We start from the raw sequence: 498,509 nt of genomic DNA on the forward strand, positions 1-498,509 counted from the left end.
ACAACAACATGGATGGATCTAGAGGATATTAATGCTCAGTGAAATAAACCAGGTGGGGAAAGACAAATACCAAAGATTTCACTCATTTGTGGAATATAAAAACAAAACAAAACAGAAGAAACAAAATAGCAGTAGATGCATAAACATTGAGAAGGGACTAGTGGTTACCAAAGGGGAGGGGTTAGGAAGAGTGGGGTGGGGGGAGAAGGGGATTAAAGGGCACAACAATTCACAATCACAACATAGGTAGGTCACAGGGACGGTAGTACAACATGGAGAATACAATTAGTGACTCTATGACATCTTAAAACATTGATAGGCAGTGACCATAATGGAGGGGGTGAGGACTTGATAATATGAGTGAAAGTTGAACCACTGTGTTGTGTATTTGGAACCATCATACGATTGTGTATCAATGATGTTTTAATAAAAAATAACAACTAACAAAAAAAAGTGGGGGCATTGAGAAGCCTTTGGGGAGAGGTGACCTCTGCCTGCTGGAAGCCCAGGCCAAGCCAGGAAGTGAAGTGCAGGGAACAGCTTTTGACCAGAGGGAGATCATATCAGGAGCTCTGAAATCACAGAAGCTTCTGCTACCTTCTGTCCTGTTCCAAGCCCAAGTTCACTTCTGGGTCAATGGAACAGTGGGTAGGGACAAGTCACTGAGCTGGAGAGAAGCTACAGTCCCCAGAACAGGCAGAAAGACTTCAGTAAGTAGAGAGGACCAGTGATGGCTGGATTATTTTATAACATGGCCTGGGATGGAAGCAAGAATGACTGAGGACAAGGAGAGAGTGAAGACTGAGACAGAGGAGCAAAAGCGACACTGTGGCCGGCCGTGCCTCTGACCCTGACTCTGTGCTTCTTTCTCTGACCTGAGTGATTTAACTTCTGTACTACATGCATAGCCTTTCATTTCTGCCTCCTCACGGCTCCTTTTCACGGCCAGTTGCACAGTAGTTAGTGCTGGGGGCAGGGGGAGGAATAAAGTACTCCCTCTCCCCACCCCGTCTTACTACCTTGAAAGTCATTACCTGGAAGTTCATCTCCAGACCAAAGAGTGTGAGTGTCTGTATGGGCTGAGTTTGTGTGAATTCTCACAGCTTTTATCTGAAAATGTGACAGTGGCTGTCTCTCTACATCTTACCACTGGGATGACACCACCTGCCCTGGGCCTCAAATGAGGGGAGGCAGGATGGACAGGAAGATCATTAGGACGTCAGCCCTGCTGGGGTCAGGAGGGCTGCAAGGTCCCCACCCCAGCCTTCTACCCCAACCCAATCTCTTCCTCAGACTACTGACACCAGCTTAGCGTGCTGGCTTCAGATTTGTGGTCAAGTGAGAGGAGTGAACAGTGATCAAGGATGTCAGGCTTTGAAGGAACTGGTGCCCCCAGTGTGGAGATCTTCAGGACTTTGACCCTCTGCCCTAAGAGGAGCTGGACAAGGGGACCCCTGAGGTTTAGGTCAGAGGGCATAACAGGCTTCTCTAGGAATACAGACACCTTCTCCAGGAACCCCCTGTGAGGAGCATGACATGTGCTCTTCTGCCTCTGCTCTCATCCTGCTGCCCTGGGAAGGGCTCCAGCTCTGAGTGTAAGAGGAGGATTCCTTCCTGCATCTGACACAGATTTACAGAGTTCCTCTAAGTGCCAGGCACTATGCAAGGCACTAAGATACCTTAGTGAATAAGAGACACAATTTCTGCCCTCAGGGGCAGGAGAGGCAAAGAGACAATTACAGTCAAGGATTGTTAGAGGGGAGGTGTGCAGGGCACAGAGGAGAGGGTTCCTCACCCATACTTAGAGGTTGAGGAAGGCTTCCTGGGGAACTCGATGTCCAGACTGATCCTGGCAGAGGAGTAGAAGTCGGCAGGGTTGGGGGAGAGAAGGGAGAGTGGCGAGCATGTTGCAGGAAGAGGCAACAGCATTCAAAGGCCAGGAGGTGACCAGGTGGCACCTTCCACATACCCAAATTCACTGACAGGTGTAAGGACAGGTGTGAGAAACCCTGGAAGGGCAGGTAGAGGGCAGATGAGGTGGGTCCTTGCAAGACATGGTTATCCTAAGGAAAATGAGGAACTATGGAATGATTTGGGGCAACAGAATGACAGTGTCAGATTTGTCTTCTAGGACATTCCCTCTGCAGGCCCAGATGCAAAGAATAAAGTTGACAGAAGGCCTGGCCATGAGAGGTGCATGCATCAGAGGTGAGAAATGATGGTGGCCTGCGTGCCTGGTAAGGCCTAGGGGAGGACTCCTGTGGGGGATCTGGCCTGAAGAGGCCCTGATCAGAAACCCACACATGGATGCCTCCCTCCTACCCCTTTCCCTCTGCTGAGGTTGTGGGGAAAGTGAGGAAGAATCTCTGGCCCCTGACGCTGGCCTTTTCCCTCTGTACAGCCCATGACTTCAAGAGCATTTTATTTAACAAACACTTAGAAGATCACTTGGGAAAGTCAGTTGCTCATTAAAGTAAAATCCCACCCAACAATCAGTAAACCTTTGTAGTTCATGAGGTATGTGATAATTGGTTCATACAGTGCAAAATGCATCTGGAAAAAAAGTAAACCTCTAAAAAAAAAAAAAGGCATCTGGTACTCTCTTGATAGCTTCTTTGACTGGGTTTGGCGATGAGGATGGTCTCATTGATTCCATAGCCTCTTTTCTTGTTTAAGGGGAACCCCACCACTTCCAGCTCCCCCCAGAATGTCTTTCAGTTAACCACTCCTCTCCCTGTATCCTCAATCTCTCCCTCTTGACTGGCTCTTCCTTTTGGCTCACAAGAATCTTGCTAAACCTGTCCCAGGATCCTGCCTCTTCTGGGCAGGAGTCTCCTCTCAGCCTGTCCCTTCACAAACGCCTCCTTCCAAGGAGTGGCTGGGCTACCCTTCCTGGGTCTGCTTCCCGACCTCCCCCTGTTACTCCTCAACCCACTGCCCTCCCTCCGCTGACCCATGAGCCACAGGCCCTGCTCTGACAAAGGTCGCCAGTGACTTCTAAATGCAAAGTCAATGGGCCTCTCCAGCTTCCTGCTTTTTGGACCTCTTGGTGGCATTTGACAACACTGACTACTCCCTTCTTGACAGTCTCTCCTGTCTTGACTTCCCCACATTCTGACCCCTCCTCATCCATATTTCCTGCTTCTTGTTCTTCTGTGCTGCCTGCTTTACCTCTGCTCCCCACACCAGCCCACCTAGCCCTAGACCTTGGCATTTTCCAGGACTCTGTCTTGGGCCTCCTCTCTTCTCTCTCCAGAAGTCCTCCCTGGGTGAACTTGAGAGAGGTTGAAAAAAAGTGGAGAGACTGGTCCAGCCCCATATACCCAAGTCCTGACAAAATGCCTTGCGACTGGGACCACTGGCTTGCAAGGCTCCAATACATCTTGTTTTTCATGTCAACCTATTGTTTTAACAAGTTTTATAGCCACCATGTCCTCGGTTTAGAGACCCCCTTGGTCAGATAGTCAGTGGACCAAGACACGACCTTGTGACATGAGCATAAGGAAAATTTGGTGCCCATCGTTGTCTTCTTCCTCATTATAATACTAAATATCCCACCCCTGAGGGGAAATTTTATAGGCTAATGCTACAGAGATGACATTGCAACACACACATATGTATGTATTCCACCTGCACATGTGCTGAAACCCTCCCTACCCACACTAGGTGACCTAGTAACTAGTGAACGAACATTTTCACTCCCTGTAATATGAGCCACCCTGTGCTTCTCAGGGCTGACTCTCTCTGGAGCAGCTTGCCTTGGTCTATCAAGGTGTCTCTGTTTCCTCATATCTCTAATAAAGGGCACTGCTTGCTTGCATACCTGTAAGTCTCAGTGTCAAGTTCTTCTAATACATGAAGACAAGGACCGAGGATCCTGTTCCAGCATCTGCCAGTAACAACCTCAGCCTAACTTAAACTGCTAATATTGGTTGTTGGACCAAATCTCTATTTCTAGCCTAGAACACCTCTCCTGTGCTCCAGACCCATAAAGCTGACTCCCTCTGTGTAGGCATCTATACTGGGGCTTCCCAAGAGCACCTCAAACTCCAACTTGTTGGTTTCCCCCTTAAACTTCTTCTCTTCGTGTATGCCCTTCTTGCGAAAGGTCCCATCACTCACCCAGTCACCCAATGTGTTGTCTAAGATGCCATGTCCTTTCTCACCCACCCACAGTCAGTCAGGCACCGAGCCCTGTCAGCTCTACCCTGCACATCCCTCTGGCTCATCCCTTCCTCTCTGTCCTCGACGTCACTGGTCTCACTCTGGCCCCCTGCCTCCTCCCCAGTCTTCTTGCCTCTAGTCTGTCCCACACCCAAGCCCCCTTCACACTGTCACCAGAGCCATCTCCCTATGATGCAGATAGGAGCAGAGGGTGACTTGGGGGTGTGATGTGGTCCAACTGACTTCACGGGGCCTCTGAAGCAGCAGCTCTGCTGAGGCACATGTGCTGGGGCCCAGTCCTCAGCCTATCAACAAGTTCACAGAGGCTGGGGCCAAGTTTGCTCAGAAAGAAATAGGACCCACTGAGGGGATCGGGGCATGTGGTCCTGTCTCCTGGGTAATTCTCCAAGTGGGACACCGTTCAACAAGCTTTTAGGGCATTTGACATGATAACTGTGAAGACTAGGATAACATGATATCAAAGGGAACAACATGACAGCACGATACTTAGGGAAGGTGGTCAAGGGTGGCACTTTTTTGTATACCAGTTCCCCTACCAGCCTACCAGTTCATCACCCATCTCTCCATTCAAGAGCTTGGCAATATTCCACAAAGTGAACATCCTTGACCTCTGCTTGGTAGCACTGTTTAGGATGAAGAAACATCAGACATCATAATGGTGTATTCTTAGCTGAGAGCTAAGACCATAACCTAACAAAGGGCCCAGACTCAAGTTCCTGAGCTGGCACGGGTTTCCTTGTGGCCACGGCTGGGCCTTGACATTACATTCTGATCCCCCTCATTCTAAAGGCCACAGCGCTTTTTTCCAATGACCCTTCCTGCCTTACTGCTAGTAGCTCTATTGTCTCCGTCTTGACTCCAAGCGGCTCTCCAAGCCCTCGTTTCCATGTTACTGTTTAGTTGATGGGAATATTGGGTCTGAATTTTACTCCCCAGCACTGAGGGGTAGGCATTAAATGTTACAATTTTTTATATTTCTATGTCACATAAGCAGTTCTGTGCCCTCATTCAACTGATTGGCAGGAAATTCAATTACGGGCATGCTTGTTGGGGGTGCTCATTTTTAGGGTTTCTTAAGACTGTAATCCGGGATTTGGGGAATTGTCAGCTAGCCTTCAGTTGACAGCAGTCACTGCTATATGTTTGCTGAGGCTAGCCTTGCCCAGGCAGTGAAGGGAGGAGGCGCCTGCCTTGGGGGGTTGACCTGTGCCCCAAAGCCCCATTCTCCCCTTTTTTATGTCCCCACAATAGCCCTTGATGACCCATGAGACACTGGTTACAGTGGTTGTTTCTATGGAAAGGAGCTGAGGGATGAAAGGGAAGGGTATTTCTCACAGTATATCCCTTCATGACTGCTAAATGGCTTACCAGACATTTTTGGTTTATTCCCCAAAATGTTTTCAAAACATTTTTTTTTAATTTAAAGAAATTTAAAGTACTGTTTTCCATCAAGAGCCTCTGCAGAGCATGAAAAACAGATCAGCAAAAGAAAAACCAGTTCCCATTTTCCTTGAGGACAGGGAAGGCTTGCTTCCCTGGAATTGGGGGTGGTTACTGTATTTAAATTCCATCCTGAGAGGCTGGAGACCCTGCCTGTCTCACCCTCTTGGAGGGAGGCCCACTACTACTTCTATAGCTTGAAAGAATAGGGAGAGGAAAACTTGGTGAGTTTTCCTATCAAAATAGAGCTGGTTGCATAGACGTTTCTGGGTCAGCTGACCTTTCTGGTATCACTTTCACCGGCTGACCTCTCCCGGGTTTCACGCTGCAATTACTACCTTGCTTAAAACACGCAGGTCACAAGGCTTCTTGATCATACCTCTGCCACCCCATCCTCTCCTCCTCACACCAAGTGTGCTGATCTTCTGGCCATTGCCTGCCTGTGCCAAGCTGTTTTGAGTGTCTGTACCCTTGCACCTTCTGCTCCCTTCGGCTGAAATGTCCTTCCTCTTCTCTGCCCGGCGAATGCCCTGTTTGCACAGTTCCATGCCTCTAACTGCAGAGGTCTCCCTGGCGTGTCCAGGTCAGGAAGGATTTTGCCCCTGGCTACGAGGGAAGCGTGTCCCCTCTCTGGAACTCTCAGTCCCTCCTAGCTCCCCTCCAGATCCGGCTGCCCAGATGATGGTGGCCGCCTGAATGTCACCTGGCGGAGAATGGAGGTGGCTTTGCTCTCTATGTCCGCACATTTTGGAGGAGGGTTTCCTGGTGTTGAGGGCTGTGGGCTGCGAGGTTAATTCCATGGCCAGTTTTCCAGGCCCTCTAACGTCTGATCTGGCCCATCAGTTATCTACTGCACTGTGCAGCCCGTGATGCCCTCCAGCTTCTGACTGGCTCCACACCCCCATGCTCCCCTCCAGTGATTTGGGGTCTCTGGGCCTTCACAGTGTTGACCGGTTCAGTCTTTCACACCCCTCCCCAGCTCCTCCCAGGTGCCTTGTGCTCTCAGCATTGTTCTCAAGCCTCCCTTGGGCTGCCCATGGGGGTTCTGGTTGGCCTGGGGTGGGAGAAGCAGGAGAGAATGGAGAGGAGCAGAGCCCGGAGGATGTGGCCCATCAGAGGAGGGAGGAGGGAATCCCTCTGGAGAGCTGTGGGCAGGTGAGTTTCCTTGGCAGCCTTGCAGCCAGGAGAAAGGTTCCATCTGGAAGGGGAGGAAGAGCCCAAGAAAAGTCCCTTTCTGCTGGTTGCTTCTTCCTCTTGACTCCCTCTAGCTGCGTTGTCTCCAAAACCTACCCCTCCCGGACCTCGTTCTACAGCCCTGACCCTGAGTGTTTGATTTGGAACAGGAGGAGAGGCTTATGTGGGTCACTTAAAGTCCAGTTTCCTACCTCAGCCTCACCTGTCCTTGAGCTGGCCTGACCCCAGGCCTCTCCAGCTCCAGCTCCATCCCCACCGAGCCCTCTGCCTTTGGCTGCTGGTCTTCAATGTGCTCATCATGCCTTTTGCCCTGCAGCACCACTGGGTGACTGGGAACCACCAGAGACTGAAAAAGGCATCCTGCACCCCGGTCCTATGTATCTGTTTGCCTATCCTCCATTCTCAATTTCGATTCAAGAGCCTGGACACGGCCCAGGAGCTTTAGCTATGGTTGTCTCCATTATTTTGTCCCTGTGTAGTGTTCTGGTGATAGGCTGGCTGTGGGTGGGACTAGGAATGAGGAAGGCGTTGAGAGGGAATGTAGACCCAGCCTGCCACCCCGCTGTCCCCCCTTACCCAGTAGTGCCCAGCCCTGGACACACCCAGGCCAGAGCCAGCTGTTTGCAGACCTGGGCCAAGAGGAGCTGATGGCTGTGATGAGCTTTCTGACCCAGCAGCTGGGCCCCGGCCTGGTGGATGCAGCCCAGGCCCGCCCCTCGGACAACTGTGTCTTCTCGCTGGAGCTGCAGCTGCCCCCCAAGATTGCAGCCCTGGCCCACCTGGACAGGGGGAGACCCCCACCTGCCTGGGAGGCGCTGGCCATCGTCTTATTTGGTGGACAAGCCCAGCCCAACGTGAGTGAGCTGGTGGTGGGGCCGCTGCCACACCCCACCTACATGCGGGATGTGACCCTGGAGCGTCACGGGGGCCCCCTGCCCTATCACCGACGCCCCATGCGGCTCCGAGAGTACCTGGACATAGACCAGATGATTTTCCGCAGAGAACTGCCTCAGGTTGCTGGGCTTCTGCACCACTGTTGCTTCTACAAACGCCAAGGAGGCAACCTGGTGATGATGATCACAGCGCCCCCTGGCTTGCAGTCAGGGGACCGGGCTACCTGGCTGGGCCTCTACTACAACATCTCAGGGGCTGGGATTTATCTGCACCCCGTGGGGCTGGAGCTGCTGGTTGACCACAAGGCCCTGGACCCTGCCCACTGGACCATCCAGAAGGTGTTCTTTCAAGGCCGCTACTATGAGAGTCTGGCCCAGCTGGAGGACCAGTTTGAGGCCGGCCTGGTGAATGTGCTGCTGATCCCAGACAATGGCACGGGTGGGTCCTGGTCGCTGAAGTCCCACGTTCCCCGGGGTCCGGCTCCCCCACTGCAGTTCTATCCCCAGGGCCCCCGCTTCAGTGTCCAGGGAAGCCGAGTGGCCTCTTCACTGTGGACTTTCTCCTTTGGCCTCGGAGCTTTCAGTGGCCCGAGGGTCTTCGACATCCGCTTCCAGGGGGAGAGAATAGCTTATGAAGTCAGCGTCCAGGAGGCCTTGACCGTCTATGGCAGCAACTCCCCTGCAGCGATGCTGACCCGCTACATGGACGGCAGCTTTGGCTTGGGAAAGTATGCCACACCTCTGACCCGTGGGGTGGACTGTCCCTACCTGGCTACCTACATGGACTGGCATTTTCTTTTGGAGTCCCAGGCCCCCAAGACAATACACGATGCCTTTTGCGTGTTTGAACAGAACCAGGGTCTCCCCCTGAGGCGACACCACTCAGATTTCTACTCCCACTATTTTGGGGGCCTTACAGAGACAATGCTGGTCATCAGATCTGTGTCTACTCTGCTCAACTATGACTATGTGTGGGATATGGTCTTCCACCCCAGTGGGGCCCTAGAAGTCAGATTCCATGCCACGGGCTACATCAGCTCAGTGTTCCTCTTTGGTGCTGCCCGGAAGTATGGGAACCAGGTTGGGGAGCACACGCTGGGCACTGTCCACACCCACAGTGCCCACTTCAAGGTGGATCTGGATGTAGGATGTAAGGCAACCTGACAGAGGCAAGGATTCCAGCAGAGAGGCTATGTCTCCATGCCTACCTTTAAAAATTGTCATTGAAACATTAAAAATGTAAAAGTATATGAAATAAATGTGAAAGTCACTGAATTCCTCAGAGATTTTCCCCATTAGCAGATCAGTTGTTCTCCAATACTTAAAAAAATTCTCCCAACTTTTAAAATCTTGAACCTGCAGTGATAGAATTTATGATATTGCATATACGTATAAATATGGTAAACTGATAAATGTATTTAGATTCTTTAATTATCAAATTCATATCATAACGTACATATATTTTCCCACTTCTGTGTTTTCACGTGATAACCTATCACTTACGCAAAAAACAAATACTAAATATATATTTATGCCAAGTGCTGCACCTAACACAATTCAACACAATTCAACAAAAGAAACAGCATCCCTGCTCTCAAGAGGCTTACACTTAACAGAGGAGTGGAGAGCACGTGGACCTCCTGGAAAAAATGTGTATGATACAAGTAATTTTATGCTTAACCTCTCTGTACCTCAGTTTACTTGTGTACAAATAGTATGACAGCACATTCCACAAAGGACTATCATGAGAATTAATGATAACAACCTTTAAAAAACACTTTTACTTTTGAAATAACTTGAGACTTACAGAAAAGTCTCAAACATTGCAGAGTTCCCATGTACACTTCACCCAGTTTCTTCTAATGTTAGCATTGGACATATCCGTAGGATGACAATCAAAACCAGGAAATGAACATTATTACAAGACTTTTAACTAAAACTACAGACCTTATCAGAATTTAATTAGGTCTCCCATTAATTTTTTTCCTGTTCCAGGATCTGATCCAGGGTCCCATGTTGTGTTTAGATGACCTAGCTCATTACTCTCCTCCAGTCTGTGCCAGTTCCTTAGGCTTTCCTTGTCTTTCGTGGCCTGACTTTTTAGAAGATACTGGTCAATCATTTCACAGAATGACTCTTAATCTGGGTTTCTCTGATATTTTGTCGTGATTAGGCTGAGACTGCTTTTTGAGGGGAGGGGCAAGAAAACCACAGAAATGATATCTCCTTCTCAGCATATCATATCAAGGGGTGCACGATGTTGCCATGTCTTATTACCAGTGTCGTTGACCTCAGGCACTTGGTTAAGGTGGTACCTTCCTTCTTTCTCCATTGTAAAAATTAGTATTTTTCAATTTGCAGTTAGTAAATATCTTGGGGAAACTAATTTGATGCTATGCAAATATCCTACTTCTTCCCTTCTCAGACTCTTGCCCCCTAATTTTAAAAGCAATTGTTTTTTTCCCACAACAACTATTACTGTGATGTTTCCCTACTGGCCATTAAATTTTTTCCCTGTATTCTTTGTACATTTATTAATCAGAATTTTTCATAAGGAAGAGTTATCCCTCCTTTTACATTTATTTATATGTGTAATTATTCATAACTGTAAGGACCCATGTATATTTATTTTATTCTAAGGATTATAACCCTGACTATCATTTATTTTGTTCCCTAATTATTCCAGTTTTGGCCATTGGGAGACTCTGCAGGTGGGTTTCTCTGTTCTGACATGCCTTCATCCTTTTTTGAGTACTTCTTTCCTTTTGGCACCACAGATTTTCCATTCTCATCTTGTATTTTCCCTGCTCCAGCCCAGGCATCAACCACTTCTCCAAGGAGCTCTGGTTCCTTTTTTTGGCAAAAACGATTTAGAAACCAAGATCTGGGTACCAGCAGCGCTCACTATCACTGGGATGTCATTGCTTTTAGGCTGTCTCATTGAAATTAGCTAGAAAATATATATATTCTGACACACACACATCTCTCCTTAACTCTGCATCTAAGCAATGATGACTCTTAAAGCACTTGGAAAGGTGCCTGAAGCATAGTGAGAAGTGCTGTCTATGGTTTTTGTTATCATTATGCTCGTGAGCCTGTTTGTGTGGATGCACCAGAAAGAACTCTTGGTCTTTAATTGTCACCAACAGGTAGAAACCCTGCTGTGTGGACTAAGGGCAGTGGATCACAAAGGATACCAAGGATTTGCTTAATCAGTCTCTGCTCTCTCCTGGTCCTTGGAGGATATGGAGGGGGCTTCCCCCATGTTTTGGATTACTGCTCTTTGGTCTCAGATCACTTCAGTTGAATCCTAAGATGGGACCTAATTAGACTCTAATAAAATCCTTCAAAACTCCAAAAGCTCAGGGAACAGACTGTGCCTTGGGCCTTGCTCCTAATTCCTTGCCAAGCCCCAGACAATCGGCAGCGCCTCCAAGCTCCAGCAGCACTGGGCCCAGGTCTGATTTTCCTTCCCTCTGCCTGCCTGCTGTCCATGTGCGTTGGGCCACTCTGCGTCAGTTTCCTCTGTGTGCTGATGTGTAGGCAGCGCAGAGTCAGATTAAGACCTGAGTCTGCAGCACTGCCACGATACCCATTGTGTGCCCATGGTGACACACCAGGACATATTAAATTCTCGAAATTGCAGTTCCTCGTTCACAGGGTAGTTGTACAATAAAGCTTTAATGCTGCCTGGGCAGAGCTCCTTCAGGTTCAATAAATGTGAGCTCAGCTGTTAGTATTCTCATAACAGGGAGGCTCTGGTGCTGCCACAGGGCTTCGGATATGAGGTGCGGGTCAGAGTCTGCACGTGGCCTGTGGGTTGCTCCAGCTGCTGGTAAACTTCCCTCCCTTGTGGCCCCTTCAGAGTAAGAAGGTCAGTGCAGGCCCCATCACAAGGCATTCAGGATTATTACCAGAGATAACATCAGGGAGAAAGACCTTCTTGAAATCCCTGGATTGGGGATATCTTGGGGTGAGGGGAGGGAAGCAGGGGGCACACTCAGCTCTGGGCTTCTCTGTGGCCCCCACTCTGGAGCCAGGTGGGGGCAGAGTCCAGAGGCGGCAGGGCAGCTGTGTGACCAGCCCTCCCTCCCACCGTGACCCCTGCCCCAGCAGGACTGGAGAACTGGGTCTGGGCTGAGGACGTGGCCTTTGTCCCCATGGCGGTACCCTGGAGCCCCGAGCACCAGATGCAGAGGCTGCAGGTGACCCGGAAGCTGCTGGAGACAGAGGAGCAGGCCTGTACCTGGCCAGCAACCACAGCAACGAGTGGGGTCACCCTCGGGGCTACCGCATCCAGATGCTCAGCTTTGCTGGGGAGCCGCTGCCCCAGAACAGCTCCATGGAGAGCGCCTTCAGCTGGGGGAGGTGAGTGTTGAAGGGTCAGAGAGCAGCTGGAGGAGGCGGACTGTCAGAAGGGCCCCATGTTGATGGGATCCCAGGTTCCCCCACCTCCCATGGGTGTGCATGCACATGTACACACACACACACACACACACACACACACACACACACACTCATACATACACTCACATTCCTTCAGCCACAATCTTTGGCCACACAAAATGAAGCCTACTGGATGGATGGATGAATGGAGAGATACTTGCTGAGTCAAATATAATAAAATGTTAGACTCTGGGTTGTGGGTATATGGGTGTTCACTACTATTCTTTCAACTTTTCCATATGTTTAAGATGTTCACAATAAAGATTAGAAGGAAAAACAAAGAGTGAGAGAGGAACAGATCTGAGGGAGTATTCCCTACAATCTGGGCATATGAGATGCCTTAATTGACATAAGGTGAGAATCAGGCCACGTCCCTGTGTGCACATCCAGGCCCAGGCTCTGATCTGGATGGAGGCACAATGACGCATCTACCTCAGTCTGAACAATGGGCCAGCTGGTGTTTGAGAGACTGGAAGTTGACTAAATGTGAGAACTCTGCGGGGAAGTGGACAGAGAATGATAAAGAGGCCCGGGACCTTTGTGCTCCTGTGTCAGTGCAGCTTCAGGCAGTGCGGCAGGTTGACGACCTTGTGGGTCTGACCCAGATCTCCCTAGGTACCAGCTGGCCATGACCTGGTGGAAGGAGGAGGACCCCAGCAGCATCCGCATCTACAATCAGTACGACCCTTGGGCCCCCACCGTGGACCTCACCGGCTTCATCAACAATGAGACCGTTGCAGGGCAGAGCGGTTGAAAGGGAGGAGGTGGAGGTGAGAGAGGGAGGCAGGGGGAGCAAGGAGGAGCCACTTCACTGTCTCCCAAGCCAGAGTCCTCGAGGGTCTTTGGAACCCACTAAGAAAGCTTTATGATTTCACATTCTTCCTGGGCTAGTGAGCAGAATCCTTACATGCAAGCTACGGTGGGAGGCAACTGTGTCATCTGCAAAGCCAGGCTTCGTGACCCTCTTTGTTCTCCTGGCTAGAATTTGGTGGCCTGGGTGACCGCTGGTTTCCTGCACATCCCACATGCAGAGGACATTCCCAACACAGTGACTGTGGGGAATAGTGTGGGCTTCTTCCTCCGACCCTACAACTTCTTTGACCAGGACCCTTCCTTCGATTCTGATGACTCCATCTACTTCCAGAGGGACCAGGATGCTGGGGACTGTGAGGTCACCTCCCTGGCTTGCCTCCCCCAGGCTGCTTCCTGTGCCCCTGACGTCCCTGCCTTCTCCCACGGGGGCTTCTCTCACAACTAGCTGGCCCCTGGGATGGGGAAGGTGGCCGGGGACCCCAGGGCCAGGGTGTGTGGGGAGGGGAGCAGCGGGTGCTGGGGCCCTCTCCTTCCTCACAGCCCTGAGGCCCCCTCCTCCCATCCCCCAAGGTCCTCTCTGTCCACCGCCCTCCCTTGTACCCGCTTCCTGCTGGGAGCTCCCTGCCCCTGTGATGCCTGACACAGGAAGGACTCAGCTTTGTTGCCCCCGGACCTGCTGGTCGGTTCCCGTCCCAGAGAGGAGACGAATGGCCATCCGAGAGCCTGGAGGGACGCCAAGTTTTTCCCAGGAGACTCTTGTTCTTCTGAACAGTTTTGTAATCTTATTTTGTTATGTGAGATATGATTCACATACCATTAAATCTACCCTTTTAATATGTACAGTTGACCGGTTTTTAGTATATTCACAAAGTTGTGCACCATTATCACTATCTAATTCCAGAACATTTTCATTACCCAAAAGAAACCCCAGACCTATTAGCAGTCACTGCCTATTTCCCTCCAACCCTTTCCCAGCTCTAGGCAATCACTCGTCTTTCTGTCACTATAGATTTGCTTGTATCTTGGATATTTCATATAAATAGAGTTATACAATAGGTGGTCTTCTGTGACTGACATCCCTCACTCAGCATAATGTTTTCAAGGTGAATCCATGCGGAGGCAGGAATCAGCACGTCATTCCTTTCTGGCTGAATAGTATTCCTTTACATGGTTGTACTACAGTTTGTTTATCCATTCATCACCTGATGGGCACTTGGGCTCTTCCATTTTTTGCTTATTATGGATAATGCTGCTATGCACACGTGTGGAATTGCTGGGTCATATGGTAACTGTGTTTAACCTTCTGAGGAGCCACCACACTGATTTCCAAAGGGACTGTGCCATTTCTTTTTTTTTATTGTGGTAAAACATGCATAACATAAAATTTACCATTTGACCATTTTTCAATGCACAGTCCAGTGACATTAAGTACCAGAAGCTGTCTTGGGCTTCCCCAGCAGCTCCTCCACCCTGAGTCTTGAAGGTGAAGATGAGGTCCTTATTTGCCAGCTCTTCTCAGGCCCCAGGGCAGGGTCCCTGCCAGGCCTGCGCCCCGGGTCCCAGAAAGCTGCTTCTCTGCCGTCACTCCTCACCTTAGCACGTCCCTTCTCCTCCCTCTCTCCCACCTTCTTCTCCTCCTCTTGCTCCTTCACCTCCCCTCCAGGGTCCTGGGAGAGAGGGGCTGCTACCTCAGCCCCCGTAACTCTCCCCACCCCTGGAATCCTGCCATGTCCCTGGGCTGAGGAAGCCTCGGACCTGCAGGAGGCTGTCTTGTTGGCAAGGACGATTCCTGGTTATCTCCTTGGAGGAGCCACGTCTCTGAACAGATTTCTTCATTTTATGTCTCAGCCTTTTATTTTCTGAACAAAAACATTCCTCCTGTCATCTGTCTACACTGCCAAATAATCTTCTGAGTTCTTTCCCTTCACATAGACCATGTGGAGTATGCTCTTGAGAGGTGTAGGGTGGGCAAGTGACAGCAGCAGTCCAAGGAGTTTTATAGGTGAAATGTTGAAGGGTGGTCTGTTCCCTGGGCCGTGGGTGGCAGTGGCCTCCATTATAGTGCAGCAGCCAGCATAGGTGACCAGAATATCACCAAGGGTAGGAACCAAAAAAGTGTCAGGAGCTCAGATAACCAGGCCAGGAGCTATCTGATCAAGGATGGGCATGAAAATGAGCCAGGGACATACCAGTGGGGACCAGTCTGGCCTGGTCAGACCACAGCCTCCAGGGCCTTGCATCCCAGCTGTCCCTCCAGAGGTGTGGACTTTGAATAAGCATAAATAAGAACTGGGATGTTTTCCAGAAAGGAGTATGGGGGCAAGAGGAAGGTGGGGAGGAGGTAGGGATCGAAAACTAAGCTTTCCCAGGTGCCTCCAGGCCAGAGAAGCCCAAGTGGTAGGTGGTGTCCACACCTCAGCTTCTGTAGTTGGCCCACTTCTGTCAGTGACTTTTCTAGAGGAGAGGCCCATGAAGTCAGGAAGAGAGGAGGGTCCTTCCCCAGGGGGAAGCCCAGGCTGCTGACCTAGCCCTCGGGGACGGCACTGACTGGGCAGGCCATGGCAAGAGGGCGCTTGAGGGCACAGCTTGTGACCAGAGAGAAGGGGCAAAGGGGAGCTCAGATACCATGGAAGCCCTGTGGTTCCCTCAGGAGCTGACTAGACCCCCAGATTCAACCAGGTGAGCTGGAAAGGAACTAAGTTCTGGCAAAGGGACCTCCATACAAAGACGAAAAGCCACGAGAGCCACATTCTCAATTCAAGGGTCTCAGCAGGACACGGAGAGAAGCACCCAGCTGGAGAAGGGGTTAGGCAGAGCTGGTTTCCTGTGGTTGATTCTATTTTGCTTCTAGATTCGGCAGTATTGTCACTTTATACCCTCAGTCCCCATAAATACCATATTTTAACTTTCTTGTGTTTTCTTGTTTAAAGAAATGTGGGGCACAATGGGTATAAATGCTCTCGTCTTGCCCCCAGAACGAATGCTGTGGGGAAGCCGAGGATGCTTCTCTTCGGCTGTTCTGCATCTGCTTCTCCACACACAGGGGTGGGGACAGGGGACCTGTGCCCCGTCTGCGCAGGGGGCTCTGCAGCAGTGGCTCACCTGCTGAGTGCTGGGTGTGTGACGGGCTCCCCACCGCGTCCGAGGGCTCAGCTCAGCTGCCCCAAGGGAGTGCGAGCACCGGGCACTCTCATTTAACGACGAGAGGCATCCCCGTGGGAAGGCCTCCTGGAAACATATTCCAGCCACAAGAAAGGAGGAACCAGACTCTGTGGAAGGCAGCACAGAGAGACCCAAAGGGTCAGAGTTCTAGAGAGACCTGGCAAGTGGGAGGGCACCTTAGGAATAGGGGGGGGGCTTCCAGGACACTTTGACCTACACAGTCCACTGAATGGGCCTCAAACAACACCCCCCCGGGACACACACACAGCTCCCTGGCCCGGCCTCTTAGTGGCATCTGCCTTGTGTCCCCCCTGCCTGCGGCCAAGGGCAGCTGCGTTTGCTCTACTTGGACTCTGCGACTGGCTGGCTGCAGCTTCCGTGGCGTCCTTCCTCCTCACGCCTGGACCCTGTGACAGGAAACTGAGCGTAGCGTTCTCAGTGGACTTGGGTCTCAGGCACCTGCCCATTGCATGTTTCTCATACTGGACCTTATCCACGGGCCAGGAGAGGATGGGGGGCTCCCCCCTTCCTGAGGACCCTCAAGGAAGATACTTCCTCGGTCTCCCCAACCCCTCCCATTGAAACGGAGCCAGCATGGCAGTGACTGCTCTGGGTGAGCTGCTTTCCATCCGTTGCCTTGTTTATTCCCCACAGCAGCCTTGAGAAGCACACATTCTTATTCTCATTTTACAGATGAGGAAACTAAGGTTGAGGGGGGATTAGGTAACTTGCCCCAAGTCGCCTACCTGATAAGTGGTGGGGCTGGGATTGAACCCAGGTCTTCGTAAAATTATACCTGACTGCCTTCTCCTGTGCGGCTGCTCTTCATGGCCTGGCAGGCCTGGTTAAAGAATTAAGCAAGGTGATGCTTGAGAAGCACTTGGCAGCTCAGCCATGGTATGTGACGCTCTAGGAGGAAAATCAGCACTCAAAGGACCAGAGCAGAAATAGGCACCGTTGCCTGAAAGCAAAGGCTCTCGACGTTGACTGCACAGAATCACTGGGGAGCTGGTAAAACTCCACGGGCTCTGGCTGCCCCTCCAACCAATAGGATCAGAATCTCTGAAGGTGAGACTCAGACATTAGCGGCTTTTAAATTTCCCCACAGGTAATTTTAACGTGTGGTAGGTTGAGAAAACCCTGGTACAGTGGTTTGGTTCCCAACCTGCCAGAGGAGGCTGGAGGAGAGTCTAAGATGTGCAAAGAAAAGTGTCTGTCAGAAGGCACTGAAAGGGAGCGTTGCAGAGCCTGCGCTGGCAGCAATCTCACCGTGTCCGGAGCAGAGGCGCTCAGATGGAGGCACCAGACCCTATCAAACCTGTCTCATGACCAACTGCTGATTCTGATTCATGGCTCCATGAGCCAGCTTCCCACCGCACCTTGGTCATGGGAAGAAGACAGGCAAGTCAATAATACCTCCTGTGTAAATGAGCTAATATTGGTTTTCTGGTATAATAATTGCTTTTGCCTCGACAGTTACTGTAAATGACGATTAGCCTGCAAGTGTTACTTTGGTAAACTTAGAATTTCCCAAAAGACAAATGCCCTTGGTGAGCTGATGAATCTCGTTTCTGATTTAGGGCCCTCCGTTGGACTGTGGTTTCACCAAGAAACCAATGTGAGGTGTCCCGGAGACATGAGCCAGGCTCTCCTACGAAAGACACCAGCCTTGCCCGGGACCCGTCTAACCTCCAGAACGGACTCACTGTAAGCGAATTCACCTTCCTCCCCTCCCCCTGTCCCCAGAGTTTTGCCTTGGCCAACTTCCCTGTATAAATCGTCAGAGCCTCCCACTCTCTGCAGGGTATTTTAGGTGGTTCACAAACTGGTTTCAGCCCCTCCCGCCATCCTGATGTCCTGCACCTCAGATGCCCCACCATGTGCCCTGCCCTCCCACAGGCTGTTCCCCTCCCACCCAGGCTTCTGCCATGTGCTCCCCTCCTTCCTGCCTCAGGTTCCTGCCTCCTTCCCCTTCTTGCCTTCTTCATCTGGTGAAGCCTTATTCTTCCTTTAAGTCCCAACTCAAACAGCACCTCCCGAGCAGAACCAGTTGCTTTGTTTTTCCTGTTTCCTTAGTGCTTGGGTAGAACTCCACTCTGGTGGTTCACATGCTGCCCTCTAGTTCATCATCCACAGGTGTCCTCCCTGACTCCCCAAGTGGAGGAACGTAGGAGCTGAGCTCCCTGGGGCAAGGACCACATCCTGGTGGCCTGAGTGGCCTGGTGCCTCACATGGTGTGCCCCCGATGGGTGCTTAAACACAGCTTTGTTGAAATCTGAACAAACAATAACAATTCTTACATTTCAACAAACAATAACAATTCTTAAGTTCAAGGAATTTTTTGTCTTGTAAAAAGCCAGCTCATAACCACTTTCTCCTTTGGCTACTTCAGAAAGGAAGATCCCAGGAGGCCCAGAGATCCTGGGTGAGACATCACCCTGGCTGCACAGGTCAGTTAAGCCAGGACACGGGGCCAGTGGGTAACACTGGCACACTGAGTGTGAGCCTCTCCTCTCTAGGTAAGGCCTGCACTCCTGGAAGCAGCACCCCACAAAGGTGGCAGGAAGGAGGAAATGAGCTGGAAGGCTTTCTGAGTAGGTGGGCATTGGCAGGTCTGTGAATCAGTTCCCCATGTTGGGCTGTTCCTGACCCAGGAGGGTCCCAGAGCCTGGGGGAGATGCAAGGGGGCATGGTGTGGGAGGGTTGGGGGCATAGACTGGGCATTGGACCCCAAAATGCTACAGAATTTGGCATGCATGTGGGGAAGGGTGTTTCTGAGTCAGTAAATCAATAAGTTAATGTTTCCCTCATTCTGCAACGTGGCACAGTGACTTATAGTACGTCTTCTGGAGCCAGATTGCTGGGGTTTAGATCTTGCAAGTGCGATCTTGGGCAACTTGTTTAACTTCTCTTTACCTCACTTTCCTCGCCTGTAAGATGGGGACAGTGATAAAATCTACCTCAGGATTTTTATGAGGATTCAATGAGTTAATCCATGTAATTTTCCAAGACTGTTCTTTGTGTATAATAAGTGCTCTATGAATGCTAGCTGTTATTTAATAGTTCAGTAACCAGCATCTGCTGGGTGTTTTCAGCTACTGCATAACAAGCCATCCTGAAACTCAGTGGCTTAAAACAACAAACCATTTTATTAGCTCAATATTCAGGTCAACGGTCTGGGCTGGGCTCGGTTGGGCTGTTCTGCTGGAGTCGCCTGAGATCACTCACATCGCTGCAGATATATGGCAGATGGATGGGGGCTGGATGGTCTCAGATGGCCTCACTCAGATGTCTGGTGGCTGGGGCTGGGTGTCAGACAGTCCACATGGCATAGCAACGTTTCTCCAGCAGGCCAGCCTGGGCTTCTCCCCTTTGCGGCCCAAGATTCCAGCTGTAGCTCAAAGAGGACACGCTCTAGTGAGCAAATGCTTTTCAAGCCTCCGCTTGCACCCATTTGCTAAGGTCCTTCTGACCAAGGCTCAAGATCAAGTCCAGATTCAAAGGATGGAGACATAAGCCTCAGTGTTGATGAGAAGAGAAGCAAAGTCACAATGCAAAGGGACCCCTGTCAGGAATGACAGGAGCCATCACATTATCACAACCACCTAACCAATCTACCACACTGGCACCAAATAAGCAAGCAGAGCTCAATTCTGAAGGCTGGATAGGATGCTTTTTGGCCCTCAGGGATCAGGAAAGCAGGGAAAGGGTTAAGACATATGCAAAACAACTGTAATGAAAGGTTTGAGCATGACCAGTGTCCCCAGGTAGGAGCAGTTCAGTGCCAGGGGAGTCCAGGGCAGAGTGATCCTGTACAGCTGATGAGAGTGGTGTCGGTGGGTTGAGCAGGCTTTAGTAGCTTAGCCTTGGACATGGTTAGAATCTAGACAGGGGGAGACAGGGGAAATCATATTCCAGGTGGAGGGAGGAGCACATTTAGGAAAACCAAGGCATGTGTGGGAAATCCAAACCCATCTAAGTATACCTCAGGGAAGAGTTCACGAGGGAAGCTGTGCCACATGAGGCTGACAAGATAACCTAGGGTCCCATTGTGGGAGAGCTTGAGTTTGAGCTTCATTCCAGAGGCAATGGGGAGCCACTGGATATTTTTCAGGAGACAAGTGAAAAGAATTGCAAGAAGGCTCTTTCACCTGTAGTCTGTGGGATGGCTTAGACGGGAGGAGTGTAGGAGATCATTAGGTCATGAAGGGACTGGCAGGTCTAGACAAAGGGGTTGATGAGGAGCAGCTAGAACAGAAAATACATGGCCAGAGCCTGATGAGGAAGCATTAAGGATGACTCAAAAGTCACTAGGCTCAGCACCTGTAGGATGGCAGAAGAGGAGGTACATTTACAAAGTAGGAAAGACTGGAGGAAGAACAGGTCTGGAAGGAATTTGTGGATTTGGGGAATGTAGGGGACAAGCAGGGTCCAACATCATGCTATGGGAGGAGGAAGAGAAGGAAAGAGAGTAGAGCAACACTGAACGTAGAGAGGGTGAACATTTCAAGGCAGCTAACTATGCAGTGTCAGCTGTGGCTGAAATCGGTCAAGGAGAAAGGATGAGAAAAAGCCAACCATCAGATCTGAGAGTGAGGAGGTCCCAGTGACTTCCCAGCAGAGCAGAGGACACTGAAATTGCATGGGGCTGAGGAAAGAACAAGAGGCACCCTGCTGTCTGGAATTCAAGATTGGAGAGATCCCCGGGACTTTCCTGGTGCCACCTTCCTTCACATCAAACTACCAAAGTGAAGAGAATCTTAAAAATCTTAAAAATAAAACAAGTACTGTGTTTCCTTCTTGTCCTAAAGAAGGGAGGCACTCTAGACTCTCTCTGCCCTTCTCCCTCTGTCTCGTGCCTGCTGGCTGGAACTCAGGCACTGTCAGGACTTGTGTCCAGGCAGACAGGCGTTGGCGAGACAGACGGCTATTTACTTCCTAGCAGAGCCCTGCTGTGTTTTCACAGCTCAGAATAGTTCCATGGTCCTCTCCAGGCCAGGAGGGCGGGGCAGCCTCACTGTTTGTGTCCATGACAATTCTGGGCCTCACCTCTTCCTCTTTCTCTGTGTCATGGTCCTCACGGGGGGCACTCAGAGTGGGTCAGATGTGGATTAAGAGGGTCCAAGACAACTAATTTGGTGATTATCTGCCCCCAGCTGGGTTCCAGAAAACAGAAGGACTAATAACTGGCTGTACAACATGGCCATTTGTGGTTGGGTGAGGATTCCACAGCAATTAAGGAGAGAGCTGATTAAAGGACTGCAGGACGGGGCAGGGGAGAAAGAAAGGAGGGGGTGAGGAGAGTGTGATAGGGGTGACCCCACGCCCCCATCCAGATCCATGTGTGTCTGGGGTGGGGTGGGAGGAAATGCCAGTCTCTGTCTAGGGAGCTGACTTCTGCTTGAGACTTATGGGGGCACCTCAGGTCTCAGCTGGGTTCTGGCAGCACCAGCATTTGGAAGGTGCCCAGAGAGGGGAGGAAGAACTGGCTTCAATGAAGAGTCTTTCAACCTCTGAATTCTTTTTTTTTCACTACCTGAATTTTTTAATTCATACTTTGGAAAATATTTTAATGAAAAAGGTATTTATCTTTTCCTTTTGGTAATTAGGCATCCTTTACTTCTGTTAGATAATAATCTAATATTAAGAGTCAGCCCCCACCTCACTGGAGCCAAGGAACACCAGAGACTCAGGGAATGTTAAAACTGAAAGGAGGGTGAGCGCCACCAAGTTTTCTTTTACAGTTGACAAAAGTAAAACCTGGGAAGCTCCAGTGACTTGGCCAAGGTCGCACAGCTCTTTAGTCTTCCTATTTATTCTTTTTTTTTTTTTCCTTTCAAATTTTACTGATGATGTGGGAGAGGGGCCGTCTCCTGGCTGCCTGCTGGAGGCTTGAGTGTGTTTCTGAGAATCTTCTAAGGAAAGCCCAGATGCTCCTTCTGCCCTGTACCCACCTCACCCCACCCCCTGCCAGGCTGAGCTATGGCTGTGCAGAGGGTGACTTGGTTTCCCTCCTCTCCTTCTTTAGTCAGTCCCAACTCCTCAAAAAAAAATCCGTGAGTTGAAGCAGAGGAACAGTAGTTTGGAGCAGGAGTCTTAGCCTGAGTCACACTTCGTGTCTCTCCTCCGCTAACCCCTCTTTGCCTCTGGGATACAAAACCTGGATGAAGGGGAAAATGAGCTTTTTCCAAATAGTTCCAACTACTATTTTGGAGGCTTACTTCCCTTGCCTCTCTCTGTCTGCCATGCACCATCAACAAAGCTTAACTCCTGATAGGACGGGTCAGATTTGACAGCAAGATGTTTCCTAACTGCTAGGACGGTTTGGCACCGCCAAAGGCTGCTGGAGGAGCTTGGGAGAAGAGCCTGCCATCTGGTCGTGAGGGAGCTGGTTGACCACAGGATATTCTCTGGGGGGAACAATAGCTTCTTTGGGGACGGAGTTGAGGAAGAGGATGGTTAATCTGTGCTTCCCATAAAGATTCCGACAATTCCTTTGGCTCTGTTAGAAGGCAGACCCTGGGGAGGCAGGAGGAACCTAGTGAGCTGGGAGTGCCTAACTGTTTACAATGAAGCAAATGCCCTCTGGTATTATCCTTTCTGTGGACAAAACGTCCAGCCCCCTCCTGACACATGCACCATGCTTCCCCCACCTGGTCAATAGATGCACAGTTCAAGGTCCCAAAGCTGAACTTTCTCACCGTGCCAGAGATAAGTCAGCCATTGCCCCTGGCTGACAATCATTAATCCACCTCTCCCTCCACCTGCTTTTCCCAACATGTTTTTGTAAAAAATGACTGGGTCACTCGCTTTAAAGGTGACAGCTCTTGATTCGACCTGTCTCTCCTGTCTATCCCTTAATAATTTCCCCTTTGATTGCTTGGTAGAAAAAAAAAACAGCACCCAAAAAGAAATAAATTTTTTTAAAAAACTGTATGTCTTGCAGAGAAATCTACTCTGCTGCTCAGACAAAGCCTCAGACCAATGCTGCATTTTACACCCTTGCTGCAACGTGCAGACGAGACTCGTTCTAGTGATAAGAGCTGAACTCTCTCAACAGCACCCAGAGCCTCAGCCAGGATAGAGGACTTAGCTGCAGGTGAAGTCAGAATTTCTTTTGGGTAATAACTGTAATTTTTGGATGAGGTGTGTGGTAAATTTAGGTTCCTTCTCCTCTTTGTTTTCCCTGTCAGCAAAAAAAACTTGTTTGAAGGAATGAGTCAACCTCGCTCTGGAAGAAGAAGGTGCCAGAACCCTGGAACCCACTGTGCTTATTTAGCAGCAGACCAGACTGTACTTTCTGGCCCCTTTCCTTCATGCTCTTCCCAACCCAAGATCCCAAGTCTCTGAATTTCCATTTGGGGAGAAAGTGTCTTATGAATGCCTGGCTAGCGAGCGTACCTGAGGAAAGAGGGGTCTGTGTCGTTTGCCATCTTCATTGTTTCCCAGATTCAGCTGTTGTTTTCCCAGTGGACATTAAGAAGTCTTGAGTCATCCCCTCTGACGACAAAATAATAGGGAGCTCACTTATATTTATACAAATAGGTGCAGCTTTGACCTGATGATCCCCCAGTTGACTTAGCTGTGCATATATGTCTGGCCTCTCTGCTTCACTGAGTGTCAAGGTTGCAGAGGACAACTGGGATTTAACTGAATCCTCAGAGAGCCAGGTGTGGTGCTTTGCTCAGGATATGTTTGTTGGATTAAATTGGAGAACTTCTTGAAAGGGAAGATGACAGGAGTTAGAGGGAGATAATGGAATCCCCTCTCTGGAAAGTGTTCTTTACATGAGTGAGTTCTCACCAAAACCTCCAGCAACTCAAATGCTTTGTCCACAATATTCACCCCAAATATCCATAAGTCCCTAGAGGATTTGAGAACTCCAGTTTCTCTCTTCAAGTCAGCTTCCTAGTTGGCTCAGATCCTTTGGGGCCTCATTTGTTTCTGCACATGATAAAAATCTGCTGGACACAGCAGGAAGGGGCTGGAAGAGAGAAAGGTGGAGACTAGCAGATAGTCTCAAGATGCTCGCAATTCCTCCGGCCAAGAGGGCCCCCTTGCCTGGCAGGCAGTCTGCCAGAGGGGCTCCCCCATTGCCCTGTGTGTCATGAATGGGGTGCCAGCTCCATCACAACTTTTGTCAACAGAAGCAGTCTCCCCGAGTTTCCCTCAGAAGACAGGGCCCCCCACTGGCTCCCCACATGCTGAGCACGTGACCAAACCCCACCTGACTTAGACATTCTGGCTCCTTAGCAACCCTGTGGAGACCCAGACAGTGGCCTTTGACTATTTAATCAGCGGTTCTGCCCTATCTGCCCTCAACTCACCTCAGACCAGACACTCCAGCACCCAGGGATCACCAAAGTAGTTACTCAGTACTTTCGAGGAAGGTTTTTCTGGGTAGAGGGAAGAGGCCATCTCTTCTGGTGGGGGACCCACCACCTGCAGCTTAGGAATCCTGGCAGTGTGCAACACACTCCCCCATAACACCGCCAAGTTCATGCTATATTTGCAGCTCCCCCATGGCCACTGCCATCAACATTCCCTCCTCCCCAGGCTAGGGGTCAGGATGGGGTTGCCTGGACCAGCAGAGACAATGCGGTCGAGGGCAGCTCAGGTCTGCTCGAGCTGGGCGGGAGCCCAGGGCAGGTGGGGATGAGACTCCAACTCATACCTCCTGGATGGTATTTAATCATTTCCAGCTTGGAATGCTGTCAGCCTTTGCTACAGACTCATTAGCTCTGAGTTTCTTTTGCCTGTCTCCCATCTGCTCCTTACAAGGGAATATGGACTTACTTGTGAGAAATTCAAGCAGGTTTTAAAAAGCTTTATTCCCACTAGCTCTTACCCTTGAAAATGTATCAGTTCATCCCCTGATTCAGCCACCGCGTCCTCCCCACTTCTAGGTGACCCAAGTGTGTGAGGTTTTGGTCTCTGCACTGCTGCAGGAGGGTTTCTGCTTGTGCGGGTGAGCAGGCAGCTTTGCGTCTCCTATTGGCATTTGTTACTTTTATTTATTCCTTCTCTACATCCATGGCTATAAGAAAATTGCACTGACTTCCTGATGATTACTTGTGCATGCATATGTGTGTATGTGTGCGTGTGTGTCAAGTACAAATGAAAGGAACCTCAAAATACAGAGATCCTTTCATGTCTCCCTCACCAGTTTGCTGATGCTTTCAGTTAGAACCACATATCGTCATATTGCTTTTGCATGAATATACATTCATTCCATTACTTAAGCTTATGTTAAAAACCCCAAGGTCCTAACTTTAAGGACATTGAATGAATTAATCAGTGCATTCAAAGATGATTATTTTCTGGACCTAAGAGATGCGGCACCAATACTGGGAAGAGAGTTTCATTTTCCAAACCAGAGGCATTTCCTAGACCCTAGTGCAGTTAAGAAAATCTCATCAAGGTGACAGACCCCAGTACAGTAGAACTTACTATATTTTAAAATTAGTAAGGTAAAACTTGAATAGCTAGAGCACCAAGATTTTTATTTGTCCCCAAATAATTGCAGTTGCAGACTTAGGAAATAAGGCATCTATGCAAGGACCACGGCAGATTTAGACTCTGTCCTGTGTCTCTGGCGGGGTTTCAGAGCCAGGAGGGCAACCCCTTGTCCTGTCATGCAGCATGCCAAAGTTAATAATTGGCACACAGGGTACATGGTGGATCAGGCTGTTTTTGTATGCCTATTTTTCTATTTTACGTAAATCACCCTGAACATGTTTGCATCAACCTTCTGGTGATGCACCTTTGATCAATAGATTTTAGACAAAAGTGGTTTTTGGGTCCAAAGATCAGGGCTGAGTTGACCTGCAGGCTGAATACAGGTGTATAAAACAGGAGCAAGACACAGGCTGATAGCAGAGCAATCACCACCAAGTCTGAAACAACTGCAGGGGCTCAGCTGAAGGCTTCCCAGGGGCCAGGCGGTAAGGATGGAGGAGGGAATGAATGCTCTCCATGCCTTTGGGATCCAGTCAACACACTACCTTCAGGTGAATTACCAGGACTCCCAGGACTGGTTCATCCTGGTGTCCGTGATCGCAGACCTCAGGAATGCCTTCTATGTCCTCTTCCCCATCTGGTTCCATCTTCAAGAAGCTGTGGGCATCAAACTCCTCTGGGTAGCTGTGATTGGAGACTGGCTCAATCTCGTCTTTAAGTGGTGAGTAAGAGCCATTCAGAGCCAAGATCGGCAAGGGAAGAGGCTGGCATTCTCTCTGGAAATGTCTGTCCATTGGAAGTTGCCTTCTCCATTGCTGTTCTCGGAGCCACAGGTTACTCTCCTCCTGCCTTTGGATTACATAAAGAGAGAAGACAGAGAAACCCATGTCAGTGAGTTGAAGATACAGGAAAGACTGTTTCATGTGGATGGGAGACCAGCTGGGGTTAGTGAAGTCTGAAGTACAGGCTAAGCAAAGAAACACAGTTTTATTATTTTGAAACAGAATAGGTAAATAAAGATAGATGTGTGAAAGAAGATAGTTGATGTATGAAAAAAGAAAACACATAGATAATTTAAACCCTGTTGTGTGGGATAATGTGAAGTAATCCAGAGAAATGGGCTCCAGCTCTTGTTCGGCTAAACACCAGCAGTATGTCCTGGGCAAGTCATAGCAACTCTCTGAGTTTCTGTTTCACAATCTAAACTTAGATTATCTCAGAGACCTTAATAATTATGGTTAACAGCTATTGAACACTGAGTGTGTGCCAGGCCATGTGCTATGTGCTTTTTTGTAGGGCAGTTACTACAATTTTACAGACAAAAGGACAAGATATTGAATTAAGCTACTAGACCAACGTGGGGAGTAAATGTCAGGGCAGCATGTGAGCCCAGGCAGGCTGGCTTCAGAGGTGAGGCTCTTAACAGCTAGGAGAGACCCGGTGCAGATAAACGGACTCTGTGATCAGGGAAAGCCCTGATGTTAGCCAATGCCAATTTCTACTGTGTATGTACTCCCATCATGGCTACTTTCAAAAGACTGATTGGTCCGGCTTGCAAAAATCTTGAATATTTTACAATGGTTGGCCAGTATCAGCTGATTCTGGCTCATTACTGGTTTGGCGTCTATTTCCTCATCTAGAAAATGAAAAGGTTGGACCAACTGCCCTCGAAGACCTTTGCCATCCCTGTAACTATCTATGTTCACTGTCAGGCAATTCTTTTTTTTTTTTTTTTTTTTTTTTTTTTTTTTTTTTTTATTTTATTATTTTTTTTAATAATTATTTTTTATTGAAGGGTAGTTGACATACAGTATTACATTACATGAGTTTCAAGTGTACAACACAGTGGTAGAACATTTATATACATAATTCTAGGTTCCAGCTATCACCCTACCAAGCTGTTACAATATCTTGACTATATTCCTTATGCTATACATTACATCCCGGTTACTTATTTATTTTACCATTGGAAGTCTGTCCTTTTTTTTTTTTTTTTTTTTTTTTTTTTTGTGAGGGCATCTCTCATATTTATTGATCAAATGGTTGTTAACGACAATAAAATTCTGTATAGGGGAGTCAATGCTCAATGCACAATCATTATTCCACCCCAAGCCTAATTTTTGTCAGTCTCCAATCTTCTGAGGCATAACAAACAAGTTTTTACATGGAGAACAAATTCTTACATAATGAATAAGTTACATAGTGAACAGTACAAGGGCAGTCATCACAGAAACTTTCGGTTTTGCTCATGCATTATGAACTATAAACAGTCAGTTCAAATATGAATACTCATTTGGTTTTTATACTTCATTTATATGTGGATACCACATTTCTCTCTTTATTATTATGATTTTTAATAAAATGCTGAAGTGGTAGGTAGATACAAGATAAAGGTAGAAAACATAGTTTAGTGTTGTAAGAGAGTACATGTAGATGATCAGGTGTGTGCCTATAGACTATGTGTTAATCCAAGCTAGACCAGAGCAATAAAACATCCACGTATTGTCAGGCAATTCTTAAGATCTCTTCTAGCTCTAATATTCTCTGGCCATAAACAATAAAAGCCCTGTAGCATAGAAAACAATATTGTTATCAGGCTCAGAAGCCCAAGGCATGTTAATGGGATTCGGAAACTTGTGTTGAAAATCTTCTAAGTTTTGTCTGTAATGCCCCTTATTCAACAGCATGTCCTTAAAAATAAAAATGATAAAGGGTTATTCCAAATATCCCATCCCAATTTAAAAACCATGGATTTTCTCTGAGTTGGCAGAGGTCAGAGTTAGTGGCTGTCCATGACTTTGGTGAGAAATCACTGTTCCACCACCACAAGGAAAAGGAGGCACCTTGGCTGACCTCTGACACCTGTTTCCACACTGAAAAACATATGTAGTGCTTTTAAAGGGGAATTGATTCTCTGAGATATCCTGTTTCAAAGCAGAGAGGATACAAAACAAGCACCTGACACTATGTATGCCCTTACAGAGATGATTCTGATGGCCTTGGAGGCCACGTGTCCTGGGGCCGCTTGTCCTTGGGGCTGGAGTGTATGCTCTGGCGCCTGGGAAAACACAAGACTCCCTAAGGCCGGAAGAAAGAAGGATGTGGTGGGACATGCAAGTCCACGTTGCAGACTGTAGTTCCATATGCATCCTTCCAAGACAAATTTTTCTTGGGGTTTAAAACGAATGTCACATCTCTGCTATTAATTTGGATTTTAGGATCTTGGATTTATTTATTTATGCTTGAATAAATAATACATTCAAATAGTTCCAAATTCAAAAGTAATCTAAAGGATGTACCAGAAAAGTCTCCCTCTTCACGTCTCCCCAGCCACCCAGTTCCCCTCCTTGGAGACAGCCAGTGTGACCAGTTTTCTGTTCAGGACCACATGGGCCTTCTCCTCAGCTACTTTCTCTTCTCGAAGGTGAGGGCTTCAGGCAAAAGTAACTCCAGAGCCTGGTCTGATTTTCTACAGGATTCTCTTTGGACAGCGGCCATACTGGTGGGTCATGGACACCGACTACTACAGCAACAGCCCCGCACCACTGATCAGGCAGTTCCCCCCGACCTGTGAGACTGGACCAGGTGAGAGTCCCCGCCCCGGGCACGGATGCTGGCAGGACCTCCCTCTTTGTAGACGCCTATTAACAGTTGCTTTAGATGACACGCCTCGAGGGGACGTGAGAAGAGCCCCTGTGTCAAGCTTTGCCACGGTCTTCTGTACAGCTCCATTTTAATTCACTTCAAGAGGGCCTTCCTGAATAGCATTACTGCTAACTTTGGAAATCTGTCTAATGTGCCAGAACTAAATTGCTAGTCCAGAGAGGCAAGGGCACCATCACGGACCAAGGGCTCATGAGAGTACCTGTGGTATGGCCCTTTGTCCACGGGAGGGAAGGCAGTGAAACCCTTGGCTGTCCTTCTCTGAGGCCTGGCCGGTAAATGTGCCCTCCTGAGCTGACTGTCCAGTCCCGCACCCTGCCTGTATTTTACTAGTTACAGCCAGATAGGTAGTGGGAATATCCCCCTTCACTCGCCCTTAGGGTAGCGTCCCTTCCTTAGGGACCCCGTATCCCTGACTCCCAAACTAGGGCACAGATGTAGTTATTTGTTCTCATAAACGCTTTTGTTCCTTTCAGAGCATATTCATTCATTCAAAATGCTACTTCTGAAACACATACTCTGCACCACACACTGTCCTGGATACTTGGAATAGCTCAGTGGTCAGGGGACAAACAGCCCCACCCTGTGGAGTTGAAATTTGAGGGGGGGGGTGATATGCAAAGTCGTAATACACAAGTAAAATATATAAGATATCGGAAGATGATAATTTAGATAATTTAGAAGAAGAGGAAATTAGGAGGAGAAGGAGGAGGGAGGAGAAAGAGAAGAAGGCAAAGCAATGTGGTTGCCTGGAAAGCAGACTCCAATGGAGGTTAGCACGCGGGAGTAACACTTAGGTAAGGGAGAGAGAAGCCAGCTGTGCAGAAGGCGAAGTCTAGCCACAGTTCAGTCTCAGCCAACCCCACCGACGGCTCTGAAGTTGGGATGGCCCTTCAGAGCTGCCCTGAATTGGGCCAAGGGGACCAAGCCCTTATATCCCAATATAGACCAGTGACTGGGTGCAGGCCGCATGGCAGGGAGAGGGTAGCCCCGATCAAGATGGCTGTCTTCAGCCCAGAGCAATGCCTGGAGAAAGCTGAGAGCTGAGGCCATCTGTGAGCGCTCTCCCAACAGCTGGGAAAGTAAGTCCTTCAGTTCAGAAGGGGGTCTGGGTGGCCCACCTCAGGACCCTCTCTCTCAGGGTAGAGGGATCAGGAATGCATTGTTGTAGTATTAAATAGGATGGTCAGGAATGTAATGTTGCCATATTAAACAGGGTGTTCAGGGTAGGACTCATGGAGAAGGCAAGATTTGAGCAAAAGCTTGAAGGAGGCAAGGTAATTAGCCAGTTATTATATCTAAATTTAATTAGAAGTTAAATTTCTAGAGGAAGAGTTGTCTGGACAGAAAGACTAACAATGCAAAGACTTGAGACAGGAGCGTGTTTAAGAGAGAGCAATGAGGCCAGCATGGCCAGAGCAGAGCGAGCGAGGAGAGCGCGGGAGAGAGGGAGCAGAGGGCAGATGGCTGTGCGGTCGTGCACTCAGTGTGCTGGTTCTGTGTGTGACCTCTACACTGTGCATAGCTCCATGAGCTAGGGCCTTCTCTGGTTTTACTTGCCACTGTACTCCCAGAGCCTAGTGCTGGACATTAGCAGGAGCCCAACAGATATTTGTTAAGTAAATGACTACATGGATAAATGAATGGCTGGATGGATGGGTGGTCAGATAGATGGAGAGATAGACAGATGGGTCGATGGAGGGTTGGATGAATGAATGACTCCCCTTTGCAGTTTTCCAGGTGGAGACTTTTCACCTTTAGTCCATTCATTCATCTCTTTCCTGCCCATTAGGGAGTCCCTCTGGCCATGCTATGGGTACAGCTGGTGTATACTACGTGATGGTCACATCCACCCTCTCTATCTTCTGTGGAAAGAAAAGGCTGACCTACAGATTTCGGTAAGAACTCAGTACCAGGGTGTGGCTGGGGGAGGACAGGAGGTGGCTCCCTGTGCAGCTGACATACCACTTGCTCTTCCTCACATTCCCCTCACTCACCCCACACCTGGGGGTGGTACTGATAAGAGTTGTGGCATTTCTGCTGTGGATGAACGTGAGAGTCACAGAATGTTAGGGCTGGAAGGGACCCACAAGAGCAACCCCTAATTTTACAGATAAGGAAACAAGGCCTAATGGTAAAGGGGCTTCTCAAAGTCAGGTAGTGAGGTGGTAGCAGGGTTTAAAGAAAAACCCACTCTCTGCCAATCATAGAGTCGCCCCATTCAGGTTAAAATCACAGAGAAATATAAGACATTCCTACTGGGTTTTCTGGGAATTCTGGGAATTCACAGTGGAATTACTGCCACTGTACAAATCCTAATTATCAAACATATAAAACAGGGAGGTTAAGATTCACATGTGTAAGAGCTCGCCACGTGCCACAGGCATCTTTGAGCTTCTGAGTAAAGGTTTCAATTTACAAAAATTCCTCTGGCAGCACCTAAGTTTGCCAGGCTTGCACATTCCTGCCAGGGCTGTTCTCTTTGCTGAAGGATCTGTGTCCGGGTTCTGGATGGCTGCCTCTTCTGTTGCAGGTGCTTGAACGTCATCCTGTGGTTGGGATTCTGGGCAGTGCAGCTGAACGTCTGTCTGTCCCGAATCTACCTTGCTGCTCATTTTCCCCATCAGGTTGTTGCTGGAGTCTTATCAGGTATCAGCTGCCCTGGCTTCCCCCTCCCCTCCCCCCACCTTTCCCATTTTTCCCTAATCAGGACAAAATCCCAGCATTCTCGCTATGGTCTGTGCATAATCAAGGCTGTTAACATTCCAGTGGGCTGAAAGTCAAGGGTGGGCAATTTGAAATGATTAATGACTACAGGCGTGCCCAGATCTACACATAATTAAATATGTTCCAGAAAAATTGCAATGCATCATGCACCCAAATGAATTAGCTTGACATCTCCAAGCTTTTTATCATCTTTATTTCTTACTGATCTTTAATTGGAAGGGGCCCTTAGTTCAGTTTTAAGAGAATCTACCAAATTTAACACATTAACATAGTAGCCTAGGAAAATACTTCAAATAAATTCATTTGCAAACCTAATAGATACAGTTCATTGGTCTTTTTTAATAGGTTCAGAGTTTTGAATACTTGTATTTTCTTAGATCCAGTTAATAAGGGGTAGACAAGACTTAAGTATAAGAATTTCTTGACTCTGTGGGGGATGTCGGAATAATACAAGATGTTAGGGAAATCACAGAATGCTTTTCCTGGAGGCCTGTAAGAGCAGAGCACAGCAGCATCCCAAGAAGAGTATTGGGAACACGGGAGATAACGGTTTCATGGCCACCAGAAAAGCGACCCAGCACTTGGTCCTGAGGTCCATGTTTGAGAAAAGCCTGGAAGCTATGCCACATGAAAGACTTGGGAACGTTGAGGTTAGAGAGGAGAATGACTGTCTTCAAATGTGTTAAGGAGGTTGTTGATTGACAACCTAACTCCTTGGGAAAGAACCAGTAGGTGGCATTAGAGGGGGACAGATTTCAGCTCAGCACAGAATATTAGGGCTGGAAGGATAAATTTTTTAATGATCAAATCCATTCAAAGATGAAATGGGCTGCCGGAGTAGGAGTGAGCTCTCCACCCCCGAGGGAACGCAGGTGGAGACGTGGGGACCGCTGACAGGAGCCACGCATGCGGTGGGAGGATGTGTGTGACACCCTTCTGTCTGAAAGAGTCTATGGGTGAGGACATGCTGGGGTCACATATGGGAATAAACCAGATGACCTTCGAATCTAGTGTCTGTGATTTAATTTCACAATGTCAGCATGGTTGACATGTCACTCCAACCCACCTCTGGCTGAAGGTCCGAAGCCTTCTCTACATCTCACAGTCATTCTTTCTTCCTCTCAGGCATTGCTGTTGCTGAAACTTTCCACCACATCCAGAGCATCTACAATGCCAGCCTCAAGAAGTATTTTCTTGTCACCTTCTTCCTGTTCAGTTTTGCCATTGGATTTTACCTGCTGCTAAAGGTGCTGGGTGTAGACCTCCTGTGGACAATAGAGAAAGCCAAGAAGTGGTGTGAGCGGCCAGAATGGGTCCATATTGACACCACACCTTTTGCCAGCCTCCTCAGAAACCTGGGGACTCTCTTTGGCCTGGGGCTGGCTCTCAACTCCAGCATGTACAGGGAGAGCTGCAACGGCAAGCTTAGCAAGTGGCTCCCCTTCCGCCTCAGCTGCATCGTGGCCTCCCTCGTCCTCCTGCACCTCTTTGACTCTTTGAAACCCCCATCCCAAATCGAGCTGATCTTCTACATCCTGTCTTTCTGCAAGAGCGCGGCAGTGCCTCTGGCATCTGTCTGTCTCATCCCCTATTGCCTCTGCCGGGTCCTGGGCCAGCCAAACAAGAAGTCTTTGTAACAGATGTGGAGTCTTCAGTATTTAAAGTTACTGACTGTGCCAAGGATGGAGGGTGGCTAAGGTCTTCTGCCAGCCCGTTTGGGGCCAGAGGTGCTAGAGTCAGCCCAGGCCAACCACTTCTCCTTTGCAATTCTAATTTGATGGGGTGATGTCTTTTGAAAAGCTAATAAGGCTGTATGAGAAAGCCTTGTCTGTTAGAACTTGGCTGTTCTTGGGTTTTTTTCTGAAGACTTACTTGTTCATTTGTCAGATATGCAAAAGCAAGACTTCCAGGCAAGGCCACCTCAAAATCTCAGGCTGGGGGTCCCAACTGAGAATTTTCTACCGGTGCTCATCCTTACCCCACCCCCACCCCGAAAAAGAAGAAAGGAGCAACAGATTTGATAGGGAAAGAAAGATAGATTAAGGATGATCTTTTATATTTTGCATACCATGCAAATTATGTTAAACAATATCTAAACGGCTTTGATTATATTTGAATCTTTAAGGGACTCTCAATAGTGGAGCACCAGCCTAAAGTATAATTAATAAGTGGTTAGTGGGATAATTCTGCTTCTTATATATTTCTATTATATAACTGTCACTGTATTTACTAGGATTTCTGAATGGCTGCAGTGACCTACGCTGGTACAAGGTGAGAACATGCGGTATAGTCAGCTTCCGCTCTATCGCACATGATCTTCCTCCTTATTAGTCTAGCTCTGCTTTCCCTAGAATTTTCCACTGGCTCCAGATGCCTAAAGGCAAATCTGCGCTTTTGTATGTTTCAGTTAAGCTCTGAAATCTTGGGCAAAAAGGCAAGGAGAGGGCAAGGAGAGGCAAGGATTCCTCGCTCCAGAAGGTCACTCCAGTGTTGCTTTTGATGCCTCAGGGGTAAATATGACTCCTTTCTCTATCCCAAGCCAACCGAGAGCACATTCTCGGAGGAAAAGCCAACTCCTCCTTGCCTGTTCTTCAGTCTCCACTGATTTGCAGAACGTGTCCTAAAAAGAAAATGTTTAAGCCTATTTATTTGAAAGTCCTTGTTTTTGCTACTAACTATATAGTTCACCTTATATTATCACTCACACCAACCATCTTGGCCATAATATCTTTAAAAAGAAAAAATATATATGTGCAGTATTTTATTAAAACACATTTTATGTAAGAATGAAGTCTTGTGGAAACTGTATTTCAGATGCCATGTGATCTGAAGGTTCTAGTTCTGGCTCAGCTACATTTCTAGCTCTTTCTATTTCCCTAAACAAATCATTTAGTTTCTGCGTACCTATGTTTTTCCTTTGGAGAGAGAAGGTACTTATCTTGGGTTAGCCAGGGGTCCCAATAGGGCTGGGGAGACTTATAAGGTGTCCACAGGGGCACAGGTAGAGTTGAGCACATTAACATAGGCACAGTATATTGGCCAAGGTGAAACATTAGTTACCAGATCGCGTACAGCACAAGTTGCTACATGGGATCAAACTGCAATTTGAGGGCAGATAGGCAGGGTCATTAGCAAACTAAGCCATCAGGGAATAGAAGTCATAGCAGCTGAACAAGACATCAGACTCTGGAATCCAGTAACCCAGTGCCAGCAAGATTTTGGGTTATAGTTAAAGAATGTCCAAACAGGACAAGTCATAGCACCAAGCAAAGTTCAAGGGAGCTATTGCAGGTTTCTTCATCTTGGGTACAGGGTTCTCCCTCCAAGGCCTTGACTTATCGGCATAACCCTGGATTCTACTGAGGGTGAGATGTGCTCACTTGTTCAGAAACTTGGAATGCATATATTCAGGAAAATCTGAGGCCTCCTACTCAGGGGAGCACCAGACCCCTCAGAGAGGAAGGGAAATGGTCTTGTTCTGTCTGAATTGAACCTCACTGCACAGGCAGGGCCCCCATCCTTGATGATATATTTGCTCTCAGGGACCAAGTCCAGGTTCCTTGCAATAGGATTCTGGAGAAGTACTCTTGACCCAACAGTTAATGAGGTTGATAAGGACACATAATAACAGATAAAACTTATTGAGTGTTTACTATATGCCAGGCTCTGTTCTATGCATTTTACTTATTTATACAACTAATTTACTTAATTGTTCCACATCTCTGTGAGACGGTTGCCATATTTTACCCTCACATTATATATGAACAGGCACAGAGGAGTTAGGTATCTGGCCCAGAATGGTGAAGCCAGTTTAGGAACCAGGCAGTCTGATTCCAGAGGCCACGCTCTGCCCAGTACCCACCTCACACCCATACCTATGGACGCCAGGGAGACTGCTGGCTGTTTCAGACCACCCTTCAGATACCAGATACGACTCATCATTCAAATCAGGGAGAATTTGATTTCTTGTGGCCAAAGGACATTATAAAAATTAGAGTTATCCTCCCAGTGGGCTAGTATTAGTTCCTAAGTATGAAGATACCATATTTCAAAGGAAATTTCATAGAATAACTGTTACAACAGGCATAACCATGTTAGTTTAAAAGCACTGAATAAAACAACTTTAGCTCTTTCTTTTCTTTCTTTCAAAAAATAGTTTAAAAGCCACACTCAGGCCATCTGGGTCAGACAGTAACTTTCTATTCCTACAGTTGACATACAGTGAGAAGACAGAGTTACCCCAAAGAACTTCTGGTACAGACCCGTATACAGGGGTGGAAAATAAAGAGGCACTGGAAGACTGTTTAGATCAGAGACTCCACAAATACAAGATTGCTGCCTTTCAATGGCAAAAGCAAAATCTAGAAATGGACAACCCTGAAGGCTTAGAATCTGTGATTGGGTAAAGCTGATCACGCTCCTGTAATCAGCTGTCATAGTAACACACTTTGATCACTGATCTGCTCCCCAGGTTACAGAGATATGTTTGGTTTAGAAATGTCTTGTGAATCCCCAAGATGGAAGTAAGTTTAAGTGACCAATGACAGTTTTAAACCAAGGTCCGTGTCATGTTATACCATAATTTGATAGGTTGTTCTAGCAGTCTATCAGTTTTGAGAGGTAGGCTTGGGGATGATACACACACACATACATATACTGTGCAACTGTATCATTGCCTTAGGAAAACAGATCTGTTCAGAAAATGCGCCTTCTGCTGCCTGGTCAGTATTTTTGCACCACAGATAGACCAAAGGCTTAGGGGTTTTGGTTTTGGTTTTTAGAAAAATTTATAAAAGCTTTTTAAAAATCTGTAACAACTTTATTGAGATATAATTCTCACACCATACAATTCACACATGTAAAGGGTACAAATAGATGGTTCTTTGCATATTTGGAAAACTATCACCATAAATCTGATTTTAGAATATTTTTGGTCACTCCATAAAGAAGTCACCTCCATTTCAGTCCAACCCAGCTCACCCTGGGCAATCACACATCTGCATTCTGTCTCTCACCCTGGGCAATCACACATCTGCATTCTGTCTCACAGATTTGCCAATTCTAGACATTTCATATGAATAGAATCACAGCAGCATGCAAATTTCATGTCTGGCTTCTTTCACTTAGCATGATGCTTTTAAGATCCATTTGTGTTGTAGCATGTATTAATTTCTTTTTAAGGCCAGACAATTCCATGTACGAATATACTAAATTTTTCTTATCCGCTCATTGGTGGATGGGCATTTGGTTGACTTTCACATTTTGGCTATTATGAATAACACTGTTATGAACACTGGTGTACAAGTTTTTGTGTGGATGTATGATTTCATTTCTCTTGGGTAAAAACCTAGGATTAGAATTGCTGGGTCATATGGTAACTCTATGTTTAACCTTTTAAGAAACTGCCAGACTGTGTTCCCAAAGGCTTAGTAAAGAAAAGTTTAACAGTGTTTTTGGTTCTGCCTGCTCTTTCAATTTCCTAGGAGGATATACCCTATATCATAACTTTGTCTAATTATTTGCTTTGGAAGTGTTTTAAAGCAAGATTGACAAGGTGATCAGATGTCACCTGATGAAATGTCAGTAGGCTCCTCCTACTTGTGTTGGCAATGGCTCTGTTGTTCCAGTGTGCATTCCAAGAGCATTTCATCTGATGACATGTCTCATTTTTGAAGTTCCCTAACTGACTGGTTGTTTGTGACCTGTCAAAACTTGCTGACTGGTTTTCTGAAAACCACACTTTTGGCTGCTGAATTATTAATATATATTGATTTCGCTCTGTAGTATTTGCCAAACTAGGACAAATGCCCGTAAGACCTGTATGTGTAAATAAAATAGGACAATATCATTGTAACCAAGAGTTTTTCAAGAGCCTCTTGAGAATGGAAAACACTCTGGCCAAATAGCCTTCTGATGATATGGTTCAGGAAAGAATTGACTAAGAAAGGGTATGAAGAATCAGTCAACAAAAGTCACTTCCATTAGCAACCCAAGAACCTGTTAACCTGGAAGAGAAACTAGCCATTGTCTAGTCCAGGGATGGGCAACCCAAAGCCCAAAATCTAATTTCAGAGTAAAAGATTAAAAAACTGCTCTGGGTTACTGTTTCTTGATTTTAAAAAAAAGAAAGAAATTTTATAATATTTTTATCTTTCCTGAATAAACTCTTACCTTTTTTTAGAAAGTTTCTCATTATTGATTCTATCAAATGTCATTTTTCATTTCATAGATACAGAAATTAAGGCCTAGAGGGGTAAGCAGCTCCTCTAAGTCACGTAAGTAACCCGTCCTCGGTTCTCCCAGTTCTTAGTAGGAAGCAGTCTCCCCTCTGCGAATCCCCTTCACTTCCTTGGGCTGCTGTGTCAACATGTAGCTGTTGAAACAGAAGCACAAGACAGAAGCAAACAGTAGGACCCGCTGATTTGAACCAGAACCTAGGTTTATTACCCAAACGAAAGCCACAGTTAGAATAACGTGTTCAAGGTGGCCTGTTCCTAATTACGTTGTGTTCCTTTCTTCTTTTGCTTTCAAAAAATTTTTACAGGGCAGAAATGTAACTACAACAAGAAACAGCCTGGTGTTTCTATGGGGTTTTTGTTTTTGTTTTTTTTAGCATGAGGGTAGTTTTCCAGCCAGCAAATTTTCAATACTTTCCTTTATGCTGTGTTCTCGCTTTCCTTTTTGCTCTTCGCATTTCACAGTCGTTGCCTTCAGAACAGCTCAGCTCAGCTCCAGATTTTGAAGGCTGGTAGGACTCCCCCTGCAACACAAAATTGGGGATTCCGATCTTTTATTAGCTGCATGACTTTCTCTCCGTTGTGAACTGTTTGGACTCCTTGACCGAGATGTACCATTGGAACTGCACCTCGTCATCTCGTCTTTCACACTCATCTCCTCCATCCCCTCCAGTGTTCCTCCGGGCAACACTGGCACAAACCTCCTTAATCCATCCTACAGTGAACGCAAGTGAGCCTTTTGAGAGATGTCATTTGGCTTAGTTGACTCAATAGGTCAAGTGGCATAAATCGATTTTCATTATTTTGTCCTGTCTTCAGATGGCCAATGGCCTCCTTACCAGTTCATTTCTTCCCATACAACTGCAGTGGAATGACAATGGCGCCATCCATCCCTACAGACCACAGTGAAACCACCGCGGACACTCCGCACCAAAGCCTCCAAAGGGTTCCTCTGCTTCAGGAGCCTTGGGTGAGGCCCTTGCTCCTGACAAGGATCAGAGCTGCTTCAGGAAAAGCTGCTGTGGCTCTGATCGGGCTCTCCCAGCTCTGGCAGCAGGCTCGCTAGTTAACAGTGGCCAAGAAACTGTTATCTCCAGAACTATGCCCTTTCTCGTTTTCTACCTCTAGTGATCTGTACAACCACACAACATGTTTCTAAGAACGTCCAAAAGGCAAATGACTCCAAATGTATGACTGGCAGATTGGTGAATTAACTCTTCAAATTGGGGGGTGGCTGAACACAACCCATTTTAAGAAAAATAAAAGACCTGAGGAAGATTCTGCCCGCTTGGGGCTCTTTCACCTGAGAGAGTTCAAGATTTCCAGTTAGTTACAGGTTTTCTTTTGGGATGCCTACAATACTCAAACCTTGAGGAAGATGAATGGGGAAAAAATGAGTCTGAGGAAGAACAAGAAAGTATCCAAGAGGAGCTTTGTGAGGGAAGAGCAGCTTTTCCATCAAGGTTTATTTTGGGCTGAGCCTGCTGGGAAACCAAGGGCAGAGGAGACAAAGTTGGGATGTTCCTTACTTTTCACCAAAAGGGAGAATCTCACACTATTACCCAAATACCATGATTTCCACACAAAATATCTAGTAAATTAATGGTTTGCAACTGGGGATAATTTTGCTTCCCAGGTGACATTTGGCAATGTCTGGAGACATTTTTGGTTGTTATAGCTGGAGGGTTGCTACTGGCATCTAGTAGGTAGAGGCCAGGCAGGCTGCTAACATCCTGTAATGCACAGTCCCCCACAATAGACAACTACCCGGCCCCAAGTATTTAGAGTGCCAGGATTGAGAAACCCGGTAACAAACCAGAGGAGAGGCGAATCAGTCACAGTTTACCTGAAAGAATTTTCCTCCAGAGAATGTTTTCTACTCAGCATCAGTAGAAAATCCATTGCTATGCAAATGGATTATTCTGGTGTGCCAAGCACCCCTCTTCTAGTTCTGTCTGAAGTGGAAAATGTATCCCTCTGAATTCTAAAATCTTTCCATCCAATGAGGTCAGCTTGTTAAAGTAACTGGTGTTGTTGCATCTGGGTTCACATAAGTAAAACCACTCTTGACTCTAGGCCTTTTGTAGACACTCTGAAGCTGGATGTGTTACTAGATATTCACAAATGTGGACATCATACCACACAGAATAAAATGTGTAGACAGACTGAGGGTTTTAGCCAAAGAGTTAGGATAAGAAGGGCAGGGTCTGGCAAGAGACCCTCCTGTAGTAGAAGCTTGGTAGACAAACTGCCCTCCCGCAAAAGGCTCGGGGTGGGCCTCACGTGGTTAAATCATCAGGGAGAAGAATGAGTAAAACAAACACATTCTTGAATGAACAAAGACTGTAGTTAAGACACACTAACACTGGTGCTTAATCCCAATGAGTTTGGGCTTGACCTGTTTGGAGAAGGCAGAAGAGATGAAATACTCCTTGGACGTCTCATTGCTCCAAAATTCAGTGTCTAGTACTGTTGGCACAAACTCCTGTTTTAATGTTTGCTAGTTGCTGGTGAAAAACATAATATTAATTTGATAGTGTTTCACTGCCCAAGTTAAGGTTGAGACAGGAAAAATCAGTCCCAGGTCAAACAGCCTTCTGATGATGTTAAGGTAGGAATTAATTAGAAAAATTGATTGTAAATGATGTGTTAGCTTTAATAGTGGCTCATTCCAGTGAACATGTTTTCTTGCTTTCTCGTTGCTAATAATTAACTCATACTCGAGATACATTATTTAAAACATACTCTGTATCCCTGAACTTCCCACATATATCTATCTCCTTCCTGTTTTTTTACAGTTCCTTGACCTAATGTCCTTAGTTTCTTGATATGACTGTCCGGTTTCCTATTCTGAACTCTTGCACTCCTAGTTTTTTTTAAAAAGAAGTAAAGTCCTCTGTAGACCTGACTAATAGTAATTGAAGAATCAGTGTTACTTTTCTGTAAATGTTTCTTGGGCATCTCCAACTTATTCTGGCTTCTGAAAACTAATTTCCTCCTCTCTCCCCACTTAGAAAACAGGTCCCTGTCATTCAGCTAGTTATTGGTGAGCCCTCAGCAAGCTCTGAGGACTGCTCTGCCAGGGGACAGTAGACTGATTCCAAACAGGTTTTACTAACCAGCGTGTCTTTTCTGCAGCTCCCCAGCCCTTCCTTGGTGCCTCCAGATTAGAGAGCAGAGAGTCTGAATGCTAGAGCTTCCATTTTCCCATGCCTTGGCACGTTACTATGGAGACTTTTTCTGCAGAACAGATCCCATTGTTTGATCTGTATTGTAACTGTCTATTTTATATGCTCAAATAGCTGTTTTAGCTCAAAATGGTCTGACCCTAGAATGTACTACAATAGATACGGTAATTCACAAGCCACTCTGCAGAAGGGTCCCAAATGCAGTCTAAACTGTTTTCTTTTCCTCAAAATTCATTTCCAAGCTTTTTTGCATAACACACATCTCACATAGTTGTGAACTTTCCATTGACGTTCTTCACTTACAAGAATTTAGTCTACATGTTCCCTAGAGCCAGCAGAGGCTACATTCCTGTCATTCAAAATCATTCACTGGTGTTTCCTTATGTCACTATACGGTAATTTGCCACACCATTCCCTTATTTGGCATTTGGATTATTTCCAAGTCTCCACTCTTATAAATAGCAGCACATGAACATCTTTGCACAAATTACATTTTTCCCTTTCGGGTTATTTCCTTGGGGTATAGTCCCAAAATTGGTATTACTGGGTCAAAGGTTGGAAAAGTTTCCTAGCTCTCACTACCCACTGCCAGAATATTCCCTAGGCAGATGGTGGTATATTTGAGCATTTCAGATGTTTAACAGGGTTTCCCATGATATACAATATGATTAACTTTCATCTCTTATACTTCCATAATCTTCTCTGGGGAAGGAGTTACAAAATTTCAAAACAAAAGTAAAGGCGGAAGCACTCTTGCTGTGTAGCCAGAGATGAGCTTGTTTGGGCTAACTTGGTAAAATGTTACCCCATGAGCACTAGGGAGAAATGTCTGTGTTCCAGGCAGAATAGAAAATGACACCCAAGGTTCTGTGAAGTAATGTCAGCTGATATCAGAAGCTTAGATAGTTTCAGGGAGAATTTAAAGCTGGCAGGTGACAAGTGATCAGACAGACCTGGGGAGAGAGGAGGAAAACAAAAAGAGAAATTGTGCTCTCTTGCCACTGCAGCCTTCAGGGGTGACGGCACCAGCAGAGAGAGAAGTAAACTGATTCTGTGCCTTTCAGAATCAGACTGGCGACCATCTGTAGATGACTTCTAAGAATTGTAAATGCTTGAGGACCTTGGTCTCCTCGGTTTTAAGAATCAAAAACAAAACAAAACAAAGCAAAAATATCCCACTGAGTCATCCTTACCATCTGGTTTCTCAGGCTAATAATGTCTGAGCCAGATTCAAACCCAGGCAATTGACCCCTATACCTGTGCTCTGACCACTACACACACTACCTCCAGAGCTGCAATAGAAAAATGGCTCATGCACGGTTAAACCGTACACTAGAATATCCAGTTTGAGGTTCTTTTAAACTTCTGAATGTTTAAAATTATTTGTTTCCTGTCTACTCAACTAAATTAAAACAATGTGTTATTCAAATATGTCCTATTTAAATTTAAACTGTATGATTTTTAAATGCTTGAGAAAGACTGAATGGAAATACACCAAAATATCAACATTGGCTATCTTTAGCTGGTGTAATTATGAATATTTTTTTTTCATTCATATTTCTATTTTTTCCCAATTATTCTATGACAATCATTTGTTACCTTTTTTTACTACTCTTTATTTTGAAAAAAAATTTCAAAAAAAAACTGTAGCAAAGGCTGCAATGGCAATGAAACTTCTACATAGCTTTCATCTAAATCATCTATTCACATTTTGCCATATTTGCCAATCACTCTCTCTCACTATATATCTGTCCATATACTTATTTTTTGATCACTCACTTAAGGGTAATTTACAAACATCACGACTCCTTTACTTCTAAATACTTCACATACCTCCTAAGAATAAGGATCACATAACCACAGGACCCAAAATAACCTATTTAAGAAATCCAAATAATTACAAATAAACTAAGGCAAACTAAATATTTTCTGCTTCAACACCAGGCACTCTGGGTTAAATGACCTTATCTTGCTCACTGAAGCTCACCTGCCCTGTCTAATTTTTGTCAACAAGCCCAGCTGTGCCCCATCCCTACTGGAGAATCTTCTAGAACAACCCTGACTCCTTGACATTGCTGAACCTCAGTTTTCTGTTAGTGCTCTGAGTGTCTTGATACCAAAGTTTAAAGTTAATATCTTAATTTTATTCCTGTAATGGAAATTTTTAAATGCTAAAGATTTTAAATTATTTTTTCATAAAATCTTATAATTACCACTTAGGTCAGCAAGGTCTGTCCTCTAATAATTTTTCAGGTAGAATAATTTATTCATGTAACAAGCATTTACTGACCATTTACTACATCCCAGGCACTACTGGAATTAAAATAGCTGGCACTTTTGATAATTACGTTATATTCCCAGTAATTCACCTGATCCACCTGAGTGAATCCTCACAAATATGAGCATTCTCACTTTCCAGATGGGCAAACTGGGAAGCTAAGTAATTTGTCCAAAGTCCCATGGCAGTGTGCCTCTGTTCAGAACCTGTGTTCACAGGCACTGGCAGTAAAGCTGGGGGTGTCTTAAGGGAGGCTCATCTGTGGGTCTGAGACAGGGACCGTGGGTTTAGACAGAATAGGATGAAGCCCTCTGGAAAAAGCAAGGCAAGATAATTAGTCAGAGCAATGTAACTACATGCAAAGAAACCCCCTACCAAAACTCCATGCTAAACATTAAGCTCTAGAGTCATTCTTCAGTGAGATCAGTTAATATTCCCCAGATAAAGGAAAGTATCTCAGCATAGCCCATGTTTTTATTATGCTAATCATTTGTAATCATGTGTAAGATTCACTTTAGCTGCTAAAAGGCCCAGGCCTATATGCTGTTTTTCTTCCTTCAGACCTGACCAGGTGATTTGCAACCTGGGCAATTAATATTGGCAAGCAAGCCCAGCCATAAACAACATAGTAAAAGCAAGAAAGATTCCATCTTAGATTGCCTTTTCAACTCTTTAGCAAACAGACAATAAATAATTCAGCCCACCTTGAGGGCAGGGTAGGCAGTCTTGATTGATGATTGATGTGCTACCAGACCAAGAAGGTGCTATTCTGGTAAAGAAATCTGCAGTTAATTTCTTATGCTAATTTTGCAGAACTACCTGGAGGGCTGATAAGCAAAGGGACTTAATGTCTCATCAAGGATGAACATTCTAAGACCACCTAACAAGTCCACACCCCTAAGCCCTTTACCACTTCCGGAAAATCCTCAACTGCCTAGACAATGCACAATGCCGGGCTCCCTTGTCCCCTCCTGGCGTGAGCCAGGAGTTCTGTCCTGTCACTTTCTCTCTAAATAAAAGCCTCTCTCTGGCTCAGCTACCTTGAGTGTTTGCTAAGTTCATTCTCCGACTCAGCAAACAAGAACCCCGGGGTCACCTTCCCAAGGGGCCTAGCCCAGTGAGGTAGCTGGGAAGCTTGCCACAGATGGGGCCGCTTGTGGTTGAGGGAGGGACCCAAAAGGCAATTCCATTTCCTCTGCTTCTGGGCTCTAGCCAATAACATACATAAAAGCAAGAAGATCATGCCTCTGTTTGTGGGTACAGGCATACCTCATTTTATTTGTGATTCACAGTGTGGGTAAATTGTAACATTTCCAGTGCATTTGCATATCCTCAGGGGTGGAGAGAAGTTCATCTCCATGTCAATGGGTACTTACCTGGGCAACTGAGGGCGTGTCTGAACCTGAGAGTTTAAAGGGAGGGTCTTGCTGGCTTGCTTGCTTCTTCAGGAGCAGAGGAGAGAGACGTCCCTGGACTGCATTTTGTAAGCAATAAATGGGTTTTAAATTTTATTTCTCCTTTTGACTGATTTCGGTTTTTAGAGGTATTTTGCCCCAGGATTTCCTCTCCCCAGACCTACACACAGATACTGCATTTTTAACAAATTGAAGGTTTGTGGTAATGCAGCATCAAGCAAGTCCATTGGAGCCTTTTTTCCAACTTGCGCACTTCTCCCTTTGACTGATTAGAGTTTTTAGAGGTATTTTGCCCCGGGATTTCCTCTCCCCAGACTTACAACCTCTCAAGGCTCCCCAACTAAGGCCTCTTTTTTTTCTCTCCTGTCCTATCTAGGGTTTAAATGACCATCTGTGCTGAATGTGTTCCCTTTGTGCCCTTCACCTCACCTTGGGCTCGAGGTGCCCTAGAGGCTGCGTCAGGCTCCCTTGCCCTCCGCCTCCAATTTGGTTTTGCCACTGGAGACAAACAGGAGAGCTAGATGAGGCCCTGGTATTTATTCCTGAGGGGCCAGTGAGCTTTGGCAGTATCCCCTACGGAAGTCCAAAGCTCTCAACTCTGGTTTCCAGTAATCCTTCAGGCCTGGGGGCTAAGGGCTCCCTGTTTTCTGGCCCCAGGATGCTGTACTCTGTTTTTTATTGATTTCCTTCAACCCTACCCACACTTCCATAAACAATAACTTTCTTAGGTATCTGGTTGGAACATGCCATCTTTTCTGCAGGGGCCTCCGTCTATCCCCCTGTGAGTGTCAAATTAATATCCCCCTTCCAGACCAAACTCCACTGTTTTCTAGAGCTGTAAATTAACTAACCATTTAAGCTCTTTGCTTGGATTTCTCACAGGTGCCTCAAACTCAAAACATACAAACTTGGTGCCATATAAGAAATAATATATATGGCCATTGTCACTGGTTTCTGGCACAGAGCCCCTAAAATTTTAAGTGATAAGAGCGATAAAAGTGTTTTGATATTCATAACATATCCCTTTGAACCACACCTGAGTTTACATTAACGAAGTGACCTTTGGAAAGCCCCTGAGGATGGGGAGGGTGGGGGGCTGCCTGCCGGGAGAACCAACCCAAGGGATTAGAAGGCAGGCATTTTCAGTCCGGCCCGCTGACCTCGTGGTGAGGAAAAGGGACTGGAAGTTGAACCAGTCCCCAGTGGCCAGTGATTTAATCAATTGCGCCTATGTAATGAAGCCTCCATAAAAACCCAGGAGGCCAGGTCCAGAGAGCTTCGGGTTGGTGGACACGTGGAGATTTGGGGAGAATGACACCCCAGAGAGGGGTGGGGGCTCCTCACCCTTTTCCCGTACGTTGACCTGTGCATCTCTGCCATCTGGCTGTTCCTAAATTATATCTTTTATAATAAGCCAGTGATCTAATAAGTAAACTGTTTTTCTGAGTTCTGTGAGCCACACTGGCAAATAAGTGAAACCCATGCAGGGAGACATGGGAAACTCCCATCCGTAGTTCTACAGCCTGTCCTTCCAGAAGCACAGATGACAACCCGGGCTTGCAATTGGCATCTGAAATTGGGGGAGGCAGACAGTCTTGTGGGGCTAAACCCTTTATCTGTGAATTCTGACACTGTCTCCAAATAAACAGTGTCAGAATTGAGCTGAATTGTAGGACACCTGCTTGTGTCCCCCAAAAAATTGCTTGTTGGATGAAGGGAAAAATCCACTCTCCACACATCGGAATTGAGTCCAGAACCCAAATAGGGGAGAATAGGGTAAGTGCTAAAGGATATAGAGTTTCTTTTGGGGGTGATAAAAATGTTCTAAAATTGATTGCAGTGATCATTCAACTCTCTGGATATACTAAAAACTAGTGAATTGTATATTTTTAGTGGATGGATTTTTCAGTATGTGAGTCTTATCTTGATAAAGCTCTTACCTAAGAGGGAAAAAAGGCTTTATAGGGCCTCAAGTCAGGTAGATCTGGGCCTCACTTGCCACCTTCACCTTGTTCCATGTATGACAGCCTAGCTCCTCCCTATGCCACTCCCAGCCTCCTCTGGGCTTTGGTGCACCCCTCTTCTCAGAACAGTCTCCCCCACTTCATAAGTAAATTCCTCCCAGCTCAATATCCCTTTCTCAAGGAAACCTTGCCTGACCACCCCAGCCTAGATCAAGGGCCCCCCTAGGCCATGCATAGCCCCCCGATTGCTCTTCTACTCTAGCATGTGCCAGTTTGTGACTGAGTCATGTCTGACTTCCCCACCAAACTCTAAGCCCTGTGACGTAGAGCTCCAAGCCTGCTTTTATCACCACGGTACCTGATCTCAGGGCCTGACACAGAAGGAGGCCCTAGGAAGTCTCTGTGGAATAATAAATGAAAAATCTACAACTATTTGCTGTTGAGTTGGAAAACCAGCTAACAAATTAAAGATTCTAGTAACTTCGAGTTCCACAAGTGACTCAATAAAAAGACATCTTTAGGCACTGCCACCTCAAAATTAGAGAGAACTTGAAAACCCAAAGGACAGGGCAGCTTATGTTAAAACACTGGCCTCTTCCCTGGAGAGGTTTACGCCCCGCTGGGTGAGGAAAAAACTCTGTCAGCAGCTGATTACTAGGAAGTCATGACTAAGACTTGTTGCTGTTTTTCAAGACAGAGATTGACTCTCAAAGGTTCTGGGGCAAGAGGGAGAGTCCAAACCAAATCCTGCTCCAACCCCATAGCTTTCTGCTCGGACTTTTGCTTTTTGTTGGTAGTCACAGACCTATTGGTGGCTTAACCGACAATCACTGCATTGCCTGTGACACTTGTGGATAAAATTGCAGTATTTCCAACGCGGCCTTAGTTCATCTCCATATCAATAGGTGTTTCCAAGGGGTGGAGAGATGTAGTTCATCTCCATATCAATAGGTAATTACAAAGGTGAGCAGGGCTTATCTGGACCAGAGAGGTTAGGTGTGGCCTCTTCTCCGGTAGCCAGGTCTGAAGTGACGCAGGAGAGCAGAAGCGGACTGCTTGTAAGAAATAAACGGGTTTCTCCTGCTTTATTTCTCCCTTTGACTAATTTCAGTGTCAAAGGTATTTTGCCCCAGAATTTTCCCCTCGGAGTTACAACACTCCAGTTCCTTGTCACATTTGTGATCTTTCAAACATCATAAAAACAGGGAAAACATACACAAAACACCACAGTAATGACAGAACTCATTATTATTTCTTCATTACACTTAGGTGTTCCTGTAAATATTAATACCATCGATGTCAGTGTTCATCTTTGTCAGCACTGTACATATTTTTCTTACAATCCTGAGTTCCCTTCCCAGGGTATTGACACTCTCCAAGATTCACAACAATTATTCTTTATCTATCTTCATGGGGCAATTGTAATCTTCAGAAACAAGATAAAAAAGAGTAATATGTCTGACCAGCCAAGGTTTGTTTTCTGCTTTGAAAACCGCTTGATTTACAAGGGGAGGGAGGGGAGAGGGAGGGAGATAAAAGGGTACAATAATTCACTATCACAACATGAGCTGATCACGGGGACTGTTGAACCACTGTCGTACATTTGAAACCAAAAAAAAGGTTAAATTAAATCAATTTTGTTTGAAGGTTTAAAAGAAAACTTCATCCCCTAGAACCTGGCATCTCTTGTCAAAATAGTGCATTCTACAGTCTTGCTTAGTCAAATTCCACTGTCTTAATCCCTCGATTATGCAGTATTGACCAGGTCTGTTACAATAATTAAAAATGTTTATGTACCTTATCATTTCTTGTTATGATTAGCAGTGAGCTCAGGAGGCTTCATCTCTCCTCTTTAGAATATTTGGGTAATTCTTCATCTTGGAAAACTTTGAGATTGATCAACTATGAGACCACCTGTCCCCTACATACTTTCTGTTTATTGTGAGTGACCACCAGTCTTTCCCTTTCTTGGTACAATTTCTACCATTTTCAAGAACTATTTGTCTCTTCACACTTTCCTGATTACACAGTATAAATGTATAAATGTACTTATTTAATTTTTAAAATTCGTATTTTTTTATGCTACTCTAGTGAATAAAATGAACATATCTTGGTATATTTACCCTTTTAATAAATCATATACCAACTTTCTTGTCTTGAGGTCTTTCATATATTCAACTTATCTCAGTTATTCATTATTATTTTTTTCCTTTCGGATGCCAATATTGTCACAATTTAGTCAGTCACCTTCCACCACTACCTGTGTCAAATCCTTGTTTTCCAGATCCATTCTAAGTTTTCCTTGCTCCAAGATGCAGAATCATCCTCCCAGAAGCCTCAGTTCCTTTTAGAATGCATTATTTGGATGAGAGACACCAGGTTCCGAGGGAGTGTTATTCCTTCACCCACAATGTAATTGGATTGCCTTCTCTTTTTATTCCTCATATGCCTTGCCGACCATTATGCAATCCCTTTGTTGACTATTATGTCTGTTGGGTTGGTCGCCTCCCTTTAGTCTACCAACCTGTCCTCTTTCCATGGACAGCAGGAAACAGCTCCACAAAGCGTATGCATGCACGCACGCACACACTCTCTCTCTCTCTCTCACACACACACACACACACACTGACCAGACCAGCATTCTTCTCATGTGCCTTGTTCCAAACAGCCCCCTGACAGTCAGACACCCTTTTAAGACAATTACTCCTTCTGGTGTAAAATCATAACTGAGAGTTTCACATAACATTTTGGTTTTATTGTTATTCTTTCTCTGAGTTGACATTTGGGGAGCTGGTGTTTGTCTTCACAGTATATTTTCATTTTTTAAAAATTATATCTCTTGCATTTTCTGATTACAGAAGTCACAAAGTAATAATAAAGATAATTTCCCTAAGTATTGGAAACTACTGAAAAATATAAAGATGAAAATTTACATCACTCAATCTCATTACCCAGAAATAACTCCCGCTAACATTTTGAAATAAGAAGTGTGTTGAATGGAACAAAAAGAAATCAACATGGAGTTGAAGAGCTGTTGAACTTCAGACAAATATTTCATCAGATATATTAGAGACTTCTCTAAAGGTTAAAAAATATGAGAAATATTAAGAGTCGATTGACCCACTCTCCTTTTTTTTATCCTCAAAGAGTTGTAATAAAAAGTCATCAACAGGGGTATCATTCTAACTGAAAAATATGTCTTTTTGAGAAAATGTCTCTTGAGTTAAAATATCCTTACAATCGAAATAGGGTAAAAACTGTGGCATCCAAAGGTCTGAGGCTTTCCCTAATTTTGTGTTTGTTGGCTTACTATACTTTAGTTTCTTCATTAACTAGCGTCTCTTAATGAGAAACATTTGTTTCCAGGTATTTAAACTTAATCAACTGTCTCCTAAAATATCAGAAGACCTCTCTGATATCTAACTGAATACTCAAAAACCTATTTTTAATTAAGAAAAAATGTTTAAGATTCAAGGCTACTTTTAGGTTCATTCTCTAACAGAAAAGCATAGGGAAAAGCTGAGCTATAAGCACAATGCCTGGTCAGTTGTGTCAGCACAACTGGTCAGCACAGGCAGCCAGGTCAGCACAGGCAGCCCCAGAATAGACACACTGGCTCTGCAGAGCTCCCCAGGGCCCCCCATGGTCCCAGCATCTGCCACCGCTGGGACTCGCCCAACACCCACAGTAATGAGCACCAAGGCACTACTCCAGCCCCAGCCCTTCCTTGACTGGAGCCGCCTTGGAGCCCAAGGCCCTTGACGCCTCTCTCTTCCTCACTCCCCCATCCAATCAGCCAGGATGTCCCCGTGGCTCTGTGGCTCTCCGTTCAGGTGGATTGCCGCATGAGCCTCCTAACAGACTTCCTCTCATGCCCCCCACAGTCTTCTCTCCCAGAGTGGCTTAGTGATTACAGATATTTTAAAATGAAACTCAGACCCTGGCCCTTATGCTTAAAACTCTGCAGTGGGTGGGGTGTCACTCAGGGTAAAATCTGTACCCCTTACAGGGCCTCTTATTCGCTAAGCAATTGGTAAATAATTTGTATCCATTGCCTAAAAATATCCTATAAAACTATCCGATGAAAGACAGCCAAAGTAAAAAGGCACAAGCGCCATCTTAGGGAAGCGACTGTGGTTAGCAGTCAGGATAAATCCAAAATGACTGCACACAAAATTAGAGTATCGGTCAGTCCCCCAGTCCCCAACCCTGAATTTCCTGACAAAGGAGGCATGGCCTTGGTGCCATAGAAAATGCTGCTCCTTCTGCGTCATCAGCCCTCAAATCCATCTCAAAATTATAGCTTGCTTTATTTCAGATCGTGACTTTCTTGAACAGTACATCTTTTTTATTTTTTAGAAGCTTCTAATCAACTCTTTGAGGATTTCCGTGTTCATTGTCATATGATGTAGAAGCTACCTCCAAATTTCTTGGCCTGCATTTCATTCAGTTTTGGTTTCTTACGGCCCTCTCTCTTGAAGTCATCTCTTGTTTTGCTGGAGTTTATCCAACACATCCAATCAAATCAAATATTGTTTGTTCCAGAAAGGGAGCCCAGGTCACATCCTTTCTGAGTCCTTGTCCACCAACCTGTGTCCCCTCTGGTCACACTTATACTCCAGGTGACCACTGGTGCCATCAGGGGCCAGTCTTTGCAGCCAGGGCCTCCCTCTGTGTTGCCCAGGTGCCCTCTGCATCCCCATAAGCCTCGCTATGAAACCACATGGAAAGAGCTGAAGCCAGCACCCAAGAGAGACACACTTCTGTGTAAGAGGCAGTGAAGAAACACCTAGTGTATGTCCATAGGTTATATTATGAGCTCATTAGTGTGTCTGGCCATGAAAACCTACTGTGAAGGGTTTTATAAAATTAAATCTCCCCTTCTTGAGCAAGGGAAACAAGAGCAAAAATGAACACATGGAACTACATCAAACTAAAAAGCTTCTATACAGCAAAGGACACCATCAACAGAACAAAAAGGCATCCTACAGTATAAGAGAATATATTTATAAATGACATATCCGACAAAGGGTTAACATCCAAAATATATAAAGAACTCACATGCCTCAACACCCGAAAAGCAAATAACCCGATTAACAAATGGGCAGAGGATATGAACAGACAATTCTCCAAAGAAGAAATTTAGATGACCAACAGACACATGAAAAGATGCTCCACATCACTAATTATCAAGGAAATGCAAATAAAAACCACAATGAGATATCACCTCACATCAGTTAGGATGGCCAACATAGAAAAGACTAGGAACAACAAATGCTGGTGAGGATGCGGAGAAAGGGGAACCCTTGTACACTGCTGGTGGGAATGTAAGACAGTTCAACCACTGTGGAAAGCAATATGGAGGTTCCTCAAAAAACCAAAAATAGAAATATCATTTGACCTGGGAACTCCACTCTTAGGAATTTACCCAAAGAATACAAGTTCTTAGATTCAAAAGGACATATGCACCCCTATGTTTACTGCAGCACTATTTACAATAGCCAAGATATGAAAGCAACCTAAGTGTCCATCAGTAGATGAATGGATAAAGAAGATGTGGTACATATACACAATGGAATACTATTCAGCCATAAGAAAGAAACAAATCCTACCATTTGCCACAACATGGATGGAGCTAAAGGGTGTTATGCTCCGTGAAAGGAGTCAGGCAGAAAAAGACAAGTACCAAATGATTTCCCTCTTTTGTGGAGTATAACAACAATGTAAAACTGAAGGAACAAAACAGCAGCAGACTCACAGACTTCAAGAAGGGACTAGCAATTACCAAAGGGGAGGGGTGGGGAGGGTGGGTGGGGAGGGAGGGAGAATGGGATTGAGGGGTATTATGATTGGCACACATGGTGTGTGTGAGGTCATGGGGAAGACAGTGTAGCACAGAGAAGGCAAATAGTGACTCTGTGGCATCTTACTACCCTGATGGACAGTGACTACAATGGGGTATAGGAGGGTACTCGATAATATGGGTGAATATAATAACCACATTGTTTTTCATGTGAAACCTTCATGAGAGTGTATATCAATACCTTAATAAAAAAAACCTAAATCTCCCATTGATTTATTTACAACCAGATTCTTATACATTTGCTTAGAGCAAAGAAAAACCGAACTAGCCAGAAATATGGAATGTCATTGTTGCTTTCTATCAGCAATCAAGAGGCAAAAAGATTGTAGGAAGTCGAGAAGCTGAAAAAATGCATTATAGATATAGAATTTCAGGAAGATGGAGAAAAACTGAGAGACAACCTAGAGGTTAACATTCAAGCCTCAGCTTTAAAAAAAGATGAGAAAAGAATAAGAAGCCTGTTGTTGTAGAGCCACTGACAGAATCGATACAAAGGAATTGAGAGGGAATGTGAGCAAATAGAAATAGTGAATGCTGTTTTCTGAATTATGTGAGGGCCCAGCACTATGCTGAATCTCGTCTTGGTGGAATTAAATGCATAAACTATCAAGCATCAATTTATTTGGAGAAGGGTTAAAGCTCTCACAAACACTAGTGACAAGTCCTTTCCAGAAGACCACAGCTCTTCTCTTGATTTCCTGTTTGCATTTTGGGAAACATCTGATTACTCCACATCCCACAGACAAGGCCTTCAGAGGCAATGATGATTAGAAACCTTCTTTCAGGCTGGCTGAACTAGCTGTTCTTTTATCCTTTCTTTTTTCCCCTGGCAGGAGCCTCAGCAACCACAGGCTCACAGCACCCTCTGCTGTAAAATCGCAAAGGGTGCTGCCTGAGTGTAGGGACTGAGACTACCAAAGGATTCTGAAGCAATTTACAAGAGCAGAAGAAATTCAAAATTAGTTTTATACAAAACTTCAGGATGAGTTCATCTTGCTGGCTCCAGACAGAAAAGATAAAGTAAAACATAACCGGACGGCTGAGTATTACCAGCAAGGCGAGTGGAAATCCCCAACTCACCCACACCAAGGTTACAAAACAGGAAAAACACACTTTCTAGCACCATTTGCAAAACAGATGTCATACTGTCTCCATAGAGATCGAGCCCAGGGAAACAGAAAGGGGAGACAAGCAGGCCTAGATGAAAATGTAGAATTAGGGGTTTACCTTTCAGGTCCCCAGAAGAATTAACCTCTGGCTTTTCAAAAAGTTTCAGCATTATAGTGTATGCACCTACCCTAACAGGTAAAATTAGAGGCTACATAGCAAACATAATAATGAAAGGCTTTCACTTCTATTTATAGCTTGCTTACTTGATTCTTTTTCCTTTCCAAAAACACCAGACAGCCTCAAGATTCTTAAATGCCCCTGTTCTAAAATCACTTATTTAACCGTAAGAGATGTTAGTTTATACAAGAAAAGATATTGGTCATATATATAATTTGTGTGATCTTTTAATGTATATTGGTGGACATACCAAGAGGCCACACAGCACAGTGGTTTGGCAAATGGACTTGGGAGCCAGACTGCTGACCTCAGGCAAGCTCCTTACCTCTGCGCCTCAGTATCGTCAGCTGTAAAATGGGGGTGACAATAGATCTATCTCTGGGGTCGTTAGGAGAATTAAATGAGTTGGTATTTGTAAAGTGCTTAGAACAATGCCTGGCAGAACCATGTAAAAGTTGGTTTAACACCCATCAGCAATTTAAAAAAAAACCAAACAAGAGCAAAATAAAAACTGCAGTGGTGCTTCTGTCTCTTTTCACTATTTGCAAATGCAGTTCACAGAGGTTTTACCAAGCCTGCCTCCCTGTGCTCCTGAGGTCTGTTCAGACTGCTGTGTCCCTGCCATCCTCTCTCTGCTGAGGAGTAACACAGGGTTTATCTTCACTAATGGGGAGGAAGGTGGGCCTCTTAAGGGCAGAAGAAATGGCCTAGCAAGTATGGGGGAGGTTTGGGGGAGCAGCCCAAGCTTCACGTCTGTCTTATTCTTTGCCTCCTTGTAACAACCGCATTTAAGGCATTGAAAATATGTATGGCTCACTGACAAGCCCAGCAGCCTCTTCAAGACCCTGGTCACCTTCTGAGGCTGGAGGACAATTCATAGACCCAGAATTTCTATAAAGAAGGGGTTCAGTCCATCAGTAGATGGATGAAAAGAAGAGGTGGTACATATACACAACAGAATATTATTTAGCCATAAAAAGAAAAGAAATCCTGCCATTTGCAACAACATGGATGGATCTAAAGGGTATTATTCTCAGTGAAATAAGCCAGGAGGAGAAAGACAAATACCATATGATTCATTTGTGGGATATAAAAACAAAGCAAAAGAAGGAACAAAACAGCAGTAGACTCATGGACACTGAGAAGTGCCCAGTGGACACCAAGGGGGAGGGGGGTGAGTGGGAGTGGGGGGAGAGAGAAGGGGACTGTTGAACCACTGTGATGTACATTTGATAAAATAAATAAAAATAAAAATAAAAAAAGAAGGAGCTCGGCAATAGCCATCTTGTTGGAAGGGAAACCAGCAGAGCTGTATTAAAACAAACTGATTTTGTTGGCTTGTTAAGCACACTGCTCTGTTTGACATGGCCTGGACGCTAGAGATCATGAGGGGACTAGATTGTCCCCAAGCCTCCCTTGGCACTGCCACAGCCCTCCCCTGCTCTCCTCCCTCCATTATTTTTACTTCACCCGTTCTTTTCCTCTTTGACTTAACAGAATGTATAATCTTACATTTATTTGCTTGTCTTTTTCCTGTCTTCTCCTTGGCCATAAATGCTGTAAGAAGGGACCACAGCTGTGTTATTCACCACTGTGGCCAGTTCCTGAATAGCGTCCAGCATACACAGACACACTACATTCTCAATAAATATCTGTTGAATAATGGAAGAAATCAATTCTGTGATAGTTTCATGTACAGCAACAACATGGATGCTTTGACAAGAACAAGGACTTCGATCTTCACAGGAGAAAAGGTTGATTCCTCCCTTACTTCTGGAAAACTTGGCTCTGAGGTTGGTGTTTGAAGATGAGCGGGGTATCTGCCAGCGAGCCACAGCTGCAGGTTACTTCTGCAGGGAGTTTACAAGGCAGAGAGAAAGCTGTCCCTGCTGAGCACCTCTTCTGCTCTGGATGCAGGCCCAGGTCAGTTAACCAAGACCTACTCTTGTTCCTTAAAGTTAGCTTTGCACTCTGCCAGCCACAGTCTGCACAGATGGTGCTGAACTTTCTGGAAAAAGTAGGAAACTTCTCCATCACTCTTGCCCAAATAGCCCCGGTTGCCCTCCATCAAGGGTGTGTTAGTCATAGCTTGGACCAAATTCAAGGGAGAAATGGGAGAAACAGAAGCTTTTGGCATAGGGTTTTTCAGTAGAGCATGTTGAGCTGTCTGTTTTTCCAGTGGCCTCTGGAGTTTATTTAAGTTCTTATTAAGGGACAGACCTGGTATTCTGGCATAGCCTGGCTGACTCACTTGTTTCCACTCAGGACTAAAGGGTGGGGTAGGGCTACAGGACGTTTAGGCCCAATGACTTGCTAAACTCAATCTGTCTCCTGCTTTGTGGTCACCATTCATCTCAAGTTTTTTGTCTTTCATACTGACATCTGACCTGGGACCTCATGTGCACATACAGTACACAGGAGACCCTCGCTGGTGCCAGCCACACCATCTGTCTCCAGCAACTGATGGCAACTTAAGTCAAAATTTTCTTAAGACAAGAAGGAGCGCCTTCTCACTACTTTCATGCTGTGAAAGTGGGTCATAGCAAATTCCAAAATGTATAATCTATGTGTGTGTACATAAAACAATCACATTTTGCACTAATGAAATACCTATTATTATGTTTGTGCTCATTTAATGTTACTCTAATAAATGATTAAACTCATTCTGCTGTTTTCTGGTAAACCTCACAAGACTATCCACCCGTCCCCTGAACAGACGTTCCTCTCCTCCCCTCCCCAGGGCATTCAATTAGGGCCCCCTTGATATCCGTGAATAACATCACCAGCTCAAAAACAGCTCCTTTATTCTCCCTTTCTTTATACAACTAATCAGTGTTTTTGCATAATTTGCCCAAGTGTTTATGCATTTTTCTAATTGAAGTATTTCAGAAACTTCCTTCTTTCTTAGGACACTGTGTTCACATCCTCATTGCCAAGTCAAGGAACTGAAGCTCAGGGAGAGACTCAGGAGGGAGGCCAGACACCCTGGTTTGCGACTGTGGTTCTGGCCTCACGTGTGGCGCAATCCTTTTGCTCTTAGAAGTGCCCGGGGTTGGATAATAAATTATACGGCCACTCTAGGTCTATGTGACCAAAACTCATCTGGGTGACGGCAAGCCTCCAGGCCCCTGCTCTTTCTGTGACACCCCGAAGAAACAGATACATGGATGGGCACAGGGAGATCGCACACAAGAAAATGAATTCAAAGGGGGGTCTCTGTTCGAAGGGCATCCTGCCCGAGTCAAGTTAAGGAACCTTCTGCGAAGCAAATACTCCTTCCCCTTCTCCCACTGATGAAGCCATTTTATACTGCATGACTTTTATACTATGGTTTTGTCTCAAAACACGGCACTCATTTAATGAGAAGCAAGATGCAGTGAAGGGCACAGTATGCTGCCATTTATGTTTCAAAAGAGGGAAGATTTATGCCCATCTATGAAAAACTACTACCAGAAGCTATATAAGAGATTGGGAACAGTAGTTGTCTCTGGCAAGGAAAACTGGTGGCTCAGGGGCAGGGTTGGAGAAAGACTTTTAAGAAATATATTTTTAAAATGTCAGTGATGCCTTTTATACCTCTAGGCAGCCTACTGGTGCTGCACCAAGGCCTAAATTTTGTCTCAGAACCTCAAATCCCCTCCTGCCAGGGGCCTCCTGCAGCCCAGCCCTCCCACTAACCCACCTCCCGGCTCGGGCTGAAGTCCTCACTCGACTCCAGTCCCTGTCAAGTCGGCTGCTGTGTGGCTCTCAATCTTACCAGACAAGTTGCTCCAGCTATTGTCTTTGGGAGACTAATTGGACCATCACTCTCTCCTTAGGGGGTCTTGACACATGAGTAAAAAATGGTTTTCCCCCACTAGAGCTGCATCCTTCAGTCCTCTCGTTAAGCCATGCCGCAGCCAGCAGCTCCTTTAACGATGCTCCCTCGGGACTGATGGAAAGCGCGGACCACAACCAGAGCCACACCACCTCCCCTGGGTGGCAGTCTTCTTATTTCTCCTCTGTTAGTTTCATCCTGGATGTCTACACCTTGACCATCTTTGCTCTGGTTAAAGTTAACTGTGGATGGATCTGAGTGTTAGGTTGATTGAGAAAACAAATGTTTATAAGTCAATACACTAGATGCCCACTCAGTTCCTTCCAACAAAGTCCTACAAAGCCTGCTCCCTGCCTGTCCCAGTCTCTCTAGCAGGTACAGCTGTGGAGTTTTCTCTTGTAGGAATTTTACCAGAATAAAGCCCTTGTGTGAACAAGGAGACAAACATCTAAACCAAAGCCATGTGCAGGTAGCTGCTGGGTTCAAAGCAGCTTCTCTTGGGCTCAATCATAGCTCCCAAGCAACTTAGGCAAGTGCCCAATGCCGGCACCCACGTCCGCAGCCGCACTGCCACGGATGAGGTTCTCCTGGTGGTGGTGTAGGGGCAGCTACGCCTGTATTTACAGCGAGTTCTCAGCCTGCAGGTGATCAATAATTACACATTCCTAGGTCACCTCTGGGAACCACGAGGTGTTTTTCTTGAACACACAGTGAGTACATTACGTCATGACACCCCAGAGAACTAGAACTGCCACTGCTGCCACTTACCTGGTGAGGACACCAAAGGTCCAGGAGACAGGATACCTTTCCCAAGGCAAGTAAGTGACAGAGCAGCATTTTTTTCAGTTGTATTCTTAAATGGTGAAATATAACCTCATGGAATAAAATATAACTCTAGACGCCAATGACTAATTATAAAGCAAACACGTAAGGAACAGGAAACTGCTGGCGCCCCAGAACCCAGCCTGCCATCTGCATCTCGGCTCCCTTCTCCAACCCACTTCACTCCCGTACACCAGAGGTAAAAGCTGTCCTGACTTTTTAAAGCAATCATTTCCTTGCTTTTCTTTAGTTTTATCACCTATAGATGCACAACAGTCAGGATTTCTACTCAAGTCTATGCAACTCCAAACTATCTTAACCTTGAGATAATTCTTATTTTATCAGTTTCTGAAAGAGAAGTTTAAAGCTTCCATCAATTGTGAATTTATCTGTTTTTCCTTTTATGTTTGTCAATGCTGGCTTTATGTATTTTGAGGTTGTTAGTAGATACAAATTTGGAACTATTTTATCTTCCTTTTATCATGACATGTCCCTGAGCTCTAATAATGATCTCAAACTCTCCTTTGCCTGATATTAATAATACTACACCATCATTTTTTGGGCTAGTCTTCTGTGGTTATCTTTTCCTACCCTTTTTCTGCCTTAATAACAGACTTGGAGCATCTTTCTCCTATATATTTTTGTGGCTTCTTGACTTATTTGCAAAGTCACTTTTTAGTTTGGAAACATAGGGCTAGGAAAATAAGAAAAATAAGAAAGCAAGAAAATATTAATGAATCTAAACCCTAGGTCAAGTCAAGCCTGCAGACTGACTCTACTCCCCTCAGGCAGCTGTAGTTCTACATGAAGAAAGGTTGCAGCTGGGTTTAGATAAACATTTCATCACCCTAACACTCATTCCCATAGGTTATGCCTAATAGGGGCCAAATTAGAAAGCTGTTTATTCAGATACTTATTGTATAAGCCTACTACAGTATGCTGTATCAATTAGTCATGTAAAGTATGTGGTACCACAACCATTTTAAGTCAAGCTATTTTATTGTCCAAGAGATTCCGTAGTCCTTGGAGACCCATTCTCAAGTGCAGGAGCGCCGGGGAGGCGCCCCGGTCCCCACTCCTCAGCACCCTGTGTGCTGACGTAGTCCTGGAGAAGAGCCCGCACCTCCGCCCGCCGGCTCATCTTGGTGGCCTTCCCCTGAAAGCGGCCCTTCTTCCCCGCTCCTTTGCCTTCCAGTACCTCAGCCACCCTGGGGAGGAGAGAGATGGTCAGAGAAGAGGTCTTCAAGGGCAAAGCCACAAAGAAACTAAGGGAGCCCGCAGTCTTTCCCCGAGGGCGAAAGGGAGGCAAAGAAGGAGTAGATGGCTTCTAGAAATCCTTCTTAAACATACTTGCACATGTGTACAGATACATGAACCATGTTTATTGTAAGAGTGAAAAACTGGAAACAACAGAAGTTGCTGTTTAGCAACAGGGGGCGAGGAAAGTCAGGGTGACCTCCAAAGAGCAGGAGGAATGTGCAGAGGGGTCAGGGGCTACAGACGCCACCACCTGTCGGAGCAGCAGCAAAGCGAGCTGGGGTGAGTGTGAAAGGTGAGGCTGCAGCACCCTGGACAAGCCTGTCCTGTCTGCAGAGGGCAGCCACGGTTCATTTCCCTGCAGCGACTACCACGTGGGAACGCAGGCCGTGGTGCCAGAGTGTGCCTTTTTTTCTATTCATTGAGATAAGCTAGAATTATGTTTTTGTATGAAAATCTCCTACATTTTAAAATATAACAACTCATTTTGAAAATGTTAAAAAGTACATGGGCCAAACCAGTCTATAGGCCACATCTGGCTGACTGCCAGGAATGTTTCCTTTAAATTCTTGTTTTCCTTCAGTGCTTTACAGTGAACACATATTCATCAGAGCCAATCAGAACTTTGAAAACCTTAAATGCCACATAGAATATGGGGCACTATACTTTCTAATTTAAAATAAGAAAATTACAGTAACATTAGGGTAAAGAAGTTCAACAACATTCTAATTTTTCCATAACAAGTGTATCAATACCCACTTTGATTTAGTCCCACAATCCTAATTTTTTTCTCCAATAAGTTTGTGCCTCCGCTTTGCTGCTGCTGTCTCAAGCACTTGCTTTATCTGCCTAGTGATGATCGGCCACCATACTCACATATCACTTATGAATCTCAATTTCTAAAAGAAAAAACAGGCAGCACCTGAGACTTGGAGCCAAAAACCTGGTTTGAGTCCCAGTTCTGCCACTTTAACTGGGCGATGTCAGGCATGTGACGTGACATCCCCCATCTGTATGTCGTGGTGTGGATAATTATTTCTGCTCAGCCCACCTCACAGGCCCGAACATGAGATTGCAGGGTGGTGACCCTTTTCATCAGTCAAGGGCTGTATTAGCAGGTGAGGCTTACAGGCTCTCCCACCCTGCAAGGCAGTCCACAGATTACCTGGGCCCCAGGGTCTCCACGGCCTCAGCTGGCCCTGCCAGTAAGAAGAGCCCAGCACCTTTCTCATCGCCCACAGTTAAGAACAGGAGGGTCTCCTAGGAGGTAAGACAAGGAGATGACCCTGATACAGAAGGATGTGGGGTTGATCCCTCTAAACCCTTCATTCTCTTCAGCACCAAAAATAGGTTTCTCCTCCTAAACCATGGGTGATATTCTTGACAAGTGATCATGCAGACCTGCCAGTCTGGTCCACCAGGACTAAGAAACTTCTTGAGAGTGACTACGGACACTTAGGTTAAACATTAAGGAGGCAGATGGCTGCAGCCATGGCCAAGCATAAATGCTTTTCATGATCTGAGTCCCACCAACCTTTGTAGCTTAGTCACCAGAGCACGCCCTGCACCCTGCACCTGCCATTGCCTAAACCTCATGTTCCCCTCTGCCTGGCTGCCTTTGCCCCCTGGTCGGTCTGGTGACCGCTAAAGCAGTCTTCAAGGCCCTTCCCCTGGAGCTCTCCCCCCTCCCCACTTTCAGGCAGTGTTTTCTTCCACCTGTCCATTTGCCACCCAAAATTACAGATGCTGACACGCACGTGTCTCCCAGACTAGAGAGCATGCACCTTGAGTGCCAGCAAATTCTACACAGAATCATGAAAAGATATACACAGTGCCTAGCACAGAGTAGGCACTCCACAGAATGTTTTCTGGAGTACATTTGAAAGACAACCCTGGAACTCACCAAGTCCCACACTGTCATGATGGGCAGGGATACCTGAGGCCAGAGGCAAAGAGGAAGGAGAGGGATGGCCTTCAAAGGGCCGAGCCAACTGTCCATTCTAAATCAGGCACACAGCACATGTAAATCTGGGTGGCTCAGGCTGGTAAATGTCACAGCCACAAAAGGTCAGTATCACAGACGTAGTTCAGCACCTAAAGTTGAGCCTGGCTCACAGCTAGTGCTCAGAAAACAGCACTGAATGAATTTCTATTCCCAACTCTTCATATGTTCATGTGGAGGGACTTGGGCTAAACTAATGCCCCTCACTACCGTCTCTACCCAAAGTGGACAGAGTATCTCGTGCTCCTCTTACCTCTGACCCAATCTCATTGACAATGATATTCATGAACTCAGAATCACCCTCCTTCCTACAACAAAGGACAGACATTATTAAGACCCAGGTTGGAGTGGCAGCTGGGAAACCTGCAAGAAGCCTGCCTAGCTCCTCCTCGTGAGGAGGCCTTGCTACTGTGTGTCCGTGCAAAGTCCCAGGCTCCCTCGGCAAAGAGAAGGATATCCCTCTCAACCTCAGCAGCTTATAACAAGCTCTGCATATGTTTCTATCTCCCTTAATTAGGATTCACCCAGATAAGATGACCTCTGGAAGATGGTGAAGGAGGTGCTAATATAAATTAGTGTTAGAGTGAAGATGTTCGTATCAAAACCAGGAGATCTGGTAGGTAACACATTTCTTAAAGTCTACTAGGCCTTGAGAACACCAGTGAGTGACCCGCTCCCTCTACACACTACATACAGGGGAGAGGCTGAGCCCTAAGCCTACACTGCCCAGGCCTTGCCTCTCACCTGTGTAATGTGACCACGCCTCCCCAGGCGGGGCTGCTCCTAAGGCTGTGGGCGATGTGCACAGCCAGGTCTCTCAGCAGACTGAGGTTGTTCTGAAATGGATGCCATAACTCAGCAGACAAAAGGGATAATAAGAGTGAGCCCCATCCCCCTTCCACTTCGTTCTCTCCTCACTCCCCACTCTGGAAATTATGTCTGGTTAGGCAGAGAGGTCAAGGCTGGGGAGCCTGTTTCAGGCAGAGCCCATGCCCACTCCATCCTCCAAAGAAGACGTTACCTTCTGCAGGAGCTTCGTGACATTCTGTAGCTTCTTCACCGCTTCGACATGATCCTCTGCTCCACACCTGCAAGACAAATGTCCGTGGAGACCTGGCCAGCTTCCCAGCTGCTTTTGGTGTAGGGCACAAATCAGTGATGCCCTTCTTGAGTTAGTCTCCCTCTAGACGGGCACCGGGGACATTCCAAGGAAGCCTCTTAGGCAACAAAAAGGAATAAACCATTTTGTATGAGTCTGATTTGCTATCCAAAGCATTTTATCATTTTTATTTGCATCTCACCTCCCAGAGATAAGAGACTATTCCATCTACCTTCCAGGTAGGAAAGCCAAGCTGCGGGGTGAGAGGCTCTGAGAAGCAGGAGACAGTGGGAGGGGGCATACTTAAGCAGAGCGGTCAGTGCCTTTTCAGTTCCGTGACTTCTCTCCATCCACTTGAGCACCCGGTTCCCAGCCAGAAATATCAGGTTGGTTTTGTTCTTTTTCCCCTTCTCAGTGCCCAGAATTTTAATGACCTACATGAGACAAAGGGCAGCGCACACATGCATGAACCAGTGGGTGCTAGCCTTGCAGCTCCGAGACACCCGACCTCCCCCAGCTCAGAAGCAATGAAGGAGCAATTTCACCCAGGACCCTTCAATCATTCCCCTCTACCACTGCCGACACTCGCTGTCCCAACCGCTTGAGCCCTTCCTCACCTACCTGAAGGTCACTGAGATTGCTCACGTGGGTCCCACAGCACATGTTGGAGTCAACGCTGTGGATGGTAACAACTCGAATGGGCCCAGCATGATCATCTGGTAAACCGCGGCCCCTCACCTGGAACACAGGGGAGGAGAAGGGCTGTGTAGCCCCCTGAGGGCCCTTCTGCAGAAGCCGCCCCCTGGCTCTCCCCTCACCTTCTCCACCTCAGGATCATCCAGGCTCATTTCTTGCACATTCACGGGCAGTCGATCTCTGATTTTTTCATTGACACTCTGCTCAATGGCAGCTACTTGCTCTGCAGTCACAGAGGGGCCGTCCAGCTCAACCACACTCCGGAGTCGCCCTAACTCCCTGCCAGAAGAAGTGAAGTGGTCACTGGATGCTGATGGTGACAACAATGGTAACATAAGAAAGTTTATACCTTATAAAGAATGTTCATGTAAGTATCTTATTCAACCTCACAAAAATTCCACAAGGTAAGGATTGCCATTCCCACTTTACGGGTAAGGGGTAGTAAGGAACATGATCAAGGCCATGCAGCCAGGATTCACCCTCTAGGTCTCTGGGCTCCAAATTCCACATTCTTTCCTAAGCAAAAGGCAGATGTCTCTTCTGTCATCCTCATGTTTCCCCAAGACACACAAGGTCACCCACCACCCCATCTTCATGGGGCACAGGAAAACACAGCAGACTTTGAACGTTACCCTTTCTTTTATTCTCTTACCCCTGACCCATTACTGAGAAAGGAGCTCGTGAACAGAGACCCAGGCCCTACAGTTAGTCTTATGACTCCTGCTTACCATGATGTTGTCTTTAGCCCAAACAGGTGATCAGCAACTGCTGTGATGAGATGCTGCCCTGAGCAGAGAACAGGACAGGAGGAGAGTGAGAAGCCCAGACAGCCACATACTCCCACAAAGATATCATCTCAGAAATGCTCCTTGTTGAAGACCTACTAGGCACTGGGTAATACTCTTGAGAGATTTATTGAAAATCCTCATGAAAATTCTGCAAAGAGGCTTTAATGATACCATTTCACAAATAAGGAAACTGGGGCCTAGACAGATCAAATAACTCGCCAAGGCAATATAGCTTCTCAGAAGCAGGATTTGAATTCATGTTCTAATGTGCCACTTTCATTCATTCAACAAAGATTTATCAAGTACCTACCACACATACTTGTCATTAGATACCAGCAGTACCCCTGATTGATGACAGTGAGGAGGAGAAAGAAAAGCAATTAACTGTGCAGGCCAAGGGAACAAGACAACCAAAGGTCCTGAAGGAAAGAAGCAGGATGAGAAAAGGAATTGAGAGAAAGAAGGCTGGCATGGCCAGAATGCAGAGAGCAACTGGGAGGGGCACCAGATGAGGCTGGAGCATTAGACAAGCGCCAGCCCAGGTAGGGCTTGAAGGCCATGACAAGAAGTTTGGCTTTATCATAAGCTACAGGAAGCCTTCAAATAGCTTCAAGAAGGGGAGTGACATGATCAGATTTCCATTTTTAAAAGAATATTCTGGCTGCTTCGTGGAGAATGGGCTACAAAGAAGCGAAACTGAGTGTGGGAAGGCTAGCCTGGAGGCTATGTCAGAGGTCTGGGGAAAGAAAATGAGAGCTAGGACTAGGATAATTGTGCTGACAGTGCAAGGAAGTAGCAAAGTAGTTAGATAATAAACTGATGGGACCATAGCTGCCAGGCTATCTCCAAAGAGGTTCTGAGACCTAAGCTACTGGGTGGATGCTGATACCATGCATTGAACACAGAGAATGCTTGCAAACGCCAAGTCAGGGGGAAGGAGTGACTTTTTAATGCCATTTTGGTCATTTTTAGTTTAAGAAACCTATGGCAAGTACAGATACAGATGTCAAGTGGGAAGTTGGTAATACTCAAATGCAGCAGTTATTCTAACACCTTTAATTGCTCATACTGCTTTTACAACACATATCATAGCCTGCCTGAATTGGAGCTGAGGCTGAACATGTCTGTCTCTCCTAAAAGTGAACTCCTAGAGAACCCAAACCGCATTTCAATCATCAGGGCATTCCCACACAAAGCGACTACCCCTCCTGTAGGTTCCCTCATCCCACCCCACCTACCTGAATGCTGCTGCATGTGGTCAAACCTCCGCTCCCAGTCTACCCGGACCTGGACCTCGGTCCCAGCAGTCAGAGGTGTGTGTGTGAAATGATCAGCCTGGGCTCCCCGGCGCGTCACTCTCAGCACAGAGATGTCATTGATTGTACCACGGTCATCAGGCTGGGGAAAGAAGTAAAGAAAATGAGTGGTGGGAGGCAAGTCTTGTCCTACCTCCTGAATACAGAGACCCTCCAGCGAAAGTGCATGAAAAATACACCGGAAATTTGGGATCCCCTAAGGGAGAAGAGGTGGCAATGGCAAGTGAAGCATCTACTTTGTTCCATGAGGGGACTGTCTCTGTTCTCTTCACTCTGAGCACCTACATTTCAGAACAGAGTAACAGAATGAATACAAAAATTCTAACTACAGCAATGAAGATTTTAGTAAAACCCGAAGAACCTTAATCCTCACCCTCATTGCCTTAGTTATCCTTCAAGTTTCTAAAATGATCTGAATTTTCCTCACTCCCTTTACTCCATTTTCTGCGCTACTACTATAATTAGATTTTGAAAAGATATCAAGTGACAACTGCTTATGAGACACTGTGTGGCCCAAAAATACAATGTAAAAAGGATACAGTCACTCATGCAACTTAAGAATCTAAAGAATATAGACATGCAAACAGATCACTGCAGCATGATCTACAACATACCACAGAACGAAAAAGTGCATTGTTGTAGAGGAGCTCAAAGGGAAGAGGTCTAACAGTCTCAGGAAATCAAGGAAGACTTCCTGAAAAAAGTAATGTATCACATGAAACCTTCTATAGATGCTGGAGGTCACAAGTTTTCCTTCAGCCATTCAGAAAACCTCCATGTTCAGAAAATCGCTGTAATAATGACACTGATATGACTTTGGTGCTTTCTCACCATCAACTTTATTCAGCGTGTTCTTCCCTCACGTCACTTCTTTACCTAAGTACCTCCATGGCTCACCAAAGCTTCCTCAACGAAAGTCCACACATCTTAACACATCCTTTAAGGCCCTCTGAACTGGCCCCCACTTACCTTTCCAAAGTCATCTCCAGCCTATCATCAACACACACGATAGGCTCCAACTGTACTGGACCATTTGCAGTTAACTAAACTTGTCAGATTCCTTCAGGTCTCCTTCCCTTTGTACTATGATCTCTGTGGGAAAAGTCTCTCTCATAATACCTGCTCTGGTATTACTATCCTCCTTTCCCATGTTCACATTAGACTGTTCCTTCCCCATCACAGCACTGATCAGTTTGCCCTCTGTTGGGTTCCATCAGGATAATCTTCTTCAGTAACTGTCAAATACCCAAAGCAAATTCCTATCTCAGGGCCTTTGCACTTACTATTCTTTCTACCTGAATTATTTCCCTCTCCACCAGGAGATAATGGCAATGGCTTACCGCCTCACTTCACTTAGGTCTCTACTGAAATAACTTGTCCCCTCCCTAGGAGAACTTCCCAGCACTCTCTTTCCCTCACGTTTTCATTTTCTTTATAGCACTTATCATACCTTGCATACTACTTATATCCCCTCACCGTTTGGTCTGTTCTCTCCAGTAAATATTCAATGTACATACAGACACTGTCTTGTTCACCCCTTATCCTTACAGCCTAGAATACTACCCAGAATGTGTTATGGCTAGATACGCATTTGTTCATAAACATCTATTGAATGAAGAAATCAACTGAACTAACTTCCATTATGGTGGTAGCGGGGCGGGGGGTGGTGGTGGTGTGGACAGAGCGGCGGGGAGCATTTCCCACCTAAGCAGAAAGGCATTAGCGGTTTTCTGGGAAGGGGTGAGGTGAAGGACGGGCCTGGTACCTGTCCCCCGCCCTCGGGGAAAAGCAACGTGTCTTCCAGCACCACTTGGAAGCCACTCAGCACTTCTTTCTTGCCATTGCTTCCTTCGATCTGCAGCTCCGCGGGACGGCAGGAGACCACGGTGGTGGTGAACTGGACAGAGGTTGAGGGAAGAGGCCCCGACCGCAGCCCTCAGCACCGGGACTGAATCCGCCTCGGCACTCCCTCCACGCGGCGCCCCCTTCCCCGCACTGCCCCATGCGCTCGGCAACCCCCGCTCCCTCGCCCAGCAGCCGCACCTCCCGGGCGTAGCTGTCCCGCTGACACCGGAACGCCATGGCTCGCGTCGCCCAGCACGCGGGGACACGCCCACACCGGAACGCCGCGGGGTGGACGGAGAACAGCGCGGGACAATCTTCACTCCGGGCGCCTCTCGCGCAGAAGCAAAGGACAAAGAATGGGGCGCGGTTTGGACAAATTTATTGAAAATGCGACTTGCAGATGTTCCGAGTTGTTAGTAACTGTTTTAAAACTTTGAAAAGGACAGAAGACAGAACCAAACTGCGGCCAGAACTTGTCAAGGCACTTAGCTTATTAGCCCCAGGGATACACTTCGGCCAGACGAATCCCGACTGGGTAGAAGTGGGAATGGTACTGGCTTGCACACGCAGCAGCGATGCTCAATGGGACTGTAATGCAAGCCGTGTATTTTATTGAAATCAACAAATCTAGAATATTTTCATCATGTAATGGTATTTTTAAATAAGTGAGGGGTTTTTTTCGCAAGAAATTTTCAAAACCTGGTGTCTATTCTACACTTAACAGCACATCTCAGTTAGGACTAGCCCCATTTCAAGTACTCAGTAACCAGTGTGACCAGTCTTACTCAACTGGGCAATGTAGGCAGAGGTTAACAGCAATTAATAAACTGCAATCAGTGCCTTAAGACGTTAAAAGTATTAAAAACGTAAAACTTCCTGCTCTTTTAAGTCAACAAAAAGTTTGAAGAATCCACGTTTCAGAATTAGAATTTTTCAGATTTTAGGCAGTAATGCAGAGCACACCCCATTTGTTATGTAGCACTCCATTTGGAACTCCAGAGCAATACCATGTAGCCAAGCACTTTAATATTTATGCTGAGACATAAATACACTAAATGGAATAAATAAAGACTACGGGTCAGGTTTTGCTGCCAAATGAGTTAAGTGTCAATTTTTAAAAAATCTGTTTTCAGAACTTCTCTGTTTTCAGAACTGTAGATAAAGGAGCCTATGCTATACAAGTTTGAGTCGCAACTCTTATTGTGACCCGTTAGATCATCTATGAAGACATAATTATTTTACAAGGTTGGTATGAGGTTCCAACTTTTTAATGAGATACTATATAAAAACTTAGTAAATTGTAAAGCATGATACAAATACAGCTTTGTATTATCAGTTTTCTTTAAAAAATTTAAGGACTAATGTCAACAGCAAAAGGGTCAAAACACTTGGCTGGAGCACATTAAAAGATATCTGAATCACTAAGAAAAATAAACAATGAACAATCTCATAACTTAAGGCAAATTAAAACAGATACAATTTACCTTGGCAAATACCTAAAAGGTTTTGGAGAATGGAGCTCTCTCATTGCTGGGAATGGGAATTGGTGCAGTTTCATCTAAGAGCAGCTTGCACCCAACAGCTACCAAAATATTCAAATGTACCTACTCTGATTTAGCAATTCTACTTCTAGAAATTTACCCTGCTGATATTCTTGCCAGATAGGTAAAGATCTACATTTTTAAATGTTTATTGTGACATTGTTTGAAAATTGAAAAAGACTAACAACCTAAATGTTAGTTAATAAGGAACCAGTTAAATTATGGAAAATGTATTCAATTGAATAACATGTATCCATGAAAAAGAGATTTTTGTACACTGATTTGGAAAGAGCTCCAATATATATTAAGTGAAAAACGCAGGACACAGGACATATATAGTAAAATTCCAATTGTGTACACACACACACACACAGCATTTGCTTAAACATGTATTGTTATAGTACATGTATATAAACAATCATAGTTTATGCTCCATGTCATATAGTTTGATACACTACATATAACTATATAATTATATAATATAAACTATAGGTATTATGGAATTTATCATGTTTACAGTACATATACAGATACAAAATAGAGACTGCACAAAGCATTAACAGTTGTTACATGAGGTAGATAGACATGAGCAGCTGGGGAAGGGGAAGATAAAGTTCAAGGAAAGACTGCCCAAACTGCCCAAGCAAGCAGTCCCACCAGAAGACTACAAAGCCTTTGCCAGGAGATGACTTCTTGCCTATCAGACAAGGCCAAACCGGTCCCAACGCTGGCACAATAGAACAAAACTAGGAACCGTGCAAACCACACCTCCTCATAATCCCATTAAAATAAAATTGTGGTTTTGCTCCCATCTTCCCGCGCCCTAATGGGCTTTTCCGTGTGTTTGGGAAAAGACATGGGCCCCAACAGGAATGGGTGTAGAACTACAGCTGTCAATCAAATAGCCTCACCCTGTCAATCAAAGGAAGTGCCTCCCAGCTAGGTAGTGATAAATAGACCCCCCCCAAGGTTCCACCCCTTAAAACTATATAATTATACAGCTTTGTATTATCAGTCTTCTTTAAAAAATTTTTAAAAGTCTGCTTTGACTCTGTCCCACTCCTTCCTTGGAGTGTATTCAAATAAAACTTTAATTCTGCTTTGCTTCTGCGTCTCTGCCTTTTCATTCTTTGTTGAGGTGGGAACAAGAATTAAGGAGAACTAACTCAACCCGTAACAGTTACCCTTACTGAAGGGGTGCAAATTTCACTTTAAATTTTATACCCTTCTATATACTATTTTAATTTTTTTAACTATGTCCATATATTACTGATATAAATTCTAAAGTTTAATTTTTAAAAACAAATCTCAATACTTTAAGTATTATTTTTATTAGTGATTCAAATTTCTCTTAATGTACTCCATCCATGCATTTTGTCCATTTTGCTGTTGACATTAGTCCTTAAACTTTTTAAAGAAAACTGATAATACAAAGCTGTATTTGGATCATGCTTTACAATTTACTAAGTTTTTTATAAAGTGTCTCATTTTTAAAAAATTGGAACCTCATATCAATATTATAAAATAATTAGGTCTTCATAGGTGATCAACATAGTTTAAGTCACTCAAAAAATGTGTGTGGATGAATGGCGTAGCAAATGAATGGGGTAGCAGATGAGTGGAAAAGTAAACAGACATAGACATTAACTAAGGTAAAAATTAGCTGTAAAAGTATAGGAAACTGACATGGGTTTCTGGCTGTTCTAGGTGTGGCAGTATTAGCCACATGATTGGTTCCAATCTGCTCCTAACATCCTCCTTCCAATCTCTACAATGACGGCCAGGATCTCTGACACCTTTTCCTCCCCTTGAAAGGAACTACACGGGAGAAAAGGTTTGTCTCCAGGAGGAAGAAGTATGAAGGCAAGAGAGAAGAGTTCTTAGAGGTTTATTACAATCTACATGCTGCTTCTTTAGCTTTTGCTCTACCACATACACACTCATGCTCAAATACTCAAGAGAGCCCTGATGAGTGGCCTGAACACAGAGATTACACCAAGTTGGTTGGAAATCAGAAACCCCACTGCTCTACTGTCCTACCCTGCTACCTGAATGCAGCAGCCATGGTCAAGTACCTAGGAAGAAATAAAACATGAAGGAAGACCCTTAATAAAGAGCTTCTAGGAAAGTTCAGAGATCCCAGAGGACCCTGATACACAGCCAAAAAGCTGGTAAAGACCCAGCCCATGGCTTTTCAGATCAGCTGGAAGATAGCCACAGCTTCCTCCCCAGCTCTGCTGGCACAGAAGTTAATGACTTGTTGCATCACCGCTGTCAGAATCATCCTAGGAGGGGAAAAAAGATGAAAGCATCTTAGACTGCAAAGAGTGATCATTTGTGTTCTCACACTGCTCACTCCTTCCTGTTCTCCCAGTTTTCTTTTGTGATTTTCTGAATCACACGTCTTGAAAGACTAATACAATACAGAAGGATTTAAACTTTGCTTAATAAAATAAACCACTGGTACTCCAGCACTGTGTCAGGCATCATTTAGTTTTAGATTTTCAACTAATGCTACTGCTCCTTATAGCTATAAAGACAATCAACAGGGCCAGGTCTGCACTAGGATGGAGAGTACAGGGGAGAACTACTGTGTGCTGGGGAGGGGGACAGGAGCTTTCTAGACCCTTATTTTTAAGGACTAAAAGGAAACTGAAGGGTTGAAGATTTACTCACATCCAGGTCATCCATGGCAGGGGGAGGTCTCTTGGTGCTAGCTTTCTTCAAGAGCTAGTGGGAAAAGAAAAGTAGTCACGGGACAGAAAAGGGGTAAGGGCAGAGCAACCTGCATGATGATGGGCCACAGGAGAAGGGACCCAGCCAGACAACTGCCCTGTCTTTAAAGCCCCTAACACATCCCTGGAATGAGATGGAGAAAAGTAAATTGACCCCCTTTTTAAAAAGAAATTTTAACACAGAGCACCCTCCTTACTAATCCAGATTAGAGCTTGTTAGTGTTTTTGCAAACTGAGTAAGTAGTAGCTGAAATTCTGAAACCAAGTAACAGATGGCAGGTGCAATTTATTGGAAACTGGTGATTTACTTTATGGTGTGAATTTTCATACTGAGCTTCCCATGAAGTTGTCTGGCTCAGGAAAACACAAACAAAGAAAACAGAAGAAAGACAGTACAAGAATTACAGAGAAGAAAGGGTTTTGTCAAACTTTTTCAAAACACAAGCTCTACTCTATGAATAGTGAGTGATTCTATATATGCAATTTCGCTAACAGAATATTCAATATCTCTTATCCCTACTAAATAAACTTTGCACAAAATATGTAAAGAATACCAACACCAGTGCATAGCCTATCTGGGGAGGTCCTATTTCTCTATCTAGCCCTGATGATAATCCTCCAGAGAAATGCATGCAGAGAGATACAGAGAATGATCAAGATGGGCATAAAATGGCATTACCTCTGCATAATGTTCCACCTGAGCCAGCTCTACTTCTTCATCCCCTTCCCAGTCTCTCCAGTTATCAAAGTCCACAGACAACCACACTGGCTACAAGAGGAAAGCACGGAGAGTCACAGGCCACGAGAACAGCAGCAGAAGAGCATAGAAGAGGGTGGGCCTGTGCACATGAACAAGCTTGGGAGAAAGGGCATCAACAAAGGTATCCCTCCGGGCTGCTAAGTCGTCATCATCACCATCCGCAAAGATTTACCTGGAACCTACTAAGTGCCAAGTACTATGCCAGGCATCACAGGGGATGGAAAAGCACAGAAATTCTGCTGCCCAGAAGCAGCAGACTGACTGGGGAGATAAGACATCTGGGAAGATAACTGTGCTGTAAAGAATCATAAGTGTATAGGCGTCAACCAAGCAAAACAGAGAAGCTGCATTCCCTAGAGCCAGAGACAAGCCTTTGAGGCCGGTCTTCCATGTTTCCACAGTTAGATAGGGAATGAGGTTATTCACTCATTCATTTAACAGCTATTTATTGAACACACACTATGGGCCAGACTCTGAGCTTGCCATGGTGATTTGAAAAACGTTCAGCATATACTCACAACCATCACAAAGCAAGTGGGAAAGGCAAGCATAAGTAAATAATTATAATACAGTGTAGCCAGTGTGGTAGTGGGTTACATAGGGTATATTATGGAAATCCATAAAGGAGCTATGGGAACCCAGGCTTCTTGGAGTAGCAGGACCTTGAAGGATGAGCGGGGGTTAGGTGGGTGGACATAGTGGTGATAGAGGCTTTCGAGGAGGAAGGCACAGCTTGAGCAAAAGTAGAGGCAAGAAATAACCTGGTGTGTGCAAAAGAGCTGCAAGCAGTTTGCTGTGTCTGGATTGTGAAATTCGAAGCAGAGAGTAATGGGACATAAAGCTGCAGAAGGGAGGAATAACCAGGTCAGGAACTTATACTTCATGCTATGGTGCCTGGACTTCAACCCACAGGGCAAATGTTATAAACTAAAATGCCTGAAAGAGTCAGGAAGATAATGAAAGGGAGTAAAGCAAGGTGGAGCTCATGGTCCATTTAGAACTCCAACTCCAGACATATGGGAATTTAGACCAGTGTGGCCAGGGTCTCCATTTTTCTAAAAATGGAGCTGATAATCTGGATTTTTAGGTGAATCTCCACATTTTGATAGGTCAGCAACTACTAAAACATTTTAAATGTCAGTAACCAATCAAAATAATTTTTAATACTGTGAAGGGTGCCAAAACAAATTTGATAGCCAGTTTCAACCAGCAGGCAGCCAATTTTCAACTTTCAGGCAAAAGGAAGCCACTGCAGGGTCTTAAGTGGGGAGGTGACCAGGTCAAAATGTATGTTTGAGACAGACCATGCTGGCAGCAATGCAGAGGATGGACTAAGGGTGGGGCTGAAAATAGTACACAAACTTCATTCTGTGATGGATAGGCCTGAAACAGGACGAAAGTAATGGTTTCAAGAATATTTAGGAGGTCAAATAGGCAGGATCTGGTTGAGTGATTGAATGTGTTGGTAGGAAAGGAGCCAAGGGCGATTCCCGACCTAGCTTGGGTACCCAGGCACATGGATAGCACAGGATAAAGAGCAGCCCACTCCCCAAACACCCACCTTGATATCCTCCTTGGTGAGCCGTGGCCAGGCCACCTTTTCCTTCCATTTCCTCACAAAGCAAGTAATGGAGCGGCCAGATCGTTTATCCTGGGAGTCCTGCCAGATGGAAAGCCTCATTCTTAGGGTCTGAGGTTTAGAATGAATTCCAATTTCCCATTAACCTTTCCAACCAGAATTTACTGTCCCACTCCACCCTTACCTTGGAGTTCACCTTGGCATAGAACTCAATCTCATTGTACAACTCTGCTCCATCGGCATTCCTGCAACTGAGGAGACAATGCAGCTGAAGAGATGTGGGAGCCTAAGTATGGGGGCACGAGGAGAAGGGGAGGGTCCCGGGAGGCCAGGCCCTCCAGCAGGCAAGGGCCATTACCTGAACACAATACGGTGGTCTTCGATGAGCACACGGACATCGGTGCTGTCCTCAACACAAAACTCCATGAACACATACTTGGGCCTGTCGTACCACAGGGTCCGGGCATGCTGCCTGAGGAGGAGTTGCGGTGGGGCTTCATAGGAGTGGGATAGGGGAGACTGAGGGCATTTGTGAAAGGTGGAAAGGGAAAATATAGGGCCGTTTTACGCTACGGCTCTGGCAAAGCGGAGCTAAAAGAGACCACGGGGTGGAAGGGGAGTGACGAAAGTGTGCTGAGGGTGAACGCAAAAATGCGAAAATGCGGAAATGAGAGGTAAGGAGTAATGGAGAACATTCAGGTCGCACTTCCCCTCAACACCCCCAAATTACAGACCCTGCGCCTGGGGTTCCCATAGGATCTCGAAGAACCCGGAGCGCCCAGAAAATGTAGGGCATGGACTCGCCAGGGTAAAGGGTGGCTGGAAACGCTCACCGCGCCATGGAAGCTCCCGCTGCTCGGTGAGGCTCGGAGTCCGAGGCGGAGGCCTCTATCTTTAGATCCTGGGGAAGCTCCCAGCAGCTGCCTCTCCTTATATGGCCGGGGAAGTGTCTAAAGGAAGGGGGACCGTGGCGCTACAGCCGAGGGATTCGCAATCGCCAGAGACTCTGAAGGAGCATAACCCCTGCAGCTCTTCACATCCGGGGTCTGCAGAAACGTTCCTAATGGGAAGGATGACCCACCCGCTGGGAACAGAGCGAGCGCTCCACTGCGCTCGATACACCCGGAATGACTTTGCCCCGGCTTCACTCACCCGTTTCTCCAACGCTTGCTTGGTACACTCAGCGCCTGATTCACAGTAGGCTCTCCACAAAAATTATTGGCCCGAATTAAATCCCGGGAAAGGCCCGTCCGTGGTGACGTTGTTCCGTGACGTTGAGCCTCGCCCACCTGCTCCTCGGGTTTCCCATCCCGCGCGCCGTTGCCATGGCAGCAAGGGGGCGCGGCTGACGTGTGGCGGCGTTTCCGGGAAGATGGCGGCTGTAGAAGCAGCTGCGGAGCCGGTAACGGTGGTGGCGGCAGTTAGACCTAAGGTGAAAGACGAAGAGGAGGAGGAAGAGGAGCCACTGCCACCGTGCGAGGCAGTGCGCTGGGCCCCGGTGGGGGCGGTGGCGGAGGCCGGGCCTGGGGCGGCTGCGTTCTCGGAAGAGGCGGCGGCCGAGGAGCCCGGCGCCGTCCCAGGCTCCCCGCCCGATTCGCCCGGACGGACGCTGCGGCGGCTGCGGGCCGAGCGGCGGCGGCTGGACTCGGCGCTGCTCGCGCTGTCTTCGCACTTCGCGCAGGTACAGTTCCGCCTGCGGCAGGTGGTGCGCGGGGCGCCGGCGGAGCAGCAGCGCCTCCTGCGCGAGCTCGAGGACTTCGCCTTCCGCGGCTGCCCTCATGTCCTGGGTTACAGGGGACCCGAGGACCCCGCCAGCGACGATGGCGACAGGCTGCCGGAGGACCGGCTGCGGTTGCGGAGCGAGGACCAGGTGAGCAGCTGGGGACGCGCCCAGAGAGAGATGGGAACAAGGGCTGCTGGGTGGCGATACTAATGCGGACCGAGAGGAGCAGTGGTGAGAAGCCGTCTGGTTTAGGTGAATACGCGCATCCGAGACGAGACAGGTGTGTGGGGTCTGCTGAAGGGCAGGGGGACAGAGAGGCATGGGAATGTGATGAAGAGAGGTGTCCACCTACGGTGTGATGACAGGAGGGACAGGAGCGATGAGCAAAGAGTATTCAGAGGATAACAGAGCAACCGACCGAAGCAGTGTTGCCTCCGCTTACCCTGCCATCGCCCCATAAAGTATCTAAGTCTTGGGCACATTTGCTGATAGAGTACTCCGACCTGGGGATTGGCCAGTGAAGGGCAAGTGAATTGGAATCCATGGAAATTTAGATCTATTCTCTCTCCGTGCTTTCCTGGAATCTAGAGAACGTCTTCGATCTTTAGATTATCCTGTCTGGACAAGAGCTTTGATGAAGAGCAGGGTCTCTTAGTAATTGAAAGAAACACAATTCCTGATTATATGAATTTCTTAATGCTGGTATTTTAAAACTCCCCCCCATCCTGCTTAATAACTACGTATTCTAAACGAAGCCCCTTTGGTTACAGTGACAAGATCCATTCTGTTAGCCTACACTAAGTAATGAGAATCTGTGTTTCATACGAAGGGAACAATTCCTTACAGCCTCAATCTCTGGAAGTGCACAATTGTAGACAGCTTGTTGGAGGTGTTGAAGAGACTCGCTGTCTTCTCTGTACCTTTTTATTCTTCAAGTTATCACCCACATGTGGCTTTCTCCTGACTTAAATTTGTTTTAAAGACGATGACTTATCAGTAACAGATATTGACTTGCTTATTTTAATCTGAAATGTTCCCATTGCAGTCCCGTGTTTACTGTTCCACCCTTCTCTCCACATACTGCTCCTTGCGCAAGTAGCAGCCATCAAATAGCCAGACTTCCTAAGGAACAGAAAGAATAGGAAGAATTACTGTGGCTAGGCCCTGTTCAGTAGTGAGGAGCACCAAAGGGTCTGTGTGGACCTTCTTTTGGTTGTTCATTTCCACTTTTGGAAATAGAGTTCAACTTAAAAAAAAAAATGTAGTGCCCAAAACGTCTAATAAGCAGCCATAATCTTGTGTGTGTGTATATATTGACACATGAGCTGGTAGTGCCAGAGTTAGGGGCCATGTTTGAACCAAATGATTTACTTCTTATCAGTTCTAAGTTTTTTTAAACCAGTGTTTTATCTCACTTCATATGGGAAATTATTTCTAATTATTTCCTGCCTTGCCCAGAGCTCTTTATTCTCACTGTTCAAATTTGCCCACACTTCAGTAGATAGTGTACTGTAACTAGCATCACAAGTGGCAGAGTTCAACAGACATACTCATGAAAACAGAATCAGAACTTAAGGCTGGTGTCTTTCTTCCGTGGCTTCCTAAAGTTGGGATACAATGAAAACACAAAGTGTCCCCAGTTCTTTCTCCTTGGGCTGTTAGGTAACTTCCTCCAGTCAGAATTCATTTATTTGACTGTGTTCTGTACCTTGTTTAGTTCAGTAACACGACAGACGTCTGTTGAGAGCTTACCCTGTGCTGGGCACTGTGTTAGGCATTCGTGGTATACAGTCAAGGGCTTTGCCTTAAGGAGTTCATAGACTGGGGGCGACAGAATCCTGAACAAATAATTATGATGTGACGAGCTAGAGCAGAAGTGTGTACAAAATACAGAAAAGGAAATGATCAGTATTGCCTGGGGAAATCAAGGAAACTTTATCTTAAAGGATATCCAGGCTTTCTGGGGGTTGGGGGGTGGATTGGGGAGGGAGTTTCTTGAAAAGGGGCTTGCTTTCATGAAGCAAGAGAATTGCTTTTTGAACAAAAAGTTAATTTGTTGTTTTTTATTTGTTCTCTCTCATACCTCACTTCTGGAGGGTTTGGTAAGTACAAGTTTAAGGTTAAGTTTAATTTCCTGTAGACTTAATAGTTTAACATGCAGCCTTTTACACCTGCAGATGATGTGCTGGTTGGCCTGGTTTTGTTTTGCTACTCAGGAAAGGCAAGCAAGAACCGGTGTGTGAGAGTACATTGGCCAGGCTTTTGCCACCCTGAAGGGTTTTTAATAATTTAAATGTTGAAATTACTTGGTGGCCAACAGTGGGAAAAGGAGTCACTGGTCAGGGAAATTTACCAGTCTTTTTTGTTTGTTTAACATTGTTACCTTCCAACCAGTATTACTTGGCTTTGGAATTTTTTCACTGCCCCAGGCACCTGCGTTTATTCTTTTGCTATTGTAGAAGTCTCTAATACATTGGAGGGGCTGTGAACCTTAAGAAAACTGGTTATTAGTTATAAATCCGTTCTCTACACCCATACGTCTAGATTCTCTTGTAAAATTTGGCTGCAGAAAGTACTCAGGAGTTGTTCAGTGGTGATTGGCTGTGGAGGATAGCATGTTTAATTCCTGGGAGGCTGTCTTGGTTAAAATGTCTCAATCCTAACTATACCTGTGGGGGGTAAAAAAAAGTCAGTCTTAACAAAAGGCCCCATTGTATTCATATCCTATTTCCAGTGAGGGACAAATACTTTCTTAAAGAGAGCACACATTTAATAAATTGCCCTAGGTGAAGTAATTATTATTTTTGAATATACCTTATGAATTCTATATTTCATTTGGATTATTTAGAAATGTTTTATTTTACTAGTCATTATTGGGTTGAGAGGATTCTTAATGTGCCCTGAATTTTCCTTTTCCTGTGAAATAGCCCTGAGTATTTTCTCATCCTAGAGTGAGCAGGAGAAACGGGAACGGCTGGAAACCCAACGGGAGAAGCAGAAGGAACTGATACTGCAGCTCAAAACCCAGCTAGATGACTTGGAAACATTTGCTTATCAAGAGGGCAGCTATGACTCCCTGCCACAGTCTGTGGTCTTGGAAAGACAGCGGGTGAGAAACACCAGGGGCACGTCCACCACTTTCTAAAGTTGCCTTGTACCTTCCAGCATTCACAGCATTTTGTGAATCTGTCTTGTTCACCCGTGGCCTTACTGAGAATCCCTTTGCTGGCTCAACTCAAAGGGAACTTTTGCTATTACATGGGACCAGTCTTTATTCACACATGAAAACACCAATCCCAAAGCTTTTATAATAGGTTTATTGAGCTGTTTTGTTTTAGAGGTCATTATTAATAATAATAATAATAGCAATATATAATAATAACAGTAGAAATTTCTTTCATTTGACCATTGAAACAGTTCTGCTTGAGCACATCATACAGTGTAAATTAGCTTTTTCCTCACCACTAGTTGTTAAATATTCCAGGAATCCAGACTGACTTTAATGCCATGTTTTTTTTAAGCAACACCTAGGTAGACAGGTAAATCTACAGATAGAAATACAGCTACATGTTTGTCCCTCCCCGTAATGAGGCTGTTTTTCTGGCTGGGCTGGAGTTACATTAACTAGATTTCAAGTTGTTCCTAATGTTGTTAGGTATTTTGGCTGTAATGTACCTTGATGTTTTTTCTTTAGTTAGCTGGAGTGGGGCAAGAAAGGATAAGAAAGACTAGAAATTAAGAGACATGAGTATTCTCATGGAGACCTTGAGGGAAGCTACCACTGAGGCTTTGGGGATCATTAGCCACTTTGAGTTATTCACACTGTTGTTCTCTTGAAGTTGCCTGGCCTGGTAGGAAACCTGCAGTGAGAGGAGCTATTTCTGTCTGAGAAGAACCAAGAATCCTTGTTACTATAAGAGAAGTAAAGGGTCTGTGCCCTCACCTTACTCAGCAGTTTCAGCATTTTCTCTCTCAAATTTAGCACTTGGTGTCTTTGATTTCCATTTAAGGGTAGAAAGCATACTAGTAAAAATTGTTCCTCATCCTCTCTCTGAAAATTCCAAAGGGTGTGCTCATTGCTTGTGGTCTTAATAGGTGATCATAGATGAGTTAATAAAGAAATTGGACATGAATCTGAATGAAGACATCAGTTCACTGTCCACCGAGGAGCTCCGGCAGCGTGTGGATGCAGCTGTGGCTCAGATTGTCAACCCAGCCCGGGTGAAAGAACAGTTGGTTGAGCAGCTGAAAACTCAGATCCGAGACCTGGAAATGTTCATCAACTTCATCCAAGGTCAGGAAAGAGGATGGGAAGAGAAGGATGGGCAGATGTAATAATGATAATGCATTCTTAGTACTAATAGCTGAAGGTGCCAGTTCTTAATGTACTATTTAAGATGCCTGTCAGTCAGTAAGGGAGCCAGTGTGGTAGAGCGGAGAGAACATGGGCTTTAGAATGAGATAGTTAAATACTAGCTCTGCCACTCACTGGCTTTGTGCCCTTGGGCAGGTTCCTAACCTCTTTAGCCCCACTATCCTCATCCATAAAATGATGATTCATCCTTCACTCAGGAATATTGTGTGAGCCAGCTACTATATGCCAGTTTCATGCAGTTAAATAAGATGATATTTGTAAAAGTCTTGTCAGGTAGTAGGCACTAGTAAATGTTATTTTCCTTAAAAAATTTGTCATACGGGTAAGATTCCTCAAGGGAGGAACAACCTAAGACAGGCACAGTTGCAGGGGGGCCATCAGGTGAGAAATTGGGGATCAACAGAGGTGAGGCTTAGAACCTCACCCCCCCTGTTCTGAGAGAAATCTGCATACGTGGATGTTTTATTGCCCTGGTCTAGCTTGGATTAACACATAGTCTACAGGCACACACCTGATCATCTACATTTGCTCTCTTACAACACTAAACCATGTTTTCTACCTTTATCTTGTATCTACCTACCACTTCAGCATTTTATTAAAAATAATAATAATAAAGAGAAATGTGGTATCCACATATAAATCAAGTATAAAAATCAAATGAATATTCATATTTGAACTGATTGTTTATAGTTCATAATGCATGAGCAAAACCGAAAGTTTCTGTGATGACTGCCCTTGTACTGTTCACCATGTAAGAACTTACTCACTATGTAAGAATTTGTTCTCCATGTAAGAACTTGTTCGTTATGCTTCAGAAGATTGGAGACTGATGAAAATTAGGCTTGCGGTGGATTAATAATTGTGCATTGAGCATTGACTCCCCTATACAGAATTTTATTGTTGTTAACAACAATTTGATCAATAAATATGAGAGATGCCCTCACAAAAAAAAAAATATATATATATACACACACTTCCAATTGTAAAATAAATAAATAACCAGGATGTAATGTATAGCATAAGGAATATAGTCAAAATATTGTAACAACTTGATATGGTGATAGCTGGTACCTAGAATTATCATGTATATAAATGTTGAATCACTGTGTTGTACACCTGAAACTAATGTAATACTGTGTGTCAACTACCCTTCAATAAAAAATAATTATCTACAAAAAAAAAAATCTGTCATAAAGTGGCTAACTGTCTCCTCTTTGTAACTTCTGATTACAGATGAAGTGGGAAGTCCATTGCAGACAGATAGTGGACACTGTGAGTGCAAGGCCAGTGGGAAGACAGGAAATGGCTCCATCAGAACTGGCAGCAGTCAACTACCTCCAGGACACCACAAAAGTAAGTACAGCTTCTAGGAGAGAAAATCTAGAGACAGGGTAGATTAGGGGTTGTCCAACACTGGGGGGTTGGGGAGAAGTAGGGAATGGGAAATGCTAATAATACAGCGTTCTCTTTAGGATGATAGTTGCACAATTCTGTACATTTCAAAACCCACTAAATTATACTTTAAATGGGAGAATTGAATGGTATATGAATTATATCTCAATATAGCTGTTATTAGCCATCCTATAGCTAGGATGTCAGTGACATCTTCAGTGACTATTGGCTTTGTGTGGGACCCATACAATAGCTCAGAAGCAAGACTGGCCCTCAGCTTGTGACTTGTTGAATGTCTTTCTGTGCCATTATGGCCTCTCACTGATGAGTCCTTGTGATTTCTAAACAGCAAAGGCAGAAGATGTGAAGAGAGTTCAGGAGACCGGGCTGCACCTGATGCGGCGAGCGCTGGCAGTGCTCCAGATCTTTGCCGTTAGCCAGTTTGGCTGTGCCACGGGCCAGATCCCACAGACCCTGTGGCAGAGAGGCCAGGCTGACAGGGACTACTCTCCCTTACTGAAGAGGCTGGAGGTATCAGTAGACCGAGTTAAGCAGCTAGCCTTGAGGCACCAGCCACATGACCACGTCATCACGTCTGCCAACCTCCAGGACCTCTATCTGGGAGGCAAGGATGAGCTGACCATGGCTGTGCGGAAGGAGCTGACGGTGGCCGTGAGGGACCTGCTGGCCCACGGACTGTACGCCGCCTCTCCAGGGATGGGCCTTGTCTTGGCCCCCATTGCTTGTTTGCTGCCAGCCTTCTCCTCAGCCCCTGAGGCCATGCACCCCTGGGAGCTCTTTGTAAAGTACTACCACGCTAAGAACGGCCGAGCTTATGTGGAATCCCCAGCCCGAAAGCTCTCCCAGGCCTTCGCCCTGCCTGTTATGGGAGGCACTGCTGTGACCCCCAAGCAGAGCCTACTGACAGCCATCCACATGGTGCTGACGGAGCACGACCCTTTTAAGCGCAGTGCAGACTCAGAGTTGAAGGCTTTGGTGTGCATGGCTCTGAATGAACAGCGTCTCGTGTCCTGGGTGAACCTCATCTGCAAGTCTGGGTCACTCATCGAGCCCCACTACCAGCCCTGGAGCTACATGGTACACACAGGCTTTGAGAGCGCCCTCAACCTGCTCAGTCGCCTCAGCAGCCTCAAGTTCAGCCTCCCTGTAGACTTGGCTGTGCGCCAGCTGAAGAACATCAAAGATGCCTTTTGATGAGAAGGTCTTGGCCTTGGCCCTGCACTTTGCTCAGAAGGGAAAGATAGATGGTTAGTTTTAGATAGAAGTAGGAGGGGTTAAAGACATTTTCCCTAGCCAAGTGACTGCAGTCCGCCCCGCCAACTTAGCATCTTCAGAAAGATGCCAGGGACCCTGTTGGTAAGGTTCTGCCTGGTGGGTAACCACAGTGTACATGTGGGTACATATATTTGAGCCTCTGTAAAAGAAGTCAGTCATGACACACAGTTAATGCACCAACTCCTCACGCCATGTCTGATTTTTGGAAAACTTAGGTTGCTCTAACCATTTTCTTTCTGACAGTGAGTGACAGCAATAGTGAGTTGTTGGTTCTGGAAGACATTCAACTTGAGGCTCCTGTCAGTCAAGTTGGAGCCATCTTCCTTCACTCAAAGCAGGTTTGGGAGGGTTCTAGGGCCAGAATTTAAATTCCTTTTATAAATACTAATGCCCCTTTCTCCCTGACCCCAAGGCCAAGAGAGGCTGTGGTTATTCCACATCTGTCTCTGAGACTCAGAACAGGACTGAGAACAGCATTTCTAAGGGAGTTAACCACAAATTGATTTTAACATGAGACCTTTTTAGTGTAAAAGAATTAAATCTGTTCCTGACAAGGTGGTCCTTTCCTCACAGCACAGATTATGGGTTTTTTTCATTGTTTATGAAGAATCACAACTGTTATCTGGCACCACATCCTCTGGCAAGTAACTTTTCCTGTGCATGCCTCCCAACAAGATGCTGACACCGTCTTCTCAGAAGCAAATGTGTTAGAAGTTTACTCCTCAAGTGAACCCTTGCCACCCAAGTTAAGGGTGGCTGGGAACACACTTTGGTGACCAACAGTCACTCCTGGGGTTGTGATTCCACTTGTCCTGGAGGCAGTCTGCTCATGTGATAGGTACTACAGCAGGGTAGGGACTGCAGCAGATCACTGCTGACAGACAAGGGGCTGAGCATTTCATTATAAAACTGACTGAAGAATGTCCTGTTTGGTCTTTGGTATTTTAGTATTTTTAGTTCATATCTGTCATTCAGCTTGCATACTGCTCGAGGACTAACTGAAGATGGGCAAAGTGCATCACTTTCTGGAAAACCAAATAGGCTCCCAACACTACTGATTCAGCATTATTTCTTGTATTAAGTTGCCAGTTGCACTTTGTGTCTACAGTATTATGCAGTGCATTTTAACTTAATTTTTTTCAACAACATGTTATTTAACATGTATTCATAATCATTAGAATTAGTCCTGTGTGAAACATAATAAGCATAAAATGTGGAAAAATGATGTATCTGTGGACACTAATAAAATCATTGTATTTTGTATACCTTTTCTGCAAAGACTTTAGACACCCTTGGCTTTGGTTTATAAGTCTGTGTGTTGTATCAGCCCATCTGATCGAGATCCAGCAATGTCTGGCTCCTGGCCTTTCTGCCTCTTCTCTGCCCTCTGCTCTGGGTCAGCTCAGTTTTAGTCGTGGTTTTTTCCCCCTGAACAGGTTCACTAAAAAGTAGCCTTGGCATTTTCATCCCGTCTTACCCAAACCTATGGTCCCATCCCTAGAGCAGATGTCACCACACGTGCCACTCTTGGAATTGAGACGTTTAAGTCCATTTGGCTGGATATTGTGTAGGGTAGGTAATAACTGCTATAGCCATATGGCATAGCCCTGGATTGCCCCAGTATTATCTTTTTCTAACCCTCACAAAAAGTGATTTCTATTAAGATTTTGCATTAGCATGATGGGAAGCATTTTGATTTGTGTCATCCTAATTTAATTCTCAAAACATGTAAGGCAGGATGATATCCCCAATTTATAGCTGAGGAAACTGAAATGCAGACAGGATAAACATTTCATCCAGGTTTTATTTGATGGAAGTGAGGGGGTTTGAATCCAAATCCTATGGTGTTTTAATCACCTTACCTCATTGTATCATGCTGCTTCCAGATTTTTTGTTCCTCTCTCTCCTTTATCCACCCCCTCACTCTAACATCATTTTGTGGAAGAGAAGGTATTTTCCACATGTGTGCCAGAAATTGTGGCTACCAAAGGACTGGGCTTCAGGGAGGTAGGCAGACAACCATTGGCCTATCAAGCTCTTCATGAAGCTTGAAGTTGTATACAGATGGAGACAATCCCACCAGCATCCCAGCAGTCAGATACTTGCTAGTCACTGATATCATCTGCCTTCTAACTGAGCACAGAGCTAGAGCTCTGCCTTGGGTTGGGGTGAGGCAGGCAGGAGAGGAGGAACAGTCAGCCCAGGTCTAAGGATATGCACCAATAGAGGCATGGACATGTATCCAGTGAAAGTGCAGGGTCTGTTTTTCAAGTACAACCCGCAAAGCATTGTTAAAGATTTCTCAAGTGCTCTGTTCTCATTCATTCATACTGAGTGCCTACCAACTGCCTGGGCCAGTCAATGCTGAGGAAAGAGAGAAGTAAAACATACTCCCTATCCTCAAGGAACAACCACAATCTAGCTAAGGAGATGCAAACCAGTTGGAAGTTTGGGTAGCCTGCTAAACACAAACTGCTGGGTCCCATCCCCAGAGTTTTCTATTCAGTAGCTTTGGGGTGGGACCTGAGAATTTGCATTTCTAACAAGTTGACAGGTCATGCTGATACCACATGCAGGGACCACACTGATCCAAACCAAGATATGTTCTATAATAAAGGTGAGTATGGATTAAATAGCTGTGGGGGCACAGAGAAGGAAGAGATTCTACCTGGGAGAATTTTGGAGTGGCTTGAAGGATGGATAGGATTTTGTCTGGCTGCAGTGGAGGAGAAGAATAAAGACACATAGAGCAAGACCTCAGGGCTCAGAAGAGGTTAGATCTTTGATTAGTTGAGTTGGCTAGACCCCAAGGGATATGTGAAAGATGTGGAGGAATCGGGAACTTATGCTGCAAGGAAGGTAGAAAGGGAGAGAGAATGGAAACTTTGGTACAGGGAGACAATGAAGAATTGGAAGCAGATAAGTGGTGAGCTTAAGAATGTTTAGGGGAACTTCTCAAAATAAGATCTATAGATCATATGACTCACTCCAGACCTGAATTGGAATCTGGGGTTGGAGGTGCATCTTTAATAAGCATCCCAGACAATTCTGACCCACACAAAGTTTGAAAATGGACTGGAGAAGAAAAAGAACAGAGCTTGGATCAGTTAGGGAGCAAGTGGAAAAAGAAAAGATTTAAAAGACAAGGTGAAATTCACAGAATTTAGTAATTTTATTTGTTACTAATCTGATTCATGTTTAAGAAGACTGAGGCAACTGAGATTTCTGAGTCTGGTTTCTATGTTCAAAGAGAGCAAAAGATGAAGAAATAGATAAGAGGCTGGGAGAAGACCATGAAGGCGGAAACAGGGCAGTGTGGTGTAATGGGAAGAGCACTGGACTGGGAATGGGAAGAACTTGTTCTGGGCCAGCAATTCTGATTTTGCTGCTCTAGAACTATCCTCTCTGAGAAGATGGAGAAGATGATCTTTGAGGCCCCTTCCAACTCAAATGTTCCAAATTAAAGCAGAAAATACTTGAATATAGATACATAAGTACATAATTTGGGTGATAAAACATTGGGATGGGGTTCTATGGTCTGTAGGAAAAATTGGTCCCTGGAGAGCCTCATGAAAAGAATTGATGAAACCCTGGTTATTCCCACATCTTGCCCAAGACCAATTCTACAGATTCTTCAATGCTCAGATGAGCAAAAGCTGTAAGATGGTTTCTCTTTATCTTAAACTCAGAGGACATCTAAAGAACCATGTAAAAACACTCTTCAGTGAGTCATGGGAAATAATTAAGTTTGAGAGCCAACTAGACCTGGGTTCATGCCCAGATTTGAATCCTAACTATGCTACTGGTCAGACTTAACCTCAGATAACTTAACCTCCCTGAATCTTAATTTCCTCACATCTAAAGGGGAGAAAAGTACCCAAAGGGCAGAGTTGTGAGAATTAAATAGGCTGTCGGCTTATGTAAAGCATCTTGCCTGGCACAGAGCAGGTGCTCAGTATGGTGACAGAGTGAACAGTATGGGCTCAAGGAGGACTGCTTGAGTCTGCGTCCCAGCTCTACTACTTAATAGCTGTGGACTTTGGGCAACAACTTTATAATGGAGATAATAGTACCTAACTCCTAGTGTTATTATAGGGATCAAGTGAGATAATATATGTACAAAAATAGATAAACTCTGTCCGACACAGGGTGAGCAGCTGCCATTATCACCATCATCATCCTTCCCCTCCCTTACTGCTTATTCCAGTCGGTAATGTCTATGACATCACTAGACTATAAATGCTGGGTGTAAGTACTCTGGTTTGTTTTATCTTCGTCTCTTACGCCTAGCAGTGCACACGGTGGGCACTCCAATGTTCCTTAACTCTTCCAAGGCAAAAACAAAACACAACAAAAAAAGTGTTCCCCTTCCCCCTAGCGCCAGAGAGAGGAACTGCAACCAAGGGGGCTGAAGAGCAGCTGTCAAAAGACTGCGCATGCCTTCCTCGCGTTCCCACCCGTACGAGGAAGATAGGACTCCTTTGCTCTGGTTTACAATTGGAGATGCTAATAAAGTTTGATTTGAATAAATGAACGGCTAGAGCCCCCTTTCCCTTCAACGACTCCTTCGGTCCGCAGCACAGATTTCGAATGCCAGCTAGAGGCGGGGCGAAGCCTGAGAGGCGTGATCGGAAGTGAGGTCACCTCTCCCTGGGGTGAAAGGTTAGCGGAAGGGCCATTCCTTCCTTTTCGCTGTAGGTTTAAGTTTTTGCTGTCGGTGAGTGTAGGCTTGGGCAGGGTCTTCCAATCCGCCGCCATCCGCGGCCTGGGGGGTCGCGTTGCGGGGTAGTATCGGGTGCTTTTCGTCCTTTGGTCCCCGGCGGCTTCGTAGGGGATCCTGTCCCGCGATCAGGGCTTGCGGGCGGTCTGGACCAAGAGGATAATGAGCGCAGCCTGAGTTCCAGGCCTACGGCCTGGGTTTACAGAATTTTGAGCTTCCTCTTCTCCTTTCTCTCGGCAGAAATGGGCAAGTTCATGAAACCCGGGAAGGTGGTGCTGGTTCTGGCTGGACGCTACTCCGGACGCAAAGCAGTCATCGTGAAGGTGAGCCTCACGAACCTCTAACGCCTTTGCATCCCGGGAATCGGGCTGGTTTCAGGGAGCCGGAAAGCTGGGAATCAGTAATGGTTTGGGAGGATTAGCCATTGAACACTGCGGGTATGTGGGCGGTGCGTGCAGGAGGGTTCTGTCGAGGAAGATGAAAAGTAAAAGCAAACGTGTGTTGAGTTGTGCACCTAAAACAACGCATCCTCTACTAAAAAGGTTTTCAATAATAGTGGCCAACGTGTACTGAACGCTTGCGTGGGCCTGGCACTGCCTTAGAGGTAGGTGTTGCTGTGTCCAGTCCTTGCAGTAACCACAGGGGTTTCGTTTCTATTGCTAAGCATTAAAGATCTTAGGTAATTCACCTGAGATGAAACAGGTAGTTAAGTGTTGCAGCTGGAATTCTGTAAAAAATAGGAGAAATTGTTCCTAGTCCAACGGGTTACTTCGTGTAGTTTAGCTCTTAACCATTTATTTTCTGCATACATTTTGTAGCCTCTTGTGAGATCTCCCTAAGCTCTGGCCCATAAACCCCTGCTTTTGGCTGTTGTGTGGACACTGGGGCACCCTCGGTTTCCCTTCCCCCATCTACCTGAGACTGGTTTCTGAAGTTAAGCTTGCAGTTTTGGAATCCAGCCTTCACCCCTCAACTAGCAGTGCAGTCATGGAGGAAGTTGAGATGTAAAGTCCTAAGAAGCAGTGTTTGGTACAGAGCAAGCATTCCGTAAATGTTAACCACTGTTATTTTTAAATCTCTTCCTATTTAGAGTGAATACCACCCTTACTCCATTACTCTTGGGGGCATCTACCGTAGCACTTAGAATGTCTGCTTTGTTTTTGTTTTTTTACCGTAATGGGTCTCAGACCTGGGGGGTGGGGTGTTCTTTTCTATACATGATTTACACCTAGCACAAGGCCTATATAGGCCCTTGGTTAATAACAATGGGATTTTTTTTTTTTTTTGCTCATTTAGAACATTGATGATGGCACCTCGGACCGCCCCTACAGCCATGCTCTGGTGGCTGGAATTGACCGCTATCCCCGCAAAGTGACAGCTGCCATGGGCAAGAAGAAAATCGCCAAGAGGTCGAAGATCAAGTCTTTCGTGAAAGTTTATAACTACAATCACCTCATGCCCACAAGGTGAGCATTTCAAGAGGGAATGAAAGGGACCACCATTCACTGCCCTGCTTAATAAGGATAACCTTGTAGTCATTCCATTGTTGGGAAGAGACATTGTTTTTTAATTTGTCACTCAAAGTGGTCATGCTTTCCAGTGTTACCTCTTTAATCTGGGGGCTGTTTCCTGTCTTAGATTGGCCAAGCAGGATTGAAAAGTGTCTTCTGAGCTTACTCTTCGTATGTCTCACTAGTCTTCCCCAGTTAATTCCATTCAGCCTTCAGACCCTTTAGTTGCTGGCCTTTCACAGAATTGTACAGCACATACACGTCAGAACAAGAGTTAGAAGGCAATACAAAATTTGAGAAACTCCAACAATAATTGCCAATGCCCAGCAGCACATTCCCTGAAAGTTCACTGCCAGGACTGCATGTTTACTCTTAATTCGCTGACTTAGAGGGGCAGAGCTGTTTCTCAGGTGCTGGATGGCAGAGAGACTGAGGCATTAGCTGTCTGGCATTTGCAGTCTTTTGAGACTGGCCCTGCATAGATAGAACCTGAACAGCACTAAATAAAAGGGCTTCCAATAGAAAGCTAGCCATTTGCCATGGTCCTAGTGAAGAAGGGCTGATAAAGTGACGGTTCTTAGCTAGAAAGAGAGTAGTGGAAAGTTGAGAATGAAATGTGAAGTATTTCATTGGCTTGAATCTATCTAAATTGAGTCTGTTAAAATTAGGGGTTTTCTAAAGAATCATCAGGACTTTGGCACAGCTTTTGAGGATTGCTCCTATGGAGTCAAACTCTTGACACCCCAGTGTCCCAGGAGTGCTTGGAGGTTATATAAAGACCCTGGCAGTGTATGGGCTGATCTTGCTTCCCTGCCATTGTCCCCAGGTACTCTGTGGATATTCCCTTGGACAAAACTGTCGTCAACAAGGATGTCTTCCGAGACCCTGCTCTTAAACGCAAGGCCCGAAGAGAGGCCAAGATCAAGTTTGAGGAGCGGTAAGCCAGCTTTGGTGATGGATGTGGGGGTGCAGTTTTGCTACTCTCCATGAAGGGAATTTTGTATCCCTGTTGCACCTCTCATTGGTGTCTTTTTTCCCCCTTTTAGGTACAAGACCGGCAAGAACAAATGGTTCTTCCAGAAGCTGCGGTTTTAGATCTGTTTTGTTTCCATCATTAAAAATGTATAAAAACCCTGTGTGTGCCTGCTGTGTTGTTATTAGACTGGGACAGGAGAACATTCATACAGTCACTGGGTGGTGGGAATGCTCAAAATAAAAACTAAGTCTGGCTTTGTGAGACTAGGACTTGTATCCTTGGCCTGATAATCCTCTAATGATCTGGCTGCCCTCAGTGGGTAAACTGTGATCTACTGAACTGTTCCCCAAAAGGGGCTCTTAACATTTTTAGGTGCAGAACTGTTGAGCATCCCTGGCTTCGACCCTTTACCTAAAGAACCCAAGCTACCCCCATTATGACAATCACAGGCCCTTTGGGTGGCACCAGCTGCTTTGGATTGAGAGCCACGAACCTGAGGTTCTCAAGCCTTAGCGCTGGTGGTTGGTTAGACCACAAAGTGCTAGAGTTTCTGCACGACTTAGTAGGTTGATTTCCAGCCCGTTGTCCCATGATACTGGAGCTGCTGTGAGGAACACTAGAGAACTCCATAAGGTGATAGGGTCAGGGGCCAATGAGGAAGGCCTGACCCCCAGAGCAGCCATTCGTAGTGAGACCAGGGGTATGTCCCCAGGTGGCCTGACTAGCAGACTGTCAAGGAAGGATGTGAATCAAGGGGCTTGAGCACAGCTGTGAAGCATTTTGACCTGGTATTTGCCTTTCATTGGATACTTAAACTGACCCTGTCTTACTGGTAAAATAGGCCTTCCCGCTGGTGATGGAACAATGTAATGTAAACGTGTATTTGCCAAGCTTTGGACTTTGCACACTTGCACCGGAGACAGGCTTGGGTGGTAAACTACTCTTAGTGGAAAAACCCTGGACTAGATGAAATCAGGAAACATACGCAGTGTTCTGTGTACTTAAACCCTCAAGTGTTGGGATCTCTTGCCAGGATGGATGCCTGTTAAGGAGCCTGCCTTCTCAGAGTCACAAATGGACTGACTTTAAACCCTCCTAACTAAAAATGCAAATTTTTACATTATCCCTCAAGGTCTAAATTGAAGTAATGTTCCAACCAGGTTGGATACATCCCTTATTTTGTAGCAGTATGTCTTGTACCTCAGAAGTTAGAATCTAATCTGCAGAATGAGGACAAAAGGACCAATTTACGAGTTTTGAAGATCCAAGTTAATTCACAAAGCAGAACCAGTAGTGGACATATAACACAGCTTTCAACAAATGCTGGCCATTCTCGTAGTTTTGTGAACCTGATGGGGGTTACTTTATCTGTCCTGGTTGCATTTCTCATTCAGTTAATGTCTGCATGTGCCCACATCTTTCTAGGGTCTCGGGAAATATCCACCAACAAAGCAGACAAAATTCTACCAGTGGGCTTGTGCTGGGTTTGATAAGCTGGGAATGAATGGTTGGTTGGGGCCAGCATCCAGTTTGCAGTTGGTAGGGTAGCTTCCGAGGCGGCATAGCGGGGCGGAGCACACGTCAGGGACTGGGAGGGCTCCTCCCAGGGGTGGGGAAACCATCTGGGGGCGTGTGAGCACCAAAGGGCGGGCTTTTCACTGAAATGAAAGTGGAAGTAAAGAGCTTCCTGCAGAATCCCGTCTGAAGTGTATTCAGGACTTGCTGGGGGAACTAAAGCCCCCCGTAAGGTACAAGCGAGAGTTCAGTCCGGGTGCACAGTGCACCCCGCCGCCTTGTTCGTAGCTCTGAAGTTTCTGCTCCTGCCACCCGAACCCGGACCCATGTCAGTGACCCGTGATGCGGTGAGGAAGGAGAGTGTGGGGAGTGGGGCAAAGGGGCACTCCTCTCGGCTGGGGCTCTGCAGGCATCTCCGGAGCCGCGGGCCAAGCCTGCTCTCAGCGCCCCTCTCAGACCTGCTGTGGATCTGGGGGAAGCACAGCGGGCGCAAACCTCTCGCCTGTGACATCGGCCCCCTAACCTATTGCCTCAGACAATTCTATAACCACATCATAAATGAGAATTTCTTGTGTTAATGTGTATTTTTCTGGAGAGAGAATCCTTAGTTTTCATCAGATACTCAAAGGGTTCTGTTAACAAAAAGGTTTTAAGAATTGCCCTAATGACAAGTCTAAAAGTTTAAGAATTGCTCATACCCTCATCTCCTGAGATCTTCCCTTTCTTTTACTTCTATCTCATCTGAACCTTGAGCTCTCTTCAGGGTCAGAGGAAGCATGTACCTTCTCTGAGCTAACCTTCCCCCCATGCTGACCTGTGAACACCCCTCCTTACGCTGGACTACACTCTGTGAGGACTGATCCCCCTCTAGCCTGCCTGCCCACCGTTTATCCCTAGTGCCTAGCGCTGTGCCTGGCACACAGTAGGCACTCAGTTACAGCTGTTTAATGAATGAAACACATCCGCTCTCCAGTTTCTTCGGTCTTCCCTCCCTAATACTACCCCAGCTGTTACAAATACACAGATCTCTCACTTGGACATTTTCCATTTGCCCTCAGGTGTGGTAAGAAAGACCACAGGCTCCCGGGCCAGCCTCTCTGGTTCCAAATCCTGGTTCCTCCTGGGCAATTTATTAGCCTCTCTAAAGTTTACAGGCTAAGCTCCATTTCCTTATCTATAAGAAGGGAATAATAGTAAGTAGCACTTCCTCACAAGAATACATACCTGCAATCATTAACCCGGATAATCCACAAATTAATACAGTAAAAAGAGGACACCACTTGGCACAGACCAAGCACACAATACATGTTTGTTATTGTTAATATTATTGCCAAGCTTTTCAGAACCCCAGTTTCCCAGGATTATCTTGATTCATCCCACTTCACTCCTACCTCTTCGCTTAAACTGCTCCCTTAAAGGGTCTTTACATATTAAAAAGCAAGGAAGGTGGGTGGGTTCAGGAAACCATTTTCTTTCATCACACTAAACTCATTATTGAGAAACAACCTCAATTAATAACATTTTGATGTCTATCTTCCCAGACTTTTTAAATGCATTTTTATGCATTAATAAGTATCCTTATGAATTAAAACTCTTTAGATGAATAGGGATTGTGTTTTCCATACAGTTTTATATTTTTCTTTTGGCTTTTGTGAGCACCTTCTCATGTTGTCACAAGTTCTGTAATGTCTTTATTGCTACATAATATTTTATATTTATTTAACTCCTCTCGTTAGACATGTAGATTTTATTTTCTGTTGTAAACAAAGCTAGGATAATAATCTTGGTACATGAACTTCTGGCCATTTCCTTATGATAAGTGGAACTGGTGTTTTTGTTGCTCAGTCTCGGTGGTCATGTTCTCTCCCCCATCTTAGCCAGCCTGTTGGCAGCATTGGGCACAGCCGCCTACTCCTCCTCCTGGAACTTTGTTCTTCACAAGCCTGCTCTCCCTCCCCCCTCCTCTGCGTTCTCCTTGGCTGGTGTTTCTGTCTTTCCCTCTTCTAGTGAAGTCAGCCCTTGGGCCTCTCTCTGTCTACACCCACTCCCTTGTTGATCTCACTTAGTTTTGTGACCTTTTGTGATCTCATTTAGTTGTGTGACTACCGCCTCTGCCTGGGTAATTCCCCAGCTGATGTTCCCAGCTGGGACCTCTTCCCTGAATGCTAGGTTGGTAAAGGTAGCTGCTACTCTGCATCTATACGGGGTGGTCAGACAGGCATTCCATACCTAACATATTCAAAATAAACCCCTAATTTTTTGCTCTAAATCTCAGTCTTCCCCATCTCAGCCAATGGCTCTCATTCCCTCCATCTGCTCAGGCCAAAAAGCTTAGTCATCCCAGACTCCTCTCTCTTCCACACCCTATTTCTTTCTTTCTTCAGTGATATGTATTTTTATTGATTTTTTTCCCCCCTTTTTTAGAATTGGGATAAAGTTGGTATACAATGTTATCTTGGTTTCACATGTAAAACGTAGTGACTCTAATTATATACATTACTAGATGCTTGCCACAGTGTGGTTCCCCCCATCACCATATCAAGATATTACAATATTATTGTTTATACTCTATATGTTGTACTTCCATTCCTATAACTACTTTATTTCACAATTTGCCATTTGTACCTCTTTATCCCCCTCATCTATTTCACCCATCCCCCTGGTCTTCTCCCTATAGTCAACAACAGTCTGTTGTCAATAATTATGAGTCTATTTCTCTTCTGTTTGTTTATTTTGTTTTTTAGATTCCACATATTAGTGAAATCATATGGTATTTGTCTTTCTTGGACTGGCTTATTTCACTTAGCACGATACCCTCTAGATCCACTCGTGGTCACAAATGGCAAGTTTTCCTTCTTTTTACAGCTGAGTAATATATGTACCACATCATCTTTAATCCATTCATCTATCGATGGGCATTTGAATTGCTTCCATATCTTTGCTATTGTAAATAGTGCTGCAGTGAACAGAGGTATGCATAGATCTTTTCAAGTTAGTTGTTTATTTTCCTTGAGGTAAACTCCCAGAAGCAGAGTCACTGGGTCATAGGGTATTTCTTCCACACTCTAATTCTGATCCATCAGCAACTTCAGTCCACCTAGACTCCACTGCTGCTCTCCACCTTCACTGCTGCCACGTCGCTCACCTGGCCACTCTAATGGTCTCCTCAGTGGTCTTCTTGCTTGTGCCCTTTCCCCACACCAGTCTCTTCACACAGCAGCCAAGTAATCCTTTACATTTAAAGGATTAAATCCTAACATTTACGCCTGCCTGTGGCTTCCCACCTCCCTTAGTGTAAAAGGCCCTGCATGACCCAACCCCTTCTCATCTGTGACTTCATTTCCAACCATTCTCCCCTCTCTCTGTGCTCCAGCCACATGGGCCTCCTTACTATTTATGCCTCAAATACACCTGACAAACTCCCACCTAAGGGCCTTTGCACTTGCTATTTCCGCTGCATAGAACTTTCCCCGTATGAACACAAGGCTTGCTCCTTTACCTCCTACAAGTATATGATCAAATATCATCTCAGGGAGGCCTATTCTGATCATTCCATGTAAAACTGTATTCCAACATTCTCTGGCTTCCCTTCCCGGCTTTGTTTTTGTCTATAACTCTTACCATGAACATACTGTAGATTTTACTTATTTATACTGTTTATTGTCTGACTCATTCCCTAGAATGTAAATGCCATAAGGAAAATTTGTCTGTTTTGTTCACCTCTATATCCCCAGAGCTTTGAACAAAGTCTGGCAGTTGTTAGATGCTGGGCAGATGAATGCATGAATGAATGAATGAATGAATGAGCAAGAGAGCCAGCGGACTTCTTGTTGCCCTCCTTTCCTTGCATCTGTTTCAGTCCTCCTCCTGTGTCTCTGACAGTACCCAGTCTTGGCCCTGGCCCTGCTTATCTTTGACCATGCCTTCTTTTCCTTCTCTGCATTATTTTGTCTCTCATGAGCCATAACTAGGTATCCTCAGAGTACATTTTTAAGGCTCAGTCCCCAAAGAGCTCTGCCGTCCTCCTGAGCTCTTACCACATGCTGCTCTGACCCAGAGTCCTACCCACCAAGTCCTGTCCATGACCGTGTGTGTCTTCAGTGGCCTTGGGTTTGACTTACTTTGGTTTTGACTTACTTAACCTTGACAAAACTCAGCTTCCTCATCTATAAAATGGGGGTTATTAAAATAGAAGACATTTAACATAGCATTCATTACATGCCAGACACCAGTGTTCCAAATTATATATATGTGAGTGTGTGTGTGTGTGTACAAAGTGCTATTTGTCCATTTTACAGAAGAGGAAACCCAAGACACAGAATTAAATAATGTGCCATTGGCTCGCAGTAGTAAGAGGTACTGGGTATTAGCCCTGGGGGTTTGGCCTCAGAGTTTGTACTCTTAACGGTTATGCTAAATGGCCTCCTGATACTGCTGTGGTGAACATACATAGCATGAGATTTTATCTCATGCAGTGGTTAGGTTCTAAACTTGACAAGAAGGCAGAAGAATGCATGTAGTCAAAGTCAACCTTAAATCATTAACTTACCACTAAAGTGTCCAGAATTTACAGTCTTTCAATGAGCTCAGTGTAAAATACATCACATTTTTTCCCCCAGTTAAAGCACCAAATGATCATTGGTTTGCATTTAGAGACCATGTTATCATGTTATGTAAATAAGTAGCATGTATAGCTGGAGTCATGTAAGTGACTACAATCCACCTCTGTGACGTCATGTGACTACAAACCACCAGCTCTCCTCCCTTGCCTGCTGCCTCAGTGGCATCATAAAACTCTTGAACACTCAGGTCTACAACCTTAGTATCATCTCCCCAGTTTGTCCCCTCTGTCTCTTTAATAATCCAGAGGCTGAAGGCTTTTCCTCATGATAGGTGCTGATCAGCTCATGCCCACTGCCCATGGCCCAGGTCGGCTCCTGCCAAGCCTGTGGGAATTAGAACATCAAATTCTTGGTTTGTTTTCCCCACTCTACAGTTTCTGTTGCTCCAGTTCATCCTGCCATCACTGATCTCATGATTATTGATCTCTTGATTGATCTCTGATGATTGATGGATGTCCATCACACACTCCCCCTTACAGAAAGCTTCGCCAGTTCCTCAGTTCCTACTGCTACCAAATCTAAATTCCCCTGTTTTTAAATGGTTCTTTAAAAAACCCTATGTATTAAGCTTTTATTTATTTATTATTATTAATCTATTTATTAATAACATCACCAATTACTAGATTTTTCAGGCAATTATGTGTAATTAGATCAAGCCTTAAAGCAAAAGTAAACAGAGGGTGGCCTGAGGACTGACTAGCCAATAGTATATTTCATTTTTCAGATATTTTTTAAATTGAGCCATCTTTTTCAAATAAAAATTCAGATTTCCGATTTCCCTTAATATGGGAAGACAGGATACTGGAACCACATTCCGATGTGAAAAAAATTGGTTAGGGCTGAGAAGAAGTTGACATTTAAGTGGGCACATGCTCTCTCCAGTTTTTCAGAGTCCCCACTTCTCCCTATTGTACCATACCAGCTCTCTTGACTCATTGATATCATCTTACTGGCCCTTAAAGGCACTGAGTTTGTAACTCTTTGTTTACAGAAAGATAAAGAACTAGGTACCTTTCTCACTACTGATAAACCAGCATTATTCAGTCAAGCCCTAGTTTTCCTCTGCTTAAAATAGAGTAAATTCACACTGAATTTCTTCAATCCCCGCTGTAACATGCTCCCATTCATTCAACACACATTTACTGAATGCCTGTTTTGTGCCAGGGACTGGGGACACTGGGACTACAGAGATGACCAGGGCAGAATCCCATCTTCCCCAGTAAGCTCACACTTCTCTGAGCTGACCTTATTTATCAGGCTTCCCAACCACGGGGTGAAACTCTGCCAGCTAATGTCTGCTCCAACCCATAAACAAAGGTGCATTGATTTGTACCCCTGGTGTCATTCCCCTGCTCACATTGTCACTTCTCTCTGGACCTGCTCCAAATCACACCCAGCCTGGAAAGCTGCTTGGTACAGTGGAAAGGGTGGCAGTCAAAGGACAAGCTAGGAGATGTGGGGTAAATGACTCCCCTACTCTGGGCTAGATTTCTTCACTGTACAGCACAAATTAGCACGCTGGAGTCTGCCTAGGGCCAAATGACCTCAGGCAAGTTACTTAACCTCTCTGAACTTTGGTTTCTTCATCTGTAAAATAAGGGTAAGAGGGTATTAATCTCACAGGATTGTTTCGAGAATTGAGTGATATAATCCATGTAAAGGGCTTAGCCCAGTGCCTGGCATATACTAAGTACTTAATAAATGTTAGCTAGTAGTATTATGACGTTTTGCAACTCTAAGCTCCCACTCCTCCTAGAGGCCTCTCCAGGTTTGTTACCCTTTGGGACTGTCCCTCCTCCAAATACCTGCTGTCCTATCAGCAGGGTGATTGTGCACTGTCTTGGGTACTGTTTTGTACAGGCTTGAGGGCTGGACCCTTGTGTTCCACTGCCCTGTTTCAGTGCCCAGATATTGTAGCTGGAGGTCAGTGTTTGTTAAACTCTGGGTCTCCAGTAACAGCCCAGCCATGGCTGCTGCAAAGGCCTTTCAGAGCGTGACTGAGTTGAGGCCAACCCAGTCATGAGTGAAGTGGCCCAGGACCCGCCCAGGGCAGGGTAAAGGGGCTGGGTTGGTCTTGGGCTGAGTATCAGCTCTGCTCCTGGAGAATCCAGATTATGGTCCCCCTTCCTCTGGGCTTGTTCATTCTCTGCAAAGGCAGGTGGGCATCTGGTCATTCTCATCTGCTCCAACAGGCCCTCCACACCCTTCAGGAGGAGCAGACCAGACTAAAGATGAGGCTGCAGGAGCTGCAGCAGCTGAAAAGGGAGCTGGGGGACTCCCCACAAGGCAAGGTAAGCTGGGAGAGAGGGTGTGACCTGGTAGAAAGAGCGGGGTAGTTTTTAGTTGCACCCCTGGCGCTGCCGCTTCCTTGCTGGGTCACCTTGAGTATGTTACTTGAACTCTCTGAACCTGTTTTCTCATCTGTAAAGTGGAGCTACCTACCTCTCATGTGAGGAAAAACTAAAGTCTTGTGTTTAAAGTGCCAGCTACAGGCTTGACCTGCGTTTAGCCACTCATTTCTCCAGCTCTTTCAATAAATACGTTTACCCTGGCACTCAACATCAATCACATGGAACTGGGGACACTTTCCTCCTGGGAGGGAGTGGGGAACTCTCAATGCTTTGAAGGCTGAGTCAGCCTCCCCCTACCACCTCCAGGTCCCATTCCCAGTGCCTGAGATCCCTCTGGTGTTCCAAGGACACACTCAGCAGGACAAAGATGTGCCCAAGTCTTTGGTTTTCAAAGTGCGGATCAGCTACCCTCTACCTGGAGGCTCTGCTCTGGTTACCTTTGAAGACCCCAAGGGTGAGCTCTCAGGGAAGCCTTGGGAGGGAGGCTGGGGGTGCCCAGGACTGACCCCGCCCCCCCAACCCAGTGGCTGCACAGGTGCTACAACACAAGGAGCATCAGATTAAGGTAGAAGAGTGCCGCCTGCAGGTGCAGGTCCAGCCCTTGGAGCTGCCCATGGTGACCACCATTCAGGTGATAGAATGGCGGGGTCCTGGGGTGGGCAGGGGGCGCTGTGCGCCTGCGCACCGGGGAGTGGGCAGGGCCTGGCCTGGGACCACTCCTTCTCATCTCCTCCTAGGTGTCTAGCCATATGAGCAGCCGGAGGGTGCTGGTCAGTGGGCTTCCTGCGGGGCTCGGGCTGAGTGAGGAGGAACTGCTGGACAAGCTGGAGATCTTCTTTGGCAAGACCAGGAATGGGGGTGGTGACGTGGAGGTTCGGGAACTGCACCAAGGGGGCATCATGCTGGGCTTCGCTGAGGATGGAGGTAAGGGTGCTGCTGGCGGGACTGGGGCACAGGCATCAGGTTATGGGAGAGGAGAACCCTTGGCTAAAGGTCCACCCCTCCCTGGCCCCACAGTGGCCCAGCACCTGTGTCGGATTGGTCAGTTCATGGTGCCACTGGGTGGACAACAGTTCCCTCTGATGGTCTCTCCCTACCTGAAGGGTGAGATCCAGAAGGCCGAGGTAAGGGGGAAGGTGGGGAATGAGGGCCAGGCGATCTGCCTGCCTGCCAGAAGCTTGCCCAAGGGAGGATCAGAGCCCCTAAACCCACTGACCAACCCACGATCAGCCTCTTTAGGCCTCCTGCCCCCTCTCAGTGGGTGCTCCATGGCCCACACTTTGTCCCCAGCCTGACTCTCATGAGCCTTTCCCTGACTCCGGGCTCCTTTTCCAGATCAGGTCCTGCCCAGAGCCCCACTCAGTGCTGGTGCTCAACATTCCTGACGTCCTGGATGGCCCAGAGCTAAATGACATCCTGGAAATACACTTCCAGAAGCCTACCCAAGGGGGCGGGGAGGTGGAGGCCCTGACAGTTGTGCCCCAGGGGCAGCGGGGCCTGGCAGTCTTCACTGCTGAGTCGGGCTAGGAAGCTGCCCTTCTTCTCCCACCCACCCTGCGGCCGTTTCTCAAACTGGGCTGGGGCTGGATGCACTGCAGGGAGAGAATGCTGGTCAGCAGCGGGCAGGGATTGCAGGGATTGTGAGCTGCGAAATGCTACCTGAGAACTGTAAAAGCGCCCACCTGCTGTGATCTTTGTCATTTTGTTTTCATGAAATTCAATTTGGGCCTGGAAGGAGGCTTCCGGGAGGGATGAAACCCTAAGCTTCCACTATCAGTACTGGCTGCCCACATGCTCACTTTTCCCTCTATGCTCAGAGGCCCAGGACCCAGGGTTTGGCTTTTTATTGACACAAACACAAAGGCAGCTTCGGTAATGGAGTGGGGTACACAAAAGCAGAAATCACACTTCACATGTTTAGGCCTCATTTAGACAATGATGATGAGGCTGAGCCCCTCCCCCCACCTCCGTTGGCAAAGGCTCGTGCAATAACTCTCCTTGATCCCAGGTCAGAGAGGGGAGGGAGTTACCCCCCTACCCAGAAGTCCCCACTTTGGTTCCAGTGGCCCAGGTCCTAACCACTTCCCCTGCTCCCCTGTTCCATCTCCCCACCCATGTAAACAAAGTTAGGGGCTGAGTTTGAAAAGCTGGCTCCCTGCTCTGAGAAGGCCTTGAACCTCTCCTGATGACACAGGGAGTGTGCTTTGATTTTTACTTTGGTCCAGAACAAGAAACAGATGGCACTGCCTCTCACAGCTCTGGCTGGTAAATGCCACACTTATCTGCAAGGCTGAGAAAGCTTACCCACCTTTCTCCCTAACCACCCAGAGAAATGACAGCCCCAGAGACAGGACAGGGCACAGATCCCAGAAGGCTAGGGCCCGGCCCCACCCACTGGCACACACAGATTTTTGGCAGTGTTGTGGGACTGGGGAACAGCAAACCCCAGCTCTGCCAGAACGAGGAAGGCACTGGGGAGTGCAGGGGTGGAGAAGGAGGTGTGAGACAGGGCCCCCCACATACACAAGCACAGGTTTTCCTTGCTAAGGCACCGAGAACAAATCCAGAGAACTCAGTGAAGGGGGGCTCTGTGTCCCTCCCACAGAGTTGTGACCTAGGGGAGCAGGTCTGATTCCCGCCCTTGTTTTTAAGAGGCAACCTTGGTTAATAAGAGTGGCAGAAAACCAGGAGATGGAAGAAACCCATTTGTGCTTAAAAAGTTGGGGACAAGAGGACAAGGCCATGCAACGAGGAAACAGAGTTCAGGGGTGGGCGCTGGTTGGCCCAGGGCTGAAGGGACACTAGGGCGAGACTAGGACATGCTGGATTCACACAGATTCGCCCCAAATCCTGAGCTGACATTTCAATTCTTTGGGGAGCTGTGGGGCAGGGGCAGGAGGGGAGATGAGGCAGAGGTGGAAGCACATAGAATGGGACAGAAAGGGATTGGCTAATCTTGGCACAAAAGCAGCAGAGCAGGCCCAGGGAAAGGGTGGGGGCAGGAAGCTGCGGCCTCCCTCTGACCCTCCCTGTCCCCTTGGCAAGGCCCAGACATCCAAGTGGTCACTTCCCAACCTTTCTTGGAGGGCAGGAAGCGGGGAGAGGGCAGCCCTGACTGAAGAGAAAGAACAGGGCAGGGGAGAGGTCACCACGGACTGGAAGCCTTCAGGGGAGAGAGGGCAGAGCATTACCATAGGAGATAAAATGCAAAAGAGTCTGGTAGCCAACAGAGCATAGCTTCCCAGTGACTCTCTTCCTGGGTCCCAAGGGTCTCCAGCTCCAGCCCTAGTTCTCCTTCTCTGGCCCAGGCACCAGGAGGACTTTGCCCACATTCCTCTTCTCTTGCATCTGCCTCATGGCATCCACCACCTAGAGAGGAAGACAAGACTGCTCCCAGTGCCGCCATCTGGTCCCTCCAGAGAGCAGCCTAAAGGAGTCAGCCCTCCCCTTCCCAGGAATCCTAGCCCTGGAAGCCCAGGCATCTGTCACAGGTCCTACATAGGCCCTCCCTGAAGAGCCATCACACTCACCTTCTCGAAGGGCCACACGGAGTCAATGTGGGGTTTGATGTGGCCCTGGTTGTACAGAGCCAGGAGACGGGTCACCACCCCACTGACCAGCTCCACCTCGCCCTCCAGATAGCCCAGGTGGTAGCCGCACACAGCTCGGTTGGCTGGCAGCAGCTGCAGAGCTGTCACGCTGAACTGATTCCACCATGTGCGCGCCATGGCCATCAGGTTCCGCTTGGGGCCTGTCAGCAGGTTGGCCATTCCTGAGGGATGAGAATCCAGATGCCAGGCAACCCCTGCGTGTCTGGATGCATGCTTGTCTGCCCCGCCATGGACCCCTTACAATTGTCCACAGACTGACAGGATAATTCACCACCTGCTGGCCACCAGGCCCAAATGGACTCCAGCAGACTCAAAAATTGCTCTAATCTTTGTTTATTTTGTGTGTGAATGAAAATGCCGCTTGCCCAGGAAGGCAAGACAAAGGAAGGCAAACTGGTTGATTTTTCAACAGGAATAATCCCCAAACAGGAGCACAGAAAGAAGAATTTACTAAGGCTTGCATGAAATGCAGTGAAAGAGAATGATAGTATCTGCACTTGGGAGGTGGCAATCTGACGCAGTATTCGGGCCATCCTAACCCTGATGCTCTCTACAGAGTGCCCAGTCCCCAGGCCTCTGCATTCCCACCTCTCAGCCCACCCTGCCACCCCTAATTCCCCTCTCCTCCATCCCCGGCCCACCAACTCACCATAGGTGACCACTTTGCCCATGGGTTTGAGGAGGTTGTAGCCCTTGGCAGTATCTGACCCACCTAGTGGGTCCATGACAATGTCCACTCCTGTCACAGAGTAGGGAGACCCAGGAACAGCATTAGGATCCACAAGTCTGGAGACCCCCTCCCTGTCCAGTGCCACTCTCCCCCTTTCCATACTCTGACCCCACCTTTGGGGGAGACCTTCTTGATCTCATCCACATAGTCAGCTGTGTGGTAGTCGATGGGGTATGTGACCCCGTTCTCCTTCAGCACCTCATGCTTGCTGGCCGACGCTGTCCCAAACACTGTCACATTCTCCACTGTACGGCACAGCTGCACGGCGGCCATACCCACACCCCCTGCAGCAAGACACTTTTCTGAGGAGGAGCTATGGAGCCTCCCTGCCACCAATCTCCATTCTTGCCTCACAAGGACCCAGCCCACCACCTTGATTTAGCCTGGGCTCATTTTGAGGTGTTCTCCCCTCATCTCAGGTCCAACTTCCATGATTAAGAATTGGGAGGAGGTTGGCTGGCAGGGAGGGGTTGCTGGGTGAGGGCATATTGCTATGGACAGCACACCAGGCTGGACCTCGTGCCTGAATGTTACCAAGGCAACAACACTGCAGAGGCCTCTGGGCGCCATAGGCCAAAGTGTTACCATGACAACAATCCAGACAGGCGGCAGAGAAGGGGCCTAGAAGGAAATCTGGGTGGGGTAAAGATGGGGGATAAAAGGAGAGGGCCTGTCACCTGCAGCCATGTGTACCAAGACGCTGTGGCCAGGCCGTAGATTGCCGAAATCAAAGAGGACCATGTAGGCTGTGATATAATTCACCAGCAAGGCAGCGGCTTCCTCAAAGGTCATGGCCTCAGGCATCGGGTAAGTCTGGGCCGAGGGCACAGTCACCTCCTCCTGCCACATGCCAGACCTGATCAATACCATCACCCGGTCCCCTACCTTGGAGAATGGAAGAAGAGCATGGTTCAGTCACTCATTAATTCATCCCCACAGTGACTCATGACCTCTCACTATATACAAGTCCCTCTTCTGGCAATGAAGGGGCAGTAGAAGCCGCAGCAGGAATCAGGGTAATGATATATCTCCAGAAACAGTAACAGCTTTACCTTCACTGGGTGCTTACCCTATTCTAAGTGCTTTACATACACAGGCTCTCAATTAATCCTACTCCAGCTTTTTGAGGTAGATACAACCCTTATCTCCACTGTATGGGTTTACACTTCACTATTGTGTAAGATCCCGGAATGCAAGAAGCCTGCAGTTAGGGCAGCATGAAGTACTGATGAAGAGATCAAACTGTTTTGGTGAAAAAAAAGGGGCTCCATTGTTTACTGACAGTGTGACTTGGGCAAATAAAAACCACTAAACTTTTTTGAGCCTCAGTTTTCCTATCTGTTATGCACATTAGGAGGCAAAAAAAAAAAAAAATCAGTGATTTTCAGCCCAATGTCTGGCTCACAGGAAGCACTTAGTAGTGTTAAGTAACAACAATGTTAACAAGAATGGCAGTTAACAGTTGCAAGGAGGGGCAGTCACCAATGCAGTAACTGACGGGATAGGACAGTGCGTGGTGAGGACCAGGCTGAAGCACAGGTGAGGTCTCGGAGCAGTTAGGACAGGAGGGGTCACCTCAAGAGAAGTGTTTGGGAGCCCAGGAAACACCTTCACCCAGAGGTGGGGGAGGTTATGGACAAGGAGAACCACACAACCCCACCCATCAGGAAAAGGCATTTTCCTCCCACTCTCAGCCACCTGCACAAGAGCCTCCTTGCAGGAGGAAAAGGGCAAAGAAACAGAACCTTTTCCTCCAGTTTAGTAACTGAGGTCAAGGGGAAGTCAGGGAAAAGGGGCAGTCTCAGGAGAAAGGAAGGCCTCTCATGCTCTGAAGATCCTGGAGAGGGAGGTGTGGGTGCTGTTCTGGGACAATCCCAGTCTGTCTTGGTCCCTGACAGGAGTGATGGGAATTCTGTATGTTACTGAGATTGGGGTCTATGATGGAGGATGTAACTCCCACATACACCCTTTCTCATGTCCTCAAGCCCTCACCCTCTACTGAGGAAGAGGACAATGGGCAGGTTGGGATCTTTCCCCACGAGCACTGGCCAACATCAGGTCTGGGAAATGGAAGCATCCACGCTAGGACTCAGGACTAGTGGACTTGGAAGTAATCCAGGAATGCTGGGAAAGCGCAATGATCAGTCTGGGTCATGACCAGTCCCAGATTTGGCCCAGACCAAGCTCACTTACCCAGGCTAATGCCCACCCCTCAGCCCATCTCGGGGCAGGTCCATGACCCCTCCCCCGCCCAGACACTGGTGGGGAAGGGAGGGCAGGCTCTCCTCACAGAATCCAGCCTCTTACATCAGATTCTTGCCCTGGACAGGATATCCTCTAGTTACAAAGTGGAAAGTGTGGGGAAGGGTTAGGTGGGTGGCCTTCACGGGTATAATGAACTACCACTCTCCCCACCAAAAATAAAACAAAAAATTCCTCTTAGTACCTTCTCAAGAGTGGGATTATTTAGAAGTCAGTGGAAAGGGTGGGGCCAGAGCTGAATCCAAGGAGAGGCCCTTGAGGAGATGTTTGCATGTACAATAAATCCAAGCATTCCAGCTCTGGGGTCTGGGACTGGCAGGACTGACAAGAGGAAGGATACAGCTGAGGGGCCTCTCTTACAGGGGCCTGATTTGAAGAGAAACCCCTATACAAAAGCGTTCATTCTGGGTCTCTCAAAAAGTTGGTCATTTGGAACTTTCTGGTGTCCCAGACTGCCGCCAAGATTAATGATAAACGAAAAGGAGAAACAGACTAGCAGAGCTGGGCCAACCTGCTCCCGGTGCCACACCTCCCACCCCAGTCTAAATGGGCACCGCTGGGGTTTCTGAGGCGAGGGTCCCTCCGTGAGGAAAGCTGAGGGAGGTTCCACCCGAACGTTCCCAAAGGCAGCCCCGGGTCGTGGCCCGCTGGCTGAGTCACTGGAGGAGGAGATACTGTAGTCACAGGGGACAGCCCAAGACAAAGATCCAAAGACCTAAGTGCGCCCGCTCTCCCCCCAGTCAAGATCAGACTGGCACTGTAGGGCCGATGGCGGCTGGGGTGGGGGGGCAGTCTCCCTCTCCTCCATGATGGGCGTGCCTCCTCTCCGGCTGTGCTCTGGGAGGGGCCGTCTCACACCCCCACAGACCACGGGTCTGCATGTGACCAGGGATCAGCCAGAGCCAGGCTTCCCCGCCCAGCCCTAACACAGATCCTCAAGCTCCTTCGGGGAAAGAGGCGCTAATCGCCAGAGTGTCAGACCACTATTACCCGAGGAGTGTTTTGTGGGCAGGGGTACAGGTGTGGTTTCACGGGGGAGGGGGTGTCGGAGAAGACACTGTGCGCATGCGCATGGGCGCCCTTATTGTCCCCCCTACCCCACCCCACCCGGCCATGATCACGACTACCGCTTCTGGGCTGCGGCGACAATTAAGAATGGTTGGGGAAGCGGCGATAACTCCATGTCCACCTTCATCGCCCACTATAAATCCAGTTATCCAGAAACCTCAGAACACAGGCCCTTTTTCCTTCGCCTTCCACGCCCTACTACCTGGGTCCTCGCCAGCTTTCCCCGCCCTGCCACACCCCCGGCACCTTCCCTCGTGTCCCACTGCCCTGTGGCCTGCGCAACCTCTCCCTGCCCTGCCCTGCCCTGGCCCGCTCACCTTGCGGTCGTTGACTCCCTCGCCCACCGCGATCACGACCCCTGCGCCCTCCATACCCGGAGTTAGGGGCAATGGTGGCAGCCGGTCGTACAGCCCCTGCCGGGCCATAAGGTCGGCGAAGTTAAGCCCGCAGGCACGGACGCGCAGCGTCAGCTGGCCGGGCCCTGGGGCCGGGGGCGCGGCCGGGCGACTCTGCAGCTTCACCTTGTCGTAGCCACCGAAGCCTGTGAGCACCAGGTAGCGCAGTGGCGGCGGCGACACGGCGGCGGCCCCCTCGGAGGCCGCGGGTGGCTGGGTGTTGCCAGCTGGCTCGGCATTCGGGGGCTGCGAAGAGGCGTCTTCTCCGGCCCCTACTTCGGCTGCCGCCACCACGGTGGCCGCCTCAGCTCCCTCTCTCTCGGCAGACATGGCTGGGACTCCGGACGTGCGCGCACAGCTGGACAGAGGGCGCACAGCTGGGGAGGGCGGGGCGCACGTCAGGCTGAGCGGAGGCCGCGGACTTCCAGCGGGAGGGGCGGGGAACCGGCCGGGGGCGGGGTCTCGCGCGCGGGCTTAAAGGGCCAGGGCCAACGTGCGGGTGCTGCGGAAGCGCGAAAAGTGGAGCCAGGGACGTCGGGGGGCAGACCCGCGCGAGGTCTTCTTGGGGTCACGCACACTGTGATTTAACTTACTTATTCCTAATAAACTTTATGCAAGCTAAAAAATATGTTAAAAGGCAATGTGAAGGGCAATTGCAAAACCTGAGTTTACATCACATTTGGAGAGCTAGGCCCCGGTGGACCGGAACCCAAACAAGCTGTTGCTCAGGCTCTGACTGTACTCATAGGTGACCCATTCCGTGTAGTCTTGCAGTGGCAAACTTGGAGCTGGTAGACCGAGACTTTAAAATTTTTCATCTTACTTCGTTTGTTAATGCTGTGTCTCAGTTTTCCCTTCTGTAGAATGGTGAGGATGAACTGGTTATTGTTACAGAGTAAAGATAAAATTAAATACAGTAACCTCGCTTTAAAGAAGCACTTTTAAAAGGTAGAAGATGCCATGCAAATGCAAAACAGTGGTTCGATTACTGTTAAACTCTGTATCAAGCCTGAAATGACTTCAGAACTTGTCTCTGGCTCTAGCAGGGCTGTCACTCTGGGCAGTTCTATCTTCCTCTTCTTCCTCCCATCTCCTTCTCCCCGAAGCATCCGGCAGAGGGCGCAGCTCCCCAAAACTTTCCATTCTGCAACTGGCTGGAAAAACTCAGTCCAAGCTTCCCTGCTAGTCCAGGCCCGCCATTAAGTCACTGCAGACCCCGACTAGGGTGTCCGTTGCCATGGGGACGGAAAGCCATGATGTCACCACTGTCCGAGTGGGTGTCTTGGAGTCCAAATGCTTGTATTCCCAAGACTCCCTGCCGGGACGTGAAGTGGAAGGAGCTCGAACCAAAAAGACTCCTCCTTCCCCTGCCATCTCGCGCCCCCTCCCGTTCAGAAAGTGGATGGCTGCCCCCCCGCGCGTGTCCGCACTAGCACACCGGCGTGCACGCGTGGGCACGCAGAAGGCCCGAGCCTAGCGTGTGTGCCGCTCCCACCTACCTCTGAGAACTTCGCCAAACTCCGCCCTGACCCCATCCCCAAGGAGGTCAAATCAGTCGAATTAGCTGGGCTCGGCCTGCCTCTACTCGGCAAGGGCCCCCTTAGGTCACACCAGCGCGATGGAACTCTCTGTTTCCCCGGGCTCCGCCCGGCTCCTCTGGGCCCCGCCCCCTGGCGGCGCGGGTGGAAGGCGGGGCCGGGGGCGCGGCCGGCGGGCTGGGGGCGGGCCGGGGGGGCCGCGGTCCCGGGCGGGGGATCGGCGCGGGCCCGCGAGATGCCGGTGTCGCCGGCCCGAGCGGCTACAGCTGCAGCGGCGCGGGAGGCGGCAGCGGGGCCGGGAAGGGGGGCTACGCGTGGGGCCGGCGCGTAGCCGGGACTATGGAGGGACAGAGCGGCCGCTGCAAGATCGTGGTGGTGGGGGACGCGGAGTGCGGCAAGACGGCGCTGCTGCAGGTGTTCGCCAAGGACGCCTACCCCGGGGTGAGGGACCAGCGTCTTGGGAGGGGGGTGCTGAGGCTGCGGGGGTTGGTGACCGGGGCCGAGGGACGGACGGAAATGGGGTGTCAGGAGCGAGAAAGGGGCTCGAAGGACCGAGGAAAACGTTGGGGGCTCTGGAAGGACTGCAGAGAATTGGAGTGGGAGGAATTGGGGAGCAGGGTGAGATGAATGGGGTTTGGGAGAACCAGAGGATCCCTGAGGGGGCGCTGGGGGAATGTTGGGGGTCCTGGGCATTGTAGAGGGGAAGAACAAGGGGCTAAAAGGACTAGGAGGAGGTCTGGGAGCCTAGGGGAGATTCGGCTGAGGCAGCCGCTCCTGAGACCTCCCCTTTGCTCAACACCAGACCAACTTGTGTCCAGGGACTGGGCTGAACGGGGTGTGGGAGTGGGGAGGACATATTTCTGGGTGAGGGCTAGAGGATCTCATCCTGACCCATCCGTGTCTGCAGAGTTATGTCCCCACCGTGTTTGAGAACTACACCGCGAGCTTTGAGATCGACAAGCGCCGCATTGAGCTCAACATGTGGGACACTTCAGGTAGCCAAGTCCCTCGGGGTCACCCTGACTTCCAAGGCCTCCACTTTCACCCCTCTCTTAGGCTCCAGGTCAGCCCAGCCCACCCATCCAATTCTAGGAGAAAAGAAAATCAATCCAACGCTTAAAGCCAGGAAAACTGAGGCAGACCTGGTGGAGACTCAGAAACCTTGTCCTGAAGAAGAAAGCCCAGTATCAGCTGGACTCTGCCTCCGTGGGAAAGTTGGGAAGGAATGGCTTCCATCTGGAAGGTGTTTCTTCGGAGATGGGACTGGGTTTAGGAAAGACATTTATAATTTCTTTGGGAGGTAGGGAACTGCTTCTCTAGGCTTAAATATAGACATTTTAGATCAAGTCCCAAGAGGGTGGGAGAGTGCTCCCCTGCCCCTCCCCCCCCCAAAAGGAGGAGGGTTTTATTTTTACTTGGCCACCCTAGAGGGCTTTGGAAGGTGTCTGTCAAAGCCCAGAAATTGCAAAAATTTTGTGAGAATGTCAAGAGATTTCATGAACTTCTCAAAGACTTAGAAAAGATTAATAATGATTACTTTTAGAGAAACCCTAGGGAAGTGGAGAGTTGTATTCTCCCATCTAACCCCTTTCTCTGCCTACTCACTCCTCTTGTCAGAGAAACACAGACTTCTTGAGGAGTATTAATAACAGCTTTTTTCCATTCTCTGCTCCTAGCATGCCTTGACCAGGATTGCTAAGGTCTCCCATTTACTTCCAGGCCTCCCACCCATTCAGGACCCTTGTCTGTCCCCTCAGGTTCTTCTTACTATGATAACGTCCGGCCACTGGCCTATCCTGATTCAGATGCTGTGCTCATCTGCTTCGACATTAGTCGGCCAGAAACACTGGACAGTGTCCTCAAGAAGGTGGGAGCCTGGGGAAGCAGGACTGCTAGACTGAGGCGGACCAGGAACCATGGTCTAACACATGGGCCAGGAAGGAAGGAGTGAGAGCTGAGGCATAGCCATCAGCTGGAGAGTGTGCGAAGCTCTCATTCTTCCCCATCCCTCCACCCTCACTTGCTGGAAATCAGTCCTCAGAGCTGGATGCAGCTTCTGGGGGAGGTGGAAATGGAGAACAGAGAGAAGTACTGATGAGATTCCTTATCCACACTCCCCATCTCCCTGGGTGTGGGATCCCCAGATGGAGGGGATGGGAGCCCTGCTCCTGGAGCTCAGGAAAGCCCTGTGGTCTCCTCTCCAGGCCTCTATTTCCATGAGAAAAGCCCGTGGTGAATGGACCTAAGTTAGCAAAGGCAGCCCCAGTTCCCAGGTGGGGGAGGGGAAAGCAGATTGGTCTGTTCCCAGGAACAAATTTGGGAAAGGGTAAAAATGGGAAGGTTCCAGGCTAGCAGACCTTTCATGGCCACAAAGGTAGAAGCAGAGCCTCTGGCCAACACTACAGCCCCACCCTAGCTGTCTCATCCCATACCCCCTCCTGCTTTCAACCAAGCCCACACTGCCACCTCCTTGCTCCAGAGGGATGCATGGTTTCTGCATGATGTGAGGAAGGGTGTTGTCCTGGCGTGGAGCAAGAGTTCACCCCATGCCTCCTTCAAAACCTCCATAATCTGTTTTCTTCCCCTAAATAGTGGCAAGGTGAGACTCAGGAGTTTTGCCCCAATGCCAAGGTTGTGCTGGTTGGCTGTAAACTGGACATGCGGACTGACCTGGCCACACTGAGGGAGCTGTCCAAGCAGAGGCTTATCCCTGTTACACATGAGCAGGTGGGACCCTTGACCTCTGACCTAGTCCCAGCCTACACCTCTCACTCCTCCCTCTCTCAATCTGTGATTTGAAAACACCCTACCTGGTTTACCCCTTGCCCTGGCTTCTCACCTCTGAACTGGTATCTTGACCCTCCCCAGCCCTCAGCCTCACTGCCCCTTGCTGAGCTCCAGGCCAAAGCCCCATAACTTCCTCCATCAACTCCATCCTTCCAGGGCACTGTGCTGGCCAAGCAGGTGGGGGCTGTGTCCTACGTGGAGTGCTCCTCCCGGTCCTCTGAGCGCAGTGTCAGGGACGTCTTCCACGTGGCCACAGTGGCCTCCCTTGGCCGTGGCCATAGGCAGCTGCGCCGCACTGACTCACGCCGGGGACTGCAGCGATCCACCCAGCTGGGAGGACGGCCGGACCGGGGCAACGGGAATGAGGGTGAAATACACAAGGACCGAGCCAAGAGCTGCAATCTCATGTGAGGGGTCAGAGTGGGGCACAATGTGAGGAGGGTTGGAAGGGAACAACTGTCCTCCTGCCTGCACCCGGGCTTCTTGACCTCTCAACTCCGGCTGGGACGTCAGGGCAGGCGGAGTGAGCAAGTCTCCTGGGCAGGGGAGCTGGAGACAGAAGGACGCCAGCATCCCCCATATCTGTACCCACCTCCTCTCCATGCACAGTTGAAGGAGATGGCAGGGCAGGTGTCTGGGCAGGGGGCTGGGATAGAGAAGGGGGATTGGGGGTGCTGGCATCCAGCAGTGACCTTAATTGAGTTTCAGTATATGAAGGGTGCTTTCCCTCTCCATCCTCAGTCCCCATACTTTGGCCCTGGCTTCCTTCCCTAAGGAAAGTGTCCATTCTGTGACCTTGCCTTTTCCTCTCCTTTCACTTCTACAGCTGTTCTCACTCATCCTAACCTCCAGGCAACTGTGCACTAAATAAAAAACGAGTTTGGAAGCCCCTCCCCCCATCTACCCACCAGTCCTAGCTCCCACCCGCCTTTCCCTGACAGTCTCCAAATAAAGCCCATGTCCATGAAAAACGGCTGTGGTTTTTAGTTTTGTTGCTTTCTAAAAAACAATCTACCAGTCTCAGGCAGCAGGAGGGCAAGTTAGGTTTCAGGAAGTCTGTGCTCACAGATGGAGCAGAGGAAAAAGCCATGGGAATCAGAGTGTCCTTTTAGGAGCCAGAGGTGGGGGAGTGAGATACCTTGGGATATTCATCTCAATTAATGAGCCAGACAATCCTAAGGCCATTAGGGGGTTTTAAAGTAGACTGATGTGCAATTAATTACTCAGCCCAGCAGGGGCCCTGCTAGTGTGGGAGGGGTCCAGCTTAAGTGGTCCAGGCCCCTTGCTCACCATCTCCACCCCTAGCCTGGAATCTGCTGCTACCCTGGCAGTGGTGGTGGTACGGAGGGCATTGAAAGCCTCCACATCATAGAAGCTGACCCCTTGTGGAGGGAAGTTTCCCAAAGGGACAGTAGTTTGACTCTGGGGTCTCCTCAGAGGCTCTCACCCTCTTTCCATCCTGAGCTCCCTGATTTTGGAGGGAGTATCAGCTCTGAGTTTAGGGTCACACCCCTGCAACCCCCAAGAGAAGGAAAGCCGGTGAAGGGGCCAACTGGAGCTCTTTTTGTCAGGAGAGACAGTGCTGGTCTGTTTTCTCAGGAGTCTGGTTTCACATTGTCCTGTATTCATTCCCTGGCTTTGGTCCCACTGGCCTCTTTTCAGTAACAGTCTCCCCAAGGAACCATCACTGGCCCTCCCCTTGTTCCAGCCAGTTCTTCCAGACATACTCTGGGGGAGCCAGACCTTACCCTTCCATCTGCTGGGATGACCCTGATTCGCAGTCCATCCTTCTCTCATTCATTTGGCAAATATGTACTGAGCACCAACTGTGTGCCAGGCACTGGCTTGGGATTCTGACAGGACCAGTCTCTGTGCTCTGCAGCCCAGTGGGAAAGAGAAGTACCCTAGCTGTGACAGTGCCTTGACTGCGGGAGCTCCTTACAGCCTCAGGAGCCAGTCCTCTGATTCAGGTCCTGAGGGTTGAAGAGGAATTTACCAGGCAGGGAAGGTGTAGGAAAGGCACTCTGGGGAGAGGGTATGGCATATACAAACATGGGGCGATGATAAAGAGCTTGACATGGTTGGGATTGCCATGGCAGGGAGGACCAGAAAACAAGGCTGGGAAGGTACACTGAGGCCCTTACAAGGGCCCACAGGACTGCTGAGGATGTGAGGAGGCAAGCCCACTACCAGGGATTTCAAGCAGAGAATGAAGTGACTGGATGTGGCTGTTGCATGAATGGGTGTCCGGATGAACTGATGCAGGCTGAAGGACTCAGCTCTAAGATGTGTCTTTTAAAATTGCTTCTTCTCTCCTTGTGCCAGGGACAGTCTTGAGAGGAAAGGAAATCCCATTCACTCCTGGCTTATCAGCCACCCCTTTCCCTCCCTTCTCCTACAGGACCCTGTCCTAGTACATCTCAGCCAGTCTTAAGGATTCTGGGACAGCGTCGAGGGCACTGGGCATCCCATCCTCTCAAACAGACCTGGTTAAGGGTTAACCCCAGACCCTCCTAAAAGACCCTGAGGGTGTTTGAGAGGACTGGGTCTCAGCTAAGTGGCTCTCATTATGGTCTGGAAGGACTGACCCTTCCCCTTCAGGGACCTGCCTTACCATGTATTTGGAATTTTTGGCCATGGCTTCTCTTCTCCACCTTGGACTTTTGTACAAAGCAGACGCAGGCCTGTAGCCGCCAAAGTGCAGCGTGTCTGCACCCCCTGTCCCCCCCATCTTTTCCCAACCTCCCTCTCCTGCCGCGCTCTGGGAATGCAAGCGCATTTCAATATCCGCCTAAAGCAAACATAATTAGGAAGATAAATCAGCTGGAGGAACCCCCAAAGTTTAATACATTTCCAATACCACCGGCAACATATTTTGGTCCCCTCTGCAGATCTGAGTTGCCAGACGTTTTCTTTCCATGGAGGGGGCTGTGCCTCTGGGCTGAGGAGCCCAATGGGTGGGAGGAAGAGAATGGAGCTGTTTTTAGATCCTCAAAGGCCACTGCAGTCAGGTGGGAGGGGACCCTTACCTCCACCCCCACCCCAGATGCCAGAGTAAGACCCAGCTTCCTCTTCTGCAGCTGTTTCCCCACAAATTAGACACCCGTTCGGGAAACAATGTAGCCTCGTTAATCATTTAATGAAATAAACAAATAATCAGGCTCTGATGCTTTCACTGTTTCTTAACCTCCAAAATCAGCCTGCCCAGGAGGGAGGAGGAGGAAGGAAAGGGTGGGAGTGGGGACCCCAGACTTGGTCTTATCCCTAAGATGCTTCAGTTGACAGAGGGTCATCCCCTTGGGAAGCCAGCCTTCCAAGAAAAGTCAGTCATAAAAAGAGCGTCAGATTTAAGCAGAATTTGGAGGGTCTGAATCCCCATGCTGCTGCTTCCTCCTCGGGGAGACTTTGTTGAGGGCCGGCACCTGTCTAAACCTTTTTTTCACACTTGGAAAAGGCAGATGATCACCATATCTACCTCATCGTGTTGTTGAAGAATCGGAAAAGAGAAAGGATGTAGAAAAGCTGACTCTTTAAAGGGGGCTGAGCTCATGTCAATCTTTTATCTTTACGATTTAGCCAGGCTTGAGTGCTTCTGAACTGGGCCTGAAGGAATCAGGAAAGGCTTCTTGGAGGGGGTTCCTTGTGCTGGGGATTTCAGAGGCTGTAGGAAGGTCAAAGGACAGGAAGGGGGATGTCACTGTATCTTGTTTCCACACCTATCCTGAGGAATGGAGCTTTAGTGACTCCAAAGGCTGAGATCATCTAGTTCTCATTTTTCTGAACTCCATTACCTTTTCTGAAGTCTTGTCTCTCGGTGAGGACCCCATGTTGCCAAAGTGACACCCACCCCAGATCCGCTCAGACTGGTCCTGCAGGTCCAGGGAAGTGGGGGTAAGGAGTTATGTCCCTGAGGTTCCTTTGGCAGGTGGGGGAATTGTTGGGACAACACACCAGGACCCTGGCAGGCAAACCGAGTAGAACTCTTCCCACCTACTCTACACTCCATTCCCCAGGAAAGGGGTTCAGTTCTTATGCAGTATCCTCCCATTCCCTATCTGCTAACAAAGGCGTTTCCTTTATATGGTGCAGCCTCTCTCCTGCCTTCCCCTTCTGGGTTACCAGGTCTCTCTCCATCTCTAGACAGTCCCCGACTCCCTCTCCTCATGACTGGGGGTAAGGGTCAGAGACAGAGGAGGCTCCATCCAGATTCAGGCGGGTGGGGTGATTCCCAAGCAGCCACCCTGCAGCAGCCGGAGAAACAAGGGGCACGTACATAAGTGCACCTCCTCCCAAGAAAATGCCTCTGCTGTACTCCTAAATAACAGATGTCTGTCTGCATATTAATGAGGTTGGACAAATAATTGGTGAGTTTCTCATTGAGTGTCAGAATGAACCCGGAGGCCTTATGTTCATGCACACAGCCACCCACTCACCCCCCGACTCTCCCTTACCCCAGAGCACAATGAGACAGACGCAGATGCTGGCAAGCTTGACCTACAATGGGGAGAGGCAGACAAGGAAATGGGAGGCGGGTGTCAGCAGGAGGGAGACCTCCACAGTCTGGGTCTAGGTTTGTCAGTTTTCTCCCTTTTGATCATTGTCTCCCCAGCCCCCCAGGGGTGAAAGCTTGCATTTGAGATTTCACCACCTTGCAGAAGAGGCCAGAGGAAGGCGGGAGCCAGAGTGTAGAACAGTAGTGGTGGGGAGGCAGGTACAGCCTAGGCAGGAGCAAAGCAAGGGCCTCCTTCAGCAAGGCTGTGCTTCTGAGACCAGAATCTGTGGGCCCCATTACCCTGTGTCAACCCATGTGCCAGAGTGTGAGATGGAAGAATGGAGCTTTTGAAGTCAGACAGGTACCATTTGCCAGCAGGGTGCTCTTGTGCATGTTACCCAACCGGTCTGAGCCTCTCACTCTCCTTGTCTCTAAGCACACCTACCTTCCAAGATTGAAAGTGCTTAATGAGATAAGCTGTGTCATGTGTCTGTCTTTGTGCCTAGTTTATAGTATGTCCCAACACATATTTGTTCTTTCCCTCACCTATCCCCCAAACACGAGACAGTTTCAAAATTGCTGTTTCTCCTGCCAGGCCCACCCTTGTTAGGGCAGGGGTTAATTAGAAGTTTAGTAATTATTCTGGCTGCTGGAAACCAAGAGAAAAAGATACAGAGAGATTCGATAGACACAGAATTGAAAACTGATAGAAAGCAAGGCCTGGAATAGAAGGAAAAAGACCACAGAGATTCTGAACTGCAAGCTGAGAATGGAGAGAGTATTGCAGGCAAGTGCAGTGAACCCTGGAATGAGTCTAGAATTTAGACTGAGGATTCTCGATGTCCTAGTTCGCGATGAACTCACTGTTCGACCTTAGCAAGTCTCATCCCCTTGGTAGCTCAGTCTCCTCATCTGTAAAATGAAGGGACTAGTTTGCTCTCCAAAGTTCCTTGTCATTGTGTGAGAATGAGTTCCAGAGACTTGGCACACAGAGGAGGAAGGCTGACTGCACCCCCACTATGACCATCAGTCATTCTTGCTGTGTCTCCTCTCTCCTGTGGAAAATGGATCTGCTGCACCAGCAAACAACTGTCCATTGTGTCCTAATGAGGGACGATCAGGGAAAACCAATCACTTATGATGCAAATGAGCGGCGGCTGCAGCCTTCCGGCTTTCACTGAGTGCCTCTCTTCTACCCAGACCCCTGCGCCGCCCCAGTTGGGCTTCTCTCTAGCCCCAGTTCCCATCTGGTCTTGGCAGAGGAGGGGGGAGGCCCAGACTGGCTTTCCCATTGTCACTCACTGCCACCCCCAGCGAGGAGCCTCAACCCTCAAAGCCTCAGAGAGGCCCATCTTCTCTCCCTACCCCAAAGAGCTCCCTGGGAGCTCAGTTTTTATTTCTAATTGAGATAAAATTCACAGAACATACAATCAACCATTTTAAGGTGTACAATCCCATGTCATTTGTTTCATTTACAATGCACAACCACCACCTCTGGGCTCAGGTGTTGTATCTCCCTGCCCATCTCCACACACCACAGCCTCCAGAGAGGCACAGGGAAGCTGCTGAAACGTAGGCAAAGAGTCAAGGAGGAAGGGAGGCGGGTGACGAGCTCAAGGCTGAGAAAAGCCCAGAAATGGCCTGGAGTGAAGGGGACAAGGATTTCTGCACTTTAGCCAAAGGGAAAAGGCTTGTGCTTTTGTGGGGAGAGCATCACCGCCTTCCCCAGCGCAGCCCTGGGGCTACGTCTTTAGGAAATGACCTTTTGAGTTCCTGCGATTTTTTTTTCAAGTTCTCTGCCATTTGGTTAGAAAGCAGAGGCAGCTCCTTACTCCGTGGCCTTGGGGACGATCCCACCAGCAGGCTTTCACGTTGGCAGCTGTGGAAAGGCCTGAGACAGCCCCCACAAGCCCTTTGCCTCCAGGAGAGACCTCCCCTCGCCTGGACCCTGGGACGGCTTTACCAAAGGATGATTTTCTACCTACTTGGCCTTAGTTTATTGCAGAGTCCTACAGCCTAACAGCTGGGAAGACCCACATAAATTATAATTTGAGTCTCTGTTGCTAATATACACTATCTTTGGTTTTCTATCATTTCCAAGAGACGAGAGCAAACATCTGCTTACCTGTGTGTGTTACCTTCAGATTTACCTCTTTTTCCCTTCCCTAATGTAGGACATGTGGTAATGCTTTTAAAAAAAGAAAAAACTTCTGTAATTAACCAGTGCCAACTGCTGTGGCAATGCTCAGAGAAAACTTTACAGGGTCACAACTTTCTTTTATATTCCTTGGCCCCTCACCCCACTCCACTGGAGTCCACACTCCCTCTCAGACAAAACACAGCCCAGACAACATAATGAGAGTGTTTTCATCATGTTCTAATGACTAGGGAGTCCTAGGAGTAGTTAGTTCCAGGTTCTGCCACCAATCCAATGGGTGACCTTTGATAAAGCCCTAGACCTTAGTTTTGTCACCTATAAAGTGGGGATAGCAATCTTTACCCTAGCCAACTCCCAGGAACAAGTGAGGAGAGAGAAGTAGTGGTTGTGCCAGTGCTTTGAACTTGCAAAGGGATTATCATGAACATTGTGAATTATTCTCTAGTGATGGTGGCAGCAGCTTATCTGTCTCCAGTATGCAGCCTGCAGCAGGCCTTGCTGGAGGATGCATGGATAGGGGAAGCTGATGATCTCTGGTTGGGTGTTGGTTTGATTAATCACAAGGAGTGGCATCTGATAGACAAAAGAGAATCAAGGAAATCTGTAGGTGAGGGTTTTAGAAGAGGAAGAGTGATTCTTGGACATTTAGATCTTATACTGTTTTGGAGTGAATCAGGGTTCTAGAAAAATGAGTGGGAGAAAATGAAGGGAATTTGCATTCCCAATGGCAGAATGTGGCTGGTTTTCCAGGAACTAAAGTTCTAGAGGGTGGGGCTAGCACTTGGCTAAGCCGTTCACTCAGTCCATTCATCTGTTAACTCATTCATTCAGCAAATACTCATTGGGTACCTAACAAGGTAACTGCCAGGTACAGAGCTGGGCTATAACAAAAAATAAAATACTAATCCTGCCCATAAGGACCTTCCAGACAAATAAGAAAAAAAGAGTATGTACACAAGTAATTTACTGAAGGAAGAAAGTGTCATAAATAAAGCAAATTTTCTGTGGTGTTCTGAGGGGAGAGATTCTGGCCTGGAAGACCTGGGGAAGGCTCTGTGGAGGTGGGGTGGGCAGGTTTTGGGTCTGCAGAGATGGCGGAAGAGGACTTGCTGAGGATGATACAGTGTGAGCAAAATCTGTGGGTGGCCAGGGTGCCTGAAAGGGAGCAGCAAGCGAGACACTGGCGAGACTGGGTTTTGACTTGGGATGGCCAGTCTGGGGAGACTGCATGGGTCAGAGAAATTATCCTTGGAAGACTCAACTAATCTTTTCCTGAGATGCTCCTTCCCCCATTTCTGGCAGGTAGGGGTTCTTACCTGGGACTTCTGGAATCTCCTGGCTTCCTTTTCACCTGGCCAAATCCTACCCACGGTCTGAAGGCCAGCTTGAAATGCTTCACCCAAAGGTCCCCCCAGTGTCCCCAAAAGGCTTCTGAACCAGAAGGCACAATTTTGCAAAGGTTTTCTGTGGTCTTCTTGCCTCACCTATTGAGTAAGCAATCTGAAGGCTAGAAACACATCCTTTCACTTCCCTTCCACAACTCTAGCACAGGTGAACTGATGCGCACACCCACACAGTCTCCCCTCAATCATTAACCTTATTGTACTAACTACTGCCTCCCAGGGCTGGTTCCCAGCACATTTAGCCTCACACAATCTCTGAACCAATGCTTTGCCACCTCTTTTTGCTGTGTGAGCTTGAACAAGTTTCTTGACCTCTCAGTGTCATTTTCCTCATTTGCATGTTGGTAATAATGCATGGCACTTGGTAGGAATGTGGCAAATGATAGTCATTAATTATTACTATTATTGCTTCTGAGAGCTGGCAAGATCACATGGTCCACAGACCCCTGGGCTGAGTTTCAGTTTTTTTTTTAATTTAGTCATCTCCATCTGCCTCCTTCTGTTGTGTCCTCCTTGGGTTTTTCCCGTCACCACTCACTGGGTCTGCCTGCCTTTTCCCTCCAGGCCAGCTTTCTCTTCCCTCAGAGAGCCCACTGGGGGCTGGTTCTCACTGGCTAAGAGTTGTCTGTGCCTTGCTCTCCATCAGTCAATAAAGATAAATTACAAAATCATTTGTTTTATTTGTTCTTGTTACCTTGAGGGCTGTCTGAAATTGCCTTTCTTTAGAAAGCCACATTTGCATATCTCTATGTTGGAGTCAAAGGCTGCAGCTGTGGTTTCACTGCAATTTAAATATTAATAAAACCTCCTAAACCTCTCGCTGGTTTTTTAAGCAGTCTGGCCCTTCTGTTTCTAGGTTGCTGATAGAATTTAATCTTTGTCCTTTCCTTTGTATTTGTTTAAAGGGCCATTTTGGTGTCAACTGAAGCCAGATGGTGGAACCTTATAGATAAGAACTACTAACCCACAACAAGGAAGATCTACCTTGCTTGAAGACAAAAGCATAAACCATAGGTAACATTTTATACCAGTTAGCAGCCACTTACATTAAGCCAGAGGTTCTCAAACTTGAACTTGCTTCAGAATCAGATTGCTGGGCTCCATCCAGTTTCCCATTCAGCCGGTCTGCAGTGAGGCCCTAGAACTTGCATTAAGTTCCCGGATGAGTCGTTACCCCACCACGGTTTGAGAATCACTGCACTACGCTGCATGTTGAACTGCCTTTTAATTCTCGGTCCTTGAAACTAGATCTCTAAAGTTGTTCGTTGGCCCCCATAATATGTGTGTTTCTCCAGTTCTCCACTCCTTCTAGCTCCTCAAATTGTTAGATTTTCCTGCTCATTCAGACACATTTCAGGATCAGCAACCTCTGCACCTCCCCAATCCCTGCTCTCGACAGGAGCTGGCTGTCTCCAGTTTGCTTTAATTTTCTATTTGCCCAGATTCATTTATTTAATTTTCTCCTTATTATGAGCAGATTTACAGGCTGTTTGAGGGAGTTAAGCATCTCTGAAGTATGGTGAAGGGGCCTCTGGCTCAGCCATTTCACAGCCTTTTATAAGCAAGCCCCCCTGGTCCCTGGCCGGCAAGCCCCATTCTCTCAGGTTTCTGTGGGTAGATTTGCAGTTCCCCCTCACCCTGCCCTTCTCTGTACTGCCTGCCTGCCTCTGGGGCTGCCCTTATCTGCTCCTCACAGCCTTCACAGGATACATTCTGGGCAGCCTGACTCCTGCTCCAGCCACCCCAACACACTGATTCCTTTCTTTTTCTCCTGCATGTTTTGAGCTGGTACTTTGTTGATGATTCTGGTTGCATTTTTTGGGAGGGAGATAATCTACCAAGCTCTTCTCTAGGCCCCTTCCCTGAATCTTCCTGATAATCCCTCCTCTTCTCCTGCCTTTTCTGCTTCCTTGCAGAAGTTCATTTCATGAAATGAGATAAAGGCAGTACAGGAACTAGTTCCCAAAATGCTGCTGTACCCAGGGAGGGCTAAAGATTGTGGGATGAAAAAGTGGGAGGACATCTTAAAGCCAGAGGTCAAAGGAATGAGTAGATTTACTCCATCACGAGTTAAGACTCTTAAACCTGGCCAAGAGTCATGAGGCCACAGCCAGAAGTTGACTTCCAGGAAAGGTTTTGCCGAACTCGAAAAACAGATGGAGTAGACATTTGTTGGGATAACTTGAGAGACAATTAAAGAAAAGTTTTTAATGTGCGTCATCATTAGGCTTTCCCCCAGGATTCCTGTGAAGGTAGGCTGTACTAAGATGGATGTTGCTTTTCCTATTAACTCATCAGTGATGGGGGCAGCAGGCTGTGGCCTGGCTCACCCCCAGGGCCCAGAAAGCCATGGTCTGTCACAGGAAGTGAGACACTGGAAGTGACTGAATACGGGCCAGTAGCACTTGCTTCTTGCCTGCCTTAACTGCTGATACTGAAACCTGTGGACTCCCTGGCAGGTAGACAGGAAACTAGCATGGGCCCTAGAGAGATCATGCTGTAGATGAGGTTGAACCCGGAGGCTCTGACAACTGAAAGATAAGCAAGCATAAGATGGGAGGCTGGAAAACAGAAGCCATGATCCAATCCTGTATGTCCCTTTGCCCAGGGCTGCTTTCCCAGAGCTGCCACTTGGAGGCAGGAACCTTCTACTGCCTTCTACCATGATCCATAAAAGAAGCTAGAGTGCTAGTTCCTCTCACAATCCACTCCTCTCCCAAAATTCCCTTGAGGCTTTAACAGGTGCCTTCTGACCTGGACTCAGTGACTGCTGCAGGTGGATAGCTGAATGATGGGATGGAAAGGGCATGGATTCAGATCTCTGGGTTGTCATTTATTAGCTGTGTAAACTGAGCAAAATCTTGTATTTTCAGTTCCTATTCTCTAAATGAGGTGACCATTATCTACCTCATAGGGCTGTGATGAAAACTAAATGAGATAAAAATGTAATGACAGGTCCATTTTCTCTACTATTCCCTCACCCACCCACCCTTTTCACAAATATGGAAGTACTGAATTGTGTAGGAATTTCATTCTCTGACTTAAAGAGGATTTTAAGCTCAGAACAGTGTGAAGACCAAGAAATGATGATACAGACTTTTATCTGTGGATTAAGCATGTTAAATAGGAGTTGTCAGAATACTAAAGATGTCTTCCCTAGATTTCTGTTCCCCGGTTATTCAATCAAAGGGTAACTAGGTACTGCTATGAAGGAACTTTGCAGCTGTAATTAAGTTAGGGACCTTAAGATGGGAGAGACTACCCTGGATTACCTGGTGGGCACAGTCTAACCACTTGAGCCCATAAATGCAGAAACTTATTCGGTAGGAGTTAGAGATGCAGCAGAGATGAGGCAGAAGGGGAAGTAAGAGAGATTCCAAATTTGAGAAAGACTTGACCAACCATTGCTGGCTTGGATGGCCTCCAGAAGGTAAGAATGACCTCTGGCTGAGAGCCAGCAAGGAATCTTAGGGATTTTACTCCTACAATTTTAAGGGACAATTCAGCCAAGGATGTGAAATGAACTTGTAAGCTGATTCATCCCCAGGGCCTCTAGAAAGGAACACAGCCCTGCTGAAACCTTTATTTTGGCCTCGTGAAACCCAAAACAAAGGAACCAGCTGAGCCGATTTGACGTGACCTACAGAACTGCGAGATAATAAATGGGTACTGTTTTAAGTCACTGACAATTTTGACAATTTGATGATTTGGTATGGCAGCAATAGAAAATGAATACAAAAGGTACTTAAGTCCCCTCAACAACCCTAGGAGGTAGGGGTTATCACCACCATTTTATAGACGAGGAGAAGTGCAGTGAAAAGGCTCTGAGAAAGCCTGCAAGTTGTAGCCTCAAGAGTCTTACTTGCGGAAGTGTTTGCTACCAAGTTTATTTGCAGGTGAACAGCACATTTACAGAACATATTTTGTACAATCAAGTCTGCGCTGCCCTCACGCACTGGGGGGCTAAGGAAGACACAGTCCTTCCAACAGCTATAAACAGTCCAGATAATGAGTTTATGAGAAACACTTTTTCTCCCTTCAGCACACAAAATTATTTATGAAGCTGTACAGTTCAGCAACAGGGAGGCAAAGGGAAAAAATTACCTCAAGGAAAGCAACCGCTCCTTTCCTGGTGGGATCTGTCATTTGTAGACATGAAATATTCATAACCAAGATTTTGTATTTCAAGAGCAATGGGTTACATATCAGAGCTACAACACTTCATTTATTACTAATGGGGAATTAGAAGACTCTCTTTGGACACCAGTTCTTAAAGAGATTCTGCTGTTTCAGAGCACATTAGTGCTAAGAAATTCATTAGAAATCAAGCAACTATAGCCCACACTTACTGGAGATCAGGGTCAGCATGACTCCCCTCTCTTCTAATTAACCCTCAAGTTTCATATTTATATCCATTACCTGCTACTGAATTCCTTCCCCAATGTTCCACTCCAACATTTGAGAGCTGCCCGTGGACTGTTCTGATTTTAAGTCACATCACAGATCCCTAAGTACTCACCTCCCACTGAAGGGTCTGACTCTTGGCCTTTATGAACACAGGGTTTTAGAGAAACAAACTTAGGGAAGCGGCTTTTCTCCTAAGGCCAGCAACTCTGTGCCTCCAGCTCTTAAGCCAACATCTCCACTAAAGGGAATAGGGCTGATAAATAATGAATCAGCATCTTGCTCAACTGGTGGGGTTTAAATGGTCTTAAATTCTTTTCAGGTGAAAAATTACCACAATTTTGTGCTCATGGCAGATTCAAAGGGAGACTTGAAGCAGAAAATCTTTAAGGGACCCTTGCATAGGCAGAAGTTCTTTTCAAGCTGATGTACATAAAATATTTATTAACCAGGCCTGTGGAAGGACTAAAGTGGAGCTCCCAGGGCCTGGAAAAGGGCCATTTCTTAGGCTCATTCTTGGGGTCCTATGAAGACAGGCCCTACACATGAAACACGCGGCTGGCTGGAATCAGCAGCAGCTCTCTCTGGAGATCTGGGGTATCAGGTAGGTGTCCAGCTCCTGGCATTGGTAGAGGGCTACACTGTCCAGTACCCACTCTCGTGTCACCACAGATGCCTCACACACGTGCCCAATCACTGGGGACAGAGAACACAAGCAGAGATTAGTATCAATCCATATTTTCCCCCACCAGACTTATGTCAATCCACTCTGGGAACCTGGCTGTACAGTTCCCTAGGGTTACTCAGGTAGGAGCAAAATGACTGATCTTGAGCAATGCTTTAGGACATAGGACTTCACTCAGAAGCTTGAGGAGTGACTGCCAGAAAGCTCACAGCTTCTGAAACTTTATTAACATGTTAAAGCAAAAGTCACCAGAGAGCAAAGAGCACTGCAATTTAATGGTGTGAAAACATGTTTGCAATATCTTAAGTGAGAAAGCAAAACAGTATGGCAAGCATGATCATATTTGTGTAAAATATGTGCACATATATACATGTACATGCCTGGAAGAATTTTATGGTGATATCATCCCTGAGTGGTGGGATTACTGCAAATACTATGTTTGTGCTTATTTATGCTTTATGTGATGAACATTCACATTTAACCCTCCCAGTGGAAATAATTCATGCATTACTTGTATAATACAAAATAAGTAACAGAAGTTTTAAAAGGACATTTTAGCCATTCATTCATTTGCTCAACAAATATTTATTGAGCACCTAGAATGTGTAACTGGTGGTAAATCAAACATCCCTCAGGACCCTATATGACACAGACACATGCGTTGCCCTCTGAAGCCCCACATAGCTGCACTATGCATGCCAGCTGATCTAACAGGACTAAAATCACCATAGTAATCTTCTTACTTATCCTGGGCCCTCTACCCCGTACTCCTCTGGATGAAGGCTTACAGAAAGACTCACATTGGAAGCCACTGTCCTCTGTCCAGGCATCCGGTTGCACAACCACAACTGGGTGAGTGCCCTGTATCCCCAGGGAGGAAACAGTATTGAGGCTATCAGAGCAGAACTTTTGGAACAGTCACTTCATCACTTCTGGATGGTTGGCTGAAGCAGACTACTCTGGGGCAACCACAGAAAGGGGGAAAGGGCACGTGGCAAAAAGGAAGGGTTAGAGGAGAGAGCCCTCCCTCAATTTATTAAATATTTGGAGTTCAAAAGTCCCTTAAGATGGAGTCTTCTGGCTCCTGTACGTGGTCAGACAAGGCTTAGGGCAAAGAGAGGCTTCAGGGACTGATGGTTGCTAGCCTTGCTCAATCACAGGACAGAATATTGTGTCCTTTCCCTCTGACAGGGTACCAAACACTTACCTTGCCAAAGGTGAATGATGAAGGCTCCTTCACCACAGAAGCTCCACATAGGTGCACCATCCACTCTAGCTGATCTAAATAGGACATTTAGACTTAAAATCCCTAGAGTAATCTGCACTTTTAACCTGGGTCCTCTACCCCTTAACTCCTTTGGATGAAGGCTTAAAGAAAGACTTCTCAGTGGGAGAATCTTCATCTCTGCTCCAAAGGGATGGAAAGGCCTTGAACTAGAATCTGTGCTAGGGGAATGAACTCTAAGTCAATTTGCCAGTGATATGCTACCTATTCTGGTTACCAGTTTTCATAAAGCCACTGGGTAGATAAGGTTTAACAGTCACTCAAGTAAAACAGTTCAAAAGAAAAAAAAAATCCAAGATCTAATTTCCATTAATTTGCTAAATTGTTGGCTAAGATGCTGTGAAGAAACACCTTCCTGCCTTCCCTCCTTCTCTGCCTAATTCGGTGTTAGTAATTGATAATCATGGCCACTGAGAGCACCATACTTACTGGTAATTACTGTAAATGTCAAGACATAGGAGGATAATTCATTCAGTAAAAGAAAAATACATGTTATCCCAGACAGAGACTGAGCACATCAGCAGAGAAAGGCTACCTGCTGAGTTGGAATCAACACACTTGGGGCAACAGAAATCAGAAGAGACTGTAGAGGTGTTCTACTTGCACCTGGAAAAATCAGCAGAACTGAACAATGGGTGGTTCCTGGGCTCCTCTGCATGACTCTTCCACAAGCCCATTTCTGGGACTTACTGAGGTGCTCCTATCCGTCTGAGTGAACTCTGAAGTCAACTGACACACCTCCAAAAGCATCCTGTTAGAGGCCCTGATTTTCACTACACCAAAGAGCAAAAGGAGAGAAACCCTTGCATGGCACTTGGAAGTTTCATGAAGATCTGATCAATAACCAATAAAGAAGGCAGAAGCAAAATTATTTTGCCAGGCTGTCTTGCTGCCACTCATCTGTCCCTGACCAGATGCCAAGGCCATCTTCTGAGGAATAAGAGGACCCGATCCCTGGGGCAGAAGTGGGCAAACGTTAGAAAAGAATAACCCAAATCTATACACACACCAGGGCCTCAGTGCCGCACAATTTCAGAGCCGAGACCCATGGCACTGCACTCCTAAATGTAACATCTCATTCAGTGTCAACTTTAATTAGAAAATGTTCATTAAGACCTTCCCCTGTTCTGGGCCTATGTGGGGCCCTAGGCCCACAGTGCTTAGGCAGCTGCTGTGCTTTCTTCTCTGTCTCAAATGAAGATGGTCGGGAAGAGCAGAATTCCTTCTTGACATTTACAAGCCCCAAAGTTATCTTCTTCCTACCTTTTTTTGAAAGTTTTTAAAAAAAAAATTGAAGTAGTTGATATACAGTATTATATTGGTTTCAAGTATAGTGATACAACTCTCTTATTTTCTCCCCAAAGGGCTGTAAGAGCAGCTCTGTCCCATCTGAGTACAGAATATACTGTATCCTAGATGCCTTCTAGCTCTTGAGAAGGAGCACAGGGGTAGTTTTTTTGCTGTAGGGCAACATTACTACAGTTCTGTCTGACAGGTGGTAGAGAAATAGAATAACCTCTAGAACACCTCACCAATCTGAGGATCCCCCAATAAGGCAATCTCTCCTGAACACTCCACTATGGGAGGCAAAGGCTGGTGCTGGATTCTGCAGTTCTCTCAGTCTCTTACCTGTAGGCATGTTGGTAAAGGGCCCATAGCAACAGATTTCTAGGCCTCTGAAGATCTGGGAGCAGAAAGGGATAGAAAAATGGAGAAAACGGAACAGTTAAAAAACAACATAAAGAAGCCTCAAAAATGAAAAACTTTCCTTTTTCCTTTTCTTTACCATCTGACAATTTCTCCTCCTACTTCCCAGAGATAGTAAGTCCAATGTTCAGACACTGATGCATTTTAGAAGGCTTTTTTGAAGTATGTATGTACAGTCATTATAATTCAAGGGCTGAGCTCTTTGCCCCCACTCAGGCCCAGGCTCTTCCCTGATGACCTTTGCAGGGTGATGTCACTTTTTAATACAAATGAGAAGAGAAAAACTGGTCTTCCTTTATGTTTAATAAAAGGCTTAGATAGCAAGAAACTCAAGCTGTTAGATGAAGTTTGATGTTTACCTAGACTTGGTACATCAATACCAACCATGACCCTGGTTGGCAGACATGTCTCTGATTTTTTTATGTGTACATGTTCCTTTTCTCCTCTTTCTTCTATTCCCTGAACATCTGTTCCTGCCTTCACAGTGCTCTGACAATGGCCACTGTTTCTTCAGGCAAACTCCTAAGTAAAGTTTTTAATCTAGAAGTGAAGGCTGGTTTTGCCTCTTCTCACTGAGCTAACTTGACTACCTGGTTTCCAAAAAATACAGGTTACACTGTACTTCCTAGGTGCCTCTTCCACATTCAGTGCTCAAAATTGCTATTCAAAAACCTTTCTGTGATGATGGTAATGTTCTCTACTTGTGTTAATAAGGTGGCCACAAGTCACATGCAGCTACTAAACATTGAAATCTGGTTAGAGTGAGTAAGCAACTAAATTTCATATTTTATTTAATTTTAGTTATCTAAAACTTAAGCAGCCTCATGTGGTTGGTGGCTACTGTGTTGGACAGGCAAATCCTTACACACGCATTGGCACAGGTTCTTAGGGAAGGACTTGGGAATCATTTAAAAGAAGAAATCTAAGTTTGTGACAGAAATCCAGATCAGCTGGGTAACCCTTGTTCTCTTGGCCTTCTTCCCCATTCCACTAAAAAGAAAATTGCCTAGGCCTAGAACTCCCCTTGCTTCAAACAAGAGGGACTGGGATAGAGAAAAAGTAGGAAGTTAAAAACATAATGGCTAAAGGAATAAGAAAGGACAGCAGGACAAGTCTGTTTCTGTTTTAAGTGACAGCCTCCATCTCTGCCATTCTTACTATCTGTATAAATAAACTGCATCTGCAACCTGTTGACAGGACCTAGATGCTCATAATGCTAAAAGTTCTCCCAGGCAGCCAGCTGGAGCCAATGTTGCTGTGATAAGTATAAAAGTTTAGGAATTTTTACATCAAGGCTGACACTGATGAGAATGTCTAGCTATGAGATAAGAAATCTGAAGTTTCACCTCTACAAATACATCTTTCTTCCTCAGGAAAATACTAGGGTGACCTTTAGTATCTTCGGGATGTCATTGCTTGGTCCAGGCACTTGCCAGCATTGCCATCCCAAGTGCAGGAAATATCCAAAACACTGCCAATTTCCTTGAAGGAGGGAAGAATCTGGTGCTAATTCTGCAGTGCATACAGTGGAATAAAAACAAATAGCTGGCTCATACAGAGCTCCCCTGTGAAGGCAGAAGCAGAAATAGAGCCAAGCAGCTTTTCTTGGCATCTGGAAGTTACTTGATAGGCTCAGAGGATGAGGGTGGGCTGACCCCGAGGGTTCAGAGCTCTCACAGAGCAGTTTTCCTTAGAAAATCACCTCTACTGGTTCCCTCTTAAGTTCTCTACGGGGACAGAAGGTGCTCCATATGGGATGTTCAGAAATGCCCAGCAGTGCACACAAAAGGAAGGACTGCAGGCCAGGAATGTAAGCGCTTAGTCAGTGACCTGAGAAAGCAGCCAGCCCAGGTCTGACAGGCAGGTGTGAAATCTTGCCTGGACTTCTCCCTGAGAGAACAACATAATTTTGGCTACATCATCTGCTGCAGTATGACCTGGGAAAGTCACTGTGTCTTCCTGGGCCTCTGGTCTCCTTCATTTGGAAATTATTCATTAAAATACCCTATTTTTCTCCTCTGTGAAACCTGCTAAAACTTTCCAAGAAACAAAGGTACTGTCGTTAAGAGCTCAGATTCTAAAGTTAGACTGCCTGGGTTCCAACTTCGACTTATGGCTTCACAACTAGCTGTGTGAGCTTGGGTAATATATGCAACCTCTTTGAGCCTTAATTTTCTCAGTTTAAAAATAGGCATAATTATAGTACACACCTCATGGGGTTGCTGTAAAATTATTAATTAGTTAAAATACAGTTGAGTGTTACAGTAGTGGGATATAGTGAACAAGAGGCAGAGTAGCAGCCCCCTCAGAGGGCGACAGGGAAGATTAAAGAAAAAAAAAAGCGTGTTCCCACAGACAGGGCTGTATACAGGCCCTCACAGCACCTACCACACTGCTCTGAGGAAAGACACTATGGTGAAGTAAAAAAGATCAAGGTCTTTAAATTCATATGCTTCAAATCCCAACTCTGCCACTTATCAACTGAAATTTGAACCTCAGATTGGAATCCAAATTACACAGCTTCTCTAAACCTCTAACTTCTCTCATTCATAAAAAGGAGATAATACTTATGTACCTTGTTGGGCTATGAGAACTAAAACATAATCGAGATGAAAGCACCTCATTGGTGCTGTAGCAGTGAGTATGTTAACACCTCTCACAAGATGAATGGGACCATCTTTATGAACGGGCCGGAATGCAGAGGGGTGGGAGGGGTTTTTGTCAACATGGGGGAGGAGGATTTACCTCTCTGTCCTGGGATTCTCTTGCTCGCTTTGGGCCTTGGTGGTTTCTTCCATTGACAACATCTCCTCTGACTTCAAAATCATGCTGAAAGAAACCAAACCCAAACCACAGGGATGAGAGAGAAAGATGAGATTCCTTCAGCAGAAGCAGAGTAGGTATGTCACATTTAAGGAATTCAGTATTTCCAGGCACAATTTTGATACCCCACCCTGCCAAAAAAAATAATTCGTTTCGTGGGCCAGATGAAATGACCAGTATTTCAGCTGCTGAAATCAATTCACTGAAGGAAATCTTTGTGGGCAGAAATTAACAATTGCCTTTTCACCTCACTAGGACTTAATGTATTTTAATTTTCAACATCTATCTCCTCTCAAAACATTCACTTAGCATTTAGATTAAACTGCTATAACTATGCTATTATAAAAATAACTGTAGAATTCCTGATCCCTTAAATCAATTGTGTATTACTATCTAAAGAAATAAGGGCTTCTCAGATTTCCATTGAGAGATTTACAGTTAATGAAACCAAAATGATAAAATATACATTTAATATACTTAGGAAAGGTAGAAGATAATCACTATTTTGACTGGTCAAGGATGAGGGAATATAAAATAATGAGATTGGGGAGGTTAGATCTTTTGGGAGAATTTTGGGGTAGAATGCTTAGAAACAATTCTGACTGAGACTCAGAGTATAGGGAAGACCACACCTGTTGTCAAAGGTATTATGAAGAAAAACAGTCATGAGTATAACCACAGGATGTTATTAGGTGAAAGAACACTTAACACCTCCTAGTTACTTGAGTGAGGAGAGTCTGGTGATAAGTATGTCATCTATTTGAAGATGATCCTCAAATTTATAGTCCTGATTGTACCCCATGCCTACTTAACCTCCCCACCCATGTATCAAATATAAATCTCAAAATTCACACATCTAAAACAGGGCTCTTGATTCTGCTCCTACTACCTGCTCTTTCTCCCTCTTGAGTATGCTCCTCCCTCCATAACTTGCTTTTCTGATTTAATATTACTAACACCCACTCCACCATTCAGGCCAAAAACCTACCGTTACCCCCTCAATTTCTCTCTTTACCTCATCGTCCAAATTGAACCTATTGGTAAGTTCCATCTCCAAACATATATTAAACCAACCTCTTCTTATCATCTCCATGCCTCCAATTACACTATGAATAAAATTCAGATTTCTTTCCATGAGCTATTTGAAATTCTACCTGATTGGGCCCTTGTCTACAATCTTTTCTAACTCCTTGTGTAAGTTCTGCTCCCTATATCAGATTCACAATTACTACTCTCTAGCTACCCTGACCTTTTTTTTCTTTAATAAACCAATACATTCATTCATTTTTTTTCCCTCCAGGTAGTGATAGAAGGCAAAGTTCCTATTCGAAGAGAGGGGAGGGGGAGTGTGGGCAACCTCAGAGAGAGAGGAGGTTACCCTCTAGCCGCGGGGACATATCTGTGGGGACTGCTACCCCTACCTTATGGCGGGGTAGATTCCAATACATTCATTAACTCCAGACCTTTATGTTTACTTTTCTTCTGCTAATAACAATTATTCCCCATACTTTTCAAGGCGAATTATTTCTTGTCTTTTAGGTCTCAGCTTAAGCTTTACAGAAAGCCTTCCCTAGTCTCCTTAACTGAAGCAGGCAGCGTCTTCCCTGGTCAATTGCTAGTCTGTTGTTTTGCATATTTCTTGATAGCAATTATTGGTTATCTTAAATGCACCTTTATTTATTGTGTATCTCCCCTGAATAGAGGATGAATCCTACCAGAGCAGGGACTTGTCAGTCTTGTTTACTGCTATATTCCTGGTGCCCAGCACATAGTAGGCTCCCAATAATATAAATCACTGAATGAAATTTAAAACCAACAAAAACACCATTTAATTAATTATGAATATGCTGAATAGTGCATAACGGTTTTAAACTACTTTTGCTTATTTTATTTGCCTGATCTGTTGTCAGCAGCAGCTTAGATGGCTCTGTTCTAAAATGATTCCTCCTCCTCCACTCTATCTTATTTACCTCTCTCACTGTTCTCAGTATTATAAAGAATAAGATCTCTTTAAAGGAATCTGATTTCTCAACAGATACTCTATTTGCATATTAATATGAAGAATTAATATTCTTCAACAATAATGAACAACCAGTTCTCTACCAAAGTGTATGCAACGAAGATTTAGGTGGGCCTATTTCTTGTGCTTATGAATCTTTTTTTTCTACTTTATAAATTCCTTTTCCTTCCTCCAAAGAAAGGACTGTTTCTACTGAAACTTAAACAAGTGAGAGCACAGAATTTCCTGGTTTGCTTTGCAGAACTCTTCATAATGCATACTGTCAAGGAAAATCCTTGGGAAGTAGTGCAAGGAAGGAAGCAGATAAATTTTTGGTGACTGTGACTCAATGGTGTCAAGTCTGATTAGTTTGTAACATCAAGTACTTACCTCATCTAGCACCTTTCTTTCTTTAATAGACTGGGTCACCCCTAAAGAGATCACAGAAAAGACAGGTCACAGGAAGCAGAAGAACATGTTGTTTTCATGGAGGTGGATGGTGAAGTGATTCACGTAAGAGCATGGGAGGAGTAAATCCGAGTAGGGGCCTCTCTAAAGAAAGCCTCAGCTCCTTAACAGATTTCCTTCTGGAGACACAATTGATGTTTAATTTAAACATTATAAAGGTGCCTGCTGCACATGAATTTCTGCCTACTATTAAATAAATCCCTAGTTCCTATGCTAACATTACTAGAAGCAGATTAGGTCCTATTAGTTATAAAAAGAAATCCAATTTCCCCAACCTCACGAGTTTATCTGAACAAAGAGCTACACATTAAAGATAAAGCTAGTTTAGCGTTATCATTAAAGACCTTTTGGTAATTCAGCTTCAGCATCAGCAAAAACCTCAGGTGTTAAAATGTTAGGTGTAAAAATGTAATTCTGAGGTGTTAAAGGGAGTAAGGGAGAAATTATATTGTACTTACAGAAATAGCTAACTACCCATTTTCCTCCTGCAATTCCCAGAAAATATTTCAGTGTCCGTTCACACACAAACTCAGCATCTGCAGAAGGAAAAACATCAAAAGGATCAGTAAAAGTTGAAAACAAAATCAAGAAATACTTCCATAAGCAGCTGAAGAGCCCCAGATCTTTATGCTACTGAGCTCGATCTGGAGTGATGATTCCAACACCCCTGCTGACAGAATCAGAGGTGGGAAGTACCCTAACCACAACCCGCAGGTGTGGATCTCTCCAAGTCTGGAAAAGGCTGATAAGAAATTAAGACCACAGGAAATGTCTGCTCTGCCCTGTCTTCTAGGTGCCAAAACTGGCTGAGATAACAATCACTGCGTTCAAGGAATTATCCACGTCAGTAGTACGGATACATGCTTGGACGGGATGTATTTTCCTGGATGGTAATATGTACAAGGAGAAAACAGTATCATTGAAGTCCTAAATCTAAAATCAATGTAAATAATAAATTTTCACCTCCAGGACTTCTACCTGCCGAATCCTTAGCCTCCTAATTCCAAATCCTTCTGTGCGGGACAGGAAAATAAGAGTATTTTCATAGCCTTTCTCTTTTCTACTTAAGATTTCAGAAAGCAGTAGCTGGAGAATCACTTGTTAATTTCTTAGCGTTTCAAAGCCCCCTTGAAGAACAAAGCAAACTGAGGAAAGAATAGTTTTAAACAGGAGAAATGTACATAACTAAATCCTAAACACAGCAGGCCATCTTTCAGTAGTGGCAAAAGCTGCTCTCCCTCACAGAATTCTTCACAAATTAAAAAAAACTTCTTTCTTTCTTCACAATGTTTAAAGCTTTTTGTTTAACTGCTTTAAAATTTGACTTAATAACATGCTTTAAACTCAGAAATTTTAGCCCATTTTTCGTTAGGAGTAGCAAATGTTACATAGCTTTTTTGAGTTTGAAGACTGAACTACTTTAGATGTAATTTGCATTTTAAAGTTTTCTTTTTACCTTTCAGCAGCTTTGATCCAAACCTATAGCTTAAAATATATTAAACTTTAATGACTCTCATCTCTAAATCAGTACTTAGACCACAGTACTTTGTTCTGTTGGCTGGTTCCTGTGTGACTCGCGGTATGATCTTTACACAGTAGAAACCTAAGATCTTAGAGGCCCTAAGGCAAGGTGTCCCTGCCAAGGAGCCTGGACCCTATGCTCAAGCACCTGTAGCTATGTGAACAGAACCTTGCTGTGGAAGACCAGTGTACTTCCAAAAAGTCAATCTCGTTAAAAAGGTTTTCACAGTTAAGCTACAGTCTGCTCTTTTGTGTGCTGCACGTACCAGTCTTTGCTTTGCCCATGACTCTAACTCTTCTTTCAGATAATAGGTCTTCAGATACTTGAAGACAGTCATCTAATTCCCTTAAGTCTTCTCATTCGTTCATCTGTTCAAATAAAACTACTTTGAATTCTTTTCCATCATATTCTCATGATCTACTTCCAGATTAACACTCTCTAGTTTGTCAGTGACCAGCTTAAAAAGAAAGCATGGAGCTCAAAACAGGGCACATACCTCACTCCAGCAGAGAATACTGTGGTGTGGGGGGTGGAAGTCAGGATCTTCACTTCACTTGTTCTGGACATTAGGCTTGTATTAATAAGGCCCAATTTCAGGTGAGCTTTTTTTAGCAGCTCTGAAATGTTTACTCAGATTTAGATTACAGTCAGTTAAAAACCTCTGAGGTCTCCATTACCACAGAAGTCATAATTAAGATTTAAAAAGGGGAAGGAGTAAGACAAATGAATTTTCCTTCTTCCTTTTTCATATCTCAGAGCTGACACCAGACTTGTTTCCTAAAAAACTCACCCACACTCAAACTAGGTGTTTGAATAGAGCTTGGACACAGAGCTAGGGTTTCTAACTGCCCAGATTTTAAGTGAAGGCTTGCTTCTGCTCATTCCTCTTTTTGCCCCATGTGTTCCCCCAGGACTTGGGGTTTGCCTTATCAAAAAACCTTTCACACAGTCCAGTCCAGGCAGGATGGACTAGGAGAAGTAGTTCACTGTTCTGGCTCACCACTCTCCAAATCTTAACCCAAAACAAAAGGGGGACAGGAGTAGCAAATTTGTAATTTTGCTTTTATCAAGTAATAATTGACTATTGGAAGATTATCACCCATGCTATGCTTAACAAATACTCCCATTTCTTCATGTAGTTTTTATGCAACAGGTACAACATATTCTGTAAAGGCTCTTGATATACCTGTTTTCATAATGACATGAGTAGTCTCTTCAGTAACTAGATCAGTTAAATTGATGTGGTGTTTTCTGGCAAACTTGTGCACAAGCATCTGAAATCAAATCAAATAGTACATTATAAAAATTACCTCTAGTGGTGGGAATGGAAATTAGTTCAACCATTGTGGAAAGGAGTAAGGAGGTTCCTCAAAAAGCTCAAAATAGAAATACCATTTGACCCAGGAATTCCACTTCTAGGAATTTACCCTAAGAATACAGCAGCCCAGTTTGAAAAAGACAGATGCACCCCTATGTTTAACGCAGCACTGTTTACAATAGCCAAGAAATGGAAGCAACCTAAGCGTCCATCAGGAGATGAATGGATAAAGATGTGGTACATATACACAATGGAATATTATTCAGCCATAAGAAAACAAATCCTACCATTTGCAACAACATGGATGGAGCTAGAGGGTATTATGCTCAGTGAAATAAGCCAGGCGGAGAAAGACAAGTACCAAGTGATTTCACTCATCTGTGAAGTATAAGGACAAAGAAAAACTGAAGGAACAAAACAGCAGCAGAATCACAGAACCCACGAATGGACTAACAGTTACCAAAGGGAAAGGAATTAGGGAGGATGGGTGGGAAGGGAGGGATAAGGGGTGGGGGAAGAAAGGGGGCATTACGATTAACATGTATAATATGTGTTTGGGGGGGACATGGGGAGTGCTGTGCAACACAGAGAAGACAAGTAGTGATTCTACAGCATCTTACTACACTGATGGACAGTGACTGTAATGGGGTTTGTTGAGGGGACTTGGTGATGGGGGGAGTCTAGTAAACATAATGTTCCTCATGTAAGTGTAGATTAATGATACCAAAAAAAAAAATTACCTCTAGTACATAGCTTAGAATATTAGTTATACTAGCTTTGAGTCTCCACTTTACTTACAAAAGGTACACCTTTTTATTTTAACATGCCTGAAATCTCAAAATAAATAGTAATTTAATAAAAATTACATACAAATCAGAGGAAGAAATTCTAAACTAGTCTATGCTAGCAGCATGGAATTACAACCAAGGATTCAAAGTAATATTAGTTTTCCCATTAACAGCAGATATCATTTAATTCCCTAAGTTTCTTTGCAGAGTGACACTCTACTATACTATATTTTAGATTTATCAGCCTACACTTTATGAGCTGAAAGGTCATTAGCCTATCTGAAAAGTCATGCTACAGTATGTGGCTTAAAAACAAGATTCAATCCTTTGATACTTATAAAACATTCAAGTCAAGCTACTTCTAAAGGTCAGTGCAAAAACTATCAATTCCTTGTAAGAAGGATTGGAATAGACTCATATTCTTCCCAAAAGGAATCTAGAGCCTTCTAGCTATTATCTATCAACAAAATAAAAATCAATAGGCAGTAAAAGAAATTAACCAGATCCATTATGGACACAGTTGACATTATCAGTAGCCACTGTTTGGTAAATAACTTTGTTTACCAAAGGCTATCATTTACTAGCCATCACCACCCACTGCAATATTTCTGTGTTGCACAATACTGCGATGGAGATAGGCCATCTTTCTTTCCTGCTGCCTTACTCCACACTGCCACAAGGCACTGAAAAGGCCAGCTAGAGAAGCTAATGATATCCTCCCCCTTTTGCACTGCCCTCTGCCAGGATCATTAGCAATTCTGAGCTGATTAATTGCTCAAATCCCAGCCTTGAAACAGTGTTCAGTTAGAACAGCAACTGCTGAAAAGATCATCTTAACATGAGCTTCAGAATTAATCATGTGTAATACAGTCAGCAGCTTTCATAATAAATTTACCACACTTCAGCAAGTCTGAATAGAGCTGAAAAGTTTTCCTCTTTGTTTGTTTAAAGACAACATGTACCCAGGCCACGTATAGTCTAATCTGCAGCTCAGAATTGCCCACAGCAAGAATGATTAGATCACTTTAGCCTCCTCTGAAAAGCTGAACTCATAAAACAAAGGAGTAAAGAATGCTAATTTTCAATGAATGGGAATTCTGGACATAGAGGCAAATGATCAAGAACAATATAGGTGGATGCAGGTATGAATTTTCAGAGCAAACAGCTGATCTGAACATGTGGTTGTGAGATGAGAATTCTGCTAACATTATTGATGAGAATTAGCCATTGTATTTATTGCTACAGCAGACACAGCATACTCTGTGCCGTTTTAGTAGCTGGACACATCTGGCCACTGAGAATATCATGCTGAGCTGCTACCTACAGAGAAGTGTGGATGAGAAATGGTTCTTATCCTAAGAAGGGCATATTAAGAAAGATTACTTAAGAATGACTGGGTTATCATTCAGTATACAATAAATGGTACCTACTATTCAAACCATTTGATACTCCAGTGTGTTATCATGGTTAAAAAAAATTCACTCAATTATTTTATTATGAAGTGATACCAATAGTAACTAATAACCTGGGAGGTAAATTTATGAAATGGCTGAAATCTACACTCAGCCTAAGTAGAAACAAGTTATCAGTGGTCTTAATATTTTAACAGATATTTTTCCATAATCTGAAACAATTTGTTTCTGGAATGAGGAGCCCAACACATGTTAAAATCCTAGTCAGGTGGTGGTATTGTAGAGCAGAAATGATAGGGCAGACTACTGAATAACCGTGTTAAAAGCCAAGATAAACACAATTAAAAACCAGAGAAATGCCTCTGTTGGTATACTTGGAACCACTGAGGCTTTAATCATGCTGGTAAGTACACTCAGGTATGCACCAAGGCAGGGAAAGATGCTCTGTGGGGAGTAGAGCTACATCTACTGCTTTTTTAGATAAAAAGAAAATTAAAATTAAAAAGCTCTATATCATACCCAAAATAACCTGCTAATATTTAATATTTATTTTCTTGAGTAAATATACACAAAACAATCCATGCTATAGCTTTATCTTAGTCCACATTTTCAGAAAATGGTAATGGAAATTAAATTACATAGAACTGTGCTTGTTTCCTAGATTTCTTCCTACAGTTATCTGTTGCTAGTCCCTATTTAAAACTATTTACACTAGGGAGATACATATAGATATACTCACAAATTCTTTTGGGGTCAAGCCTGATGCTACCACAGACATTCTGTTGCTGACTCTTTTTGTTGAAGATACCACTTCTGGCTTTTCCCTGTTCATACTTTCTTCCCTCACATTATACCTAGCAGTATTAATAGTATGAGCGGCAGCTGGACTTTTGGCAGATTCTTCAACTTGAAATTGGGGTAATTTCAATGCTGAGGTTGAAGCTGTCCTGCTGCAAACACGAGCCAGCTCTGGGGCTCTGTCTTCAGAGGGATCAGACTCAGGGTCATCAAAGAGGCTGATTCCGGATTCTAGGTAAGGGCTTCCCTCTGAAAGCAATAGGGTAAAAATTTAATCTACATGACAATGAATCTTGAATTACAGTGTTTAGTCTCTGAATTAAAAGATCAAATTAGGTTAAGAGAAAAATGGGTAAACTAGTAATACACTCTCGGTGGAAGTGCAGAGTGGCCTAATTTTTCTAAAGGACGATTTAGCATTATGTTGCAAAAGCATTGTGTTGTTTACACTTTCTATCAATAATTCTAGTTTTAGAAGTGTATTTTTAGGAAATAAAAGATGTATGCAAGATTTAGTTGTAGGAATGCTCACTGCAACATTGTGTATAACAGTAAAGTTTTAGAAACAATGTAAATGTCAATAACAGGAGATTGATAATAGGAGATTGAATATATTATGGCACATGCATTCCAATGGAGTACTCTTCAACCATTACATTTAATTACGATAAAATGGAGAAATGCACACACCCCTGTCCATTGCAGAATTGTTCACAATAGCCAAGAAGTGGAAGCAGCCCAAATAATCTATCAGTGGATGAATGAATAAAGAAAATGTGGCACATGCACACAATGGTTTTTAAAAAGCTGAATAAGCTTTTAAAAACGAAGAAAATCCTGTCACATGCTATAAACGTGGATGAACCTTGAAAGGCATTAAGTTAAAAAAAAGAAGTCAATCACAAAACAAATACTGTATGATTCCACTTACATGAGGTTTCAAAAGCAATCAAACTCTTAGAAAGTAGAATGGTGTTTGCCAGGAATGGGGGAGAAGGGGAAGTGGGGAGTTCTTGTGTAATGGGTACAGAGTTTCAGTTTTACAAGATGAACAAGTTCTAGAGATCTATTACACCACTGTGGGAATATACTTAACACCACTGAACCCTTAAAAATGGTTAAGATGGTCAATTTTATGGTATGTTTTTTACCGCAATTAAAAATAAAAGATTTTAAAAGATGTCACCAAATTTAAGAGGTGACCCTATTTCAGACTCCTAACATGAAAAAAGTTTGCAACTTAGAATCCACTAAATGCAGTATTATAAGGTCTGCTTTCTATAATTTTTGTCTTTTATTTTATCTAGTTCTTAGTGGATGGGTTTGGGTTCAAATGTATACTTTAATCTTTGGGCTTCTTGTGAATATTTTGGCAATTCTGAATCACTGAAACTTTTTCCAAATACCCAATGCAAATAGTTAACTAAAAACAAACAAAACAATGTTTTAAAATTTTTAAGTGAGAAATGCTCCTAATATATTAAATAGGATAGCTAAGAAATATTATTTATCAGTGTATTTTAAGAAGTTTAAGTAAATTAACTATAGAAATATAGGAATTTTTATTGCTAATGACAAGAATACAGGTAATTTTAAATATCCTTATTACCTATATTCTTCAACTGTTTGGCAATGAATATACAGTACTTTGGTAAGGAAGGAAATAAAGGCTGAAAAATGAGACAAATGCTTGATTTTTGTTTCTTCATTCATGATATCATTACCTTTTTTTAACTTAATAAATCATCAGATATCATTACCAAATTAAAAATAGGAGACCATTCCTGAAACATTTCTGAAAATGTTATTTCATCAGGAAGTAACCATAGCTAAGTAGAATGTATGAGATTCCTAAAATGACCTTAATGAACATGGCCAAATTCCACATTTAGATGCCAAAGAGAACCTTTATCATGCGTTTTTGAGGATTAATTTACAACTTTCTTTACTGATGAAAACTTTGATTTACAAGTCATAAAACACCATTCATTCAGTGATTTATAAGGCATTAAATATACAGTCATTTATACTCTTTAATTCATAAAATAAGAGATTAATTTGGAGATTTGACTCATTTTTCAGTAAAGGACAGGCCTGAAACTTTATTTTTTGACCCTAGAACTCTTATATAACAGTTGAAGTAAAATATTTAGAGTGCACCAAGACCCTCCCACCCTCAAAACTGTTAGTTAAACCAATATAGACAGAATAACAGCTGCAATAATTTTCAAGTAAACTTGGATTAACATTCAGGCTACTTTTCTAAAATGGGTTTAAGTATAATAGATGTACTCATAATAGACTAGTACATCTGAAAGTTGATTAACTAGAACATCTTTAGGTAAAATTTAGAGTAAATATGTTTTCTCCATCAGAGCAGATGAAATACTACCTGGGTCTTGTCTTGACACGTAAGGTTGCTCCATTAAATCCTGGGCCTCAAACTTAGACAGCTGTTGCTCCTCCATATCAACAACCTTGCTGAGCTCCTTTTGAGACGGGCAATTTCCATTCTGAAGACTAGAGTGGCTGTGCATATACCACCTATTATCTAGCAACGGGAGTTTAGAAGGGGAAGACCTAGAAAGAAGAGTGAAAGGAAAAAAACATCGCCACAGCTTAAGAAAGGACTAATCATACTTCCTGGGCAACCAAAATGTAAGACAGCTCACTGTCACTGTCAGAGAGATTGGGAATGACTAGCAAAGAATGGCCTGAAAGTCTGGATTTGTGATGTCTGCCAACATGTCAACCCTGACATATAACATCTCCCCTTAGGGTCTGGTCCAAGGCAGTATATCTCCTAGCTATTTAAAAGCATGTCTGCAAAGTTCACCAATTATCCACTACCACTCAGATTCTATACACTATTCCACTTGAGTCCAAAAGGATGTGCTAGAATCAGCTTTCTCATGAAAATAGAAAGTTAATTAATTTTGACATCTCTACACTTATTCTTTTTGCCCAATTTTAGCAAACTTCACAGAATCATCCTTACCTCCTACCTTTTCAATATCCAAAGTCATTCCAAAAACAAAAGTTAGCTATATAAAATTTTGTTATGAAGAGCATATGTGCCCAGAAAGTAATTTCTCTACTCTTTCAGGTGTTTAGTAGGACTTTGCTGAATAAAATATTTATTGACAGACTTAAAGGACCTCAGAGCTCAGCTAATTAATTCCAACAATGACTGGGCATTTACTATGAGTCAGGCACTAAAGCTAGGCCCTGTGGATTGAAGATGAACTAGACATGAATTGCTGCTCTCAGGTAGTCTGATGGAGGAAGTTCAATCAATGTGTAGGTTCTTTAACAGGAATCTCTAGGGGGTACACTATGGAGGGGGACAAGGAGCAGGATTAATTAGTCTGAATATTAAATAGGTGGTTAGCTCAATTGGTTAAAACATGGCAATGAGGTTGTTACCTCTAAATATGTATTTAGTGTCTATGACGTCAGATCTTTTCATTCTCTGTCACAGCCACAATGACAGTACCCTAGCCTCAAAAATATATCCTCAGTCCAGTCCAAGAGGTTTAGAAAAGACGGTGTGATTAGATTATTGACAACTTGTCACGATTCCCAGAAAGATAAGTGAAAATATACCTATACTCAGTAGGAACTCACACAATTTCCTTTTCCTTCCTAGAGTGGCAAGAAATGTGCCTCTAAAAGCCGAGACTCTTACCTGAACTACCAAATAGGAATCATAGTCCAGAACTTGTCCTTTTATTTTCACAGTGTTGTAAAGATCAAATGAGGAAGTATGTAAAATTATTTTGAAAATACAAAGTGCTACAAAATATTATCTCAACAGTGATTCACATAGATATCCCTGAAATATATTCTGAGTATTTCAGGGGTAAATCAATAGTGGAACTTTTTCTAGAAAGGCAAAACTTCAAATTGGGCAAGGGCTACCTTGGAGAAGTTCACCATCAGCCTCCAGGATTGCTTAGGTTTTAATTCTGTATTTTATTTCGACCTTCAGAAGGAACAGACCTACAGTGCTTTTCTCATGTTGTAGTTCATGCCTGTTATTAGGTCTAAAAAGCCTTATACAATTAAACAAAAGAAGTGTAGAGCAATGAAAGGTTAGAAATGTCTATATACTAAAAAACTAGAGAAAGTATGGTCAAAATTTGGTATAAGTAAAGGCATTACTTAGATATCACAACTTGACATTTATTACTTCTTACCTTTCCATTTCTGGTTCTTTATTTTTAGTGGTGGAACTATCCAGAGGTACTTGAAACTTGTCAGCAGAAAGGCTCTTGGAATTCTGCCTTATAGGGTATTCACTACTTTTCTCTGAAGTTAATACTGGTTTAAAACAGAATGAGAAGACAAAGAAATCACTTTATTGTTTTGTCCTGATGGTGGTAATTCACGTAAGGATACTGATTTTTTCAAAAGCAGCAATCTGTGACAGTCAAATTGGTTTTTAAACAAGTATATCAAAATGAATTTTATAAACGCAAGTGATGCAGTACTAAATGGAACCAAATGACTAAAAAATAATGACAATAAAAGGAACACTTTAAGACTGGGTAAATAAAGATACCCAGCTGAGACTAGGCTGAGAAAACCATATATTTATGTTTTGTGGCCCTGAATGATAAGGAAACAAGAATAGGAAATGAATTTTATCTCTGCAGCCAACTAAATTACGCTCAAATCCTCTTAGGTAATAGGGAAGGGAAAGTACTGGAAAGCACAAAGCACTATTTTCTTTTCCATCCCTACTGCCTCTACATTTAAGACCATATAGGATAAGGGTTTAGGCTTTTGCATGTGTGGGGAAGCAAGAGGGGAGGGGTCAGATGAGAAAGGAAAAACAGTGACATTTGCTTCACATTTTCAATTACTAAGAAAAAAATAAACCAAACAACCAATACACACAAAAACTCATGGTGCTGACTGATAAGGATCCTAAATGTAATACAAGGAACTAATGATGAAATGGCACAAGAAAGGAAAAAACACAAAACAGACCCAAGGCAAAGTTGTGGCATGTTAATACATCGTTTTTATTAATTCTTCCAAATGTATTATTGTGCCACTGCTTTGTAGGAAGTGGCTTAAAGGCAGAAATATATAAAAAGCAGAACAAATACTAAAAAATTATGTCTCTTATCCATTAAAAAGTCACTAACCACTGTAATTTATTTTGAGCTTTTATTAGAAAAGCCAAAATGCATAAATTGAGGAAAAATATTTTAAGCAAAGGGCTGTATTAATTAAATTGTCTTTTAAGATACTGGGTAGCCTGGGGAGAAATAATCATTGATTTTGAGTTAATCTTCAAATGCATTATTTATAGTTTCCTTTATGTTCATTTTTTCTGGACCTGTGAATTTCTAGGAACACAAGAACTCTGCCTAGAGCTATCAACTGCTGAAAGCAAGCAGGGTCTAGCAATGAACCAGCAGGTTTTTCTTCTAACTGGGCACATAAAGCTTTTTAATAAAGGTATCATTTCTCCCCATATATAGGGTGATAATTGAAAGAAGGCAATGTGCAGTCTCTAATCACATCAAACAGAACTAATCATTGAAAAGGGTTTAAAAAAGCAAAAGTGAAAGGGCTAGTGGGAAGCCTCCAACACAAACACAGATATAGGCATAATATGGAAATATTGCGGGTTCTGCTTCAGACCACTGCAGTAGAGAGAATTCACAATGAAGTGAGTCAAATAAATTTTTTTTTGTTTCCCAGCACAAAAAGTTATGTTTACACTACACTGTAGTCTATTGAAGTGTGTAATAGCATTATATCTGACAAAAAATATACACACCTTAATTTAAAAATACTTTATTGCTAAAAAATGCTGTCATCTGAGCTTTTAGTGAGTCATAATCACTGATTACAGATCACCAAAGTAAATATAACAATGAAAAAGTTTGAAGTATTGAGAGAATTACCCAAATGTTACACAGAAACAAAAAGTGAGCAAATGCTGTTGGAAAAATGGCACCAATAGACTTGCTCAAATAGGGTTGCCACAAACCTTCAATTTGTAAAAAATGTATTATCTGCAAAGAGCAATAAAACAAGATATGCCTGTATTAAAAAGTCATTCTATCACTTGAACATTTAGCATATGAGTTCCTCTTTGCACTACAATTGGGCTTAAGCTATGAAGAAAATAAGCTAACCTGAGTTAGGATTCAGTAACTCAATATTACCTAAAAACATGGCAAAACTTTTCTGCTCTTCTTTTTTCTTAATCCTATTATGAATGCAGGGATTCAGAGCTGTACTAGAACAGTAACTTAGTCCCCCTTAAGTCATTCCCTCACCTGGGGGTCTTAACCTGTTATATTCTTTATTGGTAGGGCGTATGCTCCAGACCAGACATTTAATAAATTTACTGCCTCCCTATGCTGTCCTAAGCATTATGCAAAGCATTAGGAAGAATCAAAGGAAAATAAATTGAAGAGGAAGGAAAGAGATCTTAAGAGATGATAAATTATAAAATACAGAACCCATAATGAAATTCAGCTTTAAGAAGTACATAACCCATCCACCTCAACTGATTCAGAATTTTCAGGAGAGGAGCCTAGGAATTTTTAACAAGTGGTTCCAGCAATGAACACAGTAGGACAGAAAAGTCAGGTATGTCTGAAAATTACTTCCACTGTAATGGGCTACATTTTACAAATCTTACAAATGCTAATGTTTGCTTTATGAATGACAGATAATCCAGGAGTAAGGAACAACAACAAAGTACCTAATATGAAATAAATAGATTTACCTGTGGAGGAAATACACATAATTCATAATGGGTAAATACACATATTTGCACAAAAATGTTATGTAGGCTTGGGAATGACCCTTAGATAAACAATAGGGCAGATCTATGCTGAGGGTAAGACATTTGATGTAAAGGACCTAGAGAAAGGGCTTTTATGGTCTTTAAGAATACTGGATCTTAAAAATAAAAACTGGTGAAATCCAAATTAAGTCTAGAGTTTCCCTTGTTACTAGTAATGTACCAATGTTGGTTTCTTAGTTCTGACAAAGTATCATGGTGATGTAAGATGACATTAGAGGTAACTGAAACCAGGTAAGGGGTAGAGTTCCCGTAGTAACTCTCTATACTTCTGTACCATCACTACTACTTTTCTATAAATCTAAAACTATTCAAAAATAAGTTTATTAAAAAGATACATCAGTATAGTTGAAGGTAAACAAAACTCCTTTTCCTAGGATTAAGAAGTTTGCTTGCATTTCAGTTAGACTCATACCAATTTAAGAGAGAAGAAGGCACAAAACTTTAGTTGGTATTAAGTTTATGCTCAAAACATTTCAGAAATAAAGCCACAAAATTCCAGAATTCATACCCAGAAATATTCTTTCAGTAAGTCTGATGTGGGTTTCAGAGTTTTAATCATGTGAAGTAAAATATTTATCAAGCACCTACTATGTTCCAGGCACAGGTCTAAGGGTTCTTTGCCCTTAGGGAGCCTACATTCTAGTGGGAGGTAAGGAGGAACTCTGAACAACAAGCAAAACAAATTACATATTACTAAAAGTTGGAATAAAAGCTATGAAAAAAATAATCATATAACAGGGTAACATGGGGCTGGAAAAGTCAGAGAAGTAAAAGCTACAATAAAAAAAGTGTCAATAAATGGTGTCCAGAAACTGGGCAGCTATATCCAAAAGCATAAAACTCGACTACTTCCTTACATCATACACAAAAATAAACTCAAATGGATTAAAGACTTAAATATAAGACCTGAAACCATAAAACTATAAGAAAACAGGCAGTAAGTTCTTTGACATTGGTCTAAGTGATATTTTTTGGATCTGTCTTCTCAGGTAAGGACAACAAAAACAAAAATAAACAAATGGGTCTACACCAAACTAAAAAGCTTTTGCACGGTGAACAAAACCATGAACAAAACAAAAAGGGAACCCACTGAATGCAAGAAGTTATTTTCAATGACATATCTGATAAGGGGTTGATACCCAAAATGTAAAAAGAACTCAGAAAAATCAACATCAAATAAACAAACAATCCAATTAAAAAGTGGGCAGAGCAAGATATGGAAGCAACCTATGTGTCCATCAGTAGATGAATGGATAAAGAGGTGGTACATATACACAATGGAATACTATTCAGCAGTAAGAAACAAATCTTACCATTTGCAATAACATGGTTGGAGCTAGAGGGTATTATGCTCAGTGAAATAAGCCCGGCAGAAAAAGATAAATAACAAATGATTTCACTCATTTGTGGAGTTTAACAACAAAGCAAAACTGAAGGAACAAAATAGCAGCAGACTCAGAGACTCCAAGAAGGGACTAGTGGTTAGGAAAGGGGAGGGGTGGGAGGGAGGAGGGGATCGTGGGGTATCATGATTGATGCACAAGATGTGTGTGGGGTCACGGGGAAGACAGTGTAGCTCAGAGAAGACAAATAGGGACTCTATGGCATCTTACTACACTGACGGGCAGTGACTGCAATGGGGTATGGGGGGAACTTGATAATAAGGGTGAATGTAATAACACATTGTTTTTCTTATGAAACCTTCATAAGAGTGTATATCAATGATACCTTAAAAAAAAATAAAAAGTGGGCAGAGGACCTAAATAGATATATTCCTGAAGAAGACATGTAGATGACCAACAGGCACATAAAAAGACGCTCAGTATCACTAACCTTAAGGAAATGCAAATCAAAACCACAATAAGATATCACCTCATAACTGTCAAATGGCTATTATCAAAAAGACAAGAAATATGTGTTGGTGAGGATATGGAGAGAAGTGAACCCTCAGGCACTGTTGTTGGGAATGTAAACTGGTGCAGCCACTGTGGAAAGTAGTATGCAGGTTCCTCAAAAAGAAAGAAAAAAAAATAGAACTACTATATGATCCAGCAATTCCACTTCTAGGTATTTATCCAAAGAAAACAAAAACATTAATTTGACAAGACATATGCACCCTTATGTTCATTCCAAATTATTGACAATAGCCAAGTAAAGGAAGCAAACCTAAGTTTCCATTGACAGATGAATGGATAAAGATATGGTCATACATACAATGGAATATTGCTCAGGCATAAAAAAGAATGAAATCTTGCCATCTGAGACAACATGGATGGACCTATAGGGTATTATGCTAAGTAAAGTAAGTTAGAGAAAGACAAATACCATATGATTTCACTTATATGTGGAATCTAAAGAAGTAAAAAAAATGAACAAACAAAACAAAACAGAAATAGATTCATACAAAGAACAAACTGATAGTTTTCAGCCAGGAGGGTGTTGGGAGGATGGATGAAATAGGTGAAGCGGATTAAGAGATACAATCTTTCAGCATAGGGAACATAATCAACATTGTAACAATTTTGTATGGTGACAGATGGTAATTAGACTTATTGTGGTGAATGTACCATAATGTATATCAATATTAAATCACTGCTGTACCCCTGAAGCTAATACAATGGGTATGTCAATTACTCTTCTCTTCAATAAAAAATGAAAAAAAAAAAAGGTCACTATGGTAGATCTCATTGAGAAGAAGCATTGAGCCATATGAACTACATATTCAACATACTCAATTGTGCCAATTAAAATTGTCATGGAAGACTGTGGAGTTGGGTGAGGGGACTTTTTTTAATCAGGAAATTCACATAAGCCTCTCCTTCCTCTTGTCAACATTTACTCATGGATGTTAACTTCAGGACAAAGTAGACCAATGAATAAGTTTACTATAAAAAATAGAGTAGAAGCTCCTAACAAAAATGTTTTATATAGAGATTTAGAAGAAATTTTCAAAAATGTTTTCAAATCCATAGTAAAATAAAATGTATAAAAATGTAGCACTTAAGAAATTAAATAAAAAGAAAGCCACAAAGAAATAATTTGTCTACAGATCTTCAGGAAAAAAATCAACACACATTGCCCCTACAAGGATGGGATAGTAGATTTACACACATATTCAAACATTAACAATAACATTTTATGTTTTATGCACTAAAATTGATAGTCTAGTCCATTTTTAGACTGAAGATAGTGAAAGCACCCCAAAGAAGAGAACTGTGCTGGGGACAAGACTTTGGGCTTCATTATCTGGAAGATGAACTAAATGAAGATACAGCTACAAAGAAAGCATTTAAGGAAAATACATTTTGAACCACTGCCATAGCAACAGAGTTCCTAGCTTCTCATGCATGAGCTACTGTTTCTCTCTGAACATAAAAATACTGCAAGGCACACTCTGGGACCAAGGCCACCATTCTGAATAATTAAGACTTGAATTCCTAGAAAGCCTCAAAGGAAGCCCTATGGCTGCCAGTAGGACTGGGGCAGGCAGTGACAAAGGAACTTTGAGATGAGTAGGTATCACTGAGATAGTAGTGAAAGAACACTTTCGAGGGCTAACCAAGCCTGCATGTTTCTAAGAACCCTCTGGACTCCATGCCTGTGTCCAGCCTCTCGTCTATGTATCTACACATTTGCCCCTATTAAAAAACCTGCCTGACTATGAAAACCTATATGCTAACAAGTTGGAAAACCTAGGAGAAATGGACAACTTCCTAGAAAAATACAACCTTCCAAGACTGACCCAGAAAGAAACAGAAAATCTAAACAGACCAATTAGCAGCAACAAAATTGAAGTGGTAATCAAAAAACTACCGAAGAACAAAACCCCGGGCCAGATGGATTTACCTCAGAATTTTATCAGACATACAGAGAAGACATAATACCCATTCTCCTTAAAGTTTTCCAAAAAATGGAAGAGGAGGGAATACTCCCAAACTCATTCTATGAAGCCAACATCACCCTAATACCAAAACCAGGCAAAGACCCCACCAAAAAAGAAAATTACAGACCAATATCCCTGATGAACATACATGCAAAAATACTCAACAAAATATTAGCAAACCGAATTCAAAAATACATCAAAAGGATCATACACCATGACCAACTGGGATTCATCCCAGGGATGCAAGGATGGTACAACATTAGAAAATCCATCAACATCATCCACCACATCAACAAAAAGGACAAAAACCACATGATCATCTCCATAGATGCTGAAAAAGCATTCAACAAAATCAACATCCATTCATGATAAAAACTCTCAACAAAATGGGCATAGAGGGCAAGTACCTCAACATGATAAAGGCCATATATGATAAACCCACAGCCAACATCATACTGAACAGTGAGAAGCTGAAAGCTTTTCCTCTAAGATCGGGAACAAGACAGGGATGCCCACTCTCCCCACTGTTATTCAACATAGTACTGGAGGTCCCAGCCATGGCAATCAGACAAAACAAAGAAATACAAGGAATCCAGATTGGTAAAGAAGAAGTCAAATTGTCACTATTTGTAGATGACATGATATTGTACATAAAAACCCTAAAGACTCCACTCCAAAAGAACTAATATCAGAATTCAGCAAAGTTGCAGGAGACAAAATTAACACACAGAAATCTGTGGCTTTCCTATACACTAACAATGAACTGATAGAAAGAGAAATCAGGAAAAAAATTCCATTCACAATAGCATCAAAAATAATAAAATACCTAGGAATAAACTTAACCAAGGACGTGAAAAACCTATGCCCTGAAAACTACAAGACACTCTTACGAGAAATTAAAGAGGACATTAACAAATGGAAACTCATCCCATGCTCCTGGCTAGGAAGAATTAATATCATCAAAATGTCCATCCTGCCCAAAGCAATATACAGATTCGATGCAATCCCTATCAAATTACCAAGAGCATTCTTCAATGAACTGGAACAAATAGTTCAAAAATTCATATGGAACCACCAAAGACCCCGAATAGCCAAAGCAATCCTGAGAAGGAAAAATAAACTGGGGGGCATCTCGCTCCTCAACTTCAAGCTCTACTACAAAGCCACAGTAATTAAGACAATTTGGTACTGGCACAAGAACAGAGCCACAGACCAGTGGAACAGAATAGAGTCTCCAGACATTAACCCAAACATATATGGTCAATTAATATACGATAAAGGAGCCATGGACATACAATGGGGAAATGACAGTCTCTTCAACAGCTGGGGTTGGCAAAACTGGACAGCTACATGTAAGAGAATGAAACTGGATCACTGTCTAACCCCATAAACAAAAGTAAATTCAAAATGGATCAAAGACCTGAATGTAAGTCATGAAACCATAAAACTCTTAGAAAAACCATAGGCTAAAATCTCTTAGACATAAACATGAGTGACTTTTTCATGAACATTATCTCCCTGGGCAAGGGAAACAAAAGCAAAAATGAACAGGTGGGACTATATCAAGCTGAAAAGCTTCTGTACAGCAAAGGACACCATCAATAGAACAAAAAGGAACCCTACAGTATGGGAGAATATATTCATAAATGACAGATCTGATAAAGGGATGACATCCAAAATATATAAAGAGCTCACACACCTCAACAAACAAAAAGCAAATAATCCAATTAAAAAATGGGCATAGGAGCTGAAAAGACAGTTCTCTAAAGAAGAAATTCAGATGGCCAACAGACACATAAAAGATGCTCCACATTGCTTGTCATCAGAGAAATGCAAATTAAAACCACAATGAGATATCACCACACCAGTAAGGATGGCCACCATCCAAAAGACAAACAACAGATGTTGGCGAGGTTGTGGAGAAAGGGGAACCCTCCTACACTGCTGGTGGGAATGTAAATTAGTTCAACCATTGTGGAAAGCAGTATGGAGGTTCCTCAAAATGCTTAAAATAGAAATACCATTTGACCCAGAAATTCCACTTCTAGGAATTTACCCTAAGAATGCAGCAGCCCAGTTTGAAAAAGACAGATGCACCCCTATGTTTATCGCAGCACTATTTACAATAGCCAAGAAATGGAAGCAACCTAAGCGTCCATCAGTAGATGAATGGATAAAGAAGATGTGGTACATATACACAATGGAGTATTATTCAGCCATAAGAAGAAAACAAATCCTACCATTTGCAACAACATGGATGGAGCTAGAGGGTATTATGCTCAGTGAAAGAAGCCTGGAGGAGAAAGACAAGTACCAAATGATTTCACTCATATGTGGAGTATAAGAACAAAGAAAAACTGAAGGAACAAAACAGCAGCAGAATCACAGAACCCACGAATGGAGTAACAGTTACCAAAGGGAAAGGGACTGGGGAGGATGGGTGGGAAGGGAGGGATAAGGGGGGTAAAAAAGAAAGGGGGCATTATGATTAGCATGTATAATGTGGGGGGAGGGCACGGGGAGGGCTGTGCAACACAGAGAAGACAAGTAGTGATTTTACAGCGTCTTACTACGCTGATGGACAGTGACTGTGAAGGGGTATGTGGGGGGGACTTGGTGAAGGGGGGAGCCTAATAAACATAATGTTGTTCACGTAATTGTAGATTAATGATACCAAAAAAAAAAAACCCTGCCTGATGTCCTTGCTGTCTTTCACAAGGTCTTTCCAGTTAGAAACTCAAATTTTCATCTCACTTTCCTTCATTAATGCCACATTATTCCTCAGTGCACACTTCTTGCAGGAAGTTGGCTCTGATCCACCCTATCTGCCTGGTTACCCCAAGTGCCTCCTGGCAGAGATCCATCAGGTCTTGTTGATAACTATAATGTTGGTATAAAGCACCTGGCTCTCCTACATAATTGGACTTTATGTGGATCAAAATACCGTTCCTATAATACAGGACAGGACATCTCTCCCTATAAACTGGAAAGCACATTAAATAGGGCTCTGTGATCTGACATCAGTGTTATAAGGAATATATGTCAGTGTTTTTTTATAAGCTTTCTAAAATGATCAGGTTACCATTTCCAATATTCTCCATTATATTCAGCTTCCTATGGGTTCCCCACAGTATCTCCTCATTGTAGGCACTCAGTCAAACAATAATACTTAATGATTATCTTGATCCACTCTGAATAGTGAATTAGTTCTGAGCAGGGACTAGAACTAAGGCTCTAAAATTACTCACAGATTGACTCAGCAAATATACACGGAGGAAAGATCATAAAATGTTGGAGCCAGGTCCACACTTTTCAGATTACAAAGGCTTAGGGAGAAGAATTTTGCTTAAGATAACAGAGCTTGGCCAATATTACAAACCTTTTTCTGATGTGTTTTGTTCCAGATTTAGCTGGTCCTCAGGGGCACAAGAATCAGCTATGAGGAAAGGGGGGCTGTTAGAAGGCTGGCTGCTGTGCTGCTCTAACACAGCTTCCAGTTCGGCCATTTCCTGTTGGAGCTTTATGAGGTTATCTTGCATGGTATCCCTCTGCTGCAAACACAAGAAATAACATCAAAAAAGTTATACTTTTTTAGAAACTTGCCAGAAAACAAGAATATGTCACCCCAGTTAATTTTAACATGGGAATTGAAATAATCTAGTATGGAACTATGAGTTCTGGCTGAACACCTTCTAATCTAACCATACTCAGGCAATTAATTCCCATGAAATAATTTCAGAATGATGTTAGAGGGGGAAAAAAAGTCTTCAAATTCACCCAAATAGACTTGCTTTATTATGATGTCCTTTTGAAGTTGATATTTTTTTTTTAAAGGACTGGAAAAAAATAATTAAGGTCCTTAACCACTTTTAATCTTTAAAATTAGCATGACTGTTAACATTTACAGAGGCTGTGTTTCAAAGATTTGGTAATGTGGGACTCTTAAGAGATTTGCGTTAGTCCATGTAGAAATGTCTCTGATTTCTGGCTTATGAGAACTCTTCCTTTTCTGGGATTCTTTGAACATTTAATTTTGAACAGAAACAGCAAAGATAAATTAATTTATCTATTTGTTCATTTAACAACTATTTGTTGGTCATCTGTTATATGCCAGGCACTGTCTTAATGCTATAGATACAGCTATTATGGTGCTGCCATTCTAGATGGGGACCAGGGACCTGGAGAGCATCACAGAGAAGGACCTGCTAAAGGGAAGGATCTAACAGAAAGAGTCCTAGGAAAGCCTGCAAACAGTTATTGTTTTCAATTCAGATAATCGGTTCTTCTTGCCTATCGGACTCCTGATGTTTATTTCTCCCTTTCAGGAAGAAATTTGCTAAATCTAAGGTTTCTGATGAGCAAAGCATTTGGTAAGTAATGAACTTTCCAAAATATACATTCTTTATCACTTTTAGAAGGAACATCAATGGTTGCCAGCAAACAGACTGTTTCACCCTCTGTTTCTTCTTCTTCTGATCCTTGAAAATGACTTTGCCCTCTACTAAAAACAAGCTATCTACTTCCTCCTGCAACACTGAGTTCATAGCTTCCCGGAGGTTTTTATGATCAGAAAATGCATTCCCAGCTTCTGAAAGTCTCCCACTCCTCCCTGAGAGGCTTTGCTGCCAATGTCTGCAGCACTGTCACTGCCACCACGTGGTGACTGTGAGTAGTTCCATCACTGAGTGAACCCTAGCCAAGGGCTTGCCTGGGTAAATCTGGAATAAAACCACACATACAGCTGAAAAGGCTTCGAAGCTGTGTCAGTCATGGCTGTCACAACCAAAACATCTAACCTTTGTGTGGCCATTAAATAGATTAGAAAAAAAAAATAGCAGTGGGAGAATTATACTTTGATAACTTTCCACTGGATTTCCCCAAAGGAATTACTTTATAATTTGAATAAATGCCCGTGTAGGCAATTGGCTAAATACATTTAGGAGAGCAAAACCAAATTGGTTATTCAAGTTGTCTTGATTCTAATTCTTAAGTGTTTCTTGAATTAGCCCTATTTTTTTTTATAGAAATTTTATTATACGTAATTCTGTAATATACCTGTTAATAAGTAATTATTAATTTTTTATTATTTGTTGACAAGTAGTTTATTAGTAAGAAGTATTAGAAAAACAAACCCAAACTTATTTATTGGATATCATAATACAAAGCTAAATTTTATTCTACATTTTCAGGCACAGCTATAATCAAAACGTTTCCTTCCTTATTTCTGGTAAAAGGTTATGTTTTCCCAAGTCTCCTTAATGGTAAGGCTTACTTAGATTTGTGGCAGTAGAGAATCCTTGGCTCCTTGGAAGACTCAATGAATCAGAAAAATTAGCCCTACTCTTATATTCCCACTATGCTACTCTGATCTCTACTTTTAATACAGCTACATTACTATGGAAGTTCCCTAAAAGCCATGTTTATATCTCTTTCTTCCATAAGGATCTTAGTGGTATACCACTGCTCAGATATTGATACTTCCTAAACAAGCATAATTATTGCTCGTTATTGCCCTCAGGATATAGTCCAAATCCCTAAGCATAGTATTCAAAAGGCCCTTCACATGCTGATTTAATCTCTTATTTCTTCCCCAAACCACACATATGCTCTGTTTTCCAGTCATACAGGACAACTCTGTGTTTCCTGGGCATTGTCATGCCTCTGTGCCTTTGCCTTGATTGCTGCCTCCCTTTATTTGGAAAAATTCTCATCTTTCAAGGTCCAGCTTGAAAGATAACCTCTGCTTCGGAAGTCTTCATCAGTAATACACCTCCTATTAGGAACAGATGATCCCTCACTACTTCGTTCACACTGCTAATGCGTTAGTATGTTGAGGAATACATGACCCTTCTTGATGGGAGGAATCCTTCCCTGGTCATTTTTGTATCCCCAACACCAGCACATAGTAAGTACTCAGTAAATGTTTAATTCAGAAATGAATTAATGAATTAGTTAGTCTTTGATTAAAAAAAGAAACTAACAATGCCAAATTAGGATTTCCCTATATCCTATATACTTCTCCTCAATTCTAGATAAACAGAGGGAAAAGATGCCACTTCAATCATTTTGCCTGTCTGTGCTACTCTAGTTTTAAGTTAGCCCTGAAATTTGACATCAGCTCTTTTTTGGGTGGATTCTTGATAATAACACTGTAAAATCAATTTTGAACAAATACACATATCTTTGGGAATAAGATCAAGGAATATGAAAAACAAGGAGGTAGGTTACTGAATGTCAACTATAACAACATGGCTAAAGCAGGTGGAATCAGAAACTGAAAACTACAACTTTAAAGCACAAGAGACAAAAAGGTGAAAGACATGCTGACAGAGGCCCAAATGCACACCCAGAAAAGATTATAGGATGCAGAGAAAAGGCCTCCTAAGTCTTTTCATTAATTTAGTCACCATGGCAATCTTACAGACATGAAGAATACCAGTGACAACTCAGGTACTGAATAGGCAGTTGTCTCAAGGTGTGACACCAGCAGGCCTCAGTGCTAGAGCGATTTGCTCTGCAGAGAAAAGAGGCAGTAGAAGACAAGCCCTCTCTATCTACAATCCTCAGAGCAATGCCAAGATTTAGAAGATTATTAAACTGGACACCACCCAGTGCTGGCAATGGTAAAGGAAATCGGGAACTATCAAGTACCATAATGGCTTGAAGAGCATAGGTTGGTTCAATCTTGCTAAAGAACAATTTAATATGTATCAAAGACCAAAAATTACAGTCCTAGGAATTTATACTTAGGAAATTATTGGGGATGCAGGAAAATATTAAGCTATCAAGATACTACTACAGTGCTGTTCATAAGAGCAAACTGTGTCTCCTACCCTGAAACCCTCATATTCAGCAATAGGTCAAATAAGTCATGGCCATGCAAAGGTTAGAATACTATATAATAATTAAAAAATAAAGTCACTGAAGAAAATTTAATGACACAGTAAAAACTTTGTTATGATGTAAGTATATAGTTATTACCTGAATATTTTTTAAAGATAAAGTATACACACACACATCTTTAGGAAGATGAGTGAAATATATATCAAAAAGTTAATAGTGATTATTTCTGGATAACTCATAGAACTCAGTATTATAAATAATTAATATAAATGCATGGTATAAAATTCAAGGCACAAAAGGATATTCAGAAAAAAGTAACATTTCCTCCTTTCTCTTCTCCCAGTCATCTATTTCCCCACCTGAAGGCAACTGCTATAAAACTGGTTCTGTGAGGAAGATGATGTTAATTTTTAAATGTTGTGATAGAGAATGCTTTTTCTAGGAGATTATTCTGCCTGGAGTACTGAAATACTCATGTTACCAAATGCTATAGATATGACAAAACTGTTATTCCCTTTATAAGTAAGCAAAATATTGGTCTTAACCAATAGGTTCAGGAAGTAAAATGGTGTACTTTCGTTCTTAAAGAAAAAAGATGACTTACAGGCATGAAAGAACTAGCAGATTAAAAAAGAAATATCCACAAAACAGTGAAAGGTATGATGAGTGGAATATATACCAATATGACAGTCTCTAACTGGAAGGGAATTCTGTAGGCTTCAGTTTGGTACTGAGAATAAACACCCCTCTCTGTGATACAGAAATGCTTTCACATGTTTTTTTATAGTGCAAATGGGTGTTAACAGCTTAGCTTACTCCTTAAATTCAGTTATTTAGTGTTCTGCACTAGCAAGGTGGAGTGTATGTGTGTGTATGAAATAAAAAATAGCATGAGGTCCATCCAGGTGCTTACAATCTAACTTGAGGAGACAAGATACCACACACAACTGTTACACCATTAATTCTAAGGGATTACATAAGCAAATGTTAAGAATGCAAGATGCTACTACTGAATGCAGAGTTCACCACACATAACACATCCAAACATGCTTTTTACCTGAGTGGTTAAAATTCCGCTCTGAGAGGACTGCACTGAATAGGCTTCAGAGAGGCTTGCTTCACTCTCGTACCCGTATGCTGCTTCACCTTAAGTTATAATAAGAATAGAGATTCAGGTGTAAAAACAAACAGCAAATACTCCAACTTGCTGGATCTGTTTCTTCCCATTGGCAGGACAAATTTCACTTTCATGTCACACAAAATGATTATATTCCTTGTGCTGGAACACCCAGATTTCCTTAGAGATCATTTAACAATAAAACCCAGAAACAGGTCTACTAACAATTAGGGCATTAAATCTCAGTCAAATAGAGAAGATGTTCTAGCTAGGTGAAGGACTTTTAAGGAAAAGCATCTTAGGAGGACCATGTTTAAAGTTTAAGAAGCAGTTACTTTAACTGTACTTGGAAACTCATAAAATAAACATTTAGCTCTTTTCTATAAAGTAGATGAGGGCTAACACAAAAACCTGGTTCCAATACCTAAGTTTGAATCCACACTCTGATCTTCTTGGGGATTATCCTCCTCCAGGCAAGTTCCCTTTTCATCATCATCTGAAACCAATTCCTTGTCACTCAAAACTTCCTGGATTTCAGACTGATGGCTCACTTGTTTGGAAGGAGGATCAAGCATCAAGAAAGGATCCTGGTTGTTTGTATTAGCAGTCAAGTCTTCCAAAGCACTGCACTGTGAAGAATATAAGCTACTAGAACATCTCGCTTCCCCACTAAGGTGATGTTCCTGGGATGCCTTTGCTGATGTTATCTGGTTACTGCAGTCATTTAAGCTATTCTTCAATGACACTAGGTTTTCCTCTGTTTTCTTAGATAGACCTTCTGCGGCAACAGCATTATGACTGGTGGATTGAGAAGGTGTACTGGTTACTTTACCAAACAGTAAGTGCTGGAAGCAAGGAAGCTCTTCATCCTCACTAAACATGTTCTCTTCTGAAAACTCTACTATCCCAGCTCCTCTTTGGTGACTCTGAGACAAACTTGTATGGACTACAGGGCTTGGGCTCCTTCTGAATTCTCCTTTTTGGACACTTTTGCTAAAAACAGCAGATTTTTCCTTAATACCAGTTTCAGTAAAGCTGATATTTTCCTTTATTTCATCACCATTTAATATGTCATCAGGTGTCTCAGAACAAACCTGAGAAGCATGACTACTTCCCATAGGTTGTTCTAGGTTATCTGAAATTAGACATGGAGAGAAATCAGCATTAACAACCTGAACTACTCCTTCTTTTTCTCCTTGTCTTTTAATTTCAGGGTGTTTACAATTACCTATAGGAAGACTTTGCTTATAGACTTCGGGTTGCATAAGACCTAATCTGAGCACAGCACTTAATTTAGGTCCTCTGTTTCTACCTAGTTCTGCTTGAATGTTTTCACCACTGGAACTTACTTCATTAATACTAGAGCCTACTTCATCAGTACTGGAACCTACTTCATTAATACTGCTGGAGCTGCCATCTTTACAACTGCTTCCTCTAATGTTATTCTGGCTAATTGTGCTCACAGTACTTTGAATGATGCACTTGTTTCCCATTGCTTTTTCAGATGACATTGAATGTTCCACAGACTTTTCCTCTGACAGGTTTTCCTTACATATTGTTTTAACAGATGACCTGATGGGAGAAACTGATGGTATATGATATGAGTTTTGTGAAATTCCAGGTTTATCTGCAAAAATAAGTTCAGTTTTATTGCCTCTGAACTGAGATGACTGACAATGCCTAGAGACTCCTTTTATGCCAAATTTTACATAATCACCTGGCTTCTCATCTTTCTGACTAACCACAAGAAGGCCTGCAGTTGTATGAATTGTTTGAACATGTTTGATTTCAGACTCTTTCTTTCCCTCATTTTCTTCTTTTTGTCCATATGTAAGAGTGACTTTTGGACTTTGTTTCCCTAAGGACCCAGAATGGCCACTGACTGCTGCACATTCTTTTTCTGGATTTCCCATATTTGAAAACTGAGCAAACGACTGATGCTTTGAAACCTTGAATGTATTCTGTAAGTACTGCTTATCAAGTTTATTCTCTTCCATTCCTATGCTTGTCTCCTGAGTGTGGTTATCTTCATGTCTCAATAGATCCTTAAAGCTCTCTGTGTCATTTCTAATATCTTTCGAACCACAATAGGTAAGTTCCTTGGGGTTTTCAATTGCTGCACACAGACTTGTACACTGATTTGGTGCTGTTTTTGTTTTCCCTAGGGTGTCAGCTTCCAGTAATGAGATACTATCCTGAGTGCCGTAATCAGTATCAGGTACCAATGAAATACTGTTACTCTCTAAAGATCTTTCAGTTTGCAAACCTCCTTCTCTACATAATATCACATCTTTGGGGACTTGGGTAAGAATTGTTTCTAGATTCTTTTCTATTTCTTCTCTTTGAAGGCTAGGATCAACAAACTCTTGAAGTTTATTAGAACTTGAACATTTAGTAAAAAAAACAGGTATGTTTGTTAAATTTGGTTCTGGAAAAGTGTCACTGGTAAATCTTTTACTTATTTGTTCATTTGGCTTATTACTCTTCTTGGCTCCACATGCAAGTCTATCTTCCTTGAGTTGAAGCTTTTTGGCATGTTTGACTGGTATTTGGTTTTTCTTCATCTCTTCACTGCTAGAACAACTATCAATTTGTAGTTCAGTATGTTTAGGGGGGCTTGGATTTCCACTGACTACTAATTCAAGTGCATGAATGTGCCTGGTAGAAGACTTCCTCCTCAGCCTATTCTTCTTAAGTACTTTTGAACTATGGATATTTAATTCTAGTTCCATATTGCTTATATTGCTGGTTATAGGTTCAGCTCTAGTTCTGAGAGCAGATTCTTTTTTCAATGATTCTGTTGGGTTGGCATTTTTCTCTTTCTGAACATAATCACCTTTTGTTTCATTCTTATGACCGTTATTTGTTCTATTCATCACAAGACCATTCTGCTCTATTTGGTCGGTTCCCTCAGTTATCTTTTCAGTCTTTTGAACAACTTCCAAATCTACTTTCTTGATAAAATCATCAGGATGAAGGCCTGATGTAGTTCTCCTCTTACGCTTTAGTCTGTTTGTGAGGGGATACTCTTGTGTGATCTGAGGTTCTACTGCAGATGTTCCAATAATTAGATCTTCAGTTATGTGGCTCAAGTGAGAGAGACTTGCCTTCCTCCGATAGGTTTTCCCAAATATTTTATCTTCAATATTACTCTTTACTGGTTTGGAATGGCCTCTTTTACTTTCACATATTAAAGCATCATGAGGATCACTGACCATTAAGTCTATTTTCTCTGAAGAACCACAATTTTCATCTACTTCATTTGGAACTTCTACTGCACCAGCTACTTCAGTGTTTGATTCAGACCTCCTATCACATGAATCATCAGAAGTTAACATTTTATCACTTCTGGAAAACCACTCATTAACTTTCTGTATGCAACTATTTAGTGTTATCCAAGGAACATCTTGAGAATCTCTAGGACTGTCAGAGCACGAAGGTTTTTGCTTATTCAGTTCTTTTCTCCCATACAGGGGATCTGCATTCGGAGCTAACTTTTTCTCTGTGCTGACAGCCTGCCTATCGTTACATGTTTCCTTACATTCAGCCCATCTGCTTTGCAGGCTCCTCACTAAGCCAGGCTGTTTGCTTTTATTACAGAATTCAGCCTTTTCTACATTCATTCTGTCTTTAGTGAGTAATAAACTGCTGTTCTCATGCTGTAATGAGCTGGCATGAGTATCTGTGCCACATGGCTCCACATGCAAGTTTGAAACAGAAATACCCTGATACTTTTCTGGATGCTTCTCAGTTGCATGCTTCTTAGCAGTGGTCAAATCTTTATTACTGGACTGATGAGGTTCAAGATTTGCTATGTCCTTTTCAGAACACTCACAAGCAGCTGAAAATATACAAAAACAACCATATGTACAAACTAAATTATCATGAAAAAACACATACTTAAACAACTTGGGGGTAGAATAAAGCAATTGGCTCTTTTTAGAGAAACTAACCTCATATACTACCAAGTATACTGAAGATGTAGCTCATACTCTTTCAATTAATTTCTGTTTAGCTAGATACTCATTATTTCCACTCATGATAATTAAATTTCAGAATTCTCCCTATTTATAAACCACACCTCCTATTTCCATGACCTCTAACAGTGAACTAAGCAGACTGTTGAGCATCAGACATAGAACGCTCTATCTTCAGATGCATAGTCCCTGTATTAAAAGCCATACAGCAAATGATGAAATATAAACACATCAATTAAAAGTAAAAGGCAACAACCAATTACATAGGGTACCATTACAATTACATCAGTCTAGAGCTATTGAAATAGATCAAGCTGTACCATGACATCTGAGAAAGATTTTCTAATTTTGCCAAGAGATGTGAATTATAAATGTCCCAAATGGTCTTCTGAATAATCTAATTACAGTACTATGTCTACCCATTCTCTCTCCAGTGCCTGTGGAAGACTTGCCATTACCCTTTTTTCCAGGATTCACACTGGCTTCAGCCCTGGCACTTGGAGGGGTAATTTGTAATAGTTCATGGTCTCCCGCACTATAAGGAAAAGACAGAGTCTTAATGAGAAACACTATTTATGTCAGAGTTGTCAAATGAGCAAAATCAAGTATTTTAGCTCCTCTAGATAGGGTTGCAGTGAACTGATCAATTTGATTCACTTTTTGAAATCTGCTCTCTCCTTAAGTAACGTCTACTCACAACAGAATGGTCAAAGATTGAGGACACAATCACATAATTCAAAGCAGTAGTGTAGAACATTGCTTTATAGACATGCAAATGAGAATCAAAATTTAAGTGATAGCCAAACAATAGCCAGAAGATAACAAAGAAAAAAAAAACAAAACTTAAAAGTATATCTTAATGAGAATATAAGAACAAAGATATCTAAACAAAGGGGGCACTGGGATGGAGCAGACATTCCAATAGAATGCAAAGAATGTACCACTTGGCACACTGCCTACTGCCTTTGGTGCCTCTTTTCAGGCTAAAAATCATTTCCTCCCAATTGAGAGATTAGGAAAAGGTCATTTGCAAACAAAATCTGATTGACAATGAAAACATCTGGCTTTAGACAAGCCATCACAGATCTTAGGACCAAGCAATAACTCCTAAGGAAAGCAATCTGACAGGTAACCCAGTTGCAGGATACTTAAATTACTGTATAATTTATGCAGATAAAGTTTGAAGGATGGGATTAAGAAAGAGAGAAGGGTAACATCTTTCTGTGTTGACAAATAGTAACTACACTAGTTGGGGTGAGGATTTAATAATGTATATAACTGTTGAACACAATGTTGTATACTTAAAACCAATATAATATTGTATATAACTATACTTCAATAAAAAAAAAAAGAAATGGGAAGGAAAGAATTGAAAACAGTCTTTTAATGCTTTCATCTGCCATAATTACTACTCTGTCAATACTACTGTACATGAGGAACTAAGCTAGAGCATAACCATCTGCTGGAAGCAAGTCTGTGCAGAGTTCTGTTATTTTAAACTCTTTTGAATTCCTTACTAAGAAATAAAACAAACAAAAGGGTATTTTCTAAGCTATAAAATAAGAAGATTAAAGTAGTAAATTCTAACTTAAAAGAAGTAAAAATCTTAATATTAACTTAGTACAAAATGAGAGCTTCTTAGACAAAGGCTTGCTTTGACTTACCTGCAACAATTTGCCTTATTAACTGTTTCTTCAGAAGAATCAGATCCTAAAAAAATTTCCCCAAATAACAATAAAAGGATTTTTATTGAAAGTTTTAAACTAAAAAAATATACTTGTTGCAAAACAGATATTCATATAAGAAATATTACAGAGCACTCAATATATGGCAGGCACAATGACACCTGTCAGGCATTACAGAGAAGTGGTTATTATAAGCACAGGTTCTGAAGCCAGAATTCCTAGATGTGAATCATAGCTCCACCACTTACTAGCTTTACTACTTTGGCAAAATTTCTTTACCTCTAAAATAGGTATAATAGTAACTACCTCAGAGGTTTGTCATGCATCTAAAATGGGTTACACTAATAAAGCACAAAAGTGCCTGCACTATAGGAAGAACTCCTAAATATGTGCTGTTATAATTATTTTGATTCATGCCATAACACCTGTTGTTAAGGGACTTACAATTTTAAGAGGGGGAAAGACATACAAGTAACTTCAGAAGGACACAGCAAGTGCTATGGTAAACATATGATGGTGTCTGGGAGCCCAAAGAAGGGTCACTCTTCACAATTATATTCTAAAAGATAAGACAATTAGAGAGGCCTATTTGAATTCAACTCAGTTCTTCTTGAAAGTCTAGTTGACTATAATTTATCTTGGATCCCTCCAAGTACTGTAGCCAGCCCATCGTGTTCTTTTGTATCTGTTCTCCATCTTTCCAAAATCTATTCACACATTCTTATAACCAGACAATCTTTCTTTTGCTATCTTTATAAAGTAAGGGTCTTCAAGCTGACAGCTACATCTTTTACATTACTTATAATACACCAAAACAGTAGTAAAATTATTTTACTTTCACTTCCCAAAGCTCTCTGCCATTGTATAAATTATGACCAAGGTTTTTGGTAAAACAATAAGACAAAGAAAACAGCAACTCTAATTCTAAAATGATGAAATCTGAGCCTCTTACCCAATTCAATGTAGACAGACTTATTCTTAGGTTGTATCTGCTGTTTTGTTCTCAGAGATCTCACAATTCCAAGGTCAGAGAGTTGAATACTAAGACTGGTTTCCTGCTAAGCAGTACAGTAAAGAATGATCAACTAATTGTTGGTCTGTGCATTTTTTTTCCCTAAGGAGAAACTCAAGGCCATGGGCAAAAAAAATCATAATCAATTAGCTAACATTTATGTCACCTGGAAAAAACACTTGGCAAACTATATACCAAAATGTATGAGTTATGAGTGGTTTGAATAATTTTTTTCCTCTCTATTGTTTTAAATTTTCTAAACTGAATATGAATTATCTGAATATGTAATTTTTTAAGTACAACAGAAGCATATTTTGAAACTAACACTTTACAGTACAGTTAGGGAATGAGATTCACTTAGTAAACATTTCCAATAACATCTGATAATAGGGTTGGCAATAAGATAAAATTAATTTTTAAAAAAGATAAATGAAAACAATAAAAACCCAGAAATCCTAAGAACATTCAGTACAGGAAAGAATACTTAAAAACCCAACATTACTTTGATGAAGCGTTCCTTCTTTTGAGCCTTTCAACATCTACTGAACAATGAATGCTGGAACCATGAATACTATTATTTTTAAGATATCCATTATTCATTCACATGAGTTGCAACAGAGCAAATCACTGCATTTTTTTTTGACAATTATACCTTTTAACTGAAGTGATTTTCAAATGTTAAAAACGGATTTTTTTTTCAGGCAACTTCTCAGAGAATATAAAAAGGAAGCTACTTCCTCATGCCTGGAGAATTGCTGAAAAATGATTATTTTAAAAACTAGCAACCTTAAAGGGGTAAGGGAATGGGTGAAATAGGTGAAGGCAAAAAAAAAATTCATGGGAACGCTTGGTGATGGTTATGTGAGTGTATACACATCAAAATTCATTGAGCTATACACTAAGATTTGTGCATTTATTGTATGTACATCAATAAAAATTATTGAAATTAAAATTAATTGAATTAAAAAAACCAAAAATTAAGAAAACTAGCAAGCTTAAAACTTACAACCATCAGTGACTTTGTGGCTACTTTAGACAAGCATCAGAATGGAATAAAGCACGAAAGTGGGGGAAAAGCTGTATAAAGTCTTTCTTGCCTCTCTTGCCTGGTACACAGGCCTTCTCTCAACTCCTCTAACTCCTGTTTATTAGAACACTTGTCTAATCACTGAATTTATTTTACTTTGTTTACTGACTTTTTACATAAACCCATGAGCATCTAGCACATCCACTAATTCACACTGCTCAACAAAGAGATGTTACCAGAATAAATGAAAATGGCTTTACCAAGGTAGGATTTTCAGGTTCATTCTGTCGAAGTCTTCTGGCGCGGTTTCGGTAGCCCATACTCTGGATGATAGAAACTTCCTCCTTTAGATGCTCAGGAGAGTTATTTTCCTTTTTTGAAAAGTTGTAAGTGTTTGTAACTGTGAATTACAAGGGAAAACATTATTTTTGCAGTTAGAAAAGAAGTGTTAATTGTGATCAATAACCAAGAGAAATCCTGGGTATACTCTTTATTGTGCTAAGCCGATGCTTTTTTTTTTTTTTTTGTAGATAATTATTTTTTATTGAAGGGTAGTTGACACACAGTATTACATTAGTTTCAGGTGTACAACACAGTGATTCAACATTTATATACATGATAATTCTAGGTACCAGCTATCACCATACCAAGTTGTTAAAATATTTTGACTATATTCCTTATGCTGTAGATTACATCCCGGTTACTTATTTATTTTACAATTCTAAGCCGATGCTTTAAGGGTTACCTACAATTAAAAAAAAAATCAACTTTGGAAATTCTACTCCTGGGAAACAAACAGAGACCATCAAAGTTACTTCTAATCTTTTCTTTCCATCTTAATACTAAAAAATTTGGCTATAATACCATATTTCATTGAATCTAAGTTACCAGTGATGTAAGATACACCATTATTTTCTGTACCACTAAAAATGAAACCAGTAAATTAAACAATGACACACAATGGATGGTAAATTGCTCTCAATTTTGAAGATGCTAAAATGTGAAAAATGTGCACCTTAGGGTCAATAAAATAAGGTGAGAGACTGGTGGGAGTGATTTAAAAAATAGATTATAGATGAAAGAGCCAAAATTAACCTAGACCAAAAGGTCTTATCACCTATTCATGAAAATAACTGCTCAAATGTCCTGAGTTTTAATGGACAGCCACTTGAGCATTGGCCCCTGGGATTATGCAACACTTACACTCTAATCCTGTGTCAAGCTCAAAAGCATGAATGATTTTCAATAGCTCTTCAACAAGTTGACTAAATCTTGTGCTTTCCTGTAGGCTTCTGAAATTAAAATTGTTTGAGATACACTTAGCAAGTGATTAACAACTTTTCTAGGACACTAAAATAAGGAAAGATATGTAAACAAAAAAAAATATGCAGCAATAATAGAAAACCTATATTCAAAGAACAGTTATTAGTGATATCATACTATAACCAAAACATCATTGACATCAGAACAAACTGTGTAGCAGTACTGGATGTTGTTACACTTTTGCCATTCAAGCCCACCAAAAGCCTATAACTACCTAAAACAATTTTACTCTGAATCCTTAGTAGAGATCCATTACATAGAGAATTTGCTATCCTTTTTTTTAAAATTAAAGTATCATTGATAATCTTATGTTGGTTTCAAATACACAACACAGTGGTTCAACATTCACCCATATTATCAAGTCCCTCACCCCTTGTAGTGTGGTCACTGTCCACCAACACAGTAAGATGTTACAGAATCATTAACTGTATTCTCTGTGCTGTTCTATCATCCCCAATACCAATCTATACTGTGATTGCAAATTTTATTGTTTCCCTTAATCCCCTTCTCTCTCCACTCCCCACCCTCTCTATCTCCTCTGGTAACCACCAGTCCCTTCTCGGTGTCTATCAGTCTACCGCTATTTTGTTCCTTCTGTTTTGCTTTGTTGTTATACTCCACAAGCAAGTGAAATCATTTGGTATTTGTCTTTCTCTGTCATTTGGCTTATTTCACTGAACATAATACCCTCTAGAGCCATCCTCTATATGCAGCAATAGTAGAAAACTATATTCAAAGAATATAATAACTATGCAAATGGGAGGATTTCTTTACTTTTTATGGCTGAATAATATTCTATTGTATATATGTACCATATCTTCTTTATCCATTCATCTCCTGATGGACACTTAGGTCACTTCCCAATCTTGGCTATTGTAAACAGTGCAGTGATAAACATAGGGGTGCATATGTCTGTTTGAACCAGGGATCTTGTTTTCTTTGGGTAAATTCCTCAGAATGGAATTACTGGGTCAAATGATATTTCTAGTTTTAGTTTTTTGAGGAACCTCCATATTGCTTTCCACAACAGTTGCACCAATTTACATTTCCACCAACAGTGTAGGAGGGTTCCCATGAGAACTTGCTATTCTTAACATATGAACCCCATCTACCCAACCTCCAACTTCTACCTTTCAGGGATTTCTTTCAAATATCATTACAGTATTTCAAAAATTGAGATAGATGATACTATCCAAAGAGATTTTGGTTTAGGGAAGTTGTAGGGCAATATGATTCATTTATCCTTTTAAATTCCCAAGTGACTACCAGGTGTCAAACACTGAAAAAACACTGTTGACTCAGACAGACAAAGCCAGTACCTTAACAAGAGCTTACATCCTGGCTGGAGGGATGCACAGTATATAAATACATTGTGTGTAAGTAATTAAGTAGAAACAAATGCAAAGAAGAAAAAACAAAGGATCTAGAGACAACAGGGGCCAGGTGGTACAGTCCTACTTTAGATAAGACTGCAGTTCTTTCAGCATTCAGAAGCATTAGAAAAAGGCAACGAACTGCTAATTACTGTATAAGGCATACAGATGTACCACAGAACTTGCAGGAAAATAACTTCAGAAATTTACTTTGTCATCTAAAGAATGTAAAAACTCTTTTATACATTTTTCTACTGATGAATGGTTTGATAGGAACACCAGGTATGTTATAATAATTATTTTTTAATTAATTATTTTTTATTAAGGTATCATTGATATACACCCTTATGAAGATTTCACATGAAAAACAATGTGGTTACTACATTCATCCATATTATCGAGTCCCCCCTATACCCCATTGCAGTCATTGTCCATTAGTGTAGTAAGATACCACAGAGCCACTACTTGTCTTCTCTGTGCTAGTTTTCCCCATGATCCCCCCCACACCATGTGTGCTAATCATAATACCCCTTAATCCCCTTTTCCCTCCCTCCCCACCCCTCCCTTCGGTAACCTCTAGTCTCTTCTTGGAGTTTGTGAGTTTGCTGCTGTTTTGTTCCTTCAATTTTGCTTCATTGTTACACTCCACAAATGAGGGAAATCATTTAGTATTTGTCTTTCTCTGCTTGACTTATTTCACTGAGCATAATACACTCTAGCTCCATCCTTGTTGCAAATGGCCGGACTTGTTTCTTTCTTATGACCAGCTATGTTATTAAGGAATTTCTACTTTTTCCTGTTGCTTCCAACCTCCCATCACTACCCAAATTATATACCTTTTGGTTATATTATTCTTACACAAAGGACATTGTGAAGGTCCTTTCTTCTGGCTGAGAAGTTTCAGCATACAAAATCTGTAAATTATAAAGAATGAAAAGAACAATTCAAGTTACTTTTTTGTAGAAAGAATATTCAAAAGGCAAATAGCCATGAAAAGATAATCTCACAACTGCCCTTAAGAGCTATTTTAAAGGTAATGGCAGGTGAATTACAACCAATGGCTTTCTTTAATTGTTTTTAGGAGCTGCATAAGCAGAAAATCAAACTACATAAGCAATGATCTATGAAAACCGAACTTACATGCATATGGCTTACTGTTATGATCAAATAAAACTTATTAAAAAGTTAATATGGCATACTTGATATATCCATAATTATTTCATGCTGCATAATCAGACATAAATGGTAAGTAGTTCAAGTAAAATGATTATAATTAGTTTAAAAACTAAGCACCTTATTATAAAGCTGCAGTAATTAAGACAGTGTGGTGATGGCATAAGGACAGACATATATATCCATGGAATAGAATTGAGAGTGCAGAAAAATCCACACATCTATGGTCAATTAATTTTCAACAATGGCGCCAAGACAATTAAATAGAAAACAAATAGTCTTTCAACAAATAGTGCTGGGACTACTAGATATCCACATGCAAAAAAAGATGAAGCTAGATTCCTATACCTCAACACAATACAGAAACATTAACTCAAAATGAATCATAGGACTAAATGTAAGAACTAAGACCATAAATCTTTGTGACCTTGGGTTAAGCAACAATTTCTTAAATAAACACCAAAAGCACAAGCAACTGAAGAAAAAATAGATACATTGGACTACATCAAACTGAAAAACTTTTGTGCTACAAACAATACCATGAACAAAGTGAAAGGACAATCCACAGATGGGAAAATATCTGCAAATCATTTATCTGATAAGGGACTTATATCCTGAATATATAAAGAACTCTAATAACTTAATAATAAACAGAGAAATAATCCAACTTAAAAAAAATGGGTAAAGGATCTGAATACACATTTTCTCCAAAGGAGATACACAAATGGTCAAAAAGCATATGAAAAGATGCTCAATATCATTAGTCATTAGGAAAATGCAAATTAAATCCACAATGAGATGCCACTTTACGACCACTAGGATGGCTATAATCAAAATGACAGATAACAAAATAAGTATTGGAGAAGATGTGGAGAAAGTGAAATCTTCATTCATTGGTCGTAGAAATATAAAATGATGCAGCCACTTTAAAAAAGTTTGGCAGTTCCTCAAAATGTTAAACAGAGTTACCATGTGACTCTGCAGTTCTACTCCTAGGTTTCTTCCCAGGAGAAATGAAAACATAAATCCACACAAAACATGTGCATAAATGTTCATAGCAGCATTATTCATAAGTCAATAGGCAGAAACAATCCAAATGTCCATCAACTAATGAATAAACAAAATGTAGTATATCCACACAACAGAATATTGTTCAGTCATAAAAAGGAATGAAGTACTGACATAAGCTACAATATGGATGAAACTTGAAAACACTATGGAAGTGAAAGACACCAAACACAAAAGGCCACATATTATACGTTTCCACTTATATGAAATGTCAAATAGGCAAATCTAGAGACAGGAAGTAGACTTGGGGTTGCCTAGGAGGAGGTGGGAATGGGGAGTAGCTGCTAATGGGTACAAGGTTTCTTTTGGGGTTGATGAAAATTCTAAACTTAGATTGTTGTGATGATTGAAAAACTGTGAATATACTAGAAAAAACTGAATTGTACACTTTAAATGGGTGAATTTTATAGAATGTGAATTAAATTCTATAAAAATGTTTTAAGAAACCAAAGGCAGGGAGAAAACATGTTAATTTTTATATTCACAATGCCTGACATAGTGTCTGGCCTAACCAAGCTTCTCTCTAGAAGTCTAAGGAATGAAGAAGGCTCCAAGAATGGCTCTGGATATAGAACAATTTTGTTGGTTGTCTCAGACAATGAATATGGCTAAGAAGACTTGAAGAACATAGGCAACATATTCTAATGAATCAGCTTCCTCTACAAAGGAAAAGACTGCTCCCACTGGCTGGTGGTGTCTATAAAGATCGATGTTCCCTTAGGAAGAAAAAGAGAGGTAGAAAGGAAAAAAAGGAAAGAGAGCTGTGGTGATAACTAAAAGCAGTGATTCACTCTTACAACCAATGTTTATAACATGTTCATTACCATTCTAGATACAGGGGATTCAATGGAAAAGCAAAATACAATAGCTGCCATTATAAAGGACATAATATTCCAGTGAGGGAGGTGACTGGAATGGCACAGAGAACAGATACTGACATTGAAAAGAGCCAGGAAAGAAAAAATTAAAGAAGTTGAAAAGGCAGTGAGAATGGTGAACCAGCAGACAGAGAGAATGTTTTTTCCTGTCAGGTCCTGTAACATGCATTGCCCTCTCTTCATTCACATTAACAACCCTGAGGTATTATTTTCATTTTACCATAGAGGCTTGTCCCAGATCACACAGTAATCAAGTAGTGATGGTGATATTGGATCCAGGATTGAATTGCAGCAAAGTCCTGGGCTTTCTACCAGAGAAAGTGAATGTAGGTAGGTATGCTCAAGGAGACTTAGGGGTCAGGGTCCTTTTTCACCCATATAGATGCTTTAATTATCACGTAGCACTTGACAACAACTCTACTGTTTAGGGGAAAGAGGTGTCAAAAAGCTACCTGCATTGTATATAAATTTCCTTCAAAGGGCCACAAAACTGAAGCTACCACTCCTTGAGAAGATGTAAATACCACCTGTACTCTACCAAAATGGATTAGGAGGCATCAGGAGTAAATGGTACAATTTAACAATTCAGAGTAGGGACAAGGAGGAAATTCGCTAAACACAGTAATGCAAAACACAGTAACTAAGCTGCAGAGTGACAAGCCAAGCCACTGAGTGTTGTAGCCTGCCCAATAATTACATCAATAATGCAGGGGAACTAGGTAAGTAGACATCAACCAAGATGTTGGTTTCAGTCTTTCTTTATGGTAGGAAAAGAACATATGTATAAAGGTTGTTAACTAAATTCAAAAGAGAAAATTAACTTGTGCATGACTTGGAAAGACTGAGCTGAAGAAAACATTGACAGATCAACAGAACATTGGTGTATCTTTCAGGGCTCAGAAGAGGAATTTATTAACTTCTGTTTTAGAGCTCTGGGGAATCTACGTGATGTACCAATTAAATGAGAACACCTACATATGTTCTATATGAGGTTCTCAGTAAAAAGGTCTGAGACAAGTTTTGGGCTTTTTGATTTCTAAAGCCCACTGCTTAAGGAAAGACAATACTTTTTAAAATTAAAGTATCATTGATATACAATCTTATGATGGTTTTACATAAACAAAACAGTGATTCAACACTCACCCATACTATCAAGACCTCACCCCCTCTACTGCAGTCACTGTCTATAACATAGTAAGATGTTATAGAGTCATTAATTGTATTCTCCGTGCTGTATTACTGTCCCAGTGACCTACTTATGTTGTGATTGTGCATTATAGGGCCCCATAATCCCCTTCTCCTTCCCCACCCACCCTCCACCCTCCCCAACCCTTCCTTTTGGTAACCACTGGCCACCTAGTCTCTTCTCAGTGTCTGAATCTACTTGCTTTTTTTGTTGTAAAGGCAATACATTTTTAAAACAAATGCTGTTTATGTTTTCTGAAGAGCAGCTTAAAAGCTGATAGAAAATAGTAAAATCACAGTGCCACAAACTAATTTGGGGCACTTTTTAGAGTACTCCTTTTTGATCACATCTATACCCTGAGCAGTTTAGCAATGTTACAGAAACTCATCTAATTTTGAGTTGTTTGTCCAAGTCTATCCTGGTAGGAAGCAATAAATTAATAGTTCTAAGTCTAGGCAAAACCAAGGGAGGCTGACTTTTGGCTCCCTTTGATTACATTGGGTGCCCTGGATTCCTGTTTACAGAACTAAGATTATATACCATTATGGTCTTTAGTTAAAGGAAATAAAGACCCTGAGAACTCCACAGCTTAGCATCTTAGCAGCCATTTATTGTTGCAGGTCCCACCAAATCTTATCAGTTTCTAGAGTAAGGCTCTGTTTTCTTGATCAAACCTCTTGTTCGTACTTTAGTTCCAACAATTAAGAATCTCTTTTGAGCTCTTCATCTGGGAGATTCTGTCTAGGTTCCTTGTCTGCTATCCCAGTCCCATGGGTAGACACTCTTATCTCCTAGGGACTAGAGTCTTACCCCCAACCCTTAGCCTCCTGTTGCTGGATCCCTGCTACTTTCCTTGCCTTAGAACCACCACCCTGAACTTCTGCTCATTTCTGCTACTAGACTCCTGAAGGACAATGTTTAGTCTCCTTGCTAGATTATCTATCTCTTGCCTATTTCTATACCTGTGACAAACCAATCCATGGCTAGACTCCAGAATTCACTGGTAGCATGATCTAATGTCTCCGGCCGTCAAATCTCCCTGACACTGATTCACCGCTTACCTGGATCTCCTCAGTTAGCTGACCCCAAGACTTGCTTTACTTGGTCTATCTAGTCTTACTTTAGACCTCAGCCATCCCTGGTCCAATCCCTCTTACTCTCCTCCAAGTAAGTGTACAGGAAGGTCATCATTCCAGAATACTGCTTCTCAAACTTTAGTGTGCATAAGAATCTTACAAAGTTCTTGTTAAAATGCAGATTCCAATTCAGTAGGTTTGGGGTAGGGCTGAGATTCTATCAAATTCCCATGTGATATGGTTGCTGCAGGCCAATGAACTCCACTTTGAACAGTAATTTCCTAGAGCTGTGTTTTCCAACATATCAGTCCCTAGCCACATGTGGCTACTGACCATTGAAATGGGGTAGTCCAAACTAAGATAGAAAAACACAGGTTTTCAGAGACTTACTATAAAAATAAAGTTAAATATCGCTATTTTTTATATTGATTATATTTTGAAGTAACAAAATTTTGGCCATAATTGGGTTTAAAATATATAAATATAATTAATTCCAAAAAACACTTTTTAGTAATGTGGCTACTAGAAAATTTAAGCGATATTTATGACTTACATATCTCTGGACAATGTGGTTCTAGATGTTCCAAAAGTATCATGCATTTCATTTGTTGTTTGGAAACTGCAAACTAATGCATAGATGACCTAAGTAATTTTTTTTCTAGATGAGTACTGTTACCTTTTTTGTATTTCTCATGAAAGGTTTAGAACTAAAGACTTACCCTGGTCAACAAAGCTGTTTTATCATTAGCAATTGGAGTTCATTCTGGGAAAATACAACCAATATAATTAATACTGGGGATATTTTTCCCAACTTTCTCATCATATAGATCAAGGTGTTATTCAAATTCTAAAGGTATTACAGAAGAGATTTCATGAAAAAGTCGATATATCACATGGGCATTATACTAAACTCTAATTTTAACACATCATTTAAAATATGGCAGATTGTTCTATTATATTCTCCATAGTAGGTATTGCAAGTCTTTCTCATTCTCCCCAGTTGCCAACTTTAACCCTCTCAATCTCAAGAGATGCCTTCACTTCCAAGTTTACTGAACTCAAACTACCTCAACTACCTCCAGCGCAACCTTAGAATGTTTCTGTAGAATTACTGTTCTTTTCCTACATTACTGCTTATGAATAACAACTACTTCTCTTTCTTACATCCATTTTCTATTTCTAATCCCTTCTGCCCCATCCTGGACCTTCTCTGTCTTGCAAATGCCATCTCCCTGAGGACACCTTCTTTTCCTAACACAACTCCATACAGAAATGCAAAATTGGCTTATTTTTCCTACACATATTTTACTTTCTTCTTTTCCTACCTTTGCTCACATTATTTCCTCTGCCTATAATTTCCTTTTTCCATAATGTCTTGAAGTAATGATTGTTCATAATTTAATTTCTTCTTTACTCACTATAAAACTATGTTTTCATTATCCAAGGTGATAGGAAAGCATACAGAATCTCTCAGGAAGATTCTCATCAAGAAACAATGAAAGTCACAGCATTTAAAGGTAATCTTCAGCTATCTGTAACTGTTTACATACTAGGGCTTTAAACTTTTGATTTACAAAAGTACTGATCTACCAAGAAACTGGTCCTATACCTCAAATAATTTGAGAAGCTCTTCTCTAGAAGCCACAAAATTAAAAAATTCTTGAAGCATAGAGATAAAGCTGTGTTGCCCTGGCACCTGACAGGGAAGAAGGGCCTGAGGAATCAGAAGAAAACTGTTGGGAACAGATCTAGGCCAGTGGGGTGAGATAGGAAAGGGGTGAGAGATAGTAGAAGTGGGCTCTGGATCCTTGTTGGGACAGATGAATGGGAAGAACAAGGCAAAATTCTGAGGAAGGCAGACCTCCTCTGGCAGATTTGTGCCCAGAGGATATTCCTCCAAAAGGAACAGGTTTCCTTTAGCATCAGCTGGCCTTTATTATCCTTAACACATAGGCTCTTCACATATTTTACATTATGGAAACATTCTAAGACTTTGGAAAATTAGGGACTGTTTTTCCAGAAAACTGCACATGCCCATAGTTTTTTATACAATTGAATTTAAAATTGAATTCTAGGAAATTCATGAAAGCCATTTATGAATTCCAAGTTAAGAATTCTTGAATTTTAAAATTCCTGAGGGGATACATAAGAAATTGATAATTGTGATTATTTCTGGGGTGACGAGAGAAAGATAAGGGTTTGGGGTACAAGGGAAATAGATACTTTGCATCATATAACCTTTTCTGCTAGTTAAACTCATTACCATGGACATGGCTTGCTTTATCAATTAAAAAAAAAAGCCTTAAAAAACAAATTAGTTGACACTCAGAGAAATCTCAATCACAGTTTAACATCAGGGAAAGAAGAAAACCCCTTTGTTCCATGAAATTACCTACGAAACTTTTGTGAAATTCTTCCATCAAGATACATTTTCATTTCAAAGGGCTGATCCTTAAAAATGTAAATATTTGAATCATTAGTATGCATTAACTTCACCCAATATAAACCGGTATCAGATTCTTTCCTACTTTCACAAGGATTATGAAGCAGGCAAACACTGAACCTTAGAAAGGCAGAAGCAGAAGGACATGCAGAAATAAAAGAGAAACTGGGAAGGTGGAAACACACTTTGCTTATTTCACAATCACCTGGAATCTGCTTTCATTCAGGGACACAAAAAACAAACAGTTGTTCTAAGTGATTTCACATCCCATTAGATAAATATGCCAATATTTTACCAGGAACTCTGGCTATAACCAACTTATGAAGACTTTCTAAGCACTCTGAGGCAGAATGAAATAGAGTGAGGTTTTTTGTTCATAATTTTTTTTTCTTAATTGAAGAGACTAAAGCTTATATAAAATTAGGTGTTTCCTGTTATGAAGGATAAGCACAAAAGCTAATAATGGAGCCACATGAAACAATCCAACTTACTTGCAAAATATGTGGTCACACTTTGTGGAAACAGGCTCTTTGATCAACTCCAGACTAGAAGGGTAGGAAAAGAAACAAAATAAAATGAGGCTAAATAATTCACTTAAAAATAAATATATTCTTAAAGAAGTTCAACTTTAAGCTGCTAAAACTAAGTCAAAGTAAGGCTTTCAGTTCATTCAATACGTATTTACTACATATTTGTTGTGCTAGGAGCCAAAAATCAGCAGATAATATGATTCTTACCCTCACTGAGTTTTTAGACATCAAAACAGATTATTCTTTTCAAGACCCTGTATTATCTTTAGCATCTAGCTGATATTACTTTCATATTAATTAAGTTTCACTGATACATGTTTTTGAGCTATCACTGTGGGAGCACATCCTATATCTTAATTAAACTAAGCTCTACAAAGACAAAATGTTTCAGAGTGTATCTCTAAAAGATAAAGACTTCTGGCTTAACCATGAAACCATTATTACTTAAAAATAAATTCCTTAATATAATCTAATACACAATATTCTAATTTCCTTTACTGTCTCATAAAAAAACCATGATTAAATCTATTTAAATCAGGATACAAACAAGATACACATATTGCATTTGGTTGCTGTATCTCAAGTATCCTTTAATCTACAGATGTCCCTTCCCTTATTCTTCCCCCTTTTCATTTACTTTAAAAACTAGGTCATTTGAGCTGTAGAGCTTCCCACATTCTGGATTTTGCAGATTGCAACACCGTGATGTGGTTTAACATGTTCCTTTATTTAGCATTTTATTTCCTGTAAACTACACCTAAAGGCTTGATCAAATTCAGGTTCAATTTCTTGGCAAGAACACTTTATAGGTGGTATTATGTACTTTTATTACATCACTTCAGGAGGTACATGATGTTTGGTTTGTGATAACTTTGTAAAAACAATGGAATACATACTGAAGAGAATTTAGAAAATAATAAACTTTAAAAAATATGAAAATCTTAAGAAAATACATCACCCAAATTCCCATCCCCACCTGTCTATCCCCAAAATTTCAAGGCTTTCCTGAGATTAATTCACTTACTAACATAAAAAGTATTTGCTGAGCATGTACTATATGCAAACACTGCTCTTGGAGCTGAAAATATAGCAGTGAGCAAAAATAAAGTGTGCCTTCATAGATCTTACAGTTAGTTGTTGTAGACAGCTGACTGAGAAATAAACAAGAACATATGAGAATAAGTGCTAAAAAGAAAAATAAAGCAGGATAAGGAGGAAAGGGAGTCAGTGTGTGTGTGCGTGGGGGAGGGTGTTATAGAGGGTGGTCAGGAACGGCCTCACTGAGAGGGTGACTTTGGTGGACAGCTGAATAATGTGTGGAAACAAGCTGGTGAAACAACTGGGGGATGAACATTCCAGCAGAGAGAGCAGGTAAGACTGAGCAGGACCATGCCTGGTGTGTTTGAGAGACAGTGGGTATGCCAGGATGCTAGGATGGAATGATCAAGGAGGGAAGTACTAATAGAAGAGGTTAGAGAAGTAGCTGGGAGCCTGAGCAGGTAGGAACCCAGAGGCTCTTTTAAGTCTCTAGCTTTTATTCTGAATGAGAGCTTTAGAAACTGACTTTTGGTAAAGTTCAGGCAGGACATCAAAGAAAAGGTGACCTTGTGTAACAGGAATGTTATTCTTTTCATTAAATGCCTAACTCTTTAGAAAAGGGTCACAAGAAAAGCTGGGGGACAACAGCTTCATTGTGAAGGGTTTGGTAATACAACTCTTGTAGTCATAGGGTTTCTGATGCAGCACAGGGCAATGAAAAATACCAGTCAGAAGGCTGGGTTTCTACTACAAGCTCTTGTTTTATTAGCAGAGTGACCTCAGGCCAAGTGCTCTACCTAAATCTCAGTTTCCTTCCACCACCCACTCTACCAGTCTCTTCAGATTATTGCCAGAATAAAACTAAATGCTACATGAGAAAATGTCCACAACCTGATGTGATTTGTACCAATGTTAATACTATTATTGGGACCAAATGTGAAGAAAAAAACCACAACAACCTGACAAAGAGAACTCTGAATTGTTACTAAATCACTATTCCTCAGACAAGCTAGATATCAAAGAAATTCTCAGTAAAAGAGAAATTGGATTTAGCTATGATACCATATGGATTTCATTCTCACCACTGACTCAGTTCTGAAATAACTGTTATTTCAGTATGGTAATTATAAGCCAAGCTCTACAAACATACTATAAACACAAACTTTAAACAGATGAAAACTCCAATATGTAAAAAAGTAATAACTGTTGAAGGAAAAGCTTGAAGAGGAAATGGGAATGAAAAGAAAACAATTAAAATGTTACTCATGAGAGTAAGTGTTTATTATAAAAGTGATTGAAAGAAAGCCATTTGAGATAACATGGATGGATCTAGATGGTATGCTAAGTGAAATAAAACAGGTGGAGAAAGGCAAATACCACATGATTTCACTTACTTGTGAAATACAAAAACAAAACAAGGCAAAATGAACAAAATAGCAGTAGACTCATAGACGCTGAAAAGTGACTGGTGGTTACCATGGGGGAGGAGTTGGGGTGGGTGGTGGGGAAGGTGAGGGGGATAAAATGGCACAAAAGTTCTCAATCATAACATAAGTTGGTCATGGGGTTGAAAGTGCATCATAGAGAATATAGCTAATGGTTCTGTAACATCTTCCTATGTTGACAGATAGTAACTGCACTAGTGGGGGTGAGGATTTAATAATACAAGAAACTTGAACCACAGTGTTGTATACTTGAAATCAGTATAAGATTTTATATGAACTATAATTCAATAAAAAAAAGAAAAAAAGTGATTCAAATATTCCCATCCAAGCAATATTTTAGGTCTACTGGGTATTTCATGTTGAGCTTCCAACATGGATAAATGATTGGAAAAAAAAGCTAAGTTAGGTTCCAAAAATACCACTTACCCACCATGACACATATTTTAGCAAAGTCTTCTGAAAGTCAAAAATTTTATAGTCACTTGTAAGAAGTTAGAAAGAACTACCAATTATCAAAAATAAATGCCAATAGTTAACTTAGAGGCCAACAGAAGGAACTTTAGCTGGAGAGATCTCAAAGAAGTTGGAAACCTGGCCAGGGACACCATAAGTATTACTGTTTCCAGTTACAATCAGGGATCAATTATTAAGACATTACTGCAAAATGTATTGTTCTGGGCATTGTTAAAAAAAAAAAGTAAAGTAGGTATGACTCTCATCCTAGAACTTCCCATCTAAATAGATTTAAGGTTTAACAATGTCTAGGATGAACAGTTTTAGTTTAAATACCTAAGTCTATTTCCAATGGAAAACAGAATAAACAAACAAACAAACAAATAAGGAGCTGGAAAAATACACAATTGACCAAAAATGAAAATGTTTCATTAGCTTTTATTCTTGCATCTTTCATTTTATGTGTCTGAGTTTTTTAATTGATGGTTTAATTTGTCAGAATGAGAAAAAAACATTAGGTTTTTATGACTGAGTCCCATGGGAATATAAAATAAATACCCAAATGACACATTATTAAAGACTTTTGATCATTCTTTGTAATTATACTAAGTTTTATGGTTTTTCAAGGGCAATTTTTTTTCCAATTGTCATTTCCTGCTTCTCTGGCTCTGATGTTCCATAAATTGGGGTGTAAATCTCATTTAGCTCTTGTTTTTGTTTAGTTGAAATACTGAGGGGCAAGGGAGAGGAGGGTTACTTATAAATCTTGTTGCTCTCTGAAAAGACAACTTGCATTTTCTTCAATCTCATTTACCTGACTCCAAATATGAAAAACAACTTTCATGAGGGGATTGAGGGGCACTATAATTCCCAGTCACAATGTAGGTGGGTCACAGGGAAGGCAGTACAGCATGGAGAAGGAAAGTAATAACTCTACAGCACCTTACTATGCTGATTGACACTGACTGCAATGGGTGGGGGGGGTGAGGACTTGATAATATGGGTGAATGTTGAAACCACAATGTTGTTCATATGAAACCTTCCTAAGGTTGTATATCAATGATACTTTAATAATAATAAAAAAAAGAAAAACAACTTTCACGAAGTACAAAGGAAAATTTACTTGAATTTGCTTCCTTTATTCAAGGTAAGGTGCAGCTTTCCAATTTATTTGTTTGAATGTTACCCACCACTAACCAGCACCATATTAAACCATTAATCTAGTTTATTATTTAATGCCTTCAACAAATGTTTACTGAGTGACTACTATGTCTCAGGTACCAAGAATACAGAACTAAATAAAACAAAAACCTCTAACCTCATGGAGTTTATATTCTGTTGGCGGGGTAGAAAAAAAGGATAAATTATATAATGTCAGCTAGTAATAAGAGTTATGGAGAAAAATAAAACAGAAAAGGGAGATAGGTAGGAGTGTTAAAATTCTAAATAAAGTTATCTGGAAAAAAAGGTGGTACATTTGACCCCTGAACAGCATAGGGATTAGGTTAAGTGACCCCTATGCAGTTGAAAATCCACTTGTAACTTCTGACTCCCTGAAAATTTAACTACTAAATGCCTACTGTTGACCAGAAGCCTTGCCAACAAAATAAATAGCCGATTAATACATATTTTGCATGTCGTATGTATTATATACTGTATTTTTACAATAAAGTAAGCTAGAGGAAAGAAAGTTTTCCCAAACTTTCACAAGTCCCCCAAAATATTTCTAATATATTTATTGAAAAAAACTGCTGTATAAGTGAGCCTGTGCAGTTCAAACCCAGGTTGTTCAAGGGTCAACTATTTCAATCAAGATTTGTGAGCCATGCAATTATTGGGGAAAAACATTCCAGACAATAAGTATAAAAGCTCAGAGGCAGGAGAATGTACTGCATATCTAAAGAACAGTTAAGAGACCAGAATGACCAGAGTAAAGAGAATAAGAGGAAAGAGGGCAGGCAATAACTCTTCTAAATTTCCTTTTGGTTTTTCACCAAGAGATTCTGACGTATGGTTTTTAATTGTCTGCGTGTGTAGATTTAAGAGATACCACTGAGATCATCTATGACTGCTTGGGATTCATAACCCTATTGTACCATGGAATCCTTTTGGCAGCTGGTGAAGCTCATGAACTCCCTTCTAAGAGTAATACTTTTAAATGCATAGAAGAATAAATATAAAATTATACAAGAAACTAATTATATTTAAATACAATTTTATTCACAGGCCTCCATGGATCTTAGAGAGTCAGCAAGGTAAGAGCTCCTGAATACACTCAAGAGAATTTTCTCGCATTATAGAAATGTTCTGTATCTTGACTGGATTACAGATAAATATACTTGTCAAAACTCATTGATTTGAATGCTTAAGACCTCTGCATTTAATTGTACATAAATTATACTCAATTAAAAAACGTGAATATTCTAGTCCACTGTTTATTTTATAGATAAAGAAAAACAAAGTACTGTTCAAAAAGTCAGAGACTTGCTAAAGGATTTGGTGACTTGCAGTATTCTTATTTAAATGCAGGACTAGTTTCAGCGAAAAGTTCTTCCAAAGACCCAATCATTCATGATTTTATTTTGCCATTATTAACCATCCATTCCAAGTGACCAAGTTGTTTTAGAGAAGGATGAAAAGTACAAGGGTCACTTAATCCATACCAGATCTAGACAGTCTGTGGATTAGGAAGAATAGGATGTTGTGTGTATTGAGGAGGTAGAGAGGGAAAAGGAGAGGAAAGTGGAGAAAAAGGAATAATTCCCTACACTGCTAAAGCTCTTCAGTTAGCAGCAACTTTAATAGCATAATATTATTAGATGTTATAATATAGATTTAATATGTAAGGTCAATTATATTCATTTATATATAATCAAATAAAGAAGAATGTCAAATTAATGTTGACTTACCAGATTGGACACTCTAAGACTTTCTGCATAGCATTGAGGACATTTTGTACTTCTTTAACCCGATCCGCAGATAAATCCATTTCTTTCTGTTCTAATGAACATTAACACATAAACTTAAATATATATGTCACTTTAAAAGGTTTATGAAATCACCTTAGTTTCACTTTCATTTTTAGATAATTCTTATTTAAAATGGGAGGGCTTTAGAATTAGACTACCATAGAACTAATGAGAAGAGCCTTATTTTATAAAACTCTAAAAAAGTTGTTTTTTGCAATTAAGACCACTCAAATTCCGTTTTTCTCATATATAGCCTCCGACCACTTCCTTCTGGTCTCCTTTCTCCGAGATAGGGTAAGCCACGGCGGGACAGCTCACTGGGTGAGTAGCCTCAGATTTCTCCAATCACTGGCTGTTTTATCTTGCTTAAAATCAAAATCAACAAACCAAAAAAAGCCAGTACTAATCAACGCTCCGCTCTGACCAGCTTGTTTCTCCTGTGTTTCCCACTGGCTTGCACTCATCTCAGGATCCTCCTCGGGCACATCCAGGCCCGCAGGGTCTGAGACTACCGACGCCCTTCTACTTCCTTCTTGTCCCTTCTCACAAACATGCATGGCTCAGTTCTTACGGGCTCTCCCTCTCACAGAATCCTGTCTCTACTCTTCCCAAACACGTTTCTGTCCTTTTCTTCCTCAGAATCCCCTTCTTATATATACCAGCTCGTTCTTTTTATACTATGGTGTCCCCCTCAAGACACATTCCAGTTCCTATTATCAGGATTTCCCCTGGGACACAGCCTGCCCTCTCCCTTACCTTCAGTGCCCCGCGCCCCTTAGAACTAAGTTCCTACTCCCACCCTTGATATCTCCAGATTCAACGTCTTAAGCTTCTCAGGTTTCACCCTCCGCCCACCCCTGCCGAATAACATCCATTCTGCTCTTCTTCAGGAACCCGCTCTCTCCACACCTGTTTCCCGCCTGTCCCTCGGAGCACTCCTTGGGTCCCCGTCCCCTCCTCAGGGTTCTCTCACCCTTACCCAGAGTGAAGAGCTCGGACTTCCGAGGCCCAACGGTCCAGCTGTCTGAGAGCGGCCCACAAATACGCCGCTAGCTCAGTCCGCGCAGTCGCAGTTTCAATTTATCTGTATTTCCCGCGCTTTTCTGTTACCACGGAAACCTGCCGCTTCCGCTGAATCAGAGCCTCTCAGAAAGCGAGCTGGAAATACGCTGCAGAAGGGCGGAGCAGAAAGGGCCTAGAGTCTCCCAGGGCTCCCGATTGGTCTTCCACTTTTTCCTTCGTTACGGAATCAGAAAGAGACGGAAGAAAAGGAATTCTTTAGTTTTTCTATTAGCCGCCCGCTCCTTAACCTCTACGCTAATAAATTGCGGTTTATGATGTCCCAGAGATTGCAGTACTACGGTCTGGCGCTACCTGAGGCCCGAATATGAGCTTAAGATAGTGCCTAAAACAGTCGCAAGAAGAGGCTCCATTCCCTCACCCTTTCCGCCGCAATGGAAGTCTCCGGTTTAGGCCGCTAAAGGGGGAAAAACTACGATTTCCAGCATGCCTTGCGGATCGAAAGGACTTCACAGGGTTCTTGGCAACTGTAACCTATGGAGAGGAGTTCCAACACCGGAAGCGGGCACCATCCTCACGGCATCACACTGCTGATAGATTGAGGAGCTCCGCGCACTCGCGCACGTCAACGGATATGGACTGGAGTGTTTAGGTTTTCGTGTTTTGAGAACGGAGAGTAGGCTTAAGAACCCACAAGTCCTAGGAAAGACTACAATTCCCATCTAGCCTCGCGAGTCGCGGGCAAGTAATCCTCTAAGGTCAGTGCCCTAAGGGAACGCAGCCGGTTCCGAATTTACCTGGTAAGGGAAACCGGCTCCGGCTCACGGCTGCGCACTGATGATTCCGTCCTTCCGCCCCAGTGTTTGTTGTTGTGCGGTTTACACGGCTCCTGCCCCGCCCCTGCGAGCGCATCCTCGACCAATCAATAGGGTGGTGGTTTTGAGGGACAAGTGGAAAAAGCCAATCATCTTGTCGAAAACTCAGAAACGGGGACCTAGGCCTTGTCTCTCTCCGCCATGTTAGATTCACCCCGCAGGGATAGCAGCAGAACTGGCAGCGAACAGTCTTTACGCTGGCCTCGGGCAGGCGCACCCCGGGAGCAGGAAGCTGGTAAGAAAGCAGCTGCGGTTAACGGAGGTGGGGTCACGTCGCTCGGAGAGAGCTTGGGGAAGTTCGAGGGACGAGTCCTGCAAAAAAGAGGGGCGACTTTTTCTGTCTGGGTCAGCAGGTATCTTTAGTGACCTGATTAGAGAGCCGTTGGTGGGACAAGGGGACAGATACCGTTCTAAGGATGAAGGGTCTGTGGCTCAGAAGGCCCGGCTTCTGCTGGTGGGAGGCCAAGACTCCCCCGCACAAAGAGGGCCTAGGCAAAGAAAACAAGATAAAGAGACTTTGGGGGTGTTGACACTGTCGTGGGAACACGGAGTGCCAGGAAAGGATAACTGGAAGTCGAGATGAAAAAAAAAAATGACACTACCCACTTAGCCTCCTCACCCCATCCCCTTCGGTTTCTTGAGAACCTCTTAAAGAAGTCTCCTTCGTTAGGGATTTCTGGAAAAAGCACTGTTTCACCTCTTTGTCAAACATCCAGCTCTCAGGGCACACTTTTTAACGCCCGGATAGCTTATACAGGACTCAGGCGAAGACAGTAATCAAAGCTCAGGTACTCCGGTCAGCTTCATTAAAGTGGTTTTTGGTATCGTGAAAAAATCGAGAGGAAAAACTGACTTGTGCCAAGTAAAGGTGAGCCAGTGAGCCATGAGGTTATAATATAGTAATACAGTTAGGAAAGCTGAAGGCCTGGCCCCCAGCTACCTGACTTGCTTTAAAACCTATGGGGACAGGTTGTACTAACCATAGCTTTGGTATTTCCACAAGTTCAAGATGAAATGCTCTTGCTGAAAGAATTTTCATATTTGAGCCAAACAGAAATAGGCAGTTCTTTATGAAGACCTGGGTATGTTCCAGTTAAGCTAGAATCCCCACTTCCTGTTTCTGCATCAGCTGACCAGCTGGATGAGCTCCAAAGTATCTAAACTAATTTCCAATTGTGTAATTTGAGAAAAGGGAAGGAAGATTAGCTTCCTTCTGGACTCTCGAAAATGTATGGAAGTGTATTTCTCAAATTTGAAAAGTGAGAATGTGTTTCAGAGTATTTACTTAGGGCAGACTGAATCGGTCACTTCATTTCTCTGTTTTTTTTTTGCCCAAGATTTTGGGGTGTTGACAGAAATTCTGTCCACATTTTAAGAACCCAATAATTACATCCCATATCAATGAATACTAGATGTCAGCAGGATGGGTGCCAGAAACTGGTATTACTATTTTTTTGTGTGTGGTGAACTTGTCTCTAGATTACTATTTTTTTGTGTGTGGTGAACTTGTCTCTAGGTGGGGACAAAAAAATGGAAACACTTGGGAGATACTTGTCTTTGGATTTTACAAATCCCTGATCCTCAGAGAGTTTAAGGTCTTTTTTAATGTTAGTCCCACTTGTATTGCTTTACAGGGCAGTGCATTATATTGTGGAAAATGGCTATTTTAGATTCTGCAGACTTACTATAATTTTTAAATTTGAGTACCATTCTCAAAGTACTTGCACACACATTTTTATTTGGTTCTTACAGTAACATTGTGAGGTAGGTAATGCAGAGATGGTAGACCTGTTTTACTGATTAAGGAACTGAAGCTCAGAGGTTAAATGACTTGCTCACAGTTACATGGCTGGTAATATGCCAGAGCTGTATCTGAAACTCAGCCCTTCTCAGCCTTTGTGTTAACCTCCCCCAGTTTACTGTAAACTCCTTTATCTTGTCCATCTCTTACTGCTCAGGCCTGAAGCAGAATCTGGCTCATTGTAGATACTTACTAAAGATTTGTTGATGAGTATGTTTAAAAGCTGACCTTTTTCATTACAGTTTATATTTGTATTTACCGGAACTATTTTTTCATAAACCAACCTAACAACTTACTAGTAAACAAATTCCTTAATTAAAAACAAACAACTGACCAGAATAGACACTGAACTGTTAACCTTTTAGGCATGTGGTTATGTTTTTTAAAATTCTTATCTTTGGGAGGTACATGCTGTTATTTTATGGCTGAAATGGTGGCTGGCTGTCAGAATAATCCAACAGGGAACTAGCATTGCTGTGACAAGATTAGTCCTGAGTTGATAAATTATGGAAGATAGCCAATGAGTCCATATGGGTTCATTATATATTAATCTCTCTCCTTTTGTATAGGTTTAAATTTTCCCATAATAGGTTTTTATAATTAGACTACTATAGTTGGTTAAAACATTAGTTGACTATAATCAATCCATTTTGGTGGTGGAGTGGGGAGGATACAGGTGTACAGATGAAATGAGGGTAGCCTTGAATTGATCGTAGTAATTAAATGTTCATTACTCTATTTCTATGTATGTTTGGAATTCTCCATAAAAGAAAATAAGTAGACTACAAGAAAATACATGAACTTGGATGAAAGGTGTTGAATGCTACCCCTGTGCAGTTTCTTGGCTAGTGTTTCAGCCTCTAAATTGTTTAAATTGATCTAATAGCCTAGGTTGCTGAATTTGGGAAAAGGCTGCTTTTCCAAGAAAAATGTACAATGTTGCTTTCAAGTTATAATGTTAACTCCTTGAAGGTAGAGACTTATTCTGTCTTACTCAACTTGGTACCCTGCTACTAGCAGGTATTTAGTAGTACCTGTTTAATTAGCCAGTCATAAGTTACCATGAAATCCTGGTAACTTATGAAATACCATATTTGATCATTTGTATACCATAAATGATTTCTCTGGGGGTGGCCAAAATGTACATACACTCAGCAAACATTTAACATTGAGATTTGATGTAAACCACCCACTTGATGCTAAGTAGCAGAAGAGCAGGGACATTGCCTGCCCATTTACTGCTGTATCTTAGCCTAGGCCATATTAGATCCTTGCAAGTATTTATTGAATTAATGTTTATGCAATTTGTAGAACTCTTTCTAATGTGTTTACTCTCTCTCTCCCATCCTCTCAACTCTAGCCCCACAACATGGAGCCACAGGTTACTCTAAATGTGACTTTTAAAAATGAAACTCAAAGCTTTCTGGTTTCTGATCCAGAAAATACAACTTGGGCTGACGTTGAAGCTATGGTGAGTGTTACTTTGTTTTGTTTCTCAATCCTTTAAGCATAGATATTTTTTCCAGAGGTAGTCATTTTTAGTAGTGTTGTTTCATCACTGTGAAGTCTATCACGTTTAGCATGTCTAGGCCTTTTGAAAAATTACATTTGACAGGTGCTCAGTATTCATACAGGGGATGTGCCCTGGTAAAGGGAGCAAACAGAGAAATTCCTTTTGAAGAGTTTAGGAAGGAAAGGTAAAGTAATTTTTTAAGTGAGATAGGACTTAGAAAACCTGTTAATTTTAGAAACAGTCTGAGAAATAAATTGCTGTGGGCACCCCCCACCAACTGGGTTGCAGGTGAATGTTCTCTTGCTTGGAAAGCAGTATAGTCTCTGTGGTTTGTGAACCACCAAGGATGTAAGCTGTGTTTTGCAAGAGCTGATCGATTACTTGTATTGCTAGGTCAGAGGTTGAGTGTCCCAAAGTTAAGCAGAAACAACTCCCATGGGTGCTTCAACAGCAGTTCATCTATTCCTTTTTTGTTGTTGATGCTTTTCTTACCCTGGTTTGCCCTTTGTACTCTTCTGTTTTTGTTTGGTTTGCAGCGGCGAATGTTCTGCTTCCTGTGTAACTTGTGTTTATCTAAAGAAACCCTTTGATAAAAACATGCTTTAACCTGATTGGTTAAAAACCTGCTTTTAGCATGTGTTATGGTGACTAAAAAAGAAATGGTGGAGAGATGTTAAAAGATGATCTAGACCTCTGTCTTCCAGCATGTGTTTCTTTATACTGTCCTGAACAGATGGTCATCTAGAAAGTTGGATCATTTGTTAAATGATCTGAAAATCAAAGTTATCTTTTCCTAGTAGTTACATGAGCTGACTGCTTGCCTTTTTTCTTTATTGTAAATTTTAAGTTATGAAAGTGTAGTAAATTATAAGAAATGAAAGAACACAAACATATATAAAGAAAAAGTTAATATACTTCCATTTCCACCTGTGTCCCTCAATCTACTATTTCCACCTCTTAGGGTGAGTGGGGGGAAGGCTTTAATCAATGTTACAGTCCTGTATTTATTTACCCACATATTCCCTGTTTGTACAGATAATCATACTAGAGTCATACTATAAACAGTATTCTGCAGCTTGCTTTTTTTACCCAACAGAATGTTATAGACATAGTTCTCAATGAACAGATAAGGATCAAAGTTCATTCTTTTTAAAGCTATAGATTGTCCACAGTAATTTTGGTATTGTTGTACCATAATTTAACCATTTATTATAGAAAGATTGTTTTTGGTTGTTGTTTTTTAATTGGGATACAATTGACATAAAAGACTAGTTTCAGATGTTCAGTGTAATAATTTGTTATTTGTATATGTTACAAAATGATCACAGTTAAGTCTGGTTAACACCTGTCATCACACATAGTTAAAAATTTGTGTGTATGTGATAAGAACTCCTAAGATCTACTTTCTTAGCAGTTTTCAAATATACAATACAATGTTGTTAACTTTAGTCACCATGCTGTGCTTTACCTCTCCAGGACTTATTTACATTATAACTGGAAGTTTGTACCTTTTGACCAACTTCACCCATTTCATCCACCTCCCATCCCCTGTCTCTGGCAAACACCAGTGTATACTCTGTATCCATGAGTTCAATTTTGGGTTATTTTTTTTCTTTTTACTACTATAAAATAAACTACCAGGGATATTTACACACTATTCTAGAGGATAAAGTTTTCCAAAGTGAGATTAATGAGTCATAAGGCATGTGATTTAAAATTTTAATAGATAACTGCCAAGTGCTTTGCTTTGCAGGACCTCACAGACATATATGACAGTGCCCTGAATTTTTTGCCATTCTGTTGCAGTGACATCTTACTGCTTTAATTTGCATTGTTTTGACTACCATTAAGGTTGAATATCTTTTCACTTATTTGTTAGGTATATCTGATTTCTTGTATAAAATTTCTGTACATTTTTGCCCACTTTTATCTGGATTTCTGTTCTTACGATTAAAAGGCTTTACAGATACTCTTTATGTATTGCAGATACTAACCCTTAGTTAAGAATCACATATATTTTTCCCAGTCTGTTGTTTGTTTTTGACTTTGTTTATGGTGGGCTTTTTTTTTCCATATAAAATGTTTGATTTTTATATAGTGAAATATGCCCATACTTTCTTTTATGACTTCTGGGTTTCTGTTACATCCTGCCCTTTTGATATTTTGATCATATGTGTACATTTCATTTGCAGGTAAAAGTTTCATTTGATCTGAACACTATTCAAATAAAATACCTGGATGAGGAAAATGAAGAGGTAAAGTTTATTATGTTACCTATGGCCAGGTATTCAGGATAGGGATGTTAGTAGGGATCTCAAGAGTGGTATGGGGCCCGAAAAGTTCAGAACAGTGTCTGTCTCATCTGTGTAGTGGTTTAAATGCATTTGATAATTGTATGTTCTAAGCCAAGTTGTGGCATCTGAAATGGAGTTGAGAAATAGGGAAGCAATGTGGAAGAAGAAAATCTGAGAGATAACTTTTAAAACTATATAGTGATCTTAAGTTCAAATATATCACAAGCTGTCATTGAGTTTATAATAATAAAAATAAAAATGGCAAACCTTCATTGAGTGGTTGTAATGTATCAGACTAACAATACTATGTATTAGGTATGTTTTTATCATCTCTTTTTGAACCCAGGAGGAAACTGAGACACAAAGAGCTTAAATAACTTGCCCAGAGGCACAAACTGTAGAAGCAGTAAAGTGCAATCCATACGCTCTGGCTCCAGAGCCCAGACGTATTATTATGCTGCTTCTTGATGTACCTGAAGTAAAGGAGGATACTTTGGTTAGGCAATAGAATTCTTATAATTATTACTCACGACTAGTTCACGATACTGGAAAGTCTGAACTCCTGACCTGAAATTTTGCATCTGATCTGTGAGGCTGGTCCTAGTAAGAGAAACGCTCAATTGATGAGAGGTTTATAATTCACTGTTGCTCTTTTCCTTTGACAGGTATCCATTAACAGCCAAGGTGAGTCCCAGGAAAACCTTTTCTACTCTATTTAAAAGCCTTAATCTGTCCATGGGCACATGCATTTCCATTTACATGAAAACCTTGTGCAATATTCATTTTAGAGTAGGAGTTGGTATACAATACATTGACATTGCACCCACTGATCCATGGCCATTTAATTACATTGTGGATTTTTATCTTATAGCAGTTTTTAAAATACAGATTGGTGCTTTTGATTAGACCGTAAGGACAGCTTTAATGGGAGGTTCTCCTATATTTAAGATGCTAATCTTCTAAAAATATGCTTCCCAGTTCAGCACATAAAAACTGTTCAGTTCAGCACATAAAAACTGTTCTCCTGGTGTTGCATTTGTCCCTGTCTTGGTATATATGTTAACATCAACTTACTTACAAATAAGTGGTATTCCAGGAGCTTATTTATAATTTGGTTCGCTGCTCAGAGCTTAGAGTTCATTTTCGCACAAGAACAATGCTGTATTTGAAGGTTAGTTTCCCAGGCTGGCCACTAAAAGCTGATGTTAACCAGCTGAGATGATAGTGTTAATAGTACCTGCAAACTCCCTTGAGTCCTGAGCTTCCGTAAACCTAGTGTGAGGGAGCTGGGTTGAGGTAACTGGAAGGCTCCAGTAACAAACAGGGATTTAAGGGAGAGAGCTAAGCTGCAGGTGGCTCCTGTGTGCAATAGGATGAGAAACGGAGTCCACGGAAAGGGAGTAGCTGTTCATATATAAGGGTTATAAACTAAGATTTCTTAGGTGGATTGGGCTACTTAATAGAATCTTTTGAGCTGGTTAAGAAATGACCGTGTGTATTTTTTGTCCTTCCAGGCGAGTATGAAGAAGCGCTTAAGGTAATGGTTATTTCAAATACTTTAAAAAGTATTTATCGAGTAGAACTTGAACCTGAATTGCATTAGCCATGGGGAGGAACTAATGGATATAAACACAGCAAAATCTATTTTTAGGGGACTGGTGAGTAGAGCGTACCACTCAGCAATAAGCAGCTCCAGGTATAAGGGTTCTTCCCAGTTACTCTTCCATCTCATTGCTAGTCTTGGTGCCACCATCCTAGCATTTAGGAATACAAAGAACTCTGAAGGGATGTTTTCTGGTTCACATTTTTTATCTCCTGTCTTCACTTTGTTCCCTGTAGAATGTTACACTCTAATTTAGTGTGAGCATTTAAAGTATAAACCATCCAGTTACTATCAGTCTTTGGCTTGTCAGTGATGAGTTAAAGCAGTCCTCCTGAGGTCACTTCTTTAAGATGTGTTGTCCTTTCGTTATCACCTTTGTAATTAAGGTTTTTGTTGAAAGTTTGACTATCCATTACGAAATCTAGTCTAAGACTAAGCTGTTTTCCGTAATCCCATTTGTTTTAGGGAAGGAAGGGCAAGATTTTTTTTTTTAATTAGGAGCTGGATTGACCGTTTTTGTTTGCTGGGCAGAATTGCTCTTCTCAGAAGTCCTTAGTTATCAACTAGTCTCTCGGTTCTGGACATTCAGGTTCATACCTGGTTTTTCCTAGTTGAAATGCCCATCTCTGTTAATGATTTCTTCTGTGTCATAATTTCCTTTCACTGCAGTTTTCATGTGGTCTTTACGCTTTGCTTGTAAGCTCTCCTGCCATGCGGTGCCTCTACCCACTTCCACTCTTGCCCAGTGCTTCCTGGTTTTTCCCTTTCCCGAGTCTCAGAAGCTTACAGTAGGTTCACTTAAAAAAGTCATCTAAGGTGTTCAGAACTCCCCTTTCCCACAACCTCTATTAGTTTACCTTTTCATTCAAAAATCTAGGGTTAAAATAAAACCTACTTCTGTTTCTCAGGCGTCTAGAATTTATATAATCCTGTCTTGCCCAGGAAGCAAGACTTTTTATACTTTTTAAATAAATACTTAAGATCCCTTGTTTATATTTTGACCCATCTCATTATAGTCATTTCTTGAGCAGTTTTTTCCAAATTGTACCAAACATTTTATTAAAATCTTCTTAGTTTATGATCTAGAATAGGGATTGGGAAACTGTAGCCAGTGGGCTGGTCACATATTTTGTCAATAAATATTTATTGGAACAGTTACACTCATTCATGATGTATTGTCTGGATGCTTTTGTGCTGTAACTAATAGAAACTGTATTGCCTGCAAGCCTAAAATATTTATTATATGGCCCTTTAAGAAAGTGCTGATCCCTGATCTAAAATAATAGCTTTCAGACATTTGGCAATGGAATGCTATAAATGGAATATTAAGAAGTCTAATGTGTAAAAATAGGTAAAAGAACACTTTTTCTTGTCACTGGGTGACAAGGGGGGAAGCTAGAACCGCATGGACTTGACCCTTACTCATTTCTTAGACACTGGAGTACATTCATGGAACTGCAAATGCTCCTTGAAGTAGTTTTCAAAATAGGATTTTTAAGACAATGCCCTTGAGAAAGAGGTGACCACTTAAGCAGGCTTTCCAGAATACTATTCTTAATGGAAAAGTAAATGCTTAATTATGGGATATAGCATTGAGTTTCTTGGGTTCTGGTAGTCTGGGATTAACCTTTTTTGGAAAGTTGAGGTTAGAATCCATAAGTGAGTGCTACATAAAAACCAGTTAAACAGAAAAGTAGTAATCTAGTTAATGAAAACATCTAATCAGAGTGTTAAAATAAAACCTACTTTTGTTTCTTTAATAACAAAATATTCCTAGTTAACATTCTTGCAAAGAAATGGCAGGCTAAGTGTTAACATGGTATATATATTATTTGATTTAATAAAACAAAGATAAATCCTGATACCTGCCAGCATAATTCACCATACCTCTTCTGCTTAGATATCTTTGAAATTCCATTTGGGAAAGGAGAATCACACATGTTTTTATTTTATAATGGATGCTCTCAGATGGCAGTTAAGCAGGGAAACCAGCTGCAGATGCAAGTCCATGAAGGCTACCATGTCAGTGAGGAATGCCCACCCCCAGCTGTAGCAGAAAAACGACCAGTTACGAGGGCAGGGAAGAAGCCACTTGCACATTATTCTTCGCTTGTGAGAGTCTTGGGATCAAATATGAAGACCCCAGCGGAGCCTGCAGCACAGGTATGAAAGGAATGGCCCTGTCTCTGCAGTTTTTCTGACCTCATGCCTCACTGTCTCTGGTCTAAGATTTGGGAGTTCTTGTACCCTGTCTGACTTTTTGAAACTGGTAATAGCGACTTCCTGAGAGAGGGTGACTATGGTGACATAAAGACTTTATTTTCCTTTTATCTCCCTTCATACTCTTTTTTTTTCCCCACTATATATTTGTATTATTTGATGAAGGAAGCCTCAAAATAATATATTTCAGGAAGATTATTTTAAATAGGAAAAAAATAGTAACCTCCAAGATCTTGGATTGTGTTTTCTCACAGCAGTTTCCACTTGCTCCATGTGATGCAGAGCAGACTCCAGACAAGCCTCCAGACTGGTTCACGAGCTACCTGGAGACAGTGAGTGTTTTCTCTGGCTTGGGTTTTAGCAGCAATGTTGGCACAGGTGGAACACAGAAGAAATAGAAGACCAGACCCAGATGGCTGCTGCCTCTGGTGCAGGTGAATGGAGAGAGGTAGCTAATCATTTCCAAAGCAGAGCAGTTCCAGTCAAGAAAGCTTCTAACTTCTACAGTGATACATCAGAAAAAGAGGGAGTTTAAGTCTAAGGATGTAAAGCAAAGGGACAAGTCTCCATGCTTGAGAAGGAAAAAGTTAGAAATTTATGCATCAAAGGGATTTCTTGGTATTTGAACCAGTTTAGCTGTGGAGGGAACAAACCCTTTGCTATGTTTTTGTCCATTTTTTCAGTAGTTGTTATGCCAGAGACAGTGAGGTTTCAGGTCTGTTTGGTATTTTCATGCCTTTTCCAATACTGGAACTGATTTTTTTCCGATATTTTTCCCCATCTTCTGCTTTGTATTCTAGTTCCGCGAGCAAGTAGTTAAAGAAACGGTTGAGAAGCTTGAACAGAAGTTGCATGAGAAGCTTGTCCTCCAGAACCCATCCCCAAGCTCCTGTCCCTCAGAAGTCTCAATGCCTATTTCAGAGGAAACGCTGTTTTTGCCAGAAAACCAGTTCAGCTGGCACATTGCTTGCAGCAGCTGCCAAAGGAGAATTGTTGGTGTGCGTTACCAGTGCAGGTAAGCGGTACCTTGGGGAGAATTAGTACACCTTAAAGCAGGCCTTCTTAGCATTCTGGGTAGGTGAGGGGAAATCGGCTGCACTCTGTCTCTGAGCATTGGAAACAAGCTATTCTTCACCCACGAGAAAAAATAACTGTTTGAAGGGTAACTATTCAGATTGTGTTCAGATATGTATTTGAGTTAACAGAGCCAGACAAAATTATGTTCCTTAAAACAAAATTAGATCACCAAGGATAGTCTCCCTGTTGTTCCTGATGCTTTTGTATTTTGCTTCCTTCCATAAATCATCCTTTGAAATAGATGTGGATTTACTAATGAGGAAAATGGAGACATGGTCAGGAAACATGCTCAGGTTACTACATAGCTGGTAATGGAGCAAATACGAAAGTCTGGTCTCATACCTCCTTACTTCAGGGACTTTCCACTGTGCCATCTTTTCCCCACAGCCTATGCCCATCCTATAATATCTGTGAAGATTGTGAATTGGGGCCATATGCCCATGACCCCAACCATGTCCTGTTGAAGTTGCGGAGACCTGTTGTGGGTTCCTCTGAACCATTCTCTCACTCAAGGTTCTCTCCTCCTCGTCTTCCTGCTGCTCTGGAACAAGCCAGGTAAAACCGTATCTGCCTGGGATGCTTGCTCTTTGATTGCTTCTTCGTTCTGGTGACAGCTTGTGATCACAAAACTAACAAATAGTCTCCTTCATTCCTGCCCATTTCCAGTTGATGTGCAATGCTGGGGACAATTATCCAAAGCTAATGAAATGAGAACTACAGAAAAAAATTAAGAAACTAAACTAGAAGCTAACACTGATGGAGTACAAGTGGCTTAAAATAGCTTCAAGATTTGTTTTGAGGTTTGTTCTTTAAGACTTTCATTTATTACTACACAGGCTCCAGAAACAGGTCGACAAGAACTTCCTTAAAGCAGAAAAGCAAAGGTTGCGAGCTGAAAAGAAACAGCGTAAAGCAGAGGTCAAGGAACTTAAAAGGCAACTTAAGCTCCACAGGAAGATTCATCTGTGGAATTCGATCCATGGACTCCAGAGCCCCAGGTCCCCTTTGGGCAGACCCGAGAGCCTGCTGCAGTCTAACACCCTGATGTAAGCCCAGGGCTAGGGCAGGAGGCAAGACTACATTCAGCCCTCCAGGCCTGGAACTTCAGTCAACTTCTTGTTTATTAGTAGCCCCTAACACCCAAATCCTTACGACTTCCTATTCTCTGATCCTAGCATTCTTAAAGGGTGGTTTGGGGGTTATTTTGAACACTTGCCTTGTTGCTGCCTTCAGAAAGATAGAAACCAGTAAGGTTCAGAACTCTGAGGTGTGACCTCTCATTACTGGAGGCAGACTGGATTTGAAGCAGTAAGAGCAGATATTTTAAGGACCTAACCCTCTAGTTGTTTTATTTATGGACCCTTTTAGTTGTCCTCACCATTGCTTTTTAGCTCAGGAGTCAGATCTGTCCTCTTGTTTTTTAAAACTTCTTAATTAGTATTATTTTTAAGGCAAATGCATTAGTATGTCCTTTAGAGTCATGATCAGCCTCTTGAACCACAGTGTGAGATATCTACAGGCTATGGTACCCAACAGCAAGTGACCTAAGTCTCTGAATTTCTGTCCAGGCTCCCGTTGCAGCCCTGTGCCCCAGTTATGCCAACCCTCAGCGCAGCATTTGTGGATGAGAATTTGCCTGATGGAACCCACCTTCAGCCAGGGACCAAGTTTATCAAACACTGGAGGATGAAAAATACAGGAAATGTAAAGTGGAGTGCAGATACAAAGGTATCTTTTCCCACGAAATGTGAAGATGAAGTGATTTGAAGTGGCAAGGTCTCAGCTAACAAGCTTGCTTTCTCTTGTCACTGTTCTTTTCAGCTTAAGTTCATGTGGGGAAACCTGACTTTGGCTTCTACAGAAAAGAAAGATGTTTTGGTTCCCCGCCTAAAGGCCGGCCATGTGGGAGTTGTGTCTGTGGAATTCATTGCCCCAGCCTTGGAGGGAACATACACTTCCCATTGGCGTCTTTCTCATAAAGGCCAGCAGTTTGGGCCTCGTGTCTGGTGCAGCATCATAGTGGATTCTTTCCCCCCAACAGAGAGCCCTGATAACCTTGGAAAGGGTGTGATCAGCTCAAGCAAAGCTGATGGTCTTCCCTGCCAACAAGAGGTGAGCATTGGAAGGGGTGACTAAAACTAAAAGAGCCCACTCACAGCTGGTCATTCTTCCAAAAATATAAAAAAGCTGGCTTCCTCCCACTCCCCCAGCACATCAGTGCGCTTGTATTGGGTCTAGTTCTCAGGGGCTCTGTCAGTGTGTCCCTAGGATCTTGGTGCAGGCATCCCTCAGTGCTTTTGTATCTCTAGTGACACATGACCATCCTCTTTGCTGCACAAGAAGGGAACCTAGGGCTACCTGGCCTGGCCTGGTGGCTTTGCTCCTTAACATTATCCCTCCTGAATATCCCTCGTGTGTTCCCTAAATATGAATGAAGCCTTGTACTGGTTGTTACCTGGTGAATTTTTTTAGGCAACTTCCCTGTATTAGTTGGGTACTTGTTTAGAATGTTTACTGCTTACATTTAGTCACCCAATATTAGTGCCCTTGGTTTGACTGTTGACTTAGATTACTCTGGGTAGTCTAAGCTGTTGTCATTAGGAGAAGCTAGATGAAGGGGGTAATGAGTCAACTGTCTGTACTGTGTTTGTAACTTTCTGTCAATCTAAAATTACAAAAAGTGTTAAAACGTGTTGAGGTTCAGCACTGTTTTTGTTTTTAGGGAGGCAACCGGCAGCTTGCCTTTTGAGTTCTGTTAAGGGCCTAAAACTTGGCCCAATGCTTTTGTCTGTATAGGAAGCTTTTCTTCCAGCTAAAGAAGAAATTCAGCGTGGTGAAGCAGCCAAGCAGACAGAAAGGACAGGAACCTGCATCCCACAGAAGACAAAAAATGTTGCCAGCGAGATGGAGCTCTACATCCCATCCGTGGACCTCCTGACTGCCCAGGTGGGAAATTGAGCACTTTGAGGAGGGTCAAAGGACAGAAAGCATGGGGGGAAGAGTTCTTATCTTGTTGAAGAAAAGGTGGTATAGCCATAGGTAATGCCCAGGAAGTTAGAAATATGCCCACTTTGATCCAGTCAGAAGCATTGAATGCCAAGGAGAGATAACCTGTGGACACAAGTTTCCAAACTAAATGCTTCCTCTTTGATTTGGAAACTCAATCTTGTGCTTCCCTACAACTTCCCTTTAGTTGCCTTTTATTTCTGCCTATGTGGTTCACCTTTACCCCAATACATTTTTCTCTCTTTCCTGACATCTGGTTATTTGAACATCTGGTTGAAGAAAACTCTTCTTGTTTTCTCTTGACTGAGGTTAGAACAGAGTTGAATCCCAGAAGGTGTGGGGCTTCATGGCCTGCCAGTCCCATCAAGACAAAATATGGCTCCACTGAGCACTGCAAGTAGCCTAACATTGCCTACTTTTTCTAGGACCTGCTCTCTTTTGAGCTGTTGGATATAAACATTGTCCAAGAGTTGGAGAGAGTGCCCCACAACACCCCTGTAGGTAAGAATGTCACTCAATCCACTTTGTTTTATTAATAGGCACACAAGTACTACAGCCTAGATTCTAGAAGTTAACTATTTTATTCTGAGGAAATAGAAGGCAAGGATTTCTCCTCAATATGTGATACTAAAACTGCACCTGTGGGTCTGTTTTCCTTATTTTCCCCTTGTCTGTCAGAGGCAATGATGCAAGTTTACGCAAGGCTTCCCCACCGTAAAGGGACTCTTTCCTCAGTTTTTCTCTAGACACTTGTATACCTTTGTTCCTTTGCATTCATGGTTCATATCTTGGCCGTGGCCTTCCAGGCCAAACAGCTGTTTATTATCCTTCGTGCATTCATTGATCTGAGATAGCTGCACACCTAATGGTCTGGAAAAATCTTTACAACAGGCCTTGACACATAACCTGGGTTTATTTTAGCCCTGCAGGAGGCAAGAAGCCTATAAGCTGCTGCTTTTGGACACTGAGTGTTGACAATGTGATGCTTTTTCTTGGTTGATGTTTCTTCTGTCTTCATTCTCCAGATATGACTCCCTGCATGTCTCCACTGCCACATGACAGCCCTTTAATAGAGAAACCAGGCTTGGGGCAGATACAGGAAGAGAGTGAAGGAGCAGGATTTAAGGTATTTCCTGGTAAGTGATTAAATATTTGTAAAGTGTTTGCATCCTTTCCTTCCATACCACTATTTTTACACATAACCCCTGCTAACCTTACCTTATCATGTGAATGGGTTTTCTAGCATTTTTTTCAAGTTTCCTCACTTTACATGGTACAAATTGCAGCTATTCCTTGGTGTGGTATCAGCAGGGGTACGTGGCTAGAGAAGGCTCCTGAACACCAAGTGCAGACAAGGTTCATGTCTTCCAGATTGCACAGTGTCGGTAAAGAGGAAGCCTGAGAACACTGCTTCAGTGGAAGAAACAGAAGATGACCTGAGTGGGACCCAGTTTGTGTGTGAGACTGTAATCCGATCTCTTACCTTGGACGCTGCCCCAGATCACAACCCACCTTACAGACAGAAGCCCTTGCACAGTGAGTGTCCCTGAATCCCCCCACTTGGCAGTTATGATTGTCAGACCTGAGTAGGTAGAATTTTCTTCTTCACTGAGACTGGAGGTAGAGTGGTCTTTGTTAGAGTTTGGATCATGGCTGTTTCTTTGCTCTATACAAACTCCACCTGACCATTTTAATTCTAGCATTAGGAGCAGAGCAGCCACCATAACTCAGTCGTCCGGGCAGCAGCACAGCTGCACGCCCCAGGGAAGTAGCAACCAGCTGTGCTGCCTGAACTCTGCAGTAAGGACGGAGCTCCTGAGCGGAGACCCCCCACTGGCAGCTAAGTTGTCTCCTGTCTCCAAGGGCAATAGTCCAGGAAGTGTGGGCAGAATCAGGAGTATCAAGCTAAGTTTTTCAAAGTTAAATTATGCTCTAATAAAATCCCTTATAGCAGAAATTTCTAGATACCAGATCCCTTGGTATGGTAGAACCAATATTATATATTCCAAGAATTATCCAAAAATTGAAATTCTAGTGCATAAAAATAATATGGGAAAATCTCTTGTGTTTATTATAATGAAATTTGACCTATGACACTAAATATGTTTGTCTTATTTTTCTTTAAAATACACACATGTATTTTTTTTCTCCATACTTGTATTCAAATGTGTAACACAAAAAGCTGGAAGGACTTGTACCAAAATGTTGCTAGGAGTTATCTCTGCTGGATTATAAGTACTTTTTAAATTTCGTTTTTTCTTTTCCTCATCTATGTTTTGCCAGTCTTCTACCATGACTATTGAGCTTTGCTTTACTGCACTTGGAGATACTGTGTTTTTTTACAAATTGAAAGTTTGTGGCAACCCTGCGCTAAGCAAGCATGTCAGTGCCATTTTTCAACAGCATTTGCTCATTTCATGTGTCTGTCTCATTTTGATAATTCTTGGAGTGTTTCAAACTTTTGCATCAATATTGTACTAGTTAAGGTGTTCTGTGATTGGTGATCTTTGATGTTGCATAAACTTAGTTGACAGAGTAGCAGCTGGGTTGGAGACTCCAGTTTGAAAGAAGTTCTGTTGTGGGTAAAATGCTATTAAACAGCATCACATGCCACATGCATAGAGAAATGTGATCAGAAGAGTTCATTGATGCAGTGGAGTTCACTGTTACCTCATTTTAAGAAGTTACCACAAACTTCGACCAATACCACCCTGATCAATCAGCAGCCATCAACATAAAGGCAGGACTGTACCAGCAAAAGAATTCAGACTCAGCTCACTGAAAGCTCAGATGATGGTTAGCATTTTTTAGCAATCAAGTATTTTTTAATTAAAATATGTATTTTTTTTGACATAATGCTATCACATACACACTAAATGAACTACAGTAGAGTATAAATATAACTTTCTGTATAAGCACTGGGAACTCAGAAATTCATTTGACTTGCTCTGTTGCTGTAGTGTCTCCATCGCAGCAGTCTGGAACCAACCTAGTGTATCCAACGTACGCATGTAGTTGTTACTTTGCAAAGAGGAGGAGAACTGGCACACATCCCTGCAGTACTCACCAGCTCACATTTTCTTTCTGCAGCACTGTTAGCTAGTATATTAGTTCTGATCTTAACTCTATCTCAGTATTAAGTATCACATGAAGAGGAAAAGGGATATAGGGCCTCTTGTTTTAAGATTCACATTGCTTCTCAGAAGCCTGGATGTTTCTGCCTACCTTGTTTTTGTGAGCTTCGGTGCTATCTGGCCTTGTGTAGGCTTCAGACTTAGAATTTGGCCAAGACTGTGGTTCCAGCAGCAGCCCTTCCCTCTGGTCCACCCCTGTCCTCTGGATTTCATCATTGTAGCTTATGACCCACAAGGCTTTACCAGCTAAGGGTAGCACCAGGGGCTGCTCGGAGCTTATATCTTAAAATTGGTTGCTTTCATTCTTCAGTGAAATTTGCCTCGCCTGAAGAGGGACCACTTGGAGACCTGAGGGAGGAGGTTGTCCATATCGCTGAGGAAAGAGCTGTCATGGAGGAGGAAGAGGAGTTCAAAGATGAAGTTCAGAGTCAGTCCTCTGCTTCCTCAGAGGATTACATCATCATCCTGCCTGAGTGCTTTGACACCAGCCGCCCCCTGGGGGACTCCATGTACAGCTCTGCGCTCTCACAGCCAGGCCCAGAGCAAGGGACTGAAGGCGATCCTGGGGTTGAGGCTGAGGAGAGACCCCCGGAAGGGGAGAGCCAGCCACAGGGGTACAGCATCAATGATATCCTCATGACTTCACAGACTCTGGATACAGTGCCCCTAACCCCCGAGGTGGCGGGGCCACCACCACAGCTGCCCAGGTACCGTCCACATCCTCTCAGCTGGGCTGTTCTTCAAAGGTGAAATAGAGAGGAATCAACTTCATCTCAAAATCTGTATTTTTGTCAGAATGGGAAGACTCTATTTCCCTTAGTAAAGTCTGAATTTAAATGAATAAAACTTGTACTTCCCAGTATTTGTGGATTCTGGATTTAAAGAAATATTTAGGTAACCTTCATTATCTGAGTATAATCCATCTACTTATGTTTTGATCATTGAGAGCCAGTTTTTAAACACAGACATCCCTAGGTCTCGCCTTCCTGTTCTATTAACTCATGAACAAAAGCAGCAAAAACTCATTCTCATATTAACCCACACATAATGTAATTACAAAGTTTAGTAAGGAAAAAAAAAATACTATAAAACCAGATAGAAATTTTTTTTTCTCTCCTGGATCTATCTATGTCATTGCTCTCTCATAGTGTGGAAAATGGTGGAGTCTTGACTATAATTTAAACCTTATTCTCCCAAGGAGCTAGTTATATCTCTTTATCAGTACCACTTGATACAAGGGGAAGTGACCAGACTGAAGCCAGTCTTTCTACTTGACTGTGGGTGAAGAGGAAAACCAGAGGCAGAATGACCCCTTCTCACCTGACCCCTAAATATAGACAAGTGAACTGGATCAGAATTGTGAAGCCTTTGTAGAGAATTTGCCACTACTGTGCTGTTTACTGTTTCTCCACTGTTACCCTAGGTGCCTTTTCAACTTACTTTTGATATTTTGTCTTTCTGAAAGGAGCCCTCCTTGTGTACAGCATCTTGGTTCCCCAGGAGTGAATTTACCAGTTACCATACCAGAAGTTTCTTCAGTCCCCGATCAGCTCAGAGGAGGTAATGGCCAGCCTGGGCTTTCTCTCTTTCTCTGTGCTCTTTTCTAATGGAAACCAGGTATAAGTATACACTCTTGTCTTTGTGATTCTTGGCAGTTTTTAGAAACGTGCCCTTTCATTCACTCTTTCTATACTCTTCCCTGATACTCTTTTTTTTTTTTCTCTTTTTTATATTTTCTAGCCTGATGTGTATTAAATGAGACCTCATAGAGGTTAACATTGTGTTATAGTGGAAAGAACACAGGCTTTGGAGCCAGACCAGTCTAGGTTCGAGCCCCAGCCACCTTTCCTCACTCTGATCTTGCACTGGTTCAGCAGGTTTGTAACACCTGCAGGTCTGTTTCCCTATCTATAAAATAAGGAGAACAGCACCTTGAAGTTGTGAGTGAACCCTTACAGTCACTTCCCACTACTCCTCAAAAAAAAATCTTGAAAGTACTTAAGAACTAATAAATCAGTGTGATAGGATTATAGAATTAATTTTTCTGATTCAGTAAATAAGTCACTTTGCATTGCATTCTAGACAGTTTCTTCTTATGAAATCACCTGCAAAATTTCCAAACATTACAAAAAAAACACAAAAAAACTTTAAAAGCCACCTGCCTCAAAAGTAGCCTTGCTGTGAGTTATGAAACACTGGGCGCTTACGGATGCTGCATCTAACCAACAGTCTTTTGCTTTTAGAGCCCAGAGGCTCATCAGGACTTATAAACAGCAGACAGAAGAGCTATGACTACTCAAGGTAACTGGACCTTGTGCAGCCTCTGCTTCAGAAGCAGGTGGATATTCTAGTATTGTTTTGGTTAAATGAGCCTCTAGGGATGTGCCACCTCCACAGAGCAGAGGAGAGCCATCATTCCTTGTTGGTACTTCTCCTATAAAGCTTGTTTGCAGCTGAACAGAGGGCTTAAAGGTGTTTAAGAATATTCGCATTCCAAACTAGAAGGAAGTGCCCTCAAATTCAACTCACCCTTCATACCAGAGAAGAAGGCAGGAAGGTCAAGCCCACTGTGCATCTTAGTAACTGTCTTAGGCACACCTGCCTCTCTGCTCCCAGTCATCTCAGAGCAGTGTCAAAGTGGCCACCTTCCTATAGGGTCCATAAAATCACATTTCCTTTGGGAGTTGTTGCCTCTAAGATGATGATTGAGCAGACAGACTGCAAATACCCCATTGTGCCCTTGACCACATCAGTTTTCATTTGGGACTGAGAGCTGGTGCTAACCAGAGTGGTGTGTTTTCTACAGTGCCCATATCTTGCAGCAGCAGAATTAAACCCTCCATTAAACCAAGATTTTTAACTATAAAACTGGCAAGAAAACGTTCACATTCTCTTTTTACATCTAATGTTTTTCTCAAGGAAATCTCATTTTTTTTCCAAGGGTTAGTGCCCAGATTATCTTGTAGGCGGATAATGATTTGTGTTTCTTTGGGGAGATAATCTGGTTTTCCTGCACAGGCACCACCACCATGGGAACAGCATTGCTGGAGGACTGGTGAAGGGGGCTCTGTCTGTCGCTGCCTCTGCATATAAGGCCTTATTTGCTGGGCCACCAGTTATTGCACAGGTAAGTTTGTTTTACTTTGCTGACCCAGATATGAGTCATCAGTGAAAGTGATGGCATCTGTCTTGGTTGGAGGGTAGCACCACATTGTAGAAAGCATGAGCCTTTAGGTTTAGTTTTTGGTTAACACACTGTTCCCCCACTTTCTAGCTGGATGATTTTAGCCCAGTTAAGGGAGGAAAGGAAGAAGATCTCATGTTTGTTGACGACCTACTAAATGTGGGGTGCTGGCACTTTAAGATGAGTAAGACACCAGTTCCTGCCCAAAGATGGTGGGAAACAAGTGAGGTAAATAGACATTTTAGGGTACAGTGTGAGGTTCTGTGCCAGTGTTCTCAGACAGATAGGACACCTCAGCCTGTGTGGGCCCCGGGGTTGGGCCAGGGAAAGCTTCCTAGTAGATGATGTGCAAATGAGTCCTAAAGACAAAATAAGTGTTCACCAGGAAAGAGTGCTAGGAAGGGCATCGCAGACAGAAAGTAGCCAAGAAAAAGACTGGGAAGTGTGAGCCTGGTTGATGAATATAGGCTCAGAAGAGTGAGAAAGACCAAAGATGCTGTGTTAAGTGGTTTCAATTTAAAGGCTAGTGGGAGGAGCCACTGAAGAGTTTTAGGGAAGTAATTAACATGATCAGATTTGTTTTTAATAAGAGAACTCCACTATAGTGTGGGTGCTGGTAGAGCCAGTAAAGAAATCCATTTGAGAATCCATGTGTAGGAGGAAAAGTAGGGTAGAATTAAAATAGAGAAATGGCAGGACTTGGAGAACATGACTGAATGGCTAGAAAGGATAAATCCCAAGTTTTGGCTTAGGTAATCAATAGTACCATTCATTAAGAGAGGATACATAGAGAGGACATATTTGGGCAGGAGGAAAAGGAAAAAGAATAGTGTTGAATTTGCAGCACAACCAGGAAGAGTTATCCAGAGTGCAGTCAAGTGTGTGCATCTGGATCACAGAGGAGAGATTTGGCCTGGAGATAAAATCACTTGTATATAGGTTATAGCAGGAGCCACATGATTGAATGAGATTTTCCCTGAAGAGTGGGTACAGCAAAAAGCAGCCTTTAAGGATCCTGGAAAGAGGGCAGACCTTGCAAAGAAGACTGAGAACTAGGAGGAAAATGAGGAGGGAGTTCTCTTCTGGAACTTTTAATGAGGAGGACATGGCCAGCAGCTCAGATGCTGCAGAGAAGCGTGACGGGTGGAAGGACGTGGAGGGTGCAGGTATGCCTCACTTCCCAGTAACTAGACCGCAAAGGGGAAAGAGAGTGAAGGCTGGATACACATGGCAGAGGGAGATGTTTTTAAAGATGGGCGAGCCAATAGTGAAGGAGGTTAACAATCAAGATGAGACAGGATAATTAATAGAAAAGGTTTCCTGAGGTGGCAAGAGGTGATGAGATACAAAGCAAAGTACACATTGCAGGACTAACCTGGAAAGGAGGATGGGTAATTTATTTTGAAATAAGAGGGAAGGAAGGGAACAGTGGAATTAAGCGTAGAGAGTAATGCCAGAGAGTGTGCTCAACATACTTACATTCTTTGTCATCTTAATCCTCTGAATAACCCTGCAAAACAGGTGGTATTCTGTATTTCCATTTTCATATATAAGAGAACTGATACTCAGCACAGTTGGTAAGTAAATGTTAAGCATTAGCGTATTCTCTGTATTAGGAGAATTTAGGAAGGTAATGTGTCCGCCACAGGGTTTGGCCCAAAGAGCAGGGTAAATCAGTGTTAGCTCCCTCTTACCTGGATTGCTTCTGTTCTTTAAAAAAAATTTCTTAAAAATGCCAAGAAGGTGGCCCAACGTATAATTTCCCAAGCAATTTTTTGTCCAGCTCCTTTGCATATCCGACTAAATCTCCCATGCTGTCTTCCAGGAACAATCTCTTCTCTTGCTCTACTTGCCCCATCATCATGATTACCTTTATCTTCACAGGGTTTCCTAAGCTTGCTTGCATCTCTCTTTATCTGGCCAGAGAATGCTTCCTTTTAATGGCCCCCTCTGCAGCATTCTCTTCCTAGTTCTAAGGACAATTCATTAGTTGCTGGGTTGCGGGTACAAACATACCTAATCCGAAGCAGGGCCTTATGCCCTCAGAAGACCCACTAGTATCAAGTAGACAGGAGTACCATGCTGTTGCGTCTAATTCCCTATTATTTTAAATAAATCTGGAAAGATTAATGTGACAAGATAAACACATAAATTATACAGAAAATGTCTTTTCTTGACTCTACACAGCCAGTAGTTTCTGAAGATCAGACAGCAGCCCTAATGGCCCATCTTTTTGAAATGGGATTCTGTGACAGGCAGCTGAACCTAAGGCTGCTGAAGAAACACGATTACAACATCCTGCAGGTTGTGACAGAACTCCTGCAGGTCAACAACAACGACTGGTACAGCCACCGCTATTGAAGAGTGACCTTGTATTAAATAACTTTGCCTGCTGCTCAGATACGATCTTTATTCTGTCGGGATGTAGGGTAGAAGCCCTTGCTTATTTTTAATCTAATGAGTCTATGTAGAGCCCGTCATTGAATTATCAGGACAGGAAGTACCTGTATTACAGTTTTTTTTGGGGGGGTGGGGGAGCAAATGAAAGACCAGACTTAAAGTTTCATTTTAGCCATTGGATGAGTTGTAGGAAGATAGTTTTTCAATTGATTTGGCTAAAACTTTCTCCTTTTTAGTGCATTAAAGAGTATAACTTGAACTTCCTATAGCACCATTTTTCTTACTGCTTGTAGTGGAGTATTTTTCTTTGGTTAATGTAGATGTTTTTCTGGGGATATCTGTTAATTGTCAGTTTAAAAAATGTATCTTGGAAGTTGTTTTCAAGAATTACTCTCAAAATTTTCTAACCTACCCCAAGCTTCATAGTGTGTGGTTTTGAAATGACATCTAAAGCATGACAGTAATGTTATTACTCTTCCTTTCTCAAGGAGAAAGTCATTTCCCTACAAGACTTAGTAGTTGGCACTGTTAATTTTCAAAAAACTCCATTGATGTGAAGAATATCCATCTTCTGGGCCTCTACACTTAAGGGAAGGGAGGGGAGAGTGTGCTAATTATAAATTAACCCCCCCCAGCACCTATTGAGCAGTGTCTAGTGTAGTAATTTAGCATACATTTCTTTTATTTAAGGAAAAAAATTCAGGTAGTGTGCTAATCCTAGAGTGAAGGAACTCTTCTATTAAAGGGAAAAGTAAATTTAACGTTACTTTTTTTTTCTTGATGTCAGAGCAGATCTTATTTACAGTAGAGTGGGGGAAATAGAAACCTGCGAAGAGTGAAAGGCAGGCTCCTGTGTTAATCTCACTAAAAAGTTCAGGGGCAGGCAGATGAGTGTGAATAAGACATAGAAAATCCTGGTGACTTCTTGAATGTCTGGAATCTGTTCAAAGGTATCTAGCGCTGGAGAGCCTAGAACAGGAAGAAAAGGCTGTAAAACTTGAGGGGGAGCAAACTCACTGAAAAAGTTTCGGTTTAACCCCAGGATGAGTGGGAAAGAGCTTATTTCCAGGAACCCAGGTCCTCACTCTGTGTATAGAAAGGAGTCTTGGGAACAGTTGGTGAAGAGAGAGGTAACAAAAACACTAAAAGATGTTATTCACGAAAATGACTTCCAAAGAAAAAGAACTTGACCCAGCCGTAAGGGGGTAGGATAGTAAAATAGTATTATTTAACCTGGTTGGTATTTATAATGAGTCGTGGTTTTTAAAATCAGTTATTAGCTATGGTGTTTATTTACAGTACAACTCGAGTGATATTAAGCCAGGATTCACACTGCAAGCCAGAGCCAGGCTGTTTCAGTATGTAAAACGTTTTCTATCGGGGCTTCTGGGTAGAGGCTGAGCGGCAGGGTGTGTGTAGTTAATTGGGCTGATTTCGGGCGGGACCTGTCTTGACCGTCAGGGTCGTATTGTAGGGGTCCAGGAGGGCCCTGGGGTCCGCCCATACGTCCACTGTACTTGTAGATAACCAATTAAGGAATGGCAAAATAAAGGTTCTTTGAAACTTCTACCTGGAATGGCTGGTCCTTGCGGAAGAGCGTCGGGATCTCGGGTAACCTTTGGAGAGCCGACATCGTCTCTGGCCGACGTGCGCGGGGGGCGGGGCCCTGGGAGGAAGGGGGCGGGGCGGAGCGGAGCGTCCCTAGGCTCTGAGTCAAAGCCGGGGGCTAAGGCCCCTGGTCTCGCACTTTCGCTTCCGCTAGCAGCTGAATGCGTTCTGCCGTCGCTCGGGAGTCGGGTAAGACGCACCCGGGACACTCCTTATTTACCTTTGGGAAGCAAGGGCCAAGGCACCTTCTGTACCGCCTCCTAGCCCAACACAGACCCGGTACCAAGGCTCGGCTAACGGCCTCAAGTGGTGGGACTTGAATTTCTCCATCGATGAAATCCCAGCCTCTTCATCCGCTCCCGTTCCCAGCCCAGGGCCAAGCCCCAGTATGACAGGAAGCAACTTGGCCCTCGGGGTAGGCCAGGGCCGCTGCTCTCCACCCTCCAACGCGGCGCATTCGCTCCCCCAGGACTCTGCTGGAGGGGGCCGGTTGCTGGGTCGACCCCAGCCTCTGGCCCTTCTGGCCACCGTGCTCTACAAGCCCTTATACCCAAAGGCGCATTCCAGGGATCTCAGCCCTGAATCAGGTGAGCCTCAGTTTATCTCAGCCCAGGAAGGCCTGCACGCTCATCTTGCCCACTCCTGCTACCACTCTTGAGCCTTTGGGGAAGAATGTGGATTTAGACTTGACCGTTCCTAGTGAAGGACAGATACTGACGTTGCTACCACCCTCCCGCAGGCATTCTTTCCTAGCTCCCTGCCTCAGAGCAGTGAGGAAGAGGTTTATGCTCCCCTCCAAGACTATTCAAGTTTCTTCGCCACACCTGTGATCAGTCTAACCTTCTTTGTTGTTTCAAAGAATCCCCACCTTCCTATTAAGGCAGCCCCTGCTGGGGCCTCAGGAATGAAATCTTTCCTTCCACACCCCTTCAGAATCTAGGAAAAGCTCAGGCAGGCATTTCCGCCTGGATGCTCTAGAGATCTTTTCAGAGTCTGTTCCAAAGGATTAGGGACTCTGGACTGCCGCGCACCTGACCCACCCATCCACCCCGCAGCCCCCCTCCCCCGCTCTGTCCAGCTTCCTTCTCTTGAAGTGAATGACAGCTCAGCAACTTTCCCCCCAAAATAAGCGCTCTACCAGTCCCTTAGCGTGAAAGAACTTCTGCTTTTCTTTTCCCCCTTGTAGGATGCTCTACAATCATGAAAGGAGTTGAAATTCATTGAGATTTTTGGTCTCTGAGTCCTATGTAACTCCTCAGTTTTCCACACCCTAGTTTCCTTAGGCTTGAGCTTGCTGAAATTGTGGTGGGTCTCCGTGGCAGTCTTCAGAACTTAAAAACAGAATGACCTCCATTGTCACTGCTAATAAGCTTAGCACTGAACTGTGTTCTTTTCTCACTAGTGAAAAATGGGTGAGACGTTCTCCCAGCTGGGCTCTGGGGAGGATGAGAACAAGGTGATCCTGCCCCCTGACTCAGCCATTGGCAGCAAGGCTGCCACCTACTCCAGCACCCATAGCAGCAAGACTTGTTCCTGTGTGCCTTGTAAAGGGGCTGCTGGTGCCAGCTTTGTGACTTGTCCCACCTGCCAGGGCAGTGGGGAGATCCCTCGAGGTGAGTTGCTCAAGGCTCTGGAAACAACCTGGAATCTAGGAAAAGCTCTTAGCAGCTAGCCGGCCCTGGGCCAGGCCCCTCTGAGTCTCCTTGAATGGGGTCCCGCAGTTTCAGGCCGGCTAGGAAGATGCTAACTCTCCCTGGGCTCACTGCAGAGCCCCTCTCCTCCCCTGGTTATACTCTTCAGCCCCAGGGGGTTTCCCGCCGCTGTCCTCCCTTAGCAACACTGCCTTAGGATTCAGGAAGTTACAAATGACCTCTCATAGAAGCTGGGCTTCTCTGATTTGCTGGTGACTTGCAGAGATTCTTCACACCTATTCAGGAAAGTCTTCCATTCTAGAGATGGCAAAGCTGAGCTGGCAGCTTCAGGAGCACCAGAGCTCAGCACTCCCAGTCCTGCTCTGGGGCAGCCGCGGCATGCTTCTGACGTTGCTCTGTGGGGTGGAGGGGTGCTTCTGGGAGGCTGGCACGGGAAACATTTATCATGGATACATCTTGGCCCTCTCATTCACCTTCCTTCTCTCTACAGAGCTGGAGAGGCAGCTGGTGGCCCTCATTCCTTACGGGGACCAGAGGCTGAAGCCCAGGCACACGTAAGCCCCTCCTCCTACCCCAGTTCCACAGGCCATCACCCCTGGGGGCTGTTCTTTGTCCCCTTTTCTCCACTGGTTTTCCCCCTCAGAAAGCCTGAGTGTCACTGAGCTCATATGTACTAGCTCCCTGTTTCCAAGGATTTTCCTGGTTTAAGAAGCCTGGGGCACAGTAGATGCCACCTAAGTCCACTTGGTGTCCCTCTCCTGAGTATCACTGCTTCCAAGAATCATGGCTCCCTTTTGAAGACAGACATCACCTCTGACTCTTACAAGTCCTTCCATGAGGGATGGAGTGGCTTTGGCTGCAATTGGTTTGGGGAAATTATTTTTCTGAAGAGCTTTTCTTGCTGCAGCAGTTCTTTTCCCAGTAGAGATGGAAAACCAGCTGCACCCTGTTCTGAAATACTTCAGAACCTTAAAGGCAGCCCTGGTTTCACTGATGGGGGCATGACCCTGTGCATCATCTGGGTCCCTTTGACATGAATTCCTGCAATCCCCTCCCAAGGTCCTCAGCTTCAATCTGGGGGCCACCACTCAGCCCTCTTCGATTGCTACACCTGAATCTAACTCTGTCAATGCCCCTCATAAGATACCAACAAGGTGCTGTCTCTTTGACACGTATCTCAGCTTTAAATTAGATGGGCAGAGGATGTCCTATTCTGAATATTAACGTTAAAATTCAGGACTCACAAGATTCATGAGGACATACTTATCCCGGTAAGACTAGCTAGCATTTGTTGAGGTTTTGCTCTGTGCCAGGACCTGGGATCAGTGCTTTTTCATGCATTAGCTCACATCAAATTCTATGAGGTAGATACAATTATCTCCATCTTACAGACAAGGAAACTGAGGCATAAGGAGGTTAAATGGGTTTCTTAGAGTTACTGGGCCAGTGGGTAGGGAGAGCTGGGAATGGAAACCAGACTGCTGCCTCCCAATCCTGTGCTCCTACCCACTCTGGACCACAGCTGAGCCTCAGCTGGTCCTGCACATCTGGGGAGCCAGAAGTGCAGTTGTGAGGGGGGCACGCAGAGGAAAGCCTTGTATATGGAGAGGAGTGTCTGAACACACCCTGCCCATGTTTACTTGGTGTTCAGACTTCTCCATTTCTCTACTCTGGTTCCTGCTTTCCCACAGGAAGCTCTTTGTGTTCCTGGCAGTGCTTGTCTGCCTGATGACCTCCTCCCTCATCGTCTTTTTCCTGTTTCCCCGGTCCGTTGCCGTGCAGCCTGCGGGCCTCAACTCCTCCTCGGTGGCCTTTGATGAGGCTGATATCCACCTCAACATAACGGTGGGTGGGTGCCCATGTCCCAGGGCTCCAGCCCCACCTGTACAGCAGCACTTCCATGTAGCCCTTGTCCAACATGGTGACTCTGGGCGTGGGAGGCCAGGTATCTTCCGGCAGCCAGAGGGAGAAGCAGGGACCGCCATGAGTGTCATGACATTGAATAGAATTGGGACTCCGTACAGGGAGGGGTCAGAACTGGGACCAGAGAAGTCAGTCATAGTGCAGTAAAGTGACATGCTTCAGACCCTGGGTGGGCAGGACTGAATGTAAGAAGTCCCGCAGGATGACACTGGCTCTGGAGCCTGCTGGATGTCTTAGTTAAAGGTGACTCCTTGCCATTGAGAATCTCTCTGAAGAGCTGCTGGCACTGGTTCTCAGTAAACCCATACTGGGGGTGGGCTTAGTCAGGCCGGGTTTTTTTGAAACTGTCTGACTTCTCTTTTCCAAGGTTGGCCACCCTCACCCCTCCCTTTCCTGATCTTCATCCCCAGAATATCTTGAACATCTCCAATAGCAACTACTACCCCATCACCGTGACCCAGCTGAGCACTGAGGTCCTACATCTGTCCCTTGTGGTGGGGCAGGTCTCCAACAGCCTCTTCCTACACATTGGTCCTTTGGCCAGTGAACAGGTGACTCCTTGCTCCTGTGTGGAGTGTGGTTGTGTGTGGAAGGGGGCAGCCAGAGTTGGGGCTAACCCGATGCTCCTTTGGTTGACAGATATTCTACACAGTAGCAAACAAGATATGGGATGAAAACACATAGTGAGTATCCCCTGATCTCTTCTCCTGTAGCTTTCCTGGCTGGAAACCCAGTTTTAATCCCCAGCAGGTTTCCTGATTGCTTAGCAAACCCTGCAGCCAGCATTTGGCCTGCAATCTTGTTACCAAGACTACAGTGTGCAAGGGTTCAGGGTCCCTAGCCTCTGTCTGTTTGGACCTAGAGTAGAATGAAAAACAGACTTAAATTTGGTTAATCCTTATACTATATGACCTTGGGCTTAAAAACTTTAGCCTGAGGCGCTGAGGAAAAGGACTATCTTGTTTTCTGCCGAGGGAGGGGCTGGCATGTGCCTGGGCCTGGGCCAAACCAGTGGGGGGTGAGTGAGTGACATTAGAGCAAGAGTCACGTTCTCTCCTTAGGCAAAGGGAGAGGGGAGGGGAGGGGAGGGGAGGGGCCACTTCTGATGGAAAGGTGCTGTGGAGGCTCGGGCCCTGAAGGTCTCTGAGTTTTCTGACAGGTTGTTCAGTGTGAAACATGGTTACGTGTTCTCTCTCTCTCTCAGCAAAATCTGTTCCTGGCTGAAAATCAAAGTGCACCATGTGCTACTGCACATCCAGTAAGTAGGGCTTGGAGCCCCGGTGTGCCCCTCCTGCTTCTGACTCTGGTCTCTGCTCAGCTGCACCTCATAGGACGAGTCATCCAAGTTGCCCTTAGGAGTCTTTGTTGGCTCTTGGGCACAGCAGGCTCAGCCCCTTCTCTAGGTCCTACCTCTCCTGCATTGGCTGTGGTGTGCCAGCCACAAAGCCGTCTGGAATGCAGGTGGGGCCACTGTCCCAGGGGCCTTAGCAGAATGGGGAGCAGAAGGAAGCTGGGGGTGTCTGAAGGATCCAACCCTCCCCACACAGCAGAGCAGGGCCAGAGCTCTCTTCTTCCCAGGCACAACACTAAAGCCCGCTTGCTTTCCAGGGGCACACTGGTCTGTTCCTACCTGAGCCATTCAGAGCAGCTCGTCTTCCAGAGCTATGAATATGTGGACTGCCGGGGAAACACATCGGTGCCCCACTTGCTGATCCCTCACCCACCATGACCTGTCTGCTGTCCTGAATTCCAGGCCCCTGCCAGCCTGGTCTGTATCTCCTGCAACTCCCTGGTGCCCAAGGAAAGACTATAGTAACTTTGCCAAAGGAAAAGCCCTGCTTCATACCTCCCTCTACACAGGAAGCTCTGTGGAAGTTAACACACACACATACTTACATCTCTGATCTCACGGGAATGGAAGCCTGATTCTTCTAGGGGCCAGCACCAGATTTCTCCCTTGGTCTGCCTTGAGGAAAGTCTGACCCGAGGTTTTCTCTGAGCTGCCTTAGAGTCCCTGGAGTGGCACCTGCCCTTTCAGTGCCAAGCACCGTGGTTGCCCACCTCCTCAGGCTGGCCTTCCTCCTGCTTGAATGCAGAGAAAGCTTTGATTTTATCTGTCTTTTAAAGCATGTATCCTTCTCAAGTTCTTCACCCAGTGGTGAGGAAGTGACTTGAGGGATCTCCAAGACTGTTTAGAGGTCTGTGGATGCGCTCCTGTGCCCCCTGCTTTGGTTGTGTGACAAAGTGATGGTGATGGTCTGTTTCTCCCCTGGTAACTTGTCCCCCGCCCATCTGACAGCAAGATTGGCCAGGGCCCTTTGGTTTTGTATCCTTCCTGTTAAAGACTGTCCCTGTTCCTAGGAAGACAGAGCTTTTCTCCAGCTGAAGCTTCTCTCCATAAAACAGGTCTTTCTGTTCTCTTCACATCACAAGCCAAAGTTGTAGGGGAGAGTTGGGGGGCACCTGGCACCGTCCTTGGCCTACATAAGGAAAAAGAGACAAAGCCAGAGTAATTTTAAAAGATGTTTATTGAAGGAGGGCTTCTGGCTGGTGGTGAACTGCCAACCCTAAGCCCATGACAGTGGACACAGGCAGGTCAAGTGGTTGGCCCAGCTGTTCCTCCCAGGAAGCCTGCAGAGCTGAAACTCAGTATCCAACCAAAGGGCCCACCTCCTCCCAGAGGCCTCTTTTCCTTTGGGCATTGACAGTATGGAGCTACACAAGAGTAGGGACTGGTCTAGATCCTCTCCTCTTTGCTGTCACTCAGATGAAGCTAGGCCTTAGAATACCCCAGGTTCACTGGGCTCTGAGTGGAGGTGAGCAGGGAAGGTAGTTGCTCCCTAAAGGAGGTGATGGTTTTTATCACTCAGACAGATGGGAAGATGAGTTTAGGTGGTGGGGAAGCTGAATTTGAAGTTGGATGGATAGAGAGGGGAATGATGACAGAACCAGGTGACTAGCTGGCAGGGGAACAAGGGGAAGGAAGGAGGTTGTGCTGTCTCCACATTCTCATGCGTGGTTAACTGGGGTCAAGGTAGTTCTGGCAGGGGCACAGAAGTCCATCCAGGCCAGATACAGCCCATCTGCTCTATGTAGGTCACCAGATGTCAGGGTTTACATTGTTATTCAATAAACTGCACTTAATGTTAAAAAAAAAAGTGTCCTGTGAGTGGGCATGTTGCTAGTGGCTCCTCTGCATCTCAGCCTGTTTCTTAATACCCGAGGTCTCTTCCCCAGGTCTAAGTCCTGATAACATGCCCTGCTTTTCTGGCTTCTGAGGGGCAGCTCCCAGAAGCTCACTCGCCCTGTCTCTCACTGTATCTCTAAGGGCCCTTCCCTCCTTCATATTCCCGTCCGTGTCCCCCCATACCTTCCCCAGCCGCTCTCCTCAGGAAACACTGCACTGCAGCCCCTTCAGTCTAACCCAAAGGCAGTGCCGTTTGACCTACAGTGAAAGGCCTCGGGCACGGCGCCCTAACCCCCACCCCCATACCAGTCCAAGGGGGAAAGGGGCAGGGCTGGAGGTCCTGGGTGCCAGCTTCAGGAAGCAGTGAGGGGGATACCTGGGGCCTTCAGAGCCTGCTGGCTGTCTCTGAGACCCAAGGAAGAAGAGGCCTGTAGATTTTTGCAAGCAGGTCCCTCTCCCCATCCCCGGGTCAGATGTCCTGTGCCTGCAAATACAGCCCCCTATCCTCTGAGCCCTTTTCACCATCCCTGCTTCCCATCATCCATTCAGCTGCTGAGTGCCCACTGTGGGCCAGGCGTTACAGTGGGCATGGGGCTCTGCCTGCTGCCTGTGCCCTCTGCTGCCTCAGGCCTGCTCTGGTGTGATGCAACCCCTCCTTCCCCAGCGGTATCTCAGTAATCATCTGGTAGTGGGAAGGGGCAATGGCTCCACTGAGAATCCTAAACCTGAAGACCCTGACAGACCTATTGTTGCTAAATAAGGACCAGGAGTGGAGCTGTAGACTTGTGGGTGCCAAAGCCAAGTTCTCCCATTGGCTATGCCTAGAGAAGCATTGAACTGCCCTCCACTTTCTTCCACCCTCTCTATCCCCTGCATGAGTCCTCCCGCACCCTTCCCCTCATCCCGGTCTCACAGAGTTGACCAGTCTCTTGATTCTTTCCAGGAAGAAGTCACATTTTATTCCTAGCTAGCTGGCTCCTCTGAAGTGGGTCAGCAGAGGGTGGCTCTTGGAGTGGAGATGTTGCTAGGTGATGAGAAGGTAGTGTTGCTCAGTTTTTTGTTGATGGCCAATGGTGTCTTGGGGACTCTGGATCACCACTGCTGTGTGTAATTCCTTGACTGAGAAGAGGAAGAGACAGGAGGCAAAACAGAGTAGTTAGCATTTGCTGGGCCTGCTGGTCTCAGAACATTGTATTAATCCTCCTTGAAGGCCAGAGGAATCAGAGTGAAAGGCAGTAGCCCAGTCTTCACCTTAAAAGGGCCAGCATGAGGGCCTCTCATCCTTTGCACTTGTGTCAAAGAAACCTTTCCAAAGCATGTACTGGTTTATGTAATTCTCATCAGGAGTTACGTCCTGGACCGATGGCCTCAGGTGAGCTCGGCTCTAAGCCAAGTGCTTGGGATGCCTGCCTTCTCTGTTGATTACCACATTCAGTCCTGACGCCATGTCTATTGAGGAGGTGGCATTGTCCTCGTTTTATGGATAGGGAAGCTGAGGCTCTGACATTGTCTTGCTACCAGGGAATGGTGGTCCTGAGGTGGACAGCCTCTGGCTTCAGGTCTTGCCTTCATCTTGCTCCAGCGGCCTCTACCCTAGTCATTGCTTAAAACAGCCCCTTTATGTTGCTTCTCTGGCTCCTGTCTTCTTTCCAAATGGATTGTCAACCCTTCCACTTACATTTAGCACTGAGCAACAGGTCCTACTTAGATGTTTCTGTGGAGGCAACGAAGGGAGGAATGGGCTATCCACTCTGAAATCACCACTGCCTCTCCCGCCTGCTGCCAAGGGAGCCTCTAGATGGTACGTGCACACACACACAAGCTCACTCTCAGACATGCAGCCAGAGTCCGCCTCTCACACTGTCTGTCTCACCGTGAATCGTGCTGGCTGGGTGTATTTATCTGGGCTAGACTGGTACGATTTCCTGAAATCTGATGATGAAACAAAGCATATGTTAGTCACCTGGTAGTTTGAGAATGGAACATGGCAGAGCTGGACTACACTGTGCCTAGAAAAAGGTACAAACTGAGCCTACTCTGAAAATTCACAACTAGGAAGCTGTACTGATTTTCAGTTCCAGACCTCATGGGACTCAGCATATTTATTAAGTGTATGATTCATATCCCACCCTCTGACCATCCTCAATCCCCGTTATTCTTACCCCAGAGGAGGGGCTGATGACTGACTTCTCAGTCACCCTTGGCAAAAGTTGGCAGCCCTCTCTGCAGTCCTCGATTGGTGCAGGGGCACCCAGAGCAGTGGCCCCCCAGTAAAGGTCAAGGGTGCTGAGGAGAGTCAGGGTGGGGTGACCCATGTGAATTTTGAACTACATGGCTGGCATGAGAGCAAGGGGCCCTCTCCTCATCACCCTCCCAGGCATCTGACTTACCAGGGTCTTGGATCTTCAGCCCTCCTTGCAATTTGTTGCTAAGGTCATCGGATTGCCCTCCAACTTGGTGGGTTCCCATTGAGCCACGCTGGGGACCTGGCCTTTCGGAATCCTGCCGAACAGCTTTGGAGGCGCACTGAGTAAGAGTGTCTTCGGCATTTTGCTGCCACAGCTGCGCACAAAGCTGCAGCTGCTGCTGCTCGACTGGCTGCGCAGTGGGCGGCTGCGGTTCCGCGGATGGGGATGGCAGCTGTGGTTTGGCCGGTGGTGGCTTCTGCTTCTGCTGCAACTCCCGGGATGTCTGGGGATTTCTCTCAGACTGAACTTCCTTCTCTTGGAGATTCTTCATTTCCTAGCAAGAAGCCCCAGACAAATGGGATCCTCGTCCCTCCCCACCCAGTCATCTCATCTGCCAAAGACCCTGCAATGAGCAAGGCCCAGGGATCCGAAGGCAGAGTGGCCTCAGGGTCTCTGTTCCAGGGAGCTGGAGGCTGAGGCTAGACTATCTCCCTTCACCCACATCGCCCAAGAACTGTTTCTATGGGGACAGTGCCCCTGGCCCAGCCCCTGCTCAGAAAACAGCAGTCTCTGAGCACCTACTTCCTACCCTGGGAGCTGTGCACTAAACAGTCTGCAGTACCAGATGATAAGGAATAATTTTCCTGCCAACTCTTTGAAACAGCACTGTCCAATAGAAATAGAATACGTACATGCGTAATTTTAAATTTTGTAGTAGCCACAAAAAAAGAAACAGGTGAAATTAATTTTAAGAATATATTTTATTTAACCCAATACATCCAAAACATCAACTTGGTATATGAAAATATTAATGAGATCGTTTATATTCTTTGTTTTTGTACTAAGTCTTCAAAACCTAGCATGAATTTTTATATTCCACAGCACATCTTAGTTTGGACACTACATTCTCATCAGAAATAAAAGATGCATATTTAGATGTCGTAAAATTTACAGTTGGAAAAAGTATTCACATATCCAAGTTGTTCCAAACACATGTAAATAAGTTTTCCAGTTTGTAAACCGAGTATTTGTTTTAAAATTTATATTTAATTAAATATATAGAAATTTTAAACTTCAGTACCTTAGCCTCACTAGCCACATTTCAAAGGCTCAGTAGCATACAGGCTGATGGTCACTGTATTGGACAGAGCACCTTTAAAACCTCCCAGACCTGACCTCCCCACATCTGTTGGGCCTCAGCTTAGCACAACAAAAGCTGAGTCATCCCAGGACACACACACACACTCAGCACAACAAAAGCTGAGTCATCCCAGGACACACACACACACACTCAGCACAACAAAAGCTGAGTCATCCCAGGACACACACACACACACACACACACACACACACACACACACACACACACACACACACACACACACACACATACACAGAGTCACACACACACTCAGCACAACAAAAGCTGAGTCATCCCAGGACACACACACACACACACACACACACACACACAGTCCATCCAAGAAAACATCCCAAGGAAAAGATGTTACTTTCTTCCTGCCCCCAGCAAAACAACACTGACCAGATAATAGCTTCCTAGGTAGGCGTCTGCCTCCTCTCCCCATTCCCTTCCTGCCTGTGGAAGGGCCCTGATGAACCCGGTCCCTCCCACGCACCTGCTCTTCCTGCCGTTGCTGCTGCTGGGCCATCAGCCACCTCCTGTCCAAAGCCATCTGCCTACGACGGGCCTCCCAGTGGTAAGCACTTCCCATGATGGTGGGGGAGGCAGAAGCCCCAGGCAGGGGATGGGGACAGCAGAGCTCAGGATTCTGTCACTGCTCCCACCGCCTCTGTCTCCTCTCACCCAACCCCACTGCCTGTAACCAGAATCACCTCACAATGTGGCCACTACCAGGGCAACTGGGCAGGCCCCCCCCTGCCACCGCCTTGGGGAGGAGGGACATATTTTTCCCAAGCCTCCTAGCAAATATCTGTAAAGTACCTTTCTCTCCTGGGCTCTGGGCAGGTAAAAGGCACTTTCCCACCTTAGCCATCAGTTTCAGTGGGCCCCAAGGACAATTCCTAAGCTGGCTCGCTTTTTTCTCTGGTTTCTTTCTCCTCTCCTTCCCAGGATTCCAGCATCCTTATCTGGCCCTCTGCTAACCACCCTCATCCCTCCCACCCTACCAACAAAGGTCTCTGGTTACCATTTGCTCAGTCCTCCATCTCTTCCCCCTATGCTGAGGCAAGCAGAAATAAAATATAGAATCCAACTAATCCTCACTGGGTTCCGAGCCCTGTGAAGGCAAGGTGGCTTACTAGAGAGGGCCCTAGTCTTGGGGATTTATAATGCTGGGCTCAAGCCTAGGGTCTACCTCTTCCTCTAACCCTGGAAACCTTCCCTAACCTCTCTGGGCCTCAGTTTCCTTGCCTGTAGAACTAGAAAGGTATTACTCATTTCCTTCTTCACAGAGCTGGTATCAGGGCCAGACTGATTAATGGATGAGAAATGTATGAGATGAACTACAACGTTGTTCATCTATAGGTTGGTGTTATTTATTATCCTACCTGCCTTGTGTTGCTAGTGGATGGAGTGGCCAGGGAAGGGGATCAAATCCAGAAGGTTTATGGAGGCAGGGATTGGGTACTTAACCTCCTACATATGCACACCTTTACTCACAAATATCAACCTTTCTGGAAGCAGCAGAGCCTGAACCCAGCTTTGGTGCTACGAGCAGGGGAAGAGTATAAGTGAAAAATGGGCTTCAAACCCAGCTCCAGCCTCAGAGACTGGTGGTAGAGAGGGGTGTGTGTGTGCGTATGTGTGTGTGTGAAGCAGCCCTTAACCAGAGAAAAGGTTCCTGGAGAATCTGTTAATTCAGGAAGCCAGTGTAATAGAGTCTGCTTGAGTTTTGGAGTAAAAAAGACTCAAGTTCCATCTTGGCTGTGTCACCTACTAGCTGGGGGCACTTAGGTCACTCAGGATGCCTGTGACAGTTGTTGGAAGACCCCACGGAATGCTTGGAGAGTGCCTGCTCTGCAGCGGGCACACAGCTCTGGCCTACTGGGAGGGACGGCCCAGCTCTGCTGTGGGGCTTGCTGGGCGCTGAGCCTTGCGGGATCACTTTCCTCCTTTGTGAAAAGGGGTGTTAGTTCCTTGTCTGAGCACCCAGGGATGTCATTTGAAACAACAGATACACAGAGGTTTTCAGATGCAAAACATTAAGGATTGTCACTGTACATTTATCTTCTTATGAATTAATCCTAAAAATATTTAGATGGAAAATAATGAAGGCCCTCGACTATCTCAACAAGTAAATGACCAAAGGGGGAAGTGGGTTCTGGTTTCCATCTCTTCTCTCTCGCTTTCCCTCTCTCTATCATTCTACCCTAGAAAGAGTGGGGATCAGATAGGTGGGGGAGATGCTCAGAGATGCTCTGGCTGTATTAAGGGAAATGTTTCTAAACCTCTGAGCCAGTCCTCATGCCAGAAGAGGGATTTTCAGGTTGAATCTGCCTTCCCCCTCCTCATCTCCCTTTCTGGGCCTCTCTCCTGCCTCCCTGTATGCTGCCTCTCCCAAACCTCACTTCTCACCATCGACTTCTCTCCATCTCTAGGATTCTGCTCCACATCCCACTCCACCCCTTCCAGTCTGGATTTTTTTTTTTATTAAGGTATGATTGATATACACTCTTATGAAGGTTTCACATGAAAAAACAATGTGGTTACTACATTTACCCATATTATCAAGTCCCCACCCATACCCCATCAGTGCAGCAAGATGCCACAGATCCACTGTGTCTTCTCTGTGCTACACTCTCCCCATGATCCCCCCACACCATGTGTACTGAACATAATACTCCTCAGTCCCCTTCTCCCTCCCTCCCACACCCCTCTCCTTTGGTAACCACTAGTTCCTTCTTGGAGTCTCTGAGTCTGCTGCCATTTTGTTCCTTCAGTTTTGCTTCATTGTTATACTCCACAAATTAGGGAAATCATTTGGCATTTGTCTTTCTCCACCTGGCTTATTTCACTGAGCATAATGCCCTCCAGCTCCATCCATGTTGTTCCCAATGGTAGGATTTGTTTCTTTCTTATGGCTGAATAGTATTCCATTGTGTATATGTACCACATCTTCTTTATCCATTCATCTACGATGGACACTTAGGTTGCTTCCATATCTTGGCTATTGTAAAAAGTGCTGCGATAAACATAGGGGTGCATATGTCTTTTTTAATCTGCGAAGTTGTATTCTTTGGGTAAATTCCAAGGAGTGGGATTCCCGGGTCAAATGGTATTTCTATTTTTAGTTTTTTTGTGGAACCTCCATATTGCTTTCCACAATGGTTGAATTAGCTTACCGGATTTTAACTCATATTGGCCCTCAGAGAACTTTCCAGGCTGTTATTTGATTGTAGCCACTATGCACATCTGCTTTCTTAAATAAAGCTTGTTGTTTTTGAAGCCCCAGAGTCTTTTGTTGTGGAAGAAACAAAGTACAGTTAGAAGCACAGGCCAGGTAAGTACTGTGCAATACCAGCTGCATTATTTATCAGGTGTGCAAATGTGGTCTGGTTGCTCTGTCTCTGATCAGTTTCCTTACCTGCAAAGTGGGGATAATACTACCCCCATCCTGGGGGCACTGTGATTAAAGAAAATAATCCATGTCATGCACAGGGTTCAATAAACAGAGGCTTTTACTGTTAAAGATCTTCCTTGACTTACGATGACACTGTGCCCTGATAAACTCATTTGTTAAGTCCAAAATGCATTTAAAATACCTAGCCTACTGAACCTCAAAGCTTAGCCTAGCCTACCTTAAACATAATCAGAACACTTACATTAGCCTACAGTTGGGCAAAATCATCTAACACAAAGCCTGTTTTATAACCAAGTGTTGAATATCTTATGTAATTTATTGAATATTGTACTAAAAGAAAAACAATGATTATATGGGTACAGAATGGTTGTAAGTATATTGGTTATTTACCCACATGATAGAGGGGCTGACTGGGAGCTGTGTCTCCCTGATGCTGCCCAGCATTACAAGAGAATATTCTACTATCTGACTACCACTATCCTGGGTGGGTAGGCAGCAAAGGACCAGTCACTCCAAGGCTATGTGGTTAAAAGTACCAGGATCTCTGGGTTCCAGGAACCCTCGGGCTCCCTTCCCCCGGCTGTGACCCCATCCTGGAGCCGAAGGAGCCTGGTGGATTGGAGCCAGGGAGCTGAGGCAGGCCTGTCTGAGCAGAGGGCTCCTGGTAACCGAGTTTCCCCCGACCCTTCTCCCCTCTCCCACAGAGGCAGTCTTCCAAGCTCTCCATCCCTGAGTACACAGTGGAGCTGAGGGGGGCCTCTCTTGCCTGGGCCCCCAAAGACAAATCCAGCAAGAAGAATGTGCTAGAGGTGAGGGTGTGGGTCTGGAGGAGGAGAGGGAGCCTCCTACTGGGTTGGGACCTTCCCAGGCAAGCCCCAGGAAGGAGGACCTGGAGAGAGTGGAGCTGGAATTCTCCGGGCTCAAAGCTGAGGCGGTTCCACCTCAGGGATCCGTCCACGGTGTTTCTACTGTCACAGATTCTTCAGCCCGCTCTCCAGGAGCTGAGTTCACCAGTCCTTGCCCTGGAGGGTGGTGAGGGGTAGGGGGTGCCTGGGGAACAAAACAGTAGATGCGTAGAAGCCCTCCTCCAGCTGCTCCGGCCTCAGACAGGAGACTCCCCATGCCTGGCTACTTACTCTGCCAGGCTGGAAAACCTCCGGCTGACCAGAGCCCAGCTTCCAACCTGGACTGGTCCTCAGTGGATAAACCGCGGCAGTGGCACATTTCCCAGGCTCCCCCAGCGGGAAGAGAGAGGCCAGGTGGGGCCAGGAGAGGACCTCACAGTGCCGCACCCTTCACTGTCCAGTGTTGTCTTGTTTTTAAACTATGTTTATCCTTACCACTACTGCAAAGCGTGAGGCTTCTCACAACGAAAACACACAAAATCCACTGCACAGCCAGGATCAGGCCAGCGAGTTAGAGAAGCAGGTCAGTGTGGGAGAGGGGCAGGTGAGGTTCGGGTGCTAAGGGTGTTGCTGGAAAAAGTTAGCCCCAGGTTTCCTGATAATCAAAATGAAAGAAAAATAAAAACCTGCCAGATTGTGAGGGAAATCAAAGCTTTTCGCTGATCCTTAGCTCTTGAAGGCATTTTCAGTGTGCTTCTCCTTCCTCACTTAGCAAGGGACTCTTGGGGCTGCTTCGGGGAACATGGTGAAAGAAGCAGGACCCCACATCTCAGCTGAGAGAAGGCAGTTCTGCAAGGAGCTTGAGGGTGTCGTCTTCTGATGGTCCACCAAGCTTCATTCAGTTCTAGACCCAGAGTATCCACAGAGCAGGTTTGGAAAAGCAGTTTCATCTCATGAGCTGCTCTGATCCAGTCGGCGTGGAGCCTTCTCCAGGCTCAGCAGGGCAGAGGGTTACCGTCAACTAGCAATGTCTGCCATGGGTGGTCAGATCGAGGAGGGACATCACTTTTGCTAAGTGTGTTCCTTTCTTGACCTGGAGGGACATCCCTTGACCAGCGATCTATGAATGTCACGTCTCTCACTGGGCTTCTGATGAAAGTTCAGAGTAAACACTTCTGAGCTGTCTTTTTTGGCAAGGTCAGGAAGGCAGATGGCGCTCTTGGAAGCTTCTCAAGCTGACAGAAAGGCTGTCAGTCTTAAATGGAAACCGAAGAGCCACCAGCTTCCCAGCTGGCAGATGGCCACCCTCCCCACACTCCGGGGTGGCCCACAGGCAACTCTAGGATTTTTCTCTAGAGACAGCCCCAAATTCTCTAACACAGCTGGGCTAGTTGGGCCTGGCAATTTTTCATAGCAGGTCTTCCTAATCCCCCCACAGAGTCCTCCATAAAGAGTGAGCCTGGGGTGGCTCAGCTGTGCATTCAACAAGATGAATATTTTGTGAGATACATTGCTATGTAACTGTAAAGCTTTGCCTTCTGAATGAAACTGTCAAACATGAACTGTTTATGTTTTGAGAGAGCTGCCAAAGATAATGGTTGTTTTAGAAGCATTGTTAGGTCGTTCTCTGGGATAAGAGAGGCAGGACTCTTGTTTAAGTACATATCTTTCAATAATCACCATAAATGTAAATGGACTGAATGCACCAATCAAAAGACACAGAGTAATAGAATGGATAAAAAAGCAAGACTCATCTATATGCTGCTTACAAGAGACTCACCTCAAACCCAAAGACACGCACAGATTAAAAGTCAAGGGATGGAGAAAGATATTTCATGCAAACAACAGAGAGAAAAAAGCAAGTGTTGCAATACTAGTATCAGACAAAATAGACTTCAAAATAAAGAAAGTAACAAGAGATAAAGAAGGACATTACATAATGATAAAGGGCTCAGTCCAACCAAAGGATATAACCATATGCACCCAATACAGGAGCACCACTATATGTGAAACAAATACTAACAGAATTAAAGGAGGAAATAGAATGCAATGCATTCATTTTGGGAGACTTTAACACACCACTCACTCCAAAGGACAGATCCACCAGACAGAAAATAAGTAAGGACACGGAAGCACTGAACAACACAGTAGAGCAGATGGACCTAATAGACATCTATAGAACTCTACGTCCAAAAGCAACAGGATACACATTCTTCTCAAGTGCACATGGAACATTCTCCAGAATAGACCACATACTAGGCCATAAAAAGAGCCTCAGTAAATTCCAAAAGATTGAAATCCTACCAACCAACTTTTCAGACCACAAAGGTATAAAACTAGAAATAAATTGTACAAAGAAAGCAAAAAGGCTCACAAACACATGGAGGCTTAACAACATCCTCCTAAATAATCAATGGATCAATGACCAAATTAAAATGGAGATCCAGCAATATATGGAAACAAATGACAACAACAACACAAAGCCCCAACTTCTGTGGGACGCAGCAAAAGCAGTTATTCAACGTGGTACTGGAGGTCCTAGCCACGGCAGACAAAACAAAGAAATACAAGGAATCCAGATTGGTGAAGAAGAAGTCAAACTGTCACTATTTGCAGATGACATGATACTGTACATAAAAAACCCTAAAGACTCCACTGCAAAACTACTAGAACTAATATCGGAATTGAGCAAAGTTGCATGATACAAAATTAACACACAGAAATCTGTACCTTTCCTATACACTAACAATGAACTAATAGAAAGAGAAATCAGGAAGACAATTTCATTCACAATAGCATCAAAAAGCATAAAATACCTAGGAACAAACCTAACCAAGGAAGTGAAAGACCTATACCCTGAAAACTACAAGACACTCTTAAGAGAAATTAAAGAGGTCACTAACAAATGGAAACTCATCCCATGCTCCTGGCTAGGAAGAATTAATATCATCAAAATGGCCATCCTGCTCAAAGCAATATACAGATTCAATGCAATCCTTATCAAATTACTAACAGCATTCTTCAATGAACTGGAACAAACAGTTCAAAAATTCATATGGAACCATCAAAGATCCTGAATAGCCAAAGCAATCCTGAGAAGGAAGAATAAAATGCGGGGGGATCTCACTCCCCAACTTCAAGCTCTACTACAAAGCCACATAATCAAAACAATTTGGTACTGGCACAAGAACAGAGCCACAGACCAGTAGAACAGAATAGAGACTCCAGACATTAAGCCAAACATATATGGCCAATTAATATACGATAAAGGAGCCATGGACATACAATGGGGAAATGACAGTCTCTTCAACAGCTGGGGTTGGCAAAACTGGACAGCTACATGTAAGAGAATGAAACTGGATCACTGTCTAACCCCATACACAAAAGTAGACTCCAAATGGATCAAAGACCTGAATGTAAGTCATGAAACCATAAAACTCCTAGAAAAAAACATAGGCAAAAAAAACATAGGCAAACATGAGTGACTTCTTCATGAACATATCTCCCCGGGCAAGGGAAACAAAGGCAAAAATGAACAAGTGGGATTATATCAAGCTAAAAAGCTTCTGTACAGCAAAGGACAGTGTCCCAATATGTCTAATAGTGATCTCTCAGTTATACCACAAAGCCTCATTTCTGCCTGGGGAAATATATGTAAATAAAGACATTATATTTACATTTATATAAATAAAGCTGCATACTCATTCCTGTTGTCTTTGCCCATTCCAGGACTGTTAGCCAGTTATCTTAGCTTCCTGTAGAAACGATGGGTCTTTTGTCTGAAATACTTCATTAACCTCTTACTTCTTTTTTAAAGGTTGCTAAGCTTACTCATGCTATTTCCATTTTCACTGAAGGCATCTTAATGATGAAAGCGACTTTGTTGGGCAGCATCAAGGTGACAGCTTAGATGCTGGTCTAGGTGGTCTTGTAGTGAGGTCCTTACTTTGGGTTATGGTATTTATCCCTTGGGGAACAGGCAATGACCTTATCATCTTGTGTCCCTTGCTGTTTCAAACTCAGCTTTTAATAATCATTTTGCTCATATATGGATGGAAGAAGGCAGTATTATAATCCTTATTTTTCATTATACCCAATAGTTAGTTAAATCTAAGAAAGAGCCGTGTATTGAATTTTTGTAATAACAGAACAAAATGGTTTAGTCCCCTTAGGCAAGTAGCAGGCTCACTCTCTCCCATCCTTCTGTGGTATCTTTAAATTGCTTTCAGGCACAGAACACTGAGCTAATCGCAGGCCATCATGATCACTGATGCACCCAAGCTCCTCTCTGCTCCTACTATTTCCTTCTTCCTCTTCTGGACACCCTCACCCATTCCCATCCCCCATACCACTCACTCTGTACGTTTGATTGCTTTCCCTAAATAGGCAGCTGTCCTTATTTTAAACATGGTGTTATGTGTGCATGTGTTTTTTATTTATTTAAATCATATTATGCTCTAAGTCTCATTCTTTTTCCAACTTTTCTCACTTGTTAATGCTTTTGAAATGTATTTATGTTGCTATGAGTCAGGTAGTTGGTTACATCCTACTCCTGCATGGAATTCCACATTTCACTTAACTATTCCCTGTTCACAGACCCCTGTGTTGCCCATTTTCTACCTCTGCTCCCCGTTATCATAAACAGTGTCAAGATGAGCATCTTCAAACATGTCCCCATTGAAGACCTACAAGAATTTCTCTGAAATGTGCCTTCCTAGGAGTGGGGCACTCTTAGGGCATATTTGTACTTAATTTGTCTCAAAACGGCCAGATTGCCTTCTGAAATGACTGTTTCCTGAGTGTCTAACTATATTTTTGCCAGGAATCATTATTATCCACTTTGTAACTTTTGCTCTCCTAAGAGATATAAAGCAATATCTCATGGCTGTTTTAATTTGTAATCCTGTGACATCTAGTAATGTGCTCATTCACATAGTTCATGGCACTTTTATTTATTTTTCCACTTACCTGGCATCAGGAGAATCTGCACATTGCTGATTTTTTTAAATTATCAATTAAACTGCCAGATTAACATTTGTGTTAATAAAACCCAAGAAAATACAAGAAATGAACCTAAATAGAAACCGAACTTCAGTGTATGGTTTTTGTAAGTGTGCTGAAAAAAATACCATTGTATTCCTGAAACAGTATTAGTCCATTAAACTATGCAGAGAGCGCACATGCAGATTATAACTTCTAACTAATCCATAAATAGATGGTAAATCCTAGAACCATATTAAGCATTTTACATGCAAAGTGACCAGTATAGGAAGGATGTAATAAAGCCTAATAATTAGCAACAATTATCAAAGGAAAGACTGCTTTCCTTTGTGAGTCTTTAGCCACAATCTTTCAGATAAAAAGAGCAGAGGAACTATCATCTTGACCCCATTCAGCCCAAGTAGACTAACAACTCAGGGCTTTTTGTAAAGAATCCTGTGACTTCCACTAATTTTCAACCTTCAGGTATTAAGGCTCTATTTCAAGTACTTAAAGCATTAAGTTTCCTTTAGTCAATATGACTCAAAAAAATATACACAGAAGTATACCTATAAATGTTCATCATTAGAGGTAGCCAAAAAATGGGAATAATCTAAACATTTATCAGTAAGAGAATGGCTAAATATATCATGATGTATTCATACTATGGATCATTCTGCTGCCATTCCAAAAGAATTTGCCACTGGAATATTTTCAAAACTTAAAGGGAAAAAAGCAAATTGCAAAATGTGTGTGTGTGTGTGTGTTTCATATTATGATCCCATTTAGATTATTTTAAATTAATATATGTTTAAGGACAAATATTTACGTACATAAATTAATAGAGAAAGGTCTGGGGGATCCACATGAAAACTTAGCTGTTGTTAACTTCAGGGGAGGGAATACAGCTGTGAGGGAGGGGCTTTCTCATAGCTATGAATGCTCCATGGATAGGTGAACATCTAGGAAGGATTGGAAGGGCTATTAAGACCTTTAGATGTATGAAATTTAATTCTTTTCACTAAATATGTTTTTTTTAAATCAAAGTATTATTGATATACAATCTTATATTGGTTTCAAGTATACAACACAGTGGTTCAACAGTTGCCCACATTATTAAGTCCTTACACTCACTAGTACAGTTACTATCTGTTACATAGGAAGATGTTACAGGATCACTGACTATATTCTCCATGCTATACTACCATCCCCATGACCAACTTATATTATGATTGAGATTTTTTGTGCCCTGTTATACCCCTCACTCTCCCCACCCACTTTCACTCCAACCCCTCCCCCATGGTAATAACTAGCCACTTCTCAGTGTCTGTAAGTCTACTGCTGTGTTGTTCATTCTGTCTGCTTTGTTTTTATATTTCACAAATAAATGAAATCACATGGTATTTGTCTTTGCCTGGCTTTCACTACGTCTGTTCTTACAGGGAATGTTTCTTTGGAAACTTTGTGTTCTTTCTTTGATTTTGTTTTCATTGCTTATGCTTATCTATAATTTACCTTTTTGCTGTAAAATAGAGCAGGGATACTAAAAGCTACAGAAACACTTGTGTAGTTTAATGGATTATTATTATCACCACTCAAGAAATACAGTTTAGCCAGGTCTCAACCTAGTTTCTCCTCATGTGCCCCAACCTAATATCCCTCTCTTTGTTGATGGTTTTATTAGCCAAAACAATCTCTAGACACAGGAGGTTTAGACTTGCCCATTGAAAAAAAAATATGTTAAGTCTTTTTTAATTTTCAGGTTTCTCCTCCATTCCTTTCTCGCCAAGGCCTTTGACCTGTTGTTTCTCCAGAGTCTGCATTTTGCTAATCACTCAGTCATGATGTAGTTCAACGTGTTTCTCTGGCTTTTGTGTCTTCTGCAACTTTCATTGCAGCTGTTTCCCTTGAAGTTTAAATATAATCAAACACAGATGGAACCCATCAATTGTCTTTATGACTTTTGAAAATAATGGTTCTTTGCAAATTAAAAGTGAAAGAAACAAGTCTCAGGGATTCCAAAGGAGTGGGTTAAAACTATCTGATAGATGCTGTCTTTGAGAGAGCAACAAAAGTTTTCTCATTACAGAGAAAAGAATCAGCAAAATAAGCTTACAGAGTTAGATAGCAGATCTGCTTTCCTGTCCTCTCTCCCTAATTACAATCATCATTCCGAGAATGCTGGAAGAACAGAGAATTGCTAAGTCTGCAGAGTGGTCCTCCCCAAAGCTTGTTGGCCCCTAAAGGTACAGATGCCTTGAGATGACAGCCGGAGACAAGACACACGCTGAAACCAGATGCACGCCCTTCTTTGCAGTACCTCATCCTGGTGATAAGAAAAGTCACTTGTTAACTTTCAACAAAATGATTAAAATGTGAGGGGCAATTTAAAACTCTCTATACCCACCATCTTTGAAACATCACATTGTAAAATCATCATCACGGATTTTTCTGAGATAAACCAACTCCTAAAGAGGTGACAGCTTTATGCGTTCGGTCCAAGCTGCACAAGGTGAGAGGGGGGCCACAAAGGGAGAAGTCCCAATCATTCAGAAATGAAGTAAGAAAGGGTTCCACCAGGGGTTCTGGAAACCTTCCCCCCTGGATTTCTTCAGAACTGAACTTTTCCTCCCTGCTACTTACGTCTTTTTGATTTGTACTCAGGTGGATCCAAAGCAGTTGCTAGAAGATGGAATAAGGAAGGAGCTAGTTAAACGTGTTTTTTTGCTCTTCATAGGGGCTTGATATTCAACCCTTGAGCCAAGGTGCCAGATGACCAAAATAGGGCTGTCCTTTTTCTCTATTCTGCTTGTGAAAGGGACTAGAACACCATTCGAAACTCTTGTGAACAAGACCTTTCCTCCTGTCTAATGTATATCTAATATATAATGTTTGGTACAAATGATGTGCTTTATGATTCTATACTGTAATCCATTCATATTATAAGAAAATCCCTTTAAAACCAGCCTTTTGTACCTGCTGATCCCCAAGTTTAGGAATTGAACTGATGTTTATGATTCAGTTACTTCTTATCATTGTAAGCATTTGTTAACCTGAAAGCAGATAGGAGCTATAAAGTCTTAACTTTTTATTTTGCTCAGTCTTTTAGGGAATATGGTAATGAACTAGACTACCTTATCAAAGATGACTAAATATTTATAGTTTGGTTTGGTTTGTTTTTTTCTAGATTCAAGACTGGCAAAGTATGTACCAGTCCACTCACATTCCGATACCAAAGTTTACACCTGTGGATGAGTCTGTCACATTTATTGGTCGGCTCTGCAGAGAAATCTTGCGGATCACAGACCCAAAGTAGGTGTATCTGAATTCCACTGGGCCTTGAAAACTGGTGGCAATGGAAGTCCCTAAACGTGTTGCATATGCTCAGACCACATGCTTGTTCCTGCCACCTGTCTAATGAGTTTACTAAACTCATTTTTTCAGGTTGCTGTTTTTTTCAGTGTGACTGTGGAGTCCCCAGTCCAAAGAAATGTAAATTAAAACCACTATAAGGCTGTTTGGCCCCCTTATTGTCTATGTACCTCTTGCTTTCCAACTAACATCCTGCTCACCTGGGCAAGACTTTCCTTATTGTAATTGCTCACCTGTACCTGTGAAACTGTGGCACTCTCCCCCATTCCAGTCACTGGGTTTTGCACTTGTCAGCTCATATCCTGACCTTTTAAGGTTAATTCCTTATTTCTTAGCCCCACACCCAAGCACTTGCACTACCAAGAGCTCACATTTATTGAACGCTTGCCTTAAGTGCTTCTCAGCACATTATGCACATCCCTTCATTTACTCGTTACAACAGTCTGTGAGGTAGGCATTGTTATTCTTCCCACATTAAAGTAACTGAAACACAGAAAAACTAAGTCACTTGCCCAAGAGCACAGAGTCAAAAAATGGTGGACCCAGAATACACACCAGGCCCTCTGACACTGGAGCCCAACTCTTTTTTTTTTTTTTTTTGTATCATTACTGTACAATTACATGAGCAACATTATGGTTACTAGACTCCCCCCATTATCAAGTCCCCACCACATACCCCATTACAGTCACTGTTCATCAGCGTAGAAAGATGGTATAGAGTCACTACTTGTCTTCTCTGTGCTATACTGCCTTCCCTGTGCCCCCCACCCCCACATTGTATGTGCTAATCGTCATGCCCCTTTTTCCCCCCTACCTCCCTTCCCACCCATCCTCCCCAGTCCCTTTCCCTTTGGTAACTGTTAGTCCATTCTTGGGTTCTGTGATTGTGCTGCTGTTTTGTTCCTTCAGTTTTTCTTTGTTCTTATGCTCCACAGATGAGTGAAATCATTTGACACTTGTCTTTCTCCTCCTGGCTTATCTCACTGAGCATAATACCCTCTAGTGGAGCCCAACTCCACTTAAGCACTGTGCCATTCAAGGGCAGGCAGCATAGCTTGGTCACAGGGGTGAAGGTCTCATATAATCAGAACTGCCCTTAAGGATATTTTAGGTGATATGATGGAGAGGCTTGGATGCGGCCTCTCTAAGCAAGTTCAACTAAGCTACTTCCCCTTTTACTTCCATTGAGCCTCTGATGAAACAGTTATAGTACTAAGACCACATGAAGGAAGAGCAGGTTCACGTCATATGTCTCAGGTTTACCCCGGGACATGTTCACTGAGTGGAATGATTGGTGGAATTACCCGGGAAAAGAAGGTTCTCTTTTCTTCTTTGCCCAGCTGTGCATGCATAGTTGAATATGTAAAGTTAAATGTCCTAATGACATGGCTTCTTTGTACTGCCCTTCAAATTCAGGCTTATTGTGTCTCTCAAAACTTAGGAACTTGACAAGCTATATAAACTTATCCCACAAATTCCAGAAGAAATGAGTTTTATCTCTGACTCATGAGCCAAAAAGAGTAAATGATCCAAAATGTTTTGTGACTGCTCCTTTCCTGGTACTCATGAGTTGATCACTGAAGCCCTTCTAGAAAACTGTTCCTCATGCCATGTTAATACTTGCAGAAAGGATTGAACATGGTTGGGATTTCCCTGTCATACATGTATTTCATCTACATAGCGGGAGCCTCTCAGGTGACACAGCCAAAATGCCAGCCCTGGGTGCTGGAAGCAGGACACGTTGAAGCCTGAAAATAGAATGTAGTTCTGGAAATCATCTTGTTCTTCCTGTTTGCTTCCATACTTAAGCATCCCTAGCTCCTGAGTCTCTTTTAACTTCCTCCCAAGCGTCACTTCAGTAAAATATGTGCTGGTTCCTGGAATTGGGGACCTATCATGTGTGGAGCTTATTAAAATTGCAGAGGCTAGGCCTCCACTCTAGACCTACCCAAACTCTCTGGCATCTGATTTTTAACACACTTTATGGTGAGTGAAGATTCTTAGGCCAACATTTGAGAACCATTAAAATGGTGGTTAAGGATATGGTGTTGGAATCAAGCCTACATGCACCTCAGTTATCTCATCTGTAAAATGAGAGTCAAATGCCTTGTAGATCAAAGAGCAGTTATGAGGGTGAAAGAGAGCACACAGAAAGGCCGTAGCCCTGTACCTGACACAGAAGAAGTGCTTGTTAATTTCATTGGTTGTTATCCTTGCCGTCCACACTCCCGAGTCCAGAGGAATCACAGGCTGCTGACCAGACCTGGGAGGAAGGAGGAAACGGCTTTGTCATCACAGTCTCAAACGTTAGGTAGAGCTCGAGGATTCAGAGCTCCTTTCTTATCAAAATGGAAATGACACAAGGCTCTGGTTATTTAAAGAAATCTGAAGAAAGGCCCCTCGGAGAGACAGCTGGGCTCCAACATCCTCTGGCCTGACAGTCGAATGTAGCCTTCTCCTTAAACAGTCTGTGCTTCTCAGCACAGGACAAAGTCAGTGTAAGCAAGTCAGTGCTTTTGACAAACTAGGTATTGAAAACAGTAAATCAATTCATAAAAATTTGAATGGTGAAAGCACTTGATTTAACTCCAAAAGATAAAGTAATTCTGGATCAGATTTTCCACTTAAAGCCAATCACAGGTACAGAAATGGAAAATGAGAAGGATCAAGCCCTCATTTTACAGATGAGAAAACTGAGGCCCTGAAAGATTCTTTCATAGCCTGTGGTAACTGCTGTCTGAATTCAGTTACTCTCTAATGCTTATCACTCTTGTTTTTTCTCCTTCGTTTAGGGCTCTCCTAGCGGACATCGAAGCCCACTATCAGGACCCTTCACTGCCTTACCCCAAAGAAGATAACGCACTCTTATACGAGATCACAGCCTATCTGGAGGCAGCTGGCATTCACAACCCACTGAATAAGGTTCATAATTAAAATACATAATGGTGTGGTGGGGAACCGTGTGGCACAGAAGGTGATTTGGCCCAGGTACAGATCCCTGGGCTGAGACACTGGGAGAACCTGGGTCCCTGTCCCGGTCCCAGAGGCTCCATTCTCCCAAGTCCTCCCTTGCTGAGTTCCAGTTTCCCTGGTGGAATATGAGGTGATCTTAACTTCCCTGCGTGATTCAGAGCTGGGAGAATCAAGTGATACAATGTTCAAGCTCCCTAAAAAGGAAAAGGCACTATCTGTAAGAAATTAGTTTTAGGTTTGTCTGGCATTTGGTGTTTGAACTGCAACTGAATGGTGGCCGTGATCCTTCTTGCCCAAAAATGCTTCTACTGGTGGCTAGCAGCAGTCATAATCATAATCTGGGGCTAAATACTCTTTTCTGCAATTCTGATCTCCACAAACCTCTGAGAGCAGAAAGATTTTTCACAACTTGGTGTTAGGTCTCATTTGGTGGCAAAACTTGTCATGACATAAGACTCTTTATACTTCTGTGAATATTCGTGTTTTGATGCAGCAGTACTGGTGACTTTGATTATAGGGTGAGACCCTGGGCCCTATTTGCCTTTTCACGAACTAGGAAAAGTGAAGTTCTGAAATCTCTGCAATCCCCTGGGTTTTGGGTGAAGAATTATGAACCTGCGTAGCAGCTCACGTTACTCTGAGAGCTTATTACATGCCAAGCACTGTGCTAGCCCTGACCGTGGGTGATTCCACCTGAGCTCACAGCAGCTGCGTCAGATGTGCCACTGTCGGGTTGGCCCGGAGGCTGGGAGGCTGGCGACTCCCCCGGGCTCCACACTAGCAAGCCTTGGAGCCTGGCCATCACCCTGGACCCGGACCGGTGTCCATACCGGAATGCCCCCCTGCCTCCCAGGGAATTGGGGCTGGCTGGGTAGACCCTGACTACCGCGGGAACCGGGCAGGAAGCTGCTCTGTGACGTTGCCCAGGGGACAGCAAACAGCGCCCAAGACGTCACCCGCTTTTCATGACGGACTCCTGCTCACTACTCTGTGGACCGCTGCTCCTCCTTCCTGCCTCTGCCCTCCCCCCACTTTGCCTTGACTGTGGCACCTGGCTTTCCCCCCCTTGCTCATCACCCTTTGTCCCCATCCCATTGTTATAATCATAATCATAATCTGATTATGAGGATTAAGAGGATTCAGAGGGAAAGTAACTGCTAATCTCTAAGCAAAGTTGTTCCCTTCCCAGAAGGGTTCATTATTTTATAGGTATTTATGTTTGGGAGGTCAGTGATGTTACACAAAACTCAGAAGTCAGTAAGTCAATGGAAGCATTCTAGTCTTAGGTAGTCTGAAGAGTAAACAAATAAAATGGAAACTTTCCACTTGAAAATGTTTTCTGCAGTGTTGTGCAATAACTTTTCTTACCTTTCTCTTTCTAGATATACATAACAACAAGGCGCTTACCCTATTTCCCAGTTGTCAACTTTCTGTTTTTGATCTCCCAGTTGCCAAAACTTCAGTACAACAAAAACCTAGGTACTGTATGACTTACTCTTTGCTGTATTGAATTTATTCTATCCAATAAGTAATAACAGGTTGATAATCTAACCAAACAACTCTTTGTATAGAGTGCTATTCACATATGAGATCTTTGTATAGAATGCTATTCACATATGCATTTAGTTAAATGCATGTTTATAAAATCCATGTCTTTGGGCCTCTGAAACATGTATCCCTTCATGAAATGTAGATAGTGGATTTAATAGCAACAATGTATAATCCACCTTTAATTTCCAACAGATGAATTATCCAACTTGTAAAATGTGTGGAAACTTTGCTTCTCTCCTTTCTTTAATGTGTGAACAGCTGATTTTATATAAAAGAAACTTCTTTTGGTTAATATCTTATTCACTTAACAAGTGTCATGTGCCTACAGTGAATATGGAACTGTGGTGTGAAGAGTAACAATACAGGAGTGAACACTAAGACAGGAATATCTAGGACTTTAAGATATGTCTGATTACATGCGAAAATAATACAAACAGCAGATAACAGGACTTCCAGTATATTCTGTCCAGGTATATAACCCTAATTGTTTTGTCATTAATCAGTTTATCCTGAACTCTTTTATAATCACTTTTCTAATAGATTCCCAAGTACTTCCCCATCTCCAAACTTTGTATCTGAGTTTTTTGAAAACCCACTGTAGAGTTTAATTTAGCTTAAAAGCATTATAAGAGCTTTCCTGTAAATGTAACCATGTTATTTTTTTTTGAAGTATAGTTGGCATTATAATAGTTTCAGATGTACAACACAGTAATCCCAAATTTATTACATTACAAAATGCTCACCACTGTCAGGGTAGTTACATAACACCCATCTGTCACCATACCAAGTCATTACAGTATTACTGACTGATTCCCCATGCTGTGCCTTCATCCCCGTGATTTACTTATTTTATAACTGGAAGTTTGTTCCTTTTGATCCCTTCATCTTCACCCTCCTGGCAACCACCAGTTCGTTCTCTGCATTTATCTGGGTTTTTGTTTGTTAGTTTGTTTTGCTGTATCCATGTTATTTTTTTAATCAGCAATTTCAAAGTGTATTTCTTCCTCGAAGTATTTCCCTTGCTATTTCATAAACCTTTTTAGGATAAAGATGTAGAGTCTCTGTAAGGTTCTTACTCTCTCATATGAAAATGTTTCTTGAAAAAATAGCTGTCATAGCAACCCCTGTTGGTGCTCAGAATGCAAAGCCCAGGACTTGCTGTAGGAGGGAGGGAACAAATGTATGTTTGGATTCTGGATTCACCACTTAATCACCTATGTGACTTTGGCCAAGTTCCTGAACCTCTCAGGCTGGTCAGATTTTTTTAAATGCCTGATACAGTACCTGGTACAGAGCAAGTGCTCAACTGATGCTAAGTCCTTTTCTGTATATTGGTCAAAATCAATGTAAAGAACCATCCCAAGGTGAATTTAAGGGTTCATCTCAAGATTCAGAGACCCATGCTCCCCCTCTGTGGTCCCTGTGTTATTACTACATAAGAATATATGATCCTTTATAATGATGGCTTGTCAGTGCATAAACATACCTTGTTTTCATTAAAGGCTAGTCATTCACTGGTGTCATTCTTAGGTAATATATCTTTCATTGTACATATGGTTAAGATCAGGCATGTCACAGGAAGCCTGTCACTATTCCATGGAATTGCCAGATCTTTCAATAAAACAAAGCTTTTAAATGTCCTAGAAATGTATCTGTACCTGACTATAGTTCTTTTCATGAATTAGTCTGCTGTGGTAACTTGAGAATCAAATTAACAGTAGAACTGAGGAAGAAACATCAGCATATTTGTATACCCTGAAAACATGTATTTAACCTTGCGAGCATTATTCTCAAGAATTGCATGCCTGGGGGAGAGGGGCGGAAGATGGCGGCGTGAGTAGAGCAGCGGAAATCTCCTCCCAAAACAACATATATCTATGAAAATATAACAAAGACAACCCTTCCTAGAATAAAGACCAGAGGACACAGGACAATATCCAGACCACATCCGCACCTGAGAGAACCCAGCGCCTCGCGAAGGGGGTAAGATACAAGCCCCGGCCCCGCGGGAGCCGAGCGCCCCTCCCCCCAGCTCCCGGCGGGAGAAGAGCAGGCAGAGCGGGAGGGAGACGGAGCCCAGGGCTGCCGAACACCCAGCCCCCGCCATCCGGGCCAGAGTGCAGGGCCCTCGATACTGGGAAAACAGGGCAGCAAGAACAGTGAGCAGGCACTGGAGGCTGGGCGACAGAGGACATAAGAAAAGCGCGCGACCATTTTTTTTTTTTTTTGCTTTTTTGCTGCTTTGTTTTGGCGAGCGCTTTTTGGAAGTCTTAAAGGGACAGGGACCCCAGTACTAGGGAAACAGGGCAGAAAGACCGGTGAGCAGAGGCCTGAGGCTGGCACCGGAGAATAAAGAAAAACGAACGACCACCTTTTTTTTTTTAATTAAAAATTTTTTTTTTTTAATTAAAAAAATTTTTTTTCTTGTTTTTTTTTGTGGTCGTTGTTTTGTTTTGGCGGGTGCTTTTTGGAAGTCTTAAAGGGGCAGGGCGGGTCACTTAATCCAGAGGTAGGGAATCCGGGATCTCTGGGCACCCTAACCCCTGGGCTGCAGGGAGCAGGGAGGCCCCTTACGGAGATAAATAGCCTCCCAGCAGCTCCTGCTCCAACGCGACTCCACCATTTTGGAGTAGCTGCCCGAGCCAGGCCACGCCCACAGCAACAGCGGAGATTAACTCCATAGCAGCCGGGCAGGAAGCAGAAACCCTGTCTGCGCGCAGCTGCGCAGCACAAGCCACTAGAGGCCGCTGTTCTCCCAGGAGAGGAGGGCCACAAACCAACAAGAAAGGAAGTCCTTCCAGCCGTCACTCGTCCCAGTTCTGCAGACTATTCCTATCACCATGAAAAGGCAAAGCTACAGGCAGACAAAGATCACAGAGACAACACCAGAGAAGGAGACAGACCTAACCAGTCTTCCTGACAAAGAATTCAAAATAAGAATCATAAACATGCTGACAGAGATGCAGAGAAATACGCAAGAAAAATGGGATGAAGTCCGGAAAGAGATCACAGATGCCAGAAAGGAGATCGCAGAAATGAAACAAACTCTGGAAGGGTTTATAAGCAGAATGGATAGAATGCAAGAGGCCATTGATGGAGTTGAAATCAGAGAACAGGAACGCATAGAAGCTGACATAGAGAGAGACAAAAGGATCTCCAGGAATGAAACAATATTAAGAGAACTGTGTGACCAATCTAAAAGGAACAATATCCGTATTATAGGGGTCCCAGAAGAAGAAGAGAGAGGAAAAGAGATGGAAAGTATCTTAGAAGAAATAATTGCTGAAAACTTCCCCACACTGGGGGAGGAAGTAATCAAACAGACCACGGAAATACACAGAACCCCCAACAGAAAGGATCCAAGAAGGGCAACACCAAGACACATAATAATTAAAATGGCAAAGATCAAGGACAAGGAAACAGTGTTAAAGGCAGCTAGAGAGAAAAAGGTCACCTATAAGGGGAAACCCATCAGGCTAACGTCAGATTTCTCAACAGAAACCCTACAGGCCAGAAGAGAATGGCATGATATATTTAATACAATGAAACAGAAGGGCCTTGAACCAAGGATACTGTATCCAGCACGACTATCATTCAAATATGACGGTGGGATTAAACAATTCCCAGACAAACAAAAGCTGAGGGAATTTGCTTTCCACAAACCACCTCTACAGAACATCTTACATGGACTGCTCTAGATGGGAGCACTCCTAGAAGGAGCACAGCACAAAACACCCAACATATGAAGAATCGAGGAGGAGGAACAAGAAGGGAGAGAAGAAAAGAATCTCCAGATAGTGTATATAACAGCTCAATAAGCGAGCTAAGTTAGGCAGTAAGATACTAAAGAGGCTAACCTTGAACCTTTGGTAACCACGAATAATTTAAAGCCTGCAATGGCAATAAGTACATATCTTTCAATAGTCACCCTAAATGTTAATGGGTTGAATGCACCAATCAAAAGACACAGAGTAACAGAATGGATAAAAAAGCAAGGCCCATCTATATGCTGCTTACAAGAAACTCACCTCAAACCCAAAGACATGTACAGACTAAAAGTCAAGGGGTGGAAAAACATATTTCAGGCAAACAACAGCGAGAAGAAAGCAGGGGTTGCAGTACTAATATCAGACAAAATAGACTTCAAAACAAAGAAAGTAACAAGAGATAAAGAAGGACACTACATAATGATAAAGGGCTCGGTCCAACAAGAGGATATAACCATTCTAAATATATATGCACCCAAAACAGGAGCACCAGCATATGTGAAACAAATAGTAACAGAACTAAAGGGGGAAATAGAATGCAATGCATTCATTCTAGGAGACTTCAACACACCACTCACCCCAAAGGATAGATCCACTGGGCAGAAAATAAGTAAGGACACAGAAGCACTGAACAACACAGTAGAGCAGATGGACCTAATAGACACCTACAGAACTCTACATCCAAAAGCAACAGGATACACATTCTTCTCAAGTGCACATGGAACATTCTCCAGAATAGACCACATACTAGGCCACAAAAAGAGCCTCAGAAAATTCCAAAAGATTGAAATCCTACCAACCAACTTTTCAGACCACAAAGGCATAAAACTAGAAATAAACTGTACAAAGAAAGCAAAGAGGCTCACAAACACATGGAGGCTTAACAACACGCTCCTAAATAATCAATGGATCAATGACCAAATCAAAATGGAGATCCAGCAATACATGGAAACAAATGACAACAACAACACTAAGCCCCAACTTCTGTGGGACACAGCAAAAGCAGTCTTAAGAGGAAAGTATATAGCAATCCAAGCATATTTAAAAAAGGAAGAGCAATCCCAAATGAATGGTCTAATGTCACAATTATCGAAATTGGAAAAAGAAGAACAGATGAGGCCTAAGGTCAGCAGAAGGAGGGACATAATAAAGATCAGAGAAGAAATAAATAAAATTGAGAAGAATAAAACAATAGCAAAAATCAATGAAACCAAGAGCTGGTTCTTCGAGAAAATAAACAAAATAGATAAGCCTCTAGCCAGACTTATTAAGAAGAAAAGAGAGTCAACACAAATCAACAGTATCAGAAACGAGAAAGGAAAAATCATGACGGACCCCACGGAAATGCAAAGAATTTTTGGAGAATACTATGAAAACCTATATGCTAACAAGCTGGGAAACCTAGGAGAAATGGACAACTTCCTAGAAAAATATAACCTTCCAAGATTGACCCAGGAAGAAACAGAAAATCTAAACAGACCAATTACCAGCAACAAAATTGAAGCGGTAATCAAAAAACTACCAAAGAACAAAACCCCCGGGCCAGATGGATTTACCTCGGAATTTTATCAGACATACAGGGAAGACATAATACCCATTCTCTTTAAAGTTTTCCAAAAAATAGAGGAGGAGGGGATACTCCCAAACTCATTCTATGAAGCTAACATCACCCTAATACCAAAACCAGGCAAAGACACCACCAAAAAAGAAAACTACAGACCAATATCCCTGATGAACGTAGATGCAAAAATACTCAACAAAATATTAGCAAACCGAATTCAAAAATACATCAAAAGGATCATACACTATGACCAAGTGGGATTCATTCCAGGGATGCAAGGATGGTACAACATTCGAAAGTCCATCAACATCATCCACCACATCAACAAAAAGAAAGACAAAAACCACATGATCATCTCCATAGATGCTGAAAAAGCATTTGACAAAGTTCAACATCCATTCATGTTAAAAACTCTCAGCAAAATGGGAATAGAGGGCAAGTACCTCAACATAATAAAGGCCATCTATGATAAACCCACAGCCAACATTATATTGAACAGCGAGAAGCTGAAAGCATTTCCTCTGAGATCGGGAACTAGACAGGGATGCCCACTCTCTCCACTGTTATTCAACATAGTACTGGAGGTCCTAGCCACGGCAATCAGACAAAATAAAGAAATACAAGGAATCCAGATTGGTAAAGAAGAAGTTAAACTGTCACTATTTGCAGATGACATGATATTGTACATAAAAAACCCTAAAGACTCCACCCCAAAACTACTAGAACTGATATCGGAATACAGCAAAGTTGCAGGATACAAAATCAACACACAGAAATCTGTGGCTTTCCTATATACTAACAATGAACCAACAGAAAGAGAAATCAGGAAAACAACTCCATTCACAATTGCATCAAAAAAAATAAAATACCTAGGAATAAACCTAACCAAAGAAGTGAAAGACTTATACTCTGAAAACTACAAGTCACTCTTAAGAGAAATTAAAGGGGACACTAACAGATGGAAACTCATCCCATGCTCGTGGCTAGGAAGAATTAATATCGTCAAAATGGCCATCCTGCCCAAAGCAATATACAGATTTGATGCAATCCCTATGAAACTACCAGCAACATTCTTCAATGAACTGGAACAAATAATTCAAAAATTCATATGGAAACACCAAAGACCCCGAATAGCCAAAGCAATCCTGAGAAAGAAGAATAAAGTAGGGGGGATCTCACTCCCCAACTTCAAGCTCTACTATAAAGCCATAGTAATCAAGACAATTTGGTACTGGCACAAGAGCAGAGCCACAGACCAATGGAACAGACTAGAGAATCCAGACATTAACCCAGACATATATGGTCAATTAATATTTGATAAAGGAGCCATGGACATACAATGGCGAAATGACAGTCTCTTCAACAGGTGGTGCTGGCAAAACTGGACAGCTACATGTAGGAGAATGAAACTGGACCATTGTCTAACCCCATATACAAAAGTAAACTCAAAATGGATCAAAGACCTGAATGTAAGCCATGAAACCATTAAACTCTTGGAAGAAAACATAGGCGAAAACCTCTTAGACATAAACATGAGTGACCTCTTCTTGAACATATCTCCCCGGGCAAGGAAAACAACAGCAAAAATGAGTAAGTGGGACTATATTAAGCTGAAAAGCTTCTGTACAGCAAAAGACACCATCAATAGAACAAGAAGGATCCCTACAGTATGGGAGAATATATTTGAAAATGACACATCCGATAAAGGCTTGACGTCCAGAATATATAAGGAGCTCTCACGCCTCAACAAACAAAAAACAAATAACCCAATTAAAAAATGGGCAGAGGAACTGAACAGACAGTTCTCCAAAAAAGAAATACAGATGGCCAACAGACACATGAAAAGATGCTCCACATCGCTAATTATCAGAGAAATGCAAATTAAAACTACAATGAGGTATCACCTCACACCACTAAGGATGGCTGCCATCCAAAAGACAAACAACAACAAATGTTGGCGAGGCTGTGGAGAAAGGGGAACCCTCCTACACTGCTGGTGGGAATGTAAGTTAGTTCAACCATTGTGGAAAGCAGTATGGAGGTACATCAAAATGCTCAAAACAGACTTACCATTTGACCCAGGAATTCCACTCCTAGGAATTTACCCTAAGAACGCAGCAATCAAGTTTGAGAAAGACAAATGCACCCCTATGTTTATTGCAGCACTATTTACAATAGCCAAGAATTGGAAGCAACCTAAATGTCCATCAATAGATGAATGGATAAAGAAGATGTGGTACATATACACAATGGAATACTACTCAGCTATAAGAAAAGGGCAAATCCAATCATTTGCAGCAACATGGATGGAGCTGGAGGGTATTATACTCAGTGAAACAAGCCAAGCGGAGAAAGAGAAATACCAAATGATTTCACTTATCTGTGGAATATAAGAACAAAGGAAAAACTGAAGGAACAAAACAGCAGCAGAATCACAGAACTCAAGAATGGACTAACAGGTACCAAAGGGAAAGGGACTGGGGAGGATGGGTGGGTAGGGAGGGATAAGGGGGGGAGAAGTAGGGGGGTATTAAGATTAACATGCATGGGGGGGTAGGAGAAAAGGGAGGGCTGTACAACACAGAGAAGGCAAGTAGTGATTCTACAACATTTTGCTATGCTGATGGACAGTGACTGTAAAGGGGTTTATAGGGGAGACCTGGTATAGGGGAGAGCCTAGTAAACATAATATTCGTCATGTAAGTGTAGATTAGTGATAGCAAAAAAAAAAAAAAAAAGGGCAGTTCCTGTGTGGTAACCTCCAACGAGTTCTACACAAGGGTATAAAGGGCATATAAAAGTGTAGGCAAAGGGTCTGTTTGTGTTTATACAGAGGATAAAAGCCTAATTGGGCTACCCCGAAAATGAACTAAGATACGATATGAAAAAGAACTTCCATCATCTGCACTCTCTGGAAGACTCATGCCAGAAGATGATCATCAAAAAACCCCAACAAAGATCCACGCACTGCTACAGCTGTAGATGCACTCATCCCACCAGTTCCTGGACTTGCCATGGGAATGAGGAAGGAGATATCTAAGCTGGCCTGTGCATACAGTAAAACAACAAAATTGGACTGGATCTATACTGTTGGAACTCAACCAAGAATTTGGAGAAGTGCAAATTGTAGCGCTCCAAAGTCTTACAACTACAAACTATTTACTGTTAAAAGAACATATGGCATGTGAACAGTCCCCAGGAATGGGTTGTTTTAATTTGTCTGGTTTCTCTCAGACTGTTCAAGTTCAGTTGGACAATATCCACCATATCATAGATAAGTTTTCACAAATGCCTAAGGTGCCTAACTGGTTTTCTTGGTTTCACTGCAGATGGCTGGTAATTACAGATATGCTTTGGTTATGTAACTATACTCCTATTATGTTAATGTGTGTGTGCAATTTAAGTAGTAGCTTAAAACCTATACATGCTGAAGTTACTCTACAAGAAGATATATCAAAGAAATAATCAATCTTCCCATGTTTTCTTCCGCCTGCTACTTCTATAGCTTTTCTTCTTCCTTCCTAATTACAACCCTTAAATAGAATTCGTGCCTCATATCAAATTTACCGAGTATCATAATTCTTCCAAGTGGTAAAGATACCTCAAGACAAATGCTGGGCATAGAAGCCACAGGGCATAAATATGCAAAGAAGTAAAAAGCTAACTTTTTCAAACAATAAGGCTTCTCTCTCACTTACCAACTTCACATTTCCCTGTATGGCCCCGGAAGATGACTGGTTAGCCAGAGACGGGTAAGATTCCTCAAGGGAGGAACAACCTAAGACAGGCACAGTCGCAGGGGGGCCATCAGGTGAGAAATTGGGGATCAACAGAGGTGAGGCTTAGAACCTCACCCCCCCGTTCTGAGAGAAATCTTCTGCATACGTGGATGTTTTATTGCCCTGGTCTAGCTTGGATTAACACATAGTCTACAGGCACACACCTGATCATCTACATGTGCTCTCTTACAACACTAAACTATGTTTTCTACCTTTATCTTGTATCTACCTACCACTTCAGCATTTTATTAAAAATAATAATAATAAAGAGAGAAATGTGGTATCCACATATAAATCAAGTATAAAAACCAAATGAGTATTCATATTTGAACTGACTGTTTAGAGTTCATAATGCATGAGCAAAACCGAAAGTTTCTGTGATGACTGCCCTTGTACTGTTCACTATGTAACTTATTCATTATGTAAGAATTTGTTCTACATGTAAAAACTTGTTTGTTATGCCTCAGAAGATTGGAGACTGACAAAAATTAGGCTTGGGGTGGAATAATGATTGTGCATTGAGCATTGACTCCCCTATACAGAATTTTATTGTTGTTAACAACCATTTGATCAATAAATATGAGAGATGCCCTCACAAAAAAAAAAAAAAAAAAAAAAAAAGAAGGACAGACTTCCAATGGTAAAATAAATTAGTAACCGGGATGTAAAAAAAAAAAAAAAAAAAAAAAAAGAATTGCATGCCTGCCTTGGTCTGTCTTAAGAAAGAATCTGCGGTGCTGCATTCATAGAAGTTTTTGTTGTAAATGTAACTATTGTTCTCTACCTGAGAAAGATTATTCCTCAGTGTTCTCAGTACTGGCAATGCAGTGGGCATTAAATAATTCAGAATTTCCAAAGCCTATGTTGGGTAAATCAGGATAACTGTTTTGGCATCCTGATGTAAGTAGAGATCTCCCAGTCATCACAAGAACCCAAATGTGGGATATGGGGGGTCTGTCTGACCAGTTTAACTTTAGAATAAGCTGCCAATCCTTTTTCCAAAGTCGTTGTACCATATTACACACCCGTCAGCGTTTGTCAATGTCCATCTTTTAATATTTAACCATTCTAATGTGTGTACATGGCATCTCATAGTTAATTTGCCTTTCCTTGATGTTGAGTACTTTTTCATGTGCTTTTTGGCCTTTATTTCTTTCTTGGTTAAGTGTCTGTTCAAGTCTTTCACTTATTTTAAAATTAGGTTAATTACTTTTCTCTCACAGTGTCATAGGAATTATATATTATGAATATAAATCCTTTCTTAGATTTATGTATTGTGTATTTTTTCTCAAGAACTGTGACTTACCTCTTCATTTTCTTACTGATGACTTTAATGAGCAGAAGTTTTTAATGCTGATGATGTCCAATGTATCCATTTTTTCCTTCACAATTAGTCCTTTCTGTGTCCTAAGAAATCTTTGCTTACCCCAAGGTCCTGAAGATATTCTCCTAGGTTTTTTTCCAGAAGCTTTGTAGTTTTAGCTTTAACATTGAGATCTGTGGTCCATTTCATTACTTTTTATGTACAATGTGAAGTAGGGGTCAAGGCTTATTTTTTCTTCATAGGGATATCCAGTTTCAGTGACATTTGTTGAAAAGATATCTTTCTCCATTGCATTGTTTGGGTATTGGTGGAAAGTCAAGCGATCATCTGAGGGTGGGACTTTTTCTGGAATTTCTGTTCTGTTCCATTAATGTATTGATCTGTCCTTATGCCAATACTGGTTTGATTACTATAACTTTATAATAGTATATATTATGTCTTGAAATCAGACAATGTAAGTCTCCCAACTTTGTCCCTTTTCAACGCTGTGTTTCCCTCTGAAGACCCTAGATTCTGTCCCTTGCTCCTCGTGCAGCCATCCAGGAAGAAGGTCTGCAGACGGGGCAGAAGGCCCCAGTGACACAGCCAGCTCTGGCATGCACTCACGTCCCCAATTTCCACTTGACTTCTGTAGCTTCTTTTCTTGTTTCATGTTCAACTTGGGCTTAAAGATACTTTTCGTATTTTATCCATCTTCGTAATTGACTTCATTAAAAGAATAGTTCAGCATACATGATATGCCATCCTGCCATTAACAGAGGCTGGTTATGGTACTTTGTATTTTCTCATTTACATTTATTTATATCTTTAAAATTCCCTACAATAGCATGCATGAATTACATAATCTAAAAGAAAGTAATGATTATAAAAATTACTAACCATTTTATTATATTGAATCCTTCAGACTACTAGAAGCCTCCAATTCAAAATGTAGTCCAGTCGACATTCCCTCCAAATAGTCATCCGCCAGCAATGCTGTGGGCCCCAGACATTGACATTCACAGACACTCACGCTGTGCGAACATTGCCACAGGCGAGCGCTTCACCCGGTGCTGTCACCTGTGGTTCCTTGCAGGAATGGTCTGCCGGAAGCCTGCCGACCCGTGGATTGGCCGCCGCTTGTTCTGGGACTGCTCACCCTGCTGAAGCAGTTTCATTCCCGGTACACAGAACAGTTCCTGGCGCTGACCGGCCAGTTTATCCGCTCCACAGTGGAGCAGTGTACAAGGTACAGAAGGCCAACCAGGAGTAAATGGAGGTAATACTCTGAATGGGCTGTAAACCTTGCATGCCAGGTTTCTCCTACCATCTTGCTAGTAGATGGGGTTGGCTGCTTACTCTGTAAAGCAAGTCAGGGCACATCTCCTTGTCTGGAGCAATTAAAGGTGTGCCATCCTTAGTCACCTGTGGGAGGAGCCTCCTAGAGTAAATTTCTGAGAATGAGTCATGACCATGATTAGTGAGCTCCGCAGCGCAGAGGGCGCAGGCTTGTTCCTCTGCCGTCCTGGATGCTGCGCTCAGACCTCTGAACCCGTGGGCCCCGGCTGCGCCTGCCAAGGGAGGGCGCCCCGCGCTTCAGTGGGAGTCCGGGAGCGCGTCAGTATCAGACTGGACACAGCCCGAGTTCTGGTGTGTAATGTAACGAATCACACAAAGGTTTCCACATGATACAAAGCTTGTAAGCCTTTAATTCTCCCCTCCTCCTCACCATGTGGCTTTTCTGGGACAGAAAAAAAATTATTTACATGAGGCGATGGGTCCTGAGCCTCCTTCTCTTTTACCCTGAAGGGTCAACCCCACTAAATAGATTTTCCTGTTGTGTTACATATTCAAAACCTGGAAGATTACCACTTGGTCATTTTTGTCAATATAACTTAAAGACTAAGGTCCTTACAAAGCACTGCTAATCAGACATGACTTCAGAGGCCATTGAATTTACCTCCCACCAAGGGCATGAACAAGCTGTCAGATGACCCTGGCAAGTAGTCATACAGTCTCTGCAGGGATGAGGTACTCTCTGCCTCTCCAGACAACACAGAACACTGGTAGAGTTGTTCTCATTATTAGAAAGTTCCTGGTTGCAGTGAATGGAAAATTTCATCCCATCTCTGAAAATTTCACACACGGGCCATCTTCCAGACTTTGCAGTGAGACGGAATAAATGCCGCCTCCTTCCACAGCACCACTCGGCGCTCTTTGAGTTGGCTGTAGTCTCTAGTGCTCTCTTTTTTGGATAAGTCCCTCCAGCTGTTCTGCGGTGCAGTTGCTCAGAAGCTGCTCCATATCAGGGGTTCCAGTTTGTTACTGGCCATCTTAAAAGTGTTCTCCCAAACTTGTACCAAAATTCCAAATACAGCCCTCCCCTTAGAGTGGAGGAGTTCCTATCCTCCTTCGTTCTAGGTCCTAGGGAGCAAAGTACAGTGAAGACTGCAGTGCTGGGATCTGACGTCCATTGTATAGCAGTGGCTCTGAATGATTTTGCATCATCTTTAAATCCTGACATCTCTCTCCCATGAGCCTCAGTCAGGCCAGTTCTTCCCCATCTTAATGAATGGATTAAATATCAAATAAACAGTGGATTTTCTTTTTTTAGGACATATGGTCCACTTTGCTTCAAAGAGCAGATTTTCTTAACAATTGAAGAGCTCAGAAGGAAGGGGAAGTCTCAAAAATGAAATTGTAATAATCACGAAAAGGTCAGTTGCAGAGGAAAGCAGTAGGCACCTAAAAACCTGGTGCACCTGCTCGGGACCAGGGAGAGGAGACCAAGGACTCCAGTCCAGGCATATGAGGTGGTCAGAGAGCAGCTCCACACCCGGCCACCCCCAGCCAGCGCTCCCCATCTGTCAAGAGCTGGCAGGCCCTTCATCCTCTGTTTTTCCTTCTGCAAAGGATTTAGTGTGGCCTTAGTCCAGGATGTTAGTGGCAGCCCTGAGAGAGGCCATCGGGGTATAGGAGTAGCGCAGCAGCTCGGGTTCCAATTCAGCTAAGTGAAGGGACATAAGGCACCTGAGAAGCATGGACACTGCCTCCTTCCCCTCGTCCCAAGAAGAGCAAATATAAATACAGCCGTGGTCACGCACTGACAGATGGAGAGCAGTGGAAACTTATCCAGGTGTTATCACTCGTAAACCCTTTCAAAAGCAAGAAGTCACTAGAGAAATAGATCAGTAATACAGTACCATCTTATGGTACCATTGGCTAACTAGAGAATGCTGACATGTAAATTGGAAATAGTTTTAACAGTTAAAAATTCCTTTTGATATAAAGTAAGAGTGTAAATTCCGTAAGACTATTGTATACTTTGTTGCATTCCCAGTTCTAGAACAGTGCTTGGCAATACAGTTGTCATACAAATGAATACCTGAGTGGGATCCTGTGTGGAAAATTGCTAGGTGCTGATTTTATTTGATACCCTTAAATATACAGTATCGTGCCAGGCACAATCTCAGATGCTAGACATAGAAAGATGCAGGTATGACCCAAGCCCTCCAAGAAACCAGCGTACAAGCAACTGAAAGTTTAAGAGGTGTGGAAGATCCTGAGGCTAATGAGAACATGAGAAAAGGCCGTCTGCCCAGAGGTATCAGGGAGGACTTCACTAGGCTATGTGCTGAAGATGTGCCAGCAAGATAATGACTTGCTAAGAAGCAAGAAGTTGGTCTATAGGTTTGTTTCTTCTGACTTCATTTAGAAATCTATCATTGATTTAGTCTGTCAGCATGTTGACTGAGGGTCCGATATGTGCAAAGCAGTTCATTGATCCGAACTGTTCTTTGTTACAGCCAGAAGATACCCGAGATGCCTGCAGATGTTGTGGGTGCCCTTCTGTTCCTGGAGGATTATGTTCGGTACACAAAATGCCCAGGAGGGTAAGCAGCAGATAAAGACAGTGTTGATGCCCTTTTTATAAGGTCCTTTGAACTTGCTAGGAGTGAAGTCCAGTAGCTCACTCACCTTGGCTGCCTCCGAGCCCCTTGCCGGTGCTCTGCCCCACAGCTCTAAAATTCCCCGTCCTCCCTGGTAAGTGCTTTGCAAGGAGACAGTTTAACACACCTTCCTTGCTCTTCTCCCTCTTTACCCCACCTTCCTCCTGTCAGCAGCTCACCCAGTTCAGGAGTTGGGATGGGCAATCCAGGAGAGAATTTCTTTAGTGGCAGGGATAGAAAGGTAATTGTGTGGTTGTTTCCTTTCCCCAGTAATGGTTCTCAAGCAAGTTGATTATTTTCACAGCATGGCGAAAATTATACCATCCATACTACTGTTCCCAAAAATGACAGACTTGCTTTTTACCTTCTAAGATATTCTTCCCTTTTCCTTTCTCACTAGTGAGTCTGCTTTGGTAAGTTTTAGCTGAAAGTGGAAAGCTTGATACTAAAATATAAAAGACTTCCAATAGATGCTGAACAACCATGCTGATTTTTTAAAAATTAGCTTAGGAATTAAACATCTTTGTTTATAACAAAAGCCAAAGATGATGTTTTAAAAATTAACCGCCATGTCATACTTAATAGTGAAATACTAGTGGCATCCTTATTAAACTCAGGACTGTAGTGATCATGCAGCAGTACTGATACTTCAGTGCTACTTTTGTTGCACAGGTTTGTTAAGGAGAGCAGTTGTATATCTTCCTTGGTTCTTGTCCCTGCTGCAACAAAGAATTGAAGGGCAGAGACACAGTAGTGAACCAGAATAAAAGTTTTATTTAAAGTTATGCACTTAAAGAGAGAGAAAGTGCAGGCGACCTCAGAGAGGAGGCTCCCAGAAAGGTTGAAAAGTTTTATTTAGTTATTGGGAGTTTGGTTTGGAGACAGAGGGAAGTCCCAGTACAAGGTGAGGAAGGGATAGATTAAAGCGAGAATGTCAGGGAATGACAGAACAGAGTGATAAAAGAAGTTCAGTAAACGGCTGCTCAGCATGGGACCCATCCCCTGCTAACTCCTTAAGCCAGTGCCAACTTGCATCCAGTGTCCAGTTGGATCTGCAGGGTGTGGGAACTGAGCCCCTACCACCCCAGGATTTGGGGAGCTGGAAAGCACTGGATGGAGTGAGATTACATTCTGTGAACTTCCTCAAGGCAAAGAAAGGAGACTTTCAGGCAGGCTACTAAAAAACATGACAGTATAGCTGCAGTTTCATCCGGGTCACCCAGGCCATGGTAATTTGCAAGCCTGGATCTGAGCTCTCAGCAGCCCCTCCCTACTGACCTGAAATAGGACAGAGTGAAGATTTGAGCTTAAATCCAGAGTGTTAGAATGAAATAGCAAAGTAACAAAGACACTACTGGAAAAGCACAGAGACAAAACATTACAATTTGAGCAGTGAGAAGTTTATTTAAGGCAAAAAGATGCACACTTGGACAAAGGGAAGTGTGGGCAACCTCAGAGAAGAGGCGTGCTAAAAGGTTTAAGTTTTATTTAAAGAGAGAAAGTGTGGGTGACCTAAAAAAGGAGGCCTGAAAGGTTGAGAAAAAGTGTGGGTGTCCTCAGAGAGGAGGCATGCTGAAAGGTTGGGGGTTCCCCCTTTTAAGGATTTTTCAGGAATGTGACAAAAGGCTACAGGGTGTAGACTTGTTAAGTGGTCTCAAGATATTTATCTTTGGTGAGAGATATTAAGTCTCTTCTCTTCTATTATCAGTTCTCTAGGTAATTCTGCAAAATTAACACAAGCAATGTACTGATCCAGTTCTTCCTCAGGATAGCAGGTTCTCTCTGAGACCATATCAATCAAGACAGCCTGCCCTGCCTCCAAGGTGGGCTGAGTTATTGTCTGTTTCCTAAAGAATAAGTTAAGAATCTTACTTCTTAACTTCATGGGTTTTAAAATGCAATCTTAACTTTAAGATGGAATCTTCCCTGTTTTTACTATGCTGTTTATATCTGGCTTTGTTTGCTAAATTAATCATACTGCTTGTCTCCTGCCCAGGTTACAGATTACTTGATTAGGGGCTGGAGGAGGAAAAAATAGCATATACGTTAAGTTAAAGAGTAAGCTAGGACTTTTAGCAGACTAAAGTAAATCTTACAACAGCATGATCTAATTGACACAATGAAGAAAGACATGGGCTGCGCTCAGATACTTTTCTTTATCTGGGGAATATTTGGACTTTCCAAGTTACTCCCCGCCTTTGGAGCTTCAACTGATCAACTCATTAACTCTGTGAGTCTTTTCTGGCTCTCTAGTTTTAACTGGTTAACTCTTTGAGTCCCTTCTAGTGGGTTTTACTGGCCTTATTCTCCCTCCACCCCACTTATATCTATTATTCTACCTAACGTGTTCAAAACAAATAAGAAATGAAAAATTGTAAATGTATTTGAAAAGAAGACAAATGTGTATTCTTTATCAATGATGTAATTGCCTACCTTGAGTGCCCAACAGAACTATGTGGAAAAGTGCTAACATAAGAGTTCAGAAAATAAGCTGAGTACAGGATGTACTAAGTAAATCCACAAAGAAGATCCTATTCACAGAATTAACAAGGAAATGATAATAATTAACAAGGATAATCTACAAGAAGTTATTTAAAAACAATTTGAAAAACTTTAGGAAAAAAACAAAACTTTTTAAGTCCATGTTTCTTTATGAGAAGTCAAATATTTGTTCTTCCTAGCTTATAGTTTTATTGTAATTATGATAAAAATCCAAGATTATAAAAAGTTTTCATTAATAATCATTAATATTAATAAAATGTTATTTTAAAATATAACATTTTTTAAAACTTCACAGAACTTAGGCTAAAGCATAATTTTTCAAAAGAAGATATTAAAACTATCAAATATTAAAATACATTATAAAACTACAAAAAACAAAATAGTGTGGTACTGGTATGAAAGTCAATAGATGGGTTGAAACTAAAATATGTAGCCTAGAAACAAATACCAGTACATAAAATAGTATATAAGGAAAAGTAGCATCTCAAATTAGGGGAGAAAGGGAATATTAGTCAATAGTGCCAGGACAGTTAGTTCAATATGTGGTTAAAAATAAGAGGCAAGTTTGTCTTTTTATATCTTCCATGTATCAAAATAAATTACAGATAGTGTAAAAAAATGAAAAAAATTAGCAGAAATTTTAGACAAATACTTATCAGCTCTCAGAATTTCCTATATATTTAACACCGAAAGCAGGAAACATAAAGGAAAAGATTCAGAGATTTGATCTCTTATAAATGTCAAATGTAATGAAAGAATTCTGTCAAATGTCTCTTGATTTAATAAAATGGGGGAAAATTACAAAGGGAAAATAACAAAGAGCTGTTTCCTTGATTTATAGGATGTTCTTTTAGATCTACAAGGAAAAGATAAGCAATCTAACAGAGAGGAAAAAAATAGGCAAAGGCTATTAACAGGCAGTTATCAGGAAAAGAAATACAAATGGCTGGTAAATTTGTAAAGATGTTCAACCTTATTATATTCAAGGGTCACAATTCAAGATACCTGTGAAATTAGTTTCAACACATCAGATTGATAAAACCTACAATGCTGGGCCCCCAATGTTCAGAAGGGTTTGGAGCAATAGGACTTTTCAGTACTGTCAATGGGAATGTAAATTGCTTATCCTCTGGGGTGTGCAATTTGGCTTATCTATTAAAAAACTTTTGTAATACACTTTCCCAATCTCAGCAATTCCACTGCTAGGAACTTACCTGCTGGGTATAGGTGCAAAAGTTCAAGATATGTTTGCAAGGATGTTCATAAGATTTAGCAGGACACAAGATAATGCGATCCTAATTTTGAGGGTGTGTGTGCATGCAAACATATGTGTATAAATTGAAGGAATTCAAAGCAAAGTAACTATCAATTTTAGATTCTCCAAGGGACTGAGATTAGACTCAATCTCTGTTTTTGCTGAATTTCCTCTAATTAGGTGATTCCTTTATAATCAGAAAAAAAATAAACACTGCTTTTAGAAAAAAAACTTTTTTCAGCACTTGGAGATCACCTCATTCTACACCCCATCCTTCACCCCCTTTCCCCCAGCGATTCCCCTAAGAACAGTGAAGGAATGCATGCCTTTAAGTGTCCTCCTCTCTTCCCCCTCTGGCCTGAGTCACTTGCCAGACATCCTATTATGCCTAGGTTATTCATCAATTAACTGTGAGGTGACCTGAGACTAACCTTGGCATGTGTATTCCTAGCCGATCCCAGGGCCTTTACGAGCCAAGGAGGTCACATGTAGAGACAGGTGGAACTGAACAGCATCCCCTCAGATGTTAGCAGTGCCAAGAAATTAAGACACCAGTACGAGGAACACCAGAAACAGAAGGTGGTGGTTCTAAGGAGTGGTCCACCCATGGGAGGCCAGCACTTCCCTGTGATTCACCTTGCTCCAAGGTGGTCTTCAGTTCTTTAATTTTCATGTGGCAAATGTTGAATTTGTTCTGAATTATGACACCATGAATAATTAAACTATTTTGATTTTTTAGGTTGCTGAAGCACATGTGCCTAATTTCATTTTTGATGAGTTCAGAACAGTCCTTTGAGTTTGATTTCTACTTCTTCAATGAAAGGATTGTCCTTCTACCATCACAAAAATGAATTCAGAAATGAAAAGAAACTCAATGGCCCATAGAACTGCATTTTTTTCCCTTCATTGTGGGAAACATCAGACATTCTGGGTAAGATGTATCTCACGGCCCTAGTTAATATAATTGTTTAAATCATGGTATTATATACAATTTATATCATGTAGAAGCAGAACACATTTTTGTACTGCCTCTTATAAATGCTGAATGTAATTGTCATGTATAAATCCATTTAGTTTTATGTTCTAAAGAACTATTTCTGCAACTCCAGATTTTCAGTAAAATAATATTGCCAGTATCCAAAGTTGTCCTTCTTCCTGTGATTCAAAAACTATATATTCCCCTGCAAAAAACCTTGTCTGGAAGGTAAGATTCATCTGGTAGGTCTGCTGTACATACCCATGACAGACTGGCAGGTGTATGGCGATAGACAAACTAGTAGTGAATGTAAAGAACATGTACCATAGAAGTTAATTGGTTTCGAAGGCTCGCCATACTCTTACAATCCCGGATATTCTGGGATTCCTAGAAGGGTTTCTAGCATCTCTTCTGCAGGACTTATTTCAGCTGCTCCATCCACCCTTTCCTTCCTTCCTCAGCAGCCCGAGTCTCACCCCAGCAGCCCTGCCTGGTCGAGGCCGAGCAGAATTCTAAAAGTGATGTTGCCCAGCACATAAGGAGTTTGGAAGTCAACTTTGGAAGTTCAGCCATCCTATATCCACATGTCAAAAATATCTTGCTATTTTCCATTTGTAATCAGGTAACAGTAACTTCATGATGAGATCTTTAGATCTCTGTGAAAATGGCTCCCCAAAGAAAGCCAGCTGGTAAAGAGGCCAGATCTAGGAAAGTGAGGAGTTTTTCGCCAGGAAATAGAACTGTGGGATAAACTAGGGGGGAAGTGTCCACCATACACTGTGCGATAACAAGGCAGCTGAAACAGGGCAACACATACCAGTTGGAATAACTGCAACTGATTCCACTCATGATTTGGCTAGAGAACTTAAAAGCTGAAAAAGAAATTTCTACTATGAAAGCTTTACAAGTCATTTTAGCCATAATCATTAGAATCTGAAGTAGCCCTTTACTATTCCAGGTTATGTATTACTACTCTTTCAGGGGGAACAAATTACTTCAGTGGTATTAGGGAATTTTCTGAAGTCTTATGATACCTTCTGACTGTCCATAATCCCTTCAAATATACTGTAAACTCAGTAAATTCGAACTGATTTTAAGGCACGGTGGCAGATACTACAAGTGCTTATTTGTTTATTTGTTCATTCACTGTTCCTTGAAGCAACCTTAGCCTGGGTTGTTAACATACACAGTGAAACTTGTAAAGACCTTGACTGCTTTCTTGTATGAATGTGCTATTTTCAGACAACTCAGAAAAGAACCTTATCAGATTGCCTCACTAGAAAGATGAGGAAAGGAAGGTCCAGAGACATTAAGGCAACTTCCCCCAAAGTCAGATTTAACAGAACAGGTTTCCCTGTATATTTTGAAATCCACTTTGGTTTTCTTTTCCATTATCATGAAGCTATGTCAAGAAGTCCAGAACGAGACAAAAAGACATGAGAGTCCATTCTTCATTTTATTGAAGTGACCCACCCACAGTGACTCATCTCAACTACTGAATTTCAAAAGATAAACTGCAGGTTCTCGGTATTAGCACTAATTTATGGTAACAGTCATTTCCTTTAAACAGTTATTTTCCTTTGCCCTTCATTTTAATTTGCAAATCAAAGTATGTATTTACATGTTTATGTACAAGTAACTTCAAAAACAAATTAAGTCCAATCTTAGTCCAAGAGTTTCCACTTTAGAAGTGGTGTAGTACTATGCTATATATACCCTTTCCAAAAGTCTCTCAGGACGGTCCTGGAAGTTGTTTAAAAGCTATTTCCTTGATTATATTGTAAATTCATTAAATGATGCAAAATATTTTGTAAACTTTTTGTTATAAAAATACAATTCTAGAAACCAAATTCCCAATCACTCAAATGCCCAGCTTGTATCTCTGAAATAATAATAATGCCTTTTATTGGTATAGTGTTTTAGACTTTTCAAAGTAATTCATTAAACCCTCACAACATAGCATGATCGATCAGTAACCTTTTTAATAGTTAAGCATTAATGTTCTTTTCAGGTACGCCTACATTTATATTTACAACAGAAAAAAAGAGGATGCGCTAGGCAAACTTTTATTCCAATAAAGCTCTTCCCTCCTCTAACTCTCATTATTTTCTTTATGTTGTTTTGTTGGCAGATTCAAATTCATAATGTAAGACACTCAAGAGCTTACAAAAGCTTAGGAAGAAGAGCTTAGAAAGACTAAAAACTTAGTTTTCTTTTTACTTCCCCAACCAGCCATTTTAACTTCCATTCCAAGTAGCAAGGAAGGAGTGACTGGCAAATCACAATCAATGAGTTGTTTTTTAGCAAGAATGATGGTTATGGAGGTTACAGAAGGCATTTGTACCATATCATCCTTTGTAATCAGATCACCAAAGGGTGGATCACTAGGGCCTCATCTGGGTCATAGAAATAGCTTTGTTGTAGATATATGAAGTAATGGGATTTGAGTTACATGTTTTCTTGGAAACCTAAAGGTCTAGCTTCATTAGCCTACCATTAACTAATTTGTATGCTGCTGTAGTTGTCTTTTTCTCCATCTCTAACACTGCTTCTGCTAAGTCATGTTCTCCTTAATACACAGATCGATTATCAACTCACTACAATATGTTAACAAAAACAAAAGCATGAGAATATTCAAATGACTAAAAGGTGGATGCATTCTGCTTCTTGTGCATGGTAATTTTATAAAATGTAAGCTTCACGTTCATTTATAAAATACTACTTTGAAAAGAAATTGAAACTAGTATCAGAAAGAAATATTAACAATGGTATTATATTTCAATTCATGGCCAGAAAGATCGATCTATCACAACCTTATGCATTTGGGGATATGTATGGTCTGATTGGGACCAGAGGAATTAATAACAGTGAATTATTGAGGTATTGTTATTAAGGTTGTCCAAGAGAAGACAACAGCTTTCCACACAAAGTAGTGGATATATGATGATTAGAAGCTAAAAATCTTACTCAAGGATGGAGTTAAAAGGACTATGAACTTGGGAGTCTCCAAACTCAGGAAACATTTCTATTTGACCTAATCACTAACTTTTTAAAATTAAGTTCCCTTCCTGTGCTAAAAAATTGCAATTCAGTAATGTTCATTAAAAAATATCTACACTTAACATCTGGAGCAGAAAATGATTCATAAAGAGCCTGAGCAAGGATATTCACAACAAAGGAATGAGACATTTTTCTTGCCCAATAGAATGATTTTCTGGCCAAAAAAGAAAAAGATCACTTATTATATGGTAACGGAGGAAAAAAAGAACAAACTGCTGTTTATAATCCCCTTAAACTGTTATTTATCCTATGCCTTATGTTCAGCATTTACACACACACACACACACACATTTCCAGAGCAATGAATTATGACTCTGAAACTAAATTCACAATCACTATGGGCAAAGCGAGCCATGCAAGCCAATGTTATATAATACCCAAATACAGAAATTGAGAAGATCTGTGAGATTCACCAGTAGCAAGTTAGGGTCTGTAAGCCTCAACAGACTGCCTAAGAAGCATTACTAAGGATCAGACTCCTAGGTACTTTCCTCCAGCAAAGTCCCATTCCTCTGAAGCTCCAGAAAGAAATCTGTTTTGAGACATTTTTGCCAAAGAGTAAATTTAGTATCTTACCTGGAAAACAGCGGCATCATTATAAAGGTCAGGAATACCAGTTAGCATGTTTCTCCACAGCTTAATGTCTTTAAAGACAACAGTCATCCCGCCCCCTGTAAGAGGGTGCCTCAAGTAGGCATCTCCCAAAAGAAGAACCCCTGTAAAGAGAATATCTGGGTCAGGGCGCCATCTGAGTGCATCCCTTAAGGCAGAAGCTGCTCTACTAATTTACAAACGTTAGGAATGAGAGCTAGACAATTAGAGTGTGAAAACACAAAGGAACAAATGATAAGTTTACTGAGGCAAAACTTCCAAGGGTTGGCTCAGTTAATAGTTCCTGTGTACCTACCATGCGCCAGACAGTGGGAATACAGTGAGAACAAGAGCATGTTTCCCACCCTTATGAAACTCACACTTGAATCAAAGGGGAAGTCAAAGTCAAAATGTTTGTTCATAAGGCCTTTCATGACAAAAAAGTACCTATAGGCAGCCAGGCATAAAAAGCAAGTCTTCGAAAGAAAAAAAGCAAATCAAAAGATCTCTAACATTTCACTTCAAAGGTTATACTTCAAACTGAAAAAAACCAATACACAGATATTCCAAATCCATCAGAAGTTAATTTAGGAGAATGTAAACCTGGACTGAATCTTATCTGAAATCTTACCCTTGAGTCAAAGCAGAAGAAGGAAGCTCCCAGTTTGACTCAAGGTGCACCTCCAGATTGAGCTGCCTGACACTAAGATTCCCAGTCTGTTGTCAGACTGGTTAGACCTAGGACTTAGATTTTAAAAAGCACTTAATAATTTTGTCTGTGAGAGAAATTAAGACAACAATAATAACAGTGCTGAGGTGGTAAAATTATGGATAATTTTGTTCTGTAATGTCACAATATACTACATTCATAACTATGGAATATGTTAATATGTATTAATTTACAAAAAGGTAGCTTCTAAATTTAATTCAATTTTTTACATATTACTTTAATATCTTCACTAAAAAACCATAAATTATAACCAGCTTTTATTCCTCCTTCTCCATGGAACAGTCCTCATCCCTCCAACTGGGATATGCTCCCACAGCAGGTTGTTAATATTGTTTTGGCATTGGCTTCATTCCCCTTTGCATATGGTTTATTGACATGACTGAGAGTTCATTATGCTTGTTTTTACACAGCAAATTACAATCTGTTTAAGTTCAGTAACTATAGCATATCGACAGCTCCCATTCAGACCTCTCTTTGAAGCTCCACACTCAGGTTTTTAATGGTGCTCCCTCCACACGACACCTCCAAATGCCCTACCGGCACACTTCATGCCCAGTATGTCCAAAAGTGAACTCACCACTTCTCCCCACACTTCCCTAAACTTACATTCTTTTTCCTTTCTTTCCAGTAGCAGCAAATAGCTGGCTGAATTATCTAAGCTTGAAACTTGGAATCCACTAAGAGGCTTCACTCTCCCTTACTCTATTATCCAGTTAGTCATGGAGTTTCATGCATTCTACATCCTAGATATTTCCCAAATCCATTCCCTACCTTCCATTTTTATTGCCACATCCTAGTTTAGGCCTTTCATTATCACTGATAGGGAGTAATTAAATAGTCTTACTATTAGCTTTAGTCTGAATGAACTTTCACCCAAATGACCCTCCACAACATATCAGAGTAATTATCTCTAAAATAAAAATCTTACCATGACACTATCATGTTTTAAACTTTTCAATGAACTATTAGAACAAATGAGTTCTGCAAGATTTTGAGATACAAGATACATATGTGAAAATCAGTTTTATGTCTATACACTAGCAATGAAGCATCTTGAAATTAAGAAAACAAGTTCATTTACAGTAGTATCAAAAGGAGTGAAATACTTGGGAGTAAATTTAACAAAAGAAATGTAAAACACTCTGAAAACTATGGAATGTTGTTGAAAGAAACTTACATTTATAGTCAACTGAATTTTGACAAGAGCGCCAAGGAACTCCAAAGGGGAAAGAACAGTCTTTTCAACCAGTGGTGCTGGGACAACCCTGGACCCCTTCTTCACACCATACACAAAACTTAACCCAAAATGGATCAAACACCTAAATGTAATAGCTAAAACTATAGAAGTCTTCATAGGAATCAATCTTTATGACCTTGGGTTAGGCAAAGCCTTTATAGATAATAGCATCAAAAGCATGAGTGGCAAGAAAAACAAATCAAAACTGGACCTCATGAAAGTTAAAAACATCAAGAAGTGAAAAGACAGTCCATGGAATGAGAGAAAAGTTTTATACATCATATATCTAATAAGGGACTTATTTCTAGAATATATAAGGAACTCTTAGAACTCAACAATAAAAACTTCCAAATTTGTCCAGTTAAAAAAATGTGCAAAGTCTGAAAGGACATTTACATAAGTGGCCAATAAACACATGAAAAGATGTTCAAAATCATTACCCATCAGATAAATGCAAATCAAAACCACAAAGAGATATCACTTCATACTTACTAAGATGGTTATGAGCAAAAAGACAGATAACAAGTGTTGTGAAAGATGTAAAGAAATTAGAACCCTCATATATTACTAATAGGAATGCAAAATGGGCAGCCACTTTGGAAAACAGTTTAGCAGTTCCTCAAAGAGGTAAACAGTGTCAACATATAACCCAAAAATTCTACTCCCAAGTATACACCATGAAAAATGAAAATATATGTCCACAAAAACTTGTACACAGATATTCACAGCAGCATTGTTCATAACTATAATTGGAAACAACCCAAATGTTTATCATCTGATGAATGGATAATCAAAACAAAGTATATTCACACATGGAATATTATTTGCTTATAAAAGCAAATGAAAGGCCGGGGGGCGGGGCGGGCTGGGTCCGGGGAGGAAGGAGGAGAAAGAGGGTCAGGGCGCAGGTGCCGCCGGGACCAGCCTCCGGAGACCCTGAAGGATTTATAGGTAAACCCGGCGCCAGCCGGCGGGAGGTCCGGGCCTTGGCGCGTGCGTATCGGCCGCCGGCAGGGCTCGTGCCTGCTCGACCAGGCTTGGCCTCGGAGCCCCGGGCCACTTCCGCCAACCCGACCTCCAAGCCAGCCTGTGCCTCCCGGTCCCTGGCCTCCTCCCCGGGCCCGCGCATCCTCCGGGAACTGAGTCCGCGGGGAGACCGCCCGTCCGCAGTGGATCCCGGGGGGCCTGACGCGAGGGGCGCGCGCGCTGCGCCCGCGCCCGGGGTTTGTTGTTTATACCCCATGTTACCCCATCACCAGAAGAATCTGGGCAGAGACTGGACTGCACCGTGGGAGAATCTGCAAAGGTGTTGCTGGAACAGACATATTTCTAGTTGTATGAGGTGGCCTGGATATTATTCCCGTGCTCCTTACCCGTACTTCAGCAGTAGGCATTTTTCACTAAATTGGAGACCACCTTGTCTGTTTGAGTCTAGAACTCAGTTTCCATACTGGAACTGGAGACCTGACAACCTGAGCCAGACATCTTTGATTCATCTCTCTAATTACGGCATGCACTCTGAGGGAGATGAACCTTCGTCAAAAAGAAGAAAACACCAAGGCGCAATAGAACGACATTGGGAATACATACGTAACCATAATAAAGAAAAAACGACGATCCTAGGAGACAAAAATGTTGACCCCAAATGTGAAGACAGTGACAAGTTTGACTTTTCCATGATGTCCTATAACATACTATTACAGGATTTACTGGAAGACAATTCACACCTCTATAGACACTGCAAGTGGCCAGTATTACACTGGAGTTTCAGGTTTCCCAATATTTTGAAAGAAATTAAACACTTTGATGCAGATGTACTTTGTTTGCAAGAAGTTCAAGATCATTATGGAACAGAAATCAGGCTAAGTTTGGAATCATTGGGTTATCACTGTGAATACAAGATGCGGACGGGAAGGAAACCGGATGGTTATGCCATTTGCTTCAAACATTCCAAATTTTCACTCTTATCAGTGAACCCAGTGGAATTCTACCGCCCTAATGTTCCTCTGTTGGACAGAAACAATGTTGGATTAGTGTTGCTCTTGCAGCCCAAAGTTCCTAGTGCTGCGTCTCCTGTGATCTGTGTAGCTAACACACATCTCTTGTATAACCCAAGGCGAGGTGATATTAAGCTGACGCAGTTGGCAGTGCTGCTAGCAGAGATTTCCAGTGCTGCCCATCAGAAAGATGGTGGCTTCTGCCCTATTGTTATGTGTGGTGACTTTAATTCTGTTCCTGGTTCTCCACTCTATAGTTTCATAAAGGAAGGAAAATTGAACTATGAAGGACTTGCCATAGGAAAGGTATCTGGCCAGGAACAGTCTTCACGGGGACAAAGAATTTTATCTATTCCAATTTGGCCCCCAAACCTAGGTATCTCACAGAACTGTGTGTATGAGGTACAGCAGTTACCAAAAGTAGAAAAGACAGACAGTGATTTGACGCAAACAGAGCTGGACAAAGCGGAGGTCTTGGTGACAACTGAAAAATTATCTTCAAATTTACAGCACCATTTCAGCTTGTCGTCTGTTTATTCCCATTATTTTCCTGATACTGGAATTCCAGAAGTGACTACCTGTCATTCCCGAAGTGCCATAACTGTGGATTATATTTTCTATTCTGCTGGAAAGGAAGATGTTGCTAGCTAGACTGTCACTTCTTACAGAACAGGACTTATGGACTGTTAATGGACTTCCTAATGAAAATAACTCTTCAGATCATCTGCCTTTGTTGGCTAAGTTCAGACTTGAGCTCTGACTATGCTTTGATTACATACTGTATTCTCTTTCAAAGAACCTTAAGTTCTTAAGAGTTTGCATGTTGCTTATTTTTGTGCTGTAAGAAAACATTGTTAAATGTTTGAAACAAATACCAGAAGAAAAACGTTTACATAATTTTCTTTTTAATAATGAAAAAATATTTTCTGGACAAGTGTGAGATCTAAATGCTCTTTATTGTAAAAGAGTTGTATTTTTTATTAAATCCCAGTAAACTGACAGTGATTTTTAAATATAATGCAACTTCTTTAAAAAAAAAGAAAGAAAGAAAGCAAATGGAGGACTAATTCATGTTACAACATGGATGAACCTCAAAAAAGCCACTTAGAAAGGATCATATATTATATGATTTCATTTATAGGAAATGTCCAGAATAGGCAAATCTAAAGAGACAAAAAGCAGATGAGTGGTTGACTAGGGCTGGGGGTTAGAAGGAAATGAGGAAGGCTGCTCATGGGTACAGGATTTCTTCTTGGGGTGATAAAAATGTTCTAAAATTGACTGTGGTAATGGTTGTAAATACCTGTGAACATACTGGAAACTAATGAACTGTACACTTTAAATGGGTAAACTATATAATTTGTGAATTATATCTCACTAAAGTAATTTTATTGAGTTATAAAACTTTTAAATGGCTTCTAAAAAAACCTTTTCAGTGGCTTTCCATCGTCTATAGTATTAAAACTAAGCTTTCAGTATCTTACCTTTCTTCCACTCTGACACCTATCCTTTGCTCCAGCCATGGGCAACCTGAGTTCACTGAAGTGCCACCATTCCTCAGTCCTCCTGGCCTTTGTGGATACTATCCCACGTACTCAGAAGTCCCTCATCTCACTGCGCAACTCATGAACTCCCACTCGTCCCTCAGGCCCCAACTCCAGCTTCACTCCCTGAGCAGTATCTTCCCTAACCACCCTTCCCAGGTCACAAACTCCCCTCCCTGCCTTGCAGCTCCCTTCACAGTGAATCAGTGGTTCCGAGAGCAGGCTTCTATCATTACAGCATTTATCAACGGTGTTCTGAAATTACCTGTCTATATCCTTCACTAGAAAACTGCGTTCTCTAGACTGTATGTAACTGTTGTAGCCTCAATAGCTAGCACAGTGACTTATATACACTCAATATTAATTAATAAAGATATCATAAAATTAATCTTGATTATTAGTAACATATTAATCCACAGTAACCAATTCTCTGTCCCACAAGTTATTCCCAGCAGTATAATCACATATGGCATTTGGAATACTGAAATTGAGTATTTGGAATATCTTTTATAAAATCAGTCCAATAAAAGAATACCTCGTTTGTTTACTGGTGAAGAAGGAAGGAAGCTTGCTGGCATAGCTCTCAAACGAGAATCCTGAGTGGCTTCTAGGAATGGTTCTTTCAGGTGATCTGCAAGAAAGCCCACCCCACCATATAAATGGCTTAACATTTCAATATCAAATTATCACATTTTCTTATCAAGTATAAACAAATACCTGCTATATGTCTGTTATGGTTGTTACATATATCCTTGGTGACAAATCAAAAACTAATTATTTCAATAACAAATTGTTCACTATGTACCTAGTTATTCATGCTGAAGAAAAAGGAATCTAAGACAAAACTAATGTAAATCAATATATATTCAGTTGAATGAACAAAAAACTAGAGAAAGAGTGAAGCAAATTTAGATGAAATGGGACAAGGAGAAAAACCACCTGCCCCTCCAAATGTTAACTGATAGGTGTCATATTTAACAATTTATGGTCACCACCATATTCTGGCAGTAACAGATTAAATATACTACCAATTCAGAAACAGCAGGAGGGTATGTACAGTAGAAAAAGGATAAGATGTAGAGAGCTCTACCTGAGCTTCAATTTCTTCATCTATAAAATGAATGGATTGGATTAGCTCATCTCTAAGATACTTCCCAGTTTTAAAGTTTTGTGCTTCTACTTGTATAGAAAATGAACTTTCTTTTCATATAGTTCTCATTGTAATCTGGGAATACAGGAACAGAATGCCTAGTACTGAAATTATTCTATTCCTTAAGGAGTAGAATTTCAATAATCTAATATTAACATAAACCTGTAAATGGTTTTTCCTTCCATGATCTTAGGGCAGTCTGCTCCAATCAACCTCTGAATTGGAAAAAACAATCTACAGTAAAAGAAAAAAAAATGCTAAGAATATCATGATACTGACTATCCTTTTCCTAAATATGCCTAACTCATTTTTCCATCTGAAATCTTCAAAAATGTCTTAACTGAGTGATGATGTATTGAAATGTTGAAAATGTCATTATTAAAAATCTAAATTGATCCATCTATACCTTCATTTCTGTTAATACTGTTATAAAAGAGTGCTTTTGCTTAGTTAAAAAAAACTTGAAAAAAGAACATTTTTTAAAAATTCACTTATACCAAGGATTGTTTCCTATTACTATATTACTATAATCATATAATTAGCAAGCAGGACTTCCCTTCAATTTTTCCAATATTCTTAATAATTTTTTACATTCTTTTCTTACCTGTATCTTCCCATTCTCAAAAAAAAAAAATCAGAATATAATTTTTGTGTCTGCAATCTCATGAAGCCTTTCTGTATTCAACTCAAAACTAAAAATCATCTTAAAGACTCCTTATAGCTTTCATGTTCCGAGGGCAAGGATGTATTAGCCAGGCAGACCTGGTTTCAAACTTGGCTGTGCCACTTCCTAATAGTTTGTTCTTGGAGAAGCCAAGTAACCTCTCCAAATCTTAGTTCCCTTATGTGTAAAATGGGGGTAATGATAATGCCTACCTCAGAGGGTGGTTGGTAGATTACATGAAATTGTGTTTTCTTAAATAGTAGACATTCAATAAGTGGTAGCTAGCATTTCTACAAAAGCTAAGCACAAAAGTAATTAAACATAAGACTTCAGGTTGCTCTTCAGACTACCTTAAAAAGTACCATATTTGCCAATATTAGTATTCTAAAAACTATGCTTTGTTAATATGAATAGATTGAAACTTTTTTTTAACTTTGCAATTTTATGTGCCTGACTGACTAGATACATTTTTTCATGTGCCATCCTTACCTTTGGCCCAATTTAGACACAGCTTTAGTGAAAACTGGAGATGGAGAACCTTTTGTGAAATTTGCTTTCAGACTGTAGATTACAATGGGAAATGAAATCTTATTTCTTACCAGGTAATTGTGGGTAAATTTTTTCAACCATGTATTCTCTTAAATTCCTTGGCATTTCTCCTTGAATGTCAACAAGTACTCGAGTTTCATTAGATGAAATCTGGTAGATGAGAACTGGGCTTGGGTTAGCTAAAATAAGTTCAGCATGATTTGCCTTAAATTGTGGTGCATTCTAGGGAAAAAATAAAATATTTTAATAATTTTCAAATTTCAAGTTGCCTTTATTTTTCTACAATTACATTCGTACAGTACCTTCATAAGAAAGCCAATAAAATGAGATAAAACAGAAACTTTATTGGAGGTCAGGTTTTTCCTGAACTTGGAAAAAAGTCCATCTGCAACAACAGTCAATGGAGCGTGCAGTTCCTACAGCAAACATAAAGCATATTCAGCTAAGTGGTTAGAAATACAGAGGAAAAGGACTGTTACTTCAAAATGTGCATGAACAAATTTAAATATATAATCAGACAACATTATAGAGGCTATTTGAAGATAATGCTTTGAAGAAACTATTTTATGGGCTTAAGTTAATGTATGACCAATCTTCGGAGGTACGTCATCTGAATCCCTAAGGATCACCATCCTTCAAAGCTCTACCATTCAAACCATCTGGGATTAAGCTACACTTTAATAAACAACTACTAAGCAAGCACAGACCATGAAAAACTGAATCTCATTACAAATTTCAAGTACAAGCCAGATATTTTTATTCTAGAATTTTCAAACCTCATACAGTGCTTTCAATCAGTGGCTAGGGCTAAGAGAATTTTGTATATATGGATTATGTACAAAATTAAATATACAATACAAATGATAAAAAACATATTGTGCAGTTAAAGCCCATTTTGTTCAAGGGTAAACTGTACTAGAAACTATTTAATTCTGCTATTTCCCCAGAGAATCTCTTACTTGTACCTTTCTGATTTAAATAATTGTTTATTTTATCCTAATAATTTCTTTTATAGTGAATCCTTCCTTTTCCACCTTCCAGTTCCCCTCTGCTTCCCTGCTAGGGTATATTTCTCATGTCCGGTTTTAATACTGTTAATATAGTGGGGTTTGCTTATGAAGTTATTTGTATAGCAATGTGTTGCAATCTAAAATCCATCTTATTGCAGAGGGCTTGGAGGGAACTCAGTCCATTTGAGATATAAGAAATTGCTGAGCCTACTTTTTTAAAGGAGTAGAAGAACAAGAAGGAAAAGAACCTCTTAGGAAGAGCTATCATTTGATATATCGCACCTTGATGTCTCCAGTTTCTTTACCCTTGTACTGAACTCCCACCACAGCATCATCTTCTTCTAATAACTGCAGCACAATGCCCTCAATAAACTTTGTACTAAAAGGTAAATAGAAATCAATTCTATAAGAACACATTTGAATAATTTAAATGAGGAATCATAAACTCCTTAATTCTTATCTCTAGTTTGCTCTTGTAAACTGGACACACGTGCTTTGTGAACACATGTCCACAGAAAAAGGTCTAGAATGACAAAAAGCAAAAACATCATTAGTGAGTTTTAGAATTATGTGTAGTATTTTTTAATTTCCTAAAATTGAAGATATGTTACAAATGTAATGATTAAAAGAATATATATATATATTTTTTCTGAGACAAAATCTGTAATAGTGTGTCTGTAGGTAGGTATTTGATATGCCCTGCTTAATCAGCAAAAAAATGATATCCAATGAAAAGTTACACAATAGAATCATGAAATAAGGATAAGTGATTGAAAGACTTTGGATGACAATAGACTAGAACAGATTGAGCATGCAGAATTACATAGTCATTATGAATTCTATATTTTATATATATAAATATGTAAAGCAATGTTACAATGATAAAAATAAATATATATTAAAAATAATATAGTGCCCCTGGGTTGAGAATCCTTATAAGATCTTTCCAGCAGTAATGGAATGTTATTTTGTATTTCTCTTTCTATTGTTTCATTAATTTGAATTACAAATATGTATGCACATTTAGTATGTTATTCAGTGATTTTAAATTATTTACTCTGCAACCTAAGTAAATGTCACCTTTACAAATTCTTCATTATGCCACAGCAATGCAAATGTGCAACTAATACTGGTTGTGACTGATGATTCCAAATGTCTACGTGTACTTAAGTCACTTACCAAAATTTTGATTTTCAAAAATGTTGGCATCCAGAAAGAAAAAAATAGCCAGTTTCAAGAAACCTTTGTTACTCTATTTTACAAGCTTAGTTATCCATTCTCAAAGTCATTACCTACTCAAAACTGTTCAGGGTTAGGGCACTAATAAAATCTGAATGTAGAAAAAATTCCATCATAAGAAAGAAAAATCACTTTATGTTGAAAATGTTTGACAGTGATTAACCCTGGATATTCATACCTATGAATTCATTATCTCTGGTCATAAAGTCACTGGTTCTATAAGTATTTTAGTGGACTAAACTGTATAATGCCAGCCTCTAGTTTATAAACATACCTAATTTATGGTGAATGGAATCTGTGATGAGTGAGCTTTTGAGCTAAAATACAGAGTGCTCAGAGCATCCAGAGAATCCAGGGCAGCATGTACACATTTTAAAGAGAAAGAATCCTATTTTCTTAGAAAGCCTAAAGCCCTCCATGGCTAACATTTCCTTATGAAAAAGCAAGATCATTTTCTAAATGAAAAGTAACTTCCATTCCCTTTACTACTTAGCATCCAAATGTAATGGGCCTGCAGGTACAGAGTTCAGTAAGATAAGGCCTCTTTCTTCAAGGCCTTAGGATCAAATACGGTATTCAGCGGAAGAGATGTCAGCATCTCTAACCCAGTATTTTGGTAACACATAATAATGAAGTTGTTGATGAGGAGAAGAATACTTAACAAGCATAAGCTTATCACAATAGTATGTATGTGTGTGTACATAGATAGTAGCAATAGAAATAACTTTATAATAGTAATAATGATTAATATTTTCATTGTTGGTGATCATAGTCTATGCTAGCTTTAAAAAATGTTACTTTTCCAGTGTTTTAGAAGTTTTTGTTATAAAATATATATCTACTTCCTTTTGATAAAATATAAATTCCTAGGTCTACCTCCTGTAGACCCTGATTTCTGAGTTCTTCATCGCTGGACAGGCATTGCATATGACTCGGATCTCTGGGCCACTCTCTCAACAGCATTCCCTGTGCAGTGTGTTCTGGGGTGCATCTGCCAGGAACTGTGAGGCTATCTGTTCTCCTCACAACCGGCTATTTAAATGGAAAGTTCTGAGTCTTTCGTCAGTTCAGTAGGCTTGGAAAGATGACAACATCCTCTTACAACAGTTTTTCACATAAGACGTAAATGTGCACATGTTTTTAAATTCTCTCCTTCTAGTTGAACATAACCTTCTGCTTGCTTTCTTCAGTATGTTTATCACGTTCCAATTCTTTTTTCATGTTTCATTCTCACATATTTATTCCCACGTTTACAGAGCAGCAGTCCTCTTTAATCTTGGCCTCGTCTGCGTCCGGACGGGTCCCAGCTCGAAGGCGGCGGCGGCGGCGGCGGCGGGCGGCTCGCGCGGACCTGGCAGCAGCGCAGCGGCGAGCAGGGAACACGCCAGGGAGAAGGAGCCCAGCAAGTGCATGGTGGGCGGACGGGGTCTCCGTGGGCCCGGCGAGTCCCGGCGGCGCGAGCGGGTCCGGCCGGCGCTGCCCACGCCGCGCGTCGCGCTGCAGCCAGGGCCCGGCGGGCGCGCGTCAGGTGGCGCCTCACAGGAAGCCGGACGTCCGAGCGCCCCTCATGCGGAGCCGCGAGGTGAGGCGCGGGCGGACGCTCCTCGGGCTGCGCTCCCGCTCGCTCTCCGGAAAGGGGGGGCCCCGCCGCGACGCCCCGCGCTGCGCGGCCCTCCGCCCCCCCCTCCCCCCCCGCGACGCCGAGGCGCGGCGGCCGGGCGGCGGGGCCTGCAGAGCGGGGCGGCGGCGCGGGGTGGGCATCAAGAATATTTTTTACAGTAACAGATTTTTATCTCCATTCATTCATTAAAAAATAAAATATATGCAGACAATTTTACATACCCACACAAATTCATACCCAGATTGGAAAATACAACCGGACTTTATCCACCAAATTATTCATACTAGTTACTTCTAGTGAGAAGGATCATGGATAATTTTTACAGTCTTCTTTATGATATTCTTAACAAAGGCACTGAAGATCTAACATTCTTCTAACTTATGGTTTACTTTAACATAGTATCTATATTCCAGCCTACACCCAAACACTCACAAAAATTTATAATAGTGTGTTGACAAAGGCCAAGGTTAAATATGTTCTTTAACATTACATATTTGAAGCTGGAGTCTTACTTGGGCTCTGCCATGGCTGCTTTCCGAAGACTCATGATCAATCCTCCACGATGGAAAGCTCTTCTGCTCTGCACTTGATTGTTTTCCGATAGAGGGTAAGGAATTTGAACCTCTGACTTGCTTTCTTGATCATGAATCATGTAGCCATCATGTAGCCATGTACAACCTGGGAATCAATACCTTCTACTGCATCTGCAAAACAATTCAGTTCAAAAATATCGATTTCATTAATGTGCCCAGAATTCTACTAGGCACCAAGAGGACAAGGAGGCATTGAAAATGAGTCTCTGTCTTCATTAAGCTATGAGACCATTTGGAAGACTGGACATTAATGTATTTTTGAAATCTTAATGCTTCTGGAAAAGTACACAAATATCCTAAAAAGTTGCCAATTAGCAATATCTTCCATTTGGATCTCAGTAAATTGCCAGTCTTTACTCAGATGTTGGTAAAGTTTGTAAAAAAAATACTAGATGTTTTCTTGACTGCAACCTCTTGAGAGACCCCACGCCAGGAACCACCCAGCTAAGTGGCCCCTAGTTCCTAACCCACAGAATCGGCAAGATAATGAATATTGTTTTAAGCTCCCATATTTTGGAGCAATCCATTTGTGGATAAAATGAGAGTTCCTGTGGCCAGGAGTCTCACCTGGCTGTTGTTGACTAGCTCACTGCACACCTGTGGGCACTACATGGCTGTTGACTCCATAAAAAGAGCTCTGCCCAGTGCTCTGGGCATGACATGGTGGCAGGGCTGCAAGGCTGCAGGAGAGCAGAGCAGAGGCTGGAGTGGTGGCAGCACTGAGAACAGAGGTCCAGAGAACGGCTGTGTGGGGTGACTGTGCAGAGAGGCCCGGAGGACGGCTATGTGGACAGAGGGGCCCAGAGGACATCTGTGTGGGACGGCTGTGCAGAGAAGCCCAGAAGACAGCTGTGCGGACAGAGGGGCCCAGAGGCAGAGACTGGCTTGCTGCATACAGACTCACTCTGAGTGAGTGGGATTCTAGTGACTGACCTGCCACCTGGAAATAAAGTTGGGTATAACCCTTTCACCCCCCCAAAAAAAATACTAGATGTTTGAAGTCCATCTAGTATTTCTATAATGTTTTGTCCAACTACTAAGATAGCTTGTTTTTCTCAACCTGTAACTGTATTACAGATGTACTTTATATGCTAAAACTGACCAATTTAGAACACACCAGAAAATGTAAAAAGGATAGCAGCATAATAAAATTTTGCCTTGGGTAAACTATCTTAAGTACATAAATAAGGTCTAATTTAAGATTTCCGGGACATGTCTCTATCTCAACTTTATTGATGGAATCAAATATGACAGACTTTGGACATTTAAACAGGCAGAAAGACAGTACCCTAAACTTCAATGAAATTCATGCTTCAAGAATAATAGATATTAATAATTTAGAAGCTAGTGACATTAACTACAGTTATCACTAGCCATTAATCATAGGGCTCCATAATTGTGATATTTGACTACTTACTGGTTAATATATCAGATAAAGTAACATGGAAAACACTCTTCCACATTAAAAAGTACAGAATTGCTTTCCACTAAAAAGCAAGCGAAAAAACAAAAACAAAAAACCATATATGCAAAACATGAAAAGCAACTTCAAAGTCAAACAAGTAAGCAAGTTTTAAAGGCAACAGCATAAGGGTATCAAAACTGCAAGCCAAGAAAGCTAGAGTTGTAAAGGGCACTCCTGGAAAGGAAGTAAGGGTCTCATATGCAAGGGACATTGGAACTTCACACCATATATAAATTTCTTGTCAATAAAATAAAGATCACAAAAACTCAATTCAATGACCTGAGACATGACATGGAATTAAGCCATCTACCACAGGACATGACCCATAAGAAATCCAAATATAACTTTGTGCTCAAACTGAGTATATAGTGCATATTAAAATATGTATCATTTATGAAAGCCCAAATATAAACCAGAGTCAAGGAATAAATATAAGAAAAGATATGGAGGATTTATGAAATTTTAAATACATTAAAGACCTAACTGAATGCAGGGTATACCACATTCATGAATAAGAAATTCAAGTCAATTTTTCAAAACTGAGCTATAGATTCAGTATTTTTTGAGTCATAATCTTGACAGGGTTTTTTAGTTTTCATGGAAATTGAGAACCTAATTATAAATTATATACAGAAAAGCAAAAAGACCAAGTAAAGCCAAGATGATCCTAAAGAAAATGAGGTGAGGAGGAAGTCCCCCATTAATTACTGAGACTTTGATACATAAAGATAAAGCATTTAAATTATAATATTCATTTTAAGAGTTCTAGACATTAATCTTAAACTAAAGGACAATCAGTTCACTTAATAAAAACCCACACTCCATGAGGGATTAAGTCCATATTATATGAAAAGTCCATGCTCCAAAAAGTAACTATTCCAAGTGTTTCTATATTCCATATCTCACACCTGAGGGGAAATTAATAGCATAAGGAAGATTAAAAGGACTTGATATTAAAGGATTTATGGTATGTGGACTAGCTAAAATACTTTATAGGTTCTCTGACACTTGACGAACTGCATATAACAATCCATTGAGGCTTGTGCCATAACCTTGGAGTTATCTCCTGAGGCCAGATCTCTAAAGGATATAGTTGGAGAGCATTTCTGGTTGCCTCATGGTCAACTAGAAAGGTAACGACCCTTCTCAGCGTTTTGTCACCCTGGCCTCAGGAAATCTCTTGTAAGCTGGTGGTTTGGAAACCCTTAAGGACAGAGATGGAATCTCCCTTCTTCATAAGGCACTCTCTCCACATGGGTCCTTACCCAGTAGTCTTTTGCTTTTCCTCCTCACCGACTGCTCCTTCTCGGTCCCCTTTTCTAGTTCCTGCTCACCTCACTGATCTCCAGATAGTAGAGTTCCCCAGGGTTCAGTCCTGGACATCTTTTGGTAATGTCTTCTAGTCTCATTTAAATTCTATGACACCTCTCTCTCATATCAAACATTGACATCAGTAAGTCCTACTGACTCTTCCTTTAAAATACATTTCCAGAATGTACTCACTTCCCACACCTCTACTGCTATGACCCTGTTCCAGTCCATCAACTCTCATTGATTCTGCAATAACCTCCTAACAAGTCTCCTTGCTTCTGACCTTGCCACTTTATGATCTATTCTTTTTTCTACACAGTAACAAGAATACTTTGAATATTGTTAATCATCCTTCTAAAATGTGACATTGAATAATTCTTCTTCTTAAAATTCTCCAAAAGGCTTCCATGTGGAGTCAAAGCCAAATCCATATAGTAGGTTACAAAGACCTTTTAGAATCCAGCCCTGATAATCGACCTGACCTTTTCTCTAACTATTCTCACTCCAGTCAACACTACTCTCTCTCCTCACTCTTTTAAGAGGCAGGGCTTGCTCCTCCCCCAGGCTTTTCCCTGTGATATTTTTTCTTGCCCCAGATATGCCAAGGGCAACTCTCTTACCTCCTTCCATTCTTTACTCAAATATCATCTCTCAAAGAGGCTTTCCCTTCCCCAACCACATTATTTAAAATCACATAGCTCCCTATCTCCCTTTTTTCCAAAGTCCTTATAACCATTAACATACATTCTTAATTTTATTTTTACCTTTTATCATCAGCCTCCACACTACCCACTAGAATGTGTACTTTCTGATGGCTGGGATTATTTTCTGTTTTGTTCACCACTGTAGCCTCAGCATCTAGAACAGTACCTATAATATGATCAATGCCTAATAAATATTTGTTGAATGAATGAATGAATGTCAGTTCTTTAGTTACCTCCCTCTCTTGCATTATCACATTCTGCCTCACTACTTTCAATGTCACCAAACATCTTATAGTATCAAAATGCACCTCCTTTGCCCTCACATCTACATCTCACTACTGCCCTATTTCTGTTTTTTATTAGTGAAAAACTCCTCAAGAGTAGTTTTCTATTCTCCAATTTTTAAATCTCCCACCCACATCAATCTGATTTTGTCTCCACAACTCCACTGCAACATCTCAATGTCACAAGCAAACTCCGAGTTGCCAAATCCAATGGCTGTTTTTCTATACTCATCTTACCTGACTTTCAATAGCAAACCAGGACACATCTGTCCTTTCCTTTATTGATACATACCTACTCCTCCTACTAGAAACATTCTCCTCTCTTGGATTAAGTGACACCAAACCCTGTGGCTTTCTTCTGCCATTCTGCCAGCTACTTCGAAGTCGCTTGTACACTGTCTTCTTCAGAAGTCAGCCTGGATTGGTTTATTCTGTTTTCTCTTTTCTCCCTACATGTTCTCCTTAAATGGTTTTAATCATTGCTGTGGCTTTTAAGTGCTACAAATATGCTGACATCTCTGAAATTTCTAACTCCAGCTCAAACCTCTCCTCTGCACTCCAGATTCATATATTTAACATGTTCACTTGATCTCAATGTTCCCCAAATTTCCTCCAACACCTGTTCCTCAACAGGTCATCTTCCTGTCAGCAAATGGTACCACTACCTACTGGTTGTTCGAACCAGAACCTAGGAATCATTTTTAATACCTCCCTCTTCCTTCTATCTCACACCAATTCTTCAGTGACTCTTGCCATTTCTGCCTCTTAATTTTATTATGAATCAGTCCACTTCTCTTTATATCCTCTGCTACCTTGCTAGTCCAAACCACCATTATCTATTGTTTGAACTTAGCAATGAGTCCCCACTAGACTCCTTGCTTTGATTCTTGCTACTCGCACTGCCACAATCTTAGTCTACTCACCGCATCATATCCATATATTCTTTCAAAATAGCATTCTACAAACTGCAGGGTATGATCAGTGATAAACTGTGAAATGAGTTTCAACCTGTGAATTGTATACTTGGGTAAAATGACAAGTATTTATAAAGTAAAATAAGACAAATTTCATTCCAATTTAAATATTATATGTATGTACTGAGGATGTTCAATGTGTTTGTTACTGTAAGTAGCTGTCAAAAGTTTAAGCCACTTTATAGAGGCATAATCTAGATCACATCACCTCCTACTCTACTACCTACAAAACTGTACAAAGCGGTATCTGCTTACCTCTCCAACCTTAATCTCAAGCCACTCTCCGTAACCCATCACTCAGTACTTTCTACCTACACTGGTGTCCTTGTTGGTTCCTTGAATAAAATAGCAAATATTTACACAGTGCCTACTACATACCAGGCACTGTTCTGAATGCTTTGCGTATAGGAATTCATTTAATTCTCATTAACAACCTATGAGACAAGGACTCTTAGTACGGCCATTTTACAGATGAGGGAACCAATACACAAGAGTTTCAAAACTTAGCCAAGGTCATACAGCTTTTTAAGCACCTGAGCTGGTATTCAAAACAGGCAATCTAGTTTCAGCATCAATGCTCATAATTACTCCAGCATTCCACCTACCACATATGCGAAGCAAGCTTTTTCTCAATTCATAGCCTAGACATATCTTGTACTCTGATCCTCAAGAGTATAGTTGATCTGTCTTGTTCCCCAGTATAAATCTGGTATTCAGTACAGCACCTCACAAAGTGGACAGTGAATAAGTATACCCTAAATAAATAGTTAAGGGCTTAAAAAGCATTGGCTTAATGGATGAATGATGCTTAAATAAAAGATTCTACAACAGGCACATAATAATATGCAGTCTATACATGATAGTCCCCTTCACCTTTCCCTAGAGTTTATGCCCCTCATTCTATTTTTCCAGTTCTTAATTTTGATTATTACAATTTTTCAGCCACTTCATTGTATCTCACTAAGTCTACTTCATATCTTCTCATACTACTAAATGCTTTTTTTCTCCTTTGCTCTCATTTTCATGGAAATTTGTTGGTAAACGAGTACAGTAACTTTTATAAAGAAAACAGAATACATTTTTACCATCACAGGATAGTGTACAGTGCAGAGTGCTTGTTTGCACTCATAAATCCTAAAGATCAATATGAACCTACCTTCAAGTCCAAGATCTTTAAGGACGTGATAACCACCTGTCAGGCTCTTTTAAATCTCTCTCAATTACTGTCACCTTTCTTCCATCTCTGGAAAGGACTGCTGCCAAAGCAGAGCCAAGGACACCAGGTCCCACAATGATAACTTCTGGATCATTTTGAGAAGATGTTGATGCAGAGGCTGCTGCTCTTATCAAGGCTGTTTCTGAAATACTGGCTCCTTTTTTGTGCTGGTTAAAAAAAAGAAAAAGTGAATTACGTATCCATATGTGTTATCCTTAAATCATACTACTACTATATAGACATACTGGACTTCTGCATCTTGAGCAAAAGCTTTACCTTAAACAATAGTAAATCAAATGAACTATGAAATCTTTAAATACAGGTCATATATAAAAACTAATGATACAAAATACTGGCTAAAGAAAAATGTATAATATTATCCCAATGAGTAAGTTTAATATTTATATATAATAATATATTACTAATAATATATAATACATAACATATAGACTATATAATGATATATAATAATATATTTATAATAATATATTCTGTTTTCTAAATATATTTAGAAAATGCTGTTTGTTCTACAGACATATTTAGAAATCCACACCAGGCCAAATATAAAAAATACTTTTAAGGGGCTTTAAGGACTATTATAGGGAAAATTCCATAATTAATTATTCAATTCTTCAAATACATACCGAAGATCTACAAAATGCAAGCCATGTACAACTTCTGATATGACTTCACGTTGCAAACTATTCAGCACCTTTTAGGTACTTCCACTATTCATCTTAATTTTCTCCTTCGAGGTTTTCATCTGAACATCTATCTTAACCTAAAATCACTTTTATATAATGAAAAGACTGTCAAATCCTGGCTACTAATCTACTAATTGGGAATTATTTAACACAACAAAATTCCAAAGGAGTAAAATGACTATTTATCCTTTGGAATTCAACCTGGTCACAATTTTAGTCCTTAACATAAAAGAATATATTTAATTTACCCTTTCCTTTTCTTCTGATACTCTAAAGAGGGCCTGATCGAACATCTGGTCCTCCAATGTATAAATAAATATTAAACCTATTCCTTGCTGGGCTGACAGTAAAAACTTTACTTGATCATAAGATGACTTTTTCATGAAAAAGGCCTGTTTTGAGAGATTTATGCCCACTGAGAGTAACAGTGAGAGTGGGTTTTTCTTTTCAATGAGTAATTCATTACTGCAATAAGTATTTTTTTCTTGGTATATGGATTCACAAGTGGGAATGTATTTCAGATACAGAATTCCAAGAAACCGTCTTTCTTGAGTTCTCTGATCTTAACGATTAAAATAAGATCAAATGTCATTTTCAAAGGGTTTTAATAAGTCCCAAGGCAAAAAGCTAAAACCATTTGAATAAAAGACTTAACTTTCTAAAACATAAAACCCAAAACCTTTTAGAATTTTAATTCTCTGTGATTTTAATATCCAGTCTTCCTTTATCTCCATTTTTAATAATTTCTCTTAGAGAAGTCACCTTTTTGTCCTTTAAAGAGAAGATAATAGAGTTGACTCTTCCCATCAGTATTTCTTAATGACCAGAGCTGATTATCCTTAAATTACTGTTCACAGAGCAAAATAAGGCCCTTTTCTCCTCTTAGCTATTTTTTAATAGTTTTTCTTCCTAAATTTTCCCTGTTAAACACACACACACACACACACACACACACACACACACACACACACACACTGGGAAGGTCAGAATAGGAAGCACTAGTGGGAACTCAGTACTTAATACACAGCCTACCAACTCTGGTGTTTAGAAAATGAGCATAACGTCTGAGACATCACAAAGTGAAACCAATTACTGACTACTGGTAATCCAATTCCCAAGTTATCTCAGACAACAATACCAAAGTATTCAAATTGAGAATTAAAGATTCCCTCCCCTTCCTTTTCCATTCCTCCAACCCACACCCATCACGTATCACTGAATTCAGCACTACTCAAATGTGCCTAACAGATGTATACTACCTTTAGACTAGTATTAATAGCTGCTATTTATTAGACAGTTACGAACCAGGCATTTTGCAAACATTAAATCATTTAATTCCCTAACAGCAGGCTTATACCACCCCCATCTAACAGAAAAGGTAGCCGATTCTTACAGAAACTAAGCAATCTTCCAAAGGTCTGACAGCCAGAAGTGATGGAGCAAAAATTCTAAACCAAGTCCTCTGTTCTGTAAGCCTTGCTCATTTGTGTAAGTAATGTAGACACAGAACCCTAAGAGCAAATTACTTGCAGGCCACTCACCCCAACTCTAGATCATCATTATCCCCACCTGGCCTACTATTTGGGCTCTCTTACCTGATATCCCTGCTTCCATTCTTGTACTCCTACAATCCACTCTCCAAACAGTAACCAGAATGTTTTTAAAAACTAAAAATCAAATATTGTTACTCCCATGCTTAAAAATCCCCCCAGTGCTCTTGTGGAAAATCCAAACATCCATGGCCAACAGGCCTTATATATTGTGGCCTCAAAGATCTCCCTCATCCCTTACCATTGTCCCCTTCGCTGCTGTCTTCCCAGGGATTCTCATACTAAACATTACGTGAAAAACAACCTTTGATTTAGGAACATGACTGAACTCTGGACAGTAGCCAATTATTCACTTGATTTAGTATATTACTATACTGATTTACTCCAATTATTCACTTGATTTAGGATATTACTACACTGATTTACTCAAAGCTCCGTTAATGTGGGGAGAGGAGGCTGCTTTGTCCAAGACTTAAGTGCTGAGCATTTTTACTGTGCCAGCTCTTCCAACTGTTCTGTCACTTCCCCCAACAATCACTTCTTACAAGCAGCAGACTTTACCTGCAGGTTTCTTCCCAGGTACAAACACAATTTTTACCCTTAACATTTGTTTTTACATCACAGAAAGTGATTCTGTCCTCCTTCAAAATGAAATTCTAACATTTCATTTCACCTTTCAAAATCAAATCAATATTCATAATCAATTTCATTTAGGTTGGCTCAACCAAATGAAACAAATGTTTTCAATCATCCCTAACAGTGTCAAGGATGCAGCCACAAACAGTCAAAGGCTTAAAAAAAAAAACCTGAGAATTCGTATCATTGTATCTAAATTGTTGCCTTTTCCCCTTAAGGAGAATTTACATTTGAGTGACCCCAATCCTAATTTTAAAATAAGATACTCATTTGTTTGACCATTTTGAATTCAACCTACTCTCCTAGACTCAAGCTGCTCTTTATTTTCTGATCCAGGAGGGGATTTGGCCCAGAAGAAGCCAATGAAGGGCAAGGCTGACATAATATCCGAGAAGACGGCAAACTGGGACCCGCTCTGCTGGCGCCCGAGGGAGGTCCCGTTTCGGTAGCGACAGCGGTACGAGAGCACCAGGCCCAGCGAGAGGAACACCAGCACGCACAGCAGGAACTCCTTGTTGGCCAAGGAGACGGAGTCTCCGCATTTCTTATAAAAATAGGTGAAAGTAGCAATGCCAAGAAAAGTCCACATGGTTCCAAGGCTACTTGGGTGACTCTGGGTCCGTGTTGGGATCCTTTTTTTCCTTGTAGGGTTTGGATGATGACAGGTTTTCCCCGAAATGCTACCAAAAGGAGCACAAGAAACCGGCCAAACTCCAGTAAATACCGTAAAAACAGGATTGCAGTTCAAATCAGAGCAATTTACAAAATCATATAAAGTTATTACTACAAAAGTATCTGAAGACAGGAAAGTTGTCCAGGACTTAGAAAGTAGTATTAAAGAATCGCCTGCTCCAACAGCACCCGACCGGGCTCTCCTCTTTCAGCCAATCCATTTATTTCCTTTTCTCTTGTTTCCTGGATGGGTTTTTCCTGGGGGTTATTGCAGGTGATGTTTTTAATTTTGATGTTGGCTCCTAGTGCTGAAAAACCTTTCTCTCTCACCAGCAGCAGGTGCCCTTTCAGAAGACGGTGAGGGGTAAAAAAAAAATCAAAGAAATCTTGGCGCTGCGAGAAAGGTGGCCTCGCCTCCTGAGACCGCGATGCCCGGGCCGGGCTGGCAAGCGCGGAGTACGACTCGCCCCCCTTCGGGCGGCCAGGCTACGCGGCCCAGGTGGAAATTTCGGGCTGCCGTCTCCCACCAAAGATGGCCTCGGCTTCACCACTGCGGCTCCGGCGCAGGGAAGGGCAACCCCTGTTGAAAATCTCCCCACATCAGCCTCCGAAACACCAGCCCCCGAACCTTCCAGTCCGCGATTCCGTTTCCCCGCAGGTGAACGGCGATCTCCAGACAACTTCCCTCAGAGGGAGGCGACTCCCGATGGCCTCTTCGCCAACATCCCAAGCCCCGGCGCCGCCGCGCTAGTAACCAGAGTAACCAGCTGAGCTCCGGAGGCTTGTCACTCACCCCGCGCGCCCAACGGCCCAAAGGCTCAGCCCAGGCGAGGGACCAGGGGGCGGGGCTCAAGGAGGAGACCCGCCCCGCCCTGCGCGCAGGCCCCGCCTGCCGCCGCCGCCGGCCAATGAGGGCGCCCACCGCTCGTATGCCGAGATGGCGCTAAGCGGCGTTTGGCCAATCGTGGACGCCGCTGCCAGATAGGGGACGCCGGGTGAGGCGCTAGGGCGATGTTGCGTTATGGTGTAGGGTGGGACTGCGCTCGTGGGGGCCCTGCCACCTGGTGGGCGGATCGGAGGGCTTGATTTGGCTCCGGAGGAGGTGGGGTTCGAGGGGTTCGTGCCCTCGGGTCCGCCTTCAGGTTTTTGGCTGCAGCTCCCGCTGCTGGGGTCCTTCCTACACAGGGAGAGGCAGAGTTGGTGCCGAGGACGTCCCTGCGCCACCTAAAGTCGAGATGTTTCCATTCATTCCGTGGACTTTAATGAGCGCTTACTACAGTGCCATCCCGGGGCCACAGGGATGAATCAGACACAACCTTTTTGTCCTGTGCCTAGTGTGTGTAGAACCTAGACGGCGGTAGAAAGAGCTACCGGTGTGTGGAGAACCGGGCACTCAAGCTGAATCTGGAAGGACGAGTAGGCAGCAATTGCCAGAAGAAAGGAAGAAGAGATGGTGTGCCGGGTTTTCCCTTCCTCTTCCCCAAATTGTCAGGCAACTACGCACTTGTCACTGTGCTCAGGCTAAAGACACCCTGATGCGCTTAGCCTCGTTCTCTCAAGATAAGAAACGTGGGAATGGGCGTGGGAGGACGAACGTGAAATAGAGATGCCTGGAGAAACTGGGTAGACAGGGAACCATGGAAACCGGAGGCCGTCTTTCACTCGCCCTGGAGGGAGGCTGGCAAAGTCTCCGAGGAAGTTGCATGTACCCAAGACAAGCATTCTGGAGGAAACAGTAAAAGAGTGCGAGTCAAAAGATGAGAGACAGCCCTTGTTATGAAACGATGAAACCTCCCCAGGATTTACTGAGGCCTGATTAACAGTGCCGTTGCTGACCTAGACTGCCTTGCCTACTTGAAACTCTATGACTTCATGTACAAATTCTGCCCTCTGGAGCAATGCTGAATTGTCACCTTTTCCATCAGGTCTCCACTGACCCACACCAAGTCACATGATAGTTTATTGATACCTATTATCCCAATCTCTGACTACACTTGTAAGTTAAGCTTTATCATCCCACTCACCACTATGTTCCTTGAGGGAAGGCCCTCTGTCTGATGAATCAGAATCACCCACAGTACCTAACACAACGTGTTGCACTTAATTTATCCTCCATAAAAAAGTTTTGATGAATGATGAATGATAGTGAGGTAGTAGGAAGACCAGATGACTTGAATCAGGAGAACTAGATTCTGGCAGTCACTAACCAGCTTTGTGACCTTGGACAAGTCAAAAGTCAGTCAGCCTCTTGAGGGAAAGGTCAGTATCTCCAAGAAATCTAAATTCTTTGCAATCCTGAACCTGACACTTTGCAGAGTTCAAGATAGTATGGCACCTGCCATCATTTTTCATCCCAAATATTGTATGTTTTATCTGCTAATAAAATATTTTACATGTCAAAACGTTTTCTCAGGTGTCATTTGACTCTCAAAATCACCTTGATTTTAAAAAATAACAAACATGAAACTTAAAGAGGTTAAGTGCCTTGGCCAAATCACAGCTTGTAAGTGATGAAACAAAAAGTTAAACTCCTAGTCTCCAAATTCATGTTCCCCAATACTCTTAACTATCAGTAACTGCTTTAACTTTCCTCTATCATAAAACCAAGACTTTCTCTCCCTAACAATATTGCTCAATGTTACCAACAAATTCAGCTGTTTGAAATATATATGAAATTCAAAAGCATTCATGAAATAATCAGTTTAATGTGTGGGAAATCATTTTCCTGAAGACAAGTCTTCAATACACTGCTTGTTGGTACCTTGAGTTCCTATATTGCTAAAATTCTAGAAGGCATCTGACTCTTACAGATGAAAACACAGTATCACCTGGATGATTGTTACTTGATTATCATATTTGAGATTAACATAGGATTGTTTTCTTTTTAAGTAATTTAAAAATCTTTTGAAAGCCACTTCATGTGTTTACAGTCCAAGATCCACGGCTGTACTTGGGGCAAAAAGAGCATTTGTAATGCCTAGCATAGGGCACACTCTGAATGCTTATATTGCCTGGGCTTAATTAAAGGCTATATAACCATCACTCAAGTATGTTTTAATCCTCGCATGGCTCCACTTCTTCAAAAACAAAAATCTGTCACTCAGGCTAAAGTGAAGGCAATTAAATATGACACAAAATTAGCCACTTACTGACTGAAAATAATAAACTACAGAGTAAATTCATCAGAAATATTTTGGTAGTCACGACAAGAGCTAATACTTATATAGTACAGGCAGTGGTCTAAATGCTTTCTTCATATATTAGCTCATTTTGTCCTCACAATCACATTATCAGGCAGGTACAGTTTTAGCTCCATTCTATAGACAAGGAAACCAATGTGCAGAGAACTGGTCACATAGCTAGAGACTGAATCCAAGCTGAGGAATCTAGGAATGTTTAAGTAGAATGTGGTTTTTTTCCTCCGCATACAAATATCATACCTTAAAACAAACAAAAAAGCCCATGTGCTCTTTTCACTACATTGCTTAACCGCTTGTCATCTCTTTTGACCTAATTTGGCATGCCAGGCCTCAGCTGTGTCTCTTGAAGTGCCATTCTCAAGGCAGGAAGAAGCCTTGCCCTCCTTTCTTCAACTATCTGTTCTCTAAAATCCACATTAATCATCATCTTTCTTTTCAAGTTTTCATAACTCCACCTCTTTGTCATACCAGTCACCAATTCTTAATTAGCAATTTACATATGACTTTTTCAAGAGATTCAACTTCTTAAGGCAATTACTATGTCTTATTCATAGGTGGATTATCAGCACTTAGTATGTGGTAAGCATTTTTCAATGTATTAAATGCAACCTTTCCTTTCTTCATTTTATCCCTTTTTGTTGTTGTTTTGATACCAAACTGAGCAATTTCTTTTTCACTGTTTTTATTTGTTACACATTAGAAACACATACACTGCACCCTCAAAACTTTCTTCCTATTATGTTGTCCAAAAAGACTTTTAAGACCAGTTATTTGTTCTAGATCCCCTCAGTACTTATGTAATCTTTTACAAATTCTAGTTGCAAGTGGAGACAATTACATTAATTTTGAACTTTCATTTTCTTTCTCTCCTTCAGTACTACTTGTAAAGCCATAATTAGCATATACATCAAAGCAATTCAATGTAATAATATGTAACAACTGTCCACTTTGTAACAGGCATTATACTTAGAGTTGGGAGTTAAGCAGTGAACAGAGCAGACAGTACCTCTCATTTGGGAGTTAGTTTAATCGAGAAGACAGCAGCAATCAGGTCAAGATGACATTGTCCAAAAAAGAGCAAGTACACATTACTCTGGAGGGTAAGGGCAGATAAACTAACCGAGGGGTCAAGGATGGCCACCCAGAGGAAATTATCCTTACACTGAGGTTTGAGAATTCATAGGTGTAACCAGGTATATAACCTCTGACATGGCAGTGACCACACCTGATATATTTTTTCCCTTTCCCAACTGTTTGTGTCTGTGGATGTTCATTTCCTTTACCAAAACTCTAAAGCCTGCAGCCAACAATACAAGTTTTTTATTGAATTGTTGATGACAGTAGGATAGGAAAGATGAGGATTCTAATCTTCTGAGCAGTCTAACCTGATAAGCCTCCTTCCAGCTTTTCCCTCAACATAAGTTGTAGAAACATTTGCCAAACCTGAATTTACTTTAGTCATTTGGCGTGCCCTTCATTTTCTGACTCAGATGACAATAGGTATTGCACTAAGCTAGACAGCCCTTCCTCTCAGCGCTTCCCAGGCTTTGGGCCTCTCTGCATTTCCCCAGCTCCTTAGAACAGCTTCCAGCACCACCTACTGCAATTGTGCCCAAGGCCGCACAAGGAAAAGCCCAAATAGTTCTTAAAATCAATGATTCAACCCAAGTGACTCTCAGCTGATTCTAACCCAAGATGGGGGAAGGAAGGCTTAAAAAAACAGGAAAAAAAATAACCAAACAAGCTACCTTAAAAGAGATTTTCATCATTTAAATGTATGGGCCTCAAATCACCTTTTTTCCCCTAGCCCCTCTGAAACGTGTTTAACAAAATTATTTCACTGAGGTAATTTAAATTGATAACTATCGGAGGAAAGTGATTAAGCAATACGCCTTTAAAAACATTTTTGCCCTTTCACTCAATAATATCACTTCTAGGAATTAACTCTAAGGAAATAATTTGAGATGTCCAATAAGACTTGTGTACCAACAAAAATCAAAAAAGCAAAACCAAACAATCAGAAGCACAATATCAAAACATAAGCATAACAACCGAAAACACATTGATCACAGTAATGTTATTTTAAATAGCAAAAAATTAGAAACAATATAAACATCCAACATCAGAACAATTAAATTACGATACATCATTCAGTGTATTATTATGAAGATATTAAAAATCTCCTAATTTAAAACAGGTGAATGGACAAATGATGTAAGATTGGGAAAAATAAAACACAATACTATATATTTACGCCATACGATCCAATTTTTAAAAAATATTCAGATAAACCCTTAGAAAAGAGGTTATAGGGAAGGATCTGCAAACTTTCTGGTGAGTGAGCTGTGGAAAAAACAGTTACAGTTCATTTTTATTTTAGTCTTCATACTTTTATGTATTTCCTACTTTATACTTCTCTGTATATTTCAGTTATCAAGCATTACTTGAATGATCGGAAAGTAAGCTATTTGCAAAGGAAAAATCTTTCGCCTGTGTTTGTCAGTATAATTAACTGATATTTTCTTTAATCTGCCCGTTTGTCCATATGACCCAGCGTGGCTCAAAATTAATCATGATCCTTTTTCAACCAAAGCTCCCACTTCATCCCTCACTGTGTCAAATCCTAGCAGATCTAATGATTTGACCAGTCAAGCAATATTGTATCAGCAACCTAGCTGCTATCTTAGCACCAACAAGCTACCTGTTTCTCAGTGGCTATGTGCCCATGGAGTCATGATTGCCAGGCATCCTGTTTCTATCTATATCTTTGTAAACAAGCATTTGGACCAGCCTTAGCCCTGACTTGATTCCTACTTCATTGGGCAGGGAAGGAGGGAGGACAAAGGAAGGGAACAAAATAAAAGGTAGAAGAAGAAAGCCTAAGTTTAGGTTAGAATATGGATGGACAAGGCAGAAGAGGTTAGGGCCAGACAGAGTTATAAGAACAAAAATGAAATAAAATACATAGGGGAGTGAAAGGAAGGGTAATTTTTGAACAGAAAAGGCAACTATTTGCCATATTATAATAACAATGTGCTACATTATTAGCCTACACACTCCTGGTCATACCCCTTCATGTTAATGGAATAAACTATAACAAAAGGATTATACCATTTTAGTGGCCACAGAGGACACCCAGGTCTCTGAGGCCACCTTCAAAGATGATGCAAAGATCCATGGTTGTCTAGAGCCACTGTGTGATGGTGATAATAGCTAACATTGAGTGATTACTAGATACCAACAATACTAAGCACATGGCATACGTTATCTCACTGATCCTTACAACAAATCCATGAGCTAAATGTTATTAATATCTTTATTTTAGAAACCTAGAAATAATTGACCAAGAAATGATCAAACATTTCTGTACCTAGAGTGTATCCTTAGCAAAATTATGAGCAAATAAGGGTGGACAGGTAAGGAAAATAGTATTTCCTTAATGTCTATGATATGACGGGTACCTCACCTCATTCACCACTTACCAAATCTTACAAAGTACAGAGTCCAAAAATAGTGACTGAAACATGAATTTGAAACAGGTTTTGAACCTGTTCTAGATAGTCTGGATCAAAAGCCCAGGGTCTTGCCTCCATCCATAAGACTGAACAACTGGGACATTGTAGGAGTCCTCTAGGGTTAGTGTGATAGACCTAGCATTCTAGGGCAGCGACTTTCACTTCCAACCAGCCCAGCCTCTGTGGACTGGACAAGTAATGGCGTTAAAGAGTCCTGCGGGGACACCGAGGCTATGTAGCCTAATCCAGTAGGCTTCATCCATTGGTGAATACCCCTCAACTAAAACCAATAAACACTTCACATACCAGGCTTTGTGTCGGGATTACAAAAATGGAATCCATTCTCTACACTCAAGGAAATAACTGTCTACTAGGAATGCACATCCTGTAAGGACATACTCTTGGACACCAGTGTAAATCATGTAAAGCATATTTCACCCATTCAGTAACTATTGAGCACCACTGTGTGCAAAGTATTGTGTCAAACCTCACCAACCTTGCATTTTCAAAAAGCAAACCTAACCACTTTAATCCTTGGTTAATTCCAGCTCCTTGGATTTTCAAACTATTAAAATTTGAAGATGGAAGGTTAGCATGTTAGTATAGTTCAAGAACTGGCAAGGAGGAAGTAGTCATCTGGAAAGGTGCACATTTCCCTACTACTAGTCTATCCTTTCCTTAGCCCTTCTTACTGTCACTGGACCTCTGCTAAAACACAGATTAGGCATCAGGTAAACTGTTGTTGAATGAATGGATGACTATATTGTTTGAAAGGAGTTATATAAACCCAAATACAGAATAAAGAAGAAAAGATAATTTTGCCATGGCCATGATTTCAGAAAGTGAGAGACTAGTGAAGATCGTGGAGTAATGTATTAGGGGCAGAAGTCACAGACCACACTCCCCTACCTCTCACCGCCAATGAGGGAACTTCTACAGCACTGAGAAGAATGTCCATTTGGTAGATCCAACTTGGATGACTTGCAATGATGGGAGTACCTTTACCTCAGATACTCTTATACATTTGTTTGTATGTCTTCTGGCAAGCTATACAGCAGCTAGGGAGTGAGTTCCCTGCTATATTGTGAGTATATGCATCGACATGGCTTTCCCTACTCCACTGTAGGAAAAAAACTTGTAAGCCCCTTCTTTGAGTAGTAAAAAATGAACATAGGAGTCTTTTCTTTAGTTAAAATGAAACTGAAACAAATCACTTGTAAGTAAGAATACTTTATTTATTCAGTTGCTGAATCCTTTGTGACGGCAAGAGAAATAGAGAATACAAAAATACTTCTTGGGGAGCTAAACAAGGAACATATTTGTGCTGATTAATGAAATACAGGCAAAGGCATCAAATATGGTTAAATTTGACTATGTTATGCTCTCCACCATAAACAACAAATGTCTTTCGTTTTCCTAGTTTTCAATTCCAAGAGACAATGATTATTGACAAATTGTTTTACTAATGAAGCCCATCTTAACACACCTAAAATTTGAACGTCTATGTTCCCATACACATCAACGTCTATGAAATAGGTTTTACGTAATTGTGGGCAATAGTGTAGGTGATGATGACAGGACATAAACTACGTGTTGTTAAGCTTTTCAGTTACAAATTAACTTAAATTGAACTTGCTATTTTGCTCTTACCTGACTTAAAACTGAGTCTTTTGTTTCATGAACAATAAAAATTTTCAACAAGCTGAATCAAATAAAAGTGTTTTAACAGTCTGCCAATGTGAAACACAACACAGTCTTGTGCTTTTACATAACTTATTCCTCAGTGTTACTGAGGTTGGTCATAAAAAATCTGCGATAGAACAAGTTGCGGCTGTATTGCTACTTAGAAAATACGTGGAGGACATTTTTCAATTTGTTTCAATTAATAAGGATCAATTACAACTTATGTAGACTCCGTTATGTTTTGAGCACTGTGCTAGCTGCTTTGCAAACATTTATCTAATCCTTACAGAAGCCCTGCGAGGTCCTCATTATCTCTGCTTTACAGATGAGAAAACAGGGACAGAGTAGTTACTTGTCACACTTAATGTGGCTCATAATTGGGCACCCCCCCCACCCCAACAGCAATTACTGCCTTGAAACTGAATATCAGCCCCAACAGCAAACACCCAAATTTAATTTTCAAACATCAAACTCTTAGTTCTGAACACTTGTCCTCAGGTATTATAGGTTAAGACAATTTGGGCAATGCTACATAACAAGGTAAAAAGATGCTTAGGTGAGGGTTACATAAAAGCCAGTGGTGCCCAATAAAGTTCTCCCAGTGTTTGAAAGCAGAAAAGCACCCCAAATACTACTTAAATACCTTTATCGGTTAGCTTTTGCATTGTTTTCAAATTTTGTAACAGTACAAAAAGACACGATTACCTTGCCAATATCAGGCACACTACAGTCATGAAAGAAGAAATAATCCCATGCAGTTCAGTTACTGGCCAGATCTCAGCCTTTGCAGCAGCTCCACATTCCTAATTTGTAACTACATGTCCTGCATATGATATATTTAGAATTGTAAAATGAAAAAAATCCTCGACAACTCAGGAGTCTTGACCTTCCTACACATCTACCTTTTGCACTGGCAGAAAAAAATAGAGGTTGGGAGTATAGGAAATATTTTAACATTTTACAAACATATTGGACAGATGGGCAGGGAGAACAGGTCTGAGTTATCAGATCTATAAACCACATGAAAGAGACAAAAGAAAACTGCAGAGACTAGAACTAAGGAATCTCAGTTTCCAATGCCAAACTATCCCTGCACACTGGCTCAGACTCAGTGGGTGGATTATTAGAAAAATAACCCAGTTTCTGATATGACAAGAAAACATGTAATAGAAAAACTGAGGGGAACGGACAATTTATCAACAATTTAAAAAACAGAATTTACAAATCCTACCTCCTAATCTGGCTTTGGCCAAGACAACGAACGGTGTATCACTAGATAACCAAGATGGGTTGAACATAAAACATACAATCATTCGAATAGCCAATCTCTAGACCCAGTGCCTTCAAAACTCTAGCCTATTTCTACACTATATTGCAATTCCTCTTAGAAACCAGAAACACCATAGCACATTTCATACAGTCTTATAGGAAATTTTTATGAATCTGCCAAGAACGATGACCTTGAAAGAAAAACCTTTTTGTGATATCCAATAAAGCAGCCACTAGTCATATGTGACTAGTACAAATAAGGAACTGGATTTTAAGTTTCTTTTGATCTTAATGTAAATTTAAATTTAAATAACTATCATTGGACAATGCAGTTCTAGATATTAATTTTCAGCAAATAAAAATGCATTTTTAAAAAAAGACTCATTTCTTTAAGACACAACAAAACAGCCAAGAAATCACATTATTTGTTCAAAGAGAATCTTTCTCTGAGTAAATCCCTGAGTGGTAATGATTTATTGCCACCAAATCAGGCATGAGGAAATAAGGGAATTCAATGGCAATCTCAGCTTCAACCTCTCAGGTGTCTTCATTCCCAGGATTTCTCATGTTTTCCTTTGAATCTATTCCTATCTTCCTTAAAAATAAAAAAATAAAATCTTCTCCATCTGTGGCAGTACTCTTCCTGGGCAGATCCAATGACCTGGTGATTTGGGCCTTCCAATCCTCTAAACTTCATAGCACCATGATCAGAGAACATCTTAATTGTCATGGTCCAATAAAAAAAGGGAAAAAAAACAGGAAGAAAAATCGGGAACTGAAAATGAAGAAATGAGGGCCATTCCCCCTAAACAGTTTTTCCAAGTCCATTTATGAGGAAAATCTTCAACTTCAGGAGACTCAAAAAGCTTTTCTATGTGAATTTCCCAATGCTGAGGTAGGCACTTCTGCTGAAACATTTCTCACAGTCAGTACATTTGTAAGGTTTTTCTCCTAGGTGGGTCCTCCGGTGCCTGATAAGGTTAAAGCTTTGATTGAAGCATTCACCACAATCAGGACATTTATAAGGTTTCTCTCCTGTGTGAGTCCTTTGGTGAATCACCAATGTGGAACTCTGACTAAAAGTTTTCCAACACTCAGAACATCTGTAAGGTTTTTCTCCTGTACGTGTTCTCTGTCTAATGAGATGGGAGCTGAGGCCAAAGCTCTTTCCACATTCACAACATTTATATAGCTTCTCTCCTGGTTGGATTCTGCATTCTCCTATCATACTGCCATTTGGACTCAAACTTTCTTCAAATTCAGAACTTTCATAGGGTTTTTCTCCTATATGCATTTTTGGTGTGTAATAAGGCTTGAACTTCGACTGAATTTCTTCCTGCATTCTGTACATTGATGGGGTTTTTCTCCTGTATGTATTCTCTCATGCTTTATTAGAGTAGAATTACAAGCAAAGCTTTTTCCACCAAGACATCTGTAGGGCTTCTCACCTGTGTGTGTCCGCTGGTGGCAAATCAGGCTGGAACTCTGACTAAAGCTTTTCCCACAGTTGGGGCACTTATAAGGCTTTTCTCCAGTGTGAATCCTCTGATGTTCTATTAGGACATAACTATGGCTGAAGCGTTTCCCACAAACAGGACATTCATATGGTTTTTCACCTGTATGTGACCTATGATGCTGAATGAGGTGAGAGCTGCTACTGAAACTCTTCCCATACTACTCAGGACACTTATAGGGTTTCTCTCCTGTGTGAGTTCTTTCATGAATAATAAGATGTGAGGTATTGCTGAAGCTTTTCCCACATTCTCCACACTGGTAGGGCTTTTCTCCTGTGTGTGTTCTCAGATGCTGAATCAGGTGAGAGCTGTTACTAAAGCATTTCCCACACTCAGAGCATTTATAAGGTTTTTCTGAGTAGGTCCTCTGGTGTGTATGCAAGTGAGAACTATTATTGAAACTTTTCCAACATTTGGAACATTTGTAGGGTTTGTCTCTGAAAGATGAGTTCTGCTGGACAGAGGCAATGCAGTGTTCTGGATTCCATCCCCAGTGACTGGGTTTCTCCTTCTCTTTTCCTGTTGAATTTCCTTGATTCTGTGGGTTGCCATTGTTCTCATAGGAATCATCACACCAAATCTAATCTCTTTGGGACCATGTCAATGGAATTTCTTTTGTATCCTCCTGCTTACAATTTTGTGGGCCATCTCTTTTAGACCATTTTGCAGCTCTCTCTTTAAGTTGATCTCCTTTACAGTTATTGTGTTGAATGGTTTCCAAATTATCCTTCCTTTCATTTACTGCAAGATTAAACAAATATTCTAACATATTCCCTAATCTCTGCCAGGGGAAGGAAATTCTAAGTTGCAACAGAGTAGAGAAAATAACAAAGTAGAGCTTCAGAAATTATTTTATGTTCATTATTTTAAAGCTAGTTTTTACTTCTTTTACTGTGTTCATCAGAAGCAGGTGAATTTTTTATACTTAGTAACAATACTAATGAAGTTTTGTATGGTTGTCAGCAATTGCCAAGGGGGATACCAATCTAAAAATAGTTTCCTTAAACTTTATTAGAAGACTGAAAAGAAAAAAAGGGATCTGAACTAGGGGAGAAACTGAATAGGCTACCTTCTGAGATGAAAAACAGACACCTTAGTTAAAATCTGAGCAAATATAGAAATAACAATCATGTCTGAAGGGCCCTCACCCATAAGATGGCGAATTTCCTGCTTCTCGTCCGGGTCCTCGGTTCCCGCCGGCGCCACCTGAAGCCCAATCACCCCTTGCCCCCCTAATCCCAGTACCTAGCCAATAGCCACCAGCCCCGTAGAAGTGACACCTCAATCAGCTCATGCCCCTTCCTATATAACCCAGCTCCTTTCCCTAACAAAGCGGAATTCTCTAGTGAATTGCTGCTGTGTGTCGCTCCTTTCCTTTCATTGGTGCCGAAACCCAGGAGACGGGACACCTCAACTGGGCCCCGTCTTCCGCCGACACCAGCAGCAGCTTGCCCTCATCCTCTTTTTCCGGCGCTGGCTCCTCACACTCACCACTCCTCTTTGGCCTTTGGGTAAGTTTTCCTGCAGAGCAGGCAGCTCTTCCCCGAGCTATCGCAGCGCCATTGACCGTGATCGTCCGGCAAGGCCCTGATGCTTGGGGACGAGGAGAGAACTCTTCCCGCCTTAGGCCTTCACGGCTGCGGCGGACCCTCAGGCCCCCCTCCAACAGCCATAAACGAGGTGACTCCTTTGCGGATGAGAACGCTCCCTTTCCCCCCGCCCCCTCCTTCCGTTCCTTCTGCCGAAAATTCCTTCCGCCGAAAATTCCTAGTACTAGGTTCCTCGTGACTCCGGGACTCTGCCTTCTTAGAAACTGACTCGTATACGAGTTTCCGCAGACCCCCAAGGATCACCGGGGACGCCCTTTGTCTCCTTGCGGTCTGCTCCCAGTCCGAGGATCTCCGTTCGTCTTCCCCTGTTTGTCTCCTTCTCTGTCCTTTAGCCATGGGAGCCTCCTCATCCCTCCCTGAAAGCTCACCTCTTGAATGCCTGCTCAAGCATCTAGCCACCCTCTCCCTGACGCCTGATATAAAACCAAAACTTCTCCGTAAATACTGCTCCCAAGATTGGCCAACATACCCCCTAGACAATAACAACCAATGGCCCGCAGGGGGAACTCTTGATCCTAACATCACTCGCGATCGCTTTAACTACTGCCAGAGCCTGAAAAAATGGAAGGAGATTCCCTATACCGAGGCTTTCCGCCTCCTCCCCACCCCCACCTACCCCCAAGTTCTCCTAGCCTGCAAGCCGTCTCTCCCCTGCAGAAGCCTCCCGCCCACTCCCTTCCCCCTCCTCTCCTACAAGAGCCCCTCCCCCTTCCTCCACCACCATCTCCTCCCCCACCTCACCCCCCCTGCAGTTCAAACCTGAGCCTTCCAGCCCCCCTCAGACTCGGTCCCAAGTGCCTCCCAAAATTATCGCGTCTTTGCCCCCATCACCTGTTTCTCCCCCACAGACTGAGCCAGAACCCTTCAGTCCCCCTCAGACTCGGTCCCAAGGGCCTCCCAAAATTATCACCCCCCTCCGGGAGGTAGCAGGATCCAAAGGCATCGTGTGCGTTCACGTCCCTTTCTCCTTAGGAGATTTAGCCCAACTTGAGAAATGCCTAGGTTCCTTTTCCACTGATCCCACGACATATATCAGGGAGTTTCAATGGACCCTCCAGTCATACAGCCTCACATATCATGACATTTTCATGCTCCTGGCCAATAACCTCCTTCCTGAAGAGCGTAGACCTACTCAGAAAAACCTACTCCTGTAAATCCCAAATGCACGCTACCAAAACCCACAGGACTGACCCCACCTATCCTCCTGGCCCCACCGCTGTCCCCGAACAAGACCCACACTGGGATTATAACACCGCCATGGGTCTCCGCTCTCGAGATATTTTCGCCTCCTGCTTAATAGCAGGTATGAAAAAGGCAGCTCGTAAAGCAGTCAATTTTCAAAAGCTCCAAGACATAATTCAAAGGAGGGAGAAGACTCCCTCCGAGTTCTTAGACAGACTCACTCAAGCCCTATTACAGTGCACCAGCCTGGACCCAGAAACGCCTGACGGGAGACATGTCCTTACGACATACTTCCTAGCTCAAAGCTACCCCGACATTACAGCTAAACTCAAAAAGTTAGAACAGGGCCCCGCTACCCCACAGGCTGAGATCCTAACAGTGGCCTTTAAAGTCTTCCATAACCGGGAGGAGGAGAAAGAACGCCAACGTCGTAAACAAAAGGCTGATCAGGCCAATTTCCAAATGTTGGCCCAGCTGATAAAACCACAACCTGGGCGCCCCTCTACAAACAAGCCCCCCCCCACAGGAGCTTGTTTCAAGTGCCGACAAGGACATTGGTCAAGGGCGTGCCCCTCCCCCAGATCTCCTACCACCCCATGTCCCAGATGCCACAAAAAGGGCCACTGGGGGTCTGATTGCCCAGCCACCCGAAGGGGAGGCTGGATGAACAACCCCCATCCTAAGCCCGCCGTAGTGGGGCTGGCAGAAGAAGATTGACGGGGCCCAGGGGCTTCTCGCCTGACCATTTCCATCACCAAACAGGAGCCCAGGGTTACCTTAATAGTAGACGGTCGCCCCATCTCCTTCCTCCTAGATACAGGAGCCACCTTCTCAGTCTTGCAAGAATACCGGGGCCCTACCACGCCTGCCATTACTCGTATAGTCGGGGTAGGAGGTAAACAGATTTTCCCATTAAACTCCCCCCCCCTTTTATGCACAATCCAGGACAATCCCATACCTTTCTCCCACTCCTTCCTGGTTATGCCCCAGTGTCCCATCCCCTTACTAGGACGGGACATCCTTTCTCTCCTCCATGTTTCCATAACTATATCCACTCCCACAGCCCCCAGTACTCCCTTTCTGATGGCCCTCATAGCCGACGACCCCCCTCTACCCAATGAAAGCTCCAGTTCCGCCCTCATACACCCTGTAAATCCCAAAGTTTGGGACATTACAAGCCCCTCTGGAGCTCTATGTCCTCATGCCTCTATCAAATTACGTGACCCCTCTCAGTATATCTGTCAGGCCCAATACCCCCTAACCACTTCAGCCCTCATAGGCCTCCAACCCATCATTCAAGATCTTTTAAACAGAAATTACCTCAGACCCACTCACTCCCCGTTTAATACCCCCATATTAGCTGTTAAAAAAACCAACGGATCTTTCCGCCTCGTCCAAGACCTTCGCCTCATCAACATGGCCATCGTCCCTATCCATCCCTTAGTCCCAAATCCATACACCCTTTTATCGCAGATCCCTGCCTCGGCCTCCCACTTCTCAGTCCTAGATCTCAAGGATGCATTTTTTCTAGCCCTCTGGACCCCTCCTCCCAAGATTTTTTCACCTTCACCTGGACGGACCCATACACAAGACATTCTGAACAACTCACTTGGATAGTTTTGCCACAAGGTTTCTGAGATAGTCCCCATATTTTTGGACAGGTCCCAGCTCAGGACCTCAAACAGTTTCATCATGATCACTCCGAGTCCACCTTATTACAATACGTGGACGATCTTCTACTCTGCAGTCCCTCGTGGGAACAGTCTCAACTTGACACTGCCTCCCTACTTAACCTTCTAGCTTCCAGAAGTTACCGGGTATCCCCCGTCAAAGCTCAAATCTCTTCCCCTTCTGTCACTTACCTCGGATTCCTTCTATCTCAACAAAGAAAGTCCATTACCTTAGACAGAAAACAACTCCTCTCTGACCTGCCCGTTCCCAAAACCAAGACAGAAATCCTTTCCTTTCTAGGCCTGGCTAAGTATTTTAGAGCGTGGATCCCTAACTTCTCCCTGTTGGCAAGACCCCTATACGACCTCAGCAAGGGCCCCCCTGAAGAACCATTATCCTCCTCACCCCAACACTCCTTCATTAAGCTCTGTCGAGCCCTTGTGGAAGCCCCAGCTCTCCATCTTCCTGATTTGTCAAAGCCCTTCTCATTATACATTCATGAGAGGTCCAGTCAAGCTCTAGGAGTCCTAGGCCAATATTATGTCCCATCCTTTGCCCCAGTAGCTTATCTTTCCAAGCAATTAGACCCCACAGTTCGGGGATGGGCCCCCTGCCTACGGGCATTAGCAGCTGGACAGCTCTTGCAGAAGGAAGCTCATAAACTGACATTCGGGGCGCCCCTTACCATTCTGTCCCCACATCACCTAAAAGACCTCGTAACCTACGAAAGTTTACAGACTCTCCCTCCCTCCAGACTCCTGACCTTACTGTTCTCTTTCCTCCAAAATCCCGTTCACCCCCTTTGCCATCCATACCCGAATCATGACTTTTTCCTCCTTTACTGCTCCCTCGCTCTCTCTCGCTTTTTTCCTCATTCCTATTGTCTTCCCCACCACCCCAGCCTCCTTTGTATGGCGATTCAAAGTCAGAGAGACTTACACACAGCATCAAACAAAAATTACTGCCCTCATTGCCACATCAGACTGCCCTCTGAAAGGCTGCTCCGAGCCTTAACCTCCACTTTCCTCCCTCCACCGAAGTGTTCACTAGCAGCTACCTTCATTCTCCCTACCTCTGCTTCCTCTATGACCAAAAACAAGCCTGTTGCAGGCGATGGCAAGACACCTACGGGGGATGTCCCTACTGGTCTTGCACCATTCACTACATGGGTAACTCCCGGTACCCACAGTATTACTCCTCCAACCCATTCTCTTCAATAATAACAAACCCCTTCCTTACCTGGCTTTGGCCCATTGCAGGCCCTATAATAATCATTCTCCTCGCCTGTCTCTTCTTGCCTTGTAAAGTTTATCAAATCCCAAGTTGGTAAAATCTCTAATCAAACTTTCAACCAGCTTTTACTCAGGAACTACCAGCTTTTAGCCACAGAAGATCCCTCACCCTCACGTGACCTCCTCACCACACGCTGAGATGGACCCCTCTCTCCGCTGGAAACTGTTCCTGGAAACAATGGCCGCAGACGCCTGGCTTCTGGCACCTGTATCCTCTTGGCACCATTGAATCAACAAGTCCTCGACCTATGGTTACAGGGAACCTTCATTGATTTCCAACCTGAAGAAGTCCACATCTACTCGTCCTTACTGTGGGAGTCCTATCAACCCTTTCCTCCCAGTCCTCAAGCCCTCACTCCCTTCTCCGCCCCCGTTCAGCAGGAAGCAGTCAGAGAGAAAGCAACGTCCACAACCCCATAGAGGAGAAAGGGGGAACGAAGGGCCCCCACCCATAAGATGGCGAACTTCCTGCTTCTCTTCCGGGTCCTCGGTTCCCGCCGGCGCCACCTGAAGCCCAATCACCCCTCGCCCCCCTAATCCCAGCACCTAGCCAATAGCCACCAGCCCCGTAGAAGTGACACCTCAATCACCCCATGCCCCTTCCTATATAACCCAGCACCTTTCCCTAATAAAGCGGAATTCTCCCGTGAATTGCTGCTGTGTCGCTCCTTTCCTTTCAATGCCCATTATTTATTAAGAAATAAATAAATTTGTACATGGTATCTCATTAATCCTGAAAAATATGTGAGACAGATATTAACATTCACTTAAAGATGAAAAAAGTGAGGTTGTAAGAGTTAATATAGCTTGTAAGTGACACAGCAGGGACTCAGATTAAAGTTTCTCTCATTCTAATGTCCTAGTCTTTCTATGCACTCTGTAGCACATCTTAAGATGAATCTCCAAAGGATTCATATCATCTTCTTGACCCCTCACCTGTAAAAGGGCTTTTCAAATTCTCCCTTTCCATGAAGCCATTAGAATCTGAGACCAATAGTTTTTGTTCTTTCTCCATCACAGTGATCACAGCCAGGTTAGGGATCACAAATCCTGTGGAAGGAAAGAGGTTAGGTTTGCAGGCATTTGTTAAAATTTATTCTTCCTTCCTTCCTTCCCAACCATTGTAACATAACAATTGTAGGCACATAATGGTTTGTGAACCATCCTAAAAATAAGAAACACAGTCTTTAGAAGTCCTTTTAGAAAATCTTATCTCAGATGCCAAGTGTTTAGAATTAAGGGTTAATCCAATTTACCTTTTCTAAGGAAATAACAATAAAAAATTCAATCTTCACATTAAGTCTGAGGATCAAGCTTCAAAACTAGAATGCTAATATTCGCTGTCCACTCAGAGATAAAAAACATTTATAATTGAAGAAACAAATTTGTTTTGTGGATAAAGCACCAAGAAGACTTTAAAGAATCAATATGCTGCTATAAGTATTAGCTACAGAGAAAGCACACTGTATAGAAAGAATAACTTCATCCTTGATGGAGAACGAAAACTTTGTCAATTTCAAAACTTAAGATTTATATAACAAGAAATTAGGACAAAAGAGGGCTGGAATAATCACAGCCAATAACCCCTAAACACAAAAGGGAGGCTAATGAAGGATCTTTTCCTTGTCTCTGACTCTCTAAGTTCATAATCACAATTGTGTCTTTCAGCCTAAACTTTAGCTTTTGTAGCTAACTACAATCCCTGACCTACTTTAAGAGACTGAAAAATGTGATCTATTACTGAAGGGCAATATATGGACTTGACATCCATTTCAGGATCTACAGACTAATATAATACAGGAAAAATGAGAGTCTAAAAGGATATATAAAGGCACACATATGGAAAACAAACAAAAAAAGGTATATTTATCATTTTCACCCTACTACTGCTTCTCATGTGCCAGGCACTGAACTAAATATGTGTATTTCTCATTTAATTCTCACAACAGCCCTCAGAGGTGTATGAACAATAACCAGCATTAGATGAGCAAAAAAGGCATTAGAAACTTTCCCAAGGGCACAGGGCCAGAAAGTGGGAGAGTAGTACTCAGTCCCAGGCCTGTTTGGACATCGTCTTTCACACTCTTATCTATTACAGTAAACTTAGAGCAGGAAACACAGCGGGGAATAAACCCAAACTGCAAATGATCCTTAAGGAGGACCCTTACTTTGGAATATATTGACTGGATTTCTAGAAAACAGATTTACATTCCAAGACTTTATGTCAAAGGGAGCTGGCATTCCCTTAGCACCCTCAGCAACTAGGGATTTGTTATAGGAAAAGGTGAAACTAGTCTAAATCACAAATATCCCCAGTGTTTGAGTGGGATAAAAAAAAAAAAGAACTGTACATATTAATTTTTTAAGTGTTCGAATGGAATAGTGTTCCGCCGCATGAGTTACACGTTTCCACGGAAGTCTTTACAAAGGAAGCAGCGCCATCATTTTCCCTAAGAAACCATTAATTTTGGTAGTAGATGAACCCTCAGGAACAGTGGCTCAGCAAAGCGGTAGCCTACTCAAGGCCATTAACAGTATTAAAAGGCTGTCATTCCACAGAGAAGGGCTGCTTCCAGTGTCTTAAAGCAAAGAGTGAATAGGATGGGGCCATGCTTGGGATGAGAATGTCTTCCAAAGATGCGCTGCCTGAAACTTAGCTTTAAGAACCGTTGACAGGGGGCACAACTGGGGTACACTGCGAGGTAAGTTCCAAGAGACCAGATCCAGCCGACAAGATCCTTTAGGGACCACGCAGGCGCGGGGGGCGCGGCGGCCTCGCGACGGGAGAGGCTGGGCCTGCGCCCCTCGCAGCAGGGGGTCCCCCTCCGGGCGGACACCGCAGCCTGGGCGCTGCGGCTTCCACTCCTCCTGCCCGCAGCCCTCGACCCGCTTCCCCCTGAGAAGGAACTCACTGTTCTGAGCGCTACCCAAAAGGCGCCCTGCACCCCCAGTAGGCCCAGCGCTCAGGGAGGAAGGAGCCTCGGCTCCCTCTGACCCCACACCCGAGGGTCCCACACTCCCAAACCCGGCGCACGGAAATAGGAAATTTCCCCGCCTCCCCGGCTTGGTCCGAGCCTCTCTAGGAAACGGTGCAGGCTCGCTCTCGTTGATCTTAACCCGCAGGGTCCTGGACCAGAAGGAGCGCGCTGGTGGATCGCCGTGCCTTGTGCCCTCTGGTGTTGGCGCGCGGTGATTCTCATTCCTCACCCAGAATCCTTACAGTAGGGGCCCGACTGGAGCTTGTACTTTCCCTTGCCATCAGAGCATCATCGAATATATCATCACCATTAGAATAAAAATGAATTATTTCCTAAGCGCCTGTTGTTTCTGTTCCCACCGCTGTGAACCGAGACACACACACACACACACACACACACCCCAATCTGTGAAACAGGCATCCTTCCATATATAAAGCAATTAGTTTACAAGACACCCGTATTAATAACACCCGGAGAAGCAAACTCTCCTCTTTCATTACAGAAAAAATAGAAGCCAATCCTTTCATCTCCCCCATATCAAATATACAAATCTTAAGACTGCAGCCCCGCCACCCTCTTTCTTCCCTTCTGTTCAACAGAGGATTGGTCCTTCCTATTTAAAACAAGCCCTTCTCTGGTATTCACTTTCCTTCCCACCTTCTTGGAATTATTACACTATCAACTAACTGCACAATTCTCTCACACCCACCTCAAAATAGTCCTTCAGCTTTTCTTTTTTTTTAATCTCACAAGGTTTCCATTTTATCTCTTCCCACCTACCTTTTAATCCATGTCTCCTGCAGCAAAAACAATAAATCACCAGGATCACCAATGACCTCTGTGTAGTTAGTGCAGTCGGTATTTTTCAGTTCCCTAGTCCTTTTCCAGGAGTTTTGACACTGCTGAGAACTCCTTTCTTCTAGAAACACTCTTTTGAGGTGACACCACACTCTTCATTCCCCTCTAATATCTCTAGTCAGTCCTGTTAGTTTCTTACAAGCTTGATCTTCGCTAAATATTGAGGTTCCTCAAGGCCATTCTAGACCCTCTCTATCCTGGAATGTTCTCTAGGCAACCTCTTTCATTCCCACATTTTAAAATAACAGCTACACAGACAACTTGCAAGTGTGTATCTTCAGCCCAGGCTACCTATCCAAGTTCTTCACCATATAACCAATGGCCTACTTGACATCTCATATCAAAGGTCTCAATAACACCTCAAAAACAAAATGTCAAAATTCAAAATCTACTCTTACTTCTCCCAAATATACATTAAACACAAAATAAAACAAACCTGTTTCTCTTCCAATATTCTCTCTCAACCATCCACCCAGTTATACAAGTCTCTCCTTTTTCCTTACCTCCTGCATACAATCCATAGCTAAGCTTCATTTATCGTGTACTCGTACACAATTCTCAAATCCAGGCCCTTCTCCCAACCACCAGGGCCATCCTGAATTCAAGCAACTATTACCCCTCACCTGAAGGATTTCTGTAGCATCCTAACAATCCTACAGCTGTCCATCTTTGCCCCTTCTCGTCCAGTCTCCTCAATGAATCCAGAGTGTTCTTTTCAAAAGATAATGTGATTCTGTCAGCTCCCTTTACCAAGTTAAAGCCCATTCATCCTTCAGACTTCAGCTCAGACATCACTTCTTCATGTATGTCTCCTCTCCTTGAACCTGCATAACCTTGTGTAACTGCCTCAAACAATAGAGTGTGGAGGAAGGGAAGAAATATAACTTATTCTTCTGCCTGCTCTTAGAACCAGCCACCGGGCTGCAAGGAAGCCCAGGCACTCGCAGAAGCCACGTGAGGCTATATGGCTTGCGTGAGAAAGGCTTCAGAGGACTTCAGACCCCAACCATCATCACACTGCAATCACATGGAATCCGGAGTGAGAACCACCTAGCAGAGTCAGTCTACCCCCAGAACTATGAGATAAAAATGCTAAAATGATTATTTTATGTTCCAGGCTACTAGGTTTTGGAATGAATTTGTTATACAACCACAGACATATTTAGTACATTGATGTGTGGTGCTGCCTTAACAGAAACCTAAAGAAAGTGTGGTATTGCCTATGGGAACAGGTGGCAGGCAGGAAAGGGAAATTCCTCGAGTAGTGTTAGTGGAAGACTAAGGACCTTAAGGAGCTTGTGAGTGACACCATTCTGTAAAGGTGTAGAAGGTGATCATTTCATGCTTGTAAGCTATACCAACTACTCAACTCTGCCATAATTGCACAAAAGCAGCCATCTGCAAAACTAGCAAATAGGGACTGGCGTGTTGCAATAATACTCTATTCACAAAAAATTGGGCAGCAAGCCCACCAGGAGTATTTTGCTGACCCTTGTTCTAGCTAATGAGGTTTCAAGATAGAATAATAAAAGTGCCACACTGCTTCTTCTCACTGCCTAAGATTAAATGCAAGAGAAGAGAGACAAGCTAAAACAGCAACCCTTGAATATATGAGCTAGAACCTGCTCCTTTGAAAACAAATTTTTTTCTCTCATCCCAGCCTCTCCAGATAGAAAACAATGTTAAAATTAAGAAATGGGAAAAGATAAAATATCAGGCACTTCTAGGAAATTTTGGTTTAAATAAGGGTCAGCAAATTACCAAAGTCCTTTTACAGGTCCTAAGGGTGTGTCTTGATGAATTTCTATGTTAAACAATGGGCAACTAAAAACTCCAAAGGACCTTGTCCCACAACAACCACACAAAGAGGCCAAGGCAGAGAAGGGTTATAACATGAAGATGTGTGGGCGTCACTTTTATCTAATAGAGTGTCAAGATTTCTGAAAGTATTGTATCAGCTGGGACTGAGAGAGACAGACACTACAACATGATAAGAGGTCTTTGGAGTCCCCAGATTTTATTGGCAGGAAACAGGTGTTGAAAGCACTTAGTCACAAACATGGGTCACTGTTGAAGAAAACCAGAATGTGTCATCTCAAAATATGCCTCTGGAACATAAAAATTATTTTAACCTGAAAGTAATTAAGAAGCAACAAATGAAGGAAAGCTCTCTCTATCCTCTTGCTTCCCTGCCTAAAAGCAGGATATAATTTCTCCTTAACTGGAGATGATTCTAGACGATTCCTATCAATACGACAGGAACCTGCAAACAAATATCACTACACAAGTTTCTTCCCATATATTTATTTTCCATGGTTTGCTGCCTTTGGTAAACCTAAAACTGCTTTATTTTGTCTTCACATTTCTCTACAGATTTATTGTTCTTTGTCAAAGATGCAATATAAACCAGACTTCTAAGACACCTCTTTGAGTTACTCTTTCCCCGAGTCTCTGGCATATAAAACTGAGTTATACATGTTAATAATCTTGTTTGTTTTTCTTTTGTCAGTCTGTTGTTTGTTACAGAGGCCCCAGCTGAGAACTTCAAAAGGCAGAAGGCAAAGAATTTTTTTCCTTTCCTACACTAGCAAAAGGCTACCTAAATTTCCAGACCTTTCTGTTCAGCCTTGTTTTGAGCCACCATGCTCTTCCCATTGGATGCCAAGCTGTTTCGCTTCTCTGAACACAGCTTGTTCTTTCCTATGCCTGTGCCTTTAGTTTCTCCTACAGTGTCATAGCTTCAGGTACCCCTACCCTTCTCCCTCTCCCCTACCTTCCCTCTGTCTGTATAGAATTCACCCACTCCTCATTTCAGCTTAAGTATTATTATCTCCCTGGTTTAGTCTCCTGTGACTCTCCCAGGAAGACTTAGACTGTTTTCCTCCCCAACTTGCACCACGCTCATCATACTGTATTCTACACCCCCATAGGCCCTGACCGATTAAGAAATGGATACGGATATTAGATAAGGCTCAAAATCACCAGCTTGTCACAGGTAAAGCTGGAGTGGAGAGCTGGCTTTGGGTCCAGGGCTTCCTATGCCTTCTCATGCATTAGACAGGCTTTGCTCTCCTGGTTGCAGGGCAGAAAAAATTTGCCCCAGAAATTCTAATGACCACATTCACAAGAAGCAGAGAGCAGCTGACAAATGTTCTATGGCCAAGAAGACGTTACAGAGCCCAAGGGGGGCTGAACTACATTCACACATGCGTTCAGCATTGTCTACCCCATCTCACCTACCAAATAAGTTGCTTTTCTTCACCCCATAAATGAGTAAGGGGTAAGGACTGAGGCAGAGGGGTGAAGGATAGAAAGTGCCTTCCACTAGTTACATAAAAATAGAAGTTCTTATTTTATGGGGTTTCAGGAACATGAGGAGCAGGAAAGAATGGCTTTCCTTTACATCTAAAAGCTTCCTGAGGATGGCATTCAATAAACATCTTTGACTGGACTAGAAAATGAAGACATGAGTGAATTTGCTCACCATATTGTCTTATATTATAGTAGCTACGTAGACATGTAATCCAGGTTAGCAAGAGAATTCTCTGAACACAGGAACCTCATCTTATTCTTACAGCCCAAGTACATAGAACACAGCAGGAAACAATGTGCAAGTCCTGGGAGAGGAAATCCCAGGGCAAAATACCTCTGAAACTGAAATAGGTCAAAGGGAGAAATAAAGTTTAAAATCTGCTTATTGCCTTCAAACTGCAGTCTGGGGCCATCTCTCTTTCTTGCTCAGGCAGAAGCAAAACCAGTCCTCCCCCTCACCTCTGAGGTTCAGATAAACCCTCCAGTTGCCCAGGTAATTACCCATGGATATGGAGATGAACCACTCTCCTCCCCTGAGGAATGCCTATTGATATGCAGATGCACTAAAGCCAGGTCACATCTTCTGGAAATATTACAATTTTACTTACACAGTGAATATTGCATAGTTAAATAAACTCCTAGGATAAAAGATCTAGTATGCTTTGGGGACATATTCAATTGTGCAGCTTGGAAAATTTACCAAATACTATTATTTTTCCTTTTAATTCCTTGTCTCCTTTGTTCTTTCACTCACTTATTCAAAAACATTTAGTGTCACCTGCTGTTGACTTCCTGAACAGGTCAACCTGAACAGGAGTTTGGATGGTGTGGGTAAAATTGCAATATTTCCAGAATCTCTTGCCTGGCCTTAGTGCATCTCCATATCAATAACGTTTCCAAGGGGTGGAGAGAAGTAGCCATCTTCATATCAATGGTAACTACAAGGGTCAGCAGAGAGCATCTCTGGACCAGGGAGATTGGGTGGGCCCCCAGGCCCCCTCTCTGGCAGCCAGGCAGCCAGTCGGGAGAGACACAGGAAAGCAGAAGTGGACAGACGACTGCTTGTAAGCAATAAATGCGTTTCTCCCACTTTATTTCTCCTTTTGACTGATTTTGGTTTCACGGGTATGTTGCCCGGAATTTTCCCCCTGAGTTACAGATAGATCGGCCTGGCCCCTGGCTAGCTGATACAGGGTACTGGTAGACTGGGCTTCTGCCTTTCTCCAGCCATGACTGCTTCCAGACATCAGTGTCAATGAGAATAACAGCAGAAACTGTCTGCATGTGGGATCCTCCGAGAGTGTTTTTAGCTTCACATTACAGAAGACCTGACATACATGCTTTAAACCATAAGGACTTACTATTGACTTAAGAAATGTCTAAGGCAAGCAGTCCTGGGACGGTGGACTGAGCAGCCCAGGAATTCTGGGTCTCAGAGATAGTGGGTCTCTGAACCGACCTACCCCAACAATAGTACTTGCTATGGACTGAATTGTGTGCACCCCTGCTCCCCCCTACTCCCCTTCCTGTTCATATGTTAAAGCCCTATCTCCAATGTGGTGGAATTTAGAGGTAAGGCCCTTGGAAAATAATGAGGTTTAGAGGAAGTCATGAAGGTGTGGCTCCATGATGGGATTAGTGCCCTTAATAGGAAGAGCCACAGAGGACTTTGCTCGCTTGCTCACTCCCTCTCTTTCTCTCCCATGTGGTGACTCAAGTCAGAAGGCAGCTGTCTGCAAGCCAGGAAGAGAGCTTCTCACCAGAAGCCAGCAGTGCTGTCACCCTCATTTCAGACATGCAGACTCCAGAACTGTGAGAAAATTAATTTCTGTTGTTTAAGCCACCCACAAGTCCATAGTATTTTGATATGGTATTTTGCTACTCAAGTTTACTAATAGAGTTCTGGTCTGATGACATGATCAGAACACCTTGCACTTGGTTGCCCGTTGTCAGGTTTTATCCTTTGCAGGGATGTGATTAAAGTGGCAGGAATCCTCCAAGCCTCAGGAATGTGGGCACAGTGATGCCCATCTCCCAGAACTCTGAGGATTATTTTGAACACTTTGAGTGGTGGGCTTTCTGGTGCTTTCAGCAGATCTCTGGCTCCTTTTCTTCATCATACCCCTGCCAATTCTCCCTGCATTATTTGGCCTGGGACTACACACAAACAATTGTTACTAAAACAGTCGCTGCTCCAAATTCCTGTTTGACTGACTCGGCACCTCCAGGGTGGAGTCAGAGTAGAGACTTGGCTTAGGGAGGGCATATAGGCTGGCTCAGGGCAGCAAAGATATCAGAAACCCAAGAACCATAGATGCCCCAGTGCAAAGGATCACCTGTATCAAAATTGATACCAAGGAGATTGCACCATCATTTTTGAAGGTGGCCAGGGGAAGCAGGTGTAGAGGTTGGGAGGGGGAATAAATGTCCAGGATCATTTGATTCTGGGACTACAGCAAGTCAAAGAGATCAGCAAAGCAGAATCTAGATTGTGCCCATCTCATACCAGCTTGGATGGCTCTTTTTTTGTCATATTAGATGCTCAAGATTCTAAACTGTGTCACAGGTGGCTCCAGAGACAGCCGTTTGGTGAGACTGCCGCAAAAGGTAAATTATGCTTCTCAGCAACCCAACCTTCTATAAACTCAAACACTCTTTAGGCAAACATAAAGTGATATTTGTACCAATTAGACTGAACAAGTATGAACCTGGATGTAACGGGATTATGAGCACTGATACTCTCAATGTGAACCATTTGGAATTAACTATTGAAGGAGGGAAATAGACACTATTGTCCTGGGTGCCAGGTACCACTTTCCAGAATCTTAAGGGTCATGCCTCCTCCTTGGCCACATATTTTCTTTAAGATTAGTTGTCTTCATATCTGCTCATCTTGGCACCCACCCTAGTAAATCAATCTTCCTCCAGAAGACTAAAGATCAAGATTAGGCAGGCCTCACTCCTGACTATGGAGAAGTCCAGTTCTCAGGGCCAGTTCTAGCTCTTGCAGCCACAGAGCTGTAGAAACCTACCAAACTGGACTCAAATTATGCAGGAACCTGTAAGACAAGACACCATTTGGAAATTTGAGTCCATGTTACAAAGCATGGCCCAAGGGCTCGATTCCTTTCTAAATATACCAAATGCTGGGAAGCAGAGTAGTTACCGGTCAAAACTGTGAAAACAGCAAAATTTCTCCAAGACAATTTCACCTGCTTTCTCTTACCAACCTCCTACCTCCAACTGTGCCCCTGCCCTCTAGTTTCAAATTGATCTACCATTAGTGGGCACCTACCAAGTGTTCCCTCATTCAGCGCCTGCATTTTATCCTTTGTCTCTTAACCTGTCCCTGTAGATATTGGTATTCTCAAGGGCCAGGTTGAACTGCATCTGTGGAATCATAGGCCCGGAGTTGGAAGCAGGGAAGTAGGTGAAGAAGAAGAGTATCTGGGGAGTGCCTTCCTGGGCCCAGACACTGTCAAATATATTCACCTCATCCCCACAAACCCCTGTATGATCTAGGGCTTAGTATTCTAATCTCACATTTTGAGGACACAAAGAATTTGAGGATAATTACAAAGCCTCTAGGAGGTAGAGGGATTGAAGGCCCTCAATGAGATCTTGTCATGCCCTGTAGCTCTCTTTTGAATTCATGAACCCATTCCTTCTCCTGTATTTCCTACTGCAGTGGATGCCAGCCCAGGGGACAAGTTACCCAAGTCACATCCTGGACACCATCTTTGACTATTCCCTTACCCCATAACCGACCAGTCACCAAATTTTGACCCACCTCCTAAATAAGTCTCGAATATGTCCATTACGCCTCACTCCCACTGTCACTCTCCTAGGTTAGTCCATGAGCATTTCTCATTTAGGTGGATCTCTGTCTCCAGGTTGGATCAAGAGGTATGTGTCTGTGTGAAGATGAAGAGCTGCAGAAATATACTGATATTTTAATTGCCTTTTAACAATATTCAATTAAATTATAACATATATGGAATATCCATATGACTGTGCTTGGTATTAATATGGACTAGTATTAATAAGGAAATTACATGCAAAATACTTCCTGGTTAATAACCTGTTCCATATCATAATGGCAGCTTGGCTGCAGAGTCATACTTTACTTCTATCTAGAACACATCTTTAGTTCCCCAAGACTCCTCTTCACTCTAAATTTCTCATTAAATATTTTTTAGTTTAGATCTCAACACAAAATGTTATTGATTTTTATGATATTCAGTTGTCAAAAAAGGTATTCAATCTAGGTAGGCAATTGTATAAATAATATTTTTAAGTCTATCGGCCTGAGTTTAACAGTATATTGCTTTCGGGCAAGCAAACTCTGAAAGAGAGATGATATTATCAGCTTTACCTAATGGGACAAGTAATGCATTGGATTTCCACTGAAGTCAGTAAAGGAAGCACTTTTCTCAGAGAACCATCACACCTGTCATCAGAAAATGATGGCCAAAATTGGCAGGCAGGCAGGGATTTGTAACTATTTAAAGTAGATGTGGAAATTAATGAATCTGTAGAACAGCCTTAGCAAATGAACAAAAATATCAAGGAAGAGGAATGCTAAATGCCCTGCAAAATACAGGGCAGCAATTCTGCAGACTAAAAAATTGTCCTGCCCCAAATGCAAACAGCGTTTTCTGGAGAAACACCGATCTGGTCCCAACTCTTCATCTTACAGATGACCCCATTAGATTTGCCTTTCAGGGAAGATGCCATATACTCAACTTTGTTCTGCCAGGAACTATGACAGCGTCTGGCACTCAAAAGAAGCTTAGTAATTGTGAGGTGTGATATCTTTAAAACAATTCATGTGCTTAGGCATTTTACTTTTGCCTCAGTTCACAAGAGCCAGTCATCTCCTTGGGGGGATATCAAGACTCCTTACTGAAGGACTGCAAAGTGACAGACTAGGGTGATATTTAGCTTTTGTCATTCAAAAATAAGGTTTTGGGAGGGGGCGGAAGATGGCGGCGTGAGTAGAGCAGCGGAAATCTCCTCCCAAAACAGCATATATCTATGAAAATATAACAAAGACAACCCTTCCTAGAATAAAGACCAGAGGACACAGGACAATATCCAGACCACATCCGCACCTGAGAGAACCCAGTGTCTCGCGAAGGGGGTAAGATACAAGCCCCGGCCCCGCGGGAGCCGAGCGCCCCTCCCCCCAGCTCCCGGCGGGAGAAGAGCAGGCAGAGCGGGAGGGAGACGGAGCCCAGGGCTGCCGAACACCCAGCCCCAGCCATCCGGGACAGAGTGCAGGGCCCTCGATACTGGGAAAACAAGGCAGCAAGAACAGTGAGCAGGCACTGGAGGCTGGGCGACAGAGGACATAAGAAAAGCGCGCGACCATTTTTTTTTTTTTTTTTGCTTTTTTGCTGCTTTGTTTGGCGAGCGCTTTTTGGAAGTCTTAAAGGGACAGGGACCCCAATATTAGGGAAACAGGGCAGAAAGACCGGTGAGCAGAGGCCTGAGGCTGGCACCGGAGAATAAAGAAAAACGAACGACCACCTTTTTTTTTTTTTTTAATTAAAAAAAATTTTTTTTTTTTTTTAATTAAAAAAATTTTTTTTTCTTGTTTTTTTTGTGGTCGTTGTTTTGTTTTGGCGGGTGCTTTTTGGAAGTCTTAAAGGGGCAGGGCGGGCCACTTAATCCAGAGGTAGGGAATCCGGGATCTCTGGGCACCCTAACCCCTGGGCTGCAGGGAGCAGGCAGGCCCCTTACGGAGATAAATAGCCTCCCAGCAGCTCCTGCTCCAACGCGACTCCACCATTTTGGAGTAGCTGCCCGAGCCAGGCCACGCCCACAGCAACAGCGGAGATTAACTCCATAGCAGCCGGGCAGGAAGCAGAAACCCTGTCTGCGCGCAGCTGCGCAGCACAAGCCACTAGAGGCTGCTGTTCTCCCAGGAGAGGAGGGCCACAAACCAACAAGAAAGGAAGTCCTTCCAGCCGTCACTCGTCCCAGTTCTGCAGACTATTCCTATCACCATGAAAAGGCAAAGCTACAGGCAGACAAAGATCACAGAGACAACACCAGAGAAGGAGACAGACCTAACCAGTCTTCCTGACAAAGAATTCAAAATAAGAATCATAAACATGCTGACAGAGATGCAGAGAAATACGCAAGAAAAATGGGATGAAGTCCGGAAAGAGATCACAGATGCCAGAAAGGAGATCGCAGAAATGAAACAAACTCTGGAAGGGTTTATAAGCAGAATGGATAGAATGCAAGAGGCCATTGATGGAATTGAAATCAGAGAACAGGAACGCATAGAAGCTGACATAGAGAGAGACAAAAGGATCTCCAGGAATGAAACAATATTAAGAGAACTGTGTGACCAATCTAAAAGGAGCAATATCCGTATTATAGGGGTCCCAGAAGAAGAAGAGAGAGGCAAAGAAATGGAAAGTATCTTAGAAGAAATAATTGCTGAAAACTTCCCCACACTGGGGGAGGAAGTAATCCAACAGACCACGGAAATACACAGAACCCCCAACAGAAAGGATCCAAGAAGGGCAACACCAAGACACATAATAATTAAAATGGCAAAGATCAAGGACAAGGAAAGAGTGTTAAAGGCAGCTAGAGAGAAAAAGGTCACCTATAAAGGGAAACCCATCAGGCTAACGTCAGATTTCTCAACAGAAACCCTACAGGCCAGAAGAGAATGGCATGATATATTCAATACAATGAAACAGAAGGGCCTTGAACCAAGGATACTGTATCCAGCACGACTATCATTCAAATATGACGGTGGGATTAAACAATTCCCAGACAAACAAAAGCTGAGGGAATTTGCTTTCCACAAACCACCTCTACAGAACATCTTACAGGGACTGCTCTAGATGGGAGCACTCCTAGAAAGAGCACAGCACAAAACACCCAACATATGAAGAATCGAGGAGGAGGAACAAGAAGGGAGAGAAGAAAAGAATCTCCAGACAGTGTATATAACAGCTCAATAAGCGACCTAAGTTAGGCAGTAAGATACTAAAGAGGCTAACCTTGAACCTTTGGTAACCACGAATTTAAAGCCTGCAATGGCAATAAGTACATATCTTTCAATAGTCACCCTAAATGTTAATGGGTTGAATGCACCAATCAAAAGACACAGAGTAACAGAATGGATAAAAAAGTAAGACCCATCTATATGCTGCTTACAAGAAACTCACCTCAAACCCAAAGACATGTACAGACTAAAAGTCAAGGGATGGAAAAACATATTTCAAGCAAACAACAGTGAGAAGAAAGCAGGGGTTGCAGTACTAATATCAGACAAAATAGACTTCAAAACAAAGAAAGTAACAAGAGATAAAGAAGGACACTACATAATGATAAAGGGCTCAGTCAAACAAGAGGATATAACCATTCTAAATATATATGCACCCAACACAGGAGCACCAGCATATGTGAAACAAATACTAACAGAACTAAAGGGGGATATAGACTGCAATGCATTCATTCTAGGAGACTTCAACACACCACTCACCCCAAAGGATAGATCCACTGGGCAGAAAATAAGTAAGGACACGGAAGCACTGAACAACACAGTAGAGGAGATGGACCTAATAGACATCTATAGAACTCTACATCCAAAAGCAGCGGGATATACATTCTTCTCAAGTGCACATGGAACATTCTCCAGAATAGACCACATACTAGGCCACAAAAAGAGCCTCAGAAAATTCCAAAAGATTGAAATCCTACCAACCAACTTTTCAGACCACAAAGGCATAAAACTAGAAATAAACTGTACAAAGAAAGCAAAGAGGCTCACGAACACATGGAGGCTTAACAACACGCTCCTAAATAATCAATGGATCAATGACCAAATCAAAATGGAGATCCAGCAATATATGGAAACAAATGACAACAACAACACTAAGCCCCAACTTCTGTGGGACACAGCAAAAGCAGTCTTAAGAGGAAAGTATATAGCAATCCAAGCATATTTAAAAAAGGAAGAGCAATCCCAAATGAATGGTCTAATGTCACAATTATCGAAATTGGAAAAAGAAGAACAGATGAGGCCTAAGGTCAGCAGAAGGAGGGACATAATAAAGATCAGAGAAGAAATAAATAAAATTGAGAAGAATAAAACAATAGCAAAAATCAATGAAACCAAGAGCTGGTTCTTCGAGAAAATAAACAAAATAGATAAGCCTCTAGCCAGACTTATTAAGAAGAAAAGAGAGTCAACACAAATCAACAGTATCAGAAACGAGAAAGGAAAAATCACGACGGACCCCACGGAAATGCAAAGAATTATTGGAGAATACTATGAAAACCTATATGCTAACAAGCTGGGAAACCTAGGAGAAATGGACAACTTCCTAGAAAAATATAACCTTCCAAGATTGACCCAGGAAGAAACAGAAAATCTAAACAGACCAATTACCAGCAACGAAATTGAAGAGGTAATCAAAAAACTACCAAAGAACAAAACCCCCGGGCCAGATGGATTTACCTCGGAATTTTATCAGACATACAGGGAAGACATAATACCCATTCTCCTTAAAGTTTTCCAAAAAATAGAGGAGGAGGGGACACTCCCAAACTCATTCTATGAAGCTAACATCACCCTAATACCAAAACCAGGCAAAGACCCCACCAAAAAAGAAAACTACAGACCAATATCCCTGATGAACGTAGATGCAAAAATACTCAACAAAATATTAGCAAACCGAATTCAAAAATACATCAAAAGGATCATACACTATGACCAAGTGGGATTCATTCCAGGGATGCAAGGATGGTACAACATTCGAAAGTCCATCAACATCATCCACCACATCAACAAAAAGAAAGACAAAAACCACATGATCATCTCCATAGATGCTGAAAAAGCATTTGACAAAGTTCAACATCCATTCATGTTAAAAACTCTCAGCAAAATGGGAATAGAGGGCAAGTACCTCAACATAATAAAGGCCATCTATGATAAACCCACAGCCAACATTATATTGAACAGCGAGAAGCTGAAAGCATTTCCTCTGAGATCGGGAACTAGACAGGGATGCCCACTCTCTCCACTGTTATTTAACATAGTACTGGAGGTCCTAGCCACGGCAATCAGACAAAATAAAGAAATACAAGGAATCCAGATTGGTAAAGAAGAAGTTAAACTGTCACTATTTGCAGATGACATGATACTGTACATAAAAAACCCTAAAGACTCCACCCCAAAACTACTAGAACTGATATCGGAATACAGCAAAGTTGCAGGATACAAAATCAACACACAGAAATCTGTGGCTTTCCTATATACTAACAATGAACCAACAGAGAGAGAAATCAGGAAAACAACTCCATTCACAATTGCATCAAAAAAAATAAAATACCTAGGAATAAACCTAACCAAAGAAGTGAAAGACTTATACTCTGAAAACTACAAGTCACTCTTAAGAGAAATTAAAGGGGACACTAACAGATGGAAACTCATCCCATGCTCGTGGCTAGGAAGAATTAATATCGTCAAAATGGCCATCCTGCCCAAAGCAATATACAGATTTGATGCAATCCCTATGAAACTACCAGCAACATTCTTCAATGAACTGGAACAAATAATTCAAAAATTCATATGGAAACACCAAAGACCCCGAATAGCCAAAGCAATCCTGAGAAAGAAGAATAAAGTAGGGGGGATCTCACTCCCCAACTTCAAGCTCTACTATAAAGCCATAGTAATCAAGACAATTTGGTACTGGCACAAGAGCAGAGCCACAGACCAATGGAACAGACTAGAGAATCCAGACATTAACCCAGACATATATGGTCAATTAATATTTGATAAAGGAGCCATGGACATACAATGGCGAAATGACAGTCTCTTCAACAGGTGGTGCTGGCAAAACTGGACAGCTACATGTAGGAGAATGAAACTGGACCATTGTCTAACCCCATATACAAAAGTAAACTCAAAATGGATCAAAGACCTGAATGTAAGCCATGAAACCATTAAACTCTTGGAAGAAAACATAGGCGAAAACCTCTTAGACATAAACATGAGTGACCTCTTCTTGAACATATCTCCCCGGGCAAGGAAAACAACAGCAAAAATGAGTAAGTGGGACTATATTAAGCTGAAAAGCTTCTGTACAGCAAAAGACACCATCAATAGAACAAGAAGGATCCCTACAGTATGGGAGAATATATTTGAAAATGACACATCCGATAAAGGCTTGACGTCCAGAATATATAAGGAGCTCTCACGCCTCAACAAACAAAAAACAAATAACCCAATTAAAAAATGGGCAGAGGAACTGAACAGACAGTTCTCCAAAAAAGAAATACAGATGGCCAACAGACACATGAAAAGATGCTCCACATCGCTAATTATCAGAGAAATGCAAATTAAAACTACAATGAGGTATCACCTCACACCACTAAGGATGGCTGCCATCCAAAAGACAAACAACAACAAATGTTGGCGAGGCTGTGGAGAAAGGGGAACCCTCCTACACTGCTGGTGGGAATGTAAGTTAGTTCAACCATTGTGGAAAGCAGTATGGAGGTACATCAAAATGCTCAAAACAGACTTACCATTTGACCCAGGAATTCCACTCCTAGGAATTTACCCTAAGAATGCAGCAATCAAGTTTGAGAAAGACAGATGCACCCCTATGTTTATTGCAGCACTATTTACAATAGCCAAGAATTGGAAGCAACCTAAATGTCCATCAATAGATGAATGGATAAAGAAGATGTGGTACATATACACAATGGAATACTACTCAGCTATAAGAAAAGGGCAAATCCAATCATTTGCAGCAACATGGATGGAGCTGGAGGGTATTATGCTCAGTGAAACAAGCCAAGCGGAGAAAGAGAAATACCAAATGATTTCACTTATCTGTGGAATATAAGAACAAAGGAAAAACTGAAGGAACAAAACAGCAGCAGAATCACAGAACTCAAGAATGGACTAACAGGTACCAAAGGGAAAGGGACTGGGGAGGATGGGTGGGTAGGGAGGGATAAGGGGGGGAAAAGTAGGGGGGTATTAAGATTAACATGCATGGGGGGGTAGGAGAAAAGGGAGGGCTGTACAACACAGAGAAGGCAAGTAGTGATTCTACAACATTTTGCTATGCTGATGGACAGTGACTGTAAAGGGGTTTATAAGGGAGACCTGGTATAGGGGAGAGCCTAGTAAACATAATATTTGTCATGTAAGTGTAGATTAGTGATAGCAAAAAAAAAAAAAAAAAAAAAAAAAAAAGGGCAGTTCCTGTGTGGTAACCTCCAACGAGTTCTACACAAGGGTATAAAGGGCATATAAAAGTGTAGGCAAAGGGTCTGTTTGTGTTTATACAGAGGATCAAAGCCTAATTGGGCTACCCCGAAAATGAACTAAGATACGATATGAAAAAGAACTTCTAACATCTGCACCCTCTGGAAGACTCATGCCAGAAGATGATCATCAAAAAACCCCAACAAAGATCCACGCACTGCTACAGCTGTAGATGCACTCATCCCACCAGTTCCTGGACCTGCCATGGGAATGAGGAAGGAGATATCTAAGCTGGCCTGTGCATACAGTAAAACAACAAAATTGGACTGGATCTATACTGTTGGAACTCAACCAAGAATTTGGAAAAGTGCAAATTGTAGCGCTCCAAAGTGTTACAACTACAAACTATTTATTGTTAAAAGAACATATGGCATGTGAACAGTCCCCAGGAATGGGTTGTTTTAATTTGTCTGATTTCTCTCAGACTGTTCAAGTTCATTTGGACAATATCCACCATATCATAGATAAGTTTTCACAAATGCCTAAGGTGCCTAACTGGTTTTCTTGGTTTCACTGCAGATGGCTGGTAATTACAGATATGCTTTGGTTATGTAACTATACTCCTATTATGTTAATGTGTGTGTGCAATTTAAGTAGTAGCTTAAAACCTATACATGCTGAAGTTACTCTACAAGAAGATATATCAAAGAAATAATCAATCTTCCCATGTTTTCTTCCGCCTGCTACTTCTATAGCTTTTCTTCTTCCTTCCTAATTACAACCCTTAAATAGAATTCGTGCCTCATATCAAATTTACCGAGTATCATAATTCTTCCAAGTGGTAAAGATACCTCAAGACAAATGCTGGGCATAGAAGCCACAGGGCATAAATATGCAAAGAAGTAAAAAGTTAACTTTTTCAAACAATAAGGCTTCTCTCTCACTTACCAACTTCACATTTCCCTGTATGGCCCCGGAAGATGACTGGTTAGCCAGAGACGGGTAAGATTCCTCAAGGGAGGAACAACCTAAGACAGGCACAGTCGCAGGGGGGCCATCAGGTGAGAAATTGGGGATCAACAGAGGTGAGGCTTAGAACCTCACCCCCCCGTTCTGAGAGAAATCTTCTGCATACGTGGATGTTTTACTGCCCTGGTCTAGCTTGGATTAACACATAGTCTACAGGCACACACCTGATCATCTACATGTGCTCTCTTACAACACTAAACTATGTTTTCTACCTTTATCTTGTATCTACCTACCACTTCAGCATTTTATTAAAAATAATAATAATAAAGAGAGAAATGTGGTATCCACATATAAATCAAGTATAAAAACCAAATGAGTATTCATATTTGAACTGACTGTTTAGAGTTCATAATGCATGAGCAAAACCGAAAGTTTCTGTGATGACTGCCCTTGTACTGTTCACTATGTAACTTATTTATTATGTAAGAATTTGTTCTACATGTAAAAACTTGTTTGTTATGCCTCAGAAGATTGGAGACTGACAAAAATTAGGCTTGGGGTGGAATAATGATTGTGCATTGAGCATTGACTCCCCTATACAGAATTTTATTGTCGTTAACAACCATTTGATCAATAAATATGAGAGATGCCCTCACAAAAAAAAAAAAAAAAAAAAAAAAAAAAAAAAAAGGACAGACTTCCAATGGTAAAATACATTAGTAACCGGGATGTAAGGTATAGCATAAGGAATATAGTCAAGATATTGTAACAGCCTGGTAGGGTGATAGCTGGAACCTAGAATTATGTATATAAATGTTCTACCACTGTGTTGTACACTTGAAACTCATGTAATGTAATAGTGTGTGTCAACTACCCTTCAATAAAAAATAATTATTAAAAAAAAAAAATAATAATAAGGTTTTGCTGCAAGACAATACTGACATTCTTCGCCAGGCTCTTGTCCTGAGAAACAATTATTTAAATTTATTTTCTTAGCATATCGATGGCCTAGTTTGGTGTTCAGAGTTCTTGCTAGGGGAGTTCCAGAAAGATGAAGCCCTCTGTCTGAAAGTGAAGAGTTTTAGATTTAAAAAGTGACCCTAGGGGCGGAGGGGAGGTGCTATTACCCCCTCATCCCTTCCCTGGCCACCTAGTCTCATATGATTACCTGACATTCCATTTTATATGTCTTTGTTTCTTTGTTTATTGTTTTCTTCTTTGACCAGATTGTCAACTCCATGAAGTTCTTTATCTATTTAATTACTGCTGTGTTTCAGTCTCTACAACAGTACCCGGCAGCTCAATAAATATGTATTGAATCAATGAATGAGTTTTCTTTTTTCTTCATTCCCTTCCACATCAAAAGAAGGAGAGCAGGAAGTAATTTAATTAGAGAGGCTATCTTTAAAGATTGTGAGCTCATTCACTGGATTTTCCCTGCTTTCAGAGGAAATCCCCAAAACTGGCTCCTTAGAATAACATCCTGAAAGGTCTAAGGACAGGCTCATCTCTGACTTATTCCTCATTGTTCTGCACTCCAAGTTTACTTCCTCTGCAAAGTTTGTAGGGTGGCAAATGACATCTCTCATGGCACTGAGCCACTAATTCTTCAGAAAATGCCCAGATAAAATAGAGAGCCAATGCCCTGGGTACTTGCCTGTTTCTGGCAAGCAAACCTAGGAATTTTTGCCATGGATGCTGACCCCTTCTCAGTAGTGGAACCTAATGGGTACTAGATCTTTGCAGACCTGCCCAGAGAAGCACATCACATCATTACAAGAAGTCAGAACTCCTTTCCTATATGGTGAAAAGGTGAACACAGGATTTGTCCTTAAAAGACAATTCTATTAGGAAATTTGTGCAGTCAGATCCCTGAGTTTTAGCAACCAACGTTCAGACTTTTCTTGGTCACAGAAGAATAAAGGTCCTAGAAAACTTCAGGCCCAGTGACCAAGAATGTACATCTTCACAAAGCATTTGGACCATCAAGTTCTTTGATAGTATGCAAAAATATCAGCCATGTTGTTTTGGGATGAGTTCCATGGTGACCCTTTATTGGGGTGGGAATGGGAAGGAGACAGAATTTGCAAAAGGTGGGAAACCTTATAATATGACATCTGCACAATGTCAGGTGTAGACAAGTCATTTGTTCCGGATGGTAGTCTCTATTCTAAAATGGATTCTTCTCAACTGCATAACAGAAAAACCTCCAAGTAAGTTATTGGATAATAGAATGAAATTATGGGCTCCTGATCTGTAGTGTCATTCTAAAAAGATCTTTCATCTAAATTTAGTGGTCCAAAGCTGATCAAGTGCTTTCATACCAATATGCCACTTACTCCTCACCACAAATCTGTGAAGACATCACCAGGAAACGTGTCCATTTTGCAGACAGGAAAGTTGAGGATCCAAGAGGGGAAAGGAGTTGCCTAAGCCCCTGGAGCCAGTGGTGGAGCTGGGTTTAGTGCCCTGGTACTCCAGCCCCCACTCTCAGTGTGTCTGCACCACCCCCGGATGCAGCATCCCAGAGAGGATCATAAATGGAGTGACCACATGATTTATCACCCAAACCACAACACTTTGGAGAGTGGGAAATGCTCTGTGGATAATTATCTTGAGACAATAACTGGACCCCAGGACTGATGAATAGTCACCTTAATCACAGGGCAGAAGCCTGGGGGACAGGCGAGTCTAGTCTGCACACTGCTCTGCTCATCTCTTCTTTGGTAACAGACATAAATCTTCAACTCTCCTTTTGAAAGTGAGTGACTTTTCAGTCTTGAGCCACGCAGTTCAATAAACAGACTTGATTGAGTCAAGTAACCAGGAGCCAGTTCTCTCTTTTATTTGGTGCCACTGTGTCTGATCAGTTTGGAGACCAAAGCTTGGGAAATATGGTCAGTACTTGGGAGATGCAATCAAGAATAAAGGAAGGAAAGATAAAGCCATGTGGCTTCTGTAGGACAGAGAGTAATGGGCTGATGAGAATAGTCAGAAACGACAACCTGGGCAATTTAATGTCTGACAGCTGTGCATTAAGCAGCTTGTCAGTGTCATGTGCTTCTGCTGGGGAAGGCAGATTCTATCGTGTGGGTAAGGCCACAAGGCTTCCTAGAGTTAGTATAGCTTGTCCCATCTGCCTGGCTAGATCATTTGTTTCCTGGTCACCATTACTACCTCAGTGGTCACTGCAATATCTTGTTATAGCAAGAACCTGCTCTGGATATAATTTCCCATGCAAAAGGGCATGAAAACAATAATTAGTAATTTTATTTCTAATAATTGCATATGACCCTCACAGAATGTTTTTTATAAATTTTAATGTTTTACCACTGTTACAAGTTTATGCATGTAAAGTGCTTAAAACAATGCCTAGCATGTATTAAGTTCTATGTAAGTATTTTCTATTATTGTTATTATTATTTCATTAGATTCTTACAAACACCTTACAAAATAGTTTGAATAGGTGAGACAAGGAGAAAACTAAGCATGATTGACTAAGTTTGTTTTCCTTCATTACTCAGTCTGTCTGTTTCAACAACATGACCCTGGTCAGAATTCTTTTGGTTCTGCTAAGAGCAGTATCTTCAGTCCCATGATCCCATAATTGCATCATTTAAATCCAGACTCCTTCCTGGTCCATGTCACAAGGTAACATATTCCAGGAACACTTGGATATTTGGAACCTTGAGGCAAGTTCTCCTGCCCCTAAAAGCTCCTGGGCATCCTGAGGCTCCAGTGTCCCTGGGTGATTGGCTGTGTTGGTATATGCTGTGCCCTGTCTAACTCCTTCTCCATCACCGGGTGGTAAAGCAACATCTAGTCACAGGGGCCACTTTTTGAGCAAAGGCATCAGTCAGAATACATTTTTGCTGCATTTCCAAAAATGCTCAATGAGCTAGACAGAGTTGTCATCTCTCAGTCACATAGCAGGGCAAGGGCATTGTCAATCTCTATCAGCTTCCAGCGCTGAAGGTGAAGTGAAAACAGTATACAGGCAAGTTGTAGTTGTTTCTAGGGTATATATGGAGAGTTTGCCAAAACCATGCCTTTAGAGTAAAAGAAGAATCAAAGGGGAAGGTCACTGTGGGTTTGCCCATTGAGAAAGGTCAGATCTGAGTAGGGCTAAGCAACATGGTAGCCAGCCCAGGGTCAAAGCCTTTTGAGAACTAGATGTGGAAACCAGAGTAGTGAGTCTTGTGTTTGATTCTGATGAATTTACAAGGCTGGTGACATCTTCTCATGGACTTTTTCTGGAAAGGCCCAGTCCTTGGGCCTGGAGGTAAACCTTTATTGGTGTATAAGCTAGTGTTCTGCAGAGAAGAACAAACATATATATAAGTTCTTATAAGGAATTTGCTCATGCAATTACAGAGACTGACAAGTCCCGAGATCTGCAGAGTGATTTTGCAGGTTGGGGATCCAGAGAAGGTGATGGTTTAGTTTTTCAGTCTGAGTTCAAATACCCGAAACCTAGGAAAAGCCAATGTTTCTGTTTGAGTCCAAGACAGAAAAAGCACTGATGTCCTAGTTCAAGATTGTCAAACAGGAAAATCCTCTCTTACTCAGGTGGCGGTCAGACTTTTTGTTCTAAGTAGGCCTTCAACTGATTGGTTGAGGCTCACACACATTACACAGTCTGCTTTATTCAATCTACTGATGTAAATGTTAATTTCATCCCCAAACACCCTCACAGAAACACCCAGAATAAGGTTTGCCCAACATTTGGGCTCTCCATTGCCCAGTTAAGTTGGCACATAGAATTAATCATCATGGTTGATATCAAAGGTGCACCAGAAATTACAGTCATTTGGAAAAGGCTATAAGCAGAAGTGGATGATCTTGATACACACACACAGGGAGATGTGCAGCTAGCCAAGGCCTCTGCAGAGTTCTAGAACTCAGGGAAGGCATAAAGGAAATGAAGAACCACACATCAGCCCACCAGGGAGAAGTGATACTGCCAGAGAATATTGCTAGTATCCTTGGGCTGAGAGCTCTTCCTAAACTGGACTGTTTAGAATGCACATCTTAAAAATGCACTGTGTTTACTGCTAAAATGATTAGAAAATTGAGGAAAGGAATTGCAATCAGAATTCTATTAATACGCTGTCTGGAAGCTGCTTCTGGTGAGATTTCTCCCTGAGTACCAGGTGAAACCTCAACCTGGACATGGGGGTTTTGGAGGGACAGAGGTTAGGGGTGTTGGGTGGGGAGGGCTCTTGACTCTGAACAAGAAAGAACTCTCAAAGAGATCGAAGGAGTGTAGGTAAGGAAAGAACTTATTAAAGTGAGAGTAGTAGTGAATGCAGCCGCCCTGCAGGCAATAGAGATCAAGGAAGAGCAGAGGGAGGACAGGGATACTCACTGAACTCCTGCTCGGCATAAGGCAAATCCCTTGCTAACTCGTGAAGCCAGGCTTTCCTGGCGTCCAGTGTCTGCTTGAATCTGCACAGTGTGGGAACAAAGGCCCTACCACCCCAGGATTTGGGGGATCCACAGAGCATTGGATGGACTGAGATTATGTTCTAAGAGCTTCCAAAAGTCAAAGATTTTCAGGCAGGCTACTAAAGAGCATGATCGTACAGCTGCATTCCTGTCCCGGTCACCCAGGTGACGGTAACTTGTAAGCCCAAATCAGAGATCTCAGTAGCCTTTCCTTTCTTGTCTGGAGTAGAACAGAGACAGAATGAAGACATGTACTTCAGTCTGGAAAATAGAATGAAATAGCTAAGTAACAAAAACACTTACTACTGGAAGAGCATGAAGACAAGACACAATAAGTGAGATGTCTGTATTTAAGGCAAAAAGGACACACTTGAAGAAAGGAGAGTGTGGGCAACCTAAGAGAGGAGGCAGACTTAAAGGCTTAGGATTCTGTCTTTTAAGGCTTTCAAGACTGGGGCAAAGGGAGGTGGGGGGAGGTTGTGCAGGTTTGACATGTGGTCTCATGATGTCTATCTCTGGTGAGTGTCCTCATCTATAGTCTATCTTCTAGATATTCTGCAAGATAAACTAAACACAGGAAATTTCTTAATCCTGTTCTTCTCCAAGGTAGTGGTTACCCTCAAGCAATGGGGACACATCATTTAGGACTACTTGCCCTGCCTTAAGATAGGGTCGGTTATTGGCTGATTACCATAAAATATGTTAGGAATCTCACTTCCTAACTCCGTTTTTTAAAAAATGGAATCTTAGCCTTAACATACAGTTCCTCCTGTTCTTACTATACTATTTCTATCTCAACATTTTTAGGAAATGTAATCATGATGCTTGTCCCATATCCCTGCCCTACCTCAAATAATTATAGCAAGTAATACTTCCTCATTGTTTCTCCCTATTTTTATTCTTTTCAATATTGGTTTTTACATAGTTGTAGTCAAACTATATATAGAATATTGTGTTATATGTCAAATACACAATATACTTGACCAAAGCAAGCCTGCCCCCCAGGGGACATGTGGCAGCATGTGGGGATGGTTTCAGTTACCAAAACCAAGCAGGAGGGTATGCTGGCCCACTGGTGAAGGTCAAGGAGGCTGTTAAATATCCTGCAGTGTGCAGGACAAACCCCTGGACCCCATGGAAGCATTACCTGATCCAAAATGTCAGTGATGCGGCAGTTGGAAAACTCTGTTATACTTTTTGCAACTTATTTTACTTCACATATAGAGTTCAGTATTACTGCAGGGTCTTTGAACTAATTTAGTTTATGTGCTAGCTTGTTGGCACATTGTGGGTAGTGAGGGAAACTTAATAATGGATGCATTATAGTCCACTGAGTTAATGTGAAGAAATTTCCACAAGTATTCCCCTATTGTGGGACATTAAGGTTAAGAGATTTTGCTCCTAAAAATAACACTGCAATGAACATTATGAAAGTATCTTGATTTGAATTACTTCCTTCAGATTAACTCCCAGGTGTGAGATAGTCTGCTGCAGAAAAGGAGACTGTTAATGTTTTGTGAGTAATACCACGTTTTAGGTTCTTCAGAGCAGGAATTTGCTTTATTTAATGTTTGAATCACTAAAACATAATACAATGCCTTGCATATGCTGTTTCTCAATAAGTGTTAATTAAATATAAATTTTTATCATGCAAAGGAAGTACTCCTCAAGATTCAGTTTACTAAGACTTTAAAAACTAGGATGGTCCTATTTTTCTCCTCTGATCCATGAAATATATTTCATTAATATTAACCAGTTTTCTAATGTTACATTATCCTTATCTTCTTGAAATTCATCCTTCTTGATAACTCATGTTATTCTTATTATATATTGACTGATTGGAGCTGTTATTGAAAGGAAAGGAGCGACACACAGCAGCAATTCACCGGAGAATTCCGCTTTATTGGGGAAAGGTGCTGGGTTATATAGGAAGGGGCATGGGGTGATTGTGGTGTTACTTCTATGGGGCTGGTGGCTATTGGCTAGGTGCTGGGAGTGGGAGTGGGAAGAGAGGTGATAGGTCTTTAGGTGGCGCCGTCGGGAACTGAGGACCCGGAAGAGAAGCCGGAAGTTCGCCATCTTACTGGTGGGGGCCCTTCATTCCCCCCTTTCTCCTCTATGGGGTTTTGGACGTTGCTTTCTTTCTGACTGCTTCTTGCTGAACGGGGGCAGAGAAGGGAGTGAGGGCTTGAGGATTGGGGGGAAAGGGTTGATAGGACTCCCCACAGTAAGGACGAGTAGATGTGGACTTTTTCAGGTTGGAAATCAATGAAGGTTCTTTGTAACTATAGGTCGAGGACTTGTTGATTCCAATGGTGCCAAGAGGATACGGGTGCCAGGAGCCAGGCGTCTGCAGCCATTGTTTCTAGGAACAGTTTCCAGCGGAGAGAGGGGTCCATCTCAGCGTGTGGTGAGGAAGTTACGTGAGGGTGAGGGATCTTCTGTGGCTAAAAGCTGGTAGTTCCTGAGTAAAAGCTGATTGAAAGTTTGATTAGAGATTTTTCCGACTTGGGATTTGATGAACTTCATTATACAGGGTAAAAAGAGACAGGCGAGAAGAATTATTATTATGGGGCCTGCAATGGGCCAGAGCCAGGTAAGGAGGGGGTTTGTTAGTATTGAAGAGAATGGGTTGGAATTGGAAGCAGAGTGGAGGCTGGAGGCAAGGTCAGTGAGTTTGGTCATGTCAGTTTCTACAATGCCGGATTCATTGATGTAATAGCAGCACTCCTCTCGAAGGAAGACACAGGTGCCGCCCTTCTTGGCTGTAAGCAGATCTAAGGCCCGCCGGTTTTGAAGGGTGACCTTTGCTAGCGAAGTGACCTGTCTTTGGAGAGAGGCTAGAGAATCGGCAGTGGATGTCAGGCCTCCCTCAAGTTTGGCGTTGAGATCTCTAATTGCCCATAGAAAGTGACCCAAGGCTCCTCCCAAAAACCCTGCCCCAATGGCTGAGGTGGTCAAAGAGATACTGACCATGATGGGAAGGAAAGCAGCCCTTTTTGTGCGCAAGGGCAAGGGAGGTTGGAGCTCAAGAAATTCTGCCATGCTGTAAAGTGTAAGCTGTGGGATTAGGGTGATGAGAATGCAGGGTATATTGGAGTTGGGAGGCAGTGAGTTGAAAAGACTGCCATTGCACCAAAAGAAGTGTCTCGGTTGAGTGAAAGTCATAGAGCCGGAGGTAGGGGTGTAGATAGAGAGACAGTGAAGTGTGCTGGAGGGGGGTGGAGCTGGGCCTACACAGTGGTGGATGGTGAGATTATCTACGTATTCTGGTTCCCATAGGGGTATGTCTGCCAGGGGGCGGAGGGGTTGTCCTTCTGCATGGAAGGAGTAGTTGGAAATATTAAGGGGCATGGTGGCTAGCAATGGGCGCTGTAGTGATGCGCACAAGAAACAGTTGGCAGTGTTGAGGGTGTGGTTGAGAAAGATGGTGGTGTCTTGAATAAGCTGTAACTAAGAGTAGGAGGAATAAGAAGATGAAGAAGTGCCATCAAGAGTTTGGATAATGGCTTTTTCAGAATGTCTGATATCTGATGCAACTTGAGAGATCTGGGAGTGAGAGGGAACATACTCTCGAGAGATATGAAGGGTACCGTGGGGGGGTCGAGGACCCCCCATAGTAAACTGAGGCTGTGACCCCGGCAGCCCATCGAGAGTCCTAGGGATCTGGGATTGATAAGGAGAATGAGCTGTTGGGGTATTTCATGAAACGGTTGGAGGAGTAATACTGTGGGTACTGGGAGTTACTCATGTAGTGAATGGCGCAAGACCTGTAGGGACATCCCCCGTAGGTGTCTGGCCATCGCCTGCAATAGGCTTGTCTTTGGTCATAGAGGAAGCAGAGGTAGGGAGAATAAAGGTAGCTGCTAGTGAACACTTCGGTGGAGGGAGGAAAGTGGAGGTTAAGGCTCGGAGCAGCCTTTCAGAGGGCAGTCTGATGTGGCAATGAGGGCAGTAATTTTTGTTTGATGCTGTGTGTAAGTCTGTCTGACTTTGAATCGCCATACAAAGGAGGCTGGGGTGGCAGGGAAGAGAATAGGAATGAGGAGAAAAAGCAAGAGAGCGGTAAAGGAGGAAAAAGTCATGGCTTGGGTATGGATGGCAAAGGGGGTGAATGGGATTTTGGAGGAAAGAGGACAGTAAGGTCAGGAGTCTGGAGGGAGGGAGAGTCTGTAAACTTTTGTAGGTTAAGAGATCCTTTAGGTGATGTGGGGACAGAATGGTAAGGGGTGCCCCGAATGTCAGTTTATGAGCTTCCTTCTGCAAGAGCTGTCCAGCGGCTAATGCCCGTAGGCAGGGGGCCCATCCCCGAACTGTGGGGTCTAATTGCTTGGAAAGATAAGCTACTGGGGCAAAGGATGGGCCATAATATTGGCCTAGGACTCCTAGAGCTCGACTGGACCTCTCATGAATGTATAATGAGAAGGGCTTCGACAAATCAGGAAGATGGAGAGCTGGGGCTTCCACAAGGGCTCGACGGAGCTTAATGAAGGAGTGTCGGGGTGCGGATGATAATGGTTCTTCAGGGTGCCCTTGCTGAGGTCGTATAGGGGTCTTGCCAACAGGGAGAAGTTAGGGATCCACGCTCTAAAATACTTAGCCAGGCCTAGAAAGGAAAGGATTTCTGTGTTGGTTTTGGGAACGGGCAGGTCAGAGAGGAGCTGTTTTCTGTCTAAGGTAATGGATTTTCTTTGTTGAGATAGAAGAAATCGGAGGTAAGTGACAGAAGGGGAAGAGATTAGAGCTTTGACAGGGGATACCTGGTAACTTCTGGAAGCTAGAAGGTTAAGTAGGGAGGCAGTGTCAAGTTGAGACTGTTCCTATGAGGGACTGCAGATTGTAATAAGGTGGATTCAGAAGCTTTGTGGAAAAACTGTCTAAGTGAGTTGTTCAGAATGTCTTGTGTATGGGTCCGTCCAGGTGAAGGCAGAAAAATCTTGGGAGGAGGGGTCTCGGGAAGCTAAGGCAGGGCAGCGATAAAAGGGTGTATGGATTTGGGACTGAGGGATGGATAGGGACGATGGCCATGTTGATGAGGCGAAGGTCTTGGACGAGGCGGAAAGATCCGTTGGTTTTTTTAACAGCTAATATGGGGGTATTAAACAGGGAGTGAGTGGGTCTGAGGTAATTTTTGTTTAAAAGATCTTGAATGATGGGTTAGAGGCCTATGAGGGCTAAAGTGGTTAGGGGGTATTGGGCCTGACAGATATACTGAGAGGGGTCACGTAATTTGATAGAGGCAGGAGGACATAGAGCCACGGAGGGGCTTGTAATGTCCCAAACTTTGGGATTTACAGGGTGTATGAGGGCAGAACTGGAGCTTTCATTGGGTAGAGGGGGGTCGTCGGCTATGAGGGCCATTAGAACGGGAGTACTGGGGGCTGTGGAGTGGATATAGTTATGGAAACATGGAGGAGAGAAAGGATGTCCCGTCTTAGGGGATGGGACACTGGGGCATAACCAGGAAGGAGTGGGAGAAAGGTATGGGATTGTCTTGGATTGTGCATAAAAGGGGGGGTTTTAATGGGAAAATCTGTTTACTTCTTACCCCGACTATAGGAGTAATGGCAGGCGTGGTAGGGCCCCAGTGTTCCCGCAAGACTGAGAAGGTAGCTCCTGTATCTAGGAGGAAGGAGATGGGGCGACCGTCTACTATTAAAGTAACCCTGGGCTCCTGTTTGGTGATGGAAATGGTCGGGCGAGAAGCCCCCGGGCCCCATCAGTCTTCTTCCGCCAGCCCCACTACGGCGGGCTTAGGATGGGGGTTGTTCGTCCAGCCACCCCTTTGGGTGGCTGGGCAATCAGACCCCCAGTGGCCCGTTTTGTGGCATCTGGGGGATGGGGTGGTAGCCCTTGACCAATGTCCCTCTTTTCTGCACTTGAAACAAGCTCCTGGGGGGGGCTTGTTTGTAGAAGGGCGCCCAGGTTGTGGTTTTATCAGCTGGGCCAACATTTGGAAATTGGCCTGATCAGCCTTTTGTTTACGGCATTCTTTCTCCTCCTCCCGGTTATGGAAGACTTTAAAGGCCACTGTTAGGATCTCAGTCTGTGGGGTAGCGGGGCCCTGTTCTAACTTTTTGAGTTTAGCTTTAATGTCGGGGTAGCTTTGAGCCAGGAAGTATGTCATAAGGACATGTCTCCCGTCAGGCGTTTCTGGGTCCAGGCTGGTGCACTGTAATAGGGCTTGAGTGAGTCTGTCTAAGAACTTGCAGGGAGCTTTTGAAAATTGACTATTTACGAGCTGCTTTTTTCAGACCTGCTATTAAGCAGCAGGCGAAGATATCTTGAGAGCGGAGACCCACGGTGGTGTTATAATCTCATGGGTCTTGTTCGGGGACAGCGGTGGGGCCAGGGGGATAGGTGGGGTCAGTCCTGTGGGTTTCGGTGGCGTGCGTTTGGGCGAAGTTTCAAACTCGTCTTTGCTCTTCAGGAGGGAGGGTGTTGGCCAGGAGCATGAAAATGTCATGATGTGTGAGGCTGTATGACTGGAGGGTGTATTGAAACTCCCTGATATATGTCGTGGGATCAGTGGAAAAGGAACCTAGGCGTTTCTCAAGTTGGGCTAAATCTCCTAAGGAGGAAGGGACGTGAACGCGCACGATGCTTTCGGATCCTGCTACTTCCCGGAGGGGGGCGATAATTTTGGGAGGCCCTCGGGACCGAGTCTGAGGGGGACTGAAGGGTTCAGGCTCAGTCTGTGGGGGAGAAACAGGTGATGGGGGCAAAGACAGAGGAGGCTCTTGGAACTTACTTAGAGGGGGGCTGAAAGGCTCAGGCTTGATCTGCAAGGGGGGTGAGGTGGGGGAGGAGATGGTGGTGGAGGAAGGGGGAGGGGCTGTTGTAGGAGGGGGAAGGGAGTGGGCGGGAGGCTTCTGCGGGGGACACGGCTTGCAGGCTGGGAGAACTTGGGGGGAGGCGGGGGGGGAGGAGGCGGAAAGCTTCGGTATAGGGAATCTCCTTCCATTTTTTCAGGCGCTGGCAGTAGTTAAAGCGATCGCGAGTGATGTTAGGATCAAGAGTTCCCCCTGCGGGCCATTGGTTGTTATTGTCTAGGGGGTATGTCGGCCAATTTTGGGAGCAGTATTTGCGGAGAAGTTTTGGTTTTATATCAGGCGTCAGGGAGAGGGTGGCTAGATGCTTGAGCAGGCATTCAAGAGGTGAACTTTCAGGGAGGGATGAGGAGGCTCCCATGGCTAAATGACAGAGAAGGAGACAAACAGGGGAAGACGAATGGAGATCCTCGGACTGAGAACAGACCGCAAGGAGACAAAGGGCGTCCCCGATAATCCTTGGTGGTCTGCGGAAACTCGTATACTAGTCGGTTTCTTAGGAAGTGTGGGTCGTCACCCAGACTTCTCTAAGAAGGCAGAGTGCCAGAGTCCGAGGTACCTAGTACTAGGAGTTTTCGGCGGACGGAACAGATTTTGGCAGGTAGAACAGAAGGAGGGAGTGGAAAAGGGAGCGTTCTCATCCACAAAGGAGTCACCTTGTTTATAGCTGTTGGAGGAGGGTCCTGAGGGTCTGCAGCAGCTGTGAAGGCCGGAGGCGGCAATTTATGGCTGTTGGAGGGGGGCCTGAGGGTCTGCAGCAGCCGTGAAGGCCAGAGGCGGGGAGAGTTCCTTCTTCATCCCCGAGCGTCAGGGCCTTGCCGGACGATCACAGTCAATCGCACTGTGATAGCTCCGGGAAGAGTGGCCCACTCTGGGGGAAAACTTACTTAAAGGCCAAAGAGGAGTGGTGAGTGTGAGGAGCCAGTGCCGGAAAAAGAGGACGAGGGCAAGCTGCTGCTGGTGTTGGGGGGAAGACGGGGCCCAGTTGGGGTGTCCCGTCTCCCAGGTTTCGGCACCAATGAAAGGAAAGGAGCGACACACAGCAGCAATTCACCGGAGAATTCCGCTTTATTGGGGAAAGGTGCTGGGTTATATAGGAAGGGGCATGGGGTGATTGTGGTGTTACTTCTACGGGGCTGGTGGCTATTGGCTAGGTGCTGGGAGTGGGAGGGGGGAGAGAGGTGATAGGTCTTTAGGTGGCGCCGTCGGGAACTGAGAACCCGGAAGAGAAGCCGGAAGTTCGCCATCTTACTGGTGGGGGCCCTTCAGTTATTATTTCATCTAACTCTTGCTCTCCAAAGAGATTGGTTTATAATTTTGTGTGTGTGTACTAACTTTTCTTAGGCATATAAAAAGGGAGGGGTATGGTGGCAAAATGTCCACATAGTTGGAGTGGGGAAATCACAGAAGAAAGTATGGGAGAAAATCACATGGAGAGGTAAATGTATGGGGAGAAAAAAATCAATAATCATAGCCTCAACACCTGGCTCCTTTTTCAGGATATATAAAGTAATAGCAGTATTCACAATAGCCAAAAGGTGGAAACAACACAGAGGTCCAGCAACAAGTAAATGGATAAACAGATGAGGGTATGAGCATACAGTGGAATATTATTCAGCTATAAAAAGGAAGGTAGTACTGATAGATCCTATACAATATGGATGAATCTTGGAAGCATGCTAGGTGAAAGAAGTCAGATACAACAGGTCACATATTATATGAAACATCCAAAATAGATAAGCCATAGACAGAAAATATTTTGGTGGTTACCAGAAGGGGAGATGGGGGAGCAACTGCTTAAAACACACAGGGTTTTCTTCTGAAATATTATATATGTTTTGTAACTAGATATGGGCAGTCTTGCAAAATATCATGAATATACTAAATACTACTGAATTGTTTACTTTAAATGATTAATCATACATTATGTGAATTTTGTCTCTAACAATCCAGTTTGTACATTTTTTTCATTATAGTCAGTGTTTTTTTGTGTCCTACCCAAGAAATATTTGCTGACCCCAAGGTCATGACAATATTCTGTGTTTTCTTCTGCTGTATGAATCTGGATTTTAGGTTTAGGTGACAATTTGAAAACTGACTCTTTTCAAATTAATTTCTATATATAGCATGATTAAGCATTTATTTATTTTGAATACAGAGAACCAGTTGTTACAGCAGAATTTGTTAAAAACGTTCCTTTCCTCTTTGAATTAACTTGACTTTTTGGTAGCAAATCAATTGACTGAATATATGTGGGTCTGTTTCCAGATTTTTCTGTGTTCCTTTGCTCTATTCAGCCTGTCCTTATACCAATACCACACTGTTTAGATTATTGAATTTACATCTACCAACTTTTTAACCCCCTCAAAATTTTGGCTATTCCAGGTCCTTTACATTCCCATTTAAATTTTAGAACCAGCTAGCTTGTCTGCTTTTTCAGATGAAATTTTATTAGAAGCTGTTGACTGGGATCTCCTACATGAATTACCTACTTTGTTGATAGTAGACTGGTCTAAGATGGTTTTGAAAGAAAAAGGTTTTGCTTTATTTTATTCTTTCCTCTCCATTGTTGTAGGTTACAAGGCAAATGCCAGAACATGAGCACGAAACTCAGCTCAGAGAACAAATGTCTGGCTGTAAGAGAATGCCGCAGCAACATCGGAAACAGCTGATGACTCTGGAAGATAAGCTAAAGGCTGAGATGGATGAGCATCGCCTCAGATCAGAGAAAGATCTTGAAACTCAGCGTAACAACGTTGCTGCCAAAATGAAGAAACTTATCAAGAAACATCAGGCTGCAATGGAAAAAGAGGTAGTTGACCAGTATTACTAATGTATTTATTCTAACTTGTGACTATTTCAAAATTAACCAAGATGGCATTTTGATGTTAGGATATCTGTTCCCCAGAACTAGCAAATCAATTGGGGAAAGGGAGAAATATTTATCTAATAGGTAAAATATCAAGTGCTGAGTCGGGAACCAGTAGATATGGAATTACGTCCTGATAACTTGATACTTTTATCATGTAACAGTGGTTAAGTCAGGTAGATCAGATTAAACATGACAATGTGAGAGGTGAGACAGAGGCCTCCTCCCAAAACCACATATAATACGAAAATATAGTTAATACAACTAACCCTAAAACATCAACAGGAAAGAGGGCAGCACCAGACTGCTTACACCTGGAGAAAAGAACAGACCTCAAAAAGGGTAACATACCAAAGCCGTGATCTGGGGGGACCCACGCACTTCTCTCACCCCAGCTCACTGGCAGAAGGAAGAGAAATGGAGGGGGAGAGGGTGGAGGCCTAGGACTGCTGAATACCCAACCATGGAGATCTGCTGTGGGAGTACAAACCTATATTGCATTGTGCTCTGGAGATTAGTGGGGTTTGAAAGCTAAGACAGGAGGAATACTTGGAGAGTGAGATTCCAGCTGCTTGTGCAAAACAGGGATCCACATCTAGCTGCTCTGGGACCAAAGAAAGGCAGGAAGTCTGAGAGACTTCCTAACAGTGAGACGGCTACTAAATGGGCAAGGATTGCACAGGGCTTGCTGCTCAGGAAAAAGGACAGGTAGACAAAATTGTCCAGATGCACTCTGCCCTGCAGGTTGGGAACTTTTCAGGAACCTCAAGCGCTCCATCCCCCTGGCTGGCTACACAGCTCCGAAGCCTTCCACCATGATATGCAGCCTGCTGCATCTTCTGGCCAGCTGGCACTGGCTTGCAAACCAGCTTCCCCTTCCCTGGCATCAGTCCAGCCAAGGGAGGCCCGCCTACAGCAGCAACAAAGGCAAAGCACAGAGGGTTACACCTGTGTGCTTGGCCCACTGGTCTGTCTGTGGAGAGAGGCACAGTATCTGGGAAGCAGGAAACAGCTCCTCCCAATCCTCAGTCACCAGCGCTGCCCCCCTGTGACTGCTGACATTGCTCCATGGGCTAAGCAGCTCCAGAGAGTAGACCTTCTGGGTACTAGAGGGTGCCACATACAAATATGAAATGTCAAAGGAGCCTGGTTCAAACCAAAATCCCCAAAACACCAGAAAAAGGGTCAAGTGAAAATGAAATGAACTCATCAACCTTCCTGAAAGAGATTCCAAAAAAAAAATCATAAACATGACCATGGAGGTACAGAAAAACATTCAAGAACTCAGGAAAGAAATCAGCACAGAGATCCATTCATTACAGAGTACAATGGGGGGATTTAAAAGTGGATTAGATATGGTGGAGGAGAGGATAAATGAAAAAGAAAGTGGAGAAGAGGAAACGAAGAAGGTGAGGCACAGAAAAAAGGATCTTTAGGAATGAAAGAATATTGAGAGAACTGTGTGACCAATCCAAATGGAACAATATTTGTATTAGAGGGGTACCAGAAGAAGAGAGAGAAAAAGGCAAAGTGTCTTTGAGGAGGTAATTGCTGAAAACTTCCCCAATCTGGGGAAGGAGATAGTCTCTCAGGCCATGGAGGTGCACAGATCTCTTAACACAAGGGAGCCAAGATAGACAACACCAAAACATATAATAATTAAAATGGCAAAGATCAAGGGTAAGGACAGAGTATTAAAAGAAGCCAGAGAGAGAAAAAAGATCACATACAAAGGAAAACCCATCAGGCTATCATCAGACTTCTCAGCAGAAACCTTACAGGCCAGAAGGAAGTGGCATGATGTATTTAATGCAATGAAGCAGAAGGGCCTGGAACCAAGATACTCTTCCCAGCAAGATAATCATTTAATGTTGAAGGAGAGATCAAACAATTTCCAGATCAGCAAAAGCTGAGAGAATTTACCTCCCACAAACTGTCTCTGCAGTGTATTTTGGAGGGACTCCTATAGATGGAAATGTTCCTAAGGCTAAATGGCTGTCACCAGAGGTTTAAAACCACAGTAAAGAAAGCAGAACAATTAATTACTAAGCAAATGCAAAATTAAATCAACTACCCCAATGTAGGTTAATGGATAGAAAAAGAGTACAGAATATGATACCTAATATATAAAGAATGGAGGAGGAAGAAAAGGCAGAGAAAAAAATAACAACCTTAAGATTGTGTTTGTAATTGCATACTAGGTGAGTTTAGTTAGACTCTTAGATAGTAAGGAAGTTACCCTTGAACCTTTGGTAACCATGAATCTAAAACCTGCAATGGCAATAAGTACATACCTATCGATAATCACCCTAAATGTAAATGGTTTGAATATACTAATCCAAAGACATAGAGTCACTGAATGGATAACAAAACAAGACCTGTCTATATGCTGCCTACAAGAGACTCACTTCAAACCCAAAGACATACACAGACTGAAAGTAAAGGGGTGGAAAACGATATTTCATGCATCTAATAGGGAGAAAAAAGCAGGAATTGCAGTACTTGTATCAGACAAAGTAGACTTCAAAACAAAGAAAGTCACAAGAAACAAAGAAGGACATTACATAATGATAAAGGGGTCAGTCCAACAAGAGGATATAACCATTATAAATATCTATGCACCCAACACAGGAGCACCTACATATGTGAAACAAATACTAACAGAATTAAAAGAGGAAATAGAATGCAATGCATTCATTTTAGGAGACTTCAACACACCACTCACTCCAAAGTACAGATCAACCAGACAGAAAATAAGTAAGGAGACAGAGGTACTGAACAACACATTAGAACAGATGGACCTAAGAGATATCTACAGAACACTCCACCCAAAAGCCACAGGATACACATTCTTCTTAGGTGCACATGGAACATTTTCAAGAATAGACCATATACTAGGCCACAAAAAAGAGCCTCAGTAAATTCAAAAATATTGAAATTGAACCAGCTTCTCAGACCACCAAGGTATGAAACTAGAAATAAATTACTCAAAGAAAATGAAACAGCCTACAAACCCATGGAGGCTTAACAACATGCTCCTAAATAATCAGTGGATCAAAGACCAAATAAAAACAGATCAAGCAATATATGGAGACAAATGACAACACTAATTCAACACTGCAAAATCTGTGGGATGCAGCGAAGGCCGTGCTAAGAGGGAAGTATATTGCAATACAGGCCTGCCTCAGGAAAGAAGAAAAATCCAATATGAACAGTCTAAACTCACAATTAACAAAACTAGAGAAAGTAGAACAAATGAGGCCCAAAGTCAGTAGAAGGAGGGACATAATAATGATTAGACCAGGCCTAAATAATTTGATGAATGGAATCATGACATTATGTAATGTCTCTCTCTACTCCTTGTGATTTTCCTAGCTCTGAAGCTCTGAATATTTCATGTAGTATTTATATAGCCTTCAGCTGTCTTTTAATATTTTACATTTCCCTTAATGGAGGTCAGATTCTCTTAGCTTTCCTTCATCTAAGTCTCTCTCTCTCTCTCTCTTTTTTGCATTCATTCTACAAGACTTTTGCTTAGATAAAGGATTCTCTTCTGGGTTGGCAGTTCTTACTTTTCCTCACCTTAATCATTCAACATTCTGTGGCCTCCATTGTATTTTATGAGAAATCTGTGATCATTCAATTTTAGTTTATCTTTGCTTTTTAGCATTATGACATGTCTAGGCCTTATCAGGCCTAACTGTTTGTTGCTGATTTTAATTTTAGGCCTTATCAGGCCTAAACTCTTTTGAATTTGCTCTGTTTGGGGCTTGCTGAGCATCTTGAATCTCTAAATTTATGTTTTTGTCAAATCTGGGCTCTTTCCTGCTTTTAGTAAGAATTATTTTCTCTAAAAAAATAAAATTTTCTTTTCCTTTATATAACACCTATAATGTGAAATTTAGACAGTTTGATACTGTCCCACAAGTTTCTAAGGATGTATTCATTTTTTCCAATGTTTTTTCCTGTCTTTTCTTCAGTGTAGATAATTTCTGCTGCTCTGTTATTTCAAGTTTACAGACCCTTCTATCATCTCTGTTCAGTGGTTAAGCCCATGCAAGTTCTCTTGTAATTTCTGGTAATTATATTTTTCAGTTCTAAATTTCTCAATGTGGATCTTCTTTTATAGTTTTTATTTTTCTGCTAAGAACTTCAGTCTTTCCAATTATTTCGAGAGTGTTAACCATTACCGCATTTACTATGGTTATAATGGCTGCTTTAAAATCTTATGTGATAATTCCAACATTAGGCATATCAAAATAGCCATCTGTCCTTTCTTTCCCTTGAGAATTTGTCACATTCTCCAGTGGTGTGTGTGTGTGTGTGTTGTTTGTTTTAGCATGTGCAGTAAATTTTGGATTTTATTCTGGTCGTTTTGAATATGATATTGTCATTTCTGAGTCATGTTTGCATCTTCTGGAGAAAGTTGATTTGTTTGTTTTAGCAGACAGCAACCAGTGTAGATGACACGTTCTGTCTCACTTTCTGTGGGTGGTGGGTCTAATACCAGTTCTGCTTTCAAAACTTTCCCTGTGCTCTTTACATTTGCCCTGTGCTATGTCTCTCAGTGATAGTCTAGGACTTAGGCAGTAGTATATATCATACATTATTAGTTCTCTTTCTCATAGCCTTTGCTATGCTTTCTGAGTCTATTTTAAACAAACACAAGTTATTTGTATTACTTTATACCCAGAATAGGGATGTCTTTTCCAGTTGTTTCTTCTCCATGATTTTCCCCATTCTCTTCAGTTTCCAGTGGCCTTTTCCCAGTTACTTTGATCAGACAGACACAGATGCCTTTAGACTTCTGCATTGTACAGTTCCCAGTAACTGGGGCTGTCCTTGCATACAGTGCAGAAAGAAGAGAGAAAAGGAAAAAAAACATAAAGGCAATTCTCCTCATACTATTTGGGCAACAGAGGCCCTGTTTCTAGCTTTTCTGGCCTGAGAGAAAGGTTTTTCTCACAGGGTTTTTCTGTTCCTCTGGCACTGCAAGCCTAGGGCTAAGAGGAAAAAGAGTAGGAAAAAAACCCAGCATATTTCCTCACCATCTCCAGATCACAGGGTCCCCTTTGGGATAGAAGAAGGGGACTCCTTTTAAGGGTTTTCTTGTCATCAGCACTATCAAAATAGTTACTCAGGCAACTCTTAGGTCAAAGCCAGGAGATAAAAACGGAATCAGAAAACTCATGACTACACCCATTATACTTCAGGTTTGGACTTCTCCCAATTATTTATATTACCTGTTTATGGAATGTTGATATCCTTTGGCCATTTATATATTGGTGGATTAGGTACTTGCTGAGTGATTTGAATGCTATGTATATATTTAAGGAATATTAACCCTTAATTAACCCTTAATCTGGATGTTTCCGTTCTTGTGTTTGATTCAAATTTTTTGACATAGAAATTTAAAAAAATGCGTTAGTCTCTTGTGGATTAAAAAAAAATTTGCTAATAGCCATTTGGGTAGTCTCCCTAATTAGAGTATGTGTTGTGGTTTTTAAAATATTCTGTTTTATTTTTCTCAAATTTAGAACAAAATTTCTTAAAATTATGATTGTTACAAAAATTTCAGTATTACAGATGTCTAGGCTAACAGGTAATGCTCTTCACAGCCCTACTTACTTTAAGAGAGAAATATTAGCATTTCATACAGATCCTTCCATACTTTGTTCATAAGTTTGCACTATATATATATATATATATATATATATATATATATATATATAAAATTGAGGTATGACTTACATGCAGTAAATGCATGTACAGTTGGAGTTTTGAAAAGGGTACACTTGTATAATTCACTATCCCAATAATATGTAGAACAGTCTAGCATCCTGTGAAGTTCCTGTGGTTCCTTTTGTTCTCACATCCCCTTTTCTGCCCCCTACTAGCCCCAGATAACCATAGATCTATCACTTTAGACAAATTTTGCCTGTTAGAGAATTTAGGGAAATTGTATAGTATGTACTATTTTGTTTCTGGATTTGGCTGGACATAATGCTTTCCATAGTAACCTGTGTTGCTGCCACGTATCAGTACTCTACTCCTTGTTATTATGATGCATAGTATTTCATTGTGTGAATATACCATAATTCTATAATATATTAATTTATTTATATCTGTATCATTTGCAGTTTTTGGTCATTATGAATACAGCTGCTGTGTACTAGTTCCTGTGTGCCAGTGTTATAATTTCTTTTGAGTAAATGATAACTAGTTAAGGACTTACTCTATCCTAGTAAATGTTTATTTAACTTAATAAGCATCTGTTAAAGAGTTTTCCAAAATAGTTGTACTGTTTTACACTCCCATCAGCAATGTAATGAGTTTCAGTTCACCACCTGGTACATTTATCCTTTTTTTTTTCTATTTTATTTTTATTATTTTTTTGTATCATTAATATACACTTACAGGAACAACATTGCGGTTGCTATACTGCCTTCCCCGTGGCCCCCACCCACCACATTATGTGTGGTAATCATAATGCTCCTTTTCCCCATCCCTCCCTTCCCACCCATCCTCCCCAGTCCCTTTCCCTTTGGTGACTGTTAGTCCATTCTTGGTAACTTGTGATCTGAAGACGACCATTAGGCCAAATGGTTTCTCTTCCCTTGTATGAGATTTTGTAAATCTGAATATAAATGAGGGAAAAATTAGTCAATGTGACTGTAACGAGGGTTACCAGAATTCAGTAGAAATTATAAATGCACAATAAAGAAAGAGTGCTCAGCTTCTTTTTCTAGACAGTGTTCAATAAAATTAGTTTTTCACAAAGAAGCATTTCCAATGCAGACCTATTGTAATGATTTCATAAAAGTTCAGACAACATAACCAGACACACAGCAAAATAGACTTCAATCAGTAGTCCCTGTGCACTAGAGGCAAGTCTGCTAAATGTACAGCACACTCTTCATCCTTTTAAGGAATCTGAGCATGGGAAACTTCCAGTTCTTACCAACTTAGAGGGCCTTTTCAAAGGCATTGCTACAAACTGGTGGGAGCCCGATCATGTTAGATGAGGAAAAACAGAATAGCGAATTTGTTTTTCTTTAATAATGATCTGTATTTTGGTAAGCAGCTCCAAGATGGCAGCCCAAGATGTGACTTTTCCCCTTAGAAGAAGAAGTTTATCTAAAGAACAGAAACCTCCTTACATCACTAATAGAGATTCATACTTATATACTTAAACATATTATTTCCTGAATTGAATACACACTAGACACTTTACATTGGGAGAATGGGACAAAAATATGCAGGACTATATAAAATTCCTAGGAAAGGGCTGCTGTGTTGGGCCAAATCTGTGCTTATATAGTAGTGGCTCAGAAGGGGCAGAAGGTGCATGAAGAACTATTAGCAAGCAAGAAGAGGCAGCTAGAGGGAGAAAACCCCATGGCAATACCATATCCCTCTCTCCCAGTGGCCATTGTCTGTTGATTTTAGTTTAGGAGAACCTTAGATGCCATAACAGTAATTCCTTTCTTGGCTATTTTGGTCCTTAGCAAAATTAATAGTTATTAGTATTAATGGAGTACAGAAAGTACAAGGATCAACGGCATCACTACGAAAAATGTATAGATAGCACACATGAAGACCATGTGATTGGTTATCATCTTTGCAGAGGAATCACCACCAGTGTTTTTCAATTTCCATGGTTCATTTCTCTCTGCATCACTTATTTTTTACTGTATCACGACACAGACCCATGGACACACTAACTGGCTCCATCCCCAGTACTTTTTACTGCCTTGCATCTTATGGATCCACATTTTACCCAGCTTTCTTCCCACCCACACAAGTGCTAAGAAGGTATTAAAAAAGAAAAGATAGCATCTAATGACCATCTTTTCATAAATATCAACCCAGAGTACTCACTCTTAAGAAACACATGCATTCTTGCCTTAACTGAGGACTGAAATAACCAAGTGACAGAACCTTAAGTGCCCTGATGGAAATGTACAGTATGAGATACATCCACCTATCTACACACACGTATAGGCACTCATGTGTACATACAATATATACATACAGATGATAATAGCTATACCAAAAATGTGCATACTTAGCAGCTTTTTAAAAAGCCAGTGGATCATGGTATAATATAATTTATCTCCACTAGTGAATGGCACAAATAGAGAAATGCAAAAGAGGTGTTTCAAGTACAATAAAGTCATATTTCACAGGTGAAAATGAAAATAAAGAGTATTATTCCAGTGTCCAACACAATGTACTCTATGAAAGCTTAAAATGTCAGACATTTAGTACTTAAAGCAGAAAGTTACTGAAGTCTGCCTTATGGTCTGAAAAAGACACTCATAACAGAGTTTTTGGTTTTTGAAAAGGGGGTGAGGAAACAGGCGGGAGTGGGAAGGAGTGTCAAGGACGGTTTCTTAGTGTGCTGAGTGGTGTTTACCTGATGTCCAGGCAGCTGAACAACATGATGATTATGCTAAAAAGTTCAATTTACTGGTAAATCCTTGGCTTAGAGTACTAAGCATATTATACCTGTGGGTGTGGCTTTAAATGCAGGACTAGTCATCTCCAGGTATAGAGATCACTGAAAAGAATGGCAGTTCTGAATAAAAATAATATAAATACATTTTCCAGCTAACCTTATGTATCAATGAAAATACCTGTAGATACTGTAATTTGGGGATACAGCTGATTTTAATAAACAGAGAAAAAAATATGTATGAAAGGAAGGGAACCCAATTAAGGTATATCTCAAGGTATGAGGTTTTACATTTTCAAAATGTTAACTTATAAGGAGAGAGAGATAGTGAACACAGGAAACTTTTTACTGCCAAGTTCTGGATACCAGATATAGCATTTACAAATTTCTGATATGCTGGACAAATTTCCCATATTTTTATTTTCTTAAACACATATATATTAAGTGAACACCAGCACTGGGGAGGAGGTAGTATTAGTTAATCAAAGGTTGACATTTGTACACTGATTGAGAAAGTGCCTGCTTCTCTCTTTAGGATCTTTCAAAATCCTTCAAATTTTCCTGCTTTTACTCTTTGACGATTCCTACCATGATTGAGATGCCTCAGAAGTTAATCTTACAAACACACACAAACCAATCTGAATGATTAATCTTAATTAATTTGAATCTTTTTGCAAGCTATATATATATTTTATTTATTTTATTTTTTTTCAAACTATATATATTTTAATTCAAATTAACTTAATGGAATAATCCAGGTATAGTGATGTAAAACTGGTTGCCACACAATTCAACCAGATCTGCGTGGCAAAAACAAAGCCCTCCTGGACAGACATTTGGAGTCAGTGTTCAATCACGATTTCACAAGTACATACAGTCTGCATGAACTCAGTAGTTCAGTCTGACTAATTTAAGTCCATTTCGATTTTAGAGTTTTATATGCAAAACTGATCTGCTTCAGCAGTGTAAAGGAGCCAGACCTAGTAAGAATTTTTTAAAAGGTATCAAATTCCATTATATTTTTGGACATATTATAAATTCTAAAGCTTGGTCCTATCACTTTCCTCTAAACATGTAGATATCTCAATTTGTCCGAGATACTGTACAATATTTGAATGCAGAAGAGCTACTGAAATAATTAAAAGTCCTTTCAGTAGAATCAAGTACATGTTATGTCCTCCTAAAAACTGGTGATCCCAACCATGGCCAAGAGGACGACGGACCAGAGTGCTACATGAAACACTGCCTATGATTGTGTGTGAATTCTACTGTGATCTTGGTTTTAAAAATATTTACACTGAAATATTAATTTTTCTCCCAGTTCCCATTAAATGAATGCTAGAAAGTCCTAAAGGGGTGGATTCAGGCAGACTGGACTGACGTACCTGGAGAAGACTTAAATTGGTTGAGAAAACCAAGATTTCAATGGTGATTAGTCTGGTCTAGGTGGAGAGCATCACTGAGAGGGCCTTGGAGAATCCTACCTTGGAGCCCTCTGTGAACAGCAGGAATCTGTCAGCAGCAGGGCTCCTGGTTCTTCAAGACAACTGGGGAGAGGGCAGGACAGTAACCTAAAGGAACTTGGAGCGCTTACTGGGAAGGACATTTTTTCCCTTCAAGTCATACTCATGGCTCCCCACCCACCTGCAGCTCAGTCTCCACACTGGCAGTGGGACCCTAAGTCACAACCTACTGTCAGCATCGGGTGGATCCTTCATTACTAAACAAAACAAAATAAAACAAAACACACCCCTCTCTGGAAAAAAGAAGTTAGCTTTCGTCAAGAGATTTCCTGACCACCATAACTCACTTTAGTTTTTTTTTTTTTTTAATTTGCCAAACTTGCTGGTTCCTTTTCAGTAGTACTTTAGCACCGAGGCTTCAGACTTCTGCAAGTGGTGCTTTCTGTTGTGTGACGTTAACATGATGCCAAGCAATCAGTAAGTCTCAAGGAACTAGAAGTTTGTAAAGTATTGCAGCAACAAAAACAGCAATAAAAAAAAAAAAAAAGAAGAGGACCTGCACATGCAGCAAAACCTATAGTGGTGCTGAGGGTTAGTCAGCAGCTGGTAAAGTCACAGGCTCAGTGACTCCTGGCTCACTATGGCAACTAAGCACTTAAATAACGGGCTATTCCACTTGTAAACAGGAAACCCCATAAACCAAAAGGGGGTAATCGAATTATGTCTAAGTAGTGTGATGAGAATTCCAGGAGATGGTGGTCTGTAAATACGGGATAATTCAAGTACCTCTGGCCTTTGATTTGTATTGGCTATATGTCTTTGTTTTTGTATAAACAAAGTAAAAGTACTGTTTGGGGTCTTGGAAGTTAACAGAGCTTAGCTCAGCTAGGATGACATATCACAGCATAAGCAACAAAACGTCAGGATATATATATAGGCTTCATCTCCTCACTCTGCTACTGAACATACCCATCATATGAGCTTTCAGGGGCCCCTCTCACCCTTTTTGTCTTCCCGTTTGGAGGTTTGATGATGCAATTTCCACAAAACTTGTGATCTCCTGAAGCACCTCCATCTCACCATACCACAAAGAAGGCACAATTGAATGGACCAAAAAAAAAAAAAAAAAAATCACTGACAAGCTTGCAGCATTCAGAAAAAGAATTAGGTTGTCTTCTACTCTCTGAAAGAGTCAATGCAACCCTTTAGTGTTCATGGATTTCCACTTCTTTCCTACTCCAAATGAGGCCAATTTAACAAACAAAAGTCAGACAAAATACATTTATTTAATAAACAAAATATTTGGTGAGGGGACACAGGTGTGTTTCCATAATAACTTGTTTTAGCATATGCTGCCTGCTGTGAGTGGCTAATAAGAACCTGGGGTATACAGAGAAAGGCCTTAGATCTTTTCACAAATTTCTTAGGAAAGAGTTGTCCAAAAGTGAGGACTCAAGCCACGTTGCTGAATTGTTTTTGCAGTTTTCAGAAAATACCCCCTATCTAATCAGTTTCTTTTTACCACGTGCACTGTATGTGTGCATGTGTGTGTGTATTTGATAAACACACATACACACCAATTACCCTTTACATAAAATTTCCCCAAAAGTTAAAAACAAAACAAAACACAAAACCTGACAGCTAAATACTATGACACCCCAATTAGTAAACACAAAACAGAACGCTTGACAAAAATGAATAAAGTATCCCACATGCCTCAGCTTCCACAGGGTAGCACCCACGCGAGGAGGCTGCTTGTGGTGACGTCTGCAGGGAGTTTCCTTTGGTGGACTGTCCCAGCGGAATGGCCATTCTCAATTATTTTGATTTGGTTGTTGATCCATTGATTATTTAGGAGCATGTTGTTAAGCCTCCATGTGTTTGTGAGCCTTTTTGCTTTCTTTGTGCAATTTATTCCTAGTTTTATGCCTTTGTGGTCTGAGAAGTTGGTTGGTAGAATTTCAATCTTTTTGAATTTACTGAGGCTCTTTTTGTGGCCTAGTATGTGGTGTATTTTGGAGAATGTTCCATGTGCACTTGAGAAGAATGTGTATCCTGTTGCTTTTGGGTGTAGAGTTCTATAGATGTCTATTAGGTCCATCTGTTCTAGTGTGTTGTTCAGTGCCTCTGTGTCCTTACTTGTTTTCTGTCTGGTGGATCTGTCCTTTTGAGTGAGTGGTATGTTGAAGTCTCCTAAAATGAATGCACTGCATTCTATTTCCTCCTTTAATTCTGTTAGTATTTGTTTCACATATGTTGGTGCTCCTGTGTTGGGTGCATAGATATTTATAATGGTTATATTCTCTTGTTGGACTGACCCCTTTATCATTATATAATGTCCTTCTTTATCTCTTGTGACTTTCTTTGTTTTGAAGTCTATTTTCTCTGATACTAGTACTGCAACACCTGCTTTTTTCTCCTTGTTTGCATGAAATATCTTTCTCCATCCCCAGACTTTTAGTCTGTGCATGTCTTTGGGTTTGAGGTGAGTCTCTTGTAAGCAGCATATAGATGGGTCTTGCTATTTTATCCATTCTATTACTCTGTGTCTTTTGATTGGTGCATTCAGTCCATTTACATTTAGGGTGATTATTGAAAGATATGTACTTATTGCCATTGCAGGCTTTAGGTTTTGGTTACCAAAACTTCAAGGTTAGCTTCTTTACCATCTTACTGTCTAACTTCACTCACTTATTAAGCTATTATAAACATAGTCTGAAGATTCTTTATTTCTCTCCCTTCTTATTCCTCCTCCTGCATTCTTTGTATGTTAGGAGTTTGTGTGTGTGTGTGTGTGTGCATGCTCTTTTGTGTTTCCTTTGACTGCTTTTGTGGGTAGTTGATTTTATTTTTTGCCTTTAGTTAGTATTTGATTGGTCTGCTTTCTTTGCTGTGATTTTATTTTCTCTGGAGACATCTGTTTAGCCTTAGGAGTGCTTCCATCTAGAGCAGTCCCTCTAAAATACCCTGTAGAGGTGGTTTGTGGGAGGCAAATTCCCTCAACTTTTGCTTGTCTGGGAATTGTTTAATCCCTCCTTCATATTTAAATGATAATCGTGCTGGATACAGTATCCTTCATTCAAGGCCCTTCTGTTTCATTGCATTAAATATATCCTGCCATTCTCTTCTGGCCTGTAAGGTTTCTGTTGAGAAGTCTGATGATAACCTGATGGGTTTTCCTTTGTAGGTGACCTTTTTTCTCTCTCTGGCTGCCTTTAATACCCTGTCCTTGTCTTTGATCTTTGCCATTTTAATTATTATGTGTCTTGGTGTTGTCCTCCTTGGGTCCCTTGTGTTGGGAGTTCTGTGTGCTTCCATGGTCTGAGAAGCTATTTCCTCCCCCAGTTTGGGGAAGTTTTCAGCAATTAATTCTTCAAAGGCACTTTATATCCCTTTTCCTCTCTCTTCTTCTTCTGGTACCCCTATAATGTGGATATTGTTCCATTTTGATTGGTCACACAGTTCTCTTAATATTCATTCCTGGAGATCTTTTTATCTCTCTCTGTGTCAGCTTCTCTGCATTCCTGTTCACTGATTTCTATTCCATTAATGGCCTCTTGCATCTCGTCCATTCCGCTTTTAAGTCATTCCAGAGATTGTTTTATTTCTGTATTCTCTCTCCTTAGCTCTTGCATATTTTTCTCCAAGTCCATCAGCACGGTTATGACCTTTATTTTGAATTCTTTTTCAGGAAGATTGGTTGAATCTATCTCCTCAGATTCCCCCTCAGGGGAGGATGTCTGGGTTAGTCTGGTCTGTGTCAAATTCTTCTGCCTTTTCATGGTGATAGAGGTAGTCGTAGGCAGTTGGCATGTGTGTCAGCTGGGAGATCAAAGTCCCTTTCCACTTGCTCCTGGTATTCCTTTCCTGGGAGAACGGTGACCCTTAGCAGCTTTTACTGGGCAGTTGCATGCAGACAGGGTCTCTGATTCTTGCCCCGCTACTGTGGAGTAAGCTCCATGCGGTTGCTGTGGGCGTGGCCACTTTTTAGGCTGCTGCTCTGCTCTGGTAGGTCCGTGCCAGAGGGGGAATGGGTGGGAGGCCATTTTTCACTGTGAGGAGCCTCTGAGCTGCATTGTTACCCAGGGGGTCAGGGCGCCTGGAGTTCCCGGGGATTCCCAGCTGCTGGGCTGTTTGCCGGGATGCCTCTGTCCAGCTGTGAGGCCCCTGTCCCTTTAAGACCTTCAAAAAGCACTTGCTTTTCTTTTGTCCCAGGTGCGCCGGCTGCGGGGACCCGCTCGCAGGTTTTACTGTTCAGTTTCCCTAGTATCCAGCACACCACGCACTGTGTGTCCATGCTCTGGTGCGGATGGCTAGGGCTGGGTATTTATCAGTCCTGGGCTCCCTCTCCCTCCCCGCTCTGACTCCTCTCCTCCTGCCAAGAGCTGGGGTTGGGGGCGCTAGGGTCCTGCCAGGCCACGGCTTGTATCTTACCCCCTTCGTGAGGCACTGGGTTCTCGCAGATGTAGATGTAGCCTGGCTGTTGTACTGTATCTTCTGGTCTCTACTTTAGGAATGGTTGTATTTGTAGTATTTTCAAAAATACTATGTTTTTGGGAGGAGATTTCCGCTGTCCTACTCACGCCGCCATCTTGGCTCCTCCTCACCATTCTCAATTATTAAGTTATGTGTAAGACATGTGTGACCCATTGGATATTTGTCAAGTGACACTGGTGCTTCTGTTCATGCCCTGTTCTGTCCATCCCCCGGCAGCTGTCCACCTCAGAACCCGAAGGCTATTGTGAACTCCCATACTGCTACCTCAGGGTATCCCATGCATTGGCTCAGAAGGGTGACCTGCATGGCTGGGGACCCACCTTGTATTGGATGGCCCCAGGCTTGTGGTAGGCCATCTATGGGATGCCGCCTGTGAGGAGCTCCAGGGGAGCTGTGGCTGAATGCCTCAGGGGCAAGGTTAGAAAGGTCATTTCTAAAACCTAGTCCCTCGCTTTCAGATTTGAAAGCTTTCATCTCTCTTGTTCGCCGCTCCAGCAGGCTTCGTATTCTTTCACTGCACTCATTCTGAAATGTCGATATCTCTTTTTCCATCTGTTGTGGGTTGGTGGGGGGAAGCAAAAAAAAGCTCATTTATTTTAAAAAATCTATGAACTACAGAAACAATAATTATTCTGGTTTAAAGTGAATCATAAAAATGTCCACTCTGGCTATTTTAAAGGATGTACATTTAAAAATCAAAGAGATGTACTGTAGAAATCATAGATAACTTATATTGCTAAAATGTGTAAAATCAAGTTCTTAAAAGCAAAGGTAATAATCTCTATTGAAATAATAAATCAAGGCAATTATCATCAATGGCTACCAAATCCATTAGGTAAAAAGATTGAAAAAGAAAATGTGTAAGGAGAATCTTGCCTTATTAGATACACCATAAGGTCACTCTAATATAATAAATATGGTATTGGTGTAGGAACCAGTAATTAGTAAAATAGAAACAGAATGAAGTTTATAAGTTTTTAATGCAGGACAAAAGCACTAATTAATTTAATGGGAAAAACAACCACATGCACAAGTGGCTAACCATCTGGAAGAAAATAAAAATGGAACCTCATCTGATACCATATTCCAGAAAGATCAGAGCATTAAGTGAAAAACAAACAAAAACCATAAAGTTTCCATTAGAAAGTTAGGAGACTCTATGTACTTAGAAATCAGTGGTTGGGTAGCCGTCATAATCAGTTTTGGACAACTCAAAGGTTTACAAATATATATATAGCTGACTAGAAATAGTTTTAGTGTGAAAAAATACACAATAAAGTCAATGACAATGGGAAGAAGTTGATGGAGAAACTGTTAATGAATGAGAATATCTGAGCCCACTCATCAAATATGACTTCAAAGTGGGACAACTAGACATTATATATCTTTTGATGTGATGCAAAAGGAAGTGTAACACAGTAACCCTTATGAAAATTCCTCGCAAACATATTTAATAGAAAAAAAAATTTAAAGTAAATATAATCATGCCCCTAGATCTAATGACCATTTTACAGGAAATGTAAAGTAAAGAGGAATGCATTAAATGACACCATGAGGATGGAATCAGCCAAATTCAAATGCGAGAATTCCTACAAAGCAAATGACCCAGTCCACAATAATAAAAAAAAGGGCATGGGAGACTAAAAGGCTTAAAAGACAATCAAATGCAATGTCTACACCATGTTTGGGCCCCAATCTAAATAAACCAAGAAGACCTTTTTTTAGATACAAAGGGAAATCTAAGTATGGACTGAGTATTAGGTAATCTTAAACATTTATTATAATTTTTTTAGTTAACACAATGGAATTATGACTTTGTTGAAGTGAAAGAGTCCTTATTTCCTTATCTGTGTTTGGAGTGAAATGATTCTATGCTGGGATTTGCTTTAAAATATTTCAGATACTCTGCCCCCTATTCTGCTTCCCTAAAAAGCTGCATGTGGAGTCAGGAAACAGATGAAATATAAGCAAGATACTGATAGCTGTTGAAGTTGGGTAATGAGTATTTGGGGACTTCATTGTACCAGTTCTTAATAATTTCACTAATACTTTTTGTGTGTGTTGGAAAATTTCCATGATACAAAGTTTTTAAAAAATAGGAAATAAAGAGTATTTATAAAGAAGTATTAAATTAGGTTTCAAGATACTTGAGGACTTAAGCCAATAGTCATTGTTTTCTACACAGAAATCTAGCTCAACAAATGTGCTTAATTTTTATGTATTTTTTTTTACAAAGTTATCACTGATATACAATCTTATGAAGGTTTCACATGAGCAACATTGTGGTTACAACATTCACCCATATTATCAAGTCCCCTCTTATGTATCATTTTTTAAAGTGCCCTTTTAAAAACACACAATTTAGCATGGAAACACATGCAAATAAAAAACTGCCACATAATATGATAAGATGTAATAACAGATTTATAAGGTAAAGCAGAAATACAAAGGGATGGAGTACTTCACTCTATAGGGGAAGAGGAGTAGGGCAAAGAAGTCTTCTCAGAGAAGGTGACAGAAACTGGATTCGGAAGGAAAAGCACAAGCTCACCAGAAGACAAGGGAAGGGGAAGATATTTTCAGCAGAGGGAACATGGGCAAAGGCATGCAAAATGATAAAATGTGTGTGGGGAATTACAAATAGGCCAGAATGGACTTTGGTAGGGTGAGCTTGAAAATTATTAAACTCTAAATACTAAAGTGTTACAAAGGTTTAGAGAGGGCACTTCCTAATGAAGGTTGAAAGAGAACCTAGATTAGACACAATGCTTCTTCTAAGGGAAAGATATCAAATTGTTAACTAGTAATTTCTGAGTGGTGAGATTAAAGACATTTTAATTTCTATTTGTTTCTCTATAATTGCCAAGTTTAAAAAAATATGTATTTGTAAAATAACTTTTCCGCTCTTTTAATATCTACATATAAAATACCCAATTGACATAGAATTAAATTTATATATCTGTAAGGATTCAAATAACTTCAAATTTTCCTTTTAAATCTTTTCTATTTTAAAATTTCAAAAGTCCATTTATTAAGAACATTTAATTCAAAGGACCTAATAAAGGATAGGCTTGTACTGAGTATTTAACTAATTTGAACGCCCTGTATATTATCTGAAGGAAACTCATGATAAAGATATTAAACACATTAATGCTTATCCACTTTTATCCAGTAAGCACCCCTTCAATTTTGTTTGCTGAATTAGTTTTGTCATTTAAGAAACTCAGGATATTTTTCAATAAAAATTAAAACTAAGATTTGTGATAGGTTATATTAACCCCCATTTCTTTGAAAATATCTTATTTATTACTGTAAATAAGAAAGGTGGTTTCACTGGATATAAGACTTCTGAGACTTCTCTCCTAACCTACCTTCTCTGAAATGAAATGTGTGAATATTTTCAGTTCAGTAGGTCCTGTAAGATATTCCAATTGTCAATTCTTATTTAAAAACTACCAACCATCTTGTTGATATTAAGTGAAATATTCAGGGGAAATGAAAGTAAATGTTAAGACAAAGAAAAGCCCATTTATACTTTGGAAATACTGCCACTTTTTATGCATGTATGAAATGCACATAGAATTTAACATTTATAGTTATGTTGTCATTTTGCTGAAACTTTAATGTAAATGAAGCACAAGGAAAGTTGCAGTAAGTTCTCATGTGAGCCTCAACTGAGGCGTCCTCTGTTGGTGTCTCGACCTGGAGGACAATTCTTGGTTCATTTGGAGGCTGAAAGCAATCTTCAAACAGAATTATTATACATCTAGAAACAACTAACATTCTCTCTGGTTCCACCTCTATTTTCAGATGACTGTTTCTTATCTGTACAACCGGTAGGCACAAAGTACAGAAAATACGGATGTTACGATGCTTTCAAATCATACCATGGGTATATCACTGCCTTGGTAGTTGCCAACTGACTGACCCCAAACTGCTTTATAGTCATGCACTTCACTTGAAATATAAACATGAGCCCTAAAAATCAAGCAGCAACTCAAAGCACTGTAGATTTATTCCACTGTTTCTTTTATTATTTTTAATACTAAATAATCTTATGCATGTCTATTATCAAATACAAACCACCACAACCAATCTACCATATTAATATAGCCATTATAAGTATTAGTTCAACTCACTTTAAGTGTGATTTGTCTTTATTTTATTCAACACCTCATAAGCATTTTTCCACATTAATACTATCTTTATAGCCATTATTTAAATGGTTGAGTAAGATTTTACTAAGTGGCTTGGTCATAAGCACTTAATTATTTTAGATGGTTAGGTGTTTTAAACCATTATAAGCTATGCCATAATTAACATATTTATGCATACTGATTTTTCTGTATTCAGGATTTCTTTTCTCTAAATTCTCTAAATTCTTTGCTTAACATTTTCAAAGATCAATATATACTTCCAAATTGCTTTCCAAAATGCATTAACAACGGATGAGAGTGCCACTGCACTTCCGCAATGGTATCAGCCCTATGCCAACATTTTACCTGGTTTTGTAGAACATAAAGGCCTTAGTTCATATATTGAAATAAGACTACACCTAAGATACTAATTAGCTCTCTTTAACTCGGAGCCACTAGGTGGAGCTAAAAATACAAATAAAACAGTACCAATATTTCTCTCATAACACTGTGACTGAAATACTATAGGTTTCTCTTTTGTGATAATTTTGAAGCATAAGAGATGGAACTTTAGATTAAATTTTAAATATGCAAGTTGAAATCAGGCAGATTTATGAATTCTGTACATGGGACAACTACATTTTTCTAAAAATGTATATGTGTTTCTGTCTTCCCATCTTGAATGAGAAACACAATTGAGATAATTTTTAGAGGCAAGTAACTCTTACAGGAGCCAGTAATAAAGACAGCTGTGCCAGAGAAATAGCAATACCTTATTTAGGTGGAGTTTTTAAGAACATATTTTTTAGTAGAAATGAGGTATTCTATTTTTATCACAAGAACTGTAGAAAGTAGAGGAAAATCTATGGGCCAATTAATGGTCCAGAAGCAATGACGATTTTTAATAGACAAAACCATTAGGCACGTGTTAACTTACAATGGACCTAAGACCGTGCCAGCTGCTGGGAACTTATGGCCCAGGAATTCTGGAACATAGCGTTCCATCCTGGATACAACCGATATCCTGCCGCTACTCAGGACAAACGCCTTTCCTCTCCTTCTTTCTCAAAAGCTTCTACCCTTTGTTCTTTCTCCAACACACACACACACACACAGCCTCAGTACCTTAAAGGACACAAGTGAATTCAGGGATTCTGGTTCTAATATACATGACAAAGAATAAGTAAAATAAATAAAGCTACAGCTAGAAATAATATTTTCATCCTGACTCTTCATCTGTGTAAAACTGGTTTTACCTTCTCTTTTCTAGTAATGCATCAATCTGTACAGTTTCAGACCAGGGATGAATGAATAAAGTATATTCCTGATCCCTTTTCCTTGTCTCTCTCAAGCAATTACTAAAGTTTTTTCCTTCACTATCCAAGTTTCTCTCCAATTTCTTTAGGTACAACTAGGTACACAAAAGAAGGGAGGAAGACGGAGCCAGAGCTATCCTTTTACAATTCAACTGTCTTCACATAACTCCACATCATTCCTCTAGCAATTACTACTTAAGTATATTCCTTTAATACATCACACTCATTAAGTTTAAGGTTCATTACTGAATCAGTAATTTTAAATAAAAAGAAAACACTACTAAAACTAGAATTAAGGAAATATGGTATTGTGAAAACAATCTAATGCCACCTCTGTCATCACGAAAATATATTTATGAAATGATTTTGATGAAAGCAAATCCTGGCACAATTACTTTTTTCTATTATGTATACCTGTTGTTTTAAGAGTGTCTTGCGGAGGGAGACCCTCCGTTTCAGCTCCCGAAGCTCTTGAGCGTGTTGTGCCTCAGCCTGCATTTTGATCTTGCTCTGAAGTTCAGTCAACAGCTCCAGTTCCTGCTGCAGCTGCGTTTTCAAAGCCTGGCGCTCTGCCTCCTGTGCTTCATCCAAATGCGGCTGAAATAGAGAAAGAAAACAGATATATCCTCCTGTGAGCTATCTTTTCATGACCTACGGAAAGGAGGAGGTGTCAGTTAAGGCAGACTACTCTTCTATAGGGCACAACTGTTCTCTTTTACATCTTGGAGTAAACATCTCTGGAAAAGGAAAACACAGCAACCGATGACGGCATTATAAGAATAAAGCTATCATAAGCTATTTGGATGATGCGTAAATAATCATTATTTTTTAAAGAAAAACATAGAATCTGATTGATATAAGACTGGGAATCTCTTCTCTCCAATGGAAATAACTACAGAATAGGGACAAGCATGCCACAGCTTATGGGCCAAATCTGAACAGCTACCTGATTTTTTGTTTTTGTTTTTCAATAGTCCACTAATTAGGAATGGTTTTTTACATTCTGAAATGGTCACATTTTAAACGGCTATGTAAATACCCACATAATAACCTCAATTTTTCCTCCTAAAATATTTACTATCTGGCCCATTAAGAAGTCCGTAAACTTACATAGCAAATATTTTGTACCTGCACTCAAATGTGACCACCTAGATTCCTGATAAAGTACTACTTTTTGAACACTGCTTAACAAAGTTGCTTCTCCAATCTTGATACACTGTTGGTATATGTACTAAACTTCTGCAAAGCACCAGCAGAGAGCCTATGTGGAACCTCATGACCAAGTGTATCAAAGAGAATTATACATGCATCCAGGATATTTCCAAGCAATGCTGAGAACAAGAAGAATATGGATCAGCATCACTATTTCCCAAGGTGCAGCAGAGTTCTCATTTCCAACTTAATATTTCAATTGTTGGGATTTTATTCAGGTGGTGGAAGGAAAGGGGCACTAAATTTGTTTTGCCTAAGTAAAATAAACTTACAGCTCGAGTGGAGAGCATTTCATTAATGTTGTGGTCATACTGCTCAGTTAAGATGGCTAAGTTTTGGGTCTGCTTCTCCTTAGGGTTTACTCTTTAGCACCGCGAGCAAAAACCTGAAAGTCAGCTAACTAATCTTTCAAAGGTCAAAGAAAAGTTATGAGGCAAGAGAAGGGACAACCCTTCTTGTGGTAATGATAACAGACATGAACTACATAAACATTTTTGAGAGAAAATAATTTGAGTTCAGAAACAGAATAACTCTGGCTTTAAATCACAGGTTAATTATTCTGTGAACTCAAGTTTCAACAAAACTTAGTAAGATGAGATATATTTTATAAGGTATACCCATCAAGCCTACAAGTAACAACACTCATTTGCTACACAAAGGCAGAACCTATAGTTGAAATTATTTACCTCAATATATATACTGCCAGATATTGAATGGTTGACCAAGTGTGCAAATGCATGTATGACCAAACACTCTTGTCAAGGAACTAGTTCACACTCTTTGCTCCCATACTACAAAATCAAATATATATCCTTTTCTGCATTTTACACCAATTGAGGTACTAAGTCATAGTCACGTACCTTTATTCTGTGAAGGGTCAAGAAATGTCTAGCTAGAAAGACAAACTCTTGGTTTAGTTACGCTTAGCACTGCTCTTAAATACTGCCCTTGGTTAATAAAATTCCTCCAAGTTAGCCAGAAATGGAACAATGAAATTTAGAATTCTCTTCTGACTTTGTGTAACAGCCTCCATTCTTTAAAAAGCTTTTAAATATTCAAATATATTGCCAAGAAAACTATAGTCACTCCATATCACTAGCTAATGACAAAAAGGAATGCCCTGAAAAATTTTTTCAACAAGATTAATACTTATACCAAGAATAAACTATATTCCTCAATGTTTCACTCAAGTGAAAGCAGGATAAACATGTTCCAGTTGTTTCTTACTCACTTAATACTGACAAAACGTCACCTAATGGCAGATGAAGAAATGGCAGATAAACAATAGGTGTTTACCAAAGTCATTCCTCAGAAATGGTGCCCCAATGTCTACAAATACTGTCAGCTTACCTAAGTGTGAAAACTGAAGTCCTCCTATCCCCCTTAAAGTCTTGGAGAAAGTTGGAATAGTTGCAACTATTGAAGTTGAACTACTACTTAGTAAATATAAATTTACCTTAAAAAGTTGCAACTATTACTTACGTAAATGAAATGACATGATGTTAAAATAGTCTGTTTTCTCCAGGAAGGGACTAGGGTTACCAAAGGGAAGGGGTTGGGGAGCATGGGTGGGGAGGGAGGGAGAAGGCGAATAAGGGGCACTATTACTAGCACTCACAATATAGTGGGGTCATGGGGAACGCAGCACAGCACCGAGAAGACAGTAATAACTCTATAGTGTCTTACTACGCTGATGGACAGTGACTGCAGTGGGTTGGGGGGACTTGATAGTGTGAGTGAATGTTGAAACCACAATATTGCTCATGTGAAACCTTCTTAAGATTGTTTATCAATGATACCTTAATTTTAAAAAAAGAGTCTGTTTTGTTCAAATTGTGCAAGTAGATAGATATATACAACTAAGAGGAACATGGTGATTTTCTTTCCCACTAAAGTAACAGAACAATTTCTTTTACAGAAAATCTTGAGCTTATGTATCATGAGAAGGACGCTTTCTATCTGAAGTCTGCCTATGACTGTGAGACATTATTTTTCCCCTTGATTTTTTAACAGTATCTGTGAAAATCAGACTAGTGTCTACAAGCTTTGAAACTGAGAAGGCTGCCACAACAGGGAACCAAAAGGAAGGGTTAAACAGCAAACAACTAACCTATTCCAAGCCCCAGAGAAATGAAGTCCTATCAGATTTATGGTCTAACCAAAGAAAACTAAACAAGCTTTCCATTTGGTTTACTTCTGGGTGCTGTTCACTTTAAAACTGTAATTCATTTTATAGACATGCTTTAAATATCTTTTGGTGGGAAACTCTACTGTGTAACCACTACAAAGACAAAGTAAATCTGGAAAATCATTATGAATTCTGATTGTGATAAGCATTAACTAATGACAGTTATGAGGGTAGTCAACGTACGAGCCACTCTGTAAACGATGTTCATTAGTTGTTTTGAAGATACAGCAAAGTATAAAATTTTACTTAGATTCACAAGAAAGGGTAAATCTTAGCTTTGCTTCTGTGTTTTGGTCAGGACAACTTGTATGAACGGAATTGAATACAATCAGAGATACCACTAGGTATGGTTTAGCTTCTGGTTTGGACTCAGATTACATCTGTGAGTGAATTTCACTTAACTTCAGGAGAGTTATTCAGGTAAGTGTTGTTACCTGATAGTTTTATAGTTAAATTGTCAAAGAGATTGAAAAAGGGGGTAAAGAAGATACTGTGGAACTGGGGGTTTATTGGATGTAAACACAAGTTTACAATGTGCAGACATGTACAGATTAACTGAGGAACTACTGTGGGTGACAACATATATAGTGGGTCATTTTGGATTTTTGTTTATTAAGATTCATGTGGTTATATTTCACATATTTATTACAAGTTATAAAATTTGAAAATTCCTTGGAATTGTTAACTCTGGTTGATTTTGGTAGAGGGGTCTGGACCAGATGGCCTAAAGAACAAGGAGAGGGAAAGCTTTAACTTTATAATAAATACACTTTGGCATCTTTTGAATTTTGTATCATATAAATAAATTTCTCTATCAAAGCAAATACAAAATTTAAAGTCCTTTGATATGATATATCACCAACACTTGTCTTTCCTTATTTGTCTACAAGAGAGCATATAATACCTTGCTTCACTCTGATGTACTAATTAAAAAAATACACTCCAACTACACATGCCCTGGTCTTACCTATGTTACCAAACACAGAAAGAATGGGAGTAACAGTGTGATAATTCACTATTCCTCTAAAGATGAGTATTGACAGTGAAGGGAGAGGGGGTAAAAAGGCATTTTTCATTCACTGGTTTCTGTACTAATTAAGAACTTACTGCCTCTTTTGGATACAAATCACATTCAGAGGAAATAAGATTCCAAAACTATAAAACTTGGAACAGAGAGAAGCCATCAGGTTAGTATGTTGATATGCAGATTGTAGTATCAACACTGGACATTTGGGTGCACTTTAAATGAGAATTTTGAATCTTATTTATGACACTTTCCACAGTTAAAAAGTTCTGGCCATGTTTTGGTTCTCTGCTGAGAAATACACAAGCAGAAGTCTGCAGCTATAGACCCTCTACACCAACACTAACCAAACATGCTTAAAATGAAAAGAAGAAAAGCTTATTCAATTTCTTTATGACAGACACCTGGCTTAGACTTTTACTGTTTACATGGTGCCTTTTATCTGTTCTCCTTTGCCAAGAAGCTTAGGCTAAAGGTACCTTCAGACTCTCAGGCTGCTGTCGAACCTGCATGACATGCGTCCGCCTTAGTTCTCGCTCTCTCCGTTTATTACGCTCCAGCTGGTCAGTGAGCTCGGCTTGATGCTGCAGCCTCATCAACTCACAGCGCATCTTCTGCACTGTGTTGAGGTGGCGGAACTCCAGTTCTTGCGTGGATTCATGCTGTCGCAGTAGCATTGCGTGCTCTAAGTCCTTTTGAGCCTGCCTTTTATTTAATTCCTAATCCATAAAAAAAGACAAAGGCATAATTTGATGATGTACAATGCCAGGAGAAAAAAAATCCTTAGAAACAGAATAACCAGGATATAGATGTAATCCTCTGATTCACTAATGGCTGCACAGTGAATATTAGAGTTTTCTTACTGGAACTGTAGAAAATGGGCAATTAGTAGCACAATTGCCTTATCTGTTCATTTACTACTTATACTACTTTTAGCAATAAGCTTAAGACATATCAAATCTGTCCCAAGAAACTTAATGTCCTTTCTACTCTCTTTCCGTCATTTATGTTTCCTAATTTTGTATCTGAACAGGATTTCTAAGTCATCCTTTGAATTTCTTCAGAGCATACATTCAATTCTATTCCATGCAGTATACCCAGTGTAGTGCAGTGGTTAAGAACACAAGACTCTAGGGCTAGGCTGCCTGCTTTCTAAATCCTGGCTCTGCTACTGACAAGCAGTGAGTCCTTGGGTTAATTACTTAAACTCTCTGTGCTTCCATTTCATTACTTCTCAAATGGAGACCATAACATAGCTGTTTCATAAAATTAACGTGAGGGTGAAATGAGTTCATACGTGGAAAGCTGTCAGAATACCTACCTCATGATCAATAAATGTTACTACAATTTTTTTTCAGTTTAAAATATCAAATGTATAACACACACACATACACTCACACACACTCTCTCTCTTTTACTATGTAGAAGGAAGTCAGACGTGCCCCCTTTGCCTCTGCAGCCCCTTCTCCAGGGGCCAACATTTGGTGCATATGTTTCCCAACCTTCCCCACGCTTATCGTGACACAACTATTACACAAAAACATACAGTTTTAAAATTGAATAACAATATATATTATAGGCATATAATATGCTTGCTTTACCTAAAAATATAATGGACAAATACAGATTTTTAAAGAAATTTTTATAGGAAGCTTCTGCTTTCTGATGCCATAGTTTTTCTACTTTTTGCTTTATGACAAATTTTCAATAAACATCTACACATGATACACCATAAAATTATGTTATTATTTTGTTAGGGTATTATTCTAGAAGTGGATTCGATGGGTAGAAGATACATGCAAATTAAATTGTTAAAGCTGCTGAATTATGCTCCACAATGGCAGGGTCAATTTATATTCTTACCAACATTGACCACTTTCCCATGCACTACTAGGACTCACCAATTTTTTAGACTGATCTTATCTAATTGATGCAATTGTCTTAATTTGAATTTCTTTAATTATTAGTGAATTTGAATAATTATGTTATACTTGAAGTTTATTTTAAGCCACTCTTGAAAATAAATTGATCTATGCTCATAGGTATACCTGATAATGAGTACCGTTGTTTTCATTGGCATAAGTTTCTACATATTCCCAATGAATAATTTCATGTTTATAAAATTATGTTAAATGGTAGTATATACCTTCATGGCACCCATTTCGGATGGAAAGGCATAAGTTATCCAATTAATTTTCTCATATTAAAAATTAACAGTTCTTTCATTCATGGATTTAATATTTATTAAATATTTACTTAATACATATTTATTGAATACCTATTATGGGCCAGCCACTAGCTACAAGGCCTGGATATATCTAACCACTGTATATAAAAGCCCTGAACAGAACCTGGGACTTGATCTAATTTCCATTCTACTTTGGGAGAGAGATCCCCATAAAAAGTGTGTGCATGTATGTGTGTGTGTGTGTGTGTCTGTGGTGTGTGTGTGTGAGAGAGAGAGAGAGGAATGCAAGAATATTTAAAGAAGGGAGGAGGATTTGGAGATCAGAATTGAGGAGATATGAAGTGAGGGAGAAGGTGAACCATGTGGGTTGGGTTTCCAGGGAAGAAGGACTTAGGCAAAGGCAAGCAGAGGCGCTCTAAGGCCCTGAGGGTGGGATGTGACTGACATATTTTCAGGAAGATTCTGATTTCACACCATTTAAACATACCTCCCTGAGAAGGTCCTGTTCCAAGTTATGGCACCCAAGTAACAACTTTCTTTTGAAGCGACGGCATTGCAGCTCTAGGTACCATTTCTGATGCTGAAGAAGATTGGTCTTCTCCTCTTCTTGGAAATGCTGAATGTTCTGTTTCTGCTTTGAAAGCCATTCCTGTTTTTCTTTTCTTGGGGTGTTCTGCTTTTTCTAGTTTTGTTAATTGTGAGTTTAGACTGTTCATATCGGATTTTTCTTCTTTCCTGAGGCAGGCCTCTATTGCAATATACTTCCCTCTTAGCACAGCCCTAGCTGCATCCCACAGATTTTGCATTGCTTGATCTGTTTTTATTTGGTCATTGATCCATTGATTATTTAGGGGCATGTTGTTAAGCCTCCATGGGTTTGTGGGTCTTTTCATTTTCTTTGAGTAATTTATTTCTAGTTTCATACCTTTGTGGTCTGAGAAGCTGGTTGGCTCAATTTCAATATTTTTGAATTTACTGACATTCTTTTTTGTAGTCTAGTATATAATCAATTCTTGAAAATGTTCCATGTGCACCTGAGAAGAATGTGTATCCTGCGGCTTTTGGGTGGAGCATTCTGTAGAGATCTGTTAGGTCCATCTGTTCTAATGTGTTGTTCAGTGCCTCTGTTTCCTTACTTATTTTCTGTCTGGTTGATCTGTACTTTGGAGTGAGTGGTGTGTTGAAGTCTCCTAAAATGAATGCACTGCATTCTATTTCCTCTTTTAATTCTGTTAGTATTTGTTTCACATATGTAGGTGCTCCTGTGTTGGGTGCATACTTATAATGGTTATATCCTCTTGTTGGACTGACCCCTTTATCATTATGTAATGTCCTTCTTTGTCTCTTGTGGCTTTCTTTGTTTTGAAGTCTACTTTATCTGATACAAGTACTGTAACTCCTGCTTTTTTCTCCCTATTGTTTTCATGAAATATCTTTTTCCATCCCTTCACCTTTAGTCTGTGTATGTCTTTGGGTTTGAGGTGAGTCTCTTTTAAGTGGCATATAGATGGGACTTGCTTTTTTATCCATTCAGTGACTCTGTGTCTTTTGATTGGTGCATTCAGTTCATTTCCATTTAGGGTGATTATCAAAAGGTATGTACTTATTGCCATTGCAGGCTTTAGACTCGTGGCTACCAACGGTTCAAGGGAAACTTCCTTACTATCTAAGAGTCTAAGCTCACTTAGTGTGCTATTACAAACACAATCTAAAGGTTCTTTTTTTTCTCCTCCTTTTTCTTCCTCCTCCATTGTTTATATATTAAGTATCATATTCTGTACTCTTTGTCTCTCCCTTAACCTACTTTGGGATAGTTGACTTAATTTTGCATTTGCTTAGTAATTAATTGTTCTGCTTTCTTTAATGTGGTTTTATTACCTCTGGTGACAGCTATTTAGCCTTAGGAACACTTCCATCTATAGCAAGATACACTGCAGAGACAGTTTGTGGGAGGTAAATACTCTCAGCTTTTGCTTATCTGGAAATTGTTTGATCCCTCCTTCAATGTTAAATGATAATCTTGCCAGGTAGAGTATTCTTGCTTCTGCTTCATTGCATTAAATATATCATGCCACTCCCTTCTGACCTGTAAGGTTTCTGCTGAGAGGTCTGACGATAGCCTGATGGGTTTTCCTCTGTATGTGATCTTTTCTCTCTCTCTGGCTTCTTTTAATACTCTGTCCTTACCCTTGATCTTTGCCATTTTAATTACTATATGTTTTGGTGTTGTCTATCTTGGCTCCCTTGTGTTGAGAGATCTGTGCACCTCCACGGCCTGAGAGACTATCTCCTTCCCCACATTGGGGAAGTTTTCAGCAATTACCTCCTCAAAGACACTTTCCCTTTTCCTCTCTCTTCTTCTTCTGATACCCCTATAATACGAATATTGTTCCGGTTGGATTGGTCACACAGTTCTCTCAATATTCTTTCATTCCTAGAGATCTTTTTTTCTGTGCCTCAGCTTCTTTGCATTCCTCTTCTTCAATTTTTTTCATTTATCGTCTCCTCCACCATATCTAATCTGCTTTTAAATCCCCACATTCTATTCCGTAATGAATGGATCTCTGCTCTGGATTCGTTCCTGCATTCTTGAGTATTTTTCTGTACCTGCATGGATGTGTTTATGATTTTTTAAATCTCTTTTAGGAAGATTGATGAGTTCATTTTCACTTGACCTCTTTTCTGGTGTTTTGGGGGTTTTGGTTTGAACCAGGATCCTTTGACATTTCATATTTGTATGTGGCACCGTCTAGGACCCTGAAGGCATACTCCCTGCAGTTACTTAGTCCGTGGAGAGATGTCAGGGGTCTCAGAGATGTGGCGCTGGTGACTGGGGGTTGGGAAGAGCTGTTTCCTGCTTCCCAGATACTGTACGCCTTTACACAGCCAGAATAGTCGGCCAAACACACAGGTGTAACCCTCTATGCTTTGCATTTGTAACTGCTGTAGGCAGGACCTCCCTCTGGCTGGACTGATGCCAGGGCAGGGGCAGATGGTTTGTAAGCCAGTGCCAGCCTACCAGAAGGTACAGCAGGCTGCATATCATGGTGGAAGGCCTTGGAGCTGTATAGCTAGCCAGGGGGATGGAGTGCCTGAAGTTCCTGAAAAGTTCCCAACCTGCTGGGCAGAGTGCACCTGGACAATTTTGTCTACCTGTCCTTTTCCCTGAGCAGGAAGCCCTGTGCAATCTTTGCCCATTTAGTAGCCCTCTCACTGTTAGGAAGTCTCTCATACTCCCTGCCTTTCTTTTGTCCCAGAGCAGCTGGATGTGAATTCCTGTTTTCCACAACAGCTGGAATCTCAGTCTGTCCAAGTTCTCTTCCTGTCTTAGCTTTCCAACCCCACTAATCTCCAGAGCACCATGCAATATAGGTTCTTGCTCCCACAGCAGATCTCCAGGGCTGGGTGTTCAGCAGTCCTAGGCCTCCACCCTGTCTCCACTCCATTTCTCTTCCTTCTGTCAGTGTGCTGGGGTGGGAGAAGAGGGTGGGCCCCCCCAGATCATGGCTTTGGTATGTTACATTTTTTGAGGTCTGTTCTTTTCTCAGGTGTAAGAGGTCCGGTGCTGCCTTCTTTCCTGTTGATCTTTTAGGGTTAGTTGTATTAACAATATTTTCATATTATATGTGGTTTTGGGAGGAGGCCTCTGTCTCACCTCTCACGTCGTCATCTTTAATCTGATCTACCTGACTTTAACCACTGTTACATGATAAAACTATCAAGTTATCAGGACAGAATTCCATATCTACTGGTTCCCGACCCAGCACTTGATATTTTACCTATTATATACATGTTTCTCCCTTTCCCCAATTGATTTGCTTGGTTCTGGGGAACAGATACCCTAACATCAAAATGCCATCTTGGTTAATTTTGAAATAGCCACAAGTTAGAATAAGTACATTAGTAATACTGGTCAGCTACCTCTTTTTCCACAGCAGCCTGATGTTTCTTGATCAGTTTCTTCATTTTTGCAGCAAAGTTGTTACGCTGCATTTCAAGATCTTTCTCTAACCTGAGACGATGCTTATCCATCTCAGCCTTCAGCTTATCTTCCAGAGTCATCAGCTGTTTCTGATGCTCAAGTTTTCTGAGCTCATGTTCTGGCATTTCCCTTGTAACCTACAACAATGGAGAGGAAAGAATGAAATAAAGCAAAACCTTTTTCCTTCAAAACCATCTTAGACCAGTCTACTATCAACTAACTAGGTAATTCATGTAGGAGATCACACTCAATAGCTTCTAATAAAATTTCATCTGAAAAAGCAAACAAGCTAGCTGGTTCTAAAATTTAAATGGGAATGTAAAGGAACTAGAATAGCCAAAATTTTGAGGGGATAAGAAAAGTTGGTAGATTTAAATTTGGTATTCAAAACAGTGTGGTATTGGTATAAGGACAGGCTGTATAGAGCAAAGGAACACAGTGAAATCTGGAAACAGACCCACATATATTCAGTTAATTGATTTACTACCAAAAAGTCAAGTTAATTCAAAGAGGAAAGGAAAGTGTTTTTAACAAATCCTGCTGTAACGACTGGTTCTCTGTAATCAAAATAAATATTGCTTAATCATGCTATACACAGAAATTAATTGGAAAAGAGTCACTTGACCTAAACCTAAAATCCAGAATCAGAGAGCAGGAGAAAACACAGAATATTGTCATGACCTTGGGGTCAGCAAATATTTCTTGGGTAGGACACAAAAAAACACTGATCACAATGAAAAAAATGTACAAACTGGATTCTTGAACAGAGGCAAAATTCAGGTAATGTAAGATTAATCATGTAAAGTGAATAATTCAGTAGCATTTAGTATATTCGTGATGTTCTGCAACCACTGCCCCATTGTAAAGAAAAAAAATGTACAAACTGGATTCTTAAATAGAGATAAAATTTACATAATGTATGATTAATCATTTAAAGTAAACAATTCAGTAGTATTTAGTATATTCATGATGTTCTGCAAGACTGCCTGTATCTAGTTACAAAACATATATAATACTTCAGAAGAAAACCCTGTATGTTTTAAGCAGTTGCTCCCTAATCTCCCCTTCTGGTAACCACCAATCTATTTTCTGTCTATGGTTTATCTATTTTGGATATTTCACATAATATGTGAACTGTTGTATCTGGCTTCTTTCACCTAGCATGTTTCCAAGGTTCATCCATATTGTATAGGATGTAACAGTACTTTGTTTCTTTCTATAGCTGAATAATATTCCACTGTATGCCCATACCCTCATTTGTTTGTCCATTTATTTGTCGCTGGACCTCTGTTTTGTTTCCACCTTTTGGCTATTGTGAATACTGCTTTTATGAATATTTGTGTATATGCATTTGTTTAAGTACCTGCTTTCAATTGTTTTGGGTATATATCTAGGAGTAGAATTGCTGAGTCATGGGGAATGCTATGTTTAACTTTTTGAGAAATAATCAACTGTTTACCACAGCAGCTGACATTTTACATTCTTACCAACAATATACAGCAGGAGTCCCAATTTCTCCGTGTGCTCCCTAGTTGTTATTTTCCATCTTTGTTTTTCTCTCTTAATAGCTAGCCATCTAACAAAACAGCAGCAGACTCACAGAGTCCAAGAAGGGACTAGCAGTTACCAAAGGGAAAGGGGTGGGAAGGGTGGGTGGGAAGGGAGGGAGAAGAGGATTAAGGGGCATTATGATTAGTACACATAGTGTAGAGGGGGGAGACGGGGAAGGCAGTAATAGCACAGAGAAGACAAGCAGTGATTCTATAGCATCTTATTATGCTGATGGACAGTGACTTCAATGGGGTGTTAGGTGGGAACTCAATAATATGGGTGAATGTAGTAACCGGTGTTGCTCATGTGAAACCTTCATAAGATTGTATATCAATGATACCTTAACAACAACAAAATAGCTGGCCATCCTAGTGGCTGTAAGGTGGTACTCATTATAGTTTTGATTTGCGTTTCCCTAATGACTAATTATATTGAGTATCTTTTCATGTGCTGTTGGCCATTTGTATATATTCTCTGGATAAATGTCTATTCAAGTCTTTAACACATTTTTAAAAATTGAGGTATAGTTTATATATTAATTTGAATAGTTTTTTGGTGGAGTCTTTAGGGCTTTTTTAATGTAGTATCAGGTCATCTCCAAACAATGAGTGTTTCACTTCTTCCTCACTAGTGTGGGTGCCTTTTATTTTTGTCTTGCCTGATAATGTAGCTAGGACTTCCAATACTCTGTTGAATAAAAGTATTGTGAGTAGGCATCCTTGTCTTATTCCTGATTTTAGAGGAAAAGTTTTTAGCTTTTTCATGGCCTTTACTCATTTTTAATGGGTTGTTTGAATTGGATTTTAAAACTAAAATTTTTGATTTATTACAGATGGAGAAAAAATATTTGCAGGACATATCTGAGATAAAATACCTGTATGTTTCTTATGAAATTCAAACATACATATGCCCTAGGACTCAGCCATTTTATCCTATGTATTTGTCACAGAAATTAAAACATCATGCTCAAAGACATGTACATGTTTGTAGCATCTTACTATGCTGATGGACAGTGACTGTACTGGGGTATGTGGTGGGGACTTGGTAATAGGGGGAGTCTAGTAACCATAGTGTTGCTCATGTAATTGTACATTAATGACACCAAAATAATAAAATAAATAAATAAATAAAAGTATTTATTTCATCTTCCACTTGCCCCTTAGCAACCTCTAATCTACTTTCTACGAATTTGCTATTTTAGATATTTCATGTAAGTGGAATTCTAATAATATTTGTCCTTTTGTGTCTGGCTTATATCACTTAGCATTTTTTTAAGGTTTGCTCACATTGTAGCATATATTCGAATGCCGTTCCTTTTCACAGCTGAATAATATTCCATTGTAGATATATATGTATATATATATATATACACACACTATGGTTTGTTTATCCATTCATGTGTTGATGAACACTTGGGTTGTTTCCATCTTTTAGCTATCGTGCCTAGTAACTTTTGGTAATACTGAAAGCAGTGAAGTTAAAAGGGAAGCATTCCTATCCATTGTGAAAAGGAGTTACCTGACCTTCCAATGTTTTCAAGAAAATTTAAAATCTTACACATGAAAGTGTAGCAAACATCCACATTTCCTAAACTGAGATGTTGTAATTTTCTACAATTACACCGTTTTATTTTTAAAATGTAAACATTATGGAAAACGCAAAAATCACTTTCCATTATCACCCACCTTAAACCTTTCTCCACGTACCAAAGGGAACCATTATCATTAATATCATGTTGTATACTTGCTATTTTTAAATACGTTCATTTTCATCTAAGTAACTTCAAATAATACATTATATGGTATTTATTAATTTATTTATTCTAAAAAAAAATTATTTTTGCATTCTCAAAACATGTTTCCTAAATGCAGACATTAAACTGGGAATTAAAAAGCCTTTTGCCATTTTAAAATAAGTTGCCTAAAATTCTGTTCCAAACTTCTGATACATCAAAGGAAAAAACCCCCCCAAACTCTTAAACTAACCAGACTAGGAAAATTAGTTACCAAAGTTGAAATTTTTTTCACTGAAATCCAAATACTCACAGATTCTGGACGGATGGCAGAATTATTAGACATGAGTGTGTGGATTCCCTCCATCACGTGTAGCTCACTCTTGTTATCTGGGGAATCTGGGAGAATGTTAACCCTACGGATTTGACTCCTGGTCCTGTTGGACATACGGGGAACAGACTGATGACTTCCAATATTATTCACTGCTCCTGTCTGTCCAACACCGTGATCTTGGTTCTGAGGGAAAAGAGAATTAGATTCAAATATCTTTATCTCCTGAATTCTTGATTATTAGCACCTAGCACACCGCTTGGCACACACAGTCTTCAGAATGTTAGTGGTCTATTTTGAGAAATTCCTTGTATTTGCCAAGACCAGAAAGTTTATCAGTTGTCAGTCGACAGATTAAAAAAATGACCAACAAGTAAATACCAAAAAGCCCAACCAACTATGTGAAAAAGTTAATCATTTCAGAGTTATTTCCAAAGGGTAGTCTTTTCTCTAAAATTTTTGACATTACTTTGAAATGCATTTCTACTACACATCTCATGGGGTATACACAGAGATGCTGCTCATTTCTCAATGATTCCAATGGTCAAAACAAACCCCAACCTTTTTGTTTTAATCCTATAAACATCCCTTTTAGTTATTTTTTATTGAAGCCTTTTATATTTCTTTTCTTCTCAGAATATAGTCTTTAGCCTAAACTTCTTCCACTAAGTAATTTAATATTAATTCCTACCTATTTTTATGTAAAATTAAAAATTGTATATATATTTAATCATAATTAGAAGACTGTTCTTCCCAAGAATCCCGGCAAACTTTGGTATCTGGGCACCAATATTACAGTCTTACCATACCAAAACTCTGTCAGATATGCAGAATAATAAAAACAGACCCATGGTGTATGGATGATCTTTTCTTACATCCACAGCCTTAAAAAGTTGTTATTATTCTAATGTTTAATGACATTAAAATTTTATTAATTTCACTTCACTAAAGTATTTCATATACCTAAAATAGCCCCAATTTTCTAGTGACTAGTGTTAGAACTAAAAAACAATATCAAAAATAACAAAACTGTATGTAAGACAGTCTTCTATTTTATAGTTCATTAATTATGTAGTGTTATTAAAAAGAAAAGTAACTACTACTCCTGTTTTCAGAATACAGGGATCTTTCTCAATAGAAAGCAATAAAAAAGAATCAAAGCTTTGGCATTGAGACATGAGCAAAGAAGAAAACAGAAAATACTTAGATTAAAAAAGATAGCTCCACAAATCATAAGCTCTATATTTTCCTTTGAGGAAGTTCTGTAACATTTCTACTGCAAATTTGGAAACATGGCAACATGGAAACAACTTGGTCTCAAGAGTAATATATGAATCCGAACCCATATGCTTCTACCGTAAGTTAGTTAACCACTCTGAGCCTTACTTTACTCACCTATAAAATGAGTATTTTAGAACCATGTAGAGGAATGAATTCCTATACACAACTGAAAAGAATGAAGTGTTCTTAGTAACAGAATAAGAATCCTTGGTAATTTTTTTCCCCCAGGATAAATTTAGCTAAGTCACATGTTTATTTTATTTATTTATTTATTTATTTATTTTTTAAAAAGCAAGAAATTTCCAATTTAATAAACATTTATCAAACATTACACAAAAGGCACTGGGGGAGAGGTTTATACAATAAACAAGATAAGGAGAATGGTTGGTAATTCTAATGACTTCTCTGTGAGCACCGTCAACTTCCAAAACCTGTAATTTCAAATACTTCCAAAAGCGTGTCCCATGCCATCAGATAATCAGGCAAAAAAGTGTTCAGTAGACCAGAATTTTGAGAGGGACTAGATTAAATAAAAGTTGAACAGGTTTCTCTAATAAAAGACTTCACAGAGCTTTACTATGCTAATGTGCACTACCGAGAGTTTGGTTTAAAGAATGCAAAACCTTTTTCTCCTCCTGGGACCTTAGAGAATCACTGTGAAGACACAATCTGGAAACCACTGATATAAAAGATTCTTGGCAAGAAAAGTTCCATAAGGAAAGAAGCCAATAAAGAGACCCCAATACTTGAGCCATTTCTAAGTTATTACCTTTTCTTCCTGTGCTTCTACTGCTGGCCCTTTATGTGCCTCCCGGGAAAGGACCTTCTTCTTTTGATTGTGCAGACTGTCCAGCACTCTTTTTTTTTCATCCTTTGCCCTTTGAAGGAGATCTACTAACACCGTTGTAGGGTGCTCCAGAAGCACAAACGGGTGCTGGTTAAGAGTAGAAGGCAAAAGTCAGGTTGAGACCTATATATTTTTTCATTCAGAACAAATGAATCCCTTCTTGGACCCTAGAGTTACTATCCTAAATAATTATAGATAATGCATGTAATCTATGGTTATCTAATTCTGCTATGCTTTTTACTTCTTATATTTATAAAATGTAATTTACATGTATACACTCTGTGCCTACATAACTTCCACTGTACTTTTTATGAAAACTTTGAACATGACACCTTTGTTGGCCAAATGAAAATGCAGAGTTGAAATAATCAGAGTCTAAGTAAACATTAGGAATTAAGTCCAATTAGAGCCCTAAGTAAACGCTTACAAATTCTTAGAACTGGTTTCATAGAGGAGGCACTATCAGTTCTGAATTACATTAGATTTCAACAGGAATGTATTTACTGATGGTGAATTGCATCACATACTGCTTGGGTATAATGGGTTCCTTTATGTTGCTTAAATGAAACTTCATAAAACACTAGCAGTTGATTAAAAGACGTTATGTATTAGTGATTTTTACCATTGATATTTAATAAAGCTTAACATTATGAAATACAGAAAAGTAGAAAGAACAATTCTACTATAAGATTATCATCATTACATTTGGTATTTTTTGGATATTTATGTCTTCTCAGAAACTTTCCGTGTATAGATTTTGTTTTGTAGTTAGTACACAGATTGCAGAAAGATGACTTGTGCGCTGGAGTTCATGAGATGATCTTGAATTCTTTTAAGACTTTTACCTCCTTTATTAGCTCAAATTTATTTCTTCTCTGAAGAGTTGTAACTATATATTATTCTCTTTTTATTGCTGTAAGTATTATGTTATTTCAACTCATAATGCCTACAGACTATTTCCTCAAATGTTCATGCCAAAATTACATAACCATTATTCTAATTCTGGATAATTATTTTCAATTTTTCATTGTGAGATAAATAGCTTGATACAGTAAGTCACTTTTTTCCATTTTATTATTTTTCCTTATGACAGACTGCAACAGAAATGTGATTAGGCCAAAGGGAAGGATGCACTTGACAGATTCTTCCTATCACTTTCAATAATGTCAGTATACAAAATGGACCAGGTAAATGAATACATATGCAAGTTTGGCATCACCCAAGGTCAAGTATCCATTCCGGGTGGGCTGGGTTATTACCAAAAGAGCTTCTTTTGCCTTCATTAGGCAAATGTAAGAAGCCAGTCACATTCTTCCTTTTCCTGAGCCTTAGCTTGGTATGTACCACTATTTATAATATTTGGTCTTTTTTATCTGAAAATAATATATCTTGTAATTCTAAGTTATTTAATAGTTTTCTACAAATGGATCCTGCTTATTTTTCACTTACATAATTCATAGGTATACTAAACCTTTTGTTGCTATTGTGAATACCTAGTTTTTGGGCTTGCATTTGAGACTGTAAGTGTGCTTAGGGCCTAGAATTCCCTAAGTGTTACTGAAACTTTATACTGCTCTTCTACATACTGTAGTTGCAAATAACTCTACAGAATATGTACACGATCCTTGCAATATCCTTGCATATTGAACTGCGTGTTGGTGAAAATAAACTGAACTTCTTTGAAATTCTAAAATATGCATGCTGAAAGTTTAATTTTCTAGTGAAAAATCCACAAAATTCCTTAGGGTCACAAAAAGATAGTCAACTGCTACTCACTAATGCCTTATCTAGATGTTTTAAGAACTATATTAAATTGAACAATACTATTATTGCTATTAATAAGATGTGAATCTCTAAATGAAAACATTTTTGAGAACAGAAAGCATATACTAATAATTTATTTAAATTAGGTAACCAAATCTATTGAAAAATGACTAGAATTCACATTACTTTTAAAATATTGTCATTGCTAAGTTAGAAAAACGTATTTCTCAAAAGGAAACAAAAATGTGATATCCATTTTTAACAGTTCTTTTGAAATCTCTTTTCTCCCACAGTATTTATGTAAATGTATTACACATCACTTCTCTTCCTTTCATATTACTTTATATAGGACAGATGGATATATAAAGTATGGTAGATACAAAAATTAAATCCAAAGTTAAACTATGCTTTGCCACCTCTGAAATGACATTGTTCCACATGAGTTAAAATTTGTAGTTGTAACTCATGAATATATTCTTGCACATATAAAAATTAAGTCATTTAGTACTACTACATTGAATATTTAACTATATATTCTATTCAGACATGGTAAAAGCAGTTAATTTTGAAAAGCAAATGAAAAAACTTAGCAACTAAGAAAATTTCCAAGAAAGAATGGTATTATGAAATTAGTATTTTAGCAAAACCCAGTACAGCGTACTTAATACTGATTCAGAATCAAAGAAGAATAAAACACATTCTTTCAAATAATTTCTTAGGTGTACAAAATAGAGTATAACTGACCTTTAAAAGTTTCTTTGATGTAGGGCGATCTCTAGGGTTGTAAAGGAAAGTATTAAGTGAACATATTGCTATTTTCTTTAAAAACACATCCACAAAGCAAGGCATGTCCCTATGGGTTGGAGGGAGAACAGAAATTATAAAAAAAAAGCAGACACAATACACTGTACATTTCATCATGTAAGTCTATAAAAAGCTATGCAAAGCAACTAATGGATCTTTACCATTTTGCAAAGACAGATGGGCACACATTATTTTAAAATCCTGCTCTCACATACTTAAATATCACAACTCATTCTACGTTGCGGTAAATTAGGGAAGTCAATCATTTTCCTTTTTGCATTCAAATCTAAGATAATATTTTTCTTAGTACTTTTTTTTTTTCTTTTCTCTAGCCACGTCTTTCTTGCTTGACCCTTGGATCATCTTCCATATAGCATGTTTCAGAACATCACGCTATTTGTTTTGGAAAGAACATTTTTTATATGTAAGTATTTAGTGTCCTTGAGCAAATGGACAAAAGTTCCAGAAAACAGTAAAATTTTTTTAAAAATTAGAATTCTGTAACCTACTATTATATAGTGTTACTGTTGAGAGTTCAGTAAGGCAGTAAGTAAAAAATATTCCATCAATGTTTGTCATCAATATTCAAATAAGATTTAATTCTTTTATACAAGAATTCTTTTTTGAATCCCTAAAGTATCAACCAGTGTAAAGACAGCCTGTGTTTAGTGTATTTATTATTCAGATGTACCATAATAAACTCTATGCCAAATCTCTACAGAAGCAGCAAAGACCTGTGAACTTGCCTTAATAATGTAATGATAAAAAATAAATTATTGCTAATTTATGCATCTTACTTGTGAATTTTAAAGTATTTGTTAAGTAAGGTAGATAGTCCCCTAGAATTTTTCAAATGCTAGATACACCTGAAGACTTTCCCATTAAAATTTTCTATCACTGATAAAAATCCTTCTTTCCTAAAATTGTCCATCTGTTCTCAATAAACTTCTTTACATGAATAACAGTATTATCAAAGAAGCACTAGGAGATGCAACATCAAAGCACATTCTGAATAATAATGACAATTAGAATCATCCAAAAACTATGAATTATCTGGTAATTCTGATAAATTATCAAATCATTTGTACCTATGTTTTATACCATATCAATTATAAACCATTCCCCAATTAGATATCTGTACAGGTTGTGGCAATCTATATATTGCAGTTTTAAAATATGAATGTTTAAATCATGCTATTTATTATATAATCAGGCTTGTATGTGTCGCTAAGGTACAAAAAGTATATTACTTTTTATACAAAAGCCATACTTTTTGCTCCCATGTAGCATCACCTATCTTTTATTTCTGAACTGAGTTACACATATGCTATGAAAAGTAGAGATAATAAAGGATATACATGATGTAAGGATAAAATAAAGCTATTTTAATATTTCTTCAGGTTATATACACTTCACCTCATTGAAATGAAATCATTTTGATAACATTATGAAAAAGTATTTAAATTTTACCATGTTGAACAATATATCTCTCAGCCATACTCACCATTCATTAGACTGTAGTGTAGGGGGGTTATTTCTGGTAATGTGATATAAGGCACGCCTTGCATTCAGATTAAATAAAGGAGGCTCCCTTTCCGCTATAAAAGAAAGAAAACTTCCTGTTAAATATGTGCCTGTTATATAGGAGCATGGATGCACTCTTAGGTTTTTTTTTTTAAATAAACCCCAACTTAGGAAAAAAGTTGCAAGTAGAGTTCAGAGAACTTAGTTAAGTGAGTCAATAGAGAGGAAATTGCAGCCCTGATGCACAACATCTCTAAATAGTGTATTTTTCCAATAAACAAGAACATTCTAAGAGAACCTAATACAGTCATTAAATCAGACCATTAATATGAATACATGACTATTATTTAATCCTTGCTCCACTGTAGTTTCAATCAAATGTCCCAATAATGTCCTTTGTAGCAAAACTGACCTTCAATCATCTGCACCCTTAAAGGAAATTGGCCATTTTTTCTAAGTTTTAAACTTACATAAAACTGTTCATAAAATATCCCTATAATACTTCCAATGTGTGTAAAATCTGGAGTCATGTCCCGTCATTCCTGATATTGGTTGTTTGTGTCTTCTTTCTGTTTGATCTAGCCAGAGGTTTATTAATTTCATTAATTTTCCCAAAGAACTAATTTGTGATCTCATTGATTTTCTCTATTGTTTTCATTTTCTATTTAATTGATTTCTGTTTTGACCTTTTCTGGGTCTCTTTGTTCTGTTTACTGTGGATTGAATTTGCCCTTCTTTTTCTAGTCTTAAGGTGACAGTTGAAGTCATGACCTTGACAATTCACAAGTATACAATTTTGACTCTCGAATATCCCTAAGTTTGGCTTTGTGCTGTTATTAAATTTAGTTTACACATCTCTGGCAGGAATATCACAGATGCAAGTGTCACGCTTTTCTCAATGTATTCTATGATGATCCTATAGAACAGGTCCATGGTTTCAGATAGTTTTGTCATTGATGGTGTTCACTTTGATCACTAAAGACCATTCCACAAGGTTTCATGGTGAAGTTTCACATTTTTTCTTTGTAATTATTAAGTATTTGTGAAAAGGTACTTGAGTCTATATAAATATTCTGTTTTGCATAAAGATCATTTTATTCTCTTATTGTATAGATTTAGATTCTTCATTTAATAATTTATAACCTGCTACTATCATTTATTTTGATGTTGAAATTGTTTCATTTTTGAGCAGTTGAGAATCTTTTGAAGCCGACTTCTGCCTTTCCGGCATGGCTCCATCATTCCCTGCTCAGCTCCTTGCTCTCTGGCGCACTAAGATGTTCCAGGATCATCTTATGCTTTCCCTACTGTAGACACGGCTCCAAGGAGCCGTGGCAGGCAGTGTGCTCACTGCTACTGCCCATGTCACTTCACTTAGATCCTGTCAGTGGGTAAAGGAAGGGAACACACACGTCCCTCATATATTTGTATTCATACTTGCACATTAAATATCTTTAGTTGTTTATTAAAAACAACTGAGTTCACTACAATATCTCAAATCCAATGCTATGGTACTATTTATTCGAGCCTTCTCTTTCCATTATTTGTAGCACCCTTCTCTGACAGTAGGAAACCTCACTCTCATTAGCCTTAATATATTTGATGAATCGCCCCTGTACATAGCCAGTCTCCCATCTTGGCCACCACCCTTTCCCCTTTTCCCCATCAAGTTTCCACACCCCATTCCAAGCCTGTCTACAGTGTGAATGTCCACTTCATCCACTCAGTTTCTGACACCCCGTCCAAACTGGATCACTTTCTGCAGTGAGGCCCTCCTCATCAGCCCTCAGGAGGGAAGCCCCCTTCCTTTCAATCAGGCACTGCCACCGTGTCAGGTGACCCACCCCCAAATATGGACGCGCTCCTTGGCCTCTGACACCCCATGCCGGGCTACTTCCAGGTCTGAATGCTTTGGTCACCCCACCAGGACTCTGAATCCCCAAACTTGACTGCCGCCCTCCCTGCACAGGTTCTGCTCCCACATACAAGGCATTCTGTCTGCGGGAACTCCCTCCTCTCCCCACAGGACCCTGACACGCCACGCCGGGCTACCACGGCTCAGCAGGTGACATGGACACCTGCTTTATACCGTCCTCCCAACAGCTTTAAGAATGACTAGTTTGATCCAGGAAGGGGAAGGGATTACTGAAGAAATTCTTAATGAATAAAATAACTCGTGTTTCTACTGTGATTTATTAAAGTATTCAAAAATTCTAAGTGGTGTACCATCAATATATCAAACCAGAGTATGATTTTTGATCTGTCATTTACTATAAAGCTGAACATCTCTATTTAGTCAAAGAACACTGAACTTAGCTAAAAACCATAGAGATTTACTAAATCTAGACTGTGGTAGCCTTCAGGAATTCAAAGGATATTTTCCATTTCAAATACTTTTTTAATTGAAGTATCATTGATATTCAATCTTACATTGGTTTCAAGTATACAACACAGTGGTTCCACAGTCACCCATATTAAATCCTCACCCCCACTACTGCAGTTACTGTCAACATAGGAAAATGTTACAGAAGCAGTGCTTATATTTTCCATGCTATTCTACTATCCCGGTGACCAGCTTATGACTGAAAATTTTTGTGCCCTTTTATTGCCCTCACCCCAATCCCTCCCCCACAGTAACCACCAGTCACTACTCAGTGTCTATAAGTCTACTGCTATTGTGTTCCTTTTGTTTTGTGATTAGATTCCACAAATAAGTGAAATCATATGGCATTTTGTCTCTGCCTGGCTTATTTCACTTAGCATAATACCCTCTAGGTTGATCCATGTTGTTGCAAATGGCAGGATTTCTTTTCTTCTTATGGCTGAATAATATTCCATTGTGTATATGTACCACCTCTTCTTTATCCACTTATCTAGTGATGGACAGTTAGGGTGTTTCCATAACTTGGCTACTGTAATGCAACAATAAACAGAGGGGTGCATCCATCTTTTTGAATCAGGGATTTTGTTTTCTTCAGGTAAAATCCTAGAATTGGAATTACTGGGTCATATGGCATTTCTATTTTTAGTTTTTTTAGTAACTTATGCACTGCTTTCCACAGTGGCTGCTCCAATTTACATTCCCAAAAAGAGGGTAGAAAGGTTCCCCTTTCTCCACATTCTTGCCAACACTTGTTTTTTCTTTTCTCTTGGACAGAGGCCATTCTAACTGGTCTGAGGTGATATACTATTATCGTTTTAAGTTACATTTCCCTGATGATTAGTGATGTGGAGCATCTTTTCATGTGCCTGTTGGCCATCTGTATTTCTACTTTGGAAAAATGTCTGTTCTGGTCTTCTGCCCATTTTTTAGTCGGGTTTTTTTTTTTGGTGTTTAGTAGTATGAGTCCTTTATATATTTTGGATGTTAACCCTTAATAGGACAAATCATTTACAAGTATACTCTCCCATACTGTAGGTTATATTTTTGTTCTGTTGATGGTGTCCTTTGCTGTACAGAACCATTTTGGTTTGGTATATACTCCCACTTGGTCATTTGTTATTTTGCTTCCATTTCCTGAGCAGTTGTGTACAGGAAAAAACTGCTCACACTTATGTTTGAGAGATTTTTGCCTATGTTTTCTTCTAAGAGTTTTATGGTTTCATGTCTTACATCTAGATCTTTGATCCATTTTGAGTTTACTTTTGTGTGTAGAGAGTTATAGACAGTAATCTAGCTTCTTTCTCTTGCATGTAGCTGTCCAGTTTTGCCAACATCAGTTGTTGAAGAGTCTGTCCTATCACCATTGTATACTTATGGCCTAAGAATGCAGCACTCCAGTTTGAAAAAGACAGATGCACCCCTATGTTTATCACTGCACTATTTACAATAGCCAAGATATGGAAGCAACCTAAATGTCCATCAGTAGATGAATGGATAAAGAAGATGTGGTACTAATACACAATGGAATATTCTCAGCCATAAGGAGAAAACAGATCCTACCATTTGCAACAACATGGATGGAGCTAGAGGGTATTATGCTCAGTGAAATAAGCCAGGCAGAGAAAGACAAGGACCAAATGATTTCACGCATATGTGGAGTATAAGAACAAAGGAAAACTGAAGGAGCAAAACAGCAGCAGAATCACAGAACCCAAGAATGGACTAACAGTTACCAAAGGGAAAGGGCCTGGGGAGGATGGGTGGGAAGGGAGGGATAAGGGCGGGGAAAGGGCGGGGAAAAAGAAAGAGGGCATTACGATTATCATGTAGAGTGTGGGGTGGGCACGGGGAGGGCTGTGCAACACAGAGCAGACAAGTAGTGATTTTAGAGCGTCTTACTACTGTGATGGACAGTGACTGTGAAGGGGTATGTGGGGGGGACTTGGTGAAGGGGGGAGCCTAGTAAACATAATGTTCTTCATGTAATTGTAGATTAATGATATCAAAAAAAAAGTCAAACTGTACAATAAGGTATGCAGCCTGATAATCTAATCCTCATACCTAACACGAAGTATTAAGTAACCTAAGTAGCGGTAAGTAATTCATGAATGCTTTAGAGACTCATAGATGGTAAATTTATAACCATAGACATATTCTAGGTGTTTAACAAATACTCATTAAATGTTAGACACAGATAGCTCAAAATTAATACCACAGTAGAAACTATTTTAGACCTAATTTAATACAGCAAATATAATATACCTAAACTAACATATATATATACAAATTGCCAAATAACCAAAATGACAACCTTGATATATTTATTGCTCCCCTTAAACACTGACATAAAAATAAAAATCTGTAATTTGGTACAGAAATTAAGATGAAACATTGATCAAAACTTACTACACAGTAATAAAGAGCAATGCTTACCTAGTTCAATGCATGTTATTCCAAGAGACCATACATCGACTTTGTTATCATATTGTTGTTCATTCCTGCCTAAAATTATTTCTGGGGCCATCCTAAAACATAAAATGTTACTTAAAGTTAAAAAAGAAAAGAAAAGTATACTGTTCTTTAAAAACGTAATGACCATCCACATGGAGAATCCCTGTGTGAATTCCAGATGATATATCCGGACATAAGAATTCTTATAATGGGAAATAAAGGCATTACAGGTTGTGAGGTAAATATTTACCATTGCGCACACAGTGTTAGACTTATTCTCACCATTTGTCATGATCACGTACCAGCATCCTGGAGGAAAGACTCCCCAGGGCAGGGCTGCATTCTGCGTTTTGTAATTAAGATGTAATATTGTATAGCCTTTATGCCAGCAGTTCTCAAACATTTTGGTTCCAGCCTCTTATTACAAAAGTCTAAATTTTGCTCGAAAGAGGGCATTTATCACTGGCACTTGTTTTCTTGAAGTAAACAAACTCGCTACATTTAGCTGAGAAAATATCTGCCACAATAAGCAACAATGAATACTCCTTTTTTGCAAATAGGAGTAGTGTTCTGTGATAAAAGTGGCTAGGACAGCCACTCATAACTAAATAAACCATACAATTATTAACTTTGGAGGCGTCTTGGTTATAAAATGAAACGCTAATTCGCATCTTCAGCTAGACTCTAATGTTCTCACTGGTGCTTCACCTTATCCTTCCTTTGTACTTGTTAAGCACAGACAAACATTTAGAACAGTTTCTGACTGCTTAATAAGGTTGTCACCAGGCGTATGTGTGTTCCTGTGTGTAAAAATATGTAAATATGTACATAGTGCTGTGTTCCTAACATACCATATACAAATTAATACATATGTAACTTTCAATTGCCGATAATAGAGGGCTTCTAATGTGTTAAGATGTTGAAGTAAGCTTGGGGAGTCACTAAGTTCAACAAAGTTAAAAAAGTAGTTTGGTTTTTAATGCACAACTTTCTAGCTCCTTTCTAGTATCTAATATTGATCATTGATTTGTAAAGAAGGGGCCGATTAAGAAGCATTATTTGTCCACAGAACCCTTTTTTATACAGGGGAAGAGGATTCTATCTAAACTAGGGTTCTACATAAGAAATTTTTGGTCATACATTACAGTAGTCTTCAAACTTTTTATTTCCTTACTACCAATGAATTTATTAAAAAAATGTATCCGCTTGTACATTTTTGAGTTGGTATCTAAATTTTATAAACTTAATAGTTGCAAAGGATATAATGCACACATATGTATATACATTATTTTGTATATGTGCTTTACAGATATTTACAACTTGGAGCTGAGGACCTCACTCATTCAATTCATTAAAAACACTGCTGTATAATAACCTAATTAGCAAACCCAGTCTGCACGGTCATATCAACCATTCAAATCAGAATTATTTTCTGTCAGGAAATGCCAAACTTCATTTTTCATTGTAAATAACATGTTAGTGTGTCCTCACGACAATTGTCCCAGTTATAAACGAGATCATTTGTGATTCACTAGAAAAGAAGATGGGAGGAAAGATAATTGGGGAAAGGAAAGAGCAAGGAGCAAAAGGAACTGAGGAAAGATGACTGTGAAGGCAGAAGGCCCTTTGCCAAAACTTGGTGTCCTAGCTCTTCAATATTTCTGATGCTATATATTCTAGATGTTACGTGTTCTCAAATTGTCCCTCTGGTGATGGTTTGAGGCTTTTAATTCTCAGAACAATGCATCACTCTACTATTCAGGATGGGTGAGAAGCCTTTCTTTAACAAACTGGGAGTTGGGAGATTTGAAAGGTAGGTGGAAAAGAAGATGCAGTAGACCTAAGACACTTCTCAACATGTACAGAGAGAGGACATCTATGGAAGTTGAAGATGTGGAAAATTATTCCCTTCGGACTTGCTGAGATTAATATGGAATTATTTATGAATAAAATTAGATGATGTCTAGAAGTTGCTTCAAATAACTGGAGGTGGGAGGGAGGGCAAGAAGATCAAGTACACAGGGCAGCCAGGCCCTGGGGTAGTGCTGTTAGGCTGACCTGACCGCTGTGTGAGCCTTCGTTATATTTTTGTCTATTTCCCTGTATACTTGAAATTCTCCACAATGAAAAATGAAAACAAAAAGTTCCTCATCAGCTACCAGTCTTCAGGTACTCTTATTCAGAAGGTACTGACACACAGTAAGTATAAACCTAAAGAAAATTTCCACTTAGCATTTCTATCTTCACCCTTCTTAAAGAATTAAATTTTTTCACTCCTACCCCCAATACATGATGTAGATGTTAACAGGAAATAACCGTAGGGGGGACAAATGATACAATAGGAGATACAAGGGCAGCACTCCAAATCTGTATCTGAAACTACAGTGCTTAGAGTCATATCTAAAGCAGCACTGTATTTCCAAGAGAAACATAAAGCACCTGATGAAAGTACAACCACACACTGCCTATTTCAATTATGACGATCAATACCAGATAGGACTATGCTTACCAATGCGGAGTTCCCACAAAAGACTTGGCAGAAGAGGCCATGGAAGCAAATCCAAAGTCAGCAAGTTTCGCCTGGCCTCCTGGTGTCAGAAGGATATTTCCTCCTTTGATGTCTCTGGGTTTAAGGAACACAGAAAATTATTTGTCTTTCCTTTCTAAGATTATACTGAAAATGACAAAGATCATATAAAAATTTATAAAATAGGGAAGGAAAAATCAGAATAATTAAGGCCTTGGGAAATCTCTCAGTTGGGATAATGAGAATTAAGATCCAAACTAAGAAATGAGATACACAGAATTCCTATAAGTATATAGTAACAAGTTTCTAAAAGAGAAGATAAAATAGCAGTAGAAACAGAAGAAAAAAATTAGGTAATTAATAGCACATACTCAATATTTGAGTGCCTGTTTATTGGTACAAATAATGGTTTAAAAAATTTAGCTGAACATTCTTATATGACTGTAAGATTTCTGAGTATACCCTTAACAATAAAATGGGAAAAAAAGAACCTGATGCCCCAAATTTGCTTTTTATAAATTACTCATATCATTCCAAATTTTAGCATAGTTCTCCTACCTAAATATGAAATGAAAACTGAAACACATGGGTAAGGTAATATCAATGATCCCAAATTTACTTTTAAGCTCTTTTCTAAATCAGCAACGTACATGTGAACTAAGAAAATTACAATGGGATTGTATGCCCAATGGGCACCATAACATTCAAAAAGAAAGAAATTTCTAAGCACTTGTCAATTCATACTATACAGAATTATAATGGATGTAATATTAGGTCAATCCATTTTCTTCCATTTGTTTTTTTAAAAAATGGAAGGTTCTTTGAAGTTGAGAAGACCTTAGGTTCTGCTTCCAACTCTTTCATTCTCTTATTTACTATGCATGTGGATTTTTCTCTTGGACCTTACTATCCTCATCTAAAAAACTGATACCCACTAATTTGCAATGACTCTACTATATAAGTTTACTTTGTATTGTCTGGTTCACATAGATAATTTTTAAAATGCTAGCTTCCTTCTAAAAACAGGCAAAACCAATGCCAAGGCTAAAAATGTAGTTTATGATGGTTTAATCTTTAAATTACTATCCATTATCAAGGATTATCTCAAAAGCATAGAATGCTAGTAGCTTTTACTTGTCTCTGTCATGGAATCAATGGAACAAATCCGGCGTTAGGAGTCACCAGGAGGACAAAAGATCTAGGTTAGTTCTAGTCTAATCTATCTTGCTTCACAAGCTTTGGGAAGTGAGTCACAAATTGGGGCATCAGTTTCTTCATCTGTAAAATGAAACAAGTAAGAATACATAATCCCTATCATCTTTTCCACTTCACAAATTAAACTTTTCTATAATTAAATTTCTATCACAAATCTATAAAGTGCACATACTTCGGAAAGCGCAGCAGCATGTGTAGAAAAAGAAAAAAATTATTCTCAACCAAGAGATCAAATAAATTAGTATATTCATTTTAAGACATGGATAACCTAAAAAAAATATGAGTTTGTAAAACTCCAGAATATTTTATTTAGCTAAAACCAACAAAGTTTTCAGGATTAATAAATTCTAGGTCTGATAAATTTGCTTGTTAATATATGGTAATTTTTAAAGTACTTACCTATGGATCATGGCACGGGAATGTAAGTAGGCTAATCCCTGAAGAGCACCATGTATAATTACTGCTATTTCCATTTCTTGTAATGGCTTTTGGTAAACTTGAAATAAGATTTTATTTGAAAATAATTATTCTATAGAACATTTCTATTTTAAAATATGTATACACATATCTAATATATGGGCAAATTAAAAAAAACTAACATTTAGCAAGAAGGAATTTTTTGCTTTCCAAGATCATAAAACAAAGCAATTGAACTTAATAAGTGCGCAGTTGTGCCTAGTTATTAGAGTTCACAGACAATTTTCCTCTAAGTTAACATTTAACAATTATTTCATGATTATAAAAACAATGAAAGAGAAGCTTTCCCTTTTTACAGAAGGAACAAACCAAGTTTAATGATAAAGAATGCAGAAAAATGCCTGTTAAATCACAATGAAAGAAAACTCATCTGTTATGCTAAAACGTAGTATTTAATGAGGACAGTGCATACCATGCTGAGACTCTAGAAAGCACAAAGGTTTTTACTCTTCCTGGAAAGTTTTAACATTATTTTAAAAATCTCTTAGTGAATGAATTCTCATTTTATTATACTAATACTTTTCTTTTCTTAATAAATAAAGGAAACTTACCTTTCAGCAAATCTGAAGCAGATCCTAAACAATACTCCATTACAAGCTACATACAGGGGAAAAAATGATAAAAACATTAAAATACACTATTAAAATAAAAAGATTTGATATAAGATAAAATAAATTCACCAAGGAGATCAGGAAGATAGTTTGAAGTGAAACCAACTCTAGTTATCAATTACCTTTAAATATAAGTATACAGTTTGGAACTTGTTAAATGCATACATGAAGTTAAGCCAATGCTACATTAATCTTTTATAATGCCAACTTATAACTGCTTGTAGAAGATGTGTGTTTCATATAATTACTAACTAAAGCTATGAAGGAATATACATATTCCATTCATATTAACCTATAGTAGCAATACTGGTATTGTAAGGAAGCAGAAAATCGTCCTCTGGTACTATATATACAAAGTTTAGGTTACAGTTTAAATCTTTCCTATAAAGCAAACACAGAGCACCTCGTATGTGCCAGGTATTTTATATATATTAACTAATTTAATCCTCATACCCACCTTTGGTACCATCACCATCAAATTAAACCAAACATTACAAATCTAAATAAATCTAAGTTCTGTATACTAAAATGATAATCAGCTATAGCTTATTAAAAATAAAAGGTCATTCCTGTTTAAAGAAAATTTAGCCTTTCTCTGAAAAGACAGAATTACTATGCCTACACCGTTGTAAGATTACTACCTTATGTTAGTTTCAACAATAGGGCAAAATTAATTTCCATTTTCTGCAATAAAATGTCCCAATTTTCTACCTTTAGTATTATCAGCCAAAGGATCACAATCAGTTCAGATTTCACCAGGATTCACTACCAATATTCCAACCAAGGTCCTTGTGGTTAAATAGCTTACAATACATTTATGTCAAAAATATATGCTGATTTTCATCCTTTGATAGGATTGTTCTCAACAAATGTTTGATAAAGCATTTGAAGAATGATACCGCTAACATACATCAGAACATGTTCCCGTGCACGTAACGGTCAGCTGAATCTCTGGAGTCAACTGGCAAAAGTTCTATTATCTCTTACTGCCTGAGAGTTTCAGGAAAAGCTGCTCCTTTCTCAGTATGAACTAACATTTCAAGGTGTTTGTGCGTGGCTTTACACAGCTATTTTGAGACATTTTTAAATTAATCATAAGCTAAACCTACTAAAATTACAGCAAGGGGAGAGCAGATATCTACCCATGCTCTGTGCTCACGTAAATAGCAGCCTTTGTATTCTACAATGTTGGGATGTTTTAATGTTCGGAGAAACCTGACTTCCTTAATAATACCCTGTCATCTCTGTGGGGAGAAAAGAAAGAATAAAGGAAAGAATTAGGAACAATTGCCTTTCCTTAGAAAACTATATAAGTACAAAAGTAATTATTAGATTAAAAAGTTAACAGGAACATACACCTTTGCTTCATCTGTAATATTTAAATGTCAAACTAATATATTTTAAAGAAATTACATTCATATAGTTTACAACTCAATAACATAAAATTCATTCCAGGTAGTACATATTGTTATTTTCATAAAATTTATTATCAGTGAGTCTTATAAAAATTTTACAACCACACACCAAGCCTGTTGAAAACTATATAGTATCTTTAGTGGTTTTTCTTCAAAATTTCAACCTCCCCCTTCTTTTTTGCAGCTTTATTGTTGTATAATTTACATACCTTAAAGTTCAGTTGTTGTGTTTTTGGCTTATATTGTCTAGCAAGTGTTAAGTTTTTTCTGCTGTTTAAACTCAAATCAAGTAATTACCTAAATTCCTAAGTGCACATATTCTAAAATGCTAGTGAACACTTCGGTTATAACAGAGGGAAGTTCGCAGAAAAACCAAGCAGCATGGAAACATTTTCCTACAGGATTTCACGAAGAGCCTTCCCATTGACGCCTACTAGTAAATAACAGATAAACCTTCAGCAATAAAAGCTACTCTATGACAACTTCAGAAACTTAGGCCATGTCCTAAATATAGTTACTTGTCAGAAGCAATCAGGGAACTCTGAAAATACAGGTACTTGGGTCCATACCCAGAGACTCTAGAGGCTTAGGAGATGTGGGATGGGAACTTGGAATCTGTTTTTTGTTCTTGTTTCAGTTTTTCCAGGCTTTATCGCTGACTTGTATCATATTTCTAAAGGTAGGGGAACTAGAATACAGAACTTTAAAAAATGTTTTGCACTAGAATTTAAGATCCTATATCTCCTATGTTATTTCATAAGCCCTCAAGAAAATAGAGCAAGATATTCAGTGTAAAATGTGTAAGCTGTAAGATGCTAACTTCAGAAAGTGTTTTATGGGCTTTACATTTCAAAATTGAGTGCTCTGGGAGACAAACTCTCAAAACAAAGCCAAGCTAAAACCTGTATTCTTCAATGAAAAAAAAACTTCTAGGAAGGATACACTACTTGATGAGAGAAGATGATGCCCTAGGTTAAACTTTTTGTTCTAGGCATGACTAATTAAACAGACTCCAACACAAGTCTGCTATGAAAGCTGGTTTTAAAGTTATAATGTAGAATGGCAAATAAAATTAAACTTGTAAAAAGTGGAGGTTTTTTAGAAATTATTAAGAGTTTTTTTAGGTATCGACATAATGAAACAGTGATCAATCACAACAGTGTTATCATACCCATAAGTATGATTATCACAAAAAACAATATTTACCACAAAACAGAGATTACAGAAATGTAGAAAGCCAAAACCTTTAAAAATTAAAGACTGATCTAGCAATTCTACCTCTGGGCATATACCCTAAAGTTTAAAAGCAGGGACTCAAAGAAATACTTGTGTACCTATGTGCACAGCAGCATTATTCACAATAACCAAGGGGTAGAAGCAACTAAGTGTCCATTTACAGATGGTAGATGGACAAACTGTGGTGTTTTTACACACACACACACACACACACACACACACAGGAATATTATTCAGCTTCTAAAAAGAAAGGTAATTCTGACACACTACAACATAGATGAACTTTCAGGATACTATATTAAGTGAAACAAGACAGTCACAAAAGTAGTCAAATTGGTAGAGACAGAAAGAGGAGAGGTGATCTCCAAGGGCTGCGGGGAGGAGGGAATGAGGTGTTATTGTCTGATGGGTGTAGAATATAACTTTTGCAAAATGAAAGAATTCTGGAGATGAATGGTGGCGATGGTTGCACAGCAGTGTGACTGTCCTTAACACCACTGAACTTACACTTAAAGTGGTTAAGATGGTAAATTTGTTTTGTGTACTTTACCACAATTAAAAATTAATAAATTTTTTAAAGAATTAAAGAAAGACAAAGAGAACAGACTTAGAAAGTAATTTTATAAACTTATGCAATTAAGGAAGAACTAATCAGAATACTGATGAACTAAAGTACATGCAATACAGTATCAGTAATTTTATTTTTCAGATTATTAGCCACTGCCTTATTTTTCAGACTAGATATATTGCTGCTGCTGATTATTTGCAACAGTCGTTAAATAATTTCTCAACCATTAAAAATTTATATCCAGTATACTGTCAAATGTACCTTATTCTAGTTTACTTTCTCAGACATGATAATCCCTCTATTATAGAATAATCTGCTAAATAACAATTTAAAAAATTAGACTCGTGTCAGCAGCACATATCTAAAAAAATTAAAAGGAAGGGACACAGTTGGGAGGTTTCTGGGATGCCACGAATGTTGTTTATGGGTCTAGGTACAGGTTAAATGGGCACACTGAGTCTGCGGAAGAAAATTCACTGAGATAAACCTTAGTATTTGTATATTTTTCAACATTTTTTGAAAAAATTCCCACCTATCCCCAATTAAAAACAATATGGCTTTCTTTAACATGCCAATACAAAGATATATATTTCACCTACCTGCACAGCCTTCTTTCCACTAAAAGGTAATCTCTTGATAGCCACCGCTCCATTGGTGTGCACATCTCGTGCCTAAAAAAGACAGAAGACCACTGTAAAAATTAACATTTATAAACTACCATGTCCAAAAAGATACCAAAACTGCTTTTAAAGAACATTAAAAACATAAGTAAATAGATAGCAAAAAGCGTATCAAATTATCAAGGAACTGATACTTTAGAAATAAAAATAATGCATGTTTATCATTGAATGAGCTAGTTGAGAGGAAAAATATAAAAATTTGAACAGAACTATAAACAAACAAAAAAAATGACTAGTACAAGTCTATGCTAGGCCTGTAAATGTCAAAATTTCAAGGAAATGGATAATTCTCTAGGAAAGAACTACTAAAATTGATCTAGAGAAGAAAATCTGAGTAAGACAGTGGTGGAAGATTGAAAAGAATACTAATCATCTTTAAAATAGTTGTGAGTGGAGCAGTTTCACCAGGGGAACTTCCCAGGATAAAAGGGGAGGAAGAGGAAAGCTATCCCATTAATTACATGGAGGCAGTCTAATCCAAAACTAAACCCTCACAAGCAGCACAAAATAGAAAGTTAGGTACCCATCTGACTTACAAATGTAGACAAGGGAACTCTAAATTTAAAACCAAATATTACAGGGCATTAAAAGAATATTTCATTTGGATAAAATTTATTACCACAGAAATGCAAAATTTTGATACAGGAAAACATTTCATAATTTGCCATATTTTTTTACAAATCAAAGGGGAAAAATATATACTTATACATATAAATGCTGAAAATGCAGAAAGAGCCCAACTCTAAATGTATTTAATGCAGGGAAGACCAAACTCTTAGAAAACCCACATGGGAAAGGTAATTCCTCAACATGATAAATCATGCCTATTGTAAACAACTATTAACTAGAATTAAGACAAGACAGCTAAAATGCTATCACCATTACTATTTACCACTGCTGTGGAATTTTGATAAAAAAATAACAGCATAACAGAAACATGAAAGTTAACTCTTTACAAAGTAAGAGCCAAATTCTCATTATGTGTTTTAAAAAAAAGATGATATATAAAGAAGGCACAAGAGGATAGCGGCAAAACATTTCAAATGAGTTCAGTAAGAAGGGTTAATCATCTCTAGACATCTGTGGAAGAATTCACTGTATTTAAGGTACCCATTAAAATGAAAAAACTAAATCTGTAACACTACCAAAATATTAAACATCTATACAAACTTGTTGCTGATTAAAGAAAAGCAATCTTAATAGGAAGAAATAATGAATGAATAATAATGAAATGTGTGTGATCCATTCATTTACGTAAGTCAGTGTTTTGCAATATTTGATTCAATAACCATGTAAGTCATAAAACTCCTAAAGTAGTATAAACAACATGGAAATTAAAGCCGAATATCTTTCCCATTTTTTCAATAATCTAAGAAGCTCAATAAATAAAATGATCTCTTTTTTATATACACCTAATGCAAGTGACTCTAAAATTGACTATTGCCTACGTCTTTTTGTACTACTGATTTTTACTCTGCCAGGACTGGATATTAAATAAATGCTGGTCACTGACAAAAATGCCTTTAACACTTACAAAAAACACTGCTCCAAAGCCTCCTTGGGAAACTTTTTTGAAATCTATGAAGCGCTTCTCTGGATCTTCTTTGGAGAAGAGTTCTGCAATCTCAGGGTCCTTCAGGCTCTGTGCTTGGATAGTTGATGACATCCTGCTGGGCAGTCAGCAGTCTGATTCTAATTTTATGCCGCTCTCCCAATCCTTGGTAAATCAGTATGAAAGAAGCCACGTTGGCATAAGCAATTGTAGAGAAATAAGAAAAGAAAAAAGGAAAAGCAAAAGTTGCTAAGAATAATTAGTAAATCATTTTCTGACTACATATATAAAATTATCTTAGACGTGGAATTTCACTGAAAAAGTGTTGCCTACTAGCGCAGGAGTCTTAAACCCAGCTCATCATCACAATCACCCGTGCTGCTTTAAAAAAAGATTCCCACTATACATAGTATGTAAGTACATACTGTATATACACTCCTAAAAATTAGATAAATCTTTATGTACTGGAAGGCTTTCTGTATCAGTACTTAAAGATTTATCTAACTCTGATGCAATAAGCTCATCAGCAAAAGAGATAATATAGTAGGAATACCAATAAAAACGTGCCCAACAACTCAGAATGTACCCATAACATGTTTCTAACAACAGGAAGATTCCCACCTATTAATGACCTTCAAATGCAAGAAAATAGATAATAGATTTAATTCAGTAAGATTTCTTTTCCTTTCAGATACCACATGGCAGTGTTTAATCAACTCTAATACAGACATTCCTAAGAAAAATGCAATGGAAGAAAATAATGAATTTAACATAGATAGATAACTGTTTCCTCCATAACATGATTCATATTAAAATATGGTCTTATCAAATCTGCTTCATTATGTAAGTAGATACACTACAGAATTCCCTGGTGATTCTGGTATCAGTTCCTTTATATCAGATTACCAAATTTCAAAAATGGCGGTTATAAATGAGAGGCTTCAGAACCTGGTTCTAGAATGACAATGCCTAGATAAGAATCCTAACAACAATTATTTACCAACTATGAACTTGGGTAGCCTCATTTACCAAATCTATAAAATGAAATAAATAACCTACCTCCCAGAGTATCTGTGAGGGTTAAATGAGTTAATAAAGGCTAAGTGTATACTAGTACTCAGGACCAGTAAGCGGTACATTAAATGTTAGTTATCATGACCTCCTTAAATTTACCAATTAAAATTAAAAACTCCAAAAATTGATTTCATTCAACTCATAAGGGAAAATAAAGCTCTAGTCAGTTTTTACTATGCCCAAAGCATATTTTTTTAATTTTTGAATGTTTTTAATTTTATTCATTTCAAAAATTTTTTAAACGACAGAGAATTTTTTAAGCCTGTCTCATTTTTACTGGTCAACTGAACCAATTATAATGCTTGTTATTAAATTTCTAACTACATAAAACACATTTACATATCTTTTGCACTTCCCTAAATTAATACTACATCGCAGTAAAAATTCAAATTACTAGTTTGTATTCCTTTTCTAATATTTTCGAGGCTGCACCATATTCTTCACTTTTACCAATCACTCTGCTCTGGAAGTTAGTTCCCTGGAACAATGCTTCAATTACAATTCTTCCAAGAACATGTGACCACAGGAAAGTCATTTAACTTATCACTCCTAAAATTCTATATAAACTGTTCCTATTCAATTTACACACCTATGAAAAGCAAACAGCCTTCTATGTACCTAAGACCTTATTTAAGAACTTTGAATTATCAAATTATAGTACTTTTATTATAAGCATGACTTTATATAAAATTTTGTAAAAATTTTGAAAAGAGAGAAAAAAACATTGCAAAAAAATGAATACATCCTTAGAAACTTGTGGAACAGAATTAAATTGTCTAAATTTGACATTAAGGTGTTATATAAAGGAAAAGAAAATTTTATGTTTTTAGAAAAAGAATTCTCACTAAAAGCAGAAAAGATCGCAGATTTGACAAAAACATAAATTTAGACATTCAAGATGTTCAGCAAGCCCAAACAGAGCAAATTCAAAGAGTTTAGGCCCAATAAGGCATAAACTTAAATTCAGTAACAAACAGTTAGGCCTGATAAGGCCTAAACATGTCATAATGCAAAAAAACAACGATAAGCTAAAACTTGAATGATCACAGCAGTCTTATAAAATACAATGCAGGGCACAGAATGTTCAATAATACCTTTGAAGTGAGGAAAGAAAGGAAATGCCAAGCCAGAAGAGAATCATTTATCTAAGCAAAAGTTTTGTGGAATGAAAATAAAAATAATAGAGAGGGAGAGAAAGAGAGAGAGAAAGAGAGAGAGAGAGAGAGAGAGAGAGAGAGAGAGACTTAGATGATGGAAAGCTAAGAGAATCTGACCTCCATTAAGGGAAATGTAAAATATTAAACAAAAGAAAGCTCAAGGCTATATAAATATCACACAAAATATTCAGAGCTTCAGAGCTAGGGAAATTACAAGGAGTAAAAAGGGACATTACATAACTTTATGATTTCACTCATCAAATTCTAAATGTATACTCACCTGATAAAAGAGTTTCAAATTACACAAAGCAAAAATTGATACAACTGAAAACAGAAAAGTGTGTAACTGGAACACCACCACCATAGACCAACACTACCAACCAACAGGTCCTAATGACATTCCGGTATGTGGCCTGGCCACAGAATGTACAGTCTCCTCAAGTGGGCATTATGACATACACTGTGAGATCACATACTGGGTCATAAAACTAATCTTAACAAGTGAAAAAATTTCAATTCATACAAAATGTTATCTGATAAGAGGGAAATAAACTTAAAATCAGTAACAAAACACTTAAAAAAAAACAGGACTTCAACTGTGGAAATTAAGTACACCTTGAGGTAACCCATGGGTCAATAAAGACATTTCAAGGGCAAAGAGAAAATAATATGAATTGTGTGAAAATTGAAATATAACATGAAATTTACAGGATTCTTACACGGAAATTAAGGCACTAAATCATAGAAGAAAGAAAACTCCAAAGAATAATCTAAGCTTCCAACTTAAAAATCTAGAAAGAGAAAAGCAAATAAAACCAAAGATAAATATAGAAGGAAATACTAAAGAAGAGAATGGAAATCAATGGAACTAGACAACAAAATCAGTAAAATCAAGAGCTAGTTCTTTGTAGGGAAAGAAAAGTCAATAAAACTGAAAGAACTCTGCCAAGCTAACCAAAGAAAACAAGAGCAAATTACCCAAAAGAGGGCATATCACTATATTCCTAAAGACATTGAAAGGATAAGGAAATACAATAAACAGCTCTAAACTCGTAAATTTGACAAAAATAGCTGAAATAGGCAAATTACTTGGTAGTGGAAATAAAAAAATATAAAAACTCACTCAAGAAGAAATAGAGAGCTGCCTCTCCCACCCAGATGACAAACTGTGGCAGTTCAGGCTCAGACCTCAAGGAGGCACCGGCTTCCACTGCCTCAGCCCCTACAGCACGGCCATCAGTGAACTGCTGCCAGAAAGAACAAGGCACAGTGACAGTACGGGTGTCTGGGGCTGCAGGCGCACCAGGGGGCATGGGACGCAGGGCGGCGCAGGCTGGAGAGCTGGCTCAGCTGAGCGGGGAAGCTGTCACTGGGAGGTGTGGCATCCTCAGAGGGGGCCGTGTCTAACGGGGTTTACCCGCTGCTCAACACCGCCAGTGGAGCAGTGACACGGACGGTGTTCAGCACAACTCCAGTGGACTTCCTGATCGCAGCCGGAGGATTCCACATCTCTATTCCCAGATGTAATGACTGGATACTGCCTGAACCATGCTGGCTTTGAGGCCTTGAACACACATGGAATTCATCTCATCTCCCTAGGTGCCCATAAATTCATCTCAGATATTGCCCACAATGCTCTGCAGCACCACAAAATGAAGGGAGTACACTTAACCATGGAGGAGTTGACCCCTGCCCTCAGTGAGCACGACATCAGTGTAAAGAAGCCACACTACTGACAGGATTGGTTTGAAGATGGCGGCGTGAGAGGTGAGACAGAGGCCTCCTCCCAAAGCCACATATAGTATGAAAATATAATTAACACAATTAATCCTGAAAGAGCAAAAGGAAAGAAGGGTCTCTAGGAATGAAAGAATATTGAGAGAACTGTGTGACCAATCCAAACGGAACAATATTCATATTAGAGGGGTACCAGAAGAAGAGGAGAGAGAAAAAGGCAAAGTGCCTTTGAGGAGGTAATTGCTGAAAACTTCCCCAATCTGGGGAAGGAGATCGTCTCTCAGGCCGTGGAGGTACACAGATCTCCGAACACAAGGAACCCAAGGACGACCACACCAAAACATGTACTAATTAAAATGGCAAAGATCAAGGATAAGGACAGACTATTAAAAGCTGCCAGAGAGAGTAAACAGATCACACACAAAGGAAAACCCATCAGGCTATCATCAGCCTTCCCAGCAGAAACCTTACAGGCCAGAACGGAGTGGCATGATATATTTAATGCAATGAGGCAGAAGGGCCTCGAACCAAGAATACTATACCTGGCAAGGTTATCATTTAAATTTGAAGGAGGGATTAAACAATTTCCAGATAAGCAAAAGCTGAGAGAATTTACCTCCCACAAACCATCTCTACAGTGTATTCTGGAGGGACTCCTACAGATGGAAGTGTTCCTAAGGTGAAATAGCTGTCACCAGAGGTAATAAAAATGTACAGAGAAAGAGAACAGAATACGATACCCAATATATAAAGAGTGGAGGAGGAAGAAAAGGAGAGAAAAGAAAAGAACCTTTAGCTTGTGTGTGTAATAGCATACTAAGTGAGTTAAATTAGACTCTTAGATAGTAAGGATGTTACCCTTGAACATTTGGTCCCCACGAATCTAAGGCCTGCAGTAGCAGTAAGTACATACTTATCCATAAATAACCCTAAATGTAAATGGTCTGAATGCACCTGCCCAAACATGACTCAGAAATGACACAATCATATTCAAAATGGCCAGAATAAAATCCAAAATTTACTGCACATGCTAAAACAAACAACACACACATACACACGCCACTGGAGAATGTGACAAATTCTCAAGGAAAAGAAGGGACAGATGCCTATTTTGAGATGCCTCATGTTGTAATTATCACATAAAGACTTTAAAGCTGTTATTATAACCATGTTAAATGTGGTAATGCTTAATACCCTTAAGAATTGGAAACACTAAACTTCTAGCAGAAAAATAAAAACTATTAAAAAAATCCACATCGAGAAGTTTAGAACTGAAAAATATAATTACCAAAAATGACAAAAGACATTCATGGGCTCAAGCACTGAACAGAGATGATAGAAGGGTGTGTGAACTTGAAGATAACAGAGCAACAGAAATGATCTACACTGAAGGAAAAACAGGAAAAAACATTGGAAAAAATGAATACATCCTTAGAAACTTGTGGGACAGTATCAAATTGTCTAAATTTCACATTATAGGTGTTCTATAAAAGAAAAGAAAATATTATTTTTTAGATAAAACAGTTCTTACTGAGAGCAGAAAAGATCTCAGCTTTGACAAAAAACATAAATTTAGAGATTCAAGATGCTCAGCAAGCCCCAAACAGAGCAGATTCAAAGAGTTTAGGCACAATAAGGTGTAAACTCAAAATCAGTAACAAACAGTTAGGCCTGATAAGCCTAAACATGTCATAATGCTAAAAAGCAAAGATAAACTAAAATTTGAATGATCCCAAAATTCTCATAAAATACAGTGGAGGCCACAGAATATTCAATAGTATCTTTAAAGTGAGGAAAGTAAAGAACTGCCAACCCAGAAGAGAATCCTTTATCTAAGCAAAAGTTTTGTGGAACAAATTCAAAAATAATAGAGAGGGAGAGAGAGAGAGACTTAGGTGATGGAAAGCTAAGAGAATCTGACCTCCTTTAAGGGAAATGTAAAATATTAAACAAAAGAAAGCTCAAGTCTATATTGCTACCACACAAAATATTCAGAGCTTCAGAGCTAGGAAAATTACAAGGAGTAAAAAGGGACATTACACAATGTTATGATTTCATTCTTCAATGTATACTCACCTGACAAAAGAGTTTCAAATTACACGAAGCAAAAATTGATACAACTGCAAAGAGAAAAGTCTTTAACTGGAACGCCACCACCATAGACCAATACTACCAACCAACAGGTCCTAATGACATTCTGGCCACAGAATGTACAGTCTTCTCAAGTGGGCATTATGATATACACTGTGAGATCATATACTGGGTCATAAAACTAATCTTAACAAGTGAAAAAATTTCAATTCATACAAAATGTTTTCTGATAAGAGGGTAATAAACTTAAAATCAGTAACAAAACAGTTAAAAAAAAAAACAAACAGGACCTCAAGTGTGGAAATGAAATACACCTCGAGGTAACCCATGGGTCAATAAAGACATTTCAAGGGCAAAGAGAAAATAATATGAATCCGAACACAAGGGACCCAAGGAAGACCACACCAAAACGTGTACTAATTAAAATGGCGAAGATCAAGGATAAGGACAGACTATTAAAAGCAGCCAGAGAGAGAGGTTGTCCTAGAGCAAGCTACTGAGACCTCTCTACACCTCTGTATCCTTACGTGTAAAATATGTAAATACTATGTGTACCTATTTCAGATGATTTTGAGTACTACATGAGGTAATACACATAACAGAAAGCATCAGAAAAGTATCTAACATGCAGGAAGCTCTTTAAAAGTGTTTGTGAGTCTCATGAGTACAACAGCTGGACTTCAAGTGGAAAAATATAGTCTATCAAGGAATGATGTTTGATTTTACCACTTGAAATTTCAGTTCTTTGTACATAAACCTTCAAGGGCATCTTTCAGAAATGTTATGCTTTGCTGAATGTTTGCATTCAAAATGAGCGTATTCAAGAACAGCGGAGGAATTGCAATCCGGACACGCACGCTGTGAGGATCCACAAGCAGATCCAAGGAGGCGAAGGGAAGGTCAGCTTTTCCTAGGTTTTAGGAGGAGTTCCAGGGTGGTGGCGGTTTCTCCTTGGCTCGGAGCAGCGGGTTGAGGCGTTGCCGGTGCGGCAAGGAGGCGTCCTCGTCCTCCTCGGAGGCAGGAGATAAACTTCCTGTGTGAAACGTGTCCTCCCTTTGTCAAAATAATTCCCATCTTCCTTCTTCCTGCTGGTTGCGTAGACTTGAGGACTGCGACGCGAGGGCCCCGTGGGTGAGAGCTCCCACTTTCAGGGCTTCCCCGCTCCATGTGAAGCGACGTTTCCCTTCATTTATTTTCAACATCAACAGCAGACAAGGCCATTCTGTGGCCGTGGTGGATCAAGACAGACACAAGGCCACTCCGTAGTCACATCCAAACCCAGGCAAGAAAGAAAATGGCCCAAACAACAAAATCTACCAAACACTCACTGCCTGTATGCTGTCTGGTAGGAGGAATATCGGCTGCTACTTGGAGACCAATGACAGCTTTGGCCTCAGCGACCCCTCCCCTCCTTCTGGGTAAGATTTATTCAGCTACCCAGTCACAGAATTACCTACCCCCAACTGCCCGAGAGCCCCTTGTAGGGGAGGAGAAATATCTTTTCCCTTCTACCCTTCTAGGTTGTCGGAGGCTGGGGCTTCGTAACAAAAGACAGGTTAACAGGAGAAAGACAAATTGATTAGCGTTGTATATACTCAGGGATGAGTAACTCAGATATATATATATATATATGTATATATATATATATATATAGCCTTATACAAACAAAGAAACCAACCAACCCAGTAACTGTCCGGAGAAGTGACAAGACAAAGGAAAAGGACTTTTGAGTTCCTAGGGTGGCGAGTTGTCGGAAGGAAGACGTAAGGGGGGAATAATAGAAGATGAGGGCTAGTCGGTAAAGTTTGTTTCGTAGAGTCCTCTGGTGCCAGTCTCTGGGCTGATAAGGGTCTAGGCTTGCCAGTGATTGTTTAACTTCTGTGCCAACTTTTGCCCTGCTTTTAGGCAAATGGCGGGGAGGGAGGGCAGAGAGCTAGCTTTTCTCCTATCTGCTTCAGCTCAAAATAATCCTTAGGCCAAAGCGGCATTTTCCGGGGGTGGCAAAATCTGGGAGCCTTCACATCCATCCCATCCAGAGAAAGGCCCCTCTTACTTAAACTCTCCCAACCCTCCCCCGCCCAACACAAGCCCGCATCCTATACATAATGAGCCATTCCTGACCCCCTCTTACGGAGATGCCCCGCGGTCCGCCGTGGCGTCGGTCCTCTCATTTTGCAGCAAGAGAGAGACGCAACCCGTTTCTCTGTGGGCGTGTTCCCTGGAGGTCTTTGGTGTCGACAAGTTCTTGAGAGGGTCCTCGCTGTTGGGACGCAAGAGTAATTGCGAGATGGACTGAGTTTTATTCTGTTTAAAAAGCCAAACATTTACAGATAGAACCGCTCAAAAAAAGGAAGAAGAAAATGAAAGAAGGAAGGAGAGAACGAAAGGAAGAAGAAAGGAAGGAAGGAAGGAAGGAAGGAAGGAAGGAAGGAAGGAAGGAAGGAAGGAAGGAAGGAAGGAAGGAAAGAAGGAAAGAAAGAAAAAGAAAGAGAGAGAGAGAGAAAGAAAGAAAGAAAGAAAGAAAGAAAGAGAAAGAGAAAGAGAGAGAGGAGAGAAATAAAGGACGGAAGGAAGGAAGGAAGGAAGGAAGAAAGGAAGGAAGGAAGGAAGGAAAGAAAGAAAAAGAAAGAAAGAAAAGAAAAGAAAAGAAAGAAAGAAAGAAAGAAAGAAAAGAAAAGAAAAGAAAGAAAAAAAAATACAAAAAGAAAAGAAAGAAAAGAAAAGAAAAAAGAAAAGAAAAGAAAGAAAGAAAACACTTAGGGAGAGGAAAGGGTTGCTGTGCTCATCTCTTTAAAAACACTTCTTCCAGGGCAAGGCAGGTTGGTAAAAGCATAGAGGGACGGACGTATTTGTATCTGCGCCTGTGTATGTGTACATATATACAATACACGGCGGTAAAATGTTAGGTGGTGAGCGTTCACCCTAAAACTGTTTCAACGTAGCTGTACATTTGAAAGAAAAGTCCCATAAAGCTGTTCGTGTCTATTCCCGCTCCAAGACTTCTCCAGGGAAACGAGGCTGAAGGAGCTTTGTGGGTACGCGCGTTTCCGTTTCCAGGCGAGTGGGCGGGCACCGAAGGCGGGAAGGGCGGGGCATGCAAATTTGAAGTGGCTAGTTCGTCTGGGAGCTATGGGACCAAAAAAAAAGCCAAAAGCGTAAAAGCCCCAAATAAGTGAAACAGTCTCTACAGGTTGTGGGGCTGTAATAGGCTTTCAAGTCTAGGGAAGAGGGTGGGCCTTTGGCTGCTGGCGAGGTTTCTCACCGTGAGCTCAAAGAGGTGTGAGAGGCAGGGTGTGGCGGGGAGGGAGCGGCCGCAGGTATCGCTTCTCGGCCTTTTGGCTAAGATCAAGTGTAGTATCTGTTCTTATCAGTTTAATATCTGATACGTCCTCTATCCGAGGACAATATATTAAATGGGTTTTTGGAGCAGGGAGATGGAATAGGAGCTTGCTCCGTCCACTCCACGCATCGACCTGGTATTGCAGTACTTCCGGGAACGGTGCACCCTCCCCACGGGGAGATCGAGCTGGTTGTGAAAGAGTAGTTCGAGGTGTCGGCGGCTGAGGCGAGTAGCGTCCTCGTCGTTTTGTTACCAGGTTGTAAGCGCGCGGTCACAGGAGTTGTCGACTCTTCACTTCTTTTTCGTGGCGGGGTGCGGACGCGCTGGACTCCAGCAGGGCGGCATTATGCATATGTACTCCTAGCGTCCCGTGAAAGCAGACCTATCTATGTATGCGCCGGCGCTGCTTCTCGGGGACGGTGTGTAAACACGCAGGGGCGTAGGAGGCAGCAGGCTCTCTTACTAACACGGGGGGGCGGCTCCCCGCGGGTTCCTGTGGGACATGCGGTTGTGTTGTCTGAATCGTTATTTTTTTGCTGCTTTGAAAATAGCCTTTGGTGACTGTGAAACGGAGGGTGTTTTTTTTTTTTTTTCTTTCTGGCAAGGGGAAGCTCATCCGTGAAGTGGTGTGTTGAGGAGCTTGCGTTGGGCTGTTTGAGGGCTTGGTTGCAGATGTCAAGGAAGCACTTTGTATTGCTGTGAAGCTGTATAGTTTTAAAACACTGGGTCCATTTTCAGCTGCAAGCACCATGGCAACCACTAAAAAAGTTCAGTTCGTTCATTTTGAATGAGAAAATAGGAAATGCAATTGCTCGTTTAAAACCACAGGAGGCAGGAAAATGTAGAAGAAGCATTGAGCAAGGACGGTGAGTAGAAAACTAAGAAATACGGTAGGTATCAGTCCAACTATATCAATATCAAGCACTTGAAACATAAATGGCCTGGCCTAAATGTATCAAAACAGAGATTGTCATAGTGTCTGGTGTGTTCTCCAACACCACCGAGCGATTCTCCAGTTCTCCGTGGACACTGGGTGTCTTACAAATTGAACTCGATTCTGACACTATCTCCTAAACAATTACAAGTCCAGTTTACCTGTGCTCCTGACTGCCTGGAAACCAGGTTCCTATGGACTCTCACATTACTTTTGCTAGAGTAGTAGTTCACAGAACCCGAGAAACATTTACTTACATTTACCAGTTTATTATAAGGGACACAGATGGGAATCAGATAAAGGGGGTACATAGTTTAGGTAGCTAAGGGCGAGGTGAAAGTTTGTCTTGAGTGTGCTGTGTCTTGGTTGCCTTCAAGCTCAAAGTAATTCACCTGCCAAAGTGACATATTTGTGTGTCGTGTAATCGGCTTCCCTTCAGCACAAATCCAACAGGTAGAAGAATCAGTTAAGTACGTAGCGAAACTCAATCGCCATCTTCAATCCACTGGATTTAATTAATATGTGAAGAACAATTCATCCGACAATAGAATACACATCTTCTGAAGCAAGCTCACACGGAACATTCACCAAAACAGACTACGACGTTATGGGCCATGAAACACATTAACAAAGCCAAAGCACTAAAAGTCATGTAACATATACTCTCAGATCACAGTGGAATTAAGCTAGAAGCCAGTAACAGAAAGATAGGTGGAAAATCCCCAAACACTTGAAGATTAAATACAACTTCTAAGTAACACATGGCCCGAAGAAGATCTGAAGAGAAACTTTAAAATATTTCAAATTAACTGAGAATGAAAAGGCAGTTATCAACATGTGTGGGATGCAATGAGAGCAGCGCTTAGAGAGAAACCGATAGATTTGAATTGTGTACTTATTAGAGAAGAAAGATTTAAAGTCAATAATCTAAGATTCCATTTTAGGAAGCTATTACAAGAAGAGTCCAAAGTAAGCAGGAAAAAAATAACAATAAATATAAGAGCAGTAATCTATGAAATTAAACACAGGAAAACAATAGGGGGGAAAAAATAAAACCAAACGTTGGTTCTTTGAAAAGATCAATAAAACTGATAAATCTCTAGCCAGGCTGAGGAAAAAAAAGATAAAATAATGTAAGAAATGAAAGGGAGGCCATCGCTACTGATCCCATGGATATTAAAAGTATAATAAAGCAATATAATGAATAATTCTGCTCACAAATTTAATAACCTGGCCTAGATAAAACTTATGAGGCTCAGGACATGCTATCTCAGAAGAGAGCACCTGGACACACTGACTACTTCAAGCTGAAGGGGTTTGAGAAAACAGCGAGGAAGGTCCATCTAACCTTCCTCTCCCGAAACCGGTCATAAAACCCTCACGACAGGCGCCCTCCCTCCACCTTGAGGAAAGGAATGTCCTTACGAAAGAACGCTGAGAAGCACCCTAACAGGCAGGCCTTGCTCTGCCCTCCAATTTACTGCCCTTACCTCACACTCTATGACCTATCCTTGCTATACGACTATCCATGGTCATCACACTTAGTATAAAATACTCAGGTTTCACTTTCTCTCAGGTTTTCGTTTCCTGAGAAAGCCTCCTGTGCTGTGAAGTTTTCTATCACATTTGTGTGCCTTTCCTTTGTTACTCTTCCCTAGTCTAACTACAGGCCCAGCCTGGGACCCTAAGAAGGTGGAGGAAAACTTTCCTCCCTTACAAAAGAGAGTCTTCGAAAGACACAATCTTCCAAAACTCACACAAGAATACATTATCTAATTATGCCTATATCTATTAAAGATATCGAATCATTTATGTAATCATATTCAAACATAATATAAATTAGTCACAGGGATGAAAGTACAGCATAGAGAATACAGTTAATAGCTCTGTAACATCTTTCTGTGTTGACAGTAACTACACTGGTTGGGGTGAGCATTTAATAAGGTAACTGTCAAATCACTAAAACCACTATGTTGTGTACTTGAAACCAATGTGGATTCTAATTTGAGTGATGCTGGCCTCATAAAAAAAAGTGAGTTTAGAAGTGTTCCCTCCTCTACTTTGTGGAATACTTTAAGAAGGATCCTATTAGCTCTTCTTCAATGTTTGGTTGAATTCAGCCGTGAAGCCATATGAACTTGGAGTTTGGTTTGGGGGGAAGATTTTTGATTACCAATTCGATTTCATTGCTGGCAATGGGTCTGTTCAGATTTTCTGTTTCTTCCTGGATCAGTCTTGGAAGGTTGCATTTTTCCAGGAAGCTGTCCATTTCTTCTAAGTTGTCCAATTTATTGCTATATAATGTTATCAGGTAGGGTTCATCTATTAAAACATTTATTGAATGGCTACCATGTGCTGAGACTGAGCGACAGGTGCATATAAGTATGAGAAAGACAGACATCCCCTCTCAGCCCCCTGCTCTACTCCTATGCCCTCCCCCAGAAAGTTGATGGTCTCCAACAGAGAGAACAGCAATGAATCATTATGGGTCCACGATAACTTCCTAAGCTAAGATGTCTGAAAACCATTTCTTCTCATGAGTTGCTCACACTCGTTTGTCAGCAAAATATACCCTCGACTGACGGGCAAGGCATCAGCTTCCAGTGAACAAACCCAATGATCCAATGAGATCCTAGATGTTGATAAGAAACCACTGGACACCCCCTAGAAAATGGTCAGGGGATAGACAGTCCACAGGACAAAGGAAAACACAGATATCCACTGCCATCCCCACCCCAGGCACTGTTACCTCTCTGCCCCCTCCAGACAGGCTCTGAACTAAGGGGCCCAAGCCACCCGCACATCCCACAACACTCACTGGCATAGATCCATCCCCTCCGTGGCATCACACCTATGTGGCAGGACATGTTGGGGTGGTGGGGCTGGCAAACCCGAGACCCTTACGAGAGAGGCACACAAGTACTGCCCACGTGAAAGTGGGCAGGAGAAGATGGGGAAGTGAGGGGGCTTACTTGTAGAGAGCCCACCAGTGATCTCGAAGGTTTTAACACCAATTTTTTTTTCAAAGCAAAGGATATTTATGCAAAGCCTCCAAGTTTGAGCAACTGTACTTAACCAGACATGTGACACTCACATTCTTTGTCTTCATAACATTACATTAGTGAATATTATCTAGTGTTGCAAAAGAAACCAGTTAATGGTACTAAACATATTGAGAAAAGCAGGCTAGGAAAGGAAAAGGGGAGTTCCCAAAGCAGGAACAAACAGCACTGCTCCCAGCCTCACCGCTGACTCCCTCTCAACTTTGTTCTGGAAGAGTCTGGGTTGTCACCTCTCCTTTCCTCCATCTACTGCCATGTTTGGTCCTCTGGCTACCAGTGTGCTATGTGTTATATAATGTGGCTCTCTTTTAAAAACTGAGATATAACCCACGTAACATGAAATGCATCATTATAAAGTATACAGTTCAGTGGGTTTTGCTATGTTCATGAGGTTGTACAATAATCACCACTATCTAGTTCCAGGATATTTTCATCACCCCTAAAGAGAAGTACTATATGCATTAGCTGTTAACTCAGCTTTTTCCCCTTCTGCCAGGACCTGGCAACTATTACTTAATTTACTTTCCGTCCATATGGATTTGCCTGTTCTGGACATTTCATATAAATGAAACATACCCATAGATCAATGGAGCGGCCCAGATATAAACCCACACATACATGGTAAAGGAATGAGGAAGAGACAGCCTCTTCAGTAACTAGTGTCGGGAAACTGGAAAGCTCCAAGCAAAGTCCCATTTATCTATGGTTCCTTTGGTTAGTTCTGCTTTTTGTGTCGTATCTAAGAAACTGTTGCCTAATCCAAGGTCATAAAAATTTACTCCTCTGTTTTCTTCTAAAATTCTTACTGCTTTAGCTCTTCCGTTTAGGTATTTGATCTATTTTGAGTTCATTTTTACATATGGTGTGAAGTTAGGAGTCCATCTTCATTATTTTGCATGTGGATATACAGTTGTTCCAGCACCATTTGGAATTCTTTCCACACTGAATTGTTTTGGCACCCTTGTTGAAAACCAATAGACCAATAAATGGAAGGGTTTATTTCCGAGCTGTCAATTCGGATCCATGTGTGTCCTTATGCCAGTACCACACGGTGGTTGCTGTAGCTTTGAGCTGGGTTTTGAAACCAGGGTGTGTGAGTCCTCCCATTTTGGTCTTTATCAAGATTGTTTGTGCTGTTCTGAGTCCCCTGAGTTGCCATGTGAATTTGAGAATGAGTCTGACTTTCTGGGAAGAAGTCAGCTGGCATTTTGATGAGGATTGTGCTGAAACCATAGATCGATTTGGAGGGTAGTGACGTTCTAACAATGCTGTCTTCTAATCCATGAACACGGCATGTCTTTCATTTATTTAAATCTTTAATTTCTTTCAACCATGTTTCGTACTTTTCAGTGTATGAATCTTCCATTTCCTTGGTTAGATTTTTTCCGAAGACTTTTATTCTTTGTGATGCTGTTATACTTGGAATTGTATTCTTAATTTCACTTTTGGATTGTTTATTGCTAGTGTATAGAAATACAGCTGATTTTTGCTTACTGATTTTGTATTCCAGAGCCCTGCTGAACTCATTCATCAGTGCTAATAGTTTTTTTCTAGATTCCCAGGAGTATGTCTCATGGTCTTCCCAGCTTGCCAGGAATTTGTTGGAGCATTTCACAGTCTCTACGGACATCTCACCGCTCGGCTTTTTCTTTCAAGCTTTTCGGTTAGGCTGTTTTTTGTCCACTGCCTCACATACTTACCACATTTAAAACATTTACCTGTTACTGTTTTCAAGAAATGGCCTGTGAGGAGAGGCTTTTAGCACTAGGCAGCGCCCAGTCAGGTCAAAGACAAGCCTTTCAAGTAAGGTCCTCCAGGGAACCACTAGACAGCTCAAACGGAAACAAGTCTTTGGGGAGGAGGCTCTGAAGGAACTCAGTCCTGCTTCCTCCGGCACCTGGGATGTGGGTTGTTTTTCAAGGCTAACCACCGGATGGAGAGCAAAGGCCTATGACAACTTAAAGCAACACAGATCTCACTGCACAGAAATTAATGTTTTTCTTGAATAAATGCTCCCCACATTGCTGTAAGCCCATTGGTTAAATTTCCAGAGTTCTGAGAAAGGTGATTTGACTATTTGTGCCAGATTTTGGTTGTTGTCATTGTTTTTATAGAGGGATAAATTTTCAGATGTCCTTGCTCACCATTTTCACTGATTCGCATGCAACAGGGTTTTAAATCTCTGAAGTCTCCATGACCACAGGCTAATTGGATATTTAATCATGGGAGACGATTAGGGAAAAGAAATCAAAAGGGAAAATGTAATTCTCATAGAGGTTTCCCAGATGGGTAGATGAAGTTTGAAAAGCTATTTCTATATTCAGCGCTCTCAAAATTAAGGTTAAAGTAACAGCTGTTTTAAACCCCTTTTTTCCATACAGGTTAAACCCAGGCTTTGGAATCAGAACTGAGTTCAGATTTCAGCTCTGCTTCTTAGCACTACTAGCTTGACGGTTTAGGACAAGTTATATAAACCTCTCTGTATCTCAGTTTCCTCGTTTGTAAAATGGGGTAATAATAATAACATGTATCACATAAGGTTACTGTGAGGATTAAATATGAAAAGCTGATCACAGATGCCTGGCAGCCCAGTAGATATTAGTTGTGATAATTATAATATTCTGCAAAAGCCACTAATGATTCATGAGTAGAGTTAACTTACAGGAAGATTTTCTTTTCTCCCCGGATGTTGTTGTTGTTGTTGTTGTTTTGGTTTTTGTCTGTTTGACTGTTTGTTTTAAAGAATTGAGAAGAAATTCTCAGCATTTTGGAATAAAAATTTGCATCAAAAATGAATTTGTTTATTTTATTGATGTGTAAACAAAATGTTATTTATTTATTCAACAAACGTTTATTAAATATTCCGTACGTATCAAGCACTATGTCAAGTACGTGTCAGGCACAGGAATGACAATGACAATAAAGTCTGATCCCTGCCCTCAAGGAGCCCACAATCCAAGAGACTGACCAGTAAACAGGTGATTACATACATGTAGCAAATACTGTGATACAGGCACACACATCCAAGTATGTGATGGGAGCACGGGTTTTACCGCTTCCTCTTGGACTTAACCCTTTATCTTGGGCTCCAGAAACAAGGAACTGGTCCTGCTATAACTGGTGGTTTAAACTGTGGAATTGTTTTCATTTCCAGAAATGAAAGAAAAGCACCTTGAATTACGGAGGACACGGGAATAGTTTTTCCTGCAGAGCAAGGGTATTTCCTCCCAGGATAGTCATTTGTAGAATTCTTCACCTGAAAAGTTTTTCTTTGCTCTCCCCTTTTTTCCTATTTTTTTCTTCTTTCTCTTCTCCCCTTTATCATCTAGAGACTTCTAGACTTGGGTAGTTCCCAAAGGAAGAGTGCTTCACAGATTCTAAGTGTGATTTATAGATAAAGACAGATAATGATATTTTTTAACCTTCAAGTTCCACACCAAAAAAAAATATATATATATATATAAATTTTGTCAGTTATGAAAATGCAGATAATTTTATTTCCATTTCATTTCATTTTTCAGAAATCTGAGTCCTACTCCTCTGACAACTATTGAAGATTCCTATCTTTTTAAGTTGCCAGCATTATAAAATTTGTTAAGTACTGCAACAATCTCATGGCTCAGGAGATGATTTCTGTTCGTTTTTACTTTCATCGAAGATTTAAATATATTGCATTTTGGCTAAAAAGTCATAACTTACATTTTAACTGGGTTATTGAACTAAGAGTTTTGGGCACAGAGAAGACAAGGAGTGACTCTATAGCATCTTACTACGCTGATGGACAGTGACTGTAATGGGGTATGTGGTGGGGACTTTATAATAGGGGGGAATGTAGTAACCACAGTGTTGCTCATGTGAAACCTGAGCATAAGATTGTATATCAATGATACCTTCACTAAAAAAAAAATTTTTTTATAGATTTATTTATAGATAAATTTGAGGCGAACTTACATCTTTACAACAATTTAGATATGGTTATCTCAGCTCATGTATTCACATCTTCTTAGAGTCCTTCAGAAGAGTTTATGTATTTTTTGCTGATGTTGTAAATGGGATCTTTCTTCCATTTTAAAAGTAATTACCCGTGGTATATAGGGAAGCTTTTGAGGTTTATATGTTGATTTCTTGATTTTGTATCTTGGTGAATTCTCATATTATCTTCAATAAAATTTTACTTGATCCTCTTGGGCTTTTTATGTTGTTCATCACTTCAAATGCAAATATGTCTCTTCCTTTGCAATACTTCATTTTCCTTATCACATTGAATAGGAACCTCCTCAATAATAATGAATAGTAGCAGTAATAATAGGCACCCTACTCTTGTTCTTAACTTTAAAACAATATTGCTGTTTAGGATCCTGATAGATAATTTTATTTTATTTATTTTCGTATATCTAAGAGTTTTTATGAGGAATTATCTGTTGAATGTTATCTCAAATGATCAGTGAAATGTATTGCCAGCTACATGCAAGATCCCAAGTTAGGTACTGTGGAAGAGTCAGAGGACTATTAAATAGAATAGAATTCCTGTCCTCTAAAAGGTTATCGTCTCACTGGTAAGTGAGACTTAAAATAAAAATGAGTGAATAAGGATTTGGAGAAAGTGATCATTGTGATGGATAATCATGATCATGTTTTCTTTCAAAACAGGTTTATTCCTGCAGAAGGACAGCTCGAAAGAAAGAAGGAAGCTCAAGGTAAGTATTAGCCTGGCGATTTTTAAAGTGGGATTTTTAGAAGTAGAGGAGAGCTTAGAACTCATCTATTTAAATCACATCATTTTACAGTGAGGAAACCATCAGAGGCAGGAAGGGTACCCACTTACCCTAATGCTCTTCAGAATTAGCTCCTCAGCCAAAGCTGAGTTAGAATGGGACTGGCACACAGGTATGTATTGTCACTAGTCCTTTAAGGAAAATGGCTGGAAGGGGAGAGGTTTTGGTTGTACCTGTTCCTGCTGGGGGTGGACATCAGCCTGTCCAGAGGACTTCTGGGCTCCGGGGAAAGGGTAGGGAAGGACACATGGTCCTGGATGCCAGTCTCCTTCAAAACTGGTGGAAGGCCGAAAATACGAGCCCTTCCTGTCAAATGTCCCTTTGCATCCTATTGGTTTTCAGGCCCCCAGTCTCTATTCCCTTTATCCAAACCTCAGAATTTTAACTGGGAGAGACCTCAGACAGTGGTTTGTCTCTTCCTTTTATAATAAAGAAATGGAGAAGGAGAAAGGAAACTGTCTTGCCCTGTGGTCATATTGCTAGTGAGGAGCAGAAAGAAGACGGTTCCTTTCCAGCTGGGGACCTCTCTCTTGACTACACTGTGCTTGGGCTGTGAGCTCCGTTTTATGTCATGACCCACTACACGCGTGCCATATAGGCATAAGCAGTTTACACACCACCTCCGTCCCACTCATGGAAGACCTACCACCTAAGTAGATGCTCTACTGAGCTCGATTAGAGAATGAGGTCAGAAAAGCTTGGAGAACTATGTGAACAGGGTGAATGCAATAGGGTGAATCAATGTATAGGGGGAAAGGCAGGTGTGGGTAAAATTGCAGTATTTCCAGAGTATCTCGCCTGGCTTTAGTACATTTGCATATCCTCAGGGGTGGAGAGAAGTTCATCTCCACATCAGTGGGTAATTACCTGAGCAACCGAGGGTGTGTCTGAATCTGAGCGTTTAAAGGGAGGGGTTGGCTTGCTTGCTGCTTTGCTTCTTCTGGAGCAGAGGAGAAAGACAGCCCTGGACTGCAGTTTGTAAGCAATAAACGGGTTTTTAATTTTATCTCTCCCTTTCACTGATTTTGTTTTTTAGAGGTATTTTGCCCTGGGATTTCCTCTCCCCAGACTTAAAGTAAGCTTGGCGTGGTGCAGAGTATCCTGAGGGCAGACAGAAGTCACTTTTACTGCTAAACTCCACCTGTGGTGTTGGAAGGGCCTTTGGCAGTGTAGCCACGTTCTCTCCTTCCTCTCTGCAGCCCAGGTCTCCTTGAGGCCCCACCTCTCTCTGGTTTGGTTCTTGGCATCAGTGAAGAGTGTTCTGAGGACAGGAAGTGAAACCAGTACCATAGGATGGCTGATTGGGGGTGTAAGTCAGGGGAGAGGAAATCCCGGGGCAAAACCTCTAAAACCGAAATCAGTCAAAGGGAGAAATAAAGTTTAAAGCCCATTTATTGCTTACAAGCTGCAGCCCAGGGCTGTCTCCTCTGCTCCGGGAAGGAGCCAGCAAGCAAGTCAGCCCCCTCCCCTTAACCTCTCAGGTTCAGACGCCCTTGGTTGCCCAGGTAATTACCCACTGACGTGGAGATGAACTTCTCTCCACCCCTGAGGATATGCAAATACACTAAAGCGAGGCGAGATATTCTGGAAATGTTACAATTTTACCCACAGCATGTCGATTGTCCTGTGTCTGTTCCCCTGGGTGCATCCATCAGGGCCAGTCACATCACGGTCTCTCCCACTATCCCAGATGTCAGTCAGCACAGGACAGACCAGGTCTCTCCCCCACCACGCCGCCATCTCTCATGCCCCTATCCCCTCTCTGTGTCCCCCCACCCCAAATCCCCGAAACCCTCTCAGTCTTCTGCCAAATCTTCCATTTATTTGCTGCCTCTTCTCTTTAGACTACGTTCTTCATGTGCCTGCCTTACCTTGGCCTCTACCCGAAGTTGGCCCAGGCTGACCTTTGGATGACAAACATTTCCTGGCAGAAATACGTAATAACAAGGAGGCACATAGGAATAAGTTAGTGCCTGTCCCTGGGACTCAGATTTAGATGACTTAAATCCGGTTGCTTCCGGTAGCCCTAAGTTCTCTCCGCCGAAGCCCTTACCATCCAGAGCAAATGCCAGGCAAATGAGGTCATACCTATAAAGGTCTTCCCTGGAAGGGAAGGGAAATTCATTCTGTTCTGGATCTACAGCAGTGTCTATCCACCCTGGCTTTAATGCCGGGGTTCTTGGTCACAGAGTTGAAGAGTGAACTTCGTGAACACTTAAAGTAGGAGAGCAAGTGGGAGGCTTCTATTTAGAGATAAAGTGAGAGGAAAGAGCTCCTGGCTCACACCAGGAGGGGACAAAAGAGTCCACGACTGTACACTGTCTAGGGGTTTTATAACGTGATAAAGGGCTAGGAATGTGGACCTGTTAAGTGTTCTTAAAATGTTCATCCTTGAGATCTTTTTTTATCAGTTTTCCAGTAGCTCGCCATTCAGATTGCTAATCACCTGATCAGGTCTAAAGGAGGAAAAGCAGCACATAGGCCTGGGCTTTTAGTATGCTAAAGTGAATCTTACACATGATGACAAATGATGAGCATAATAGAAACATGGGCTATGCTGAGATACTTTCCTTTATTTGGAGAATATTAACTGATCTTACTGAAGAATGACCCTGGAGCATAATGCTTAACCCCGAGTTTCGGTAGGTGGTTTCCTTGCATATTCTTAACCTGTTCTGACTATAAATATCTTGCCTTTCCTTTTCCAGAGGCCCTCAGCCTACTCTGACTACACACACCCATGGTCCCTGTGTCAGCTGCACATGAGAATCTCCTGGGGGGGTGTGGGGGAAGGGTGTGTGGGGGGCTTCATTTGAATCATAGGGATGTCCCAGTGTTAGGCAGGAAAATAGATATGAGCGGGGTGGAAAGAGAATAAGGCCAGGAAAGCCCACTAAAAGACACTCAGAAAGTTAACCAGCTAAAATTAGAGCCAGAAAAGACCCAGAGTTAATGAGTTAATGTGTTAAAGCTCAAAAAGCCAGGGGTAACTTGGCCTGGAATGTTTGTATATCCCCTAGATAAGAAAATACCTCAGCATATAGCCCATGCCTTTATTGTGTCAATTAAATCACGCTGTTGTAAGATTTACTTGAGCTTGCTAAAAGGCCCAGCTTTTTTTTTTTTTTTTTTTTTTTTCCCCTTCTTTACTCAGGTGCTGCTTTTCCTCCTCCAGCCCTAATCAAATCATCTGGGACCTGGGCAATTGATTTAGCGAGCAAGCCCAGTCATAAACAACATAGTAAAAACGGGAAGGATTCCATCGTAAAGATAACATTGCATTTTAAAACCCAGTTAGTTGGAAAGTAAGTTTCTTAACATACTCGTTAGCAAACAGTAACTCAGCCCACCTTGGGGGCAGGGCAGGCAGTCTCGTTTGAGAGCGCCCAGACCAAGACGCCAGTATCTCAGGGAGGAATCAGAGCAGTCAATTTCTTGTGGTAAGTTAATTTTAAACATTCAGGGACCACTTAACAAGTCTGCACCCCCAGGCTTTTGTCCCATTCCTGAAAAATCCTTAAAAGGGGGCACCCTCAACCTTTCAGGGCGTTTCTCTCTCTGAGGTCGCCCGCACTTTGTAAGTACTGTCTTCGACTTTTCCCAACCTTTCAGGGGTGCCTCTTCTCTGGAGCAGCGCACACTCCCCTTTCTCCAAGTGTGCTCCTTTCTGCCTTAAATTAACTTCTCCCTGCTCAACTTAAACGTTTTGTCTCTGCACTTTTCCAGTACTAAGTGTCCTTGTTACTCTGCTTTGTCATTCTAATCCTCCGGATTAAACCTTCACTCTCTCTGTCCTCTCTCAGACAGTAGGGAGAGGCCACCTAGAGCTCAGATCTGGGCTTGCAAAAGTCACCGTACCGTCGTCTAGGTGACTGGGAACTGCAGTTTACAGTCGTGCTCTTTAAGAAGCCTGCCTGAAAGTCTCCTTTACCTGTAGGAAGTTCGCCAAACATAATCTTACTCCATCCAGCGCTCTGCGGCTCTCTCAAATTCTGGGGTGGTGGGGACTCAGTTCCCACGCTGTGCGGATCCACGCGGACACTGGATGCCAGGCGACACCGGCTTGAGGAGTTAGTGGGGGACGCGCCCCATGCTGAGTAGCTGTTCAAGGAACTCCCTTTATTATTCTATTCTGTCATTCCCTAACACTCTTGCTTTAATGAATTCCTTCCTCACCTTGTACTCTGACTGCCCTGCACCTCCGAACCAAACTCCCCCCAACACCAGCAGCACCGAACATACAGCGACTGAATTCCAATCTCTGCGGCGCGTGGCGGGTGGGGGCACGGCTGGTGTACTTCAGAGCTTACCAGGTGTTTCCTGGCACGGAGTGCCTCCAGAGACACTCCTTCGAGTGCCCAGTGAGGATGCCGCTGCAGGTCCACTTATTATGAAGTAGTGACTTATCTGTGACCATGAAAGTGCTAAATGTGCTCCTGCAGGTCCAGTCATGAATGGGCTTATGACGACCCCAGACTGGCTCAGTGCTTAACACACCGAACGCGCTCAGTAAACAGTGTATGTGAAGAAATCACGACTTCCCTGGTTCTGTCACAGACGGGGGGCCGCCCAGGCTAGTGTGGAGGCCTTTGGGTCCCTGTTGGAATATGGTGAGAGCAAGTCCCGTAGCTTCTGTGTCGTGTTGCCACTCTGCAGAGTCGGAGGGATCCCCCTGCCTCACCCCCCAAATTTGTTTTGGATGTTGAGACTGGTGACACGACACGTGCACCAAGAGGATATGAAAGGGCTTGTAATTCACAGAATGAGGCTTTCTGGGGAGAGCAGGGTGGCTCCCAAGCGGATGCAAGAATGGCTTGAGAGCAAGGAAAGGAGACTGGGATGGTGGGGAGCAGAGGGCCTGGGTGATTCTTTCTTATCAGCTTGCCCAGATGAAGGGCAGGAGGAGTGGCCAGGCTTAAAAGCTGTCGGTCAAGAGTCAAACATCAAAACGACCTCAGACTCTCCAGTACATGCTGCAAGCTGCTTTGTCCTCTGTGGAATGGGATTGGGAAGCCACCTTCCATGGGCACCATGCAGATGGACCGGGACCTCCTGTGACCCTCCCTTCCACGGTGAACAAACGTCCCCTCGATTCGAGCCTGATGGCTGACCAGCAGTGTCTTGGCTTCTGTGGGGCGGTGGTTCCCCGGCTGAACTGCCTTCGTCTGCTCTAAGGAGGGCTCCGGCCAGAGCAAGGGTGGGCTGAGGTGGGGGAGCGGGTTCCCCGTAAGAAGCCGAGCCAGCTGGCTGAGTCTGGGATATGAATGAGTCTGTGAGGGTACAGACACAGGGGTGGGGTTGTGGTGGGGGTGGAGGTGTTTAACTGGCAGGAAAGAGGCCCGGGTCAAAACCACAAAGTAGCCGGTCAGGTCAGTGCGTGGCACGAACCCGGTCTCTTGATTCCCGGTTGCCTCCCCACCCCCTTTGCTTTACTCCTCTGTATTTTTTTGCCCAGGCTCTTGCCTCAGACTCCATGCCCAGGTTCCCCCCTCTTGTCAACATGTCCGCTCCCTCCCCCCATCGAAATTCTGACTTGTCCTATTCAGCCTTCTCCATGCCAGGAAGGTCTTCCCGATTCCGCCGGCTTCGTGTTCCACCTCACTTTCTCATTTATTGGGTGTGTATCACATGCTCCCGATAGGGACAGAGCCAAATGGGGCCTCCAAGGGGTCAAGGGCGTCACGGCCAGGTGGGATCCGGGACCACGGCGGGTTCATCTCTCATGGTCTCCTCCTGATGGGACCTGGTGTTCCGGCCATTAGGGCGGGTGTCTTAGTCCCGGTCCTGGGCCGGATGCTCTCCGGCAGCGAGGAATGGTGTCTGGCCCATCTCTCCTCCCAGAACCAAGCACAGGCCCTGGTGGGTGGAGTCACAGGTGGCAGTTGATTAATGACTGCTCGTTAAGTTGCAACTTAGTGGTGATGGCAGGAGTCCCAGAGTTCCTTGTGGCTTGCAGCTGTGTCCTCCTTGGCAAATCCATTTCGCCAGGGTCAAAAGACAGGAGCTTTATCACTAGGCCCCGCTGTTCAGTCCCAGGGCCCCGTCCACTCTGTAGTGCCCTGCCCGCTCACTTCCGGATTCGGCATCCGGTTCTGGTGAGCCGGATTACCCATACACGTGACTGCATACACTTACCCATGCACGTGACCACGCGTACCCTTGACCAGGAACGCCTAGTGGGCAGGAATGGGATCACAGTCACCTCTCGGGGTTGGGCTCATCTGCGTGGGAGGAATGGGTCAATCCGCGGACTCAAAGAACCGAAGGTAGGTTAGGTCAGTGTATGGTGCTGCTTTTTAAAGAAAAATCCAGAAATGTTACAAAAATGTGCTGTGCGTGTGGCACAGTTTAGGATCTAAGGGGGCCGCTCCAATTTGTGAGGGAAAAATTCACTCAATTTGCACCGTACTCCAGCGTAAAGACCAAATGTCTCAAAGATTTATTAGATGTTGAATAAGAAGAAGAAAAAGACCTAGAGGAAAATGTAGGGAATTATTTTATACCCTCAGGGGGCAGTCCTTTCTAACCCTTACTGAAAATCTGAAAGCTATTTTTTTAAATTGATGATTACGATCATATAAAAAAAACTTTCAACGGAACCTTGAGCAAATGGAATCATCATCTTAAGCAAAGGGGCAAAAGACAGATAGATACCCGAAAGGAGAAGACACTCGCCCCTTACATTCCATCTAAAGACCGGCCCCCTTCATACGCAAATTGCAGATACAAGCCCTTCTGATAAAGGCCAACCAATAAATAACTCGGCAAGAAAAGGGCTGAAGTCTCTGAACGGGGAGTTTGGAGAGGGAAAGTAAACACAGAGGCGCCCAAACACAGGAGACGATGCTCAACCTTGCCCATGATTAGAGCACTGCAGATCAAAACTATGCCATGCTGAGTTGCCATTTTCACCTGTAAGATCGACCCCTCTCCCTGTCCCCACCTCCCTCCCAAAAGAAGCCATCCCAATTTTGATGCCACGCGGGGTTGATTGGCTAGGCTGGGGAAAGGGGCACTGCCTGAGAACTCCCGCCGTGCTCTTGCAGTCACTTGTCCCTGATGCCCCGACATTCAAGGCTCCCTTGCAGCGAGAGAGGGTGGCCGGCTTCACGACAGCACCGCACAACGGTGAGGTCAACAAGGGCACCCGGAGGGCCACCGCAGAGCGCGGGGCTGGGCGCGATTTGCAGGCACTTGGGATCTGGGCACAGTGGACTTGAGCAAACTCCGCGTGAGTGAATGTTTAAGTCCAGGGAGAGGAAATCCCGGGGCAAAACGCCTCTAAAAACTGAAATCAAAGGGAGAAATAAAGTTTAAAATCCGTTTATTTCTTACAAACTGCAGTCCGGGGCCCACTCTCTTTCCTGCTCCAGCAGCAGCAAAACCTGCCCTCCCCTCACCTCTTGGGGACAGATAAGCCTTCCTTGCCCAGGTAATTATCCATTGATACGGAGACGAACTTCTCTCCACTCCTGAGGAATGATGCAAATGCACTAAAGCCATACTTCTTTCCGCCTCTGAACGCCTATTGATATGCAGATATGCTAAAGCCAGGCGAGATATTCTGGAAATGCTGCAATTGTACCCACAGTGAATTACGCTGAGGAACCTGAAATGCCGTGGCGAATTACTGATCTGCGGAGGGCGATGTTCGTTCCAATGGACGGAAACCCAGGAGATCCCCCTGTCGGGACGAAACCAGCAGGGGCCCTAGACCACGGGGCAGAAGACGGCCTGCGCGAAGAACTCGCACGTGAGCAGCCAGGTCCTGAGCCGGGAGGGATTGGCGGGGTGGGTGTGGGGATGCGGGGGGTGCTGGCTGAGGAGCCATCATAATCGCGACGTGTCGGGCACTGGCTGAGCGCGTTTAGGAAGCCCGGTCTCATTCACTGAACGGTTGTGGAGCGTGCCGTACTTGCGCGGGAAGGAGCCGTGAACAAAACCAAGCTCTTGCTTTCAGGGGCTCGCAGAAGCCCGGGAGCTGCAACCGGGCCAGCTGTTCCTTCGCAGTCCGCCGCAGCCGGCCCTCCTGTCCGGTCTTTGCGCGGCAATCTGGGCACGCCAGGGAGGGGGGCCCCCCCACCTGCGTTTGGGCTCCCGGCGCGCAAGGGCGTCTGGTGGGGGGTGCGGAGGTGGAGTCTGGCCGCAGTGGGAGGGGGGAGGGGGGCGGGAGGCGGGACATGCAGATTAGAAATGGCTGCTCAGAGCGGGAGCGACAGAACTACCAGGGACGTAGAATTTCTGCTTAAACATGCAGAGAGCAAAAAGATCAGCACAAGAATCTAGCGATATCCCTGATACTGTCGACCACGCAAAAGAAATCGAATAATGAGGGCTGGGGTTCTCACCGTGAGTTGAATATGGGTGATGGTAGGACGGTGACGGCCCGGGCAGCCTAAGGGGGTCGTCGCTTTGCCACCTTTTGCCTGAGAGAATGTAGTGTCCGCTGTTATCAGTTTGACGTCTGACGCGGTTCCTATTCTAGAGCAGCTGTGTTAGGTGCATTTTTCGCAGGAAGGAGTTAGGGTAGGAGCTTACTCCGACCGCTTCATGCGTCGACCTGATATTGCAGTGCTTTCAGAAACCGTGCACCTGTATTAACTACTCTGGTGGCAAAAAGCATGACTGCTTTTCGTTGCTTCCGTTCAGGCCTACGACTCTTTTGAGAGTTTATGGTTTCCGCTCTGTATATCCTGTATGCTTTATTGCAGGCTTTTTATTTTGTGTTCTCTTTCGTTCCCGCGTGCGGTTTTTTGTGTGTTTCTGCGGCTCGTTTAAATCTCAGCGTATCTACAGCTTTGCTTCTTGCTTGACCTTCGTGTCTTAGCTAGTCGAGTGGGTTAGCAAGCGTTTCCCGCTTAGCGCTTAATACGGGGCGATGGCCCTTAACACTCGCAAAAGCTCCGTGTCGAAAGACTGCTACTACTATCCCGTTGTACGGAAGGGGCGGCTCGCTTGACCTAAGTGGCAGGCCCGAGGCCTCATTTCAATCTTCTTCCAGGCTCCGTGCGCCTCGCCGTTCAAGCCCACCTACCGCAAGTTGTGCACATCTGTAATGGTCCGCCCCTGCAACCCTGCCGGTCTTACGGGTGCCCCTATGCCTCTCTGCCCCCCAGGAAGCCTGGGCCTCCCAGCTCTTCTCCATTGCCACTCTGCATCCTTTTGGACCTCTTCTCCGTCCCCGCTCCAACTCCCGAAATCTTGTTTTTCTGACCTTCCCCCCCCCCCCGCCTCCCCCCGCCCTACTCTCAATCTCCCTTCCCTTCTTGCTCTAACCTTCTTTGCTTGAGAGCATGCATTCCTGCAGCCTACTCGGAGGGGGGCTATTTCCTCTCCCCACCCCCGATTCCACTGGGCCTTGCTCCTCCTCGTCCCTTGTAGACCACCGTCCCGCTTCCCTAACTGCCCCAACACACCAGCTTTGAATCACAGGCCATCAGACTACAGCACCCGCTACGTCTCCTTGTTCCTGTCGTCTTGTCCAGCCGCAGGTCGCTCCCTTGAAAATTTTTAGTTCCTGGCTCACTATCTCTCTTCAACTGTGGATAAAATGAGAGTTCCTGTGGCCAGGATTCTCACCTGGCCCCGGTTGACTAGCTCAATGCACACCTGCGGGCAAGACATGGCTGTTGACTCTATATAAAGAGCTCCGCCCAGTGCTCTGGGCGCGACACGGTAGCAGGGCTGCAAGGCTGCAGGAGAGCAGAGCAGAGGCTGGAGTGGTGGCCCCGCCGAGGACAGAGGCCCGGACGACGGCTGTGCGGGACGACTGTGCAGACAGAGCGGCCCAGAGGCAGAGACCAGCTGGCTGCATGCAGACTCGCTCTGAGTGAATGGGATTCTAGCAACTGACCTGCCACCTGGAAGTAAAGTTGGGTATAACCCTTTCACCCCAAGAACTTTTTACTGTCAATTTCTTTGGTCACATTGAATCCATAGCGAACTTGCCCGGGGCTGAAACCCATTGGCAAGACACCAACACACCAGCACAATCCTGTCATAATTCCTGGTGACCTCAACAGCCACACAGGTGATCGTTCCACACCGCTGGCCTCCCAGTTCCTTGACCTCGGCCCTACCCACGGCCACTCATTCCCCTGGTCCAGCTCTAGGTCCTGTCATTACCAATTGCTGTGACCTCATCCACTTCCAGCATCACGCTCTCCAATCATCTTCTTACCCGCTTCCTCCCTCCCTCTGCATCCCTTTGGTACCTGCCACCTTTCACTGTCCCTTCTCCCCCAACCCTCCCCTCCCGCCCGCCAGTGTCCTCAAGTTCCCGTTGACCCAGGTTAATTTCCTTGCACGTAAGCTCCCTTGCCCCGATCCTGCTTGGTCACACACGCGCGCGGCCAACCTCCACCCACCTCTCTTACCTATTCTGGGCTGCACCAGCTTAATGTTGCTGGTGCAAAACATACAAGCGGGCTGAGTGGGCTCATCTTAATTCTCAGTATGCCAGGGAAAAGTAGACATCAACACTTGCTTATCCAGGACCCATTAGGCCCTTATGCAAGAAACACCTATTTGTTTTTAATTTTACACATATTTTTATTAAGGTATTACTGATATACACTCTTATGAAGGTTTCACATGAAAAAACAATGTGGTGACTACATTTACCCATATTATCAAGTCCCCACCCATACCGCAATGCAGGCACTGTCCATCAGTGTAGTAAGATGCCACAGATTCACTATTTGCCTTCTCTGTGCTACACTGTTCTCCCCGTGATCCCCCACACCATGTGTACTAAACATAATACCCTCAATCCCCTTCTCCCTCCCTCCCCACCCGCCCTCCCACACCCCTCCCCTTTGGTAACCACTAGTTCCTTCTTGGAGTCTCTGAGTCTGCTGCTATTTTGTTCCTTCGGTTTTGCTTCATTGTTGTACTCCGCAAATGAGGGAAATCATTTGGCACTTGTCTTTCTCCGCCTGGCCTATTTCGCTGAGCATAATGTCCTCCAGCTCCATCCATGTTGTTGCAAATGGTAGGATTTGTTTCTTTCTGATGGCTGAATAGTATTCCATTGTGTATATGTACCACATCTTCTTTATCCATTCATCTACCGATGGACACGTAGGTTGCTTCCATATCTTGGCTATTGTAAAAAGTGCTGCGATAAACATAGGGGTGCATATATCTTTTTGAATCTGAGAAGTTGTATTCTTTGGGTAAATCCCAAGGAGTGGGATTCCCGGGTCAAATGGTATTTCTATTTTTAGTTTTTTTGTGGAACCTCCATATTGCTTTCCACAATGGTTGAACTAGTTTACATTCCCATCAGCAGTGTAGGAGGGTTCCCCTTTCTCTGCATCCTCGCCAGCATTTGTTCTTAGTCTTTTCGATGCTGGCGATCCTTACTGGTGTGAGGTTGGTATCTCATTGTGGTTTTAATTTGCATTTCCCTGATGATTAGTGATGTGGAGCATCTTTTCATGTGTCTGTTGGCCATCTGAATTTCTTCTTTGGAGAACTGTCTCTTCATATCCTCTGCCCATTTGTTAATCGGGTTATTTGCTTTTTGGGTGTTGAGGCGTGTGAGTTCTTTATATCTTTGGGATGTTAATCCCTTGTCGGATATGTCATTTACAAATATATTGTCCCATACTGTAGGATGCCTTTTTGTTCTGTTGATGGTGTCCTTTGCTGTACAGAAACTTTTTAGTTTGATGTAGTCCCATGAGTTCATTTTTGCTTTTGTTTCCCTTGCTCGAGGAGATGCGTTCAGGAAGAAGTTGCTCATGCTTATTATATCCAGGAGATTTTTGCCTATGTTGTCTTCTAAGAGTTTTATGGTCTCATGACTTACATTCAGGTCCTTGGTCCATTTCAAGTTTACTTTTGTGTATGGGGTTAAACAATAATCCAGTTTCATTCTCTTGCATGTAGCTGTCCAGTTTTGCCAACACCAGCTGTTGAAGAGGCTGTCATTTCCCCATTATATGTCCATGGCTCCTTTATCGTATATTAATTGACCATATATGCTTGGGTTTATAGCAGGGCTCTCTAGTCTGTTCCATTGGTCTATGGGTCTGTTCTTGTGCCAGTACCAAATTGTCTTGATTACTGTGGCTTTGTAGTAGAGCTTGAAGTTGGGGAGCATAATCCCCCCAGCTTTATTCTTCCTTCTCAGGATTGCTTTGGCTATTCGGGGTCTTTTGTGGTTCCATATGAATTTTTAGAATGGTTTTCTCTAGTTCGTTGAGGAGTGCTGTTGGTAGTTTGATAGGACTTGCATTGAATCTTTGGATTGCTTTAGGCAGGACGGCCATTTTGACCATATTAATCCTTCCTATCCGTGAGCACGGGATGTGTTTCCATTTATTGGTATTTTCTTGAATTTCTCTCATGAGTGTCTTGTAGTTTTCAGAGTATAGGTCTTTCACTTCCTTGGGTAGGTTTATTCCTAGGTATTTTCTTCTTTTTGATACAACTGAATGGAATTGTTTTCCTGGTTTCTCTCTCCGCTAGTTCATTGTCAGTGTATAGGAATGCCACAGATTTCTGCATATTAATTTTGTATCCTGCAACTTTGCTGAATTCAGATTTTAGATCTAGTAGTTTTGGAGTGGATTCTTTAGGGTTTTTTTATGTACAGTATCATGTCATCTGCAAACAGAGACAGTTTAACTTCTTCCTTCCCAATCTGGATGCCTTTTATTTCTTTGTGTTGTCTGACTGCCGTGGCGAGGACCTCCAGTACTATGTTGAATAGAAATGAGGAGAGTGGGCATCCCTGTCTTGCTCCCGATCTTAGAGGAAAAGCTTTCAGCTTCTCGCTGTTAAGTATAATGTTGGCTGTGGGTTTGTCATATATGGCCTTTATTATGTTGAGGTACTTGCCCTCTATTCCCATTTTGCTGAGAGTTTTTATCATGAATGGATGTTGAACTCTGTTGTCAAATGCTTTTTCAGCATCTATGGAGATGATCATGTGGTTTTTGTCTTTCTTTTTGTTGGTGTGGTGGATGATGTTGATGGACTTTCGAATGTTGTACCATCCTTGCATCCCTGGGATGAATCCCACTTGGTCATGGTGTATGATCCTTCTGATGTATTTTTGAATTCGGTTTGCTAATATTTTGTTGAGCATTTTTGCATCTACGTTCATCAGGGATATTGCTCTGTAGTTTTCTTTTTTGGTGGGGTCTTTGTCTGGTTTTGGTATTAGGGTGATGTTAGCTTCATAGAATGAGTTTGGGAGTATCCCCTCCTCCTCTATTTTTTGGAAAACTCTAAGGAGAATGGGTATTATGTCTTCCCTGTATGTCTGATAAAATTCCGAGGTAAATCCATTTGGCCCGGGGGGTTTGTTCTTTTGTAGTTTTTTTGATTACCGCTTCAATTTCGTTGCTGGTAATTGGTCTGTTTAGATTTTCTGTTTCTTTCTGGGTCAATCGTGGAAGGTTGTATTTTTCTAGGAAGCTGTCCATTTCTCCTAGGTTCCCCAGCTTGTTAGCATATAGGTTTTCACAGTATTCTCTAATAATTCTTTGTATTTCTGTGGGGTCCGTCGTGATTTTTCCTTTCTCGTTTCTGATACTGTTGATTTGTGTTGACTCTCTTTTCTTCTTAATAAGTCTGGCTAGAGGCTTACCTATTTTGTTTATTTTCTCGAAGAACCAGCTCTTGGTTTCATTGACTTTTGCTATTGTTTAATTCTTCTCAATTTTATTTATTTCTTCTCTGATCTTTATTATGTCCCTCCTTCTGCTGACCTTAGGCCTCATTGTTCTTCTTTTTCCAATTTCGATAATTGTGACATTAGACCATTCATTTGGGATTGTTCTTCCTTTTTTAAATATGCTTGGATTGCTCTATACTTTCCTCTTAAGACTGCTTTTGCTGCGTCCCACAGAAGTTGGGGCTTAGTGTTGTTGTTGTCATTTGTTTCCACATATTGCTGGATCTCCACTTTGATTTGGTCATTGATCCATTGATTCTTTAGGAGCGTGTTGTTAAGCCTCCATGTGTTTGTGAGCCTCTTTGCTTTCTTTGTACAGTTTATTTCTAGTTTTATGCCTTTGTGATCTGAAAAGTTGGTTGGTAGGATTTCAATCTTTTGGAATTTACTGAGGCTCTTTTTGTGGCCTAGTATGTGGTCTATTCTGGAGAATGTTCCATGTGCACTTGAGAAGAATGTATATCCTGTTGCTTTTGGATGTAGAGTTCTATAGATGTCTATTAGGTCCATCTGCTCTACTGTGTTGTTCAGTGCTTCCGTGTCCTTACTTATTTTCTGCCCAGTGGATCTATCCTTTGGGGTGAGTGGTGTGTTGAAGTCTCCTAGAATGAATGCATTGCAGTCTATTTCCCCCTTTAGTTCTGTTAGTATTTGTTTCACATATGCTGGTGCTCCTGTGTTGGGTGCATATATATTTAGAATGGTTATATCCTCTTGTTGGACCGAGCCCTTTATCATTATGTAGTGTCCTTCTTTATCTCTTGTTACTTTCTTTGTTTTGAAGTCTATTTTGTCTGATATTAGTACTGCAACCCCTGCTTTCTTCTCGCTGTTGTTTGCTTGAAATATGTTTTTCCACCCCTTGACTTTTAGTCTGTACATGTCTTTGGGTTTGAGGTGAGTTTCTTGTAAGCAGCATATAGATGGGTCTTGCTTTTTTATCCATTCTATTACTCTATGTCTTTTGATTGGTGCATTCAGCCCATTAACATTTAGGGTGACTATTGAAAGATAGGTACTTATTGCCATTGCAGGCTTTAAATTCGTGGTTACCAAAGGTTCAAGGTTAGCCTCTTTAGTATCTTACTGCCTAACTTAGGTCGCTTATTGAGCTGTTATATACACTGTCTGGAGATTCTTTTCTTCTCTCCCTTCTTATTCCTCCTCCTCGATTCTTCATATGTTGGGTGTTTTGTGCTGTGCTCTTTCTAGGAGTGCTCCCATCTAGAGCAGTCCCTGTAAGATGTTCTGTAGAGGTGGTTTGTGGGAAGCAAATTCCCTCAGCTTTTGTTTGTCTGGGAATTGTTTAATCCCACCGTCATATTTGAATGATAGTCGTGCTGGATACAGTGTCCTTGGTTCAAGGCCCTTCTGTTTCATTGTATTAAATATATCATGCCATTCTCTTCTGGCCTGTAGGGTTTCTGTTGAGAAGTCTGGTGTTAGCCTGATGGGTTTTCCTTTATAGGTGACCTTTTTCTCTCTAGCTGCCTTTAAAACTCTTTCTTTGTCCTTGATCTTTGCCATTTTAATTATTATGTGTCTTGGTGTTGTCCTTCTTGGATCCTTTCTGTTGGGGGTTCTGTGTATTTCCGTGGTCTGTTCGATCATTTCCTCCCCCAGTTTGGGGAAGTTTTCAGCAATTATTTCTTCTAAGATACTTTCCATCTCTTTTCCTCTCTCTTCTTCTTCTGGGACCCCTATAATACGGATATTGTTCCTTTTGGATTGGTCACACAGTTCTCTTAACATTGTTTCATTCCTGGAGATCCTTTTATCTCTCTCTATGTCAGCTTCTATGCGTTCCTGTTCTCTGGTTTCAATTCCATCAATGGCCTCTTGCATCCTATCCATTCCGCTTATAAACCCTTCCAGAGTTTGTTTCATTTCTGTGATCTCCTTTCTGGCATCTGTGATCTCCCTCCGGACTTCATCCCATATCTCTTGCGCATTTCTCTGCATCTCTGTCAGCATGTTTATGATTCTTATTTTGAATTCTTTGTCAGGAAGACTGGTTAGGTCTGTCTCCTTCTCTGGTGTTGTCTCTGTGATCTTTGTCGGCCTGTAGCTTTGCCTTTTCATGGTGATAGGAATAGTTTGCAGAGCTGGGACGAGTGACGGCTCGAAGAACTTCCCTTCTTGTTGGTTTGTGGCCCTCCTCTCCTGGGAGAACAGCGACCTCTAGTGGCTTGTGCTGGGCAGCTGCGCGCAGACAGGGTTTCTGCTTCCTGCCCGGCTGCTATGGAGTTTATCTCCGCTGTTGCTGTGGGCGTGGCTCCAAAGTGGTGGAGTCGCGTTGGAGGGGGAGCGGCCCGGAGGCTATTTATCTCCGTAAGGGGCCTCCCTGCTCCCTGCAGCCCAGGGGTTAGGGTGCCCAGAGATCCCCGGATTCCCTACCTCTGGATTAAGTGTCCCGCCCTGCCCCTTTGAGACTTCCAGAAAGCACCCGCCAAAACAAAACGACGACCACAAAAAAAAAAAAAATTTAAATTAAAAAAAAAAAATTTTTTTTTTAATTAAAAAAAAGAAAAGAAAAGAAAGGTGGCCGCTCGTTTTTCTTTATTCTCCGGCGCCAGCCTCAGGCATCTGCTCACCGGTCTTGCTGCCCTGTTTCCCTAGTATTGGGGTCCCTATCCCTTTAAGACTTCCAAAAAGCGCTCGCCAAAACAAAACTGCAAAAAAAAAAAAAAGGTCGCTCGCTTTTCTGGTGTCCTCCGGCGCCGTTTTCCTAGTATCCAGGGCCCTGCACTCTGGCCGGGATGGCTGGGGCTGGGTGTTCGGCAGTCCTGTGCTCTGTCTCCCTCCTGCTCTGCCTATTCTTCTCCCGCCGGGAGCTGGGGGGAGGGGCGCTCGGCTCCCGCGGGGCCGGGGCTTGTATCTTACCCCCTTCGCGAGGCGCTGGGTTCTCTCAGGTGTGGATGTGGTCTGGATATTGTCCTGTGTCCTCTGGTCTTTATTCTAGGCAGGGTTGTCTTTGTTATATTTTCATAGATATATGTGGTTTTGAGAGGAGATTTCCGCTGCTCTACTCACGCCGCCATCTTCCGCCCCTCCAAGAAGGGCCTATTTTTTATATTTAAGTCATGTGTGCATGTGAATAATCTATAGAAGTAAAAATAAAGGATAATGGGAATGATTTAATTAAACACTGACCTAATAATTTAAACATAGCAAACCCACATTTTCACTTCATATTTTCCAAGTTTTGAGGGTCTAAATACCTGAATCCGGCGACATCCTCCAAATGCCACCAACTGGCTCACTTGACTGTCCTACCCGGCGGGTAAAACACTGCTTCCAGATTTCAGAAACATCTCTTAGTAGGTTTAGCTTTTCACGCTACTTCTGGTTCTCCTCACACTTGCACTGCCAAGACACAACAGTCGAGTAATTTTTTTTTTGACCCTTGGTGGCTCCGAATGCTGTTGAGTTGCAAATTCTAGAGTTTGAGATAATTCATCTAGGATATTATTGTCCTTTGAAGACATGCAGTCTGAGATTTCACTTATATAATCCCTTTCGCCATCCTTGATGGAGACCAGTCCCTTGCCTTCATCTTCTGAATTCGTCTAATAGAAACGTGCTCCTCTCCGTCCATTCCCTTTTCTTTGCCGTTGTGGGTAGAAAAATTTAAATTCCTGAATTCTCCATTGCGTTCAACGAAAGCAAAAATCATACTACAAAGATGGTGCCTCCCATCTGCTTGTTTACGTTCTTGAAAGATGATTCAATACTTTTTCGTTGCAACGCAAGAAGAAAACTGAAGGATCATGCCGTAGCCACGACTTATTTCACTGTTGCATCAGCCCTCTAAGGGAGTCCCTCATTCCTCCATTTCCTTATTCTTGCAGACTCTTTCGTCCTAGCTGGGGACCTATGAAGTAACTGCAGAAAAAAATGCTCCTAGGATGATGAAATAGCAGGTTGTTTCAAGCTACACAGAAAATGTGATCGCTAAGATCTCGTGATGTGTCTCGGGTGTTGAGAGAGAGAAAAGCAGCCCCCGGAAGCTGGCCTGCCATCACAGCTAGGCGACGGTGGTCTCCCAGTGCCAAACATGAACAATTTCACAGAACACTGTCAACCTTAAAAATAAAGCAGCCAGTTATTTTACTAGCAAAATGAGCGTATTCAAGAATAGCGGAGGAATTGCAATCCGGACACGCACGCTGTGAGGATCCACAAGCAGATCCAAGGAGGCGAAGGGAAGGTCAGCTTTTCCTAGGTTTTAGGAGGAGTTCCAGGGTGGTGGCGGTTTCTCCTTGGCTCGGAGCAGCGGGTTGAGGCGTTGCCGGTGCGGCAAGGAGGCGTCCTCGTCCTCGTCCTCCTCGGAGGCAGGAGATAAACTTCCTGTGTGAAACGTGTCCTCCCTTTGTCAAAATAATTCCCATCTTCCTTCTTCCTGCTGGTTGCGTAGACTTGCGGACTGTGACGCGAGGGCCCCGTGGGTGAGAGCTCCCACTTTCAGGGCTTCCCCGCTCCATGTGAAGCGACGTTTCCCTTCATTTATTTTCAACATCAACAGCAGACAAGGCCATTCTGTGGCCGTGGCGGATCAAGACAGACACAAGGCCACTCCGTAGTCACATCCAAATTCAGGCAAGAAAGAAAATGGCCCAAACAACAAAATCTACCAAACACTCACTGCCTGTATGCTGTCTGGTAGGAGGAATATCGGCTGCTACTTGGAGACCAATGACAGCTTTGGCCTCAGCGACCCCTCCTCTCCTTCTGGGTAAGATTTATTCAGCTACCCAGTCACAGAATTACCTACCCCCAACTGCCCGAGAGCCCCTTGTAGGGGAGGAGAAATATCTTTTCCCTTCTACCCTTCTAGGTTGTCGGAGGCTGGGGCTTCGTAACAAAAGACAGGTTAACAGGAGAAAGACAAATTGATTAGCGTTGTATATACTCAGGGATGAGTAACTCAGATATATATATATATATGTATATATATATATATATATATAGCCTTATACAAACAAAGAAACCAACCAACCCAGTAACTGTCCGGAGAAGTGACAAGACAAAGGAAAAGGACTTTTGAGTTCCTAGGGTGGCGAGTTGTCGGAAGGAAGACGTAAGGGGGGAATAATAGAAGATGAGGGCTAGTCGGTAAAGTTTGTTTCGTAGAGTCCTCTGGTGCCAGTCTCTGGGCTGATAAGGGTCTAGGCTTGCCAGTGATTGTTTAACTTCTGTGCCAACTTTTGCCCTGCTTTTAGGCAAATGGCGGGGAGGGAGGGCAGAGAGCTAGCTTTTCTCCTATCTGCTTCAGCTCAAAATAATCCTTAGGCCAAAGCGGCATTTTCCGGGGGTGGCAAAATCTGGGAGCCTTCACATCCATCCCATCCAGAGAAAGGCCCCTCTTACTTAAACTCTCCCAACCCTCCCCCGCCCAACACAAGCCCGCATCCTATACATAATGAGCCATTCCTGACCCCCTCTTACGGAGATGCCCCGCGGTCCGCCATAGCGTCGGTCCTCTCATTTTGCAGCAAGAGAGAGACGCAACCCGTTTCTCTGTGGGCGTGTTCCCTGGAGGTCTTTGGTGTCGACAAGTTCTTGAGAGGGTCCTCGCTGTTGGGACGCAAGAGTAATTGCGAGATGGAATGAGTTTTATTCTGTTTAAAAAGCCAAACATTTACAGATAGAACCGCTCAAAAAAAAGGAAGAAGAAAATGAAAGAAAGAAGGAGAGAACGAAAGGAAGAAGGAAGGAAGGAAAGAAGGAAAGAAAGAAAAAGAAAGAAAGAGAGAGAGAGAGAAAGAAAGAAAGAAAGAAAGAGAAAGAAAGAAAGAAAAAGAAAGAAAGAGAAAGAAAGAGAGAGAGGAGAGAAAGAAAGAAAGGACGGAAGGAAGGAAGGAAGGAAGGAAGGAAAGAAAGAAAAAGAGAGAGAGAGAGAGAAAGAAAGAAAGAAAGAAAGAAAGAAAGAAAGAAAGAAAGAAAGAAAGAAAGAAAGAAAGAAAGAAAAAGAAAGAGAGAGAGAGGAGAGAAAGAAAGAAAGGACGGAAGGAAGGAAGGAAGGAAGGAAGGAAAGAAAGAAAAAGAAAGAAAGGAAAGAGAGAAAAGAAAAGAAAAGAAAGAGAGAAAAGAAAAGAAAAGAAAGAAAGAAAACACTTAGGGAGAGGAAAGGGTTGCTGTGCTCATCTCTTTAAAAACACTTCTTCCAGGGCAAGGCAGGTTGGTAAAAGCATAGAGGGACGGACGTATTTGTATCTGCGCCTGTGTATGTGTACATATATACAATACACGGCGGTAAAATGTTAGGTGGTGAGCGTTCACCCTAAAACTGTTTCAACGTAGCTGTACATTTGAAAGAAAAGTCCCATAAAGCTGTTCGTGTCTATTCCCGCTCCAAGACTTCTCCAGGGAAACGAGGCTGAAGGAGCTTTGTGGGTACGCGCGTTTCCGTTTCCAGGCGAGTGGGCGGGCACCGAAGGCGGGAAGGGCGGGGCATGCAAATTTGAAGTGGCTAGTTCGTCTGGGAGCTATGGGACCAAAAAAAAAGCCAAAAGCGTAAAAGCCCCAAATAAGTGAAACAGTCTCTACAGGTTGTGGGGCTGTAATAGGCTTTCAAGTCTAGGGAAGAGGGTGGGCCTTTGGCTGCTGGCGAGGTTTCTCACCGTGAGCTCAAAGAGGTGTGAGAGGCAGGGTGTGGCGGGGAGGGAGCGGCCGCAGGTATCGCTTCTCGGCCTTTTGGCTAAGATCAAGTGTAGTATCTGTTCTTATCAGTTTAATATCTGATACGTCCTCTATCCGAGGACAATATATTAAATGGGTTTTTGGAGCAGGGAGATGGAATAGGAGCTTGCTCCGTCCACTCCACGCATCGACCTGGTATTGCAGTACTTCCGGGAACGGTGCACCCTCCCCACGGGGAAATCGAGCTGGTTGTGAAAGAGTAGTTCGAGATGTCGGCGGCTGAGGCGAGTAGCGTCCTCGTCGTTTTGTTACCAGGTTGTAAGCGCGCGGTCACAGGAGTTGTCGACTCTTCACTTCTTTTTCGTGGCGGGGTGCGGACGCGCTGGACTCCAGCAGGGCGGCATTATGCATATGTACTCCTAGCGTCCCGTGAAAGCAGACCTATCTATGTATGCGCCGGCGCTGCTTCTCGGGGACGGTGTGTAAACACGCAGGGGCGTAGGAGGCAGCAGGCTCTCTTACTAACACGGGGGGGCGGCTCCCCGCGGGTTCCTGTGGGACATGCGGTTGTGTTGTCTGAATCGTTATTTTTTTGCTGCTTTGAAAATAGCCTTTGGTGACTGTGAAACGGAGGGTGTTTTTTTTTTTTTTTCTTTTTGGCCAGGGGAAGCTCATCCGTGAAGTGGTGTGTTGAGGAGGCTTGCGTTGGGCTGTTTGAGGGCTTGGTTGCAGATGTCAAGGAAGCACTTTGTATTGCTGTGAAGCTGTATAGTTTTAAAACACTGGGTCCGTTTTCAGCTGCAAGCACCATGGCAACCACTAAAAAAGTTCAGTTCGTTCATTTTGAATGAGAAAATAGGAAATGCAATTGCTCGTTTAAAACCACAGGAGGCAGGAAAATGTAGAAGAAGCATTGAGCAAGGACGGTGAGTAGAAAACTAAGAAATACGGTAGGTATCAGTCCAACTATATCAATATCAAGCACTTGAAACATAAATGGCCTGGCCTAAATGTATCAAAACAGAGATTGTCATAGTGTCTGGTGTGTTCTCCAACACCACCGAGCGATTCTCCAGTTCTCCGTGGACACTGGGTGTCTTACAAATTGAACTCGATTCTGACACTATCTCCTAAACAATTACAAGTCCAGTTTACCTGTGCTCCTGACTGCCTGGAAACCAGGTTCCTATGGACTCTCACATTACTTTTGCTAGAGTAGTAGTTCACAGAACCCGAGAAACATTTACTTACATTTACCAGTTTATTATAAGGGACACAGATGGGAATCAGATAAAGGGGGTACATAGTTTAGGTAGCTAAGGGCGAGGTGAAAGTTTGTCTTGAGTGTGCTGTGTCTTGGTTGCCTTCAAGCTCAAAGTAATTCACCTGCCAAAGTGACATATTTGTGTGTCGTGTAATCGGCTTCCCTTCAGCACAAATCCAACAGGTAGAAGAATCAGTTAAGTACGTAGCGAAACTCAATCGCCATCTTCAATCCACTGGATTTAATTAATATGTGAAGAACAATTCATCCGACAATAGAATACACATCTTCTGAAGCAAGCTCACACGGAACATTCACCAAAACAGACTACGACGTTATGGGCCATGAAACACATTAACAAAGCCAAAGCACTAAAAGTCATGTAACATATACTCTCAGATCACAGTGGAATTAAGCTAGAAGCCAGTAACAGAAAGATAGGTGGAAAATCCCCAAACACTTGAAGATTAAATACAACTTCTAAGTAACACATGGCCCGAAGACGATCTGAAGAGAAACTTTAAAATATTTCAAATTAACTGAGAATGAAAAGGCAGTTATCAACATGTGTGGGATGCAATGAGAGCAGCGCTTAGAGAGAAACCGATAGATTTGAATTGTGTACTTATTAGAGAAGAAAGATTTAAAGTCAATAATCTAAGATTCCATTTTAGGAAGCTATTACAAGAAGAGTCCAAAGTAAGCAGGAAAAAAATAACAATAAATATAAGAGCAGTAATCTATGAAATTAAACACAGGAAAACAATAGGGGGGAAAAAATAAAACCAAACGTTGGTTCTTTGAAAAGATCAATAAAACTGATAAATCTCTAGCCAGGCTGAGGAAAAAAAAGATAAAATAATGTAAGAAATGAAAGGGAGGCCATCGCTACTGATCCCATGGATATTAAAAGTATAATAAAGCAATATAATGAATAATTCTGCTCACAAATTTAATAACCTGGCCTAGATAAAACTTATGAGGCTCAGGACATGCTATCTCAGAAGAGAGCACCTGGACACACTGACTACTTCAAGCTGAAGGGGTTTGAGAAAACAGCGAGGAAGGTCCATCTAACCTTCCTCTCCCGAAACCGGTCATAAAACCCTCACGACAGGCGCCCTCCCTCCACCTTGAGGAAAGGAATGTCCTTACGAAAGAACGCTGAGAAGCACCCTAACAGGCAGGCCTTGCTCTGCCCTCCAATTTACTGCCCTTACCTCACACTCTATGACCTATCCTTGCTATACGACTATCCATGGTCATCACACTTAGTATAAAATACTCAGGTTTCACTTTCTCTCAGGTTTTCGTTTCCTGAGAAAGCCTCCTGTGCTGTGAAGTTTTCTATCACATTTGTGTGCCTTTCCTTTGTTACTCTTCCCTAGTCTAACTACAGGCCCAGCCTGGGACCCTAAGAAGGTGGAGGAAAACTTTCCTCCCTTACAAAAGAGAGTCTTCGAAAGACACAATCTTCCAAAACTCACACAAGAATACATTATCTAATTATGCCTATATCTATTAAAGATATCGAATCATTTATGTAATCATATTCAAACATAATATAAATTAGTCACAGGGATGAAAGTACAGCATAGAGAATACAGTTAATAGCTCTGTAACATCTTTCTGTGTTGACAGTAACTACACTGGTTGGGGTGAGCATTTAATAAGGTAACTGTCAAATCACTAAAACCACTATGTTGTGTACTTGAAACCAATGTGGATTCTAATTTGAGTGATGCTGGCCTCATAAAAAAAAGTGAGTTTAGAAGTGTTCCCTCCTCTACTTTGTGGAATACTTTAAGAAGGATCCTATTAGCTCTTCTTCAATGTTTGGTTGAATTCAGCCGTGAAGCCATATGAACTTGGAGTTTGGTTTGGGGGGAAGATTTTTGATTACCAATTCGATTTCATTGCTGGCAATGGGTCTGTTCAGATTTTCTGTTTCTTCCTGGATCAGTCTTGGAAGGTTGCATTTTTCCAGGAAGCTGTCCATTTCTTCTAAGTTGTCCAATTTATTGCTATATAATGTTATCAGGTAGGGTTCATCTATTAAAACATTTATTGAATGGCTACCATGTGCTGAGACTGAGAGACAGGTGCATATAAGTATGAGAAAGACAGCCATCCCCTCTCAGCCCCCTGCTCTACTCCTATGCCCCTCCCCCAGAAAGTTGATGGTCTCCAACAGAGAGAACAGCAATGAATCATTATGGGTCCACGATAACTTCCTAAGCTAAGATGTCTGAAAACCATTTCTTCTCATGAGTTGCTCACACTCGTTTGTCAGCAAAATATACCCTCGACTGACGGGCAAGGCATCAGCTTCCAGTGAACAAACCCAATGATCCAATGAGATCCTAGATGTTGATAAGAAACCACTGGACACCCCCTAGAAAATGGTCAGGGGATAGACAGTCCACAGGACAAAGGAAAACACAGATATCCACTGCCATCCCCACCCCAGGCACTGTTACCTCTCTGCCCCCTCCAGACAGGCTCTGAACTAAGGGGCCCAAGCCACCCGCACATCCCACAACACTCACTGGCATAGATCCATCCCCTCCGTGGCATCACACCTATGTGGCAGGACATGTTGGGGTGGTGGGGCTGGCAAACCCGAGACCCTTACGAGAGAGGCACACAAGTACTGCCCACGTGAAAGTGGGCAGGAGAAGATGGGGAAGTGAGGGGGCTTACTTGTAGAGAGCCCACCAGTGATCTCGAAGGTTTTAACACCAATTTTTTTTTCAAAGCAAAGGATATTTATGCAAAGCCTCCAAGTTTGAGCAACTGTACTTAACCAGACATGTGACACTCACATTCTTTGTCTTCATAACATTACATTAGTGAATATTATCTAGTGTTGCAAAAGAAACCAGTTAATGGTACTAAACATATTGAGAAAAGCAGGCTAGGAAAGGAAAAGGGGAGTTCCCAAAGCAGGAACAAACAGCACTGCTCCCAGCCTCACCGCTGACTCCCTCTCAACTTTGTTCTGGAAGAGTCTGGGTTGTCACCTCTCCTTTCCTCCATCTACTGCCATGTTTGGTCCTCTGGCTACCAGTGTGCTATGTGTTATATAATGTGGCTCTCTTTTAAAAACTGAGATATAACCCACGTAACATGAAATGCATCATTATAAAGTATACAGTTCAGTGGGTTTTGCTATGTTCATGAGGTTGTACAATAATCACCACTATCTAGTTCCAGGATATTTTCATCACCCCTAAAGAGAAGTACTATATGCATTAGCTGTTAACTCAGCTTTTTCCCCTTCTGCCAGGACCTGGCAACTATTACTTAATTTACTTTCCGTCCATATGGATTTGCCTGTTCTGGACATTTCATATAAATGAAACATACCCATAGATCAATGGAGCGGCCCAGATATAAACCCACACATACATGGTAAAGGAATGAGGAAGAGACAGCCTCTTCAGTAACTAGTGTCGGGAAACTGGAAAGCTCCAAGCAAAGTCCCATTTATCTATGGTTCCTTTGGTTAGTTCTGCTTTTTGTGTCGTATCTAAGAAACTGTTGCCTAATCCAAGGTCATAAAAATTTACTCCTCTGTTTTCTTCTAAAATTCTTACTGCTTTAGCTCTTCCGTTTAGGTATTTGATCTATTTTGAGTTCATTTTTACATATGGTGTGAAGTTAGGAGTCCATCTTCATTATTTTGCATGTGGATATACAGTTGTTCCAGCACCATTTGGAATTCTTTCCACACTGAATTGTTTTGGCACCCTTGTTGAAAACCAATAGACCAATAAATGGAAGGGTTTATTTCCGAGCTGTCAATTCGGATCCATGTGTGTCCTTATGCCAGTACCACACGGTGGTTGCTGTAGCTTTGAGCTGGGTTTTGAAACCAGGGTGTGTGAGTCCTCCCATTTTGGTCTTTATCAAGATTGTTTGTGCTGTTCTGAGTCCCCTGAGTTGCCATGTGAATTTGAGAATGAGTCTGACTTTCTGGGAAGAAGTCAGCTGGCATTTTGATGAGGATTGTGCTGAAACCATAGATCGATTTGGAGGGTAGTGACGTTCTAACAATGCTGTCTTCTAATCCATGAACACGGCATGTCTTTCATTTATTTAAATCTTTAATTTCTTTCAACCATGTTTCGTACTTTTCAGTGTATGAATCTTCCATTTCCTTGGTTAGATTTTTTCCGAAGACTTTTATTCTTTGTGATGCTGTTATACTTGGAATTGTATTCTTAATTTCACTTTTGGATTGTTTATTGCTAGTGTATAGAAATACAGCTGATTTTTGCTTACTGATTTTGTATTCCAGAGCCCTGCTGAACTCATTCATCAGTGCTAATAGTTTTTTTCTAGATTCCCAGGAGTATGTCTCATGGTCTTCCCAGCTTGCCAGGAATTTGTTGGAGCATTTCACAGTCTCTACGGACATCTCACCGCTCGGCTTTTTCTTTCAAGCTTTTCGGTTAGGCTGTTTTTTGTCCACTGCCTCACATACTTACCACATTTAAAACATTTACCTGTTACTGTTTTCAAGAAATGGCCTGTGAGGAGAGGCTTTTAGCACTAGGCAGCGCCCAGTCAGGTCAAAGACAAGCCTTTCAAGTAAGGTCCTCCAGGGAACCACTAGACAGCTCAAACGGAAACAAGTCTTTGGGGAGGAGGCTCTGAAGGAACTCAGTCCTGCTTCCTCCGGCACCTGGGATGTGGGTTGTTTTTCAAGGCTAACCACCGGATGGAGAGCAAAGGCCTATGACAACTTAAAGCAACACAGATCTCACTGCACAGAAATTAATGTTTTTCTTGAATAAATGCTCCCCACATTGCTGTAAGCCCATTGGTTAAATTTCCAGAGTTCTGAGAAAGGTGATTTGACTATTTGTGCCAGATTTTGGTTGTTGTCATTGTTTTTATAGAGGGATAAATTTTCAGATGTCCTTGCTCACCATTTTCACTGATTCGCATGCAACAGGGTTTTAAATCTCTGAAGTCTCCATGACCACAGGCTAATTGGATATTTAATCATGGGAGACGATTAGGGAAAAGAAATCAAAAGGGAAAATGTAATTCTCATAGAGGTTTCCCAGATGGGTAGATGAAGTTTGAAAAGCTATTTCTATATTCAGCGCTCTCAAAATTAAGGTTAAAGTAACAGCTGTTTTAAACCCCTTTTTTCCATACAGGTTAAACCCAGGCTTTGGAATCAGAACTGAGTTCAGATTTCAGCTCTGCTTCTTAGCACTACTAGCTTGACGGTTTAGGACAAGTTATATAAACCTCTCTGTATCTCAGTTTCCTCGTTTGTAAAATGGGGTAATAATAATAACATGTATCACATAAGGTTACTGTGAGGATTAAATATGAAAAGCTGATCACAGATGCCTGGCAGCCCAGTAGATATTAGTTGTGATAATTATAATATTCTGCAAAAGCCACTAATGATTCATGAGTAGAGTTAACTTACAGGAAGATTTTCTTTTCTCCCCGGATGTTGTTGTTGTTGTTGTTGTTTTGGTTTTTGTCTGTTTGACTGTTTGTTTTAAAGAATTGAGAAGAAATTCTCAGCATTTTGGAATAAAAATTTGCATCAAAAATGAATTTGTTTATTTTATTGATGTGTAAACAAAATGTTATTTATTTATTCAACAAACGTTTATTAAATATTCCGTACGTATCAAGCACTATGTCAAGTACGTGTCAGGCACAGGAATGACAATGACAATAAAGTCTGATCCCTGCCCTCAAGGAGCCCACAATCCAAGAGACTGACCAGTAAACAGGTGATTACATACATGTAGCAAATACTGTGATACAGGCACACACATCCAAGTATGTGATGGGAGCACGGGTTTTACCGCTTCCTCTTGGACTTAACCCTTTATCTTGGGCTCCAGAAACAAGGAACTGGTCCTGCTATAACTGGTGGTTTAAACTGTGGAATTGTTTTCATTTCCAGAAATGAAAGAAAAGCACCTTGAATTACGGAGGACACGGGAATAGTTTTTCCTGCAGAGCAAGGGTATTTCCTCCCAGGATAGTCATTTGTAGAATTCTTCACCTGAAAAGTTTTTCTTTGCTCTCCCCTTTTTTCCTATTTTTTTCTTCTTTCTCTTCTCCCCTTTATCATCTAGAGACTTCTAGACTTGGGTAGTTCCCAAAGGAAGAGTGCTTCACAGATTCTAAGTGTGATTTATAGATAAAGACAGATAATGATATTTTTTAACCTTCAAGTTCCACACCAAAAAAAAAAAATATATATATATATAAATTTTGTCAGTTATGAAAATGCAGATAATTTTAATTCCATTTCATTTCATTTTTCAGAAATCTGAGTCCTACTCCTCTGACAACTATTGAAGATTCCTATCTTTTTAAGTTGCCAGCATTATAAAATTTGTTAAGTACTGCAACAATCTCATGGCTCAGGAGATGATTTCTGTTCGTTTTTACTTTCATCGAAGATTTAAATATATTGCATTTTGGCTAAAAAGTCATAACTTACATTTTAACTGGGTTATTGAACTAAGAGTTTTGGGCACAGAGAAGACAAGGAGTGACTCTATAGCATCTTACTACGCTGATGGACAGTGACTGTAATGGGGTATGTGGTGGGGACTTTATAATAGGGGGGAATGTAGTAACCACAGTGTTGCTCATGTGAAACCTGAGCATAAGATTGTATATCAATGATACCTTCACTAAAAAAAAAATTTTTTTATAGATTTATTTATAGATAAATTTGAGGCGAACTTACATCTTTACAACAATTTAGATATGGTTATCTCAGCTCATGTATTCACATCTTCTTAGAGTCCTTCAGAAGAGTTTATGTATTTTTTGCTGATGTTGTAAATGGGATCTTTCTTCCATTTTAAAAGTAATTACCCGTGGTATATAGGGAAGCTTTTGAGGTTTATATGTTGATTTCTTGATTTTGTATCTTGGTGAATTCTCATATTATCTTCAATAAAATTTTACTTGATCCTCTTGGGCTTTTTATGTTGTTCATCACTTCAAATGCAAATATGTCTCTTCCTTTGCAATACTTCATTTTCCTTATCACATTGAATAGGAACCTCCTCAATAATAATGAATAGTAGCAGTAATAATAGGCACCCTACTCTTGTTCTTAACTTTAAAACAATATTGCTGTTTAGGATCCTGATAGATAATTTTATTTTATTTATTTTCGTATATCTAAGAGTTTTTATGAGGAATTATCTGTTGAATGTTATCTCAAATGATCAGTGAAATGTATTGCCAGCTACATGCAAGATCCCAAGTTAGGTACTGTGGAAGAGTCAGAGGACTATTAAATAGAATAGAATTCCTGTCCTCTAAAAGGTTATCGTCTCACTGGTAAGTGAGACTTAAAATAAAAATGAGTGAATAAGGATTTGGAGAAAGTGATCATTGTGATGGATAATCATGATCATGTTTTCTTTCAAAACAGGTTTATTCCTGCAGAAGGACAGCTCGAAAGAAAGAAGGAAGCTCAAGGTAAGTATTAGCCTGGCGATTTTTAAAGTGGGATTTTTAGAAGTAGAGGAGAGCTTAGAACTCATCTATTTAAATCACATCATTTTACAGTGAGGAAACCATCAGAGGCAGGAAGGGTACCCACTTACCCTAATGCTCTTCAGAATTAGCTCCTCAGCCAAAGCTGAGTTAGAATGGGACTGGCACACAGGTATGTATTGTCACTAGTCCTTTAAGGAAAATGGCTGGAAGGGGAGAGGTTTTGGTTGTACCTGTTCCTGCTGGGGGTGGACATCAGCCTGTCCAGAGGACTTCTGGGCTCCGGGGAAAGGGTAGGGAAGGACACATGGTCCTGGATGCCAGTCTCCTTCAAAACTGGTGGAAGGCCGAAAATACGAGCCCTTCCTGTCAAATGTCCCTTTGCATCCTATTGGTTTTCAGGCCCCCAGTCTCTATTCCCTTTATCCAAACCTCAGAATTTTAACTGGGAGAGACCTCAGACAGTGGTTTGTCTCTTCCTTTTATAATAAAGAAATGGAGAAGGAGAAAGGAAACTGTCTTGCCCTGTGGTCATATTGCTAGTGAGGAGCAGAAAGAAGACGGTTCCTTTCCAGCTGGGGACCTCTCTCTTGACTACACTGTGCTTGGGCTGTGAGCTCCGTTTTATGTCATGACCCACTACACGCGTGCCATATAGGCATAAGCAGTTTACACACCACCTCCGTCCCACTCATGGAAGACCTACCACCTAAGTAGATGCTCTACTGAGCTCGATTAGAGAATGAGGTCAGAAAAGCTTGGAGAACTATGTGAACAGGGTGAATGCAATAGGGTGAATCAATGTATAGGGGGAAAGGCAGGTGTGGGTAAAATTGCAGTATTTCCAGAGTATCTCGCCTGGCTTTAGTACATTTGCATATCCTCAGGGGTGGAGAGAAATTCATCTCCACATCAGTGGGTAATTACCTGAGCAACCGAGGGTGTGTCTGAATCTGAGCGTTTAAAGGGAGGGGTTGGCTTGCTTGCTGCTTTGCTTCTTCTGGAGCAGAGGAGAAAGACAGCCCTGGACTGCAGTTTGTAAGCAATAAACGGGTTTTTAATTTTATCTCTCCCTTTCACTGATTTTGTTTTTTAGAGGTATTTTGCCCTGGGATTTCCTCTCCCCAGACTTAAAGTAAGCTTGGCGTGGTGCAGAGTATCCTGAGGGCAGACAGAAGTCACTTTTACTGCTAAACTCCACCTGTGGTGTTGGAAGGGCCTTTGGCAGTGTAGCCACGTTCTCTCCTTCCTCTCTGCAGCCCAGGTCTCCTTGAGGCCCCACCTCTCTCTGGTTTGGTTCTTGGCATCAGTGAAGAGTGTTCTGAGGACAGGAAGTGAAACCAGTACCATAGGATGGCTGATTGGGGGTGTAAGTCAGGGGAGAGGAAATCCCGGGGCAAAACCTCTAAAACCGAAATCAGTCAAAGGGAGAAATAAAGTTTAAAGCCCATTTATTGCTTACAAGCTGCAGCCCAGGGCTGTCTCCTCTGCTCCGGGAAGGAGCCAGCAAGCAAGTCAGCCCCCTCCCCTTAACCTCTCAGGTTCAGACGCCCTTGGTTGCCCAGGTAATTACCCACTGACGTGGAGATGAACTTCTCTCCACCCCTGAGGATATGCAAATGCACTAAAGCGAGGCGAGATATTCTGGAAATGTTACAATTTTACCCACAGCATGTCGATTGTCCTGTGTCTGTTCCCCTGGGTGCATCCATCAGGGCCAGTCACATCACGGTCTCTCCCACTATCCCAGATGTCAGTCAGCACAGGACAGACCAGGTCTCTCCCCCACCACGCCGCCATCTCTCATGCCCCTATCCCCTCTCTGTGTCCCCCCACCCCAAATCCCCGAAACCCTCTCAGTCTTCTGCCAAATCTTCCATTTATTTGCTGCCTCTTCTCTTTAGACTACGTTCTTCATGTGCCTGCCTTACCTTGGCCTCTACCCGAAGTTGGCCCAGGCTGACCTTTGGATGACAAACATTTCCTGGCAGAAATACGTAATAACAAGGAGGCACATAGGAATAAGTTAGTGCCTGTCCCTGGGACTCAGATTTAGATGACTTAAATCCGGTTGCTTCCGGTAGCCCTAAGTTCTCTCCGCCGAAGCCCTTACCATCCAGAGCAAATGCCAGGCAAATGAGGTCATACCTATAAAGGTCTTCCCTGGAAGGGAAGGGAAATTCATTCTGTTCTGGATCTACAGCAGTGTCTATCCACCCTGGCTTTAATGCCGGGGTTCTTGGTCACAGAGTTGAAGAGTGAACTTCGTGAACACTTAAAGTAGGAGAGCAAGTGGGAGGCTTCTATTTAGAGATAAAGTGAGAGGAAAGAGCTCCTGGCTCACACCAGGAGGGGACAAAAGAGTCCACGACTGTACACTGTCTAGGGGTTTTATAACGTGATAAAGGGCTAGGAATGTGGACCTGTTAAGTGTTCTTAAAATGTTCATCCTTGAGATCTTTTTTTATCAGTTTTCCAGTAGCTCGCCATTCAGATTGCTAATCACCTGATCAGGTCTAAAGGAGGAAAAGCAGCACATAGGCCTGGGCTTTTAGTATGCTAAAGTGAATCTTACACATGATGACAAATGATGAGCATAATAGAAACATGGGCTATGCTGAGATACTTTCCTTTATTTGGAGAATATTAACTGATCTTACTGAAGAATGACCCTGGAGCATAATGCTTAACCCCGAGTTTCGGTAGGTGGTTTCCTTGCATATTCTTAACCTGTTCTGACTATAAATATCTTGCCTTTCCTTTTCCAGAGGCCCTCAGCCTACTCTGACTACACACACCCATGGTCCCTGTGTCAGCTGCACATGAGAATCTCCTGGGGGGGTGTGGGGGAAGGGTGTGTGGGGGGCTTCATTTGAATCATAGGGATGTCCCAGTGTTAGGCAGGAAAATAGATATGAGCGGGGTGGAAAGAGAATAAGGCCAGGAAAGCCCACTAAAAGACACTCAGAAAGTTAACCAGCTAAAATTAGAGCCAGAAAAGACCCAGAGTTAATGAGTTAATGTGTTAAAGCTCAAAAAGCCAGGGGTAACTTGGCCTGGAATGTTTGTATATCCCCTAGATAAGAAAATACCTCAGCATATAGCCCATGCCTTTATTGTGTCAATTAAATCACGCTGTTGTAAGATTTACTTGAGCTTGCTAAAAGGCCCAGCTTTTTTTTTTTTTTTTTTTTTTTTCCCCTTCTTTACTCAGGTGCTGCTTTTCCTCCTCCAGCCCTAATCAAATCATCTGGGACCTGGGCAATTGATTTAGCGAGCAAGCCCAGTCATAAACAACATAGTAAAAACGGGAAGGATTCCATCGTAAAGATAACATTGCATTTTAAAACCCAGTTAGTTGGAAAGTAAGTTTCTTAACATACTCGTTAGCAAACAGTAACTCAGCCCACCTTGGGGGCAGGGCAGGCAGTCTCGTTTGAGAGCGCCCAGACCAAGACGCCAGTATCTCAGGGAGGAATCAGAGCAGTCAATTTCTTGTGGTAAGTTAATTTTAAACATTCAGGGACCACTTAACAAGTCTGCACCCCCAGGCTTTTGTCCCATTCCTGAAAAATCCTTAAAAGGGGGCACCCTCAACCTTTCAGGGCGTTTCTCTCTCTGAGGTCGCCCGCACTTTGTAAGTACTGTCTTCGACTTTTCCCAACCTTTCAGGGGTGCCTCTTCTCTGGAGCAGCGCACACTCCCCTTTCTCCAAGTGTGCTCCTTTCTGCCTTAAATTAACTTCTCCCTGCTCAACTTAAACGTTTTGTCTCTGCACTTTTCCAGTACTAAGTGTCCTTGTTACTCTGCTTTGTCATTCTAATCCTCCGGATTAAACCTTCACTCTCTCTGTCCTCTCTCAGACAGTAGGGAGAGGCCACCTAGAGCTCAGATCTGGGCTTGCAAAAGTCACCGTACCGTCGTCTAGGTGACTGGGAACTGCAGTTTACAGTCGTGCTCTTTAAGAAGCCTGCCTGAAAGTCTCCTTTACCTGTAGGAAGTTCGCCAAACATAATCTTACTCCATCCAGCGCTCTGCGGCTCTCTCAAATTCTGGGGTGGTGGGGACTCAGTTCCCACGCTGTGCGGATCCACGCGGACACTGGATGCCAGGCGACACCGGCTTGAGGAGTTAGTGGGGGACGCGCCCCATGCTGAGTAGCTGTTCAAGGAACTCCCTTTATTATTCTATTCTGTCATTCCCTAACACTCTTGCTTTAATGAATTCCTTCCTCACCTTGTACTCTGACTGCCCTGCACCTCCGAACCAAACTCCCCCCAACACCAGCAGCACCGAACATACAGCGACTGAATTCCAATCTCTGCGGCGCGTGGCGGGTGGGGGCACGGCTGGTGTACTTCAGAGCTTACCAGGTGTTTCCTGGCACGGAGTGCCTCCAGAGACACTCCTTCGAGTGCCCAGTGAGGATGCCGCTGCAGGTCCACTTATTATGAAGTAGTGACTTATCTGTGACCATGAAAGTGCTAAATGTGCTCCTGCAGGTCCAGTCATGAATGGGCTTATGACGACCCCAGACTGGCTCAGTGCTTAACACACCGAACGCGCTCAGTAAACAGTGTATGTGAAGAAATCACGACTTCCCTGGTTCTGTCACAGACGGGGGGCCGCCCAGGCTAGTGTGGAGGCCTTTGGGTCCCTGTTGGAATATGGTGAGAGCAAGTCCCGTAGCTTCTGTGTCGTGTTGCCACTCTGCAGAGTCGGAGGGATCCCCCTGCCTCACCCCCCAAATTTGTTTTGGATGTTGAGACTGGTGACACGACACGTGCACCAAGAGGATATGAAAGGGCTTGTAATTCACAGAATGAGGCTTTCTGGGGAGAGCAGGGTGGCTCCCAAGCGGATGCAAGAATGGCTTGAGAGCAAGGAAAGGAGACTGGGATGGTGGGGAGCAGAGGGCCTGGGTGATTCTTTCTTATCAGCTTGCCCAGATGAAGGGCAGGAGGAGTGGCCAGGCTTAAAAGCTGTCGGTCAAGAGTCAAACATCAAAACGACCTCAGACTCTCCAGTACATGCTGCAAGCTGCTTTGTCCTCTGTGGAATGGGATTGGGAAGCCACCTTCCATGGGCACCATGCAGATGGACCGGGACCTCCTGTGACCCTCCCTTCCACGGTGAACAAACGTCCCCTCGATTCGAGCCTGATGGCTGACCAGCAGTGTCTTGGCTTCTGTGGGGCGGTGGTTCCCCGGCTGAACTGCCTTCGTCTGCTCTAAGGAGGGCTCCGGCCAGAGCAAGGGTGGGCTGAGGTGGGGGAGCGGGTTCCCCGTAAGAAGCCGAGCCAGCTGGCTGAGTCTGGGATATGAATGAGTCTGTGAGGGTACAGACACAGGGGTGGGGTTGTGGTGGGGGTGGAGGTGTTTAACTGGCAGGAAAGAGGCCCGGGTCAAAACCACAAAGTAGCCGGTCAGGTCAGTGCGTGGCACGAACCCGGTCTCTTGATTCCCGGTTGCCTCCCCACCCCCTTTGCTTTACTCCTCTGTATTTTTTTGCCCAGGCTCTTGCCTCAGACTCCATGCCCAGGTTCCCCCCTCTTGTCAACATGTCCGCTCCCTCCCCCCATCGAAATTCTGACTTGTCCTATTCAGCCTTCTCCATGCCAGGAAGGTCTTCCCGATTCCGCCGGCTTCGTGTTCCACCTCACTTTCTCATTTATTGGGTGTGTATCACATGCTCCCGATAGGGACAGAGCCAAATGGGGCCTCCAAGGGGTCAAGGGCGTCACGGCCAGGTGGGATCCGGGACCACGGCGGGTTCATCTCTCATGGTCTCCTCCTGATGGGACCTGGTGTTCCGGCCATTAGGGCGGGTGTCTTAGTCCCGGTCCTGGGCCGGATGCTCTCCGGCAGCGAGGAATGGTGTCTGGCCCATCTCTCCTCCCAGAACCAAGCACAGGCCCTGGTGGGTGGAGTCACAGGTGGCAGTTGATTAATGACTGCTCGTTAAGTTGCAACTTAGTGGTGATGGCAGGAGTCCCAGAGTTCCTTGTGGCTTGCAGCTGTGTCCTCCTTGGCAAATCCATTTCGCCAGGGTCAAAAGACAGGAGCTTTATCACTAGGCCCCGCTGTTCAGTCCCAGGGCCCCGTCCACTCTGTAGTGCCCTGCCCGCTCACTTCCGGATTCGGCATCCGGTTCTGGTGAGCCGGATTACCCATACACGTGACTGCATACACTTACCCATGCACGTGACCACGCGTACCCTTGACCAGGAACGCCTAGTGGGCAGGAATGGGATCACAGTCACCTCTCGGGGTTGGGCTCATCTGCGTGGGAGGAATGGGTCAATCCGCGGACTCAAAGAACCGAAGGTAGGTTAGGTCAGTGTATGGTGCTGCTTTTTAAAGAAAAATCCAGAAATGTTACAAAAATGTGCTGTGCGTGTGGCACAGTTTAGGATCTAAGGGGGCCGCTCCAATTTGTGAGGGAAAAATTCACTCAATTTGCACCGTACTCCAGCGTAAAGACCAAATGTCTCAAAGATTTATTAGATGTTGAATAAGAAGAAGAAAAAGACCTAGAGGAAAATGTAGGGAATTATTTTATACCCTCAGGGGGCAGTCCTTTCTAACCCTTACTGAAAATCTGAAAGCTATTTTTTTAAATTGATGATTACGATCATATAAAAAAAACTTTCAACGGAACCTTGAGCAAATGGAATCATCATCTTAAGCAAAGGGGCAAAAGACAGATAGATACCCGAAAGGAGAAGACACTCGCCCCTTACATTCCATCTAAAGACCGGCCCCCTTCATACGCAAATTGCAGATACAAGCCCTTCTGATAAAGGCCAACCAATAAATAACTCGGCAAGAAAAGGGCTGAAGTCTCTGAACGGGGAGTTTGGAGAGGGAAAGTAAACACAGAGGCGCCCAAACACAGGAGACGATGCTCAACCTTGCCCATGATTAGAGCACTGCAGATCAAAACTATGCCATGCTGAGTTGCCATTTTCACCTGTAAGATCGACCCCTCTCCCTGTCCCCACCTCCCTCCCAAAAGAAGCCATCCCAATTTTGATGCCACGCGGGGTTGATTGGCTAGGCTGGGGAAAGGGGCACTGCCTGAGAACTCCCGCCGTGGTCTTGCAGTCACTTGTCCCTGATGCCCCGACATTCAAGGCTCCCTTGCAGCGAGAGAGGGTGGCCGGCTTCACGACAGCACCGCACAACGGTGAGGTCAACAAGGGCACCCGGAGGGCCACCGCAGAGCGCGGGGCTGGGCGCGATTTGCAGGCACTTGGGATCTGGGCACAGTGGACTTGAGCAAACTCCGCGTGAGTGAATGTTTAAGTCCAGGGAGAGGAAATCCCGGGGCAAAACGCCTCTAAAAACTGAAATCAAAGGGAGAAATAAAGTTTAAAATCCGTTTATTTCTTACAAACTGCAGTCCGGGGCCCACTCTCTTTCCTGCTCCAGCAGCAGCAAAACCTGCCCTCCCCTCACCTCTTGGGGACAGATAAGCCTTCCTTGCCCAGGTAATTATCCATTGATACGGAGACGAACTTCTCTCCACTCCTGAGGAATGATGCAAATGCACTAAAGCCATACTTCTTTCCGCCTCTGAACGCCTATTGATATGCAGATATGCTAAAGCCAGGCGAGATATTCTGGAAATGCTGCAATTGTACCCACAGTGAATTACGCTGAGGAACCTGAAATGCCGTGGCGAATTACTGATCTGCGGAGGGCGATGTTCGTTCCAATGGACGGAAACCCAGGAGATCCCCCTGTCGGGACGAAACCAGCAGGGGCCCTAGACCACGGGGCAGAAGACGGCCTGCGCGAAGAACTCGCACGTGAGCAGCCAGGTCCTGAGCCGGGAGGGATTGGCGGGGTGGGTGTGGGGATGCGGGGGGTGCTGGCTGAGGAGCCATCATAATCGCGACGTGTCGGGCACTGGCTGAGCGCGTTTAGGAAGCCCGGTCTCATTCACTGAACGGTTGTGGAGCGTGCCGTACTTGCGCGGGAAGGAGCCGTGAACAAAACCAAGCTCTTGCTTTCAGGGGCTCGCAGAAGCCCGGGAGCTGCAACCGGGCCAGCTGTTCCTTCGCAGTCCGCCGCAGCCGGCCCTCCTGTCCGGTCTTTGCGCGGCAATCTGGGCACGCCAGGGAGGGGGGCCCCCCCACCTGCGTTTGGGCTCCCGGCGCGCAAGGGCGTCTGGTGGGGGGTGCGGAGGTGGAGTCTGGCCGCAGTGGGAGGGGGGAGGGGGGCGGGAGGCGGGACATGCAGATTAGAAATGGCTGCTCAGAGCGGGAGCGACAGAACTACCAGGGACGTAGAATTTCTGCTTAAACATGCAGAGAGCAAAAAGATCAGCACAAGAATCTAGCGATATCCCTGATACTGTCGACCACGCAAAAGAAATCGAATAATGAGGGCTGGGGTTCTCACCGTGAGTTGAATATGGGTGATGGTAGGACGGTGACGGCCCGGGCAGCCTAAGGGGGTCGTCGCTTTGCCACCTTTTGCCTGAGAGAATGTAGTGTCCGCTGTTATCAGTTTGACGTCTGACGCGGTTCCTATTCTAGAGCAGCTGTGTTAGGTGCATTTTTCGCAGGAAGGAGTTAGGGTAGGAGCTTACTCCGACCGCTTCATGCGTCGACCTGATATTGCAGTGCTTTCAGAAACCGTGCACCTGTATTAACTACTCTGGTGGCAAAAAGCATGACTGCTTTTCGTTGCTTCCGTTCAGGCCTACGACTCTTTTGAGAGTTTATGGTTTCCGCTCTGTATATCCTGTATGCTTTATTGCAGGCTTTTTATTTTGTGTTCTCTTTCGTTCCCGCGTGCGGTTTTTTGTGTGTTTCTGCGGCTCGTTTAAATCTCAGCGTATCTACAGCTTTGCTTCTTGCTTGACCTTCGTGTCTTAGCTAGTCGAGTGGGTTAGCAAGCGTTTCCCGCTTAGCGCTTAATACGGGGCGATGGCCCTTAACACTCGCAAAAGCTCCGTGTCGAAAGACTGCTACTACTATCCCGTTGTACGGAAGGGGCGGCTCGCTTGACCTAAGTGGCAGGCCCGAGGCCTCATTTCAATCTTCTTCCAGGCTCCGTGCGCCTCGCCGTTCAAGCCCACCTACCGCAAGTTGTGCACATCTGTAATGGTCCGCCCCTGCAACCCTGCCGGTCTTACGGGTGCCCCTATGCCTCTCTGCCCCCCAGGAAGCCTGGGCCTCCCAGCTCTTCTCCATTGCCACTCTGCATCCTTTTGGACCTCTTCTCCGTCCCCGCTCCAACTCCCGAAATCTTGTTTTTCTGACCTTCCCCCCCCCCCCCCCGCCTCCCCCCGCCCTACTCTCAATCTCCCTTCCCTTCTTGCTCTAACCTTCTTTGCTTGAGAGCATGCATTCCTGCAGCCTACTCGGAGGGGGGCTATTTCCTCTCCCCACCCCCGATTCCACTGGGCCTTGCTCCTCCTCGTCCCTTGTAGACCACCGTCCCGCTTCCCTAACTGCCCCAACACACCAGCTTTGAATCACAGGCCATCAGACTACAGCACCCGCTACGTCTCCTTGTTCCTGTCGTCTTGTCCAGCCGCAGGTCGCTCCCTTGAAAATTTTTAGTTCCTGGCTCACTATCTCTCTTCAACTGTGGATAAAATGAGAGTTCCTGTGGCCAGGATTCTCACCTGGCCCCGGTTGACTAGCTCAATGCACACCTGCGGGCAAGACATGGCTGTTGACTCTATATAAAGAGCTCCGCCCAGTGCTCTGGGCGCGACACGGTAGCAGGGCTGCAAGGCTGCAGGAGAGCAGAGCAGAGGCTGGAGTGGTGGCCCCGCCGAGGACAGAGGCCCGGACGACGGCTGTGCGGGACGACTGTGCAGACAGAGCGGCCCAGAGGCAGAGACCAGCTGGCTGCATGCAGACTCGCTCTGAGTGAATGGGATTCTAGCAACTGACCTGCCACCTGGAAGTAAAGTTGGGTATAACCCTTTCACCCCAAGAACTTTTTACTGTCAATTTCTTTGGTCACATTGAATCCATAGCGAACTTGCCCGGGGCTGAAACCCATTGGCAAGACACCAACACACCAGCACAATCCTGTCATAATTCCTGGTGACCTCAACAGCCACACAGGTGATCGTTCCACACCGCTGGCCTCCCAGTTCCTTGACCTCGGCCCTACCCACGGCCACTCATTCCCCTGGTCCAGCTCTAGGTCCTGTCATTACCAATTGCTGTGACCTCATCCACTTCCAGCATCACGCTCTCCAATCATCTTCTTACCCGCTTCCTCCCTCCCTCTGCATCCCTTTGGTACCTGCCACCTTTCACTGTCCCTTCTCCCCCAACCCTCCCCTCCCGCCCGCCAGTGTCCTCAAGTTCCCGTTGACCCAGGTTAATTTCCTTGCACGTAAGCTCCCTTGCCCCGATCCTGCTTGGTCACACACGCGCGCGGCCAACCTCCACCCACCTCTCTTACCTATTCTGGGCTGCACCAGCTTAATGTTGCTGGTGCAAAACATACAAGCGGGCTGAGTGGGCTCATCTTAATTCTCAGTATGCCAGGGAAAAGTAGACATCAACACTTGCTTATCCAGGACCCATTAGGCCCTTATGCAAGAAACACCTATTTGTTTTTAATTTTACACATATTTTTATTAAGGTATTACTGATATACACTCTTATGAAGGTTTCACATGAAAAAACAATGTGGTGACTACATTTACCCATATTATCAAGTCCCCACCCATACCGCAATGCAGGCACTGTCCATCAGTGTAGTAAGATGCCACAGATTCACTATTTGCCTTCTCTGTGCTACACTGTTCTCCCCGTGATCCCCCACACCATGTGTACTAAACATAATACCCTCAATCCCCTTCTCCCTCCCTCCCCACCCGCCCTCCCACACCCCTCCCCTTTGGTAACCACTAGTTCCTTCTTGGAGTCTCTGAGTCTGCTGCTATTTTGTTCCTTCGGTTTTGCTTCATTGTTGTACTCCGCAAATGAGGGAAATCATTTGGCACTTGTCTTTCTCCGCCTGGCCTATTTCGCTGAGCATAATGTCCTCCAGCTCCATCCATGTTGTTGCAAATGGTAGGATTTGTTTCTTTCTGATGGCTGAATAGTATTCCATTGTGTATATGTACCACATCTTCTTTATCCATTCATCTACCGATGGACACGTAGGTTGCTTCCATATCTTGGCTATTGTAAAAAGTGCTGCGATAAACATAGGGGTGCATATATCTTTTTGAATCTGAGAAGTTGTATTCTTTGGGTAAATCCCAAGGAGTGGGATTCCCGGGTCAAATGGTATTTCTATTTTTAGTTTTTTTGTGGAACCTCCATATTGCTTTCCACAATGGTTGAACTAGTTTACATTCCCATCAGCAGTGTAGGAGGGTTCCCCTTTCTCTGCATCCTCGCCAGCATTTGTTCTTAGTCTTTTCGATGCTGGCGATCCTTACTGGTGTGAGGTTGGTATCTCATTGTGGTTTTAATTTGCATTTCCCTGATGATTAGTGATGTGGAGCATCTTTTCATGTGTCTGTTGGCCATCTGAATTTCTTCTTTGGAGAACTGTCTCTTCATATCCTCTGCCCATTTGTTAATCGGGTTATTTGCTTTTTGGGTGTTGAGGCGTGTGAGTTCTTTATATCTTTGGGATGTTAATCCCTTGTCGGATATGTCATTTACAAATATATTGTCCCATACTGTAGGATGCCTTTTTGTTCTGTTGATGGTGTCCTTTGCTGTACAGAAACTTTTTAGTTTGATGTAGTCCCATGAGTTCATTTTTGCTTTTGTTTCCCTTGCTCGAGGAGATGCGTTCAGGAAGAAGTTGCTCATGCTTATTATATCCAGGAGATTTTTGCCTATGTTGTCTTCTAAGAGTTTTATGGTCTCATGACTTACATTCAGGTCCTTGGTCCATTTCAAGTTTACTTTTGTGTATGGGGTTAAACAATAATCCAGTTTCATTCTCTTGCATGTAGCTGTCCAGTTTTGCCAACACCAGCTGTTGAAGAGGCTGTCATTTCCCCATTATATGTCCATGGCTCCTTTATCGTATATTAATTGACCATATATGCTTGGGTTTATAGCAGGGCTCTCTAGTCTGTTCCATTGGTCTATGGGTCTGTTCTTGTGCCAGTACCAAATTGTCTTGATTACTGTGGCTTTGTAGTAGAGCTTGAAGTTGGGGAGCATAATCCCCCCAGCTTTATTCTTCCTTCTCAGGATTGCTTTGGCTATTCGGGGTCTTTTGTGGTTCCATATGAATTTTTAGAATGGTTTTCTCTAGTTCGTTGAGGAGTGCTGTTGGTAGTTTGATAGGACTTGCATTGAATCTTTGGATTGCTTTAGGCAGGACGGCCATTTTGACCATATTAATCCTTCCTATCCGTGAGCACGGGATGTGTTTCCATTTATTGGTATTTTCTTGAATTTCTCTCATGAGTGTCTTGTAGTTTTCAGAGTATAGGTCTTTCACTTCCTTGGGTAGGTTTATTCCTAGGTATTTTCTTCTTTTTGATACAACTGAATGGAATTGTTTTCCTGGTTTCTCTCTCCGCTAGTTCATTGTCAGTGTATAGGAATGCCACAGATTTCTGCATATTAATTTTGTATCCTGCAACTTTGCTGAATTCAGATTTTAGATCTAGTAGTTTTGGAGTGGATTCTTTAGGGTTTTTTTATGTACAGTATCATGTCATCTGCAAACAGAGACAGTTTAACTTCTTCCTTCCCAATCTGGATGCCTTTTATTTCTTTGTGTTGTCTGACTGCCGTGGCGAGGACCTCCAGTACTATGTTGAATAGAAATGAGGAGAGTGGGCATCCCTGTCTTGCTCCCGATCTTAGAGGAAAAGCTTTCAGCTTCTCGCTGTTAAGTATAATGTTGGCTGTGGGTTTGTCATATATGGCCTTTATTATGTTGAGGTACTTGCCCTCTATTCCCATTTTGCTGAGAGTTTTTATCATGAATGGATGTTGAACTCTGTTGTCAAATGCTTTTTCAGCATCTATGGAGATGATCATGTGGTTTTTGTCTTTCTTTTTGTTGGTGTGGTGGATGATGTTGATGGACTTTCGAATGTTGTACCATCCTTGCATCCCTGGGATGAATCCCACTTGGTCATGGTGTATGATCCTTCTGATGTATTTTTGAATTCGGTTTGCTAATATTTTGTTGAGCATTTTTGCATCTACGTTCATCAGGGATATTGCTCTGTAGTTTTCTTTTTTGGTGGGGTCTTTGTCTGGTTTTGGTATTAGGGTGATGTTAGCTTCATAGAATGAGTTTGGGAGTATCCCCTCCTCCTCTATTTTTTGGAAAACTCTAAGGAGAATGGGTATTATGTCTTCCCTGTATGTCTGATAAAATTCCGAGGTAAATCCATTTGGCCCGGGGGGTTTGTTCTTTTGTAGTTTTTTTGATTACCGCTTCAATTTCGTTGCTGGTAATTGGTCTGTTTAGATTTTCTGTTTCTTTCTGGGTCAATCGTGGAAGGTTGTATTTTTCTAGGAAGCTGTCCATTTCTCCTAGGTTCCCCAGCTTGTTAGCATATAGGTTTTCACAGTATTCTCTAATAATTCTTTGTATTTCTGTGGGGTCCGTCGTGATTTTTCCTTTCTCGTTTCTGATACTGTTGATTTGTGTTGACTCTCTTTTCTTCTTAATAAGTCTGGCTAGAGGCTTACCTATTTTGTTTATTTTCTCGAAGAACCAGCTCTTGGTTTCATTGACTTTTGCTATTGTTTAATTCTTCTCAATTTTATTTATTTCTTCTCTGATCTTTATTATGTCCCTCCTTCTGCTGACCTTAGGCCTCATTGTTCTTCTTTTTCCAATTTCGATAATTGTGACATTAGACCATTCATTTGGGATTGTTCTTCCTTTTTTAAATATGCTTGGATTGCTCTATACTTTCCTCTTAAGACTGCTTTTGCTGCGTCCCACAGAAGTTGGGGCTTAGTGTTGTTGTTGTCATTTGTTTCCACATATTGCTGGATCTCCACTTTGATTTGGTCATTGATCCATTGATTCTTTAGGAGCGTGTTGTTAAGCCTCCATGTGTTTGTGAGCCTCTTTGCTTTCTTTGTACAGTTTATTTCTAGTTTTATGCCTTTGTGATCTGAAAAGTTGGTTGGTAGGATTTCAATCTTTTGGAATTTACTGAGGCTCTTTTTGTGGCCTAGTATGTGGTCTATTCTGGAGAATGTTCCATGTGCACTTGAGAAGAATGTATATCCTGTTGCTTTTGGATGTAGAGTTCTATAGATGTCTATTAGGTCCATCTGCTCTACTGTGTTGTTCAGTGCTTCCGTGTCCTTACTTATTTTCTGCCCAGTGGATCTATCCTTTGGGGTGAGTGGTGTGTTGAAGTCTCCTAGAATGAATGCATTGCAGTCTATTTCCCCCTTTAGTTCTGTTAGTATTTGTTTCACATATGCTGGTGCTCCTGTGTTGGGTGCATATATATTTAGAATGGTTATATCCTCTTGTTGGACCGAGCCCTTTATCATTATGTAGTGTCCTTCTTTATCTCTTGTTACTTTCTTTGTTTTGAAGTCTATTTTGTCTGATATTAGTACTGCAACCCCTGCTTTCTTCTCGCTGTTGTTTGCTTGAAATATGTTTTTCCACCCCTTGACTTTTAGTCTGTACATGTCTTTGGGTTTGAGGTGAGTTTCTTGTAAGCAGCATATAGATGGGTCTTGCTTTTTTATCCATTCTATTACTCTATGTCTTTTGATTGGTGCATTCAGCCCATTAACATTTAGGGTGACTATTGAAAGATAGGTACTTATTGCCATTGCAGGCTTTAAATTCGTGGTTACCAAAGGTTCAAGGTTAGCCTCTTTAGTATCTTACTGCCTAACTTAGGTCGCTTATTGAGCTGTTATATACACTGTCTGGAGATTCTTTTCTTCTCTCCCTTCTTATTCCTCCTCCTCGATTCTTCATATGTTGGGTGTTTTGTGCTGTGCTCTTTCTAGGAGTGCTCCCATCTAGAGCAGTCCCTGTAAGATGTTCTGTAGAGGTGGTTTGTGGGAAGCAAATTCCCTCAGCTTTTGTTTGTCTGGGAATTGTTTAATCCCACCGTCATATTTGAATGATAGTCGTGCTGGATACAGTGTCCTTGGTTCAAGGCCCTTCTGTTTCATTGTATTAAATATATCATGCCATTCTCTTCTGGCCTGTAGGGTTTCTGTTGAGAAGTCTGGTGTTAGCCTGATGGGTTTTCCTTTATAGGTGACCTTTTTCTCTCTAGCTGCCTTTAAAACTCTTTCTTTGTCCTTGATCTTTGCCATTTTAATTATTATGTGTCTTGGTGTTGTCCTTCTTGGATCCTTTCTGTTGGGGGTTCTGTGTATTTCCGTGGTCTGTTCGATCATTTCCTCCCCCAGTTTGGGGAAGTTTTCAGCAATTATTTCTTCTAAGATACTTTCCATCTCTTTTCCTCTCTCTTCTTCTTCTGGGACCCCTATAATACGGATATTGTTCCTTTTGGATTGGTCACACAGTTCTCTTAACATTGTTTCATTCCTGGAGATCCTTTTATCTCTCTCTATGTCAGCTTCTATGCGTTCCTGTTCTCTGGTTTCAATTCCATCAATGGCCTCTTGCATCCTATCCATTCCGCTTATAAACCCTTCCAGAGTTTGTTTCATTTCTGTGATCTCCTTTCTGGCATCTGTGATCTCCCTCCGGACTTCATCCCATATCTCTTGCGCATTTCTCTGCATCTCTGTCAGCATGTTTATGATTCTTATTTTGAATTCTTTGTCAGGAAGACTGGTTAGGTCTGTCTCCTTCTCTGGTGTTGTCTCTGTGATCTTTGTCGGCCTGTAGCTTTGCCTTTTCATGGTGATAGGAATAGTTTGCAGAGCTGGGACGAGTGACGGCTCGAAGAACTTCCCTTCTTGTTGGTTTGTGGCCCTCCTCTCCTGGGAGAACAGCGACCTCTAGTGGCTTGTGCTGGGCAGCTGCGCGCAGACAGGGTTTCTGCTTCCTGCCCGGCTGCTATGGAGTTTATCTCCGCTGTTGCTGTGGGCGTGGCTCCAAAGTGGTGGAGTCGCGTTGGAGGGGGAGCGGCCCGGAGGCTATTTATCTCCGTAAGGGGCCTCCCTGCTCCCTGCAGCCCAGGGGTTAGGGTGCCCAGAGATCCCCGGATTCCCTACCTCTGGATTAAGTGTCCCGCCCTGCCCCTTTGAGACTTCCAGAAAGCACCCGCCAAAACAAAACGACGACCACAAAAAAAAAAAAAATTTAAATTAAAAAAAAAAAATTTTTTTTTTAATTAAAAAAAAGAAAAGAAAAGAAAGGTGGCCGCTCGTTTTTCTTTATTCTCCGGCGCCAGCCTCAGGCATCTGCTCACCGGTCTTGCTGCCCTGTTTCCCTAGTATTGGGGTCCCTATCCCTTTAAGACTTCCAAAAAGCGCTCGCCAAAACAAAACTGCAAAAAAAAAAAAAAGGTCGCTCGCTTTTCTGGTGTCCTCCGGCGCCGTTTTCCTAGTATCCAGGGCCCTGCACTCTGGCCGGGATGGCTGGGGCTGGGTGTTCGGCAGTCCTGTGCTCTGTCTCCCTCCTGCTCTGCCTATTCTTCTCCCGCCGGGAGCTGGGGGGAGGGGCGCTCGGCTCCCGCGGGGCCGGGGCTTGTATCTTACCCCCTTCGCGAGGCGCTGGGTTCTCTCAGGTGCGGATGTGGTCTGGATATTGTCCTGTGTCCTCTGGTCTTTATTCTAGGCAGGGTTGTCTTTGTTATATTTTCATAGATATATGTGGTTTTGAGAGGAGATTTCCGCTGCTCTACTCACGCCGCCATCTTCCGCCCCTCCAAGAAGGGCCTATTTTTTATATTTAAGTCATGTGTGCATGTGAATAATCTATAGAAGTAAAAATAAAGGATAATGGGAATGATTTAATTAAACACTGACCTAATAATTTAAACATAGCAAACCCACATTTTCACTTCATATTTTCCAAGTTTTGAGGGTCTAAATACCTGAATCCGGCGACATCCTCCAAATGCCACCAACTGGCTCACTTGACTGTCCTACCCGGCGGGTAAAACACTGCTTCCAGATTTCAGAAACATCTCTTAGTAGGTTTAGCTTTTCACGCTACTTCTGGTTCTCCTCACACTTGCACTGCCAAGACACAACAGTCGAGTAATTTTTTTTTTGACCCTTGGTGGCTCCGAATGCTGTTGAGTTGCAAATTCTAGAGTTTGAGATAATTCATCTAGGATATTATTGTCCTTTGAAGACATGCAGTCTGAGATTTCACTTATATAATCCCTTTCGCCATCCTTGATGGAGACCAGTCCCTTGCCTTCATCTTCTGAATTCGTCTAATAGAAACGTGCTCCTCTCCGTCCATTCCCTTTTCTTTGCCGTTGTGGGTAGAAAAATTTAAATTCCTGAATTCTCCATTGCGTTCAACGAAAGCAAAAATCATACTACAAAGATGGTGCCTCCCATCTGCTTGTTTACGTTCTTGAAAGATGATTCAATACTTTTTCGTTGCAACGCAAGAAGAAAACTGAAGGATCATGCCGTAGCCACGACTTATTTCACTGTTGCATCAGCCCTCTAAGGGAGTCCCTCATTCCTCCATTTCCTTATTCTTGCAGACTCTTTCGTCCTAGCTGGGGACCTATGAAGTAACTGCAGAAAAAAATGCTCCTAGGATGATGAAATAGCAGGTTGTTTCAAGCTACACAGAAAATGTGATCGCTAAGATCTCGTGATGTGTCTCGGGTGTTGAGAGAGAGAAAAGCAGCCCCCGGAAGCTGGCCTGCCATCACAGCTAGGCGACGGTGGTCTCCCAGTGCCAAACATGAACAATTTCACAGAACACTGTCAACCTTAAAAATAAAGCAGCCAGTTATTTTACTAGCAAAATGAGCGTATTCAAGAATAGCGGAGGAATTGCAATCCGGACACGCACGCTGTGAGGATCCACAAGCAGATCCAAGGAGGCGAAGGGAAGGTCAGCTTTTCCTAGGTTTTAGGAGGAGTTCCAGGGTGGTGGCGGTTTCTCCTTGGCTCGGAGCAGCGGGTTGAGGCGTTGCCGGTGCGGCAAGGAGGCGTCCTCGTCCTCGTCCTCCTCGGAGGCAGGAGATAAACTTCCTGTGTGAAACGTGTCCTCCCTTTGTCAAAATAATTCCCATCTTCCTTCTTCCTGCTGGTTGCGTAGACTTGCGGACTGTGACGCGAGGGCCCCGTGGGTGAGAGCTCCCACTTTCAGGGCTTCCCCGCTCCATGTGAAGCGACGTTTCCCTTCATTTATTTTCAACATCAACAGCAGACAAGGCCATTCTGTGGCCGTGGCGGATCAAGACAGACACAAGGCCACTCCGTAGTCACATCCAAATTCAGGCAAGAAAGAAAATGGCCCAAACAACAAAATCTACCAAACACTCACTGCCTGTATGCTGTCTGGTAGGAGGAATATCGGCTGCTACTTGGAGACCAATGACAGCTTTGGCCTCAGCGACCCCTCCTCTCCTTCTGGGTAAGATTTATTCAGCTACCCAGTCACAGAATTACCTACCCCCAACTGCCCGAGAGCCCCTTGTAGGGGAGGAGAAATATCTTTTCCCTTCTACCCTTCTAGGTTGTCGGAGGCTGGGGCTTCGTAACAAAAGACAGGTTAACAGGAGAAAGACAAATTGATTAGCGTTGTATATACTCAGGGATGAGTAACTCAGATATATATATATATATGTATATATATATATATATATATAGCCTTATACAAACAAAGAAACCAACCAACCCAGTAACTGTCCGGAGAAGTGACAAGACAAAGGAAAAGGACTTTTGAGTTCCTAGGGTGGCGAGTTGTCGGAAGGAAGACGTAAGGGGGGAATAATAGAAGATGAGGGCTAGTCGGTAAAGTTTGTTTCGTAGAGTCCTCTGGTGCCAGTCTCTGGGCTGATAAGGGTCTAGGCTTGCCAGTGATTGTTTAACTTCTGTGCCAACTTTTGCCCTGCTTTTAGGCAAATGGCGGGGAGGGAGGGCAGAGAGCTAGCTTTTCTCCTATCTGCTTCAGCTCAAAATAATCCTTAGGCCAAAGCGGCATTTTCCGGGGGTGGCAAAATCTGGGAGCCTTCACATCCATCCCATCCAGAGAAAGGCCCCTCTTACTTAAACTCTCCCAACCCTCCCCCGCCCAACACAAGCCCGCATCCTATACATAATGAGCCATTCCTGACCCCCTCTTACGGAGATGCCCCGCGGTCCGCCATAGCGTCGGTCCTCTCATTTTGCAGCAAGAGAGAGACGCAACCCGTTTCTCTGTGGGCGTGTTCCCTGGAGGTCTTTGGTGTCGACAAGTTCTTGAGAGGGTCCTCGCTGTTGGGACGCAAGAGTAATTGCGAGATGGAATGAGTTTTATTCTGTTTAAAAAGCCAAACATTTACAGATAGAACCGCTCAAAAAAAAGGAAGAAGAAAATGAAAGAAAGAAGGAGAGAACGAAAGGAAGAAGGAAGGAAGGAAAGAAGGAAAGAAAGAAAAAGAAAGAAAGAGAGAGAGAGAGAAAGAAAGAAAGAAAGAAAGAGAAAGAAAGAAAGAAAAAGAAAGAAAGAGAAAGAAAGAGAGAGAGGAGAGAAAGAAAGAAAGGACGGAAGGAAGGAAGGAAGGAAGGAAGGAAAGAAAGAAAAAGAGAGAGAGAGAGAGAAAGAAAGAAAGAAAGAAAGAAAGAAAGAAAGAAAGAAAAAGAAAGAGAGAGAGAGGAGAGAAAGAAAGAAAGGACGGAAGGAAGGAAGGAAGGAAGGAAGGAAAGAAAGAAAAAGAAAGAAAGAAAGAAAGGAAAGAGAGAAAAGAAAAGAAAAGAAAGAGAGAAAAGAAAAGAAAAGAAAGAAAGAAAACACTTAGGGAGAGGAAAGGGTTGCTGTGCTCATCTCTTTAAAAACACTTCTTCCAGGGCAAGGCAGGTTGGTAAAAGCATAGAGGGACGGACGTATTTGTATCTGCGCCTGTGTATGTGTACATATATACAATACACGGCGGTAAAATGTTAGGTGGTGAGCGTTCACCCTAAAACTGTTTCAACGTAGCTGTACATTTGAAAGAAAAGTCCCATAAAGCTGTTCGTGTCTATTCCCGCTCCAAGACTTCTCCAGGGAAACGAGGCTGAAGGAGCTTTGTGGGTACGCGCGTTTCCGTTTCCAGGCGAGTGGGCGGGCACCGAAGGCGGGAAGGGCGGGGCATGCAAATTTGAAGTGGCTAGTTCGTCTGGGAGCTATGGGACCAAAAAAAAAGCCAAAAGCGTAAAAGCCCCAAATAAGTGAAACAGTCTCTACAGGTTGTGGGGCTGTAATAGGCTTTCAAGTCTAGGGAAGAGGGTGGGCCTTTGGCTGCTGGCGAGGTTTCTCACCGTGAGCTCAAAGAGGTGTGAGAGGCAGGGTGTGGCGGGGAGGGAGCGGCCGCAGGTATCGCTTCTCGGCCTTTTGGCTAAGATCAAGTGTAGTATCTGTTCTTATCAGTTTAATATCTGATACGTCCTCTATCCGAGGACAATATATTAAATGGATTTTTGGAGCAGGGAGATGGAATAGGAGCTTGCTCCGTCCACTCCACGCATCGACCTGGTATTGCAGTACTTCCGGGAACGGTGCACCCTCCCCACGGGGAGATCGAGCTGGTTGTGAAAGAGTAGTTCGAGGTGTCGGCGGCTGAGGCGAGTAGCGTCCTCGTCGTTTTGTTACCAGGTTGTAAGCGCGCGGTCACAGGAGTTGTCGACTCTTCACTTCTTTTTCGTGGCGGGGTGCGGACGCGCTGGACTCCAGCAGGGCGGCATTATGCATATGTACTCCTAGCGTCCCGTGAAAGCAGACCTATCTATGTATGCGCCGGCGCTGCTTCTCGGGGACGGTGTGTAAACACGCAGGGGCGTAGGAGGCAGCAGGCTCTCTTACTAACACGGGGGGGCGGCTCCCCGCGGGTTCCTGTGGGACATGCGGTTGTGTTGTCTGAATCGTTATTTTTTTGCTGCTTTGAAAATAGCCTTTGGTGACTGTGAAACGGAGGGTGTTTTTTTTTTTTTTTCTTTTTGGCCAGGGGAAGCTCATCCGTGAAGTGGTGTGTTGAGGAGGCTTGCGTTGGGCTGTTTGAGGGCTTGGTTGCAGATGTCAAGGAAGCACTTTGTATTGCTGTGAAGCTGTATAGTTTTAAAACACTGGGTCCGTTTTCAGCTGCAAGCACCATGGCAACCACTAAAAAAGTTCAGTTCGTTCATTTTGAATGAGAAAATAGGAAATGCAATTGCTCGTTTAAAACCACAGGAGGCAGGAAAATGTAGAAGAAGCATTGAGCAAGGACGGTGAGTAGAAAACTAAGAAATACGGTAGGTATCAGTCCAACTATATCAATATCAAGCACTTGAAACATAAATGGCCTGGCCTAAATGTATCAAAACAGAGATTGTCATAGTGTCTGGTGTGTTCTCCAACACCACCGAGCGATTCTCCAGTTCTCCGTGGACACTGGGTGTCTTACAAATTGAACTCGATTCTGACACTATCTCCTAAACAATTACAAGTCCAGTTTACCTGTGCTCCTGACTGCCTGGAAACCAGGTTCCTATGGACTCTCACATTACTTTTGCTAGAGTAGTAGTTCACAGAACCCGAGAAACATTTACTTACATTTACCAGTTTATTATAAGGGACACAGATGGGAATCAGATAAAGGGGGTACATAGTTTAGGTAGCTAAGGGCGAGGTGAAAGTTTGTCTTGAGTGTGCTGTGTCTTGGTTGCCTTCAAGCTCAAAGTAATTCACCTGCCAAAGTGACATATTTGTGTGTCGTGTAATCGGCTTCCCTTCAGCACAAATCCAACAGGTAGAAGAATCAGTTAAGTACGTAGCGAAACTCAATCGCCATCTTCAATCCACTGGATTTAATTAATATGTGAAGAACAATTCATCCGACAATAGAATACACATCTTCTGAAGCAAGCTCACACGGAACATTCACCAAAACAGACTACGACGTTATGGGCCATGAAACACATTAACAAAGCCAAAGCACTAAAAGTCATGTAACATATACTCTCAGATCACAGTGGAATTAAGCTAGAAGCCAGTAACAGAAAGATAGGTGGAAAATCCCCAAACACTTGAAGATTAAATACAACTTCTAAGTAACACATGGCCCGAAGACGATCTGAAGAGAAACTTTAAAATATTTCAAATTAACTGAGAATGAAAAGGCAGTTATCAACATGTGTGGGATGCAATGAGAGCAGCGCTTAGAGAGAAACCGATAGATTTGAATTGTGTACTTATTAGAGAAGAAAGATTTAAAGTCAATAATCTAAGATTCCATTTTAGGAAGCTATTACAAGAAGAGTCCAAAGTAAGCAGGAAAAAAATAACAATAAATATAAGAGCAGTAATCTATGAAATTAAACACAGGAAAACAATAGGGGGGAAAAAATAAAACCAAACGTTGGTTCTTTGAAAAGATCAATAAAACTGATAAATCTCTAGCCAGGCTGAGGAAAAAAAAGATAAAATAATGTAAGAAATGAAAGGGAGGCCATCGCTACTGATCCCATGGATATTAAAAGTATAATAAAGCAATATAATGAATAATTCTGCTCACAAATTTAATAACCTGGCCTAGATAAAACTTATGAGGCTCAGGACATGCTATCTCAGAAGAGAGCACCTGGACACACTGACTACTTCAAGCTGAAGGGGTTTGAGAAAACAGCGAGGAAGGTCCATCTAACCTTCCTCTCCCGAAACCGGTCATAAAACCCTCACGACAGGCGCCCTCCCTCCACCTTGAGGAAAGGAATGTCCTTACGAAAGAACGCTGAGAAGCACCCTAACAGGCAGGCCTTGCTCTGCCCTCCAATTTACTGCCCTTACCTCACACTCTATGACCTATCCTTGCTATACGACTATCCATGGTCATCACACTTAGTATAAAATACTCAGGTTTCACTTTCTCTCAGGTTTTCGTTTCCTGAGAAAGCCTCCTGTGCTGTGAAGTTTTCTATCACATTTGTGTGCCTTTCCTTTGTTACTCTTCCCTAGTCTAACTACAGGCCCAGCCTGGGACCCTAAGAAGGTGGAGGAAAACTTTCCTCCCTTACAAAAGAGAGTCTTCGAAAGACACAATCTTCCAAAACTCACACAAGAATACATTATCTAATTATGCCTATATCTATTAAAGATATCGAATCATTTATGTAATCATATTCAAACATAATATAAATTAGTCACAGGGATGAAAGTACAGCATAGAGAATACAGTTAATAGCTCTGTAACATCTTTCTGTGTTGACAGTAACTACACTGGTTGGGGTGAGCATTTAATAAGGTAACTGTCAAATCACTAAAACCACTATGTTGTGTACTTGAAACCAATGTGGATTCTAATTTGAGTGATGCTGGCCTCATAAAAAAAAGTGAGTTTAGAAGTGTTCCCTCCTCTACTTTGTGGAATACTTTAAGAAGGATCCTATTAGCTCTTCTTCAATGTTTGGTTGAATTCAGCCGTGAAGCCATATGAACTTGGAGTTTGGTTTGGGGGGAAGATTTTTGATTACCAATTCGATTTCATTGCTGGCAATGGGTCTGTTCAGATTTTCTGTTTCTTCCTGGATCAGTCTTGGAAGGTTGCATTTTTCCAGGAAGCTGTCCATTTCTTCTAAGTTGTCCAATTTATTGCTATATAATGTTATCAGGTAGGGTTCATCTATTAAAACATTTATTGAATGGCTACCATGTGCTGAGACTGAGAGACAGGTGCATATAAGTATGAGAAAGACAGCCATCCCCTCTCAGCCCCCTGCTCTACTCCTATGCCCCTCCCCCAGAAAGTTGATGGTCTCCAACAGAGAGAACAGCAATGAATCATTATGGGTCCACGATAACTTCCTAAGCTAAGATGTCTGAAAACCATTTCTTCTCATGAGTTGCTCACACTCGTTTGTCAGCAAAATATACCCTCGACTGACGGGCAAGGCATCAGCTTCCAGTGAACAAACCCAATGATCCAATGAGATCCTAGATGTTGATAAGAAACCACTGGACACCCCCTAGAAAATGGTCAGGGGATAGACAGTCCACAGGACAAAGGAAAACACAGATATCCACTGCCATCCCCACCCCAGGCACTGTTACCTCTCTGCCCCCTCCAGACAGGCTCTGAACTAAGGGGCCCAAGCCACCCGCACATCCCACAACACTCACTGGCATAGATCCATCCCCTCCGTGGCATCACACCTATGTGGCAGGACATGTTGGGGTGGTGGGGCTGGCAAACCCGAGACCCTTACGAGAGAGGCACACAAGTACTGCCCACGTGAAAGTGGGCAGGAGAAGATGGGGAAGTGAGGGGGCTTACTTGTAGAGAGCCCACCAGTGATCTCGAAGGTTTTAACACCAATTTTTTTTTCAAAGCAAAGGATATTTATGCAAAGCCTCCAAGTTTGAGCAACTGTACTTAACCAGACATGTGACACTCACATTCTTTGTCTTCATAACATTACATTAGTGAATATTATCTAGTGTTGCAAAAGAAACCAGTTAATGGTACTAAACATATTGAGAAAAGCAGGCTAGGAAAGGAAAAGGGGAGTTCCCAAAGCAGGAACAAACAGCACTGCTCCCAGCCTCACCGCTGACTCCCTCTCAACTTTGTTCTGGAAGAGTCTGGGTTGTCACCTCTCCTTTCCTCCATCTACTGCCATGTTTGGTCCTCTGGCTACCAGTGTGCTATGTGTTATATAATGTGGCTCTCTTTTAAAAACTGAGATATAACCCACGTAACATGAAATGCATCATTATAAAGTATACAGTTCAGTGGGTTTTGCTATGTTCATGAGGTTGTACAATAATCACCACTATCTAGTTCCAGGATATTTTCATCACCCCTAAAGAGAAGTACTATATGCATTAGCTGTTAACTCAGCTTTTTCCCCTTCTGCCAGGACCTGGCAACTATTACTTAATTTACTTTCCGTCCATATGGATTTGCCTGTTCTGGACATTTCATATAAATGAAACATACCCATAGATCAATGGAGCGGCCCAGATATAAACCCACACATACATGGTAAAGGAATGAGGAAGAGACAGCCTCTTCAGTAACTAGTGTCGGGAAACTGGAAAGCTCCAAGCAAAGTCCCATTTATCTATGGTTCCTTTGGTTAGTTCTGCTTTTTGTGTCGTATCTAAGAAACTGTTGCCTAATCCAAGGTCATAAAAATTTACTCCTCTGTTTTCTTCTAAAATTCTTACTGCTTTAGCTCTTCCGTTTAGGTATTTGATCTATTTTGAGTTCATTTTTACATATGGTGTGAAGTTAGGAGTCCATCTTCATTATTTTGCATGTGGATATACAGTTGTTCCAGCACCATTTGGAATTCTTTCCACACTGAATTGTTTTGGCACCCTTGTTGAAAACCAATAGACCAATAAATGGAAGGGTTTATTTCCGAGCTGTCAATTCGGATCCATGTGTGTCCTTATGCCAGTACCACACGGTGGTTGCTGTAGCTTTGAGCTGGGTTTTGAAACCAGGGTGTGTGAGTCCTCCCATTTTGGTCTTTATCAAGATCGTTTGTGCTGTTCTGAGTCCCCTGAGTTGCCATGTGAATTTGAGAATGAGTCTGACTTTCTGGGAAGAAGTCAGCTGGCATTTTGATGAGGATTGTGCTGAAACCATAGATCGATTTGGAGGGTAGTGACGTTCTAACAATGCTGTCTTCTAATCCATGAACACGGCATGTCTTTCATTTATTTAAATCTTTAATTTCTTTCAACCATGTTTCGTACTTTTCAGTGTATGAATCTTCCATTTCCTTGGTTAGATTTTTTCCGAAGACTTTTATTCTTTGTGATGCTGTTATACTTGGAATTGTATTCTTAATTTCACTTTTGGATTGTTTATTGCTAGTGTATAGAAATACAGCTGATTTTTGCTTACTGATTTTGTATTCCAGAGCCCTGCTGAACTCATTCATCAGTGCTAATAGTTTTTTTCTAGATTCCCAGGAGTATGTCTCATGGTCTTCCCAGCTTGCCAGGAATTTGTTGGAGCATTTCACAGTCTCTACGGACATCTCACCGCTCGGCTTTTTCTTTCAAGCTTTTCGGTTAGGCTGTTTTTTGTCCACTGCCTCACATACTTACCACATTTAAAACATTTACCTGTTACTGTTTTCAAGAAATGGCCTGTGAGGAGAGGCTTTTAGCACTAGGCAGCGCCCAGTCAGGTCAAAGACAAGCCTTTCAAGTAAGGTCCTCCAGGGAACCACTAGACAGCTCAAACGGAAACAAGTCTTTGGGGAGGAGGCTCTGAAGGAACTCAGTCCTGCTTCCTCCGGCACCTGGGATGTGGGTTGTTTTTCAAGGCTAACCACCGGATGGAGAGCAAAGGCCTATGACAACTTAAAGCAACACAGATCTCACTGCACAGAAATTAATGTTTTTCTTGAATAAATGCTCCCCACATTGCTGTAAGCCCATTGGTTAAATTTCCAGAGTTCTGAGAAAGGTGATTTGACTATTTGTGCCAGATTTTGGTTGTTGTCATTGTTTTTATAGAGGGATAAATTTTCAGATGTCCTTGCTCACCATTTTCACTGATTCGCATGCAACAGGGTTTTAAATCTCTGAAGTCTCCATGACCACAGGCTAATTGGATATTTAATCATGGGAGACGATTAGGGAAAAGAAATCAAAAGGGAAAATGTAATTCTCATAGAGGTTTCCCAGATGGGTAGATGAAGTTTGAAAAGCTATTTCTATATTCAGCGCTCTCAAAATTAAGGTTAAAGTAACAGCTGTTTTAAACCCCTTTTTTCCATACAGGTTAAACCCAGGCTTTGGAATCAGAACTGAGTTCAGATTTCAGCTCTGCTTCTTAGCACTACTAGCTTGACGGTTTAGGACAAGTTATATAAACCTCTCTGTATCTCAGTTTCCTCGTTTGTAAAATGGGGTAATAATAATAACATGTATCACATAAGGTTACTGTGAGGATTAAATATGAAAAGCTGATCACAGATGCCTGGCAGCCCAGTAGATATTAGTTGTGATAATTATAATATTCTGCAAAAGCCACTAATGATTCATGAGTAGAGTTAACTTACAGGAAGATTTTCTTTTCTCCCCGGATGTTGTTGTTGTTGTTGTTGTTTTGGTTTTTGTCTGTTTGACTGTTTGTTTTAAAGAATTGAGAAGAAATTCTCAGCATTTTGGAATAAAAATTTGCATCAAAAATGAATTTGTTTATTTTATTGATGTGTAAACAAAATGTTATTTATTTATTCAACAAACGTTTATTAAATATTCCGTACGTATCAAGCACTATGTCAAGTACGTGTCAGGCACAGGAATGACAATGACAATAAAGTCTGATCCCTGCCCTCAAGGAGCCCACAATCCAAGAGACTGACCAGTAAACAGGTGATTACATACATGTAGCAAATACTGTGATACAGGCACACACATCCAAGTATGTGATGGGAGCACGGGTTTTACCGCTTCCTCTTGGACTTAACCCTTTATCTTGGGCTCCAGAAACAAGGAACTGGTCCTGCTATAACTGGTGGTTTAAACTGTGGAATTGTTTTCATTTCCAGAAATGAAAGAAAAGCACCTTGAATTACGGAGGACACGGGAATAGTTTTTCCTGCAGAGCAAGGGTATTTCCTCCCAGGATAGTCATTTGTAGAATTCTTCACCTGAAAAGTTTTTCTTTGCTCTCCCCTTTTTTCCTATTTTTTTCTTCTTTCTCTTCTCCCCTTTATCATCTAGAGACTTCTAGACTTGGGTAGTTCCCAAAGGAAGAGTGCTTCACAGATTCTAAGTGTGATTTATAGATAAAGACAGATAATGATATTTTTTAACCTTCAAGTTCCACACCAAAAAAAAAATATATATATATATATAAATTTTGTCAGTTATGAAAATGCAGATAATTTTAATTCCATTTCATTTCATTTTTCAGAAATCTGAGTCCTACTCCTCTGACAACTATTGAAGATTCCTATCTTTTTAAGTTGCCAGCATTATAAAATTTGTTAAGTACTGCAACAATCTCATGGCTCAGGAGATGATTTCTGTTCGTTTTTACTTTCATCGAAGATTTAAATATATTGCATTTTGGCTAAAAAGTCATAACTTACATTTTAACTGGGTTATTGAACTAAGAGTTTTGGGCACAGAGAAGACAAGGAGTGACTCTATAGCATCTTACTACGCTGATGGACAGTGACTGTAATGGGGTATGTGGTGGGGACTTTATAATAGGGGGGAATGTAGTAACCACAGTGTTGCTCATGTGAAACCTGAGCATAAGATTGTATATCAATGATACCTTCACTAAAAAAAAAATTTTTTTATAGATTTATTTATAGATAAATTTGAGGCGAACTTACATCTTTACAACAATTTAGATATGGTTATCTCAGCTCATGTATTCACATCTTCTTAGAGTCCTTCAGAAGAGTTTATGTATTTTTTGCTGATGTTGTAAATGGGATCTTTCTTCCATTTTAAAAGTAATTACCCGTGGTATATAGGGAAGCTTTTGAGGTTTATATGTTGATTTCTTGATTTTGTATCTTGGTGAATTCTCATATTATCTTCAATAAAATTTTACTTGATCCTCTTGGGCTTTTTATGTTGTTCATCACTTCAAATGCAAATATGTCTCTTCCTTTGCAATACTTCATTTTCCTTATCACATTGAATAGGAACCTCCTCAATAATAATGAATAGTAGCAGTAATAATAGGCACCCTACTCTTGTTCTTAACTTTAAAACAATATTGCTGTTTAGGATCCTGATAGATAATTTTATTTTATTTATTTTCGTATATCTAAGAGTTTTTATGAGGAATTATCTGTTGAATGTTATCTCAAATGATCAGTGAAATGTATTGCCAGCTACATGCAAGATCCCAAGTTAGGTACTGTGGAAGAGTCAGAGGACTATTAAATAGAATAGAATTCCTGTCCTCTAAAAGGTTATCGTCTCACTGGTAAGTGAGACTTAAAATAAAAATGAGTGAATAAGGATTTGGAGAAAGTGATCATTGTGATGGATAATCATGATCATGTTTTCTTTCAAAACAGGTTTATTCCTGCAGAAGGACAGCTCGAAAGAAAGAAGGAAGCTCAAGGTAAGTATTAGCCTGGCGATTTTTAAAGTGGGATTTTTAGAAGTAGAGGAGAGCTTAGAACTCATCTATTTAAATCACATCATTTTACAGTGAGGAAACCATCAGAGGCAGGAAGGGTACCCACTTACCCTAATGCTCTTCAGAATTAGCTCCTCAGCCAAAGCTGAGTTAGAATGGGACTGGCACACAGGTATGTATTGTCACTAGTCCTTTAAGGAAAATGGCTGGAAGGGGAGAGGTTTTGGTTGTACCTGTTCCTGCTGGGGGTGGACATCAGCCTGTCCAGAGGACTTCTGGGCTCCGGGGAAAGGGTAGGGAAGGACACATGGTCCTGGATGCCAGTCTCCTTCAAAACTGGTGGAAGGCCGAAAATACGAGCCCTTCCTGTCAAATGTCCCTTTGCATCCTATTGGTTTTCAGGCCCCCAGTCTCTATTCCCTTTATCCAAACCTCAGAATTTTAACTGGGAGAGACCTCAGACAGTGGTTTGTCTCTTCCTTTTATAATAAAGAAATGGAGAAGGAGAAAGGAAACTGTCTTGCCCTGTGGTCATATTGCTAGTGAGGAGCAGAAAGAAGACGGTTCCTTTCCAGCTGGGGACCTCTCTCTTGACTACACTGTGCTTGGGCTGTGAGCTCCGTTTTATGTCATGACCCACTACACGCGTGCCATATAGGCATAAGCAGTTTACACACCACCTCCGTCCCACTCATGGAAGACCTACCACCTAAGTAGATGCTCTACTGAGCTCGATTAGAGAATGAGGTCAGAAAAGCTTGGAGAACTATGTGAACAGGGTGAATGCAATAGGGTGAATCAATGTATAGGGGGAAAGGCAGGTGTGGGTAAAATTGCAGTATTTCCAGAGTATCTCGCCTGGCTTTAGTACATTTGCATATCCTCAGGGGTGGAGAGAAGTTCATCTCCACATCAGTGGGTAATTACCTGAGCAACCGAGGGTGTGTCTGAATCTGAGCGTTTAAAGGGAGGGGTTGGCTTGCTTGCTGCTTTGCTTCTTCTGGAGCAGAGGAGAAAGACAGCCCTGGACTGCAGTTTGTAAGCAATAAACGGGTTTTTAATTTTATCTCTCCCTTTCACTGATTTTGTTTTTTAGAGGTATTTTGCCCTGGGATTTCCTCTCCCCAGACTTAAAGTAAGCTTGGCGTGGTGCAGAGTATCCTGAGGGCAGACAGAAGTCACTTTTACTGCTAAACTCCACCTGTGGTGTTGGAAGGGCCTTTGGCAGTGTAGCCACGTTCTCTCCTTCCTCTCTGCAGCCCAGGTCTCCTTGAGGCCCCACCTCTCTCTGGTTTGGTTCTTGGCATCAGTGAAGAGTGTTCTGAGGACAGGAAGTGAAACCAGTACCATAGGATGGCTGATTGGGGGTGTAAGTCAGGGGAGAGGAAATCCCGGGGCAAAACCTCTAAAACCGAAATCAGTCAAAGGGAGAAATAAAGTTTAAAGCCCATTTATTGCTTACAAGCTGCAGCCCAGGGCTGTCTCCTCTGCTCCGGGAAGGAGCCAGCAAGCAAGTCAGCCCCCTCCCCTTAACCTCTCAGGTTCAGACGCCCTTGGTTGCCCAGGTAATTACCCACTGACGTGGAGATGAACTTCTCTCCACCCCTGAGGATATGCAAATACACTAAAGCGAGGCGAGATATTCTGGAAATGTTACAATTTTACCCACAGCATGTCGATTGTCCTGTGTCTGTTCCCCTGGGTGCATCCATCAGGGCCAGTCACATCACGGTCTCTCCCACTATCCCAGATGTCAGTCAGCACAGGACAGACCAGGTCTCTCCCCCACCACGCCGCCATCTCTCATGCCCCTATCCCCTCTCTGTGTCCCCCCACCCCAAATCCCCGAAACCCTCTCAGTCTTCTGCCAAATCTTCCATTTATTTGCTGCCTCTTCTCTTTAGACTACGTTCTTCATGTGCCTGCCTTACCTTGGCCTCTACCCGAAGTTGGCCCAGGCTGACCTTTGGATGACAAACATTTCCTGGCAGAAATACGTAATAACAAGGAGGCACATAGGAATAAGTTAGTGCCTGTCCCTGGGACTCAGATTTAGATGACTTAAATCCGGTTGCTTCCGGTAGCCCTAAGTTCTCTCCGCCGAAGCCCTTACCATCCAGAGCAAATGCCAGGCAAATGAGGTCATACCTATAAAGGTCTTCCCTGGAAGGGAAGGGAAATTCATTCTGTTCTGGATCTACAGCAGTGTCTATCCACCCTGGCTTTAATGCCGGGGTTCTTGGTCACAGAGTTGAAGAGTGAACTTCGTGAACACTTAAAGTAGGAGAGCAAGTGGGAGGCTTCTATTTAGAGATAAAGTGAGAGGAAAGAGCTCCTGGCTCACACCAGGAGGAGACAAAAGAGTCCACGACTGTACACTGTCTAGGGGTTTTATAACGTGATAAAGGGCTAGGAATGTGGACCTGTTAAGTGTTCTTAAAATGTTCATCCTTGAGATCTTTTTTTATCAGTTTTCCAGTAGCTCGCCATTCAGATTGCTAATCACCTGATCAGGTCTAAAGGAGGAAAAGCAGCACATAGGCCTGGGCTTTTAGTATGCTAAAGTGAATCTTACACATGATGACAAATGATGAGCATAATAGAAACATGGGCTATGCTGAGATACTTTCCTTTATTTGGAGAATATTAACTGATCTTACTGAAGAATGACCCTGGAGCATAATGCTTAACCCCGAGTTTCGGTAGGTGGTTTCCTTGCATATTCTTAACCTGTTCTGACTATAAATATCTTGCCTTTCCTTTTCCAGAGGCCCTCAGCCTACTCTGACTACACACACCCATGGTCCCTGTGTCAGCTGCACATGAGAATCTCCTGGGGGGGGTGTGGGGGAAGGGTGTGTGGGGGGCTTCATTTGAATCATAGGGATGTCCCAGTGTTAGGCAGGAAAATAGATATGAGCGGGGTGGAAAGAGAATAAGGCCAGGAAAGCCCACTAAAAGACACTCAGAAAGTTAACCAGCTAAAATTAGAGCCAGAAAAGACCCAGAGTTAATGAGTTAATGTGTTAAAGCTCAAAAAGCCAGGGGTAACTTGGCCTGGAATGTTTGTATATCCCCTAGATAAGAAAATACCTCAGCATATAGCCCATGCCTTTATTGTGTCAATTAAATCACGCTGTTGTAAGATTTACTTGAGCTTGCTAAAAGGCCCAGCTTTTTTTTTTTTTTTTTTTTTTTTTCCCCTTCTTTACTCAGGTGCTGCTTTTCCTCCTCCAGCCCTAATCAAATCATCTGGGACCTGGGCAATTGATTTAGCGAGCAAGCCCAGTCATAAACAACATAGTAAAAACGGGAAGGATTCCATCGTAAAGATAACATTGCATTTTAAAACCCAGTTAGTTGGAAAGTAAGTTTCTTAACATACTCGTTAGCAAACAGTAACTCAGCCCACCTTGGGGGCAGGGCAGGCAGTCTCGTTTGAGAGCGCCCAGACCAAGACGCCAGTATCTCAGGGAGGAATCAGAGCAGTCAATTTCTTGTGGTAAGTTAATTTTAAACATTCAGGGACCACTTAACAAGTCTGCACCCCCAGGCTTTTGTCCCATTCCTGAAAAATCCTTAAAAGGGGGCACCCTCAACCTTTCAGGGCGTTTCTCTCTCTGAGGTCGCCCGCACTTTGTAAGTACTGTCTTCGACTTTTCCCAACCTTTCAGGGGTGCCTCTTCTCTGGAGCAGCGCACACTCCCCTTTCTCCAAGTGTGCTCCTTTCTGCCTTAAATTAACTTCTCCCTGCTCAACTTAAACGTTTTGTCTCTGCACTTTTCCAGTACTAAGTGTCCTTGTTACTCTGCTTTGTCATTCTAATCCTCCGGATTAAACCTTCACTCTCTCTGTCCTCTCTCAGACAGTAGGGAGAGGCCACCTAGAGCTCAGATCTGGGCTTGCAAAAGTCACCGTACCGTCGTCTAGGTGACTGGGAACTGCAGTTTACAGTCGTGCTCTTTAAGAAGCCTGCCTGAAAGTCTCCTTTACCTGTAGGAAGTTCGCCAAACATAATCTTACTCCATCCAGCGCTCTGCGGCTCTCTCAAATTCTGGGGTGGTGGGGACTCAGTTCCCACGCTGTGCGGATCCACGCGGACACTGGATGCCAGGCGACACCGGCTTGAGGAGTTAGTGGGGGACGCGCCCCATGCTGAGTAGCTGTTCAAGGAACTCCCTTTATTATTCTATTCTGTCATTCCCTAACACTCTTGCTTTAATGAATTCCTTCCTCACCTTGTACTCTGACTGCCCTGCACCTCCGAACCAAACTCCCCCCAACACCAGCAGCACCGAACATACAGCGACTGAATTCCAATCTCTGCGGCGCGTGGCGGGTGGGGGCACGGCTGGTGTACTTCAGAGCTTACCAGGTGTTTCCTGGCACGGAGTGCCTCCAGAGACACTCCTTCGAGTGCCCAGTGAGGATGCCGCTGCAGGTCCACTTATTATGAAGTAGTGACTTATCTGTGACCATGAAAGTGCTAAATGTGCTCCTGCAGGTCCAGTCATGAATGGGCTTATGACGACCCCAGACTGGCTCAGTGCTTAACACACCGAACGCACTCAGTAAACAGTGTATGTGAAGAAATCACGACTTCCCTGGTTCTGTCACAGACGGGGGGCCGCCCAGGCTAGTGTGGAGGCCTTTGGGTCCCTGTTGGAATATGGTGAGAGCAAGTCCGTAGCTTCTGTGTCGTGTTGCCACTCTGCAGAGTCGGAGGGATCCCCCTGCCTCACCCCCCAAATTTGTTTTGGATGTTGAGACTGGTGACACGACACGTGCACCAAGAGGATATGAAAGGGCTTGTAATTCACAGAATGAGGCTTTCTGGGGAGAGCAGGGTGGCTCCCAAGCAGATGCAAGAATGGCTTGAGAGCAAGGAAAGGAGACTGGGATGGTGGGGAGCAGAGGGCCTGGGTGATTCTTTCTTATCAGCTTGCCCAGATGAAGGGCAGGAGGAGTGGCCAGGCTTAAAAGCTGTCGGTCAAGAGTCAAACATCAAAACGACCTCAGACTCTCCAGCACATGCTGCAAGCTGCTTTGTCCTCTGTGGAATGGGATTGGGAAGCCACCTTCCATGGGCACCATGCAGATGGACCGGGACCTCCTGTGACCCTCCCTTCCACGGTGAACAAACGTCCCCTCGATTCGAGCCTGATGGCTGACCAGCAGTGTCTTGGCTTCTGTGGGGCGGTGGTTCCCCGGCTGAACTGCCTTCGTCTGCTCTAAGGAGGGCTCCGGCCAGAGCAAGGGTGGGCTGAGGTGGGGGAGCGGGTTCCCCGTAAGAAGCCGAGCCAGCTGGCTGAGTCTGGGATATGAATGAGTCTGTGAGGGTACAGACACAGGGGTGGGGTTGTGGTGGGGGTGGAGGTGTTTAACTGGCAGGAAAGAGGCCCGGGTCAAAACCACAAAGTAGCCGGTCAGGTCAGTGCGTGGCACGAACCCGGTCTCTTGATTCCCGGTTGCCTCCCCACCCCCTTTGCTTTACTCCTCTGTATTTTTTTGCCCAGGCTCTTGCCTCAGACTCCATGCCCAGGTTCCCCCCTCTTGTCAACATGTCCGCTCCCTCCCCCCATCGAAATTCTGACTTGTCCTATTCAGCCTTCTCCATGCCAGGAAGGTCTTCCCGATTCCGCCGGCTTCGTGTTCCACCTCACTTTCTCATTTATTGGGTGTGTATCACATGCTCCCGATAGGGACAGAGCCAAATGGGGCCTCCAAGGGGTCAAGGGCGTCACGGCCAGGTGGGATCCGGGACCACGGCGGGTTCATCTCTCATGGTCTCCTCCTGATGGGACCTGGTGTTCCGGCCATTAGGGCGGGTGTCTTAGTCCCGGTCCTGGGCCGGATGCTCTCCGGCAGCGAGGAATGGTGTCTGGCCCATCTCTCCTCCCAGAACCAAGCACAGGCCCTGGTGGGTGGAGTCACAGGTGGCAGTTGATTAATGACTGCTCGTTAAGTTGCAACTTAGTGGTGATGGCAGGAGTCCCAGAGTTCCTTGTGGCTTGCAGCTGTGTCCTCCTTGGCAAATCCATTTCGCCAGGGTCAAAAGACAGGAGCTTTATCACTAGGCCCCGCTGTTCAGTCCCAGGGCCCCGTCCACTCTGTAGTGCCCTGCCCGCTCACTTCCGGATTCGGCATCCGGTTCTGGTGAGCCGGATTACCCATACACGTGACTGCATACACTTACCCATGCACGTGACCACGCGTACCCTTGACCAGGAACGCCTAGTGGGCAGGAATGGGATCACAGTCACCTCTCGGGGTTGGGCTCATCTGCGTGGGAGGAATGGGTCAATCCGCGGACTCAAAGAACCGAAGGTAGGTTAGGTCAGTGTATGGTGCTGCTTTTTAAAGAAAAATCCAGAAATGTTACAAAAATGTGCTGTGCGTGTGGCACAGTTTAGGATCTAAGGGGGCCGCTCCAATTTGTGAGGGAAAAATTCACTCAATTTGCACCGTACTCCAGCGTAAAGACCAAATGTCTCAAAGATTTATTAGATGTTGAATAAGAAGAAGAAAAAGACCTAGAGGAAAATGTAGGGAATTATTTTATACCCTCAGGGGGCAGTCCTTTCTAACCCTTACTGAAAATCTGAAAGCTATTTTTTTAAATTGATGATTACGATCATATAAAAAAAACTTTCAACGGAACCTTGAGCAAATGGAATCATCATCTTAAGCAAAGGGGCAAAAGACAGATAGATACCCGAAAGGAGAAGACACTCGCCCCTTACATTCCATCTAAAGACCGGCCCCCTTCATACGCAAATTGCAGATACAAGCCCTTCTGATAAAGGCCAACCAATAAATAACTCGGCAAGAAAAGGGCTGAAGTCTCTGAACGGGGAGTTTGGAGAGGGAAAGTAAACACAGAGGCGCCCAAACACAGGAGACGATGCTCAACCTTGCCCATGATTAGAGCACTGCAGATCAAAACTATGCCATGCTGAGTTGCCATTTTCACCTGTAAGATCGACCCCTCTCCCTGTCCCCACCTCCCTCCCAAAAGAAGCCATCCCAATTTTGATGCCACGCGGGGTTGATTGGCTAGGCTGGGGAAAGGGGCACTGCCTGAGAACTCCCGCCGTGGTCTTGCAGTCACTTGTCCCTGATGCCCCGACATTCAAGGCTCCCTTGCAGCGAGAGAGGGTGGCCGGCTTCACGACAGCACCGCACAACGGTGAGGTCAACAAGGGCACCCGGAGGGCCACCGCAGAGCGCGGGGCTGGGCGCGATTTGCAGGCACTTGGGATCTGGGCACAGTGGACTTGAGCAAACTCCGCGTGAGTGAATGTTTAAGTCCAGGGAGAGGAAATCCCGGGGCAAAACGCCTCTAAAAACTGAAATCAAAGGGAGAAATAAAGTTTAAAATCCGTTTATTTCTTACAAACTGCAGTCCGGGGCCCACTCTCTTTCCTGCTCCAGCAGCAGCAAAACCTGCCCTCCCCTCACCTCTTGGGGACAGATAAGCCTTCCTTGCCCAGGTAATTATCCATTGATACGGAGACGAACTTCTCTCCACTCCTGAGGAATGATGCAAATGCACTAAAGCCATACTTCTTTCCGCCTCTGAACGCCTATTGATATGCAGATATGCTAAAGCCAGGCGAGATATTCTGGAAATGCTGCAATTGTACCCACAGTGAATTACGCTGAGGAACCTGAAATGCCGTGGCGAATTACTGATCTGCGGAGGGCGATGTTCGTTCCAATGGACGGAAACCCAGGAGATCCCCCTGTCGGGACGAAACCAGCAGGGGCCCTAGACCACGGGGCAGAAGACGGCCTGCGCGAAGAACTCGCACGTGAGCAGCCAGGTCCTGAGCCGGGAGGGATTGGCGGGGTGGGTGTGGGGATGCGGGGGGTGCTGGCTGAGGAGCCATCATAATCGCGACGTGTCGGGCACTGGCTGAGCGCGTTTAGGAAGCCCGGTCTCATTCACTGAACGGTTGTGGAGCGTGCCGTACTTGCGCGGGAAGGAGCCGTGAACAAAACCAAGCTCTTGCTTTCAGGGGCTCGCAGAAGCCCGGGAGCTGCAACCGGGCCAGCTGTTCCTTCGCAGTCCGCCGCAGCCGGCCCTCCTGTCCGGTCTTTGCGCGGCAATCTGGGCACGCCAGGGAGGGGGGCCCCCCCACCTGCGTTTGGGCTCCCGGCGCGCAAGGGCGTCTGGTGGGGGGTGCGGAGGTGGAGTCTGGCCGCAGTGGGAGGGGGGAGGGGGGCGGGAGGCGGGACATGCAGATTAGAAATGGCTGCTCAGAGCGGGAGCGACAGAACTACCAGGGACGTAGAATTTCTGCTTAAACATGCAGAGAGCAAAAAGATCAGCACAAGAATCTAGCGATATCCCTGATACTGTCGACCACGCAAAAGAAATCGAATAATGAGGGCTGGGGTTCTCACCGTGAGTTGAATATGGGTGATGGTAGGACGGTGACGGCCCGGGCAGCCTAAGGGGGTCGTCGCTTTGCCACCTTTTGCCTGAGAGAATGTAGTGTCCGCTGTTATCAGTTTGACGTCTGACGCGGTTCCTATTCTAGAGCAGCTGTGTTAGGTGCATTTTTCGCAGGAAGGAGTTAGGGTAGGAGCTTACTCCGACCGCTTCATGCGTCGACCTGATATTGCAGTGCTTTCAGAAACCGTGCACCTGTATTAACTACTCTGGTGGCAAAAAGCATGACTGCTTTTCGTTGCTTCCGTTCAGGCCTACGACTCTTTTGAGAGTTTATGGTTTCCGCTCTGTATATCCTGTATGCTTTATTGCAGGCTTTTTATTTTGTGTTCTCTTTCGTTCCCGCGTGCGGTTTTTTGTGTGTTTCTGCGGCTCGTTTAAATCTCAGCGTATCTACAGCTTTGCTTCTTGCTTGACCTTCGTGTCTTAGCTAGTCGAGTGGGTTAGCAAGCGTTTCCCGCTTAGCGCTTAATACGGGGCGATGGCCCTTAACACTCGCAAAAGCTCCGTGTCGAAAGACTGCTACTACTATCCCGTTGTACGGAAGGGGCGGCTCGCTTGACCTAAGTGGCAGGCCCGAGGCCTCATTTCAATCTTCTTCCAGGCTCCGTGCGCCTCGCCGTTCAAGCCCACCTACCGCAAGTTGTGCACATCTGTAATGGTCCGCCCCTGCAACCCTGCCGGTCTTACGGGTGCCCCTATGCCTCTCTGCCCCCCAGGAAGCCTGGGCCTCCCAGCTCTTCTCCATTGCCACTCTGCATCCTTTTGGACCTCTTCTCCGTCCCCGCTCCAACTCCCGAAATCTTGTTTTTCTGACCTTCCCCCCCCCCCCCCCGCCTCCCCCCGCCCTACTCTCAATCTCCCTTCCCTTCTTGCTCTAACCTTCTTTGCTTGAGAGCATGCATTCCTGCAGCCTACTCGGAGGGGGGCTATTTCCTCTCCCCACCCCCGATTCCACTGGGCCTTGCTCCTCCTCGTCCCTTGTAGACCACCGTCCCGCTTCCCTAACTGCCCCAACACACCAGCTTTGAATCACAGGCCATCAGACTACAGCACCCGCTACGTCTCCTTGTTCCTGTCGTCTTGTCCAGCCGCAGGTCGCTCCCTTGAAAATTTTTAGTTCCTGGCTCACTATCTCTCTTCAACTGTGGATAAAATGAGAGTTCCTGTGGCCAGGATTCTCACCTGGCCCCGGTTGACTAGCTCAATGCACACCTGCGGGCAAGACATGGCTGTTGACTCTATATAAAGAGCTCCGCCCAGTGCTCTGGGCGCGACACGGTAGCAGGGCTGCAAGGCTGCAGGAGAGCAGAGCAGAGGCTGGAGTGGTGGCCCCGCCGAGGACAGAGGCCCGGACGACGGCTGTGCGGGACGACTGTGCAGACAGAGCGGCCCAGAGGCAGAGACCAGCTGGCTGCATGCAGACTCGCTCTGAGTGAATGGGATTCTAGCAACTGACCTGCCACCTGGAAGTAAAGTTGGGTATAACCCTTTCACCCCAAGAACTTTTTACTGTCAATTTCTTTGGTCACATTGAATCCATAGCGAACTTGCCCGGGGCTGAAACCCATTGGCAAGACACCAACACACCAGCACAATCCTGTCATAATTCCTGGTGACCTCAACAGCCACACAGGTGATCGTTCCACACCGCTGGCCTCCCAGTTCCTTGACCTCGGCCCTACCCACGGCCACTCATTCCCCTGGTCCAGCTCTAGGTCCTGTCATTACCAATTGCTGTGACCTCATCCACTTCCAGCATCACGCTCTCCAATCATCTTCTTACCCGCTTCCTCCCTCCCTCTGCATCCCTTTGGTACCTGCCACCTTTCACTGTCCCTTCTCCCCCAACCCTCCCCTCCCGCCCGCCAGTGTCCTCAAGTTCCCGTTGACCCAGGTTAATTTCCTTGCACGTAAGCTCCCTTGCCCCGATCCTGCTTGGTCACACACGCGCGCGGCCAACCTCCACCCACCTCTCTTACCTATTCTGGGCTGCACCAGCTTAATGTTGCTGGTGCAAAACATACAAGCGGGCTGAGTGGGCTCATCTTAATTCTCAGTATGCCAGGGAAAAGTAGACATCAACACTTGCTTATCCAGGACCCATTAGGCCCTTATGCAAGAAACACCTATTTGTTTTTAATTTTACACATATTTTTATTAAGGTATTACTGATATACACTCTTATGAAGGTTTCACATGAAAAAACAATGTGGTGACTACATTTACCCATATTATCAAGTCCCCACCCATACCGCAATGCAGGCACTGTCCATCAGTGTAGTAAGATGCCACAGATTCACTATTTGCCTTCTCTGTGCTACACTGTTCTCCCCGTGATCCCCCACACCATGTGTACTAAACATAATACCCTCAATCCCCTTCTCCCTCCCTCCCCACCCGCCCTCCCACACCCCTCCCCTTTGGTAACCACTAGTTCCTTCTTGGAGTCTCTGAGTCTGCTGCTATTTTGTTCCTTCGGTTTTGCTTCATTGTTGTACTCCGCAAATGAGGGAAATCATTTGGCACTTGTCTTTCTCCGCCTGGCCTATTTCGCTGAGCATAATGTCCTCCAGCTCCATCCATGTTGTTGCAAATGGTAGGATTTGTTTCTTTCTGATGGCTGAATAGTATTCCATTGTGTATATGTACCACATCTTCTTTATCCATTCATCTACCGATGGACACGTAGGTTGCTTCCATATCTTGGCTATTGTAAAAAGTGCTGCGATAAACATAGGGGTGCATATATCTTTTTGAATCTGAGAAGTTGTATTCTTTGGGTAAATCCCAAGGAGTGGGATTCCCGGGTCAAATGGTATTTCTATTTTTAGTTTTTTTGTGGAACCTCCATATTGCTTTCCACAATGGTTGAACTAGTTTACATTCCCATCAGCAGTGTAGGAGGGTTCCCCTTTCTCTGCATCCTCGCCAGCATTTGTTCTTAGTCTTTTCGATGCTGGCGATCCTTACTGGTGTGAGGTTGGTATCTCATTGTGGTTTTAATTTGCATTTCCCTGATGATTAGTGATGTGGAGCATCTTTTCATGTGTCTGTTGGCCATCTGAATTTCTTCTTTGGAGAACTGTCTCTTCATATCCTCTGCCCATTTGTTAATCGGGTTATTTGCTTTTTGGGTGTTGAGGTGTGTGAGTTCTTTATATCTTTGGGATGTTAATCCCTTGTCGGATATGTCATTTACAAATATATTGTCCCATACTGTAGGATGCCTTTTTGTTCTGTTGATGGTGTCCTTTGCTGTACAGAAACTTTTTAGTTTGATGTAGTCCCATGAGTTCATTTTTGCTTTTGTTTCCCTTGCTCGAGGAGATGCGTTCAGGAAGAAGTTGCTCATGCTTATTATATCCAGGAGATTTTTGCCTATGTTGTCTTCTAAGAGTTTTATGGTCTCATGACTTACATTCAGGTCCTTGGTCCATTTCAAGTTTACTTTTGTGTATGGGGTTAAACAATAATCCAGTTTCATTCTCTTGCATGTAGCTGTCCAGTTTTGCCAACACCAGCTGTTGAAGAGGCTGTCATTTCCCCATTATATGTCCATGGCTCCTTTATCGTATATTAATTGACCATATATGCTTGGGTTTATAGCAGGGCTCTCTAGTCTGTTCCATTGGTCTATGGGTCTGTTCTTGTGCCAGTACCAAATTGTCTTGATTACTGTGGCTTTGTAGTAGAGCTTGAAGTTGGGGAGCATAATCCCCCCAGCTTTATTCTTCCTTCTCAGGATTGCTTTGGCTATTCGGGGTCTTTTGTGGTTCCATATGAATTTTTAGAACGGTTTTCTCTAGTTCGTTGAGGAGTGCTGTTGGTAGTTTGATAGGACTTGCATTGAATCTTTGGATTGCTTTAGGCAGGACGGCCATTTTGACCATATTAATCCTTCCTATCCGTGAGCACGGGATGTGTTTCCATTTATTGGTATTTTCTTGAATTTCTCTCATGAGTGTCTTGTAGTTTTCAGAGTATAGGTCTTTCACTTCCTTGGGTAGGTTTATTCCTAGGTATTTTCTTCTTTTTGATACAACTGAATGGAATTGTTTTCCTGGTTTCTCTCTCCGCTAGTTCATTGTCAGTGTATAGGAATGCCACAGATTTCTGCATATTAATTTTGTATCCTGCAACTTTGCTGAATTCAGATTTTAGATCTAGTAGTTTTGGAGTGGATTCTTTAGGGTTTTTTTATGTACAGTATCATGTCATCTGCAAACAGAGACAGTTTAACTTCTTCCTTCCCAATCTGGATGCCTTTTATTTCTTTGTGTTGTCTGACTGCCGTGGCGAGGACCTCCAGTACTATGTTGAATAGAAATGAGGAGAGTGGGCATCCCTGTCTTGCTCCCGATCTTAGAGGAAAAGCTTTCAGCTTCTCGCTGTTAAGTATAATGTTGGCTGTGGGTTTGTCATATATGGCCTTTATTATGTTGAGGTACTTGCCCTCTATTCCCATTTTGCTGAGAGTTTTTATCATGAATGGATGTTGAACTCTGTTGTCAAATGCTTTTTCAGCATCTATGGAGATGATCATGTGGTTTTTGTCTTTCTTTTTGTTGGTGTGGTGGATGATGTTGATGGACTTTCGAATGTTGTACCATCCTTGCATCCCTGGGATGAATCCCACTTGGTCATGGTGTATGATCCTTCTGATGTATTTTTGAATTCGGTTTGCTAATATTTTGTTGAGCATTTTTGCATCTACGTTCATCAGGGATATTGCTCTGTAGTTTTCTTTTTTGGTGGGGTCTTTGTCTGGTTTTGGTATTAGGGTGATGTTAGCTTCATAGAATGAGTTTGGGAGTATCCCCTCCTCCTCTATTTTTTGGAAAACTCTAAGGAGAATGGGTATTATGTCTTCCCTGTATGTCTGATAAAATTCCGAGGTAAATCCATTTGGCCCGGGGGGTTTGTTCTTTTGTAGTTTTTTTGATTACCGCTTCAATTTCGTTGCTGGTAATTGGTCTGTTTAGATTTTCTGTTTCTTTCTGGGTCAATCGTGGAAGGTTGTATTTTTCTAGGAAGCTGTCCATTTCTCCTAGGTTCCCCAGCTTGTTAGCATATAGGTTTTCACAGTATTCTCTAATAATTCTTTGTATTTCTGTGGGGTCCGTCGTGATTTTTCCTTTCTCGTTTCTGATACTGTTGATTTGTGTTGACTCTCTTTTCTTCTTAATAAGTCTGGCTAGAGGCTTACCTATTTTGTTTATTTTCTCGAAGAACCAGCTCTTGGTTTCATTGACTTTTGCTATTGTTTAATTCTTCTCAATTTTATTTATTTCTTCTCTGATCTTTATTATGTCCCTCCTTCTGCTGACCTTAGGCCTCATTGTTCTTCTTTTTCCAATTTCGATAATTGTGACATTAGACCATTCATTTGGGATTGTTCTTCCTTTTTTAAATATGCTTGGATTGCTCTATACTTTCCTCTTAAGACTGCTTTTGCTGCGTCCCACAGAAGTTGGGGCTTAGTGTTGTTGTTGTCATTTGTTTCCACATATTGCTGGATCTCCACTTTGATTTGGTCATTGATCCATTGATTCTTTAGGAGCGTGTTGTTAAGCCTCCATGTGTTTGTGAGCCTCTTTGCTTTCTTTGTACAGTTTATTTCTAGTTTTATGCCTTTGTGATCTGAAAAGTTGGTTGGTAGGATTTCAATCTTTTGGAATTTACTGAGGCTCTTTTTGTGGCCTAGTATGTGGTCTATTCTGGAGAATGTTCCATGTGCACTTGAGAAGAATGTATATCCTGTTGCTTTTGGATGTAGAGTTCTATAGATGTCTATTAGGTCCATCTGCTCTACTGTGTTGTTCAGTGCTTCCGTGTCCTTACTTATTTTCTGCCCAGTGGATCTATCCTTTGGGGTGAGTGGTGTGTTGAAGTCTCCTAGAATGAATGCATTGCAGTCTATTTCCCCCTTTAGTTCTGTTAGTATTTGTTTCACATATGCTGGTGCTCCTGTGTTGGGTGCATATATATTTAGAATGGTTATATCCTCTTGTTGGACCGAGCCCTTTATCATTATGTAGTGTCCTTCTTTATCTCTTGTTACTTTCTTTGTTTTGAAGTCTATTTTGTCTGATATTAGTACTGCAACCCCTGCTTTCTTCTCGCTGTTGTTTGCTTGAAATATGTTTTTCCACCCCTTGACTTTTAGTCTGTACATGTCTTTGGGTTTGAGGTGAGTTTCTTGTAAGCAGCATATAGATGGGTCTTGCTTTTTTATCCATTCTATTACTCTATGTCTTTTGATTGGTGCATTCAGCCCATTAACATTTAGGGTGACTATTGAAAGATAGGTACTTATTGCCATTGCAGGCTTTAAATTCGTGGTTACCAAAGGTTCAAGGTTAGCCTCTTTAGTATCTTACTGCCTAACTTAGGTCGCTTATTGAGCTGTTATATACACTGTCTGGAGATTCTTTTCTTCTCTCCCTTCTTATTCCTCCTCCTCGATTCTTCATATGTTGGGTGTTTTGTGCTGTGCTCTTTCTAGGAGTGCTCCCATCTAGAGCAGTCCCTGTAAGATGTTCTGTAGAGGTGGTTTGTGGGAAGCAAATTCCCTCAGCTTTTGTTTGTCTGGGAATTGTTTAATCCCACCGTCATATTTGAATGATAGTCGTGCTGGATACAGTGTCCTTGGTTCAAGGCCCTTCTGTTTCATTGTATTAAATATATCATGCCATTCTCTTCTGGCCTGTAGGGTTTCTGTTGAGAAGTCTGGTGTTAGCCTGATGGGTTTTCCTTTATAGGTGACCTTTTTCTCTCTAGCTGCCTTTAAAACTCTTTCTTTGTCCTTGATCTTTGCCATTTTAATTATTATGTGTCTTGGTGTTGTCCTTCTTGGATCCTTTCTGTTGGGGGTTCTGTGTATTTCCGTGGTCTGTTCGATCATTTCCTCCCCCAGTTTGGGGAAGTTTTCAGCAATTATTTCTTCTAAGATACTTTCCATCTCTTTTCCTCTCTCTTCTTCTTCTGGGACCCCTATAATACGGATATTGTTCCTTTTGGATTGGTCACACAGTTCTCTTAACATTGTTTCATTCCTGGAGATCCTTTTATCTCTCTCTATGTCAGCTTCTATGCGTTCCTGTTCTCTGGTTTCAATTCCATCAATGGCCTCTTGCATCCTATCCATTCCGCTTATAAACCCTTCCAGAGTTTGTTTCATTTCTGTGATCTCCTTTCTGGCATCTGTGATCTCCCTCCGGACTTCATCCCATATCTCTTGCGCATTTCTCTGCATCTCTGTCAGCATGTTTATGATTCTTATTTTGAATTCTTTGTCAGGAAGACTGGTTAGGTCTGTCTCCTTCTCTGGTGTTGTCTCTGTGATCTTTGTCGGCCTGTAGCTTTGCCTTTTCATGGTGATAGGAATAGTTTGCAGAGCTGGGACGAGTGACGGCTCGAAGAACTTCCCTTCTTGTTGGTTTGTGGCCCTCCTCTCCTGGGAGAACAGCGACCTCTAGTGGCTTGTGCTGGGCAGCTGCGCGCAGACAGGGTTTCTGCTTCCTGCCCGGCTGCTATGGAGTTTATCTCCGCTGTTGCTGTGGGCGTGGCTCCAAAGTGGTGGAGTCGCGTTGGAGGGGGAGCGGCCCGGAGGCTATTTATCTCCGTAAGGGGCCTCCCTGCTCCCTGCAGCCCAGGGGTTAGGGTGCCCAGAGATCCCCGGATTCCCTACCTCTGGATTAAGTGTCCCGCCCTGCCCCTTTGAGACTTCCAGAAAGCACCCGCCAAAACAAAACGACGACCACAAAAAAAAAAAAAATTTAAATTAAAAAAAAAAAATTTTTTTTTTAATTAAAAAAAAGAAAAGAAAAGAAAGGTGGCCGCTCGTTTTTCTTTATTCTCCGGCGCCAGCCTCAGGCATCTGCTCACCGGTCTTGCTGCCCTGTTTCCCTAGTATTGGGGTCCCTATCCCTTTAAGACTTCCAAAAAGCGCTCGCCAAAACAAAACTGCAAAAAAAAAAAAAAGGTCGCTCGCTTTTCTGGTGTCCTCCGGCGCCGTTTTCCTAGTATCCAGGGCCCTGCACTCTGGCCGGGATGGCTGGGGCTGGGTGTTCGGCAGTCCTGTGCTCTGTCTCCCTCCTGCTCTGCCTATTCTTCTCCCGCCGGGAGCTGGGGGGAGGGGCGCTCGGCTCCCGCGGGGCCGGGGCTTGTATCTTACCCCCTTCGCGAGGCGCTGGGTTCTCTCAGGTGCGGATGTGGTCTGGATATTGTCCTGTGTCCTCTGGTCTTTATTCTAGGCAGGGTTGTCTTTGTTATATTTTCATAGATATATGTGGTTTTGAGAGGAGATTTCCGCTGCTCTACTCACGCCGCCATCTTCCGCCCCTCCAAGAAGGGCCTATTTTTTATATTTAAGTCATGTGTGCATGTGAATAATCTATAGAAGTAAAAATAAAGGATAATGGGAATGATTTAATTAAACACTGACCTAATAATTTAAACATAGCAAACCCACATTTTCACTTCATATTTTCCAAGTTTTGAGGGTCTAAATACCTGAATCCGGCGACATCCTCCAAATGCCACCAACTGGCTCACTTGACTGTCCTACCCGGCGGGTAAAACACTGCTTCCAGATTTCAGAAACATCTCTTAGTAGGTTTAGCTTTTCACGCTACTTCTGGTTCTCCTCACACTTGCACTGCCAAGACACAACAGTCGAGTAATTTTTTTTTTGACCCTTGGTGGCTCCGAATGCTGTTGAGTTGCAAATTCTAGAGTTTGAGATAATTCATCTAGGATATTATTGTCCTTTGAAGACATGCAGTCTGAGATTTCACTTATATAATCCCTTTCGCCATCCTTGATGGAGACCAGTCCCTTGCCTTCATCTTCTGAATTCGTCTAATAGAAACGTGCTCCTCTCCGTCCATTCCCTTTTCTTTGCCGTTGTGGGTAGAAAAATTTAAATTCCTGAATTCTCCATTGCGTTCAACGAAAGCAAAAATCATACTACAAAGATGGTGCCTCCCATCTGCTTGTTTACGTTCTTGAAAGATGATTCAATACTTTTTCGTTGCAACGCAAGAAGAAAACTGAAGGATCATGCCGTAGCCACGACTTATTTCACTGTTGCATCAGCCCTCTAAGGGAGTCCCTCATTCCTCCATTTCCTTATTCTTGCAGACTCTTTCGTCCTAGCTGGGGACCTATGAAGTAACTGCAGAAAAAAATGCTCCTAGGATGATGAAATAGCAGGTTGTTTCAAGCTACACAGAAAATGTGATCGCTAAGATCTCGTGATGTGTCTCGGGTGTTGAGAGAGAGAAAAGCAGCCCCCGGAAGCTGGCCTGCCATCACAGCTAGGCGACGGTGGTCTCCCAGTGCCAAACATGAACAATTTCACAGAACACTGTCAACCTTAAAAATAAAGCAGCCAGTTATTTTACTAGCAAAATGAGCGTATTCAAGAATAGCGGAGGAATTGCAATCCGGACACGCACGCTGTGAGGATCCACAAGCAGATCCAAGGAGGCGAAGGGAAGGTCAGCTTTTCCTAGGTTTTAGGAGGAGTTCCAGGGTGGTGGCGGTTTCTCCTTGGCTCGGAGCAGCGGGTTGAGGCGTTGCCGGTGCGGCAAGGAGGCGTCCTCGTCCTCGTCCTCCTCGGAGGCAGGAGATAAACTTCCTGTGTGAAACGTGTCCTCCCTTTGTCAAAATAATTCCCATCTTCCTTCTTCCTGCTGGTTGCGTAGACTTGCGGACTGTGACGCGAGGGCCCCGTGGGTGAGAGCTCCCACTTTCAGGGCTTCCCCGCTCCATGTGAAGCGACGTTTCCCTTCATTTATTTTCAACATCAACAGCAGACAAGGCCATTCTGTGGCCGTGGCGGATCAAGACAGACACAAGGCCACTCCGTAGTCACATCCAAATTCAGGCAAGAAAGAAAATGGCCCAAACAACAAAATCTACCAAACACTCACTGCCTGTATGCTGTCTGGTAGGAGGAATATCGGCTGCTACTTGGAGACCAATGACAGCTTTGGCCTCAGCGACCCCTCCTCTCCTTCTGGGTAAGATTTATTCAGCTACCCAGTCACAGAATTACCTACCCCCAACTGCCCGAGAGCCCCTTGTAGGGGAGGAGAAATATCTTTTCCCTTCTACCCTTCTAGGTTGTCGGAGGCTGGGGCTTCGTAACAAAAGACAGGTTAACAGGAGAAAGACAAATTGATTAGCGTTGTATATACTCAGGGATGAGTAACTCAGATATATATATATATATGTATATATATATATATATATATAGCCTTATACAAACAAAGAAACCAACCAACCCAGTAACTGTCCGGAGAAGTGACAAGACAAAGGAAAAGGACTTTTGAGTTCCTAGGGTGGCGAGTTGTCGGAAGGAAGACGTAAGGGGGGAATAATAGAAGATGAGGGCTAGTCGGTAAAGTTTGTTTCGTAGAGTCCTCTGGTGCCAGTCTCTGGGCTGATAAGGGTCTAGGCTTGCCAGTGATTGTTTAACTTCTGTGCCAACTTTTGCCCTGCTTTTAGGCAAATGGCGGGGAGGGAGGGCAGAGAGCTAGCTTTTCTCCTATCTGCTTCAGCTCAAAATAATCCTTAGGCCAAAGCGGCATTTTCCGGGGGTGGCAAAATCTGGGAGCCTTCACATCCATCCCATCCAGAGAAAGGCCCCTCTTACTTAAACTCTCCCAACCCTCCCCCGCCCAACACAAGCCCGCATCCTATACATAATGAGCCATTCCTGACCCCCTCTTACGGAGATGCCCCGCGGTCCGCCATAGCGTCGGTCCTCTCATTTTGCAGCAAGAGAGAGACGCAACCCGTTTCTCTGTGGGCGTGTTCCCTGGAGGTCTTTGGTGTCGACAAGTTCTTGAGAGGGTCCTCGCTGTTGGGACGCAAGAGTAATTGCGAGATGGAATGAGTTTTATTCTGTTTAAAAAGCCAAACATTTACAGATAGAACCGCTCAAAAAAAAGGAAGAAGAAAATGAAAGAAAGAAGGAGAGAACGAAAGGAAGAAGGAAGGAAGGAAAGAAGGAAAGAAAGAAAAAGAAAGAAAGAGAGAGAGAGAGAAAGAAAGAAAGAAAGAAAGAGAAAGAAAGAAAGAAAAAGAAAGAAAGAGAAAGAAAGAGAGAGGAGAGAAAGAAAGAAAGGACGGAAGGAAGGAAGGAAGGAAAGAAAGAAAAAGAGAGAGAGAGAGAGAAAGAAAGAAAGAAAGAAAGAAAGAAAGAAAGAAAGAAAGAAAGAAAAAGAAAGAGAGAGAGAGGAGAGAAAGAAAGAAAGGACGGAAGGAAGGAAGGAAGGAAGGAAGGAAAGAAAGAAAAAGAAAGAAAGAAAGAAAGGAAAGAGAGAAAAGAAAAGAAAAGAAAGAGAGAAAAGAAAAGAAAAGAAAGAAAGAAAACACTTAGGGAGAGGAAAGGGTTGCTGTGCTCATCTCTTTAAAAACACTTCTTCCAGGGCAAGGCAGGTTGGTAAAAGCATAGAGGGACGGACGTATTTGTATCTGCGCCTGTGTATGTGTACATATATACAATACACGGCGGTAAAATGTTAGGTGGTGAGCGTTCACCCTAAAACTGTTTCAACGTAGCTGTACATTTGAAAGAAAAGTCCCATAAAGCTGTTCGTGTCTATTCCCGCTCCAAGACTTCTCCAGGGAAACGAGGCTGAAGGAGCTTTGTGGGTACGCGCGTTTCCGTTTCCAGGCGAGTGGGCGGGCACCGAAGGCGGGAAGGGCGGGGCATGCAAATTTGAAGTGGCTAGTTCGTCTGGGAGCTATGGGACCAAAAAAAAAGCCAAAAGCGTAAAAGCCCCAAATAAGTGAAACAGTCTCTACAGGTTGTGGGGCTGTAATAGGCTTTCAAGTCTAGGGAAGAGGGTGGGCCTTTGGCTGCTGGCGAGGTTTCTCACCGTGAGCTCAAAGAGGTGTGAGAGGCAGGGTGTGGCGGGGAGGGAGCGGCCGCAGGTATCGCTTCTCGGCCTTTTGGCTAAGATCAAGTGTAGTATCTGTTCTTATCAGTTTAATATCTGATACGTCCTCTATCCGAGGACAATATATTAAATGGATTTTTGGAGCAGGGAGATGGAATAGGAGCTTGCTCCGTCCACTCCACGCATCGACCTGGTATTGCAGTACTTCCGGGAACGGTGCACCCTCCCCACGGGGAGATCGAGCTGGTTGTGAAAGAGTAGTTCGAGGTGTCGGCGGCTGAGGCGAGTAGCGTCCTCGTCGTTTTGTTACCAGGTTGTAAGCGCGCGGTCACAGGAGTTGTCGACTCTTCACTTCTTTTTCGTGGCGGGGTGCGGACGCGCTGGACTCCAGCAGGGCGGCATTATGCATATGTACTCCTAGCGTCCCGTGAAAGCAGACCTATCTATGTATGCGCCGGCGCTGCTTCTCGGGGACGGTGTGTAAACACGCAGGGGCGTAGGAGGCAGCAGGCTCTCTTACTAACACGGGGGGGCGGCTCCCCGCGGGTTCCTGTGGGACATGCGGTTGTGTTGTCTGAATCGTTATTTTTTTGCTGCTTTGAAAATAGCCTTTGGTGACTGTGAAACGGAGGGTGTTTTTTTTTTTTTTTCTTTTTGGCCAGGGGAAGCTCATCCGTGAAGTGGTGTGTTGAGGAGGCTTGCGTTGGGCTGTTTGAGGGCTTGGTTGCAGATGTCAAGGAAGCACTTTGTATTGCTGTGAAGCTGTATAGTTTTAAAACACTGGGTCCGTTTTCAGCTGCAAGCACCATGGCAACCACTAAAAAAGTTCAGTTCGTTCATTTTGAATGAGAAAATAGGAAATGCAATTGCTCGTTTAAAACCACAGGAGGCAGGAAAATGTAGAAGAAGCATTGAGCAAGGACGGTGAGTAGAAAACTAAGAAATACGGTAGGTATCAGTCCAACTATATCAATATCAAGCACTTGAAACATAAATGGCCTGGCCTAAATGTATCAAAACAGAGATTGTCATAGTGTCTGGTGTGTTCTCCAACACCACCGAGCAATTCTCCAGTTCTCCGTGGACACTGGGTGTCTTACAAATTGAACTCGATTCTGACACTATCTCCTAAACAATTACAAGTCCAGTTTACCTGTGCTCCTGACTGCCTGGAAACCAGGTTCCTATGGACTCTCACATTACTTTTGCTAGAGTAGTAGTTCACAGAACCCGAGAAACATTTACTTACATTTACCAGTTTATTATAAGGGACACAGATGGGAATCAGATAAAGGGGGTACATAGTTTAGGTAGCTAAGGGCGAGGTGAAAGTTTGTCTTGAGTGTGCTGTGTCTTGGTTGCCTTCAAGCTCAAAGTAATTCACCTGCCAAAGTGACATATTTGTGTGTCGTGTAATCGGCTTCCCTTCAGCACAAATCCAACAGGTAGAAGAATCAGTTAAGTACGTAGCGAAACTCAATCGCCATCTTCAATCCACTGGATTTAATTAATATGTGAAGAACAATTCATCCGACAATAGAATACACATCTTCTGAAGCAAGCTCACACGGAACATTCACCAAAACAGACTACGACGTTATGGGCCATGAAACACATTAACAAAGCCAAAGCACTAAAAGTCATGTAACATATACTCTCAGATCACAGTGGAATTAAGCTAGAAGCCAGTAACAGAAAGATAGGTGGAAAATCCCCAAACACTTGAAGATTAAATACAACTTCTAAGTAACACATGGCCCGAAGACGATCTGAAGAGAAACTTTAAAATATTTCAAATTAACTGAGAATGAAAAGGCAGTTATCAACATGTGTGGGATGCAATGAGAGCAGCGCTTAGAGAGAAACCGATAGATTTGAATTGTGTACTTATTAGAGAAGAAAGATTTAAAGTCAATAATCTAAGATTCCATTTTAGGAAGCTATTACAAGAAGAGTCCAAAGTAAGCAGGAAAAAAATAACAATAAATATAAGAGCAGTAATCTATGAAATTAAACACAGGAAAACAATAGGGGGGAAAAAATAAAACCAAACGTTGGTTCTTTGAAAAGATCAATAAAACTGATAAATCTCTAGCCAGGCTGAGGAAAAAAAAGATAAAATAATGTAAGAAATGAAAGGGAGGCCATCGCTACTGATCCCATGGATATTAAAAGTATAATAAAGCAATATAATGAATAATTCTGCTCACAAATTTAATAACCTGGCCTAGATAAAACTTATGAGGCTCAGGACATGCTATCTCAGAAGAGAGCACCTGGACACACTGACTACTTCAAGCTGAAGGGGTTTGAGAAAACAGCGAGGAAGGTCCATCTAACCTTCCTCTCCCGAAACCGGTCATAAAACCCTCACGACAGGCGCCCTCCCTCCACCTTGAGGAAAGGAATGTCCTTACGAAAGAACGCTGAGAAGCACCCTAACAGGCAGGCCTTGCTCTGCCCTCCAATTTACTGCCCTTACCTCACACTCTATGACCTATCCTTGCTATACGACTATCCATGGTCATCACACTTAGTATAAAATACTCAGGTTTCACTTTCTCTCAGGTTTTCGTTTCCTGAGAAAGCCTCCTGTGCTGTGAAGTTTTCTATCACATTTGTGTGCCTTTCCTTTGTTACTCTTCCCTAGTCTAACTACAGGCCCAGCCTGGGACCCTAAGAAGGTGGAGGAAAACTTTCCTCCCTTACAAAAGAGAGTCTTCGAAAGACACAATCTTCCAAAACTCACACAAGAATACATTATCTAATTATGCCTATATCTATTAAAGATATCGAATCATTTATGTAATCATATTCAATCATAATATAAATTAGTCACAGGGATGAAAGTACAGCATAGAGAATACAGTTAATAGCTCTGTAACATCTTTCTGTGTTGACAGTAACTACACTGGTTGGGGTGAGCATTTAATAAGGTAACTGTCAAATCACTAAAACCACTATGTTGTGTACTTGAAACCAATGTGGATTCTAATTTGAGTGATGCTGGCCTCATAAAAAAAAGTGAGTTTAGAAGTGTTCCCTCCTCTACTTTGTGGAATACTTTAAGAAGGATCCTATTAGCTCTTCTTCAATGTTTGGTTGAATTCAGCCGTGAAGCCATATGAACTTGGAGTTTGGTTTGGGGGGAAGATTTTTGATTACCAATTCGATTTCATTGCTGGCAATGGGTCTGTTCAGATTTTCTGTTTCTTCCTGGATCAGTCTTGGAAGGTTGCATTTTTCCAGGAAGCTGTCCATTTCTTCTAAGTTGTCCAATTTATTGCTATATAATGTTATCAGGTAGGGTTCATCTATTAAAACATTTATTGAATGGCTACCATGTGCTGAGACTGAGCGACAGGTGCATATAAGTATGAGAAAGACAGACATCCCCTCTCAGCCCCCTGCTCTACTCCTATGCCCTCCCCCAGAAAGTTGATGGTCTCCAACAGAGAGAACAGCAATGAATCATTATGGGTCCACGATAACTTCCTAAGCTAAGATGTCTGAAAACCATTTCTTCTCATGAGTTGCTCACACTCGTTTGTCAGCAAAATATACCCTCGACTGACGGGCAAGGCATCAGCTTCCAGTGAACAAACCCAATGATCCAATGAGATCCTAGATGTTGATAAGAAACCACTGGACACCCCCTAGAAAATGGTCAGGGGATAGACAGTCCACAGGACAAAGGAAAACACAGATATCCACTGCCATCCCCACCCCAGGCACTGTTACCTCTCTGCCCCCTCCAGACAGGCTCTGAACTAAGGGGCCCAAGCCACCCGCACATCCCACAACACTCACTGGCATAGATCCATCCCCTCCGTGGCATCACACCTATGTGGCAGGACATGTTGGGGTGGTGGGGCTGGCAAACCCGAGACCCTTACGAGAGAGGCACACAAGTACTGCCCACGTGAAAGTGGGCAGGAGAAGATGGGGAAGTGAGGGGGCTTACTTGTAGAGAGCCCACCAGTGATCTCGAAGGTTTTAACACCAATTTTTTTTTCAAAGCAAAGGATATTTATGCAAAGCCTCCAAGTTTGAGCAACTGTACTTAACCAGACATGTGACACTCACATTCTTTGTCTTCATAACATTACATTAGTGAATATTATCTAGTGTTGCAAAAGAAACCAGTTAATGGTACTAAACATATTGAGAAAAGCAGGCTAGGAAAGGAAAAGGGGAGTTCCCAAAGCAGGAACAAACAGCACTGCTCCCAGCCTCACCGCTGACTCCCTCTCAACTTTGTTCTGGAAGAGTCTGGGTTGTCACCTCTCCTTTCCTCCATCTACTGCCATGTTTGGTCCTCTGGCTACCAGTGTGCTATGTGTTATATAATGTGGCTCTCTTTTAAAAACTGAGATATAACCCACGTAACATGAAATGCATCATTATAAAGTATACAGTTCAGTGGGTTTTGCTATGTTCATGAGGTTGTACAATAATCACCACTATCTAGTTCCAGGATATTTTCATCACCCCTAAAGAGAAGTACTATATGCATTAGCTGTTAACTCAGCTTTTTCCCCTTCTGCCAGGACCTGGCAACTATTACTTAATTTACTTTCCGTCCATATGGATTTGCCTGTTCTGGACATTTCATATAAATGAAACATACCCATAGATCAATGGAGCGGCCCAGATATAAACCCACACATACATGGTAAAGGAATGAGGAAGAGACAGCCTCTTCAGTAACTAGTGTCGGGAAACTGGAAAGCTCCAAGCAAAGTCCCATTTATCTATGGTTCCTTTGGTTAGTTCTGCTTTTTGTGTCGTATCTAAGAAACTGTTGCCTAATCCAAGGTCATAAAAATTTACTCCTCTGTTTTCTTCTAAAATTCTTACTGCTTTAGCTCTTCCGTTTAGGTATTTGATCTATTTTGAGTTCATTTTTACATATGGTGTGAAGTTAGGAGTCCATCTTCATTATTTTGCATGTGGATATACAGTTGTTCCAGCACCATTTGGAATTCTTTCCACACTGAATTGTTTTGGCACCCTTGTTGAAAACCAATAGACCAATAAATGGAAGGGTTTATTTCCGAGCTGTCAATTCGGATCCATGTGTGTCCTTATGCCAGTACCACACGGTGGTTGCTGTAGCTTTGAGCTGGGTTTTGAAACCAGGGTGTGTGAGTCCTCCCATTTTGGTCTTTATCAAGATCGTTTGTGCTGTTCTGAGTCCCCTGAGTTGCCATGTGAATTTGAGAATGAGTCTGACTTTCTGGGAAGAAGTCAGCTGGCATTTTGATGAGGATTGTGCTGAAACCATAGATCGATTTGGAGGGTAGTGACGTTCTAACAATGCTGTCTTCTAATCCATGAACACGGCATGTCTTTCATTTATTTAAATCTTTAATTTCTTTCAACCATGTTTCGTACTTTTCAGTGTATGAATCTTCCATTTCCTTGGTTAGATTTTTTCCGAAGACTTTTATTCTTTGTGATGCTGTTATACTTGGAATTGTATTCTTAATTTCACTTTTGGATTGTTTATTGCTAGTGTATAGAAATACAGCTGATTTTTGCTTACTGATTTTGTATTCCAGAGCCCTGCTGAACTCATTCATCAGTGCTAATAGTTTTTTTCTAGATTCCCAGGAGTATGTCTCATGGTCTTCCCAGCTTGCCAGGAATTTGTTGGAGCATTTCACAGTCTCTACGGACATCTCACCGCTCGGCTTTTTCTTTCAAGCTTTTCGGTTAGGCTGTTTTTTGTCCACTGCCTCACATACTTACCACATTTAAAACATTTACCTGTTACTGTTTTCAAGAAATGGCCTGTGAGGAGAGGCTTTTAGCACTAGGCAGCGCCCAGTCAGGTCAAAGACAAGCCTTTCAAGTAAGGTCCTCCAGGGAACCACTAGACAGCTCAAACGGAAACAAGTCTTTGGGGAGGAGGCTCTGAAGGAACTCAGTCCTGCTTCCTCCGGCACCTGGGATGTGGGTTGTTTTTCAAGGCTAACCACCGGATGGAGAGCAAAGGCCTATGACAACTTAAAGCAACACAGATCTCACTGCACAGAAATTAATGTTTTTCTTGAATAAATGCTCCCCACATTGCTGTAAGCCCATTGGTTAAATTTCCAGAGTTCTGAGAAAGGTGATTTGACTATTTGTGCCAGATTTTGGTTGTTGTCATTGTTTTTATAGAGGGATAAATTTTCAGATGTCCTTGCTCACCATTTTCACTGATTCGCATGCAACAGGGTTTTAAATCTCTGAAGTCTCCATGACCACAGGCTAATTGGATATTTAATCATGGGAGACGATTAGGGAAAAGAAATCAAAAGGGAAAATGTAATTCTCATAGAGGTTTCCCAGATGGGTAGATGAAGTTTGAAAAGCTATTTCTATATTCAGCGCTCTCAAAATTAAGGTTAAAGTAACAGCTGTTTTAAACCCCTTTTTTCCATACAGGTTAAACCCAGGCTTTGGAATCAGAACTGAGTTCAGATTTCAGCTCTGCTTCTTAGCACTACTAGCTTGACGGTTTAGGACAAGTTATATAAACCTCTCTGTATCTCAGTTTCCTCGTTTGTAAAATGGGGTAATAATAATAACATGTATCACATAAGGTTACTGTGAGGATTAAATATGAAAAGCTGATCACAGATGCCTGGCAGCCCAGTAGATATTAGTTGTGATAATTATAATATTCTGCAAAAGCCACTAATGATTCATGAGTAGAGTTAACTTACAGGAAGATTTTCTTTTCTCCCCGGATGTTGTTGTTGTTGTTGTTGTTTTGGTTTTTGTCTGTTTGACTGTTTGTTTTAAAGAATTGAGAAGAAATTCTCAGCATTTTGGAATAAAAATTTGCATCAAAAATGAATTTGTTTATTTTATTGATGTGTAAACAAAATGTTATTTATTTATTCAACAAACGTTTATTAAATATTCCGTACGTATCAAGCACTATGTCAAGTACGTGTCAGGCACAGGAATGACAATGACAATAAAGTCTGATCCCTGCCCTCAAGGAGCCCACAATCCAAGAGACTGACCAGTAAACAGGTGATTACATACATGTAGCAAATACTGTGATACAGGCACACACATCCAAGTATGTGATGGGAGCACGGGTTTTACCGCTTCCTCTTGGACTTAACCCTTTATCTTGGGCTCCAGAAACAAGGAACTGGTCCTGCTATAACTGGTGGTTTAAACTGTGGAATTGTTTTCATTTCCAGAAATGAAAGAAAAGCACCTTGAATTACGGAGGACACGGGAATAGTTTTTCCTGCAGAGCAAGGGTATTTCCTCCCAGGATAGTCATTTGTAGAATTCTTCACCTGAAAAGTTTTTCTTTGCTCTCCCCTTTTTTCCTATTTTTTTCTTCTTTCTCTTCTCCCCTTTATCATCTAGAGACTTCTAGACTTGGGTAGTTCCCAAAGGAAGAGTGCTTCACAGATTCTAAGTGTGATTTATAGATAAAGACAGATAATGATATTTTTTAACCTTCAAGTTCCACACCAAAAAAAAAATATATATATATATATAAATTTTGTCAGTTATGAAAATGCAGATAATTTTAATTCCATTTCATTTCATTTTTCAGAAATCTGAGTCCTACTCCTCTGACAACTATTGAAGATTCCTATCTTTTTAAGTTGCCAGCATTATAAAATTTGTTAAGTACTGCAACAATCTCATGGCTCAGGAGATGATTTCTGTTCGTTTTTACTTTCATCGAAGATTTAAATATATTGCATTTTGGCTAAAAAGTCATAACTTACATTTTAACTGGGTTATTGAACTAAGAGTTTTGGGCACAGAGAAGACAAGGAGTGACTCTATAGCATCTTACTACGCTGATGGACAGTGACTGTAATGGGGTATGTGGTGGGGACTTTATAATAGGGGGGAATGTAGTAACCACAGTGTTGCTCATGTGAAACCTGAGCATAAGATTGTATATCAATGATACCTTCACTAAAAAAAAATTTTTTTATAGATTTATTTATAGATAAATTTGAGGCGAACTTACATCTTTACAACAATTTAGATATGGTTATCTCAGCTCATGTATTCACATCTTCTTAGAGTCCTTCAGAAGAGTTTATGTATTTTTTGCTGATGTTGTAAATGGGATCTTTCTTCCATTTTAAAAGTAATTACCCGTGGTATATAGGGAAGCTTTTGAGGTTTATATGTTGATTTCTTGATTTTGTATCTTGGTGAATTCTCATATTATCTTCAATAAAATTTTACTTGATCCTCTTGGGCTTTTTATGTTGTTCATCACTTCAAATGCAAATATGTCTCTTCCTTTGCAATACTTCATTTTCCTTATCACATTGAATAGGAACCTCCTCAATAATAATGAATAGTAGCAGTAATAATAGGCACCCTACTCTTGTTCTTAACTTTAAAACAATATTGCTGTTTAGGATCCTGATAGATAATTTTATTTTATTTATTTTCGTATATCTAAGAGTTTTTATGAGGAATTATCTGTTGAATGTTATCTCAAATGATCAGTGAAATGTATTGCCAGCTACATGCAAGATCCCAAGTTAGGTACTGTGGAAGAGTCAGAGGACTATTAAATAGAATAGAATTCCTGTCCTCTAAAAGGTTATCGTCTCACTGGTAAGTGAGACTTAAAATAAAAATGAGTGAATAAGGATTTGGAGAAAGTGATCATTGTGATGGATAATCATGATCATGTTTTCTTTCAAAACAGGTTTATTCCTGCAGAAGGACAGCTCGAAAGAAAGAAGGAAGCTCAAGGTAAGTATTAGCCTGGCGATTTTTAAAGTGGGATTTTTAGAAGTAGAGGAGAGCTTAGAACTCATCTATTTAAATCACATCATTTTACAGTGAGGAAACCATCAGAGGCAGGAAGGGTACCCACTTACCCTAATGCTCTTCAGAATTAGCTCCTCAGCCAAAGCTGAGTTAGAATGGGACTGGCACACAGGTATGTATTGTCACTAGTCCTTTAAGGAAAATGGCTGGAAGGGGAGAGGTTTTGGTTGTACCTGTTCCTGCTGGGGGTGGACATCAGCCTGTCCAGAGGACTTCTGGGCTCCGGGGAAAGGGTAGGGAAGGACACATGGTCCTGGATGCCAGTCTCCTTCAAAACTGGTGGAAGGCCGAAAATACGAGCCCTTCCTGTCAAATGTCCCTTTGCATCCTATTGGTTTTCAGGCCCCCAGTCTCTATTCCCTTTATCCAAACCTCAGAATTTTAACTGGGAGAGACCTCAGACAGTGGTTTGTCTCTTTCTTTTATAATAAAGAAATGGAGAAGGAGAAAGGAAACTGTCTTGCCCTGTGGTCATATTGCTAGTGAGGAGCAGAAAGAAGACGGTTCCTTTCCAGCTGGGGACCTCTCTCTTGACTACACTGTGCTTGGGCTGTGAGCTCCGTTTTATGTCATGACCCACTACACGCGTGCCATATCGGCATAAGCAGTTTACATACCACCCCAACATGTCCTGCCACATAGGTGTGATGCCACGGAGGGGATGGATCTATGCCAGTGAGTGTTGTGGGATGTGCGGGTGGCTTGGGCCCCTTAGTTCAGAGCCTGTCTGGAGGGGGCAGAGAGGTAACAGTGCCTGGGGTGGGGATGGCAGTGGATATCTGTGTTTTCCTTTGTCCTGTGGACTGTCTATCCCCTGACCATTTTCTAGGGGGTGTCCAGTGGTTTCTTATCAACATCTAGGATCTCATTGGATCATTGGGTTTGTTCACTGGAAGCTGATGCCTTGCCCGTCAGTCGAGGGTATATTTTGCTGACAAACGAGTGTGAGCAACTCATGAGAAGAAATGGTTTTCAGACATCTTAGCTTAGGAAGTTATCGTGGACCCATAATGATTCATTGCTGTTCTCTCTGTTGGAGACCATCAACTTTCTGGGGGAGGGGCATAGGAGTAGAGCAGGGGGCTGAGAGGGGATGGCTGTCTTTCTCATACTTATATGCACCTGTCGCTCAGTCTCAGCACATGGTAGCCATTCAATAAATGTTTTAATAGATGAACCCTACCTGATAACATTATATAGCAATAAATTGGACAACTTAGAAGAAATGGACAGCTTCCTGGAAAAATGCAACCTTCCAAGACTGATCCAGGAAGAAACAGAAAATCTGAACAGACCCATTGCCAGCAATGAAATCGAATTGGTAATCAAAAATCTTCCCCCCAAACCAAACTCCAAGTTCATATGGCTTCACGGCTGAATTCAACCAAACATTGAAGAAGAGCTAATAGGATCCTTCTTAAAGTATTCCACAAAGTAGAGGAGGGAACACTTCTAAACTCACTTTTTTTTATGAGGCCAGCATCACTCAAATTAGAATCCACATTGGTTTCAAGTACACAACATAGTGGTTTTAGTGATTTGACAGTTACCTTATTAAATGCTCACCCCAACCAGTGTAGTTACTGTCAACACAGAAAGATGTTACAGAGCTATTAACTGTATTCTCTATGCTGTACTTTCATCCCTGTGACTAATTTATATTATGATTGAATATGATTACATAAATGATTCGATATCTTTAATAGATATAGGCATAATTAGATAATGTATTCTTGTGTGAGTTTTGGAAGATTGTGTCTTTCGAAGACTCTCTTTTGTAAGGGAGGAAAGTTTTCCTCCACCTTCTTAGGGTCCCAGGCTGGGCCTGTAGTTAGACTAGGGAAGAGTAACAAAGGAAAGGCACACAAATGTGATAGAAAACTTCACAGCACAGGAGGCTTTCTCAGGAAACGAAAACCTGAGAGAAAGTGAAACCTGAGTATTTTATACTAAGTGTGATGACCATGGATAGTCGTATAGCAAGGATAGGTCATAGAGTGTGAGGTAAGGGCAGTAAATTGGAGGGCAGAGCAAGGCCTGCCTGTTAGGGTGCTTCTCAGCGTTCTTTCGTAAGGACATTCCTTTCCTCAAGGTGGAGGGAGGGCGCCTGTCGTGAGGGTTTTATGACCGGTTTCGGGAGAGGAAGGTTAGATGGACCTTCCTCGCTGTTTTCTCAAACCCCTTCAGCTTGAAGTAGTCAGTGTGTCCAGGTGCTCTCTTCTGAGATAGCATGTCCTGAGCCTCATAAGTTTTATCTAGGCCAGGTTATTAAATTTGTGAGCAGAATTATTCATTATATTGCTTTATTATACTTTTAATATCCATGGGATCAGTAGCGATGGCCTCCCTTTCATTTCTTACATTATTTTATCTTTTTTTTCCTCAGCCTGGCTAGAGATTTATCAGTTTTATTGATCTTTTCAAAGAACCAACGTTTGGTTTTATTTTTTCCCCCCTATTGTTTTCCTGTGTTTAATTTCATAGATTACTGCTCTTATATTTATTGTTATTTTTTTCCTGCTTACTTTGGACTCTTCTTGTAATAGCTTCCTAAAATGGAATCTTAGATTATTGACTTTAAATCTTTCTTCTCTAATAAGTACACAATTCAAATCTATCGGTTTCTCTCTAAGCGCTGCTCTCATTGCATCCCACACATGTTGATAACTGCCTTTTCATTCTCAGTTAATTTGAAATATTTTAAAGTTTCTCTTCAGATCGTCTTCGGGCCATGTGTTACTTAGAAGTTGTATTTAATCTTCAAGTGTTTGGGGATTTTCCACCTATCTTTCTGTTACTGGCTTCTAGCTTAATTCCACTGTGATCTGAGAGTATATGTTACATGACTTTTAGTGCTTTGGCTTTGTTAATGTGTTTCATGGCCCATAACGTCGTAGTCTGTTTTGGTGAATGTTCCGTGTGAGCTTGCTTCAGAAGATGTGTATTCTATTATCGGATGAATTGTTCTTCACATATTAATTAAATCCAGTGGATTGAAGATGGCGATTGAGTTTCGCTACGTACTTAACTGATTCTTCTACCTGTTGGATTTGTGCTGAAGGGAAGCCGATTACACGACACACAAATATGTCACTTTGGCAGGTGAATTACTTTGAGCTTGAAGGCAACCAAGACACAGCACACTCAAGACAAACTTTCACCTCGCCCTTAGCTACCTAAACTATGTACCCCCTTTATCTGATTCCCATCTGTGTCCCTTATAATAAACTGGTAAATGTAAGTAAATGTTTCTCGGGTTCTGTGAACTACTACTCTAGCAAAAGTAATGTGAGAGTCCATAGGAACCTGGTTTCCAGGCAGTCAGGAGCACAGGTAAACTGGACTTGTAATTGTTTAGGAGATAGTGTCAGAATCGAGTTCAATTTGTAAGACACCCAGTGTCCACGGAGAACTGGAGAATCGCTCGGTGGTGTTGGAGAACACACCAGACACTATGACAATCTCTGTTTTGATACATTTAGGCCAGGCCATTTATGTTTCAAGAGCTTGATATTGATATAGTTGGACTGATACCTACCGTATTTCTTAGTTTTCTACTCACCGTCCTTGCTCAATGCTTCTTCTACATTTTCCTGCCTCCTGTGGTTTTAAACGAGCAATTGCATTTCCTATTTTCTCATTCAAAATGAACGAACTGAACTTTTTTAGTGGTTGCCATGGTGCTTGCAGCTGAAAATGGACCCAGTGTTTTAAAACTATACAGCTTCACAGCAATACAAAGTGCTTCCTTGACATCTGCAACCAAGCCCTCAAACAGCCCAACGCAAGCTCCTCAACACACCACTTCACGGATGAGCTTCCCCTGGCCAAAAAGAAAAAAAAAAAAAAACACCCTCCGTTTCACAGTCACCAAAGGCTATTTTCAAAGCAGCAAAAAAATAACGATTCAGACAACACAACCGCATGTCCCACAGGAACCCGCGGGGAGCCGCCCCCCCGTGTTAGTAAGAGAGCCTGCTGCCTCCTACGCCCCTGCGTGTTTACACACCGTCCCCGAGAAGCAGCGCCGGCGCATACATAGATAGGTCTGCTTTCACGGGACGCTAGGAGTACATATGCATAATGCCGCCCTGCTGGAGTCCAGCGCGTCCGCACCCCGCCACGAAAAAGAAGTGAAGAGTCGACAACTCCTGTGACCGCGCGCTTACAACCTGGTAACAAAACGACGAGGACGCTACTCGCCTCAGCCGCCGACACCTCGAACTACTCTTTCACAACCAGCTCGATCTCCCCGTGGGGAGGGTGCACCGTTCCCGGAAGTACTGCAATACCAGGTCGATGCGTGGAGTGGACGGAGCAAGCTCCTATTCCATCTCCCTGCTCCAAAAATCCATTTAATATATTGTCCTCGGATAGAGGACGTATCAGATATTAAACTGATAAGAACAGATACTACACTTGATCTTAGCCAAAAGGCCGAGAAGCGATACCTGCGGCCGCTCCCTCCCCGCCACACCCTGCCTCTCACACCTCTTTGAGCTCACGGTGAGAAACCTCGCCAGCAGCCAAAGGCCCACCCTCTTCCCTAGACTTGAAAGCCTATTACAGCCCCACAACCTGTAGAGACTGTTTCACTTATTTGGGGCTTTTACGCTTTTGGCTTTTTTTTTGGTCCCATAGCTCCCAGACGAACTAGCCACTTCAAATTTGCATGCCCCGCCCTTCCCGCCTTCGGTGCCCGCCCACTCGCCTGGAAACGGAAACGCGCGTACCCACAAAGCTCCTTCAGCCTCGTTTCCCTGGAGAAGTCTTGGAGCGGGAATAGACACGAACAGCTTTATGGGACTTTTCTTTCAAATGTACAGCTACGTTGAAACAGTTTTAGGGTGAACGCTCACCACCTAACATTTTACCGCCGTGTATTGTATATATGTACACATACACAGGCGCAGATACAAATACGTCCGTCCCTCTATGCTTTTACCAACCTGCCTTGCCCTGGAAGAAGTGTTTTTAAAGAGATGAGCACAGCAACCCTTTCCTCTCCCTAAGTGTTTTCTTTCTTTCTTTTCTTTTCTTTTCTCTCTTTCTTTTCTTTTCTTTTCTCTCTTTCCTTTCTTTCTTTCTTTCTTTTTCTTTCTTTCCTTCCTTCCTTCCTTCCTTCCTTCCGTCCTTTCTTTCTTTCTCTCCTCTCTCTCTCTTTCTTTTTCTTTCTTTCTTTCTTTCTTTCTTTCTTTCTTTCTTTCTTTCTTTCTTTCTCTCTCTCTCTCTCTTTTTCTTTCTTTCCTTCCTTCCTTCCTTCCTTCCTTCCGTCCTTTCTTTCTTTCTCTCCTCTCTCTCTTTCTTTCTCTTTCTTTCTTTTTCTTTCTTTCTTTCTCTTTCTTTCTTTCTTTCTTTCTCTCTCTCTCTCTTTCTTTCTTTTTCTTTCTTTCCTTCTTTCCTTCCTTCCTTCTTCCTTTCGTTCTCTCCTTCTTTCTTTCATTTTCTTCTTCCTTTTTTTTGAGCGGTTCTATCTGTAAATGTTTGGCTTTTTAAACAGAATAAAACTCATTCCATCTCGCAATTACTCTTGCGTCCCAACAGCGAGGACCCTCTCAAGAACTTGTCGACACCAAAGACCTCCAGGGAACACGCCCACAGAGAAACGGGTTGCGTCTCTCTCTTGCTGCAAAATGAGAGGACCGACGCTATGGCGGACCGCGGGGCATCTCCGTAAGAGGGGGTCAGGAATGGCTCATTATGTATAGGATGCGGGCTTGTGTTGGGCGGGGGAGGGTTGGGAGAGTTTAAGTAAGAGGGGCCTTTCTCTGGATGGGATGGATGTGAAGGCTCCCAGATTTTGCCACCCCCGGAAAATGCCGCTTTGGCCTAAGGATTATTTTGAGCTGAAGCAGATAGGAGAAAAGCTAGCTCTCTGCCCTCCCTCCCCGCCATTTGCCTAAAAGCAGGGCAAAAGTTGGCACAGAAGTTAAACAATCACTGGCAAGCCTAGACCCTTATCAGCCCAGAGACTGGCACCAGAGGACTCTACGAAACAAACTTTACCGACTAGCCCTCATCTTCTATTATTCCCCCCTTACGTCTTCCTTCCGACAACTCGCCACCCTAGGAACTCAAAAGTCCTTTTCCTTTGTCTTGTCACTTCTCCGGACAGTTACTGGGTTGGTTGGTTTCTTTGTTTGTATAAGGCTATATATATATATATATATATACATATATATATATATATCTGAGTTACTCATCCCTGAGTATATACAACGCTAATCAATTTGTCTTTCTCCTGTTAACCTGTCTTTTGTTACGAAGCCCCAGCCTCCGACAACCTAG

General features: G+C 42.6%; 16 protein-coding genes, 2 long non-coding RNA genes, 5 other non-coding genes and 1 pseudogene across 42 annotated transcripts; 15 read left to right on the forward strand and 9 right to left on the reverse strand.

Moving 5' to 3' along the window:
• The first annotated feature begins 7,251 nt into the window (after positions 1–7,251).
• On the forward strand, positions 7,252–13,486 carry LOC118911161 (membrane primary amine oxidase-like). Its single transcript, XM_036882864.2, is given in 6 exon segments — positions 7,252–7,312; positions 7,315–8,862; positions 11,829–11,948; positions 11,951–12,080; positions 12,774–12,901; positions 13,139–13,486. Coding segments are annotated over 6 exon segments (2,250 nt in total). The 5' UTR covers positions 7,252–7,266; the 3' UTR covers positions 13,417–13,486.
• A 5,779-nt stretch (positions 13,487–19,265) lies between these two features.
• Positions 19,266–24,709, reverse strand: LOC118911336 (uncharacterized). The gene is made up of 3 exons (XR_005024412.2): positions 24,461–24,709; positions 23,535–23,633; positions 19,266–19,524 (listed from the first exon to the last, which is right to left on the reverse strand). It is a non-coding gene; the product is annotated as an uncharacterized LOC118911336 (long non-coding RNA).
• A 1,187-nt stretch (positions 24,710–25,896) lies between these two features.
• Positions 25,897–34,015, forward strand: G6PC1 (glucose-6-phosphatase catalytic subunit 1). 2 transcript variants are annotated; one of them, XM_036882948.2, is made up of 5 exons: positions 25,897–26,143; positions 29,068–29,177; positions 31,048–31,153; positions 31,789–31,904; positions 33,108–34,015. In XM_036882948.2, exons 1-5 carry the CDS (start codon positions 26,100–26,102, stop codon positions 33,617–33,619), a joined length of 888 nt encoding a protein of 295 aa, XP_036738843.2. In that variant the 5' UTR covers positions 25,897–26,099; the 3' UTR covers positions 33,620–34,015. The 2 variants fall into 2 exon arrangements, with proteins under 2 accessions (XP_036738843.2, XP_036738842.2); XM_036882947.2 differs by having other exon boundaries at positions 25,906–26,313.
• Positions 34,016–59,832: 25,817 nt separating this feature from the next.
• AARSD1 (alanyl-tRNA synthetase domain containing 1) lies at positions 59,833–71,114 on the reverse strand. 2 transcript variants are annotated; one of them, XM_036883293.2, is made up of 12 exons: positions 68,054–71,114; positions 67,776–67,907; positions 65,933–66,092; positions 64,635–64,692; positions 64,029–64,185; positions 63,832–63,948; positions 63,514–63,644; positions 63,133–63,199; positions 62,856–62,947; positions 62,365–62,419; positions 61,275–61,369; positions 59,833–60,060 (listed from the first exon to the last, which is right to left on the reverse strand). In XM_036883293.2, exons 1-12 carry the CDS (start codon positions 68,090–68,092, stop codon positions 59,850–59,852), a joined length of 1,314 nt encoding a protein of 437 aa, XP_036739188.2. In that variant the 5' UTR covers positions 68,093–71,114; the 3' UTR covers positions 59,833–59,849. The 2 variants fall into 2 exon arrangements, with proteins under 2 accessions (XP_036739188.2, XP_036739189.2); XM_036883294.2 differs by lacking the exons at positions 61,275–61,369; positions 62,365–62,419.
• A 154-nt stretch (positions 71,115–71,268) lies between these two features.
• Positions 71,269–75,743, reverse strand: PTGES3L (prostaglandin E synthase 3 like). 5 transcript variants are annotated; one of them, XM_036883297.2, is made up of 8 exons: positions 75,623–75,743; positions 75,304–75,420; positions 74,829–74,942; positions 74,655–74,721; positions 74,453–74,551; positions 72,811–72,900; positions 72,073–72,126; positions 71,269–71,681 (listed from the first exon to the last, which is right to left on the reverse strand). In XM_036883297.2, exons 2-8 carry the CDS (start codon positions 75,309–75,311, stop codon positions 71,646–71,648), a joined length of 468 nt encoding a protein of 155 aa, XP_036739192.1. In that variant the 5' UTR covers positions 75,312–75,420; positions 75,623–75,743; the 3' UTR covers positions 71,269–71,645. The 5 variants fall into 5 exon arrangements, with proteins under 5 accessions (XP_036739192.1, XP_036739191.2, XP_057357507.1 ...); XM_036883296.2 differs by having other exon boundaries at positions 74,829–74,989; positions 75,623–75,742; XM_057501524.1 differs by having other exon boundaries at positions 75,304–75,516; positions 75,623–75,718.
• Positions 75,744–75,778: 35 nt separating this feature from the next.
• Positions 75,779–84,536, forward strand: RUNDC1 (RUN domain containing 1). Its single transcript, XM_036883292.2, has 5 exons — positions 75,779–76,340; positions 79,144–79,302; positions 80,289–80,487; positions 81,802–81,921; positions 82,310–84,536. The coding sequence occupies exons 1-5, from the start codon at positions 75,843–75,845 to the stop codon at positions 83,173–83,175; spliced, it is 1,842 nt and encodes a 613-aa protein (XP_036739187.1). The 5' UTR covers positions 75,779–75,842; the 3' UTR covers positions 83,176–84,536.
• Positions 84,537–87,901: 3,365 nt separating this feature from the next.
• On the forward strand, positions 87,902–90,623 carry RPL27 (ribosomal protein L27). Its single transcript, XM_036883299.2, has 5 exons — positions 87,902–87,973; positions 88,217–88,299; positions 89,273–89,442; positions 90,314–90,424; positions 90,534–90,623. Exons 2-5 carry the CDS (start codon positions 88,219–88,221, stop codon positions 90,580–90,582), a joined length of 411 nt encoding a protein of 136 aa, XP_036739194.1. The 5' UTR covers positions 87,902–87,973; positions 88,217–88,218; the 3' UTR covers positions 90,583–90,623.
• A 1,486-nt stretch (positions 90,624–92,109) lies between these two features.
• IFI35 (interferon induced protein 35) lies at positions 92,110–102,894 on the forward strand. Of its 5 annotated transcripts, none has more exons than XM_036882877.2 (7): positions 92,110–92,325; positions 98,793–98,891; positions 99,258–99,405; positions 99,476–99,582; positions 99,689–99,875; positions 99,969–100,055; positions 100,287–102,894. In XM_036882877.2, exons 1-7 carry the CDS (start codon positions 92,305–92,307, stop codon positions 100,334–100,336), a joined length of 699 nt encoding a protein of 232 aa, XP_036738772.2. In that variant the 5' UTR covers positions 92,110–92,304; the 3' UTR covers positions 100,337–102,894. The 5 variants fall into 5 exon arrangements, with proteins under 5 accessions (XP_036738772.2, XP_036738770.2, XP_036738771.2 ...); XM_036882875.2 differs by having other exon boundaries at positions 100,292–102,894; XM_036882876.2 differs by having other exon boundaries at positions 92,111–92,325; positions 99,969–100,075; positions 100,292–102,894.
• Positions 100,779–107,428, reverse strand: VAT1 (vesicle amine transport 1). Its single transcript, XM_036882871.2, has 6 exons — positions 106,940–107,428; positions 103,970–104,177; positions 103,406–103,576; positions 103,212–103,301; positions 102,482–102,723; positions 100,779–102,320 (listed from the first exon to the last, which is right to left on the reverse strand). Exons 1-6 carry the CDS (start codon positions 107,345–107,347, stop codon positions 102,237–102,239), a joined length of 1,203 nt encoding a protein of 400 aa, XP_036738766.2. The 5' UTR covers positions 107,348–107,428; the 3' UTR covers positions 100,779–102,236.
• A 1,323-nt stretch (positions 107,429–108,751) lies between these two features.
• Positions 108,752–114,436, forward strand: RND2 (Rho family GTPase 2). Of its 4 annotated transcripts, none has more exons than XM_036882868.2 (7): positions 108,752–108,996; positions 109,463–109,550; positions 109,648–109,798; positions 110,313–110,422; positions 111,148–111,282; positions 111,499–111,749; positions 113,744–114,436. In XM_036882868.2, the coding sequence occupies exons 2-7, from the start codon at positions 109,467–109,469 to the stop codon at positions 113,754–113,756; spliced, it is 744 nt and encodes a 247-aa protein (XP_036738763.1). In that variant the 5' UTR covers positions 108,752–108,996; positions 109,463–109,466; the 3' UTR covers positions 113,757–114,436. The 4 variants fall into 4 exon arrangements, with proteins under 4 accessions (XP_036738763.1, XP_036738761.1, XP_036738765.1 ...); XM_036882866.2 differs by lacking the exon at positions 113,744–114,436 and adding an exon at positions 112,169–112,315; XM_036882870.2 differs by lacking the exons at positions 109,648–109,798; positions 113,744–114,436 and adding an exon at positions 112,169–112,315.
• An 8,802-nt stretch (positions 114,437–123,238) lies between these two features.
• On the reverse strand, positions 123,239–183,881 carry BRCA1 (BRCA1 DNA repair associated). Its single transcript, XM_057501527.1, is given in 26 exon segments — positions 123,239–124,384; positions 124,386–124,495; positions 125,285–125,345; positions 125,692–125,765; positions 127,399–127,453; positions 130,222–130,305; positions 132,689–132,729; positions 133,225–133,302; positions 135,475–135,562; positions 138,546–138,853; positions 140,997–141,184; positions 142,804–142,927; positions 152,705–152,876; positions 157,226–157,314; positions 157,710–158,420; positions 161,010–161,126; positions 161,721–161,797; positions 162,927–162,972; positions 163,900–164,005; positions 165,247–165,386; positions 166,190–166,278; positions 168,519–168,596; positions 175,998–176,051; positions 181,882–181,972; positions 182,915–183,177; positions 183,759–183,881. Coding segments are annotated over 24 exon segments (3,045 nt in total). The 5' UTR covers positions 181,962–181,972; positions 182,915–183,177; positions 183,759–183,881; the 3' UTR covers positions 123,239–124,309.
• A 51-nt stretch (positions 183,882–183,932) lies between these two features.
• On the forward strand, positions 183,933–207,637 carry NBR1 (NBR1 autophagy cargo receptor). Of its 3 annotated transcripts, none has more exons than XM_036883062.2 (21): positions 183,933–184,071; positions 186,998–187,108; positions 189,343–189,405; positions 190,110–190,128; positions 190,959–190,981; positions 193,016–193,210; positions 193,522–193,599; positions 194,068–194,282; positions 194,732–194,899; positions 195,181–195,390; positions 195,913–196,072; positions 196,166–196,456; positions 197,141–197,290; positions 197,776–197,851; positions 198,376–198,486; positions 198,722–198,886; positions 200,795–201,191; positions 201,950–202,044; positions 202,728–202,785; positions 203,503–203,611; positions 205,856–207,637. In XM_036883062.2, the coding sequence occupies exons 2-21, from the start codon at positions 187,007–187,009 to the stop codon at positions 206,027–206,029; spliced, it is 2,859 nt and encodes a 952-aa protein (XP_036738957.2). In that variant the 5' UTR covers positions 183,933–184,071; positions 186,998–187,006; the 3' UTR covers positions 206,030–207,637. The 3 variants fall into 3 exon arrangements, with proteins under 3 accessions (XP_036738957.2, XP_036738958.2, XP_036738959.2); XM_036883063.2 differs by having other exon boundaries at positions 193,525–193,599; XM_036883064.2 differs by lacking the exon at positions 193,522–193,599.
• A 6-nt stretch (positions 207,638–207,643) lies between these two features.
• Positions 207,644–214,412, forward strand: TMEM106A (transmembrane protein 106A). 4 transcript variants are annotated; one of them, XM_057501531.1, is made up of 9 exons: positions 207,847–207,865; positions 208,146–208,263; positions 209,079–209,289; positions 209,819–209,882; positions 211,020–211,173; positions 211,662–211,802; positions 211,891–211,934; positions 212,456–212,509; positions 212,860–214,412. In XM_057501531.1, the coding sequence occupies exons 3-9, from the start codon at positions 209,085–209,087 to the stop codon at positions 212,978–212,980; spliced, it is 783 nt and encodes a 260-aa protein (XP_057357514.1). In that variant the 5' UTR covers positions 207,847–207,865; positions 208,146–208,263; positions 209,079–209,084; the 3' UTR covers positions 212,981–214,412. The 4 variants fall into 4 exon arrangements, with proteins under 4 accessions (XP_057357513.1, XP_036738963.2, XP_057357514.1 ...); XM_057501530.1 differs by lacking the exon at positions 209,079–209,289 and having other exon boundaries at positions 207,644–207,865; positions 212,860–214,150; XM_036883068.2 differs by lacking the exon at positions 208,146–208,263 and having other exon boundaries at positions 207,775–207,865.
• A 1,008-nt stretch (positions 214,413–215,420) lies between these two features.
• On the reverse strand, positions 215,421–220,563 carry CCDC200 (coiled-coil domain containing 200). Of its 2 annotated transcripts, XM_057501533.1 has the most exons (4): positions 218,484–220,563; positions 216,829–217,180; positions 216,312–216,370; positions 215,424–215,557 (listed from the first exon to the last, which is right to left on the reverse strand). In XM_057501533.1, exons 1-4 carry the CDS (start codon positions 218,577–218,579, stop codon positions 215,531–215,533), a joined length of 534 nt encoding a protein of 177 aa, XP_057357516.1. In that variant the 5' UTR covers positions 218,580–220,563; the 3' UTR covers positions 215,424–215,530. The 2 variants fall into 2 exon arrangements, with proteins under 2 accessions (XP_057357515.1, XP_057357516.1); XM_057501532.1 differs by lacking the exon at positions 216,312–216,370 and having other exon boundaries at positions 215,421–215,557.
• A 9,859-nt stretch (positions 220,564–230,422) lies between these two features.
• LOC118911250 (WASH complex subunit 5-like) lies at positions 230,423–249,854 on the forward strand. The gene is made up of 5 exons (XM_036883069.2): positions 230,423–230,545; positions 233,398–233,527; positions 234,961–235,057; positions 246,636–246,788; positions 249,346–249,854. Exons 1-4 carry the CDS (start codon positions 230,439–230,441, stop codon positions 246,704–246,706), a joined length of 405 nt encoding a protein of 134 aa, XP_036738964.2. The 5' UTR covers positions 230,423–230,438; the 3' UTR covers positions 246,707–246,788; positions 249,346–249,854.
• Positions 249,855–255,659: 5,805 nt separating this feature from the next.
• On the reverse strand, positions 255,660–279,640 carry LOC118911259 (squalene monooxygenase-like; annotated as a pseudogene).
• Positions 260,816–262,963, forward strand: LOC118911256 (protein angel homolog 2-like). The gene is given in 2 exon segments (XM_036883092.2): positions 260,816–262,475; positions 262,477–262,963. Coding segments are annotated over 2 exon segments (1,515 nt in total). The 5' UTR covers positions 260,816–261,081; the 3' UTR covers positions 262,598–262,963.
• Positions 269,116–282,765, forward strand: LOC118911260 (uncharacterized). Its single transcript, XR_008997393.1, has 4 exons — positions 269,116–269,575; positions 270,115–270,221; positions 279,388–280,718; positions 280,909–282,765. It is a non-coding gene; the product is annotated as an uncharacterized LOC118911260 (long non-coding RNA).
• Positions 282,766–290,150: 7,385 nt separating this feature from the next.
• Positions 290,151–382,981, reverse strand: LOC130683269 (serine/threonine-protein kinase TAO1-like). Its single transcript, XM_057499526.1, has 16 exons — positions 382,967–382,981; positions 382,285–382,377; positions 381,083–381,128; positions 380,454–380,550; positions 378,822–378,935; positions 376,295–376,386; positions 371,459–371,552; positions 365,241–365,364; positions 361,584–361,781; positions 358,150–358,335; positions 355,954–356,193; positions 351,465–351,647; positions 345,919–346,150; positions 297,596–297,709; positions 291,578–291,645; positions 290,151–291,477 (listed from the first exon to the last, which is right to left on the reverse strand). The coding sequence occupies exons 1-16, from the start codon at positions 382,979–382,981 to the stop codon at positions 291,202–291,204; spliced, it is 2,172 nt and encodes a 723-aa protein (XP_057355509.1). The 3' UTR covers positions 290,151–291,201.
• Positions 382,982–395,971: 12,990 nt separating this feature from the next.
• On the forward strand, positions 395,972–396,162 carry LOC130683749 (U2 spliceosomal RNA). Its single transcript, XR_008997618.1, has one exon. It is a non-coding gene; the product is annotated as a U2 spliceosomal RNA (small nuclear RNA).
• A 28,971-nt stretch (positions 396,163–425,133) lies between these two features.
• On the forward strand, positions 425,134–425,324 carry LOC130683750 (U2 spliceosomal RNA). Its single transcript, XR_008997619.1, has one exon. It is a non-coding gene; the product is annotated as a U2 spliceosomal RNA (small nuclear RNA).
• A 28,957-nt stretch (positions 425,325–454,281) lies between these two features.
• Positions 454,282–454,472, forward strand: LOC130683745 (U2 spliceosomal RNA). Its single transcript, XR_008997614.1, has one exon. It is a non-coding gene; the product is annotated as a U2 spliceosomal RNA (small nuclear RNA).
• A 28,956-nt stretch (positions 454,473–483,428) lies between these two features.
• LOC130683746 (U2 spliceosomal RNA) lies at positions 483,429–483,619 on the forward strand. Its single transcript, XR_008997615.1, has one exon. It is a non-coding gene; the product is annotated as a U2 spliceosomal RNA (small nuclear RNA).
• Positions 483,620–496,479: 12,860 nt separating this feature from the next.
• Positions 496,480–496,670, reverse strand: LOC130683747 (U2 spliceosomal RNA). Its single transcript, XR_008997616.1, has one exon. It is a non-coding gene; the product is annotated as a U2 spliceosomal RNA (small nuclear RNA).
• Between the last annotated feature and the right edge of the window lie 1,839 nt (positions 496,671–498,509).

The sequence above is a fragment of the Manis pentadactyla genome, chromosome 4, assembly GCF_030020395.1.
Source record: "Manis pentadactyla isolate mManPen7 chromosome 4, mManPen7.hap1, whole genome shotgun sequence".
NCBI lineage: Eukaryota > Metazoa > Chordata > Mammalia > Pholidota > Manidae > Manis > Manis pentadactyla.

What these genes read in the sequence shown, in the direction of transcription:
- LOC118911250 (XM_036883069.2), top strand. Translation starts at nt 230,439, where the DNA reads ATGTACCAGTCCACTCACATTCCGATACCAAAGTTTACACCTGTGGAT. An exon ending in TTGCGGATCACAGACCCAAA is followed by an intron (nt 230,546 to 233,397) that starts GTAGGTGTATCT and finishes TCCTTCGTTTAG; the next exon opens with GGCTCTCCTAGCGGACATCG. An exon ending in TTCACAACCCACTGAATAAG is followed by an intron (nt 233,528 to 234,960) that starts GTTCATAATTAA and finishes TTCTCTTTCTAG; the next exon opens with ATATACATAACAACAAGGCG.
- NBR1 (XM_036883062.2), top strand. Translation starts at nt 187,007, where the DNA reads ATGGAGCCACAGGTTACTCTAAATGTGACTTTTAAAAATGAAACTCAA. An exon ending in CAGCGGAGCCTGCAGCACAG is followed by an intron (nt 193,211 to 193,521) that starts GTATGAAAGGAA and finishes GTTTTCTCACAG; the next exon opens with CAGTTTCCACTTGCTCCATG. An exon ending in TCACGAGCTACCTGGAGACA is followed by an intron (nt 193,600 to 194,067) that starts GTGAGTGTTTTC and finishes TTTGTATTCTAG; the next exon opens with TTCCGCGAGCAAGTAGTTAA.
- VAT1 (XM_036882871.2), bottom strand. Translation starts at nt 107,347, where the DNA reads ATGTCTGCCGAGAGAGAGGGAGCTGAGGCGGCCACCGTGGTGGCGGCA. An exon ending in CAAGAAGGTCTCCCCCAAAG is followed by an intron (nt 103,302 to 103,405) that starts GTGGGGTCAGAG and finishes ACTCTGTGACAG; the next exon opens with GAGTGGACATTGTCATGGAC. An exon ending in GGGCAAAGTGGTCACCTATG is followed by an intron (nt 102,724 to 103,211) that starts GTGAGTTGGTGG and finishes CTCATCCCTCAG; the next exon opens with GAATGGCCAACCTGCTGACA.
- LOC130683269 (XM_057499526.1), bottom strand. An exon ending in ACACTACAGTCTAATGAATG is followed by an intron (nt 365,365 to 371,458) that starts GTGAGTATGGCT and finishes TATGTCCAACAG; the next exon opens with GACCAGGAGTCAAATCCGTA. An exon ending in CTGCCATCCGTCCAGAATCT is followed by an intron (nt 361,782 to 365,240) that starts GTGAGTATTTGG and finishes CCATTGTTGTAG; the next exon opens with GTTACAAGGGAAATGCCAGA.
- G6PC1 (XM_036882947.2), top strand. Translation starts at nt 26,084, where the DNA reads ATGGAGGAGGGAATGAATGCTCTCCATGCCTTTGGGATCCAGTCAACA. An exon ending in CTCAATCTCGTCTTTAAGTG is followed by an intron (nt 26,314 to 29,067) that starts GTGAGTAAGAGC and finishes GATTTTCTACAG; the next exon opens with GATTCTCTTTGGACAGCGGC. An exon ending in AGGCTGACCTACAGATTTCG is followed by an intron (nt 31,154 to 31,788) that starts GTAAGAACTCAG and finishes CTTCTGTTGCAG; the next exon opens with GTGCTTGAACGTCATCCTGT.
- RUNDC1 (XM_036883292.2), top strand. Translation starts at nt 75,843, where the DNA reads ATGGCGGCTGTAGAAGCAGCTGCGGAGCCGGTAACGGTGGTGGCGGCA. An exon ending in GGTTGCGGAGCGAGGACCAG is followed by an intron (nt 76,341 to 79,143) that starts GTGAGCAGCTGG and finishes TTCTCATCCTAG; the next exon opens with AGTGAGCAGGAGAAACGGGA. An exon ending in GTTCATCAACTTCATCCAAG is followed by an intron (nt 80,488 to 81,801) that starts GTCAGGAAAGAG and finishes TTCTGATTACAG; the next exon opens with ATGAAGTGGGAAGTCCATTG.
- TMEM106A (XM_057501530.1), top strand. Translation starts at nt 207,644, where the DNA reads ATGGCTGGTCCTTGCGGAAGAGCGTCGGGATCTCGGGTAACCTTTGGA. An exon ending in ATATCCACCTCAACATAACG is followed by an intron (nt 211,174 to 211,661) that starts GTGGGTGGGTGC and finishes CTTCATCCCCAG; the next exon opens with AATATCTTGAACATCTCCAA. An exon ending in ATATGGGATGAAAACACATA is followed by an intron (nt 211,935 to 212,455) that starts GTGAGTATCCCC and finishes TCTCTCTCTCAG; the next exon opens with CAAAATCTGTTCCTGGCTGA.
- AARSD1 (XM_036883293.2), bottom strand. Translation starts at nt 68,092, where the DNA reads ATGGCGTTCCGGTGTCAGCGGGACAGCTACGCCCGGGAG. An exon ending in TCCCCGAGGGCGGGGGACAG is followed by an intron (nt 66,093 to 67,775) that starts GTACCAGGCCCG and finishes TTCTTTCCCCAG; the next exon opens with CCTGATGACCGTGGTACAAT. An exon ending in CCACATGCAGCAGCATTCAG is followed by an intron (nt 64,693 to 65,932) that starts GTAGGTGGGGTG and finishes TTCTCTGCTCAG; the next exon opens with GGCAGCATCTCATCACAGCA.
- IFI35 (XM_036882872.2), top strand. Translation starts at nt 92,305, where the DNA reads ATGTCAGTGACCCGTGATGCG. An exon ending in CCATGGTGACCACCATTCAG is followed by an intron (nt 99,583 to 99,688) that starts GTGATAGAATGG and finishes ATCTCCTCCTAG; the next exon opens with GTGTCTAGCCATATGAGCAG. An exon ending in GTGAGATCCAGAAGGCCGAG is followed by an intron (nt 100,076 to 100,286) that starts GTAAGGGGGAAG and finishes CTCCTTTTCCAG; the next exon opens with ATCAGGTCCTGCCCAGAGCC.
- PTGES3L (XM_036883297.2), bottom strand. An exon ending in ATGCCAAGGTGAACTCCAAG is followed by an intron (nt 74,552 to 74,654) that starts GTAAGGGTGGAG and finishes TCCATCTGGCAG; the next exon opens with GACTCCCAGGATAAACGATC. An exon ending in TCACCAAGGAGGATATCAAG is followed by an intron (nt 72,901 to 74,452) that starts GTGGGTGTTTGG and finishes TTCCTCTTGTAG; the next exon opens with CCAGTGTGGTTGTCTGTGGA.
- RPL27 (XM_036883299.2), top strand. Translation starts at nt 88,219, where the DNA reads ATGGGCAAGTTCATGAAACCCGGGAAGGTGGTGCTGGTTCTGGCTGGA. An exon ending in GCAAAGCAGTCATCGTGAAG is followed by an intron (nt 88,300 to 89,272) that starts GTGAGCCTCACG and finishes TTGCTCATTTAG; the next exon opens with AACATTGATGATGGCACCTC. An exon ending in AAGATCAAGTTTGAGGAGCG is followed by an intron (nt 90,425 to 90,533) that starts GTAAGCCAGCTT and finishes TCCCCCTTTTAG; the next exon opens with GTACAAGACCGGCAAGAACA.
- CCDC200 (XM_057501532.1), bottom strand. Translation starts at nt 218,579, where the DNA reads ATGGGAAGTGCTTACCACTGGGAGGCCCGTCGTAGGCAGATGGCTTTG. An exon ending in AGCAACGGCAGGAAGAGCAG is followed by an intron (nt 217,181 to 218,483) that starts GTGCGTGGGAGG and finishes GCTTCTTGCTAG; the next exon opens with GAAATGAAGAATCTCCAAGA. An exon ending in GCTGAAGATCCAAGACCCTG is followed by an intron (nt 215,558 to 216,828) that starts GTAAGTCAGATG and finishes TCCTCTTCTCAG; the next exon opens with TCAAGGAATTACACACAGCA.
- RND2 (XM_036882866.2), top strand. Translation starts at nt 109,467, where the DNA reads ATGTCCCCACCGTGTTTGAGAACTACACCGCGAGCTTTGAGATCGACA. An exon ending in GAATGGCTTCCATCTGGAAG is followed by an intron (nt 109,799 to 110,312) that starts GTGTTTCTTCGG and finishes CTGTCCCCTCAG; the next exon opens with GTTCTTCTTACTATGATAAC. An exon ending in TGGACAGTGTCCTCAAGAAG is followed by an intron (nt 110,423 to 111,147) that starts GTGGGAGCCTGG and finishes TCCCCTAAATAG; the next exon opens with TGGCAAGGTGAGACTCAGGA.